This window comes from Heterodontus francisci, chromosome 3, assembly GCF_036365525.1.
Source record: "Heterodontus francisci isolate sHetFra1 chromosome 3, sHetFra1.hap1, whole genome shotgun sequence".
Classification (NCBI taxonomy): Eukaryota; Metazoa; Chordata; class Chondrichthyes; order Heterodontiformes; family Heterodontidae; genus Heterodontus; species Heterodontus francisci.
In genome coordinates this window covers 189,438,538-190,015,253 of record NC_090373.1, presented here as the reverse complement: position 1 = coordinate 190,015,253, position 576,716 = coordinate 189,438,538, and the positions used below count along the sequence as shown (strand labels likewise).

Here is a 576,716-nt window from a genome sequence, read left to right as displayed (position 1 = left end):
TCTCACACACCCACACACTCACTCACTCACACACACCCACACACACTCACTCACTCACACACTCACCCACCCACACGCTCACACACTCACACACACACCCACACACTCAACCACACACTCACACACACACTCACCCACACACTCACACACACACTCACACACCCACACACATACACACACACTCACCCACACACACACCCACACACTCACCCACACACTCACACACTCACCCACACACACACACACTCACACACACTCACACACACACTCACACACACACTCACACACACACACTCACACCCACACACTCACACCCACACACTCACACCCACACACTCAACCACACACTCACACACTCACCCATACACACACGCACCCACACACTCATACACACTCACCCACACACACACCCACACATTCACCCACACACTCACACACCCACACACACACCCACTTACTCACCCACACAGACACCCACTCACCCACACTCACACACTCACCCACACACTCAACCACACTCACACACTCACCCACTCACTCACCCACACACTCACACACACACTCTCACACACCCACACACACACACTCACACACACACACACCCACACACACACACACTCACACACACACACCCACACGCTCAACCACACACTCACACACTCACCCATACACACACTCACCCACACACTCATACACACTCACCCACACACACACCCACACATTCACCCACACACTCACACACCCACACACACACCCACTTACTCACCCACACACTCACCCACACACACCCACACACTCACTCACCCACACACACACCCACACACACACCCACACACTCACCCACACCCACCCACTCACCCACACTCACACACACACCCACACACTCACTCACCCACACCTACACACTCAACCACACTCACACACACACACTCACCCACACACTCACCCACACTCACACATACACGCACATACACACACATCCACACACTGACCCACCAACTCACACCCACATACTCACACGCACACACACACCCACACACTCACCACTATTGACCAAGCTGGCTGTGTCCTCAAGGATATATCTGCTAGACTGAGTCTGCAACAGGTGGTGAGGGATCAAACAAAAGGAGAAAACATACTTGACCTCGTCCTCACCAATCTGCCTGCTGCAGATGCCTCTGTCCATGACTGTATTGACAGGAGTGACCACCGCACAGACCTTGTGGAGAATAAGTCCCGCCCTTCACATTGAGTATACCCTCCATCGTGTTGTGTGGCACTATCACCATGCTAAATGGGATAGATTTCGAACAGATCTAGCAATGCAAAACTGGGCATCCATGAGGCGCTGTGGGCCATCAGCAGCAGCAGAATTGTACTCAACCACAATCTGTAACCTCATGGCCCAGCCTATCCCCCACTCTACCATTACCATCAAGCCAGGAGACCAACCCTGGTTCAATGAAGAGTGCAGGACGGCATGCCAGGAGCAGCACCAGACATACCTCAAAATGAGGTGTCAACCTGGTGAAGCTACAACACAGGACTATCTGCATGCCAAACTGTGTAAGCAGCATGCGATAGACAGAGCTAAGCGATCCCATAACCAATGGATCAGATCTAAGCTCTGCAGTCCTGCCACATCCATCCGTGAATGGTGGTGGACAATTAAACAACTAACTGGAGGAGGTGGCTCCACAAATATGGGGGAGCCCAGCACATCAGTGCGAAAGATAAGGCTGAAGCATTTGCAACAATCTTCAGCCAGAAGTGCCAAGTTGATGATCCATCTCGGCCTCCTCCTGAAGTCCCCAGCACAACAGATCCCAGACTTCAGCCAATTTGATTCACTCCGCGTGATATCAAGAAACGACTGAAGGCACTGGATACTGAAAAGGCTATGGGTCCTGACAATATTCCGGCAATAGTACTGAAGACCTGTGCTCCAGAACTTGCCGCACCCCTAGCCAAGCTGTTCCAGTACAACTACAACACTGGCATCTACCCTGCAGTGTGGAAAATTGCCCAGGTATGTCCAGTACACAAAAAGCAGGACAAGTCCAACCCGGCCAATTACCGTATCAGGATACGCTCAAACATCAGGAAAGTGATGGAAGGTGTCATCAACAGTGCCATCAAGTGGCACTTGCTGAGCAATACCCTGCTCAGTGACGCTCAGTTTGGGTTCTGCCAGGGCCACTCAGCTCCTGACCTCATTACAGCCTTGGTTCAAACATGGACAAAAGAGCTGAACTCAAGAGGTGAGGTGAGAGTGACTGCCCTTGACATCAAGGCAGCATTTGACCGAGTATGGCATCAAGGAGCCCTAGCAAAACTGAGGTCAATGGGAATCAGGGGGAAAACCCTTCGCTGGCTGGAATCATACCTAGCACAAAGGAGGATGGTTGTGCTTGTTGGAGGTCAATCATCTGAGCTCCAGGACATCACTGCAGGAGTTCCTCAGGGTAGTGTCCTAGCACAACCATCTTCAACTGCTTCATCAATGACCTTCCTTCAATCATAAAGTCAGAAGTGGGGATGTTCGCTGATGATTGCACAATGTTCAGCACCATTCGTGACTCCTCAAATACTGAAGCAGTCCATGTAGAAATGCAGCAAGATCTGGGCAATCTCCAGGCTTGGGCTGATAAGTGGCAAGTAACATTCACGCCACACAAGTGCCAGGCAATGACCATCTCCAACAAGAGAGAATCTAATCATCTCCCCTTGACATTCAATGGCATTGCCATCGCTGAATCCCCCACTATCAACATCCTAGGGGCTACCATTGACCAGAAACTGAATTGGAGTAGCCATATAAATACCGTGGCTACAAGAGTAGGTCAGAGGCTAGGAATCCTGAGGCGAGTAACTCACCTCCTGACTCCCCAAAGCCTGTCCACCATCTACAAGTCACAAGTCAGGAATGTGATGGAATACTCTCCACTTGCCTGGATGGGTGCAGGTCCAACAGCACTCAAGAAGCTCGACACCATCCAGGACAAAGCAGCCTGTTTGATTGGCATCCCATCTACAAACATTCACTTGCTCCACCGCCGACGCACAGTGGCAGCAGTGTGTACCATCTACAAGATGCACTGCAGCAACACACCAAGGCTCCTTGGACAGCACCGTCCAAACCCACAAAATCTATCACCTAGAAGGACAAGGGCAGCAAATGCATGGGAACATCACCACCTGCAAGTTCCCCTCCAAGTCACCCACCATCCTGACTTGGAACTATATTGCTGTTCCTTCACTGTCGCTGGGTCAAAATCCTGGAACTCCCTTCCTAACAGCACTGTGGGTATACCTACCCCAACTGGACTGCAGTGGTTCAAGAAGGCAGCTCACCACCACCTTCTCAAGGGCAATTAGGGATTGGCAATAAATGCTGGCCTGGCCAGTGACGCTCACATCCCAGGATCGAATGAAATAAACACACTCACATATGTACACGCTCGCACACACACACACACACACACACACACACACACACACACACACACACACACACACACACACACACACACACACACACACACACACACACACACACACACACACACACACCTGACTTTTATTCTCTGTCATGGTGAAAAAATGGCAGCCCGCACATGCTGCCGTGATCTACTGCTCGGCGGATTAAGATAATATGCCGGTTGGGCCACGCCTCAGCCCCCCCATCCCCCGACCACACGCTGACACCCACATACACTCACACACACACATACACAAATGTTATAAGATGCCAGAACTGGAAACTTTTGCAGCAGTAGCAACTATGATGTAGTCAGAATATCAGAGATCTAGCTGAATAATGAGAGTGGAGGTGAATGCAACATTCAGGAGTTTTGACCATTCAAAAAAGAGTAGTTATGTCACAGCTGGAATACTGTGTACAGTTCTGGTCGTCACACTGTAGGAAGGATGTGATTGCACTGGAGAGGGTGAAGAGGAGATTCACCAGGATGTTGCCTGGGCTGGAGCATTTCAGCTATGAAGAGAGACTAGATAGGCTAGGGTTGTTTTCCTTAGAGCAGAGGAGGCTGAGGGGGGACCTGATTGAGTTATCCAAAATTGTGAGGGTTATAGATAGGGTAGATAGGAAGAAACTTTTCCCTTAGCGGAGGGATCAATAACCAGGGGGCATAGATTTAAGGTAAGGGGCAGGAGGTTTAGAGGAGATTTGAGGAAAAAAAATTTCACCCAGAGTGTGGTTGGAATCTGGAACACACTGCCTGAAGGGGTGGTAGAGGCTGATACCCTCTCAATATTTAAGAAGTATTTAGACGAGCACTTGTAATGCCATCGCATACAAGGCTGTGGGCCAAGTGCTGGAAAATGGGATTAAAATAGATAGGTGCTTGATGGCCAGCACAGACACGATGGGCTGAAGGGCCTGTTTCTATGCTGTATAATTCTATGTCTCTATGACATGTATGTTCACACACAGGTTCACACAAACACATGCACACTCACACATATGCATGCTCACAGACACACAAAAAACATGGTCACGCATACACTGACACACAGTCTCACATGCACTTACACACACTCACGTTCATACACGTGCTCACACACGCACTCTCACTCACGCGCATCCAATCACACAACTTGAAAATGTAGGTCGAAGAGGTTTTTGATGACAAATTAGTACTCAACAAATCCCAAGCGCCTTGGGCTGGATCTCAGTTATCTTGAATAAGTGGAGGAGGCTGACAGAGACCTGGGAGGACGTCCTCAGGGGATGAGACAGCACGGCGGGAGAGTCCCTGAGCCCCACTGTGCCCACACCAGGGCAGCATTTGCTGGGAGAGGTGATCTGGTTCTGCAAAAGCATTTCACCTTAATTCATGCCATGCCATTCACCCCTCAACCAAAGGACAACATCACCAACAGTGTCACACTCCCTCAGTACTACATTGGAAGAGTCAGTCTGGATTGTGCACTCAAGTCTTTTGAGTGAGACTTGAATCTGCAACTTTTTGATGCAGGGGCAAGAGGGCTGCCCACTGACACAGCTGACCTATACACTGAAGCTTTCTGTTGCATGTGTGTTTGTGTCTGGGCCATAGACTGGCAGTAAAGTGAACTGTTTGTTCACTGGTGGAAGTGCCCTGTTTGCTTCCACAGCAGCAGACAGTGTCAAAGGGAAACAGTTGTGTGTTTTACCCCAGTGGATTGAGGCCTACACTGAGCCAGGCCTCGTCTAAATGGTCAAATGTATGTCCTGTCTAGACGATATACAAACTTGACCAGAACAGCAAACACAGGTATTTATTTACACCGAGGTGTCATCTTCTTGCCCTGATCGTGGCCTAGTGAAGGCCTTCTCTGAAATGTAAGAGATCGGGGTCAGGGGTGAGGGGGGAAAATAGGATTTTAACACTACCACTCTCAGATAAAATACCCCAGGTTATGAACCCACACTGGAGCCACCAGGAATTGGTATATTTTTCTACTGCATGGGTGTCCAGCAAAGCCACCCAATACTGGTGGGGTCCTTTGGTTAAGGTAAGCATATCAGCACCTGGTGATGTCATCGAGACCGAATGCGATTTTAACACAGTGGGGACAGAGGGTCAGGGCCCAAAAAAGGTAACCCTGAAAATATTGACACCCTCCCTGGGAACCCTGTAAATACTGACAAAAACCCGGAACCCCCATTTAAATACAGACACACTCCCGGGAACCCCCTGTAAATACTGACACACACACGGGGACTCCCTATAAATACTGACACAAACCCGGGGACTCCCTATAAATACTGACACACACCCGGGGACTCCCTATAAATACTGACACAAACCCGGGGACTCCCTATAAATACTGACACACACCCGGGGACTCCCTATAAATACTGACACACACCCGGGGACTCCCTATAAATACAGACACACACCCAGGGACTCCCTATAAATACTGACACACTCCCGGGAACCCCCTGTAAATACTGACACACACACGGGGACTCCCTATAAATACTGACACACACCGGGGGACTCCCTATAAATACAGACACACTCCCAGGAACCCCCTGTAAATACTGACACACACCCGGGGACTCCCTGCAAATACAGACACACTCCCGGGAACCCTCTGTAAATACTGACACACACCCGGGGACTCCCTATAAATACAGACACACTTCCGGGAACCCGCTGTAAATACTGACACACTCCCGGGAACCCCTGTAAATACTGACACACACCCAGGGACTCCCTGTAAATACAGACACACTCCCGGGAACCCTCTGTAAATACTGACACACACCCAGGGACTCCCGATAAATACAGACACACTTCCGGGAACCCGCTGTAAATACTGACACACTCCCGGGAACCCCTGTAAATACTGACACACACCCAGGGACTCCCTGTAAATACTGACACACACCCGGGGACTCCCGATAAATACAGACACACTCCCGGGAACCCACTGTAAATACTGACACACACCCGGGGACCCCCTGTAAATACTGACACACTCCCGAGGACTTCCTGTCAATACTGACACACTCCCGGGGACACCCTGTAAATACTGACACACTCCCGAGGACTTCCTGTCAATACTGACACACAAGCGGGAACACCCTGTGAATACAGACACACTCCTGGGAACCCCCTGTAAATACTGACACTCTTCCGGGAACCCTCTGTGAATACTGACACACACCCGGGATCCCCTGTAAATACAGACACACTCCTGGGAACCCCCTGTAAATACTGACACACTCCCGAGGACTTCCTGTCAATACTGACACACTCCCGGGGACACCCTGTAAATACTGACACACTCCCGGGGACACCCTGTAAATACTGACACACTCCCGAGGACACCCTGTAAATACCGACACACTCCCCGGGGATACCCTGTAAATACCGACCCACTCCCGGGGACATCCTGTAAATACCGACACACTCCCGGGGATACCCTGTAAATACTGACACACTCCCCGGGGAACACTGTAAATACCGACACACTCCCGAGGACACCCTGTAAATACTGACACACTCCCTGGGACACCCTGTAAATACTGACACACTCCCGGTGACACCCTGTAAATACTGACACACTCCCCGGGGAACCCTGTAAATACCGACACACTCCCGAGGACACCCTGTAAATACTGACACAATCCCGGCGACACCCTGTAAATACTGACACACTCCCGGGGACATCCTGTCAATACTGACATACTCCCGGGGACACCCTGTAAATACCGACACACTCCCGGGGACACCCTGTAAATACTGACACACTCCCGGGGACACCCTGTAAATACCGACACACTCCCGGGGACACCCTGTAAATACTGACACACTCCCGGGGACACCCTGTAAATACCGACACACTCCCAGGGATTCCCTGTAAATACTGACACACTCCCGAGGACATCCTGTCAATACTGACACACTCCGAGGGATTCCCTGTAAATACTGACACACTCCCCGGGGATTCCCTGCAAATACTGACACACTCCCGGGGATTCCCTGTAAATACTGACACAATCCCGGGGATTCCCTGTAAATACTGACACACTCCCCGGGGATTCCCTGTAAATACTGACACACTCCCAGGGATTCCCTGTAAATACTGACACACTCCCAGGGACCCCCTGTAAATACTGATGCACTCACGAGGACTTCATGTCAATACTGACACACTCCCGGGGGACATCCTGTAAATACTGACACACACCCAGGGACCCACTGTAAATACTGATGCACTCACGAGGACTTCATGTCAATACTGACACACTCCCGGGGGACATCCTGTAAATACTGACACACACCCAGGGATTCCCCCTGTAAATACTGACACACTCCCGGGGATTCCCTGTAAATACTGACACACACCCGGGGACATCCTGTAAATACTGACACACTCCCAGGGATTCCCTGTATTACTGACACACTCCCGGGGACACCCTGTAAATACCGACACACTCCCGGGGACACCCTGTAAAAACCGACACACTCCCTGGGACACCCTGTAAATACTGACACACTCCCGGGGACACCCTGTAAATACCGACACACTCCTGTCGACACCCTGTAAATGCTGACACACTCCCGGGGACGCCCTGTAAAAACTGACACACTCCCGGGGACACCCTGTAAATACCGACGCACTCCCGGGGGCACCCTGTAAATACCGACACACTCCCGGTGACCCCCTGTAAATACCGACACACTCCCGGGGATTCCCTGTAAATACTGACACACTCCCCGGGGATTCCCTGTAAATACTGACACACTCCCAGGGATTCCCTGTAAATACTGACACACTCCCGGGGATTCCCTGTAAATACTGACACACTCCCCGGGGATTCCCTGTAAATACTGACACACTCCCAGGGGACATCCTTTAAATACTGACACACTCCGAGGGATTCCCTGTAAATACTGACACACTCCCGGGGATACCCTGTAAATACCGACACACTCCCGGGGATACCCTGTAAATACCGACACACTCCCGTCGACACCCTGTAAATACTGACACACTCCCGGGGATACCCTGTAAATACCGACACACTCCCAGGGATTCCCTGTAAATACCGACACACTCCCGGGGATACCCTGTAAATAGTGACACACTCCCGGGGACCCCTTGTAAATACTGACACACTCCCAGGGACCCCCTGTAAATACTGACACACTCCCGGGGACCCCCTGTAAATACTGACACACTCCCAGGGACCCCCTGTAAATACTGACACACTCCCGGTGACCCCCTGTAAATACCGACACACTCCCAGGGACACCCTGTAAATACCGACACACTCCCAGGGACACCCTGTAAATACTGACACACTCCCAGGGACCCCCTGTAAATACCGACACACTCCCAGGGACACCCTGTAAATACTGACACACTCCCAGGGACACCCTGTAAATACCGACACACTCCCGGTGACCCCCTGTAAATACTGACACACTCCCAGGGACACCCTGTAAATACTGACACACTCCCAGGGACACCCTGTAAATACTGACACACTCCCGGGGACCCCCTGTAAATACCGACACACTCCCAGGGACCCCCTGTAAATACCGACACACTCCCAGGGATTCCCTGTAAATACTGACACACTCCCAGGGACACCCTGTAAATACCGACACACTCCCGGTGACCCCCTGTAAATACCGACACACTCCCGGTGACCCCCTGTAAATACCGACACACTCCCAGGGACACCCTGTAAATACCGACACACTCCCGGTGACCCCCTGTAAATACCGACACACTCCCAGGGACACCCTGTAAATACTGACACACTCCCAGGGACACCCTGTAAATACTGACACACTCCCGGGGACCCCCTGTAAATACCGACACACTCCCAGGGACACCCTGTAAATACTGACACACTCCCAGGGACCCCCTGTAAATACTGACACACTCCCGGGGACCCCCTGTAAATACCGACACACTCCCAGGGACACCCTGTAAATACTGACACACTCCCGGGGACCCCCTGTAAATACTGACACACTCCCAGGGACCCCCTGTAAATACCGACACACACCCCGGGACCCCCTGTAAATACTGACACACTCCCAGGGATTCCCTGTAAATACTGACACACTCCCAGGGACCCTCTGTAAATACTGACACACTCCCAGGGATTCCCTGTAAATACCGACACACTCCCAGGGACACCCTGTAAATACTGACACACTCCCAGGGACACCCTGTAAATACTGACACACTCCCGGTGACCCCCTGTAAATACCGACACACTCCCAGGGACACCCTGTAAATACTGACACACTCCCGGTGACCCCCTGTAAATACCGACACACTCCCAGGGACACCCTGTAAATACTGACACACTCCCGGGGACCCCCTGTAAATACCGACACACTCCCAGGGACCCCCTGTAAATACCGACACACTCCCAGGGATTCCCTGTAAATACTGACACACTCCCAGGGACACCCTGTAAATACCGACACACTCCCAGGGACCCCCTGTAAATACCGACACACTCCCAGGGACACCCTGTAAATACCGACACACTCCCAGGGACCCCCTGTAAATACCGACACACTCCCAGGGATTCCCTGTAAATACTGACACACTCCCAGGGACCCCCTGTAAATACCGACACACTCCCAGGGACACCCTGTAAATACTGACACACTCCCAGGGACACCCTGTAAATACTGACACACTCCCGGGGATACCCTGTAAATACCGACACACTCCCGGGGACCCCCTGTAAATACCGACACACTCCCAGGGATTCCCTGTAAATACTGACACACTCCCAGGGACCCCCTGTAAATACCGACACACTCCCAGGGACCCCCTGTAAATACCGACACACTCCCGGGGACCCACTGTAAATACCGACACACTCCCGGGGGCACCCTGTAAATACCGACACACTCCCAGGGACCCCCTGTAAATACTGACACACTCCCGGGGACCCTCTGTAAATACTGACACACACCCGGGGACCCCTGTAAATACTGACACACTCCCCGGGGACACCCTGTAAATACTGACACACGCCCTGGGACCCCATGTAAATACTGACACACACCCGGGGACCCCTGTAAATACTGACATACTGCCGAGGACCCCCTGTAAATACTGACACACTCCAGAACCCCCCTGTAAGTACTGACACAATCCAGGTACCCCCTGTAAATACTGACACACTCCAGAACCCCCCTGTAAATACTAACACACTCCAGGGGCCTGCTGTAATTACTGACACACTCCCAGAGACCCCCTGAAAATACTGTCACACTCCAGAACCCCCCTGTAAATACTAACACACTCCAGGGACCTGCTGTAATTACTGACACACTCCAGAACCCCCCTGTAAATACTGACACAATCCAGGGACCCCCTGTAAATACTGACACACTCCAGAGCCCCCCTGTAAATACTGACACACTCCAGAACCCCCCTGTAAATACTAACACACTCCACGGACCTGCTGTAATTACTGACACACTCCCAGAGACCCCCTGAAAATACTGTCACACTCCAGAACCCCCCTGTAAATACTAACACACTCCAGGGACCTGCTGTAATTACTGACACACTCCCAGAGACTCCCTGAAAATACTGTCACACTCCAGAACCCCCCTGTAAATACCGACACACTCCAGGGGCCCCATGTAAATACTGACACACTCCCGAGGACATCCTGTCAATACTGACGCACTCCCAGGGATTCCCTGTAAATACTGACACACTCCCGGGGATTCCCTGTAAATACTGACACACTCCCCGGGGATTCCCTGTAAATACTGACACACTCCCCGGGGATTCCCTGTAAATACTGACACACTCCCGAGGACATCCTGTCAATACTGACGCACTCCCAGGGATTCCCTGTAAATACTGACACACTCCCGGGGATTCCCTGTAAATACTGACACACTCCCCGGGGATTCCCTGTAAATACTGACACATGCCCGGGGACCCCATGTAAATACTGACACACTCCCGAGGACATCCTGTCAATACTGACACACTCCCAGGGATTCCCTGTAAATACTGACACACTCCCGGGGATTCCCTGTAAATACTGACACACTCCCGGGGATTCCCTGTCAATACTGACACACTCCCAGGGATTCCCTGCAAATACTGACACACAACCAGGGGACATCCTTTAAATACTGACACACTCCCAGGGATTCCCTGTAAATACTGACACACTCCCGGGGATACCCTGTAAATACCGACACACTCCCGGGGATACCCTGTAAATACCGACACACTCCCGTCGACACCCTGTAAATACTGACACACTCCCGGGGATACCCTGTAAATACCGACACACTCCCAGGGATTCCCTGTAAATACTGACACACTCCCGGGGATTCCCTGTCAATACTGACACACTCCCAGGGATTCCCTGTAAATACTGACACACTCCCAGGGGACATCCTTTAAATACTGACACACTCCCAGGGATTCCCTGTAAATACTGACACACTCCCAGGGATACCCTGTAAATATCGACACACTCCCGGGGATACCCTGTAAATATCGACACACTCCCTGGGACTACCTGTAAATTCTGACACACTCCCTGGGACTACCTGTAAATACTGACACGCACCAGGGAATTCTCTGTAAATATGACACACTCCCGGGGATTCCCTGTAGATACTGGCACACTCCCGGGATTCCCTGTATATACTGACACACTATCAGGGATTCCCTGTATATACTGATACACTCTCAGGGATTCCATGTAAATACTGACACACTCCTGGGGACCTCCTGTAAATACTGACACACTCCTGGGGATTCCCTGTAAATACTGATACACTCCCGGTGATTCCCTGTAAATATTGACACACTCCCAGTGATTCCCTGTAAATACTGATACACTCCTGGAGATTCCCCGTAAATACTGACACACTCCTGGTGACCCCCATTTGATACAGACACATTCCAGGTGACCCCTTGTAAATACTGACACACTCCCGGGGATTCCCTGTAAATACTGAAACACTCCTGGAGATTCCCTGTAAATACTGACACACTCCTGGGGACCCCCATTTGATACAGACACATTCCAGGTGACCCCTTGTAAATACTGACACACTCCCGGGGATTCCCTGTAAATACTGAAACACTCCTGGAGATTCCCTGTAAATACTGACACACTCCCAGGGATTCCCTGTAAATACTGATACACTCCCAGTGATTCCCTGTAAATACTGATACACTCCTGGAGATTCCCTGGAAATACTGACACACTCCTGGGGACCCCCATTTGATCCAGACACATTCCAGGTGACCCCTTGTAAATACTGACACACTCCCGGGGATTCCCTGTAAATACTGAAACACTCCTGGGGATTCCATGTAAATACTGACACTCCCAGGGATTCTCTGTAAATACTGAAACACTCCCGGGGATTCCCTGTAAATCCTGATACTTTTGTCCTAAGTTTCATAAGGGATCATGCTAGACCTTGCAGAAGATAGTTGGAACCCAACAGAAGACAAGGGCCAGGGAGGGACGGGGTTGGGGGTGGGGGTGGCGGTTGGGGGTGGGAAACGGGGTGTGGGTGATGGTAGGTGACTCCCTTAGCTGGGAGTTCCTGCTCCTCGCCTCAGTTGAGATAGGCTGGTACATGGAGATTGAGGGAGACCAGATATATTGGAGATATATCGGGTGTGAGTAGGCCCCACGAGTGGTGGTGTGGGTGTGGGGGTCTTGATCCAAGTGACAGGCACTGTCTGGATCTCCTCTAACAAAACGCCAGTTTTATAGAATGAAGAGTAGGCCATTCAGCCCCTCAAGTCTGTTCTGCCATTCAATGAGATCATGGCTGATCTGTATCCTAATTCCCTCCACCCGCCTTGGTTCCATATCCCTTCATACTCTTGTCTAGCAAAAGTCTATCAATCTCAGATTTAATGTATTAATTGAGTGAGCACCTACTGCTTTATGTGGGACAGAGTTCCACATTTCTGCCACCCTTTGTGAGAAGAAGTGTTTCCTAACTTTTCTCCAGAATGGCCTGACTCTAATATTACGGATATGTCCCCTTGTGCTAGACTCCCCCACTAGTGGAAGGTTTCTCTCTATCTACCCTATCAATTACTTCCAAACTTCTAAAAAAATCCCTTAACCACTACATTCCAAGGACTACAAGCCGAGTTTATCTAATCTCGTCCCATAAACTATCTGGGGGCTTGTACCAAAATTGGGAGAGCTGTCCCACAGACCAGTCAAGCAACAGTCTGACACAGTCATACCCTCCGAATCATACCTTCCAGCCAATGTCGCAGACTAAGATTAACTGTGCCATTAAGTATATATTGCTTCTCCCTATCCCTTCTGTCAAAATGCATCACCTCACACTTGTCAGTATAGATTCCACCTGCCACTTGTCTGCCCATTCTGCTAGTCTATCGATATCCTGTTGAGGTGGTTCGTATCATCCTCACTGTTTGCTACTCCTCCAAGTTTGGTATCTGCAAATTTTGAAATTCTACCCTGTATTCCAAATCCGAGTCATTTATATGAAGCAAAAAAACAGTGGTCCGAGCATTGACCCTTGGGGAACATCACTGTCTACCATCCTGCAGTCTGAAAAAACAACCATTTACCACGACCCGCTGTTTTCTGTCTTTAAGCCATTTTTTTTATCCAATTGGACACCGACCCTCCTATATCAAGAGCCTCAATTTTGTTATCCAGCCTTTGGTACTTTATCAAACACTGTCTTAAAATCCATATAGACAATATCCATTGCATTCCCTTCATCAACCTTCTCTGTTACTTCATCAAAAAATTCAATTAGGTTACTTAAGCATGACAATGGCGGGCAAGATAAGTGAAAAATCCCAAGGCGTTTTATAAGTACTTTAAGGGCAAGAGGATAACCAGAGAAAGAGTAAGGCTCATTAGGGACCAAAGTGGCAATCCGTGTGTGGAGCTGGAGGATGTAGGTGAGGTTTTAAATTATTATTTTGCATCTGTGTTCACTATGGAGAAGGACGATGCAGGTGTGGAGATCAGGGAGGGGGATTGTGATATACTTGAAACCTATTAGCATTGAAAGGGAGGAAATATTAGCAGTTTTAGCAGGCTTAAAAGTGGATAAATCCCCAGGCCCAGATGAGATGTATCCCAGGCTATGTGAGGCAAGGGAGGAGATAGCAGGGGCTCCGACACAAATTTTCGAATGCTCACTGGCCACAGGAGAGGTAGTTTAGTTTAGTTTAGTTTAGTTTAGAGATACAGCACTGAAACAGGCCCTTCGGCCCACAGAGTCTGTGCCGACCATCAACCACCCATTTATACTAATCCTACACTAATTCCCGAGGACTGGAAGATAGCGAATGTGGTACCATTATTCAAGAAGGGTAGCAGGGATAAACCAGGTAATTACAGGCCAGTGAGTCTAACATCAGTGGTAGGGAAACAATTGGAAAACATTCTGAGGGACAGGATTAATCTCCACTTGGAGATAGTCAAGGATAGTCAGCATGGCTTTGTCAGGGGGAGATCATGTCTAACTAACTTGATTGAATTTTTTGAGGAGGTGGCTAGATGTGTAGATGAGGGTGAAGCTGTTGATGTAAGGCTTTTGATAAGGTCCCACATGGGGGATTGGTTAAGAAGGTAAGAGCCCATGGGATCCAGGGCAATTTGGATCCAAAATTGGCTTAGTGGCAGGAGGCAGAGGTTGATGGTCTTGTGTTGTTTTTGCAATTGGAAGCCTGTGACCAGTGGTGTACCACAGGGATCGGTGCTGGGACCCTTGCTGTTTGTAGTGTACATTAATGATTTAGACGTGAATATAGGAGGTATGTTCAGAAAGTTCGCAGATGACACAAACATTGGTGGTGTCGTAGATAGTGAGGAGGAAAGCCTTAGATTACAGGACAATATAGATGGGCTGGTAAGATGGGCAGAGCAGTGGCAAATGGAATTTAATCTTGAGAAGTGTGAGGTGATGCATTTTGGGAGGACTAACAAGACAAGGGAATATAACAATGGATGGTAGGACCCTAGGAAGTATAGAAGGTCAGAAGGACCTTAGTTTACTTGTCTACAGATCACTGAAGGCAGCAGCACAGGTAGATAAGGTGGTTAGGAAAGCATATTGGATACTTGCCTTTATTAGCCAAGGCACAGAATATAAGAGCAGGGAGGTTATGATGGATCTGTATAAAATGCTAGTTAGGCCACAGCTGGAGTACTGTGTACAGTTCTGGGCACCACACTATAGGAAGGATGTGATTGCACTGGAGAGGGTGCAGAGGATATTCACCAGGATGTTGCCTGGGCTGGAGCATTTCAGCTATGAAGAAAGACTGGATAGGCTAGGGTTGTTTTCCTTAGAGCAGAGAAGGTTGAGGGGGGACCTGATTGAGGTGTACAAAATTATGAGGGACATTAATAGGTTAAATAGGAAGAAACTTTTTCTCTTAGCGGAGGGATCAATAACCAGGGGGCATAGATTTAAGGTAAGGAGACTACAAAAAGCAGACCAAATCCAATCTGGCCAATTACCGCCCTATCAGTCTACTCTCAATCATCAGCAAGGTGATTAAGGTGTCGTTGACAGTGTTATTAAGTAGCGTTTACTCAGCAAGAACCTGCTCACTGATGCTATTTGGGTTCCATCAGGCCCACTCAGCTCCTGAGCTCATTACAGCTTTGGTCCAAACATGGACAGAAGAGCTGAAGTTCAGAGGTGAGGTGAGAGTGACTGCCCTGGATATCAAGGCAGCATTTGACAGAAGATGGCATCAAGTAGCCCGAGCAAAACTGGAGTCAATGGGAATCAGGGGGAAAGTCTCCGCTGGTTAGAGCCATACCTAGCACAAAGGAAGATGGTTGTGGTTGTTGGAGGTCAATCATCTCAGTCCCAGGACATCACTGCAGGAGTTTCTCAAGGTATTATCCGAGGCCCAATCATCCTCAGCTGCTTTATCATTAACCTTCCTTTAATCATAAAAGTGGGATGTTCGCTGATGATTGCACAATGTTCAGCACCATTCGCAACTCCTTGGATACTGAAGCAGTCCATGTCCAGATGCAGCAAGACCTGGACATAAGTGGCTGACCTGGCTGATAAGTGGCAAGTAACATTTGCACCACACAAGTGCCAGGCAATGAACATCTCAAACAAGAGAGAATCTAAACATTTCCCCTTCATGTTCAACGGCATTACCATCGCTGAATCCCCCGCTATCAATATCCTAGGGGTTACCATTGACCAGAAACTTAACAGGACCAGCCATATGAATACTATGGCTACAGGAGCTGGTCAGAGGGTGGGAATTCTGTGGCGAGTAACTCACCTCCTGACTCCCCAAAGCCTGTCCACCATCTACAAGGCACAAGTCAGGAGTGTGATGGAATACTCTCCACTTGCCTGGATGGGTGCAGCTCCAACAACACTCAAGAAGCTCGACACCATCCAGGACAAAGTAGCCCACTTGATTGGCACCCCATCCACCACCTTCAACATTCTCTCCCTTCACCACTGACACACAGTGGCAGCAGTGTGTACCATATACAAGTATCGCAGACAACGCCAGCAATTGTTGCCCTTTCCTAATTGTCCTTGAGAAGATGGTGGTGAGCTGCCTTCTTGAACCCATGTGGTGTAGGCTTCTTCGGGAGGAAGTTGTAAGATTCCAGGATTTTGACCCAGCGACAGTGAAGGAACGGTGATATAGTTCCAAGTCAGGATGGTGTGTGGCTTGGAGGGGAACTTGCAGCTGGTGGTGTTCCCATGCAACTGCTGCCCTTGTAGGAATTCAGAGTGACACTTAAGTGCAGCACTGAGGCACTGCCAGTGGTGCTGAGTTTGGGAGAGATGCTAAACCGAGGTCCTGTCTGCCCTCTGAGATGGATATAAAAGATCCCACAACACTCTCCAAAGAAGAGCAGGGGAGCCGTTCCCAGTGTCCTTGGCCAAGATCCACCCTTCAGGCAACATCACTACAACAGATTATCTGATCATTATCCCATTGCTATTTGTGGCAGCTTGCTGTGCTCAAATCAGCTACCGCGTTTCCTGCATTACATCAGTGACTACAATTCAGAGAAGTATTTCATTGGCTGTCGGGCGCTATAGGGATGTAAGCCAGTTTTGCTTTCAGTACGAGTCCAGTGTGCTGGTTCTGATTTTACTGGGTGGGGAGAGACTTGTTGCAACAGTGAAATCGGTCGTAGAAAGCGCGCATGAGCAGAGGAACATGTTTGTGTTAATATGTCCGAATTGAGAAAGATGTCAGCGGATCGGGAGACGTGAGAGATTGAGTTTAGGGGAGTTAGCAGTCTGAATCAGGTGGGTTCTCTCTCTCTCTCTGTAGAACCTGCAACCAACTTCAGCAGGCAACCGGTGCAAAACTAACTTGCCAAGAGTTTGTTAAGAGCAGGATGTGAGGGCTTTGTCTATTTTTATGTCTGGAGTTTATTGCCACGTTAGCCTGTACTTGGGGCCCTGCTCACCTTGTTATCGCCATGCACTAACTCTCTAATCCTGGCGTCAGTTTCACCAGGCTGAAAGTGACAGGAAGTGGGACTGAACCGGACAAGTGACTTGCGGGAACTTTCGGAGAAAGTTTTTCATCATCTAGTATTTCTGTGTATCCCAGAGCTTAAAATAGGGACTGCGATTCTATAGTGGAGAGAAGAACTTTCTTTTTTAAGGAAAAAGAGCTGGAGGGATGGAAGAAGTGATCAGCTGTTAAACCCCAGTGCGCATCTAAGGCGAAAACAAAGTTGGGAACATTTGTCCTCGTCGCGGTAACCTGATGAGATTTTATTCACTGTTTTGTCAGTCTAAGGTTATAGCGAGAGGTCAAGCCTTTTGCTGTGGTTAATGTAAAGAAATTGCATTTATATAACTCCTTTCATAACCTGGAGAAATCGCAAAGTGCTTTGCAGCGGATAACATACTTTTAGTGATGTACTCTGTAGGACTGAAATGTTCCCACATTTATGAGATGATGACCTCAAAATGAATCTGTTTTTGCGATGTTGGTTGAGGGATAAATATCGGTCAGGATACCAGCAGAATTCCCCTGCTCTCGCAAATAGAACCAACTGAGAGGGCAGTTTAATGTCTTATCCAAAAGATGGCGCCTCTGACACTGCAGCACTCCCTCAGTACTGCACTGGAGTGTCAGCCTTGATTAAATGTTGAAGTCTGAACCTTCTGACTCAGAGAATGAGAATGAGTCAGCCGCACAATCAGCCAGCTGTTGTTATTGCCTTACTTTCGGAAATTACTTTTTATGAAAGCAGAACTAGTTTAAAAAAAAATTCTGTTAATGTTTTTTCTTTTTCTTCCTCACCCTTTTTTATGGACACTGCTATTACATAAATGGTGTTGAACAACCATTAGAATGTTGAAACAAAGAATTTGTACCTTTCACACCTCAAATTGTTTACAAACAATGTCTCTCGACAAAGTCTTTTACTCCAACTATGACCACTCCCTCTGTCTTTTGTTCCATGATATCTTTATCATTTAATCTGCCCTATCACAGACCTTCCCTTTTGTTCTTTTTTTAATTCATTCATGAGATGTGGGAGTTGGCCACAATAAATAAATTATTTATTGTCCATCCCTAATTGCCCTTGAGAAGCTGGTGGTGAGCTGCCTTCCTGAACTGTTGCAGTCCATGTGAGGTAGGTACACCCACAGTGCTGTTAGGAAGGGAGTTCCAGGATTTTGACCCAGTGACAGTGAAGGAACGGCGATATAGTTCCAAGTCAGGATGATGTGTGACTTGGAGGGGAAATTGCAGGTGGTGGTGTTAAAGATGCCTGCAAACGTGACATGAAGTCCTGTGACATTGATCACAAGTCGTGGGAGTCAGTTGCCAGTGATCGCCAGAGCTGGTGGACATCCATAAAGGCGGGGCTAAAGAGTGGCGAGTCAAAGAGACGGAAGTGGCAGGAAAAAGACAGAAGCGCAAGGAGAGAGCCAACTGTGTAACAGCCCTGACAACCAATTTTATCTGCGGCACCTGTGGAAGAGTCTGTCACTCTAGAATTGGCCTTTATAGCCACTCCAGGCGCTGCTTCACAAACCACTGACCACCTCCAGGCGCTTACCCACTTTCTCTCAAGACAGGGAGGCCAAAGAAGAAGGTGTTCCCATGTATTTGCTGCCCTTGTCCTTCTAGTTGGTAGAGGTCGTGGGTTTGGAAGGTGCTGTCTAAGGAGCCTTGGTGAGTTGCTGCATGCATCTTGTAGATGGTACACACTGCTGCCACTATGCGTCGGTAGTGGAGGGAGTGTATGTTTGTGGATGGGGTGCCAATCAAGCGGGCTGCTTTGTCTTGGATGGTGTCAAGCTTCTTGAGTGTTGTTGGAGCTGCACCCATCCAGGCAAGTGGAGAGTATTCCATCACACTCCTGACTTGTGCCTTGTAGATGGTGGACAGGCTTTGGGGAGTCAGGAGGTGAATTACTCACCACAGGATTCCTAGTCTCTGACCGGCTCTTGTAGCCACAGTATTTATATGGCTACTCCAGTTCAGTTTCTGGTCAATGGTAACCCCTAGGATGTTGGTAGTGGGGGATTCAGTGATCGTAACACCATTGAATATCAAGGGGAGATGGTTAGATTCTCTCTTGGTGGAGATGATCATTGCCTGGCACTTGTGTGGCATGAATCTTACTTGCCACTTATCAGCCCAAGCCTGGATATTGTCCAGGTCTTGCTGCATTTCTACACTGACTGCTTCAGTATCTGAGGAGTCGCAAATGGTGCTGAACATTGTGCAATCATCAGCGAACATCCCCACTTCTGACTTTATGATTGAAGGAAGGTCATTGATGAAGCAGCTGAAGATGGTTGGGCCCAGGACACTACCCTGAGGAACTCCTGCAGTGATGTCCTGGAGCTCAGATGATTGACCTCCAACAACCACAGCCATCTTCCTTTGCGCTAGGTAGGACTCCAACCAGCAGATTCCCATTGACTTCAATTTTGCTAGGGCTCTTACCACCGCCCACCCCCCTTTCACTTGCTCCAAAGCCTATTACATTTCTAACCTTTCTCAGTTTTGATGAAAGATCACAGACCTGAAACGTTAACTCTGTTTCTCTCTACACAGGTGCTGCCAGACCTGCTGAGCACTTTCTATTTTTATTATTAATGAATTATTCCTGTAGTGTTGCCACCATCATAATATTGGCCAATGTGGTTGTCAACAGATTAAAAAAGATGAGTTATTTATGAAAGCAAAATACTTCCGATCATCATCCACCATTTCCGTCACCTCCAGCGTGATGCCACTACCAAATGCATCTTCCCCCTCCCTTCCCCTGTCAGCATTCCGAAGGGATCATTCCCTCCGCGACACCCTCGTCCACTCCTCCATTACCCCCACCACCTTGTCCCCTTCCAATGGCACCATCCCCTGCAATTGCAGGAGGTGTAATACCTGCCCATTTACCTCATCTCTTCTCACTATCCAAGGCCCCAATATCTCCTTTCAGGTGAAGCAACGATTTACTTGTACTTCTTTCAATTTAGTATACCATATTCGCTGCTCACAGTGTGGTCTCCTCTACATTGGGGAGACCAAACGCAGACTGGGTGACCGCTTTTTGGAGCACCTCGGCTCAGTCCGAATGCATGACCCCGAGCTTCCGGTTGCTTGCCATTTCAACGCTCCCCCCTGTTCTCATGCTCACATCTCTGTCCTGGGATTGCTGCAGTGTTCCAGTGAACATCAACGCAAGCTCGAGGAACAGCATCTCATCTACCGATTAGGCACACTACAGCCTGCCGGACTGAACCGTGAGTTCAATAATTTCAGAGCATGACGTGCCCCCCTTTTTATGCTTAGTTATTTTTTCTTTTTCCTTTTTTATTTGGTTATTTTATTTTAGGTTTTTCAGTTTCCACTGTGCTTACCCACTGTTTTGCTTTTTTTTTTAATGTGTTTTTTATGTTTGTGCTTGGAGTGCTCTGTGCTTTACAGTCATTCACACCCTCTCTGTACTAATGCTTTGTCTTTCAGCACACCATTAACATACCATTCGCCTTTGTTCCATGACCTTCTGGTCAGTTATTCTCTGTGACCCTCTGTGCTATCAACACCTTCTCCTTTGTTATCTCTTGCCCCACCCCCCGCTTTACTTGCTTAAAACTTTTTACATTTCTAATATTTACCAGTTCTGATGAAGGATCTCTGACCTGAAATGTTAACTCTGCTTCTCTCTGCACAGATGCTGCCAGACCTGCTGAGTATTTCCAGCATTTCTTGTTTTTGTTGGAGTTATTTATGAAGGTAGGTTGCGTAAACTTGATCTGTACTGCCTTGACTGTAGATGGTTTTTTGAGGGTGATCTAATGGATTTACAGAAACAACTTCCTCTGGGAAAATCCATAACGAAGAGGCCTGATCTTAAAATTAGCGTTAGGCTGTGAAATCAGGAAGTACATCACACAAAGGGAAGTGGAAATCTCCTTCAAAAGGATGTGATTTTGGGACAATTGGAGTTTTGAAGACTGGGATCCAATCTCTGGTTTGATGCTCACCCAGGCCCCACCTGCCCAAAGCCTCCTACCAGTTAAAATCCCTCCCCAAAAACATTTCATAGTCTCTCCAACTTTCCCTGCCACATTTGTTAATGCCCACTTGATCAAACTCTTTCCTTATTGTCATATCTGAAAGACGGCACCTCAGACAATGCTGCACTCGTTCAGTACCACATGGGACGGCAGCGTAAAGTACACAACTTACAGCACACAGAAACAGGGCATTTGGCCCAAATGGTCTATGATGGTGTTTATGCTCCACATGAGACTTCCTACCGCTCTACTTCAGCTCAGCCTATCTACATATCCTTCTATCTCTTTCTCCCTCATATGCTTGTCCAGCTTCCCCTTAAATGTGTCTTATGCTCTTCACCCATTTCCTGTGATAGTGTGTTCTACATTCTAACCACTCTCTGCGTAAAGAGGTTTCTCCTGAATTCCTCATTGGATTTATTGGTGATTGTCTTCTATTTATGGCCCCTAGTCTTTGTCTTGTCCGCTAGTGGAAACATTCTATGTGCTGAAGTCTCAGAGGGAGGGTTGAACCCAGGTCCTTCTGACATAGAACATTACCACCTGAGCCAAGGCTGACATGCAATGGAGTGGGAAAACACAGGTTGTAAGTAGATGGGACGCTAGCTGATTCAGCAGTGAGTGAACCAGGCTCTATGATCAATTCATTTCCCCAGAGCTGGTGAAAACACTCACACACCTGCCATATTTGAGGGGAAAATAAAGTTTCTAGTTTGTAATTTCATACATTTGTCCCTTTCTCTGTACCAGAGACTGATGCCTCCACACAAGACTACATACTATCCCCACTGAGTACCATACCTTAGTGTAGTGGTTATGTTAACATGGTGCTGGACAGGAACAGGGTACGAAGTCTTCACATGCCTACTTTAACTGTATGCTTGCTTCCACTTCCCAATGGACAGGGTGGGTTAAAATGCCACCGCCCTCCTTTGCCTTGCAGACTTGCTGCTACCAGTTTCTTTAGCTTGTCGGGTGTGAGAAGTTGAGAATTTTATGGTGGGGTTAGCCCTCAAAATCATTTTGAAGCCACTGAATCAGGGTGCTTCCGTTCCATCAGTGGCCATCAGTTTGAGTGAGGGAACGATAGGGGAGGGATTCCCTAGTGTTTCCCCAGCAACATTCTGTCGGCACTAGTACCTGCACGTGACTAACAAGCTGGGAGTCTCCTGTTGTGTGGAATATAATGTGGGGTAGTGTGAAATTATGCACTTTGGTTGAAAGAATGGAAAAGCAGAATTTTTTTCTAAATGAGGGACTTAAATTTTGGTATGCAGAGGGAAGTGTCCTTGTATGTGGGTCATACAGTTAACATGTAGGAACAGCAAGCAATTCAGAAGGCAAAAGGTATGTTTGCCTTCATTGTAAGAGGGTTGGAGAACAAGAGTAAAGAAGTCTTGTTGCAATTATACAGGGCTTTGGTAAGATCACACCTGGAGTACTGTGTGCAGTTTTGGTCTCTGTGCCTAAGGGAGGATATACTTGCCTTAAAGAGAAGGTGCAAAGAAGGTTCACTAGATTCCTGGGACGAGAGGGTTGTCCTGTGAGGAGAGATCAAGTAGAGTGGGCCTATGTTCCCTAACGTTTAGAATAATGAAAGATGATATTGAAATATATAAAATGTTTCAGAGGCATTGCTAGGCTAGATGCTGAAAGGCTGATCTCCTGGCTGAGACTCAGAATAAGGGGTCAGCCATTTAGGTTTAGGATGAAGAGAAATTTCTTCATCCGGTTGTGAATCTTTAGAATTCTCTATCCCAGAGGGCTGTGGATGCTCAGTCATTGAGTATATCAGGACTGAGTTTGATGGATGTTTTTGGTACTAAGGGAATTGAGGGATATTGGGATTGGGTGGGAAAGTGGGATTGAGGTAAAAGTTTAGCCATGATCTTGCTGAATAAGTGGAGTCGGCTTCAGGGGACATGTGGCTGACTCCTGCTCCTATCTCTTAGGTTAATATGTCATTAGGAAATGTGCAGCCAATTTGTGCACAGCAAGGTCCCACAAACAGCATATGGTAACTACCAGATAATTTGTTTTTGGGTGTTGTTTGAACGCTAAGTATTGGCCAGGACACTGGGGAGAACTCCCCTGCCCTTCTTTGAAATAGTGCCGTTTGATCTACCTGAGAGAGAAGATGGGGCCTCGGTTTAACATCACATCTGAAAGACGGCACCTCTGACAGTGCAGCACTATCTCAGTAGGGTGCTGGAATGTCGGCCTGGATTATGTGCACAAGCCTCTGGAGTCTGTCTTGAACCTACGACTATCTTACTCAGGCTACCCAATGAGCCATCACTGATTGAGTAGCTTCCTAGGTCACTTTAGAGTGCAGTTACGAACCAACCACATACAGTAGGACTGGAGTCACATGTAGGCCAGACTGGATATGGGTGGCAGGTTTCCTTCTCTAAAGGACATTAGTGAAACAATTGGCTCCTTAATGACAATGACCTCAGCCACTACCAAAAAAGAAATATTTAAATGGCCAGTTAACTCTTTGCTAATGTTGGGATTTTCCAGTATGCACAAATGATTGCTGTGATTTCCTGCATAACAACCACGGCACACTTGAAACATAAGTGGTTGTGTGAAGTATTTGGAAGTACCTTGACTTTGTAATGTCAGGTTGCTAATACAAGTGAGAACCTGGCTGAATATAGGAAGTTCAGAAAGGGAAAAGGAAATCGGTGAAGGTAAAGAGACTGGTAACGAACATAAAAGAGAATCCAAAAGTCTTTTATAAGCATTTAAATAATAAAACGGTAAGAGGATGACTGGGACTAATTAGGGACCAAAAAGGGGATTTACGCGTGGAGGCAGAGGGCGTGGCTGAGTCACTAAATGGGTATTTTGCATCTATATTTTTTAACCAAGAGAGAAGATGCTGCCAAAGTCATAATGAAAGAAGAAGTAGTTTAGGTACTGGATGGGCTAAAAATTGATAAAGAGGAGATATTAGAAAGGCTGGCTGTAGTTAAAGTTGATGCATCCCATCCAGTCCTGGTGATTTATGAGTCCTTTGCATCTATATTTTTTAACCAATATGGATGCTGAGGAAAATAAGGGTGGAAATTGCAGAGGTACCAGCCATAAGCTTTCAATCTTCCTTAGATACAGGGCTGATTCCAGAAGACTGGAAATTTGCAAATATTACACACTCATTCAAAAAAAGGGTGTAAGGATAAGCCCAGTAACTACAGGCCAGTCAGTTTAACCATGGTGGTGAGAAAGCTTTTAGAAATGATAATCTGGGACAAAATTAACAGTCACTTGGACTAATGTGGATTAAATAGAGAAAGCCAGCATATATTTGTTAAAAGTAAATCAGGCTTAACTAACTTGATTGTGAGTAACAGAGATGGTTGATGCGATGTATATGGACTGCCAAAAGGCATTTGATAAAGTACCACATAACAGGATTGGCAGCAAAATTGAAGCTCATAGAACAAAAGGGACAGTATCAGCATAAATTCAAAATTGGCTGAGTGACAGGAAACAGAGAGTAGTGGTGAACAGTTGTTTTTCAGACTGGAGGAAGGTGTTTCCTCCATCAAAAGTGTTTTTTCTTATTCGATCGTGGGATGTGGGTGTCGCTGGCTAAGCCAGCATTTATTGGCCATCCCTAATTGCCTTTGAGAAGGTGGTGGTGAGCTGCCTTTTTGAACCTTGGCAGTCCATGTGGGGTAGGTATACCCACAGTGCTGTTAGGAAGGGAGTTCCAGGATTTTGACCCAGCGACAGTGAAGGAACGGTGATATAGTTCCAAGTCAAAATGATGTGTGACTTGGAGGGGAACTTGCAGGTGGTGATGTTCCCATGCATCTGCTGCCCTTGTCTGTCTAGGTGGTAGAGATCGTGGGTTTGGAAGGTGCTGTTGAAGCGGCCTTGGTGAGTTGCTGCAGTGCATCTTGTAGACAGTACACACTGCTGCCACTGTGCATTGGTGGTGGAGGGAGTGAATGTTGAAGGTGGTGGATGGGGTGCCAATCAAGCGGGCTGCTTTGTCCTGGATGGTGTCGAGCTTCCCGAGTGTTGTTGAAGCTGCACCCATCCAGGCAAGTGGAGAGTATTCCATCACACTCCTGACTTGTGCCTTGTAGATGGTGAACAGGCACTGGGGAGTCAGGAGGTGAGTTACTCACTGCAGAATTCCCAGTCTCTGACCTGTTCTTGTAGCCAGAGCATTTATGTGGTTGCTCCAGTTCAGTTTCTGGTCAATGGTAACCCCCAGGATGTTGATAGTGGGGGATTCAGTGATGGGAACACCATTAAACATCAAGGGGAGATGGTTAGATTCTCTCTTGTTGGAGATGGTCATTGCCGATCACTTGTATGGCACGAATGTTACTTGCCACTTATCAGCCCAAGCCTGAATGTTTTCCAGGTCTTGCTGCATATGGACATGGGCTGCTTCAGTATCTGAGGAGTCATGAATGGTGCTAAACATTGTGCAATCATCAGCAACATCCCCACTTCTGACCTTTATGATGGAGGGAAGGTCATTGATGAAGCAGCTGAAGATAGTTGGGCCTAGGACACTACCCTGAGGAACTCCTGTAGTGATGTCCTGGAGCTCAGATGATTGAACTCCTGATAAGGCGGTAATTCGCTAGGTTGGATTTGCCCTGCTTTTTGTGCACAGGATATACCTGGGCAATTTTCCACATTGCCGGGTAGATGCCAGTGTTGTAGCTGTACTGGAACACTTGGTTAGGGGTGCGGCTAGTTCTGGAGCAGAGGTCTTCAGTACTATTGCCGGAATGTTGTCAGGGCCCATAGCCTTTGCAGTATCCAGTGCCTTCAACCATTTCTTGATATCACATGGATTGAATCGAACTGGCTGAAGACTGGCATCTGTGATGCTGGGGACCTCAGGAGGAAGCTGAGATGGATCATTAACTTGGCACTTCTGACTGAAGATGGATGCAAATGCTTCAGCCTTTTCTTTTGCACTGATGTGTTGGTCTCCCCCATCATTAAGGATGGGTACATTTGTGGAGCCACCTCCTCCTGTTAGTTATTTAATTGTCCACCACCATTCACGACTGGTTATAGCAGGACTGCAGAGCCTTGATCTGATCTGTTGGTTATGGGATCACTTAGCCCTGTCTATCGCATGCTGCTTAAGCAGTTTGACATGTAAATAATCCTGGGTTGTAGCTTCACCAGGTTGACACCTCATTTTTAAGCATGCCAGGTGCTGCTCCCTGCATGCCCTCCTGCACTCTTCATTGAACCAGGGTTGGTCCTCAGCTTGATGGTAATGGGAGAGTGGGGGAACACAACAGGCCTTGAGGTTCTAGATTGTGGTTGAGTACAATTCTGCTGCTGCTGATGGCCCACAGCAGCTCATGGATGACCAATTTCGAGTTGCTAGATCTGTTTGAAATCTATCCCAATTAGCATGGTGATGGTGCCACACAACAGATGGTGGTTACCCTCAATGTGAAGACGGGACTTCGTCTCCACAAGGACTGTGCGGTGGTCACTCCTACCAATACTGTCATGGACAGCTGCATCAGGTAGATTGGTGAGGACAAGGTTAGTTAGGTTTTTCCCCTCTTGTTGGTTCTCACCACCTGCTGCAGACCCAGTCTAGCAGCTATGTCCTTTAGGACTCGGCCAGTAGTGGTGCTACCGACCCTCTCTTGGTGATGGACGTTGAAGTCCCCCACCCAGAGTACCTTCTGCACCCTTGCCACCCTCAGTGCTTCTTCCAAGTGTTGTTCAACATGGAGGAGTACTGATCCATCAGCTAATGGGGGTGGGGGCATAGCTGGTTACCTTGCTCATGTTTGGCCTGATGCCATGAGACTTCATGGGGTCCGGAGTCAATGTTAAGGACTCCCAGGGCAACTCCCTGATGACAGTATACCACTGTCCCGCCACCTCTGGTGGGTCTGTCCTGATGTTGGTGTCTGTAAGGTATGTTTCTATGAGTATTACTATGTTAGGCTGTTGCTTGACTAGTCTGTGCTCTCCCAATGATAGCACAACCCCCAGATGTTAGTAAAGAGGACTTTGCAGGGTTAACCATTGTCCTTTCCGGTGCCTAGGTCAATGCCAGGTGGTCTGTCCGGTTTCATTCCTTTTCTTACGCTTTGTAGCGTTTGATACAACTGAGCTGCTTGCTAGGCTATTTAAGAGTCAACCACATTGCTGTGGATCTGGAGTCACATGTAGTTCAGACCTGGTCAGGACATTAGTGAACCAGATGGATTTTTTAATGGTTTCATGGTTACCACTAGACTAGCTTTTGATTCCAGATTTATTAATTGAATTCAAATTTCACCATCTGCTGTGGTGGGATTCGAACTCATGTCCCCAGAGCATTAGGCTGGGGCTCTGGGTTATTCATCGAGTGACATTACCACTACGCCACCAACTCCCTCTGAATTAATGACCTAGACTTGGATGTGCAGGGCACAATTTGCAGATGACACAAAACTTGGAAGTATTGTGAACTGTGAGCAAGATAGTGAAAGACTTCAAGAGGACATAGACAGGCTGGTGAAATTGGTGGACAAGTGGCAGATGAAATTTAATTCATTGGTGTGAAATGGTACATTTTGGTAGGAAGAGCGAGGATAAGCAATATATAATAAAGGGCATAATTCTAAAAGGGTGCAGGAACAAAGATACCTGAGGGTATATATGCACAAATAATTGGTGACAGGGTTGGTTGAGAAAGTCGTTAAAAAGGCATATTGGATCTTGAACTGTATAAATAGAAAGTACAAAAGCAAGGAAGTTATGATGAACCTGGAGTATTGTGTCCAATTCTGGGCAGCACACTTTAGGAAAGATGGGAAAACTTTAGAGAGGGTGCAGAAAAGATCTAAAAGAATGGTTCTAGGGATGAAGCAATTCAATTACGTGGATAGATTAGTGAAGCAGGGGTTGTTTTTCCTAGCGAAGGTTGAGAGGAGATTTGATAGAGGTGTTCAAGATCATGGGGGTGGGGGGGGGGTGGTTCTGGACAGAGTAGATGGGCAGCAATCGACCTCATTGGTGGAAGATTGAGAACCAGAGGGCATCGATTTAAGGTGATTGGCAAAAGAACCAATGGCGACATGAGGGAAAGACTTGGTTTGACTTAGTTCTGTCGTAACTGCATAGAGTGTGGGTCTTGTTCCACCAATTAGTGACAGTGTTCCCTTGGGTCATTTTCACAGCACATCTGATCAGAAATGGATGGAAATTTTTTTCAATATGCTCATGGAGTCGATTAAGTCACAGAATCAGACAGAACGGAAGGAGCCGACTCAGCTCGTTGTGCTTGTGTCGGCTCTCTGAAGGAGCTATCCAGTTAGTCTGATACTCCGCCTCTTTCCCCATAGCCCTGCAAATATTTCCTTTTTCAATTATATATCTGTTTAAAAGGTCTTAATGAATCTGCTTGCATTATCCTTTTGGGCAAGGCACTGCAGCTCATAACAACTCGCTGTGTTTAAAAAAAGTCTCCTCATCTCCCCTCCTGTCACTGGAAACAGTTTCTCTTAATTTACTCTATCAAAACATTTCATAATTTTGAAGACCTCTATTAAGTCTACCCTTAACCTTATCAGCTCGAAGAAGAACAATCCAGAGCTTCTCCATGTTAATTGTATAGTAAGTGTGTTTAATTGTATGCAGATGGTGGGGATTCACTTGGCCTCCTATAAAATAGGAACAGACTGGAACTGGGGTTTAGTTTAGGAGGTGCATGCTTGGTAATCTGTATCCTTGTGAATAAATGCTTGTAAAAGTCTTTTTTTTATTCTTTCATGGGATGTGGGCATCGCTGGCAAGGTGAGCATTTGGTGCCCATCCCTAATTGCCCTGGAACTGAGTGGCTTGTTAGGCCATTTCAGAGGGCAGTTAAGAGTCGACCACATTGCTGTGGGACTGGAGTCACATGTAGGCCAGACCAGGTAAGGATGGCCGATTTCCTTCCCTAAAGGGCATTAGTGAACCAGATGGGTTTTTACAACAATTGATGATAGTTTCATGGCACCATTACTGAGACTATAAAATTGTGTAAAGACGGGTTCCTCTTTTGTCCTTCACCATTGTGCTTTCTGGAGAGTAACACCTAGTCTCGCCATGTAATTGAAGTCCCTTCACCCTGGTATAATTTTGGTAAATTGTCATCAACAAATAAATAATATTCATTGAAGGGAAAGAAAGAGGCACTTGCCACTCTTTTTTTTTTGTTGGTAAGTTCTTTTGGGATCATCTTCCAGATGAAACTGTTAATAGATGGCTGCTTTTCATATCTCACCCACCAGGATGGATTCAACGCTTGTAGCCACGAGCCACGGAGGCCTGAGGAGTTTTGCATTTAATGACACTGACTGCTTCAACCTGGAGCGAGGATCCACAGTACTGCAGGGCAATCGTTTTGGAGGCATCCCCACTGTGCTGCTCATTTACTTCATCTGCTTCTGGGTAAGTGATGGCCATTTCCAAGATGGAATGCCTTAACATTGCAAAGTGTCCCGAGGAGCCTCGCAGCAGCATTTATCAAACAAAATTTGACACTGAGCTACATAGGAGGACGAGTGATCAAAAGTTTGGCTCAAGGCGTAGGTTTTGAGTAGAGAGGCAGAGAGGTTTAGGGAGGAAATTTCAGAACATTGGGCCTAGGCAGCTGTAGGCATGGCCACCAATAGTGGATTGATCAAAATCGGGCTGTACAAGAGGCCAGAATTGGAGGAATGTAGATGTTGGGTCTGGAGGAGATCCGAGATAGAAGGGGTGAGGCCATGGAAAGATTTGAAAACCGGGATGTGGATCAAGCACAGCATTGGTGAGAACTGGTTTGGGCTTAGCACAAACAGTAACCCTGTTGAGGATGAATTCATCACAATTGGGAATTAAGTTTGTTTAAAACCCAAATGACAAACGACATTGGGATCCCGCTATTTTTTCTGTCTTTTGCTGGTGCCTCGCACTCAGGCTTGATCCCACGACTGCCAGGGCCCATATTGCGTGCCCATCCCTACAGTTTCCAGTCCTCACGCTCCGAAATAGATGAATAAAGCAGATGCTATGTTAAATCAACCAAATAATTAAATGTCTGCTTTAAATTTTTTCTTTTTTTTAAAGTGGGTGGTTGTGTTTGTAGTGGGGTGGGGGGGGGGGAGGCTTGAGGCCACATTTACAAAATGAAAAATTTGGGGGTCCGAGATTGGGCCCTTGTTAAACCGAGTTCCGCGCTGTTGCCGACCCGTTATAGTGGGGTCCCAGTGAATTTGAGGAAACAAAACGCGTGCAGACGTCAGCCATGCTAAGTGTCTGTGGAAGAAAGAAGAAACTTGCTTTTATATAGCACCTTTCACAATGTCAGAATGTCCCAAAGTGCTTTACAATTGAGTACTTTTTAATTCTGACCTCTCGAGCATCCCCAATTTTAATTACACCATCATTGACCGTCATGCCTTCAGCTGCTGAGACCCTAAGCTCTGGAATTCCTGCCCTAAACATCCCAGCTCCTCTGCTTCTCTTTCCTCCTTTAAAACGGTCCTTAAAACCTACCTCTTTGACCATCTGATCTAATATCTCCTCATGTGGCTTGGTATCAAATTCTTTTTATAATACCCCTGTGAAGTGCCTTGATGTTCGTTATTATGTTAAAGATGCTATATAAATCCAATTTGTTATTGTTGAAGTATAGTCACTGTTGTAATGCAGGAATAGAAATGGAAACCTAAGAGTCATTTACTTAAACATTAGTATCAGATAAAGTAACAATTAAGTAACTGGTTTGAGACAAACTGTCAGTCTGAACACTGAAGGTGGAAGTTCTGTTAAGAGTCTGAATTGCTGCTATATTTGATGTCTTTCAACCTTAATAAAGATGATTCCTTCTCATTCAGTCATGTCTTGGAGGGAAACCTTGGCATGACTTAGTACTGAGGAGCCCATTCAGCCCATTGTCTTTGTGCTAGCTCTGAAACAGCTATCCATGTCTTCCCATTCCTCTGCCCTTTCCACACATCCTTCCTTTTTCAAATATTTAGACAATTTTAAAGCATCCACATCAGTATAATAGGCACAATGGCCTCCACCTGTGTTTCAAATTAATGGTAATTCATATGAAAATTATCCATTAATAGCCACCCCCAGAAAAAACATCTGTTCTTGCTGGCGACAAGATATTCTGGATCCTGCTTTGCTCACTGTTTCTGACAGGGTGATTTTATGTCCTAACAACACGCTGTGCTTTTTCAATTCTCCTAATCTCTCCCTTTGTTCTTTTGCTAAAAATAAATTTCTGCCCTCCAGTTACCAAGTCACCAAACAGTGTAAACAGTTTTTCCTGTTGACATTCTCTGAAACACTTCCAACAGCTTTATCAGATCTCCTTTCACCTCCTTTGCACTTTAGAGAACTGGCACTTTTTATTTTCAGTCTCTCCTCTTGCTTAAAGCCTGTTATCCCTGGCAACAATTTATCAATCACTTCTGTACCCTCTCCATGGCGTTGTCATCCTTCCCAAAATAAGGTGTCCAAAACTGGATACAATATGTTAATCATAGCCTAACCAATGATTTGTATCATTTTATCATCACATCTATTTATAAAAGAGGATCCCTTTGTGTGTGTGTGTGTGTCTCCATCTCTCTGTCTGTATTTTTCTCTGTCTGTGTGTGTCTCTAACTGTGTGCACATGTGTCTCCATCTCTATCTGTGTCTATCTCTATCTGTGTGTGTGTGTGTCTCCCTCCCTCCATCTCTGTGTGTGTGCCTGTGTTTCGGTCTGTGCATATGTGTGTCTTTAACTCGGTGTGTGTGTCTCTCTCTCTCTCTCCATCTCTCTATCTGTGCGTGCCTCTCTCTCTCTCTCTGTCTCTGTCTGTCTATCTGTGTGTGAATGTGTTTAATACTTTTTTTTAACAACTTTCTCAACCTGTCCTCCCACTTTTAAAGATCTGTGCACCTGAAACCCTAAGTTTCTGTGCTCCTCTCTTTTTAAGAGTTTTACTGTATAATGTAAGTCCTTATTCTTTCTCATTAAATTTAATCAATGTCATTCTGAAGTTGTGTGCAGGACTTTGTGTCTTTTTTTCTATTTTTGCAATGATTCTCATTTTCTCTTTTCCAGTTCTTGATCTTGGTATTTTCAATATTGAGGAAGACGGCCTGGGATTATGGGCGTCTTGCGTTGTTCTGCACCGTCCCCAGGTGATTCTGCTGTTTACCACTGATTGCGACAAGGAGGGAAGGTTTTCTCAAACACCACGGCCTCACTGCCTCCCTCTGCTCGTTCCGTCACTGTCTTATGTCTCAGGTCCAATCCCCAAATTTGGATGAGTTGGTTGACCTGGTGGTGGTGGGATGGAGTTGGCCTCAGTGCCATTGGGGTGAGCTGAGGGGAATGCTGGCCAGTGATTCTCACTATTTGTGTGTTTGCCAATCCTCCAGAATTGGCAGGAATAGAAGATTAATCTTTTGGACACTGCTGCAGGCAACCAAGAGAAAATTCATGGGGAGGGATAAATAAAAATAGTTTTCTTTTCCTCTTTTAACACTTCTGTTTATTAGTTATAAAATTATTGGTGATGGCAGAACAAATTGTTTGACTGACAATCCAGAATCATCCAATTGGGCAGCAAAGAGTCTTTCTTGCTTTCCAATTAGTGTGTTGGAAGGTGAGGGGGTGTCACAAGGATGGACATACTGACAGTGAGTGTGTTGGGGAGGGGGAGGTTTGGGTGGGTCGCGGGGACAGGATGCCATATGATGAAATGTCCAGGGCTACGCCCAGCAAATGTTGGCAACCCTAATGTGTGTGTGAGACAGGGACAGGGCTCTGTCCAACTGCGATACCCTCCAACCTCATTACCCTGCTGACAGCACTGTCTCTGCTCATGGCTTTCCACTTGGAAGAGGTGGGCGCTCCTGTGGGATTGTTCCAAAATTCCCCCTCCCCCCACCCCCTCAGTGTGAGTTTGTGCCTTTCTAAAGCGTATTGGGGGAGGGGAAGTCAAAACGTAACATGGCGGCTGTTGGGGTTAAATAGATAAAAGCTCACCCAGTGACATTACTAATTTGCTGAATTTCAGCCATTCTGTTTTGCAGTGAGGTCGTGGACCCACCCGAAAGATACAGAAGACTCTCCTCAATCTCCTCATCAAGTGAAAACAGTGTAAAAGATGCTGTAGGTAGTAATGTGTTACTCCCCCATACCCCGAACCCTTAATATCACTGGGACTGTCCATATGGCTACTGTGGTCGGGTGTCACTTTATTTGCACTTTCACTCTGACTATGCTGACTCCATTTGAGAGGACAGTTCCTTTAAGTACCTCCCAAAACAGTTGATTCAAGGCAGGCTGTTTGAGCGTGAGGTTCTAACCAGAGCTCCTGGATTTGCACTCCCCTAAACCAAGTTGTTGTCCTCTGCTAACCGCAATGGTCAAAGAGCAAAGAAAGAACTTGCACTTGTATCGCATCTTTCACAACCTCCGGATGTCCAAAGTGTTTCACACCCAATGAAGTGTTGTCACTGTTGTAATGTAGGAAGTGTGGCAGCAAATCTGCACACAGTAAGCTCCAACACCAGACTATCTGTTTTAATGATGTTGGTTGTGGGATAAATATTAGCCAGAACATCAGGGGAGTTCGCCCTGTTCTTCAAAATAGTGCTATGAGATTTTCTTACATCCAGCTGAGCAAGCAGACAGAGCCTAGGTTTAATGTCTCATCTGAAAGACAGCACCTCTGACAGTGCAGCTCTTCCTCAGTACTGCACTGGAACTGTTGGCCTAGATTACGTGCTCAGGTCTCTGGACTGGGACTTGAACCCGCAAACTGTGCTACCCACTGAGCCATGGCTGACACCTATTTAGTCCTAGGCCCATACTGGCTTATGTCGCACATGGGGAGGTGGGGTGAGGTACATTTACTGGTGAGCCCCAGGTGGGGCCTGTTGCCCTGCCCTCTGTACCCTCGTTCCCTCTCTTGGCTCTAGGTGACTGAATCTAGTTGTAATGAACGCTGACTGATTGTAGTTTCATTTGCAGGGGTTTTGCTCGTGGTTAGTAAACGTTTTTACTATGAGGTGAGTATCCTATCTTCCTGTCATTTCTAGAATGAGGCCCATCTCTTTATTTCCCTGCTCATGCGTTGGATGTGAGGACAGAATTGGGCTGGGAAGGTAGGGTGATGCCCTCTGGTCGAATAGCATGTCGACCACTGGACACTGCACACCCACTCACTGCTCAGGGATGACCACTCGGGCGAGGTGTCGACGTTTGGTGAGAGTGTGGTGATTAGAAAACCGTAGCCAGCCGAGAAGCTTTGCCTTCAGGTGTTTGATGGTGATGGATTGGGGTGGGAAGTTGTGCTGGAGGTGGAGTAAATCCCCAGAACTGGAGTGTGGAAGGTGCATCTGCTGTTCCAGTGCCCATGAGAAGCCTGACGATTGATAAAGGGGTTGGGGATCTCAAGAGTGTAACATTTAAAGTGGGAGAGGGGAAAATGGAGATCTGTCATCAGAGAGGGGGCAGCTGGGCTGCCACCACTGAAGATGTCGTGGGCTAGCAGAAGATGTCGTGGGCTAGCAGAAGGGACCATGGGTTAATAATGGGACACTTGGATAATAGTGATCTGATTGGGCATAGTCAACATGGATTTATGAATGGGAAATCATGTTTGACGAACCTGTTGGAGTTTTTTTGAGGATGTTACGAACAGAATTGATAAAGGGGAGTCAGTGGATGTGGTATATTTGGATTTTCAGAAGGCTTTTGATAAAGTCTCCCACAGGAGGTTGGTTAGTAAAATTAAAGCACATGAGATATGAGGTAATATACTGGCATGGATTAAGGATTGGTTAACAGGCAGAAAACAGAGAGTAGGAATAAACAGGTCATTCTCATGTTGGCAGGCTATGACTTGTGGGGTACTGCAGGGATCAGTGCTTGGGCCCCAGCTGTTCACAATATATATCAATAATTTGGATGTGGGACCAAATGTAATATTTCCAAGTTCGCAGATGACACAAAACTAGGCGGAATGTGTGTTGTGAGTTAGATGCAAAATGGCTTCAAGGGGATTTGGAGACACTTAGTAGGTGGGCAAGAGCATGGCAGACAGAATATAATGTGGAAAAATGTGAGGTTGTCCACTTTGATAAGAGGACTAGATGTGCAGAGTATTTCTTAAATGGTAAGGGATTAGAAAGTGTAGATATACAAAGGGACCTGGGTGTCCTGGTCAAGTCACTGAAAGCTAGTATGCAGGTGCAGCAAGCAATTAGGAAGGCTAATGGTATGTTAGCCTTTATTGCAAGAGGATTTGAGGATAGCAGTAGCGAAATCTTGCTTCAATTGTATAGAACCTTGGTTAGACTGCACCTGGAGTACTGGGTGCAGTTTTGGTCCCCTTACCTTAGGAAGGATATTATTGCCATAGAGGGAGTGCAACAAAGGTTCTCCAGACTTGTTCCTGGGATGGCAGGACTGTCCAAGAAGAAAGATTGGGCAAACTGGGCCTGTATTCTCTTGAATTTTGTAGAATGAGAGGTGATCTTATTGAAACCTACAAAATACTTAAAGCGATAGACAGGGTAGATGTGGGTAAGATGTTTCCCCTGGTTGGGAGTCTAGAACCAGGTGACACAATTTCAAAATAAGAGTGAAGCCACTTAGGACAGAGATGAGGAGAAATTTCTTAACTCAGAGGGTTGTGAATCTTTGGAATTCTCTACCCCAGGGGGCTGTGGAAGCTCAGTCATTGAATATGTTTAAAGCAGAGATTGACAGATTTCTAAATACCAATGACATAAAGGAATATGGGGATAGTGTGGCGAAAAAGGCATTGAAGTGGAGGATCAGCCATGATCATATTGAATGGTGGAGCAGGCTTAATGGGCTGAATGGCCTACTCCTGCTCCGATGTTCCTATGACCCAATGTATGCATAGCTCCAGTCCCCAGCCCAATGTGGTTGACTCTGATGAAGGCTTTGCTCTCCACAGATACTGCCAGACCTGCTGAGTAATGGTTGACCCTGAACTGCCTTCTGAAGTAGCCTAGCAAGTCACTCAAGGAGAAGGCCCACCAATATCTTCTGAGGGGAAACTAGGGATAGGCACTGAATTTCAGTCTTTCCAGTGATGCCACCATCCTCAGAATAAATACATAAAGTAAAGTGGAAGCCATGACCAGAGTCATGGTTGGAGGGATAAGCTTTGAAAAGGCTTTTGAAGGAGGGGAGAGGGGTAGCAAAACAAAAAAGGAGTAGAACATTCCAGAGTGAGATGCTAAAGTACAGATAGTGTTGAGGGCGGTGCAGGTGGTGGGTAGGGTGGGAATGCAAAGGAAGCTGATACTGGAAAAGTAGAAGGTGCAGGGATCATTGGCTGGAGGCCTTTCCAGAGGTGGGAACTTCAGGCTCCTGCCCCACCAGCAGTAACCAGGAGGGTTGTTGAGGGGTGGGGGAGGGTGGAGTGGGGAGTCAACGTGCTACCACGAAGTCAAGGCTGACACCTCAAGTAACTCAATGACTGAGAAGTTTCCGAGAGACATGATAAGGGACTATGGAAACACGAGTCTGTTTGTCTTTCTTCCCTCCCAGACTGTTCTCTCATTCTTTTGTGTGTTTGCTGCAGGGACAATGAGATACGGGAGCAGTGCGGAGATGATGCCATCCACTATCTGTCTTTCCAACGCCACCTCATCTTCCTCCTGGTCGCATTAAGTGTCATGTCTGTGGCCATCATTTTACCTGTAAACATGTCTGGCAGTTTGCTGGGTAGGTAGAGATTAACCTGCAAATTCTCTCCCCCTACTCCTTCCTTTTATGAACTTCTATATATGAAAAAAATGGCTGAGAGGATACTTGAACAAAATCTTCAAACTTATGAAAGGGTTCGATAGGGTAGACGTAGAGAAGATGTTTTGTCAGGGAGGCCAAAACTAGTGGCTGTAAATATAAGATTGTCACTAATAAAATCCAATAGGAAATTCAGGAGAAACTTCTTTATCCAGAGAGTGGTGGGAATGTAGAACATAAAAATATGAGAAATAGAAACAGGAGTAGGCTGTATGGCCCTTCAAGTCTGCTCCACCATTCCTTCTACTAACCTTCTACCTCAACCAAACCTTCCCTCACTATCCCCATATCCCTAATACCCAAAAATCTATCGACCTCTCTTGAATTTACTCAATGATGGAGCATCCACAGCTCTCTGGGGTAGAGAATTCCAAAGGTTCACAACCCTTTGAGTGAAGAAATTTCTCCTTATCTCATTCCTAAATGGCTGACCCTTTATTCTGAGACTGTGTCCCTGTGTTCTCGACTCCTCAGGCAAGGGGAACAGGGAATCTCAGCGTAGTCTATCCAATCTTTCCTCAACTTACTACCATAAGGAGTAGTTGAGGCAAATGGCATAAATGCATTTAAGGGCAAGCCAGATAAACACGAGGGAGAAAGGAATAGACTTATATGCTGATCGGGTTAGATAATGAAGGGTGGGTGATAAGAGGCTTGTGTGGAGCATAAACACCAGCATGGAGCAGTTGAGAAAAATTGCCTCTTTCTGTGCTGTATACGCAATGGAACTCTATCCCAAAGACTCTTGCTGGTGCTTTGCTCTACAGGTGCCTGTTGCCTCTGGTTTTCCCCCCTACCCCTCGCAGTGTCTATTCTTCATGCAGGAGAGTAGACTGTGGATCTTGGTTGCCTCTTTGACTGTGGAGGGCATCACAGCCTCTGGTCACTCCCAGGCTGTCTAATGGGAGTCAATGTACATTGTAATCAGCAGCAGGAGCCCAGGCTGTTCTGCTTCTCACTTCCAAGCCAGCTGAGACCAGCTAACTTGGCACTGACCAGGGATTGAACCCGGTCTGTACGGCCCAGCACCACACTGTGCAGTGCATTTACCTGAAGCTTTGAGAATGCCTTCCCTCCTGAATAGAATTGACATTGTTGATTATCCAGTGGGAGACAATAGCTTGAAGGAACCGCTGTCAGTTTCTTCAATAACAACTTTAAGATGAGCCTGGCTCTAGTCATTTGCTAGCCACTGAGCCTCCTAGGCAGGTGGAACTTCATTTGATCTTGAGGAGCTCTGGCTATCCAGTCATGTCACAGGACTGGGGAATATGCAGGATGAAGTATATTGCAGGTGAGACACTTACATCACTGTGACTTTTACAGTCCCTTTTACGATTACACTCAATGTTCACACTAACCTGTCAGCTGTAAGGGCATAAATGTCAGCTTGGCACAGCGATTAGTGCTCTTGCCTCTTCAGTCGGAAGGTTGTCAATTCAAACTCCCACTTCAGGACTTGAGCTCTTGATCTAGGCCGAAGCACCAGTGCAGAACTGAAGGAGTGCTGCACCATCAGAGGTGCTTTTTTTGGGTAAGACGTTAAACCGAGGCCCCATCTGCCCCCTCAGGTGAACACAAAAAACCCAATAGCACGATTCAAAGAAGATCGAGAGTTCTCCCTAGTGTCCTGGTCAATATGTATACCTCTACCAACACCACTTATAAACAGATTATCATTATCATTAACTCATTGCTGTTTGTGGGAGCTTGCTGTGCACAAATTGCCTGTCACATTTCCTACATTACAACAGTGACTGCACTTCAGAAAGTACTTTGAAAAGGTTTACAGTAACATAGTGGTTATGTTATGGACATCCATGTATATGGATTTTAGCAAGACGTTTGATAAGGTTCCCCATGGTAGGCTCATTCAGAAAGTAAGGAGGCATGGGATTCAGGGAAAGTTGGCTGTCTGGATACAGAATTGGCTGGCCCATAGAAGTCAGAGGGTGGTAGTAGATGGAAAGTATTCAGCTGGAGCTAGGTGACCAGTGGTGTTCCACAAGGATCTGTTCTGGGACCTCTGCTCTTTGTGATTTTTATAAATGACTTGAATGAGGAAGTGGAAGGCTGGGTTAGCAAGTTTGCCGATGACATGAAGGTTGCTGGAGTTGTGGATAGTGTGGAAGGCTGTTGTAGGTTGCAACAGGACATTGACAGGATGCAGAGCTGGGCTGAGAAGTGGCAGATGGAGTTCAACCTGGAAAAGTGTGAAGTGATTCATTTTGGAAGGTCGAATTTGAATGCAGAATATAGGCTTAAAGACAGGATTCTTGGTAGTGTGGAGGAACAGAGGGATCTTGGGGTCCATGTCCATAGATCGCTCAAAGTTTCCACCCAAGTTGATAGGGTTGTTAAGAAAGCGTGTGGGGTGTTGGCTTTCATTAACAGGGGGATTGAGTTTAAGAGCCGCGAGGTTATGCTGCAGCTCTATAAAGCCCTGGTTAGACCACACTTGGAATATTGTGTTCAGTTCTGGGCGCCTCATTCTAGGAAGAATGTGGAAGCTTTAGAGAGGGTGCAGAGGAGATTTACCAGGATGCTGCCTGGACTGGAGGGTCTTACGAAGAAAGGTTGAGGGAGCTAGGGCTTTTCTCATTGGAGCGAAGAAGGATGAGAGGTGACTTGATAGAGGTGTACAAGATGATGAGAGGCATAGATAGAGTGGATAGCCAGAGACTTTTTCCCAGGGCGGAAAGGGCTATCACCAGGGGGCATAATTTTAAGGTGATTGGAGGAAGGTTTCGGGGAGATGTCAGAGGTAGGTTCTTTACACAGAGAGTGGTGGGTGCGTGGAATGCACTGCCAGCGGTGGTAGTAGAAGCCGATACATTAGGGACATTTAAGCGACTCTTGGATAGGTACATGGATGATAGTAGAATGAAGGGTAGGTAGTTAGTTTGATCCTAGAGTAGGTTAAAGGTTCGGCACAACATCATGGGCCGAAGGGCCTGTACTTTGCTGTACTGTTCTATGTTCTATGTTACTGGACTAATGATCCTGAGACAGTCATTCAAATGGCACTAAGACAGCTGGGGAATTTAAATTCCATTAATTAAATAAATCTGGAATAAAAAGCTAGACTCAGTAACGGTGACCATAAAACTTCCAGATTGTTATAAAAACCCATCTGGTTCACGAATGTCCTTTAGGGAAGGAAACTTATCATTTGTACTCAAATCTGGCCTATATGTGACTTCACACCCATAGAAATGGTCTAACAAGTCAGTCACTCTATTAACTTCAAGATAGTTATGGAAAAGGATAGGACTGGTCCTCAGGTTGAAGTCCTAAATCGGGGGAAGGCTAATTTCGATGGCATCAGACAGGAGCTCTCAAAAGTTAAATGGGAGAGGCTGTTTACAGGTAAAGGGACGTCTGGCAAGTGGGAGGCTTTTAAAAGTGAGATAGGAAGAGTTCAGGGCCAGCATGTTCCTGTTAGATGGAAGGGCAAGGCTGGCAAGTTTAGGGAACCTTGGTTGACGAGGGATATTGAGGGTCTGGTTAGGACAAAGAAGGAGGCATATGTCAGGTATAGGCAGCTGGGATCGAGCGAGTCCCTCGAGGAGTATAGGGGATGTAGGAGTACACTTAAAAAGAAAATTAGGAGGGTGAAAAGGGAACATGAGATTTCCCTGGCAGATAAGATAAAGGAGAATCCTAAAAGATTCTATAAGTATATTAAGAGTAAAAGGGTAGCTAGGGAGAGAGTAGATTCCCTCAAGGATCAGTGTGGTAATCTATGTGTGGAGCCACGGGAAATGGGCGAGATCTTAAATGAATATTTCTCGTCTGTATTTACCGTGGAGAAGGTCATGGAAGCTCGTGAGTTCAAGGGAGGGAACAGCGATATCCTGGAGCATATCAACATTACAAAAGAGGAGGTGTTGGAAGTTTTGAAGCGCATTAAAGGTGGATAAATCCCCAGGGCCTGACCAGGTGTATCCTAGGATGCTATGGGAAGCAAGGGAGGAGATTGCTGGCGCCCTGGCAGAGATTTTTGTATCATCGTTAGCCACGGGTGAGGCACCAGAAGACTGGAGGATAGCTAATGTTGTGCCTTTATTTAAGAAGGGCAGCAGGGATAAGCCAGGGAACTACAGGCTGGTGAGCCTTACATCAGTGGTGGGAAAGTTATTGGAAGGGATTCTGAGAGACAGGATTTATATGCGTTTGGAAAGGCATGGTCTGATTAGGGATAGTCAGTATGGCTTTGTGCGTGGGAAATCCTGACTCACGAATCTGATTGAGTTTTTTGAGGAGGTGACCAAGAGGATTGACGAGGGCAGGGTGATGGATGTTGTCTACATGGACTTTATCAAGGCCTTTGACAAGGTCCCACATGGTAGGCTGGTCCAGAAGGTTCGAACACATGGGATCCAGGGTGAGCTAGCCAATTAGATACAAAATTGGCTTGGTGATAGGAGGCAGAGGGAGGTAGTGGAGGGTTGTTTTTCAGATTGGAGGCCGGTGACCAGTGGTGTGCTGCAGGGATCGGTGCTGCGCCCTCTGTTGTTTGTCATATATGTTAATGACTTGAATGTGAATGTAGGGGGCATGATTAGTAAGTTTGCAGATGAAACCAAATTGGTGGTATAGTGGACAGTGAAGAAGGTTGTCTAAGGTTACAACAGGATATAGATCAACTGGGAAAGTGGGCAAGGGATTGGCAAATGGAATTTAATGCAGACAAGTGCAAAGTGATGCATTTTGGGAAGTTAAACCAGGGCAAGGCATATACAGTGAATGGCAGGGCCCTGGGGAGTGTTGTTGAGCAGAGAGACCTTGGGGTGCAAGTACATAGTTCCCTGAAAGTGGCAACACAGGTAGACAAGGTGGTGAAGAAGGCGTATGGCATGCTTGCCTTCATTGGCCGAGGCATTGAGTACAAGAGTTGGGACGTCATGTTACAGTTGGTTACATAATGTTGGTTAGGCTGCATTTGGAGTACTGTGTGCAGTTCTGGTTGCTGCACTACAGGAAAGATGTGATTAAGCTAGAGAGGGTGCGGAAAAGATTCAGAAGGATGTTGCCTGGTTTGGAGGGCTTGAGTTATAAAGAGAGATTTGATAGGCTGGGTCTGTTTTCCCTGGAGCGAAGGAGGCTGAGAGGGGACATGATAGAGGTATATAAAATTGAGAGGCATAGATAGGGTAGATAGCCAGAGTCTGTTTCCCATGGTAGGGGTGACTAAAACTAGAGGGCATATATTTAAGGTGAGAGGGAGGAGGTTTAAAGGGGATCAAAGGGGTAAATTTTTCACATTAAGAATAGTGGGTATCTGGAATGAGCTGATTGAGGAGGTGGTGGAGGCAGGAACAGTAGCAACATTTAAGAGGTACTTGAATGAGAAAGGCATATGGAATTAATGCAGGCAGGTGGGATTAGTATAGATAAGCATTATGGTCGGCATGGATGCGGTGGGCCGAAGGGCCTGTTTCTATGCTGTGCGACTCGAAGGCAGTTCACTACCACTTTCTCAAGGGCAATTAGGGATGGACAATAAATGCTGGCCTTACGAGTGATGCCCGCATCCTGTGAATGAATAAAAAAAACCTAATTGGCTGTAAAGTGCTTTGGGAAGTGCTGAGATTGTGAACGGTGCTATATAAATAAAATTAACATTCCTCCTGAACAAAATCCAAATGATCCAGTCATTCATTTCCCCATCGTATCTGGGTTAATGCTGGTGCTGATTGGTGTATAGTCCAGTTACTGCCACTCACTGCAATTGTGTTTGTGATGGAATGATTTAAAAATACAAGTCCCTTTTTTTCAAACCTGCAGATGGAAGTCCTCAAAGTTTTGGAAGAACAACAATAGGGAACATAAAGATTGAGTAAGTGTTAATTTGGGACTGAATGGTGCTTTGTTGGGTGATATCAGCTGGTCCGACTACCTTCAACTTCATTGGGAGAAATGGCCATTCTACATCTGAGAGCCCTGGTACTGAGTGTTGGTCAGCTATTCCATCATGTTCCACTTGGGAGATCATAAGCATGAGTGATCTTATTGAAGTATATAAGGGCAGATAATAAACAGGTAAATCTGGAAAATTAGACTAGGGCAAGGAAGCTCAGATTAAAACCATTTGGAGGCAAATTTAGGACTGATATCAGGAAATTCCTCTTCACATATGGAGTGATCAAGACATAGAGCCCATTGCTCGGTGGAATAATGGAGGCAGAAACTTTGGAATCTTTTATGGACCAGTTGATTGCTGAATGTGTGGGACATCCTGGGTGAATGAACTAAGATGGGCTGAATGGCCTTTCTCCTTGTGTAATGAGTCCATTTATAATTTTGCTACAATAGGAACAGAGAAAATCTATTTCCCTCCCTCCCTAGAGCTTACTAAGATAAACTAATTCCGCACAGACTAAGAATCCAATCTAGAACCTTCCCTGTCTAGAAAACTTAGTACCACATTGAATGATAGTTCTTTTGATATATTTGTTCCTGGGGTGTCGATGACACTGACAAGGCAGTATTTATTACTCTTCTCTAGCTGCCCTGAATACATTGAAAGCCAACAGCAACGCCTGACATCTAGCCAGACTGGGTTGCATTTATGAACCATTTGTGCGTTTGTGGCCATTGTCTGGTGATAGCCCAGACTTCTGAATTCAAAGTCCAAACATACCATGGTGGAATTTGAATTCATGACTTCTAGATTGCTAGTCCAGGACTACCGAACCCAAATTGGTTAGGTTTCCTGCTACTAATCACTATCTGGTGACGACTGGTGGAAAGTGCCAGTGCCTTCAGCAAAGAAAGGGAGAATTTTTTAAAACTCTGTGATTTACAAACTACTTGATCATTTGTTTGTATTTCCTTAACAAAACTAAAGCTTACCTAGCCTGACATTGCCAGTTCTGGTATGGATATGTTCTAGGCCTGCTGCCTGTCCTGCCATGTGTAGGCCCTCGGCCTGCTGCCTGTCCTGGTATGTGTAGGCCCTAGGCCTGCTATTGCTGGTCCTGCCATATATAGGCCTTAGGCCTGGTGCCTGTCCTGCCATGTATAGGCCCTAGTCCTGGTGCCTGTCCTGTTGTGGATAAGTCTAACATTGCCCTGGGATGTAATAGGCCTGTGCTGAACACCCCCTAAACTTAAATCACAATTTTACACTTAAAAATGAAATGTGATGATTTCAGTGGTCTGAATTCTGTTTTGTGATGCAGGAATAACTTGCTCTGGCTTCACACCATTTTTGGGGTGATCTATCTGCTCCTCACCATCTTAGTCCTGAGGCACCATACCTCCAGTATGCAGTACAATGAGGATGATTTGGTAAGTTACTGTTTTTATATTCAACTCTATTGCTTTCAGCCCCTCTTTTTTCTGAAGGGACTGCTTATATTTTAACCCTCCAACATATTATCCAATTGCTCAGACTCGAAATGTGAACTCTCTTAGACAGTCAATGTTGGCTATGCAAGCATAGAGGACATCATAGCTGAGCCTGTAATTGTCCTTGCCTAACCTCTGCCATACTTAAGCTTCCTTCTGAATGGCTCAGCTTAGATGGGCCAACTGGCAATCTAGCAGGCCAGTAATGGGTAACCTTATTCTTCCCAACCCAGGGCAGCTAATGCTAGTTCTAGTGCCTTGGCCTCAAAGCATGCTGAAATCCCATTCTACTATCTCTATCTAGGGGAGGGTTGATGGAGGTGTTCAAAATCCTGAATAGTTTTGCTAGAATAAATAAGGAGAAACAGTTTCCAGTGGCAGAAGAGTTGGTAACCAGATGACACAAATTTCAGGTAATTGGCACAAGAACCAGAGACAACACGAGGAAACTTCTTTATGTACTGAGCTGTTATGATCTGGAATGCACTGCCTGAAAGGGTAGTATAACAGCCCGGTGGGTGTACCTATACCCCAAGGAATGCAGTGGTTCAAGAAGGCAGCTCACCACCACCTTCTCAAGGGCAATTAGGGATGGGTAATAAATACTGGCCTGGCCAGCGACACCCACATCCCCATGAATGAATAAAAAAAAAAGCAGATTCAAAAATAACATTCAAAAGAGAATTGGACAAATACTTGAAAAAAATTGCAGGGCTATGGGGAATTAGCGGGGAGTGGGATTAATTGGATAGCTCTGCCAAAGAGCTGGCAGTTACGATGGACGGAATGGCCTTCTGTGCTGTATTATTCTATGACTTGCCGGGCATGTGCAATCGCTATCGCCCTGGGATCCATCTAGGGGTTGAGGAGGTACGCAGTGTAGTGGTTAGGTTACTGGACTAGTAATCCAGAGGCAGGGAACTAAACAGCCCAAGGTCAAATTCCACCTTGGGCAGTTGTGCGAATTTGAATTCAGTTTAAAATAACATCTTGAAATAAAAGTGACCATGGAGCTGTCGAATTCTTGTAAAAACTGATTCACTAATTTCCTTTAGAGAAGGAAACCTACCCAGTCCAGTCCCACACCAATGTGGGTGACTCTTAAATGTCCTCTGAACTGGCCTAACAAGCCACTGAAAACCACTACCCGGGACAGCTAATAATAGTTCAAGTACAAGGTCTTCCCTCACCAGCTTCTCAGGATATCTAGGGATGGGCAATAGTGAGCCAGCGATGCCCATATCCTGGCAGCGCTTTTTAAAAAACACAGTAGTGCCTTCAAGGCAGCCTGCCAATGGAAACTCAGAGCCAAGCCAACCCTCTGTGGCAGACTCACTAACCCAATATCCTATCATATACATCACCAGGATGACTGGCTAGCTCACCAGTGTGATCTGTCACTACTTCCAGATAACCCACAGCCAGTGACCTAATGGGTAGACTGATCCTGGCTGTACAACACCAGGAAGGTTACCAAAGCTCTGTGCTGGTAAACTAGGTGGTTTTAATTGAGTTAATAGTAGCAGTACCCCTGGGAGAGTAGAGCAGGGCAACTGGGTGGGGGAGGGCTGGGGGGAAAGGGGGACAGGGGATTTGTGGGGTGGGATCTCTAGAGTAAGCTTTTGCCAACCTACACTTAAAGGACTTGGATAAGAGGATAATCAGTCCATATCACACAAATAGAAACTTTGCAAGTGGGTTTGCTAGTCATAGTTATACAGCACAGAAACAGGCCCTCCGGACGTCAAGCACCTATCTATTCTACTCTCATTTTCCAGCACTTGGCCCATAGCCTTGTATGCTATGGAGTTTCAAGTGCTCATCTAAATACTTCTTAAATGTTGTGATTTGTAGTCTTGTGTAGAAAGGTTTTCTCAGGTATCGGTGTTTGTGTAGATATATAAATAAACCTTCTTGTGATTTAATTCCTCATGCTCTCCCCCCTCCCTAACTCTGCAACCTCCTACAGCTCTCCGAAAACTTGGTGTTTCTCCTTCTCTGGCCTGTTGGCCATCTCCCACTTCATGCCCAAACATGGGCGGCCGTGCCTTCAGCTGTCTAAACCCTAAGGTCTAGTATTCCAGCCCTAAACATCTCCACCTCTTTTTAAGATCTTCTCTTAAATCTACTTTTTTCGTCTGAGCTTCTGGTCACCTGTCCTAATATTTCCAAGTGATTCTGTGTCTAATCTTGTCTGATTATGCTGCTGTGAAGCATTTTGCTATGATGGCACTATATTAATGCAAGGTGCTCTTGCGGTTTCAGGACCTGTTATTATTCCATTCACCAAAGAGTTAAACTCTTGATACTGCCCTCTCCATGCAGATGTTTCCTTGTACATGGTATCTTAATCACCTGATCAGGTTGGTGGGTCTAAGAAAAACCTGTCAATGCACTGTTTACACTGTGTACAGATACAATGCTTGCGGTGGGGGTCTCGGCGTCTGGAAAAAACGATGCCGAGATGCCTGCATGTTCAAGACAGAAATTCTCCAGAAGGCCCACTGAATCTAGTGCCAATCAGGCACTTAGTTGGACAGCTGCAGGATCAAGGACCCCATCGCCGGAAGTCCCGCCCTTGGAGAGCTGCCGGCCAATCAGTCGGCAGCTCTTCCACTGCGGAGGTGGTGGCTGTCGCCGGAGGAGCACCCAACCGAGGGTCAGGAATGTTGCTGGACCCAGGCCGCAGGTAGGTCAGGGTGGGAGGGGTCTCGCAGGGGAGAGGGATGTACATAGGAACAGGCGTAGGCCATTCAGCCCTTCGAGCCTTCTCCGCCATTCAATTAGATCATGGCTGATCATCTACCTTAACACCACTTTCCCACGCTATCCCCATACCCCTTGATGTGTTTAGTGTCCAGATATCTATCAATTTCTGTCTTGAACATGTTCAGTGATTGAGCTTCCGCAGCCATCTAAGAATTCCAAAGATTCACCACCTTCTGAGTAAAGAAATTCCTGCTTATTACAGTATTAAATAGCCTACCCCTTATTCTGAGACTGTGTCCCCTGGTTCTAGACTCACCAGCCAGGGGAAACATCCTATCTACATCCACCCTGTTATGTCCAGTCTGCAGGAACCTTTCCAGAATCTATAGAATTTTGAAAGATAACCACCAATGTATCCACTATCTCTATAGCCACCTCTGTCAATTGGGATGTGGCTCATCTGGTCCAGGGGATTTATCAACTTTCAGTTCATTTTTCAGTACTACCTCTTTTAATAATACTGAATTCTTTCAGTTCCTCATTTTCACAAGATCCTTGGTTCCCTAGTATTTGTGGGAGATTTTCTGTATCTTCCTCCAGAAAGACAGACACCGAGTAATTGTTTAGTTTCTCTGCCATTTCCCTATTCTCCATTATAAATTCTCCTGTCTTCGCCTGTAATAGACCCACATTTGTCCTTGCTAATCTTTTCCTTTTTACACACCTAAAGAAGCTTTTACAGTCCACCTTTATGTTTCTTGCTAGCTTGCATTCATATTCTCTTTTTCTTTCAGTTTCTTGGTCCTCCTTTGAACGCTAAATTGCTGCCAGTCCTCAGACTTGCCACTTCCTTTGATCTAAGGCAATCTTTAACTTCTTTTGTTAGCCACAGTTGATTCATCTTTCCTGTTGGGTTGGTGTCGGGGGTTCGCTGGCGAGGGCAGGGGGGGTGGTTCTCAGTGTCCCCTCCCTTCCCGATGCGGGGTCTCTAGTTCAGGCACTAAGTGCCTTTTAACGAGAGGCACCTCACACTACCATCCCCCAGCGCCTCCCCAAGCCCTGGAGCCAGGAAGCAGCCACACGTTTTTTTGTGCTGTGCTTCCTGTGCAGTGATAGGGCTGCACGGCTAATTGCAGCAGTGGTGGTGGTGGGATGAGGCCCTTAATTGGGGATTAATTGCCCAGTTAAGGGCCTCAACTGGTGGTGGGGTGTGAAGGTCGTTCACAGGCCTTCCCGCCCTGGATTGAATTGGGCAGGGGCAGGAAGGGGGTGGGAACCCCCACCCCACTGCCACCATTTCACCAGATTTTATGCTCTCCCTGCCTCCAAAGTCGCCGTGGGGGAGAGCATAAAATTCCCCCCGTAGAGTTTCTGCTATCCCTACCTTCACAAGAACACGACTGGAACTATCTGAGGAACACTTCACCATGGCCTTGTGTGATGCCTCAATGTGTTGAGCAGCTGAGCCTTTTAAAAAATTTTCTTCATTCGCTGGCTAGGACAGCATTTATTGTCCATCCCTAATTGCCCTTGAGAAGGTGGTGGTGAGCTGCCTTCTTGAACCGCTGCAGTCCTTGGGGTATAGGTACACCCACAGTGCTGTTAGGAAGTGAGTTCCAGGATTTTGACCCAGCGACAGTGAAGGAACAGTGATATAGTTCCAAGTCAGGATGGTGTGTGACTTGGAGGGGAACTTGCAGCTGGTGGTGTTCCCATGCATTTGCTGCCCTTGTCCTTCTAGGTGGTAGAGGTTATGAAATTTTTTTTTATATTCGATCTTGGGATGTGGGCATCACTGGCTAGGCCAGCATTTATTGGCCATCCCTAATTGCCCTTGAACCAAGTGGCTTGCTGGGTCATTTCAGAGGGTGTTGAGAGTCAACCCCATTGCTGGGGGTCTGGAGTCACCTGGAAGCCGAACCAGGTAAGGACAGCAGGTTTCCTTTCTTAAAGGACATTAATGAATCAGATGGGTTTTTACAACAATCTGGTAGTTTTATTATATCAATAAGTCTCATTTTATTCTAGATTTATTAATTGATTGAATTTAAATTTGAACTTGTGTCTCCAGAGCATTAGTCTGGGTCTCTCGATTACCAGTCCGGTAACATTACCACTGTGCTACCGAGGTGCTGTCAGAGACACCTTGGCAAGTTGCTACAGGGCAGTGAAAGAAAGATAGACGTGCATTTTTAGGGAAGTTCTCCATGGTGTCCTGGTCAATATTTATCCCTCAGCCAACATTACTAAAAAAAGACTGATTATCTGGTCATCATCACATTGATTCTTGTGGGATCTTGCTGTGCTCAAATTGGCTGCATGGTTTCCAGCATTACACAGTGACCGCACTTTAAAAAGTACTTCATTGGCCGTGATAGGGGTTATAGCAACACACGTCTTTCTTTTCTTTTGTGTGCGAGTTTGTGTATATGCATTAGATGCTCCTTGCACCAATCGGTAAGGGTTAGCTGAGGTTTCTCCATGTCTATGTGTAAAGCTTGATCCTTTAGCATCCCATATCAGTGTTGGGTTTGAGGTTGGGTATGAGCGCTCAAAGGGAAAAATTGGCCCAAGCAGGACAACCATCCTTACTAGATAACATTGCTCCAGCCAACCCAGGTGGACCCTAAACGTGGAGCGAAGAAAAATCGCTCCCAATGTTAAACTCTGGCTAGTGCTATCGTCTGCATGGCTGTAACAATAAACTCAGTACAGTGACTGGGACATAACGGGCAAATAGTATGAATGTTTTGGTCTGGACTTTTGCTTAAACCTGCCTCTGTCTTTCCAGGTGAAGTGCAGTTTATTTATAACTTGGATCCCCAAGGCGGCCAGTGAGGAGATCATAACCAGACACTTCAGGTAGGTAGCCCAAAAGACATGCTGCTCAACTTTACTAATTGAGCAGTAACCAACACCAAAATACAACCTTGCTCAGTGAGATCAAAACTTGGCAGGAATGGAAGCTGGAACTGTGTATGTACTGGGGAGGGTGAGGTGCTTTTTTGATCGAGGTGAAGGCACATTACTGGAGTGTCAGTGTAGAGCATGATTTATGCTCTGTATCTAACCTGTTTTTTTTTTTTATTTACAGTTTTAAAATAACTTTATTAAAACCAGATAAATAAACAAAAAACTCAAATTAAAATGTCATTCTCGGCGTCAACGATGCACTCCAGTCCCTGCGGTGCCCACCGGTCGCGGTAGGCCTCAAGCGTACCGGCGGACACCGCATGCTCCTTCTCCAGGGACACCCGGGCGCGAACGTAACCGCGGAAGAGGGGCAGGCAATCTGGGAGGACGGAACCCCCGACGGCCCGCAAACTGGACCTGTGAATTGCCACCTTGGCCAGGCCCAGGAGCAGACCGACGAGGAGATCCTCCTCCCGGTCCAAGCCCCTCCGCACCGGGTGCCCAAAGATCAGGAGCGTGGGACTGAAGTGCAGCCAGAATTTGAGGAGCAGCCCCTTCAGATACTCAAAGAGGGTCTGCAACCTCGCACACTCCGTATAAACGTGGAACACGGACTCGTCCAGGCCGCAGAAAGTACAGGCGGCCTGGGAGTCCGTGAACCTACTTAAAAGTCTATTGCATGGGACTGCTCTGTGCAGCACCCTCCAACCCAGGTCCCCGATGTAAAGGGGGAAGACTCCCGCGTAGAGAGACCTCCATCGGGGTTTCCCCTCGCCGCCAGATGGCAACGCGGACCGCCAGGGCGTGTCCGGCCGGCTGACTAGGGCGAGGAAGTGGAGAGTGTGCAGGAGCAGCCCGTACAGGAAACCCCTCCGCGCCGATTGGAATGGCACGGAGGGCATTTCCGAGAGGCGGCTCGGGTTGTGCGGGACCGGCTCCCGAGGAGGGTTTCGGGGCCTGGGTCCGATGAGCAGTTCCGGCCGAGCGAGGGTCAGCTCGGCCGGGATCGCTTCACACTCCCGAGTACCCTCGCCACCCGCAGTGAGGGGCGTCCCGGGGGTTTCGGCTACTCCTCCGCCCGCCGGACCGTCCCCGGAGTCGGCCGCCCGGACAGCCGAGGCGCTCTCCTCCGCCGGCGGGGGAGCGCCCTGACTGGAGGCGACCATGTTCCAGACTCGGAATAGATCCCGGTAAAAGACAGGCAACTCCCTCAGAGAAGCGCGGCTAACGGACTCCACCGGGAGCTGCGTGTCGTCTTGAAGGCAGTGACACTGGCGGAAAAAATACGTCGCCAGCGCACACCATCTGGGAGGACGCTCGACGTACAAGTATCTCTGCAGGGTCCGAAGGCGGAGAGTCGCAGCCTGGGTGCGGACGCACACCAGCGACTGACCGCCCTCCTCAATCGGGAGACTCAGGACCGCGACAGAGACCCAGTGTTTCCTCTTGCCCCAGAAGAAATCGACGAGTTTCTTCTGGATCTTGGTGGCAAATACAGGGGGCGGGGCCAAAGTTACCAACCGGTACCACAACATGGAGGTCACCAGTTGGTTTATGACCAACGCTCGGCCCCTGCAGGAAAGCACTCGGAGCAGTCCTGTCCAGCGCCCCAGCCGAGCGGTGACTTTCGCCTCCAACTCCTGCCAGTTTGCCGGCCAGGCTTCCTCAGCGGGGCTAAGGTGGACTCCCAGATCGAGAAGGTGCATGGTGCTCCACGCAAAAGGTGTCATCTCCTCCGTCAGGGAGTCCACCCGCCACTGACTAACCAGGAGTCTGGAACATTTCTCCCAATTGATCCTCGCGGAGGACGCGGCAGAAAAGGTCTGCTGGCCGTCGCGCATCCTCCGCAACTCAACGGGATCTGTGATTGCGAGGAGCACGTCATCGGCGTAAGCCGAGAGGACGACCCGCATGGCCGGCTCGCGCAGAGCCAATCCCGTCAACCTCCTGCAAAGCAGGCACAGGAAGGGCTCCACGCAAATGGTATACAATTGGCCGGACATGGGGCATCCCTGACGCACTCCTCTCCTAAAGCGAAGGGGCGCCGTCAAGGACCCGTTAACTTTGACTAGACACTCTGCGGCGGCGTATAAAAGTCGGACCCGGGCCACAAAATGCGGCCCGAGTCCGAAAGCGCGCAGAGTCCCGAAAAGGTAATCGTGATCCACCCTGTCGAACGTCTTCTCCTGATCGAGGGAGAGAAAGGCGACTGACTGACCAGTCCTCTGGGAAAGATGGATCAGGTCCCGGACCAGGTGGATGTTGTCCTGGATGGACCGGCCCGGGACCGTGTAGGACTGGTCGGGGTGGATCATGTGGGCCAGCACGGAGCCCAGGCGGGTAGACATAGCCCGGGCAAAGATCTTATAATCCGTGCTGAGGAGGGAGACCGGACGCCAGTTTTTAAGCAGGTGGAGATCGCCCCTCTTTGGCAGCAGGACGATGACCGCCCTGCGCCACGAGAGGGGCATCTCCCCGGTCGCCAGGCTTTCCCCCAGGACCCGCGCGTAATCGTCCCCCAGGACGTCCCAGAACGCCCTGAGGAACTCCACGGTCAACACATCCAGCCCTGGGGATTTGCCCCTTGAGAGCTGGTGGAGGGCGCCAGTCAGCTCCGCCAACGTGAGCGGAGCCTCCAATCCTTCAGCGCCCTCCGGGCTGACCTGCGGCAGGTCCTCCCACAAAACTCTGCGCGCATCCTCGCTGGACGGATCCGGAGAGAACAACGCACTGTAATAAATACGGACCAGGAGGCCCATTCCCTTCGGATCCGTGATGGAGGATCCGTCGTCGGCCAGCAGCTCTACGAGCTGCTTACGGACCCCCCGCCATTTTTCCAGCGAGTAGTAGAAGGGTGAGGCGCGGTCCAAATCTTCCAGGATCTGGATCCGCGCCCTCACGTACGCGCCTCGGGACCCTATGAGCTGCAGGTCCCTCAGCGCGCCCTTCTTCTCTTTGTACGCCTGCCACAGGGCCGGGTCCACGACGGCATGACCGAGGCGGGACTCCAAGTCGAGCACCTCCCTCTCAAGGCGCCCGATCTCGGCTTCCCGCCTCTTGGTCGACCCCTTCGCGTACTCCTGACAGAAGACGCGGATGTGAGTCTTGCCCACATCCCACCATAGCCTCAAGGAGGGGAAGCCCCCCTGCTTCCTTTTCCAGTCGGCCCAGAATCGACAGAACGAGTCCCGAAATCGCTCGTCCTCCAGCAGCCGGTTGTTAAAGTGCTAGTACGCGGACCCCGCCCGCGTGCGGAGCGGAGTGAACTCCGCCCACACCAGGCGGTGGTCCGAACACGGCACCAGCCGCATGGAGGCCGCCGAGACGCGGGAGACGTACGCCTGCGAAATGTAGAGGCAGTCGATTCGCGACCCCCCTCCTCCAGACCTCGACGTGAAGGCGCTGGAGTCGGGATGGAGATTCCGCCAGACGTCCACCAAGTTAAGGGAGCTGATCAGTCCCCTCAACTTCTCCACCGACGCTTGGCCGCGCTGGGGACCGGAGCGATCCCCCACCTCAAGGGTGCAGTTAAAATCCCCCCCGAGGATGATGCACTCGCCGCTATCGATGGAGCTCAAGAGAGCGGACACTTCTTCAAAGAAGCGAGCTTGCAACGCGCCGGGCCTGGGCGCATACACGTTCACAAAGTGGAGCGGCACACTACCCAGGCGAACGGCAAGGTGGAGCAAGCGGCCCGGCACTAGCTCCTTGACCCCCAAGATCTCCGGCTGAAAAGTCGGGGCCAACAAGATAGCTACCCCACTAGAAATAGGGGTGAGGTGACTCATGTAGACCCCACTCTGCCACTCCAGGAGCCAGGTGGCTTCGTCTCCCGGAACGGTGTGGGTTTCCTGCAGAAAGCTCACCGCGTATCTCCCTTTCCTAAGGACTGAGAGATTGTGAAATCTGCGGTGAGACCCCCTGCTGCCGTTGATGTTGAGGCTGGCTATGGTTATCTTCATGTCAAAGGTACTTAAAACCCGTCACCGACAGCTCACTGTGAGGAGGGAGTGGAAGTGCACCTGGCCTTCCACTCCCCCAGCAACCCATTGAGGAACACATTAAACCGGCGCCTCTCAACCAGTTTCACGCCCGCGCGCTTGCCCGTTATCTTCAGGGCAGCACGGACGGACTGGATGATCAGCGCCAGATTCGACCAGCGGTCGAGGGCCAGCTGAACTTTATTGCGGCAGCCCCTGCAAACCGCGAGGAAATCCCAGAGTTCCGCCGTGGGGAGGCACGAGGGACTCCACCACCTCACTGGCGATGGAATCAAGATCATCCTCCGTGCCCCACAGCGAATCCCCATCCTCCTCCGGGTCGTCACCGCCAGCGGCCGACACATCCACCACACACTGTGGGGCGGACGTCCCGGCCGCGCCAGCTGGTCCCGCCTCCGTCACGATCCCACCCCCAGGATCGATGGCGGAGGACTCCTCTCTGGGTTCTATTGTAAAACTGGAGCCTGTGGGTGCCAGCAGTTCAGGACCCCCCTCCACCTCTGTCCCCAGGCCAACGAGTGGTCCAGGGGAGACATAAGATCCCGACTCCGGAAATCCAGCTGGAGCCGAGACCGGAGGCGGAGAGAGGAGGCTATCTCCCGCTCTGCCAGCACCCACAGGCCCAGCAGATGGGGCAGCATTCTCAGTTTTCACCAGGTCGGGTGTCTCCTGGTTGGTGGTGGACTCCGGCTGGGAGGGCTCACCCTCTGGGGCGTCGCCCTCCCCTTCATTCAGGGCACCCGACCCAGTAGCAGTGGCGGAATGGGCGGCGTCCCCAGGCTCCCCCACCACAAGCAGGGCCCCACTTACTCCTTCAGGAGGGGCCTCATGTACCGGGGCCTTCCCCTCCCCTCCATCCTGAGGAATAGGGAGCACCTGCCCGGACTTTGCAGCCTTGGTGGTGGCGGTAGGGGGAACCTGAGGATCCGAAACAGGAGACAGCTCCCCTCCAACAGATGGGACCTGCACCTCAGGGCCCTGCGTTATTTCTGTGGAGGGGTGCCTTCTCCTCTTTTTCCCACTAGGGAGCGGAGGCTCAGAGACCTCCATGTCATCAGAGGCCTCCGCCTCCTTTTTTTCCTTTTTAGTCACCCTGGGCCTGAGCCCAGCCCTGGGACAGGTGGATTCCATGGGAATGGGCTTTGGGCTGAGCTCAGGCTCGGGTTGAGTCAAAGTGTCCAGGGGACGCGCCTCATGATGTTTCTTTTTTCCCCGCGTCTTCCTCCTGCTCGGACGGACGCTCCCCTCCCCGCTGGAGGCTGTGAAAACCACAGCCTCCGGAACCGACTGAGCGGCGTCTATTGGATGTGTGGGGGGAGTGGGAGGAGGTGCTGTGGAACCACTCTGGGCCGCCGAGGTGGAGCTGGCGGCCGGGAGGTTGGGGCAGTTCTTACGAACATGCCCCACCCCCTTGCAGACGTGGCACCGCGCCCCATCCGAGGTCCAGAAGACGCGGTAGGCCATCCCCTGAAACTCTATACCGAAGTGGCCCTCCAAGACCTCCTCCCGTGCCAGCTGCATGAATAGCTGGCGGCGGAAGGAGTACACATGTCGGAGGCTGTGCTCCCAAAGACCGAGCGGGACTGGGGTGATCCCTGACCTCACCTCCCCCAGATGGTGTAGGTGGGGGAGGAGGAGCTCATCAGGAATGAAGGGTGGGACGTTCGACAAGGTTACCCGATGTGCAGTGGCCCCCAGTGGGTCCACTGGCAGGAAAATCCCACCCACTGTGAGCCCCGTACTTAGGGCAAGGGACACAGCCTGCTCGGTCTTCAGGAAGAACACAGCCTTCCCATACATCTTTGAGGCTGCAACAATGGCCGAGGGGCCGACAACCACGGCCATTGCCTTAACACAAGCCTCAATAGTCATATTAGGATGAGTGTAACTCTTCACCCCATGCTTTGATAAGATTTTAAATGGTGACGGGGCCACAGGAGCAGCTGTCGCAGCATAGGAGGGCCCCACCACCGGAGAGGACTGAGAAGTCATGGGGTAGAAGAGTTACAAGCACTTTGCTGAGAGAAAAAAAAAGAGCAAATACAATAAATCAAAAAAGCAACATTTAAAGGATGTAGCACAGGGGAAGAGGCTGAGGGAGAGGAAGGCCAGGAGGAATCAGTCTTTGTTGGTATTTTAAAGAAGTCTTGTAGCTGGTCTTCCAGTTGGGAGGGTGGGGTGATGTCTTCACCTGGGTCAGCTGTAAGCTGCCAAGGCACACGCCTCCTTTGATGTTCAGATAAGAGAAAAGAGAAGAGAAGTCTCTTCACCTGGGCAGCTCCAGCTGTCCCAGGTTTAGTAGTTGGGGTGGGGAGGGAGCTCCCTATCCAAAGATTAAACACAGGAGCTCCCTATTGAACAATACAGCCCCACCCAAGGTCTTCAGGTCTCTTCTTTCCCCACCCCCAACAATCAATGAAAAAGACTTCAGGATAAAACAAACTCACAAAAGAGCTTCCAGTTCTCTGCCTTCCTTCCTTTGTTGAAATTTGGAATAAACTTTTGTTTCAGTTTGAATCTCCCTCTTGCAGCAGTCACACAGCCTGCAGCCTCCAACCTCTGCACACAGCCACAGTCAGCTGCACCTCGTTGATGCACTCAGGCTCCCAAATCAGAGAGCAGCCAATCCCAGTGCTGTACCTGGCCTGGGAGTGTTTGATGGGACAGTGTAGAGGGAGATTTACTCTGTATCTAACCTGCACTCTACCTTCCCTGGAGTGTTTGATGGGACAGTGTAGAGGGAGATTTACTCTGTATCTAACCCATACTGTACTTGCCCTGGGAGTGTTTGAAGGAGCATGATGGAAGTGACGAAGATGATTGATGAGGGAAGGGCGGTGGATGTTGTCTATATGGACTTTAGTAAAGCCTTTGACAAGGTCCCGCATGGCAGACTGGTGCAAAAGGTGAAGTCACACTGGATCAGAGGTGAGCTGGCAAGATGGATACAGAACTGGCTCAGTCACAGAAGACAGAGGGTAACAGTGGAAGGGTGCTTTTCTGAATGGAGGGATGTGACTAGTGGTGTTCCGCAGGGATCTGTGCTGGGACCTTTGCTGTTTGTAGTAAATAAAAATGATTTGGAGGAAAATGTAGCTGGTCTGATTAGTAAGTTTGCGGACGACACAAAGGTTGGTGGAGTTGCGGATAATGATGAGGATTGTCAGAGGATACAGCAAGATATAGATCGGTTGGAGACTTGGGCGGAGAAGTGGCAGATGGAGTTTAATCCGGACAAATGTGAGGTAATGCATTTTGGAAGGTCTAATGCAGGTGGGAGGTATACAGTAAATGGCAGAACCCTTAGGAGTATTGACAGGCAGAGGGATCTGGGCGTACAGGTCCACAGGTCACTGAAAGTGGCAACGCAGTTGGATAAGGTAGTCAAGAAGGCATACGGCATGCTTGCCTTCATCGGTCGGGGCATAGAGTATAAAAGTTGGCAAGTCATGCTGCAGCTGTACAGAACTTTAGTTAGGCCACACTTAGAATATTGCGTGCAATTCTGGTCGCCACACTACCAGAAGGACGTGGAGGCTTTGGAGAGGGTACAGAGGAGGTTTACCAGGATGTTGCCTGTTCTGGAGGGCATTAGCTATGAGGAGAGGTTGGAAAAACTCGGATTGTTTTCACTGGAACGACGGAGGTGGAGGGGCGACATGATAGAGGTTTACAAAGTTATGAGCGGCATGGACAGAGTGGATAGTCAGAAGCTTTTTCCCAGGGTGGAAGAGTCAGTTACCAGGGGACATAGGTTTAAGGTGAGAGGGGCAAAGTTTAGAGGGGATGTGCGAGGCAAGTTTTTTTACACAGAGGGTGGTGAGTGCCTGGAACTTGCTGCCGGGGGAGGTGGTGGAAGCAGATACGATAGCGACGTTTAAGAGGCATCTTGACAAATATATGAATAGGAAGGGAATAGAGGGATATGGGCCCCGGAAGTGCAGAAGGTGTTAGTTTAGGCAGGCATCAAGATCGGCACAGGCTTGGAGGGCCAAATGGCCTGTTCCTGTGCTGTACTGTTCTTTGTTCTTTGAGCAGTGTAGAGGGAGATTTACTCTGTATCTAACCCATACTGTACCTGCCCTGGGAGTGTTTGATGGGACAGTATAGAGGGAGATTTACTCTGTATCTAACCCATACTGTACCTGCCCTGGGAGTGTTTGATGGGACAGTATAGAGGGAGATTTACTCTGTATCTAACCCATACTGTACCTGCCCTGGGAGTGTTTGATGGGACAGTGTAGAGGGAGATTTACTCTGTATCTAACCCATACTGTACCTGCCCTGGGAGTGTTTGATGGGACAGTATAGAGGGAGATTTACTCTGTATCTAACCCATACTGTACCTGCCCTGGGAGTGTTTGATGGGACAGTGTAGAGGGAGATTTACTCTGTATCTAACCCATACTGTACCTGCCCTGGGAGTGTTTGATGGGACAGTATAGAGGGAGATTTACTCTGTATCTAACCCATACTGTACCTGCCCTGGGAGTGTTTGATGGGACAGTGTAGAGGGAGATTTACTCTGTATCTAACCCATACTGTACCTGCCCTGGGAGTGTTTGATGGGACAGTGTAGAGGGAGATTTACTCTGTATCTAACCCGTGACATACTCTGATCTGGGTAGCCTTAATGCTGACAATGAGACTAAAGGTGGAGCTGGGAATATTCCCTTGTCTAGCACTGAAGTCCATTCTCTGGGTGAACACTAAAACAAATTAGGGAAACATCTAAAGATGAAAGGGATCTGAGCTCCTGTGGACTGTATATACAATTCATAGAATTGTTACAGCGCAGAAGGAGGCCATTCGGCCCATTGTGTCTGCACTGGCTCTCTAAAAGAGCAATTCCCTTAGTTCCATTTCCCCGCCTTCTCCCCATAACCCTGCACGTTCTTCCTTTTCATATAACAGTCTAATTCCCTTTTGAATGCTTCAACTGAACCTGCCTCCACTACACTCTCAGACAGCGCATTCCAGACCTTAACCACTCTTGCAGGTTGGTAGGTAAATTGGCCATTATAAATTGTCACTAGTATAGGTAGGTGGTAGGGAAATACAGGGACAGGTGGGGATGTTTGGTAGGAATATGGGATTAGTGTAGGATTAGTATAAATGGGTGGTTGATGGTCGGCCCAGACTCGGTGGGCCGAAGGGCCTGTTTCAGTGCTGTATCTCTAATCTAATCTCTGCGTGAAGAAGTTTTTCCTCCTGTCACTTTTGCTTCCCTTACCAAATACTTTAAATCTGTGTCCTCTCATTCTCGATCCTTTTACGAGTGGGAACAGTTTCTATCTAGACCCCTCATGATTTTGAATACGTCTATCAAATCACCTCTGAGCCTTCTCTTCAAGGAAAACAGTCCTAACTTCTCCAATCTATCTTCATAACTGAAATTCCTCATCCCTGGAACCATTCTCGTGAATCTTTTCTGTACTCTCTCCAGTGCCCTCTGGTCTTTCCTCAAGTGCGGCGCCCAGGATTGGAACCAATACTGCAGCTGAGGCTGAACTAGTGTCTTATACAAGTTTAACATAACTTCCTTGCCCTTGTACACTATGCCCCTATTAATAAAGCCTCGGATACTGAATGCTTTATCGACCACTCTCTCGACCTGTCCTGCCACCTTCAATGACTAATGCACATATACACCCAGGTTTTTCTGCTCCTGCCACCCCCTTTAGAATTGTACCCTTTATTTTATTTGTCTCTCCATGTTCTTCCTACCAAAATGAATCACTTTACATTTCTCTGCATTGAACTTCATCTACCACCTGTCTGCCCATTCCACCAACTTGTCTATGTCCTTTTGAAGTTCTACACTATCCTCCTCACAGTTCACAATGCTTCCAAGTTTCGTATCTTCTACAAACTTTGAAATAGTGCTCTGTACACCAAGGTCTAGGTCATTAATATATCTCGGGAAAAGCAAGGGTCCCAACACTGACCCCTGGGGAACTCCACTATAAACCTTCCTCCAGCCCATAACTCTTTGTTTCCTTCACTCAGCCAATTTTGTATACATGTTGCTACCGTCCCTTTTATTTCATGAGCTACAGGTTTTTGCTCACCAGTCTGTTGTGTGGCACAGGATCAAATGCCTTTTGAAAGTCCTTGTACCCAAATCAACAGCATTGCCCTCATCAACCCTCTCTGTTACCTCAAAAAACTCCAGCACGTTAGTTAAACATGATTTTCCCTTAAGAAATCCATGCTGGCTTTCCTTAATTAACTCACATTTGTCCATGTGACTATTGATTTTGTCCTGAATTATTTTTTCTCAAAGGTTTCCCACCCGTGAAGTTAAACTGACTGGCCTGTAGTTGCTGGGCTTATCTTTACACCCTTTTTTGAACAAGGGTGTAATGTTTGCAATTCTCCAGTCCTCTGGCACCACCCCCAAGTCTAAGGAAGACTGAAAAATTATGGCCAGTGCCTCTGCGATTTCCACCCTCATTTCCCTCAGTATCCTTGGATGCATCTCATCTGGCCCTGGTCTCGTCTATCCACTTTAAGTTCAGACAGCCTAATACTTTCTCTTTATCAATTTTAAACCCTCATAGTGACTGACTTACCTCCTCTTTCACCATTGCCTGGGCTGCATCTCCTTCCTTGGTAAAGACAGATGCAAAGTATTCATTTAATATCTCAGCTATGCCATCTGCCTCCATATGTAAATCCCCTTTATGGTCCCTAATCAGCCCCACTCCTCCTTTTACTATTTATATGCTGATAGAAAACTTTGGGATTTCCTTTAATGCTAGCTGCCAGTCTCTTTTCATGCTCTCTTTGCTTCTCTTATTTGCTTTTTCACTTCCCCTCTGGACTTTCTATATTCAGCCTGGTTCTCAATAGTATTTTCTACCTGTCATAAGCACACATTTTCTTCTTTATCTTAATCCCTACCTCTTTTGGCATCCAGGGAGCTCTGGATTTGTTTGCCCTACTTTTCCCCTTCGAGGGAACATACCTTGACTGTGTCCAAAGTATCTCTTCTTTGAAGGTAGCCCATTGTTCATCGACCGGTTTTCCTGCCAGCTTTTGACTCCAATGTATTCGCCCCAGCTCCATTCTTACCCCATTGAAGTTGGCCTTCCCCCAGTTAATTATTCTTACCCTGGATTGCTCTTTTTCCTTTTCAATAGTCAGCCTAAACAATATGATACAATGATCACTGTCTCTTAAATGCTCTCCTACTGATACTTGATCCACTTGGGTCACCGCATTCCAAAGAACCAGGTCTAGCAGTGCTTCTTTTCTTATTGGACTTGCAACATACTGTTGCAGAAAACTTTCCTGAACACACTCTAGGAACTCTTGCCCCTCACTGCCCTTTACACTACTATTATCTCAGTCTATGATTGGGTATTTAAAGTCCCCCGTTATAACTACCCTATAATTTTTGCACCTCTCTCTAATTTCCTTGCAAATTTGTTCCTCCACATCCTTCCCACTAGGCTGGTGGCCTATAGACAACACCGAGCAATGTAACCGTACCTTTTTTGTTCCTTAGCTGTAGCCAAATTGATTCTGTCCTCGACCCGTCTGGGACATCCTTTTTCTCCAGTACTGCAATGCTCTCCTTAATCAATACTGCCAATCCTCCCCCTTTTTTCCCTTTCCTATCTTTCCTGAATACCTTGTATCTGGAAATATTTAACACCCAGTCCTGCCTTGCTTTGAGCCAGGTCTCTGTTATAACCATAATATCATATTTCCACATGGCAATCTGTGCCTGTACCTCACCAGTCTTATTAACCACATTCCGTGCATTCACATACATGCACATTAACCCTGATTCAGACTTTATTACCTTCTCCCTTACTCTGACCCTACCTAATAACTTACTATTCCCTACTCCCATGCTATCTATCTCCTCCAGTATTCTGTGATCCTTGGTATTCCTCTTTGATACATGCTCTTGGTTCCCACAACCCTGACACGTTACCAGTTATGCTTCCCTCCAATCTGAGTTCTCTCTCAGGTTCCCATCCCCCTGACAATTTAGTTTAAACCCTCCCCAATAGCACTATCAAATCTCCTTGCAAGGATATTCGTCCCAGACCTGCTAACATGCAACCTGTCCATCTTGTACGGGTCCCACCTGCCCCAGAACTAGTCCCAATGTCTCAGAAATCTGATGCCCTCCCTCCTACACCAGTTCTCCAGCCACGTGCTCAATTCTCCAATTCCTATGCTCACTTGCACGTGAGACTGGGTGTAAGCCTGAGATTACTGCTTTTGAGGTCCTACTTTTTAATCTCCTTCCTAGCTCCCTAAAATCTGCTTTCAGGACCTCATCCCTTTCTTACCTATGTCATTGGTACCAATGTGGACCATGACCTCTGGCTGTTCACCCTCCCCCAGAAGAATCTCCTGCAGCCGCTCCGAGACATCATTGACCCTGGGAGGCAACGCACCATCCTGGAGTCCCGTTCAGTGATCATTCCATCTCCCTGGATTTGCTTTGGAGGGTTGGTGGGAAGTCGATGGGTGAGGAGGAGATTTTGAGAATTAAGAGGTGACATGATTCCTTGTCAGAACTTTATTGCACAAGCTGAGCCCGGGCCTGTCCTCACAGTTCCCACTGTTTAGTTACTGGACGTGGACACAGATTACCTTCCTGCCTCTTCAGTCATGGAACACTGCGCTGGACAAATACTGATGCTCGCTTTTCCCATCTGATCTGGAGGCATTGCTTACGTTGGGGTGCAGCTGTTATACATCATGTTGGGGTGCAGTTGTTTTCTTCATGTTGGGGTGCAGCTGTTTTCTTCATGTTGGGGTGCAGTTGTTTTCTTCATGTTGGGGTGCAGTTGTTTTCTTCATGTTGGGGTGCAGTTGTTTTCTTCATGTTGGGGTGCAGTTGTTTTCTTCATGTTGGGGTGCAGTTGTTTTCTTCATGTTGGGGTGCAGCTGTTTTCTTCATGTTGGGGTGCAGCTGTTATACATCATGTTGGGGTGCAGCTGTTATACATCATGTTGGGGTGCAGCTGTTATACATCATGTTGGGGTGCAGCTGTTATACATCTTTGTTGGGGTGCAGCTGTTATACATCATGTTGGGGTGCAGCTGTTATACATCATGTTGGGGTACAGCTGTTATACATCATGTTGGTTTACAGTCCTCTTTCTGCTGGCAGCCCTCCAGTAGTACACTTGTGGCTATCCTCTGTGTGTTAGGAGGAGACAGTGGCATAGCAGTAATGTCACTGAACTAGTAATCCAGAGATTAAAACCAAGAAATGCTGGAAATACTCAGCAGGTCTGGCAGCATCTGTGGAGAGAGAAGCAGAGTTAACGTTTCAGGTCAGTGACCCTTCATCAGAACTGGCAGATATTAGAAATGTGAAAGGTTATAAGCAAGTAAAGCGGGGGTGGGGCAAGAGATAACAAAAGAGAAGGTGTAGATAGGACAAGGTCACAGAATAGCTGACCAGAAGGTCATTGAGCGAAGGCAAAGGGTATATTAATAGTGTGCTGAAAGACAAAGCGTTAGTGCAGAGAGGGATTTAATTTACAGAAAACTGAACAGCCTGGCCCCAAGCACAAACATGAAAAAAAACAATGGGTAGGCACAGTAGAAACAAACTAAAAAAAATAACTAAAAATAAAAAAGGGGGCCCGTCATCCTCTGAAATTATTGAACTCAGTGTTCAGTCCAGCAGGCTATAGTGTGTCTAATCCTATTTCAGATTTCCAGCATCTGCAGTATTTTGCTTTTATTTTAGTAATCCAGAGACCCAGGCTAATACCCTGGGGACATGGGTTCAAATCCCGCCATGGTAGCTGGTGGGATTTTGATGAGGAATTTCTTCACTCAGAGGGTGGCGAATCTTTGGAATTCTCTACCCCAGAGGGCTGTGGAGGCTCAGACTGAGATGAATAGATTTCTAGATATTAAAGGCATCAAGGGATTTGGGGATAGTGCGGGAAAATAGCATAGAGGCAGAAGATCAGCCATGAATTAGTTGAATGGTGGAGTGGGCTCGAGGGGTCGAATGGCCTACTCCTGTTCCTATATCCTGTGTTCCTGTGACATTAAGTGCCAGTAGCCTAGTTTATCATGAGGGCCATTACATCTAAGCTTGATCACCTGATATCTAAATCCATGCATTCTCCAGCAAGTGTCGCTGGATAGTGATCAGTGGCAGGGAAATGCTGGTGAACTTACCCCCCTTCCCCATCCCCCACCCACAGACGCTGTGGCCTTTTTTTCTTCCTGTTTCCCTCAGCTATGCTCCTCACTTTGCTTTTCCATTTTCAGCGAAGCCTACCCCATGTGCACAGTCCTGGAGGTTCAGCTCTGTTACAATGTGGCAAAACTGATTGCACTGGATGCTGAGAGGTAAGAAACATACCATGAAAGAATGTGTTATTGATGTGAGTTTTTTTTTTAAGTGTTGATTTTAAATATTTTACAGCACTAATGAATTTTTTGTGGCGTTGTTGCTGGGTTCTAGAGCAGGCCTGTAATTGCTGTCCCCATTAAGCCCGTTGCTGATGTACCACTATTTAAATGTACACAATTAGCTGCTTGTTAATTGCAGGCTGCAAGTCAGAAACATGCAACAGAAAATGCTCTTTCCTCATTGTTTCATAACAAAGTGTGATCCCTGTGTGTGGGTGCATGCTAACGTAATACTTCCATTCATGTACTAGTGCAGTCTGCCATGGCCTGGTTAATTGAGATAATGGTGCTGCTTCATAAGGAACAGGAGTGTTGTACTATGCAATCTATAATCTGTTAAGATGGAGATGTGTCCCTTTGTAAAGTCACAAAATTTAATAGTTGTCAAATCATCATCAGCTCAAGCCATTCAGACTTTTAGTTGTTTGGACAGAATGAAGTTGCGAGTTGGATTGCTTGTCAGTTTTAGGCTGCGGGCCAGGATCAGCCAGCAGTTTCAAGATTGTGTGGTGTGCTAACCGGGTCAGTGGATGTTTGTTAGAACTAGATTGCCAAACCACATAGAAAAGAATGTAGAGGTGTGTGTGTGTCCCTGTAAGGCTCGACAGGGTAATGTCAGTGCATCTCGAAGTGAAGGGTGGGGTGAATTGCAGATTCAGCTGCACCCTGGCTTCCATTTGATTGGCAGGTCAGTTAACTTTGTTTGGATGCTGTGGAAATGGTACGTTGTTAGATGAAACACACGGCACTTTATATTTCTCTGCATCTGTAAGAAAGAATGGGGGAGGTAGAAAGTGGAAATTATCCCCGTGCAGCAATTGGTGTTTAACTTTCCTACATTTAGAGATTGGAGAAGCTAAGCTCGTTCTCCTTAGAACAGAGAAGGTTAAGGGGAGATTTAATAGAGGTGTTCAAAATAATGAAGGGTTTTGATCGAGTAAATGAGGAGAAACTGTTTCTACTGGCAGGAGGGTCAGTTACCAGAGGATTTAAGGTAGAGGGTCAGTTACCAGAGGATTTAAGGTAGAGGGTCAGTTACCAGAGGATTTAAGGTAGAGGGTCAGTTACCAGAGGATTTAAGGTAGAGGGTCAGTTACCAGAGGATTTAAGGTAGAGGGTCAGTTACCAGAGGATTTAAGGTAGAGGGTCAGTTACCAGAGGATTTAAGGTAGAGGGTCAGTTACCAGAGGATTTAAGGTAGAGGGTCAGTTACCAGAGGATTTAAGGTAGAGGGTCAGTTACCAGAGGATTTAAGGTAGAGGGTCAGTTACCAGAGGATTTAAGGTAGAGGGTCAGTTACCAGAGGATTTAAGATAATTGGTAGAAGAATCAGAGGGGAGATGAGAATTTTTTTATGCAATGAGTTGTTATAATCTGGAATGTGCTGCCTAAAAGGGTGATGGAAATAGCTTCAATAATAAATTTTAAAAGGCAATTGGATATATTCTTGAAGGGGAAATATTAGCAGGGCTACTATGACCAAAAAGCATAGGTGCGGGACTAATTGGACAGCTCCTTCAAGGACACAATGGGCTGAATGGTCTCCTTCTGTACTGTAAAATTCGATGAATAAACACATTTGGGAACTATTCCATTCTTGTTCATTTTGTGTTAATGTCCTTTATTGTGGCCTTGTTGAGAAAGTGTAAGTCCAGGGCTGGCAGCATTAGGACTGAAAGTAATTCGTGTGGGAAGAGTAAACCAATTAGCTTTTGTAGAATAAATTGAACTTGTAAAGGGACCTAGGTTAGAATAAATTTAACTATGCTGAAGTATGGTAGGAAGTGTGTTTGTGCACAATATTTTCAATATATTACCAATAGATAACTCAAATGCTTTGGTCTTTTCTCTCTCCTTTTTCTCACGTCAGTCTTCTAGGGACCTCACTGAAGTGGTCCTTACCCAGCCTGTATGGGCGGAATCTTACAGTCTTTGAAGATTTTAACGCAGTTGGGAGCAGATGTGCTTCCTGACCCCACTGGTGTCAATTGGCCGCACGTGCCAGCAGGCGGCCAATTAAGAGGCAGCCTCCGGATTCACCATCCAATTAAGGACAGCGGGTGGATTCCCCAGGTGGGAGGCCCAATCAGAGGGCCTGAAGCTCTGGACGGCTCTGGACACTGGGAGAGGTGGGCGCTGTTGAGGTCGGCAGGAGAAAATGAGGACCTATAAATTCACTCAGCCACATCAGTCAGGCTATCAGTGTGGAAGGGAACCCCTCCACGGCTGTGACCCTCTCATCCCAGTGGCTCTGTGTTTGGGTGATTAAGAGAAGGTGCCGATGGCCCCCTGGCCTGCTGCAGGGAGGCTGCCTCCATTTACCTGCCAGGCTCCAGCCTAATTGAGGGTTTGGGGGGAGGGCCTATCTGCTGTCAGGAAGATCCCAGTGGTGCCATAACCATTGCCCCTAATTGGCCCCTTCATGGGCCTCATTGACTACCTGCTATTGCTGGGCGGGTAGCTGCTGCTGTGTTGACCCCACCTCTGGCAAGATTGCTTGGAGGCAGGAATGTGTCCCAAGTTTCCTCTTGATCCTGCTTCCTAACCACGGGGCCAGGAATATTCTGCCTTGTGTTTCGGTATGTGGGGGTAATGATAGCTGATTATAGGGTTTGAGATCAACAAAGTGACTTGACCCTTGTAGTCTCCTAGTCTATGGCTCAATACCACACCAGGCAATGCTTTGTGGTGTCTTGAATGGTTTGGATACCTTGGGTTGCCTGGAGGATTGCCAACTCTGGTTAGACACATTCATAGACTCAGAGAGATACAGCACTGAAACAGGCCCTTCGGCCCACTGAGTCTGTGCCGACCAACAACCACCCATTTATACTAATCCTACATTAATCCCATATTCCCTACCACATTCCCACAATTCTCCTACCACCACTAGGGGCAATTTACAATGGCCAATTTACCTATCAACCTGCAAGTCTTTGGCTGTGGGAGGAAACTGGAGCACCCGGAGAAAACCTACACGGTCACAGGGAGAACTTGCAAACTCTGCACAGGTAGTACCCAGGTCGCTGGAGCTGTGAGGCTGCGGTGCTAACGGCTGCGGTGCTAACCACTGTGCCACCATTCCTGGATGTTGAATCACTTGGCCTCTCTCCACCAATCCAGAAGGGATGTGAAATCTGATGCAGCAATGAAAGCTGTAATGCTCTTATTCTGATGTGTTCTTCCCTATAGGAGAAAGGCTGAACGTGGTCGGAAGTACTATACAAACCTGCTTCAGAGTGAAGGGAAAAGCGTTTCCATCAACCCGAAGCCTTGTGGCCAGTTCTGCTGCTGTAGCTTCAAAGGATGTGAGCAGGTGGGGAGGTTAAATCCAGGTCAAGAGGTGTAAGGGTAAATTAGATTGGTCATGATCTAACTGAATGGTGCAACAAGCTGGTGGGGCTGAAAGGCCTGTTCCTGTCCCTAATTAAGATGGGCATTTAGAGGCTGGCACGGGATATTTTATTTTCAAAACCAAACTAAAAATGGAGAGTGGCAGTAGGCAGGTATCTGGGCTGAGGGCAGCAGGTTCCTTGCTTTTTTTAGGGTCATGAAGCAATTAATGCAACTTGTCCCCTAAATAACAACAGTTTTGTGTGGGGGGGGGAGGGGGGGGGGGATGTGATGCAACACCCTCTCCCCTCTGAGAACTAGCTTTGAATCCAAGCCACACTCATGGGATAATGCATTCTCCACTGTTGCCTGTAAATATCTGCGATAAATGGCCCTCCTTTGGCTCAACCGAATATTTTTAGTTGTTGCAGATCCATTAAAATATTTCCTTTTTCCCTTTCTCCGTTCCTCCTGGGAGTGCATTCCATACCATGACCATTCTTTCCATAAAGAAGAAACTCCTGACATCAGATTCAGAAAACAGACTCAGTTGTAGCTTTCCAAAGGTAATTGGGTAAATAGAAACATAGAATATTGATGGTACAGAAGGAGACCCTCTAGATTATTGTGGCTGTGCTGGAAATGTACTTAAAGAGAAAAAAAATGCAGGGCAATGGGGAAAGCCGGGGAGTGCAAATAATTGGACAGCTCTACCGTTGGCACAATGGGCTGAATGAACCAATTGGACAGCTCTACCGTTGGCACAATGGGCTGAATGAACCAATTGGACAGCTCTACCATTGGCACCAATGGGCTGAATGAACCAATTGGACAGCTCTACCGTTGGCACAATGGGCTGAATAAACCAAACCAATTAGACAGCTCTACCATTGGCACCAATGGGCTGAATAAACCAAACCAATTAGACAGCTCTACCATTGGCACCAATGGGCTGAATAAACCAAACCAATTAGACAGCTCTACCATTGGCACCAATGGGCTGAATGAACCAATTGGACAACTCTACCGTTGGCACAATGGGCTGAATAAACCAAACCAATTAGACAGCTCTACCGTTGGCACAATGGGCTGAATAAACCAAACCAATTAGACAGCTCTACCATTGGCACCAATGGGCTGAATGAACCAATTGGACAGCTCTACCGTTGGCACAATGGGCTGAATGAACCAATTGGACAACTCTACCGTTGGCACAATGGGCTGAATGAACCAATTGGACAGCTCTACCATTGGCACCAATGGGCTGAATGAACCAATTGGACAGCTCTACCGTTGGCACAATGGGCTGAATAAACCAAACCAATTGGACAGCTCTACCGTTGGCACAATGGGCTGAATAAACCAAACCAATTAGACAGCTCTACCATTGGCACCAATGGGCTGAATGAACCAATTGGACAGCTCTACCGTTGGCACAATGGGCTGAATAAACCAAACCAATTGGACAGCTCTACCGTTGGCACAATGGGCTGAATAAACCAAACCAATTAGACAGCTCTACCGTTGGCACAATGGGCTGAATAAACCAAACCAATTAGACAGCTCTACCGTTGGCACAATGGGCTGAATAAACCAAACCAATTAGACAGCTCTACCATTGGCACCAATGGGCTGAATGAACCAATTGGACAGCTCTACCGTTGGCACAATGGGCTGAATAAACCAAACCAATTGGACAGCTCTACCGTTGGCACAATGGGCTGAATAAACCAAACCAATTGGACAGCTCTACCGTTGGCACAATGGGCTGAATAAACCAAACCAATTAGACAGCTCTACCATTGGCACCAATGGGCTGAATGAACCAATTGGACAACTCTACCGTTGGCACAATGGGCTGAATAAACCAAACCAATTGGACAGCTCTACCGTTGGCACAATGGGCTGAATAAACCAAACCAATTAGACAGCTCTACCATTGGCACCAATGGGCTGAATGAACCAATTGGACAACTCTACCGTTGGCACAATGGGCTGAATAAACCAAACCAATTAGACAGCTCTACCGTTGGCACAATGGGCTGAATGAACCAATTGGACAGCTCTACCGTTGGCACAATGGGCTGAATAAACCAAACCAATTGGACAGCTCTACCGTTGGCACAATGGGCTGAATGAACCAATTGGACAACTCTACCGTTGGCACAATGGGCTGAATAAACCAAACCAATTAGACAGCTCTACCATTGGCACCAATGGGCTGAATGAACCAATTGGACAGCTCTACCGTTGGCACAATGGGCTGAATGAACCAATTGGACAACTCTACCGTTGGCACAATGGGCTGAATAAACCAAACCAATTAGACAGCTCTACCGTTGGCACAATGGGCTGAATAAACCAAACCAATTAGACAGCTCTACCGTTGGCACAATGGGCTGAATAAACCAAACCAATTAGACAGCTCTACCGTTGGCACAATGGGCTGAATGAACCAATTGGACAGCTCTACCGTTGGCACAATGGGCTGAATAAACCAAACCAATTGGACAGCTCTACCGTTGGCACAATGGGCTGAATAAACCAAACCAATTAGACAGCTCTACCATTGGCACCAATGGGCTGAATGAACCAATTGGACAACTCTACCGTTGGCACAATGGGCTGAATGAACCAATTGGACAGCTCTACCGTTGGCACAATGGGCTGAATAAACCAAACCAATTGGACAGCTCTACCATTGGCACAATGGGCTGAATGAACCAATTGGACAGCTCTACCATTGGCACAATGGGCTGAATAAACCAAACCAATTGGACAGCTCTACCGTTGGCACAATGGGCTGAATAAACCAAACCAATTAGACAGCTCTACCGTTGGCACAATGGGCTGAATAAACCAAACCAATTAGACAGCTCTACCGTTGGCACAATGGGCTGAATGAACCAATTGGACAGCTCTACCATTGGCACAATGGGCTGAATGAACCAATTGGACAGCTCTACCATTGGCACAATGGGCTGAATGAACCAATTGGACAGCTCTACCGTTGGCACAATGGGCTGAATAAACCAAACCAATTGGACAGCTCTACCGTTGGCACAATGGGCTGAATGAACCAATTGGACAGCTCTACCATTGGCACAATGGGCTGAATAAACCAAACCAATTGGACAGCTCTACCGTTAGCACAATGGGCTGAATGAACCAATTGGACAGCTCTACCATTGGCACAATGGGCTGAATAAACCAAACCAATTGGACAGCTCTACCGTTGGCACAATGGGCTGAATAAACCAAACCAATTAGACAGCTCTACCGTTGGCACAATGGGCTGAATAAACCAAACCAATTAGACAGCTCTACCGTTGGCACAATGGGCTGAATAAACCAAACCAATTGGACAGCTCTACCGTTGGCACAATGGGCTGAATAAACCAAACCAATTGGACAGCTCTACCGTTGGCACAATGGGCTGAATGATCTCTTTTAGTGCTGTAGCATTCTATGATCAGTCCTAACTTGCCTTTTTTTACTGGATTGAATCTATGCTCCCTTGTCCTACTCTCACTATTTTTTATATTCTGGTTTTATCTTTTCCATTCCCTTACAATACCTGAGATCACCTCTCATAAATCTCCTTTGCAGGCTGAAAAGCCTACGGAGGTAATGTTAACCTAACTCATTGGGCGGTAAACCCTCTAGATCGGGTGGCATGTTGGTTTTAACCCCTTCCCCCACCTCTATCCAATATTACTGATTTCAGTGGAAAGTAAAATTTTAAGCAGGGTGCAAAAACAGGGTTTTCCCCAATCCCGTCACCTTCCTGACGGGCGGGTTGGATTGAAATTCCCCCCACCATCCCACCCCACCCAACAAGTCTTTCCTTATAAGTTAGACCCCTGACACTGGGGAAATCTTTCTCTTGCCTTTTCCTGGAGCTGCCTCCGAGGCTTGAATGTCTCTCTTGTGTCTCGGTGACCAGAACTGGATGCAGTGCTGCAGCTCGGTCTGACCAGAGGATTGTACATTCTGCATGTGACTTCCTCTGGCTTGTATGCTACTGTTTTGGCTTTGATGATTTTCTGTTCTCCATTTGGTTGGTCTTGGAAGAGTGGGGTAGATGTTGACTTTCTGCGATAGTGTAAAACAGGTGACAGTGAGCCAATAGCCCGTATTATAGCTCTCCCCAACTATTATTCCCATTGACTTTCTTTACCCTCCCAACACACAACATCCCATGTTCCAGTAACCCTCCATCACAAGTGACTACTGAGGCAGAGACAGTAAAAACATCAATAGGGAAAAGGAGGAATATCAAAGGGTATGGGGAAAGAGCAGGGAGATGGAATTAGTGTAGTTTGTAGAGTTAACACAGGTACAGATGGCCTTCCCCAGTGCTGTAATATCTGTGAACTAGAATTGGGTGAAATGATACCTGTATAATAGTGGTGTAGGGCAGGTAGCCTGTGGCATCATTTGATTGTTAGTATGGTAACACGACTATTATTTGCAATAGCAGATTACCTGATAAATAAATGCCTTTCAAAAAAACAAAACCTGGACTATTACTTCAACTGACACGTATTTATGGATTAAATCTCTTTATTTAGTACTTATCTGAGAGTCCTCCTCTTGATGCTTTTGCTCTTTTCTGACAGGTGGATGCAGTGGAGTATTACACTAAACTGGAGAGTGAAATGATAGATCAGTACACCCGGGAGAAAGAGGTGTTGGACAGGAAACCGCTTGGACTAGCCTTTGTTACCTTCCAGGATGAAGCCATGGCAACTCTGTAAGTCGGGGACTTGAATTACTTTGCATCTACATTATTACGTGCTAACCTAGGTGTTACACAGAATTACATAGCGTCTGCAACACAGCACATTGAGTCAACACAGAAACAGTCCATTCAGCTCAACATGCTCCACATGATCCTCACCCACTCCTCTTCATCTTAACCTTTCAGAATAACCTTCTATTATTCCTTTCTTCCTCTTATGTTTATCTAGCTTTCCCTTAAATGTATCTATGCTAGTCGCCTCAACTACTCCCTGTGGTAGCGAGTTCCACATTTGTACCACTGTTTGTTGTAAGAGTGCTTGATGGTGAATGTTAAAACATCCCAGGGCACTATTTGAAGAACAGCAGACTTCGCCTAGTTTCCTGGCCAATATTACACTCTCCGCCAACAATACAAAGATCAGATTAACTGGGAATTTACTGTGGTGCTGTTTGTGGATCGTGGCTGATACAGAATGGCTGCCTTGTTTGTGCACATAGTAACAATTGGTACACTCTGAAAAATGGAATAATCATTAATACATCAATGCAAATAGAACATAGAACATTACAGCGCAGTACAGGCCCTTCAGCCCTCGATGTTGCGCCGACCTGTGAAACCATCTGACCTACACTATTCCATTTTCATCCATATGTCTATCCAATGACCACTTAAATGCCCTTAAAGTTGGCGAGTCTGCTACTGTTGCAGGCAGGGCGTTCTACGCCCCTACTACTCTCTGTGTAAAGAAACTACCTCTGACATCTGTCCTATATCTATCACCCCTCAACTTAAAGCTATGTCCCCTCGTGTTTGCCATCACCATCCGAGGAAAAAGACTCTCACTATCCACCCTGTCCAACCCTCTGATTATCTTATATGTCTCTATTAAGTCACCTCTTCTCCTCCTTCTCTCTAACGAAAACAACCTCAAGTCCCTCAACCTTTCCTCGTAAGACCTTCCCTCCATACCAGGCAACATCCTAGTAAATCTCCTCTGCATCTTTTCCAAAGCTTCCACATCCTTCCTATAATGCGGTGACCAGAACTGCACGCAATACTCCAGGTGCGGCCGCACCAGAGTTCTGTACAGCTGCAGCATGACCTCGTGGCTCCGAAACTCGATCCCCCTACTAATAAAAGCTAACACACCATATGCCTTCTTAACAGCCCTATTAACCTGGGTGGCAACTTTCAGGGATTTATGTACCTGGACACCAAGATCTCTCTGCTCATCTACACTACCAAGAATCTTCCCATTAGCCCAGTATTCTGCAATCCTGTTACTCCTTCCGAAGTGAATCACCTCACACTTTTCCGCATTAAACTCCATTTGCCATCTCTCAGCCCAGCTCTGCAGCCTATCTATGTCCCTCTGTAACCTACAACATCCTTCGGCACTATCCACAACTCCACCGACCTTCGTGTCATCCGCAAATTTACTAACCCACCCTTCTACACCCTCATCCAGGTCATTTATAAAAATGACAAACAGCAGTGGCCCCAAAACAGATCCTTGCGGTACACCACTAGAAACTATACTCCAGGATGAACATTTACCATCAACCACCACCCTCTGTCTTCTTTCAGCTAGCCAATTTCTGATCCAAAGCACTAATTCACCTTCAACCCCATACTTCTGTATTTTCTGCAATAGCCTACCGTGGGGAACTTTATCAAACGCCTTACTGAAATCCATATACACCACATCCACGGCTTTACCCTCATCCACCTGTTTGGTCACCTTGTCAAAAAACTCAATAAGGTTTGTGAGGCACGACCTACCCTTCACAAAACTGTGCTGACTATCTCTAATGAACTTATTCTTTTCAAGATGATTATAAATCCTATCTCTTATAACCTTTTCCAACATTTTACCCACAACCGAAGTAAGGCTCACAGGTCTATAATTACCAGGGCTGTCTCTACTCCCCTTCTTGAACAAGGGGACAACATTTGCTATCCTCCAGTCTTCCGGCACTATTCCTGTCGACAATGACGACATAAAAATCAAGGACAAAGGCTCTGCAATCTCCTCCCTGGCTTCCCAGAGAATCCTAGGATAAATCCCATCTGGCCCAGGGGACTTATCTATTTCTTCCTTCTAATTGGTTCTTTTTAAAAAGTGAATTAATTCCCAGGTATGTTTGCATTGACTGTGTGGTGCTTTCAGAGGAGGGGAGGATGTATTGAGGAATCCGGATTGAGCTGTGAACAATGTGGGTTAATGATATTCTTCATCTTTGAGGCTGAGTTGGGTCTGGGAAACTGATGGAAGGGAGGGAGGAGATTGTGCTCGCTTGCACTGGATTTCCCGACCAGAGGAAATAGCTTCTCTGTATCTGTCCTAGCGAATCCATTTATCATTTTAAACGTAATTTTATTATATCATTCCTCAACTTTCTAAATTCAAACGAATAGAAGCCAGGTTCATGCAACTTGTCCTCATAATTTAATCCTTTTAGCCCCAGCATTATTTTGGTGAATTTGCACTGCACCCTGTCCAAGACCAATATATCCTTCCCGAGATCTGGTGGCCAAAACTGAACGCAAGACTACAGTGGGGTCTGACCAAGTCTCAGTATAACTGAAGCATCGCTGCCTCCTCTTTGTATTCCAGCCCCTTTGAGATAAAGCCCAACATTCCCTTCATCATTTTTGATTGTTTTCTATGCCTGTGCACTCACTAATAGTGATTTGTGTACATGGACACCCAAATCCTTTTGCCTCTCCACAGCTCCTAGAATCACCATTTAAGAAAATGTTCTTTGTTGATCCAAAATGGATGACCTCGCACTTCCCTAAACTGAACTTCAGCTGCCACAGTTTTTTCCCCTCAGTTTGTCTGTCTTTTGCCAGTTTGTAACTTCTTGCTATCTAGGAAGACTCTACTCTTTGAGTAGCTGCACTCTGTAGATCATTCAGTGGGTAAAACAAAAAACTTGCATTTAATTAGCATTTTTCACAACCTCAGGATGTCCCGAAGTGCTTTGCAGCCAATGTGGTACTTTTGTAGTGCAGTTATTGTTGTAATGTACAATACTTGGCTTTCGCCACTTGGTCCAGTGCAGAACTAAATGATGTGAGTTTTTGTGGCAATATCATGCCAGTTCTCAAAAGATCCTACAGGGATTTGAGCTCGAAATTTGGTCAGTTTCTCAAAGAGAGAAGTGGTAGTTGGGTGAAACTGGTAAACTGGGTGATCGTGCTTTCGACCACAGGAAGTGGCTGTGGTGGATAGCCTTGATACTTTTAAAAGAAAACTAGAGAGTATATGAGCGAGAAGGGAATAGAAAGATGCACTGAAAGGCTGAGATCAAGTAGCCGGAATGGGAGGAGACTCATGTGGAGTATAAACACCAGTACAGACTAACTGGGAGGAAAGGCCTGTTTCTGTGCTGCAAATTCAATGTAATTCTAAGTAAAAGTGCCTGTTTTGTTCTATTTCTTTAGTGTCCTGAGAGATTTCAACACCTTCAGGTGCCAGGGCTGTCACTGTCGGGGAGAAACGCAGCCTTCGCTCTACAGTCAGAACCTCGGAGTTTCCAACTGGAACGTGACCTACGCACCAGATCCCAAGAATATTTACTGGTAAGGTACAACGTCTCCAAAAAGTTTGTCTTTTTTTCCCTCAGTTTCTCCCCTGAATCATAGAATAGTACAGCACAGAAGGAGGCCATTCGGCCCACTGAGCCTGCACCAGGTCTTTCGAAGAGCAATCCAGTTAGTCCCACTCTTTCCCCAAAGCTTGCATTAATGATGGGACCATTTAACTATCGAATTGTCGTATGATTCTGCCCCAGTGCCTTGTATGAATGTGAGCCAGGAGTGTTGGCAGGGTATTTCACCTATAGATTGGGAGGGAGGGGATGGTGCGTAGATTTTGGTGGAGGTTGGGGCACGTGCTATGTATTGACTGTGGGCGCTGGTTTTTAATGTTGTGCTTTCTCTTGCTCTCCGACAGGGAAAACATCTCTGTCCAGGGAATTCACTGGTGGACTCGCTGCATCTTAGTAAACTTTCTACTCTTCATTTTGCTGTTTTTTCTCACCACACCATCGATTGTGCTGTCCACCATGGATAAGTTCAATGTCACGCGGCCCATCTATTATCTCAACGTAAGCAGGTGTTCTCCCTCTCTTGTTTCTTTCCTTTCATATTGCGCCTCCCCTCTGTTGAAGGTGCTGGTCCCTCATGTGTGACAGCAGACACACTGGGCACCACCAGACTGATTGTCTGTTGGGAGTGGATGGATATCACAACTGAGCCCCATGCTGTCGTCATCTGATGTCCACTTGCGCATACTTTCAAGCTGGGATCACTAGTCGATTGGGACCCTGGCTGATTTTTCACCTTTCCCGCTATTCCAGATATAAAGAACAAAGAACAGTACAACACAGGAACTGGTCATTCAGCCCTCCTAGCCTGCGCCGATCTTGATGCCTGCCTAAACTAAAACCTTCTGCACTTCTGGGGTCCGTATCCCTCTATTCCCATCCTATTCATGTATTTGTCAAGATGCCTCTTTAACGTCATTATCGTATCTGCTTCCACCACCTCCCCCGGCAGCAAGTTCCAGGCACTCACCACCCTCTGTGTAAAGAACTTGCCTCGCACATCCCCTCTAAACTTTGCCCCTCTCACCTTAAACCTATGTCCCCTAGTAACTGACTCTTCTATCCTGGGAAAAAGCTTCTGACTATCCACTCTGTCCATGCCACTCATAACTTTGTAAACCTCTATCATGTCGCCCCTCCACCTCCATCGTTCCAGTGAAAACAATCTGAATTTATCCAACCTCTCCTCATAGCTAATGCCCTCCAGACCAGGCAACATCCGGTAAACCTCCTCTGTACCCTCTCCAAAGCCTCCACGTTCTTCTGGTAGTGTGGCGACCAGAATTGCACGCAATATTCTAAGTGTGGCCTAACTAAAGTTCTGTACAGCTGCAGCATGACTTGCCAATTTTTATACTCTGTGCCCCGACTGATGAAGGCAAGCATGCCGTATGCCTTCTTGACTACCTTATCCACCTGCGTTGCCACTTTCAGTGACCTGTGGACCTGTACGCCCGGATCTCTCTGCCTGTCAATACTCCTAAGGGTTCTGCCATTTACTGTATACTTCCCACCTGCATTAGACCTTCCAAAATGCATTACCTCACATTTGTCCAGATTAAACTCCATCTGGCATTTCTCCGCCCAAGTCTCCAACCCATCTATATCCTGTTGTATCCTCTGACAATCCTCATCACTATCCGCAACTCCACCAACCTTTGTGTCGTCCGCAAACTTACTAATCAGACCAGCTACATTTTCCTCCAAATCATTTATATATACTACAAACAGCAAAGGTCCCAGCACTGATCCCTGCGGAACATCACTAGTCACATCCCTCCATTCAGAAAAGCACCCTTCCACTGCTACCCTCTGTCTTCTATGACCGAGCCAGTTCTGTATCCATCTTGCCAGCTCACCTCTGATCCCGTGTGACTTCACCTTTTTTACCAGTCTGCCATATGTTCTACTGCCCTGCTTATGGTCAGCTATCCCTTCATGGACCAAGGATTGAACCTGGGAGCCTACTACTCTGTAGGGACCTGTGCCACATTAAACCATCTGGGGAGCCTACTGGCCCCACTTTATATCATTCCAGATAGAAGCTCTAACAGCTGAATCCCTCCCCTCCCATCCCCTCGTTGACTCCAGATTTAAGCTCTAACTCGCAGCTTTTCTTCCACCCACCCACTTCCAACACAAACCTCTCCTGTTATGAAACACTCTACTCAAAACCCATTTCTTTCAGTTAATGGGCTGCCCTGGGATTTGACTTGAGGCAAATGTTCACTTACTTGTGCCACTGGGCTGTGTCATCTCTTTTTGAATTCATTTTATAATGTCAAATAACAATTCCCAGTCTCACTTACCTCTTCGTTGCCTTTAAATGCAGAATCCTGTCATCAGCCAGTTCTTCCCCACACTCCTGCTGTGGACCTTCAGTTCTCTCTTACCCATAATAGTCTACTACTCAACCATTTTTGAAGGTCACTGGACAAGGTAGGGAATCTGTAATCATGCATGTATATTTGTAAGAGTAACTTTCCTTTTCAGTTTAATTCTTTTGTTTTTTTTGAAAGTTTAATTCAAACTTTTTTCCCTGCTTCAATTCCTCCTTCCTTGTGCTCTTGAAGGTATTAACTTATTGCTGGGTTGGGGTCTATGGTTGGCCATCCAAATATGGTACACCTGGGCTTGGACAGGTACAGAGCACTTTGGCTAGCTAATGCGAGGCTTGTGTATCGAAGCAGATCTTGTCCTTGTCTAACGCCCACACACATACACAGACTTTGCAGAGGGATGACAGCTAAGTGTAAAGTTTTGATTACTTAGCAGGGTACTGTGGAAAATTTGTAGCATCCTTAACTAGTGCCAGAGATTAGCCAACTCAGCAGAGATCCCAGGTCAAAGCAGGAACTGTGTGATTCAATTCAAAAATACCTTTAATCAGAAAGCCTGGGTCAATGTTTTATGTAAGAAATGGGAGCAGGAGTAGACCATATGACTCCTCGAGCCTGCTCCGCCATTCAATACAATCATGGCTGATCTTCTGCCTCAAGTCCACATTCCTGCCTGCTCCCCATATCCCTCGATTGCCTGACAGACCAAAACACTCAGCCTCCAATATAGTCAACAATGGAGCATCCACAACCCTCTGGGGAAGAGAATTCCGAAGATTCACAACTCTTTGAGTGAAGACGTTTCTCCTCATCTCAGTCCTGAATCAACCCCTTATCCTGAGACTGTGTGTCTGTGTTCTAGATTCCCCAGCCAAGCGAAACAACCTCTCCGTGTCTACCCTGCCAAGCTCCTATAGCAATTTGGGGGAAAAACTGGGAAATTCTTCTCCGGCCCCTTTAGGCTATGGAAACAAATCCAGGAGGCTACTCTAGCCCTGATAATTCTATGCTTTTGTTCGAGATGATATCCGCCCCACCAGAAACAGGTCCAGATCTCGTTTGAAGGAATTCAGTGAATTGGTGTTCGCTGCACGAGCCTGCAGCCTGTTCCAGAGGTCCATTGTTGCCTGGGAAAAGACCCACCTCCTGAAATCTAACCTAGATCTGGCCGCCTACAATCTCTGGTCCTCCCTAACCTATTTAAGTGAAGCAAACCAAGTCAAACACCATTTACTCCCTTCGCCATTTTATAAACCTATAATGTACTCTGGACAATAGAAGGTCATCAGCTGAATGTGCACTCACTGAACTCCTTACTGGATTGATTCCCATTTTTTCCATCCTACCTACCCATCTCTTGAGGGAGCAATGTAATAGAGCCAATTCAAGGAATTTCTGTCAAAATTCCATTCTGACCCATCAAAGATGATCTGCTTATTACCCAAAATGTTATTTTATGCAGTGATCTCGCGGTATTCCAAAAATCTGAAGGACTGAATGGAATCAGTCCTTGCTACCATCACAGGATTGCAGTTGCACAGTTCAATCAGATTAGAGAAATGAAACTTCCACATATTCAACCTCACTGCCTAAGGGTAGCCCTTCATTCTGAGCAGCTCCCTCACCTTAAACCAGTGGTTCTTTAAAGTTTTTTTGGTTGAAGGACCTCTTTTCTAATGGATTAGTAATATAGTAATACTATGTAAGTCTCAAAATATGAAAATATTGCATGTAATGAATATTTTAATAATGCTTAAGAAAACAGGTATTTACTTCAATATTGCACAGTGTTCTGCACCATTCACGACTTCTCAGATACTAAGCAGTCTGTGTCCAAATGCAGCAAATCCTGGACAACATTCAGGCTTGGGCTGGTATGTGGCAAGTAACATTCACGCCACACGAGTGCCAGGCAATGACCATCTCCAACAAGAGAGAATCTAACCAGCTCCCCTTGACATTCAATGGCATTACCATTGCTGAATCTCCCACTATCAACATCCTGGGGGTTACCATTGACTAGAAACTGAATGGACCAGCCACATAAATGCTCTGGCTACAAGAACAGGTCAGAAGCTAGGAATCCTGGGAGAGTAACTCACCTCCTGTTTCCGCAATGCCTGTCCACCATCTACAAGGCAGAAGTCAGTAGTGTGATGGAATACTCTCCACTTGCCTGGATGGGTGTAGCTCCAACAACACTCGAGAAGCTCGACACCATCCAGGACAAAGCAGCCCGCTTGATTGGCACCCCATCCACCACCTTCAACATTCACTCCCTCCACCACTGATGCACAGTGGCAGCAGTGTGTACCATCTACAAGATGCACTGTAGCAACGCACCAAGGCTCCTTCGACAGCATGTTCCAAACACCTCTACCACTTAGAAGGACAAGGGCAGCAGAGGCATCGGAACACCGCCACCTGCAAGTTCCCCACGCACCATCCTGACTTGGAACTATATCGCCGTTCCTTCACTGTCGTTGGGACAAAATCCTGGAACTCCCTTCCGAACAGCACTGCTGCACTGTTGATGCACCTATACCCCAAGGACTGCAGCGATTCAAGAAGGCAGCTTCCCACCGTCTTCTGAACAGCAATTCGGGATGGGTAATAAATGCTGACCCAGCCAACGGCGCCCACATCCCAAGAACAAATCTAAAAAGATATATAGCAATCTTCATGATGCTGTTTGCGCTCCTCCATGTGATCTCCCCTCCTAAGTGAGAAACAATCCACCAACTCGCATGTTCTCCAGAGACTAACAGAATGTTAGTGTTATAACTAGGATATAAGGGATGGGGGGTGGGGGAAGGTGAAGTGAAGCTTTGTTCCAGCTCTATAAATCTCTGACCACATATGGAGTCCTGTGAATAGTCTCGGCACGGCACCTTAAGGTATATTGGCCTTGGAAGGAGTGCAGCACAGATTCACCAGAATGTTACCCAGATTCCCACTCTTCCTCACAGTAAATGCTAGCTCAATCAATAACTTTCAATCTGAGGTCGATAGATATTTTTACTACCCAAGTGTCTAAAGGGTTATGGAGCAAAGGTTGAAGTTTGGAGTTAAGATACAGATCAGCCATGTTGTCATTGAATGGCAGAACAGGCTTGAGGGACTGAGTAATCTAGATCTGGTTCCTAAGTTCTCGATGTCTTTTAATTTTAAATATTAAATGAGCTCCTAAGTTTGACTCAACCATACAATTTTTCATTTGTGAATGTAATTACTCTGCTTCAGTTTATTAATAAACAGGAAGGATTTCAGCAGGAGGCCTTAGTGAACCCCCACTAATGACCAGACCCTACTCGTGATTGAACCCTGTTTGGAAACAACACTATATGTGTACAGTCCTTTAGTAAATTTGCACTTCATCTCCCAATATTCCCCCTTGAGACCACAGGACCTAATTTTAGCACACCAAAAACTTTAGGAAATTCCTGATCCACTGACTTCAAGTAAAAAGAACTGGATCAGGTCAAACATGACATTATTTTCTGAAGCTGTGTTCAGTGACTCCTGCTAACACTGAGGCCTAGCCCAGAGATGGGGATCCGGCAGCTTTTCAGCGATTTGTTCACTTTCTGAGAATATCCATCTTTTTGAAATTCTTGCTCTCCGCAGGTCTGCAGAAAACCGTATCACAATGCACAAACTCTACATCTTTCTCATTATCATGGTGCTGATACTGCCATCCCTAGGCCTAACAAGGTAAGGACTCCATCAAGTCTGAGCAACAAAGCTAACTCATATTTAAACAATCCATTCTTAGGATATGGGCAATGCCAGCAAGATCATCATTTATTGTCCATTCTGATTTGCCATGATACTCTTTGATACTCAGTAACCAGCAGAGGGCAGTTAAGAGCAAGCCATTTTGTTATGGGATTGGAGTTGCACATAGCCCAGACCAGGTAAGGACCAACATCTCCTCTACATTTCTTTTGTTGTGCATGGCCTATTCGTCAATGCACAGCAGTTTCTTAAAGGAAAACTTATGAGCAGACTGCGCTGGTACCTTCTGGGTTGCTGTGCGGCCACGCGTGCCCGCAGCTTACAGGAAACATTAGTAAGAATGGGATGTTTCCAACCTTAAAGGGAATTAGCGAACCAGTTATGGTTTACGACAATTTGACAGATTTATGGTTACTTTGAACTGTTACCAGCTTATTTCCAGATGTAAAAGAAACCTAAGTTCAAATTCACAAACTCAAATTCTCTGTCCTAAGTCTGCCTACTGATAAAGTAGTTCATTGCATGTGAAGAATGATGGGATGTTTGAGGCATGTGAAAAGGTGCTACAGAAATGCATAAACAAATAAAATGCATAAAAAGAGATTGTAAAAGCTTCTATAACTATGCAAAGAGGAAGAGATTAGTGAGAGTAAATGTGGAACCCTTAGAGGCGGAGACGGGAAAAATTATAATGGGGAATAAGGCAATGACAGTTATTAAATACTTTGCATCTGTCTTCACGATATAAGACAGAAAAAACATTCCAGAAGTAATGGGGAACCAAGTGAAAATGAGGGGCTTAAGGATACTAGTAATCGTAGAGAAATTAATGGGACCCAAAGCAGACAAACTCCCTGGACTTGACCTATACCCTAGGGTTTTTAAAAGAGGTAGATATAGAGATAATGGATGCATTAATTGCGATCTTCCAGGTTTCCCTAGATTCCAGAATGATCCCGTGGATTGGAAGGTGGCAAACGTAACCCTCTTAGTTAAGAAAGGAGGAAGAGAACAAATAGGGAACTACAGACCAGTTAGTGTAACATCAGTAGTAGGGAAAATGCTAGAATCTATTATTAGGGGTGTGATAACAGGGCACTTAGAAAATTGTATGATTGGACAGAGTCAGTAGGGATTTATGAAAGAAAATTGTGTTTGATAAATCTGTTGAGTTTTTTGAGGATGTATCTAGCAGGGTAGATGAGGAGGAACCAGTGGATGTAATATATTTGAATTTTCAAAAAGCATTCAATAAGGTGCCACACAAGAGGTTATTCTAGAAAATTAAGACTCATGGGATTGAGGTTAATAGGTTAACATGGACTGAGGATTGGTTAATGGACAGAAAACAGAGAGCGTGAGTAAACAGGTCAATTTTGGATTGGCAGGTTAGTTTGGTGCACGAGGTCAGTACTGGGGCCTCACCTATTTACAATCCAAATAAATGACTTAGATGAGGTGTAATGTATCCATGTTTGCTGATACAAAATTAGGTGGGAAAATCAGCTATCAGAACATAAAAGAGGTTGCAAAAGGATTTAGACAGGTTAAATAAGTGGGCAAGAATGGGGCAGATGAAATATAATCTGGAGAAATGTGAAGTTACCCACTTCGGCAGGAAAAATAGAAAAGCAGAATATTTTTAAAAAGTGACAGATGGGGAAATGTTGGTATTCAGATGGACTGGGATGCTCTTGAACATGAATCATAGAAAGTTAGCATGCAGGTACAGCAAGCAATTAGGAAATTAAATGGTATGTAAGCCTTTACTGCAAAGGGATCAGAATATAAGAGGGAAGACGACTTACTGCAATTGTATAGGGTCTTGTTGGGACTACACCTGGAGTACTGTGTACAATTTTGGTCTCCTTACCTAAGGAAACATATACTTGCCTTAGAGGGAGTGCAATGAAGGATCACTAACAATCACAGAAGTGTTACAATACAGAAGGAGGCCATTCGGCCCATCGAGTCCACACTAGCTCTCTGAAAGAGCAACTCCCTCAGTTCCATTTCCCTGCCTTCTCCCCTTAACCCTGCACATTCTTCCTTTTCATATAACTGTCTAGTTCCTTTTTGAATGCTTCAGTTGAACCTGCCTCCACCACGTTCTTAGGCAGCGCGTTCCAGAACTTAAACTACTCGCTGCGTGAAGAAGTTTTTCCTCATGTCACTTTTGCTTCTCTTACCAAATACTTTAAATCTGTGCCCTCTCGTTCTCGATTCTTTCACGAGTGGGAACAGTTTCTCTCTATCTGCTCTGTCCAGACCTCTCATGATTTTGAATATCTCTATCAAATCACCTCTCAGCCTTCTCTTGTCCAACGAAAACAGTCCTAACTTCTCCAATCTATCTTCATAACTGAAATTCCTCATCCCTGGAGCCATTCTCATGAATCTATTCTGTACTAACAATATTTCCTCTAATACAAAAGCATAAAAATAGAAAATGCTGGAAATACTCAGCAGGTCTGTGGAGAGAGAAACAGAGTTAATGTTTCAGGTTGCTGACCTTTCATCAGAACAGGGAAAAGTTAAAAATGTAATAGGTTTTAAGTAAGCGAAAGGAGTGAAAAAAAACAAAAGGGAAGGTCTGTGATAGGGTGGTAGACAGGAGAGATCAAATGACAAATGAGTTGGTGGTGCAGGGCCAAAGGGAGTGGTAATGGTACTAGTGAAGAGACAAAAGATGTGTTTAGAGGAGGTGTGAATGGCAGAATGATGAACAACTGTCATCCAAAAGCAGAAACAGGGAAAAATGAGAATAAAACTGGAACCTGCAAAGAAAAGGAAACAAAATAGGGGAAGAGATTGCAGTCTGAAGTTGTTGAACTCGATGTTGAGTCCAGAAGGCTGTAGGTGCTGTATCAAATGATGAGGTACTGCTCCTTGAGGTTATGTTGTACTTCATTGGACCACTACAGCAGGCCGAGGACAGATAGGTCAGAGTGGGAGCAAGGTGGAGAATTAAAATAACAGGCGACTGGAAGCTCAGGGTCTGAATGGAGACTGAATTGCAGACTGAGCGGACCTCATTGTGAGCAGTGAATACATTATTCCAAATTGAAAGAAGTACACGTAAATCACCTGGAAGGAGTGTTTGGGGCCTTGGATGGTGTGGAGAGAGGAGGTAAAAGGGTAGATGTTGCATCTCCTGCACTTGCATGGAAAGGGTGCAATGGAAGGGGTGTTGGGGGGGGCGGCGGGGGGGAGGGAGATGTGTGGACCAGGGTGTTGAGGAGAAAATAGTCCCTTCAGATTGTTGGGAGGGAAGGGGAAGATGGACTTGGTGGCATCATGCTGGAGGTGGTAGAAATGGCTGAGGATGATCCTTTGAATACGGAGTCTGGTTGGGTCAGAGGTGAAGACAAGGGGAACCCTATCATGGTTCTGGTGGGAGGGGAGGGGGTGACAGCAAAAGTTGCCACCTTCCCTCTATAGCTTCCAATCTCAGTTTCCCCCACCCCAAACAGCCCACTTCTACCTACTCCCCAAGATTCACAAACAGGACTTCCCTGTTGGACACACCGTTTGTCAATTCCTGACCCACTAAACTGATTTCTTCCTATCTGAACTCTTTTTTTCCTCCCCTTGTCCAGTCTCTTCCCATTTCTTATATCTGTGACTCTTCCGATGCCCTCTTTCACTTTAACAGTTTCCAATTTCCTGGTCCTAACCATCTCTTCACCAGGGATATCCAATCTCTCACCACCTCCATCTTCCACCAGGACAGTTTTAGGACTCCCTGCTTCTTCCTTGAATAGAGGCTGAACACCTCCGTTCAGTCCGCAAGTGTGCCCCCGAGCTTCCAGTCGCCTGTCATTTCAATACTCCACCTTGCTCTGCCCTCGGCCTACTACAGTGCTCCAGTGAAGCTCAACATCATCTTTCAATAGACACTTTACAGCTTCTGCACTCAACATGCAATTGAACAATTTCAAACTATAATCTCTGCAGCCCCCACCCACCAACCACCATTTTGATTCTGTTCTTTGTAGGTTTTGGTTTTATTCTCTCTTTTTCCTACCAGCTCCCCCATCACACCCCCCACCCCCCATATTTCAGCATTTGGATGGCAGTTATTCATCATTCTGCCATTCACACCTCCTCCAGACATATCTTTTGTTTTTGTTTACTTGTCCCATTACCACTCCCTTTGGCCCTGCACCACAAACTCTTGTCATTTAATCTCTCCTGTCTCCTGCTCTATCACAGACCTTTTTTGTCCTTTTTCCTACCCTTCCCCTTTCACTCACTTAGAACCTATTATATTTCTAACTTTTCCCAGTTCTGATGAAATGTCTTTGACCTGAAATGTTAACTGTTTCTCTCTCCACAGCTGCTGCCCGACCTGCTGAGCATTTCCAGCATTTCATGTTTTATTATTGATATTTCCTCTAACACTGTTCATTAGATTGATTTCTGGGATGTGCAGATTGTCCTATGAGTAACACCCCACCGAATTCAGGGCCCTAAAATCTCGGGTCCTCCGGGAAATCACCCATTTTGAGAACTTTGTGCTTTTTACTGATTGATAAAGGGCTCAACTCGCTGATTGGTAGATGAGGGGGGGCTTCCCATGCAATTTTGAGAGAAGCAGTGTCAAGTGTTAGCAGACAAGTGAGAATGCCAGAATGAGCAAATCAAAAAGGGCCACAGCCATTACTGCAGCACATAGAGTGAAAGAATTTGGAAGCCAAATTCTGCATGCCGATGGTGGAATACTGTTTAGAACAAGCTGCTGTGTTTTGTACAATCACACACGGAGGGCAACGGTTCAGCACCACTTAGAGTCCAAAAGCCATTGCAGCAGTAAGGGAGCATCTGACACCGCACTGCTGGAAAATAAACAGACAAAAAAACAAGCAACAATTTCATCTTCTTAAAAAGTTAACAGAGGGCTCAGAAAATCATCAGTTGGTTACAATGGAACTTGTGGATGCTTTTGCAAGCACCAACATAACATTAGAAAAACCTGATCCAAAAACCCAAAGTTACAGGTAGTCAACATGATAATGAGTCAAGCATTTAGGGCTGAGATGAAGAGAAACTTCTTCAAAGGGCTATTAACCTTTGGCATACTCTACCCCGGAGAGCTGCCAATGCTCAGTCATTAATGTGCAAAATGGTGGTTACTTGCTAAGTGTAAATAAATATGACAGGACTACCTACTGAAGGTTTTTGCTGCACATTGTGAGGACAATTCCAACAAACTCCGTTGACATGGACAGAACTGTTGCTAAACACGGACAGGTGTTCACAGCACAGAAACAGGGAATCAAGAAAGAGACAGTTGTAGGTTTCTCCGTGCTCACAGTCAACCACTGACTTCAGTGAGTAAAGAATGTGATCTGTTAAGAGTCAGCTTTTTACAATAGTTTTTGAGTATACGATAAATGCCATTTGAAAGCAGAAACCACTTTTGTCTTTTATTTTAAATAGATCATTTTCATGGTTTGTTGCAACACCATGAAATTTACAGTTTAAATATGTGAAATTCATGATTCTTAAAATGCTGTGACCATGAAATTTGTAAAATTTGACTGTGAATTTGGTAGGACCCTACCTATGAGGAAAGATTGAGTAGACTAAACCTATATTCCCTAGAGTTTAGAAGAATGAGAATTGATCTCATTGAAACACTTAAATTTCATAATGGGCTTGGACGGGTTCGATGCTGAATGTTTCCCATGGGGAATCCAGAATTAGGGGATGTAGTCTCATGATAATGAGTCAAGCATTTAGGGCTGAGATGAAGAGAAACTTCTTCAAAGGGCTATTAACCTTTGGCATACTGTACCCCAGAGAGCTGCCAATGCTCAGTCATTGAGTATGTTCAAGGTTGAGTTAGATAGATTCTTGATAGACAAGGGAGTCAAGTGTTATGGGGGGCAGACAGGAAAGTGGAGTTGAGGCCACATATCATATGGCGGAGTAGGCTCAAGTGGCCGAATGGCCTACTCCTGCTCCTAATTCACATGTTTGTATGTATTCAAGACAGAGGTTGATAGATTTTTGGATACTAAGGGAATCAAGGGATAATGGGGTTAGTGCAGGAAGGTGCAGCTAAGGTAGAAGATCAGACATGATCTTATTGAATGGTGCAGCAAGTTGGAGGGGCCATGTGCTTTCCAATTTTCCACTTATCTCCTTTCTGAAAGTTGGTCTATTGCTTCTTATATCTCTCCTGTTGGTGATCCTATTTTGGATCACTTCTCAATTTCTTTTGAAGGTGTCAGCCCTGGCTGTATGGGTAGAACTCTTGCCTCTAAGTCAGAAGGTTGTGGGTACAAGTCCCACTCCAGATATTTGAGTACAGAATCTAGGCTGACACTGGGGGAGGTGCTGCACCGTTGGAGGTCTTGTCTTTCAGATTAGAGGTTAAAACAAGGCCCGGTCCGCGCTCTCGGGTGGATGTAAAAGATGCCATGGCAGTCTTCGAAGAAGAGCAGTGGAGTTATCCCAGTGTCCTGGCCAATATTTATTGCTCAACCAACACCACCAAAAACAGATGATTATCTCATTGCTGTTTGTGGAACCTTGATGTGCATAAATTGGCTGCAGTGTTTTCTAAATTACAGCAGTGAGTACACTTCAAAAGTGCTTTATTGGTTGTGAAACACTTTGAGACATCCTGAGGTGGAGAAAGATGCCATAGAAATGCAAGTTCGATTTTTCTTTTGGCCTGTTCATCCCCCAGTCTGCCTGGTAAATTACTCCAGATACTCTAAACTCTTTGTGTAAGGAAGCTCAAACTAATAGTGATCGAGATTTACTTCTCAATTGTGTATATTTCTGACTTCCGGTTGTATTATCATGTCTTATTGTAATCTCCAGGATTTATTTCATAAACCATTTAGTATTTGGTAAACCTCAGTGAGATGTCTCATTAAATCTAAGAACAAAATACTGAGGATGCTGGAAATGAGAACAGAAAGTGCTGGAAATACTCAGCAGTTCTGGCAGCATCTGTGGAGAGAGAAACAGAGTTAACATTTCAGGTCAGTGACCTTTCATCAGAACTGGCCAAAGTTAGAAATGTAACAGTCTTTGAGCAAGTGAAAGGGGGGAGAGGGGAAGAAGAACAAGAAGGAAGGACTATGATAGGACGGAGGGGGGAAGAGATTAAATGACAGATGTCATGAAACAAAATGCAAATGGAGTGTTAAATAGTTACAGCGAAAGACAAAGCACGAGTCCAGAGAGGGTGCTAATGGCAGAATAATGAACAGCTCTGAACGAAAGCAAAAACATGAAAAATCAGTTTAAGATTAGCACATGGTTAAAAACTAATCAAAAAAGAAAAAATATATAAATTTTAAAAAATGGGGCTCATGATCTGAAATTATTGAACTCCATAGCAAGTCCAGAAGGCTGTAAAATGCCTAATCAGGAAATGAGGTGCTGTTCCTCGAGCTTGCACTAATGTTCACTGGAACATTGCAGCAGGCCGAGGACAGAAATGTGGGCATGAGCACCAGGTGGTGAATTAAAATGGCAAGCAACCGGAAGCTTGGGATGCTTGCAGACCGAGCAGAGGTGTTCTGCAAAGCGATCACCCAATCTGCGTATACTGTATTCGATGTTCACAATGCCATCTCCTCTACAGCCTTCTGGACTCACTATTGAGTTCAATAATTTCAGACTATGAGCCCCATTTTTTAAAAAATATTTTTTTATTTATATATATATATTTTTTAACCATGTGCTAATCTTAAACTTATTTTTCATGTTTTTGCTTTCGTTCAGAGCTGTTCATTATTCTGCCATTAACACCCTCTCTGGACTCGTGCTTTGTCTTTTGCTATAACTGTCCAGCACTCAATTTGCATTGTTCCATGACATCTGTCATTTAATCTCTTCCCTACCCCCTCTGTCCTATCACAGTCCTTCATTCTTCTTGTTCTTCCCCCTTTCACTTGTTCAAAGACTGTTACATTTCTAACTTTTGCCAGTTCTGATGAAGGATCACAGACCTGAAACATTAACTCTTGTTTCTCTCTACACAGATGCTGCTAGACCTGCTGAGCATTTCCGACACTTTCTGTTCTCGTCTAATTAAATCTCTTTTGTTTGGGCTGTACAGATTGAGTCCTTTTTAAATTTTCCCCTCTGGCTTGATCCTCTCAAGCTTTAATTATGTACCCTTACAATGGCATAACTATATCTTAACTGAGTCACTTCATGTGCCCCTCTCTGTGTTGCAGTCTAGATGTCTTCTTTCGATGGCTGTTTGACAGGAGTTTTCTGGAGCGAGCGAAGATTAGATTTGAGTGAGTATCATGCTCTTGAGGCTGTTCACGTACAGCAGGAATTAGAGATCCAGTTTGAAAGGGATGGATTTATGGGGCAAGTGTGTGTGTGATGAGTTTGCGTAGGTTTGGAGGACGCAGAGTTTTTCGGATGGATAATTGGGTATCTTTAAGGTATGGGTGTATGGAGGGGAAGGGTAAATGTTTGAGATATTGTGTGTGTGTATACACTGGATGAATGATGCATACGTTGATGTCTATCTGTGTGTGAGCACTCTGTATGTATGATGGATGAGTTTATGGGTAATGTATGAGGGGTGGATGAGACATCAGTTGATGTGTCTGTGCATATGAAGGATGAGGTTATGGGGTGGGTTTCTGATAGGGTTGTATGAGAGGTAACTTATCTTGGGTTGGAGGGTGAGATGCCTGAAGGATGGGTTTCTGGGCAGGGTGCTCTGCTAGAGTTGACTAGTTTGGTTCCACCAGTAGCCAGTAGTAATAGTGCCCCAACAAGAGCAGCCTTTGCATTAGAGGAAAGGCACTACATTGTTTAAAACTCAAGCTGAACCAGTAATGGTTGCTGCTGCCAGAGGAGCTCTGACACAGGGCAGTTTGACTGTAGCTCTCCGCTAGATGCTGTCATCTTATTTTATTTCCAGGTGCGTGTTTCTCCCTGATCAGGGCGCCTTCTTTGTGAACTATATCATTGCGGCTGCCTTCATTGGGAACTCAATGGCTCTCCTCCGTCTCCCCAGCCTACTGCTCTACACAGTCAGGATGTTGATGGCCAAATCAGCTGCAGAGAGAAAAGTAGTCAAACAGGTGGGTCCTAGTCCTCTGTGGGTTTGCCTATGAGCAAGCTTCATGTTGTAGGGTCACAGTTTTTAACATGGAACATGGGAGCAGAAGTAGATCATTCAGCCCCCTCCCCCGAGCCTGGTAAACCAGAACAAGGTGGGGGGTGGGTGGGGAAGTTGGGCCCGTCTCCCTCACAACCACCTCCAATTCAGCAGCTGCCAGAAAGGGAGTTCAGGTGCTAATAGGCCCTATGGCTTCTCCGATACTTTGTGCCGTGGCCCATTTTCGGGCTTGAGATGACTTCTGAAGCGCTCAAAGCTTTCAGAATTTTTTGATGGCCTATTTTGATACTCCCCTTTTAGTTGACTTAATCCCCTTTAAATTTCACATGCCTGCTTTACTCACCCCCTACACCTTCTCCACTATTGGATGCTCCATGTGTCCATCCAAACTTGCAGCTGCACTCATGAAAAGAAAATGCAAATTAGGTAGTTTGAGTCTGTTTAAAACCCATTAATAGCTGTTCTGGTGCAATCTTCACCAAAATTGGGATACCTTGGCTCCAAAAATCACAACAAGCACTCTCCAGTAAGGTCAAGAAAATTAAGCATTTATATTAGTGTTTCAGAATATATAATACAGATAATTTACTCTGAAGTGCAGTGTCTTAGTGAATGCAGTATTCAATTTGTGCAAAGTCCCAAAAACAGTAATGAAATAATAGTTAATCTAGTTTGAGTGATGTTGGTGAAGAACTGTTGGACATGATATCTGGAGATTGCCCTGCTCACCTTCCACAATAGTGCCATGGCACCCTTAAAATCCACCTTGATTTAAGTGTCATTCAAAGGACTCAATGTCCCCTGCTGTGCTGCAGCATTAGCCTAGATTATGCACTTAAATTTGGAGTATGCCTTTCAGGTTAGAATGCCACCAACAGAGCCATGCTGTCACTTGTATAGAATAGTCAGATAGAGTCGATGATCTTTTGTATGCCTCCGTCCCAACCTCACAATTATACTCTCTACTGTACCCTCTGAGTGAGGTTGCCAACATGCACTGAATTAATTGCAATTTTGTGCTGCAGGAATTAGGTTTACTATGTCCAAATCCATGTCATATCGCACCCTCACAGCTGACAGAAGAAGCTTTCATCTTGTCTGTCTGGGCTGGGTTCTAACCCAGTGCATTTAAGGGAAAGCTAGACAAATACACGAGAGGGAAAGAAGTAGAAAGCTATCCTGATAGTCAGATGATGTTGGGTGGGAGGAAGCTTGTGTGGAGCATAAACGCCAGTATAGACCAGTTGGGCCAATTGGCCCATTACTCTGCTGTAAAGGCCTGCTCGGGTCTGGAAGGAAAACCCCGACCCGAACCTGACAGAACCACATCGGACCCTAGCCTGACCCTTCCCGAGTCCTTCCATTTTTTTCCCGCGCCCAACCTGACCACCAGAATGTTCCCTTCACCTACCTTCCAATTCCAAATCCGTTTTTCACCTTTTCAAATTGAAATACTTGCTGCAATATAAAATGATCACCGTCAGGACTCCAGTCCTCACACGTATGTAGACTAGAGTCCTGACAGTGATCATTTTATCTTTTTTATATAAATACTGTATATTTTATAATCATTAATCACTCAGGGCCTTCCTGGTCTCTGCATCTCAGCTGCTCACTGGATAAACTTGCAGCAAGTATTTCAACCTGTAAAGCAGAAGTCTAGGTAATGTATAATATTTTCTGAGCCTTCGGGCAATTGTTATGTTTATTTTAAGCAATGCAGATACTGATACAGTGTGGCACAACCTGTCTGGGCACAACTCCACGGGTTTCTGTTTAACTCGTGACCAAACAATCACTGACTTTGTGGCTCCAACCTTCATCTTTTTAAACAACCTTTCAAGTCCAATTAATACTGTGGGTGTCCGACCCAGGCCCGGCCCAACCAGACCCCGAAAACCAGACCCGGAAGAGGGACCCGACCCAAACCCGACACATGTTGTCGGGTCCCGTTGGGTTCGGGTCAGGTAGCAGGCCTTTACTCTGTTGTAGCATCAATGTAACCTGCTGCTTCACACTGTTCTCTTAGATACTTTTAATCACATCGCCTATAGTTCTAACCTAAACACTGCAACTTAATAAATACATTTGGAAAATGCATTAAGGTAGTATTTTGGTTTGTTGAAGATTCAATCCCTGATGCCCACTTTGGTAGAAAAAATGGAAAGACAGCATATTTCTTAAATAGTGAAAGGTTGGGAAGTGTCGATGTCCAAAGCCACCTGGGTGTCCTTGTTCATGAGTCACTAAAGGCTTGCATGCCAGTGCAGCAAGCAATTAGGAAGGCACATGGTTTGTTGGCCTTCTTCGCAAGGGGTTTTCAGTACAGGAGTAAAGATGTATTGCTGTAATTGTATAGAGCCTTGGTGAGACCACATCTGGAGTATTGTCTACAGTTTTAGTCGTCTAATCTAAGGAAGGATATACTTGCCATAGAGGGAATGCAATAGAGGTTCACCACTAATCCCTGGGCTGGTGGGATTGTCTTATGAGGAGAGACTGAGGAAACTGGGCCTGTGTTCTCTCAAGTTTCGAAGAATGAGAGGTGATCTCATTGAAACTTTAAAAAAATTCTTACAGGACGTGACGGTGGATGTAGATCAGATGTTTCACCTGGCTGGTGGGTCTAGAATCAGGGGACATAGTCTCAGAATAAGGGCTAGTCCATTTAAGACTGAGATGAGGAATTTCTTCACTGCGGATGGTGAATCTTTGGAATTCTCTACCCCAGAAGGCTGTGGAAACTGAATCGTTGAGCATGTTCAAGACAAAAATCAATAGCTATCTGGATACTAATGACGTCAAGGGATATGGCGATAGCGTGGGTAAATAGCATTGAGGTAGATAATCAGCCATGATCTAATTGGATGGCAGAGCAGGCTCGATGGGCTGAATGGCCTATTCCTGCTCCTATGTTCCTTCCTAGGTGGGATTGGCTTGCCATGGTGAAGGATAATGTTTGAGTAATGCCACTTTTAAGAATCATTGATGTACATTTCATTGCCTTTTAGCATCAAGCATATGAATTTGAGTTTGGAGTGAATTACGCATGGATGCTGTGTATCTTCACAGTGGTGGTAGCTTACAGCATCACTTGTCCCATCATCGTTCCCTTTGGTAAGGACTTGATGACTGTTCTATGTAACAGATTCACCCTATTACTGTAATTGGCTTCCCAGAAACAACAAACAAACTTGCATTTTGTAATGTCTTTTACAACCTCAGGATGTTCCAAAGCATGCCACAGCCAAAGAAGTTCTTTTTGAAGAGTAGTCACTGTTGTAACAAAGCCAGACATAGCAACCAATTTGCACGCAGGAGGGTCCCACAGACAAATAAAATGACCAGATAATCTATTCTAGTGATATTGGTGGAGGGTTAAATGCTCAGGATAGCAGGGAGAATGCCCCTGCTCTAAAATAGTGCCACATGACCTTTTACATTGATCTAAGAGGGCAGACAGGGCTTTTTGTTTAATTTCTGTTTTGAAGAACAGCACCTCTGACATTGCAGCACTCCCTCGGTACTGTACGCAAGTGTCAACATGGATTATGTGGTCAAATCCCTGGAGAGGAGCTTGAACCCACGATCTCTGACTCAGAGGCAAGAATTCTACCAACTGAGCCATGCTGGAAACATCCCTGGGCAAGGCAGGAGGAGGAAAGCAAAATAAGTTGCCTGGTTTCCCAGGACTTGGTGGGAAAGGGAAGGCGGAACTGGAAGCAGTTGACTAAGGCCCTTCTGTTCCAACTCCTGTTCCCAGTGGAACGTTGAGCCGGCTGCCTAATTAATGGCCGGTAGGCAGGGTAGCCGATTATGTAGCAGCCACATCAGCTGACGCAGAAGAAAGCGCTGGGGCACGTTTAAAGGATTGCTAGCATCTAAACCCAGTATCAAACTGTGGCCAGCAGGAAGCCTGCGATCAGCAACCATCCTCTTCAGCTAGCAACCAGACCCCTTCAGCCTCCAGCCACGGACCCCAATCAGCCTGCATGATGCCCATGCCACCTGGACCATGCCATGATCACAGGAACACCCTTCCAGTGGGCACTGAAATGCTACCCAGCCCACCCCACTTTCAGGCTCCTCTCCACTGAGTCCCCTGATTGGAGGAATAACTCCTCAGGGGGGGCCTCGATACCAAATACGTGGTTGCCCTACTCCTTCCTTGCAATGAAAGTGAAACACCTCACTGCACGCCTGCTAAGTGCAGCAACACCAACATCTCCCACTCTGTTGCCACCCTTGAGTAGTGCACGGCAGCTTTTGAAAGTATTTGGAGGGACCTGTAAAATCATTTTCAATTGCCTCCTTAATCATTTAAATTATCTTTTAGCGGCTCGTTTGAAATGCAAGCAGAGTCCCCATCCGACTTGCCATCGGCCGCCGTGAAATTGAGTCCCGGCGTGATGATAGCAGGGGCCTGACCTGATGCTATCTCATGTGATCTTATCCCCCCCCCCCCCTCCCCCCACCTCTGTCTGCTTTTTCCCAATAATAGCCTGGCCTTGGTCACTACCTGATGTTGCCGATGGAAAATATAATCACGTGGGCGTTTGGCCTTCTGCCTAATAACATTTCTACCACGGCATAGTGTGTGTGTGTATGCAAAATGCTGCAACCCCCCTCCCACCTTTGTGGATCTCTTGTTAAAAATACTACTCCGTGTGGTGCCAATCAATCTCTGCTCTTACCTGGGCAGCTGTTGCAGGGCTATAGTTGTCTTCAGTGACCGCCTCAGATCAGTGTAGGGTGAAAAAATAAAATTTCAGGTAGGGTTCACATTCCTGCTGTAGTGGTTAGATAGTTAAATACCCTGCTGATGTGTCTGTCTTGGCATATAATTCATAGAATCATGTGATGGTTACAGCACAGAAGGAGGCCATTCGTCCCATCATGTTTGTGCTGGCTCTCTGAAAAGTAACTTACCAAGTCTCACTCCCTTTCCACCATAACCCTACAAATGTTTTCTCTTCAGATAATTATCCAATTTCTTTTTGAAGATCTTGACTGAATCCACATCTACCACGCTCTCAGGCAGTGTGTTCCAGATCCCAACTACTCACTGCGTAGAATAGTTTTTCCTCATGTTGCCGTTACTTCTTTGCCAATCACTTTAAATCGGTGTCCTCTGGTTCTGGATTCTTTGGCTAATAAGAACAGTTTCTTCCTATCTACTCTGTCAAGACCCTTCATGATTTTGAACACCTCTATCAAATCTCTCAATTGCTTCTCCACGTAAGTGAAGTTGCTCATCCCTGGACCCGCACATCCTTCCTAAAGTGTGGTGCCCAGAACCGGGCACAATACTCCAGCTGAGGCTGAACAGTGTTTTTTTACAGGTTTATTATAACTTCCTTGCTTTTGTACTTAATGCCTCTATTTTGGATCCTGCATGCCGTTTTAACTGCTTTCTCAACCTGCCCTGCCACCTTCAATCATTTGTATACATGTAGCCCCCAGGTCCCTCTGCTCCTGCACCCCTTTTAGAATTGTAATCTTTAATTTATATTGACTCTCCTTGTTTTCAAACCAACATGAATCACTTCACAATTTTCTGCATTAAATTTTATCTGGCACTTGTCCACCCATTCCACCAGCCTATCTATGTCCTCCTTTTAATATTTATATGCCGATAAAAGACCTTTAAATTCTCTTTTATGTTAGCTGCTAGTCTCTTCTGACACACTCTCTTTGCTTCTCTTATTTCCTTTTTCACTTTCCTTCAGTCTGGTTCTCAATTGTATTATCCACCTGACATCTGTCCTCAGCACCATTTTTCTGCTTCATCTTACTTCATCTCTTTTGTCATCCAGGGAGCTCTGGATCGGTTTGCCCCACCTTTCCCTTGTGGGAGTGTACCTTGACTGTACCCAAACTATCTCCTCTTCAAAGGTAGCCCATTGTTCAGTTACAGTTTTGCCTGTCAATCTTTAATTCCAACTTTGTTGGGCCAGATCCGTTCTCACTCCATTGAAGTTAGCCCTCCCCCAATTAATTACCTTTGCTCTGGTTTGCTCCTTGTCCTTTTCCATAGCCAACCTAAACCTTATGATGCTTTGCTCATTGTTCCTTAAATGTTCCCCTACTGACACTTGACCCACCTCATGCCCCAGAAACAGTTCCAGCAACGCCACCTTCTTCATTGAACTGTAAGTTGAAGAATGTCTGCTTGTGTGAAGTACTGGAAGGTGGAATTGCTGATATCCAGAGCCTGGGCTGGCAGAGAAAACACCAAGTTCCTGAGTGAGTTCAAACTTGTGGCTGGCCAGGTGTGTCAGTGACTGAAGGCGGTGCGGTTTGTTGACTGTGATCATCAGTGCTAGGGTTTGCCTTTTGTCATGGTGTTTCCTTTGAACCGTAGGCCTGATCTACATACTGCTGAAGCATGTGGTGGATAGGTACAACTTGTACTATGCCTACCTGCCTGCTAAACTCAACAGGAGGATGCATGCTGCTGTGGTCAACCAGGCTCTGGCTGCACCCATTATCTGCTTGTTCTGGCTGCTGTTCTTCTCTGTGCTACGAGGAGGTAAATGTTTCTATTTTTCCTTTTCGTCTGGCAACCCCATGTCCTCTTGTGCTGAACCCTTTTTTTTTATGTCGAGGGGGCCTTTATTCCTCAGGCCCCCTTTATAAACATACTTATATTTTTAAAATAACTGTCAAAACCAGAAATAAACAAAAACTCAAGTTAAAATGCCATTCTCGGCGTCGACGATGCACTCCAGCCCACCGGTCGCGGAAGGCCTCAAGCGTACCGGCGGACACCGCATGCTCCTTCTCCAGGGACACCCGGGCACGAACGTAACCGCGGATGTGCTGTACCCTTGCAGGAACTGCCCCAAAAACGCTGAGCTACACTCCTTCCCAAAGTGTCCTCTGACCTACTCCACCAGGGAATGATGGTATGTAGAGCTGCCATTTCCTAGAGCTCTGATGAATAACTGAGTTTTAACAAACGAAATGGTTCACAGATCTTACTGACACTAAAGTCCCAAGTTTGCCATGATTTTCCTGTTCTTTCAGGGGTTTTTCACACCTGTAAAGGAACTTTGATTTTCCATTGCACCAATATATTAGTCCTGTAATTGTATTCCTCCAACTCAACATCTAGCTGAGAGCAGCAACTTGGCACTCATACTTTTCCCCCATATGCTCCCCTCTCCTAATTGCACGCTTTACTGGGGCTAGTTTCATGGAGGCCAGTCTTAATGGGTGACTGAGCTACTCAACTATGGAAGACTGTGCAAGTAATCCTGTCCCCACATCACATGTGCCAATTCTTCAAATGGGGAAGAGACAGGGATGTGGGGTCACTGGACAGTGTGTTTCTGGACGGATGGGCTCATTTGGACCTTTCTCACTCTAGATCACAAGGTGATCATGAAAGTGTTTGTGTATGGACACTGGATAAGGCAAGCAAAGTCTGGCTTAGCAGTGAGGTCTTTCAACGATCAGTTGGGTGAGGAAGCTCTGCCAACTCGACCGCAGCAAGAGTAAGCTCTGTCAAGACAGGATACAAAATGTGTGGGGAGGGGGCAGTTTTAACCTAACTCAGCTAACCTCAACGCAGGTGGGCAATTGACTGGATCAGATCTAGTACCTGAGTTTAATTTTTTTTTTAGTGTAAAACTGGCAGAGATCTAGATTAAAATTTCTGCCCCAGCACCCACCCTCCACTTCTGACTAGAGCTCAAACTGTCACTGTTGATTTTCTCCCCTCACTCCACTCCCTCTTCATTATGTAGACCCTTCCAGTTACTGTGTTTTTCCTCTTTCCCTCTTCTTTAGGATTGTCCGCGCCAACATCTATCTTCACCTTCACCGTGGTGCTGATGGCCATTGCTGTCGGCATCTTTTCCAGCTGCTTTGGCTATTTCAAGTACTTCACTGTGAACATGATGGTAAGTGAGGGAATTCCCCCACACTACGAGTGCCAACCTTCAGCGTGATCCTAGTGTCCTGCTATTTCTTGGGGAGGGGGAAGGGCTCCAGCGAGCCAGGACTGGGCTCTGGTTAAAAAAAAAAATGCTTCTGTGCATGTGTCAGCCCTTCTGGCTGCTGAATCACAAGAGATAGTAAAATTCCAAGCATGCTCTGTGCTATTGTCTGTGCTGGAATTAACAGAAGGTGGGTGGGGTGGATACTATAATAGATCAGAAGCATTTGGCCTAAGGAAAAAAAATCTGTTGCAGGCTGCTGCTGCTGGTGTATTGGGTGTTAATATGAGTAGGTTGGACTGCAATGTATCCTTCTGCTACCACTCGAACACCGTCGGGGGGAAGGAGGTGGCACGTTGGGAGTATCCTGCTGCCTCATCAGAATTGGAGGTGTGCTGATGTCTCCCATTAGATGTCCCAGCAGTTGGGCCTGCAACATCCATGCACCCACAAGAGGCAAGTGCACAGTACTTTATACTGGTGGAACTGAAACCCACTGAAGTAGCAGAGGATGATCGACCAGCTGTGGTCAGGGTGACATATTTCTTCACATAGATTTACTGCCTTTTTGACATTAGTTTTCCAGGATCCTTGTGCCATTCCCATAGCCCAGGCAGTGAGAAGGGTTGTGGGAACTGAAAGCAGAGTATGGTCACGCTGTTTACCAAGATCATAGCTGTAAGTTAAATGTGACAATGATCTAGCGGTCAGTGACTGATTGGAGTATACACCCTTTCCCCTCAGGGTATGAAATTGCCGACTGAAAAGACTGAAGCAGAAACGACTCCCCCTACTTGGCGATCAGAGGTAAGTAACACAGTGGTGGGATTTAACCTAAACAAGTGACTAGTGGATACATAAAGGCTAGTGAGACTGTTTTTTTGCAGGAGGGGAGAAAAACTACATCTTCACTAGTCTAATGACTAGTTGGGCATATCATTAAATAGACACTGTGCACAAATCTATCTTGGGTCTGCGGTGCCACTGTTTGATCAGGCCCTGTTTGACGGATATTATCGGGAGTCAAAGGTAGCTCAACCAGTCAACCTGACTTGTGGCCAGAGTGTCCTCTGTTTAAATCCAAACAGGGTATACTTGACTTCTTGATCTTTGTAGATGGATACAAGTTTCTTAGGCACAACTCAGTTGTTTTAACCACTACGAGGTCAATAAGGAATGAAACCGGATGGCCCGCCAGGCATTGACCTAGGCACCGGAAACACAACGGCAAACCCACCCCTGTTGACCCTGCAAAGTCCTCCTTACTAACATCTAGGGTCTTGTGCCAAAGTTGAGAGAGCTGTCCCACAGACTAGTCAAGCAACAGCCTGACAAAGTCATAATCACTGAATCATACCTTACAATGTCCCAGACACTGCCATCACCATCCCTGGGTATGTCCCGTCCCACCGGTAGGACAGACCCAGCAGAGGTAGCGGTATACAGTCGGGAGGGAGTTGCCCTGGGAGTCCTCACATTGACTCCAGACGCCATGAAGTCTCATGGCATAAGGTCAAACGTGGGCAAGGAAACCTCCTGCTGATTACTACCTACCACCCCCCCTCAGCTGATGAATCAGTACTCCTCCATGTTGAACACCACTTGGAGGAAGAACTGAGGGTGGCAAGGGTGCAGAATGTACTCTGGGTGGGGGACTTCAATGTGCATCACCAAGAATGGCTTGTAGCAGCACTACTGACCGAGCCCTAAAGGACATCGCTGCTAGACTGGGTCTCCGGGTGGTGAGGGTATCAACAGAGGGAAAAATATACTTCACCTAGTCTTCACCAGTCTGCCTGCCATAGATGCATCTGTCCACAACAGTATTGGTAGAGTGCAGGAAGTGTGTCCAGCTGCAGGTCCTGGAAGCCTGGGTTTCGGAGCTGGAGTGGCAGCTGGGGACACTGGAGCATCCACAAGGCGGAGAGTATTGTGGATAGCACGTATAGAGAGGTGTCACACCGCGGGCTCAGACCCCACAGGCAGGAGGGGAATGGGTGACCACCAAGCAGAGCAAGAGGACTAGGCAGGCAGTTCATGCATCTCCTGTGGCTATTCCCCTGCAAAACAGATATACTGCTTTGGATACTGTTAGGGGAAAGCAGCAACAGCCCAATTCATTGCAGCACAGTTGGCTCTGCTGCACAGGGGAGGAGTAAAAAATGTGGAATGCAGTAGTTATAGGGGATTCAATTGTAAGGGAATAGATGGGCGTTTCTGTGGCCGCAAGAGAGACTCCAGGATGGTATGTTGCCTCCCTGGTGCTAGGGTCAAAGATGTCTGAGTGGTTTCAGGACATTCTGAAGGGGGAGGGTGAACGACATAGGTAAAAAAAAAAGGATGAGGTCCGAAAAGCAGAATATAGGGAGCTGGGAAGTAAGTTGAAAAGTAGGACCTCAAAGGTAGTGATCTCAGGATTACTACCAGTGCCACGTGCTAGTCAGAGTAGAAATAGCAGGATATATCAGATGAAAATGTGGCTGAAGAGAAGGTGTGAAGGGGAGAGTTTTAGATTCCTGGACATTGGGACCCGGTTCTGCAGAGGAGATTTACTAGGATGTTGCCTGGTATGGAGGGAAGGTCTTACGAGGAAAGGCTGAGGGACTTGAGGTTGTTTTCGTTGGAGAGGAGGAGGAGGAGAGGTGACTTAATAGAGACATATAAGATAATCAGAGGGTTAGATAGGGTGGATAGTGAGAGTCTTTTTCCTCGGATGGTGATGGCAAACAGGAGGGGACATAGCTTTAAGTTGAGGGGTGATAGATATAGGACAGATGTTAGAGGTAGTTTCTTTACTTAGAGAGTAGTAGGGGCGTGGAACGCCCTGCCTGCAACAGTAGTAGACTCGCCAACTTTAAGGGCATTTAAGTGGTCATTGGATAGACATATGGATGAAAATGGAATAGTGTAGGTCAGATGGTTTCACAGGTCGGTGCAACATCGAGGGCCGAAGGGCCTGTACTACGCTGTAATGTTCTAAAAAAAAAAGGTGGGACCAGTACCAACTGGACGGGTTACACCTGGGCAGGACAGGGACTATTGTCCTGGGGGAGTATTTGCTACAGTGGTTGGGGAGGGTTTAAACTAAAATGGCAGGGGGATGGGAACCTTTGCAAGGAGTCAGAGGAGGGAGGATCAAAGACCAGAACAAAAGACAGTAAGGGGAATAAGAAAAGTGATAGGCAGAGAAATCAAGCGCCAGAATCAAACAGGTACACAGTGAAAAATATTAGGAAGGGGACAAGTAATGTTAAAAAGACAAGCCTTAAAGCTTTGTGCCTTAACGCGCAGAGCATTCCCAATAAAGTGGATGAATTAATCACACAAATAGATGTAAACGGGTATGATTTAGTCGGAATTACGGAGACATATTGCAAGGTGACCAGGAATGGGAAATGAACATCCAGGGATATTCAGTATTTAGGAAAATCAGACAAAAAAGCAAAAGGTGGTGGAGTTGCATTCTTGGTTAAAGAGGAAATTAACGCAATAGTGAGGAAAGATATTGGCTGACGATGCGGAATCTGTATGGGCAGAGCTGAGAAACGCTAAAGGGCAAAAGACGTTAGTGGGGGTTTTTATATAGACCCCCAAACTGTAGTGGTGATGTTGGGAATGGCATTAAACAGGAAATTAGAGATGTATGCGATAAAGGAACATCTAATTCTGGGTGACTTTAATCTGCATATAGATTGGGCAAATCAAATGAGTCACAATACCATAGAGGGGGAATTCTTGGCGTGTATACGGGATGGTTTTCTGGACCAATATGTTGAGGAACCAACTAGAGAACAGGCCATCCTCGACTGGGTATTGTGTAATATGAGAGGAATAATTCACAATCTAGTGGTGCGAGACCCCTTGGGGACGAGCGACCATAATATGATAGAATTCTTCATCAAGGTGGAGAGTGACGTAGTTGATTCTGAGACAAGGGTCCTGAAGCTTAGTAAACTACGAAGGTATGAGGTGCAAGTTGGCCATGACGGATTGGGAAACTTTACTTAAAGGGATGACGGTGGATAGGCAATGGCAAACATTTAAAGAGCATATGGATGAACTGCAACAATTGTTTATCCCTGTCTGGCGCAAAAGTAAAATGGGAAAGGTAGCCAAACCATGGCTTACAAGGGAAATTAGAGATAGCATTAGATCCAAGGAAGAGGCATATAAATTTGCCAGGAAAAACAACAGACCTGAGGATTGGGAGCAGTTTAGAATTCAGCAAAGGAGGACCAAGGGATTGATTAAGAAGGGGAAAATAGAGTACGAGAGCAAGCTTGCAGGGAACATAAAAACTGACTGTAAAAGTTTCTATAGGTATGCGAAGAGAAAAAGATTGGTGAAGATCAGTGTAGGTCCCTAACAGTCAGAAACAGGGGAATTTATTATGGGGAATAAAGAAATGGCGGACCAACTAAATGCATACTTTGGTTCTGTCTTCACAAAGGAGGACACAAATATGATACCAGAAATGTTGGGGAACACAGGGCTTAGTGAGAGAGAGGAACTGAAGGAAATCAGTATTAATAGAGAAATGGTGTGGGGAAATTGATGGGATTGAAGGCTGATAAATCCCTCGGGCCTGATGGGATGCATCCCAGAGTACTTAAGGAAGTGGCCATAGAAATAGAGGATGCATTGGTGGTCATCTTCCAAGATTCTATACACTCTGGAAGAAATTAGCATGTAAAATTAAAGCGGTTGGGGGCAGTGTATTGCGATGGATAGAAAATTGGTTGGCAGACAGGAAACAAAGAGTAGGGATAAATGGGTCTTTTTCCGAATGGCAGGCAGTGACTAGGGGGGTACTGCAGGGGTCGGTGCTAGGAACCCAGCTATTCACAATATACATTAATGATTTAAATGAGGGAACTAAATGTAATATCTCCAAATTTGCAGATGACACAAAACTGGGTGGGAGGGTGAGTTGTGAGGAGGATGCAGAGAGGCTTCAGGATGATTTGGACAAGTTGAGTGAGTGGGCTAATGCATGGCAGATGCAGTATAATGTGGATAAATGTGAGGTTATCCACTTTGGTAGCAAAAACAGGAAGGCAGATTATCTAAATGGCTATAAACTGAGAGAGGGGAATATACAATGAGACCTGGGTGTTCTCGTACACCAGTCCCTTAAGGTAAGCATGTAGGTCCAACAGGCGGTAAAAAGGCAAATGGTATGTTGGCCTTCAGAGCGAGAGGATTCGAGTACAGGAGCAGGGATGTCTTGCTGCAATTATATCGGGCCTTGGTGAGGCCACACCTGGAATATTGTGTGCAGTTTTTGTCTCCTTATCTGAGGAAGGATGTTCTTGCTATAAAGGGAGTGCAGCGAAGGTTTACCAGACTGATTCCTGGGATGGCAGGACTGACATATGAGGAGAGATTGAGTCGGTTAGGATTATATTCACTGGAGTTCAGAAGAATGAGGGGGGAATCTCATACAAACCTATAAAATTCTAACAGGACTTGACAGGGTAGATGCAGGAAGGATGTACTAGATGGTGGAGGAGTCCAGAACCAGGGGGTCATAGTCGAAGGATACGGGGTAAACCTTTCAGGACTGAGATGAGGAGAAATTTCTTCACCCTACTCCTGCTCCTATTTTCTATGTTTCTATGAGTGACCACCACACAGTTCTTGTGGAGACCAAGTCCCGTCTTCACATTGAGGATGCCCTCCATTGTGTTGTGTGGCACTACCACCGTGCTAAATGAGACAGATTTCAAACAGTGGCGCAGTGGAGCCTCACAGCTCCAGCGACCCGGGTTCAATTCTGGGTACTGCCTGTGTGGAGTTTGCAAGTTCTCCCTGTGTCTGCGTGGGTTTCCTCCCTATATTTTCCTCCCACATGCCAAAGACTTGCAGGTTATATGTTAATTGATATGTTAATTGGCCATTATAAATTGCCCCTAGTATAGGTAGGTGGTAGGGAAATATAGGGACAGGTGGGGATGTGGTAGGAATATGGAATTAGTGTCGGATTAGTATAAATGGGTGGTTGATGGTCGGCACAGACTCGGTGGGCCGAAGGGCCTGTTTCAGTGCTGTATCTCCAAAAACTAAAAAAATGCAAAAATGAGCATCCATGAGGCACTGTGGGCCATCAGCAGTAGAATTGTACCCAACCACAATCTGTAAGCTCAGGCCCAGCATATCCCCCACTCAATGGGAGCCAGTAGCAAAGTGGTAATGTCACTAAACTAGTAACCTAGAGCCCCAGGCTCATTTGAATCCCACAGGGCAGATGGTGGAATTGGATCAAATTACCAAATCTGGTTATAAAAGCTAGTCTAGTGATGACTGTGAAAGCATTGTTGTAAAAACCCATCTGGTTCACTAATTTAGTCTAAATTTACTAATGCCCTTTAGGGCACGAAATCTGCTGTCCTTAATGGTCTGGCCTACATGTGACTCCAGACCCACAGCAATGTGGTCGACTCTTACATGCCCTCTGAAATGGCCGCGCAAGCCACTCGGAGGACATAAGGAGGCTACAAAGGGATATAGATAGGTTAAGTGAGTGGGAAAAGACCTGGCAAATGGAGTATAATGTGGGAAAGTGGGAAATTGTCCACTTTGGCAGAAATAAAAAAGCATATTATCTAAATGGTGAGAGATTGCAGAGCTCCAAAATGCAGAGGAATCTGGGTGTCCTACTGCATGAATCACAAAAGGTTAGTGTACAGGTATAGTACGTAATTAGGAAAGCTAATAGAATGTTATCGTTTATCGCGAGGGGAATTGAAAAAAAAGTAGGAAGGTTATGCTTCAGCTATATAGGGCATTGGTGAGACCACATTTGGAGTACTGTGTACAGGATTGGTCTCCTTATTTAAGGAAGGATGGAAATACGTTGGAGGAAGGATAGAGAAGGTTTACTGGACTAATACCTGGAATGGGCGAGCTGTCTTACGAATAAAGATTGGACAGGCTAGGCTTGTATCTGCTGGAATTTAGAACAGAAAGAGGCGACTCGATTGAAACATAAGATCCTGAGGGGTCTTGACAGGGTGGATGTGGAAAGGATGTTTCCCCTTGTGAGAGAATCTAGAACGAGGGGTCACTGTTTAAAAATAAGGGGTTGCCCATTTAAGACAGAGATGAGGAGAATTTTATTCTGAGGGTCATGAGTCTCTGGAATTCTTTTCTTCAAAAGGTGGTGGAGGCAGAGTCTTTTAATATTTTTAAGGCAGAGGTAGATAGATTCTTGATAAACAAGGGGGTGGAAGGTTATCGGGGGTTGTTGGAAATGTGGAGTAATCAGTTCAACCATAAATTATTGAATGGTGGAGCAGACTCGAAGGGCTGAGTGGCCTACTCCTGCTCCTAATTTGTACGTTCGTATGTATGTATGTTCAGTTCAAGGGCAATTAAGGATGGGCAATAAAGTTGGAGTCCTACCTAGCGCAAAGAAAGATGGTTCTGGTTGTTGGAGGTCAATCATCTCAGCTCCAGGAGATAACTGCAGGAGTTTCTCAGCATAGTGTCCTAGGCCCAACCATCTTCAGCTGCTTCATTAATGACCTTACTTCAATAACGTCAGAAGTGGGGATGTTCGCTGATGATTGCACAATGCTCAGCAACATTTACGACTCCTCAGATACTGAAGCAGTCCGTGTAGAAATGCAGCAAGACCTGGACAATATCCAGGCTTGGGCTGACTAGTGGCAAGTAACATTCGTGCCATGCAAGTGCCAATGACCATCTCCAACAATAGAGAATCTAATCATCTCCCCTTGACATTCAATGGCATTACGATCGCTGAATCCCCCACTATCAACATCCTAGGGGCTACCATTGACCAGCAGCTGAACTGGAGTAGCCATATAAATACCGTGGCTACAAGAGCAGGTCAGAGGCTCGTAATCCTGCAGCAAGTAATGCACTTCCTGATTCCCCAAAGCCTGTTCACCATCTACAAGGCACAAGTCAGGAGTGTGATGCAATACTCTCCACTTGCCTGGATGGGTGCAGCTCCAACAACACTCAAGCTCGACACCATCCAGGACAAAGCAGCCCGCTTGATTAGCACCCCATCCACAGACATCCACTCCCCCCACCACCGACGCACAGTGGCAGCAATGTGTACCATCTACAAGATGCACTGCAGCAACGCACCATGGCTCCTTAGACAGCACTTTCCAAACCCGCGACCTCTACCAACTAGAAGGTCAAGGGTAGCAGTCGCACGGGAACACCACCACCTGCAAGTTCCCCTCCAAGCCACACACAACATCCTGCTTTGGAACTATATCACTGCTCCTTCACTGGGTCAAAATCCTGGAACCTTCCCAACAGCATTGTCGGTATACCTACCCCACATCGACTGCAGCCGTTCAAGAAGGCAGCTCACCACCACCTTCTCAAGGGCAATTAGGGATGGGCAATAAATGCTGGCCTCGCCAGTGACGCCCACATCCTAGGAACGAGTAAAAAGACTGGTCACTCGACAATTGAATGGGTGGGCGACTTCCAACAAACAATTTATGCTAGATTGAATTCTATTGATAGTCTCCCTCTTGTTGCCTTAAATGGTTATCAATTAGTATATTTGCAAAGACTAAGCTTAATGTCTTCTCCCCCCTATCAGTGGGGGAGGGTGAAAGAGGATTATGCAAATGCTTTGTGAACTTGTGTCTGCCAGGGTGAGATATAGTCATGATGCTTTGTGAATGATAGGCAGTTCCCTGCTAGCTCAGGTGATAAATGCAATATGATACTAAACACTAAGGACCCTAATTTAGCCAATCTCAAGTGAGGAAAAGCAAGACTTGGATGATGCAGTGACAATTGGGGAGTTTAGTCTTGGGAGGAGGGCTGTGGGTAGTGTTGTAGAATCTAGACTATGTTCCACAGCAAAAACACTACAGATACTGGAAATCTGAAGTCAGAACAGAAAATGCTGGAAATGTAAAGTAAGTGGAGAGAATGGATAAATCAACATTACAGTGTGGACCAATAGAACTCCGGAGGGTCCAAACTTGGAACATTAACTTGTTTGTTCTCTCCACTCATAGCATCTGCTATGCCGAATGGTTCAGACATGTTTTGTATTATATGAACAAGCAAATGTGGGACAAGTGAGCCTTGCTCGACAGTGGAGACTGGCCTGCAATTCCGAGAGATTCTCCCTGTTCCATTAACTTGCCTGTACACTCTCATACTCGATTTCTTAGGCTCACATGGCCCTACGTTCAGTCTTTACTGTGTGTCGAGTTTGGTCATTTCTGCCATTGCGATGGTAAGGGGTAGTACAGTTGGGTTGCTCATTCCCAATTATCTGGGACCTCCTAGGGAGCAACTGCCCTCTCCTCCTTGCTGGAAAGTGCATATGGATGGGAGATATCAGCCTGAACTCTTACCCCTGCAGTACAAACATACCATCAAGACTCCCAAATGACCAATGGGCCAGATGCACGAGTAATGAAGTTGTCCAATATCTGTGTGAAGTTGCCCAGTGAAGGCATAATTGCCTTTAGCAGATGAAGAGAGTAAACTGTCTAAGAGCGAAAAAACACAATCAGCTTTCAGATAAGAATGAAGTGGCAACTTTCCTCCCCTCCTCTTCAATGGGCAGTGCATCTTGTACATTACTGAGCAGAACAGCTCAGAAAGGTCACAAGCTCAATCGCTGGTAAATGCTGATGATCTCAGTTGGACAGTACGAGTAGAGGGGCTCTCACTGATCTCCCAGAGTTCAGGAGGGGATGAAATTAGTCAGTGTTTTCTAAGCAGTAAACCGTGCTGGAAAGCCTGCCTTGGAGCTATCTGTTAAGGACAGGATTAGATTGGGCTGCAGTGACCTTCATGCACAGAAAGCTCACCAACACTTGGCAGTCTGGGTTACAAATGGAGAATTGCAACGCATTCTACTTTTAACAAGTTGACCTCATCTTTGACATCTATCTGTACCATTACAGGCCTATGTCCCAAGAGTCCTGCGTGGACCCAAGACTGAAACTAGCCACCTTGACCACCATAATCAGCCATCGTATGGCGCCGTGGGGGACAGCAGTCAGCTGATAAAAGAGGATGATGAGGACAGTACTCCTCCACACAATGTTGACATTGATGACAGAATATATTTGGTGGATAACGGAACTAGCGAGATTTAGAAACCTGTCTGAGCTTCAAAACTGGGCTGCAAGGACAGGCCACCTTGTGGTACTGTTATGGTTCTGTTTTAGCACAAGAGTTAAACGGCTCATTTACTTGAACCTGACCCTTCAGTAGCCATTATAAATAGAAACTTTTTTTTGCCAATTTCTTTTAAATACTCAAAGGTGTTGTTGGGTACATGAACCCTTTTATTACTCGCTCATGTCACAGAGGTTAAGTTAAATGATCAGTTCCATTACAGAATTAATCCATTTGGAACTTAAAAAAAAAAGATATTCTATAGTTTCTCCCCGGTTTTCAGTGGAGTGGAGCAGACATGGGTTAAGGATGCTGCGTAACCTCACTACAGTATGTGCACCTGCCTTTATGTCAGTAGCACTTTAAGTGGTACCACCCTAGTGAGGGTGGGCTGTGACACCATCCCTCCCTCACTCCCCTCAACCCCAGGCAGAAAACCCAAGGGTGAAACTGTTCAACTTGCATAACGTTGCAAAAAATGTCATATCATTGGTTAGAGTTGGCAGAGAAAATAATTCCAATTTTAAGATTATGAAGCAAAAAATTTATAGTTGAGTGAGAGAAAAGATGAACGGGGGTTTATAGAAATTGTCAGTTGAGAGACCATGAGTGATTAATGGGCACCTTTTATTGAGGTTTTTGAAGTATTGACTGGGTAATGCTGTAGTCCTCCAAAATCAGTCAGGGTATGACTTTTTTTTATTTGCTCATGGGATGTGGGCCTTGCTGGCTAGGCCAGCATTTATTGCCCACTGAAGACATTTAAGAGTCGACCACATTGCTGTGGGTCTGGAGTCAGACCATGGCAGGAAGGCAGGTTTCATTCCCTAAAGGACATTAGTGTATCAGATGGTTTTTTTTTAAAACAACAATCGACAATGGTTTCATGGTCACCATTAAACTAGCTTCTAATTCCAGATTTATGAATTGAATTTAAATTCTACCATCTGTCATGGTGGGATTCAAACTCATGTCCCAGAGCATTAGCCGAGGCATCTGGATTACTGGTCAAATAATATTATCACTACTCCACTGGCTCCCCGACTAAGAGTGGAAAATATATATTAAATGAAAAGTAAATTTAAAACTGGCACTTTCAATTGATGTTTAAGCTAGGAGAGCCCTTCCTTTGATGCCCTTTGACCTCCACAGTGACATTTGTTTCCTGGACTACTTTCAACTGTCCAGCCTTTTTTGACACCGATTATGTAATATGTACATCTGCCACAATTAGTGTCTTCAAAACGATCACTGGCCATCGATACAAGAATCTGTAAGAGACTGGGTTGCAAACAAATGCATGTTATGAGAGAGATAATGCAGTTAGATAACCAAAGGCTGTTAGTGGTCATATCTGTAGAAACATTGTTCTCTCTCTCACCTTCTCAAATGCTTGATTGCAACATCGAGCCCTCTTAAATCAGGTGTGGGATGCATTGGCTTAAGGGAGTTATGGAATAGGTCAGGTTGTCAACTTTGGTTGGCTATTTCTGGAGATGCCATCAAATGACTTCCTGCCTCCAATCCCCATGGCCCCACACTCCTGCCACTGGTCACCTAGCATACCCATACTTGCAGCACACCTTCCTGTGCCAATCAGAAAGTGAACAGATTCATTACCTGACTGCCAAAAATCAGCCAAACAGCCTTTTTCTTTGAACAATTTGGTTATTAATAGTATGATCCAAGATTATTTAAAAAAAATCTTTGCCTTTTTTTCCCTGAGGTTCGAGCAGCAATGTCTTGGAGATTAGTCTTTAGTTCCTGGAGACTCCAGGACAATCCTGGAGGGCTGGTAATCATGTAAATAAAACTAATTTTGATATGAGCATAGGCTGGAGCTGGATTAATATTAAGCTGTGAGGTTACCTTTTCCTATTGGGGTTGAATTCTATGCTCAGTATTGTGAAGAAATAAAACAGATTTTTGTAAACCAGAGTTTGCCCTAGCCCGAAAAGAGCACTCACTGCATATTTCCCTACCCCTCACACACCACTTATCATATGGTTTCTTTGAGTGAGATTGCTCCAGGTTCAGATCTGAACACCTCCGTTCACTCCACAAGCATGACTGAGCTCCAGTCACTGGCTGCTCCGCTGTTCTAATGAAGCTCAACGGAAGCTTGTGGAATAGCACTTCATCTTTCAATTAGGTAATTTACAATCTTCCAGACTCAACTTTAGAGTTTGATAATTTCAGATCATAACCACTGCTGCCATTTGTAACCCAACTTTTATTTCTTTACTTGTCCAAATACCATCCCCTTTTACCTTGTACCATCACGTCTTTTGTCACTTAAGTTCTTCCCCCTCACTTTCCCTACTTCTGTAGTTGCTTAAAAATTATTACATCTCTAACGTCTTCAAGTTCTAATAAAAGGTCATTGACCTAAGCCTTCAACTGTTTCTCTCGCCATAGATGCAGCCTGACTTATATGTCCAGTATTTTCTTTTGATTCCAGCAGGAACTGTGTTTAGGTACAGGGCTCCTCCTGTGGTGGTGCATTATCTGAGCAGCGCATCTTGGCTTAATACAGAACCTCACCCACCATGCTTATTTATGTAACTTTGATTTCACTAGCAAGTTTGTTCCCACCGCCTTGAATTTTACCTTTCTTGGCAACCTTTTCAGCCAACTTTCCACTCAATCACTCTAAATTTTATGACTCCCTTAAGCTATCCATCGCTGCTATTGAACATGAAAACATTCTTTTTCAAATCCTACATGGACAAAACCATTTCTTTCACTAGTTGCAAGATCTTCCAAAAGAAAAAACACTTAGAAAAATGTAACAACTTACAACATAGTAAAATGTCCCAAGGCATTTCACAGGGCCGTTACTAAACAAAATTTGTGTCATCATGCTAGCCATCCTGTTGAAGCCACAGTCGGGATGGAACCTTGTGTGCTGTAGACTGGCTGTGATTTTCAACTACCGAGAGCAGAACTGGATCGTCCAAGAGGCAGCCCATATTAAACCTACAAAGCCATTTTTAAGCATTAAGCCATCGACAATGGAAGATGTGAGGACAGCCAGGAATGCGATGGAATAATCAAGTCCAGAGGTGACAAGGGTTTCAGATAAGCTGAAGCAGGAATGGAGTTGGGCGATGTTAGAGGTGGAAGTAGGTGGTCTTAGTGATGGTGTGGCTATGAGGTCAGAAGCTCATCTTAGCGTCAAATATGACACCAAGGTGAAGAACAATTTAGTTCTGCCTCAGACAGTTGCCAAGGAGGGGCATGGAGTCAGTGGCTAGGGAATGGAGCCTAAAGACAATTTGGTCTTCCCAATATTTAATTGGAGGAAGTTTTTGCTCATCCAGTACTGGGCGTCGGACAAGCAGTATGACAATTTAAAGACAGGGGAGAGGAGAGAGATAGTGGTGAGGTAGAGCTGGGCGTTGGCAGGGTAGAACTGGATGATGTTGCTGAGGTGTAGTATGTAGACGAAAAACCAGAAGGGGGCCCAAGGATAGATCCTTGGGGGACACCGGAAGCAGCAGTGTGGGAAGAGAAACCATTGCAGGTGAATTTCTGGCTATGACTGGATGGATGAGAACTAGGCGAGTGCAGTCCCACGCAGTTGGACGGCAAAGGAGAGGAATTGGAGGAGGATGGCGGGTCAACTGTGTCAGAGATTGCAGAAAAGTATAAAAGGACGAGGAGGAATAGTTTATCACCATCACAATCGTATAGGATGTCATATGCAACTAGTAAGAGCCATTTCAGTACTGTGGCAGGGATGGAAACTTGATTGGAGGCTTGCAATCATGGAATGCCAGGAAAGATGGGCGCAGATTGGAGTGGCAATAGCAGGTTCACGAACTTGAGAAGAGAGAGAGGTTGGAGATGGAGTGGTAGTTTGGAAGGACAGAGGGGTCAGGGTTTTTTTTTTTGAGGGGGGGCTTGGAGGAGAAGGGGACAGTACCTGAGGAAAAGGAACCTTTAACAATATCAGCTAATGCGGGGGGTCAGGACGGAACATTGGATGATCAGTTCAGTGGGAGTATGGTTGAGGGAGCAGGAGGCAAGTGTCAAACAAGATGAGCTCAGAGAGGGCATGAGCGGTGATAGGAAAGAAACTGGACAAAGATGCAAGTTTGAGCTAGGGCAAGGGGAAACCTTAGAGGAAGTTTGCTCCAATGGACTAGGGGAAAGGAAAGGAAGTGGAAGAGGCATTGAATGGGAGACAGGAGAAATGGAAACGGAAGGCAGAAAATTAGTAGGTGTGTTTGGAATGCGGAAGAAACAAAGACTAGAAAATAGACACAAGGGAGTTGGCAGTGCTAAATGATATATACTTCATTGAAAGAAGTCTGGGGAATAAGGCAGATGGGCTGAGAACTGGGAGTATATTATTGCCATTACTGAGAAATGGCTGGAAGGGCAGCTCAACATTCCTGGTTTCAGGGTTTTCAGACAGCAAAGAGAGGGGGATAAAAAAAAGGAGGGGGGGGGGGGTTGCAATATTGATTAAAGAATTATAGCTGTGAGGAGGGGTGATATGGTAGAAGGATCATCAATTGAGGCCATATGGTGTTAAACTGAAGAACAAAAAAGGGACAATCACACTACTGGGAGTGTACTGTAGACCCACCCAAACAGTCAGAGGGAGTTAGAAGAGTAAATATGCAGGCAAATTTCTGAAGTGCAAAAACAATTGGGCAGTAATAGTGGGGATTTCAGCTACAGTAATACTAACAGGGATAGAATTAATATGAAAGGCACAGAGGGAGCAGAATTCTTAAAATGTGTTCAGGAAAACTTAGTTTTAGCCAGTACGTAGCAATGTGACGGGGTGGGGGGGGGGGGGGGGGGGGGGCAGTTCTGGACTTTAAGGGAATGAAACTGGGCAGCTGGGGAGCACTTCGGTGGAAGTGATTGCAATTCAGTTAGATTTAGGGTAGTTATGGAATAAGACAAAGCTGGACCAAGAATAAAAGTTCTCAATTGGGGAAAAGCTAATTTTACTAAACTGAAATATGATTTAGCTAAAGTGGACTGGAAATAGCCAGTTGAGGTGAGAGTGACTGCCCTCTACATCAAGGCAGCATTTGACCGAGTATGGCATCAAGGAGCCCTAGCAAAACCAGAGTCAATGGGAATCGGGGGAAAACTCTCGACTGGTTGGAGTCATACCGAGCACAAAGGAAGATGGTTGTGGTTGTTGGAGGTCAATCATCTCAGTCACAGGACATCACTGCAGGTGTTCCTCAGGGCAGTGTCCTAGGCTCAACCATCTTCAGCTGCCTTCATCAATGACCTTCCCTCCATCATAAGGTCAAAAGTGGGATGTTCGCTGATGATTACACAATGTTCAGTACCATTTGTGGCTCCTCAGATACTGAAGCAGCCTGTGTCCAGATGCAGCAAGATAGGGCGGCACAGTGGCGCAGTGGTTAGCACCGCAGCCTCACAGCTCCAGGGACCCGGGTTCGATTCTGGGTACTGCCTGTGTGGAGTTTGCAAGTTCTCCCTGTGTCTGCGTGGGTTTTCTCCGGGTGCTCCGGTTTCCTCCCACAAGCCAAAAGACTTGCAGGTTGATAGGTAAATTGGCCATTATAAATTGTCACTAGTATAGGTAGGTGGTAGGGAAATATAGGGACAGGTGGGGATGTTTGGTAGGAATATGGGATTAGTGTAGGATTAGTATAAATGGGTGGTTGATGTTCGGCACAGACTCGGTGGGCCGAAGGGCCTGTTTCAGTGCTGTATCTCTAATCTAATCAATTGGACCTGGACAATATCCAGGCTTGGGCTGATAAATAGTAAGTAACATTCGCACCACATAAATGCCAGCAATGACCATCTCAAACAAGAGAGAATCTAACTATTGCCCTTGATGTTCAATGGCATTATCATCGCTGAATTATCATTGACCAGAAACTGAACTGGACCAGCACAAAGACTATGGCTCAAACAGGACGTCAGAGGCTAGGAATTCTGCAGCAAGTAACTCACCTCCTGTCTCCCCAATGTCTGTCCATATCTACAAGGCACAAGTCAGGAGTGTGATGGAATACTCTCCACTTGCCTGGATAGATGCATCACCAACAACACTCAAGAAGCTCGACACTATCCAGGACTAAGTCGCCCACTTGATTGGCACCCCATCACCACCTTCAACATTCACTCCCTCCACCACCAAAGCACAGTGGCAGCAGTATGTACCATCTACAAGATGCACCACGGCAACTCAACAAGACTCCTTCGACAGCACTTTCCAAACCCGTAACCTCTACTAGGGTTCAAGAAGGCAGCTGACCACCACCTTCTCAAGGACAATTAGGGATGGGCAATAAATGCTGGCCTAGCCAACCACGCCCACATCCCACAAACAAAAAAAAGCTACTTGAAGGTTAATGACAGTTCAAAGCAAATATGTTCCTTTAAAGAAAAAGGGTGGGACTAACAGATCCAGAGCCCCTTGGTGTCAAGGGGCTTAAAGGAGAGGATAAAGAAAAAAAAAGAGAAGCTTATGATATATCAAGGACTCAATACTGAAGAAAATCTAGAGTATGAAAAGTGTAGGGGTGAAATTGTAAAGGAAATTAGGGAAGATATTTAAAAAATTGGCAAGCTTATTTTATTCTTTCATGGGATGTGGGCTTTGCTGGCAAGGCTAGCATTTGTTGCCCATCCCCAACTGCCCTTCACAACTGAGTGGCTTACTAGGCCATTTCAGAGGGCAGTTAAGAATCAACCACATTGCTGTGGGTCTGGAGTCACATGCAGGCTAGACTAGGCAAGGATGGCAGATTTCCTTTCCTGAAGGACATTAGTGAACCGGATGGGTTTTTACAACAATCGATGATAGTTTCATGATGCCATTACTGAGATTAGCTTTCGATTTATGTTTTATTGATTAATTGAATTTAAATTACACCAGCTGCCATGGTGGGATTTGAATCAATGTCCCCAGGGCATTAGCCTGGGCCTCTAGATTACTAGTTCAGTGATATTACCACTATGTCACCGTCTCTCCCTTAAGTAAAATCAAGGGAAACCCAAAGATTTTTATAGATTCTTTCGTTATGCTCTTTAAGAAAGAGTAGGGCATATTAGGGATCAGAGGGGTAACGTGTGTGGAGGCATAGGATGTGGTTATGTTTCTTAATGAATACTTTGCATCTGTTTTCATAAAAGAGAGGAACAATACAGATATTGCAATCAGGGAGTGAGTGAGTGAGGCAGTATTACGGGGTTTAATATCTTTGAAAGTGGATAAATCCCCATGCCCGGATGAATTGCATCCTAGACTGCAAGAGAAGTAATAGCAGACCATAATTTTCCAATCTCCTTTGCTACAGGCATGGTGCCAGAGGACAGCTAACACTGTACCATTGCTTAAAAATAAAGGGAGAATGAGATAGACCAAGTAATTACAGGCCAGTCAGCCTAACCTTTGTGGTGGGAAAATTATTGGAAAAAATTCTGAACAACAGGATAAATCTTCATTTAGAAAGACACGAATTAATCAGTCAGCATGGATTTGTTAAGGGAAGGTCATGTCTGACTAACAATTTGAATTTTTTTGAGGAGGTAACAAGAAGGGTTGATGAGGGTAATGCATTTGATGTAGTCTATTATTATTTTAGCATGATTTTTGATAAGGTCCCATAAGACAGATAGATCACCAAAGTAAAAGCCCATGGGATCCAAGGCAAGGTGGATCCATAATTGGCTCAGAGCCAGGAAGCAAAGGGATTGATGGATGTCTGGGGTGCCACTGGGCTCAGTACGAGGACCCTTGTTTATTGTGGTATGCATCAATGACTTGGACTTGACTGTAGGCAGTATGATTAAGAAGTTTGTACTTAGCTTCTAGCAGCGAAGTTGAGAGCAGCGGACCTGAGGGGAGAACGCCGAGAGGGGAGTGGATAAATAGAGCCAGAGGATCGTGGCCTAGACACTTACCTTCCGGGAACGGAGAGCAGTCCAGGTCCGCCGGAGTTTTGAAAAAAGAAAAAAAGTCAACAGTGACATCTTAGGAAAGCTGTAAGGTGATTGGTTGGGTAGAAAACAGCTGTTAGTGCCTGTAAATAGCTTTAAAAAAATATGGGGAAAGTTCTTTTTAAAAAAGAACCCTCAAAACTTACCATACAAGTGATAAGGTTAGTAGTACTAAAGCGTGTTTTAAAAAAATTAGCGTAATTTATTAAAGGACTTCAGATTGCAGTGGGTAGTGAGTGGAGTAGAAGACGACCCCTAGTGTAATTAGTATTTTTTAATTAAAGGGAGTAACTAAGTAATCTAAAGTTAAGTCATGGCAGGAGAGCTCGCTCCCATGATATGCTCCTTCTGCGCTATGTGAGAAATCAGGGACGCTTCCAGTGTCCCTGACGACCATGTATGCAGGAAGTGTATCCATCTGCAGCTACTGGCTACCCACATTGTGGAGCTAGAACTGCGGATGGATTCACTGTGGAGCATCCGTGATGCTGAGATCATCATAGATAGCACGTTTAGCAAGGTGGACACACCGCAGGCAAAAGCTGCAAAGGCAGGACGGGAATGGGTGACCACCAGGCAGAGAAGAGGAAGGCAGGTAGTGCTGGAGTCCCCTGTGGCCATCCCCCTCTCTAACAGATATACCGCTTTGGGGGAGATAGCTCAGGGGAAAGCAGCAAGAGCCAAGTTCATGGCACCATGGATGGCTCAGCAGCACAAGAGGGGAGGAAGACGACTGGCAGGGATATAGTGATAGGGGATTCTATCGTAAGGGGTACAGATAGGCGATTCTGTGGCTGCAAATGTGACTCCAGGATGGTATGTTGCCTCCTTGGTATTAGGGTCAAGGATGTCACGGAGCGGCTGCAGGACATTCCGAAGGGGGAAGGTCAGAGGTCATGGTACACATTGGTGCCAACAACATAGGTAGAAAGAGGGATAAGGTCCTGCAACAAGAATTTAGGGAGTTAGGTAGCAGATTAAAAAGCAGGACCTCAAAGGTTGTAATCTCTGGATTACTCCTGGTGCCACATGCTAGCGAGTATAGGAATAGGAAGATAGAGCAGATGAATGCATGGCTGAAGAGATGGTGCAGGAGGGAGGGCTTTAGTTTCCTGGATCATGGGGTCTGTTTCTGGCAAATGTGGAACCTGTACAAGTTGGATGGGTTGCACCTGAACCGGAACGGGACCAAAATCCTTGCTGGGAGGTTTGCTAGTGCTGTTGGGGAAGGGTTTAAACTCATTTGGCAGGGGGAAGGGACACAGAGTGGAGGTACGGTAGCGGGTGATGCACAGCCAAATACAGAAGAGAAACTGAGCCAATCTGGAAGGCAGAGCAAATATAGACCTGTTAAGGCACAAGTGAACAATGCAAGGCTGGATTGCATCTATTTTAATGCAAGGAGTCTTACTAGTAAGGCAGATGAATTGAGGTCATTGATTAACACATGGGAATAATTATTGCCATCACGGAGACATAGTTGAGGGAAGGGCAGGACTGGCAGCTAAACATCCCAGAGTATAGAATCTTCAGGCGTGACAGGGGAGGGCGTAAAAGAGGAGGTGGCATTGCACTGTTGATCAAGGAGTCAATTACTCCAGTAAGGAGGGAGGATATCTTAGAAGGTTCCTCAAATGAGGCCACATGGGTAGAACTTCAAAACAAAAAGGGGGTAATCACTTGGCTGGGAGTGTACTTCAGGCCTCCAAACAGTCAGGGAGAGAGATAGAGGAGCAGATATGTAGGCAAATCTCAGAGAGGTGTAAAAATAATAGGGAAATAATAGTAGGGGATTTCAATTTCCCCAATATCAACTGGGATAGTCTTAGTGCAAAAGGCTTAAAGGGGGCATACAGGAGAGTTTTTTGAGCCAGCACGTAGAAAGTCCTACAAGAGAAGGGGCAGTACTGGACCTAATCCTAGGGAATGAAGCCAGACAAGTGGTAGAAGTGTCAGTGAGGGAGCATTTCGGGGACAGTGACCATAACTCGAAGATTTAAGGTAGTTATGGAAAAGGACAAAGAGGGACCGGAAATAAAATTACTAAATTGGGGGAAGGCCGATTTCAATATGATAAAACAGGATCTGGCCAAAGTGGATTGGGAGCAGCTACTTGTAGGAAAGTCTACATCAGACCAGTGGGAGTCATTCAAAAAGGAAATAGTGAGAGTTCAGGGCCAATATGTTCCCGTAAAGGTGAAGGGTAGGACCAACAAGTCCAGGGAACCCTGGATGTCGAGGGATATAGAAGATTGGATAAGGAAAAAAAAAAAAAGAGACTTATGACAGACTCAAAGCGCTGAAAACAGCGGAGGCCCTCGAATATTGCGTGCAATTCTGGTCGCCACACTACCAGACGGACGTGGAGGCTTTGGAGAAGGTACAGAAGAGGTTTACCAGGATGTTGCCTGGTCTGGAGGGCATTAGCTATGAGGAGAGGTTGGATAAACTCGGATTGTTTTCACTGGAACGACGGAGGTGGAGGGGCGACATGATAGAGGTTTACAAAGTTATGAGCGACAGAGTGGATAGTCAGAAGCTTTTTCCCAGGGTGTAAGAGTCAGTTACTAGGGGACATAGGTTTAAGGTGCGAAGGGCAAAGTTTAGAGGGGATGTGCGAGGCAAGTTCTTTACACAGAGGGTGGTGAGTGCCTGGAACTTGCTGCCGGGGGAGGTGGTGGAAGCAGGTACGACAGCGACGTTTAAGAGGCATCTTGACAAATACATGAATAGGATGGGAATAGAGGGATACGGTCCCCGGAAGTGCAGAAGGTTTTAGTTTAGGCAGGCATCAAGATCGATGCAGGCTTGGACAGCACGAATGGCCTGTTCCTGTGCTGTACTGTTCTTAAAAAAAAGCAGTATAGAAAGCGTAGGGGGGCACTTAAAAAAGTAATTAAGAGTATGAAGAGGGGACATGAAAAAACACTGGCAGGCAAGATAAAGGAAAATCCTAAGGCATTTTATAAGTATATTATGGCCAAGAGGATAACCAGGGAAAGAGTAGGATCCATTTGGGGCCACAAGTGGCAATGTGTGTGTGAAGCTGGAGGACATGGGTGAGGTTTTAAATGATTACTTTTCATCTGTGTTCACTATAGAGAAGGACGATTGTAGGTGTAGAGATCATGGAGCGGGAATGTGATATACTTGAACAAATTAGCATTGAAAAGAAGTATTAAGCTGTCTTAGTGGGCTTAAAAGTGGATAAATCCCCAAGCCAAGATGAGATATATCCCAGGCTGTTATGTGAGGCAAGGGAGGAGATTGAAGGGGCTCTGACACAAATTTTCAATTCCTCTCTGGTCACAGAAGAGGTACCAGAGGACTGAAGGACAGTGAATGTGGTACCATTATTCAAGAAGGGTAGCAGGGACAAACCAGGTAATTACAGGCCAGTGAGTCTAACATCAATGATAGGGAAACTATTGGAAAAAATTCTGAGGGACAGGATTAATCTCCACTTGGAGAGGCAGGGATTAATCAGCGATAGTCAGCATGGCTTTGACGGGGGAGATTGTGTCTAACAAACTTGACTGAATTTTTCGAGGAGGTGACTAGATGTGCAGATGAGGGTAAGGCAGTTGATGTAGTCTACATGGACTTCAGTAAGGTCTTTGATAAGGTCCCGCATGGGAGATTGGTTAAGGTGGTAAGAGCCCATGGGATCCAGGGCAATTTGGCAAATTGGATCCAAAATTGGCTTAGTGGCAGGAGGCAGAGGGTGATGGTTGAGGGTTGTTTTTGCGAGTGGAAGCCTGTGACCAGTGGTGCACCGCAGGGATCGGTGCTGGGACCCTTGCTGTTTGTAGTGTACATTAATGATTTAGACATGAATATAGGAGGTATGATCAGTAAGTTCGCAGAAGACACGAAAATTGGTGGTGTCGTAAATAGTGAGGAGGAAAGCCTTAGATTACAGAACGATATAGATGGGCTGGTAAGATGGGCGGAGCAGTGGCAAATGGAATTTAATGCTGAGAAGTGTGAGCTGATGCATTTTGGGAGAACTAACAAGGCAAGGGAATATACAATGGATGGTAGGACCCAAGGAAGTACAGATGGTCAGAGGGATCTTGCTGTACTTGTCCATAGATCACTGAAGGCAGCAGCACAGGTAGATAAGGTGGTTAGGAAGGTATATGGGATACTTGCCTTTATTAGCCGAGGCATATAAGAGCAGGGAGGTTATAATAGAGCTCTATAAAACGACAGTTAGGCCACAGCTGGAGTACTGTGTACAGTTCTGGTCACCACACTATAGGAAGGATGTGATTGCACTGGAGAGGGTGCAGAGGAGATTCACCAGGATGTTGCCTGGGCTGGAGCATTTCAGCTATGAAGAGAGACTGGATAAGCTAAGGTTGTTTCCCTTAGAGCAGAGAAGGCTGAGGGGGATCCTGATTGAGGTATACAAAATTATGAGGAGCATTGATTGGATAGATAGGAAGAAACTTTTTCCCTTAGCAGAGGTGTCAATAAACAGGGGGCATAGATTTAAGCTAAGGGGCAGGAGGTTTAGAGGGGATTTGAGGAAAAATGTTTTCACCCAGAGGGTGGTTGGAATCTGGAACACACTGCCTGAAGGGGTGGTAGAGGCAGGAACCCTCAACATTTAAGTAGTATTTAGATGAGCACTTGAAACGCCATAGCATACAAGGCTACGGGCCAAGTGCTGGAAAATGGGATTAGGATAGATAGGTGATTGATGGCCGGCACAGACACGATGGGCCGAAGGTTCTGTTTCTGTGCTGTATAACTCTGACTCTGAGATGATACAAAAATTGGCCGTGTGGTTGATGAAGAAGAAGAAAGCTGTCGACTGCAGGAAGATATCAATGGACTAGTCAGGTGGGCAGAACAGTGGCAAATGGGAGTTCAATCCAGAGAAGTGTGAACTAACGCATTTGGGGAAGGTTACCCAAACAAGGGAATACACAATAAATGGTTTGATATTAGAGGTACAGTGGGACCTTGGAGTGCAGAAAAAACAAAGGCATTATCTGAATGATGATAGATTGGGAGGGGAGGGGTGGGGGAAGTGCAACGAGACCTGGGTGTCCTTGTACACCAGTCGTTGAAAGCAAGCATTCAGGTGCAGCAAGCAGTTAGGAAGGCAAATGGTATGTTGGCCTTCATTGCAAGATGATTTGAGTACAGAAGCAAGGATGTCTTACTGCAATTATACAGGGCCTTGGTGAGACCATATCTGAAGTATTGTGTGCAGTTTTGGTCTCCTTATCTGAGGAAGGATGTTCTTGCCATGAAGGGAGTGCAAAGATGATTTACTAGGCTGATTACTGGGATGGCAGGATTGACATATGAGGGGGGATTGGGTTGAGTAGGTCTATATCCACTCGAGTTTAGAAGAATGGGAGGGGATCTCATAGAAACCTATAAAACTCTAACAGGAGTAGACAGGCTAGATGCAGGGAGGATGTTCCTGATGGCTGGGGAGTCCAGAACCAGGGGTCACAGTCTCAGGATATGGGATATGCCATTTAGAACGGAGATGAGGAGAAATTTCTTCACTCAGAGGATGGTGAACCTACGGAATTCTCTACCGCAGAAAGCAGTGGAGGCCAAGTCATTAAATATATTAAAGAAGGAGACAGATATATTTCTTCATGCCAAAGGGATCAAGGGATATGGGGAGAAAGCGGGAACAGGGTACTGAATTAGACGATCAGCCATGATCTTTTTTGAATGGCAGAGCAGGCCCAAAGGGCTGAATGGCCTACTCTTGCTCCTATTTTCTATGCATGTCCACAGATCCTTGAAGGTGACTGGACAGGTTGAAAAGGTGGTCAAGAAAGCATACAGGATACTTGCCTTTATTAGCCAAAGCATAGAATAGAGGTTATGCTGGAACTGTATAAAACACTAATTAGGTCCCATTTGAAGTACCACATGCAGTTCTGGTCACTGCGCTATAGGAAAGATGTGATTGCATAAGAGAAGGTACAGAGGAGCTTTACGAGGATGTTGCCTGGACTGGAGAATTTTGACTATGAGGAAACATTGGATAGGCTAAGATTGTTTTCTTTGGAAAAGAGGAGGCTGAAGGGAGGCCTAATTGAAGTGTATAAAATCTTTGTGACAAAGAAGCCCATGACCTCCTTGCATTTGTTGGAGGCAAGGGTGAGAGGCTTAAAAGAACTGTCTGCAGTAAAGAAAAGATGATCAACCTGGAACAGTGAGCAGTTTTGGCAGAAGAGAGAAAGACCAAATGTGCTTTGTGGTCCAGCCAGGTCTTAAACCAACTGCTTATGGATTCAACAGTTCAAAGGTGGAAGAGTGTCGTTTTGGGTCAGATTGTAGCTAAAACTCTTGTTCTCAATTTTCTCCTGAAGGTGGTCACTTAGACAAAGTTATACTTGCGGCACCTCCCATTTGCACCTCACCCAAATGACCATCACCCTAGATCCTAAACAGATATCGGCAGGCCAAAATCAAAGTACAAGATTCAAGTTTTTGTCATACCCAAATAATACACAACATATATTTTCCTAGTGCAACAAGAGATGGGCAACTCTGCACTTGAGAGCTTCTGCTTACTCATGAGGCAATTTGCTAAACACACGACTTTGTGACCGAGGAAAGGTCAATACTTCTATAGGAGACACACAGGTGGGTAGTGCCAAGATCAAAAATGCATTATGCTTGGTCTTCTCAGCACTGAAGACAGAATGGATACCATACCAGTGTGCGCACTCACACTGATGCAATTGTGAAATTTAGTTGATGGCACCCAATTCTATATCTGCTTACCATCCAGATAGAGGAAATAGGATGGTAACCAGTCTTTAAAATGAAAGAATACAACAGCTGAAATGCACCAGGGATGTGTTTTCCCCACTTCACTAATTTTCATACCTTCTCTCCTGCAGGCACTTATTCTTGCTTGGGGATAAGGAACGGATGGAACATTTCCTCATGGGCTGACAAAGCCTCACCCAAAGTAATTACTCATCTTGAGAGGCTATAAAAGCTGTTGTTAGCACATTATCGAGGCTATCACTGATATATGTAAAATGGAAAGGAAGTTCCAATACACAGCAAGAGGCCAGAACAGCGCTGAATTATCCCTCCCCCCCCACCCAGGTGCTGAAACCAGCTATAGTTTACAATACTTCAGGTGGTACCCTAGCTCATGACTCAAATGTTGTCAATGATGGGACAGAGAAGGGTCACTGATGCCTGTGCCTTGGTTCAAGTTCAACAGCTGCATAGATACACAAGAGACCAGCACTTCAGCAACTCTTTACAGTTTGAACACCTTTGTGGCGATTTTAACCCTGCCTACCTGGCAGAAACCAGGTGGACAGGCACTTAAAATCAGCTGAGTGACTTAACCCACAAACATCCCATTCCGTTTGGGTACAGAAATACAGAATCGAGTAGCACAGGAAGCTACCATTTGCCCATCCTGCCCAAGTTGGCTCTTTGAAAAAGCTGTCCAAATTAGTCCCACAACCTAGCTTTCTTTCCTCATTACCCTGTAAGTTATCCTCTTCAAGTATATATCTAAATACCTTTTGAAAGTTACTATGGAATATGCTCCAGACTGTAACCCTCTGTATGAGGAAATCTCTCATTATCCTTCTAGTTCTATGTGAATGTGTAGAGGTGAGGACAACAGGAAGAGGAGCCAGGGTCAGAAGTGGCCCAAAAAGAGCTAACATTTTATTTTAAATTTTTCTTGTGTCGTCAAAGAGGAGCACTCCTGCTTCTCAGACCTCACAGAAAAATTTAGGCTTCCACTGCCTGGGATTCTCCCTTTCCCGATCGCGAGACCATCCAGAAAACCCCTCCCTGCTACTGACCTTAGTGTCAGGGACCGTGACTTCAGTTCTGACTGGTGGCATCCTGCTGCTCAATATTCCGCTGCCCGTTGGTTTATGGCTGGCAACTGACCAGAGCTGTGCAGGAGAGGCCTCACGCTGCTGACAGTTGGGGGTTTGGCACTCTCCTCAGCACTACCTACCCAATTCGCATTCTGGATTAAAATCAGACCTCTTGTTCGAATTGGAATGGCAACGGATTATTGGAGGCTTAGATGTATGGATTGAGAACACAGATATTAATAACTTGGAATAAATATAGTTCAGCCTTGCCTTATGAAACACATGCGCCCATAATGGAATTGATGGCAACTGGGCAGACCCACTTGTAGAAATCAAATGTTCAGCCCATGTTTTTACAATTTTTGCTATTTATTGAATATTTTAAACACTTTGCAAGTTCCACAAGATGGCAAAACAACATTGGGTCAGTGCCAAAACAGGAAATCAGACACACAAAACCGTTCGCTTGTGAAAGAGGCATATTTTAAGATTTCCCTTATTGGAACTCCTTGAAATTTGATCAAAAGGGTTGGGCATATTTTTCTTCCTCTTTTGATAAGAAACACATCCATTATATATTGAAAAGTGTTATGCCCACTACAGGTCCATTCCACACCAGATTGTTACAGATACAAAACAATCTTTATATAAAAATATAGCGAAAGTCGGTCACTAAACTCGAGCCTGAAATTTACAAGCAGTCATAAGTGCCCTTTGTTTGATTTCAGAAATTTCTAAGCAGCTACAAATTGCCTGGTCTTGGTTATCGTTAGCAGTGGGCTTAAAAGGGGCAGAGATGATTAGTAGCTAATCATCGCAACTGTGGTCCAGAGCAATGTCTATTCATGAGCAACTCCACGGGAGATCTGCTAGTTTTAGAATCCTGTTGGAAATAAATGGGAAACAGAATGGTGACAGCAGTAATGCATAAAACAACTGGTTTGCACATATAAACCAAAACACACAAATGTCATAGGTCTAGCATGCATCATATAAACGTGCTACCTACATCCAATGACACTATATGACTATGGTCTATTACTTACAGATTTGAATTATATGTACATATTAGTTCCGAGTGCCATGCATCATTGGAATTGTGTATTATCTGGCACCATTGACAACTCAGACAAAATGTTCCGCTCTACCACACACACTGGCACGGGTGTGTGGACTGCAATTGGCAAATAAACCAAAACCTGGCCCATTTACCTTGATGCAGCCAAAAATCAAGCCTTCGTTTGGGTTGGTGTCAGCATTTTTGCCCAATACTAAACAAAACTAATGTGAATTTGGAGAATTCACCAACTCTCTGCCCAGTTTAGGTTTTGTGACTCATCCTCACTCAGCCCAGAGCTGGAAGGGATTGCACCTCTGGCTGTTTTGACAGAGAAGCAATGGTGTGGCACAGCCAACCCATCCCTTCTGGGTGAGGAATGAGAATGAGTTTGATGAAGCTTCCTTTAGATTACCTAAGCGCAGAATTTTCCAGCATGACTTCCAATTCTCATACTATGGGTCACCTCTGAGCAAGACTGTTAATTTCGGGATGCATTCAGGTCATTTTTATGCTGTGAATTCACTCTTTTCACTTTTTGTGTGCAGGTAAAGACAGCTTGAAAAATCAGAGGTACTGGGAGCACAGAAAAAGCTCAGAAATCATATGCTAATGGGTGACAATTTCTCTCATCCCCAATCAAAAACAAATGCACACTATGATGCCATGACTGTATTTGCCCTACTCTTACCTCTGGCAGGGAGTTAAACCCAGGTTAGGAGGTCGAGCCAACACGCTCAGACCTCTCAAGCAATTCGGACTGGATATAGGAGGTATTGCATTAAGATAGATCAGGAAAGCACAAATCTTACCATGCACTAGATACAGAGCATACGCAAGAGCGCACAGATAGAGGAAGCAATGCACCGCACCTCCATATCCAAGTCCACCGATTAAAGACACTTTCAAGTGCACTGTTTTAGGTGATTCTTCTGTACCTGGGAAAATTCCTGGCTTTCTCCTAATCACAGTTCATTGTAAATTCCACGCAGGTCATTTCACCACCCCTCCCCCCACTTCTGATGGTTGAGGCGCTATGGAAAATACTGCAGCCTGTGGAATTAAAGTAAAAGTGATCTGTGAATGAACCAGAAGTAGTTCTCCCAATGGTTCCTGCTGTAAGCAGCTTGATGACATAGCAACAATCACTTCCCCAAAGCTCTGCTAACATAGCCCAGCTACTGTGCAAGACACTAACAACCTACCAATGAAAATTCACAAAATAGTGACAAACCTTGACAGATCCAGAAACTGTTGCGACAGTGGCAAGAGGCAATCCCACTCATTAGAACTAACTTCCCAGATTGTCCCTAAAGCACAACACAAGGTTCAGTTCCATCACTAGACCTGTTTCAGGTGCACTGAACCACAACTGCTATTTACTGCACCAAGAAGTGAAAGTACAACTGCTATAACTGCAATAATAAACAATTTATAGTTAGGTTTCATTGTAGCACAGTCAAAATAAATTCTTGCATGCGACATTAAAGCCATTCCAGTAGGCACTCCCCTCGGTTTGTTGGCCCAAGCTGATGATTCACTCAGAAACCAGTTACAAATAGAATGGGCAATACACATTCATGTACCATCGTGCATCTGACATTATCTACATATTTACATATACATACACAATAAACACTGAGGGAAGAAGGGGAAATATTAAATTTATGTTTTCTCTTCCACAATGAGAAATGATGCTATGGTACAGAATACAGAGTTAGACTTTGAAAAAAAAAAATTCTTATAAACATAATTTGCATGCTGTTACATGGTCAGTAAAATATTTTCTAAATTAGGTTTCATTGCAATCAACAGTAGATGCTGATTTTTTTTTTTAAACTGACAAAATATATTTTTTACATTCCCCTGTGCCTGATGGTGATTCAGAGGAAGAGGAAAGAAGAATTCCAGCTTTTCGTTTTTGAGCTATGAACTTCATTTGAACAAGAGATTTCACAAACGATGCAATATCTTGGACAGAAATTTAAGCATGCAAAATTCCATGGCTTGTAAAAAAAAAGTCATATTTAATCTCAGTAGGTTTTTCTTTCTACACACTTTTTTGGAGAAAGTATTTTCCCTACAAAATTGAAATCCAGACATCCCTTGAACTTTGATTTAATACATTATCCTTTTGCAGCTCTATCCCAAGCTACTCATATGCATCAATCAAAGCCCTCAAACAGCATTGCCATTGTATTCTGATCCAGACTTGGAACACTTCAGCTGGCCCCAGATATACCAGTGTGGACTCTCCCAAAAGCACACTAATTAACAGCACAGGTAATGGAGAAGGTGTTTGAGGACGGATGGTGTGGTCATAATATACCTTATGTGATTCTTGCCCTCCCCACCATGGGATTTGGGGGAGTGGGGGCATTTCTAATTTAAAAAGAGGTTGATTTGGGGAAAGGTGGAGTTTATAATGGCTGGCTCAAGAAAAACAAGGAGGCAGCCCTGCAAATATTCTGCATGCACTCCGTCTCATTTAGAGAATTATCTACACACAAAGCAGGGACCTAAAAGGAAGAAGCTAAAATCACACAAGACAAAATGGTAGGGAAGAGGATAATGTTTAGTTTTTTTAGTTTAGAGATACAGCACTGAAACAGGCCCTTCGGCCCACCGAGTCTGTGCCGACCATCAACCACCCATTTATACTAATCCTACACTAATCCCATATTCCTACCACATCCCCACCTGTCCCTATATTTCCCTACCACCTACCTATACTAGTGGCAATTTATAATGGCCAATTGACCTACCAACCTGCAAGTCTTTTGGCTTGTTGGAGGAAACCGGAGCACCCGGAGTAAACCCACGCAGACACAGTGAGAACTTGCAAACTCCACACAGGCAGTACCCAGAATTGAACCCGGGTCGCTGGAGCTGTGAGGCTGCGGTACTAACCACTGCACCGCCCTTGATGGTGATGGTGATCCAGGGATCTTTAAAAATATAGTAAGCACAGCCATCACTTTTTCATGAGCCTACACTAGCTTAGGTTTAAATCATTTCAGTTTTCAGAGCTATAGGGAACTTCAATTATGGAGATATTGGCTCAACATCTGAGCCTTTAAGAAAAGCAATGTGAGGTATAAGGGACCAGACTCCAACACAATCACTAGCTTAAGTCAGTTTGGGTGAATTGTAGTTTGGCTTCATGTTGCTGTAATATGATTCTGATGTTCTAAATCACTTTGTTTTTTTGCATCTACTCCTCCCATCTCCAAAACACGCCTTGCACAACGATAACTGGTCAAACCAGATTTTCCAATCCATCTGAAGGCCCAGGGGAAGGGGATGTCTGAATAAACGAGAGGCCGCAGTTAGAAGCCTCTTTCTGATCAGGATATGTAATCAATAAATACGGCTTCTAACAGTCTAAGGCTGGAGTTCCGAGAAGCAAGTGAGGAAATATAAAAACGCCGTGTAGTCAAAATCTAATATATACATGAATAAATTAAAAAGTTAAATAATTTTCTTAATCTATCTTTTGGAACTCCAGCCACATTAATCTCTGGTAGCCAATATAGTAATAGCAATTTCAATATCTCAAAGCCATTATTTTAAAGAAGGGTCTGATGCACATGGGCTGCACTCAGTAAGTTCTCTGTTCGCCCAAACACCCATTTTTTTTGCCCATTCCTTTCTGGGCTATTTTGCTTTCCATCCTCTCCTTCAGTTGGAGCACCGAGGTGGTGGACAAAGGGGTTAGGGCCAATAGTTGAGACCACTTGCTGCGAACACAATATCCAGTCAAAAGCAAGTTCAATTACTCAATGGCAGTCTACCCTCTCTTTGTGCCTGCCTTCCATAGAACAAACAGGTTTTTAAAATGGTGATGGGGTTACGATACAGCATTAAAATGAGATATAAACCCAGTTTTAAATCTATATATTTGGGCGAATTTTGTGCTTTTCGTTTGAGGGACAAGTCTTTTGGCCAAGACTGGATTCAGAAGGCCAATGGGATAGGGGCATGGGGGAGGACAGATTTCCTATTTTTAATAAATTGCATTCAGCACAGAGAAAACATTACCTCCAATGTGTCTTAGAAAACCCTAGAAGGGCATCCCTTTGTTGGATCAACATTTGCATTCCCCATACCTGCCATTTTTATGTCTTCCACAATTAGATTGTCAATTTCATACTGTGAACCTGAGGTCACTAACAACTAGGTTGTGAAACTGCCTAAATTGGTTTAACACAAGACTCTTTAGAAGGTAGGGAGAGAGTGAGAGAAAAATAAAAATGAGAAAAAAAATTATTAGTTTGGATAGGTCCAAACCAAAGACCTCAAGAGGTGAAAGTACTGTATTAAAACACTGTGGCACCCAGGTCCATTAAACTACATCTGAACAGTGCTATCTTGACTCACTTTGGATACAAATATTTTCTGGAATCTATCATGATGTGTTATAAAAGCTGTGCTTGCTGCAGGGGACCACCATATTAATCTCCGAGACAGATCCCTGGCTAGGATCAGGATACATGCAAATCTCCCCTCAGGCGAGGCACACCAGTTACAAATTATGCCATCTGATCAGAACTACCAAAACAATGCACCATTGCTAAGGGATAGGGAAAGAGGTAGGTGGAGGAGGAAGAGAAATGGGAGGAATGAAAATGAATAAATAGCAAATGTCGAAAATCAGACAAAGAAACAGAAAATGTATTTGCAAGTGTGAAATTCAGGTCCACATTCCAGATGTATAGAGTCAGAATAGAGGTGGGCAACAGTGGAATTCAAAACCATTTCCACATGTGTGCAAAACATGATCCTGATGGTTATGCCCTGCGCTGCATGACACTCAAAATCTAGAGGTTTTAGAAAAAGTAGTGAGTCAGTGATAAAAGACCAGTTAAATTGAGGGGAAGGTGGATTTGACTTGACATTGCAGACATACAGTAGACCCCATAACAAATGTCTTACTTGAGCAGAGGAATGATATTAAGGCAGTGTTTTATGTGGTTTGTCTAATAAACAAAACTATAAAGCTCAATATGTGAAGACAATATACGAGGTTAGACAGAACCCATAAACATCACACTCTACATCACAGCTAGCATTATAAAGAAATGCTACTGTGCTGCCCAAGTAGGAGTATGGTGCTGTATTTTCAATTATATTTGCTCAGAAATACATCTAAACATCTGATGAGCACTTGCTGAATCATAACTTAGTTTGTTCAACCCTATAACTTTCTAACAGCTTCCTTATCAAAATAATAAATGCTCAAAAAAAAATCTCTTGGGCATTTTGAAGGTTGTGATATGGTTATTCCTTTTATGGATTAGAATGGGACACATTGGAAACCAAATGGGAATTAAGAATTGGCCAAAAGAGAACAAACTATGATAAAGGAGTTTTGTTTTGGAATGTAAAGTTTATAAGCAACATTACTTGAATTCACAATGGACCAGTGCCAACCAGGAAATCACTCACTTCTTCCTTCACCATGAAAGGCAGACACCTTCTATAAATTGAAGTGCAATACTAAGTGTTTTCCTTATAAGAAAATAACCCGTCTACAATACTATGCAACAGTTTGGAATGGCAACTAGCAAACAGCAGCAAATTCACAATGTGTATTAATTGTGTTTATGCATAATTGTTTTGACAAGAGATGCCAGTAAACTTTTCTTTTGCACCCAGATATAGCATTAAGCATTTCCAAGTTAGGTGTAGCATAGATTAGGTACCTCACGTCTCTACCTCATTTTAACAATTCTTAACCAGAATCCCATACTGCATTAGCATCAACCTAGGGATTATCCACATGATCTCTTGCCCATTTTACCAGTCTAGCCTAGTTATCTCAGGCAACTCCGACCTCAGATAATCATAGCTGACTCTTCTGGAAAGGGAAAGTCAGTGGTGGTGTATATTCAAATTCCAGTCTCACTAAGAGTTCAGTGCTCAAGAAATGCTGTGTCTACGAGGCATATGCCTTTAAAAGTATTTTAAAATTCTTATACAAGTGAATATCTGGAACATTAACAGACTGCTTCAATGGTATTAATATTTTATGACTTTACTGCAGATGATGTCACCAGTACCACAGGACGGATGTAAAGCAATTCGTTGATCTAGATTAAATTATATACACCATACTTTCACTTAAGTACATTCAGCTATGTACAGGTAACCTCATCCCAACACATCATCTGACCTCAAATGCACTTTAATGAACCTATGATGTACTCTTCTTTTTGGGCATGTGAGAAAGTACATAAAAATTGACGTCAGTTCACAGAGGGCATGTTTAATAGGCGGTAGTTCTCAGATGCTAATCCCCGCCATCCTGAAATCAGCACAAACAGGATTTTACATTCTGAAACTCAAGATAATTTGATTTCCAATGAGGACATTCTATTTAATCTTAGTAAATGATCGTGTTATATTAAGTCACTAGATAAATGCATATCCAGTCACTCCCATGATTTAAAATCCCAGTCAGCCAAACTAGTCCCCATTCACTCCTGTTATATAGAACTCAAAGCATAAAAATAGTCTCCCAAATGCAACACACCATGTGCTGGGTGCAGCAAATGCACTGTCAAATAGTACCTAGGACAGTGACATATATGGAAATCCAATGACTTGTTCAAAATGGCCTTGGTGTTTCTCCATGTTTACCAAATTGCATTGGCGAATGTTTAACTGAGTAGGGAAGAAGCATGAAGATTTACAAATTGGCCTGCTATTTTAATCTGGAGTGCACAGAAATCCCAAAGTACTAGGTGCTTTGGCAAAATGGATTCTGCATTCAATTAGGATTGTACGGTGCTAAAATTCAATGCAAAACACTGCTCAAGAAGTTATCGTGGGAGCCGTTGCCTTTTGGTTAACTACAAGAACAGTGAGCCTGGTACAAACATAAATCCTAATGACTCGCATACAGCTTCTTCTGTTAATTCTAAAAATAGCAAAAACAAACCCTCTTTGACCCTAAGTAGACAGAAAATTGCACAAGTATAAAGGAGCATAGAGTTTAAATCTCTATCCACTTTACTTTGAAACCCCATAGGTCAACAGTAATTAACAAATTCAAGAATGCAAACATTGTTCAACAATAGTCTATACTTCTGCCATGATCAAATTGCAAATGAAACTTACAGGAAGGAAAAAAAGTACAACTGTTGAATGGGTTAGAGCCCCGTTATAAAGGAATGTCACATTTCCCACTATAAAAGGATCACAGCACACCCAGACAGATGAAACACTGACTCAATTTTACTCTGTTAAGGAGGAATGGAAGCTCCAGTTGTGTTAACAAGCTGAGACTTCAGCAAAACATTCCCTCAATAAGATGGATGTTTACGGGCTGGTAGGTGTGAGGAGTTAAATACAATTGTATTGGCTTCTAATCACAATGATACTTCAGTCACCATAGAGAGAGGAAAGAGGACGAGAAGGAAATAATCACTTTCAATTCTGATTGATCTTTAGTTGCAACTTGATCATAACCATTAATAATTTTGATTTGCAAGTAGCTCCCTACCATCCTTATACCCTTGATTGAGGCTATTTTTTCCAAGACAAGCCATGGCTGCATCTCAGTCTGTACTGGTTTTAGCTAGTAGATGCTGCTGGTTTTGTTTAAGTATAACAGCTCTTTTGTTTAGAGTTATTTTCTTCAGCATCTGGAAGGCGCTAATAAACAGCAGTAACTTACTTTTACATGTGTAGTGCGAAAACAGTGGAGAATTGACGGGCTCAACATTCAGTCCTGGCCCTTATCAGACAATCCACCCTCGAGTCCCTGCTACCTTGCATGTGAGCCTTTTTGGTGCATCAGCTGTTGACTGTGCTGCTCAGTTAATTTTCCAGTTACCTCTATTCAAAATCACCAATAAAAATATTTGCTAAATACTCAACTGGAAATGCTGCATCTTCAGTGTATCTTAATCTTTTTGCTCCGAAATAATTTTGTATGGTTTGAACATGCCAGGTAGAAGAGGGTTCAACTTCCCCATCATCCCCCCAATCCCCTACCAAACAAACCAGCTGAGACCAGCCCTGAATTGGGAATGACTTCATCCTGAATATGCCCCGCCCTCTACCAACAGTACTCGAGGCAGCCTGGAGAAAACTGCAAGGAGAGCGTGAAAAATGACTCAAGTACAAACACATCAGGAAGTCTGCAAATTTCAACATGGGACCTTCAGAGCATTCCCCAGCCCCATTAGCGATTATTTGAACTATGTAGTGACCCACAGACCCAACAATCCACTAATGATTTTTTTGCCCATTACTCTCTGCACTTTATGTGCACAAAACTTTACGTTCTTTTAACTATATATTGCAACTGCATTTGCCTGCATGTGCAGTTTTTAAAAAAAGGTTAGAAAATGTTTAGCACAGTTTGGCGTTACCGTAAACACTGTCAGGCCTGGGTGAAAACAAACAAGTCACGCAGATGACACCTGGCACCAAGAACACATTTAAATTGGTCCTGTTTAATCTCCTTTAGAATGGTTTGGGGAAGCAACAGCAGATAAAAGCACCCAACTGATACCTTCTTAAACTTTTAAATTAAACTGTATACGTACAAATATTCCCACATGCTCAGTCAATTTTACCATCTTAGTTGTCTACATGATTTGAATTGGGAAAAGGTTAAAAAGGTTAACTGGGGATATGTAACACTATGATTTTCTTTCACGTCAGAGGATAAAACATATCAAACAGCTTTCCTTCTCTCTTGCTCACCCATCCCTCTCCCAGCAACAGCACGTGAGCTTACATAATCAGGCTCACCTGTTTGTTCCCTACTCTGGTGCAGGTCAGTAGAAGGCTTTCCTAGACCTAGTGTTAAGAGGTGCAGCCAAATTTCCTACCACTAATATGTACATGATGGCGGAACGTTTAGTTGGGCAGGTAAAAATGCTATTTCTCTACAACCCCCGCACACCTCATCATATTCCACTTCTGACAGATTCCTCCCGTCAGCAAAGCAAATACAGAAAAAGTTTAGCAAATTGCATCGTACTGGTATAGGCTACACAGTACCATGGGTTAGTAATTACAGTCTGAGGTTTCATTGAACCAGTAGTGCCATGGTTCCCCGGTCCTAAACAGCGCAGTCTGAATAATTTTCAAAAAAAATCAGCAATTTCCACTAATGGTGAACCTCATTTTCAATGAGACCGTCTTCACATGACTGGAACTCTCCTTCATTAACCACTTCCCTGGTGTCCTGCTGTGATGCTGGTTCGTTGTCTTCTCCCGTGGGCTCAGATTGAGGATCCTGCAATACCTGGGCAATGTACCTCTGTTAATGAGAATTATCACAGGTTAGTATCGCATTGGTTCACGAAGCAGTCCGTCAGATCACAGGGAGGGAGTCTGGATCACTTGCACCCACCTGTACAAAGTGGCATTTTGCATTAATGGTCCCTGTCTATACAAGATTTTTGATTTTCTTGGAGGGTACATGGGGGCAGAATTTACTGCATCTTGTCCTTGCCAGTTTAATTTCCATGAGCTTTTGCATGGCAAGCTACTCTAAAGTGGGATAAAAATGGAAAATGCTGGAAATGCTTAGCAGGTCAGGCAGCATCTGAGATCTTTCATCAAAACCTGAAACGTTAACTCGGTTTCTCCCTCTAGAGATGCTGTTGAATATTTATAGCATTTTCTGTTTTCATTTCAGATTTCAGCATCTTGCTTTTGGGTTGCTGTAAGGATGAAAATGACACAGTGTCCTCTACAGGACACATGGGATAGGGCAAGCTACTGTGCATCTCCTTAACCAGATTGAAGAATTGTTAATGAACATCGCAGCCTGAACCAGAAAGTGTAATGTGGAGGATTGAATTCAATATCAAATCAGATACAGAAGGTACCTGAGGTATTGGAAAGAGAGGGAAAAAAAAGACTGGATTGAGAGAGAGATTGAGAGAGAGAGAGAGAGAGAGAGAGAGAGAGAGAGAGAGAGCGCGAGAGAAAAGGCAACAAAGAAAAAGTAAAACAAAATTAATTTAAATTTTCGAAAAATCTTCAACTTTTAATCGTTGAAGGAATGAGACTTCATAATTGCAAAAGTTAATTTTCAGTGCCTGAGAGGTTGCTTGACAGTAATTAAAACTTACCAAACCATTAAGGGCACTTTGACTGAAATAGACAAGCCCTAACTTTCTGTGGCAATTTTGGTCCGTATCGACAAAGCGATTACGGGAACATCACACCATTCAATACAATTGGACGGGCAGCGAGATGCCGTTTACATGCAGTTTACTAAGGAGCGTCTCAGACAGCAACTTCTGGATTTCAGTGTTCAACTGCACTCGCCTGAAGTTGCTGTCCGATTTGCATATAATGATGTGCACGGTTAGCCTGACCGTTATGTTTACAATAAATTCCAGCCCATTATAAAATCAGACATGACAGTACAGGTGGTGCCATTCTGCTCACTCTGCTGGTGCCAGCTGTTCTACTGTTTGTATTTACTCTTATCACATCTCCTGCATGATTCTATATTCTATTTTTCAAATACTTATCCCCATTTTCTTTTCAAATGATGCTATAATCGCTGCCTGAACAGTTAATTGTGGTAAAGTATAGGTTTTATGAGATGCAAAAGAAACAAACACTTTACATTAACATATTGTTTCTCCTCCAATCAAAGTAACCTTCTCTTTCAAGGACAAACAGGAGATGGAGCAATCTGTTAAAGTTGCATAGTATAAATTGGATTAAGCATTCAGATATGTTCGCAGCACTTAACGATCTCAACTATATCTTTTATGGAGAGGGGATGAGCTGAACCCAAATACCTCCTTGTAACCAGGTAAGCAGAGTGTTTCTTTTAAATAAAGAGTTTGAATAAATAGGGAAACATTTACCACAGGAAACAGTGACATGGGGCATCAATTTAAAACAACTAAGGTGTAGAGAGAGAGGCTACAAAATTTTTTTAAAGATCATTTTTGGAGCTTGAACACTTTGCCACAATTCGAGATGGATGTTTACAGCAAATTTGAATAGTTGAAGCAGAGGAAGATACAGGACTATAAAAGGGATGTGGCAGTGTGCTCCTTTCAGGTTGTTCGAGAAGACAGACATAATAGAGACAATAGATAAAAGCGAAATACTGCGGATGCTGGAAATCTGAAACAAAAACAAGAAATGCTGGATTCACTCAGCAGGTCTGGCAGCATCTGTGAAAAGAGAAGCAGAGTTAACGTTTCGGGTCAGTGACCCTTCATCGGACAGAGACAATAGATGATTGGCTTCATTCTCCGCTGTAAACTATGGAACCCAAGTTTTGACCAGCATAACAGGAATGACACTTTACACAGGGCACAAAGAAATTTAACAAAAAGAGAAGCACTGGTTTAATTCTGCTCTCAGTTAAAAGAAAATCTTGAAAAGCTGTGCAGGAACTTTTGTAGCAGCAGGAGTTAACGGACTGTAATATCAAACTGGTGGGTGAGACAGCTATATATTATGCCACTGTCAGTGATAATTACCCTGTTCCTGGATTGCAGAACGAGCACCAGTGGAGTATTAAACTGCACATGAAGTACTGGAATGTCAGTTTAGATTATTAGCTCAGGTCTTGGTGTGGAGCATGAACCCACAACCTCCTCCTAGCTCAGAGAGTGTGCCACCAACTGGAATTAATTGAGACAATACTCCTAAAACTGAGACCCTGAACAAGCCAAAGTATTCAACCTTTCACTGCTGAAACTGTGACAGTAATGCACTGCAATTACAACTGATATATAATTACATATGAAAGGATAACTTACTGTAACTTTTGGTGGAGATGAAGTGCTTTCCCGTTGTCCATTAGTTTCAGCAGCACCATCCACTTCACTACGATCAATCTGAAAGTGAGATCAACGTTCATAAGTCTTTCATCTCTATTTACAAAAAAAAATTCTCCAACCCAGAAATCTCTCAACACAAAGAACAAACCCACACTTTGCCAGAAGCATGCCTACTCCCATCATGCTGACCTGTGAATCTTCTACATCACTATCCCTTGATCTTCATTCGATCAAACCTCCAGAATATTCATGTATCCTCACATTTCCACTCTTGACACCTTGCCTGCTGCTCTCTCCCCACCTCTCCCATCCATGCTAATTCAGCAACTACATGGATATAAATGGTTTGAATACTCCTGCTGGACTTCTATCAACTGCAGAGATGGAAAAAATACCTTGGTAACTTCCACTAAATGAACTACAGAGTCAGAGAGCACCACTGGGGGGTGCTGCAGGTTCACATTCCATCCTTTCACTTTGGGTAGTGCAGGATTTCAGTAATGCTGCCAAGACACTTTTTTTAACCAATCCCCCACTGCCTGGACAAAAGCAAAATACTGCAGATGCTGGAAATCTGAAATTAAAACAGAAAATGCTGGAAATATTCAGCAGGTCTGGCAGCATCTTTGGAGAGAGAAACAGGGTTAACATTTCAGGCCGATGACCTTTCATCAGAACTGGGAAAAGTTAGAAATGTAATAGGTTTTAAGTAGTTCAAATGGGGGAGGCAGAAAAAGAACAAAAGGGAAGCCCTGTGATAGGGCAGAAGACATTAAGGGACAGAAGAGTGGGGCAGAACCAAAGGGACAAGTAAAGAAACAAGAGGTGTGTCCAGAGGAGGTATCAATGGCAGAATAATGAACAGCTGCTGTCCAGAAGCAAAAACAAGAGAAAAACAAGATTATTTGCTCCATTACTACTCCCTTTGGCTCTGCAGCAGCAACTCGTCATTTAATGTTGCCTGTCTTCTGCCCTATCCCAGACCTTCTCTTTTGTTCTTCTTCCACCTTCTCCCGTTTGACCTACTTAAAATCTATTACATTTCTATTTTTTCCCAGTTCTGATGCAAGGTCATTGACCTGAAATGTTTCTTTCTTCAGATGCTGCCAGACATGCTGAGTATTTCCAACATTTTCCGTTTTTATCGCTCATTGCCCAGAGTTGCTCCTTGAGCTGACACAGTTCTTCTGGTTATGGCGCTTCCATGATGGTGATAATGGTGTTAAATGAGGAATTCCAGGATATCAACTATGGACGAAGGAAGGAATGGAGTCATTATGCTGTGAGACTTGTAGAGGAACCGGGAGCTGCGGTGTTCCCATGATGTTGTTTCTCTGACCTTCTCAGTGATGTATTGTTGAAGTAAGGTTGGTGAATTGCTTTAGACATCCTGCAAATAGTATACACTGCGGCCACAATGCATCAGTGATGGATATAGAGTTCAATGCCAGAGGTACCAACTACATGGACTTTGTCCTAGATGGTGTTGAGCTTCCCGAGTGTAGTTGTGGCTGCAACCAATCTGGCAAGCGGAGAGTATTCCATCGCATTCCTGCAGTTGGTGAGTACACAAATAAAAACTTCTCTTGGGATGTGACTAATATGGCAAGGACGCATTTAGGAGCGTAGGAACAGTAGGCCATTCAACCCCTTGAGCCTGTTCTACCATTCAATTAGATTATGGCTGATCTGTACCTCAACTCCATTAACTCATCATATCCCTCGATAACCTAATAAAAATCTATCGATCTTAAAAGTTACATTTACCCAGCATCCCCAACCTTTCAGGGAACAATTTCCAGATCTCCACTACCCTTTGTGCCGAATAAGTGCTTCCTGATTTCGATGTTGACTGGCCCAGCTCTAATTTTAAAAGTATGCCCTCTTGTTCTGGATTCTCTCATCAGAAGAAATTGTTTTCTTGTATGTAACATATCAAATTGCTCAATCGTTTAAAATACCTCTATTTTCGAAGCTCAAGAGAATATAGTCCATGATTATGCAACACCTCCTTTTAAGTCCTGGTATAAATTCTGGTGTATTTGCACTGTACCCTCTGTAGAAATGAAGCATCACCTCTTCAGTTTTGTCATCTAGCCCCCTTGAGATAAATACCAACATTCTTTATTGAATTCTTTGAAGATGTGACAAAACACATTGATGAAGGAAGAGCAGTGGATGTGGTGTATATGGATTTTAGCAAGGCGTTTGATAAGGTTCCCCATGGTAGGCTCATTCAGAAAGTAAGGAGGCATGGGATACAGGGAAATTTGGCTGTCTGGATACAGAATTGGCTGACCCATAGAAGTCAGAGGGTGGTAGTAGATGGAAAGTATTCAGCCTGGAGCTCGGTGACCAGTGGTGTTCCGCAGGGATCTGTTCTGGGACCTCTGCTCTTTGTGATTTTTATAAATGACTTGGATGAGGAAGTGGAAGGCTGGGTTAGCAAGCTTGCCGATGACACGAAGGTTGCTGGAGTTGGGGATAGTGTGGAAGGCTGTTGTAGGTTGCAACGGGACATTGACAGGATGCAGAGCTGGGCTGAGAAGTGGCAGATGGAGTTCAACCTGGAAAAGTGTGAAGTGATTCATTTTCGAAGGTCGAATTTGAATGCAGAATACAGGCTTAAAGACAGGATTCTTGGTAGTGTGGAGGGATCTTGGGGTCCATGTCCATAGATCGCTCAAAGTTGCCACCCAAGTTGATAGGGTTGTTAAGAAGGCGTATGGTGTGTTGGCTTTCATTAACAGGGGGGATTGAGTTTAAGAGCCGCGAGGTTATGCTGCAGCTCTATAAAGCCCTGGTTAGACCACACTTGGAATAGTGTGTTCAGTTCTGGTCACCTCATTATAGGAAGGATGTGGAAGCTTTAGAGAGGGTGCAGAGGAAATTTACCAGGATGCTGCCTGGACTGGAGGGCATGTCTTACGAAGAAAGGTTGAGGGAGCTAGGGCTTTTCTCATTGGAATGAAGAAGGATGAGAGGTGAGTTGATAGAGGGGTACAAGATGATGAGAGGCATAGATAGAGTGGATAGCCAGAGACTTTTTCCCAGGGCGGAAAGGGCCATCACCAGGGGACATAATTTTAAGGTGATTGGAGGAAGGTTCCGGGGAGATGTCAGAGGTAGGTTCTTTACACAGAGAGTGGTGGGTGCGTGGAATGCACTGCCAGCGGTGGTAGTAGAAGCAGATACATTAGGGACATTTAAGCGACTCTTGGATAGGTACATGGATGATAGTAGAATGAAGGGTATGTAGGTAGTATGATCTTAGAGTAGGTTAAAGGTTCAGCACAACATCGTGGGCTGAAGGGCCTGTACTGTTCTATGTTCTATTCCATTAGCCTTTTTGATTACATTTTGCACCTGCACATGGGCACACAAATCCCTCTGCTCCTCACAGCTCCCAGTCTCTCACCATTAAGTAACTCACCTCCTGACTCCCCAAAGCCTGTCCACCATCTACAAGACAAAGTCAGGAGTGTGATGGAATACTCTCCACTTGCCTGGATGGGTGCAGCTCCAACAACACTCAAGAAGCTCAACACCATCCAGAACAAAGCAGTCCGCTTGATTGGCACCCCATCTACCACCGACGCACAGTGGCAGCAGTGTGTACCATCTACAAGACGCACTGCAGCAATGCACCAAGGCTCCTTAGACAGCACCTTCCAAACCTGCAACCTCTACCAACTGGAAGGACAAGGGCAGCAAATACATGGGAACATCACTACCTGCAAGTTCCCCTGCAACTCACACACCATCCTGACTTGGAACTATATCGCCGTTCCTTCAGTCACTGGGTCAAAATCCTGGAACTCCCTTCCTAACAGCACTGTGGGTGTACCTACCTCACATGGACTGCAGCGGTTCAAGAAGGCAGCTCACCACCAAGGGCAATTAGGGATGAGCAATAAATGCTGGCCTGGCCAGCGTCGCCCACACCCCATGAATGAGTAAAAAAAAATTCTGATGAGTGTTTCTCAAATCCAAAGTGGATGGTTTCACACTTCACAAACTCCATCTACCACAATTTTCCCCATTCACTTAGTCTGTCTATATCTTTTTGTCCAGCTCCCATCTACACAATTATTGTCTCTCTCATCATCTGCAAACTTGGATATACAACTCTCTATTACTCATCCAAGTCACTGATATACATGTTGAAAATCTGAAGCCCCAGTATAGGTTTCTGGAGAGCGCCACTTGTCACATGCTGTCAGAGAACAAACTTTACCTCTACTCTCTTCTATTTGCCAACCCATGTCACAGTTTACTACTAATTCCCTGTGCCCTAACTTTTGCTAATAATTCCTTGGGAAGAACCTTTATCAAGTGTCTTTCATATAGACAACATCCACAGATTCTCCTCTATCCACCATGCTAGTGAACTTCTCAAAATATTCAACCAGATTAGCTAGATATGACCTCCCATTTTCAAATCCATACCTTTGATCAATTGATACTTGTCCAAGTTCTCTGTCTCTGATAGGATTCCTGTAACTTCCCCATAACTTACGTTAAACTGTCTATAATTACCTGTTTTTCCTTTTCCACCCATCACAAATAAGGAATGACATTTGCAATTTTTCAATCCAAAGGCATAATTTCTGAATGTAGGAAGCTTTGAAAACTGCAACTATGACTACTGCATGTGCAACTTCCTCCCCTATTCCTTTCGTACCCTGGGTGAAAACCATCAGGTCCTGGAGACTTGTCTACCTTAAGTGCCATTACTTTTTCCATTACCATATTTAATAAACAAAGTTCCTCCTCTTGACTTATTTTTAAGTTCCCATGTACTGCTGGTATTTTGTTTGCTCCCTCCACTTTGAAAATGGATTCACAGTACTTATTTAACAAGCCTGCCATTTTTAGTGCAGTTCTGATGAAAGGTCACTGACCTGAAACATTAACTCTGTTTCTCTCTCCACAAATGCTGCCAGACCTGCTGAGTATTTCCAGCATTTCTTGCTTTTATTGCCATTTTTATTAACTATTATAGTCTCTTCGGCATCTGTCCTAATAGGCCCACAATCCCCATGACATTTATTGCTCATCCTGAACTACCCTGAGGTGGTCATGGTGGTGGGCACTGACTTTGAAGTGCAGCTGCAATGCTTATGATTGCACTCCCACAATGATGTTAAATAGGGAATTCCAGGTTTCTGACCCAGAGGCAATAATAAAAAAAAAATGACATGTCTAAGTCATGATGGTGTGTGATTTGGAGTGGAACTGGAGCTGATGATGCTCCTGTGACATTGCTGCTCGTCTTTCCCACAAGAATTTTCAGGAGAGGTGCTGTCAAAGTAACCTTGGTGAGTTGCTTTAGTACATCCATTATACAATACACAATGCAGCCACAGTGGTCTGGTGTTGGACAGGGTGAATATTGAGTCCAGTGGAACGGGCACCAATCAGGGGAACTGCTGTATCCTGGATGGTATCGAATTTTCCGAATATTTTTGCAAGTGCATCCATACTGAGGAGTTGAGTATTCCATCGTATTCCTGACTCAGGTAGATGGTAGAGACTTTGAACATTCAGGAATTGAGCCACACATGACAGAGTACCAGTTTCTGCGTTGCTTTTGTAGCCTGTGTCCTGATTTGGCTGGTCTAGCTTCACGTTACTCGTAACCCCCAGAATTTGGTGCCTTTACCTGGCACTTAAGGTGATGAAAATAGCAGCACAAGACAAGTTCTGCGGTAGTGTGGCATCAGCTGCCTTATTACCAGAGTTGCGATTGGAGATAAACACTGTGGAATCGCCAGTAAACACAGATCCACTCCTGATCTTGTGACAGAGTGAAGGTCATCAATAAAGCAGCTGAGGATGGTTGGGCTGAGAAAGTTTTCCTGAGAAACTCCTCCAATGATATCCTGGGCTGTGGTGACTGGCTTCCAATGACCACCTGTGTCATGTACGACTCCAACCAGTTAATGGTTTTCCCTTTGACATCAATGATTTTAGTTTGGTTAGGACTCCTTGGTGTTAACTATTTGGTTGAATACCACTTTGAAGATGAGGGCAACTTCTCTCACTTCTCTTCAGCTCTTGTCCATGTTTCAGCCAAAATTGTGATGGGCTCTTTAGCGGAGACATTCTGATGGAAGCTGTGCTCAGCACTGGTGAGCAGGGGATTGGTGAAAAGTTGTTGCTCCAGCCATTACTTGATGATTTGGAGCAGATCAATAGGGCTGGTTAGATTTTTTTTTTTAAACCTGTGCTTGAATCTATGCAGGCCAGATGTGATCAAAATCTCCTCTCTGTTGACTCTGTGTTCTAAGTGTTCTATGTGAAATGAAATTAATTTGAAATAGTTTCATTCTCGCTTCCAGGAACATAGAAACATGAGTAGACCATTCAGTTAGATCATGGCTGGTCTGTATCTTATTTCCATCTAAGCAACTTGGTTCCATAACCCTCAATACTCTTTCCTTAAAAAAAAATCTACCAAAATCAAATCTTGTGGGCAATAATTTTACTGAGATGGCTAGTGTGTGAAATGGAAAAATCACATCGATGCACTAGGAAGCACTCTTTTGAGGCTGCAGTTGAGGCTAGGGTAAATTAGGAGTTTTGGAGTGTCTCCAGTTCTATTTTGTCCTCATGCGCTGCTGAGCTACATATGTTGAATGCTTAAGTCAAAGTTTCCATTAATTTGCATACACCGCAAGTTGCTTTTAATGCATTTGTCCATCAACACGCCGAGTGCTAAAACCAGCCCTTTGTAAGCTGTATTGCCAGTGCCTCAAGGTTGCATACTGCTTACGTAATTTGGATGCCTCACCTAAACCCACATTAGATCATTCTGAGGAAAAACCCGATGGCGACAGAGGACAAAATATTGCCCAAATTGATATCCTTCACCTAGAGAAGAGTGAATTGAAATGATAGGAAAAAGACCCCTGCATGCAAATTGAGTTATCAAGGTTTTCAATTTGATTATGAATTACCATGATCTTTAAGGATGATTAATATAAATTAGTCAAAGTTAATTCCCAAACACCACATGGTGAGAATTACCAGTGTCCTGTAACAGGATTCGTCCTCCGTACTTATAGTATCTGCTGGAATGGAGGGTTGCTGAAAATCAACATTTTCAACAGTTATATTATCTACAAATGAAAAATAAACCTGGCAAGGCTCATCTTACCAATATTGTATCCAGGAGACTTAATTCTTCTTCCTTGAAAGTACATGGTGTTATCTAAACTGAGTACAGGCTCCACAATTAATCAAAAAAAACCTGCCAAGGCTCATCTTACCAATATTGCAACTAGGAGACTTAATTTATCCTCCTTCAAAGTACATGGTGTTAACGGATCTCAGTAATGGCTCTACAATTAACTTTCATGCTCCTGGGCCAGAAGGCAGGGGAAAGGAAGTACAACAAAAAAAAATACATAAATCAGTAAGAGCTCCCATTCCCGATCACTGTTCAGTGATCCTCTGCTGGTAAATGAGGTGCAGGCAAGTTTCACAAGGACAGGATATAATGCCCTTTTTTGGTTGAATAGAGTCTGCTGGCATTTTCACTCCCTAAGTTCACACATGAGTGGGCACTGGTGTGAAATATCAGAGGACTATCAGAGCATATAGACTTTACCTCAACAAGAAGCAATTCTTTCAGCAGAGGAAGGGCCATCTTTACAGTGGCAAGTATCGTGAAGACTCCAGGGTTCATTGCTGGTCTCTAGTGAATTAGCAGGTAGCAGCCAACAGCATTACAATTGGCCTCAGCATCCCTACAGTTGGGAAGCTGGACTAGGAAAGGTCCCACAAGGGCACCTATAGAGTTGCACATGGAGTTGACAATTTCAGGAAGAGGAAGGAAAAATAGTTTAAAAACAAAGTAATAGTGGCAGGAGATCCAGCTTTCTTTGAGCCACTCTTGCAGAACCTTATGAGGTCCTATTACTGAGCAGCATTCTTAAGAGGCCTGGTAGGAGGATAGCTACACACTTAATCCTTCAACCAGACAATAAGGCAAGGGAGTTGTACAGCAGGGAAGTTGTGGGAAGCAACGAAAAGAAAAATCAGCACATCTCCCTTTACATTGTTCACCAACTCCAATAATATATTGCTTTACAGTGACAAGCAGGCTATACCATCTAACACACAATGTATTGTTCTGCTACTGACATGGCTTTGCCTTTAAGGTCACGAAGTTGAATACTTGTGAATCCTGAACTCAATTTGGGACTAACTGCTGTTGGTGAGGAAAGTACGAGGGGCAAGAATGTTATGAACAATTATAAGTGCCTTGCAACCGACCCAAAGGTTCATTAACAGCCATGGTACCCAAGTTGCCGTGTTTAGTCCATTTCCAAATGGCCAGTATTTATGCAGTAGCCTTAAAGGGACAGGCCAGGTCAACAGCTGAACATAATGACCATGCAAATGCCACAAGGTTACCCATTAGCATACCATAGACACAGGATCTAGATAGCAAAATGTGACTTACCTTATAGTTATGAGCACTGAGGTATTTGAAATGGCCAAAACAGACATGAGACAGGCAGATAATGATAGTGACCACCAGCACAATGAATGTAAACATGGACGTAGCAGCTAAGAATCCTGCATACAAAAGATAGTTATTGGGAATATTGGTTAATGACAAATTGAATCTCCAACATCAACAGCAAACAACTCGCATTTATATAGCATCTTTAATGCAGTAAAACATCCCAAGGCACTTCACGGTGTGCTCTCAGACAAACACGGTCACTGAGCTACATAAATAGATATTAGGACAGGGGTGATCAAAAGCTTGGCCAAAGAGATAGGTCTTAAGGAGGAGACAGAGGCAGAGTGTTTAGGGAAGGAATTCCAAAGTTCAGGGCCGAGGTTGCGGAAGGCACGGCTGCCAATGGTGCAGCGATGAAAATCTGGGATGCCCACAAAGCCAGAATTGGAGGAGTGCAGAAATCTCAGATGGTTGTAGGGCTGAAAGAGGATTCAACTCAGGGAGGGGTGAGGCATGAAGGCATTTGAACAGAAGAATGAGCATTTTAAAACTGAGACATTGCCAGACTGGGATGAAGGATGAGCGGGAACCGGTGCAATTTAGAATACAGGCAGAAGACATCAAGGATATGATGGAGTATGCTGTAGTCTCACTATAGTGAATGATTTGAGGATTAGGAGTATTTGCGAGACTAAATTACACTACACTTATGATGAGTGTCTGTGTTCAGCTTTCACTGATCAGTACTCTTTGTGAAGTGTGCAAACAAATTGGACATGACTTGTACATCAAACTCAGTGGATAGGAACCAAGCAAAGAATCGCTGAACTAGTCTTAGATGCAGCCAGAAGTGAATCACAGCATCAGATGCACAGTCAGGGATGTGACTTGTGCTGTTTACAACTATGTCCTTATAGTGGTCACAATTAGCGACACAGACTGCGTAAGGAGGGCAGGTTTCATTCCCTAAAGGGCAGTAATGAACCAGTTAGGGTTTTAACTGCAATCTGATGCTTCACTGTCATTTTTACCAATACCATTGCCAGATTTAAAAAAAATTCTCAACATCCCACAATAGGATTTGAATTCGCGTTCTCTGGACTATTAGACCAGGCCTCTGAATTATTAGTCAGTAACATAACCACTGCACCACTACAATAATTTAGATATACTTAAATCCAAAAATTGGAGAAAGGAAAAGCAGGAGGAGAGGGAAACATCAAAAGTCTGATGGAAGGCCATCAACCTGAAATATTAATTTTGATTGTCTGTCCACAGATGCTGCCAGACCTGTTCAGTATTTCCAGCATTTGTTTTTAATTTTAGATTTCCAGAATCTGCATTATTTTACTTTTGAAATAATTATGGCAAAGGAGGCCATTCAGCCCATCGGGTCCATGCTGGCTCTATCCCTATAGCCCTGTAAGTTTATTTCCCTCAAGTGCCCATCCAATTTCCTTTCGAAATCATTCATTGTCTCTGCTTCCATCACCCTTGCAGGAGGCAATTTCCAGGTCATCACCACTCTCTGCGTAAAAGAAGTTCTTCCTCTCATTGCCCTAAGCATCTCATGCCCAAAACCTTAAATCTGTGTCCCCCTAGCCCTTGTACCATCAACTAATGGGAACAGTTCTTCTTTGCCTACCTTATCTAAGCCAATCATAATCTTGTACACCTCTATCAAATCTTCCCTCAATCACCTTGCTCCCAGCTTCTCCAACCTAATCTTGTAACTAAAATCCTCCATCTCTGGAACCATTCTGGTAAATCTCCTTTGCACCCTCTCAAGAACTCTCACATCCTTCCTAAAGTGTAGTGACCAGAACGGGATGCAATACTCTAGTTGCGGCCTAACCAGAGCTTTATAAAGGTTCACCATAACTTCCCTGTTTTTGTTCTCAATACCCCTATTTATGAAGCTCAAGCTGACTAAATCAGCAGTCAAGGTTAGACGTTACAAAAATAATAAAAGGACAAAACTAAAGGCTCTGTATCTGAATGCACATAGCATTCGAAACAAAACAGATGAACTGATAGTGCACATAGAAATAAATAAGTACGATCTGATAGCCATTACAGAGACATGGCTGCAGGATGACAGATTGGGACCTGAACATTGCAGGAGTACATGACATTTAGGAAGGACAGGAAGCTAGGAAAAGGTGGAGGTGTGGCTCTGTTAATTAATGATGGTATTAGAGAGGGATGACCTAAGTTCATGAAACCAGGATGTGGAAGCAGTTTGGGTCGAGATGAGAAATGATAAAGGCAAGTCATTCGTGGGAGTGGTGTATAGGCCCCCTAACAGTGATCACATAGTAGGATATAGTATAAAGGAAGAAATTATGGGAGTTTGTCAGAAAGGTACGGCGATAATCATGGGGGATTTCAACAATCTACATATAGACTGGAAAAATCAGACGGGCAGAGGTAGCCTAAATGGGGAGTTCATAGAATGTTCAAAGAATGTTTTCGGGATAGTTTCTTAGAACATCATGTTCTGGAGCCAACCAGACGGCAAGCTATACTAGACCTGGTATTGTTCAATGAGATAAGATTAATTGATAGCCTCATAGTGAAGGTGCCCCTGGGTAGCAGCGATCATAATATGATTGAATTTTACATTCACTTTGAGGGAGAGAAGAATGGGTCCAAGACTAGTCTTTTAAATTTAAACGACGGCAATTATGAGGACATGAAAGCAGAGCTAACTAAAGTGAACTGGCAAATTAGGTTAAGGGATAGGTCAATAGAGATGCAGTGGCAGACATTTAAGGGGATCTTTCAGAGTACACAGAATAGATACATTCTGAGATAGAAAAATTCCATGGGAAGGACCCACTAACTGTGGTTAACTATAAAAGTTAAAGATAGTACCAAACTTGAAGAAAAAGCATATAATTGCACAAAGATGCGTGACAGGTCAGAAGATTGGACAGAACATAAAAACACAAAGAATGACTGAAAGATTGATAAGGAGGGGAAAAACTAAAGTACAAGAGAAAGCTTGCTAGAAACATAAAAACAAATAGTAAGAGTTTCTATAGATATTTAAAAGTGTTATAGAAAGTGAATCTTGGGAATTAATAATTGGGAAAATGAGACAGCAGATGAATTGAACAGGTATTTTGCATCGGTCCTCACTACAGAAGATACAAGTAACATCCCAGAAATAGCTGTGAATCAGGAAATGGAAGACAGGGAGGAACCCAAGAAAATTACAATCACCAGGGAAGTGGTACTGAGCAAATTGATGGAGCTGCAGGCTGACAAGTCCCCAGGTCGTGATGGATTTCATCCTAGGGTCCTAAAAGAAATGGCTTGTGAGATAATTGATGCGTTGGTTTTAATTTTCCAAAATTCCCTAGATTCGGGGAAGGTTCCATTAGATTAGAAAAGCGATTCAAAAAGGGGAGACAGAAAGCGGGAAACTACAGGCCAGTTAGTTTAACATCTGTCTTAAGGAAAATGTTAGAAGCTACTAAAGACATTATAGCAGGGCACTTAGAAAAATTCAAGGCAAATCAGGCAGAGTCAATATGGCTTTGTTAAAGGGAAATCAATTTATTGGAGTTCTTTGAAGCAGTAACCGGTGCTGTGGATAAAGGGGAATGGGTGGATGTATTGTACTTATATATCCAGAAGGCATTTGATAAGGTACATTAAGGGTTATTGCAGAAAATAAAAAGCTCATGGTGTAGGGGATAACATATTGGCATGCGAACAGGAAACAGAGAGTAGGCATAAATGGGTCATTTTCTGGTTGGCAAGATGTAATGGGTGGTGTGTCGCAGGGATCAGTGTTGGGGCCTCAACTTTTTACAATTTATATAAATGACTTGGTTGAAGGGACCGGAGGTATGGTTGCTAAATTTGCTGATGAGACAAAGATAGGTAGGAAAGAAAGTTGTGAAGAGGACATAAGGAGGCTGCAAAGGGATATAGTGAGTGAGCAAAGATCTGGCAAATAAAGTGGGAAAATGTGAAACTGTCCATTTTGGCAAGAAGAATAAAAAAGCATATTGCAGAGCTCTGAGATGAAGAGGGAACTGAGTGTCCTAGCGCATGAGTCACAAAAAGTTAGTATGCAGGTTCAGTAAGTAATAAGGAAAGCTAATAGAATTATTGTTTATTGCAAGGGGAATTGAACACAGAAGTAGGTGGTTATGTTTAGTTTAGTTTAGAGATACAGCACTGAAACAGGCCCTTCGGCCCACCGAGTCTGTGCCGACCATCAACCACCCATTTTTACTAATCCTACACTAATTCCATATTTCTTCCACATCCCCACCTGTCCCTATATTTCCCTATCACCTACCTATACTATGGGTAATTTATAATGGCCAATTAACCTATCAACTTGCAAGTCTTTGGCATGTGGGAGGAAACCGGAGTACCCGGAGAAAACCCACGCAGACACAGGGAGAACTTGCAAACTCCTCACAGGCAGTACCCAGAATTGAACCCGGGTCGCTGGAGATGTGAGGCTGCGGTGCTAACCACTGCGCCACCCCTTCAGTTATGCTTCAGTTATACAGGGCATTGGTGTGACCACATCTGGAGTACTGAGTGCCGTATTGGTCTCCTTATTCAAGGAAGGATGTAAACGCGTTGGAAGCAGTTCAGTGAAGGTTTACTAGACTAATACCTGGAATGGGCAGGTTGTCTTATGAGGAAAGGTTGGACAGGCTAGGCTTGTAACCGCTGCCAGGATAGTGATGGTGGTGTCGGGGTCAGGTATGATTCCATGAGTATGACTATGTCAGGCTGTTGCTTGGCTAGTCTGTGGCACAAGCCCCCATATATTAGTCAGGAGGACTTTGCGGGGTCAACAGGGCTGGGTTGGCAGTTGTCATTTCCAGTGCCTAGGTCGATGCCGGGTGGTTCGTGCGATTTCATTCCTGATCAACTTTGCAGCAGTTTGATACAACGGAGTGGCTTGCTAGGCTATTTCAGAGGGCATTTAAGAGTCAACCACATTGCTGTGGGTCTGGAGTCACATGTCGGCCAGACCAGGTAAGGACAGCAGATTTCCTTCACTGAAGGGGATTAGTGAACCAGATGGGTTTTTACAACAAACAATGGTTTCATGGCCATCATTAGACTAGCTTTTTAATTCCAGATTTTATCAATTGATTTCAAATTACACTTTGTCATGGTGGGATTCAAACCCATGTCCCCAGAGCAATATCCTGGGTCACTAGTCCAGTGACAATACCACTACGCCATCCCCTCCCCTTAACTGTTAACTGAAGTGTTCGTTTCTGGAAGTGTGCTCCAGTTTATTTGAAAAACAAAATTTCGTTAAGAGTAAACTGTCTCATTTTATCAGAATTGATATATCAGGAGACTCAAGGAGTGGAAAAGAAATTGACAGATCTTTACATATTGGTTGCTGTACTCTGAACATTGGGTGTAGACATTTAATAGACCTTTGGCTCATGGGCCACCTCCCGTAATTTATCCTTTTAAACCAATACTGTCCTATTCCTTTCAATTCCTTGTTTCAATAGATCTATTAAGATGAAGCCTGAACACATCTGGCTGGTACTGCACCGCCCCAGCTTGCCAAAATTGCACCTTTTAACCTTCATTGGTAGCCATGCAGTACTGTCGCTCACTTACCTCAATTGTTTTGTGAAAATCACTAACAGTTAAGCAAAACCAAGTTCTTCAGTTAGCATTCCTTGTGTCACTAGACTCCAAGAAAATTTTCAAGGCCGGCCCTTCTTTCACAGAGCGATCCCATAGATCTAAATGTATTGTCATTTAAAAGCACCCAGACAGAACAGGAATAGAGAAGTTAACAAAGGGTGAACTATTTTTCTTGTTTCATTGAGTAAGTGGCCATTCAGCTTCCAGGTCACTAGAAACCCGGCACCTGAACTATATTCTGATAAACATAGTCGTGGTCTGACCAATATGTGACTCCTGTCTCACACCGTGATTGATTCTTCAATGCTCAAAACAGTAGTCTAGTGAGTGACATCCTTACTCATACCCATCATTGTAACTTTATCAAAACTCAGTATTATGTGGCTCTAAAAATGAACAGCATCAATTCGCAACATGTCTGTGGCCTATTTGCCACATGTGGTGAGCATATTGGTTAACAGTGATTTAAATACATCAAAAAAAACAGTGGTGCTAGCACTGAACCTTGGGCAACTCCACTGCATACCATCCTCCCAACTGAAAAATGACCATTTACCACAACTCACTGTTTTCTGTCTTTAAGCCAATTTTTTTATTCAAGCTGACACTGATCCTCCTATTCCACAAACATCAATTTTGTTAACCAGCCTTTTATGTGGTACTTTGTCAAAAGCTTTCTTAAAATCCATATGGACAACATCCACTGCATTCCCTTCACCAACCCTCTGTTACTTCATCAAAAAATTCAATTAGATTAGTCAAGCCTTTGACAAATCCATGCTGGTTCTCCTGAGTTAACCCAAATCTTTCCATGTGCCTGTTGATCTTTTCCCTGATTGTTTCTAAAACCTTACCACCACTGACGTTAAACTGACTGGCCTGTAGTTACTAGGAATGTCCTTATACCCTTTCTTGAATAAGGGTTTCATATTTTCAACTTACCAATCCTCTGACACCTCCCCCATATCTAGGGAAGATTGGATGATTATCCAATCATCCGGACCAGGAAACTAATCCACTCTAATTAGAGGCAGGATGTACTGGAAAGACTGGCCATCAATTTTCACTCTATCCATTACCTCTACCATCTCTGCTTTCACTGATATTTTGAGAGCATCTTCTTCTTCTCTAAACATTGATACAAAGTGCTCATTCAGTATTCCAGCCTTGCCCTGTGCCTTTAAGCTTGTCTCACCCTTTGTCCCTAATAAGCCTCATGCTGCCTCCTACCACCCTTTTATTATTTACATGCCAGAAGAATTCTAGGTTTAATACACAAGGTAAGATCACATGGGGTTAGGGGCAATTTATTAGCTTGGATAGAGGGTTGGTTAACCAACAGAAAACAGAGAGTCTGGATAAATGAGTCTTTTTCTGGTTGGCAAGATGTAACTAATTGGGGTGCCACAGGGTTCAGTCCTCGGGCCCCAACTATTTACAATCTATATAAATGACTTGGATGCAGGGATAGAAGGAACTATAGCCAAATTTGCAGATGACACTAAAATAGGTGGGACAGTAAGTTGCAATAAAGAAATAAGAAATCTACAAATGGATGTGGATAGATTAGATAAATGGGACAAAATCTGGCAGATGGATTTTAACGTGGATAAGTGTGAGGTTATCCATTTCGGTCGGAAGAATAGAAAGGCAAATTATCTAAATGGAGAGAAACTTCAGAGTGCTTCGGTGCAGAGGGATCTGGGTGTCCTCGTGCATGAACTGCAGAAAACTAGTTTGCAGGTACAGCAGGTGATAAGGAAGGCAAATGGAATTTTGGCATTTATGCTACAGGAATAGAGTATAAAAGTAGGGAAGTGTTGCTGCAACTGTACAAGGCATTGGTGAGACCACACCTGGAGTATTGCGCACAGTTTTGGTCCCCTTACTTGAGAAATAATGTAGTTCCATTGGAAGCAGTTCAGAGGAGATTCACTAGATTGATTCCAGAGATGGGCGGCACAGTGGCGCAGTGGTTAGCACCGCAGCCTCACAGCTCCAGCGACCCGGGTTCAATTCTGGGTACTGCCTGTGCAGAGTTTGCAAGTTCTCCCTGTGACCGCATGGGTTTTCGCCGGGTGCTCAGGTATCCATCCACAGCCAAAGACTTGCAGGTTGATAAGTAAATTGGCCATTGTAAATTGCCCCTAGTGTAGGTAGGTGGTAGGGAATATGGGATTACTGTAGGGTTAGTATAAGTGGGTGGTTGTTGGTCAGCACAGACCTGGTGAGCCGAAGGGCCTGTTTCAGTGCTGTATCTCTAAATAAATAAATAAATAAATAAATAAATAAATGGGGGGCTTGTCTTAAGAGAGATCGAGCAGTTTAGGCCTTTACACTTTAGAGTTTAGAAGAATGAGAGGGGATTGAGGTATATATGATGATTAAGGGGATTGACAAAGTAGACATAGAGAGGATGTTTCCTCTTGTGGGGCAATCAATATTGGGTAATTAATGTCCCAATATCACCATTCTGTAGTTCTTGCGCATCTGATTTTTATCCAGATTTGCTCCTCTGTCTCTCTCTTTCACTATGGAGGCGTATTGAACACCCCCAGTAGTGTGATCATTACCTTTTTGCTTCCCATACTCTTTGGTATATCTGTTTTAGTGATGCTGGTTGAAGGATAAATATTGGCCAGGACTACGGGGAGAACTCCCTGTTCTTTGAAATAGTGCTGTAGGTTCTCTTAAGTCCATCTGAAAGAACAGATAAGGACTCAGATTAATTTATCATCTGAAAGGCAGCACCTGACAGTGCAGCACTCCCTTAGTACTGCACTAGAGTGTTAGCCTAGATTTTGTGGAGTGGGAGTGGGACTTGAACTCAGTTATCTGACTTGGAGGCAACAGTGTTAACCACTGAATCAAGGTTGACAACAGGAGACAGGAATGGGTGGAAGGAACAGCTGAAGAAGCAGAAAAGTACAAAATAAGAAAGGAACACATAAAATTGTCACATCTTACCTGTTCTTACAGTAGAGAAGAAAAGCAGACATAGCAGGCACAGGATGGGGGCTGCCACCACCTGATTCACTGCTCCTGAGTGAATCTTCTTATCCAGTTTGGCAGGCAGATAGGCATAGTACAGGTTGTAGCGATCCACCAAGTGCTTCAATAGCATGTACATTAAACCTAAACGACAGAACAAAAAAAATGTCTCGCCTCATTTAGAAAAGCTCTGCAGAAATAAAGCAAAACATACAGATGACAAAATTCAAAGAAGTTGCTGAGTTTTTCTTTCAGGTTTTGAGGACCCTTTTCATGGTGGGGGAGAGATATAACAACATGAAGTGGGGGTGGGATCAGAAAGAGAATGTCATGATGCAGGGCCATGATAGCTGAAGACACCGATTGGGCAAGAGGGAAGAATGCATCAGGCCAGAATCAGAACGACAAAGGATATGAATTTTTAAAAAAAGAAATACTTGCATTTAGCACCTTTTATGACCCAAGGCCATCCCAAGCACTTTACAGCCAATCAAGTATTTTTGAAATATAGTCACTATTGTAATGTTGGAAATGCAGCAGCCAATGTATGCACAGCAAGCTCCCACAAACTGAGTGCAATGATCAGATAATCTCTTTTTTAGTGATGTTGATTGAGGGATAACTATTGGCCAGGACACAGGTGTTAACAAGGTCACAGACCTGAAACGTTTCTCTGTTTCTCTCTCCACAGATGCTGCCAGACCTGCTGAGTATTTCCAGCACTTTGTTTTTATTTCAGATTTCCAGCATCCACAGTATTTTGCTTTTATTATACAAGTGTTAACTCCCCTAGTGGCCTTCAAAATAGTGCCATAGTATCTTTATATCCACCTGAGAATGCAGACTATGTTAAAGGCGCCATATAACGTTGTTGTTGAGTTGGGTTGTATGGCTGAAAGAGATCACAGGTTATGAATCCATACTGGAAAATGGGAAAAAGCATTCAAGGCAAAAATATTTAGATGATAAATCATCAAAATGATTCCAGGATCTTCTTGGGGCACTTGGAGAATAAGAAATACTATGGAGCACAGCAGGTATAAGGAATATTACAAGAAAATGAAAGTACAAGAGAAAAACAGAACATGCAAAGTAAAGTGGGGAGATGTAACTTGGGGAGGAACACAAAGGCAGACTCTCGAGTAGAAAAGCACCTTGAATGAGATTCATATTTTAAATGGAAGACTTTTTTTGCGTGGGAGGATGTGTGGCTTGAACCCACAGCTCATTGTTCAAGAAGTGACAACTTTCTTCCCTTCTGTCCCAAAAACACAGTTTTCTCAAACACTTGTATATGCAAGAACGAATTTAAAAAAAGGTTTTCTGACACTGTCTTGAAAAGAATTATGAAAAGTTTCTGAAAAGAATCACCACTTGGGTGAGTTGCTGGAGAACTACCAGTGACATAAAATCGTGCCAGTTGACCTTTAGGAGGAGGAAGAAAATTGGGCTTATACAGGAGGTGCTTCTTGCAGTGTGGGACTGCTCCAGTTAATCACCCCAACAGTCAGCTCTTGCGATTGCTCAGCTCGCCTGCAGCCATTTTGACACCTACAGCATGGTTACAATGATGTAGAACAAATATGGAGTCGAGGTATTTGATCTAATAGAATGGCAGAACAGGCTCGAGGGGCTGAACAGCCTACTCCCGTTCCTACAACTGATAGGCCACTAAAACTAGGGCTGACCGTTTACACCTCAATAAAGCAACTGCATGGGGTTTCAATATACAGACCCACAATGGCTGGCAGAGGGATCTTGGAATGCAATGAAAGCAAGTGGAGAAGCACCGCAGCCTCACAGCTCCAGCGACCCGGGTTCAGTCTGGGTACTGCTTGTGCGGAGTTTGCAAGTTCTCCCTTTGACCGCGTGGGTTTCCGCCGGGTGCTCTGGTTTCCTCCCACAGCCAAAGACCTGCAGGTTGATAAGTAAATTGGCCATTGTAAATTGCCCCTAGTGTAGGTAGGTGGTAGGAGAATTGAGGGAAGGTGGGGATGTGGTAGGGAATATGGGATTACTGTAGGATTAGTATAAATGGGTGGTTGTTGGTCGGCACAGACTCGGTGGGCCGAAGGGTCTGTTTCATTGCTGTATCTCTCTATGACTCTAAGCAGAAATGTTAAGTTACCATAACCAAATTGAAATCCAATAACTGAATGTTTAAACTGGTTAATTGCCAGCTGTAATGGCTCAGTCTATACACACCTTAATTAATGCTCAACATTCCTATGGATTTGTTTAAAGAGCCACAGTCCAAAAAAGAAAATGAACTGTAATCAAAGAGATCCAAAAACTGAGGGATTATTAAAATATGAGAGAGAACATTTTACAGACAGATATGCGGAGTAGTGTCCAAATTCACTGAACCAGATCTGGGGTTATATAATAGTCCGAACACTGTTAAGAATACACATTTGAAAATTGAAGATGGGGATTAATCGTTCCGCCTGTCCGAACCTACCATTGTGATAATTGTTATATTTAGAACAGCGTTGTGTTGAAACGCCTCAAGAATGATTCAGAGGTACTCTGATTGGGAGTGGGGGGATGGGGATGGTTCTTTGAGCTGTGTCATTGGATCTTCAGTGACCACCAGAACGGACAGTTGGGAACTCACTCTCAAAGTCAGCAATGCTGACAGTTCTGCACTCCCTAAGATTATGAGTGCTCAGCCCAGATGGGGTTCAAACTGGTAACTCCTATGGAGCGGTTGCGTCTTCCTTGCATTAGGCTCACAATATCCATTAAAAGAAATTTACACTAGGCTACATTTGGTATTTAAACAGCTGAACATCCAAGAGTAATGGAGGATTTAAAATGTACTAACAGCATTTATCCAGATAAACAATGGTGAGCAAAATCATTGTTTAGCTTTCAAAAGTTTAGAAATGTTTTCCATGTAGAGGGCTATTTAATGTTAAGCCCTGGCTCAGCGGTAGGAATTTTGCCTTTAAGTCAGAAAATTGCGGGTTCAATCCTCAATCCAGAGATTCTAGGCTGGCACTTCAGGGCGGTACTTAGAGAGTGCTGCATTGTCACTCAGCTTCTGACTCCATATCCTCTCCTATCACAAAAGCAAAATACTGCGGATGCTGGAAATCTGAAATAAAAACAAGAAATGCTGGAACCACTCAGCAGGTCTAGCAGCATCTGTGAAAAGAGAAGCAGAGTTAACATTTCGGGTCAGTGACCCTTTCGGAAGGGTCACTGACCCGAAACGTTAACTCTGCTTCTCTCCTCTCCTATCATGTTGACTTCCACCCTGAAAACTCCGCTCCTGCCTCAACTCGTCTGCTACTGATGTTATAGTTCAGAAAGTCAGTTGCTGAAGACTATAACTGCAGACAATCTTTAGACACTTTCATATGCATTTATTTGTACAGTTAGATTACAAACAAGCACCTCCTAACCCAACAACCACAGCTTAAGTCAGTGCCTATTTGGAATAGCACAAGTGAATCCCCAGTTAATTCCCACCACCTGCTTGCAATTAAACAATTAATATACAATTAACCGATTCCTTGCTCTCTCTCTCTCTAATTAAAATTAGAGTTTATATATACAACCAAAATTTCAAAACAAATCAAACCACATACCTCTATATTCTGTACAAAGCATCACATTGCAAGATGCCCCTCCTCTGGGAACCCGAACAATTTAATTGTATGTGCATTCCTTTTTGTAAAACTGATCAGTTGATGACTTGTATTCACCCATTTAATTTTATAGATTTTATTTCCCTCCAGCATTTGTTTCAAGCCAGAGGGGTCAATCCATAACCTCTCCACAATCATACTTTTCATAGTGCACATTATCCTACAATGAACAATTATCTACATAACATTCAATGGGCACACTATCTTCAGTATGCGCATGAGACATTCTCACTTAAAACATTTGACAATTGCAGTCCCCTATTTACTGCATGAATAGGTTGCCAAAAGAGCCAATATTTCAGCAAACAAAGTATTTTTTAACAACCCTTATTTTCTTAGCTTCCCAAGCTAAGCGACATTCTTTCCCATTTTCACCCATAAGAAATATTATGAAACCGGGTGCACTAGAATACACATTAGGAAGATTAGCAATATGAAGCATCACTGAAAATGACAAGTTCCTATCCTTATGTGACCTGGTGACCGAAAGAACATGCAATTAAAGTATGTATTTCTCCAGATTTAATCTTTTTCATGTTTTATTTGCCTATAACATACTCAACTTTACGATGTTTCATAATAGTACTCAACTCCAACACATCAAAACTAAAACCTAGTCTAGTCTGAGTGCCCAACCAGTTGAACTGACCAATCAAACTTTGCAATTGCTCTGTCTCTTCAGATATATCATCTGTGAGGACCTAATATCATTAACCGGGATGGGGGTAACATTCTCGAAATAGGATTGTTGATTTAAAAAGTTATTCCAGATCTACTCTGCTTAAAATCTAAACCACAAGACAGATTCCCAATTTTAATCTACTCTGAGTAACACATTTCTCAAATTTTGCAGGGCCAGCTCATTAAAAATCATCAATACCAATAAAACATTGCAGGATCTGCTTTTAGTTGAACACAACCTATATTCAGCAAAACAGATCTCTGAAAAATACCACACCCTGGAAGCATCATTCAGGCCATTGATGCATCTGTTTAGTTTCCAATTTTCCTTCTGCATCTGCTGCCTCTTGGTCAGTTTCAGAAATACTTTGCTTTGAAAAGTATTGCAGAAATGCTGCTTTTATGTCAATTGATCTACACTTCCATGAATACATTGTCAAAAGATCTAAAAAGATTTTCAAGATCACTTTTTCAGCTGTGGGAGAGTCCACTCTAATATCTATCACCCAGTTGCTCTTTAAAACCCCTAGCAATAGGCCTCGCTTTAGCATTTTAAGGCCCACCTGCAAGAACTTTGTCAGTACAAATCCACCTATGTGACAAAGCTGGTTGTCCCTTACCTGGTACCTCAGAATAAACTCCAAACTCTCTAATTATATAATTCCCTTTGTTTTGCCCTTCATTAGATTATCCCCAAGTTTACTGGCAGCCACTAAAACTTCACGATCATGAGAGATTCTGCTTCCAGTTCTGTGCCGAGACTGATTTTGTGGCCTTCATTTTATTGTCCAATCTATTCAAGCTACAGCGTCTACTCACCCTTTTGCGTCTGTCGGGACGACCGCTGCTAGATCTCCCTCTATGGGAAGCACTTTCTCCAGTAGGGGATTGTTGTCTGGCACTTCCGGACCCATTAGCGTAGTGCAAGTACTGATTTCTTACGCTCCACTCTTTCACCCCATTCTGTCAGTCCATGAAACTCGCTTCTTGGTCATCATCCTGAACATTTAACTAATAATTAAACTTGCCAGCAGCTTTTCCTGCATGTTCCACAATAGTCGCATCCCTCCATTCACTAGACTCTTCTAGAATACCACCCGAGGACCCACTCTGGACAATTGGCCTTTGAATGTGATAGCTCTGTCCTGTGTGTCATGATAACTTACATTACCACCCTCAAGCCCTGGATCTACCGTAGTCTGTTCCTAAGGACCTTAATTACAAAACATGAGCATTTGAGCTACAGAGGCTGTAGCTTGAACTCTAGGTGAGAGTGACTGCCCTTGATATCAAGGCAGCATTTGACCGCGTATGGCATCAAGGAGCCCTAGCAAAACTGACGTCAATGTGAATCGGGGGAAAACTCTCCACTGGTTGGAGTCATACCTAGCACAAAGGTTGTAGTTGTTGGAGGTCAATCATCTGAGCTCCAGGATATCACTGGAGTTCCTCAGGGTGCTGTCGTAGGCCCAACCATCTTCAGCTGCTTCATCAATGACCTTCCTTCAATCATAAGGTCAGAAGTGGAGATGTTCGCTGATGATTGCACAATGTTCAGCAGCATTCGCGACTCCTCAGATACTGAAGCAGTCAGTTGAGAAATGCAACAAGATCTGGACAATATCCAGGCTTGGGCTGATAAGTAGCAAGTAACATTCGCACCACACAAGTGCCAGGCAATGACCACCTCCAACAAGAGAGAATCTAACCATCTCCCCATGACATTCAATGGCATTATGATCACTGAATCCCCCACTATCAACATCCTAGGGGTTACCATTGACCAGAAACTGAACTGGACCAGCCATATAAATACTGTAGCTACAAGAGCAGTTCAGAGGCTAGGAATCCTGCAGCAAGTAACTCACCTTCTGACACCCCAAAGCCTGTCCACCATCTACAAGGCACAAGTCAGGAGTGTGATGGAATACTCTCCACTTGCCTGGATAAGTGCAGCTCCAACGACATTCAAGAAGCTCGACACTATCCAGGACAAAGCAGCCTGCTTGATGGGCACCCCATCCACAAACATTCACTCCCTCCACCACTGACACACAATGGTAGCAGTGTGTACCATCCACAACGCACCAAGGCTCCTTAGACAGCACCTTCCAAACAGTACTGTATTGTTTGTGTGTAGACTAGAGTCCTGACAGTGATCATTTTATATTTTTCATATACTGTATATTTTATAATAATCACTCAGGACCTTCCTGGGCTCTGCATCTCACCTGCTCACTGGATAAACTTGCAGGAATTATTTCAACCTGTAAAGCAGGAGTCTAGGTAATGCATAATGATATTTTCTCAGCCTTCGGGCAAATGCTATGTTAATTTTAAGTAATACAGATACTGGTACAGTGTGGCACAACCTGTCTGGGCACAACTCCATGGGTTTCTGTTTAACTCGTGACCAAACAATCACTGACTTTGTGGCACCAATTTCATCTTTTTAAACAACCTTTCAAGTCCAATTACAGTTTTTGTTGCTTATCTGCACAAACTGAAAAAGGGAAAAACGGATTCAGAATGTAGATAAAGCAAACATTCCGGTGGTCGGGTCGGGAAAAAAATGGAGGGACTCGTGGCGGGGGGAGAAAGAATCCGAAGTGGTTCTGTCAGGGTCAGGTTGGATTTCTTTTTCCGGACCTGAGCAGACCTTTAGTAGCAATGGATAGGACAGAAATTGAGAGGAGGAGGTACTAAAAAGGCGGACTATGCTTGGGGTAGATAAGTCACCTGGTCCGGATGGTTTGCATCCCAGGTTGCTAAAGGAAGTGGGAATGGAGATGGTGGAATAGCTTGCCATAATCTTCTAATCTTCCCTGGATACGGGGCAGGTGTCAGAGGATTGGAGAGTGGCAAATGTGACAACCTTATTCAAGAAAGGGTGCAAGGACAGTCCTCTCAACTACAGGCCAGTTAGTTTATCAGTGGTGGGTAAGGTTTTAGAAACAATAATCAGGGAAAATATCAACGAACACTTAGAGAGGTTCGAGTTAATTGAGAGCCAGCATGGGTTAGTAAAAGGCAGATGATGCTTGACTAACCTAACTGAATTTTTTGATGAATTAAGAGTGAAGGTTGATGAAGGGAATGCGGTGGATGTTGTTTAAATGGATTTTAAGAAAGCATTTGATAAGGTACCACATAAAAGGCTTGATACCAAAACTGAGGCTCATGGAATAGGAGGATCAGTGTCCAATTGGATATAAAGTTGGCTTAAGGACAGAAATAAGGAAGTTGTGATAAATGGTTGCTTTTCAGACTGGAGAATGGTAGACAGTGGTGTTCCCCAAGTGTCAGTGCTGGGATCACTGCTTTTTTGCTATATATAAGTGACTTAGATCTTGAAATACAGGGTACAATCTCAAAATTTGCTGATGACACCAAACTTGGAGGTACAGCAAACAATGAGGATGATACAAACCGCCTGCAATAGGACATAGCAGAATGAGCAGACAGGTGGCAAATGGAATTTAATACTGACAAATCTGAGATGATGCATTTTGGCAGAAGGAATAGGGAGAGGCAATATACACAATGGCACAATTATAAAAAGTGTGTAGGAACAGAGGGATCTCAGGGTGCATGTACATAGATCTCTGAAGGTGGCAGGACATAGAGAAAGAGGTTAGATAAAGGGCTTCATAAATAGAGGCACTGATTACAAAAGCAAAGAAGTTATGCTGAACCTTTATAAAGCTCTGGCTAGTCCCCAATTGGAGTAGTGTGTTTGTCTTTGCCCCATACGTTTAGATCCATGGCAGCTACCTCGTTAAAGTCATGTGCCAATGGAAAGCTTATTCAATTGGACATGGCAGTTTCCTCTGATACTTGTTTAAAAAACAGATTTTACATTTCTCACGAATCTTTATTAACAGCATAGGTATCTCACTAGAGACTACATCAGTCCTTAAAAAGTGGCCTACTCCAGCGATTTTACATTAAAAAAAAATTCTTTCTTGGGAAGTGGGTGTCACTGGCTAGGCCAGCATTAATTGCCTATCCCTAATTGCCCTCAAGAAGGTGGTGGTGAACCGCCTTCTTGAACTGCTGGAGTCCATGTGTAGGTACATCCACAGTTGTTTGAAAGGGAGTTCCAAAAGTTTGACCCATGACAGTGAAGGAATGGTGATATAGTTCCAAGTCAGGATGGTATGGGGCTCGGAGGGGAACTTGCAGGTGGTGGTGCTCCCATGCAGCTACTGCCGTTGTCCTTCCAGGTGGTAGATGGCATGGGTTTGGAAGGTGCTGCAGCACATCTTGTAGATGGTACACACTGATGCCACTATCGGTGGTAAAAGGAGTTGATGTTCAAGATGGTAGGTAGAGTGTCCATCAAGCAGGCTGCTTTGTCCTGGATGATGTCAAGCTTCTTGAATGTTGTTGGAGCTGCACTCATGCAGGCTAGTGGAGTGTATTCTATCACACTCCTGACTTGTGCCTTGTAGATGGTGGACAGGATTTGGGGAGTCAGGTGGTGAGTTACCTGTCGCATAATTCCCAGCCTCTGATCTGCTCTTGTAGCCACAGTATTTATATGGCCAGTCCAGTTCAGTTTCAGGTCAATGTTAACCCCCATGATGTTGACAGTGGGGAATTCAGCGATGGTAATGCCATGGAACATCAAGGAGAGATGGTTGGATTCTCTCTTGTTGGAGAATATGAACATGGAATTAGTATTCTTTAGTGGCCTCACTACGTTGTCATCACCAAACTTGAAGCAAGTAGTACTTTTATATTCCTTAACCTTGCGTCAATCCTCACTACTTAGTGAATCAAGCTAATACTTTAACTCATCTGTTTCGCATACTGTTCAAGTGCAAGCGCTATCCAGCTTTGCACAGTTAGAGTCTGCGACCAACACATTCATCACAGGACTAAAACTCCTTGGGACCAGTAGAATTCATTTGGATTCATCATTACCTTCATCCTCTAACTCAGAATTCTGTGTCATGTGTCATTTTGAGGACCCTGCCTCCTGCTTTGTGCTGTTCATCGCATCATACCTCCAGCCAGACCTGAAGCAACAATTAACTGCTTCAGGGATTCATTTGCCTATTATTGCTGTTACAATTCTGTCTTGCTGTAATAGCCAGAACTGCTAAGGGTGCTTTCATCCTCCTTCTGCCTGTATTTAATCCTCCCATTGTATTGACATTGCCTCCAGTATCTGGACCATTTTGAAATCTGGCAATCATTGAGTTCTCTATTTTTTGAGTCATCACTGAATGTCCTATTTCTTCCATTATGGTTGAAAGAAATGACCATTTCCCCAGGAATTTTTTTCAAGGCAACAGATCCATTGGTCTCCTGCTCCGAAAACTGACCACCAATTAGAAACAGTACCCTCTCCATATGAGACACCTTCACACAATTTAAATGCTAGCACTAATCCCCAGATTCCCAAACTGAACTTAATCAATCTTTTATACAAACTGTTCAAGTCCATGATATATTCTTCCTGGAATGACCATCTGATTTCTGAATCTATCAAAGTCTCACCATGCCTCATAGGCATTTAACAGATCATCTTTCTTGTCAATGTTAAGGGCGGCACAGTGGCGCAGTGGTTAGCACCGCAGCCTCACAGCTCCAGCGACCCGGGTTCAATTCTGGGTACTGCCTGTGTGGAGTTTGCAAGTTCTCCCTGTGTCTGCGTGGGTTTCCTCCGGGTGCTCCGGTTTCCTCCCACAGCCAAAAGACTTGCAGGTTGATAGGTAAATTGGCCATTATAAATTGCCCCTAGTATAGGTAGGTGGTAGGGGAATATAGGGACAGGTGAGGATGTGGTAGGAATATGGGAATAGTGTAGGATTAGTATAAATGGGTGGTTAATGGTCGGCACAGACTTGGTGGGCCGAAGGGCCTGTTTCAGTGCTGTATCTCTAAATCTAAAATCTTAATCTAAATATTATCTATGAACTCTAACAGAAAGTTCAAACCTTAAACACTATCCAACTGACGTGCATCCAGCTCGTAAAATACTTGCCTTCTGATTTTACTTCTGGTAGGAAGCAACACCAAAGCAATGGCAGCATCTGTGGAGAGAGAAACAGAGTTAATGTTTCAGGTTTGTGACCTTTCATTAGAACTGCATTTCTGATGAAAGATCATCGATCTGAAAAGTTAACTCTGTTGCTCTCTCCACAGATGCTGCCAAACCTGCCAAGTATTTCCAGCACTTTGGTTTCACACCAAGGCTATATCTTGTTTCCTCTTTTTAGGGACATAAACCGTGTCCACATATGCCCTTCATTCTTCCACTGGTCATATGGTTCAGACTCCGAGAACATAGCAAGGTAATCTTACCCTAATAATTTACACTTGCTTTCTGCCATTTACCAAAATGGCTACTAGGATAGTGGTTTTCTGCCTGAAAACTTTTTTCTTAGCTTCTTCCATTTACTTTTAGGCAACCATCATCTGATACCATGTTATAGCTCAGAAGCCAGTTGGTGAAGGATAGAACTGGAACTAATCTTTACACACTTCCATAAGCATGTATTTACACAGATACAGATTACAAACAAGCACTTCCTAGCCTAACAAGTCAGTGTCTATTTATAGAGGCACAAGTGAATCCCTAGTTAATGCCCACCATCTGCTTACAATTAAACATAATATACAGTTAACAACTGAAATTCTCACCTTTGTTGCCTCTAGACTATTCAAATGCATACATGCAAATGCAGCAAGCAATTAAGAAGGCTAATGGTACGTTGGCCTTTATCGCAAGAGGATGAGAGTATAGGAATAGTGAAGTCTTGCTTCAATTGTATAGCACCACGGTTCGACCGCACCTGGAGTACTGTGTGCAGTTTTGCCTTTGGAAGGATATTATTGCCATAGAGGAAGTGCAACAAAGATTCACCAGTCTTGTTCCCGGGATGGCGGGACTGTCCTATGGAGAGAGATTGGAGAAACTGGGCCTGTATTCTCCAGGGGTTCGAAGAATGAGAGGTTATCTCACTGAAACCTACAAAATACCTGAAGAGATAGACAGGGTAGATGCAGGTAAGATGTTTCCCCTGGTTGGAGAGTCTAGAACCAGGGGTCACAATTTCAAAATAAGGGGGAAGCCACTTAGGACAGAGATGAAGAGAAATTTCTTTACCTAGAGGGTTGTGAATCTTTGGAATTCTATATTGCAGAGGGCTGTGAAAGCTAGTCATTGAGTATGTTTAAAGTAGAGATTGACAGATTTCTAAATACCAATGACATAAAGGGATATGGGGATAGTGTGGGAAAAAGGCATTGAAATGGTTGATCAGCCATGATCGTATTGAATGGCGGAGCATGCTCAATGGGCTGAATGGCCTACTCCTGCTTATATGTTCCTATGCACTCCTTGCCAGTGACCCACCTCAAATCCTCTGAAATTCTGAGCTCACCAAAAGCTCTATTTCTGGCTCGTACCATGTCCCGCTCATCCATCACTCCTGTGCTCATTGATTCCCATTCTGGCAACACCTAAATTTTAAAATACTCATCCTTGTTTACAAAACCCTCCATGACATCATCCCTCCCTACCTCTGTACCCTCCTCCAGCCATACGGCCCTCTGAGATCTCTGTGCTTCTCCGATCCTTGTTCATCCCTGATTTTCTTTGCTCCATTATTAGAGGCTGTACATTCAGCTGTCTTGTCCCTAAGCTCTGGAATTCACTCCCTACATCTCTCTACCTTCCTTTACAATACCCCTAAAACCTAACTCTGACCAAGCTTTAGTCCCAATATTTTCTTACAATTTTTGGTGTCAAATTTTGTTTGATAATTGCTTCTGTGAAGTGTCTTGGGACAGTTTACGATGTTAAAAGGTGCTATATAAATACCAGTCATTGTTAGCATCATTAAATTGAAGCCCCCATCTGTCTGCAAAGGTCGACAAAATTTCTTATGGCATTATTTGAAGAGCAGCAGGGTAGTTCTGTGGGTTCTGCTCAACATTTATCCCGCAACCAATGGCATTACAACAGATTATCTAGTCATTTATTTAATTGCTCTTTGTAGGACATTGCTGCGGGCAAACTGTCTGCCATGTTTGGTTACGTACAACTGTGACTACACTACAAAAGTATTTCAATGACTGTGAGGTACTTTAGGATGCCTTGAAGACATCAAAAAGTGTTTATATAAAAGCAAGTTCAATAAGAAAGCCTCAACTGTTTTCAACCCTTCTTCATAACTTCTAACATTAATAGAACCACTGTTCCATGTTACAAACAATCCTTAGAAATGCATGCAGGGGGAGGAGAAAAAAGATGGGGAAAAGGAGAAAAATCTTTAATTTAACAAGTTAGTTTGACAAAACAATACAGGCTTTTACTCTTTCGATTCGGTTATTTTCAATGATGTGAACCATCTGACAATAGACATGGAAAGAAAGATGCAGAAGGTGCACTAATAAAAGGTTTATGCACAATAGGATGACAGATCTGAGTTAGTGTTCCCTGAGTAGTTACACAAAAGCAGCAGCAACACACCAATTATTCAACAGAGTGGGAGAACCAGCACAAGTTAATGACTTGACACTTGCAAAGTTGATACATTCCTTCAATTCACCCTTCCTCTGTTTGATGTACCAAGTACATTGTTTGAGATACTTGACCATGTTGTGAACAGGCTCAGTGTATTGGTATCAATGCCTGCTGTATGGAGGCCAAGGTGGGGATGGTGGTGATGATGGCTTTGTGTCAGTAGTGGCAGATTTGTAATCACCCAATACTTCATCCAAGTGTTTTATACACCTTAAAATATGCTCTATTAGCACATCCAAATTTGTTAGAATTAAATCCAAAATTGTGCTGTAGGGTGTTTTTCACACATCAAATGGATATTTCTCTCTCTATAAAACAAAGAGAAATCCAGGAAGTCATCCTGGTTTCTACTGACTTGGAACTTGCAAGTAATTTATTGACCTCAAACTGACTCCGATTATTTTCAAATAGCTGCCATCCCTTGGGTCAGTAGCTAAATATCACAACCATGCTCCAGACTGCAGAATTTATAGAATCATACAGCATGGAAGACCAGTTGGCCCATCATACCTGTGCCTGAACGAGCTATCCAATTACTCCCTTTTCTTGCGGCACATACACCAGCAATGCCACAAGAGATCTGCAAGATGTATTAAAAAAAAAAACTTTACACACCCACTGACATGCTTTACTGAGATCTCAGTGACACTGCTGGAGCATACTCTGCCGAATATGTGGCTCACTAATACAGTCAAATTTTAACTGCTTGTTCAACCAACCAGGAAAAGAACCCATTTGTTTTGGGAATTTTCATCCTTTGCTGTGAATTGAAATAGTGGGATAAACGTATTTTCAACTACAACCTTTAAAGTCGTTGTACGTTAAAAAAAAAAGCACAAGATTTCTTCCCAATGCAGAGGCCCATACCAACAACTTGCATTTCTTTAACCTAGTAAAATGTCCCAAGGGGCTTCACAGGAGTGTTATTGAACAAAATCTGGGCTACCTTCCGGTCACCTCACTAGGTGACTCTATTGAAGCCACAGATAGGACGTAGCCTTGTGCGCTGCAGACTGGCTATGATCTTTGACTACCGAAAGCAGAATTGGGGCCCTCCTTATATTAAATCCACAAAGCTATTGTTAGCTACCATTGAGAGCTGAAATTTTTACAGTAGCTAAAAATTAGCTTTATGTGCTTAATATGAGAGGGAGGGGAGGCTGTACAAATAGAGCTGAAGCTCTTTAAATTTCCCTATCCTGGCGTACTGATAAATGCTGTTTCCTGATGGGTGGATTTACATCAACGAGGGAGCATCCTTTTTTGCACAGTCCTACAGCCAGGGAAGTTAAGAGGGAGGGCTGAATCTACCTAACTTTGCAAGTTACAGTGGAGAGGTGCAAGAGGAGAAAGGGAAGATTCAATGGGGGAATAGACAAGTCTGGTTGTGTGCGCGCATTGGGGAGAAGTTTGGCCTCTTCTGTCTATGGCAGATCTAAACTGCATGGTGCTGCTTTGTTGTGTTTTGGAGTGTTTGAACCTTCTGTGCATCAGGTCTTGCATGCGTGGCCAATCATATGGTCCACTCCTTGCTTTTAATTCAAATATCTGGGCTCCGGTTCTAAAAGGTTAGACAGTCCTGATGCAGTGCAGTAATTTGCCCATTTGGTTAAGGCTATAGAATCTAATCGTTAACACAGCTTCATTTAATCAGAATTTAAAATAGAGAACTTTATACAGTGCAAATTCATTGTAAATTTCAGGCTCCAGTTCAAAAGTACTGAACAAAAAGTAACGGGCTCTTCTGTGTAAAAGAAAAACTGTTTTGCATCTGTAACAAATATATTTGTGAAACTGATACATGTAGATCATATACAAAGAAGTACTATTAGCATTGGAGGTTCATTATCTCAATCAGTTTTTGCACCATCCATTAGTATAAATGGTGACAGGCATTAAGCACCAAGTTTATTTGTGTATCAGTCGTTCTACACATGGAGGGGTGAATAATTTCAACGCTCTTAGGATAGGGTTTATTAAGTTTCCATGGAGATTGATATTTAGTCACCTAGTAGAGAATTTTCATTCCTACCTACATTTTTCTCACCAACTGCCAGGAAGGTGCTGACTTCCTGGTAGTGTTCCGGTACCTGCCCATAAGAGGCCACACTTGACGTGTCAGGATAGAAAAGTGTCAGCAAGGGAGCCAAAAGTGAAGGGCATCACAATTGGGAAAGATCCTTCCTCATCTGCACATTTCCTAGAAGGGGGTTCACTGAAAAGCAAACAGGTGAGGGAACACCGCATAGTTCTTTTCTCTAACTCAGGAATACAGAGCATCCTGAGTGTTGCCTTGGCTGAGGTCAGCTTCTTCAATAGAAGAAAAACCTGGAACCTTTCAAGTCTGTATGACTCAGTAGCAGACTATGAGGTGCACATAACCACTAAGCCTTCAGGGGAGCTCACAAGATAGCCATATAACAAAAATCAATTATACAGGATAACACTTTGCTAAGCAACCACTGTTGGTTAATCCAATTCTCTCACCATAAAAAGCTTTTAATTAAAGAGGAACGCTAATGCACTGTAACCAATACATTTACTATGGTTCATTTTTCACTCCATCAAGGGATGTTTTGATAGCTGTAAACCAATAACTGGAAAGTAATTTATAGTTATACATGATGTAGACTGAATACCATGGAAAATACTGAGGATCATTAAGTTGTGTGAAAAATAAATTGTTCACTACATTGATCGTAGATTGTTAAGCTTCCAGGAGAGGTCACTTTTGCTCCATGTGAAAATCAACATTTCAAATTTAGTGAAACAGCTAATCAGGATCACATAACCCAAATCCAAGGGGAAAGGGCACCCAGATCCATTGCATTCTCTTACTCCCTTGTTTCTTAATCTCCTTTCTTGTTTTCATGTTATCCTATTCCACATATGCACTAACTTGCGAGAAATATTTTTCCAACTTTTCTCAAAACCTACCCATAGGTGAAAAGTGCAAAACATTGCACCTGGGATAACCGACCCACGAACAGGGAGGGGTATTGCACCTGGGATAACCCACCCAACAAAAGGGAGAGACACTGCACCTGGGATAACCCACCACTGAAGGGATGGGGTGCTACATTCAGGTTGACTTATCATTAATTACAGAAGGGGCTGCATATCTGGAATAACCCAAACAGATCCAACAAGCTAACAACTCAAATACTCACCAAATGGGACTATAATGGGACACGTTATGCTGTAGGTCATGACGACAGTGAAGACGCACATCATCCACCCATAGGCTGCTCCAAACTGAAACTCGTAAGCTTGATGCTAGAAAGAGAGTGCAACCGACAGATGAAGTCAAACCAAATTGCAAATCTCAGTAGGAAAGTTTGCTGATTATGAACTGAAGAAACTGGTTCAATGGTGGGAGAAAGCTGTAAAATCAGAGACAATAATTAAGTAGGGGAGGGTTTCAATTCTCTCATTTCTATATCTCCAACTTATTTCAGCTAGCTCACATCATTGAGCTCCAATTCACTCAAACCAGTTCAGTAATATCAAAATTATTCTATATTTAAAAAAAACACTAGAATATGAGAACAGGGTGATTCAATGGGTTATACAGTGTTTTCACACCTGGAACCTTGGCTCAGTTACAGCCCAGACCAGTGGGATAGGGTCTCCTCTCAGTTAGCTCCAAGGGTCCTAATGGGCATGGATGGTCTGACAGCACGAAGCAGCTCTCTAATATGGCCATCTATCTTTAGAGGTGCACAAGTAGGTGTGGGAAGTGCAAAAATGTTACTATGGCTCAAATAGGGAGAATTCTTCTCAGTCTGAAGTAGACTGTTCAGATAGAACAGAATAGAATGACCACTGCTCAGCTAAAAAAAAAAACGACTTGGAATGGTCGGATACTAGCATTGGATGTCTAAAATGGAAACATACCATTTGCTAATATCAATATATCTCAAAATAAAAGTTGGTAAGAAACTATCTACAGAAATTTTAAAAAGCTCAAAACGTTATACTGCACCTTTTTCAAACAGTGCTTTACAATAGATTGCAGCAAAAATGCTGAGCAAATATAAACTAAGACTGGCTCTATTTAAAAAGCACACTTCTGATTCCTCTTTCAGGAATATGCCTGAAGCTGGAGGAAATTGTTCAGAAGAGGAAGCTGAAGGTACTGTCAAGGGCTGTTCTCTTAATACACCGATAGCACAGCTGTTGTCATCAGGTAAGAGGAAAATGGGAGCTAAAGCAAAGGCTTTCAAACTGGGGTCCCTGAATTCTGTGGAAGGGTGGGGGTTGTGGGGGCAGGGAGGAGAAGTGAGACGGTGGGGAGAGTTCCTGTGAGGGCAATAATTTTCTACGTCAACTTTTAGGTGGCCCACTCCAGATGATTTGAAAATCAGTGGGTTAAGACAAGGCACCGCTATTGGGATGGGGATGAGAGGGAAAGAGCAAAGGGAATTCTACCTGTATCTGACACATACTATACCAGATCTAAATGTGCTCAATGTTAAAAGGTGGAAGTGTTCCATTCCCAACATTAACATCGAACTACTTAAATGGAACAAGACTGCACTAAACAATTCTTCAAAATCTTTTAGAAGGAGCTCTGCAACTCCTATTCACTGCCAAAAGCAGTGGCTGTAATGAAACAGCACTAGAGAGCATTATTCTAATACTAATCCAATTTTCCTAACTTTGTACTGAGTGATATCATGTATGTTTGTTGGTGCAAACCGCGTAACATAACCAATGACTGTCTGCAGTCGTCACTTTACCTGTTTATGCCTCTTTCAATATTTTTCTTGAGTTCAAGTATGCTTCCAAATATCTATTTTGCCCTTACTCTCACCTGTTCTCATCTTTTTTCTCCATTTTACTCATCTTTTCCTCCATTTTACTTAACTTTTCTTTCCTTTCCTCTCTGTCTCTTTCACTTCCTCCTGTTGTTTGCTCTCCGTTTCCTTCCTTTCTCACTTCCTAGAGATTGCAAGCAATGAATATGATGAGGTATTGCAGGCCAGTCTCAGGCAAGGGCATCCTGGGGACCCTGATAGTTCTTAGAGAGAAAAACTACACTATAAACAAACACCAGGCAATAGTGAGGACCTGAATGAAGATGGACCACAGATTATATCAGAATTAGAAGAGTACATTTAAGAATGGGACAGAAAAAGCCTTCAATTGATCAAATAAAACACATTACTGCACTCTACATAAACATTTGGAGTAGTCATTCTCTCAGTTTATTGATATTATTTCCTTAATACTTTTGTCAGTGTTTTTTACTATCTCAATCCTCAAGACCATTGCTTGTTCTTGTGTACAAGTCACCAGACACACTGATACCCTACCCATTCTTCATGGGTGTGACTAGACAGTGTTGGCAAATGGCTTGTCCCCGTGTGGCACATTAGCTGAACCCAGTTCTGTTCTCATTAGCCACCAACACTTGTACTTTACAGCAGGACAGCAATCCGGAATATACACCCAATCTACTTTTAACTCCACTTACTACAGGGGCAATGAGGTAAATTATAGCAGCCCAAACCCTAAGCTAGTCAAGATCAATTAATTTAGCACAGTCTGGGGTATCGAACCAGGGATCTTCTCATGTCCAATGTTGTTATACCTTTGGTTTACCGAGTGGGCTACTCCCATTTTAAATTGCAGATTAAGACTTAACTCTTTCTCCCACTAAAACAACTAACTGAGAGTGCTACAGTAGCTGGATGATAGATTTCAGCATGCTTCTAAATCTGAACCATTAGCAGGTGCAAAAGAGCAGCCTGAACCAGGAGCTAGGTGTAGGACTCCTGGATGGTGTAAGGTGATCTGGCCTGTATTCTGCACCTACTCAGCAAGGCAAGGATCTCAACGATGTGGCATAATCAGATACCAACCCATGTTCCACTGCGGAGGTCAGAGTTTAGCTCCAATATGGACAGGCTGCCAGATCACTCTTTACTTTTGAAACTATTGTAAGTGCATTTGCAAGTGGACTTTTACATACAAACAGCACTGGAAAAAGCTCACAGCCCTCAGTTATAAAGGTAGTTGGTTTCAGAAGAGAAAGTTTGAGAGTTAACACATTCCTTGAACAGTATTGTCAAGTGAATGCTGATGCTCATCTCCTCTGAGGAATCAATCTTCAGATTTCAGGATTTTAATACCAATTACTAGGCTAGTTAACCTATTGTGACTCGACAGTATCTTGAGTAGATTGTCATGATAAACCTTAAACAAGTGGGCAATCTGTATTATATAGGGAGTATCTATGCGTAACATGAGGAGCACTTCAATGATTCGACACAAGAAAATTTCCTGATTTCCAACAAACGTAATAGGGGTGGGGGGAACAAACACACAGACAAAAAAAAATTGACAATTTTTTCTTGGCCAGCTAGTCAGAACACGTGGCTGAAGAGATGGTGTGAGGGGGAGGGTTTTAGATTCCTGGGACATTGGGACAGGTTCTGGGGAGGTGGGACCAGTACAAACTGGACAGGTTACACCTGGGCAGGACCGGGACTGATGTCTTAAGGGGAGTATTTGGTAGAGGTTTGCTAGGGAGCGTTTAAACTAAAATGGCAGGGGGATGGGAACCTTTGCAAGGAGTCAGAGGAGGGAGGGATCAAGGACAAGACCAAAAGACAATATGGGGAATAAGAAAAGTGAAAGGCAGAGAAATCAAGGGGCAGAATCAAACAGGGCCACAGTGAAAAATAGACAGAAGGGGACAGGCAATGTTAAAAAGACAAGCCTTAAGCCTTTGTGCCTTTACACGCGGAGCATTTGCAATAAAGTGGATGAATTAATCGCACAAATAGATGTAAATGGGTATGATATAGTTGGGATTACGGAGACATGGCTGCAGGGTGATCAGGGATGGGAAATGAACATTCAGGGGTATTCAGTATTTAGGAAGGACAGACAAAAAGTAAAAAAGACGGTGGAGTTGCAATGCTGGTTAAAGAGAAAATAACGCAATAGTGAGGAAGGATATTAGCTCTGACGATGTGGAATCTGTATGGGTAGAGCTGAGAAACACTAAGGGGCAAAAAATGTCAGACCCCCAAACTGTAGTGGTGATGTTGGGAATGGCATTAAACAGGAAATTAGAGGTGCATGCGATAAAGGAACATCTGCAATTATGGGTGACTTTAATCTGCATATAAATTGGGCAAATCAAATTAGTCACAATACCGTAGAGGAGGAATTCATGGAATGTATACGGGATGGTTTTCTGGACCAATACGTTGAGGAACCAACTAGAGAACAGGCCATCCTAGACTGGGTATTGTGTAATGAGAGAGGAATAATTGACAATCGAGTTGTGCGAGACCCCTTGGGGATGAGCGACCATAATATGACTGAATTCTTCATCAAGATGGAGAGTGACGTAGCTGATTCCGAGACAAGGGTCCTAAATCTTAATAAAGGAGACTATGAAGGTATGAGGCGCGAGTTGGCGATGATGGATTGGGAAATGTTACTATTGGGAAATGGTGGATAGGCAATGGCAAACATTCAAAGAGCGCATGGATGAACTGCCTGGCGCGAAAGAAAAACAGGAGAGGTAGCCAAACCATGGCTTACAAGGGAAATTAGGGATAGCATTAGATCCAAGGAAGAGGCATATAAATTTGCCAGAAAAAACAGACCTGAGGATTGGGAGCAGTTTAGAATTCAGCAAAGGAGGACCAAGGAATTGATTACGAAGGGGAAAATAGAGTATGAGAGTAAGCTTGCGGGGAACATAAAAACTGACTGTAAAAGTTTCTATAGGTATGTGAAGAGAAAAAGATTGGTGAAGACAAATGTAGGTCCCTTGCAGTCATTAACAGGGTAATTTATTATGGGGAACAAAGAAATGGCAGACCAACTAAATGTATACTTTGGTTCTGTCTTCACAAAGGAAGACACAAATAACGTACCAGAAATGTTGGGGAAGACAGGGCTGAGTGAGAGGGAGGAACTGAAGGAAAAATCAGTATTAATAGAGAAATGGTGTTGGGGGAAATTGATGGGATTGAAGACTGATAAATCCCCAGCGCCTGAAAATTTACATCCCAGAGTACTTAAGGAAGTGGCCCTAGAAATAGTGTATGCATTGGTGGTCATCTTTCAAGATTCTATAGACTCTGGAACAGTTCCTACAGATTGGAGGGTAGCTAATGTAACCCCACTATTTAAAAAGGGAGGCAGAGAGAAAACGGAATTATAGACCAGTCAGCCTGACATCAGTAGTGGGGAAAATTCTAGAGTCTATTATCAAAGATTTTCTAGCAGAATACTTAGAGAACAGTGGTAGAATCATGCTTGATAAATCTACTAGAATTCTTCGAGGATGTAATTAGTAGAGTTGATGAGGGGGAACCAGTGGATGTGGTTTATTTGGACTTTCAGAAGGCTTTCGACAATGTCCCACATAAGAGATTAGTGTGTAAAATTAAAGCACACGGGATTGGGTTAGTGTATTGCGATGGATAGAAAATTGGTTGGCAGACAGGAAACAAAGAGTAGGAATAAATGGGTCTTTTTCCAAATGGCAGGCAGTGACAAGTGGGGTACCACAGGGATCGGTGCTAGGACCCCAGCTATTCGCAATGTATATTAACGATTTAAATGAGGGAACTTAATGTAACATCTCCAAATTTGCGGATGACACAAAACTGGGTGGGAGGGTGAGTTGTGAGGAGGATGCAGAGAGGCTTCAGGGTGATTTGGACAAGGTAAGTGAGTGGGCAAATGCATGGCAGATGCAGTATAATGTGGATAAATGTGAGGTTATCCACTTTGGTAGCAAAAACAGGAAGGTAGATTATCTGAATGGCTATAAACTGACGGAGGGGAATATGCAACGAGACCTGGGTGTTCTCGTACACCAGTCGCTGAAGGTAAGTATGCAGGTGCAACAGGCGGTATAAAGGGCAAATGGTATGTTGGCCTTCATAGCAAGAGGATTTGAGTACAGAAGCAGGGATGTCTTGCTGCAATTATACAGGGCCTTGGTGAGGTCGCACCTAGAATATTATGTGCAGTTTTGGTCTCCTTATCTGAGGAAGGATGTTCTTGCTATAGAGGGAGTACAGCGAAGGTTTACCTGGAATAAAACAAGAAATGCTGGAACCACTCAGGTCTGGCAGCATCTTTTTTTTTATATAAAAGAGATACAGCACTGAAACAGGCCCTTCGGCCCACCGAGCGTGCCGACTATCAACCACCCATTTATACTAATTCTATACTAATTCCATATTCCTACCACATCCCCACCTGTCCCTATATTTCCCTACCACCTACCTATCCTAGGGGTAATTTATAATGGCCAATCAACCTGCAAGTCTTCGGCATATGGGAGGAAACCGGAGCACCCGGAGTAAACCCATGCAGACACAGGGAGAATTTGCAAACTCCACACAGGCAGTACCCGGAATTGAACCCAAGTCGCTGGAGCTGTGAGGCTGCGGTGCTAACCACTGCGCCGCCCCCTCTGGAAAGAGAAGCAGAGTTAATGTTTCGGGTCAGTGACCCTTCTTCGGAACGTTCCAGCATTTCTTGTTTTTATTTCAGATTTCCAGCATCCACAGTATTTTGCTTTTAATGAAGGTTTACCTGGAATGGCGGGACTGATGAGGAGAGATTGAGTCGGTTAGGATTATATTCGCTGGAGTTCAGAAGAGTGAGGGGGCATCTCATAGAAACCTATAAAATTCTAACAGAACTTGACAGGGTAGATGCAGGAAGGATGTTCCCAATGGTGGAGGAGTGCAGTACCAGGGGTCATAGTCGAAGGATATGGGGTAAGCCTTTCAGGACTGAGATGAGGAGAATTTCTTCACCCAGAGAGTGGTGAGCCTGTGGAAAACACTACCACAGAAAGCAGTTGAGGCCAAAACGTTGTATGTTTTCAAAAAGGAGTTAGATATAGCTCTTGGGTCGAAAGGGATCAAAGGAAATAGGGGGAAAGCGGGAACAGATTACTAAGTTGGATGATCAGCCATGATCATAATGAATGGCGGAGCAGGCTCGAAGGGCTGAATGGCCTACTCCTGCTCCTATTTTCTATGTTTTTATGTTTCTCATTAGCATATTGAAATGCCTCTAAACCAAGCTGCTGAGAATCAACATGGTTAAGAGCTTCTGTTAGCCTGATATGGAGTGCACACTCTCTCCCCTTGTATGGGCACACTTACGTAAAGTCCAGAGCTTAGGTTCAAGTTGGTAAAGACCCAGGCATAAGGAACCTCAAGTATGTGCAGAGGGACTGCTGGAAGTGAATCATCTAAAATAATGCACAGAGCTTCCCATTCCTTGTCCAGTCAGGACCTACCTGACCTGTTACACCTGCAGGGTTACCTGGAGCTACATGGAATGAATTCCAGCTCCCAATGATAGATCTGCTGATTCACAGGCTTAGTTGGCAATTACAAAGTGGCACTGGCAAAGTCGACCTGCTCAGTCTTTCACTGGGAGTATGATGTGGGTGTCTGAGAGAAAATAACCTCAAACAGGGCTAGGTACAATTTCAAAATGACTTTCAAAAGAGTTTGAACCTTTCATTGTGAGAAATAGTACGTGGCTGGTACACCAGGAGAAAAAGTTAGATCAAAGACACCTACACGTTTGACGTTTTTCCTCTCTGCCGCTGACTTGGCTAAGGAAAGGCGGATCATGTACATCAGCAGGCCTGGAATGCGTAGCAGATCCATGGCATTCCCAATGAACGCAGAAGCAATCACATAGTTCACGAAGAAAGCACCGTTATCAGGGAGAAAGACACACCTAAAATAGAAAACAAAATACAGAAATTGAGGGAGTAAGAACTGGAAAATAGTTGAAGATCGCCACTTTATGTAATGAGAAAACGCATTTTATGGGATTGTATACAGAGCTAGCATTGATGAATGTATTCTTGCATTGATATCAGAGTAGAAGGGAGTAGAACTGGTTCTTCATTGCAAATTCCCTTGGGATGAATTCCCAACTTCAGCTGAGGACACAATGTGTCATGTGAGAGATTAAAGCTGGATCTCAACAGACTAGTTTCAACATCAACTAGAGTTAGAACAGGGCCAATCAAGGATAGTAGTGGGAAGTTGTGTGTGGAATCAGAGGAGATAGGGGAAGCGTTAAATGAATATTTTTCGTCAGTATTTACAGTAGAGAAAGAAAATGTTGTCGAGGAGATTACTGAGATACAGCCTACTAGGCTAGATGGGATTGAGATTCACAAGGAGGAGGTGTTAGCAATTTTTGAAAGTGTGAAAATAGATAAGTCCCCTGGGCCAGATTGGATTTATCCTAGGATTCTCTGGGAAGCCAGGGAGGAGATTGCAGAGCCGTTATTGTTGATCTTTATGTCGTCATTGTCGACAGGAGTAGTGCCGGAAGACTGGAGGATAGCAAATGTTGTCCCCTTGTTCAAGAAGGGGAGTAGAGACAGCCCTGGTAATTATAGACCTGTGAGCCTTACTTCGGTTGTGGGTAAAATGTTGGAAAAGGTTATAAGAGATAGGATTTATAATCATCTTGAAAAGAATAAGTTCATTTGCGATAGTCAGCACGGTTTTGTGAAGGGTAGGTCGTGCCTCACAAACCTTATTGAGTTTTTCGAGAAGGTGACCAAACAGGTGGATGAGGGTAAAGCCGTGGATGTGGTGTATATGGATTTCAGTAAGGCGTTTGATAAGATTCCCCATGGTAGGCTATTGCAGAAAATACGGAAGTATGGGGTTGAAGGTGATTTAGAGCTTTGGATCAGAAATTGGCTAGCTGAAAGAAGACAGAGGGTGGTGGTTGATGGCAAATGTTCATCCTGGAGTTTAGTTACTAGTGGTGTACCGCAAGGTTCTGTTTTGGGGCCACTGCTGTTTGTCATTTTTATAAATGACCTGTTTGAGGTTGTAGAAGGGTGGGTTAGGAAATTTGCGGATGACACGAAGGTCGGTGGAGTTGTGGATAGTGTCGAAGGGTGTTGTAGGGTACAGAGGGACATAGATAGGCTGCAGAGCTGGGCTGAGAGATGGCAAATGGAGTTTAACGCGGAGAAGTGTGAGGTGATTCACTTTGGAAGGAGTAACAGCAATGCAGAGTACTGGGCTAATGGGAAGATTCTTGGTAGTGTAGATGAGCAGAGAGATCTTGGTGTCCAGGTACATAAATCCCTGAAAGTTGCTACCCAGGTTAATAGGGCTGTTAAGGCATATGGTGTGTTAGCTTTTATTAGTAGGGGGATGGAGTTTCGGAGCCACGAGGTCATGATGCAGCTGTACAAAACTCTGGTGAGGCCGCACCTGGAGTATTGCGTGCAGTTCTGGTCACCGCATTATAGGAAGGATGTGGAAGCTTTGGAAAGGGTGCAGAGGAGATTTACTAGGATGTTGCCTGGTATGGAGGGAAGGTCTTACGAGGAAAGGCTGAGGGACTTGGGGTTGTTTTCGTTAGAGAGCAGGAGGAGGAGAGGTGACTTAATAGAGACATGCAAGATAATCAGAGGGTTAGATAGGGTGGATAGTGAGAGTCTTTTTCCTCGGATGATGATGGCAAACACGAGGGGACATAGCTTTAAGTTGAGGGGTGAAAGATATAGGACAGATGTCAGAGGTAGTTTCTTTACGCAGAGAGTAGTAGGGGCGTGGAACGCCCTGCCTGCAACAGTAGTAGACTCGCCAACTTTAAGGGCATTTAAGTGGTCATTGGATAGACATATGGATGAAAATGGAATAGTGTAGGTCAGATGGTTTCACATGTCGGCTCAACATCAAGGGCCGAAAGGCCTGTACTGCGCTGTAATGTTCTAATTCTATATCCAAAACAATGTTAGTTTGGTGTGCTTGTGACATTAAACTTCTTTACAGTGGAAACTGGTCAGAGAAAGGAAATGCAGCAAAGACAAAGTGAGATTGCTGCAAAACGGAGAGATTATCCATTTGTTCCTCTCATTCACTTGGTCAAACACTCAGACCTTAACCACAAAAGTCAATTAAAATTGGGGATGCTCAACAGGCCAGAATTGGACAAGCACAGATATCTTGGAGGCTTGTAGGGCTGGAGGATGTTACAAAAATAGGGAGGGGCGAGGCCATAGAGGGATTTGTATGATGATCAGCCCTTCATATGAACTTTAGGGCATGTTATGAAAGCCTATATACCATACCCAGTTGTTTGTAGCACTGTAGGGATGCATTAAAAAGGCAGATTTTTTTTTTGCTCTGCTCATGTACACATTTGACCCAAACCAACAATATTAACTGCTCCTAATAATCTACTGTTAGATTCAAATTTAGTCATCTTCCACTTGTTCCACAATTAAATTTTTTCACTGAGGATATCATTGCACAGCAGCTGATCATCCTAAACAGTGCCCACCAGGACACACATCTCTGTAGGGAGGTACGTGTTGGGAAGAAAGAAACCACCATTCACAGATAGTTGCAAAGCACAATGCAAACTTATTGAACACTGCCGGGTACAGGATTAAGCTATTCAAACTAGGAAAGTGTTGGGTTATCTTATTTTAGCTGGGATGACAGTACAGTTAGCCTCATCCATACTAGGCTCCCTGAAAATGGCGGCAGGGGGCCGGGGTGGGGGGGCAGCGAGAAAAGAGACTAAATCACGATGGCTAACCAGTGACCTATGCTGGCCATTGCAAATGTGGATTTGCCAGGTGAAGGCACCATTGACTGAACAACCCACTCGCCAGAGGAAAAAAGGTTGAAGACTCTCATCAAGAATGAGCACTTGGCTGACACCCAGGTAATTGTTCTGCAGGATTGGGAAGGAGAAACAAAAAAGGGCAGGAAATGTGATTGGACGGAGGCAGGGGGGTGGGGGGGGGGGGGGTGGGGTCCAATGAAACAGATCAAAAATCCTGCTGTTGAGGTTCAGGTTACTTGAACCCTTTGATAACAAGTTACTTCTAGCTTATCCATCCTGTTCCCAGCACCCTCAATGTAATGAGTTCTTGACCCATCATTTCTTAATGAGTGCTGCTGATTATTATTCTGGGCAGTTTCAAGCAAATGTATGTCTGCTGCATTCAAATTCCGGTTAATGTCATTGTTTGGTGTGGATTACTGTTGTAAAACACTGCTGTGGTCTTAATCCCAGAAAAGCGATACCTGATTTGCTTTATTAACTAAATGCAACTGTTTTACCAATGTAACAACTGCGTAATAGCAGGTAGACTAAACAGTCAGTGGTCTAAAGGCACAACAGAGTATGCAAATGCAATGAAAGGGTTTTTGGCACTTTTAAAGCTCACTGGACATCTAATTTATACAAACACTACTTGCGACTAATTAAGACAGGGCTTGATGGTTCCATTCTTTATAATATTGGCATCTAGTGTTCAATGAGTTGCAGATATACCAAAACTAAAGATGATACAGAAATCATTTTCTTTGATCCCTTTGCTATGTTTTCTTCTTATTCTTGGGTACCAGTCCATGAAATGTGGAGCTGTGCAGGTGCTCTACTGAAGCCTCTGCTGCTGTGACACTGAGTAGTGGGTGATGGGTGAAGACCAGGCCTTGGGCAACATGCTAATTCTTGCCTTCCCAAACCATCAATACCTGGAATAGCTGCTACATCAGTTGCTGGAAGGTGGGATTAGATAGGGTGGCTAGTTTTTTCAGTCGGCGCAGTCACGATGGGTTGAATGGTCTCTTTCTATGCTGTAGCTTTTCTATGGTTGCTACATGTGCCAGGAAACATGAAATACATAAAAGGTCAAGAGGAATGGAAAAGAGCCAATGAAATTCATCTCCCTTTCCATCCTCTAGCTGCATCTCCAATGCCCCTAACTGTTTCTGCCTACACTTCAAAAGTACTGTGTTAGTGGTGAGGTGCTTTGGAAACATTCCAAGGTCGTGCAAGGTACTACAGAAATGCAGTTTCTTTCTTTTCTTGACACTGGCCCACTAGAGAGATTACTAAAAGCAAAGCTCTTTCTAATATAATATCAACACAAAAAATGCTGGAAATACTCAGGAAGTCAGGCAGCACCTGTGCAGAGAGAAACAGAGTTAAAGTTTCAGGTCAATGACCTTTCACCGAACTGAAATGTTAACTGTTTCTCTCTCTGCAGTTGCTGCCTGACCTGTTGAGTATTTCCAGCATTTTCTGTTTTTATTTCAGATTTCCAGCATCTGCAGCATTTTGTTCTCGTCTTCCTAATATATGTTTTAAATGTACTTTTTAATCAATTAAAATTCAACTCCCGACTTACTCTTAAATGATAATTTAAGTTAACCCATCAGTTCATATCCTCAAATCAAGGTTCCCGCTCTCAATGTCTAGAGGTGATGGCTCACACGGTTTTTTCCCCTCTCCTGGCTGCTTAATCCAATATGTAGAGGGTCACAGACAGGTTTCCTGATTCGGCATTCACTTATCTAACAGCATCTCACAAATTCCATCTTCTTTACTTGTGTCTGTGTATGCACCAAGAAAGGTGGGAAAACACAGGACAGAGAAGAGAGTGAAACAACAATATGAGTCAATAATATTGAGAGGGTTTCTAGTCAGATACTCACTCAAATCGAACAGCGGCTTCTTCCAGAAACTTCTTATCAAATAGCCAACGAAAAAATAGGTCCAGACTGGAACAGAAATGAGCATGGTTTTAGAGAGCAATGTGCAGTTTACAACCTGGCTTGCTGTAAAATCACTAAGAGTGGATCTGCAGAGTATTTACTCTGTTGTTGCACAATTTGCCTTCCTCACCTTCAATGCTCTTCCCAATCCATTTTCTTCCTCACCACTCAGAAAATTAGTTTTAAAATCGGTCCTCTTTTGGGGGCCCTTCTCTGAAATTGGCTGGCTTTATTTTTTGAAAAAGTTAAGATTTTGCTGAAAGCTCTCAGCAATATCCAAGTGCAGAATCTGTTCTACAACTTTTGGAAAGTAACATAAATAGTATAATAAAATATTAAATATAATATCACAGTGGTATGATGTCAAACTCATGTTGTGAAAGGTTTCTTTTTTTGGAATCAGGATTCAGATCCCAGACTTGTCAAAATAAGGAGATGATGTCAGATAAATAAATTATGATTTAGAGAAAATATTGTTACTCATTTTAAAAACAACCAAGGCATTCCAAGTAGGGTCTAGGGAACAACGGAGTTCTACAGTTTAGAATTCTGGCATACACCTCCTTCACAGTCTAGTTCACAGTTATACAGGGGTGGGGGAATACTTGTTAAAGCCAGAGGATGCCTGTATTCAAGGTGGGAGAAAAGCATGACAAAGCACAGGAGGTTCAAACCCACTGAATGTTGTGAAATAGACACCATTGCCCCACATCATTACAGCAAAATGGCTCCTTTAAACAGCACTTTTATATAAAAAAAGTGGTAGAGGATTAATGTTGGGGTAATTTCTCATGCTCACCCTGACATTAAAGGCCAGTGCCCATCATGCCTTTTACTTACTCCTACACGAAAGCAGTAATACTGGGACAAGTACATTCCAACCTTTCCCATTCTTTGTATTTGCCTCTGCACCAAAAGGCTGACACAGTCTCCCCAGTGACAAAAGTACAGACTGTATCTGTGTGCAAAGAATTGCTGCGCCTTCTGCACATTTTTAATACAACAATTAACTCACCTGCTGAGACCCAGAGATGGTAGAATTAAGACCATGAATATAAGGAAGGTGTAGCATTTGTGCATCGTTGTTCGATTTTCTCCTGACCTGAAAAAGATGTTGCAGTGATTAAAACCGACAGAATTTGTAGTCCTCTATGGTAGCACACTCACCTCGGAGTGAGAGGTCATGGGTTCAAGGACCATATCCAGAGACTTGAGCACAATTGTACTGAGGGGGTTCTGCATTGTTGGAAGCAGTCATCTTTTGGATGAGATGTTCCCTTAACCAAAGGACAGCACCATTCCAGTGAATAAAAAAGATCTGTAGAGCTTCTCAAAACACAGGGCAGTTTTTCTTGAAACCTGGCTAATGTTTACCTCTCAACGAATATCACCAACATAGATTAATTTCTTATCATGTTATTGCTATTTGTGGGAACTTGCTATGCACAAACTGTATGCCATGTTTGCTACATTTCACAGTAATTATACTCAAGAACTTCAGTGGCAGTGAAGCACTTCAGCATATTCTGAGGTCAGGAAAGGTGTTACCAAAATGCTAATTTTCTTTCCTTTAAAAACAAATCTGACAAACTTTCACCCAGCCACAATTTCCCATTATTCTCCTTGGTCTGGAGGATCAGACAGGTCAGCCCAGCCTACAAACGTCTCCAGCACACTCACAATTTTCCTCGTGAGACTTGCTAGATGCTGGAATGGCTACTGAGCTAAAGGAGGAGATATTAGGAGGGGTGACCAAAAGCTTTGTGGAGGGTCTTCAAGGAAGAAAGAGGGAGCGTTTTCAGGAGGCAATTCCAGAAGGGCTGAATATGGGGAGCAGAGTTTTGGATGAGCAGGAGATTTATGGAGCGTGATGGATGGTAGGCCAACCAAGACAGCATTGAAAGAAATAAAATGCATGATGTTGTGAAGTAGGGGTGGAGGCAGGCGATTTCAGAGGTGGAGGTTTACCATGGCAGAGAGAATATAGAGTTGGAAGTTGGCTGAGGGTCAAATAGGATGCCAAAGAAAAGAAAATCGGGATCAGCCAGAAACAGTGGCTGGAAAGAGCAATGGATTTGTCACAGGGGTATGTAGTTTGTGATGGGGGCTGATGATGATTTTGCCTCATCTAAGACTGGATGTCTGACAAGCAACCTACCAATTCATAGGCAGCAAAGAGATGGTGGAGAGGTACAGCTAGGTATTGTCAGCATAAATTGGAAGCTAACCATGTGTTAAGATAGGAGCGTCATGAAGTTGAGGGGCCAAGGATCCTTCTGGGACTCCAGATTCAGTGCTGTAGGGGCGTGAAGTGAAGCTTTTGCTGGAGATGCTCTGGCAAAAATAGGTTTGATAGGCAAGACTGAGCTGGAAAAGTATCAGAGGAAGATGGTGTGGATGACCCTGTCATAGGCCTCAGAGATCGAGGAAGCATATGCATCACAGTCAAAGTCACAGAAAATGTCCTTTTGGCTAACAGTCTTTTGTTGTCGTCAGGTACTGAAGTTTGATTTCTTTTTATTCATTTGTGAGATGTAGGTGTTGCTGGCCAGGCCAACATTTATTGCCCATCCCTAATTGCCCTCGAGAAGGTGGGTGAGCTGCCTTCTTGAACGGCTGCAGTCCATGTGGGGCAGGGACACCCACAGTGCTGTTAGGAAGGGAGTTCCAGGATTCTGACCCAGCGACAGTGAAGGAACGGTAATATAGTTCCAAGTCAGGATAGTGTGTGACTTGGACGGGAACTTGCAGGTGGTGGTGTACCCATGCATTTGCTGCTCTTGTCCTTCTGGATGGTAGAGGTCGCAGGTTTGGAAGGTGCTGTCTAAGGAACCTTGGTGCGTTACTGCAGTGCATCTTGTAGATGGTATACACTGTTGCCACTGTGCGGTGGTGGTGGAGGGAATGAATGTTTGTGGATGGGGTGCCAATCAAGCGGGCTGCTTTGTCCTGAATGGTGTTGAGCTTCTGGAGTGTTGCTGGAGCTGCACCCATCCAGGCAAGTGGAGAGCATTCCATCACACTCCTGACTTGTGCCTTGTAGATAGTGGACAGGCTTTGGGGAGTCAGGAGGTGAGTTACTCGCCGCAGGATTCCTGGCCTCTGACCTGCTCTTGTAGCCATGGTATTAATGTGGCCTCTCTAGTTCAGTTTCTGGTCAATGGTAGCCCCTAGGATGTTGATAGTGGGGGATTCAGCGATGATAATGCCATTGAATATCAAAGGGAGATGATTAGATTCTTTCTTGTTGGAGATGGTCATTGCCTGGCACTTATGTGGTGCGAATATTACTTGCCACTTATCAGCCCAAGCCTGGATATTGTCCAGGTCTTGCTGCATTTCTGCAACGACTGTTTCAGTATCTGAGGAGTCACGAATGTGCTGAATATTGTGCAATCATCAGTGAACATCCCCACTTCTGACCTTATGATTGAAGGAAGGTCATTGATGAAGCAGCTGAAGATGGTTGGGCTTGAGGAACTCCTGCAGTGATGTCCTGGAGCTCAGATGACTGATCTCCAACAACCACAACCATCTTCCTTTGTGCAAGGTATGACTCCAACCAGAAGAGAGTTTTCCCCCGATTCCCATTGACTCCAGTTTTGCTAGGGCTCCTTGATGCCATACTCGGTCAAATGCTGCCTTGATGTCAAGGGCAGTCACTCTCTCCTCACCTCTTGAGTTCAGCTCTTTTGTCCATGTTTGAACCAAGGCTTTAATGAGGTCAGGAGCTGAGTGGCCCTGGCGGAACCCAAACTGAATGTCACTGAGCAGCTTATTGCTAAGCAAGTACCGCTTGATAGCACTGTTGATGACACCTTCCATCACTTAACTGATGATTGAGAGTTGACTAATGGGGCAGTAATTAGCCAGGTTAGAGTTGTCCTGCTTTTTGTGTGGACATAACTGTGCAATTTTCCACATTGCCGGACAGATGCCAGTGTTGCAGCTGTACTGGAACAGCTTGGCTTGGGGCGCAAGTAAAGGCCTACTCAAGTCGGGAAAAAGAATCTGACCTGAACTTGACTGAACCAAAATGGACCCGAGCCCCTCAGATTTTGCCCCGAGCTCGACTCGACCCGACCATCCCTTTACTTACCTTCCGACTGGGAAGCTTCACGAAGCTGCATCACAAGCCCGATGACGTCATAGCGACTCAGTTGTGTCCCGGACTCCCAGGTAAGTTTTTTAAATTTCAATACTTACCAGCAGAGCACTTACTGCGTGTGTCTGGCCCGACCCGACCCCGAAAGCCAGACCTGGAAGATGGGCCCGACCCAACCCATGTCGTTGGATCCCGTCGGGTTTGGGTCGGGTAGCAGGCCTTTAGTGGCAAGCTCTGCAGCTCAGGTCTTCAGTACTATTGCCGGAATATTGTCAGGGCCCATAGCTTTTGCAGTATCCAGGGCCTTCAGTCGTTTCTCGATATCATGTGGAGTGAATCGAATTGGCTGAAGTCTGGCATCTGTGATGCTGGGGACTTCAGGAGGAGGCCGAGATGGATCACCAACTCGGCATTTCTGGCTGAAGATTTTTGCAAATGCTTCAGCCTCATCTTTTGCACTGATGTGCTGGGCTCTCCCATCATTGAGGATGGGGATATTTGTGGAGCCATCTCCTCCAGTTAGTTGTTTAATTGTCCACCACCATTCACGGCTGGATGTGACAGGACTGCAGAGCTTAGATCTGATCCGTTGGTTATGGGATTGCTTAGCTCTGTCTATCGCATGCTGCTTACGTCGTTTGGCACGCAAGTAGTCCTGTGTCGTAGGTGGACACCTCATTTTGAGAGAGATTTGATAAAAGGCTTTTTTTTTTTTACCTGCAGGCTACAGCAATCCCAATTAAGTAATATTTCTCAGTGTACTGGAAATGGTTTTTGTTTGGGGGAGGAGGGGGGGGGGTGGGTGGGGGGCAGGGGGGAGGTGGAAGGAGAGAGGGGGTGGTTGGCGGCAACCTAAAATTCAAAGCTGAGGTTTATGTATTACATATATGAGATTGGTATTACATTGGTATACTTGCAGATTGTCCTGATGAGTGCAAGACGAAAAGCTTTGACAACCTGTCTCTATTTTCAGCAATATATTACATTCTTATCTTGCAACACTAGCTTTCAAAATCGATAAAGATGGATGTTCTTGTCAAACATGACAGTAATTGTGCGCTATCAAAATTTAAGTTGTATCAGATAGTTATCAAGATATGTAGGAAATAGAATACTGATCTTTCCCAGCTGAATCTATTAGATTTAACTGGTTCCTTCCCAAGTGTAACAACCTTTAAATGCAACTGCTTCCTTCCCCAATATAACACCCATTACATGTAACTGCTTCCTTCATCAGTGTAACACTCCTTTGATGTAACTGGTTGACCTCCAGCATGATTCATATTTTGCATTTTGGGCACAAATATATTCTTCATCTCTTAAGGTGCTAAAACTAACATACTTACCCACTCAGCCTAATGCTGTTAATTTTCCACAGATTAAACAAAAACAGGTTAACAATGTATGGAGGTGAATGTACAAAGCGTGGTGTAAAAGGCTGTTGAGCGACAAGCACAAATAGCTGTGACAGAATATGATGCAGTGGCAATAATGGACACATGGCTTAAAAAGATGAGTAGCAGGCGCTTAATATTAGAGGATACAAAGTGTTCTGCAAAGATTGGGAAGGAAAAAAGGGAGGTGGGATGGCAGTACATTAGGGAAGACATTGTAGTGTTGGACAGGGAGGATGTCCTTGAGGGTGAAAAGACAAATTGCATTTGGTCACAGTTGAGAAGTCAAAAAGCCACGACGACGCTACTGGAAATATTGTAGGAGCCTCCAAAGAGGAAGGGGTCAGAGGCAGACAGAGAGCGCGCGCGAGAGGGGCAGACAGAGAGCGCGCGCGAGAGGGGCAGACAGAGAGCGCGCGCGAGAGGGGCAGACAGAGAGCGCGCGCGAGAGGGGCAGACAGAGAGCGCGCGCGAGAGGGGCAGACAGAGAGCGCGCGCGAGAGAGGCAGACAGAGAGCGCGCGCGAGAGAGGCAGACAGAGAGCGCGCGCGAGAGAGGCAGACAGAGAGCGCGCGCGAGAGAGGCAGACAGAGAGCGCGCGCGAGAGAGGCAGACAGAGAGCGCGCGCGAGAGAGGCAGACAGAGAGCGCGCGCGAGAGAGGCAGACAGAGAGCGCGCGCGAGAGAGGCAGACAGAGAGCGCGCGCGAGAGAGGCAGACAGAGAGCGCGCGCGAGAGAGGCAGACAGAGAGCGCGCGCGAGAGAGGCAGACAGAGAGCGCGCGCGAGAGAGGCAGACAGAGAGCGCGCGCGAGAGAGGCAGACAGAGAGCGCGCGCGAGAGAGGCAGACAGAGAGCGCGCGCGAGAGAGGCAGACAGAGAGCGCGCGCGAGAGAGGCAGACAGAGAGCGCGCGCGAGAGAGGCAGACAGAGAGCGCGCGCGAGAGAGGCAGACAGAGAGCGCGCGCGAGAGAGGCAGACAGAGAGCGCGCGCGAGAGAGGCAGACAGAGAGCGCGCGCGAGAGAGGCAGACAGAGAGCGCGCGCGAGAGAGGCAGACAGAGAGCGCGCGCGAGAGAGGCAGACAGAGAGCGCGCGCGAGAGAGGCAGACAGAGAGCGCGCGCGAGAGAGGCAGACAGAGAGCGCGCGCGAGAGAGGCAGACAGAGAGCGCGCGCGAGAGAGGCAGACAGAGAGCGCGCGCGAGAGAGGCAGACAGAGAGCGCGCGCGAGGGAGGCAGACAGAGAGCGCGCGCGAGGGAGGCAGACAGAGAGCGCGCGCGAGGGAGGCAGACAGAGAGCGCGCGCGAGGGAGGCAGACAGAGAGCGCGCGCGAGGGAGGCAGACAGAGAGCGCGCGCGAGGGAGGCAGACAGAGAGCGCGCGCGAGGGAGGCAGACAGAGAGCGCGCGCGAGGGAGGCAGACAGAGAGCGCGCGCGAGGGAGGCAGACAGAGAGCGCGCGCGAGGGAGGCAGACAGAGAGCGCGCGCGAGGGAGGCAGACAGAGAGCGCGCGCGAGGGAGGCAGACAGAGAGCGCGCGCGAGGGAGGCAGACAGAGAGCGCGCGCGAGGGAGGCAGACAGAGAGCGCGCGCGAGGGAGGCAGACAGAGAGCGCGCGCGAGGGAGGCAGACAGAGAGCGCGCGCGAGGGAGGCAGACAGAGAGCGCGCGCGAGGGAGGCAGACAGAGAGCGCGCGCGAGAGAGGCAGACAGAGAGCGCGCGCGAGAGAGGCAGACAGAGAGCGCGCGCGAGAGAGGCAGACAGAGAGCGCGCGCGAGAGAGGCAGACAGAGAGCGCGCGCGAGAGAGGCAGACAGAGAGCGCGCGCGAGAGAGGCAGACAGAGAGCGCGCGCGAGAGAGGCAGACAGAGAGCGCGCGCGAGAGAGGCAGACAGAGAGCGCGCGCGAGAGAGGCAGACAGAGAGCGCGCGCGAGAGAGGCAGACAGAGAGCGCGCGCGAGAGAGGCAGACAGAGAGCGCGCGCGAGAGAGGCAGACAGAGAGCGCGCGCGAGAGAGGCAGACAGAGAGCGCGCGCGAGAGAGGCAGACAGAGAGCGCGCGCGAGAGAGGCAGACAGAGAGCGCGCGCGAGAGAGGCAGACAGAGAGCGCGCGCGAGAGAGGCAGACAGAGAGCGCGCGCGAGAGAGGCAGACAGAGAGCGCGCGCGAGAGAGGCAGACAGAGAGCGCGCGCGAGAGAGGCAGACAGAGAGCGCGCGCGAGAGAGGCAGACAGAGAGCGCGCGCGAGAGAGGCAGACAGAGAGCGCGCGCGAGAGAGGCAGACAGAGAGCGCGCGCGAGAGAGGCAGACAGAGAGCGCGCGCGAGAGAGGCAGACAGAGAGCGCGCGCGAGAGAGGCAGACAGAGAGCGCGCGCGAGAGAGGCAGACAGAGAGCGCGCGCGAGAGAGGCAGACAGAGAGCGCGCGCGAGAGAGGCAGACAGAGAGCGCGCGCGAGAGAGGCAGACAGAGAGCGCGCGCGAGAGAGGCAGACAGAGAGCGCGCGCGAGAGAGGCAGACAGAGAGCGCGCGCGAGAGAGGCAGACAGAGAGCGCGCGCGAGAGAGGCAGACAGAGAGCGCGCGCGAGAGAGGCAGACAGAGAGCGCGCGCGAGAGGCAGACAGAGAGCGCGCGCGAGAGGCAGACAGAGAGCGCGCGCGAGAGGCAGACAGAGAGCGCGCGAGAGAGGCAGACAGAGAGCGCGCGAGAGAGGCAGACAGAGAGCGCGAGAGAGGCAGACAGAGAGCGCGAGAGAGGCAGACAGAGAGCGCGAGAGAGGCAGACAGAGAGCGCGAGAGAGGCAGACAGAGAGCGCGAGAGAGGCAGACAGAGAGAGACACAGAGAGAAGCAGAGAGAGAGAGACACAGATGTGCAAGCATTATAAAGTGTTAATACTGGGGGACTTGAATTACCCAAATATCGAGTGGGGTCACATTACAGTAAACGGTCAGGAGGGGGAGGAATTACTGCAATGTGTTCAGGAGAACCTCTTGACCAGTATGTTTGCAGCTCAACTAGAAAGGCGGCATGCTGGATCCAGTGCTGGGGAATGAGGTGGGCCAAGTGAAGCAAGTATCTGTGGGAAACGCTTGGGTATGAGTAGTCATTGTACCAAAGTTGGGATTAGTAATGAAGGAAGAGCAAGGAACAATCTAGAGTTCCTAAATTGGAAGAGGACCAACTTCAATGGGTTGAGAGAGGACCTAGTCAGGGTAAAATGCAGCCTAACATTGACAAGAAAAACTATCAGAACAATGGATGATCGTTGAAGAGGAGATCGGCTAGGTACATTCCAACATTGGGAAAAGGTAAGGAACGAAAGCTAGGGCTCCTTGGATGACGAGGGTGATATAGAATATAAAGAAACAAAAAAGGATGCATTTTAGGTGAATTCTTCAAGCAAAATACACTAAGTGGAGAGGAGAAGTGAAGTGGATAATGTGACTGGCAAAGAGAATGAGAATACAATGGCAGTTAGCATAAAAGGGAACCCAAAAAAAAGGGAAACATCCTTCCTGCATCTGCCCTGTCAAGCCCTGTAAGAATTTTGTATGCTTCAATGAGAAATGAGATCACCTCTCATTCTTCTAAACTCGAGAGAATATAGGCCCAGTCTCCTCAATCTCTACCTGCATTTAAATAGTAAGCAGGTACTAAGAGGCTGTGGGGCCTGTTAGGGACAAAAAGGGGTACAGGGCGAGGCTAGAATAATTTGTATCTGTTTATGAAGGAAGAGGATGCTGACAAAATATCAGTAGAAGCGGAGATGGATGTGGTGAAAATTGATAGGCAGGATATACTGGAAAGGCTGCCTATACTTAGAGTGGATAAGTCATTTGGTCCAGATGGCTGGTGTCCCAGGTTGCTAAAGGAAGACGGGGTAGAGATAGCGGATGGGCTTTCCATACACTTCCAATCTTCCCTAGATACGGGGGAGGTGCCAGAGGATTGGAGACTAGCAAATGTGACTCCATGGGCCGAATGGCCTCCTTCTGTGTCATAATGACTGTCTTTAAACACTGTGGCTTTTACCTCCTACCTCTTTCAATACGTGGGCTTTATAGGAACATAGTAAATCGGAGGAGTAAGTCATTTGGCCCCTCAAGCCTGCTCCGCCATTCAATTAGATCACGGCTCATCTTCTACAATGGCATTTTCCTGCAATACCCCCATATCCCTTGGTATCTTTACTACCTAGAAAGATATAGATTTCAGTCTTGAATATCCTCAATGACTGAGCCTCCACAGCCCTCTGGGGTAGAGAATTCCAAAGATTCACCACCCTCTGACTGAAGAGATTTCTGCTCATCTCAGTCCTAAATGGCCTACCTCTTATTCTGAGACTGTGTCCCTTGGTTATGGACACTCCAGCCAGGGGAAACATCCTTCCTGCATCTACCCTGTCAAGCCCTGTAAGAATTTTGTATGCTTCAATGAGAAATGAGATCACCTCTCATTCTTCTAAACGCCAGAGAATATAGGCCCAGTTTCCTCAATCTCTCCTCACAGAACAATCCCACCATCCCAGGAATCAATCTAGGTACTCCAAACAATGTTAAATTGAAAGCCATCACCCAGCTCACTTCAAGAATGAGCAATGATCTGAAAAAAACTGAATTGGACAAGAAAACAAGCAATGTTGCTCCCTGGTGACAACCTGAGTCATTTCACGAGTTGGGCTCTGGAGCAAGGCAAGATACAGATGAGACATTACGATTCAGATTAGAACAGAAGTAAAGAGTCGGTTCCAAACTTTTGCCTCCTTCCATTTTCAGTGCCATGCACATTAATCCATTTCAGACTGTCATAACTATTGCACTCAGTGGGGATGAGCATGCCAACTATTTGTTGGTATACCAGAACTCACGAGATCAGCAAACCAGCTTGAATAGATTAGATTAGATTAGAGATACAGCACTGAAACAGGCCCTTCGGCCCACCGAGTCTGTGCCGAACATCAACCACCCATTTATACTAATCCTTCACTAGTCCCATATTACTACCAAACACCCCCTCCTGTTCCTATATTTCCCTACCACCTACCTATACAAGTGACAATTTATAATAGCCAATTTACCTATCAACCTGCAAGTCTTTTGGCTTGTGGGAGGAAACCGGAGCACCCGGAGAAAACCCACGCAGACACAGGGAGAACTTGCAAACTCCACACAGGCAGCACCCGGAATCGAACCCGGGTCCTTGGAGCTGCGAGGCTGCGGTGCTAACCACTGCGCCACTGTGCCGCCCAATATAGGAATAGGGAGTACTGAACTAACAAATGAATCAAATCATGCAGTGTCCGAGTATGCAGCAGCAGCAGCCACCCAGATGACAGAAATCTCTGGATTGGCTAACAGGCAAGATTTCAGTCAATACTGAAGTAAACTGAGATGCTCAGGAAACAGCCCCACTCTTAACTGACGTTGTCCATAATGGCTTGAAGATGAGGAGGCAGGGAAGCAGATCTGAAATGGCAGATCTGAGTGGCAGAAAAAAAACATTGTTTTAATGAAGGGAAAACAACATTCTATTTATTTATTTATTTAGAGGTACAGCACTGAAACAGGCCCTTCGGCCCACTGAGTCTGTGCCGACCATCAACCAACCATTTATACTAATCCTACATTAATCCCATTACCCTCTCACATCCCCACCTTCCCTCAATTCCCCAAACCCTACCTACACTAGGGGCAATTTATAATGGCCAATTTACCCATCAACCTGCAACCGGAGCACCCGGTGAAAACCCACGCGGTCACAGGGAGAACTTGCAAACTCCACACAGGCAGTACCCAGAATTGAACCCAGGTCGCTGGAGCTGTGAGGCTGCAGTGCTAACAAATGCGCCACTGTGCCGCCCCAAATGAAGGGAAAACAACATTTTAAATGAAGGGAAAACAACATTTTAAATGAAGGGAAAACAACATTTTAAATGAAGGGAAAACAACATTTTAAATGAAGGGAAAACAACATTTTAAATGAAGGGAAAACAACATTTTAAATGAAGGGAAAACAACATTTTAAATGAAGGGAAAACAACATTTTAAATGAAGGGAAAACAACATTTTAAATGAAGGGAAAACAACATTTTAAATGAAGGGAAAACAACATTTTAAATGAAGGGAAAACAACATTTTAAATGAAGGGAAAACAACATTTTAAATGAAGGGAAAACACCCATTTTTACATATTTCAGATAACAGGAGCAATTTGAAGAGAATTTCCTGTGGCTTTCCACCCCCTATAAGGACCATAGTAGCGTTTTACACTGCATCCCAACACACATTATACTGGACATTACTTTCATTTACATGGCTCCCCTGCACTTGCACAGTTGTTGAAGTGCACCAACTGTTCAGTAGCCAGGGCAGTAGTCATTCTAAGCAAAGCAAAGATCTTGCCCACAATAATTAGATTGTCAGTTAATCTGATTTTATTTGGTGGCATTTGTTGAAGGAATGTTGGTTAGTACACTGGAAAAATTCTCTGCTCTTCTCTGCAACTCCAACTGAGCAGGTAGTCAAGGCCTTGGTTTAACATCTGATCGGATGGTGTCCCTGACAATGCAATACTTCTCAAAAACAATCTGTTTCTTGCCACTGGCATCTTATTTTAAGGATAAGAAAGTGCATCAAAAAGCACTCAATTTAGCGAATAGCAGGTTCCAAACTTTGAATAGTTAACTTAGTACAAACTGTATGAGGATTCAAACTTAGCAGGCTTTATGCCATTTCCTAGGCACATAGAACAGAAAAATTCTAAAGACAATTAAAACACCCAATAGAAATATAGAATTAAATGAAAATACCTTGTCCAATGTGCTTCAAAAAACCCTGAGTAGTAAACTATGGTCGGGAGAAGTGCAGAGAAACACCACAGCAGGAGTGTTGGGAAAAACTGTGTTATAATGGGATTCTGCCGAGACAAAAATGGAAAAGTTTAAATGTTTCTGGCACGCAGAGTCAAGAGGTTGAAAAGTCAGGCCTTAGCACTGTCAAGTGAAAATAAGTGATAATCAGAGTGCGAATCCTGATGGTGACCTCCACCTGCCAATCTAAAGGCATGTTCACTTTAAGGAGTGGAGCCAAAGACAGGCGTACTCTACAAACACCAGAGAGTGTACTCGCACTCAAGTCAGTCATTCCTGGACTGTAGAAAGATCAGCCTGGACTGTAGAAATGGCTTTGATCAGCTAAAGCCATTCCTTGGCCGCAGCTTTCATAGGATTTACAGAATGAAGCACACTGAAGTTAAAAGGTATCACGTGTTATTGACTTTCGTCCATTTCACCATTCACGATAAGCCGAATAGCTCTGAGTTCTATGATTTTCACAAAGCAGGAGATAAACCCTTGACCACATGTATATTTTTCTTGTCAGTTTTGGTCCCTTCAAATGGTGGGGAATGTCAGGTACATCTTTTTGCAGAGCATCTGCCAACCTATTGAACGCATTGCCCTGTGTGCAACAAGTATGGATTCACTGTAAGCATTCAAAAGGCAGCTGGATGAGCTCCTGTGAGTGGCAAAGGTGAGTCATTGGGGGTGGGGAGAGGTTAGTCTCCTGGAGCTCACTTGATTGGGAGGGATTAGAAAATGAAAGCAACATGTTTTTAAAAAAATTGTTGAAATACCAAAACTTACATTTAAATATTCAACAGGCTTTGTAACATTGAACTTGTCCATTGTCGTAATGATAATAGCAGGAGTGGTCAAGAAGAAGAGTAGAATAAAAAGGATACAGTTGATGATGAAGCAGCGGAGCCACCATGAAATCCCCCTCAATGACAAGTGCTCCCTGTGTAAATAAAAACAAATTCTATTTATTATAGTACCTTAAGGTAATTGGCCACCCAGCTCTCAACAGATCTTGCAGGACACATCTACTTAATAAGTGAAATATTTGGGCAAAGCAAGTCTGATGGATTTGATCTATCCCCATTTAACTCAGCAAACTATTGATGTCCGATCTGCAGGTACACACCTTCCCACTAATTGGCTGCAATGTAGACATGAGCCACTGACTGGGAGATTCTGGCAATGAACCGACCCGAATGAGGCAAAGGCAATTATCTCACCTCCAATGTCAACATTTTTGCCCAATTTCTGATACTTGCTTTGCCTACCTGATTCCCAATTCTGAGTGTTCTCTCCTAGCCCAACCCTCTCATGTTCTGCCCTTCTCCCAATCTATCCAATTCCTAGGCTGTGATTGGGAGCCTCCCATGCCCAGGTGTTAACAGCAGGTATACCTTGATCAATCAGGCTTGACAAAGACGAGAGTGGTCCTAAAGGAAGAGTGCTAAATTGGGGGAAGGCCAACTATACCAAAATTCGGCAGGAGCTGGGGAATGTAGATTGGGAGCAGCTGTTTGAAGGTAAATCCACTTTTGATATGTGGGAGGCTTTTAAAGAGAGGTTGATTAGCGTGCAGGAGAGACATGTTCCTGTGAAAATGAGGGGTAGAAATGGCAAGATTAGGGAACCATGGATGACAGGTGAAATTGAGAGACTAGCTAAGAGGAAAAAGGAAGCACAAATAAGGTCCAGGCGGCTGAAGAAAGACGAAGCTTTGAAAGAATACCGGGATTGTAGGCGCAATCTGAAACGAGGAATTAAGAGGGCTAAAAGGGGTCATGAAATATCTTTAGCAAACAGGGTTAAGGAAAATCCCAAAGCCTTTTATTCATATATAAGGAGCAAGAGGGTAACGAGAGAAAGGATTGGCCCACTCAAGGACAAAGGAGGAAAGTTATGCGTGGACTCAGAGAAAATGGGTGAGATTCTAAACGAGTACTTTGCATCGGTATTCACCGAGGAGAGGGACATGACGGATGTTGAGGTTAGGGACAGATGTTTGATTACTCTAGGTCAAGTCGGCATAAGGAGGGAGGAAGTGGGTATTCTAAAAGGCATTAAGGTGGACAAGTCCCCAGGTCCAGATGGGATCTATCCCAGGTTCCTGTGGGAAGCGAGAGAGGAAATAGTTGGGACCTTAACAGATATCTTTGCAACATCCTTAAACACGGGTGAAGTCCCGGAGGACTGGAGAATTGCTAATGTTGTCCCCTTGCTTAAGAAGGGTAGCAGGGAAAATCCAGGTAATTATATACCGGTGAGCCTGACGTCAGTGGTAGGGAAGCTGCTGGAGAAGATACTGAGGGATAGGATCTATTCCCATCTGGAAGAAAATGGGCTTATCAGTGATAGGCAACATGGTTTTGTGCAGGGAAGGTCATGTCTTACCAACTTAATAGAATTCTTTGAGGAAGTGACAAAGTTGATTGATGAGGGAAGGGCTGTAGATGTCATATACATGGACTTCAGTAAGGCGTTTGATAAGGTTCCCCATGGTAGGCTGATGGAGAAAGTGAAGGCGCATGGGGTCCAAGGTGTACTAGCTAGATGGATAAAGAACTGGCTGGGCAACAGGAGACAGAGAGTAGCAGTGGAAGGGAGTTTCTCAAAATGGAGACGTGTGACCAGTGGTGTTCCACAGGGATCCGTGCTGGGACCACTGTTGTTTGCGATATACATAAATGATTTGGAGGAAAGTATAGGTGGTCTGATTAGCAAGTTTGCAGACGACACTAAGATTGGTGGAGTTGCAGATACTGAAGGGGACTGTCAGAGAATACAGCAGAATATAGATAGACTGGAGAGTTGGGCAGAGAAATGGCAGATGGAGTTCAATCAGGGCAAATGCGAGGTGATGCATTTTGGAAGATCCAATTCAAGAGTGAAGTATACAGTAAATGGAAAAGTCCTGGGGAAAATTGATGTCCAGAGAGATTTGGGTGTTCAGGTCCATTGTTCCCTGAAGGTGGCAACGCAGGTCAATAGAGTGGTCAAGAAGGCATACGGCATGCTTTCCTTCATCGGACGGGGTATTGAGTACAAGAGTTGGCAGGTCATGTTACAGTTGTATAGGACTTTGGTTCGGCCACATTTGGAATACTGCGTGCAGTTCTGGTCGCCACATTACCAAAAGGATGTGGATGCTTTGGAGAGGGTGCAGAGGAGGTTCACCAGGATGTTGCCTGGTATGGAGGGCGCTAGCTATGAAGAGAGGTTGAGTAGATTAGGATTATTTTCATTAGAAAGATGGAGGTTGAGGAGGGACCTGCTTGAGGTGTACAAAATCATGAAAGGTATAGACAGGGTGGATAGCAAGAAGCTTTTTCCCCCAGAGTGGGGGATTCAATTACAAGGGGACACGAGTTCAAAGTGAAAGGGGAAAAGTTTAGGGGGGATATGCGTGGAAAGTTCTTTACGCAGAGGGTGGTGGGTGCATGGAACGCATTACCAGCGGAGGTGGTAGACGCGGGCACGATAGCGTCTTTTAAGATGTATCTAGACAGATACATGAATGGGCAGGAAGTAAAGGGATACAGACCCTTAGAAAATAGGCGACAGGTTTAGATAGAGGATTTGGATCAGCGTAGGCTTGGAGGGCCGAAGGGCCTGTTCCTGTGCTGTAATTTTCTTTGTTCTTTGTTCTTTGATAGCAAAACCTGCTGGGTGGTGACCATTTGTCCGTTGCAGCCGATATATATTTGCTGTACTCCAGAAAACCACATCAGTCTGTCAGCAGAATAGCATACTGGTTGACTTAACAGGCTACAAAGTGGAAGTGAGCCACTGACTGGCATGTTCTAGCCATGAGCACACTGCAACTGAGGCAAAGGCAATAACCTCCAAAATCAACACGTCTTCCACTACACTGTGAATTACAGTACAGGATATGGTAGTGTTGCATTTCTTTTCATAAGGGTTCCTGTTATACATATGGTGCCTCGTGTTTGAATGCCAAACCTTTTGAATGATTCTGGGCAACTTTCAGTGGGAATGTTACATCAAATACTTCAAGATAAAGCTAGTAGAAAATCGCCCAACACTGCTTTGATTTATTTCACATTTCTGTATTTTTGACTTTTTTTTTCAGAAACACAGATTGGTGGGATGTGAGCTTGCACCTACAGCTCCTGGTCCATTGCATTCTTAACTCACCTATGGGAGGAGAGAGTGTTCTCCACAAAGGAAAGAGCAACAGAGATTTACCAACATTGTTGAGGCCTGTGTGGAGTAGCCTAATGGCTCGAACACTGAACCAACAACCCAGAGGTCAAGAGTCCAAATCCTACTAAGATGAGCTGAGATTGAATTTAATAAATCCTGTAACATCTTTTCCTCAGCATCATAGAAATTACTAAAGCAACCGAATAATCATAAAAAACTAACTGGTTCACTAATGACTTTCAGAGGAGAATATGCCATCTTTATCACATCTAGCCTACAATTCATGTTAGTTTACAACACAATCATAGAATGGTTACAGCACAGGCGGCCACCATTTGGCTCGTCATGTCTGTGCCAGCTCTCTGCAAGAGCAACCCATCTACTCCCATTCCCACGCTCATTCCCCGTAGCCCTGCAAACGTTTTCTCTTCAGATAATTATCCAACGTTGTTTTGAAAGTCACGATTGAATCTGCCTCCACCACACTTTCAGGCAGTGCATTCTAGAACCTAATTACTTGTAGCATAAAAAAAATTTCCTCATGACGTCATTGCTTCTTTTGCCAATCACCTTAAATCGGTGTCCTCCGGTTCTGGATCCTTCAGCCTATGGGAACAATGTCCTCTCAAGTGGCCCAGCAAGCCATTCAGTTGGAAAGTCGCCATGACAAAAGAGAAAAACAGAAATATCGGATGGATGTTTGTCAGTGACCTAGGAACTGGAGGATATGATTTGGAGACTGGTAACCAAGTTGGGAAAGCAGTCCCAGTGGTCAAAGGTTGCTGGTTTCAACAGCATCTCTCAGCCCTTCAAGCTGTACCGAGAACAGAAATATCATGGGTACACCACTGGCTCTAATTTCCCCTGCAAGTCCAACAGTCCTTGTTGCTGGATCAAAACCCTGGAAATTCCCTTCCTACTGTAACTGCCACATGGACGTAGTTCAAGGCGGCTTATCACAGCCTTCTCAGCACAAAAATAGGGATAATAAACAAATGCAATATTGCCAGCTCTCTCAATGTACATGATTGACTACCCAGTGGTAAATTTGATTTATAATTCACATTTGAAAGGAAGGCCATAAACATTACCTGCTATTAAACCCAACACAAAGCAATAGCTTACCAGTAAATGTTGTGGGGATCAGGGGCATAGCTCACAGTCCAGTTTGAAGCATGGAGAAACTCACTGTTCGAAGATCGCTGAGGCTCTCCACTGAATATACAGCCCTGACACTTGCAGGCATTGAAGTCTCTGAGAATTCTGTGGGAATAAAACCAGGTTTAAAAGCAAAGGTAAATATTCCCTGCTGAGTTAGATAATGCACCATTTTAAGAGGCCAGGGCCATATGTAACACAAATTATTCTAATAGTCTTTTGGTAGTAGAGAACTGGAGTATTGCTGAAAACAGAGACATTTTGTCAAAGCTTTTCATCTTGCATTCATCAGAGCAATTCACAAGAATACCAAAGTAAGGGAAAGCAACAAATTTATACTGCATGAAAAGAGTGTGCTGATTAGTTGGCAAGTGGACTCTAATTGGTAGAGGCATTGCAATGAGGAATGAACCAGTGAATGGCTATCACTTATTTTGTTTAGCTGAATCAGACGCAATGTGTGGACATGTTCTTTCTGTCTGCAAATTACATTCGCTAAATAATCCTCAGTATGCCAAGAATTATGCTGACAACCAATTTAAGATGGTCAGCTGGGCTCGCAGTGTGTCGCATTTGCACGTACTGGAAGCTACATATAATAACACGCAGGGCCCTGTTCATTCCTCAGGGCAATGTGGAGTCAAGATGCCTGGATTAAATTTCAAACAAAGCTTGGCAGTTAATGGCCAGTCACCATAAACTGATGGATTCTCCATGGCAATGCCTCTACCAGAGTTTATTTGCAAGTAAACTGCGCGATTATAGCTGGTTAATCTCTCGCACCTATTTGAAAATTTGTACCAAATCACCATCTGTGGGCAAATAATGCGCTTCTACAAGGAAAAAGTATATGCATTTCAGATCAGGCAAATCTGTATATTGTTCTGGGTTGCTGCCCGTGCCACGTGCTAGCGAAGCGAGGAATAGGGAGAGAGAGGAGTTGAACACATGGCTGCAGGGATGGTGTAGGAGGGAGGGTTTTGGTTTCCTGGATAATTGGGGCTCTTTCTGGGGTCGGTGGGACCTCTACAAACAGGATGGTCTTCACCTGAACCAGAGGGGTACCAATATCCTGGGGGGGAGATTTGTTAGTGCTCTTCGGGGGGGTTTAAACTAATTCAGTAGGGGGATGGGAACCTAAATTGTAGTTCCAGTGTACAGGATGTTGAGAGTAGTGAGGTCAGGGATAAGGTTACAAGGACGCAAGAGGGCACTGGCAAGCAAGAACTTGGTTTAAAGTGTGTCTACTTCAACGCCAGGAGCATCCGGAATAAGGTGGGTGAGCTTGCAGCATGGGTTGGTACCTGGGATCTTGAAATAGTGGCCATTTCGGAGACATGGGTAGAGCAGGGACAGGAATGGATGTTGCAGGTTCCGGGATTTAGATGTTTCAGTAAGAACAGAGAAGATGGTAAAAGAGGTGGGGGTGTGGCATTGTTAATCAAAGAGAGTATTACGGCGGCAGAAAGGACGTTTGAGGACTCGTCTACTGAGGTAGTATGGGCCGAGGTTAGAAACAGGAGAGGAGAGGTCACCCTGTTGGGAGTTTTCTATAGACCTCCGAATAGTTCCAGAGATGTAGAGGAAAGGATAGCGAAGATGATTCTCGACAGGAGCGAGAGTAACAGGGTAGTTGTTATGGGGGACTTTAACTTTCCAAATATTGACTGGAAATACTATAGTTAGAGTACTTTAGATGGGTCAGTTTTTGTCCAGTGTGTGCAGGAGGGTTTTCTGACACAGTATGTAGACAGGCCCACCAGGGGCGATGCCACATTGGATTTGGTACTGGGTAATGAACCCGGCCAGGTGTTAGATTTAGATGTAGGTGAGCACTTTGGTGATAGTGATCACAATTCGGTTAGGTTTACCTTAGCGATGGGCAGGGACAGGTATATACCGCAGGGCAAGAATTATAGATGGGGGAAAGGAAATTATGATGCGATTAGGCAAGATTTAGGATGCGTAGGATGGGGAAAGAAACTGCAGGGGATGGGCACAATCGAAATGTGGAGCTTATTCAAGGAGCAGCTACTGCGTGTCCTTGATAAGTATGTACCTGTCAGGCAGGGAGGAAGTTGTCGAGCGAGGGAGCCGTGATTTACTAAAGAAGTTGAAGCGCTTGTCAAGAGGAAGAAGGCGGCTTATGTTAGGATGAGACGTGAAGGCTCAGTTAGGGCGCTTGAGAGTTACAAGCTAGCCAGGAAGGATCTAAAGGGAAAGCTAAGAAGAGCAAGGAGAGGACACGAGAAGTCATTGGCGGATAGGATCAAGGAAAACCCTAAGGCTTTCTATAGGTATATCAGGAATAAAAGAATGACTAGAGTTAGATTAGGGCCAATCAAGGATAGTAGTGGGAAGTTGTGTGTGGAATCAGAGGAGATAGGGGAAGTGTTAAATGAATATTTTTCGTCAGTATTTACAGTAGAGAAAGAAAATGTTGTCGAGGAGAATACTGAGATACAGACTACTAGGCTAGATGGGATTGAGGTTCACAAGGAGGAGGTGTTAGCAATTTTGGAAAGTGTGAAAAATAGATAAGTCCCCTGGGCCAGATGGGATTTATCCTAGGATTCTCTGGGAAGCCAGGGAGGAGATTGCAGAGCCTTTGTCCTTGATCTTTATGTCGTCATTGTCGACAGGAATAGTGCCGGAAGACTGGAGGATAGCAAATGTTGTCCCCTTGTTCAAGAAGGGGAGTAGAGACAGCCCTGGTAATTATAGACCTGTGAGCCTTACTTCGGTTGTGGGTAAAATGTTGGAAAAGGTTATAAGAGATAGGATTTATAATCATCTTGAAAAGAATAAGTTCATTAGCGATAGTCAGCACGGTTTTGTGAAGGGTAGGTCGTGCTTCACAAACCTTATTGAGTTTTTTGAGAAGGTGACCAAACAGGTGGATGAGGGTAAAGCCGTGGATGTGGTGTATATGGATTTCAATAAGGCGTTTGATAAGGTTCCCCACGGTAGGCTATTGCAGAAAATACGGAAGTATGGGATTGAAGGTGATTTAGTGCTTTGGATCAGAAATTGGCTAGCTGAAAGACAGAGGGCGGTGGTTGATGGCAAATGTTCATCCTGGAGTTTAGTTACTAGTGGTGTACCGCAAGGATCTGTTTTGGGGCCACTGCTGTTTGTCATTTTTATAAATGACCTGGATGAGGGTGTAGAAGGGTGGGTTAGTAAATTTGCGGATGACACGAAGGTCGGTGGAGTTGTGGATAGTGCCGAAGGATGTTGTAGGTTGCAGAGGGACATAGATAGGCTTGCAGAGCTGGGCTGAGAGATGGCAAATGGAGTTTAATGCGGAAAAGTGTGAGGTGATTCACTTTGGAAGGAGTAACAGGAATGCAGAGTACTGGGCTAATGGGAAGATTCTTGGTAGTGTAGATGAACAGAGAGATCTTGGTGTCCAGGTACATAAATCCCTGAAAGTTGCCACCCAGGTTAATAGGGCTGTTAAGAAGGCATATGGTGTGTTAGCTTTTATTAGTAGGGGGATCGAGTTTCGGAGCCACGAGGTCATGCTGCAGCTGTACAAAACTCTGGTGAGACCGCACCTGGTGTATTGCGTGCAGTTCTGGTCACCGCATTATAGGAAGGATGTGGAAGCTTTGGAAAGGGTGCAGAGGAGATTTACTAGGATGTTGCCTGGTATGGAGGGAAGGTCTTACGAGGAAAGGCTGAGGGACTTGAGGTTGTTTTCGTTGGAGAGGAGGAGGAGGAGAGGTGACTTAATAGAGACATACAAGATAATCAGAGAGTTAGATAGGGTGGATAGTGAGAGTCTTTTTCCTCGGATGGTGATGGCAAACACGAGGGGACATAGCTTTAAGTTGAGGGGTGATAGATATAGGACAGATGTCAGAGGTAGTTTCTTTACTCAGAGAGTAGTAGGGGCGTGGAACGCCCTGCCTGCAACAGTAGCAGACTCGCCAACTTTAAGGGCATTTAAGTGGTCATTGGATAGACATATGGATGAAAATGGAATAGTGTAGGTCAGATGGTTTCACAGGTCGGCGCAACATCGAGGGCCGAAGGGCCTGTACTGCGCTGTAACGGTCTATGTTCTCAGTAGTTTGCTTTGGTGGAATGGGATTGAGCTTCTGCACTGACTAAAACCAAACGGCATAAAAATCAAACTTGTTTGCATGGAGCAACATGCTCATTTGAACAAAAATGTGATGACCTCACCAACACCAATGAATCTCTTCATGGATACTGCATGAATTCCAGTTTTCAAGCCTACAATGTAGAGTCACAAACTGAGTGCCACACATCCTGCACAGCATTATCTGCAGAACAACACAAGGGTCAAGCTGATATCATGAAACCCAAGAATGGCCTCTGGTCATCAATCTCAAGATGTTTATGCTCCTGAAACCCTGCATTATTCGTGTAGATGTCGAAGATATGTACAACTCAGCCAGCTACCTGAGATAGTGCAATCACAACTTGGTAAGCAATCATTAAAAAAAAAGTATGGATTTGCTGGGTGAAGTCTTGTTGGTGTCTTCTTAATTTTTGGCATCAATGCCAGGAAAGAAATGGTCATGACATCCCAAGCACAGGAACATTGTCAGTTTTAGAAGGGGAATGCTACAGCAAGACTGAATTTCAGAAACCTGCAGTTAAATACTGAGAAATAATAACTGGTGTCAGAGAATAATGAATACAAGGGAGTGATTATAAGAAAATGATAAAAGATCAAATGACACCACCTGAGCAGCATTAAAACAGATATGGTTGTCAGTTCCTTGGTGAGTATGTACAATGGATGTTGTGACACTGAAGTATACAGAAGGTTCCAAGAATGAATCTTACAAAGTTTCACCACGAGGCGGCTATTCAATCTATTGCGTATGTCAAAATGAGCACTTCAATGGAATGCATTTACTCCACTCCCATTTAAACAAAGTTGCAGTCTACTTCAATGGAAATTTATATTCTAATATTTTTTTTAAAAAGTTCTTCTAACTTTCCTCTTCTAATGATAATCCTCAGGCTATTCCTCCCCATTACCTATTTAATGAAGTAGCAGAATCAATCTCACTATTTACCTTCTCTAAGTCTTTCACAATCTTGAAAAACTATTAGATTCCACAACATGCCCCCCCCCCCCAATCAAAAGTCTCAGTCCAATAAAAAAAAAAGGCAATTTGAGTTTTTCCATCAAAACTGCAACATCTCATTCCTGGTATGTCAGTCAATCTTTATTATACCTGTTCAATGGCTTTAATAGCATTCCTACAATAGGGTGTCCAGAATTGCATACAATATTCCAACTGCGACCAAAACAAATTCTTACACAGATTAAATGTCACTTTCTTGCATCTACATTCAATGCCTCTAATGTATGGATCTGAGATGAAGCCAAGGAGTTCGCAACCTTGGTGTTATATTTGACCCCAAGTTGAGCTTCCAGCCACATAGCTGTTCTAAGACTGCCCATTTCCACTTACGTAACATGACTTCACCCCTACCTCAGCTCATCTGCTGCTGAAACCCTCATTCACGCCTTTGCTCCCTCTAGACTTGAATTTCCAACACACTCCTGGCTGGTCTCCCTCCGTAAACCTGGTCATCCAAAACTCTGCTGCCCGTCTCCTAACTCGCACCTAGTCCCATTCTCCTATCACCCTGTGCTCAATGACCTACGTTGGCTTCCAGTCAAGCAATGTCTTTATTTTAATATTCTCCTCCTTGTTTTCAAATCCTTCCATGGCGCCGCCTCCCCACCACCCCAGCTCTGTAATCTCCTCCAATCCCACAACCCGAGATACCTGTGCTCATCTAATGCTGGCCTCTTGAGCATCCCCGATTTTAATGGCTCCACCATTGATGGCCGTGCCTTCAGCTGCCTAGGCCCGAAGCTCTGAAATTCCCTCCCTAAACCCCTCTGCCTCGCTTCCCTCCTTTAAAGATACTCCTTAAAATCAACTTCCTTGACCAAGCCTTTGGTTGTCTGACCTAATATCTCCCTATGTGGCTCGGTGTCATATTTTGTCTTATAATGCTCCTGTGAAGCACTCTGGGATGTTTTATTACATTAAAAGGTGCCAGATCAGTAGTTGTTGTTGTTTCAACCTACACACCCACTTTTAGAAATGTGGGCGACTGCATCCATAGATATCTCTGTTCCTTACCATTTAGGCTGTACTTCGCTCTCTGTTCTTTCTCCTCCATCCTCTCCCCACCAACCCCAGCCCAAAATGTACCACTTAATATTTTCCTGCATTGAACTGTATCCACCACCTATCTGTTTAATGTTTTCATTGTGTCAGCTTTGGCTCAGTAGAAGAAATCCTGCCAGAGTGAGATGGTTGTGAGTTCAAGTTCCATTTCAGAGACTCGAGGACATAATTCAGGCTTATACTTCAGTATGGTAATGAAGGAATGCTGCACTATTGGAGGTACCGGTTTTCAGATGATCGTTAAACCAAGGCCCCATTGAATAGGGAAAGTGTGTACACTGGTCAATATTTATCCCCTAACCAATATTAAAACAGATTGTCTGGTCATCACATTACTGCTTGTGGGAGCTTGCAGTGCACAAATTGCTGAGTTTCCTATATGACAAGAGACTTTGCTTCAAAAGTACTTTGTTGCTGTCAAGCTTTGTGGGATATTGTGAAGTTGTGAAAGGAGTTACATAAATGAACGCTCTCCTTCTCAATCTTCAAATTATTAATTTGGTTCCAGCAAAATATAATTTTTCCAAAATATATAGAAATGGAAGAGTGGGTCCTAGCACAGGTCCCTGGGGTGTGCCAGTATCCTCATTTTGCCAATATAAAATACACCCAATTATCCTTTTGTGTCTCAGCCATCACTATCCATGCAGTAATAATCACTTTCAAGAAAGAACTCACATTTATATAGCATCTTTCACAACCTCAGGATGTCCCAAAGGGCTTTACTGCAATGAAGAACTTTTTTTGAAGGTGGGTTACTGTTGTAATTCTGGAAATCACAGTTCTAAAAAAAACATTTGCTCCACCTTTTCAGAAACTTCCTGATAAATCTATGCAGACATAATCCACCATATTTCATTTATTTACATAATTAAAAAAAATTCCATTAAACTAGTCATGTGCTATCTGCCTGTTACAATTCTATGCTGTTGAGCCAGGTGTTCACCAGTTTCATTCTGCATTAGTGTCAAGTTTACCTATAATAAAGGCAAGATGAATTGGCTTGTATTTTCCTGACTTAGATCCTTTTTAAAAAAAAAGAAAAAAAGTGCAACATTGGGTCATCCTGCAATGCTTTGGCACAGATGTTGTTCACAAAAATATTTGGAAAATTATGGATAATTCCTCAGTTATCACCTCCCTAGTCTTTCTGGCATGATTATATTTTACTTTTAGACCTATTAATTTTTTTCACATTTTTTCCCCCATTGGTGGACCTTCCACATTCTTCTCCTACAGTTCTATTTTCATCTCCCGTAAAAAAACTAGCACAAAATAATTAAGTGCCCCCCACCTTTCTCCCACTCTCCAAGGTATTTTTTTTTTTATTCATTCAAGGGACGTGGGCATTGCTGGCCAGGCCAGCATTTATTGCCCATCCCTAATTGCCCTCGAGAAGGTGGTGGTGAGCTGCCTTCTTGAACCGCTGCAGTCCATTTGGGGTAGGTACACACACAGTGCTGTTAGGAAGGGAGTTCCAGGATTTTGACCCAGCAACAGTGAAGGAACGGCGATATAGTTCCAAGTCAGGATGGTGTGTGACTTACAGGGGAACTTGCAGGTGGTGGTGTTCCCATGTATTTGCTGCCCTTGTCCTTCTAATTGGTAGAGGTTGTGGGTTTGGAAGATGCTGTCTAAGGAGCCTTGGTGTGTTGCTGCAGTGCATCTTGTAGATGGTACACACTGCTGCCACTGTGCATCGGTGGTGGAGGGAGTGAATGTTTGTGGATGGGGTGCCAATCAAGCAGGCTGCTTTGTCCTGGATGGTGTTGAGCTTCTGGAGTATTGTTGCAGCTGCACCCATCCAGACAATTGGAGAGTATTCCATCACACTCCTGACTTGTGCTTTGTAGATGGTGGACAGGCTTTGGGGAGTCAGGAGGTGAGTTACTCGCTGCAGGATTCCTAGCCTCTGATCTGCTCTTGCAGCCACGGTATTTATATGGCTACTCCAGTTCAGTTTCTGGTCAATGGTAGCCCTAAGGATGTTGATAGTGGGGGATTCAGTGATGGTAATGCCATTGAATGTCAAGGGGAGATGGTTAGATTCTCTCTTGTTGGAGGTGGTCATTGCCTAGCATTTGTGTGGCGTGAATGTTGCTTGCCACTTATCAGCCTGAGCCTGGGCACTGTCCAGGTCTTGCTGCTGGTGGGTGCGTGGAATGCGCTGCCAGCGGTGGTAGTAGAAGCAGATACATTAGGGGCATTTAAGCGACTCTTGGATAGGTACATGGATGATAGTAGAATGAAGGGTAGGTAGTTAGTTTGATCTTAGAGTAGGTTAAAGGTTCGGCACAACATCGTGGGCCGAAGGGCCTGTACTATTCTATGTTCTATGCTGCATTTCTACACAGACTACTTCAGTATCTGAGGAGTCACGAATGGTGCTGAACATTGTGCAATCAGCGAACATCCCCACTTCTGACCTTATGATTGAAGGAAGGTCATTGATGAAGCAGCTGAAGATAGTTGGGCCTAGGACACTACCCTGAGGAACTCCTGCAGTGATGCCCTGGAGCTCAGATGATTGAACTCCAACAACCACAACCATCTTCCTTTACACTCGGTATGACTCCAACCAGCGGAGAGTTTTCCTCCTGATTTCCATTGACTCCAGTTTAGCGCGGGCTCCTTGATGCCATACTCGGTCAAATGCTGCCTTGATGTCAAGGGCAGTCACTCTCACTTCACCTCGAGTTCAGCTCTTTTATCCATGTTTGAACCAAGGCTGTAATGAGGTCAGGAGCTGAGTGGCCCTGGCGGAACCCAAACTGAGTGTCACTGAGCAGGTTATTGCTAAGCAAGTGCTGCTTGATAGCACTGTTGATGACACCTTCCATCACTTTACTGATGATTGAGAGTAGACCGATGGGGCGGTAATTGGCCGGGTTGGACTAGTCCTGCTTTTTGTGTACAGGACATACCTGGGCAATTTTCCACATTGACAGGTAGATGCCAGTGTTGTAGCTATACTGGAACAGCTTGGCAAGTTCTGGAGCACAGGTCTTCAGTACTATTGCCAGAATGTTGTCAGGGCCCCCATAGCTTTTGCAGTATCCAGAGCCTTCAGTCGTTTCTTGATATCACGCGGAATGAATCGAATTGGCTGAAGTCTGACGTCTGTAATGCTGGGGACTTCAGGAGGAGGCCGAGATGGATCATCAACTCGGCACTTCTGGCTGAAAATTGTTGCAAATGCTTCTGCCTTATCTTTTGCACTGATGTGCTGGGCTCCCCCATCATTGAGGATGAGGATATTTGTGCAGCCATCTCCTCCAGTTAGTTGTTTAATTGTCCACCACCATTCACGGCTGGATGTGGCAGGACTGCAGAGCTTAGATCTGATCCGTTGGTTATGGGCTCACTTAGCTCTGTCTATTGCATGCTGCTTACGCAGTTTGGCACGCAAGCAGTCGTCTGTTGTAGCTTCACCAGATTGACACCTCATTTTGAGGTATGCCTGGTGTTGCTCCTGGCATGTCCTCCTGCACTCTTCATTGAACCGGGGTTGGTCTCCTGGCATTGATGGTAATGGTAGAGTGGGGGATATACCGGGCCATGAGGTTATAGATTATGGTCGAGTACAATTCTGCTGCTGCCGATGGTCCACAGTGCCTCATGGATGCCCAGTTTTGCATTGCTAGATCTGTTCAAAATCCATGCCAATTAGCACGGTGATAGTGCCACACAACACGATGGACGGTATCCTCAATGTGAAGGCGGGACTTCATTTCCACAAGGACGGTGCGGTGGTCACTCCTACTAATACCGTCATGAACAGATGCATCTGCGGCAGGCAGAATGGGGAGGACGAGGTCAAGTATGTTTTTCTTTAAGTTGATTTCCTCACCATCTGCCACAGACCCAGTCTAGCAGCTATGTCCTTTAGGACTCGGCCAGCTCGGTCAGTAGTGGTGCTACTGAACTACACTTGCTGATGGACATTGAAGTCCCCCAACCAGTGCACATTCTGCACCCTTGCCACCCTCAGTGCTTCCTCCAAGTGGAGATCAACATGGAGGAGTACTGACTCATCAGCTAAGGGAGGGCAGTAGGTGGTAATCAGCAGGAGGTTTCCTTGCCCATGTTTGACACAATGGCATGAGACTTCATGGGGTCGGGAGTCGATGTTGAGGACTCTCAGGGCAACTCCCTCCAGACTGTATACCACTGTGCCGCCACCTCTGCTGGGTCTGTCCTGCCGGTGGGACAGGATATACCCGGGAATAGCGATGGCAGTGTCTGGGACATTGTCTGTCAGGTATGATTCGGTGAGTATGACTATGTCAGGCTATTGCCTGACTAGTCTGTGGGACAGCTCTCCCAACGTTGGCACAAGCCCCCAGATGTTAGTAAGGAAGACTTTGCAAGGTCGACAGGGCTGGATTTGCCATTGTCATTTCTGGTGCCTAGGTCGATACCGGGTGGTCCGTCCGGTTTCATTCCTTTTTATAGACTTTGTAGCGGTTAGATACAACTGAGTGGCTTGCTAGGCCATTTCAGAGGGCATCTAAGAGTTAACCACATTGCTGTGGGTCTGGAGTCACATGTAGGCCAGACCAAGTAAGGACAGCAGATTTCCTTCCCCAAAGGACATTAGTGAACCAGATGGGTTTTTACAACAATCGACAATGGTTTCATGGTCACCATTAGACTAGTTACTTAATTCCAGATTTATTAATTGAATTCAAATTCCACCTTCTGCTGTGGTGGGATTCAAACCCATGTCCCCAAAGCAAAACCCTGGGTTATTAGTCCAGTGACAATACCACTACGCCATCGCTTCCCTGATATCTCAAAGCGGTCCCGCACTCATTTGTTTACATTTTAATTCAGTTGCTTATAAAATTCCTTCGTGATGGCTCCATTTGTGCTAGTCAAATATTATTCTGCTCTTCTGCATTGCTTATACGCTTATTCAGGGCGGCACAGTGGCTAGCACCGCAGCCTCACCGCTCCAGCGATCCGGGTTCGTTTCTGGGTACTGCCTGTGTGGAGTTTGCAAGTTCTCCCTGTGACCGCGTGGGTTTTCACCGGGTGCTCCGGTTTCCTCCCACAGCCAAAAACCTGCAGGTTGATAGGTAAATTGGCCATTATAAATTGCCCCTAGTATAGGTAGGTGGTAGGGGAATTGAGGGAAGGTGGGGATTTGAGAGGGTAATGGGATTAATGTAGGATTAGTATAAATGGGTGGTTGATGGTTGGTACAGAATCGGTGGGCCGAACGGCCTGTTTCAGTGCTGTATCACTAAATAAAAAATAAATCATTGAGTCCAAGATCCTCAGCCAATTTCTAGCCTTAGCTACATCAATTCATGAATTAAGAGTGTTGCTCATTTCCCTTCCAAACAATTATGTACTTACCTGCATTAAATTTCACCTGCTAGTTATTTGCCCAGGTAGTCATTTAACTCAAACTGAGCCGATTCCTCTGCCAAAACTTTGGTATTAGTAAATTTAATCACGTGGCAGTGAGTTCGAGCCCAGGCCATTTCCAAAAATGGGAAACAGTAGGTGGTCCCAAAACTGAGCCCTGGACTCCCCCACCTCCTCAGACAAAACTCTGCAGTATTCTCACTTTTCTACCTATCAGCCAGTTTCTTATCCATTCCCAGAATTACCCTGAAACTCCATACCTTTTGAGTTTGATCAATAGCTTTTCATGAGATTTTGTTCAATGTATTTTGCAAGTTTAAATACACTACAGCTTGGGGTTTAACTACAGTTTCAATGGAACGTTAATTCCTTGACGAAATTCTCAGGCAAGATTTTCTCCTTTCTGAATGCACGTTGGTTGCTATATATATTAGGTAAGTATTGTACAGGTTACCCTCAATTTTACCTCTAATAATTCCACCATTTTACACAGAATGAAGGGAAAATGAATGGGTTTGCACTTTCCATTGTGTTATGCGGGTTTCCATTTTTTGTTAAAACTTGAGAACCGATATTTTAAAAACTGAAAAGGATTTCATGGACATGGAATCGTCTGGAGTTTGAATATTGTGGGGTTTTTTTTTTAAAAAAAGGAAGGTCGACAAAAGGTTGATCAGTAAACAAATTATTACTGGAAGGCACATGATTTCAAGTAAACATAGAAGGGGGTTTGTGTTGTGACAAGACAGGATTTATGATCATAGGACTTGCCTGGAAAAATGTTGGTTTCATTTTGAACCATTAAAAGACAGCTGGGTTTTGGACTAAAAGAGGCAGATGGAGTTTGTTTATGGACCTACCAGAAGAAAATCCAGACAACTGTTGCCTCTCTTTGAAGAATCCTTGCTCTTGAAAAACAAAAGCCTGTATGAAGTTGTACTGTTGCCTACTGTATTTTTTGAAGAAATCCTGAATGTGTGCAGAAACCTTGCATCGAATATGAGAGAACTGAAACCTTTGTTGCTGCACACCTGATGGAAGACCTATGTGAAGCCTTCTGTAGTTGAATTTTTTTGAACACCTACCCAAAACAGACTGTTCATCGACATCACCTGGAAAGATTCCTAGTGGCAGCCACTTATTCAACTTTGGGACACCTCGCCAAAGCAAAAGACTTTCATCACTTCTCTTCAGTACAAGTTTTTTAAAAATTCTATTTCTTTGTAATGGCTATGAACAAAAATCCCTTTTTTCATGGTTAACTGGTTTTATATATATGTGTGAGGGCTAGGATAAAAATAAGGGGCTTTAATATTTCAATTCACGTATATATTTACTTCATTATTGGTTAAGACTTGGTTTATAATAAATGGATAATTTTGTTGTATATTAAAGAAACCTGGTTGGTGTGCTTTATTCTGGGGACAGAGTATCTATAGACTGTTTCTGTAAGTGGGAAAATGTATTGATGTTGCGACCTGTGGAGAAGTGGGATTAAAGAACAGTGCACTCCTCCTGCCTCAGTCGTAACAAGGGTTCGTTTTATCCCCTTTTTTAAATATGGACACCACATGGCCTGCTTCCAATTTACTAGTACTTCCCCAGTGTACGGTGACTCTCAATGATTTTCAGTGCTTTACACATCATCTCTCTAGTCTTTCTGCACTCTAGGATAAACATCATCTGTTCTTGGCAATTGTTTTGAGTCCTTTAACCTCCTTAGCCTGGATCAGGTTACAGATAAAAGGAGGGTGAGGCCATGAACGGAATGAAAACACAAGGAAGAGAATTTTTAAATGTGAGGTGATGGGGTGCGGTGGCAGAAGACTTTTTGATTAAGAGTACATGGAGTTGAATAGGGAACTGAAGTTGCAAACAATCTGTTTAGTTACTGTGCGCCATTGTTATTGAGCAGAAAGTTTCTTCACTAGGTAGTGACTGACTACCTCACTATTGTGGTTTAGCCGGAAAAGTAGCTGCAGAAGGCGATGATGTTCATAGCATGAGTATGGAGCTTGTGGTGGGGTGAAAGATGATGGCTTTAATCTTACCAACATTTAGGTAGAGGAAATTGCAGCTCAAACAAGATTTGACATTGGACAAGTAGTCTGACAACAGAGGCAGTAGAGGAACTGAAAGTTGCGGTGGAGCAGCAAAGCTGGGTGTAGCCAGTGTACATGTGGAAGTTTCCAGATTATGCTATTAAGGGACAGAATGTAGATAAGGAAGGGCCGGGGGCGGCTGCTGGTCAGGAAACCATGGACAGATCTTTTGGGGATTCAGAGGACAATAGTGTGGGAGTGGGAAGAAATACAATCGGATAGGTAAGAGTGGAATCAAGTGAGAGTAGTACCACTGATCAATAGCGTTGATTGAATTTAGCCTTTTGAAAGCTTAAAATAGACTGGACTCCTCGTCTGATATATTTCTGACTCCTAGGTCATATTGTGGTCACTGCTCCCTAGGGGTGCTTCCATTTCCTGCTCATCTGGAGCCTTTACAATACAAGATTCAGGTAAGCACTGCATTAAAATCTTATAGCACAGAAAGAAGAGTCAAGCCATTATGGCTCTGACTGCTCTTTGGTAGATATCCAATTAGTCCCATTCCCATAGCTCTGCAATTTTCTCTCCAAGTATTTATCCAATTTTTAAAATTTACTACTGAATCTGCTTCCACTGCCTTTTCAGATCATTCCATATAATAACTTGCAGCGTAAAGGTAATTCTCCTCCTACCTCTGGTTCTTTTGCTAATTACCTTAAATCTGTGTTGTCTGGTTACTGACCCTTAAGCCAGTGGAAACAGCTTCTCTTTATTCTATCAAACTCTTCAAGATATTGAATGCCTCTGTTAAATCCCCCCATAACCTTCCCTACTCAAAGGAGAGCAATCCCAGCTTCTCTAGTCTCCTCTTGTAACTGAAGTCCCTCAACTCCAATACCATTCCAGTAAATCCTCTGTGTTTCCTCCCCAAGTCCTTCACAACCTTCCTAAAGTGTGATGCCAGAATTGAACACAATACTCCAACTGTGGCAGAACCAGTAGTTTATAATGATTTAGCATAACTTCATTGCTTTTGTACTATATGCCAGTTAAAAAAAGCATACTTGATTGGCTTTATGAACAACCTTATAAAACTGTCCTGACACCTACAAAGATTTGTGTACATATACCCCTAAGTGTCGCTATTCCTGCATTTAAAAAAAAATTGTACCATTTAGTTTATATTGTCTCTCCTCATTCTTTCTAACAAAATGCACCAATTCACACTTCTCTATGTTAAATTGCATCAGTCTATGTCCTCCTGAGTCATGCTGCTATCCTCCTCACTGTTTACTACTTTTGAGTTTTGTCATCTGCAAACTTTGAAATTATTCCCTGTACACGCGAGTCCAGGTCATTTATATATATGCCATTCATGATGTACATGGACTGTAAAACTGAGAATCACATATACCAAGTTGATATTATAACTTCTGAAGAAGGGTCACTGACCCGAAACGTTAACTCTGCTTCTCTCTCCACAGATGCTGCCAGACCTGCTGAGTATTTCCAGCATTTCTTGTTTTTATTTGATACAACATTTGTGTTTCGCAGATTGATTGATTGAAGCTTTCAGTTAAAATAACTTTATGGTACTAATATTCTCCAATCATTTTGTCCTCCTTTTTGCTAGTCTGAGGGTCTGTAATATACCCCAACTGTTAGCTTGGATTATTTCATTTAGAGACATTTACTAGAGAGAATGTAATTCTATAACTTGCCTCCTTTCACAGGACTAGCTTTGTTTACTTCTCAAGATGTCCCTGACATGATAGGGATATTTCTCTTTTCTCTCAGAGTCATAGAATTATACAGCACAAAAACAGGCCCTTCGGCCCATCATGTCCGTGCCAGCCATCAAGCACCTATCTGTTCTAATCCCATTTTCCAGCACTTGGCACATAGCCTTGTATGCTATGGCGTTTCAAGTGCTCATCTAAATACTTCTTAAATGTTGAGAGGGTATCTGTCTCTACCACCCCTTCAGGCAGTGTGTTCCAGATTCCAACCACCCTCTGGATGAAATTTTGTTTCCTCAAATCCCCTCTAAACCTCCTGCCCCTTACATTAAATCTATGCCCCTGGTCATTGACACCTCCGCTAAGGGAATAAGTTTCTTCCCATCTACCCTATCTATGCCCCTCATAATTTTGTACACCTCAATCAGGTCCCCCCTCAGCCATCTCTGCCCTAAGGAAAATAACCCCAGCCTATCCAGTCTCTCTTCATAGCTGAAATGCTCCAGCCCAGGCAACATCCTGGTGAATTTCCTCTTCACCCTCTCCAGTGCAATCACATCCTTCCTACAGTGTGACGACCAGAACTGTACACAGTATTCCAGCTGTGACCTAACTACTCTTTTTTGAATGGTCAAAACTCCTGAATGTTGCATTCACTTCCACTCTCATTATTCAGCTAGATCTCTGATATTCTGACTACATCATAGTTGCTACTGCTGCAAAGGTTTCCAGTTCTGGCATCTTATAACATTTGTGTGTTTTGTATTTTAATATAGATCTATGCCCTTCAAATCCCCAAGTGTTTGGTTAGTCCTAGTCTCCAGTTCATGATGGTTCTCTGGGTCATACCCATGCTCGCCTGTGATCTTTACTCCCCACCGCTCCCCCAATATCTCTCTCATCTTGGATCTTCTTTCCTTCCTGCCCTCTGCCCACCCATCTCCTTTAAACAATTCTTAACAGTTACCTCTTCATAAGTCTCTTTATTCCTCCCTAGCTTGGGAGTAGCCAGTCCTTCCTCTACCAAAAGCAAAATACTGCAGATGCTGGGAAAGACTCAGCAGGTCTGGCAGTATCTGTGGAGACAGAAGCAGAGTTAACGTTTCAGGTCAGAGACCTTTCAGTTTTCTCTCTCCACAGATTCAGCCAAATCTTCCTGAACCAGTTCATTTTTGTTCTGAAACTGTTCCTGGTTATCTATGAAGACTGCATTACTGCTCTCATATCATGCTGTCAGCCACCATTTACATCTGCCATTTTTTTTTGAACTTCCCATCTTTTCCAAACACCAGTGTAACCAGAGAATACTGGCATACGCTTTCTTTGGGTTTGGAGTCTGTCTTTAATGCTCAGATCTGTAAGCTTGACTCACCGAGCTGCTGCAGCTTCATTGTGGAAAGTTACGAAAGCCATACCAAGTGGTTTCACGTACACTTTTTCCTTTTCTTTTACATACTCCTCCTTCAGTTTTTGTTCTAATTTAGTGTAATATTCCACTGCATTTTCCTGTGGAAAGAAAAACTTTCTCTATTACCAGAAACAAGAGAAGGCCAAGAAAAGCACAAAGTGCTTTGGCATTTTTAGGCTTGTTGCTTTAGAATTACGCACATTATTAAAGCTGTCAATTTATAGAAAAATAAAACCCAAGCAAGTTCTGCACCCCACCCGATCCCACGAACATGAATTCACCAATGCTAGTAAGAAAAGAATAGATCGCATTATGTAAACACACTGCCATTTGAGGCAGTGGCATAGTGGTAATGTCGCTGGACTAGTAATCCAGAGCCCAGGCTAATGCTCTGGGGAAGAGGGTTCAAATCCCACCATGGCAAATGGTCAAATGTGAATTCAATTAACAAATCTGGAATCAAAGCTAGTCTAATGATGACCATGAAACCATTGTCGATTATTGTAAAAACCCATCTGTCGTTTAGGGAAGGAAATCTGCTGTCCTTACCTGGTCTGGCCGACATGAGACTCCAGACCCACAGCAATGTGGTTGCCTCATAAAATGCCCTCTGGAATGGCCTAGCAAGCCACTCAGTTCAAGGCAATTAGGGATGGGCAATAAATGTTGGCCTAGCCAGCGATGTCCACATCCCACAAAAAACAAATTAATATAAAAATCTCAGGGATCCAGGTACTGTCCAAGATTTCCTAACATGATTTCCATAGCAGTTTTGGCTCATTATCTACTGACACATTCTAGATTCATAGGAAAGTTCATCAATGAAATGAGAACCAGTTCTTTTATTAAAATCACTTCACATACCTGCTCACAGCCTTTAACAACACAACAGCACAGCTGACCGCAGGGCTTGGGATTAATCATTACAGGTGTTTCTTCTTTTGAATAGTAGATCCGACTACGCTCAGCCTTTCGCCTGTAATAACAGTATTTAATAAAAAAATGTGCAAAGATAAAGCTGCAGACCCAATAGCATGATCTCCTACTGGTATAGACAGCTATTCCACCTTAACTGAGAAAACTAGCAACTTTAATTATCACTCACTGAGCTTCACTTCACACTACAGTCGGACCCTCACTAAATTTTCGCTGCAGACGGAGAATGGTCGGCACATAAGGGTACTTATGTAGAGGCTATAGTATTGAACTGGTAACCCAGAGGCCAGGAGTGCAACTATGGGAAGCTATGAAAGTGAACTTACATTTGTAATTTGTGTACCAGCACCAGGAAAAATGACTACAAAACCTGCTGGATCATCATAAAAAGCCAACTGGCTCACTACTGCCTTTCAAGGAAGGGAACCTGCCAGCCTGATCTGGGCCTACTTGCGATTCCAATCCCACACTATGTGGCTGACTCTTAATGCCATCAGGGGCAACTAAGGGTGGGCAATTAATGCTGCCTTGTCAGGATATAATACTGAGCCTACACATGGCATTGGTGCATCCAAATCTGGAAGTCTGATAATTTTATCTTAATGGCACAGGAAATGGTGCAAAGTGCTACTTGTCTGACCAGACCCCTAAGTTACAAGCAGAGACTAAGAAGCAGAGTCTACACTATAGAACATCTTGCTGAGGTATTCCAAGATTGTTAATGGCATCAAATGAACCTGGAGAAACTGTTAACCATGGCCAGAGAATGGCAACAAGAGGACATAGAACGAAACTCAAGTGAGGTGACTAGACAGATGACCGCTTCACCCAAAGAAACTGGTGAATGCTTAAAATAGTCTGTACAAGGAGGCGATAAGGCTTTTAACATCAGTAATTTTGATAGGAAGTTAAGACAAGCATTTGGAAATAAAATTAAACAACCGATATAGGTAGCGAACTGTGGGTTATGTTTCTTGAATTCTGGGGCTGGTCATATGAACTAAAATGGTTATGTCTGTCCGGTACATTCCTATGCAACATCCTAGTCATCCCAAGTATATTTTAGGAAAATAACCAGCAACAAAAATAGCAAAAATAACATGAATAAAGCAATGAAGGAGCAGGGTATTAATTACCATCCTAACACAAGAGAAAGAAGGGTTACTTACCTGTCTGCATCGAGGCGCATCAGCTTTGCCACATTGTAGCAGAGTCGGGCTTCGTAAACAGTGCAGTCTGGGTAAGCTTCTCTGCAAAGAACATAGCATCAGTTAATGAAACACCAATATCACCGCTTCTAGTATAATGTGATGTGCATTGCATTGTTTCAAAATTCAAACTTACTTAAGTTTTCACCGGACTAATGTAAATATTCGCCATTAGATTCCAGCCCTGTACTCACTCCCAGGTATCCAAATATTATATACACCAACCATTTATTTTATTTATTTTTATTTAATTTAGAGATACAGCACTGAAACAGGCCCACCAAGTCTGTGCCGACCATCAACCACCCATTTATACTAATCCTACATTAATCCCATATTCCTACCACATCCCCACCTTCCCTCAATTTCCCTACCACCTACCTACACTAGGGGCAATTTATAATGGCCAATTTACCTATCAACCTGCAAGTCTTTGGCTGTGGGAGGAAACCGGAGCAACCGGCGAAAACCCACGCGGTCACAGGGAGAATTTGCAAACTCCGCACAGGCATTAGCCAGAATTGAACCTGGGTCGCTGGAGCTGTGAGGCTGCAGTGCTAACCACTGCGCCGCCCTAAAACCCCATGATTAGATTCCAGCCCTGTAATCACTGTGAGGTATCAATAATAATCAATTGAAGTACATAAGCCATCTGAACCTCTCCAATCCTCCCAAAATACAGGGGTAGTGCCAGAGGACGGATGGATTAAATTACGCCCTTGTTCAAAAAAGTGGAAAGGATAAACCTGGCAACTACACAGCAGTTTAATGACAATGGTGAGAAAAATTTTAAAAACAATAAACCAGGAGAAAATTAACAGCCACTTGGAGAAGCATGGACTAATAAAGGAGAGCCAGCATGGATCTGTTCAGGAAAAATCAAGCTTCACTAACTTGATTGAGTTTTTTAATGAGGTTAACAGAAGGTGGATGAGGGCTGTGCAGTTGATGTTCTATATATAGAGTTCCAAATAAATACTGTGGCTACAAGAGCAGGTCAGAGGCTAGGAATCCTGCAGTGAGTAACTCACCTCCTGACTCCCCAAAGCTTGTCCACCATCTACAAGGCACAAGTCGGAGTGTGATGGAATACTCTCCATTTGCCTGGATGAGTGCAGCTCCAACGCTCAAGAAGCTCGACACCATCCAGGAAAAAGCAGCCTGCTTGATCGGCATCACATCCAACTCCTCCACCGCTGACACACAGTGGCAGCGGCGTCTACCATCTACAACAGGGTCGTCCAACATACGGCCCCCACAAATGTTTCCAACCGGCCCGCGGATGTAAACTGTACCCAGGGCCGTTCCTCATCCTCACCAGGGGTCCGTGACTGGAGATGAGAAATTTCTCATTGTCTTTTTCTTTCATACTGGCTTTTAAAAAAATTTGGAAGTCAGTTCCACAGCTGACAGGCGCCAACATTGGGACCAGCTGTTTCCCAACATCGAGACACAAACGATCAGCCATGATCTAATTGAATGGCAGAGCAGGCTTGAAGGGCCAAATGGCCTACTTCTGCTCCTAATTCATATGTTTGTATGTAAGTGGAACCAGAGGAAGACAGTGCACTCCTCCTGCCTTGGCTGTAACAGTAGATAGGGAAAGACTATTCCCTTTGGTGGAGGGATCGAGAGTAAGAGGGCACAAATCTAAGATAATTGGAAAAAGAAGAAATAGCGACACGAGGAAAAACTTTTTTGTGCAGCGAGTGGGTAGGATCTGTAACGCACTGCCTGAGAGTGTGGTGGAGGCAGATTCAATCGAGGCATTCAAGAGGGAATTGGATTATCTGAAAAGGAAGAATATGCATGACTACGGGGAGAAGGCCAGGGAGTGGCACTAGGTAAACTCTCTTTCGGAGAGCTGGTGCAGATATGACAGGCTGAGTGGCCACCAATGCTGTAACAATTCTGTGATTCTGTAATAGACTTCAAAAGAACATAGTCAGGCTGGTGGAATAGGAAGACACGTAGCAGATGAGTTTCAATACAGAAAAAAGTGCAAGCTGATTCATTTAGGTAGGAACAATGAGAGAGAATACATGCTAAAACGTACAATTTTAAAGGGGGCACAGACAAAGAGGGATCTGGGAGATTGTGCACAAATCTTTGAAGGTGGCAGGACAGATTAATAAAGTAGCTAATAAAGCATATGGGATCTTGGGCATCATAAACAGAGGCATAGAATACAAAAGCCATCAAGTTATGCTAAACCGATATAACACTAGTGCAGCCCCAACGTCCAATTCTGGGCACTGCACTTTAGAGAGGACGTAAAGGTTTTGGACAGAGTACAGAGATTTACTAGAATGGTTCCAGGGATGAGAGATTACAGTTATGTGGACAGACTGTAGAAGCTGGGATTGTTCTCCTTAGATAAGAGAAGGCTAAGAGATAAGAGGACAGGTGTTTAAAGTCAGGAAGGGCTTAGTAGAATGACTAAAGAGGTTTTCCAATGGCTGAAGCACTGATAGCCAGAAGGCACAGATTTAAGGTGATTTTTTTTTTTGCCTTGGTGCATTGCTGCAGTGCATCTTGTAGATGGTACACACTGCTGCCACTTTGCGTCGGTGGTGGAGGGAGTGAATGTTTGTAGATGGGGTGCCAATCAAGCGGGCTGCTTTGTCCTGGATGGTGTCAAGCTTCTTGAGTGTTGTTGGAGCTGCACCCATCCAGGCAAGTGGAGAGTATTCCATCACACTCCTGACTTGTGCCTTGTAGATGGTGGACAGGCTTTGGGGAGTCAGGTGGTGAGTTACTCGCCGCAGGATTCCTAGCCTCTGACATGCTCTTGTAGTCATGGTATTTATATAGCTGCTCCAGTTCAGTTTCTGGTCAATGGTAGCCCCTAGGATGTTGATAGTGGGGGATTCAGCGATGGTAATACCATTGAATGTCAAGGGGAGATGGTTAGATTCAGGAGATGGATATTGTCCAGGTCTTGCTGCATTTCTACATGGACTACTTCAGTATCTGAGGAGTCACGAATGGTGCTGAACATTGTGCAATCATCCGCGAACATCCCCACTGCTGACCTTATGATTGAAGGAAGGTCATTGATGAAGCAGCTGAAGATGGTTGGGCCTAGGACACTACCCTGAGGAACTCCTGCAGTGATGTCCTGGAGCTCAGATGATTGACCTCCAACAACCACAACCATCTTCCTTTGCGCAAGGTATGACTCCAGCCAGCAGAGAGTTTTCCCCAATTCCCATTGACCTTAGTTTTGCTAGGGCTCCTTGATGCCATACTCGGTCAAATGCTGCCTTGATGTGAAGGGCAGTCACTCTCACCTCGAGTTCAGCTCTTTTGTCCATGTTTGAACCAAGGCTGTAATGAGGTCAGGAGCTGAGTGGCCCTGGCAGAACCCAAACTGAGTGTCACTGAGCAGGTTATTGCTAAGCAAGTGCTGCTTGATAGCACTGTTTTTGACACCTTCCATCATTTTACTGATGATTGAGAGTAGGCTGATGGGGCGGTAATTGGCCAGATTAGCAAAAGAACCAGAGGCAATATGAGGGAAAACTTTTTTAACCAATGACAGGCTCAGGCTTGGAATGCACTGTCTGATAGGGTGATGGATCCAAGTTCAACTGTAGTCTTCAAAAGGGGAATTGGTTAAATGCTTGGAGGAGGAAAAGTTTCAGGGATTTGGGGAAAAATAGGGGAGTAGATCTAACTGGATTGCTCTTCAAAAGCGCCAGTGCAGTCTTTAAAGGCCGAATGGATCTGCTTCTCTGCTGTACTGGTCTATGATTATATTCCAGCTCTGTAATCAGTCCCATGTATCCACTGTATTACATATAAACTATCTGGATCCTTCGTTTAGATTTCAGCCTTCTAAAGGTATATCCTTGCCAAGTTTAAAATTTTGTTTTTGTGGAATTGATAACCCAAGAGTACAGTAAAAAGGCTAAAACCCCCAAATGACATTTTATGCAAGTCCAAATGAAAGGCTATTAGTTAAGGTTAAAGTTGCGGAGATTCGGGGTAAATGCTGTGAATGGATAAGAAATTGGCTCAAGGGTAGATAGGAGTTATACCAGGGCAGAGGGGGAAGAGAAATGGGATGTCCTGAGTGGAATGGCCAGGAACAGGTGTTGGGGCTACTACTGTTTCTAATCATGACTTGGATGCAGAAACTCAATGCAAATTGGTCAAATTTGCAGATCAAACCAAACTAAACTATGGGCAGCTTGGCAATACAAGTTGAGCAAAATACACATCAGCAGAACAAAGACAGACGAAATTTAATGCAGAAGGGCATAAAGTGCTGCACGTAGGAAGGAAGGCTGCTCAACTGGTACTCAAACTAATGGCAGACTTGGCACTCAATATGCCCAACCATTTCAGACAAGAAATCAGATTGCTGACCCAAGTACACAAAACAGTAGATACAAGACAGACAAGGTCATGTTTAAACTGTTTAGTGCTCTGATTACACCAATACTCTGTGCAATTCTGATTACTGAGATACAGGGTAGCCATTTAACTATTCGAGGTTGTGCAAAAAGCCAAAGACTGATCCTTCGAGATCGGAACTGTGAGGAAAGACTGGGGAAACAGCTTTTCAGTTTGAAAAAACATTTGAGAGATGAGAGATGATCTTAGAAAGGTGTTCAAGATAATTAACGGCACTGAAAAGGCAAGGGGTTTACTGGTACTGTATTTCATAACCTTGATAGTCCTCTTGTTCTTCACAGCCCTCTTTTTATTTGCCCTTCCCCTCAAAGAACACCATTTACATTAATAGTAAGATCGCTGAAATTGTACTTACTGAAAGTGTTGTTTTATTTTCTCTGATTCAGAATATTTTGATAATCCAGTTATAAATAAAGTGCGTTTTACCTAAAAAAAAACAGATTTGCCAGAATCTCAACTCAATAGTATTTCAAACAGTAGCCTAGCCCACATTTCCAACCACATCAATTTGATCTCCAATTTAGACTTGGAGTGACTCATCTACATCTCTAATGGCCAACCATGAAAACAAGTTTCTTCTTTTTTGAGCTAATTAGATCACTAGGGTTTCTTCAAAAAAGCCCCAAAACCCTAAAAGAACTCTGTTCTTCGAGCCAGTCATTGCCGAGGTCCTAAGCTCTGGAATTGTCTCCTTAACATCTCCGCCTCTCTCGCCTCCTTTAGGAGGCTCCTTAAAACTTACCTCTCTTGTATCTCTATGTTTTACTATGTTAAAGCTGCTATAAAAATGCAAGTTGTTGCTGTTAGGCAAAGGCAAAGTGCACAGATCAGATACTGCCTTCACAAGTAGGGGAATGAAGTGAGAGAAGTAGGCTGGTCATAGTTATTTGTGACGTTCAGGTGCAAATGGATATTTTATTTTTAAGCCATCTCTTGCTTAAGGTTCACTTCAGCAATATATCTAGAATGTAAGGGACGTACTTATTGACACTTATTTTAAAATAGAAAAGGTACGGCAGATCAGGTAGAAACCAAACACTGCAGTTTCCTATGATGTTCAAATAGGTCAACAGTTTGCATTAGCAATCCAGAGCTTAAGGCTATTTATTGTTCAATGTTCTGATTAACCTGCGAATATTTATTTATTTTATTTAGAGATACAGCACTGAAACAGGCCCTTTGGCTCACCAAGTCTGTGCCGACCAACCACCCATTTATACTAACGCTACAGTAATCCCATATTCCCTACAACCTACCTACACTAGGGGCAATTTACAATGGCCAATTTACCTATCAACCTGCAAGTCTTTGGATGTGGGAGGAAACCGGAGCACCCGGCGAAAACCCACGCAGACACAGGGAGAACTTGCAAACTCCGCACAGGCAGTACCCAGAATCGAACCCGGGTCCCTGGAGCTGTGAGGCTGCGGTGCTAACCACTGCACCAATGTGCCGCCCATATACTACAAACAGCAAAGGTCCTAGCACCGACTAGACCTGACTACAGGTGTCTGGTTCTGGTCGGGCTATATTGTAAGCAGTTATTTTCACTGTACTCAACAATTTATGCCTAATGTCCTTCCTGTAGGATGTACATTAATCCATAATTTCACTTCATACTTTCAGGCTTTTTCCTCTGCCAACAAAATCCAACTAAAGAAATTCCACACTTTGTTTCCACAGATTATGCTTTATAGAATTTCCACCTGCACAGTTTCACTTTCCAAAAATGACCCTTCCCAACTTACACCACCAACCCATAATCACCACCTCCCATCATACAAGAATCAATTCCATCATTATTCCCCCACTCCTGTCCCAACAAAACCAACATTCGCTATTGCTGTAAACTAATCTGTCCCATATCCTCGACGCATGGATTATCTCTTTTCTCTTCCTCTAAATGTTACCATATCAAACTTGGATGAGTTTATCATTTCTTCCTCTTTTTATTTATATGTTCTAGCTTCACCTTCTCTGCAAGCTTGTTAGTTCTCCATCATCATCTGTGATGCAACACCAGTCAACATCTGCTCTTGCATACGCCACAGTGATACCCTTTATTCCATCTAGCTTGGTCTGTAAGTCTAAGTTTTGATTTTTCATTATCATCCTCAAGTGCAGCTTCTTGTTTTGTTTCCTGTGATTCATCGGTCACCATGGATTCACTGGTCTCAGATGCTGCCATCTCCAATATGGTTGCCATGGCATCCACCACTTCTTTACAAAGCTTTTTTCGATTTGATGCTTTCACCATGTTGTGAACAGCACGGATCCCCTTGTATAGTTCAATTCTTCCGAGCAATGCAAGGCCGAAAAGCTGAGAGCTAAAGCCAACCCTGTCGTTCTGCTTCAGTCCAACCAAATGTAAAGCTGCACCCAGATTCCACTCATCTTCAAACTTCAATTCTGGTTCACTATGTAGATATTTATGTAGAACATAGAGGGAAAGAAGCTGTGTACATTGTTCATCAAACGCTTCTTGTAGCATCACTTCACTGACAACAGCTAGGGCATTCGTAAGGTCTGTTTTCCAGATTAATCTCTGAAGTATTCAAAGAAAGAATTCCCCATCAAACAAATTGTCTATTTTCACATACGTTGCACCTCCTGTGCTTATGTTGTCTGTTATAGCTTCATGTGGAGTAGTATTGTATTGAACATTTCCCTCTTTTTATACATTTTAACACTCAATCTTCATCTTTCAATATGTTGGCAATTCACACTTTTGTTGGATAACGTTTTGCTACAAAAATGCAAGTTTACTGCTGGATGTCTAGCCTCCAAAATAAAAGGGAATTGTTCCAGACAATAGCAGAAAAGCACCGTTTGCAGAGATCTTGGAGCAGGTAGCCTGCAAGCAACGCGTGATAAGTATTGTGGGAAAAGGGGGGAGATTTTGGGTAAAAACTTAAACTTATATACCTTTAACATAATAAACCATCCAAAGGCACTTCATAGGAGCATTATAAAACAAAGTATGACATCAAGCCACAAAAGGAGATATTCGGACACATGACCAAAAGCTTGGTCAAAGAGGGAGGCTTTAAGGAGTGTGTTAAAGGAGGATAGTGAGATGGAGAGTCAGTCAGGTGTAGGGATAGTATTCCAGATCTTGGGGCCTAGGTAACTGAAGGCACAGCCACCAATGGTAGAGTGATTAAAATCAAGGATACACAAGAGGCCAGACTTAGAGAAGTGCAGGTACCTTGGAGTGAAGCCTGGCTCAGGTAAAAAATTAAAACCCAGCCCGACTAGACCACAGCCAACCCGAGCCTGGCCCCGAGTCCTTTAATTTTTTTTCCACGCACGACCCAACCTGAATATTGTTCATCCGTTCTGGCAGCAGGCTATTCCTGCAGATGGAGTTGTGGGGAATCATGGGTAAGAATGATCCCATGACCTCCCGGAAGCAGTGTCCAGCCCGACCCGAACCCAAATGCTGGACTCGGAATACAGGCCCGACCGGAACCAGACACCTGTAGTCAGGTCTAGTCGGGTCAGGTAGCCAGGCTTTACCATGGAGGGTTGTGGGGCTGAAGGAAATTACAGAGACAGGGAGGGGTGAGACCATGGAGGGATTCGAAAACAAGAATGAGAATTTTAAAATTGAGACGTTGTAATTGGGACAGTGTAAGCTTCACCCAAGTTTAACTAACCTGCTTGAGTTTTTGTTTTTTGAGTTTAACTACTTTGATGCATCGGGGAAGTCTTCTGAAAACACTGGCTCATGCTGGGATATAGGTTCTACAAAACTGACAGCCCTCCAACAACATGCCCACTTTTTGTGTAAGAGCCTATATGGCGAGCCTCGGTAGGTTTACTATTTATAATTGCTAATAACTCAGCACAAACCAGGGATTGGGCTGGGTTTGTCTTGGTTTGTACTGCTCAGTTCCACACTCGATACCGCCAGAAACATCACAGATGGATGAGCTGCTTCAGCACTAGAGAAACTACTTATATCTTCAGTAGCAAAACAGACACTAACTGTCAAAGTTCACATATGCAAATTCAGCGTATAATCCCAACCATCGTGCAATTGATTTATCAGTAAAACTAACAGAGCAACCAACAGATGGAATGAGAGAGTCTTCAGAACCCAATCAATCGACTAGTAACGACAACTGTTGAATGAAACTAAAGTTTGGGGTGGGCTCATTGCAACAGTAAAATGGATTTCAAGAATATTTTATTGCAATACTTACCAAATCATCTTCCCTGTAGTGCATCTTTGAGGTATGTCGCCTCATGCTATAGACTGTGAGAAGCAGATACAAGAAAGAAAAGGCTGTATGGAGCCACAGCAGGTCATTCCTATATTAAAATGGAGCAAGGTTACAGGCTGACTCAAACAAATATGCTTGCCTTACAGATGATGCCCTAAAATCCCACCCAAGATCCCGGTACAAGACGAGGCTCAACATTACAAACCTTCTCCACCTAAATCCTCACCTTCACATCAACTGGCATTCATTGATATCTTTTGTTTCATTTCAAATAGCACACTATCTACAATTGTTCTGTTCTTCTGCTCAGATATTTAAGTGGCTGCATTTCCCTCCCAACTTCAGCCTTGGTTCCTGCTACCATTTTAGATCTCTCTGATCCATCCACACCCTGCAGGGCTATCTGATTTTAAATCAACAGTGAGAGTTTGGACTAAAATAGAAGCTAGGAGCAAGGGTTGCCATTTTATTGATTACTGTGCTGGAGGAACTACAACAGCTTATAGGAGTGCACTGATACCATGCTGCCACTGAGTCCACTAACTTTGAAGGATCATGTTGTTGAGAGGCAAGTCTGAGGTGAGGAGGATATGACTCGAATGTAATGTGACTCGTGTAACGGGACATCCCTCTCCACTTTCCAAATGGGCACATTTCCAGCCTTTACTCCCATATATATAAAATTGGCTAAATCTGACTATGTCCTTAAGATCTCAGTACTGTGAAGGTTTGCCCTTCCTTAGTATTACTATGCCTCATTTTAAGCACAAAGATTCAAGAGAAAAAAAAATGCCCCGACGACCAGAGAATTGACATATTTACTCAGGATGCTCTTATCCACTAACATGTAAAGTAGATGAACTGGTCGAAACCTTGGAACAAGTGGTTTGGTCATCTCAATAGAAAGTAGCATGTGGGCTTCCCCAATGTTTTAGTAGTCAAAAAGCAGGCTGTGGATTTGCACAGCAGCTATACAGACCAGGAAATTCTCTAAGTTAATCCCAGGTCTTTACTGAATTGTTGATCCCAGACAGCGTAGTGGTGGGATATTACAGAAACCTCAACATCCCCAAGTCTCAAAGTAAGAGGGGGTGGAGAAAAGCAGAAAGTCAGGACTCCCTGCTCTAATTAGTATTCCTCAATTCCAGTTGGTAAGTCCATGTGTTGACAAGGACACTGGGCAAAGGATCAGGCTCAAGTGAAGCTCTTGTACCGTCTCGCAAGAACTCATACATTGAATGGTTACGTAGGTGAGGTACCAGATAGCTTAGGGCGCTCACATATCCGATCCCTAGTACCAACCACTACTTTCAGAAAAGGAAGGGAGAGAGGTGGGGTGGGGGGTGCAGGTGGTGGTGGAGAGAAGAGGTGGAAGAGAAAAGAGAAAATACATTATATTGATAGAGTTTTTTTAATATATAAAAAATGAACAAATACTCTAAGCACTGCCACCACACTTTTACTCTTTGAAGTACAACACAATCTTTAGGTTTAGGATACATACCCAGAATTCAGATTTGCTATAGTTGTCCGGCCAAAGCTATATGCATTATTTTCTGAAAAAGAGAGATTAATAATTTACTGTTGTAATTCAAAATAGACCTTTCGTCAGTTCTAACAAAGTTTAGATCCAAAAGGTTGACCTGCCTTCCCTGAAACCTGCCCAAGATACTAATTAGCTTAAATAAAAACAAAGTACCAGAAATACTCAGCAGATCAGGCGTGGAGAGAGAAGCAGAGTTCTGATGAAAGGTAAGAAAAGTATTAGGTTTTAAGCAAGTGAAAGGGAGGGGGGGGGGGGGGGGTGGAATGCAGGTGGTGGTGGTGGCGGGGAAGAGAACAAAAGTAAAGGTGTGTGATAGGGCAGAGGGCAGGAGAAATTAAATAACAAAGATGTCATGGGACAAAGGCAAAGAGTGTGTTAATGGTTGTGGTGAAAGACAAACCATTAGTCCAGAGAGTGTGTTAATAGCAGAATAATGAGAAACTCTGTCCAAATGCACAAGAAAAACAGGCACAATTAAAAGATAAAATCAAATAATAGAAAAGTAAAAAAAAAACAGTCATGCTCTGAAATTGTTGAACTCAATGTTCAGTCTGCAAGGCTGTAGAGTACCTAATTGAAAGATGAGGTGCTGCTCTTAGAGCTTGCGTTGATGTTCATTGGAACACTGCAGCAGGCCAAGGACAGAAATGTGGGCATAAGAGCAGGGTGGTGTGTTGAAATGGTAATCAACTGGAGGTTGATTATTTAAAAACACTCTTGAAAAGGAATATACTGAAGGGAATTGCTCAGATTGAGCACACCCGTCAGTCTAACACAATTATGCAAATCTGTAAGTTTGGATTGTATCCAAATTGTATAACTGATTTCATTCACCTGACGGATGCTCAATTGATGGTGCCAAACTCAAGTCCACACTTCAAATTTTGTAAGATGAGATATGTAACACAATCATCAGTTGGAGAGAAGTGTCCTTTCTTCTGTGATATTGTGCACTCGACTGTTTAATCAACCCAGTTTCTTGTTTTCTTGCTGACATTGGTATAAGAAGGTGGGCTAGGAACTGTATTCTTGGTTCCCTTTAGCCAGAAGTATACATGACCAGTCCAATGAGGACTCACCCTCACCCCGACACATTTACCACTGAAAGCAATCTGCCTTCCATTTTGCACCTTCTGCATACTGTGGCTGCGATTAGCTCGGTGAGGCTGGAGTTGGGAAAATGAAGTTAACCTGTGCTCCTCTGCTTTGACTGATGTGACAGCAGTCAGTGTCGCCCTACTGACAAGGACTGAATACCCGTAAAATCAGGTGTCACTTCAACAAAACACCTGGGTGCATTTTGAAGCTGGAGGAGCAGGAATTAGACATTTTATCCTCCTCCAGTAACAAAATGAAAGCAATGACTCACAACTGACAATACAGCACAATTGTTGGGAAAACATAACAAAATAGGGCAGGAAGGATAGAATTAACTGCAAATGCTGCATATCTGAAAAAGCAGAAAATGCTGGAAACAAAACAGGTCAGTTTGTACCTGCAAAGAGAATAGCAGGGTCAGGTACAAGAGCATGCATGCAGCATGTTAACCAATCTCTTTACAGATGCTGATGACCCTAATGTACATTTCCAACATTTCGTTTTCATTGTTAATTTGAAGTGATTGCACAGTAGAAATGTCCAGATTTACATGGTAAACCCACACTAATGGTGTCTGATTTCTCAAATTTATTTTTTCAGGGCTGTCTCTGCAGCTTCCGTTCAAATATCTCACATAAGCAGATCCCACTCTTGTTACACTCTTCTCTATTTCTTAGAAGCACATATTTACTCTCAAGAGATATTGGTTTGTAAACAGTGGGTATCTTTTACACCACACTAACACTGCAAGTTTCCTTCCAAGTCACAGACCATCCTGAAATAGAAATATATTGCCTTTCCTTCACTGTCGCTGGGTCAAAATCCTGGAACTCCCTGCCCAACAGCACTGTTGGTGTACTTACACCCCAAGGACTGCAGCGGTTCAAGGTGGCAGCTCATCACCACCTTCTCAAGGGCAATTAGGGACGGACAATAAATGCTGGCCTAGCCAGCAACGCCCATATCCCATGAACGAATTTAAAAAAAAAGACCAAGAAGTATTCTACACAGGCATCAGCCTGTTTAACAGTTGCCATATCCTTCATCTGTACCTGTTCCTTTAAAACAAGATAAAGGGGACTGTGTCTGGGGTGGGGAAAGCAGAAATTAATTGGTCTTGGACAAATTCAGTGCGTGTGCAGGCCTCATTTTATTTAACTGATAACAGCTTAAAAGCAAAATTTCGTCCTGTTAAGAGTCCAAGGATATTAGGTATCAAGACAGTCGCATCAAGGAGAACTGTGCTCTGCTGCCTTGTACTCTTCTCAATGCTGGGACTGGAAATATCCCATCATAGACATGTGCATATTTCAGGCAGCCCAGAGAGTTTGACGCTGTGCCAATTATGTGCAATATACTCACGTTCCAGACTGGCTCAGCTCCATTGGCAGGTCATTGATCCGAAACCAGAGAGCAAGATCCGGGGAGAAAACGGGCCTTTCATTACAAACAGCTGTGTGGAGGTACCACAGTTTACATTGAGAGGTGGAGTCAGCTGGACTACATTCTCACCTCAGCAGTTGACGTCCCCTTACCTCTATAATGTTCGTCAGGTAAAAGCATCTGCAGGGAGGGTGCTTGGCCTCCACTTGGCATCTCTCCACAGTTGCATTATCCAAAAGAAAAACTACAATGGACGAACATTGTTTAGGGTGTGATTTTTGTAGTACAATTGTTGCATCTCACACTTTTCTTATGTTTGCTATAGAAACTGTGAAGTTAGAAAGCTACACGACTGAGCACAGAAACAGACTAACAAAATGAATAAAAATTTTCAGGAATAGGTCAATATTCAGCAAGGTTTAAATCTCTGAGGAGCAAGGCTCACCAAGCAGATCTCCTGAGAAGTTTACGGGTAACACTATACCCACAGACAGAACGCCGATGACGACAAGGAGTCCGACGATGTGACGCTGGAAGGACAAGTAATGGACGGCATCCTCACCACATTTTTCTCTGATCTCTTCATCCCTGAACAAAGCAAAAGGAACACAGGTGAAGGGTTCTGTTTGTGAGCTGAAATCAAAACACTTTCACTGTTTGGAATGTGATCATAGGCCTATGCCAATCACTGCCATCCCCAGTGTTTTAGAGAGCACTCGCTGGGGAAATTAGAGGGTTATCTCCGATTTCTCTCAAGGAGCACTCCCAGGAAGTGACTTCAGAACAATATCAGGGTACCAGAAGTTTAGTTGGGTGTGGGGACACTGGTGTGGAAAGAAAAGAGTAAGCATCTGAAAGAGTGGCTATGGAGCACGAAAAATAAACTACCGTCAGATAAGTAGAAGGTGAATGCCAGTTACACAGTTGGAGGAGATTGCAGTGGGGAAAAAAAAAGTACAACAAATCAAGCTATGTACGAAAAAAAAGGAAGCTGTATATCTTATTTATGACTTTGCCAATTAAGCAATCTCCTTCAATTGCAAATCAAACATTTAATTCAGTAACTTCTACATATTATCTCCCACATATAGCATCTTGGGTTATGTAGTTGCTCTGATAAATTACTGTTTAAAAAACCTTCACTGGAAATAGTTTATTCTGATTATAGAATATTGCTGAATGGGACTGACAGCAACTGGTTAGATACTGCAGAAGGCAAATATATAATAACTGCAGAGATTTTATAATAAAAGAGTTCGACAGGGTAGAGAACAGAGAAGCTATTTTCTCTGGTGAGAGAATCCAGACAGGGGGGTATGATTTTAAAATTCGAGCTAGGCCATTCAGCAGTGAAATCAAGAAGCACTTTTTCCACAAAAAAGGGTAGTGGAAATCTGGAACTTACTTCCCCAAAAGGCAGTGGATGCTGAGGGACAATTGGGGCCTTCAAGATAAGATTGACTTTTTTATTATTAAGGGTATTACGGGATATGAATTAAAGTGAGGTAAAGGATGTTTGTGGTACAGATCAGCTAAGATATAACAGAACGATGGAGCAGGTTTGAAAGGCTGAGCGGCAACTGCTGCTCCTATAAAATACGTTCAAGTAACAGTGCACGATTAGGGCGATGCAGGTCTGATGCTTGCTGCAAGTCAATTGTTGGAGCTGCGGGCGACAAGTCCTCGGGTCCTGATGGACTTCATCCTAGGGTCCTAAAAGAAGTGGCTAGTGAGATAGTTGATGCATTGGTTTTAATTTTCCAAAATTCCTTAGATTCAGGGAAGGTTCCATTGGATTGCAAAATAGCGAATGTAACTCCTTTATACAAAAGGGAGGGATACAGAAAACAGGAAACTACAGGCCAGTTAGCTTAACATCTGTTTTAGGGAAAAGGTTTGAAACTATTATTAAAGACGTGATAGCAGGACACTTTGAAAAATTAAAAGGTAATCAGGCAGAGTCACCATGATATTGTGAAAGGGAAATCATGTCTAAACAACTTACTGGAGTTCTTTGAAGTAGTAACATGTGCTGTGGATAAAGGGGAACTGGTGACTGTACTGTACTTAGATTGAGAGAGGTATTTGACAAGGTGCCACAAAGGTTATTGCAGAAAATAAAAGCTCATGGATAGGGGGTAATACATCAGCATGGATAGACAATTGGCTAGCTAACAGGAAACAGAGAGTAGGCAAAATGCAACGAGTAGTGTGCCGCAGGGATCAGTACTGGGGCCTCAACTTTTTACAATTTATATAAATGACTTGGATGAAGGGACCAAAAGGTATGGTTGCTAAATTTGCTGATGACACAATGATAGGTAGGAGAGTAAGTTGTGAAGAGGACATAAGGAGGCTACAAAGGGATATAGATAAGTTAATTGAGTGTGCAAAGATCTGACAAATGGAGTATAATGTGGGAAAATGTGAAATTGTCCATTTTGGCAGGAAGAATAAAAAAGGAACATTGTCTATGTATAGGCTGAATGGCCTCCTTCTGTGCTGTAATTTTTCTATGGTTCTATTATCTAAATGGTGAGAGATTGCAGAGCTCCGAGAGGGATCTGGGTGTCCTAGTGCATGAATCGCAAAAGGTTAGTGTGCAGGTTCAGCAAGTAAATAGGAAAGGTCACAGAACGTCATCTTTTATTGCGAGGGGGAATCGAATACAAAAGTAGGGAGGTTATGCTTCAGTTATACAGGACAATGGTGAGACCACATCTGGAGCTTTGGTCTCCTTATTTAAGGAAGGGCATAAGATGCATTGGAAGCAGTTCAGAGAAGGTTTACTAGACTAATACCTGGAATGGGCGGGTTGTCTTATGCGGAAAGGTTGGACAGGCTAGGCTCGATTCCGCTGGAGTTTAGAAAAGTAAGAGGTGACTTGATTGAAACATATCATGTCCTGAAGGGCCTTGACAGGGTGGATGTGGAAAGAATGTTTCCCCTTGTGGGAGAATCTAGAACTAGGGGTCACTATTTAAAAATAAGGGGTTGGCCATTTAAGACAGATGAGGAGAAATTTTTTCTGAGAGTCATGAGTCTTTGGAACTATCTTCCTCAAAAGGCGGTGGAAGCAGAGTCTTTAAATATTTTTAAGGCCGAGGTAGATAGATTTGTGATAAGCAGGTTATCGGGGTAGGCAGGAATGTGGAGTTGAGGGTACAATCAGATCAGCCATGATCTTATTGAATGGTGGAGCGGGCTCAGGGGCCTACTCCTGCTTCTAATGCGTATGTTCATATGGCTGATGAGGGATATTGGGAAAAGCCAGTCAGATTAATTTGGAAAGCAGAGATAGTGACCCTGCTTTTAACCAGCATAACTTTAGAAATTGGAGGTCCAGGGCTACCAGCTGCGTACATGCAATGCTTTCAGACATTATGTCCCCACAATCGACTCTTAAATCTCTTCATCTTCTGCTTTCCACCTTGCTTTTAAACTTTACTAGCTCCCATAAACTCCCTATTTCTGGTCTGCAGTCCACTACCCTTGAGATAAAGAGCTTTGGATAGTCGATGAATGGCACTAAAAGAAAAAGTAATTGCAGCTGTCACAGAAGTTCTCTCACTTTTCCTACGCAAAACAGCTCAGGAAAGGCTGATTTTTTTTTTTAAAAACAGATTTGGATTGCGCTCTCTTGCCCTCAGAAAAAGTGCAGCTATGACCTTAAGTTCCATATGACTAAAAGAATGAAACCAATAGACTATAAAACTAATTGTAATTCTCATTCAAGGAATTGTATGCTTCCTCCCTACCCCAAATTTTAGAAGATGCTTATAATGATATGTAGATAAAAATTTGGGTAAATATAAATTCATTGAGGATTTCAGGGTACACGTCATCATGGTTAAGTAACAGAATAATAAAAGATCATAACGAGAGTGGAATAATTCCTAAATGCACTATACCTCAATGTGTAGGTTTTCAAATGGAGTGGGTCATCATAGTCCACAGATTTCTCTCAACACATCAGATTTTTGCATTTGTATTTGCTGACATTTTTAAAAAATTTATTTAGAGATACAGCACTGAAACAGGCCCTTCGGCCTACCGAGTCTGTGCCGACCATCAACCACCCATTTATACTAATCCTACACTAATTCCATATTCCTACCATATCCCCACCTTCCCTCAATTTCCCTACCACCTACCTATACTAGGGGCAATTTATAATGGCCAATTTACCTATCAACCTGCAAGTCTTTGGCTGTGGGAGGAAACCAGAGCACCCGGCAAAAACCCACGCAGACACAGGGGGAACTTGCAAACTCCACACAGGCAGTACCCAGAATTGAACCCGGTCGCTGGAGCTGTGAGGCTGCGGTACTAACCACTGCGCCGCCCTTTATAAATCCTGGAACTTTAATTCTGGTGCAGCCAATTAAATAGGTTTTATGTAATAGCATAGCTTTCTTTTGGTAAGATGTAGGATCTAGGAGGGTGTTGATATCTGCATGGGTGCCCGGGAGCTTTGGATCGTCAATATTTACACAGGCACCTGGGAGGGTTGGATGGTGTCAAGAATAAAAGTGGTTGCTTGGAAGTGCAGCAATTTGTCGGGTGATTCTCTGTTTGGAAAAGTTTGAAAGCTATTGATTTAGCAATAATGGTAAGGGGGGCGGGCGCACAGAGATCATTGGAAATCACAATTGTGATAGTACAATTGTTTTACTGATTCAGTGAACCCTGCCTGATTGCGATTAAGTCCTCTGCAATACACATCAGCATAAGTGTGCATTAGCATTGTAAGATGCAGCATCAAATGAGTGTGTAGAAGTACAAAATAGGACATGGCAGGGATACAGAAATTAACACAAGTAATGTCAAAAACTTTGATTATTTGATGCAACATCAGGAGGATTTTCTCCATTTTACTTGTCCCAAGTTGATAAAAGTAGTAAAAATTTAAATTATTTTAAGTTCATAACAACAGGACTTCCAGGTCGTGGGACATTTCCATAACTACTGGGTTTTTAACAAATTAGACTTCAAAATACACAAAGCATAAATTATACTGCCAAATTATTCAAAAAATATGGAAATACTCACTTTATTCTAAAGATGGCTGTCAACCACGAACAGAAGCCCTGTAAACAAATACTGAGATGTTAAAAGTACAATACGGTAAATTTTCCACTGACCTTACCCGTAGCCAGTTGATAAATAAGAGTTTCGTTACATCCAAGATGGAGATATATGGAAGAGGCTTCAGAAACTCACTCTGAAGAGCCAGCTGGCCAGAGCCTGTAACTAGATTGTGCCAGTTGACACTGCAAAATTGAATGGGAAATGTTGAGAATGTTGAATGAGCTACCACGAGAAGTGATTAAAGTACAGGTGAATTTAATGGGAAGTTAGATAAATATGAGAAAGGAATAGAATGATATGTTGATAGGGTGAAATGAAAAGGTGGGACAAGACTCATAAGCAGCATAAGTTTCTGTGCTGTGAATTCTAGGCAAAACTAAAAATCATGACAACAGAAAGTGAGGTTGTTGGACAAAGCATATACCCTGCAGAAGATCTTTTAATGGATCACATGCATTGTAGTATATTAAAATTTTTGAGTGGGTCACAATACATCTCAAAATTCATGGAAACCCAATGGGACTTTCCATTCTAAAAGTTCTCTATCATTGGTTTGTAGAGAAACAATTTAGCAAGAGTAATGTAGAGTAAAATCAAATGGACTAGGCATAAATGCAGACAAGACAGAGGGATAGGTAGGCAGTAGCTTAGACAAAAAATGGGAGAAAAAGTGTTTTAAAAAGAGCAAAAAGGGTCATGTATGTAATCCTTCACACACTATGCAAAACAAACTAGGAGAATGGGAAGCAATTATGTTACTGGAAGATTCAGACTTAATCACATTCATAGAAACCTGTTTGCAAACTGGACAAGAATGGAAAGTAATTATATTGGAATAAAAAAAATATTTAGCAGGGATAGATACTCTTGACAAGATATCTATACCTTGGTAATAACGGTGAGAGGGAATATGCACTGCAGAGAGGGTTGACTTACAGAAGAAAGGAGTAGAGTCAAAGGACTGAAGTTCAAAGATTAATAAAAGACTTTTTTTTAAGTAGGGATATATTACAGAGCTCAAAAGTGTGGGAAGGAAATAAAACAGGAAATCTGAAGTCAAATTACAGAGATAGGCAAGTACAAAATTACTGATCTGGCAGATTTTAATTATCCACTTACTGATGGGGGCAGAGGGAGTAAATGGAGAAAGGAAATGGAATTCCTAAACTCTGTAGAATACTCCTTCGTCAAGCAGTTTGTTAGTAGGTCTACAAGGGTGGCAGGGCTGTTAGGAATGAAATAGATCAGGTCGATGTGCTAAATGTGGGTGTGCACCTTGTGATCACAAGCCCCACCTGAAAAAGTCAGCACAAAAACCAGAACACAAGAAATAGGAGCAAAAGTAGACCATATGGCCCATCGAGCCAGCTCCATCATTCAATATGATCATGGCTGATCTTGGGCTTCAATTCCATTTTCCTGCCTGCTCCCCAGATCCCTCAATTCCCTGCAAGACCAAAAATCTATCTATCCTAGCCTTAAATGTATTCAATGACGAAGCATCCACAACCCTCTGGGGTAGAGAATTCCAAAGATTCACAACCCTATGAATGAAATAATTTCTCCTCATCTCAGTCCTGAATGATCGGCCCCTTATCCTGAGACTGTGTCCCCGTGTTCTAGATTCCCCAACCAACGGAAACAATCTCTCAGCTTGTACGCTATCAAGCCCTTTCAGAATCTTGTATGTCTCAATTAGATCGCCTCTCATTCTTCTAAAGAGAATATAGGCCCAATTTACTCAGCTTATCATAGGACAACCCCTTCACCCCAGGGACCAATTTAGTAAATCTTCGCTGCACCGCCTCCAGTGCAAGTATATCTTATCTTAAATGTGGAGACCAAAACTGCACACAGTACTCCAAGTGTGGTCTCACCAAAGCCCTGTACAATTTTAGTAAGACTTCTTTATTCCTGTACTCCAATCCCCTTGCAATAAAGGCCAACATGCCATTTGCCTTCCTAATAGTCTGCTGCACCTGCATGCTAACTTTGTGCTTTCCTTGTATGAGTATCCCCAAGTCTCTCTGATCAATACTTAACAATTTAACACCTTTTAAAAAATATTCTTTTTTATTACGACCAAAGTGAACAACTTCACACTTGCCTACATTATATCCTATTTGCCATCTTGTTGCCCACTCTATATCTGTCTATACCACTTTGCAGTCTCTCTATGTCCTCCCCGCAGCTTACCTTTTCACCAAGCTTTGTATCATCAGCAAACTTAGATACATTACTCTCTGTCTCTTCATCCAAGTCATTAATACTGTTACGCCCAAGGTGACAGTAACGCACTGTTAATTTAGTCCCACTACGCCACAGGTCACAGCATAGTGGTAAAGTTTCCCACCTACCAGAAAATAGCCAAATTAAACACTGTGTCCCCCAGAATATAGCACACCAAACAAGGCTTCCTTAAACAAAATTAACTATTTATTAATAAACTAATTTTTAAAAAAGGAGATAAATCTATATATATATATATATATATATATATATATATGAAAAGATTTTTTAACATATTATTCTTCCTCATGCACACACGCATACATTCAGAAACCGGTTAACCAGTGAAAAGGATGTATGGATTTTAGAACAGTTTCTCAGGAATAATAAAATAATTGTTCGTCAAGGTCTGGTAGCATATTTCTGGATCGGTGAGGTGTACCAGAGTCGAATAGTCGGATGCCACTCAAAGTCTCACCAGGCGAGATTAATGGTCAGTCATGGGTAGGCATTTAAGGCAATTCATCTGCAGCAGGCATCACACAAGGTCTTCCATCAGGGGTGCAGCAACAGGTGTCAGTTCTCACACTCAATGTAAAAGCCCCTTTTTTAAGGAATGGAAGATTTCTGCCAATTCAGAACTTCTTCAACCATAGGAGGCAGCTTGATGCAGAGACTCACAGCTTAATGCAGAAGTTCTTCAGAGATCTGAGACAACAGTAATCTGCCACACCCAAAATACATGGCTTCCTCTCTCCAGGCAGACACAGCAACAAGTGTTCAGCTCCAATACATTTGATTTGCAACTGACTCAAAGTTCTTTTAACTTCATGAGGGAATTAGAATTTCATTTGATGCAGGAATTATTTTTCAAGAGGAAGAGATTCTGGGCTGTCTTTCTGGCAGGTCTCCAGCAGCAACTGGCTTTTCAACCCAAAAGTGAAACTAAACTTTTACAGTTAAGTTACCCGACAGTCATAAATCTTCCTAGTTTCTTGGAAACATGTCTTGCAGTCTGTGCACATGGTTCAAACACAAAGCTTCAGCATTCAATGTTCACAGAAAGTCCTTTTTCTCAGTTTCTAAAAGCACACAGAACTCCGAGCTTTCAATAAAAAAAAAACTCGTGACAATAAAGTGTAAATAGGTGAGGCCCCAGCACTGATCCTGGCAGCACTCCACTATTCACTGCCTGCCAACTTGAAAATGCCCGTTTATGCCCACTCTCTGCTTCCTGTCTGTTAGCCAATCCTCTATTCACGCTAATATATTACCCCCAACACCATTAATGGCCTATTAATCTTTTATGTGGCACCTTATCAAATGCCTTTTGAACCAGGTATATTACATCTACTGGTTCCCCTTTATCTACCCTACTAATATCCTCAAAAAACGTTAATAAATTAGTCAAACAGGATCTCCCTTTAGTAAAACCATGCTGACTTGTTCTACTCATACTATGCTTTTCCAAGTGCATGTTAAGTAATAATTTCCAGCATCTTACCAACGACTGATGTTAGGCTAGCTGACCTGTTGTTCCCGTTTTGTCTTGCCCTCCTTTCTTGAAAAGCGGTGTAACATTTGCCAACTTCCAATTGGATGGGACCATTCGTGAATCTAAGGACTTCTGGAAAATCATAGCCAGCGCATCCACTACCTCTGCAGATATTTCTTTTAGAACCCTAGGATATAGGCCATCAGGTCCCAGGGACTTGTCAGATTTTAGCCTCCCTTTTTCTCAGCTGATATCAATATCCTTAATTTCCTCACTCTTTTTAGCCCCTAGGTTACTGCTCATTACTGGTATGGAACTAGTGTCTTCTACTGTGAAGACAGACACAAAATATTTGTTCAATTCCTCTGCCATTTCCTCATTCCCCATAATGATTTCTCCTGTCTCTGCTTTGAAGGGACCCATGTCTACTTTAGCTACTCTCTTCCTTTTTATGTACTTACAAAAGCAACTCAGTTTAGGACATATTTGAGAGAGATGAGGGGTGAGCTTAGCAGGAAGGAGAAAACTACAGAACAAGAGTTGAACTGCTAAGGTACAGAATAAGTATAGGCCATTTAAAAGGAAACAGCTTGTAGTTTCAGGATGCCATGGATGAATGATTTTTTTTAAAATTCTTTCATGGGATGTGGGCATCACTGGTGAAGCCAGCATTTATTGCCCATCCCTAATTGCCCTTGATGTGGTGGTGGTGAGCTGCCTTATTGAACCGTTGCAGTTCATGTGGGGTAGGTACACCAATAGTTCTGTTAGGAAGGGAGTTCCAGGATTTTGACCCAGTGACAGTGAAGGAATGACGATATAGTTCCAAGTCAGGATGGTGTGGGGCTTGGCATGGAACTTGCAGATGGTGGTGTTCCCATGCATCTGCTGCCCTTGTCCTTCTCGGTGGCAGAGGTTGCGGGTTTGGAAGGTGCTGTCTATGGAGCCTTGGTGTGTTGCTGCAGATGGTACACACTGCTGCCACTGTGCGTTGGTGGTGGAGGGAGTGAATGTTTGTGTATGGGGTGCCAATCAAGCGGGCTGCTTTGTCCTTGAATGGTGTCGAGCTTCTTACGTGTTGTTGGAGCTGCACCCATCCAGGTAAATGGAGAGTATTCCATCACACTCCTGACTTGTGCCTTGTAGATGCTGGACAAGCTTTGGTGAGTCAAGCGGTGAGTAACTCACCGCAGATTCCCAGCTTCTGACCTGCTCTTATAGCCACGGTATTTTATATGGCTACTCCAGTTCATTTTCTGGTCAACTGTATACCTCCAGAATGTTGATAGTAGGGGATTCTGCGATTTTAATGCTATTGAACGTCAAGGGGAGATGGTTAGATTCTCTCTTGTTGGAGATGGTTATTTCTTGGCATTTGTGTGGCGTGAATGTTACCAGCCACTTATCAGCCCAAGCCTGGATATTGTCCAGGTCTTGCTGCATTTCTACACGGACTGCTTCAGTATCTGAGGAGTTGCAAATGGTGCTGAACATTGTGCAATCATCAGCGAACATCCCCACTTCTGACCTTATGATTGAAGGAAGGTCATTGATGAAGCAGCTGAAGATGGTTGGGCCTAGGACACTACCCTGAGGAACATCTGCAGTGATGTCCCAGAGCTGAGATTATTGACCTCCAACACCCACAACCATCTTCCTTTGCACTAGGTATGACTCTAACCAGTGGGAAGTTTCCCCCCAATTCCCATTGACTCGAGTTTTGTTAGGGCTCCTTGATGCCATTCTAAAAACAAACTAATCTAGGGTCCCATGGATATCAAGGAGCTTACAGGGTAAGATAAGGCAGAAAAGGAAAGTTAATGTCTGACACACAGAACTCAATACTACAGAAAGCCGAGAGCAGTATAGAAAGTGGAGGGGTGAAATCAAAAAGGAAATTAGGAAAGCAAAGAGAGGGCATGAAAGAATACTGGCAAGCAAAACCAAAGTGAACGCAAAGATGTTTTATCAACACATTAAGAGTGAGAGGATAACAAAGGAGTAGGGCCCATAAAAGACCAAAAAGGTGACATGTGTAGGGGTGGAAAATGTTGGTATTGTTGCGTCTGTCTTCACAAAAGAGGGGGACAATGCAGATATTGTAGTAAAGGAGGAGGAATGTGAAGTATTGGATGTGATAAACATAGGGAGAGAGCAAGTATTAATGGGATTATCATCCTTGAAAGTTGATAAATCATCAGGGCCAGATGAAACGTACCCCAGGCTGTTAAAAGAAGCAAGAGAGAAAATAGCGGAAGATCTGACCACCATTTTCAAGTCCTCACTGGATATGGGTGTGGTGCCAGAGGATTAGAGAACTGCTAATGTAGTACCTCTGTTTAAAAAGGGAATGAAGGACAGACCAAATAATTACAGGCCAGTCAGTCTAACCTGAGTAGTGGGCAAATTATTGGAATCTATTCTGAGAGACAGGATAAACTGTCACTTAGAAAGGCACAAGTTAATCAAGGATAGTCAGCATGGATTGGTTTGACCAACTTGATCAAATTTTCTGAAGTAACAAGGAAGACAGATGAAGGTACTGCAGTTGATATGGTCAACATGGATTTTAGTAAGGCTTTTGACAAGGTCCCACATTGCAGACTGGTTTTAAAAAAATAAATTCCCATGGGATCCAGGGATGTGCAGCAAGGCGGATACAAAATTGACTCAGTGGCAGGTAACAAAGGGTGATTGTTGACTGGTGTTTTTGCGACTGGAGGCCTGTTTCCAGTGGCATTCCGCAGGGCTCAGTACTGGGTCCCCTGCTTTTTGTGGTATATATTAATGATTTGGACGTAAATGTAGGGGGCGTGATCAAGAAGTTTGCAGACGACACAAAGTTTGGCCGTGTGGTAGATAGCGGGGAGGACAGCTGTAGGCTGCAGGAAAATATTGATGGTCTGGTCAGATGGGCAGAAAGTGGCAAATGGAATTTAACCCGGAGAAGTGTGAGGTGATGCATTTGGGGAGGTTAAACAAGGCAAAGGAATACACGATTAACGGGAAAATACTGAGAAGTGTAGAGGAAGTGAGGGACCTTGAAGTGAATGTCCACAGATCCCTGAAGGTAGGACAGGTTGATATGGTGGTTAAGAAGGCATATGGAATCCTTTCCTTTATTAGCTGAGGTATAGAATCTAAGAGCAGGGAGGTTATGTTGGAACTATATAACTCGTTGGTTAGGCCACAATTGAGTACTGCGTGCAGTTCTGATCTCCATTACAGAAAGGATGTAATTGCACTAGAGAGGGTACAGAGGAGATTTATGAAGATGTTGCCAGTCCTGGCACCATGCAGCTATGAGGAAAGAATGGATAGGCTGGGGTTGTTCTCCTTGGAACAGAGAAGGCTGAGGGGAGATCTGATTGAAATGTACAAAATTTTGAGGGGCCTGGATAGAGTGGAAGTGATGGGCCTATTCACCTTAGCAGAGAGGTCAGTGACTAGGGGGCATAGATTTAAAATGACTAATAGAAAAATTAGAAGGTGGATGAGGAAAAGATTTTCACCCAGAGGGTGGTGGGGGTCTGGAGCTCACTGCCTGAAAGGATAATTGAGGCAGATGCCGTCAACTCATTCAAAAGGAGTCTGGATATGCACCTCAAGTGACAAAATCCACACAGGGCTACAGACCAAATGCTGGAAGGTGGGATTAGAAAGTGGGGGGGGGGGGGGATCATTTTCTGTGCCTTAAACTTTCTATGATTCTAAAGATTGAAGAGGGCCTATAAGGATAATAATTTAAAAAATTAGAGAATAGGAGAAAATGAAAAAAAAAGAGATTGAGTCGGAGACGGAAAGCCTAGAATTAGTAAAAGGACAATTTCAAAAACCATCAAAAAGGAACAATAATGTAATTTACAAGTATCAGTACAAAAAAGGAGGAATTGGTAAAAAAGTGAGATAGGGCACTTTGTCAATTTGCAGATAGTGCATTTTAGGATCCTGGGGGAGATGAGAGAAGAAACTGCCAAGCTCTGGAAATTATATTTCCAAACTACTGATGAGGACGTGCAAATGCGCTGGAGAGTGGCCAATGTGGTATATATTTTTAAAAGGGTGAATACAGTTTAACATTTATGGTGGGAAATATTTGAGAGTCTTCAATTTAGGTTGAATTTACCATATAGCTAGAGAATGAGAAAATAGTTAGAAGTAGGCAACACAGATTTCAAAGTGGATGATTGTGCTCGACAAACGTCAGAATTCATGAGGAGGTACAAACACGAGAGAGGGGGGAAAACAGACATATAGAAAATAGGAGCAGGAGTAGGTCATTTGTCCCTTCGAGCCTGCGCCGCCATTCATTATGATCATGGCTGATCATCCAACTCAGTAGCCTGTTCCCGCTTTCTTCCCATACCCTTTGATCCCTTTAGACCCAAGAGCTATATCTAACTCCTTCTTGAAAACAATGTTTTAGCCTCAACTGCTTTCTGTGGTAGCGAATTCCACAGACTCACCACTCTTTGGGTGAAGTAATTTCTCATCTCAGTCCTGAATGGTTTACTCCGTATCCTTAGACTATGACCCCTGGTTCTGGACACCCCACCATCAGGAACATCCTTCCTGCATCTACCCTGTCAAGTCCTGTTAGAATTTTATAGGTTCCTATGAGATGCCCCCCCTCACTCTTCTGAACTCCAGCAAATATAATCCTAACTGACTCAATCTCTCCTCATACGTCAGTCCCGCCATCCCAGGAATCAGTCTGGTAAACCTTCGCTGCACTCCCTCTGTAGCAAAAGCATCCTTCCTTAGATAAGGAGACCAAAACTGCACACAATATTCCAGGTGTAGCCTCACCAAGGCAATAATTGCAGCAAGACATCCCTGCTCCTGTACTCGAATCGTCTCGCTATGAAGACCAACATACCATTTGCCTTTTTTACCGCCTGTTACACCTGCATGCTTACCTTCAGCGACTGGTGTACGAGAACACCCACGTCTCGGCTGCATATTCCCCCCTCTCAGGTTATAGCCGTTCAGATAATAATCTGCCTTTCTGTTTTTGCTACCAGAGTGGATACCTCATATTTATCTACATTATACTGCATCTGCCATGCATTTGCCCACTCACTCAACTTGCCCAAATCATCCTGAAGCCTCTCTGCATCCTCCGCACAACTCACCCTCCCACCCAGTTTTATGTCATCTGCAAATTTGGAGATATTACATTTAGTTCCCTCACCTAAATCATTTATATAGTGAATAGCTGGGGTCCTAGCACCAATCCCTGCGGTACCCCACTAGTCACTGCCTGCCATTCGGAAAAAGACCCATTTATCCCTACTCTTTGTTTCCTGTCTGCCAACCAATTTTCTATCCATCGCAGTACACTACCCCCAATTCCATGTGCTTTAATTTTACATGCTAATCTCCTAGGTGGGACTTTGTCGAAAGCCTTCTGAAAGTCCAAATAAACCACATCCACTGGCTCCCCCTCATCAACTCCACTAGTTACATCCTTGAAGAATTCTAGTAGATTTGTCAAGCATAATTTCCCTTTCGTAAATCCATGCGGACTCTGCCCGATTCTACCACTGTTCTCCAAGTGCTCTGCTATAAAATTTTTGACAATGGACTCTAGAATTTTCCCCACTTAAGTCAGGCTGACTGGTCTATAATTCCCTGCTTTCTCTCTACCTCCCTTTTTAAATAGTGGGGTTACGTTAGCTACCCTCCAATCTGTAGGAACTGTTCCAGAGTCTATAGAATCTTGGAAGATGCATCCACTATTTCTAAGGCCACTTCCTTAAGTACTCTGGGATGTAAATTATCAGGCCCTGGGGATTTATCGGTCTTCAATCCCATCAATTTCCCCAACACCATTTCTCTACTAATACTGATTTCCTTCAGTTCCTCTCACTAAGCCTCGTGTTCCCCAACATTTCTGGTATGATATTTGTGTCCTCCGTTGTGAAGACAGAACCAAAGTATGCATTTAGTTGGTCAGCCATTTCTTCATTCCCCATAATAAATTCCCCTGCTTCTGACTGTAAGGGACCTACATTTATCTTTACCAATCTTTTTCTCTTCACATACCTATAGAAACTTTTACAGTCAATTTTTATATTCCCCGCAAGCTTGCTCTCGTGCTTTATTTTCCCCTTCTTAATGAATCCCTTGGTCCTTGGAAATGCAATGTATGTGCTGTACATGGACTTTAGGAAAGTCTTTGACAAGGTACCATGTGGGAGATTAGAGAAATGTAATTGGAGAATTAAAAAATGGTCAGAAGTTAAGGCAGTTTTTTTCAGAATGATTGGAAGTGGGTAATGGCCCCACAAGGTTCAGTTCTGGGACTATTTTTGATCAGTGTGTATAACAAATATTTGGAAATCAGCCTGGAGGATGAGGTGTTATAATATGCAGATGATAACCAAAAGATGAGAGCTAATTAATTCTTGTGAAGACCAACCTAAGCTGCCAAGGGATATCGATAAGGGGAAATGGGCTAAAAAATGACAATGGAATTGACTGTAGGCACAAGATATTATTTTGATGAAAACTAACACAGCAATAATTATACTCTGAATGCAAGTAGGCTCGATGTTGTGAAAGAGCAGAGCATTTGAGGGTATAGGGTCAAAAAGAATACTGAAGGCAAAATCTCAGTGATAACACTATTAAAAAAGAATCTAATGGAACTCTAAGTTATCATGAGGAATAGAATATTCAAAAGCCAAGAGGTAATGATGAACCTACATAAAACCTAAGACCACAGACCTCCACACTACAAGAAAAACATTGCGGCTTTCAAGTGGGTACAAGGTAGATTCGTTAGCATGCTGCTTGGTATGCATGAAATACAAATATGAAAAAAAGCCTTGAAAAGTTGGGATGTTTTTCGACTTGAATAACGTAGATTTAATGGAAATGTTTAAAATTATGAATGGGAGCAGGTTAGATAAAAACTGTCTGCTTTCAGTAGTTGAGGGGCCATAGATTTAGAACAGGGAGCGAAAGAAACATCTTTACAGTGAATTGTGCGACTGTTGAATTTACTTCCAGCGTTAGTGGCTAAGGTAGAAACAAGGTCAATATTCAAGATTAGGTGTGATAGGTGGTTGAAGGAAAAGAGGAATGAAGGGATAGGAGAACAGGAATGGGTATGTGATCAGGACTATTAGCTCACATTAAGAGTAGACACCGACATGGACTGATTGAGTAAAATGGCATGTTTCCATATTGCAGCTTCTGAATTTTGATGATTTTGTTATAACTTAAATGTGTGAACATAATCAGCCTGCTAAGTGTTTTCAACATGGAATATTTTCTTTCATCTTAAGGATTTTTAATATATGTATTAATTACCCTTTCTGGATCCTCCAGAGTTCCAGCCCGCCTTAATGATGTTGCACATTTATGTTACCACAGCTGAACCTTCCCAGGCCCAACATCTAGGAAGAATCGAAAAATTATGAGGTTGCAACCCCACCCCCTTTGCCAGTCTTCTGAACCCTTGCCAGTACCAATGATATAGCCAATTACAGAACCACAGTACGATCAAGTGACCATATACCTGCTCGTGCCCAGTGCTCATTCCCAACAATACTGCAGAGCGAAAGGTCCCGACTGTCTCCTCACTCTCCCTTGACAGAACTCTCAGTTCTTCGTGACGCCAATTAAAAGTGATCACTGACACTCCCACCAGTCACGCTGAGAATATCTGCCTTTCCACTCCACCACTAACATGCAGGAATAATTTCTGAACTTGCACCTCCTTCCACTGGGACTTCACTTGCCTTGCCTCTTCCACCTACTTACTTCGCGAAGGTGTTTTCTCCCACTATTTTCCTTTGTACCTCATGTCAGCTTCCAGCCACAACCGACCTCCTGTCTCACCGCTGACTGTTCTAAGTAACAGACAAAAGCAGAGGGCACATCAGCCGCCCTGCCTTGTAAGGAAGAACATGGCCTCCTCTCAGCAATTACTGAAGGATGCACAGCTGTGATCAAGAACGCAAGCGTGCATGAGAACACTGCTGAAAACGTAAGTTCCACCACTATTTTCAGCATAGAGTTACGCAGCACAGAAACAGGCCCTTCGGCCCACCGTGTCCGCACTGGCCATCAAGCCTATCTATTCTCATCCCATTTTCCAGCACTTGGCCCGTAGCCTCGTATGCTATGGCGTTTCAAGTGCTCATCCAAATACTTCTGAAATGTTGTGAGGGTTCCTGCCTCGCCCACCGCTTCAGGCAGGGTGTTCCAGATTCCAACCACCTTCTGGGTGAAAAAACTTTTCTTCAAATCCCCTCTAAATCTCCTTCCCCTTAACTTAAATCTATGTCCCCTGGTTATTGACACCTCCGCTAAGGGACAACGTTTCTTCCTATCTACGCCCCTCATAATTTTGTATACCTCAATCAGGTCCCCCCTCAGCCTTCTCTGCTCTAAGGAAAGACAACCCTAGCCAATCCAGTCTCTCCTCATAGCTGAAATGCTCCAGTCCAGGCAACATCCTGGTGAATCTCCTCTGAACCCTCTCCAGTGCAACCACATCCTTCCTAAGGAGTGGCGACCAGAACTATACACAGTACTCCAGCTGTGGCCTAACTAGCATTTTATACAGCTCCACCATAACCTCCCTGCTCTTATATTCAATGCCTCGGCTAATAAAGGCAAATATCCCATATGCCTTCCTCATCACCTCATCTGTGCTGCTGCCTTCAGTGATCTATGGACAAGTACACCAAGGTCCCTCTGACTTTCTGAACTTCCAAGGGTCCTACCATCCATTGCAATGCCCTTGCCTTGTTAGTCCTCCCAAAATGCATCAGTTCATACTTCTCAGGATTAAATTCCATTTGCCACTGCTCCAGCCCATCTATATCGTCCTGTAATCTAAGGCTTTCCTCCTCACTATTTACGACACCACCAATTTTCGTGTCATCTACGAACTTACTGATCATACCTCCTACATTCACGTCTAAATCAATCATTAATATACACTACAAAAGCAAGGGTCCCAGCACCGATCCCTGCGGAACACCACTGGTCATAGGCTTCCAAACACAAAAACAACCCTCGGCCATCACCCTTTGCCTCCTGTCCTAAGCCAACTTTGGATCCAATTTGCCAAATTGCCCTGGATCCCATGGGCTCTTACCTTCTTGACCAATCACCCATGCGGGACCTTATCAAAAGCCTTACTGAAGTCCATGTAGACTACACAGCTCCAGGGACCCGGGTTCGATTCTGGGTACTGCCTGTGTGGAGTTTGCAAGTTCTCCCTGTGTCTGCGTGGGTTTTCTCCGGGTGCTCCGGTTTCCTCCCACAAGCCAAAAGACTTGCAGGTTGATAGGTAAATTGGCCATCATAAATTGTCACTAGTATAGGTAGGTGGTAGGGAAATATAGGGACAGGTGGGGATGTTTGGTAGGAATATGGGATTAGTGTAGGATTAGTATAAATGGGTGGTTGATGGTCGGCACAGACTCAGTGGGCCGAAGGGCCTGTTTCAGTGCTGTATCTCTAATCTAATCTAATCTAATCTACATCAACTTCTTTACCCTCATCTACACATCTGGTCACCTCCTCAAAAAATTCTATCAAATTTATTCGACATGATCTCCCCCTGACAAATCTGATTATCCTGCATTAATTCCTGCCTCTCCAAGTGGAGATTAATCCAGTCCCTCAGAATTTTGTCCAATAGTTTTCCTACCACAGATGTTAGACTCACCGGTCTGTAATTATCTGGTTTATCCCTACTAACCTTCTTGAATAATGGTACCACATTCGCTGTCCTCCAATCCTCAGGCACTTCTCCTGTGGCCAGAGAGGATTTGAAAACTTGTGTCAGAGCCCCTGCAATCTCCTCCCTTGCCTCACACAACAGCCTGGATACATCTCATCTAAGTCTGCTAAAACCGTTAATACCTCCTCCCTTTCAATGCTAATTTGTTCAAGTATATCACAATCCCCCTCCCTGATCTCTATACTACATCGTTCTTCTCCATAGTGAACACAGATGAAAAGTAATCATTTAAAACCTCACCTATGTCCTCCGGCTCCACACACAGATTGCCACTTTGGTCCTTAATGGACCCTACTCTTTCCCTAGTTATCCTCTTGCCCTTAATATACTCATAAAACACCTTGGGATTTTCCTCTATCTTGCCCACCAGTGTTTTCTCATGCCCCTTTTTTGCTCTCCTAATTACTTTTTTTAAGTACATGTTCTATATTCCTCTAGGACCTTCGCTGTTTTTAGCCCTCTGAATCTACCATAAGTTTCCTTTTTTTTTTCCTTTATCCAATCCTCTATATCCCTTGACATCCAGGGTTCCCTGGGCTTATTGGTCCTACCCTTCACCTTTACGGGAACATGTTGGCCCTGAACTCTCACTATTCCCTTTTTGAATGACTCCCACTGGTCTGATGTAGACCTTCCTAGAAGTAGCTGCTCCCAGTCCACTTTGGCCAGATCCTGTTTTATCATATTGAAATCAGCCTGCCCCCATGTCCTTTTCCATAACTAACTGAAATTTTAGAGTTATGGTCACTAACCCCGAAATACTCCCCCACTGACAATTCTACCATTTGTCCGGTTTCATTCCCGAGGATTAGGTCTAGTACCGCCCCTCCTCTTGTAGGGCTCTCTACGCGCTGGCTCAAAAAGCTCTCCTGGATGCACTTTAAGAATTCCACCTCCTTTAAGCCTTTTGCACTAAGACTGTCCCAGTTAATATGGGAGAAGTTGAAATCTCCTACTACTATTCCCTTATTATTTTACAGCTCTCAGAGATTTACCTACATATCTGCTCCTCTATCTCTCCCTGACTGTCTGGAGGCCTGTAGTACACTCCCAGCCAAGTGATTGCCTCTTTTTTGTTTTTGAGTTCTACCCATATGGCCTCATTTGAGGAACCTTCTAAGCTATCATCCCTCCTTACTGCAGTAACTGACTGCTTGATCAATAGTGTAATGCCACCTCCTCTTTTACACCCCCCTTCCCCCCACACCTGAAGATTCTATACCCTGGAATATTAAGTTGCCAGGCCTTCCCTTAACCAGGTCTCTGTGATAGCAATAATATCATGCTCCCATGTGTTAATCAACACCCTCAATTCATCTGCCTTACTAGTAAGACTCCTTGCATTAAAATAGATGAATCCAGCCTTGCAATATTTGCTTGTGCCTTAACCTGTCTATATTTGCTCTGCCTTCCAGACTGGCTTAGTTTCTCTTCTATATTTGGCTGTGCATCACCCCCTACCGTACCTCCACTCTGTATCCCACTCCCTGCCAAATTAGTTTAAACCACCCCCCAACAGCACGAGCAGACCTCCCTGCAAGATCTTGATCCCGTTCAGGTGCAACCCATCCAACTTGTACAGATGTCACCTTCGCCAGAAATAGACCCCATGATCCAGGAAACTAAAGCCCTCCCTTCTGTACCATCTCTTCAGCCACGCATTCATCTGCTCTATCCTCCTATTCCTATACTCACTAGCACGTGGCACCGGGAGTAATCCAGAGATTATAACCTTTGAGGTCCTGCTTTTTAATCTGCTACCTAGCTCCCTAAATTCTTGTTGCAGGACCTCATCCCTCTTTCTACCTACATTGTTGGTACCAATGCGAACCATGAGCTCTGACTGTTCACTCTCCCCTTCAGAATGTCCTGCAGCTGCTCGGTGACATCCTTGACCCTAGCACCAGGGAGGCAACATACCATCCTGGAGTCACGTTTGCGGCCACAAAAACGCCTATCTTGTACTCCTTACGTTAGAATCCCCCATCACTATAGCCCTGCCACTCCTCTTCCTCCCCTCCTCTGCGGCAGAGCCATCCATGGTGTCACAGACTTGGCTTGTGCTGCATTCCCCTCAGAAGCTATCTTCCCCCAATAGCAGTACATGATTGCTCTAGCAAGATGCCAATGCTTACCATCTCCAGAAAAAAAAATGCAATGCAATACAACATGGTGTCCCAGCCTTTAAATTACACAATAGCTACTGCAAAACTTGCGATATGCATAAGAAATAGAGAGGTAAATTAAAAACATATCAGGAAGAACTTCTTCAAATAACTTCATTCATTTGTAAGCGTTGGGACAACCTGCCAAATACCACCTAGGGTGTAACCCTTATGGAATAGATCGATACTGTCACATGTTGTGTGGTCTCAATAATTATTATGTATTAATTAGGTTCTAACCAACATCTTTCTGTCAACACATCAAGTGTGCTCACCACATTGCTGCTGTTGGGATCTTGCTGAGTTATGCTTGCACATGTAACAATAGCAAGTACTTTAAAAGTAATTCCTTGTACGTGGACACATTTTGGGACACAACGTGATGACAAATGCTCGGTTCTCTTTGGAACACGTTGACTGACAAAACAACATTTGAGGGAAATATAAAAAAACTGGGGACTCTTGGATGCCAAGATGCGTTAAGTTATTGGAGCTTCAATGTGATGTATAGTCCTTCCTCATTCTTGACCTCTCTTACATTCTTTGTGGAATTAGCAGCAAAAAATAAATTCAATCACAGACTAGGAGAATTTCACAGTTTACTGCAAGTGTACAGTAGTCACCTGCTGATGGTGGTAGCTTCAACTATGTGCATTAAGAAGGCATGTTTGTAACAGATGTGACATGGCAATTGTAAAAAATATACATTCTTTGCACATACCAGACATACAGCAGATCAGGAAGAGAGGTGAGGGGTGAAAAAGAAATTCAAGACACTGATTAGCTTTAGGTTTTAGGGCGTGTCACAGATAGTGCAGTTTATCTGCCATGTCGCTAATTGCCTTTTACAATCTTTAACATGGCCTTGGCTTCTAGTGACCTGCGAACATGCAGGCTGCTCTAAAGTTTCCCTTCCAAGATAGTCTAACAAATGTATTCAACACTGGTTAAGATTGCAGCTAACCCAGCACATATTTTGTCACACTGGTACATATTTTGAATTATCTTTTTAAAAAAAAGCAGGTTCTATTGGATGATAATGACAATGTACATGGCTTCAGAATAGCTGCAGTCTTACTGTCATTCTGTTGGTGTAATGTTTAATGCTGTCATTTCAACTAGGAGCCTGCAACTTAAAACACTAACTCAACATGTCCTTCATTAAGCAATTAGTTTCAGGTCAAGTGCTTCTAATATGACAATGTGATCTTAGTGACACAAACTCACTGCTCTGTTTAGTGCCTCCTCCATCCCATTTTCTGACAATGCAAAGATAACCTGGGCCTCAGTTTCTACCAATATCACAAGGGCTAGGGCAGTCTGTGTTGACAATCTTTGCAACTTTCCCCACCTGCAGGGTAGGGTGGGATGGGGGATTGCGAGGGGGAGGGGCATTGAGGAAAGACCTCACAGTTCTGTTCAACTTAATTTCTCTCCATTTATCCTCTGCCCCTCTCCCGCAAAAACAATAACAAGGCCAGGGTCCTGTCCTCCAGTACAAAAATCACAGCACACTGGTACAGAGAAGGGTTACGCCAACAGAGTGACATTTAAAGCTGCAGCTATCCTGAAGTAATGTACTTGGCTACCATCACCCAACAGAACCAACAAAATCAAAAGCAGCTACCTGTATGGGTTTCAGAACAGCTAAATTATTTTAATCTGGCTCATACAAATGATCAGAAATGGTTTCCTGCTTACTTTGTTCCCCCATCACACTCAACATCTAGACACTTGGTATTCAATACATAGCTTCGACCAGGAAGTCACAGCACCACATCAACACCAAAGGCAATAAAGTATGTCAGTCTAAAATTGATGGCTCTGAGGTGGTGGTGTTGGCTGTCTTGCAAAGCATTAAGGTAGACAAGTCCCCAGGGCCTGATGGGATCTACCCCAGAATACTGAGGGAGGCAAGGGAAGAAATTGCTGGGGCCTTGACAGAAATCTTTGCATCCTCATTGGCTACAGGTGAGGTCCCAGAGGACTGGAGAATAGCCAATGTTGTTCCTTTGTTTAAGAAGGGTAGCAAGGATAATCCAGGAAATTATAGGCCGGTGAGCCTTACCTCAGTGGTAGGGAAATTATTAGAGAGGATTCTTCGGGACAGGATTTACTCCCATTTGGAAACAAATGGACTTATTAGCGAGAGGCAGCATGGTTTTGTAAAGGGGGGGTCGTGTCTCACGAATTTAATTAAGTTTTTTGAGGAAGTAACAAAGATGATTGATGAAGGAAGGACAGTGGATGTTATCTATATGGACTTCAGTAAAGCCTTTGACAAGGTTCCTCATGGCAGACTGGTACAAAAGGTGAAGTCACACGGGATCAGAGGTGAGCTGGCAAGATGGATACAGAACTGGCTCGGTCATAGAAGACAGAGGGTAGCAGTGGAAGGGTGCTTTTCTGAATGGAAGGATGTGACTAGTGGTGTTCCGCAGGGATCAGTGCCGGGACCTTTGCTCTTTGTAGTATATATAAATGATTGAGAAAAATGTAGCTGGTCCGATTAGTAAGTTTGCGGACGACACAAAGGTTGGAGGAGTTGCGGATAGTGATGAGGATTGTCAGAGGATACAGCAGGATATAGATCAGTTGGAGACTTGGGCCGAGAAATGGCAGATGGAGTTTAATCCGGACAAATGTGAGGTAATGCATTTTGGAAGGTCTAATGCAGGTGAGAAATATACAGTAAATGGCAGAACCCTTAGGAGTATTGACAGGCAGAGAGATGTGGGCGTACAGGTCCACAGGTCACTGAAAGTGGCAACGCAGGCGGATAAGGTCGTCAAGGCGGCATACGGCATACTTGCCTTCATCGGTCGGGGCACAGAGTATGAAAATTGGCAAGTCATACTGCAGTTGTACAGAACTTTAGTTAGGCCACACTTAGAATATTGCATGCAATTCTGGTCATCACACTACCAGAAGGACGTGGAGAGGGTACAGAAGAGGTTTACCAGGATGTTGCCTGGTCTGGAGGGCATTGGCTATGAGGAGAGGTTGGATAAATTCGGATTGTTTTCACTGGAACGACAGAGGTGGAGGGGTGACATGATAGAGGTTTACAAAGTTGAGTGGCGTGGACAGAGTGGATAGTCAGAAGCTTTTTCCCAGGGTGGAAGAGTCAGTTACTAGGGGGCATAGGTTTAAGGTGCGAGGGGCAAAGTTTAGAGGGGATGTGCGAGGCAAGTTCTTTACACAGAGGGTGGTGAGTGCTTGGAACTTGCTGCCGGGGGAGGTGGTGGAAGCAGGTACGATAGCGACGTTTAAGAGGCATCTTGACAAATACATGAATAGGATGGGAATAGAGGGATATGGTCCCCGGAAGTGCAGAAGGTTTTAGTTTAGGTCGGCATCAAGATCAGCGCAGGCCTGGAGGGCCGAATGGCCTGTTGCTGTGCTGTACTGTTCTTTGTTCTTTTGTTGTTCTTTGTATCCCAGAGTTTCATGTAATCACACATCCAGCAGGGGGCATGCAATACTAGTTGTAGCACTGGCTCGAAGTGCAGATGTGAGACAGCCAACACAAAGGCAGGTATGCGTGCATTAAAAAAAGACGGTCAAGTCAGGGAATGTTCTGATATGGACTACAGCTCAGACTTCTGGAGACTCTTACTAGCTCCCTCGGTGGTACCAGTCATAGCTCAGTTAGTAGCAGTCTTGCTTCTGAGTCAGAAGGTTCTGGGTTTAAATCCTTCTCCAGAAATTGAGTACATAAAATTTCAAGGCCAACACTCCAGCACAGTACTGAGGGAGTGCTGCACTGTCAGAAGTCTTTCGGATGAGATACTAAACTGAGGTTCCGTCTGCCCCCCCTCAGGTAGTCATAAAAGATTCCATTGCACTATTTCAAAGATGATCAGGGTAGTTATCCCAGGTGCCTGGCCAATATATATTCCTGAGTTGACATCACAGAAACAGATTATGTGGAATCAATTAATAGATTACAGGCAGATTACAAGACAGCTACACAACCCAGAAGTTGAGATGTGGCCCTGAAAATCCCAAGCTTAAGTTAGTGTAGCTCAGTTAGTAGGACTCTTAAGTAAATCAGAAGGTTGTAGGTTCAAGTCTCACTCCAGGACTAGAGCATATAATCTAGGTTGAGATTGTAGTGGAGTGCTGAGGGAGGATTGCATGTTAGACACCTATCCTTTGGATGAGACATTAAGCAGAGGCTCTATCTGCTAGGTTTGCTGATTTAAGTGGGTGTTGAAGATTTCATTACACTATTTGAAAAGCAAAGTTCTCTGTGTGACCTGGCCAAAAGCAACCACCACCAAAGAAAAGCAGAAACTGGCTACTTGTCTCAATGTATTGCAGGATCTTGTATATAAAACATCTGATGTTTGCGCCTATGTAACAATGACGGCACTCCACAGTATTTCAGTGTATATGTATCAGTCATGGTTCAGTTTTGCCTAAGTCCAAAAGTTGTGGGATCAAGCCCCACACCAGAAACTTGAGCACATAATCTAGGCTGACACTCCAGTGTGGTACTCAGTGAATGCAAATTGGCTGTCACATTACCAACATTACAATGGTGATAACACTTGAAAAGTACTTTCTTCCCCTTCACTTCCCTCTGACCCCACCCCTTCTGATCTGACCCTTTGCCGTGTCTTCACTATACCCTCTGACCTCCCCCTCTCTGATGCTGAAAGTTCTGTACTCAGCAAAGGAGTCAGTTTTATCCCCTTACGCCCCCACCTCAATGAATTTCGCGCTCGGCATGACGTTGAGCTCTTCTTCCTTCGCCTCCGGGCTCACTTCTTTGACCAGAAGTCCTCCCCCCGATCAGTAGACCCATTCATCCGCCTCCAGCATTCTCCCTCTACCTGGACCCCTCCCTCTGGCCTCTTACCCACTCTTGATCTTTTCATTGAAAACTGTCAGTGAGACATTGGTCATCTCAAATTTCTCTGCCCCCCCCCTCACTCACTCTAACCTGTCCCCTCTGAACTTGCCGCACTCCGTTCTCAGGTCTAACCTCGACATTGTCATCAAACCTGCAGGCAAGGGTGGTGCTGCTATTGTATGGTGTACTGACCGCTACCTTGTGGAGGCTCAGCGCCAAATCTCAAGACACTTCTTCCTACCTCCCCCTGGACCATGACCCCACCACTAAACATCAGGCGACTGTCCACAGGACTGTCACTGACCTCATCTCCTCTGGCGATCTTTCCTCTACAGCTTCCAACCTCATAGTCCTGCAACCCCGGACAGCCCGCTTCTCCCTCCTTCCCAAAATCCACAAACAAGACGATCCCGGCAGACCCATTGTTTCAGCTTGTTCCTGCCCCACTGAACTTATTTCTTTCTATCTTGACTATTTTTTTCTCCACTGGTCCAGTCTCTTCCCACCTATGTCCGTGACTCTTCTGACACCCCATGTCATTTTGACAATTTCCAGTTTTCTGGCCCCAACCGCCTCCTCTTCACTAAGTACGTCCAATCTCTCCACACCTCCATCCCCCACCAGGACGGTTTGAGGGCTCTCCGCTTCTTCCTTGAGCAGAGGCCCAACCAGTCCCCATCCACCGCCACCCTCCTCCGCCTGGCTGCACATCTCACATTGAAGAACAACTCCTTCAACTCCACTCACTTCCTTCAAGTAAAAGGTGTTGCTATGGGTACCCGCATGGGCCCCAGTTATACCTGTCTTTTTGTGGGATATGTCGAACATTCCTTGTTCCAGTCCTACTCAGGCCCCCTCCCCCAAATCATTTTCCAGTACACTGATGACTGTTTCGGTGCCGTTTCCTACTCCCGCCCCGAACTGGAAAACTTTATCCACTTTGCTTCTAATTTCCACCCTTCTCTCACCTTCACATGGTCCATCTCCGACACTTCCCTCCCCTTCCTCAACTTCTCTGGGGATAGGCTGTCTACTAATATCCATTATAAGCCCACCGACTCCCACAGCGACCTCGACTACACTTCTTCACACCCTGCCTCCTGTAAGGACTCCATTCCATTCTCAGTTTCTCCATCTCCGACGCATCTGCTCTGATGATGCTACCTTCCATGACCGTGCTTCTGATATGTCTTCCTTTTTCCTCAACCGAGGATCTCCCCCCCCACCCCCCAACCACTGTGGTTAACAGGACGCTGAACCGTATCCAGCCCATTTCCTGCACCTCTACCCTCAACCCCTTCCCCTTCCTCCCAGAACCGTGACAGGGTTCCCCTTATCACTTTTCCACCCCATCAGCCTTCATATCCAAAGGATCATCCTCCGCCATTTTCGCCACCTCCAGCGTGATGCCACCACCAAAGACATCTTCCCCTCCCGTTCCCTATCAACATTCCAAAGGGATCGTTCCCTCCGTGTCACCCTGGTCCGCTCCTCCATTACCCCCTTCCCACGGCACCTTCCCCTGCAATCACAGGAGGTGTAATACTTGCCCATTTACCTCCTCTCTCCTCACTATCCAAGGGCCCAAACACTCCCTTCAGGTGAAGCACCGATTTACTTGTACTTCTTTCAATGTAATATACTGTATTCGCTGCTCACAATGTGGTCTCCTGTACACTGGGGAGACCAAACGCAGTCTAGGTGACCACTTTGCAGAACACCTCCGCTCAGTCCGAAAGATTAACCCCGGGCTTCTGGTTGCTGGCCATTTCAACACACCCCCCCAGCTCTCATGCTCACATCTCTGTCTTGGGATTGCTGCAGTCTTCCAGTGAACAACAATGCAAGCTCGAGGAACAGCATCTCATTTACCGCAATGCCCCAATCCAGCAAAATCTGGTCATTATTTCAGTGAGTGAGTGAAAGAAACAGGCTATCCAGGGAGATGTGGAAGCAACTGGTATTGATTCATTCAAACGCAAATTAGATTTTTTAGAAAATGCCATTTTGACATATAATATGCGAGCAATTTGAGACATGACATGTGCTAAGTGCAGCAAACATGGGAGGGACAGGTGATCTTGGACCTATGGTTCCCAAAGCTATCAAACTGGGGTTTTTCCTCATCTCATTGCTTGGTCTGCTGTAGACTAATCAAGAGATTGATTGCTATGACTAGTCAATGCCATCATTATATTATGCAATTACCAGGATGGAAGATGAATTAAATGGTCCTTGGTCTTTTTAAGTTTAGCATTTTGTATCTTCCTAGATCCATAATGAACTGAGCATGGATCAGTGATGTACAGAAATTAAACTGCTTTCCAAACAACCTACAAGCCAAGATGAATTTCTTGCTACATCTCATCATTTTGTGTTTTTTTTTACAGGCAATTCTATTTATAAAGAAAATAGTTACAAATGTGAGATCGTGGGACATCAGTACGACTTCTAAAAACAAGTAGTGCTTTATCACAACATAATTTAATGAATTGTACTCTACCTTCCCCTCTCCCTGTGGGGAAGCTCCAAGCCTTTACCCTGCAGCTGCCAAAAGCCATACAATTGAAACCAGGAGTTGACCATACAGGAAGTCAGGGGAACAAAGCAACAGTGGTCCTGGTAGTCACATCAGCACAAGACAATATAAAGGAGCCATGTGGTAAGACTTGGCCTGGTCGGACTCTCCAAACCAATCTACAAAAAAATGTGTATAAATAAAAATCTGTTTTGTTCCTTCCAACATCAGTCCTCAAAACTTGTAACTTTGAAAAAGGATATATAATTGCCAAGGAAATGACAGGGCTTCTGGGGAAAGAATGGGGTGAGGTGGGGAGAACTAATTCAAAGAGCCAACACAGGCACAACGCGCAGAATGGCCACCTTCTGTGCTATAGGATTCTATGAAAACTCACCATTAAGGGAGTAATCAACTGTTTTTCTATGAAAGCAACAGACTGCGACAGAGGATTATGATAGTATTGCAAATTGGAAGATTGGAAAATTCGAATCCCTGGTTTGCTGTCCACAAAATGCAAACATTTAACCCATAGGTTCTTTTTTTTTTATTATTTGCTCATGGGATGTGGGCATCTCTGGCTAGGCCAGCGTTTATTGCCCATCCCTAATTGCCCTTGAGAAGGTGGTGGTGAGCTGCATTCTTGAATGGCTGCAGTGCTTGGGGTGTAGGTACACCAACAATGCTGTTAGGAAAGGAGTTCCAGGATTTTTTTTTATTCATTCATGGGAAATGGGCGTCACTGGCTATGCCAGCATTTATTGCCCATTCCTAATTGCCCTTGAGAAGGTGGTGAGCTGCCTTCTTGAACCGCTGCAGTCCATGTGAGGTAGGTACACCCACAGTGCTGTTAGGAAGGGAGTTCCAGGATTTTGACCCAGCGACAGTGAAGGAACGGCGATATAGTTCCAACTCATGGTGTGTGACTTGCAGGGGAACTTGCAGGTGGTGATGTTCCCATGCATCTGCTGCTCTTGTCCTTCGAGCTGGTACAGGTCGTGGGTTTGGAAGGTGCTGTCTAAGGAGCCTTGGTGCGTTGCAGCAGCGCATCGTGTAGATGGTGCACACTGTTGCCACTGTTCGCCGGAGGTGGAGGGAGTGAATATTTGTGCATGGTGTGACAGTCAAGTGGGCTGCTTTGTCCTGGATGGTGTCGAGCTTCTTGAGTGTTGTTGGAGCTGCACCCATCCAGGCAAGTGGAGAGTATTCCACCACACTCCTGACTTGTGCCTTGTAGATGGTGGACAGGCTTTGGGGAGTCAGGAGGTGAGTTACTCGCCTCAGCCTCTGACCTGCTCTTGTAGCTATGGTATTTATATGGCTACTCCAGTTCAGTTTCTGGTCAATGGTAGCCCCTAAGATGTTGATAGTGGGGGATTCAGCTATGGTAATGCCATTGAATGTCAAGGGGAGATGGTTAGATTCTCTCTTGTTGGAGATGGTCATTGCCTGGCACTTGCATGGCGCAAATGTTACTCGCCACTTATCAGCCCAAGCCTGGATATTGCCCAAGTCTTGCTGCATTTCTACACGGACTGTTTCAGTATGTGAGGAGTCGTGAATGGTGCTGAACATTGCACAATCAGCAGCGAACATCCCCACTTCCGACCTTATGATTGAAGGGAGGTCATTGATGAAGCAGCTGAAGATGGTTGGGCCTAGGACACTACCCTGAGGAACTCCTGCAGTGATGTCCTGGAGCTCAGATGTTTGACCTCCAACAACCACAGCCGTCTTCTTTTGCACTAGGTGTGACTCCAACCAGCAGAGAGTTTTCCCCCTGATTCCCATTGACTCCAGTTTGCTAGGGCTCCTTGATGCCATACTCGGTCAAATGCTGCCTTGATGTCAACGGCAGTTACTCTCACCTCACCTCGAGTTCAGCTCTTTTGTCCACGTTTGAACCAATGCTGTAATGAGGTCAGGAGCTGAGTGGCCCTGGCAGAACCCAAACTGAGTGTCACTGAGCAGGCTATTGCTAAGCAAGTGCTGCTTGATGGCACTGTTGATGACACCTTCCATCACCTTACTGATGATTGAGAGTAGACTGATGGGACGGTAATTGGCCGGGTTGGACTTGCCCTGCTTTTTGTGTACAGGACATACCTGGGCAATTTTCCACATTGCCGGGTAGATGCCACTATTGTAGCTATACTGGAACAGCTTGGCTAGGGGTGCGGCAAGTTCTGGAGCACAGGTCTTCAGTACTATTGCTGGAATATTGTCAGGACCCATAGGCTTTGCAGTATCCAGTGCCTTCAGTCGTTTCTTTATATCACGCGGAGTGAATTGGATTTTGACCCAGTGACTGTGAAGGAATGGCAATATAGTTCCAAGTCAGGTTGGTGTGTGGCTTGGAGGGGAACTTGCAGGTGGTGATGTTCCCATGCATCTGCTGCGCTTGTCCTTCTAGGTGATAGAGGTCATGGGTTTGGAAGGTGCTGTCCAAGAAGCTTTGGGGAGTTGCTGCAGTGCATCTTGCAGATGGTACACACTGCTGCCACTGGAGCTCTGGAGCACAAGTCTTCAGTACTATTGCTGGAATGCTGTCAGAGCCCATGGTCTTTGCAGTATCCAGTGTCTTCAGTCATTTCTTGATATCACGTGAAATGAACCGGATTGGCTGAAGACTGGCATCTGTGATACTGGGGAGCTCAGGAGGAGGCAGAGATGGATCATCTACTCGGCATTTCTGGCTGAAGATAGATGCAATTGCTTCAGCCTCGTCTTTTGCACTGATTGGCTGGGCTCCCCATCATTGAGGGTGGGGATATTCGTGGAACCTCCTCCTCCTGTTAGTTGTTATCTGTCTACCACCATTCACGACTGAATGGGGCAGGATTGAGCATGCAAGGAGTCCTGTGTTGTAGCTTCACCAAGCTGACATCTCATTTTTAGGTATGCCTGATGCTGCTCCAGGCATGCCCTCCTGCACTCTTCACTGAACCAGACTGGTCCCCCGGCTTGCGGGTAATGGTAGAGTGGGGGTTATGCCGGGCCATGAGGTTACAGATTGTGGTTGAATACAGTTCTGCTGCTGATGGCCAAAAGCACCTCATGAATGCCCAGTTTTGAGTTGCTAGATCTGTTTGAAATCTATCCCATTTAGTATCTTTGCCTTCAGCAGCTCTCCAAACACCCACTTAACCTCTATCCAGTTTCTGTATGTCCAAGGAAACTTCTAATGCAGGGCATTTATTAAGTAATTAGACAACCTCTGCAAGAACACAAGAGACCGTATTATCTCCATTATTGCAGGATGGATAAAAGTGGAAGGTTCGCCTCTGACTTTTCACAGGATGCAATATCAAAAGTGGGTAGTACAAAATTGCAAGATACAGTACATTTAAGGATTTTCAAAAAGCCTGTTGAGGTTCATGAAAGGGTGCTACTGAAAATAAAAGCACTCAAAAGGTAAACCTGGCTCTGGATAAGGAATTAGTTGAAGAAAGTAGCAGGAACTTAGGGGAAAGTCACAGGGAGAAAGGAAGAGGAGAAGTACTGAGCAGTGTGTCCCAGGGACTGGTACTAGATCCCCTAGCATCCTAAATCTTAAATAAATACTTGGATTCAGAAACTTTGCAGAGTGGGCAGTAAAGTGGGAGGAAGTGGCCAAGAACTTACAAAATAAGCTAATACAAAATTTACAATGGTCACGAGTGCAAGTGCAATTAAATACAGATAATTGCATCATACTACACATTGAAAGTTAAGCCATAAGTATACTGTGAATGGTGTAGATACAGCTCAAGGCAAAATGGAAAGGGATTTGCGGGATAAGAGTTGTAGATTTGGTACCCAAACTGGCCAAATCATTGTGCAGCAAAGTAAACAGAAGGTTAAATTACCAGATCAGTCAGAAGATACCAAGCTAAAACTCTACAATTCTCTGACCAGATTGTGCGGAGAATGGGTAATAGCCAAGGCTATGGAGAACGTGTAGATTAAAGCCAAAATTTATTTATTTATTTAAATAAAATGCCGATACCTGCTGTCAAACTATTGTGTTGGAGGGAAAAAATGTGCTACAGTGTGCCTGTACAGCACTTTAGCCTTCAAAGGAGGTGGCTAAGAAATAACCTTAAGGGAGGAAACAAGATAGTCAACAGCACAAATAAGATAAATCCACAGCACTATTCCAAGGCAAACCAGAACACTATTGAACAAGGGAGCATAGGCTAAAACAGATAGAAGGACAGCGTGGGAAAGACGCCGGGAAGGACAGCGTGGGAAAGACGCCGGGAAGGACAGCGTGGGAAAGACGCCGGGAAGGACAGCGTGGGAAAGACGCCGGGAAGGACAGCGTGGGAAAGACGCCGGGAAGGACAGCGTGGGAAAGACGCCGGGAAGGACAGCGTGGGAAAGACGCCGGGAAGGACAGCGTGGGAAAGACGCCGGGAAGGACAGCGTGGGAAAGACGCCGGGAAGGACAGCGTGGGAAAGACGCCGGGAAGGACAGCGTGGGAAAGACGCCGGGAAGGACAGCGTGGGAAAGACGCCGGGAAGGACAGCGTGGGAAAGACGCCGGGAAGGACAGCGTGGGAAAGACGCCGGGAAGGACAGCGTGGGAAAGACGCCGGGAAGGACAGCGTGGGAAAGACGCCGGGAAGGACAGCGTGGGAAAGACGCCGGGAAGGACAGCGTGGGAAAGACGCCGGGAAGGACAGCGTGGGAAAGACGCCGGGAAGGACAGCGTGGGAAAGACGCCGGGAAGGACAGCGTGGGAAAGACGCCGGGAAGGACAGCGTGGGAAAGACGCCGGGAAGGACAGCGTGGGAAAGACGCCGGGAAGGACAGCGTGGGAAAGACGCCGGGAAGGACACTTTCACACACAGGTCCACACTTGAAAGTATAGAATAATGGAGGCAAAAATCCTAGATTAATTCAAAAGACAGTTACACTATGATACAGGGTGGGGTGAAGATTACTTACTTTATTAGATGGACAAGCTAAGATAGGTCAATGGTCTCCTTCACGTAAACTTTTGAGAAGTTCGAAATATATTTTAAAAGCCCTCAGACTAGTATCAGATCTCAGCAAGACATACCCGACACTACCCAATACCCACCCTCCCCCAACCCCGACACCCTCCCATCCTATATTTATTATTTCCTGCTGTTTCAACTCAACAAACTGCAATAGAACCTGAAGCTGCGAGGCTGGACTGATGGCAGTATTGAATTACAGACTGCATATCCCAGTAGGAGCAAGAACAGAAGATAAAATCTGCTAATTACCATATCAAATTACATCCTGTATTTCCTGCAAACTGGTTACTGAACATCAGAGTTTGTCCACGTAATAACACTTGTTCCTTTGGCATATGAGCTACTCTAAGATTCACAGGACTGCAAGTAATTTCCCAAGAATACATGGGTTTTTATGATAACTTAAACAGATACAGCTACTGCATGAGCACACCAACACACGTCTTACTGTGTCGGGCTAAATCCACAACTCTCTGGTCATGTGCGATGCAACATCACTTCCTCAAGTGACCTTTCACTTATGCCTCTTAAGGTGATCCCACAACAGTACAAACTACAGACCGTGGGTGACATGCCTCCTCCTGCGCCCGTGGAATCCAGACCATAAAGTCCAGCCAACTGGTTTCAATTGACAGCTTATATTTCTTTCTCACAGATTTGTCACATTTGAATTTGTGAGCCATGAGATTTGGAAAAGGTTGTTCTTAGCTCTACTATCTCATTGGTGGATAAATCCTAAATTAGAAGACTAAGACCCATTATCAGCAACTTAAAACATGCATAGATTAATGGGAGCACACACTTAAACATGATGAACCACCGAAGACTTCATGATACACAGCTATGTAGCCCACAAGATATATAGTCCTACTGTACAGAAAAATGAGACTGGACTTCAACTCAAACCACCTCAATCATAAGCCATCTGAATGACATTGGTCACGATGCTGAAGCTTTTGCAGAGTCTGTAATGAGGGTGTGGTTTTATTGTGGTCTTCAATTTGCATGATCAGATCTGGTTTTAAACACCGTCTTACAGACCTATCAAACATAACATCCAGCAGCACTAGCAGCACCCCCAGTACTACAGGCACACTACTGTATGGTTGAGAAGAGTTTTGCAAACAGAACGCATTTGAAAAAAAGACAGATTAGCCAAGCAACGAGAGTGCATGTATTTACTACAGCATTTGCAATGGCTGTGAATAAATGTGGCTCATACTTTACGGTACTGAGCCATTAGGCTTTTGGACTGTTAAGGTTGCAAGTTCAATTCCTGATCTTGCAGAGTTAACTGTAATTCTAATAGGGTTGCTGAAAGTAGCTTTATTGTCTCTAAGCTAAGAAGATAGACAGAGTCAGGGCCCCTGTTCCTTATTGCTATCTAGCAAACCTCAAGTAGATAGAGAAAAAGTATGTGGATGTTAACAGAGTTGTAATAGCTCACATTGGTTGAATATCCTAATGACAACCACTGCCTTGTGTGAAGGTTGGCCACTTGAATGTGAACCTGGAGGCATGTTATTTTCCATTCCACCACCTTCAGGAGGCCAGAGCATAAAGAGGAAATTAAATCACATGGGAGGAGGAAATCACATCACCCAACATTTGTGGGTCACCCTTGGCTCAGTTAGTAGCACTCTCGCCTGAGTCAGAAGGTTCTGATGAAAGGTCACACACCTGAAACATTAACTTGGCTTTTCTCTCCTCGATGCTGCCAGACCTGTTGCGTATTTCCAGCATTTTCTGTTTTTATTTCAAAAGGTTGCAGGTTCCAGTCCTGCTCCAGGACTTGTGCACAACAATCAAGGCTGACACTCCAGAGCTGTACTGAGGGAGTGTTGCAGTGTCAGAGATGCCATGTTTTGGACGAGATGTTAAACTGAGGCCCTGTCTGCCCTCAGGTGGTAAAAGATCCCATTGTACTAATCCAAAGAGGAGGAGTTATTCCAGGTGTCCTTGCCAATATTTATCCCTCAATCAACGTTACAAAAAATCATCTGGCCATTATTACTTTGCTGCTAAGCAAGATACAAGTGAGGCCACTGATGCAGAGTACAGATTGTTGAGACAAATGATGTTCGTCTGTAAAGGGAAGGATGGAGGGATATGTTGGGTGATGGGGTTGACATTTACCCAAAGGAAACTCAATGCTGAGCCCATTAGCTTTTACCCGTTCCCAAAAGTGACAACGTAAGACTACCAATTAGGAAGATATGATGGCCTGGTCAAACTAGTGTCAACTATCCTGTGCTGGCTGCTGCTTTTCCTACATTACAACAGTGCATACACTTCAAAAATTACTTCACTGGGTGTAAAGTACTTTGGGACACCTGGCAGTTGTGAAAGGTGCAACTTAAATGAAAGTCTTTCTTTTTAACATTTCACTTCTGGCTGACAGCTCCATTTCCCATGATTTAGAATTCAACCAGTATCTCTAAGGCTTAAATGATGAAGTCAGTCTCAGAGCCATAAATGCTAGGAAAATTCTGTGTTTGATCTCTAGTCTGAGCCAAATTAGCTAATCTCAACCAGGCAGCGGTGGACTACTACTGCCTGCAGTACTCCGGGATAGAGAAAGGAAAATAAAAATATGGCCAGGGTCCCCATTCCAGATCATATAAAGTGGGATGTCCTGAACATTTGGATAGTCTGCTAACACATCAAACATCTTGAATGAAGGACGATCACTTAGGTGATCATAATCCTAGTCAGAGAAATGACACTTCAGGAGGTGGGGAGGGGGTGGAGAAAAAAGGGAAAGAGGAGAAAAAGGGGCTATAAAAATCCACTACCAAAATATTTAAAACCCCAGGAAATTATACAATACAAATTAAAAGTAAATTTTAAGAAATACTCTGCGCCATTCCAACTTCTCGCCAAAAAGTTGCCCTACAAAATAATGAAGACCTTAGCTAGATAAACACACACCAGTCACCAGATTCATCTTTGCACTCTTGCAAAAATTATTATGGATGATCAGCATGAAATGGTCATTATTTTGAGACCTTGGTAGGATGTATAAAAAGGATCTGGACTTTGCTTCGTCATCAGATAAATGCCGTGTCCTTGAGCTGTATAATGGTTACATTCAATTACCCAGTACCACAACTCTATTATGCTTTGAAAAGCAACACGCAGTTAATGCTTTAGAATGTTATACAAGAGATTTTTTTTTGTGAAAATATTTGTTACAGAAATTCATAGTCAAACTGAATAAATATTGGTCAAGTTTTTTTCCCCAAGAGGGCACAGAATGAACTAGTTTGGCAACAATGTTTACTGATTGTCAGATGACAAGTCAAAAATAGAACAGAAAACCTGTGGGCAGTCGGGTGGGGGGCGGGGTGCCGAGACATCGCGCACGAGAGAGAGAGAGGGAGAGAGTGAGGGCTAAGGTATAAAGGGGACTTTAAAATTTCAATCTGTGCCTTTACTGCATTACTGGGGGGGCCGAGAGAGCATGCGTGAGGTGGGGTGGGGGAGAGAGTAGGGGAAAGAGGGAAAGAGAGATAGAGAGATAGAGAGAGAGAGAAAGTGAGTGAGGGCTAAGGTAAAAAGGGGACTTTAAAATTTCAATCTGTGCCTTTACTGCATTACTAGTAAGATTTGTTTTCTAATAAACTGATAATTGTTCCTTAAGTAAACCTGATTAGTGTTTTATTCTGAGAAAACTGGAGTATATGATTGACCTTCTTGGTAAGTGAGAAAATATATATGTTTTGACCTGTGGAGAAGTGAGACTAGGATACCACTGCTCCCACCTCGGTCTGAACATATAATTGGGGGCTCTCCTTCCGGGATAAACCCAATGCTGATGACGTACAATTATAAGTGGGGCATAATTCAGTGGCAAGACAGGCGCTCCAATATCAGTGTCCTCTCTCAGGCCAACATCCCCAGTATTGAGACACTGGTCATGGCTAGTCAGTTACGCTGGGTGGGCCACATCACCCACATGCCTGACACAAGACTCCCAAAACAAGCTTTCTATTCAGAGCTTGGTCATGGCAAGAGGCTACGAGGAGGGCAGAGTAAATGCTACAAGAATGTTCTTAAGGCCTCCCTGAAAAAATGTGACATCTCCACCAATTTGTGGGAATCTCTTGCTCAAGACCGCCCAAAATGGAGAAGAAGCATTCGTGACGGTGCCAGCCAGTTCCAACAACGTCAACGTGTCTAGGCAGCGACCAAGTGCAAGCAGCAGAAGGAGCGTTTGGCATTTTGAACATCCCATTCACTCGCCTCACCAAACACCACCTGCCCCACCTGTGACAGAGTGTGTGGATCCAGAATTGGACTACTCAGTCACCCAAGGACCCATAACCCTGGAGTGGAAGAAATCATCCTCATTCCCGAGGGGCTGCCTAAGAATAATAATTGAAAGAGGGAAAAAAAACAGGTTTCTTATGTAATTGAGTAAAGTTTACACCAGTGGCGTGTCACTAACAGTTTGTGACTTTCCTGGGGAAAAAGGATCATAGAATCTAATGAATTTATTAAAAATTACAGACCCCGGAAGAGCAGAAGGTTTTAGTTTAGACAGGCATCATGATCGGCGCAGGCTTGGAGGGCTGAATGGCCTGTTCCTGTGCTGTACTGTTCTTTGAATCATAGAAAGTTTATGGCACAAAAACAGGCCACTTGGCCCATCGTGTCTATGCCTGCCAAAATCATCCCACCTTCCATCATTTGGTCCATAGCCCTGCAGATTACGGCACTTGAGGTGCATATCCAGACTTCTTTTTAATGAGTTTAGGGTTTCTGCCTCAATTACCCTTTCAGGCAGTGAGTTCCAGACCCCCACCACCTTCTGGGTGGAAAAAACCTTTCCTCATCTCCACTCTAATCTTTCTACCAATCACTTTAAAATCTAATGCCCCCTAGTCACTGACTTCTCTGCCACGGTAAATAGGCCCTTCATCTCCACTCTATCCAGGTGCCTCAAAATTTTGTACATTTCAATCAGATCTCCCCTCTGCCTTCTCTGTTCCAAGGAGAACCCCCCAGCCTATCCAATCTTTCCTCATAGCTGCATTTTGCCAGTCCTGGCAACATCCTCATAAATCTCCTCTGTACCCTCTCCAGTCCAATTACATCCTTTCTGTAATGAGGTGATCAGAACTGCACACAGTACTCAGGTTGTGGCCTAACCAATGAGTTATACAGTTCCAGCATAACCTCCCTGCTCTTATATTCTATATTCTGGAACCAGAGAAGCAAGCCCAAATTGTGCACACGGCCCAGCAAGGACTGCAAGACTTCAATTTCACCCAAGGACACTGGGACTACATTTCCATATTTAAATTCCATATTCATTACAGACTTTACTTCAACCTCCCAACTCTCTTTTCCCCTCTGTATCTATTTGTACGCGTGCGCATGTGTATGTGCGCGCCTCTCGTACTAGGCCATCATATCTTTGTAATTGGTAGTCTTACACTGCCATTTTTTGGAACAGGTAAAACCTAATGGGTTCATCAAGTTTCCTCTGGGTAAATGTCAACCCGACCATCCAACATATCCCTCCATCCTTCCCTTTACAGAAAGGTATCATTTGTCTTGCAACAATCTGTATCAGTGGCCTCACTCTATCAACCTTAGATGAAAGCTCTATTTGACTCCCTCTCTTATTCCCGACTTCTCAATTGGCTTTTTAAAAAACATTTGCACCCTCTTGAACGAAGTGGGAATCATCACCATCCTCAAGCATGGTGGAGCCCAATAAGAGTGCAATAACAAAAGGTCAAAATATTTGCCAGCCAGCTAAATGTGCTCAGTGGGTCATTCTATTTGGACTCCTCCCAAGATCTCCACCTTCATAGATGAGTGCCCAGCCAAAGAGCTTCACTTCACACTACGTTAAACGGCTGAGCATGCTGGACAAAGCAAAGATAAGGGCTCGGACAATATGCTAAATGTCTTACTGAAGGCTTGTGCACCAGAACTAGCTACTCGCTTAGCCAACCTGTTCCCATACAGCTATGACACTCAACAAGATGGTAGATTATTCAGGTTTGTCATATTCAAGAATATCCAATTCCAGCCAATTATTACCGCTCCCGCCATCCCTCCATCAACTAACAGCACAGTGATGGAAGGATTAATCAATAGCACTATCGAACAGCATCCACTCAAAATAACCTGCTTAACAGTGCTGAGGTACGTTCTGCAAGAACCACTTGGTTCCAAGCTCATCACAACCATGATCCGGACACGAATACACAAAATTAATTTAAGACGAAAGAATAGAAGCCTTCGACATCAAAGCAGCATTGACCAATTATGACACTCCACAAGGAATCATAGAATGGTCACAGCTCAGGAGGCCGCTATTTGGCCTGTCATGTCCTTGCCAGCCATCTGCAAGAGCTACTCAGCTAGTTCCACGCACCTGCCTTTTCCCTGTAGCCCTGCAAGTTTTTTCTCTTTAGATGAACATACAATTCTGTTTTGAAAGCCACAATTGAATCTGCAGCTACCACACTCTCAGGCAGTGCATTTCAGATCCTAACCACTCGCTGCTTAACAAAAAAGTTTCCTCATTACTTCTTTCACCTATCACCTTAAATCAGTGTCTTTTTGTTCTTGACCCTTCTGCCAATGAGATCAGTTTCTTCCTATCTACTCTGTCTAGACCCATGATTTTGAACACCTCTATCAAATCTCCTCTCAACGTTCTTCTCTAAAGAGAACAGTCCCAGCTTCACCAATCTATCCAGTAAAAGGGGTGAAAGGGAAACCCTTACAGCAGCTGCAGTCATAATTGCCAAAGGAAAATGGTCATAATTGTCTATGCACAATTAGCACATTCCAGGGATATTATTTCAGAGCTCCTCAGGGGCCTGTCCTGGACCCAACAATTTTCAGCTGTTTTATCAATAATTTTCCCTACATCACAAAGTCAGGAATGGGTCTGTTCTAAAAACTCTTCTAAAAACAAAGTAGCCTAACCCAGCCTGCAGTAGGACCTAAACAACATTCAGGTAGGAAACATTTGTCCCACTTAAGCACCAGGTAATAACCATCTCAACAAGGGAAAGCACAGCCATTCTCCCTTGACCTTCAATGTACCAATATCACCAACATCTTGGGGGTGGGGGGAGGGAGAACGGGACACAGCACCATTGACTCGAAACTTAACTGGACCAACTAGATCAAGACAGTGACCACAAGAGCAGGACAGAGATTGGGTCTGAAGTCAATATGGTTGATTCTTAACTGCCCTCTGAAATGGCTTAGCAAGCCTCTCTGCTGTCAAGCGCAAGTAGTGACGGGTAACAAATGCTGGCCTTACCAGTGATGCTTACATCCCAAGAAAGAATAATTGCCAGCATCCTCACAAGGCAGCCACCGATATAGCAACACAGATGGCAGGGCCCCTTTCAGTAAGAAAGCTTTACAATAGAGATGATAATTACTGGTCTAGTTCAACACTGATGACTGATCTATCCACAATACTGGTTTCAGGTGGGTATTGGAAAGAGGAGAGGAACTGCCATAAAATTGATTTGTGCGAACAGCAGGCAAAGACAGAACAAGTTTTAAACTTATCCCTCCACAATTAAATAGCCCACCACTTAGTCTAGACTCCTATCAATGGCAAGCTATCTGAAAACTGCTGATGCCGAAGGAACTTTTTCCTAGAAAAAGCCCTAGTGATTTCAGGATTTGGGAAGAAGATTGAGCAAAAAATAAGACTATGAATATCACTGAGAGTTAGCAGCTTTTGTAAATATTGTAACTATCCGTCTCCTTCGAGATAAAGTTTTAAGGAGCACCCAGACAGGAGATTTATGTAGTCCATTATTCTCACCTTAGTTTGTTCCCTTACTTCTCTAGCAGCTTCCTCTCCTTCAAGCACCTCACCATGTTCAAACACACTTGCCACTCTTAAAACCTTCTTGATCCACCATCCCAAGTTTCTCACCGATATAGCTCATTCCTTTCCTCTCCCAACTTATGCAGCAAGTGACTCTCATACTCAGTGACCTCAACCCAACTTGGCTCCTTTTCTGAGTTCATTGCCTTCCTGTTCTTTCTTAACCACTGCATATAAACTCTCCTACCCATATTAACGATAACCTCCTTGACCATGTCATCTCACATGGCCTTTCAATCATAGACAAGGCCGTCGCTGATCAATTCTCTGCATCCCTCACCACTCAACAAGACTTCCACCTGCATCTGCCTCAGACAAAAAAAACACTCTTCCAAGTTACTTACGCCAATACTTTCAAACTCCCAACTGTCTAGCCTTTACCCTCGGTTTACAATAGTTTTGTAGCTATCAACCTGCTCAAACACGCCCTCATCTCCATTTTGAAACCCCTGTCCCCAGTAGAACCATTACTCTCCTCCACTCATTTAGTTCCTGATGGCACCTCTCCCAACTTTATTTCCTTAAGTGCAAGAGGCACAGATCTGAATGTATATGGCACATTCATTGCCAAATCTGGTTGGACTACATCAAGTACACTCAGGTCATGCTTCCCTCTCAAAAGCGCTCACTACTCTGGGTTTATCATCCTGGAACGCAAAGATAATTCCTAGCTTTGTTTTTTCCCCCACCAGCAATCATCTCCCTAACCCCTCTATACCCTGCGCGCGCCCCCCCCCCACCCCCCACCCTTATGGCCAACAAGTACGAGGATCTCATAGACCATTTTTTTCACTAAGATTGAGACAATCTGTTCAAATGCCTCTGCCGCATCCCTCCTTTCCCTTTGTCCACCAATCTAAGCTTTCCTCAAGGTTCCCCTCTGTCCTAGCCATGAACATATCTTTCTCTAGTTTCTCCCCTCATGCCCTGACCAAACTCATCTTATCCAAGAGTCTCACTTCCTGCACCTTAGCCCTATTCCCACTCAACTGATGATACAACTTCCTTTCCTGGCCCCCATGATAGTTGATATTGTGAACTGTTCCCTCTTGTCAAATACTGTCTCCTTCCCTTTCAAATATGCTATCACAACTGCTCCTGCTTCTAAAAATTCACCTTGAACTAAGGTTTTAGTTATGGACCCAAATGTCTCCTCCTTTGGTTCAGTTTCAATTTTTATCCAATTGGGCTCATGTGAACCATCTTATGATAATGTTGAAGTTCTGATGAAGGGTCACTGACCTGAAACATTAACTCTGCTTCTCTCTCCACAGATGCTGCCAGACCTGCTGAGTATTTCCAGCATTTTCTGTTTTTATTTTAGATTTCCAGCATCTGCAGTATTTTGCTTTTATTAAATAACCATCTTAGGATGTTTTATGTTAAAAGAGTGATATAAATTAAGTTGGTATTGAAGCAACAATCTGTTATTCAGTGAAAATGAGATAACATTTTTTGTTAATCTGTTTCTAGAAAAAAGGAAAATTACTTACATTGTCTCGCTGATCATAGTCAACTGAACTCGACACTGAAGTCAGACGTTCATATCGGTCATGGTTCTCCGAATGCAGAGCTGAAGCCACACTGAAGAACAAGAGAGTAAGTGCTTCTTACACAGGCTGTTACCAGCACACAATTACCCCACTAATCCTAAGTGAGTTGACACTAAAGTGGCATTAAAAGTACTGCACAGCAGGCCTCCAGAATGCTGACCTTTCCACTTTAACACTGACAATTTCAAAAGGGACTGCATTTTAAATTGCTTTAAACGGAATATCCATAAGCAGCAAGCCCTCAAGTAATTTGGCTTTGCTTTGCCACTCAACTCTTGATTTCACTCCATTTAATTGGCTTTCTTAGGTTACTAGGGTAAAGAAATATGTTGTGGTGTCCTTTGGCAATATGCAGCATTTTTATCAACAAACTTTTAGTTGTAATAAGACTTCACATCTAACCAGATCTTCTGAGTGTTCTTGTTAGTTGAAGTTATCACTGGCTGTGCAAGAGTCATGTATTGGGAGATTTTAGCACAAAGACGCACTAAACCTAAACTCCAGACAGTGGGGAAAAGAAAGGGGTGTTAAAGTGTTGTAATATTACAAAATATCTTTAAACCAGTAATTTTACCCTAGTCTAACTGGGAAAAATGATGCATATATGTTGAATATCAGGAAGCAAACTGGTGGTTGGGAGAAGGGGAAAAAAAACATTTGATCGGTTTGTCTACCTTATTCAACTGAGTCATAGAGCCAATACAAGCGACGTAACTCACCTGCACTCTCAAATCACTAACAGAAGGAAATCAAAATGAGAGGAAAGCGTGGGAGGGAGTCAAAGCCTAAAGAAAATATGCAACATTTTTTTTTTTTAATAAAGTGACCAAATTGGGACAGTTTGCCATTCTGATTTTAGGCATAATCCCCCATCCTCCCTCCATAAAAAAAAATGTTCCAAAATTAAGGCTAAACCTAATAAAACAAATGCCAACAGGTTCAACAAATGCCTCCAGTTCTGGTGTGATGCACAGAACCACTTTCCCTGCAGATTTCATCATTTCTTGGGACAGATGGGCAGCTTTGACAGTGCACCTTAAGCCACATATATACAATGAAGTTCCATGGGCTGGGGAGGAGGGGAGGGAGTGGAGGACAGAGGTAATGATGCATGCCAACTCCTTCAACCATATATGTGCTTGTTTAATATTTTATTTGTTCCTTCCAAAATTATGCTGAGTTTTTAAATTTCAAACTAGTTTTATTTTTGACCTGAACAAGTGCAGATTTGCTGAGCTCACCTTGAATTTTGGTGTGTGTCAACAGGGCAACAATGCACTCAACCATTAGGATGCAACAGTTGAATGACGACGTAGATAGAACCATCCACCAAAATAATCACACAAAAAAAAATACACTGGGAACCCCAAAAGGTCCTAACCCCTGTCATTAATCAATAGCAATCAATTTCCTAAAGACTTCCCTTTTTAAAAAAAAAGTTCTTCAATTTCAAAATAAGGTTTTGCGTTCATACATCAGCAAAAACGAGCTCCTTTGAGAATTTCTAAAGGACTAGGGCACTTGATGTTGTCCTGGTCAACATTCTTCTTATTAAAAGGAAAAATATTTTAACTAGTCGTTTGCTTTGTTGCCGTTTATTAAACATTGCAGTATACAAATCACCCGCTATGTTTGTCTACAAATTGACTGGACTTCAAAAGTAATTGCATGCAAAGTGCTTTGTGGAATTTGACAAAAGTGATAATGCAATCCTCTCTTGATTATTATATTTTGGTACGGAAATGCTCTTGCACAGTAAATATGAAGTGAAGATTTAATTGCCCAGTGACTTCAACATGAAGATGAACTACAATGAAAACATCTGCTTCATTAGCCCAAGATATCAAGCACATGAGGCCTGCTAACATACGAGACAATGCCACTTTAACTTGGAATCATATTATCAACACCACCATCTCTAGTAGTTCATCCGTTGGCAGCACGAGCACTTGCGAGGAAAGAGGAGAAAAGAGAGGTTAGATAGGAGTTAAGATTCTCAGAGACAAGGACCTTTGGAAACCATCATAATCAGTAGGTAGAGAAAAAAGAAAGATGTTCAGTTGAAGCTCCCAACAAAACAATCAGTGAAATCCTGCAGTCCAAATTCTGGAAATATTGGGGAAATTTGCCAACAGAGTCCTAATGATCCTAACAATTTTTCTAGACTTGACTATTATCTGCAGTAAACCTTTGCTGCTCAAGTATAGTATAGTAGATATAATGACAACTCCTTTCAGACTGCTCATTACTCAACTGCAGCCTTGTGTTCCCCAACTTAACTGCACCAGAATATTCCCATTTTCTCTGCCAACAATCAATATATGACTGGCTTCTCTGACCAAGACTGCCCAATTAGTATTCAAGTGTCAGTTTTTGGCTCTGCAGGTGCACTCCCACCTTTAAATCAATAGATTATGGGTTTAAGCCTCTCCAGACACTTGAGCACATAATCTATGATGATACTTCATTGCAGCACTGAGGGATTGCTATACCGTCAGAGTTACCATTTTTTGGAAGAGATGTTAAATGGAGATATCTGCATTGTCAGGCAGATGTAAAAGATTCCAGAGCATTATTTGAACAACAGCAGGAGAGTTTGCCAAGAGTCCTGGCCAACATATATCCCAAAGCCAACATATATCCCAAAACTAACATTAAAAACAGTGAGAGATTATTTATCCAATTGCTGTTGGTGGGATCTTGCTGTGTGGAAACTGGCTGCTTCATTTCCCTACGGTACTACAGTGACGACATTTCAAAAGTATTTTGGGGCATCCTGAGGTCATGAAAGACACTGTACAAGTGAAAGTTCTTTCTTCTTTAGCTACTGTCCTCTACTGGCTTACAACCACTGGAAACTATGTTACGGCATTTCCTCCCTCAAAAGGAATTAAAGACAACTCCAAGTATATAAAGGTACAGGAGATAGTGGGCCAGTTTTAGAAGAAAGCAGGAGCAGTTGGTGTCACACACTTGTCATGTGTAGCAGCTGCCAGTAGCTCACATCGGAGATGTACAAGGTAACATATGTGGATGCAGATGTGGGCAGGGTTCTTAATGAGTACTTTTTCTCTATCTTCACAGAGGAGAGGGATGACGCAGACATTGAAGTTAAAGAGGAGTGTGAAATTTTAGATACGATAAGCATAATGAGAGAGGAAGTACGAGTGTGTCTGACATCCTTGAAAGTGGATAAATCACCAGGGCAGGATGGATTGCATCCTAGGCTGTTAAAGGAAGCCAGGGAGGAAATAGCGGATGCTCTGTGGATCATTTTCAAATCCTCACTAGATAGAGGCGAGATACCAGAGGATATTGAGGGGGGTAGTGGAAGTTAGAGACCTTGGACTGCATGTCCACAGGTCCCTGAAGGTGGCAGGACTGGTAGATAAAGTGGTGAAGGCAGCATATGGAATATTTTCCTTTATTGGCCGAGATATAGAATACAAAAGCAGGGATGTAATGCTGGAACTGTATAAATCGCTGGTTTGGCCACAGCTGGAATATTGCGTACGGTTCTGGTCACCACATTATAGGAAGGGCATAACTGCCCTGGAGAGAGTACAGAGGAGACTTACAAGAATGTTGCAGCTATGAAGAAAGATTGCACCGGCTAAGGTTGTTTTCCTTAGATCAGAGGAGGCTGAGGGGTGACTTAATTGAGGTGTACAAAATAATGAGGGGTCCAGAGAGTAGACAGGAAGGACTGGTTTTCCTTAGCAGAGAGGTCATTTACCAGGGGGCACAGATTTAAGGTGATTGCTGGAAGGATTAGAGGGGACATGAGGACAAACTATTTCATTCAGAGGGTGATGTGTGTCTGGAATTCGCTGCCCAGATCGGTGGTGGAGTCAGAAACCGTCAACTCATTCAAAAAGGTACCTGGACCTGCAGCTGAAGTGCTGTAACCTGCAAGGCTATGGACCAGGTGCTAGAAGGTGGGATTAGAACATTTTTCAGTCGATGCAGAAACGATGGGCTGAATGGCCTCTTTCTGTGCTGTACCTTTTCTATAGTTCTATGATGAGCAAGTAGGTGTCCACTGCCAACAGGAAAAAAACATGTGCGTCTAAACATATTTTAAATGCAGCTGATGGTGAAAGGGTTGTGCATTTTTTTGTCAGCTGCACTTTTACAACATAAAGACATCTTATGAATAAGTCTATTTTGTTAGAGCCCAACCCAGTGTTTTATCTTTTAGAATGGGTGGTTAGAGGCCAACTGGGTGCAGTTTTCACACAGCCCTTCCCTCTAACATGCTTATGGAGTTTGGTCCCACTGACATTGAATGGGAGGTGCGGTACAGCCAGTTTCCTATTGTAGAACAGTAATTTCCATAATGTTACATATGGGGGAACTGGTTAAAGAAAGACTTCCATTAACACTGTGTCTTCCACAACCTCAGGGTGAAAAAAGCACTTTACGATCAATGAAGTACTTCTTTACAAAAATGACTTTTTTTTTAATGTAGGAAACATAACAGCCAATTTACACACAGCAAGATCCCAAAAACAGAAACAAGGTAATAGCCAGATAATCTGTTTTAGTAATGTATGTGGAAGGATAAATATTGACTAGGACACCAGCAGAGTTGCTCTACGCTTCTTCAAAAATGCTATGGGATCTTTTACTACACCCACTTGAGGGGGCAGGCAGGGCCTCGGTTTAATGTCGCATCCGAAAGACAGCACCTCCGAAAAAGCAGCACTCCCTTAATACTGCATCAGAGTGTCAGCCTAATTTTGTGAAGTCTCTGGAATGGCACTTGAACCTAACACACAACCTCTGACTCAGAGGCAAGAATGTTACCACTGAGTCAGAGTTGGAGAATGGTACTGTTCCTAGCCTACCGCCAACCCACAGCAGAGTCTAAAATACAGAATTGAGGGCAATTGAAAACTGCTGGTTATACTTAGCATTAAGCTGCATTGATCTCTTTCTTTCTTCTTTCTTTCTTTGGCCTCCTTGACTGGAGAGACAGTGGGTAAGCACCTGGAGGTGGTCAGTAGTTTGTGAAGCAGCGCCTGGAGTGGCTATAAAGGCCAATTCTAGAGTGACAGACTCTTCCACAGGCGCTGCAGATAAAATTGGTTGTCGGGGCTGTTACACAGTTGGCTCTCGCCTTGCGCTTCTGTCCTGAGCTGCATTGATCTACTGCTGAAATATTGTGCTTATTAAAATACTAATCACCAAAAGATTCAAATTTTGCAGTTTAGTTTTTACAGGGTTTGCTAAGGACAGTTGGTTCTTTGGATGAATATAACCCCTATAATCAACCAGTTATGAATGAGCTCGTGTTCAGCTACACATACAACTACAGCCTAGAGGCACCACACTTGGCTGTTAAATTGCAGGGAAGTCCAACTGAATATCGCTGATCAAGAACAATTAACATTTTGTTTCAATACCAGGAGGAGGCCATGCAATAAATGCATTGTGAGAAGCTTCACTGTATATGCCACACAAGAAAGCCAGAATTATTCAAGCACTTTAGAAACCAATCACCTTAAATCATCAGAAATTTCCACATTGGTGATGTCTGTATGGCCAAATTACAGCACAAAAATTGTTGAGTTACTTGACAGCACTATCTGCTGCTCTAGTCCTCCTCTCTCCCTCCTGACCAACCCCTCCCTAGTCATTCAGCTTCTGATCTCTAACACTTCCCAAGGAGCTTTTTTTCTGCAGGACCTTGAGCTATGATCTCCCCCCACTCAATGCATCCCCCAACAATTCCTAATGCTTGCTAATCTTGCAAATGACTCACTTACCATTTTTGAAATTTCTGATTATCCTCCCCTCTAAAAGCCTATCGTCAATCTAGCCATCTTCTCCTACTACCAGTGTCTCTTAAACCTAGCTTTCCTCTCGAATCGCCTTAAACAGCATTAGATTCCAACTTCATGTTCATCCCAAAAAGTCAGAGGTCCTTCAATCTGGCTTCTGCCCTCCATAGCAGTAAAAGCACCAACTTAAACAGACTAACATATACTTTTGCTTGAACAGTAATCAAGTATTTTTTTTTAGTATTCTGTCATGAATAAATAAACCTCTAGTAAGTGGAGGAAACAAAAATCAGTCAAGTTTCTTTACTCCTAATCCAATTATCGCCATCTCTTTCCCTCTCACTGTCCACACAAAACTTCTCTTCCAAACCCGCGTGCACCTCACCGCCTCCCCCACCACCCCACCCAAACCAGCAAGAACATGAACTTGCATGGATATGGGATGAGAAGAACATGGTTAGGCTAAGTCATGAAACATTTAGTTAAAACAGGCAGCCAACACTCCCAATCTAGGCTCATAAGAGAAATGGCTATTTTGCAAAGTACTGCAGTTTGCGATAGTTTGTTTATAATGCAGAAACTAATCTATCGCAATGTTTCTTTTGCTCCACCCTCCAACTTGTGCAACATTCTGCTGTATGCATTGTGCCTCACACTAAGTCTGCTTACCCATCACCCCAATCCTGACTGACCAACATTAGCACCTGGTTACCACTCTACCCATCGCCCCCACCCACCCACCTCCAACCCCTCACAACCAACCAAATAAACTAAATTTAAAGTCATCACTGCTGTCTTTAAATGCCTCCATGGCCTTGACCCACCCTATCTCTGCCAGCTCCACCAGCATGATATTTATATTTCCTTAATGCTTTGCTCCTCTGCTAGTGGCCTTTTGTGCACCCCCAACAACCCCGCCACCTCCACTTTGCCTACCATTGATGGAAGAGCCTTCATTAGTTTGGGTCCCATTCTTTAAAATTCCCTTCCTAAATCACTTCATCTCTGCTACTTTTTTGAAAGCTTAAAATCGATCTCTTGGACGAAACCTTCAGTCATTTCTCCTAATCATCCGTTACCTGACTTGGTGCCTTTCTTCCTCAAGCCTGTTAAGTACTTTAAGATGTTCTTTATGTTAAAGGCATTATATAGATAGAAATGCTGGAGTCCATGAAACAATATTCCAGATTAGCACCTCGAGGAGACGAGGTGAGATTAGCAAGAAAAACCTCAATGATTTGGACACATTGTAGTTCAGTACAAGTCATATTTAAGATTTGGATAGATTAATAGTTTTAAATTAACTACAGCTTCTCACATGGGCAGCATACAGTGAGCACCAACAGAGACTTGTTGCTAATTTATAGAGATATAGAATACATATACTGTACATGCCAAAGGAAAATTAGCCACCAGCAGCACCCTTATTGGATTTTAAGAACATTAGTATCACCTCAACCCAGAGATCATGTGAATTAAAAATATGTTAATATTGTCACAGATCATGGGAGAGATAACTAAAATGGAAAAAACGCAAACATACTATTCCCGCTCTTCTGTTCGAAGCTTTCCACGTCTTTTTCTAAAAATGTAAAAGAAAATTCTTAAAAATACACAAAGAAAAAAGAATTCAATTTACCTTAAGAAATGAAATGCTGGTGAAAGAACGCAACACAAGTACAAACTGAGGGAGGTGTGATGGTTTCTCTTGCCGTGCTGTGCTAACGCTCTTCAAAGCTGCTGCTTGCAATGTCTCCACCAAAGTCCAATAAAAAGATTCATCAGCATTGTTGGTTGGGGGCAAATCTGAGAATATTTGTACTGTAATAGGTAGAGGCCATTTAGCCCAACAAACCGTTCAGCTTCTATACAAATATCTCTATCAGCTTTTTATAAAATGGCTTTCATAAACACATCTTTACTCCAGTTCCGACTAATGATGAACGGACAATATGTTGCTTCACATAACACTCCTTTTCATAGACACTTGAATCGATAAACAATGGAGAGAATAATGTAATTTCCAACACACAGCCCAAAAGCTCTGCTAGTGGCGGTACAACGGAAGCATCTAGAACAATTATCGGGAAAGAAAACATTGATTCAAGTAATTTCATAGAATCATAAGATAGTCCAGCACTGGAGGCCACTCGGTCCACTGAGTCTGTGCCAATTCTTTCGAAGCGCTATCCAGTTATTGTCACAAATAAATGATTTATATAATGACTCACTACCCCCTCAGAGTTAATTTATTAAAACTTAAATTACATAGAAACTGGCCACTTACCCGCTCAAAACATCCAATAGGGTGTGTTCTGAACAATACAGGCAGGGATAGAAACAGAAAGTGCTGGAAATACTCAGCAGGTCTGGCAGCATCTATAGAGTGAAAAACAGAGTTAACATTTCAGGTCTGTGAAAGGTCACAGACCTGAAACATCAACTCTGCTGTCAGACCTGCTGAGTATTTACAGTACTTTTGGTTTTTATTTCAGGTTTCCAACATCTGCAGTACTTTTCTTTTATTTTAATGCAGGCAGAGATGTAACTTTGGAACTTGAATGTTTCATGGAAAGAAGTTAGTTGCACTCATTCTTGTGATCTACCTCTAGTTCCAAAAATAGTACCTCAGTTAACCTGTGACTACAGTCCAAGATACTGGAAGAAGCTGGTTTGAGCTTGTGGTATATACCAACCAAAAGAAAATTCAAACAGATATTGCAACACTGGGAACTTTACATATCTAAACCTTAATCACCTGAATTAAAAACAAGTTAAATAAAGTTTAATTGGACAGCCAAATGAACAAACTATTAAATGTTCTATGCGGTGTCTGGCATTCATCTTCTTGTGAAGCTTAAACTGAAATGAAGTTAGACAAGGCAAATGAAGGCAATCTACTGAAGGTGGAGGGCTTAAAACTGGATTAACAAAAGGGGATTCAGAAGAAAGTAGCTTTTAATGCGGAGTGGTAAGAATCAGGGTTAATTTTGACATTACTGAGACAAAGTTATATAGAGCATTAGAAACCTGCAATTAGACTATTTAACAAAAATAGTCAATAGTGTACAAACAAACAATTCAGGACACTAGTTCATAAGAACTACCTGGAAGTATAGAAAAACTATTTCTGCTGTGAAGGATTTAAAAAAAAAAATAAACCACCACAGTTGAGAACAGCACTCTTGAATAGAGAGAGAAAAAATCTGGACTTGAATGAACATTACTCCATTTGACATGGCCATACAACCCAGAAAACTAGAGCAGTCCATTTTTAGTTAAAACATTCCCATTACTTCAAAATAAAAGTTTGTCAACATAAGCTGCACTTTGAAACCTCTGTACCAAGTTTAACTCTATTTTTTGAAATTATTTCTACAAGTGATTCGCATGGGAAACAGGCATCCATAATCATTTATTCTCCAAATACAAAGTACTGAAGATTAACAGGTGAATTATTAATTGTGTAATAAGAAATCAGCCAAGTGCCGAGTTACCCGATCCCAGGATAGTAGAGGCTATGGTTGCCTCAGCCAACCTAAGTGCAGGCCAGGGATGAAAGTGAGGAAAGAGAAATAGAATTAGATGCAGCCATGATGCCTGCAGTAGTTGACTAGACTGCCAGCACACACTTGAGTGTGACCGATCGCAGAGGGTATTGTGGAGCTGTACCATTGCAAGTCAGTGAAAGATTTTTTTTTTTTAAAAAGTGTTTATGGAGGTGGAGATGGACACCACAATAATAGGAGGGGGAAAAAGAAAGAAAATGGACATGGCATAGGAAAAATATATAATGGCTTTGAAAGTTAATTAGCAAAGCTTGGGTTATGGCTAGGCAAGTGAATCAGGATACCATATTATGGCATGACCTATAACAAGCTTATGGCTTAGTTAATTCTTAATTAATAGAATTGGTAAAATATAGTATTTGTGGATCTTTATAACAAGTGATTTATCATATGTTTTAATAATTCAGATTATACAGTTCTTCATGCAGTACTCATCTTACAACTTCTCTCATCAGGATTTTCACTTAAAATGCAACCCAGAATAATGTAGACCTAGGAGAAATTTAAGGCAGCAAACTAAATCAAGGGGCTCAAATGCAATCCAACTGTAAAAGGCAAACTGTAATAGTTTCCAACTATCACCTGAATCTTGGACAGATAGCCTGACATGACAGTGAGACACAGACACACATGCAAATGAAATGGTAAACCTTCGGCTCATTTAACCATCGACAAAGTCAGCTTGCATCATTCATGTACAATGCCCACAAAAAGGCTTTAAGAAATTTACACCATCTTTTGAGGTGACAAAGATTAAGAATATGATAATTAAAAAAATAAGCTAGTGGAATTCCTGTTGTACTCAAAAGAGCTGTAGAAATAATAGTGCTGAGTGAATGAGCAAAGGAATGAACATTTATTAAATTAGGTTTGGCAATTCTTAATTTGCAAGCATTTGGGACCAGTAAAAACACAGCTCTTTGATAAACAAGGAACAAGCATGTGTGTGTCACACAGTTCACTACATCTCCATACCCAGCCTGCAGCTACCATGAACAATCCTTTAACTTTGGTATAAATTAAAACAAACTAATTGAGAGGCTCACAGATGACATTCTGGCTCCCTGCTCTCGACTCTTGCATGTGTTTTACAAACAGAAGTTTCTGCTGCTTTTAAACCCTTCACTGGCTCAAATGCTATCAGAATGACACAGCTATTCCAAAACTTGGTTATACTTCAATCCCATATTATACACAGCAGAGATCGTGGCAAAGCTGATCATTGAAAGCAGTTCTACTTTGGTTAATGTCTACCAAACCCACTGCTGCTTAAACACAGAGAAGGACTAAGAATTCAGTGAAAATATCACCGTACTAGATTTTTATGATGTGTCAATTGCTGAAAAATTAGTAGGTCCGTAGTTCAAAACAGCTCCAGTCTAAGCTGCACCCAAATTTCCAACCAGGTCAAAGGCCATGTACCATGGAAAAAAAATAGTTGGTTATGATGATTACTTGCATGTCTCACTTCAGGATTAACAGATGAGTTCAAATAAAAGGATGTTCTTTGACGCATTTGATCTTATTTGCCCAGAACACTAATCTCAATCCTTTGTTTCAGGATGCCATATTGCCCTGAAACTCAGATGGGTAGGAGTTTATAATCAACCATTCAGCTGAATTTTCTTCTTCTAAGCTGTATTCTGGTGAGAGCAGGAACGGGTGTAGCATCCTTCCCCATCCTACGCATCCCAAATCTTGCCTAATCGCATCATAATTTCCTTTCCCCCAGCTATAATTCTTGCCCTGCGGTATATACCTGTCCCTGCCCATCGCTAAGGTAAACCTAACCGAATTGTGATCACTATCACCAAAGTGCTCACCTACATCTAAATCTAACACCTGGCCGGGTTCATTACCCAGTGACCCGTGGAGAAGTGGAACTAGAGAAAGACAGTGCACGCCTCCATCTTCGGTCGTAACAATACTTCCCTCTGGTACGAAAAACAACTGGTTTACCACTACTGTCTGCTTTGTATTCCTCAGCCAATTTCTTACCCATGCTGCCACTGTCCCTTTAATCCCATAGGCTCCAATTTTTCTAACAAGTCTACCAAGTCTCTCCTGATTTTCATTTCCATTTGTCAGCTGACTCCCAAATATACAAAATGTAAACTTTTAATTTTAATTAAAAACAAGAAATGCTGGAACCACTCAGCAGGTCTGGCAGCATCTGTGGAAAGAGAAGCAGAGTTAACGTTTCGGGTCAGTGACCCTTCATCGGAACTGCCAGGCCTGCTGAGTGGTTCCAGCATTTCTTGTTTTTATTTCAGATTTCCAGCATCCGCAGTATTTTGCTTTTATTTTAATTTTAATCGCAGCTATGCGCCAAACTGTTAAAAGAACCCATAAGATGATGTGATCACAAATTCTTGAAATTAATTGAACTAACAGGAAATATCAAAGGCACAACAGGTCAGCATTGGACAGAAAAATAGGTTAGCATTTTGGGTGTTTCAGAATATCGTTTCTTTCCTAGTGAAGGCATTGACTCCATGCCAGGGTATTAACCAAGAATAAGCCTGGACTGAGTGTCAGAGGTATATTTCAGTCAAATAATTTTAGTCAGTCTGATTTTGGTTATATAGTCTTTGTGGGAAATTTAGTTTAGGTTTAGTTTAAATTGATATTTTGCACCCAGATTTTAGCTATATTTCAGAGATATTTTAATTTTAGGCTTTAAAGGTATTATTTTGCTTTCATCACTTTTGTTCTGGTCTAGTCAGGAATTTGTTTTCAAAATTTGTTTCAAGGAATTGTTTTATTTCCATCACAATTAGTGAGGCCACAAGAAGCTCCACAAAGAATTGAGATAGCCAATCTCAGCGCCAAAATAGTTCAAATTATATTCACTTTAGAGTTTACTAAAAAACGCTATTACTCTCTATATAACAGTGAATAAATCCATTTGATTTATAAGATATCTTTGATGATTACAGTGGACAGTACAAACAGAAGTCCTAAAAGAAATGGTGATACAGTGCCTGAGGGGCTGAACGGCCTACTCCTGTTATGTGCCAGATGTTTCCTGTAGCGATGTCTCAAAAACGTGCATAAGATGCCTTGACCAGCTGGCTTAGTGCCAACACCAGTAAATGATTTTCCACACCTGTAGTAATTTAAATCGTAGGCCTCGATCAATCTGCGCAGCTTTACACAGATCTGACCTTTTGAATGAACCAACATATCTGTTATTCAAAACAGAATTGGAATCAAGTGATTGGAATCAAGTGATTACGAGGCAGGAATTTAGTGGAGGTTAAAATGATATCCTATCTCATGATAGTGAAAACTGAATGCTTTATAACAGCCGAGTCGCTTCATATAGTGTCACCGATTAGCATTTTTACGAACTAAGTGGCTTTCAACTTGGCTGAATAAATTTTGATCTCAACAGGACAGAAATTAAGACTCAAGCATTTTACAAAAAATTGACGATAAAACCTGGAATGGTGGGGCGCAGCTGCTAAGAAGTAAACCTAGACATGGCAATGGACTTGAACATACTGAACATCGAGGTGATTGCCAATATCACAAGCTGCCGTATATAGACCCTTCCTCCACCAAGCCAAATATGCACTGTTCAGATGAAGACAACAACAACTGATAGCAGTTAGCTGGAGGCTTGGTACGAGCACACACGCATAGTGCTGATCGCCTATTGTGATGGAATTTGCAGGAAAAATAGCACTAACTACTAAAAAATGGCACCTCTAATGATTAAACTACCATTGTTGTATATCCATGCTGTGGTCAGAGAATGGTGGCAATGGAAACATACATTTCATGTCAATTATGAGAGGCTTTAGCTAACGAGAGCTCAAACCTGCAGTCCAGTCATTGAAAAATCAACTAGAGATTATTCCATATTTTTAGAGACTATTCTATTTTTGGGATGGGGGTGCAGGAAGAAGGGGTGTGTGGAACAGTGTTCAGGCACTCAAGTACATCCCTTTCCATAAAACACTTGCTCCTTCGTGCTCCCCCTTCATGGTGATAGGTCTCTGAAACACCATGGGTTAAGAGATGACCTGTTTCCTTGCAGTATCACAAGCAATAACATCCAATTATTTTTTTCCCCACTTCACTCCATGTCCCCCAAGTCACAGCACTCAGTTTTAAGAAAATCCTCTAAAACAGAAAAGATTTTAAAATCATAAAGTACTAATTACTGTGATCAGGGTTGGTAGAAGGCAATAGACAGTAAGGATTTATAAAGGGAAATGTTCTCCAAGTTTTCAGACGACATTAAGTTAGGAGGTGGAGTAAGTTGCGTCATGGGAGGAGGAAGTTACAATAGGGACATCGATAGATTAAGTGCGTAGGCCAAACTCTGGCAGATGGGATTTTAATGTGGGCAAGTGTGAGGTCGTCCACGTTGGATCGGAGAAAGACAAATTGTAATATTTTCATAATGATGAGAGACCAGGAGCTATGGAGGAGCAACAGGATTTGGGTGTCAAGGTACTAAATCAGCAGGTACAAAAAACAAACTATGAGCGATTTAATGTGTGTTCAAAATGATGACAGGTTTAGATAAGATAGGGAGAATGGTTTCCATTGATAATCGCAGAACACAGACGTGAGATAATTGGCGAAAGAACCAAGAGGGAAATGAGGAGAATTCTGTTTTTTTTTCACAAAATGAGTTATGATGAGCTGGAACGCGCTGCCTTAAAGTAGGTGGTAGGAAGCAGATTCAGTAATAACTTTCAAAAGGGAATAGGTTATATTGTCATAGTCCTGTAGTTTTTTTTTTGGAATATGCGGTTTGCCTTTAAGGCTTGCAAGGGATCAGTATTGCTTTTTAAGAGCCGGCAGGCTTTAGGAGTTATACAAAGGTGCATTTTCGTTGCCTTCGAAACAGCCATTTGGAGACTGCGATTCAAAAGGTGCATTCTCGATACCATGGAAACAGCCACTGGGAGTGAGCCTGATGCGATACATTTATTACAATTCAGTTTGAACTGGCAGTTAGTAAGACCGTTTGAAAACACAGAAGACACAGAAACAGCTGCGGCGTCAGCACTGAAAAAGAGCTCTCAACCATTTTATACTGAAGGAAATAGGATTTTTGTCTGTTTAATTATTATCTCTCGAAATTCTAAAAGGTCAAGCCAAGACAGAGAGATCTCTGGTAATTTAAAGAAAGGGAAGTTAGACTGTGACAATCTTTTATCCCTCAAATACTCTAAAGTCAGATTGATTCTGTTGAAAGAGTTTGCAAGTCGTTAATTGTTGAAATTCGCTGGAGAAGGAAAGCAACATCCTGCAAGGACTTCAAGCAACATTGGTCTGTAAATTTGCAAGGACTCTAATTTTTTTCTATTTTAAATGTTATTTATATCTTCATAGTGTTTAAGAATTTAGTTCTTCTACTTAGAGTTAATTTGTTGATTTAAAGACACCTGGTTTGGTTAGCCTCATTCGGGGGTGAATAGATAGTACAATACGGCTGGCTCTTTCTTTAATTTGGAAAATTTAAATGAAAGGTTAGCCATTCTGTGCAACAATGGGATTGAATTAACAGTACATTGGTCCCACCACAATCAGAATTGTATATTTTGATTGGGGGCTTTGACAGGAGTGGTCAGTTGTGACAATATACATGGAAAGTAAAAATTTGCAGGGCGATGAGGAAAGAGCAGGGTAGTAGGACTAATTGGATATCTCTTTCCAAATGCTGGCACAGGAACGATGGTCCAGATGGCCCCCTTCTGTGCTGTATCATTCTATGATTCTACAAAAAGACTAATGGAATGTTAGCCTTTATCTCAAGAGGGCTGGAATACATAAGCGAGGAAGGGATGCCTTAGTCACAAAGCCCTGGTCAGAACCCAGCTAGAGTACTGCGTTTAGTTTTGGGCACCACAGGTCAGAAACGATAAATTGACTTTGGAGGCGTAGATTCACCAGAATGTTATCAGGGCTTAAAGGGCAGGTTACATGAAGTTGATCTGTACTCCATTGAGTTTAGAGGGTTGAAGGGGTGATTTAATCAAGTTCTTTAAAATAATTGGATTTGACAGGTTAGATGCAGAGAAACTTTCTTCAGGTGGGAAATCCACAAGGGGGCATAAACTTAAAATCTATTCAGCCTTAGAACCTCATAGTTAAGCTATTCAGAAGTGAATCAGGAAACACTTTTGCACAAAGGATAGTGGTAATCTGATTAACTCCTCTAGAAAGCTGGGTCAGTTGCAATTTTCAAGACTAGGACTGACATTTTTGCTCGGTAAGGGCATCAAGGAATATAAAGAAAAGGCAGGTAAAATGGAGTTGAGATACAGGTCAGTTGTAAATGGCCTTCTCCTACTCCTATATTCTCAACACCATGAGTATTTCATTGTTGACATAAAAAAAGCCAGCGAAAGTTTTAAGTCCTTTTGTCCTTCAGTGCACACTATAAGCAACTGAAAAATAGTGGTTAATGTACAGAAACGTCACAAAGCCATTACCTGTCAGCGTCAGAGACCAGTGCAAGACGCCCATAATCCCAGGCTACCTTTCGTAAAATGGAAAATACAAACAGCAGTGCCTAAAAATAAAGCGAAAAAGAAAATAAAAACATGTCTAACACTCAAGTATAGTGCATTCGACATTCAATGATAGTTCAAAAAAAGACAATTCATACCATTACTGGAACATGCCCTGCAAATCCTGCCACAATTGCGTCAAGATTGATGGAGGTCAAAAGGTTGACCGCCTGTTGTCAGTTTCACTTTTGAATTGTTTTGAGTTGGGGTTAACGGCATAAAGTGTGTAACGGCATAATAGTGGTGTACCGCAAGGATCTGATTTGGGGCCACTGCTGTTTGTCATTTTTATAAATGACCTGGAAGAGGGTGTAGAAGGGTGGGTTAGTAAATTTGCGGATGACACGAAGGTCGGTGGAGTTGTGGATAGTGCTAAAGGATGTTGTAGGGTACAGAGGGACATAGATAGGCTGCAGAGCTGGGCTGAGAGATGGCAAATGGAGTTTAATGCGGAAAAGTGCGAGGTGATTCACTTTGGAAGGAGTAACAGCAATGCAGAGTACTGGGCTAATGGGAAGATTCTTGGTAGTGTAGATGAACAGAGAGATCTTGGTGTCCAGGTGCATAAATCCCTGAAGGTTGCTACCCAGGTTAATAGGGCTGTTAAGGCGGCATATGGTGTGTTAGCTTTTATTAGTAGGGGGATCGAGTTTCGGAGCCACGATGTCATGCTGCAGCTGTACAAAACTCTGGTGAGACCGCACCTGGAGTATTGCGTGCAGTTCTGGTCACCGCATTATAGGAAGGATGTGGAAGCTATGGAAAGGGTGCAGAGGAGATTTACTAGGATGTTGCCTGGTATGGAGGGAAGGTCTTACGAGGAAAGGCTGAGGGACTTGAGGTTGTTTTCGTTGGAGAGAAGGAGGAGGAGAGGTGACTTAATAGAGACATATAAGATAATCAGAGGGTTAGATAGGGTGGATAGTGAGAGTCTTTTCCTCGGATGGTGATGGCAAACACGACGGGACATAGCTTTAAGTTGAGGGGTTATAGATATAGGACAGATGTTAGAGGTAGTTTCTTTACTCAGAGTAGTAGGGGCGTGGAAGGCCCTGCCTGCAACAGTAGTAGACTCACCAACTTTAAGGGCATTTAAGTGGTCATTGGATAGACATATGGATGAAAATGGAATAGTGTAGGTCAGATGGTTTCACAGGTCGGCGCAACATCGCGGGCCGAAGGGCCTGTACTGCGCTGTAATGTTCTTAAAAAAAAAGAACTCCCAAGGAAGGAGAGAAGACCACAACCCAGCACAGCTTTCCAGCACACCTCTAAATGACCGAGAAGTCCACTGTGTCAACTCATCTTGTTTCCTATCTTTGAAGAAAAGCCTGCTAAATTAATTCTCAATGCCGCCTAAAAGAACTGTTCTAAAAGATGCCAGTGATCCGTCTATGTGTACTCGGAGGCCAGACTGTATGCCAGTTTTGGAACACAATGTATCTCATCTGCTATTTCGTCAAGAATGAGCAAGCATTCAGCCCAAGTGTTTTTTTTTTGCAAGAGCTCTAAAAATAAAACTCCCTTTTTTCTCCTCTGGTTAACCTGTGCATATGAGTGTGTGAGAGGGGCTCAGGTAAAAAGGGAACTTTAATATTTCAATCTGTATGTTTACGCTTTACTTCATTACTGGTTAAGACTTGTTTTATAATAAACTGATAACTGTTGTTTATTAAAAAAAAACCTGGCTGGTGTGTTTTATTCTGGGATAAAAAGAGTTTTTGATAGACCGTATCTGTAAGTGGGAAAAAATTTAAATATATGTTGTGACCCGTGGAGAAGTGGAACTAGAAGGAACAGTGCACTCCTTCCACCTCAGTCGTAACAAAAGCCTCACCAGACTTAAAGATTGGTAAGGCTATACTTCTAAGTACAGTTTTGGTCATTGTATATTTACAAAAGTCATGGAGGCATTGGACAGTAACTATTGACAAACACTTCTGTATGTGACTTGCTGAAAATAGAGTCATGTTGTCGAAGCTTTAAATATCAAATAAAGCTTGGCAGTTACAGTCAGTCACCGTAAACTGGTGCATTTTCCATGGCAACACCTCCACCAATCAGCACACTCTTCATGCAGTATAAGTTGCTGTTTTCTCTTACATTGGTTATTCTTGCGTATTGTCCTGATGAGTGCAAGACGAACAGCTCCGGCAACAAATCTCTATTTTCAGCAATTCTCAAGTTCTGTACTACCAAACGAGTATGTTGCAGGAATCACACATGTAGCCCTCTCAAAATCTTCCATGTATCACTGCAACATAATTGTGCCAGGAATTACTGGCATTATTTTATTACAGTTGTTCTTTGGTTACAATATTCTGAGATACAGTACATTCGCAGTATACATGGTATTGTAGACATTGGGCCAACCCAATTGTGGCGCTCAAAGCTCAGTCCTATTGTACTTAATTTTTTTTGTGGACATGCAGATTTGGAAAGGGCTGTTCGTAGCATGGTTGCTTCATTAGTGGATTACTCCTAAATCAGAACCAAGATCAGTATCCACATTATGATATACACAACAACTTGTATTTATATAGCAATTTTAATGTAGTAAAATGTCCCAAAGCACTTCACAGGAACTTAACTGGACAAAAATTTGACACCAAGTCAAGATGATATTAGGACAGGAGACCAATAGCTTGGTCAGAGGTAGGTTTTAAGGAACATTCTGAAGGAGACAACAGGTGGACGGGTTTAAAGGAGAATATTCCCAAGTTTCGTGCCTAGACAGCTGAAGGCACCAATATGAATGGGACACTGGTTTAAATGTTATATTTGTGCTCTTCCTGAAGCACCATGGTATACACTAACACAATAAAACTTGTGCCCTGGTATACATAATACACTGTAGTAGTTAGTGAGCTTTACCAAGTGGCTTAAGCTGTGGAAAACCCTGGAAACTGAATCCAGAGAATGTAGTAGCGCAGTTAGTACTGCTGTGCTCATCTGCCATGTTACAGCCTATGCTTTTGCAGCCAAGGTTTTCGTGGCTTCCCTGTTCCTAGGGTTGACTGTGCTGTGGGTGTGGAACTTTCATAGAAGATCAGCCTCTGGTAATGGGCCAGAAAAGGTTCACATCTCAAAAAATTTCTCCTAGTTCAATGGTAGCAATACGATTTTCAGACTCCATAGTGTATTGACTGATATTGATCAAGTCAGTGGTTGGGGAGGTGGTCCTCCTGCTTGAGTGGTTGCACTAGGAAGAAACTTCACGATGGAGTCTAGGGAAAGAGAAGGGCTGGGAAGGAGGTCACTATAGGGAGGCCCAGGAGGCAACGTGCCAGATCTTTTATCATTTGCTGATCTTTCCAAAGCATCTTTTACTTGTAGAGCTGAACCTTTAGACAGAACTAGAAACTCTGAAGGATTTTTTCTCATTACAGTCTCTCCAATAGTTTGTTGTGACTCCAGGGTTGCACCTGCAATACATTGAGGTTAATTTTAATTTACTATGACAATTTACTGCAGGGCAAGACTGTATTCTGTTCTGCAAACAGAATCCCGTTTTTGCTGGATTGGATTCTTCCCAAGTCTGTCTGTCTCTCTCAGACTATTTTCTGGTGCACTTTATTTTCTGGGGATGTAGTGGTAAAAATTCTGTCTAACCTCAAAATTAGTTTTGTTGTGCCTTTGCTAAAGTTCTGAGTAACCATGTGACTCTAGCCCTGTCTCTCTGGTCAGGCAGAAGGTATTGCCTTGCTGTTCAAGTGGCTCTGGGATTTGTTGGAAGTGCATGATTGAGTGACAAGAACTTTTCAATGAATTTGTTGCTGGAGACATCATAGAGCCTTCCTGAAGCTGTGGGTGGGATGTTGGGTAGATTTATAGCAGATTTTATCAGAATACTTTGGAAAAGGAATCAGTCTCATGACAGGCACAGAGAAATTAGTCTCACAACTGGCATAAATCTACACCAAAAAAAAACAAACATTCACGAGCCTTAGATTAAGCAGTTTTTTTTCATTCATGGGATGTGGGCATCGCTGGCCAGGCCAGCATTTATAGCCCATCCCTAATTGCCCTTGAGAAAATAGTGGTGAGCTGCCTTCTAGAACCACTGCAGTCCATGTGGGTTAGATACACCCACAGTGCTGTTACGAAGGGAGTTCCAGGATATTGACCAATGAATAAGCCAATGAATAACCCCGTTACATGTCATTGGTCTTGGACACATTAAACATCAAAGTGATTACCAATGTCACAAACTGTCATGGGTGTGGGTGAGAGGGTTGATAAGGGAAGAACCCGAGACATCCACGACCCTTGTGCAGAAAAAGTGCTTCCTGATTTCACACCTAAATGGCCTAGCCTTAAGGTTAGGTATACCTGCAGCCACCCTTATTCCCGTTTAGATAGCCCTACCAAAGAAATAGTTTCTTCGCATCTACCCTATCAAATTCCTTTATCATTTATTCGATCACTCTTCATCCATCTAAACTAAAAGTAGCACTAATCACATTTCTGCGTCCAGTGCTCATAATTTGACACTTTAAGCCCTTATATTATTCTGGTGAATCTATATCAATCCCTCAAAGACATTATTTCCTGAGGTTTGGCCCCCAAACTGAAAGCAGTACTAGTGATCAGGTGTCCAGCCTGACTCATCTCGCTGTCTCTATCACTGGGGCCTGAAATCATTCCCACTCAACTCCAGATAATCCTGCAGGCCAAAGTCCAAATGGAAGGTGTTCTAAGCTGAGTGAAAAGTGGGAAGGTCGCAAGTGATTTACTCTGCTAAAATGCTTGGAATGATAGCAGTACTCCTGCATGCACTTGGGATTGCTCAGTTTTAGGACTGCCACCCTACATCTAAGCTCCAGATTTTGGCAAGTGAAATTTGCCCCAACAGGGAATATGCATTCCATAATCAAGCACGGCAACGGTAAGGATTTGTAAATAACTTGGACTTGATATTTGAACAGAGCACTGGATCTCTATGTGTATCTTGAGAGCCAAAATCAGACTTGGTCTGCTTATAGTAGACCCTAACCATAAAATGAAAAGTGACCAGAACTTCTGGAATTGTAAATGTATCTGTCAGTGCCTTCAGGAGGGGAGAGAAAAATCAGGGGGAAAATTACAAGATTAAAAACAACTGCTGAACATAAAGTGTTTGGCTCCACCCATTATGCACCTCACATTAACACTTCAGTGTACACCAGACATGAGTTGCATATCCCTCATTAGTAGCAAATAGCTGACTTTTAAAAAAATCTTGTCCAAAACGTTATTTGCTTCAAAACAAACTTTTACAGCTCTAAAGACAGCATAATGGAGAGTCTATTGAAAAAAAAGTAAAGTATTAAGTACCAGTCAAACTTTAAATTTGAGATTTATGAAGCCTAATTGCTTAAGGCAACAATGAGTGAATTTACACTAAGCTCATTTCATTTGTCAGGTGGGTTTACACTGCTTGAATTTAGCAGTCATCCTGAATAGTCACGTAAGAAAGTGCAAAATTAGGAACAGAAGTAAATAATGGTGTCAAATGCAAGGTTTTAGCCAGATTATTTTCCTCTTCTCAAAAGGTAGACCTTTTTTTTCCGAAGTTGTATTTTCTCTTCCACTTTAACTCTTATAGACAGAATTTCCCACAGTTTTTGGAGAGAGAGGGAGAGAGAGAGAGAGAGCGCACAAAAGAACAAATGAAAAAGAGGGAGCAAGGGCAAAAAGGAGAAAAATAGGAGAGAATAAGAGGGTGAAAGAATGAATGAGAGCAAAAGAAGAAAAGCAAGTGAGAACACTAAATGGAAGGCAGAGGAAACAAAGGTTAGAAAAGAGAGAGTTTGGCAGTGCTCAAGGGTATCTACTTCAATGCAAGGAGTACAGCAAATAAAGCAGATGAGTCAAGGGTACAGACAGACATTTAACGGTATGTTTTCATAGCTATTACAGAAACATAGCTGAAGGAGGGACAGGAATGGCAGCTCAACATTCCCAGTTACAGGGTTTTCAGACGCAATAGGGAGGGGGGTAAGAAACGAGGGGGAGTGGCAATTTTGGTCAAAAAACAATTGTAGTCGTGAGGAGGGATGATATGTTGGAAGGTTCATCAAATGAGGCCATATGGATCGAGCGAAGGAACAAAAGATCACAGTGCTGGGAGTATTATAGACCCCAAACCAGTCAGATGGAGATAGAAGAACAGATATGTAGGCAAATCTCTGAGAAGTGCAAAAACAATAGGGCAGTAATAGTCGGGGATTTTAACTACCCCAACATGAACTGGGATAGTTTTAGTGTGAAAGGGATTGAAGAAGCAGAATTCTTGAGGTGCATTCAGGAGAACATTTTTGGGCAGCACGTAGCAAGTCCAACAAGAGAGGGCACAGTTTTAGACTTAGCGTTAGGGAAAAAAAATAGGCAGGTGGAAGGAGTGGCAGCGGTAGAGCATTTTGGTGGTAGTGGCCATAATTCAGTCAGTTTTAATATAATTATGGAAAAGGACAAGGAGAGAACAGGAGTTAGAGTTCTCAGTTGGGGCAGGGCCAATTTTACAAAGTTGAGGAGTGATTTAGCGAAAGTGGACTAGAAGCAGCTACTTGAAGGTAAATCAGCATCACAGCAGTGGGAGGCATTCAAAGGGGAGATTCAAGGGGTTCAGAGTAAACATATTCCCACAAAGAATAAGAATGGGACAGCCAAATCTAGAGCCCCATGGATGTCAAGGAGCTTACAGGGTAAGATAAGGCAGAAAAGCTTGTGTCCAACACAGAGAACTCAATACGACAGAAAGCAGAGAGGAGTATAGAAAGTGTAGGGGTGAAATCACAAAGGAAATTAGGAAAGCTGAGAGAGGGCATGGAAGAATATTGGCAAGCAAAATCAAGGTGAACCCAAAGATGTTTCAATAATACATTAAAGAGTAAGAGGATAACTAAAGGAGAATGTGAGACCCATAAAAGACCAAAAAGGTAACCTATGCGTAGGGGCAGAAGATGTTGATGTGGTTCTTAATGAATATTTTGCATCTGTCTTCACAAAAGAGGGGGACAATGCAGGTATTGTAGTTAAGGAAGAGGAGTGTGAAGTATCGGATGTAATAAACATAGGGAGAGAGGAAGTATTGATGGGATTAGCATCCTTAAAAGTTGATAAATTACCAGGGCCAGATGAAATGTACCCCATGCTGTTAAAAGCAGCAAGAGAGGAAATATCGGAAGGTCTGACCATCATATTCCAGTCCTCACTGGATACAGGTGTGGTGCTGGAGGATTGGAGAATTGCTAATGTTGTACCTCTAGTTAAAAAGGAGTGAGGGATAGACCAAATAGTCACAGGCCAGTCAGTCTAACCATGGTAGTGGGCAAATTATTGGAATCTATTCTGAGAGACAGAATAAACTGTCACTTAGAAAGGCACAGGTAAATCAAGGATAGTCATTTTTTAAGGGAGGATCTTGCCTGACCAACTTGATCGAATTTTTTGAAAAAGTAACAAGGAAGATAGATGAAGGTAGTGTAGTTGATGTGGTCTACATGGATTTTAGCAAGGCTTTGACAAGTTCCCACATGGTAGACTGGTTTAAAAAAAAAAGCCTGCGGGATCCAGGGAAATGTAGCAAGGTAGGTACAAAATTAGCTCAGTAACTGGAAACAAAGGGTAATTGTTGCCAGCTGCTTTTGTGACTGGTAGGCTGTTTCCAGTGGCGTTCCACGGGGCTCAGTACTGTGTCCCCTGCATTTTGTGGTATATTATATATAATATATAAACCATTTGGGCATAAATGTAGGGAGCATGATTAAGAAGTTTGCAGAAGACAAAGATTGGCCGTGTGGTAGATAGCGACGAGGATAGCTGTAGGCTGCCAGAAGATAGAGATGAACTGGTCAGGTGGGCAGCAGAGTGGCAAATGGAATTCAACCCAGAGAAGTGTGAGGTGATGATTGGAGGAGGGCAAACAAAGCAAAGGAATACACAATTAATGGGAGAATACTGAGAGGTGTAGAGGAAGTGAGAGACCTTGGAGTGAATGTCCACAGATCCCTGAAGGGTTGATTAGATGGGAGATGAGGAACAATTTTTCCACCCAGAAGGTTTTGAGGATCTGGAATCACTGCCTGAAAGGGTAATAGAGGCAGAAACCCTCCACTCATCTAAAAAGGTGCCTGGATATGCACCTCAAGTGCCGTAACCTTCAGGGCTATAAACCAAATGCTGGAAGGTGGGATTAGAGTGGGTGGTGCTTTTTTTGTCTGGCACAGACGTGATGGGCCAAGTGGCCTCTTTCTGTGCTGTAAACTTTCCATGATTCTGCTGATACCACTCTGAATCCAGTTGCTAAGCAAGTAGTTCCTGAAGGTGACAACTTTTCATGGGTCGGGTGTGAGGTGGGGGAATGGAGAAAGAAGGGATCTTGGCACTTAGAATAAACAGTGTACCAATACAAACATTAAGAAAAGGGGAAGGGGCTGAAACCCATCACCTCAGGCATTCAAATGTAATGGGCTAGATTTTGCTGTTGGAGTGAATCAAACTGTGTCTACCGTTAGTTAGACTTGACCATGCATGCTTGGGCTTTTAAATATTTTTCATGGCTAGTTGCTGAAAATGCAATCTGATAACGCTGCAGTGAAACCAAAAAGAGTTCACCTAGGTGCTGAGTGAACAGGGCAAGCAACTGCGCAGCCCTTTAACCAATCAGGATTGTGAACTTGCCAGTGTTAAGGACCAAGAAGGAAGTGGAAATTAGAGTGAGTACAGAAAGAGAAATAAAGAGAGGGAAGAAAGATTGGATTCAGAGACAGAAAAAAAGTTAAAAATAAAATTTAAATTTTACATTTAAAATTAAAACTTGAAGGACGGGAGATGTGAGACTTGCAATAGTCTAATTTCAGTTTCAGAGGACTTGTCTAGCCACAGCCAATCCTTACGTCATTTAAAAGGGTACACAGACTGGAATGGATAAAGCTCAACTTCATGTGGTGAGTTTGGTTCGTATGTACTACGCAAATACAGCATCCCTCCTTGCCTGAAGTAGCTGTACCATTTGTGGTATTATCATTATTTTGACAGGAAAATCTGGGCCAAGATATTGTGCATGAATATGTATACTGGTAAGATCAACAGTAGTACCCTAATGTATGAGTTTTACTTTTCTAGTAAAAGAACAGATATATTTGCCCTAAAAACCCAAGGAAAAGTTTGCATCCATACATACATACCAAAAAGCACATAAAATCTAGTGCAAGGACCGTAGGAACCCCTCCAAAGGGCAAACCCTGCAATACAGTACTTCTTATCCGAGCACTGTAGCAGTAATCCTTAGTCGCATTAGAGCTAGTGGTCACAGCGGAGCTGATGGTTGTCTGAGAGTTGGAAGTCATCTTTATTTCTTCATTATTTTATCTGTAAAGAAAGAAAATACTATCACGGATTTCAAACAGCCATGTACAAGTAAGTCAATAACAGAAAACAGAAATCAGACAGATCGATTTCCCTTTTTGGCCACAAATCCACCTCCTGGTGTGGTCCTGCATTGCTCATATGGGCTGAAAGAAGCCCTCCTGTTGGATGCTTGGAATACAAACTAACTGCCAATAGACACAAAACATTGGGGTTGAGGAGGGTGGGTGGAGGGTAAGAAATTGAAATTTCTCTCAACGAAACAGCTCACAAAAATCATAATCAAGATTTACAGCATGGAAGGAGGCCATTCAACCAATCGTGTCACTGCTCGACAAGTAGCCATCCAGCCTCATCCCACTTTCCAGCTCTTGATCCGTACTATTGCACCTCAAATGCATATCCAAGTACTTTTTAAATATTGAGGGTTCCTGCCTCTACCAGATCTCCAACACCCTCTGGTGAAAATGTTTCTCCTCAAATCCCCTTGAAACCTCCTACCTCTTATCCTAAATCTATGCCTTGGACCCCGCAACCAAGGAGAATAAGGTCTACCTATCCACTCTATCTAGATCCCTCATAATTTTATACACTTCAATTAGGTCTCCTCTCAGCCTCCTCTGTTCCAAAGAAAACTACCCAAGCCTATCCAATCTTTCTTCATAATTAAAATTCTCCAGTCCAGGAAACATCCTTGTAAATCTCTTCTGTACCTTCTCCAGTGCAATCACATCTTTCCTATAGTGCAGTGACCAGAACAGCATGCATTACTCCAGCTGTGGCCTAGCGTTTTATACCGTTTCAGCATAACCTCCCAAGCTCTTGCATTCTATGCCTCGGCTAAGTATCCCATATGCCTTCTTGAACATCTTATCTACCTGCCCAGCCTTCAGGGATCTGTGGACATGCACTCTGTTCCTCTACATTTCTCAGTATTTTACCATTTATTGTGTATTCCATTGCCTTATTGCCTTCCCCAAATGCATTACCTCACACTTCTTTGGATTATCCCAGTATCTTTTCATGCCTTACCTTTGCTTTCCTAATTTCCTTTTTAATTTTATCCCTCTACTTTTTATTCTCCTCTAGGTTTTCTGCAGCATTGAGTCCTCGGTATCTGTCATAAGCATCTTCTTTTCTTCTTTATCCTCTCCTTTAAGCCCCTTGACATCCAGGGGGCGCTGGATTTGTTAGTCTCATTCTTTTTCTTTAAGGGAACATACTTGCCACGAACTCTCATGATCTCTTCTTTGAATGCCTCCCTCTGATCTACCTTCAAGTAGCTGTTTCCAGTCCACTTCAACTAAATCACATCTCAGTTTAGTAAAATTAGCTTTTCCCCAATTGAGGACTTTTATTCCTGATCTATCTTTGTCCTTTTTCATGATTAAGCTAACTCTAACTGAATTATGATCACTTCCAAAGTGCTCCCCAACTGATACCCCTTCCACCTGGACAGCTTCATTCCCTTTAAATTAATAAATGAAATGATATGCAAGTTCCATGTATACTGACAATGTTCTGGAAGTTGACCACCTGCCTGCCTTCCGTCCCATGCTTTCTGGGTATGGAGAGGTACAAGATGCCACAAAGAGCGGGACAAAATAAAACAAAGCCCAAGATGAAGTCAGTGAGTACAAAAGCAAGCAGATAGATGATGATGCATTTAGAACATTACCAAAGTTATTAGCCACATAATCTAAAAACAGTCCTTCCTTTGAGGTGGAAAAACATGTGCATTTAGCACATTATTTCTGCCATGTCTGCTCCTGGGGTATCATAGCCCCTTTGACCCAACAGCCTTGAGCTGCTTCAATGACCTTCCACCACCATAAGGCCAGTTTCATTGAAAACTCCGACAATAATAAAGTAGCACATGCCATCCTAAGCAGCACCGGGACATCATCCAGTTGAGGCTTGGGTTGACAAGCGGCAGTTCACAGTAGCACTACACAGATGCCATGAAATAGCCATCTCCAATGAGAACAGGCCAACCTTCTTCCCCAACCTTCAATGGCACCACTATTGGTAGTAGAGTCAGCAACAGCCAGAGGTCACCATAGACCACAGGCTCTACTTCAAGGATTCCCAACTGGGGACCAGGAGAAGATTTCAGGGGGTCTGCCAGTTGGGTTTTCCTATAAACATCAGTAGTATCACCTGCATATTGTGATGAGTGGAATAGTCTTAGTGATAGAGACTGTGCATGCACAGCAAATTCAGGTTCTTACTGTAGGAGACTATTTGTATATTAGACAAGTCCCTTTCCATGTGCAGCTTTACAGCAGCATTTATCACAGGGTTTTGTCTTTGATCTGGACCCATTTGCTTCCTTGCTCATTAACCACTCAGCACTTTGAAATAAAATAGTCAGAGTTAAAGCTTCTCTTCCAAGGGATTAAGACCAGAGTTGGGGTGGGGAAATCAGCGAGTTAGTTCTGAGTTGCGTGGGCTGAGGTAGCACGAGCCTTCCTTTCACGCAAAGCCACTAGTGTGTTTGAAGAGAGACCATTTTATTCTTGATTAAACTGAGGTTTGAGATGAGGAGCGATTGCTATCAATGGAGAGAGGGCATGAACCATGTGGCCTTGAGGGCAGGGGGAGGCAGAAAGAAAAAGACTTTGCAGTCTTTGGGCCTGCAGCAAGGTTGTAATAATCAGGATCCAGTGTGACTCTCTTCAATGTCTTCGGTCCGAGTTAAAATAGCTGAAGGTGTTATCAGAATTTTGCTTTTGTCTCAGACTCAGAGCTTTATATTCATAGATATGTGCTTCCTTCTCTAACAGATAGTCCTATCCCTAGAGCTCGTGACTTTTGAGTTGTCACTGACTATTTGGGAAGGGGATGGGGAGGGACAAAGAGGGAGGCTGCTTTTGTAACTGAAGAATTTATGCTGATGAGGTCAGGTTGGTAAGGTCAGTTAATGATCTGTTTATTTCCATGTCTCTCATGGTGCTGTTCATTCAAGTTGCTGGCTTTCACTGCCATGTTGGAGTTTGGTATCAAAAACAGAACTTCCCTCTTATTCTGAAAAGGAAGACATGGACCTGGAATTTTAGACCAGTCTGACTGAGTGTGCACAAATCAAGCCTTTAGTGAACACTGCGCTTGTTGCTCCTAGTTCATTTCATGTTAAGCAACTGATTGATTAGGTGGAGCACATTTTGGGCAGCAGATGGGCACAATGTTAATTTATTAACAAATTCTTCTTTACACAAGGTGTAAGAGAGCCATTCCAGTGGGAGTAAGATAAATTACAAAGAACAGGAAAAATCATTGTAAAGGAACATAACATCAGAGATAGCTAAATTTTTAATGCGAGCATCAGCTCCAAAACAAAGTCCACAGAGTACTGATACCGAACTTCTTTCATCAAATTCAACCATAAGGGCTAAACACAGAGGAGGTGAAGGTGTGAGTAAAAAGAAAAAAAGCTGCCATTAACCCTGCAAAATTAAGGAAATTCAAAGACAACTTACATTTTGCTTTTATTTATATTGAAAGTGAATTATACCTCAACTTCTGCATAATTTGTGCACAAGTGCTGTCCAATAAATCTTTGAAGCTCCTAAATTAGAGAGACATTTAATCACCAAGCTTGAAATATAAAAAAGTCAAGCATCATTCATTTTTTTTTTTGAGTAAAAGGCTAAGGAACTGCTTGGTACAAAAGCAGTAATGAAATCCACAACTACTGCCAACAAAAAGCTTGTAGTCTCATCCTACTTAGTGGTGCAGAAAATTGCTAAACCAAAAGCAAATCAAATTACATAGGATTCCTGAAGCTGATAATTCCATGTGCCACTGAAATCGTAAGGGAAATGTTTGGAGAGCAGAAGGCCAAGGAACTGGAAAATATACCAACGACACGGCCAAATGATGGATGAATTTAATGTCAGAAGATATAGTTTAATGGTGCATTGATCAGCTGCGTGGCACTGACTTTGCGAAACAACTTGATGAATTCAGATATTTCTTAAATGTTCCATTTACTCAACTATGTTCGGTATATATGGAATAAGGAAACAAAAGGCAAATTTTTGTTTTGCCAAGAGCTCAAGATAACAAAGATGGAACAGATTTTTGAATTGCTGGATACTTTCATGACTTCAGCAGAAGTCAGCTGGACAAATTGAACTGGAGTCTGCACTAAGGGGACTGTAGCACGGATCGGAATGCATTCTACTGTTGTGCAAAAAATAAAAACTGCTAAACCTTGTACTCTTGGACACATTGCTTTTTACACTGATGGTGTTGGCTGTGAAAGATATTGAACCAGGTCTTCAATGTTCTCAAACAGCAGTAACACTTTTATTCTTAAATCCAGAGCAACAAACTCCAGCTATGCTGTACTTTGTGAGGAAGTGTGCAAACAGCACAATTCTGTGCTCATGCATACAGCAGGTGAGATGACTATCTCAAAGCAGAATGCTGACCAGTATGTATTCTTCGCTGATAGTAAAGCCAAACTTGCCAATCTGCTGAATGACGACGGGTGGCTAAACTGGGTTAGCTTGCAGACATATTCAGTGAAATGAGTAAGCTGAATAAAACTCTGCAAGATGGAAGAACTCTTTTTTTGCCCAATATGAAATTAAGGAAACTTTAGGTCTGTAAAATTTTTATGTTTAACAAATTTATTGGAGTTCTTTGAAGTAACGCGCTGTGGATAAAGGAGAACCGGTGATGTACTGGACTTAGATTTCCAGAAGGCATTTGATAAGGTACCACATCAAAGGTTACTGCAAAAAATAAAAGCTCATGGTGTAGGGGGTAACATATTGGCATGGACAGAAGATTAGCTAGCTAACAGGAAACAGAGAGTAGGCATAAATCGATCATTTTCTGGTCGACAAGATGTGACGAGAGGTGTGCCGCAGGGATCAGTGCTCAGGCCTCAAATTTTTACAATTTATATAAATGACTTGGATGAAGGGACCGGAGGTATGGTTGCTAAATTTGCTGATGACACAAAGATAGGTAGGAAAGTTAGTTGTGAAGAGGACATAAGGAGGATACAAAGGGATATAGATAGGTTAAGTGAGTGGAAAAAGATCTGACAAATGGAGTATAATGTGGGAAAATGTGAAATTGTCCATTTTGGCAGGAAGAATAAAAAAAGCATATTATCTAAATGGTGAGAGATTGCAGAGCTCTGAGATGCAGAGGGATCTGGGTGTCCTAGTGCATGAAATAGAAAAGGTTAGTATGCTGGTTCAGCAAATAATTAGGAAAGTTAATAAAATGTTATCGTTTATTGTGAGGGGAACTGAATACAAAAGTAGGTGGTTATGCTTTAGCTATACAGGACATTGGTGAGACCGCATCTGGAGTACCGCGTACAATATTGGTCTCCTTATTTAAGAATGTAAATGCGTTGGAAGCAGTTCAGACATGGTTTACTTGACTAACACCTAGAATGGGTGGGTTGTCTTATGAAGAAAGGTTGGACAGGCTAGGCTGGTATCTGCTCGAGTTTAGAAGAGCAAGAGGCAACTTGATTGAAACACAAGATTCTGAGGGGTCTTCACAGGGTGGATGCAGAAAGGATGTTTCCCCTTGTGGGAGAATCTGGAACTAGGGGTCACTATTTAAAAATAAGGAGTTGCCCGTTTAAGACAGAAATGAGAGAAAAAATTTCTCTGAGGGTCGTGAGTCTTTGGAACGCTCTTCCTCAAAAGGCAGTGGAAGCAGAGTCTTTAAATATTCTTAAGGCAGAGGTAGATAGATTCTTGATAAGCAAGTGGGTGAAAGGTTATCAGGGGTAGGCGGGAATGTGGAGTCACGGTCACAATCAGATCAGCCTTAATCTTAATGAATGGTAGAGCAGGTTCGAGGGCTGAGTGGCCTACTCCTGCTCAGAGATAAGTTTTCTGTGGAGAAACTGTGAATATCTTTGAGCTTTTACATTCTTTCATCCAAGAAAAAAAACATTTACTTTGAGACGATCAAACCACAGGTAGTAGCGCACTTTTCTAGTCTAAGCAACAAGTTTAATACCTATTTTCCAGAACTCATGACAGAACAATCTGCTACACAACTCTGGGCTACAAACCCATTTAGCGATAATACTGAAGCTGAACTGTTACCCTCTGTTCTCGAGCTATTAGAAGAGCTCTGATATTTCATCAGACAGCTCCCTCAGACCAAGTTCAGTGAAATGTCGCTGGAAACATTTTGGTGTGAATGCTATGAATACAGCACTGCTTCTTCTGCAGTGATGAAAGTGTTGATCCCATTTAGAACAACTTTTTAAAAAATTAATCGTTCTTGGGATATTGGCAAAACCTGTGTTTCTTGCCCATCCCTTATTGCTTTCGAGAAGGTGGTGGTGAGCCATCTTCTTGAACTGCTGGAGTCCATGAGGTGGAGGTACACCCACAGTGCTGTTAGAGAGGGAGTTCCAGGATTTTGACTAAGCGACAGTGAAGGAACAGCAATATAGTTTCAAGTCAGGATATTCATTAACTTGGAGGGGAGCTTCAAGTGATACTTTTCCCAAGTGTCTGCTGCCATTGTCCTTCTAGGTGGTCGAGGTCGCAGGTTTGGAAGATGCTACCGAAGCTGCCTTGGGAGTCGCTATTGAGTGTTGCTAACCTACTTATGCAAAGCTGGACTTTCAGCAATGATATCAATGAAAATAAAGTACCGAGCCTGGATAAACATTGTCCATGATGTGCGCATGTCAAAGATACCTCCATGGTTTGATGAAATTTTGCTGAGCACCAGCAACAAGTTTCACATTAAGTAAAACAAAAATAATATGCTTAATTGCATAACTAACTTCGATCCAGAAAAATAACTTGCATTATTTTACAATAGATCTGTGGAATTTTTATAACATGGGAGGGGTCCTTAGGAGCACAAAGGTCGAGAACCCTTATTCTAGTAGACAGACAGCAGGAAAATCAAGAACTAATACGTCTGCAGGAAGGGAGGGAACGGGCAACGTGCAACTCCAATCTCCAGCCATGTATCTCAGACACAGGACTTTGCAAGAAAACGTTCCAGAGATATAAAGTCATATAGTGATACAGTGCAGGAGGCGTTCTGTCCATTGTACCTGTGCCAGCTCTTTAGTGGAGCTGTCAAATTAGTCTCATTCCCCTGCTCTTTCCTACAGCCCTGAAACTTTTTCCAATTCAAGCATTTATCCAATTCCCTTTTGAAAGTTATTAAATCTGCTTCCACCACCCTTTTCAGGCAGTGCAGTGCATTGCAGATCATTGTAACTCACTACGCAAATAAAATTCTCATCTGGCCTCTAGTTCTTTTGCCAAATACCCTAAAACTGTGTCCTCTGGTTACCAACCCTCCCATCGGTGGAAACGGTTTCTCCTTATTTACTTGAACAAAACTCATTATTTGTAGCACATCAATTAAATCTCCCCTTAATCTTCTCTGCTCTAAGAACACCCACACCAGCTTCTCTAGTCTCTTCATGTAACTAAGTTCCAAAACCCTGGTACAATTCTAGTAAATTGCGACTGCACCCTCCTAGGCCTTGACATCCTTCCTAAAGTGCAGTACCCAGAACTGAACACAATACTCCAGCTGAGAGCTAACCATTGATATAAATAAGGTTTAGCAAAACTTCATTGATTTTGGACTCCATACATTAGTTTATAAAATCAAGAATCGCACATGCTTTTTAAAATAACATTCTCAACTAGCCCTACCAGCTTCAAAGGTTTGAACACATACGCACTCAGATGTCTCTGTTCTTGCAGTACCTTTAAAATTGTAAGCATTTAAAATTACATCACTTCAGGTGCACGTCCAGGTACCTTTTAAAAGAATTGAGGGTTTCTGCCTCCACCACCATTCCTGGCAGTGAATTCTACACACCCACCACCCTCTAGGTGAAAAAGTTTTTTAACGTCCCCTCTAATCCTTCTACCAGTCACCGTAAATCTGTAATCTATCTACCAATCACCTTAAATCATGCAGTCCATGTGGTGGACACTTCTCTGCATTAAAGGGGCCCTAGCAAAATTAAAGTCAATGGCATTCGAGGGGAAAACTTTCCACTGGTTGGACTCATACCTACCACAAAGCAAGATGGTGGTGGTTGTTGGAGGTCAATCATCTCAGCCCCAAAACATCACTGCAGGAATTCCTCAGGGTAGTGTCTTAAGTCCAACCATCTCCAGCTATTTCATCAATGACATTCCCTCCATCATAAGGTCAGAAATGGGGATGTTCACTGATTACTGCATGATGTTCAGTACCGTTCGCGACTCCTCAGATACTGAAACAGTCCATCCCCGCATGCAGCAAGACCTGGACAACATTCGGGCTTGGGCTGATAAGTGGCAAGTAATGTTCGCAGTAAACAAGTGCCATTAAGTTACCATCTCCAACAGGAGAGAATCCAACCATTTCCCCTCGACATTCAATGTCATTACCATCACTGAATCCCCCACTAATATCCTTATGGTTACCACGGATTGGAAACTTAACTTGATATGAACACTGCGGCTACAAGAGCAGGTCAAAAGCTGGGAATTCTGTAGCAAGCCATCTCTTGGCTCCCCAAAGCCGAAGTTCAGGAGATCAGGAAGATCAGGAAGTAGAAGCAGTTTAGGTAGAGATTAGATTTTTTTTTAGATTTTAGAGATACAGCACTGAAACAGGCCCTTCGGCCTACTGAGTCTGTGCCGACCATTAGCCACCCATTTATACTAATCCTACACTAATCCCGTATTCCTACCGCATCCTCACCTGTCCCTATATTTCCCTACCACCTACCTATACTAGGGGCAATTTATAATGGCCAATTTACCTATCAACCTGCAAGTCTTTGGCATGTGGGAGGAAACCGGAGCACCCGGAGGAAACCCACGCAGACACAGGGAGAACTTGCAAACTCCACACAGGCAGTACCCAGAATTGAACCCGGGTCGCTGGAGCTGCGAAGCTGCGGTGCTAACCACTGCACCACTGTGCCTCCCTATGAGAAATCATAAAGGCAAGAAGTCACTTGTGGAAGTGCTGTACAGGCCACCTAACATTAACCACACTGTAGGACGGGGTATAAAGGAAGAAATAATGATAGCTTGTCAGAAAGGTATAGCGATAATTATGGGGGATTTTAACCTACATATAGACTGGAAAAATCAGATGGGCAGAGGTAGCCTAGATGAGGAGTGCACAGAATGTTTTTGGGATAATTTCTTGGAACAATACGTTCTGGAGCCAACCAGAGAGCAGGCTCTCATGCCCACATATCTGTCCTGGGATTGCTGCAATGTTCCAGTGATCATCAACGCAAGCTTGAGGAACAGCATCACATTTACCGATTAGGCACACTCGCTACAGCGTGCCAGTCTGAACATGGAGTTCAATAATTTCAGAGCATGACGGGCCCCTTTTTTTATTTTCAGCTATTTTTTTTTGTTGTTTATTTTATTTCATTTTGTTTCATCATTCATTTTTTTGCCATGTGCCTACCCACTGCTTTTTGTTTTGTCATGTTTGTGCTTTGGGCCAGGTTGTTCTATGTTTCTGTCAACAAACATCCTCTCTGTTCTAACGCTTTGTCTTTCAGCACACCATCAACATGCTCCATGACCTTCTGGTCAGTTATTCTCTGTGACCTTGTCCGATCAACACCTTCTCTTTGGTTATCTCTGGACCCACCTCCGCTTTATTTGCTTAAAACCCATTACTCTGCCAGTTCTGAAGGGTCATTGACCTGAAACGTTAACTCTGCTTCTCTCTCCACAGATGCTGCCAGACCTACTGAATATTTCCAGTATTTCTTTTTATTTGAGAGAGCAGGCAGGCTATACTAGACCTGGTATTGTGCAACGAGATAAGATTAATGACCTCAGTTAAGGCATCCCTAGGTAAATCAGATGGAGGATCGGACACTTTTAAAAATGCTGTTTATGTAATAAACCCGCTTTCTACTGAATTAATAAAACTGCACCAAGTTAATACTTTTGAACACAATGAATATGCTTTAACGCAAAGAAAAATAAATTACATTCGACTATGATCACCTGGTTCATGGACGATCTTACTTTAATTATGCAAATGAGTTTGGGCAGAAACCTGAACCGTAGCTTCACTTCAGATAAACAGCACAAGTTGTGTCCAGTTTCCCAATTGCACCCAAAACAGAAACTGTACACCGGAGTGTTTAGTTTTACCAATGTTTAGCTGGAAGATACTAGAAGTTACAAATGTGACATACGTGGGTAGATTTTACAGCAGATCAGCGATGGCTGATCAAACCAAGAACAATTTTTTTTTAAATTGCCCTTGAGATGTGGGCAACACCAGCAAGCCACTATTTATTTCTCATACTTCGTTGCTTGGAGTGTGAAATTGGAGACACATATTGGCCAGACCAGGCAGGGTGGCAGGCTACCTTCTAAAGGCCTGCTACCCAAACTGAACCTGACGGGACCCGACATGTGTCGGGTTCGGGTCAGGTTGTACTTCCGGGTCCAGCATTCGGGCTCGGGTCAGGCCGGACACGTTCTATCACAGGTAAGTGGTTGCACTAATTCAATTTTTGCACTAGAAAGGTGGTTTTGTTACAGATTTTTTAAGCTTGTGCAGATCAGCAAGAAAGTGAAAACCAGAAGGTAAGTAAACTGATGGTTGGGTCGGGCGTGGGCAAAAATGGAAGGACTCTGGCTGGGTTGGGCTCAAGTCGGATGTGGTTCTGTTGGGCTCGGGTCGGGTTTTTTTATTTGCAGACCCGAGCAGGCCTTTACTCCCTTCCCTGAAGGACATGAGTGAACTAATTGGGTTTTTGCAATAATCTTAGAGCCTTCTCTGCTCTAAGGAAAACAACCCTAACCTATCCAGTCTCTCTTCATAGCTGAAACGCTCCATCCAGGCAACATCCCGGCAAATCTCCTCTGCACCCTCCCCAGTGCAATTACATCCTTCCTATACTGTGGTGACCGAACTGTACACAGTACTCCAGCTGTGGCCCAACTAGCGTTTTATATAGCTCCATCATAACCTCCCTGCTCTTATATTCTATGCCTCGGCTAATAAAGGCAAGTATCCCATATGCCTTCCTAACCACCTTATCTACCTGTGCTGCTGCCTTCAGTGATCTATGGACAGGTACACCAAGGTCCTTGACTTTCTGTACTTCCTAGGATCCGACCATCCATTGTGTACTCCCTTGCCTTTTTAGTCCTCCCAAAATACATTACCTCACACTTCTCAGGATTAAATTCCATTTGCCACTGTTCCGCCCATCTATATCTCCCTGTACTTGAGGATTTCTTCCTCACTATTTACAACACCACCAATTTTCGGGTCATCTGCAAACTTACTGATCATACCTCCAATATTCATGTCTAAATCATTAATGTACACTACAAACAGCAATGGTCCCAGCACTGACCCCTGCGGTACACCACTGGTCACAGGCTTCCAATCGCAAAAATAGTCCTCGACCATTACCCTCTGCCGCCTGGCACTAAGCCAATTTTGGATCCAATTTGCCAAATTGCCCTGGATCCCAATCTTCTTAACCAATCTCTCATGAGGGACCTTATCAAAAGCCTTACTGAAATCCATGTAGACTACATGTACTGCTTTACCCTCATCGACACATCAAGAAGAAGAACAAAAAACAGTACAGCACAGGAACAGGCCATTCGGCCGATCTTGATGCCTGCCTAAACCAACACCTTCTGCACTTCCGGGGCCCATATCCCTATATTCCCTTCCTACTCGTATATTTGTCAAGATGTCTCTTAAACGTCACTATCGTATCTGCTTCCACCACCTCCCCTGGCAGCATGTTCCAGGCAATCACCACCCTCTGTGTAAAGAACTTGCCTCGCACATCCCCTCTAAACTTTGCCCCTCGCACATTAAACCTATGTCCCCTAGTAACTGACTCTTCCACCCTGGGAAAAAGCTTCTGACTATCCACTCTGTCCATGCCGCTCATAACTTTGTAAACCTCTATCATGTCGCCACCACCCCCCCACCTCCGTCGTTCCAGTGAAAACAATCCAAGTTTTTCCAACCTCTCCTCATAGATAATGCCCTCCAGACCAGGAAACATCCTGGTAAACCTCCTCTGTACCCTCTCCAAAGCCTCCATGTCCTTCTGGTAGTGCGGCGACCAGAATTGCACGCAATATTCTAAGTGTGGCCTAACTAAGGTTCTGTACAGCTGCAACATGACTTGCCAATTTTTATACTCTATGCCCCGACCGATGAAGGCAAGCATGCCGTATGCCTTCTTGACTACCTTATCCACCTGCGTTGCCACTTTCAGTGACCTGTGGACCTGTACGCCCAGATCTCTCTGCCTGTCAATACTCCTAAGGGTTCTGCCATTTACTGTATACCTCCCACCTGCAATAGACCTTCTAAAATGCATTACCTCACATTTGTCCGGATTAAACTCCATCTGCCATTTCTCCGCCCAAGTCTCCAACCGATCTATATCCTGCTGTACCCACTGACAATCCTCATCATTATCCGCAGCTCCACCAACCTTTGTGTCGTCTGCAAACTTACTAATCAGACCAGCTACATTTTCCTCCAAATCATTTATATATACTACAAAGAGCAAAGGTCCCAGCACGGATCCCTGCGTAACACCACTAGTCACATCCCTCCATTCAGAAAAACACCCATCCACTTTTACCCTGTCTTCTGTGACCGAGCCAGTTCTGTATTCATCTTGCCAGCTCACCTCTGATCCAGTGTGACTTCACCTTTTGCACCAGTCTGCTATGCGGGACCTTGTCAAAGGCTTTACTAAAGTCCATATAGACAACATCCACCGCCCTTCCCTCATCAATCATCTTCGTCACTTCCTCAAAAAACTCAATCAAATTAGTAAGACACGACTTCCCCTTCACAAATCCATGCTGTCTCTCGCTAATAAGTTTGTTTGTTTCCAAATGGGAGTAAATCCTGTCCCGAAGAATCCTCTCTAATAGTTTCCTTACCACTGACGTAAGGCTCACCGGCCTATAATTTCCTGGATTATCCTTCCCACCCTTCTTAAACAAAGGAACAACATGGGCTATTCTCCAGTCCTCTGGGACCTCACCTGTAGCCAATGAGGATGCAAAGATTTCTGTCAAGGCCCCAGCAATTTCTTCCCTTGCCTCCCTCAGTATTCGAAGGTAGATCCCATCAGGCCCTGGGGACTTATCTTTGCAAGACACCCAACACCTCCTCCTTTTTGATAATGAGATGGCTGAGACTATCTGCACTCCCTTCCCTAGGCTCATCATCCACCAAGTCCCTCTCCTTGGTGAATACTGATGCAGAGTACTCATTTAGCACCTCACCCATTTCCTCTGGCTCCACCTATAGATTCCCATCTCTGTCCTTGAGTGGGCCAACCCTTTCCCTGGTTACCCTCCTGCTCTTTATATATGTAAAAAAAGCCTTGGGATTCTCCTTAATCCTGTATGCCAATGACTTTTCATGACCCCTTTTAGCCCTCCTGACTCCTTGCTTAAGTTCCTTCCTACTGTCTTTATGTTCCTCAAGTGCTTCATCTGTTCCTAGCCTTCCAGCCCTTACAAATGCTTCCTTTTTCTTTTTGACTAGGCTCACAATATCCCACGTTATCCAAGCTTCCCGAAACTTGCCAAACTCATCTTTCTTCCTCACAGGAACACGCTGGTCCTGGATTCTGATCAACTGACGTTTGAAAGACTCCCACGTCAGATGTTGATTTACCCTCAAACAGCCGCCCCCAATCTAAATTCTTCAGTTCCTGCCTATTATTATAATTAGCCTTCCCCCAATTTAGCACCTTCACCCAAGGACTACTCTTATCCTTATCCACAAGTACCTTAAAACTTATGGAATTATGGTCACTGCTCCCGAAATGCTCCCCCACTGAATCTTCGACCACCTGGCTGGGCTCATTCCCCAATAACATGTCCAGAATGGCCCCATCCCTAGTTGGACTATCTACATACTGTTTCAAGAAGCCCTCCTGGATGCTCCTCACAAATTCTGCCCCATCCAAGCCCCTAGCACTAAGTGAGTCCCAGTCAATATTGGGGAAGTTAAAATCACCCACCACTACCACCCTGTTACCTTTACATCTTTCCAAAATCTGTCTACATATCTGCTCCTCTACCTCCCGCTGGTTGTTGGGAGGCCTGTAGTAAACCCCCAACATCATGACAGCACCTTTCCTATTCCTGAGTTCCACCCATATTGCCTCGCTGCATGACCTCTCTAAGGTGTCCTCCCGCAGTACAGCTGTGATATTCTCCTTCACCAATAATGCAACTCCCCCACCCCTTTTACATCCCTCTCTATCCCGCCTGAAGCTTCTAAAGTCTGGAACATTTAGCTGCCAATCCTGCCCTTCCCTCAACCAAGTCTCTGTAATAGCAACATCATATTTCCAAGTACTAATCCAAGCTCTAAGTTCATCTGCCTTACCGGTTATACTTCTCGCATTGAAACAAATGCACTTCAGATCACCAGTCCCGCTGTGCTCAGCAACATCTCCCTGCCTGCTCTTCCTCTTAGTCCTACTGGCCTTATTTACTATGTCCTCCTTATTTACTTCACTAGCTGTCTTACTGCTCTGGTTCCCACCCCCCTGCCACACTAGGATGGGCAATAAATGCCAGCTCCGCCAGTGACACCCAAATCCTGAGAATGAATTTAAAAATCACTGAGATTGCACTGTTCACTGAAGCAGCATAAGGGTTTAACATTATCAAAACCTCCACTACAACAGCCTGCCAGATTCGGTACCAGGACCTGACAGAGCCACTACTACCACAAGGATCAACTATAAAACTAAAGTTTCCCTTTTCAACACTTTGAAATGCCACTGAAAAATTATTTCAGGAAGGGTGTCTAAACCAGATGATCAAAAACTCGTTTCAAAGTAACATGACATAACAGGAATTGCAAACATTCATCAAGTATTTTCTATCTGTGTCACTAACAGTTCCTCATAGCTCAAATATTGGCCTGCATGTACAGCTATGTTAACTCGATGTACAAGCCTGCAACTGTTGGAACAATGTATAATGACGCCAACAGATAGCCTTTATTGCCTATTGAAGCAACCATTTCCCACCCACTCACACTATTATACACTGTAATAACTTAGTTATTTTTGTTGTCCAGAACAATTAAAAATACTGCAGTTATACAGCCAATGTAGTGCTGACTATATATCTAAATGATAAACACTTAAAGTTAGCATATAAATTGTGCTTTCCTCCCTTACCCTTCCAGAATGCAAAATGAAGTTCTGATGAAAAGTCATTGACCTGAACTGTGTTTTTCTCTCCAAGCATTCTGTGTTTTTATTTCAGATTTCCAATATCCACAGTACTGCTCTTTTACAAAACGTCTTGCTTGAGGGGGCAGACAGGGTTTCCCAATCCTCAGCAAAGGCTAGGTGAAGAGTACAAATAACGCAGATGACTTTTTCCTCTTCCCCACCCAATAGACACATTTTTTCCAGTTAGTTTCTCTTTGTTAAAGGCAACTTGAAAGAATTGTGGGTATAAACCATTATGTTTATTTGATCAGCTTGGGATTCTATGCACGTCAGATACCATCAGACGGTTTCCAACCTTGGTGTGACATTTCACCCCGAGATGAGCTGCCAACCACCTAACCACGCTATCACCAAGACAGCCTATTTCCACGGCAAAATCATTGCCCAACTCCACTCTTGCCTCAGCTCATCAGCTGCTGAAACCCTCACCCATACCTTTGTTACCTCTAGACTTCAATATTCCAACTCACTCCTGGCCAACCTCCATTGTTTTACCCTCATACACTTTTCATCCAAAACTCTGCTGCCCGTCTTTAAACTTGCATCGTCCCATTCACCCACTCTACAAATACCCTTGCTCGCTGAACTACATTAACTCCTGGTTCAGAAACGCCTTGATTCTAAAATTCTCACCCTTGTTTTCAAATCCCTCCATGGCCTTGCCCCTCCCTATCTCTGTAATCTCCTTCAGACCTACAACCCTCAGATATCTGTGCTCCTCCAATTCTGGCTGCTTCATCCTATTGGCAGCCGTGCCTTCATCTTGTCAAGGCCCTAAGCTTTGGAACCCTGTCTTCGTACTTCTCTGCCTCTCTTTCCTTCTTAAAGACACTCCTTAAGACCTACATTTTGAGCAAGTTTTGGTCATCTTCCCAAAGACTGCACGTCTCACCAGGACACATCCAGCAGAGGTAGTGGCACAGTGGCAGTCAGGAGGGAGTGTCCCTGGAAGTCCTAAACATTGATTTCAGATATCATGAAGTCTTATGACAGTGGGTCAAACATGAGCAAGGAAGCCTCCTGCTACCACCACCTACAGCTCTCCTTCAACTGATGAATCAATGTTCCTCCATGTTGAACACTACTTGGAAAAGTGCTGAGAGCAGCAAGAGCATAGAAGGTACTTTGGTTGGGGGACTTCAATGTCCGTTACTGAGTGTGGTTCGGTAGCACCACTACTGACCAAGATGGAAGAGTATTGAAGGACATAGCTGCCAGACGGGCCTGTGGCAGGAGACAAAACATGAGGGAAAAGCCAACATGACCTCATCCTTACCAATCCAGGCATCGCAGATGCGTCTGTCCATGACAGTTTTAGTAGGAGTGGCCACCACATATTCCTTGTCGAGACAAAGTCCCATCTTCACACTGAGGACACCCTCCATTGCGTAGCACTACCACAGTGCTAAATGGGACAGGACAAGTCCAACCCGGCCAATTACCGCCCCATCAGTCCAATCTCAATCATCAGTAAAGTGATGGAAGGTGTCGTCGACAGTGCTATCAAGCGGCACTTGCAATAACTTGCTCAGTGACACTCAGTTTAGGTTCCGGCCTGGGCCACTCAGCTCCAGATCTTATTACAGCTTTGGTTCAAACATGAACAAAAGAGCTGAATTCGAGAGGGGAGAGTGACTGCCCTTGACATCAAGGCAACATTTGACTGAGTATGGCATCAAGGAGCCCAAGCAAAATTGAAGTCAATGGGAATCAGGAGGAAAACTCTCTGCTGGTTGGAATCATACCTAGCACAAAGGAAGATGTTCACGGCTGTTGGAAGTCAATCATCTGAGCTCCAGGACATCACTGCAGAAGTTCCTCAGGGTAGTGTCCTAGCCCCAAACATCTTCAACTGCTTCATCAATGACCTTCCTTCAATCATAAGGTCAGAAGTGGGGATGTTCGCTGATGATTGCACAATGTTCAGCGCCATTTGCGACTCCTCAGATACTGAAGCAGGCAGTGTAGAAATGCAGTAAGACCTGGACAATATCTAGGCTTAGGCTGATAACTAGCAAGTGACATTCGCGCCACACAAGTGCCGGGCAATGACCATCTCCAACAAGCGAGAATCTAACCATCTCCCCTAGACATTCAATGGCATTACTATCGCTGAATCCCCCACTATCAACATTCTAGGGGTTACCATTGACCAGAAACTGAACTGCAGTAGTCATATAAATACTGCTACAAGAGCAGGTCAGAGGCGAGGAATCCTGGAGCGAATAACTCACCTCCTGACTCCCCAAAGCCTGTCCACCATCTACAAGGCACAAGTCAGGAGTGTGATGGAATACTCTCCACTTGCCTGGATGGGTGCAGCTCCAACAACACTCAAGCTCGACACCATCCAGGACAAAGCAGCCCACTTGATTAGCACCCCATTCACAAACATTCACTCCCTCCACCATCGACGCACAGGGGCAGCAGTGTGTACCATCTACAAGATGCACTGCAGCAACGCACCAAGGCTCCTCAAACAGTACCTTCCAAACCCACGACCTCTACCAATTAGAAGGGCAAGGGCAGCAAATGCATGGGAACACCACAACCTGCAAATTCCCCTCCAAGTCTCACACCACCCTGACTTGGAACTATATTGCTGTTCCTTCACGGTCGCTAGGTCAAAATCCTGGAACTCCCTTCCTAACAGCATGGACTGCAGCAGATCAAAAAGGCAGCTCACCCCTAATTGCCTTTGAGAAGGTGGTGATGGGCAATAAATGCTGGCCTAGCTAGTGATGCCCACATCCCATGAATGAATAAAAAAAATAGCAGCGGAATTGTATTCCATCACAATCCGTAACCTCATGGCCTGGCATATCCCTCAGTCTAGCATAACCATCAAGTCAGGTGAGCAACACTGGTTCAATGAAGGGAGCAGTATGACATGCCAGGAGCAGCAACAGGTGCACTTAAAAATGAGATGCCAAGCTGGTGAAGCTACAGCACAGTACTACAAGCATGCTAAACAGCAGAGGCAGCATGCTATAGGCAGAGATTAGATTAGATTAGAATTAGAATATTACAGCGCAGTACAGGCCCTTCGGCCCTCGATGTTGCGCCGATCATCTGACCTACACTATTCCATTTACATCCATATGTCTATCCAATGACCACTTAAATGCCCTTAAAGTTGGCGAGTCTACTACTGTTGCAGGCAGGGCGTTCCACGCCCCTACTACTCTCTGCGTAAAGAAACTACCTCTGACATCTGTCCTATATCTTTCACCCCTCAACTTAAAGCTATGTCCCCTCGTGTTTGCCATCCTCATCCGAGGAAAAAGACTCTCACTATCCACCCTATCTAACCCTCTGATTATCTTGTATGTCTCTATTAAGTCACCTCTCCTCCTCCTTCTCTCTAACGAAAACAACCTCAAGTCCCTCAGCCTTTCCTCGTAAGACCTTCCTTCCATACCAGGCAACATCCTAGTAAATCTCCTCTGCACCCTTTCCAAAGCTTCCACATCCTTCCTATAATGCGGTGACCAGAACTGCACGCAATACTCAAGGTGCGGCCTCACCAGAGTTTTGTACAGCTGCATCATGACCTCGTGGCTCCGAAACTCGATCCCCCTACTAATAAAAGCTAACACACCATATGCCTTCTTAACAGCCCTATTAACCTGGGTAGCAACTTTCAGGGATTTATGTACCTGGATACCAAGATCTCTCTGCTCATCTACACTACCAAGAATCTTCCCATTAGCCCAGTACTCTGCATTGCTGTTACTCCTTCCAAAGTGAATCACCTCACACTTCTCCACATTAAACTCCATTTGCCATCTCTCAGCCCAGCTCTGCAGCCTATCTATGTCCCTCTGTACCCTACAACACCCTTCGACACTATCCACAACTCCACCGACCTTCGTGTCATCCGCAAATTTACTAACCCATCCTTCTACACCCTCATCCAGGTCGTTTATAAAAATGACAAACAGCAGTGGCCCCAAAACAGAACCTTGCGGTACACCACTAGTAACTAAACTCCAGGATGAACATTTACCATCAACCACCACCCTCTGTCTTCTTTCAGCTAGCCAATTTCTGATCCAAAGCTCTAAATCACCTTCAACCCCATACTTCCGTATTTTCTGCAATAGCCTACCATGGAGCTAGCTGATCCCACAACCATCCTATCAGATCAAAGATCTGCTGTCCCACTACTTCTGGCCGTGAATGGCAGTGGACAATTAAACAACTAACGGGAGGTGGCGGCTTCATGAACATTCTCATCCTTCATGCTGGCGGAGAAAAAGACAAGGCTAAACCATTTGCAACCATCTTTAGCCAGTCATGCTGAGTGGATGATCCATCTCTGCCTCCTCTGAGGTCCCGATCACCACAGAAGCCAGTTTTCAGCCAATTTGATTCACTCCATAGGATTATCAAGAAACGCTGAGTATGCTGGATATAGCAAAGGCTATGGGCCTGGACAACATCCCAGCTGTAATGCTGAGAACTCGTGCTCCAGATCTAACATCACCCCAGCCAAACTGTTCCAGTACACCTACAACACTGGCATCTACCAGACAATATGGAAAATTACCCAGGTAATTTCCACAAAAAGCAGGACAAATCCAGTTAGTTATTGCCCCATCAGCCAACTCTCAATCAGCAGCAAAGTGATGGAAGGGGTTATCGACAGTGCTACCAAGCGGCACTTACTCAGCACTAACTTGCTCACCAATGCTCAGTTTGCGTTCCACCAGGACCACTTGGCCCCAGACCTCATTATAGCCTTGGTCCAAACATGGACGGAAGAGCTGAATTCCAGTAGGTGAGGTGGGAGTGACTGCCCTCGACATCAAGGCAACATTTGACGCAGTGCAGCATTAAGGAGCCCTAGCAAGATTGAACTTAATGGGAATCAGGGTGAAAATGCTCCAATGGCTACAGTTTTACCTCGCAAAACCGAAGATGGTTATGACTGTTGGTGGCCAATCATCTCAGCCCTAGGACATCACTGCAGGAGTTCAAGGCAGTATCCTAGGCCTAACCATCTTCAGCTGCTTCAATGACCTTCCCTCTATAAAGGTCAGAAATGGGCATGTTTGCTAATGATTGCAGTGTTCAGTTCCATTCGCAACCCCTCAGATAATGAAGCAGTCCGTATCTGCATGCAAGACCTGGATTTAGACTTGGGTTGATAAGTGGCAAATAAAATTCACACCATATAAGTGCCAGGCAATGACCACCTTCAACAAGAGAAAGTCTAACCACCTCCTCTTGACATTGAACACCATTCCCATCATCGAATCCTCTACCATCAACATCCCAGGGCTCACTATTGAGCAGAAACTTAACTGGACCAGTCACACAAATACAGTGGCTACAAGAACAGTTCTGAGTTACAGAATTCCACAGGGAGTGATTCACCACCTGACTCCCGAAAATCTACACCATTTACAAGGCGCAAATTAGGTGTGAGATGGATTACTCTCCACTTGCCTGGGTGAGTCCAGTTCCAACAACAGTCAGGAAGTTCGCCACTATCCAGGACAAAGCAGCCTGCTTGATTAGCACCCCATTTATCACCGCAAACTACCATTCCCTCCACCAACAGCGCTCTGTGGCTACTTTATGTACTATCTACAAAGATGCTTTGCAGCAACACGCCAGGCTTCTTTGACAGCACCTTCCAAAGCTATGATCTCTACCACTTAGAAGGGTAAGGATTGCAAGCAGTACATTACATTGGAACACCTGCACCTCCAAGTTCCTTTCAAAGCCACACACCATCCAGACTTGGAAATATAATTGTTGCTACTTTATCGTTGCTGGGTTAATCTAACTGGTGTGCCATCACCATACAGAATGCAGTGTATAAAGGCGGCACATAATCACCACCTTCTCAAGGACAATTAGAGATGGGTTAAATCAGAGTCGTCCACCATACAGCCCGCAGATGTATTTCAAAGATGAAAAATTTTCCATTGTCTTCTTTCAGAGAGCTTTTTCTTTCCTTTTTTTTTAAAAAAAAGCCCGCCAGAAACTCCCGAGTCTGTCTGAAGTTGGAAAACTGCTGTTCCCGATGTCAGCACATCAGCTCTGAAACGGACAGCGCGAGTTTAGAAAAAAGACCAAGACCAACCACAAAGCTGTTGTGCTGACCACTCCCACTCCTTGCAACTGCGAGGGACAGAGGGAGGGGGGCAGAGAGAGAGGGGAACAGGGAGAAAGAGAGACAGAAAGAGAGTGAGGGAGACGCACACACAAAAAGAGGGAGAGATAGCTCTCAAGATCACTCCTGACAGATGGACATCTATCTGGAATACTCCACATCGCTGCAAAAAGTGTGCAGGCAAACACTGACTACCTGTGCAAGCAAAAAGGTGCTGGGTGTCTCACTAAATTAGTGTCCAACATAGTGATGAGAAAGTAAGTCAATAAATTAGTCTTCTCATTTAAAGCTTCTTCATAAAAATGCACATCTATTGTTGTTTAGATTATTAGTAAGATAACTTTTTAATGCCTTTATCTTTCCGAAATCGTTTCACTGAACCCCTATGCAAGACAAAAATTGTAATGGGACCCCCACACAAAAAGGTTGGGCAACCCTGGGCTAAATACTGATCTTGCCAACAATGCTCACTTCCAGTGAATGAGTATTTAAAACAGTGGCTGGATGTCAAATATCGTTTTATAATGCTCCTGTGAAGCACCTGGGGATGTTTTACTATGCTTAAAGGACTTAGGAACATAGCAGCTGCAGGAATAGGCCATTTAGCCCATCGAACCTGCTCCTCCATTCAATGAGATCATGGCTGATTATTTACCTCAATGCCACTTTATCGCATTATCCCCATATCCCTTGATGTCATGAGTACCCAGATATATAACAATTTCTGTCTTGAACATGCTCAATGATTGAGCTTCCATCGCCCTCTGGGGTAGAGAATTCCAAAGATTCATCACCCTGAGTGAAGAAATTCCTCCTCATCTCAGCCTTAAATGGCCTACCCCTTATTCTGCGACTATGTCCCCCGGTTCTAGACTCTCCAGCCAGGGGAAACATCCTATCTACAGCCACCATGTCACACCCTGTAAGAATTTTCTAAGTTTCAATGAGATCACCTCTCATTCTTCGAAACTCTAGAGAATACAGGCCCAGTTTCTGTAATCTCTGCTCATAAGACAATATTGCAATCCCAGGAATGTGTTTGGTGAACCTCCGTTACACTCCCTCTATGGCAAGTGTACCCTTCCTTAGACAAGACCAAAACTGTACACAGTACTCCAGGTGCGGTCTCACCAAGGCTCGATACCAATTGCAGCAATACACTTTTACTCTGGCAGTCAAATCCCCTTGTGACGAAGGCCAACATACCACTTGCTTTCCCAACTACTTGCTACTTTTTAGTTACTCATGAACAAAGACACCCAGGTCCCTTTGGACATCAACACTTCCCAACTTCTCACCATTTAAGAAATAAAGGTACTGAATTGGGGGATGGCCGATTTCAATATGATTTAACAGGATCTGGCCAAAATGGACTGGGAGCAGCTACTTGTAGGAAAGCCTACTTCAGACCAGTGGGAGTTATGCAAAAAGGAAATAGTGAGTGTTCAGGGCCAACATGTTCCCGTAAAGGTGAAGGGTAGGACCAACAAGTCCAGGGAACCCTGGATGTCAAGGGATATAGAGGATTGAATAAGGAAAACAAAAGGAGGTTTATGGCAGATTCAGAGGGCTGAAAACAGCCGAGGCCCTGGAGGAGTATAGAAAGTGTAGTGAGGTACTTAAAGTAATTAGGAGAGCAAAGAGGGGGAATGAAAAAACACTGGCGGGCAAAATAAATGAAAATCTCAAGGCATTTTATAAGTATATTAAGGGCAAGAGAACAAACAGGGAAAGAGTAGGGCCTATAAGAGACCAAAGTGGCAATGTGTGCGTGGAGCTGGAGTACGTAGGTGAGATTTTAAATGATTACTTTTTATCTGTGTTCACTATGGAGAAGGACGATGTAGGTGTAGAGACCAGGAAGGGGGATAATGATATACTTGAACAAATTTGCATCGAAATGGAGAAGGTATTAGCGGTTTTAGCGGGCTTAATAGTGGATAAATTCCCAGGCCCAGATGAGAAGTATCCCAGGCTGCTATGTGAGGCAAGGGAGGAGACTGCAGGGGCGCTGACACAAATTTTCAGATCCTCTCTGGCCACAGGAGAGGTGCCAGAGGACTGGAGGACAGCGAATGTGGTACCAATATTCAAGAAGGGTAGTAGGGATAAATCAGGTGAGACTCACTGCCCTGTAATTACATCAGTGGTAGAGAAATTATTGGAAAAAAATTCTAAGGGACAGGATTAATCTCCACTTGAAGAGGCAGGGATTAATCAAGGATAGTCAGCTTTGTCAGGGGGAGATCATGTCTAACAAATTGATTTGACTTTTTTTGAGGTGACGAGGTGTGTAGATGAAGGTAAAGCAGTTGATGTAGTCTACATGGACTTCAGTAAAGCTTTTGATAAGGTCCCGCATGGGAGACTGGTCAAGGTGGTAAGAGCCCATGGGATCCAGGGCAATTTGGTAAATTGGATCCAAAACTGGCTGAGTGGCAGGAGGCAGAGGGTGATGGTCGAGGTATGTTTTTGCGATTGGAAGCCTGTGACCAGTGGTGTACCGCAGGGGTCAGTGCTGGGACTCTTGCTTTTTGTAGTGTACATTAATGATTTAGACATGAATATAGGAGGTATGATCAGTAAGTTCGCGAATGACACGAAAATTAGTGGTGTCGTAAATAGTGAGGAAAGCCTTAGATTACAGGACGATATAAATGGGCTGGTATGATGGGCAGAGCAGTGGCAAATGGAATTTAATCCCGAGAAGTGTGTGGTGATGCATTTTGGGAGGACTAACAAGGCAAGGGGATATACAATGGACGGTAGGACCCTAGGAAGTACAGAGGGTCAGAGGGACCTTGGTGTACTTGTCCGTAGATCACTGAAGGCGGCAGCACAGGTGGTTAGGAAGGCATATGGGATACTTGTCTTTATTAGCCGAGACATAGAATATAAGAGCAGGGAGGTTATGATGGAGCTATATAAAACACGAGTTAGGCCACAGCTGGAGTACTGTGTAAAGTTCTGGTCACCACACTATAGGAAGGATGTGACTGCACTGGAGAGGGTGCAGAGGAGATTCCCCAGGATGTTGCCTGGGCTGGAGCATTTCAGCTATGAAGAGAGACTTGGATAGGCTAGGGTTGTTTCCCTTAGAGCAGAGAAGGCTGAAAGGGGACCTGATTGAGGTATACAAAATTATGAGGGGCATAGATAGGAAGAAACTTTTCCCTTAACGGAGGTGTCAATAACCAGGGAGCATAGATTTAAGGTAAGGGGCATGAGGTTTAGAGGGGATTTGAGGAAATATTTTTTCACCCAGAGGGTGGTTGGAATCTGGAACACACAGCCTGAAGGGGTGGTAGAGACAGGAACCCTCAACATTTAAGTAGTATTTAGATGAGCACTTGAAACGCCATAGCATACAAGGCTACGGGCCAAGTGCTGGAAAATGAGATTAGAATAGACTGATGCTTGATGGCCGGCACGGACACAATGGGCCGAAGAGCATGTTTCTGTGTTGCATCACTCTTTGACTCTAAGAAATACTTGGCCTTTTTGTTTTTTCTACCACAGTGGATAACTTCACACTTATTCACATGTCCTTGCCCATTCACTTAGCCTGCCCAAGTCCCCTTGATGCCTCCTTGCATCCTCCTCACAACTTATAGTCCCACCTAGTTTTGTCTCATCAGCAAATTTGGAATTATTACATTTGGTCCCCACATCCAAATCATTTATATAGATTATGAACAGCTGTGACCCCAGCACTGATCCTTGCAGTACCCCACTAGTAACCCCACTAGCCTGCCATCCTCAGAATGACCCATTTATTCCTACTCTGCTTTCTGTCTGTTAACTAATTCTCAATCCATACCAGTATATTATCCCAATCCAACGTGCTCTAATGTGTTTACTCACCTCCTGTGTGGGACCTTATCAAAAGCCTTCTGAAAATCCAATTACACCACATCCACTGCTTCTCTTTTACCTATACTTATAAATAACATCCTCAAAAAACTCCAACAGGTTTGTCAAACATGATTTCCCTTTCACAAATCCATGTTGACTTTGCCCAATCATCATTTTCTAAGTTTCTAGTCATCACATCTTTTATAACAGATTCTAACATTTTCCCTACTCCTTCAAACTAACTGGTCTGTAGTTCCCCATTTACTCTCTCCCTCCTTTCTTAAATAGCAGAGTTACATTTGCTACCTTCCAGTCTGCAAGAACATTTCCAGAAACTGCAAAATTTTGAAAGATAACCTTCAATGCATTCACCATCTCTGTAGCCACCTCCTTCAACACTCTGGGCTGTACCTCATCTGGCCCAGGGGATTTATCAACCTTCAATCTGGTTAATTTTTGAGTACTACCTCTTTATTAATACTAATACTAACTTATTTCAGATCCTCATTTTCACAAGACTCTTGGTTCCCTAGTAAATATTCTCTTCTGTAAATATAAATTGTTGTTAAAATCTCCACATCAAATTAATATAAAATATTCTTTAATTCACATACTCCTCACTGGTACACCGAATTTACCCAAGTATTTTTTCCATTCCTTCAGAGGATGTGGGTGTCGCTGGCAATTTGTTGCCCATCCCTAATTGCCCTTGACAACTGAATGGCTTGCTAGGCCATTTAAGAGGGCAGTTAAGAGTCAACCACATTGCTGTGGGTCTGGAGTCACATGTAGGCCAGACCAGGTAAGGACAGCAGAGTTCCTTCTCTAAAGGACAATAGTGAACCAGATGGGTTTTTACAACAATGACAGCTTCAAACACCATTACTGAGATAAGCTTTCAAATCCAGATTTTCTTTTTTTTACTAATTAATTGAATTTAAATTCCACCAGCTGCCGTGGTGGGATTTGAACCCATGTCCAGAGGGCATTCACCTGAGCCTCTGAATTTCTAGTTCAGCGATATTACCACTATGCCACCACCTCCCTGTATGACCAGATCAAAAGCTTAGAATGCACCCCCACAGTGCTACTGCAGCAGCTTAACTCTTCTTCTTTGGCCTCCTTATCTCGAGAGACAATGGGTAAGCGCCTGGAGGTGGTCAGTGGTGTGTGGAGCAACGCCTGGAGTGGCTATAAAGGCCAATTCTAGAGTGACAGGCTCTTCCACAGGTGCTGCAGAAAAATTTGTTTGTCGGGGCTGTTACACAGTTGGCTCTCCCCTTGCGCCTCTGTCTTTTTTCCTGCCAACTGCTAAGTCTCTTCGACTCGCCACACTTTAGCCCCGCCTTTATGGCTGCCCGCCAGCTCTGGCGATCGCTGGCAACTGACTCCCACGACTTGTGATCAATGTCACAGGACTTCATGTCACGTTTGCAGACGTCTTTAAAGCGCAGACATTGACAGCCGGTGGGTCTGATACCAGTGACGAGCTCGCTGTACAATGTGTCTTTGGGGATCCTGCCATCTTCCATGCGGCTCACATGGCCAAGCCATCTCAAGCGCCGCTGACTCAGTAGTGTGTATAAGCTGGGGGTGTTGGCTGCCTCGAGGACTTGTGTTGGAGATACGGTCCTGCCACCTGATGCCAAATATTCTCCAGACGCAGCGAAGATGGAATGAATTGAGACGTCGCTCTTGGCTGACCTACGTTGTGCAGGACTCGCTGCCATAGAGCAAGGTACTGAGGACACAGGCTTGATACACTCGGACTTTTGTGTTCCGTGTCAGTGCGCCATTTTCCCACACTCTCTTGGTCAGTCTGGACATAGCAGTGGAAGCCTTTCCCATGCGCTTGTGTATTTCTGCATCTAGAGACAGGTTACTGGTGATAGTTGAGCCTAGGTAGGTGAACTCTTGAACCACTTCCAGAGCGTGGTCGCCAATGTTGATGGATGGAGCATTTCTGATGTCCTGCCCCATGATGTTCGTTTTCTTGAGGCTGATGGTTAGGCCAAATTAATTGCAGGCAGCTGCAAATCTGTCGATGAGACTCTGCAGGCACTCTTCAGTGTGAGATGTTAAAGCAGCATAATCAGCAAAGAGGAGTTCCCTGATGAGGACTTTCTATACTTTGGACTTCGCTCTTAGATGGGCAAGGTTGAACAACCTACCCCCTAATCTTGTGTGGAGGAAAATTCCTTCTTCAGAAGACTTGAACGCATGTGAGAGCAGCAGGGAGAAGAAAATCCCAAAAAGTGAGAGTGCAAGAACACAGCCCTGTTTCACGCCACTCAGGATAGGAAAGGGGTCTGATGAGGAGCCACCATGTTGAATTGTGCCTTTCATATTGTCATGGAATGAGGTGATGATACTTAGTAGCTTTGGTGGGCATCCAATCTTTTCTAGTAGTCTGAAGAGACCATGTCTGCTGACGAGGTCAAAGGCTTTGGTGAGACCAATGAAAGCAATGTAGAGGGGCATCTGTTGTTCGCGGCATTTCCCCTGTATCTGACGAAGGGAGAACAGCAGGTCAACGGTCGATCTCTCTGCACGAAAGCCACACTGTGCCTCAGGGTAGTCGTGCTCGGCCAGCTTCTGGAGCCTGTTTAGAGCGACTCGAGCAAAGACTTTCCCCACTATGCTGAGCAGGGAAATTCCACGGTAGTTGTGGCAGTCACCGCGGTCACCTTTGTTTTTATAGAGGGTGATGATATTGGCATCGCGCATGTCCTGAGGTACTGCTCCCTCATCCCAGCACAGGCCTAGCAGCTTAACTAGTTAATACTTAATAGCTTATTGCTGCAGATTACTGGTAAACATTCTGTTGCTTGGCCATTTGGAGCTTTGGCTTAATAATAGAGTCGAAAAAAAATCTGTCTGCAGTGGCAAATCTATTTCTTCAGGCAGGTGAAGTTGGCAGACCTGTCAAACAGCGCACTGCATAAACGTGGATCGGTTTTGCTCTGGTATTAGATTGCTGATCGCATCAGAAGTCTACTTTTCCAAACACCAGGTATGTCATCTTGGACCTGCTTATCTTCACCTTCTGCGAAAAATTGACATAATTGCCAATTATGTAGTTTATCAGGTTGCATATTTAGCAGTACTGTTACAGTGGACTCAAATACACTTATGAAGACCCAAATTTTAGGCAGTCGATAGGCACAAATGATGATTGAAAAAGTAGGGACTTGCCAATCAACATCAAGGAAAGTGTTTAAAAGCTACCAACATAACTACAAATGAAAGCAATAATTCAAGCACAGCTAGCAAACTACCGAATGAAAAAAGGAAAACCAATCAAACTATTTAAAAATAATTTGTCATCATCAACTTGGACTCAAGATGAGGAATGTAGAATTGGAAATAGGATTTGTGCCATAAATTACACAATTTCAAGAACATGACTAAGCCACATATGCCAATTTTCTGATTTAAATCTGTCTTGCAGTTTTCCCATTAGTAGGATGTCCCCGAGAAACTGGATGCTGAATTCACTGTGGCTTCCGAGAATGATCATGTTCAAAGAGGAGACTCAAGGTAGCAGACTACAGCTTCCAGAAATTTATGACTAGCAGACTGTATTTACTGGCCATGCCAGGAATTCCCCTTCCTGTTCGCTGATGGAAAAGTACAAAGTTAGGAAAACTACTACTGGGTCTTTGAACATATAATATTTTTTGTTTTTAAAAATATGAACTTTTGTAATGTTATTTTTAAACAATGCTTTCATATCATAGGAACAGGAGTAGGCCCATCAACCTCTTGAGCCTATTCTGCCATTCAATTCAATCATGGTTGATCTGTATCTTAATTCCATTTACTAGCCTTGCTTCCGTAATCCTTAATACACTTGTCTGACAAAAATCTATCCAACTCAGAACTCAGTCTTGATAATTTTCAATTGACCACTAGTCTCAACAGCTTTTATAGGGAGCTGGGAGAGGGAAGAGAGCTCCAGATTTCCGCTATCCTTTGTGTGAAGGAAGTGCTTCCTGACATCACCCCTGAGCAACTGACCTCTCATTTTAAGGTTAGTCCAACCTGTGCTGGACTCTCCCATCAGAGGAAATAGTTTCTCTCTGTATACCCCATACTAGAGGAAATCCTTTAATCATCTTAAACACTTCAATTAGATCACTGCTTAATCATTTATATACAAGGAAGTACAAGCCTAGTCTATGAAATCTGTCCTCATCACTTAACCCTTTTAGACCCTTAAGCAAGGAGCTGCTTATTCATGCAACACCTGTTTATTTGTGCAACCATGTACTTGCTTTGCCAATTCCTCAACCACATCTCAGGAATACTATGATTTTGGTTGCAATCCCAATGTACAGACCTTGATTTGAGCGTCCAGAGTTTCACTGCATTCTCTCAAAGACTGATCAGCAATTGAATACAACACGGGAAAGAACTATTCACCCACAGGGATCCTGATTAACATTCCTATTCCGATTATATTCGGAGTTTTATATTCTAGTAACAATTTTTAATAAAAGGCAGCTGAAATGGGTGAGGAAAAACAACTTTCCAGGAAATCAAAAGACATTTAACTGTCTGTAAATACAATCCTCACAAACTTTTCTAAATCTTCACAGCATAAATGTGTACCTCTCACCTTCACTCCCTGACTCTAGCAGCTTCACTTTTAAAGACCCAATGACCGCCTCAATGCTGAAGGAGATCCACTAGTTCAGACAAACATCAACTGCTGCTGGAGGACTATCAATTCTGTGAAAGACGCCCTTTGGTCTGCCCGAAACTTGCTGGTCTTCCAGCGCAAAGAGTTGTCCACCACCGAATGTTGCAGACTGGCACATTCCAAGGTCCAGGACTACGTGCTGCGGGACGCACTAAAGCTTGGGGCAGCCGCAGCAAAGGCTCAATGGGGAAAGACCACAGTGTAAGGTTCCCCCACCAAGCTGAACTGAGGGACTGGATCCATGGGAAACCCCTCGAACTGTATCGTTAATATTTTCAATTGCTGTAAATGTAAAACTGTAATTGGCATGACAATTGTGAAACGGAAGGGTTGTGAAGAAACTCATGACAGTATTGAAGGAAACTGATCTCCCTTGCAATGTTTGTATTTTTTGGTGCCGTTTGAAACTGTTTGGCAATGTAATTTTTGCAAATTTTTATGAATAAAGTATATTTTGGAAAAAAAAACTAGTTCAGTTTTTGACTGACAGGCTTTTGACAGGATATTGCACACCTACATGACGGATGTGCTCTCCAAAATGGTGTTTGGGGAGGGAATCTGCAACTGGACCCAACTGCTTGACACAAACATCAGTCGCGCAGTCTCAATCAATGGGTGGGAATCGGCAAGTTTTCCGATCAAATCTGAAGACAGACAGGGCTGTCCTCTCTGCCCTGTCTCGTTTGTTTGCTGCATCGAACCCTTGGCACAGTCCATTAGGAAGGATGCGGGCATTAGCGGGGTGACAATCACAGGCAGTGGAGGTGCACAGGTGAATGTCTCCCTGTACATGGACCACGTCGATGTCTTCTGCTCGGATCCGCTGACCGTTCGCAGGCTGATGAGCATCTGCGACCAGTTCGAACTGTACTCGGGGGCCAAAGTAAATCGCGTCAAGAGCGAGGCTATGCTCTTTGGGAACTGGGCCGACTGATCCTTTGTTCCCTTCACCATCAGGTCAGACTACCTGATGGTTCTAGGGATATGATTCAGAGGGGCCGAAAGGGGCGCCAAAAACTGGAAGGAGCGCGTAGCCATGGTAAAACAGAATTATTTTTTTTTATTCATTCATGGGAATGGGCGTCGCTGGCCAGGCCAGCATTTATTGCCCATCCCTAATTGCCCTTGAGAAGGTGGTGGTGAGCTGCCTTCTTGAACCGTTGCAGTCCATATGGGGTAGGTACACTCACGGTGCTGTTAGGAAGAGAGTTCCAGGATTTTGACCCAGTGACAGTGAAGGAATGGCGATATAGTTCCAAGTCAGGATGGTGTGAGACTTGGAAGGGAACTTGCAAGTAATGGTGTTCCCATGTATTTGCTGCCCTTGTCCTTCTAGGTGGTACAGGTCGCGGGTTTGGAAGGTGCTGTCTAAGGAGCCTTGGTGCATTGCTGCAGTGCATCTTGTAGATGGTACACACTGCTGCCATTGTGCGTCGGTGGTGGAAGGAGTGAATGTTTGTAGACGGGGTGCCAATCAAGCGGGCTGCTTTGGCCTGGATGGTGTCGAGCTTCCAGAGTGTTGTTGGAGCTGCACCCATCCAGGCAAGTGGAGTGTATTCCATCACACTCCTGACTTGTGCCTTGTAGATGGTGGACAGGCTTTGGGGAGTCAGGTGGTGAGTTATTCGCCGCAGGATTCCTAGCCTCTGACCCGTTCTTGTAGCCACGGTATTTATATGGCTACTCCAGTTCAGTTTCTGGTCAATGGTAACCCCTAGGATGTTGATAGTGGGGGATTTAGCGATAGTAATGCCATTGAATGTCAAGGGGAGATGGTTAGATTCTCTCTTGCTGGAGATGGTCATTACCTGGCACTTGTGTGGCACGAATGTTAGTCACTTATCAGCCCAAGCCTGAATATTGTCCAAGTCTTGCTGCATTTCAACATGGACTGCTTCAGTATTTGAGGAGTTGCAAATTGGGTATGTGGGAGCAGCGTTCTCTCTCCAGTGCGGGTAAGAACCTGGTCATCAGGTGTGAGGTGCTCACGTTGTTGGTGTACATGGCGCAGGTCTGGCCCATACCCCATTCCTGCGCCGTGGCTTTACCTGAGCCATCTCCTACTTTACCTGGAGATCAAAAATGGACCACAGTAACACGATGTTCAAACCTCTGGATAAAAGGGGGGGGGGGGGGAATAAAAGGTACGCAACCACAGAAAAGTTACAGCACAGAAAGAGGCCATTCAGCCCATCCTGTCTGCGCCAGCTGAAAAAACTAGCCGCCCAATCTAATCCCTCAGTTCCAGCACCTGATCCGCAGATTACAGCACTTCAGGTGCACGTCCAGGTACCTTCTAAATGAGCTGAGGGTTTCTGCCTCCACTACTGATCCAGCCAGTGAATTCCAGACACCGACCACCCTCTGGGTGAAAAAGCTTTTCCTCACATCCCCTCTAATCCTTCTACAATCACCTTAAAATCTGTGCCCCCAGGTAAGTGACCTCCCCGCTGTCTACTCTATCTAGGCCCCTCACAATTTTGTACACCTCAATTAAGTCACCCCTCAGCCTCCTCTGTTTGGAGGAAAACAACCCAAGCCAATCCAATCTTTCCTCATAGCTGCAACCTTCAAGCCCTGGCAACATTCTTGTAAATCTCCTCTATACTCTCTCCAGAGCAATTAAGTCCTTCCTATAATATAGTAACCAGAACTGTAAGCAATATTCCAGCTGTCCCGAACCAGCATTGTATACAGCTCCAGCATTACATTCCTGCTTTTGAATTCTATATCTCGGCCAATGAAGGAAAGCATTTCATATTCCTTCTTCACCACTCTACTTACCTGCCCTGCTACCTCCAGAGACCTGTGGACATGCACTCCAAGGTCTCTCACCTCTTCTACCCCTCTCAATATTCTCCCATTTATTGTGTATTTCCTTGCTTTGTTTGCCCTCCCCAAATGCAATCCCTCACAGTTCTCCGGTTTACATTCCATTTACCAATTTTTTGCCCACCCAACCCATTGATATTATTCTGGAGTCTACAGCTATCTTCTCCACTATGAGCTACATGGACAACTTTTGTGTCATCTGCAAATTTCCCAATCATGCTCCCCACTTTTAAGTCCAAATCATTAATATATACTACAAACAGCAAAGGATCCAAGAGTCAGCCCTGTGGAATGCCACTGAAAACTGCCTTCCATTCATAAAAACATCCGCTGACCACTACCTTTGTTTCCTATCACTGAGCCAATTCTGGATCCAATCTGCCACTTTCCCCTGTATCCCACAGGCGTTTATTTTTCTTACCAGTCTGCCATGTGGGACCTTGTCAAATGCCTTACTAAATTCCATGTAGACCACATCCACTGCACTACCATCAATCCTCCTTGTAACTTCCTCAAAAAATTCAATTAAGTTATTAAAACAATACAAATCCATGCTGACTATCCCCGATTAATCCGTGCCTTTCTAAGTAGCAATTTATCCTACCTCAATTAGAATTGATTCTAATAATTTACCCACTACCGAGGTCAGACTGACCAGCCTATAATTATTTGGCCTATCCCTCGCACCCTTTTTAAGCAATGGTACAATGTTCGCAGATCTACAACCTCTGGTACCCTGCCTGTATCTAGTGAGGACTTGATGATCCTCAGAGCATCCTCTATTTCCTCCCTGGTTTCCTTTAACAACCTGGGATACAATCAATCTGCCCCTGATGGTTTATTCACTTTCAAGGATGTCAGACCCTCAAGTACTTCCCCTCTTATTTTGCTTATCGTATCTAATATTTCACACTCCTCCTCTTTAACTACAATATCTGTATCAACCTTCTCCTTTGTGAAGACAGAGACAAAAAACTCATTAAGAACGCTGCCCACATCTTCTGCGTCCACACAAGTTCCTTTGTACGTCTTTGATATGCCCTACCCTTTCCTTAGTTATCCTCTTGCTCTTAATGTACTGATAAAACATCTTTGGGTTTTTTTTTTATTAGAGATACAGCACTTAAACAGGCCCTTCGGCCCACCGAGTCTGTGCCGACCATCAACCACCCATTTATACTAATCCTACACTAATCCCGTACTCCTATCACATCCCCACCTATCCCTATATATTTCCCTACCACCTACCTATACTAGGGGCAATTTATGATGGCCAATTAACCTATCAACCTGCAAGTCTTTGGCATGTGGGAGGAAACCGGAGCACCCGGAGGAAACCCACGCAGACACAGGGAGAACTTGCAAACTCCGCACAGGCAGTACCCAGAATCGAACCTGGGTCCCTGGAGCTGTGAGGCTGCAGTGCTAACCACTTGATTTTACCTGCCAATAATTTTTCATGTCCTCTCTTTGCTTTTCTAATTTCCTTTTTTACTTCACCCCTGCACTTGCTATACTCCTCCAGGCTTTCTATAGTATTAAGTTTTTTGTGACTGTCATAAGCTTTCTTTTTCTGCTTCATCTTACCTTGTAGGCTTCTAAGTAACCAGGGAGCTCTAGATTTGGCTGTGCCACCCTTTTTCTTTGTGGGGACATGTCTACACTGTGCCTGTAGAATCTCACTTTTGAATGCCTCCCATTGGTTTGCCACTGATTGTCCTTCAAGTAGCTGTTCCCAGTCCACTTTCCCCAGATCACCTCTTAGCTTCATCCTGATGGCCATCTTTGTGTGCGGTTGCATCAAGCTGCGCATAGAACCCCAGTATGCAAACACCAAGTGTCACTACGTGCTGAGGTCCCATCTGTCCCTGGTGTTGCGAAGGATAGGTCTGGCCACATTGCTTCATTCAGTTGGACTGTGCCATATTACCTTTCCTTTGTGGAAAAGTTTGTGCAGAAAAAGACCTTTGAACACAAGTCAATCAGGCAGTGATCTGCACATAATGTCCTCAAGGCCCTGTGGGGAAAAAGAGATGGTGGATCCTGTCAGTTGGTTACCCGAGCAGAGTGTCAAAGTCATTTGGCAGAATGCCTCATGGCCTGAACTTTCAAACAAGCACCAAGATGTCGCTTGGCTGGTGGTGACAAATGCCTTCCTCGACATATCCTTCCTGCATGCCCGAAGTTTCCCTGCCTCCGCATGCTGCCCTTGAGGTGGCCGTGGTGGGGAAGAGACTGTTGCCCATCTTCCTCTGGAATGCGCCTTTGCAAAGCAGGTCTGGAAGGAGGTTTTTGTCGAGGTTCATCCCGGACAGCTCTGTATCACAGGACTCTGTGCTCTATAGGCTGTTCCCAGGGACGCACACCGAGATAAACATCAACTGCTGCTGGGAGGACCATCAACTCAGTGAAAGGTGCTCTTTGATCTGCCCAAAACTTGGTCTTCCAGTGCAAAGAGTTGTCCATAACCGCGTGTTGCAGACAGCACATTCCAAGGTCTAGAACTACGTGCTGAGGGACACACTAAAGCTTGGGGCAGCCGCCGCGAAAGGTTTAATGGGGAAAGGTCACTGTGCAAGGTCCTCCCGCCACAGTATACCGAGGGACTGGAACCTGTGTTAAACCCCTCAGGCTGGATGCACCAAAATGTTTTTGCTGTGTAATGCAAATGTACATTGCATATAAAATGGAATGGGAAGAATTGTGAGGCATCTCATGTTCTGTAACAAAGGAATCTGATCTTTATGGCACTTTCTAAAATGACAAATTTGAACTGTTTTGTAATTTTTTTTTTTACACATTTTTAAGAATGAAGTATTTTTTTGGACGCTCCAGATATGCACGCTATACAACACCCTAAATTACAACTCAGAGTTAGAGTCTTAAAGTTATACAGCACAGAAACAAGCCCTTCAGCCCGTGTCCACGCTGGCCATCAAGCCCATCTATTCTAATCCCATTTTTCAGCACTTGACCCGTAGCCTTGTATGCTATGGCATTTCAAGTGCTCATCTAAATACTTCTTAAATGTTGAGGGTTCCTGCCTCTACCACCCCTTCAGGCAGTGTGTTCCAGATTCCAAACATCCTCTGGATTAAATTTTTTTTCCTCAAATCCCCTTTAAACCTCCTGCCCCTTACCTTAAATCTATGCCCCCTGGTTATTACACCTCCGCTAAGGGAAAAGTTGCTTCCTATCTATGCCCCTCATAATTTTGTATACCTCAATCAGGTCTCCCCTCAGCCTTCTCTGCTCCAAGAAAAACAACCCTAGCCTATCCAGTCTCTCTTCATAACTGAAATTATCCAGGCCAGCTAAACAAATGTTTAACAAAAAGTACATAGAAAGAGAAAATAAATCCAGATCTTTCATGTCAGTTACAAGTTATTTGCTGTTAGCATATAGGCCTGAAACTGGAGGTTTGCAAGTGCCGGGCAACTGCAAACTTCCTTGAGCAAAATCAATTAGACTTTAAGTAACTTAAAATTTCTGCATAGATGATAGAAATTAAATTTTGCGATTGTGAAGGAAAGGTTCGATAAACACAACCTAACAATAGAACTTGTTGTGCATTACATAAAGTCATAGAGAGATACAGCACTGAAACAGGCCCTTTGGCCCACTGAGTCTGTGCCGACCATCAACCACCCATTTATACTAATCCTACATTAATCCCATATTCCCCACCACATCCCCACCTTCCCTCAATTTTCCTACCACCTACCTACACTAGGGGCAATTTACAATGGCCAATTTACTTATCAACCTGCAAGTCTTTGGCTGTGGGAGGAAACCGGAGCACCCGGAGGAAACCCACGCAGACACGGAGAACTTGCAAACTCCACACAGGCAGTACCCAGAACAAAACCTGGGTCACTGGAGCTATGAGGCTGCGATGCTAATCACTGCGCCACTCCTTCTAAATGGGTGGGAGATCCAATACCAATACATGGTAAAATACTACTCATAAATCTGACTTACCATAGGTGATGCCACAGGAGATCGCTTTATGTAAAAAGTCCTACATCTAACCGAAGTTCACCATAACAAAGTATCACAAGCATTAAAAGAAAGATAGTCATTTCCTGTCAGTGTTTTTGCTCACAGGCTGCAGCCACATATTAGCAGTAATATGTTGATCCACAAAAATCTAATAGCCTGACTTGACATCATCCATCAATTAGATCGCATGTCCTGGGTACTCTTGTGAGGAAATTACAAGACATTTTTTCTTATAAAATGTGCGCTTTTCTCTACCACGGTTAGTTTTCAAAGTGTTTTTTGTTTAAACAGCTAGAGAAGACATTACTGAAAAATCAGCAGCAGTTAATATATTAGATGGTGTGAAGAAGTTAAATGCAATGCACAGCGATAGATAAAGTAGCTGGGGTTAAAGATTGCACATGTGCTTAAATTAATTCACTGCCCCTTCACACTCTAACATTTCCAATTCAACTTTGATAATGTAAAGTCCTCACTGTCCAGTTAAAATCAATATCCCAGATCTGCAGTATGGACCTATATGGTCCTGAAAGGCCAAAGGTTTGATCCTTGTTTAGGCATGAGCTCACAACATAGGTCTGGATAAAGGTAGTGTTTAGAAAATTCCAGAATATCAATTGTACCATTTGCTGTTAAAGCTTTTTAAAGGTCCTTTCTGCAGATGGACATTATCATCTCATTTGAATTATGGTACCATAGGTATTAGAGCTCCTACTGTACTGCAATGGAATATTAGTTTGTGTGCACGTGCTCGGAGCTTGAGTTACCTGATGTCAACCAAGACAGTAGTGGGAATGCTACAATTAGTTACAGTATCCCAAAATGGGAGGAGGAAGAGGGGCGAAGGGGAGATGTTACCATGTTTCTATGGCCCTTGTCCTTCTAGGTGCAAGAGGTTGTGGGTTTGGAAGGCAGTGTTGAAGCAAGGCTTTATTTAAACTTTTTCCCACTTTATCTCAGCATTACAGATGGTCTGATTATGAATCTCGTCGGTGCCACTAAATTGCACAGTAACTCAGTGTATGGGGAAGGCAGGTAGAGTCCAGCAGCCCACCAATTCTTGGTGTTGGGTGATGTATTGGAACTGGAGTAGCCCATTCAGCCCCTGAAGGACGGGTGGTGAGTTGCTGCAGTGCACCTTCTATGTGGCAGACGTGTTCATTTTTCTGCCATTAGCACTCTCTCTGCACTCATGCTTTGTCTTTCACAAGTATTTAGCACTCCATTTGCATTCTGTTCCATCGAACTGCCATTTAACCTTTCCCCCCTCCATTCTATCACAGTACATCCTTCTTGTTCTACTTCCCCCTCCCCCTAGCTCAAAGATGTTACATTTCTAACTTTTGCCAGTTCTGATCAAGGGTCGCAGACCTGAAATGTTAACTGTTTTTCTCCCTCTCCACAGATGCCGCCAGACCTGCTGAGTATTTCGGGCACTTTCTATTCTCATCTTTATGTGGTACTGCTGCCACTGAGTCAGGGAGTGAATGTTTAAGGGTGCCGATCAAATGGGCTTCTTTGTCCTGAATGGTGTCAAGCTTCCAGAGTGTTGTTGGAACTGCAATCATCCAGGCAAGTGGAGAGTATTCCATCACACTCCCGACTTGTGCCTCGTAGATGGTGGACAGGCTTTGGGGAGTCAGGAGGTGAGTTACTCGCTGCAGAATTCCGAGCCTCTGACCTGATCTTGTAACCACAGTATGTGTGTGGCTGGTCCAGTGCAGTTTCTGGTAACGCCCAGGATGTTGATAGTGGGGGATGCAACAATGGTAATGCCATTGAATGTCATTAGGAAATGGTTAGATTCTCTCTTGTGTGAGATGGTCATTGCCCGGCATGTGCGTGGCACGAATGTTACTTGCCACTTATCAGTCCAAGCCTGAATGTTGTCCAGGTCTTGCTGCATCTGGACATGGACTGCTTCAGTATCGGAGGAGTTGTGAATGGTACTGAACATCGTACATATATCAGCAAACATCTCCACATCTGACCTTATGATGGAGGGAAGATCATTGATGAAGCAGCTGAAGATGGTTGGGCCTAGGCCACTATCCTGAGGAACTCCTGCAGCAATGTCCTGGGACAGAGATGATTGATTTTGAACAACCACAACCATCTTCCTCTGTGCTAGATATTACTCCAACCAGTAAAGAGTTTTCCCCTTAATTCCCATTGACGTCAACTTGGTGAGGGCTCCTTGATGCCACACGTCAAGCGCTGTCTTGATATCAAAGGCAATCACTCTCACTTCACCTCTGAGCTCTTTTGTTACTGTTTGGAACAAAGCTGTATTGAGGTCAGGAACTGAGTGGCCCTGGCAGAACCCAAATAGATCAGTGAGCAGGCTGTTGCTGTATAAGTGGTACTTGATAGCACTGTCAACAACAGCTTCCATCACTTTACTGATGATTGAAAGTAAGACTGATGGGGTGGTGATTAGATTTGTCCTGCTTTTTGTGGACAGGACACAACTGGGCAATTTTCCACATGGTTGGATGTTGTAGCTGTACTGGAACATTTCGGCTAGGGACGCGGCTAGCTCTGCAGCACAAGTCTTCAGTACAACAACTGGGATGTTGTCAGGACCCATAGCCTTTGCAGTATTCTGTGCCTTCAGCCATTTCTTGATATCAAGTGGAGTAAATTGAGTTGGCTAAAGACTGGCAGCTGTGATGCTGAGGACCTCAGGAGGAGGCAGAGATAGATCATCCAGTCGGCAGTTCTGGATGAATATAATCGCAAATGTTTCAGAAACAAAGGGACCAAATGACTTGCTTCATGCTGAGATTTCTACAATAAAACAGCAATCTGGATGACAACCACTTCCATAGAGTCCAGGAGATCTTGTACATAAATGAACCATCGTCCAGAACCAATAACCCCACCTTACAACTTAATACTGAAGACGCATCAGCAACCTGCAATATTTCAATGATGTCAGCATTTACTTGAGTAGCATAAAGTATTCAGGAACAACAGACACAACTCTCACTGCATGCATGGCACCACATTCCACTCCACAATATATGGTGAGACAGTGAGAGCAGAAGGGAAGGAGAAATGTGGGGTTAGTCTTGTGGTCTAAAAGTATCTGTATCCTTTAGTTGCTTTTAATTTATTTTTGAGCAAACGGGGCAAAAGGTAACTTACTCCTCAACTGCAAAAAAATCCTGAGATTTTAGCCCTTTTTCAAATGTGATTCAGAAGCATCAGGTCCAAGCTAGAATGCACAATTACTAGGTCCCCAATTACTGGTGTTAGGTGTGACACAGTGGTAGCCTACTCACCAAACACTGAGCACAGAACTAACCAAGGAGTTGGATACGGCATCACCCGATACCAGCTGGTGATATTATTCTGAACAGTTATATATGGATCAACTTTCATTTTAAGGACGACTAGATCCAACTAGATTGTCTCGTGATCCTAAATCTTAAAGGATGATACCCAAGCACTTAAGTAGCTAGTAACTTTTATGCAATGAAAGAGGCACTGTAGGAGTAGGCATTTTGTTCAGAACGCTGTCCCTCAACAACAAAAAAATGTGGTGACACCTGAATGGAGTAATCCTTAATAGCATCACTGGAGTTAAGTTTCATATAGCCACATAAGCAGAAGCTCTCCAAAATATCTGCTTTGAACTAGCAATTTATTAATTTCAATATTCAGAGAGATTTCTGTGGAAAATATATTTCAAGATTGAATGGAGATAAAGTTAAAAGTTAGTAAAATATCTACCCTTTATTCCATTAAGAAAATAACATTTTAAATCTTTTTGTTTTAAGCTAATTGCATAAATAGTGACTTGTTCATATTTCAGCTATCAAGTATAACTCATTATTGGACGATTGAAATGTGAATAATTATCAATATCTGGTAGCACTTTGGTCTCATCCATGAATAGAAATGTTTGCAGTGTCAAAAAAAAATGGTCCACACAATACAGTTGGATAGTAATCCAATATTGAGGGCTCAGTTAAAGGAATTATCAGGCTTTGCTAATGCTATTTATAACATTACATTGACCCCTCCCACCTTCAACTGGATTACAGCCAGCTGATCACAGACAGATCCCTTAAGCCAGAGTCCTGAATTTAGAAAGCACTTTTCACAGCCTCAGGAATGCCCGAAAGAGCTTCAAAACCAAGAACTGTAGGTACATATTTTATAAGCAAAAGTGGCAGCCAAATTTGCACATGGACTAACAAAACAGAATGAGATAAACAACCAGTTAATCAGATTTCCGTCCTTTTCCATCTACCTGGAAAAGCAGGCATGGTCTTAGTTTAATGTCTCTGCCAAAAGACAGCGCACTCTCAAAGCAGCAATGAAGCTTCAGCTTAGTATACACACCCATAGAAGTTTACTGCACAGGAGGAGCCATTCAGCCCATGTTTATGCTAGCTGTTTGCTACAGCAATCAAATTACACTCGCCCATAGCCAGCATTGTCCTCCAAGTACTAAAACTCCTACTTGGGTCATCTTCAAATTGAGATTGTGCTCTCCACACCCAAGTCAAATTGCCTATACACACACACCAAAACAAAAGTGGACCCAGCACTGACCTCTAGGGTACACTACTTCTAGCCCTTCTCCAGCAACAGTTACACCCATTTACCTAACCATTCATTTCTTGTCTGAAAGCTACTTTGAGTCCATGCTGCTACATTTTAGGGGAGGCAGTGGCGTAGTGGTAATGTCACTAGATTAACCCAGAGCCCCAGGCTAATGCTCTGAGGACAGGGGTTCAAATCCCACCACGGCAGATGGTGAAATTTGAATTCAATTAATAAATCTCAAATTAAAAGCTAGTCTAATGGTGACCATGAAACCACTGCCGATTGTTGTAAACACCCACGTGGTTCACTAATGTCCTTTAGGGAAGGAAATCTGCCGTCCATACCTGGCCTGCATGTGACTCCAGACCCACAGCAACGTGGTTGATTCTTAAAATGCCCTCTGAAATGGCCTAGCAAGCCACTCAGTTGTACCAAACCACTACAAAATCTAAGAGAAGGAATGAAACCGGACGGACCATCTGGAGTCGACCTAGGCACCGGAAACGACAATGGCTAACCTAGCCCTATCAACCCTGCAAAGTCCTCCTTACTAACATCTAGGGGCTTGTGCAACAGCCTGATGTAGTCATACGTTGCAGACAAGGTCCCAGATACCATCACCATCCCTGGGTGTGTCCTGTCCCACCAGGACAGACCCACCAGAGGTGGCGGCACAGTGGTATACAATCGGGAGGGAGTTGCCCTGGGAGTCCTCAACATCAGCTCGGGACCCCATGAAGTCTCATGGCATCAGGCCAAACATGGACAAGGAAACCTCCTGATTACCACCTACCACCCCCTCGGCTGATGAATCAGTGCTTCTCCATGTTGACCACCAATTGGAAGAAGCACTGAAGGGAGCAAGGGCACAAAATGTACTCTGGGTGGGGGACTTCAATACCCATCACTGAGAGTGGCTTGGTAGCACCACTATTGACCGAGCTGGGCGAGTCCTCAACAACAGAGCTGTTAGATTGGGTCTGTGGCAGGTGGTGAGGGAACCAAAAAGAGGGAAAAACATACTTGACCTCGTCCTCACCAATCTACCTGTCGCAGATGCATCTGTCTATGACAGTATTGGCAGGAGTGACCACCGTAAAGTCCTTGTGGAGACCAAGACCCATCTTCACACTGAGGATAACTTCCATCGTTTTGTGTGGCACTACCACCACGCTAAATGGCATAGATTTCGAACAGATCTAGCAACTCAATTCTGGACATCCATGAGGTGATGTGGGCCATCAGCAACAGCAGACTTGCATTCCACCACAATCTAACTTCATGGCTGAGCGTATCCCCCACAACCAACCCTGGTTCAAAGAAGAGTGCAGGAAGGCATGCCAGGAGCAGCACAAGGCATACCTCAAAATGAGGTTCTAGCCTGTGAAGCTACAATCCAGGACTACTTGTATGCCAAACAGAAGCAGCATGCAATAGACAGGACTAAGCAATCCCACAACCAACAGATCAGATCTAAGCTCTGCAGTCCTGCCACATTCAATCATGAATGGCGGTGGACAATTAAACAACTAACAAGAGGAGGAGCTTCACAAACATTCCTATCCTCAACAAGACAAGGCTGAAGCATTTGCATCCACCTTCAGCCTGAAGTGCCAAGTGGATGATCCATCTTGGCCTCCTCCTGAGGTTCCCATCATCACAGATGCCAGTCTTCAGCCAATCTGATTCACTCCACATGATATCAAGAAACGGCTAAAGGCACTGGATACTGCAAAGGCTACAGGCTCTGACAACATTCTGGCAATAGCACTGAAGACCTGTGCTCCAGAACTATCCATCCCCCCTAGCCGAACTGTTCCAGTACAGCTACAACACTGGCATCTACCCGGCATTGGGGAAAATTGCCCAAGTATGTCCTGTGCACAAAAAGCAGGATATACCCAACCCAGGTAATTACTGCCCTATCAGTCTACTTCCAATCATCAACAAAGTGATGGAAGGGGTCGTCGACAGTGCTATAAAGTGGCACTAGTGCAGCAATAACCTGTTCAGTGATGCTCAGTTTGGGTTCCGTCAGGCCCACTCAACTCCTGACCTCATTGCAGCTTTGGCCCAAACGTGGACAGAAGAGCTGAACTCCAGAGGTTAGGTGAGAGTGACTGCCCTTGACATCAAGGCAGCTTGTGACATGGTATGGCATCAAGGAGCCCTAGCAGTCAATGGGAATTATGGGGAAAACACTCTGCTGATTGGAATCATATCGAGCACAAAGGAAGATGGTTGTGGTTGTTGGAGGTCAATCATCTCCATCCAGGACATCACTGTAAGAGTTCCTCAGGGTAGTGTCCTAGGCCCAACCATCTTCAGCTGCTTCATCACTGACCTCATTTAATGTCAGAAGTGGGGATGTTCACTGATGATTGCACCATGTTCAACACCATTTACGGCTCCTCAGATACTGAAGCAGCCCATGTCCATATGCAGCAAGACCTGGACAACAATCAGACTTGGGCTGATAAGTGGCAAGTTACATTCGCACTACACAAATGCCAGACAATGACTATCTCAAATAAATGAGAATCTAACCTTCTCCCCTTGACATTCAATGGCATTACCATCACTGAATTCCCCCACTAATAACATTCACTCCCTCTACCACCAATGCACAGTGGCAGCAGTGTGTACCATCTACAAGATACACTGCAGCAATTCACCAAGGCTCCTTCGACAGCACCTTCCAAACCCGCGACCTCTACCACCTAGGAGGACATGGGCAGTAGATGCATGGGAACACCATCACCTGCAAGATCCCCTCCAAGCCACACACCATCCTAACTTGGAACTATACTGCCATTCCATCAATGCCACGGAGTCAAAATCCTGGAACTCCCTTCCTAACAGCACAGTGGGTGTACCTACACCCAGAAGGACTGCAGCGGCTCAAGATGGTAGCTCTCCGCCACCTTCTCAAGGGCAATTAGGGATGGGCAATACCAGCGACACCCACATCCCTTGAACAAATAAAACATTTTCTCTTACACCACACATGAATATTTAACAGGTCACTTATCGAAAACATTCCAAAAATCCATATTTATCTACTGTATTCCTTTTATCCATCCAGTCATTTCTTCAAAAAACGTTAATCTGCTAAACACGACTTGCTAACAAATCCATACTAGCTGTCCTTGCTTAAGCGATGCATTTCTGAATGTTCACAAATTTATAATCACGAATTATGAACTTTAGAAGTATGCCCATAGCTTATGACATGAAGTCTTGGAGTGGGGCTTGAACCCACAAGCTAATGATGCAGAGGTGAGAGTGCCAGGTTAGCCCCCTAAATAACACATGATCTAAAATAGATTGCAGAATAAGCCAGCACTGCTGAAAACTAAGTAGCTGAGATGTAGAACAGTATAGGCACTACTTTACCACAAAATCAGAAATAGTCTGTACATCGAACTCAGACAACTACCTGAACCTCTTGTTGAGCGTGGACTCCTTCCCTTGAACATAATAAACCCAAAATGTCCAGCATCAAGAAGTCAAATGACGAGAAATGATGCAGTAAAGCAATAGCATTTAGCATGACATAGGATGGGAATTCAAACAACTTACATTTATATAGTGCCTTTATCATAAAATGTCTCAAGGCACTTCACAGGAGCATTATAAAATCTGACAACGAGCCACATGAGAATAGATTAGATGACCAAAAGCTTGGTCAAAAGTTTTAAGTAGTGTCTTAAATGAGGAAAGTAAGGTAAAGAGCTGGGGAGGTGTAGGGAGGGCATTCTAGAGGTTACGGCTTAGGCAACTGAAGACATGGTCACCAATGGTGGAGTGATTAAAATCAGGGATGCACAGGAATGTAGAATTAGATGAGCACAGATATCCTGTGGGGCTGAAGATTACAGAGATAGGGAGGGGCAAGGCCTTGAAGGGATTTGAAAAGGATGAAAATTTTAAAAATCTAAAAGTTGCTTAAATAGGACCCAATGTAGGTTAGCAAGCATAGGGTGATAAGTGAATGGGACTTGGACTGAGTTAAGATATGAGCAACAGAGTTGCTGGTGTGGTAGAGGTGGGTTTCAGTTCGTGGGGCACTGGCACCAGTATTGGGAAAAGGTGGCGGCTGTACCGTTGGGACGGTCTACACCTGATCCATGCTGGGGCCGGTGTTCTAGCGAGCTGCATAACGAGGGTAGCAGAGAAGGTTTTAAACTGAATAGTGGGGCAAAGGTAAATCAAGGAGTAAAACCAAGGCAAGAGAGAAAGGTATTAATATGGGAAATGATAAACAGACTGTGACAGGAAGGGATAGAGCGTATAAATCTAAGAGTAAGTCAACAGATAAGGCTAGAGGTTACAAAAATAATAAAAGGACAAAACTAAAGGCTCTGTATCAGAATACAAGTAGCATTCAAAACAAAACAGATGAACTGAGAGCGCAAATAGAAATAAATAAAGTACGATCTGATAGCCATTACGGAGACATGGTTGCAGGACGACATAGATTGGGACCTGAATATTGAAGATAACATGGCATTTAGGAAGGACAGGAAGATAGGAAAATGTGGAGGGGTAGCTCTGTTAATTAATGATGGCATTAGCGCAATAGAGAGGGATGACCTAAGTTCAGGATACCAGGATGTAGAAGCAGTTTGGGTAGGGATGAGAAATCATAAAGGCAAGAAATCACTTGTGGGAGTAGTGTACAGGCCACCTAATATTAACCACACTGTAGGAAGGGTATAAAGGAAGAAATAATGACAGTTCGTCAGAAAGGTACAGCAATAATTATGGGGGCTTCTAACCTACATATAGACTGGAAAAATCAGATGGGCAAAGGTAACCTAGATGAGGAGTACATAGAATGTTTTCGGGATAATTTCTTAGAACAATATGTTCTGGAGCCAGTGAGCAGGCTATACTAGACCTGGTATTGGGCAATGAGACAGGATTAATTAATGACCTCAGTTAAGGGGCCCCTAGGCAGCAGCGATCATAATATGATTGAGTTTTACATTCAGTTTGAGGGAGAGAAGAGTGGGTCCAAGACTAGTATTTTAAACTTAAATAAGGGCAAATATGAGGGCATGAAAGTAAAGTTAGCTACAGTGAACTGGCAAAACAGGGTCAAGGATAGGTCAATACAGATGCAGTGGCAGACATTTAAGGGGATATTTCAGAATACACAGAATAGATACACTTCAACGAGGAAGAAAAATTCCAAGGGTGGGACCCACCATCCGCGGTTAACTGAAACAGTTAAAGATAGTATCTTGACAGGGTTGATGTGGGAAGGATGTTTCCCTTTGTGGGAGAATCTAGAACTAGGGTTCACTGTTTAAAAATAAGGGGTCACCCATTTAAGAGAGATGAGGAGAAATTTTTTCTCTGAGGGACAGGAGTCTGTGGAATTCTCTTCCTCAAAAGGTGGTTGAAACAGAGTCTTTGAATAGGGAGGGAATCAGCCTTCCTTAGTAAACACCGATACAAAGTACTTTTTAGGTTTTCTAGCCTTGCCTTGCGCCTCTAAGCATGTGTTACCCTCTTTGTCCCCAATAGGTCCCGCTCTACCTCTTGCTAACTGCTTACTATTTACATCTTGGTGGAAGATTTTTGGGTTCCTTTTTATGATAACTGCCATTCTATTCTCTCTTTGCCAGCTTTATTTTCCTCTTCATTTCCCCTCGCAAATTATTGTATTGGACCAGGCTCTCACTTGAAGAATTCACATGACATGCATCATACACGCTCTTTTCTTGATTCATTATATTCTTGATCTCCCTGGTCACCCAAGGAACCCTGGCTTTGGTTCCCTTACCTTTATTGGATTGTACATAGCCTGCACCTGAAACATTTCCTCCTTAAAGACCACCCATTGTTCCATTACAGTTTTTCCTGTCAGTTTTTGGTTTCATTTTAGCCTGGCTAGATCACTTCTCATCTCATTGAAGTTAACCCTCTTCCAAGTTAGAAGCTCCACTTTAGATTATTCCTTGCTCCTCTCCATTACTAATCTGAACGTTATGATACGATGTGCACTCTTAGCCAAGTGCTCCCCACAGACAATTGGTCCACTTGGCCCACCTCATTCTCCAGCATCAGATCCAATGCCTTCTTCCAAGTTGGACTGAGAACATACTAGTTAAGGACATTCTCCTGAACACATTTCAGAAATTCCTCCACCTCCTTACCCTTCATTCTGTTATCAGAATCAATATTAGAATAATTGAAGTCTGCAAGAACTCGATAGCTCTTGCACATCTGCAGTGAAGTAGCTTGGGATGTTTCATTATGTCAAAGGCGCTATATAAATACAAGTTCCTGTAGTAATAAACCTCTCCTCTGTTTAATCACCAGCAATTTATTTTTAAATTAAATACTGAATGAACAAACTTTGTTACATTGACATTTACATTTGCCAGAGTATTTCAAGCAACACTGACAGCAAGCTGAGATTCAAAGTATCTATGGGTACAACTAGAACAAAGCTGAATTAGTACTCGGATCTGGTCATCAGTGTTGTATATTAAATACTCCATGCAGCTACAACTAACATTCATAGAGTGTAACATAAAAATATCTCAAGGCTCTGCATGGACAAAGGAAAACAAAATGTTGACAAAAACCTGAACCATGCATAGTTTTTAAGGACATCTTGAAAAGGAAGAGACGGAAGTGGAGAGTTCAGTGATGGAATACCAGAGAGGACCTAAACAGCTGAAAGCACCACCAGAAATGGACTACAGGAGGTGGTGCACAAGATGTGGGAGTCAGATGAACAAAACTACAGCTAGCGTTTCCAATTAAACTACAAAACCTCAATACGGCTGCCAAATCTGTATGATTTTTACAGAAGAACTCAAATTAGTTTTGAGTGCGCCATTCTGGCTGCGAACAAGTCAGCACCGAGGCAAAGTACTGAGAAATCAAGCATTTTTTAAATAGAATATAAAAGCAAAATACTGCAGATGCTGGAAATCTGAAATAAAAACAAAAAAATGCTGGAAATACTCAGCAGGTCTGGCAGCATCTGTGGAGAGAGAAGCAGAATTAACATTTCAGGTCAATGACCCTTCATCAGAACTGGCAAATATTAGAAATGTAATAGGTTTTAAGCAAGTAAAGCAGGGGTGGGGCAAGAGGTAAGAGGTGCTGATAGGACAAGGTCAACGGAATAACTGATCGGAAGGTCATGGAGCAAAGGCAACTGGTATGTTAATGGTGTGTTGAAAGCATTAGTGCAGAGAGGGTGTTAATTGAGAGAAAAATGAACAGCCTGGCTCCAAGCACAAACATGAAAAAAACAGGGGGTAGGCACAGTAGAAACAACCTTTTTTTATTGTCCTGGGATGCGGGCATCGTTGGCAAGTCCAGCATTTATTACCCATTCCTAATTGCCCTGGAGGTGGTGGTAGTGAGCTGCCTTCTTGAACCGGTGCCCATATCCTGCATAAAATGGCTGCCCCAAATTATACCCTATTAAAAGCATCCCATTCATATTAAAAGAAAAAAATGCATTTATGCATAATTGCCTCATTTGGCAAACATATTAAGAAGCTTCACACAACAATTTGTTTAGTTTAGTTTAGAGATACAGCACTGAAACAGGCCCTTCGGCCCACCAAGTATGTGCCAACCATCAACCACCCATTTATACTAATCCTACACTAATTCCATATTCCTACTACATCCCCGCCTGTCCCTATATTTCCCTACCTATACTAGGGGCAATTTATAATGGCCAATTAACCTATCAACCAGCAAGTCTTTGGCATGTGGGAGGAAACCGGAGCACCCGGAGGAAACCCACGCAGACACAGGGAGAACTTGCAAACTCCACACAGGCAGTACCCAGAATTGAACCCGGGTCGCTGGAGCTGTGAGGCTGCGGTGCTAACCACTGCGACGCCCCTGTGTGTGGCTAAATTACACAATTAAGCAATGCTGGATGGAGTTTAATACAAGTTGGCTAGATCTTCGTCTCCCTGCTTCCGGTTTAATACAGGATTGCATTTATTGAAATACTGCTCAATAATATAGATTGAGGTAGCAACGTCCTGACAAAGGTTTAACGGCAAATCATTTAGAATAGCAAAAAAATGGGCTTTATCCTGTTTATATTGCTCTAAAATATTGCTGCTGCCCTTTACTGTAGCTGTCTGCAACTGTTCAGTGTAAACCTCCAAAAAAACATTTCTTTTACAATAAAAATTATGTGGGTAAGTTTGATGCAACACATTTTGCCTCGGGTGCTCATTTTCAACGGCAGAACCTGCTCAGGACTACCTACTAAGCTTGGTCAAAACCTAAGCGATCGGGAAAGCGCAAGGCAAAATACAACATGAGTCACAGCTTGAGAATCAGTAACAATCATACTGACGCTGTCCCATTTTCTTCACTTTGTTGACAGAGAGCAAACACAATTCACCTCTGATACTAGAGATTAAATGCCGTCTGGAATGAATGATTAGAATTCTCTATGTACTTAATCGATTGTGTAGAACATTATCATTGAACTAAATAGCTTAACCGTTGCTGTACACTAGTTACTTTCAGGCTGTGCAAATGATGCTTTATGTATGAATCTTTCAGCTGGCTACAGCAACGTGATACTAAAAACTTGCCATCCCCCAATACAGTGCACTGCGACTCTATTATACACAATTCAGCAATTAAACCACAAGATTGACTCAGCAGTGGACAGCAGGATCAGTCACTGGACCATAAGCATTTGCTGGAATACACTCGCATGTGAAATGCTGCTGAAACAAGAATAGGGGATGGGCTGTGATGTTGCAGGCGAATTTAAAATATTTGGTTTGAGGAACATGGGAACAGGAGTAGCCCACTTAAGCCATTCAATGAGATCAAGGCTGATCTGTGTCCTAGCTCCATATACCAATCTTTGCCCCATATCCCTTAATTCCTTTGGCTAACAAAAAATCTACCAATCACAGATTTAAAATTAACAGCAGACCCAGCATCAACTACCACTTGCAGAAGAAAGTTCTGAAGAAGCAGAGCCTCATTTAAGATGAGTACCATCAGCTACCAATGTTTCATATGCTTACAAACAGAACTCAAAAACCTTTAAGGCAGTGCGAACATTCTTTTTTTGTCAAGGGTCCAAACCCGGGCAGTGTCCCTGGACCATTTTCAGGAGTGCAGCATCACAAAGCCTGCATCCGTATTTCCCACCCTCCACATAAGAAGCTCCCGATCACTAGTGTGCAATTAGCTCCAAAAGTTTAGTAGAGCATTTTCACATGCTATATAGGTGTGAGGATTGAAATCCTTCCCTCACATTACCCCCACCACAATGTGCCTAGCTAGAGTTGTTTCCCAGGCAGATACATCTCACACCTGCACATAATCCAAACAATCATTCTTCAGGTGTGGACTTTAGGTGTCAGCAGAATATTCAACAAAGGGTGCTATTACATTCAAGTCCAATCCTGCTGCTGCCAGACCAGGTACCAACTGTCCATTACCCCTCTCCCATCAAAAATAATTGTCCGCTGCTCCCCATTTTGGTGCAATTTTGTTTGTGAATCCGATTCTGCACACTGTGTATATCAAATCCTGATCTCAGAAAGTTATAGTGAGATCGGGAAGCGACTCCCACAAAGCTGCAGAGACAGGAGAGGCGGTAAGTAAGTAACAAAGAAGGGGAAAAGCAGTGAAATAGGTGGGACAGTATGAGAGAAGAGGGAGTTGAGAGAACATCTGAAGATAGCACCAGAGGCAAGTCACTGAGAATGAGTGATATAGAGTCAGAGTTATACAGCACAGAAACAGACCCTTCGGCCCATCGTGTCTATGCCAGCCATACAGCACTAATCCCATTTTCCAGCACTATGGCATTTCAAGTGCTCATGTAAATACTTCTTAAAGCATTCCTGCCTCCACCACCCTTCAGACAGTGCATTCCAGATTCCAACCACCCTCTGGGTGAAATTCTTTTTCCTCAAATCCCCCCTGAGCCTCCTGCCCCTTACCTTAAATCTGTGCACCCCGGTTACTGACCCCTCCGCTAAGGGAAAATGTTTCTTCCTATCTAACCTATCAATGCCCCTCATAATTTTGTATACCTGAATCATGTCCCCTCAGACCTCTCTGCCCTAAGGAAAACAACCCTGGACTTTTCAGTCTTTTTTCATAGCTGACATGCTCCAGCCCAGGCAACATCCTAGTGAATCTGCACCCTCTCCAGTGCAATAACATCCTTCCTATAGTGTGGTGCCCAGAACTGTACAGAGTACTCCAGCTGAGGCCTAACTAGAGTTTTATACAGCTCCAGCATAAGCTCCCTGCTCTTATATTCGATGCCTCGGCAAATAAAGGCAAGTATCCCATATGCCTTCCTAACCACCTTATCTACCTGTGCTGCTGCCTTCAGTGATCTATGGACAAGCACACCAAGGTCCTTCTGACCTTCTGTACTTCCTAGGATCCTATCATCCATTGTATATCCCCTTACCTTGTCAGTCCTCCCAAAATGCATTACCTCACACTTTTTAAGATTAAATTCCATTTGCCACTGCTCTGCCCATCTATATCTCCCTGTAATCTAAGGATTTCCTCACTATTTACAACACCACCAATTTTCGTGTCAACTGTGAACTTACTGATCACACCTCCTATATTCACGTCTAAATCATTAATGTACACGACAAACAGCAAGGGTCCCAGCACCGAACCCTGTGGTACACCACTGGTCACAGGCTTCCAATTGCAAAAACAACCTTTAACCATTACCCTCTGTTTCCTGCCACTGTCAATTTTGGATCCAATTTGCCAAATTGCCCTGGATGTCATGGGCTCTTACCTTCTTAACCAATCTTCCATGCAGGACCTTATCAGAAGCCTTATTGAAACCCACGTACACTACATCTACTACTTTACCCTCATCGACACATCTAGTCACCTCCTTGAAAAATTCAATCAAGTTAGTTAGACATGATCTCCCCCTGACAAAGCCATGCTGACTATCCTTGACTATCTCCAAGTGGAGATTAATCCTGTCCCTCAGAATTTTTTCCAATATTTTCCCAACCACTGATGTTAGACTCACTGGCCTGTAATTACCTGGTTTATCCCACTACCCTTCTTGAATAATGGTACCACATTTGCTGTCCTCCAGTCCTCTGGTACCTCTCCTGTGGCCAGAGAGGATTTGAAAATTTGTCTCAAAGCCCCTGCTATCTCATCCCTTGCCTCACATAACAGCTGGGATACATCTCATCTTTTGGAAGTAAGCAGCTATCTTTCATGTAAATTATAGTTGATTTAAAAAAAAATCTTTCCTGGGATGTGGCGTCACTGGCAAGGCCAGCATTTGTTGCCCATCCCTAACTGCCCTTGACAACTGAGTGTCTTGCTAGGTCACTTCAGAGGGCAGTTAAAAAGCCAATCACATACTGTGGACCTGGAGTCACATGTGGGCCAGACCAGGTAAGGATGGGAGATTTCCTTCCCTAAAGGACATTAGTGAACCAGATGGGTTTTTACAACAATGATAGTTTCATGGCACCATTACTAAGGCTAGCTTTCAATTCCAGATTTTTAAATTATATTTGCTAATTAATTGAATTTAAATTACTCCCGCAGCCATGGCAGAAATGGGTTTCGATTCATGCAGCATTGGCACCAGTATGGGGAAAGTGGGAGCTATACTGTTGGGATGGTCTACACCTGAACCATGCCAGCACCAGTGTTCTGGCGAGTCATATAAATAGGGCAGTAGAGAGGGCTTAAAGGTACAGATCAGCCATAATCTGACTGCATAGCAGAACAGGCTCTAGTGGCTGAACAGCCGACCCCTCTTCCTATGTTTTTGCCATGCCACACAAAATCAGTCTAATCATGTTAAACTTTGGATATGTGACTAACGAAAGTCTCGGTTCTTGGTTGGCATTATTTCTAAAATGTAAACATTAATAATCATTTATAAAAACAAGTTATGAAGTCTTAGTAGGAATAGATACAGGAATGGTCCAGAAGACAATCTGGAGAAAACTGACAATAATTCCTTTCTTTGCGAGTTGGACCCGAGAACATCCAGTCAAGGAAGTTCTCCTGAATACATTTTAGAAATTCCTCCTAAAATAAAAGCAAAATACTGCAGATGCTGGAAATCTGAAATAAAAACAAAAAATGCTGGAAATACCCAGAGGTCTGACAGCATCTGTGGAGATAGAATCAGAGTTAACGTTTCAGGTCAGTGACCTTTCATCAGTACAGGCAAAGGTTAGAAATGTAATAGGTTTTAAGCAAATAAAGCAGGGGTGGGACAAAAGATAACACAAGGGAAGGTGTTGATAGGACAGAGGGTCACAAAGAATAACTGACCAGAAGTGGTGTTACACCCTTTGCCTTTGCTCCATAACCTACCACTCTATAGTTCTTGCACATCTGATTTCGCTACACTTTTGCTCCTCTACCTCTCACTATTTGCAGACCTACAGAATACCGAGCAGCGTGATCACCCCCTTTTTGCTTCTCAACTCGAAACAAATGGATTCAGATGTTACTCGTTCAAGAACGTCCTCTCTTCCCAACACCACAAGGTGTTCCCTAATCAGTACTGCCACTCCACCTCTCTTTTTTTTCCTTCCCTATCTTTACTGAACACTTCGTATCCTTGAGGATTAAGCGGCCAGTCCTCACCAAATTCCACCTACTTGTCTGAAAACTTTACGACAGTAGCCTTGCGAACAGCACAAGGGAGCTAAGTAGCAAAAGTTAGACATTGCCATATCAGCAACAACATAATTTCAGTTTATATCATTCACATCACTGACCTAAATGCCATTTCATAAATTTCAATGTCATTACATCACACTTCACTTCTAACGAATCCGTTCCCTTCTCCACCACCCCCCTCCACACCACCCCCCCCACCCCACCAAAAGAGGAATTTAAGCAATTAGGTAGTAGTATTTCCACCTCTGGGATTCATTCCTGACTGATCGGATAAACATTCGCCAGTCACCTGCAATTTTTTTTTTTAAACCTCATGTAAAATGCATCAACAGATTTACAGCATAAACAAGCAAGTTAGAAGAATGTACAGAAAAAGCCTTCCTTATTCCAAATCCAGGAAAACACTTCAAATGCTTCCAGTATGAAGCTCTGCTAACCTAAAAGTCAGCTATATACATTAATATAACATTCCACAGAACCATACAACAATTATGGCACAAAAGGAGGCAGCCATTCAACCCATCGTGTCTGCGCCTTTCAGAAAAAACTAGCCGCCCAATCTAATCCTGCTTTCCAGCACCTGGCCCATAGCTTTGCAGGTTACAGCACTTCAGGTACATGTCCAGGTCCCTTTTCACAGAATTGAGGGTTTCTGCCTCCACCACCACTCCTGGCAGTGAATTCCAGACACCCACCACCCACTGGGTGAAAAGGTCTTTCCTCATCTCCCCTCTAATCCTTCTACCAATCACCTTTAATCTGTGTCCCCTGGTAACTGCCCTCCTCACCAGGGGAAACAGGTCCTTCCTGTCCACTCTATCTAGGCGTCTCATAATTTTGTACACCTCAATTAAGTCACCTCTCAGCTTCCTCAGTTCCAAGGAAAAAAACCTATCCAATCTTTCCTCATAGCTGCAACCTTCCAGCCCTGGCAACATTCTTGTAAATCTCCTCTGTACTCTCTCCAGAGCAATTATGTCCTTCATGGAATGTGGTGACCAGAACTGTACACAATACTCCAGCTGTGGCCTAACCAGTGTTTTATACAGTTTCAGCATCACATCCCTGCTTTTATATTCTATACCTCGGCCAATAAAGGAAAGCATTCCTTATGCCTTCTTCACCACTTTCTACCTGTTCTGCCACCTTCAGGGACTTGTGGACATGCACTCCAAGGCCTCTCACTTCTTCTACCCCTCTCAATATTCTGTCATTTATTGTGTATTCCCTCGCTTTATTTGCCCTCCCCAAAGGCATTACCTCACACTTCTCAGGATTGAATTCCATTTCCCGCCCACTCAACCAAACCATTCATATTATTCTGGAGTCTACGGCTATCCTCTTCACAATTAACTACATGGCCAATTTTTGTGTCATCAGCAAATTTCCCAATCATGCCTGCCACAATTAAGGGGAGGCGGTGGCGTACTGGTATTGTCACTGGACTAGTAACCCAGAGACCCAGGTATTGCTCTGGGAACATGGGTTCGAATCCCACCACAGCAGAAGGTAGAATTTGAATTCAATTAATAAATCTGGAATCTAAAGCTAGTCTAATGATGGCCATGAAACCATTGCGATTGTTGTAAAAACCCATCTGGTTCACTAATGTCCTTTAGGGATGGAAATCTGCTGTTCTTACCTGGTCTGGCCTACATGTGACTCCAGATCCACAGCAATGTGTTTGACTCTTACATGCCCTCGAAATGGCCTAGCAAGCAATAAATGCTGGCCTGGCCTGCGACGCCCACATCCCATGAAAGAATTTTTTAAAAAGTCCAAATCATTAATATACACCATAAACAAGGGACCTAATACTGAGCCCTGTGGAATGCCACTGAAAACAGCTTTCCATTCACAAAAACATCCGTCGACTACTGCCCTTTGTTTCCTGTCCCTGAGCCAATTCTGGATCCAACCTGCCACATTTCGCTGTTTCCCATGGGCTTTCATTTAACTGACTAGTCTTCCATGCGGGACCTTGTCAAATGCCTTACCAAAATCTATGTAGACCACATCCATTGACTACCCTCAACAATCCTCCCTGTCCCTGAGCCAATTCTGGATCCAACCTGCCACATTTCGCTGTTTCCCATGGGCTTTCATTTAACTGACTAGTCTTCCATGCGGGACCTTGTCAAATGCCTTACCAAAATCTATGTAGACCACATCCATTGACTACCCTCAACAATCCTCCCTGTCACTTCCTCACTGACCTGAAACATTAACTCTGCTTCTGTCTCCAGCATTTCTTGTTTTTATTTCAGATTTCCAGCATCTGCAGTATTTTGCTTTTATTTTAGTAAGACATGACCTTCCCCTAACAAATCCATGCTGACTGTCCCTGATTAATCCGTGCCTTTCTAGGTGGCAGTTTTTCCTGTCCCTCAGAATAGATTCCAACAATTCGACCACCACCGAGATCAGACTGACCGACCTATAATTATTTGGCTTATCCCTCGCACCCTTTTTTAAACAATGATACAATATTCGCAGACCTCCAATCATTGGTACCCTGCCTGTATCTAGTGAGGATTTGAAGATGATCCTCAGCGCATCTGCTATTTCCTCCTTGGCTTCTTTTAAGAACCTGGGATGCAATCCATCCTGTCCTGGTGATTTATCCACTTTCAAGGATGTCAGACCCTCGAGTACTTCCGCCCTCATTATGCTTATCGTATCTAATATTTCACACTCCTCCTCTTTAACTACAATGTCTACCTCAACCCTCTCCTTTGGGAAAGAAACAAAAAACTCAAGAACCCTACCCACATCTTCTGCATCCACGCACAAGTTCTCTTGTACATCTCTGATAGGCCCTACCCTTTCCTTAGTTATCCTCTTGCTCTTAATGCACTGATAAAACATCTTTAGGTTTTCCTTGATTTTGCCTGCCAATTTTTCATGTCCTCTTTGCTTTTCTAACTTTTTTTTTTAACTTCACCCCTGCACTTTCTGTGCTTCTCTCGGCTTTCCAAAGTATTAAGTTTCTTGTAATCGTCATAAGCTTTCTTCTGCTAACTTACCCTGTAAGCCTCTAAATAACCAGGGGGCTCTAGATTTGGCAGTACCACCCTTAATCTTTGTGAGGACGACTGTGCCCCTAGTATCTAGCTCTTGAAAACCTCCCACTGGTTTGCCACTGATTTTCCTTCAAGTAGCTGTATCCAGTCCACTTTCGCCAGGTCACCTCTCAGTTTCGTAAAATTTGCCTTCCCCAGCTATGTGGCCTTGTCCAATCTACACCTTCTCCTTTGTTATTTCTTGCCCCACCCCCACCTCACTTGCTTATAACCTGTGACTTTTCTAATATTTGTCAGTTCCGAAGAAGGGTCACTGACCCGAAACGTTAACTCTGCTTCTCTTTTCACAGATGCTGCCAGACCTGCTGAGTGGTTCCAGCATTTCTCGTTTTTATTTCAGAACTTTTGCTCCTATTTTATCTTTGTCCTCTTCCATGATTATGCTAAAACGGACTGTATTGTGGTAACTATCTCCAAAATGGTCACCCACTGTTACTTCATCCACTTGCCCAACCTCATTACCGAAGACTAAATCTAGAATTGCACCCCCTTTCGTTGGGCTCGTTACGTGCTGACTAAAAAAGTTCTCGAACACAATTCAAGAATTTCGTCCCCTCTGTGCCCTTGACACTGTTTGGATCCCATTTGATATTGGGATAATTGAAATGCCCTATTATTGCTATATAGCTTTTGCACTCAAAGGTCTGCCTACATATTTGTTCTTCTATCTCCCTCCCACCATTTGGGGGTCTATAGTACACTCCTTGTAATGCAGCTGCCCCTTTTTTATTTCTGAGCTCAACCCATATGGCTTTGCTTGATGATTCATTTAGCATATCATCCCTCCTCAAAGCTGTTATTGATTCCTTAATCAATAATGCAACACCCACTCTTTTTTTTTTTATCTCCCTCTCTCACGCGCCTGAAAACTCTATATCCAGGGATGTTGAGCTACCATTCCTGCCCCCTCTTTAAGCCAAGTTTCCTTTATAGCAATGACATCATGTTGCCATGTGTCTATCTGTGCCCTCAACTCATCGGCTTTATTTACTATACGCCTTGCATTTAAATAAATACCCTTTAACACTGCCAAATTCCTGTGCTGCACACTTATTAACCTTTGCTTCTCTGTCTTTCAAAGTCACTCGCTAATTTTCGACCTCCTGCTCCCTGCGCTAAAATTGCCCAAGACTGCACTCAGATTCCCACCCCCACCACTAAATTAAGTTATGCAAATCAACATTTCAACTTTAAAGAATTTGTATCTTCCCCCACCACAAAGGAATATTGTCTAGTGAATCATTGTATACATTGAATGCTGCACACCAAGCAATGCTGTGACATTAATGCATCACCAATTGCAGCAGAAACAAGTTTATGTGCTTCAAAATACAGCTATATTGTTCTTTGCGACACTGCATCTACAGCATACTTCCCCCCCCCCCCCCGTCCCCCCATCCCCAAACAAAAAATGGTTCTTGGACAGCTTCCAGCTATGCTATTTGAAAACAGTCATCCAACAGGTATCACAGAATAATACAGTGCAGAAGAGGCCCTTCGGTCCATCGAGTCTGCACCGATGCATTAAAACACCTGACCTGTCTACCTAATCCCATTTGCCAGCACTTGGCCCATAGCCTTGAATGTTATGACGTGCCAAGTGCTCATCCAGGTACTTTTTAAAGGATGTGAGGCAACCTGCATCTACCACCCTCCCAGGCAGGGCATTCCAGACCGTCATCACCCTCCGGGTAAAAATGTTCTTCCTCAAGTTCCCCTGAAACCTCCCGCCCCTCACTCTAAACATGTGACCCCCTCGTAACTAACCCTTTAACTAAGGGGAACAGCTGCTCCCTATCCACCCTGTCCATGCCCCTCAATCTTGTACACCTCGATCAGGTCACCCCTCAGTCTTCTCTGCTCCAGCGAAAACAACCCACGCCTATCCAACCTCTCTTCATAGCTTAAATGTTCCATCCCAGGCAACATCCAGGTGAATCGCCTCTGCACCCCCTCCAATGCAATTACATCCTTCCTATAATGTGGCGACCAGAATTGCGCACAGTACTCCAGCTGTGGCCTTACCAAAGTTCTGTACAACTCCAACATGACAGAGTTCAATAATTTCAGAGCGTGACAGCCCCCCATTTTACTTTCATTTTTAGTTATTTTTTCTTCCTTTTTTTCACAATCTTTTTTTTTTGCATTTATTTCATTTCATCTTGGTTTGTTCAGTTTGCTTACCCACTGTTTTTTTTCAGGTTTGCACTTGCTGCTGTTCAATATTCAGTGTATTAACACCTAATCTGTACTAATGCTTTGTCTTTCAACACACCATTAACATATTGTTTGCCTTTGCTCCGTGACCTGGTCCAATCTAGACCTCCTTTGTTATCTCTTGCCCCACCCCCACCTCACTTGCTTATAACCTGTGACTTTTCTAATATTTGTCAGTTCCGATGAAGGGTCACTGACCCGAAACGTTAACTCTGCTTCTCTTTCCACAGATGCTGCCAGACCTGCTGAGTGGTTCCAGCATTTCTTGTTTTTAATCCAACATGACCTCCCTGCTTTTGTAATCTATGCCTCGATTGATAAAGGCAAGTGTCCCATATGCCTTTTTCACCACCCTATTAACCTGCCCTTCTGCCTTCAGAGACCTATGGACAAACATGCCAAGGTCCCTTTGTTCCTCGGAACTTCCCAGTGTCAGGCCATTCATTGAATACTTCCGTGTCACATTACTCCTTCCAAAGTGTATCACCTCACACTTTTCAGCATTAAATTCCATCTGCCACTTTTCTGCCCATTTGACCATCCCATCTATATCTTCCTGTAACCCAAGACACTCCACCTCACTGTTAACCACTCGGCCAATCTTTGCGTCATCCGCGAACTTACTGATCCTACCCCCCACATAGTCATCTATGTCATTTATATAAATGACAAACATTTGGGGACCCAGCACAGATCCCTGTGGTACGCCACTGGACACTGGCTTCCAATCACTAAAACAGCCGTCTGTCATCACTCTCTGTCTCCTCCAGCTAAGCCAATTTTGAATCCACCTTATCAAGTTACCTTGTATCCCATGTGCATTTGCTTTCTTGATAAGTCTTGTCCTTGTCAAAGGCTTTGCTGAAATCCATGTAAACTACATCAACTGCACTACTCTCATCTACACACCTGGTCAAAATTCAATCAAATTTGTTAGGCATGACCTCCCTCTGACAAAGCCATGCTGACTATTCCTAATCAAATTTTGCCTCTCCAACTGGAGATAGATTCTCTCCTTCAGAATTTTCTCTCGTAGTTCCCCTACCACTGACGTGAGACTCACTGGTCTGTAGTTCCCTGGCTTATCTCTACAACCTTTCTTAAATAGTGGGACCACATTAGCTGTTCTCCAGTCCTCTGGCACCTCCCCCGTGGCCAGAGAGGAATTAAAAATTAGGGTCAGAGCCCCTGCAATCTCCACCCTCACCTCCCACAGCATTCTGGGACACAAATCATCCGGACCTGGAGATTTGTCCACTTTTAAGCCTTCCAAAACCTCCAATACCTTGTCACTCCCTATGACAATTTGCTCAAGAACCTCACAGTCTCTCTCTATGAAGTATTCATTCAACACCCTACCAATGTCCTCTGGCTCCACCCACAAATTTCCCCCTTGGTCCCTAATGGGTCCTACTCTTTCCCTGGTTATCCTCTTCCCATTGATATACTTATAGAATATCTTGGGATTTTCCCTACTTTTACCAGCCAGAGCTTTCTCATATCCCCTCTTTGCTCCAATTGCTTTCTTTAGCTCCATCCTACACTTTCGGTATTCCACGAATGCTTCCATTGATTTTCTCTCCTTGTATTTGCTAAAAGCCTCTCTTTTCCTTCTCATCGTACCCTGAATGTTTCTGGTCATCCATGGTTCTCTGGGCTTGTTGCTCCTACCTATTACCCTAGAGGGAACATGTTGGGCCTGTACCCTCCCCATTTCCTTTTTGAATGCCCCCCACTGCTCTCCTGTAGATTTCCCGACAAGTAACTCGTTCCAGTCTACCTTGGCCAGATCCTGCCTTATTTTACTAAAATTCGCTCTCCCCCAATCCAAAACCATTTTTTGCAACTTGTCTATTTCTTTCTCCATAACTAGCTTAAATTGTACCATGTTATGGTCACTATCACCAAAATGCTCCCCCACCAACACATTAACCACCTGTCCGGCTTCATTCCCCAGAATTAGGTCCAGCATTGCACCCTCCCTTGTTGGATCCTCTACATATTGGGCTAAAAGGTTCTCCTGTATACATTTTAAGAACTCCACTCCATCTAAGCCCTTAACACGATGACTATCCCAATTAATGTTGGGAAAGTTGAAATAACCTAATATAATGACCCTAATTTTACACACTTCTGCAAAATTTTTTTTTTATTCATTCATGGGATGTGGGCATCGCAGGCCAGGCCACCATTTATTGCCTATCCCTAATTGCCCTTGAACTGAGTGGCTTGCTAGGCCATTTCAAGGGCATGCAAGAGTCAACCACATTACTGTGAATCTGGAGTCACATGTAGGCCAGACCAGGTAAGAACAGCAGATTTCCTTCCCTAAAGGACATTAGTAAACCAGATGGGTTTTAACAACAATCGACAATGGTTTCATGGCCATCATTAGTCTAGCGTTAAATTCTAGATTTATTAATTGAATTCAAGTTCCACCTTTTGCTGTGGTGGGATTCGAACCCATGTCCCCAGAGCAATACCTGGGTGACTAGTCTAGTGACAATAGCAGTACGCCACTGCCTCCCCTCAACTGCGCACATATTTGCTCCTCAATTTCCCGCTGACTATCTGAGGGTCTACAATAAACACCAAGCAATGTGGCTGTCCCTTTTTTATTCCTAAACTCTACCCATAAAGCTTAATTTGATGCCCCCTCCAAGATATCATCTCTCCTTACTGCAGTAACTGACTCCTTAACTAATATTGCAATGCCCCCTCCTCTGTCTCGCCAGAGGTAGGTGGGAGAGCTTCAGCAACTTGGATCATTGGGATCTCTTCTGGTGCAGAGGTGACTTGTACAAGGAGGACGGGTTGCATCTAAACTGGAGGGGGACCAATATCCTTGGAGAGGTTTGCTAGTACTACTCGGGAGGGTTTAAACTAGTCTTGAAGGGGGTAATAGTCTCTCAGATGAGATAGTTGAGGCAAATGTCGAGGTTAAAGTCCAGTAGGCAGGACAGGCAGGGGCAGGACAGGGAGAGTGGAAGGTCTGGTGGGCTAAACTGCATTTACTTTAATGCAAGAAGCCTTACAGGTAAGGCAGATGAACTGAGAGCATGGATCAGAACATGTGATTGAGATATTAGAGCTATTACGGAAACGTGGTTGAGGGATGGGCAGGACCGGCAGCTCAAAGTTCCGGGGTACCAATCCTTCTGGCGTGACAGAGGTGGAGGTAAGAGAGGAGGGTGAGTTGCACTATTGATTAGGGAGGACATCACGGCAGTACTTAGAGAGGATATCCCAGGGGGAACGTCCAGCGAGGCTATATGGGTAGAACTTAGAAATAAGAAAGGGGTGATCACTTTGATGGGATTATATTCTTCTTTGGCCTCCTCGTCTCGGGAGACAATGGGTAAGCGCCTGGAGGTGGTCAGTGTTTTGTGGAGCAGCGCCTGGAGTGGCTATAAAGGCCAATTCTAGAGTGACAGGCTCTTCCACAGGTGCTGCAGAAAAAATTGGTTGTCGGGGCTGATACACAGTTGGCTCCCCCCTTGCGCGTCTGTCTTTTTTCCTGCCAACTGCTAAGTCTCTTCGACTCGCCACACTTTAGCCCCGCCTTTATGGCTGCCCGCTATCTCTGGCGATCACTGGCAACTGACTCCCACGACTTCCGATCAATGTCACAGGTCTTCATGTCGCGTTTGCAGACGTCTTTAAAGCGGAGACATGGACGGCCGGTAGGTCTGATACCAGTGGCGAGCTCGCTGTACAATGTGTCTTTGGGGATCCTGCCATCTTCCATACGGCTCACATGTCCAAGCCATCTCAAGCGCCGCTGACTCAGTAGTGTGTATAAGCTGGGGATGTTGGCCGCCTCGAGGACTACTGTGTTGGAGATGCGGTCCTGCCACCTGATGCCAAGGATTCTCCGGAGGCAGTGAAGATGGAATGAATTGAGACGTCGCTCTTGGCTGACATATGTTGTTCAGGCCTCGCTGCCACAGAGCAAGGTACTGAGGACACAGGCTTGATACACGTGGACTTTTGCGTTCCGTGTCAATGCGCCATTTTCCCACACTCTCTTGGCCAGTCTGGACATAGCAGTGGAAGCCTTTCCCATGCACTTGTTGATTTCTGCATCGAGAGACAGGTTACTGGTGATAGTTGAGCCTAGGTAGGTGAACTCTTGAACCACTTCCAGAGCCTGGTCGCCGATATTGATGGATGGAGCATTTCTGACATCCTGTCCCATGATGTTCGTTTTCTTGAGGCTGATGGTTAGGCCAAATTCGTTGCAGGCAGCTGCAATCCTGTTGATGAATCTCTGAAGACACTCTTCAGTGTGAGATGTTAATGCAGCATAGTCAGCAAAGAGGAGCTCCATGATGAGGACTTTCCGTACTTTGGTCTTTGCTCTTAGGCGGGCAAGGTTGAACAACCTGCCCCCTGATCTTGTGTGGAGGAAAATTCCTTCTTCTGAAGACTTGAACGCATGCAAGAGCAGCAGGGAGAAGAAATCCCAAACAGTGTAGGTACGAGAACACAGCCCTGTTTCACGCCACTCAGGATAGGAAAGGGGTCTGATGAGGCACTGCTATGCTGAATTGTGCCTTTTGTATTGTCATGGAATGAGGTGATAATACTTAGTAGCTTTGGTGGACATCCGATCTTTTCTAGTAGTCTGAAGAGACCACGTCAAAGACGAGGTCAAAGACTTTGGTAAGATCAATGAAAGCAATGTAGAGAGGCATCTGTTGTTCGCGGAATTTCTCCTGCAGCTGACGAAGGGAGAACAGCATGTCAATGGTCGATCTCTCTGCTCGAAAGCCACACTGTGCCTCAGGGTAGACATGCTCGGCCAGCTTCTGGAGCCTGTTTAAAGCGACTCGAGCGAAGATTTTCCCCACTATGCTGAGCAGGGAGATTCCACGGTAGTTGTTGCAGTCACCACTGTCACGTTTGTTTTTATAGAGGGTGATGATATTGGCATCGCGCATGTCCTGTGGTACTGCTCCCTTGTCCCAGCACAGGCAAAGCAGTTCGTAGAGTGCTGAGAGTATGGCAGGCTTCGCACCTGATTACTTCAGGGGTAATACCGTTCTTCCCAGGGGCTTTTCCGCTGGCTAGAGAATCAATGGCATCACTGAGTTTCGATTTTGTTGGCTGTACGTCCAGCTCATCCATGACTGGCAGAGACTGGGCTGCATTGAGGGCGGTCTCAGTGACGACATTCTCCCTGGAGTACAGTTCTAGGTAGTGCTCAACCCAGTGGTCCATTTGCTTGCGTTGGTCAGTGATTGTGTCCCCTGATTTAGATTTGAGGGGGGCGATCTTCTTGATGGTTGGCCCAAAAGCTCTCTTAATGCCATCACACATTCCTCTGATGTTTCCGGTGTCAGAGGCCAGCTGAATATGACTGCATAGGTGCTGCCAGTACGGTGGCCATTCTGGTTGGAGTGATGCAGCTTCTTTGGTTTGAGTCTAACCTTACTGCACACCAGGGAATGGTTGGTGTCGCAGTCCGCACTGTGGAAGCTGCGCGTGATTTGAACACAGTTTAAGGAGGCTCGCCTTGTGACGATGAGGTCCAGCTGGTGACAATGACGTGATCTTGGGTGCCTCCAAGAAACCTGGTGACAGTGTCTAGTGTGAAAGAACGAGTTGGTGATACAGAGGTTATGATAGGTACAGAAGTCAAGCATTCTCTGTCCATTCTCATTCTTATATAGGCCCCCCAATGGGAAATGGAGGAGCATATATGTAGGGAAATCACAGATAGGTGTAGGAATTATAGGCTTCTAATAGTAGGTGATTTCAACTTCCCCAATAGTGACTGGGACTGCCTTAGTGCTAAGGGATCAGATGGGGAAGAATTTGTTAAGTGTGTCCAGGATAGTTTTCTGAAGCAGTATGTGGATGGCCCTACTAGAGAAGGGGCTGCACTCGACCTCCTCTTAGGAAACGAGGATGGGCAGGTGGTTGATGTGTCAGTGGGGGTGCACTTTGGGACCAGTGACCATAACTCTCTTCGCTTCAAGATACTTATGGAAAAGGATAGGACTGGTCCTCAGGTTGAAGTCCTAAATTGGGGGAAGGCTAATTTCGATGGCATCAGACAGGAACTCTCCAAAGTTGAATGGGAGAGGCTGGTTACAGGTAAAGGGACATCTGGCAAGTGGGAGGCTTTTAAAAGTGAGATAGGAAGAGTTCAGGGCCGGCATGTTCCTGCTAGATGGAAGGTCAAGGCGAGAAAGTTTAGGGAACCTTGGTTGACGAGGGATATTGAGGGTCTGGTCAGGACAAAGAAGGAGGCATATGTCAGGTTATAGGCAGCTGGGATCGAGCAAGTCCCTCGAGGAGTATAGGGGATGTAGGACTACACTTAGGGAGGAAATTAGAAGGGTGAAAAGGGGCCATGAGATTTCCCTGGCAGATAAGATAAAGGAGAATCCTAAAAGATTCTATAAGTATATTAAGAGTAAAAGGGTAGATATGGAGAGAGTAGGTCCCCTTAAGGATCAGTGTGGTAATCTATGTGTGGAGCCACGGGAAATGGGCGAGGTCTTAAATGAATATTTCTCGTCCGTATTTACCGTGGAGAAGGTCATGGAAGCTAGTGAGTTCAAGGGAGGGAAACACAGATATCCTGGAGCATATCAACATTACAAAGGAGGAGATGTTGGAGCTTTTGAAGTGCATGAAGGTGGATAAATCCCCAGGGCCTGACCAGGTGTATCCCAGGATGCTATGGGAACCAATGAGTGGCTCCAACTGGGTATGCTGAGGTCCTGGCAGAGATTTTTGTATCATCATTAACCATGGGTGAGGTACTGGAAGACTGGAGGATAGCTAATGTTGTGCCTTTATTGAAGGGCAACAGGGGTAAACCAGGGAACTACAGGCCGGTGAGCCTTCCATCAGTGGTGGGAAAGTTATTGGAAGGGATTCTGAGAGACAGAATTTATATGCATCTGGAAAGGCATGGTCTGATTCGGGATAGTCAGCATGGCTTTGTGCGTGGGAAATCATGTCTCACGAATCTGATTGATTTTTTTGAGGAGGTGCCCAAAAGGATTGACGAGGGCAGGGCGATGGACGTTATCTACATGGACTTTAGCAAGGCCTTTGACAAGGTCCCGCATGGTAGGCTGGTCCAGAAGGTTCCAACACATGGGATCCAGGGTGAGCTAGCCAATTGGAATCAAAATTGGCTTGGTGATAGGAGGCAGAGGGTGGTAGTGGAGGGTTGTTTTTCAGATTGGAGGCTGGTGACCAGTGGTGTGCCGCAGGGATCGGTGCTGGGCCCTCTGTTGTTTGTCATATATATTAATGACTTGGATGTGAATGTAAGGGGCATGATTGAGATATAAAGAGAGAGAGATTGGATAGGCTGGGTCTGTTTTCCCTGGAACAAAGGAGGCTGAGAGGGTACATGATAGCAGTATATAAAATTATGAGAGGCATAGATAGGGTAGATAGCCAGAGTTTGTTTCTCATGGTAGGGGTGACTAAAACTAGAGGGCATAGATTTAAGGTGAGAGGGAGGAGGTTTAAAGGCGATCAAAGGGGTAAATTTTTCACACAAAGAATAGTGGGTATCTGGAATGAGCTGCCAGAGGAGGTGGTGGAGGCAGGAACAGTAGTGACATTTAAGAGGCATCTGGACAGGTACTTGAATGAGCAAGGCATAGAGGGATATGGAATTAATGCATATAGATGGACATTATGGTCGGCGTGGATGCGGTGAGCCGAAAGGCCTGTTTCTATGCTGTACGACTCTATGACCATCCATTTCTCCAAATGGTTTTGGACAAATGCTCCTTACACTAAGTGCAAGTAATTTAAAAGAAAATAGATGGCATGGAGTAGTGGTTTTTAAACTTCTTTCTAAATTATGACTTGCTCGAGGACGGCTCCCTGTCCTAATTTGTCACAAATAGTGTCAGCTATCCAAAGGAAAACAATTAAAGGAATAACGCACTAAGTCAATAAAAACCGAAATTAGTGACCTCATACACCCCATGGGATTCCGCAGAGCCCCTAGAGTCCAGGAACACAATATGAAAACCTAGGCTGTAGAATTGTGCAAAATATAGCCAAGAAATGACTGGATAGCCTATTACAGTGCTGTCCAATACCACTAGCCATATGTGGTGAATGGCAATCCTGTGTGTGGAAATGTGGAAAACTGTGCTTCTGATTAATAAAACTTGATTAACATATCAGTGATTACGTGATCTGAAAGCTCATATTTTCTTGGTGCACTCGTATACTTTTACCATTTCACCAACAAACTCAAGAATATTTGTCGAAAAGCAGAGCATGACTGTTATTGATTGTTGTGAACACTTTACTTGGTTATCTGCTAAAATGTCGTGTAACAGGTGAAAACCTCAGACATGAGCCCCATGGAAACACCAGAAATATTGTATGGAGGGGGGAGCCGTCATTATGACAGGTACAATCAGAATAGCTCCTCCAGGCCAGCAGAACAAATCCCAACCAATGAGTGGCTCCAACTGGGTATGTTATTCCAAAGGGAAGGTGCATTCAGTTGCATTCTGGGTGGAAAGCAGGGACAGGTCTGGTGTGTCTTGCGAAAGAGAAACAAAAAAAAATTGAATAGATTTGTCACAAGAAAACAGGAAACAGCAACAGTTTCTATGATTGGTTCTTCAGGCAAGCAGACTGGAAACTTCCTTGAAAATTTCTCTCAAATCTAAAATACAACTTGGAAATGTGATTTGTTCTCTCACTAATAATAATCACCTGATTTGAGGTGAAAATGAAACATCACCTGAATAAAGTAAACATGAAACTACAAGGAAAAAGATTGCTTGTGACTTTGCACACTATGAAACAACATTCCAGCCAAGTCTGAAACTGCATTCAGCAAATGGAAGAACATCCTAGGGGCTACCATTGACCAGAGGCTGAACTGGAGTAGCCATATAAATACAGTGGCTACAAGAGCAGGTCAGAGGCTAGGAATCCTGAGGCGAGTAATTCACCTCCTGACTCCCCAAAGCATGTCCACCATCTACAAGGCACAAGTCAGGAGTGTGATGGAATACTCTCCACTTGCCTGGATGGGTGCAGCTCCAACACTCAAGACGCTCGACACCATCCAGGACAAAGCAGCCCACTTGATTAGCACCCCACCTACAAACATTCACTCCCTCCACCACCCACGCACAGTAGCAGCAGTGTGTACCATCTACAAGATGCACTGCAGCAACACACCAAGGCTCCTCAGACAGCACCTTCCAAACCAGCAACCTCTACCAACTAGAAGGACAAGGGCAGCAAATACATGGGAACACCACCACCTGCAAGGTCCCCTCCAAGTCACACACCATCCTGACTTGGAACTATATTGCCGTTCCTTCACTGTCGCTGGGTCAAAATCCTGGAACTCCCTTCCTAACAGCACTGTTGGTGTACCTACCCCAAATGGACTGCAGCAGTTCAAGGCAGCAGCTCACCACCACCTTCTGAAGGGCAATTAGGGATGGGCAATAAATGCTGGCCTGGCCAGCATCGCCCACATCCCATGAATTAATAAAAACTTCTAAAACTTGCCAAATCTGCAGCAATATGCAGCTGACCATAGTTTTGAGAGAGATGACTAAGCTGCTTGCATTTAAAATCTTCAGGAAAAATTTGAATTTGATGGTTTTACTCCAGGTCATTTTGCTTTGACATCAGGAACTCTCAAAGTATTGGAATCACTCTGCGCACTGTTGTGGACTATTTTTTAAAAATTCGTTCTTGGGATGTTAGCATCGCTGGCAAGGACCTTTATTGCCCATCCCTTGAACCACGGCAGTCCCCGTGGTGCAAGTATACCCACAGTGATGTTAGGGAGGGTGTTCCAGGATTTTGACCCAGTGACAGTGAAGGAACGGCGATATAGTTGTCACGGAGAATCCATATTTTTTGTTAAACTTAGAATCTATTTTTTTTAAAACTAAAAAAGATTTCATGGACATTGAAACATCTGGCGATAGCTGAACTTTATGGATACTTTTAAAATAAAAGCAAGGTCAACAAGAGGTTCATGGTTTTGACCAGTAAACAAATACTGGAAACCAAGTAATTTCAAGGAAACTAGCAGGGGTTTGACCCAACCGCTACCCTTTGTGTGACAAGAATTTATGATTGTCATGTGACTTATCTCTGGAAAATTTTCGTTTCATTTTGAACTTTAAAAGTCAGTGGGTTTGGCCAAAAATAGGCAATTGGTACTTGAGATGGGCTGGCCAGGAGTTCAGAAGAAAAAACAAAGACTCTTGAAAGAATCCCTGCTCTGGAAAAGCAAAAGCTTATATGAAGCTGTACTGTTGCCTCCTGCATTTATTTGAAAAAAAACCCCCTGAATTTGCAGAAACCTTGCAACTTTAAAAGGAGTTTTGCATCGAATGCATAACTGACACCTGTTGCTGCACACCTAATGGAAGCCTATGTGACAACTGCTGCAGTTGAACTTCTTTGAACACCTACCCAAATAGGCTGTTCCATCAATCTTACCTGGAAAGACTTCGCGTAGCATCCAACCATTCGACTTTGGATCACCTCGCCAAACCAAAGGACTACCTTCTATATCTTTTCAGTAAAACTTTTTTTTTTTTTGATTCTTTTGAAACAGCTGTAAACAAAAATCCCTTTTTTCCCCGGTTAACTGGTTTATGGATGAGTGCATGAGGGCTAGGGAAAAAAGTATGGAGCTTTAATATCTCAATTCATTTATGTATTTACTTCATTATTGGTTAAGACTTAATTTTATAATAAATGGCTAATTTTGTTGTTTATTAAAGAAAACTGGTTGGTGCTTTATTCTGGGGACCAAGTATTTAAATTGGCTATTTCAACATTCAAGAAGCTTAACACCATCCAGGACAAAGTAGCCCGCTTGATTGTTTACAGATGGGGTGCCATTCACTCCCTTTACCACCAACATACAGTGGCAGCACCGTGTACCAACTACAGGATGAACTGCAGCAACGCACCAAGGCTCCTTAGACAGCACATTCGAAACCCGCGACCTCTACTAGAAGGACAAGGGCAGCACATACATGGGAACACCACCACCTGCAAGCTCCCCTCCAAGCCACTCACCATCCTGACTTGGAACTATATCGCCATTCCTTCACTGTCGCTGGGTCAAAATCCTGGAACTCCCTTCCTAACAACACTGTGGGTGTACTTACCTCACATGGACTGCAATGGTTCAAGAAGGCAGCTCACCACCACCTTCTCAAGGGTAATCAGGGATGGGCATTAAATGCTGGTCTTGTCAGCAACACCCATATCCCATTAACGAATAAAAACAAATTTTGGTAAGTGGGAAAATGTATTGATATGCTGTGACCCATGGAGAAGTGGGACTGAATTAATTGTGCATTCCTCCCACCTCGGTTGTAACATAGTTCCAAGTCAGGATGGAGAGAGATTTGGAAATGAACTTGCAGGTGGTGGTGTTTCCATGCATCGGCTGCCCTTGTCCTTCTAGATAGTAGAGGTCACGATTTGGAAGGTGCTATTGAAGGAGTCTTGGGGAGTTACTGAAGTGCATCTTCTTGATGGTAGACACTGCTGCCACTGTGCACTGGTGTTGGAGGGCCTGAAGGAGGATCTGCTGCCGCTGCAAGGTTTGTGCTACATGAGGATGGGCTGAATGGCCTCCTTCTGTGCCATACCTGTCCTATGGTTCGGAGACAAAATACTCTGACTGACGGCAAGTAACTCGTTTTGAGAATTGCCACCACCAAGCAATGTTCAGCTCAATTTGGCACAGAGTCAACATCCTTAGCAATTGCTCTGAAGTCAAAATGCCACTCACAACTGAACAAAAAGAAAATCGCAGAAGCTACATGAAGATGTATGGTGCCTGGTAAATTCTTGCCAGAATTCCAAACTTTGGTGGAACAGCAAGACTGAAAAGTTTCATATTGAATGCTGACACACCTGTGGCTCGTCAGTAATTTCTATAACACTGGTCTTTGAACTGAACTGCAAAGGTCATTTAATAGGAGCTTTAAATTAGCAGCTTCCTTCTTTATATTACTGGTAATGAAAATCTTGTGCCTCATCTCATGAGATGAAATATAATTATGTTTAAAGAACCAGATCTAAACCCCAGTGAGTAGTATACTGCATCCTTTGCACTCTGGCTCATCCGAATAGTTTGAAATGCAAAATTATTTAAAAATCCTGTACATTAAAATGTTAGGATGCAAACTCCAACAAACAAAAATCATAATTCACAAGATTCCACAAACAGTAAACGACAAATTTAATGGCACTTCAGTTTGTGTTGGCATTATTTGAGGAAGAGGCGGCAGGAACTGGGAGAACTCCTCGCTCTTGAAAATAGTGCTTTTGCATTACCCTTTTCTACTATTCCTATTTTAACAGTTTACTGGTTGACTTTTCTATTTTTCTTTTCATATGGTTTGCCTGTGTTTAGCAGTTTTCCTGGAGGTTCTAACCCATATTTCTTTTTTAAAAATCAGATTAATTTTGTCAAGCAAACCCCCACCTGCCAAGACTGAGGCACACATTATTTTGCCACATGAACATTAAAACTTTAAAAATTGCAATCTCTGACTGGAAGGACATTTGCATAGTACCTGACAATGTGGAAACAAAGGGAGGCAATCACTGTTCCTCCAATACACAGAAGTGGTCAGACCAGTTTTGGTCACATGGCTGAGGCTGAGAGAGAAATTTGAACCTCCAACCAAGGATGTGAAGAGACTGTTCCATATAAGGAACTAATTACCTGACCAACCTGCGGGGCAACCTGGGAGTTTTTTTGAATTTGACCTCCCAACAAAGGTTTTGAACACAGGCAAAGCAGTGTGCTCATGGAGCAAAGACCTTCTCCTGGGACTGAGAACATCCCCTCTCCTGCCTGTCTGTCTGCTTCATCTTTTCTGACAGAACTGAATCTTGTGAAAACACGTGAAAGTCAAAGAGAAAGGTTTGCCACATGGACAAAGTTTTAAGATGATTACTGGGCCCCAATAAAATGCAGGACTATAACTTCAATCAAGAACTACAGCGAGCTCAAGTAACAGTAAAAAGATATTGTCTCAAACTGTTCTTTTCTATTCCTATTTGCATATTTATATCGTCGCGTGTGCATGCTAACAGGAGCATGTCGTGTATCCGTAGGCATGAACCATATTAGAGCTTAAGTTTTAAGGTTTTAATAAATTTTCTCTTTCTGCTTTAAACCAAAGAAAGCCTGTTCTTCAGTTATTTGCCTGATAATTGGAAACTGTGAACAAGGATTCACAAAGGGAGAGCTTAAAACACAGTGTGTTTAAAATTAAACTCTGTTACAATAAGACCAGGTAAAGATAGCAAAAGACCCCTAGACATTGCTCACCCGGTCGTAACACTTTCAACACTTCAGAGCAATCAACAGCATGAACTTTATCACCATTCTACTTAAAAATGATAAACAAAATCAAGTAATCTACCAAAACCTACATTTTGAAGGATGAAACATTTTTGCATCAAGTAAAAAAAAACCTGATCTAGAACATATTTCACTGTTTACTTAATACAGGACACACATAGCATATTGTAGACTTTCCAATGAGAACCCATAAAAGGACCTTTCCACAGCACACATCACTTGTGATAGAAAAGAAATTCAGTATGAGGTTTTATTCTGAACAGTTTCAATATCTGATTTAATTTCTATTCTTTTACCCTTTTCTAGTTTATGTTTTGGTTTAATTCTCAACAGAAAAGACCTATGAAGTAATTACCAATTAACCTTTGACTCACTAAATGAATTGCTCATTACATAATATATTCCTGTACAAGACTTGCTTGGAAGGTTAGACAGACAGTTGCAAAGCAATGACTCACTTGAATGATGACGCTCCACTTTCCTTCAAGTTTCCATAGCAGCATTATTATATCGTTAAGAAAACTGTGAATTCATCCGGTTTAAACTGTACGCCTCAAACACACCAACTTTAACCGACAGAATAAATATCTTGCAGCACAGAAGGAAGCCATTCTGTCCATCATGCTTCTGTTGCTCTCAAAAAGCTAGCCACTTAATCCATTTCTGTCTTCTCTCATACCCTTTTAAAATTTTCAATTTCAAATATTTATCCACTTCTCTTTTGAAAGAGATAATGTGCTGCTTCTGGTCAGGTATTTATTTCATGTCTGAACGACTATATAAAAGTTCCCTTCCCTCTTCTGTTGTGAGAATTTAAGTCCTCTATGATTTACCAACCAGGAGAAATAATAATTTTATGACTTACTTTTCTCTGTTCTAGTGAAAAGAGTTCCATATTCGATAGTCACGTATCATTGGTTTCAACACACAAAACACCAGTACAAAAAGTGGGTACCATTGACAGTATAATTCCCACTGTTGTTTATTGCAGATACACAATTATAACCCCAAAATAGGGAAAATTTTCATATTGACAATGAAAAAATATGGCAAATCAAAATCTGGAAAGCTTAATGTGTGCACAGTTACATATGCAACATTCATCAGATCCCACAGAAATTTGGAATGGCTTTAATACTCATGCTCCCCTCCCCTGTCGCTCTCATGGAATTCTAAGCACTGCCCTGTTTTGGGTCAGCTGAATCAGCACAGAAATTGAATCAGACCTGGAATCTTCCTTGTTCATACCTACCAACTAAGTCATTACAAAAAACCCTGAACAACCTTCTGTGCAGATTGGTCAGAAGCAGGATTTTCTTTGCCTCAAACTAATAATAAAGATCCCCACTCATGTAAATATATCAGGGTTAGTCTGTCATGATGTTACACAGGTCAAACTGGGGAAAGTCAGATGATACAAGATTTTATGCATACTCCAAACAAAACATGTTACTAAGCATATCGCATAAACAGATTTCCAACATTTTCTGTTTTTATTTCACAAAGAGATGTCTGGGCATGCAAAACTCACTGAAGGAATTCAGATAACTGTATAAGCTTGTACGTTACTGTCTTAATCTTGAACATGCTCAGACACAGGTTCATATTACACTTGTTCTTTTATTTGACAGTTTTTCCTCGTGAGGCTCAAGCTCCGTGCTCAGTTAGCTGATCTCGGCTGTAGCAGCAGAAATTGCCCTGCAAATGGCCTCAAGATTCCCAGATTAGGGAATGTGGTGGGAGAAATGAAAAAGCAAGGGCTCCTGCTTCTAACTGCAATGCAGAGACTCCTGCTGGAACTGCATGTATGTGGATGTTGAGGAAGACAGGATTAGGATTAGCGATAGCCCTCCCTATGTAGGCACATAGATTGTTAACCCCAGGCTCCCACAAAGAATTGCTCCTAGGGCAAGATACTGAGAATGACCAATGTCCACCAACAGTACCTCAGTAAGCAAGCAACATGTTCAGGTGGGGGCATGGGAGAAAAGGGAAGCCGGCAAGAGAAAAAAAAAGTCTCAGGCCTGGCTTTTAAAAACAATGAGATGGGGACAAAATATTCAGGATCCAAGACATGAAATAATAACTGAGAAGCAATTGACTTTCTTAAAAAGGAAAACAGCACCTGGAGCATTTACTGCCCATCCTTAATTGGGATTGAGGTGGTGGTGGTGAGCCACCTTCTTGAACTACTGCAGTCTATGTGGTGAAGACACACCCACAGTTCTGTTAGTGGACGAAGATTCCTACTTTGATGGGGTGACTTAGTTTAGTTCCAGGATTTTGAAGGGACTGTGAAGGAATGGCGATAGATCTCCAAATCAGGGTGGTGTGTGATTTGGAGGGAAACTTGCAGGTAGTGGTAGAGATGGTGCAAGCCCCATGCAGAGCAGGACAGACTCGAGTTCAAATCATGTTTTACATTAAATAGCCATAGGAATAGTCACCTTTGACCTTGTCAGTGAGGGATGAAAGTGAAAAGAAAAGTCCAGGGTTCCCATTCATCAATATCCATTGACTCCCACTATAAAAAGTGCCCAACTAGACAACATACATTCAGAGCCTCCACATGAAACAAACCATCACTTTCTTTGTTCACACATGGAGTGGCTAATTAGGTGAAATACTGGAGGACACAATGTTTGAGGAACCATATCCTAGCACAAAATACCAGTTTTGGGGAGTGGGGAAACACAGCATAAAGCAGATGTAACTTTCAGTATCTAAAACAAAAAACATCTTAAAGCACAAATTGAGGACAGGCAGGAAACACAACCTTTACTGCAAATATTGTAGGCAACTCCACTAATTCAAATTATTGCATAATCCTATTATTTAGCACGTATCCTTTTTATATTGTACAACAGCTGCCAATGGTACAATATTTCTAACCTTTCCTTTGATGTTTGTTCAGAGTTCTGAGATCCAGCAAAAGCAACCTTCTCACTTGACCTCAAGGCACAACTTACTCAAATAGTTTCAGCATGCCTTTCAAAATAAAATTAATAATTTTCCCTTTTGATAACTTCAAGCATCAATGGGTTTTTATTCAGTACACATGACTGAAGGAGGACTACAGAAGGTGATGTACATACATAGTAAGGACTCTCCTCCCATACCAACAGAAGACCAGTAACCTCAGGTTCCACATAACCTTCAAGCTCTGTAGAACAAAGTTTAGAAAACCATGCCATGATTGCCATTATAAATCGACATGGTAGTTTGAGAACCTGAATTTCGTTTTTTTTAAATCTGGAAATAAGCGCCTACGATGCTGTCTGAGTACTGTTAAAACCCAACTGGTTCACTAAAGCCGTTTAGAGAAGGACACCTGCTGACCTTATCCAGTCTGGCCCATGTGTAACTTTAGTCTCACACCACTCCCCTGCCCGAATATATCCTAGTTAAACATACAGTGCAGATTAAACTAATGTACATCTAGTACTGCGGCCCGCCACCATCTTCTCAGGGCAGTTAGAGAAATGCGGGCCATGTCAGTGATGAGCACATCCCAAGAATGAATAATTAAACAAAAGGATTCCACCAAGCTCATGGTTATCAGTTACACAGCATGGTGAGACACTGAACCGGGGCAAAAATGCAAATTAGGAGAGTCAATTGCAGGCTGCCCACCTACATCTTCAAGTAGGCAGCTCTGAAGAGGTAGGAGAATGGTGTAGAGACAGGCAGTACATAACAGATCAGAAAGGCAAAAAATATTCAGCATTTTCAAAAATAAGTTAAAACATCTGTACTTAAAAGTTAATGCGATTTTCTGGCAAACATGCACATTGAGGAATTTTAGTAAATGAAGGTCCTTCTATCTCCAAAGGCAGAAAAGTCTTAGTTTAGTTTAGAGATACAGCACTGAAACAGGCCCTTCGGCCCACCGAGTCTGCGCTGACCATCAACCACCTATCTATACTAATCCTACACTAATTCCATATTCCTACCACATCCCCACCTGTCCCTATATTTCCCTACCACCTACCTATACTAGGGGCAATTTATAATGGCCAATTTACCTATCAACCTGCAAGTCTTTTGGCTTGTTGGAGGAAACCAGAGCACCTGGAGTAAACCCACGCAGACACAGTGAGAACTTGCAAACTCCACACAGGCAGTACCCAGAATTGAACCCGGGTCGCTGGAACTGTGAGGCTGCGGTGCTAACCACTGCGCCGCCCATAATTGAGTAGATTGAGTAGACTCAACCTGCAGCATAAATCTAGTTAGATTCTGCAGTAATTGGCTCATTCATAGGCACAGAAACTATTCAATTAAATTTTTTCTCTGCACTGCAACATTTCTCATCGGTCTAGCTAACCTATCATCTGCCACTTCATTTCTTTTCTCTACCACAAAAAAAAATACTCTCCCCTGCTCTTCTGAAGATGCCCAACTCTTGTTGGGGTACAGTTTTAACTGGTAGCCCATAAGTGCTTCACTGTAATGTCCTAGACTCAGTATGTGCCGAGACTATGGAGTGTCACAACCAAGGTCAATCCTATGCTCATCCAACATTCAGAAGTGTGCATTTTCTGCTTAAGAGTCTGATGTGTAATGATTAGAAGTGGGAAATCCTGGCCGACTGTAAGCACACCAAGGCCAATGACTCTGTGATGAGCTAACACAGCACAAGAGCAGGAATAGAACATGGGACATTTACACTCAAAAGTATTGCCTGGTGTTGCAAAAATGCATTCATCAGTCAAGCCAACAAGAGGGCACTGGTCCCCAATTTTAAGAATATTAGAACTCTTTCTTCGCTATCCAACACTTCCCCCAAAACCCTGATTGAGACAGCTCCTGACTCCATAAATGTTGCTGAGATGGTTTGCTTGGTTCACCATCTTATCCCAAGTCACAGAATGATACCACATGTAACGTTTGATTTTCCTGCTCCCCTGCCCCACACGCTCCCCCTCCCCCCACTCCCCCAAACAGACCGACCATCCGCCCCATCCCCACTCCAGGACTAGAGCACAAACATCAAGTCTGACACTCCAGTGCAGTACTGAGGGAGTGCTGTACTGTTGGAAATGATTAACTAATGACCTCATAGTAAAGGAGCCCCTAGGCAATAGCATTTTCAAAAATAAGTTATGCTTATGCTTGCCCCTGAAGACAAGGAAATAGGCAACACTGATTATATGATAATTTCACACTCAGTTTTAGGGTGAGAAGTGTGGGTCTAAGACTAGTGTTTTAAACTAGTATGAAGACAGAGTTGGCCAAAGTGAACTGGGAAGTTAGGTTAAAAGACAGGACAGTAGAGCACTGGCAGACATTTAAGGAGATATTTCATAACTCTCAGCAAAGGTACATTCCAATGAGAAAGAAAGACTAGTGTCACGGAATCGACACCTGCCAAATGGAAACATATTAATTTTGGCATATGGAACACTATTTGAACTTACACTGGACATTGAGCATAACTTGTTTGAAAAGACCACAGAGTAATAGCTGAAAACATGGCTGCATATTTGCATTGTGAGAGACAGCTGCCTAGAGGGATAATGGGAGTGCTCCCTGATTCAATAAGCTAGATGCTAAGTGGGAAAAAAACTACCCGTAACATCACAGGAAATCTGTGGGCTGGTTGGTCGGTGGGTGGCAGTTGTTGTTGCCTGTGGATAGCTTAGATAGAGCAGAGTAAAAAACAAAGGTTCTTTTTAAAATAAAGCCCTAGGATAGCTACCTATAATTTATTAGTGATTACTAGCTGGAATAATGCTGTTTGTACAGAGGAGGCTGAGAGTTGTGTGTGGGAGATTTTGCTGGCTGGGGGGGGGGGGGGGATGGGGGGTAGAAAGTGTGGTGCTCTTTGGTCTCTTTCTTTTCTGCCTTTTCAGCCTCCATGGTGCAGGGGATAAAGCTGATCGTAATAACTTGCCAGTTATTTGTACTTATTGCACTAGCGATAATTGACTGTAAAGCTAATGGCAGGGCAGCTAGGTGAAGTGGAATGTGCCTCCTGTGGTACGTGTCCTTGACAAACATCTGCAGGAAGTGTCTCCAGCTGCAGAAGCTTAAGCTTCGGGTTTTGGAGCTCAAGCGGCAGCTGGAGTCACTGTGGCGCACCCACGAGACAAAAGACTTCGTGGATAGCACGTTTCAGGTGGTAGTCAACCCGGTGCTTAAGAGAACACAGTCAAAGGGCAACCGGATAGCTGCCAGACAGACAAGGAGGTCAGGGCAGGTAGTGCAGGAGTCCCCAGAGGGCATCCCACTTTCTAATGGGTATTTAGTTCTGAGTACCGATAGGAAGGAGGGTTCCTCTGTAGAGTGCAGTGAGAGCCATGAATGGAACACCATGGGTGACTCAGCTGTGCAGGGAGGGAGGAAAAGTGACAAGAGAGCAATAGTGATAAGAGATTCTATAGTTAGGGGAACAGATAGGCGTTTTTGTGGTCACAGACCTATTCCAAGATGCCAAATTGCCTCCCTGTGCAAGGGTCATGGATATCACCGAGCAGCTACAGAGTATTCTGGAGGGCAAGGGTGAACAGCCGGAGGCAGTGGTCCACATTGGTACCAACAATATAGGTAGAAAAAGGGATGAGGTCCTGCAGGCTGAGCTTAGGGAGTTGGGAAAGAGATTAGCAAAGGTAGTAACCTCTGGATTACTCCCAAGGCCACGTGCTAGTGAGTATAGTAATAGGAAAATACACCACATGAATGCGTGACTGGAGAGATGGTGCAGGAAGGAAGGCTTCAGATTTGTGGGGCATTGGGATTGGTTCTGGGGAAGGTGGGACCTGTACCAGTCAGACGGTCTGCACCTTAACAGGATTGGGACATGTCACCTTCCAGGAACGTTTGCTAATGCTGTTAGGAATGGTTTAAACTAGATCGGCAGGGGGATGGGAACCTGAGTGCAGTCTTTTATAGCACAATTTCAGGGCAGGGAACAGGATGCAGAAAATTAACAAAATTAGTGAGCGACTCTGAAAGGCAGAAGCAGCAAAGGTTTAAAAAGTGTCCAACACAGGAATTTGGCAGTGTTCAAAGGTATTTATTTAAATGCAAGGAGTATAGTAAATAAAGCCGATGAGTTGAGGGCATAGATAGACATATGGCAACACTATATCGTTGTTAAAACGGAAACTTGGCTTAAAGAGGGGCAAGAATGGCAGCTCAACATCCCTGGATATAGTGTTTTCAGGCATGATAGAGGGGGAGATAAAAAAGGAGGGGGCGTAGCATTATTAGTTAAGGAATCAATAACAGCTTTGAGGAGGGATGATATGCTAAATGAAGCATCAAACGAGGCCATATGGGTGGAGCTCAGAAATAAAGAGGGTAGCCACACTACAAGGAGTGTACTATAGACCCCCAAATAGTGAGAGGGAGATTGAAGACCAAATAGGTAGGCAGATTTCTGAGTGCAAAAACTTTAGGGCAATAGTTGGGGATTTCAACTACCCCAATATCAAATGGGATACAAACAGTGTGAAGGACACAGAGGGGACAAAATTCTTGAACTGTGTTCAAGAGAACATTTTTAGTCAGCACGTAACAAGCCCAACAAGAGGGGGTGCAATTCTAGATTTAGTCTTTGGCAATGAGGCTGGGCAAGTGGATGAAGTAACAGTGGGTGACCATTTTGGAGATAGTTACCACAAAACAGTCAGTTTTAGCATAATCATGGAAGAGGACAAAGATAAAACAGAAGCAAAGGTTCTAAATTGGGGGAAGGCAAATTTTACGAAACTGAGAGGTGACCTGGTAAAAGTGGACTGGATACAGCTACTTGAAGGAAAATCAGTGGCAAACCAGTGTGAGGCGTTCAAGAGCGAGATACTATGGGCACAGTGTAGGCATGCCTCACAAAGATTAAGGGTGGTACAGCCAAATCTAGAGCCCCCTGGTTATCTAAAAGCTCACAGGGTAAGTTAAAGAAAAAAAAAAGCTCATCATGATCACAAATAACTTAATACTTTAGAAAGCCTAGAGGAGTATGGAAAGTGCAGGGGTGAATTAAAAAAGGAAATTAGAAAAGCAAAGACAGGACATGAAAAATTGGCAGGTAAAAAATCAAGGAAAATCCAAAGATGTTTTATCAGTGCATTAAGAAAAGGGTAGGGCATATCAGAGATGTACAAGGGATCTTCTGCATGGATGCAGAAGATGTGGGCAGGGTTCTTAATGAGTTTTTTGTTTCTGTCTTCACAAAGGAAAGGGTTGATGCAGACATTGTAGTTAAAGAGGAGTGTGAAATATTAGACATGATCAGTATAATGAGAGAGGAAGTGCCAGAAGGTCTGACATCCCTGAAAGTGGATAAATTGCCAGGACCAGATGGATCGCATTAAAGGCCTGCTCAGGTATACAATGTAAACCTGACCTGGGCCTGACCCAACCACAACTAACCCAAACCTGACCCAGGCCCCGAGTCCTTTGGTTTTTTTCCCCGCACCCGAACTGACCCAACCTGACTCGACTACCGGAAATTAATGATGCTTACTCTTTCTTCCTTTTCCTTCCCGGACCAAAAGGTAGCACTGCCACTGTGTCCAACCTGGCCCTACCCAAGCCTGAATGCCATGCCCGGAAGAGCGAACCCATCTGAACGCGATACATGTCGTCGGGTCCCGTCGAGTTCGGGTCAGGTAGCCATGCTCTGGATTGCATCCCAGGTTGTTAAAGGAAGCAAGGGAGGAAATAGCGGATGTGCTGAGGATCATCTTCAAATACTCACCAGATACAGGTGAGGTACCAGATGATTGGAGGTCTGCGAATGCGGTACCATTGTTTAAAAAGGGTGTGAGGGATAAGCCAGGTAATTATAGGCCAGTCAGTCTGACCTCAGTGGTGGGTAAATTGTTAGTTTATCCTGTCCCTCAGAATAGATTCTCATTTAGAAAAGGCATGGATTAATCAGGGATAGTCAGCATGGATTTGTTAGGGGGAAAGTCATGTCTTACTAACTTAAATGAGTTTTCTGAGGAAGTAACAAGGAGGATTGATGAGGGTCGTGCAGTGGATTTTAGTAAGGCATTTGACTAGATCTCACATAGAAGACTGGTCAGTAAAATGAAAGCCCATGGGATACAGAGGAAGGTGGCTGGTTGGAGCCACTGGCTCAGTGACAGGAAACAAAAGGTAGTAGTCGACAGATGTTTTTGTGAATGGAAAGCAGTTTACAGTGGTGTTCCACAAGGATCAATGTTGGGTCCCTTGCTGTTTGTGGGATCTATTAATGATTTGGATTTAAAAATGTGACAGGCATGATTGGGAAACTTGCAGATGACACAAAAATTGGCCATGTAGATAATAATGAGGAGGAAAGCTGGACTCCAGAATAATATCAATGTTTTGGTTGAGTGGGTGGAAAAGTGGCAAATGGAATTCAATCCTGAGAAGTGTGAGGTATTGCATTTATGGAGGGCAAATAAAGCAAGGGAATATACAGTAAATGGGAGGATATTGAGAGGGGTAGAAGTGAGACACCTTGGAGTGCATGTTCACAGATCCCTGAAGATGGCAGGACAGGTGGATACAGTGGTGAAGAAGGCATATGGATTGCTTTCCTTTATTGGTTGAGGTGTAGAGTAGAAAAGCAGGGATGCGATGCTAGAACTGTATAGAGCATTGGCTAGGCCACAGCTGGAGTATTGCGTGTAGTTCTGGTCACATTACAGAAATGAAATAATTGCTCTGGAGAGAGTAGGAGATTTACAAGAATGTCGCCAGGGCTGGAAGGTTGCAGCTATGAGGAAAGATTGGATAGGCTAGGGTTGTTTTCCCTGGAACTGAGGAAGCTGAGGGATGACTTGATTGAGGTGTACAAAATTATGAGGGGCTGAGATAGAGTGGATAGGAAGGACCTGTTTCCCCTGGTGGCGAGGTCAGTTACCAGGGCGCACAAATTTAAGGTGATTGATAAAAGGATTAGAGGGGACATGAGGGGAAACGTTTTCACCCAGAGGGTGGTGGGTGTCTAGAATTCGCTTCTAGGAATGGTGGTGGAGGCAGATGAATGGAGGGATGTGACTAGTGGTGTTCCGCAGGGATCAGTGCTGGGACCTTTGCTCTTTGTAGTATATATAAATGATTTGGAGGAAAATGTAGCTGGTCTGATTAGTAAGTTTGCGGACGACACAAAGGTTGGTGGAGTTGCGGATAATGATGAGGATTGTCAGAGTATACAACAGGATATAGATCGGTTGGAGACTTGGGCGGAGAAATGTCAGATGGAGTTTAATCCGGACAAATGTGAGGTAATGCATTTTAGAAGGTCTAATGCAGGTGGGAGGTATACAGTAAATGGCAGAACCCTTAGGAGTATTGACAGGCAGAGAGATCTGGGCGTACAGGTCCACAGGTCACTGAAAGTGGCAACGCAGGTGGATAAGGTAGTCAAGAAGGGATACGGCATGCTTGCCTTCATCAGTCGGGGCATAGAGTATAAAAATTGGCAAGTCATGTTGCAGCTGTACAGAACCTTAGTTAGGCCACACTTAGAATATTGCGTGCAATTCTGGTCGCCACACTACCAGAAGGACATGGAGGCTTTGGAGAGGGTACAGAGGAGTTTTACCAGGATGTTGCCTGATCTGGAGGGCATTAGCTATGAGGAGAGGTTGGAAAAACTCGGATTGTTTTCACTAGAACGACGGAGGTGGAGGGGCGACATGATAGAGGTTTACCAAGTTATGAGCGGCATGGACAGAGTGGATAGTCAGAAGCTTTTTCCCAGGGTGAAGAGTCAGTTACTAGGGGACATAGGTTTAAGGTGCGAGGGGCAAAGTTTAGAGGGGATGTGCGAGGCAAGTTTTTTTTTATACAGAGGGTGGTGAGAGCCTGGAACTTGCTGCCAGTGGAGGTGGTGGAAGCAGATACGATAGCGACGTTTAAGAGACATCTTGACAAATATATGAATAGGAAGGGAATAGAGGGATATGGGCCCCGGAAGTGCAGAAGGTGTTAGTTTTGGCAGGCATCAAGATCGGCGCAGGCTTGGAGGGCCAAATGGCCTGTTCCTATGCTGTACTGTTCTTTGGACATGTATCAGAGGTGCTGTAACCAGCAAGGCTATGGATCAGGTGCTAGAAGGTGAGATTAGTTTGGATGGTTAGTTTATTTGGCTTGCGCAGACATGATGGGCAGAATGGCGTCCTTCAGTGCTGTACTTTTTCTGTGGTTCTATGAGTTTTGTCAATAGTGATGATCAAAGGACATTGGGAGTCATTGTGTAAAAGAGCTAGCACTCCACCCCCCTATTCCCACTGAGTGTGTCTAGTTAGCTTTGAAGAACCAACAACCCTCGCAGGCGATGCTGTCAAACAAAGAGCTAGTCACATGACTACCCTACTGGTCAACCTGGGAATTGATTGAATTGAGCATCACAGTAAAGTTGAGAGACAGACTGCAATTTGGAACACCAAAGAGAAGCAAAGTGTCTCCCTCACGCAAGGTTCCAGCGACCCACTGAAGCAACTTAAGCCTCAAGACAGAAGACCCCTGCAGACTTCTGGCACCAGTGAAATAAGTTTGCAAGTGTACACTGGGCCCCAACGAGAACTGCAAGACTTAACTCCGAGCAAGGCCTTTACATCCAAACCAAAACAGTAAATTCCATCTACTACTTCGAACCTTCCCCCCTATAATTCCTTCACCTCCTCTGTATCTATTTGTGTTTGTTTATTGTGTATGCATGCTAGCGTGGTTGCGTTGCGTATTTTTAGTCATGTTAAGGTTAACAAACTTACACCTTTCTTGTTTAAACCTGAGAAAGCCAGTCTGATTGGTTCCTTTACAATTACAATTAGAGATCAGTGAGCAAGAAATCACTGAGGGGAAGATTTAAAAAAAATAGTTTTAAAAGTTAAACCCTGCTACGGCCAAACCAGGAAAGGGGCCTGAGGGGAACCGGAGATCCCTTCCTCACCTGGTCGGAACGCTAGGAAAAGGATGCACCATCTGCGGCAGCCTAAGAAAATGTAAAATAGTATCAAATTGAAAGAAAAAGCAAACAATTCTGCGAAGATTTGAGATAGATCAGAAGATTAGACAGATTTTAAAAACCAGCAAAAAATGACTAAAAAAGGGAGGAATTCGAGTATGACAGAAAGCTAGCTAGAAATAGTAAAAGTTTCAAGTATTTAAAAAGGAAAAGAGTAACTCACGTGAGCGTTGGTCCTCTAGAGTGTGTCTGGGGAATTACTAATGGGCAACAATAGTGGAAGCATTGAACAGGTATTTTGCGTCAGTCTTCTCTGTGGAAGACACAAAAAATCCCAAAGACAGTTAAAAAAAAACAGGAGGTAAAGGGAGGAAAGAATTAAAAAAAAAAAAATAATCACAATCACCAAGGAAATAATACTGGGGAAAAATATTAGAGCTAAAGGCTGACAAGTCCCCAGGACCTGATGACCTGCATCCTAGAGACTTAAACGTGGCAGATGCAGAGGTAGTGGATGCATTGGTTGTGATCTTGCAAAATTCCATAGATTCTGGAAAGGTCCTAGTAGATTGGAAAATAGCTAATGTAACACCTCTATCAAGAAAAGAGGCAGTCAGAAAGCAGGAAATTATAGTTCAGTTAGCATAACAATCTGTCCAAGGAAAAATGCTGGAGGTTATAGTAGGACATTTAGAAAATCATAATGCAATCAGGCAGAGTCAACATGGTTTTGTGAAAGGGAAATTGTGGTTGACTATTGAGTTCTTTGAGGAAGTAACAAGCAACATGAATAAAGGGAACCTGTCGACGTGGTGTACTTGGATTTCCAACAGGCATTCAATAAGGTGCCACATCAAAGGGTACTACACAAAATAAGAGTTTGTGGTATAGCATGCTTAGAGGAATGTTTACATACAAACATATGAATTAGGAGGTCACTCGGCCCTTCAAGCCTGCTCCGCCATTCAATAAGTTCATGGCTGAACTGATTACTCCACATTTCCGCCTACACCCGATAACCTTCCACCCCCTTGCTTATCAAGAATCTATCTACCTCTGCCTTAAAAATATTCAAAGATTCTGCTTCCACCGCCTTTTGAGGAAGAAGATTCCAAAGACTCATGATCCTCTGACAGAAAAAATTTCTCCTCATCTCTGTCTTAAATGGGCAACCCCTTATTTTTAAAAAGTGATCCCTAGTTCTAGATTCTCCCACAAGGGGAAACATCCTTTCCACATCCACCCTATCAAGATCCCTCAGGATCTTATATGTTTCAATCAAGTCACCTCTTACACTTCTAAATTCCAGCGGATACAAGCCTAGCCTGTCCAATCTTCCTCGTAAGAAAGCCCGCCCATTCCAGGTATTAGTCTAGTAAACCTTCTCTGTACTGCCTCCAACGCATTTGCATCTTTCTTTAAATAAGGAGACCAGTACTGTACACAGTACTCCAGATGTAGGCTCACCAATGCTTTGTATAACTGACGCATAACCTTCCTACTTTTGTATTCAATTCCCCTCACGATAAACAATAACATTCTATTAGCTTTCTAATTACGTGCTAACCTGCATACTAACCTTTTGCGTTTCATGCACTAGGACACCCAGATCCCTCTGCATCCTTTCACCGTTTAGATAATATGCTTCTTTTTTATTCTTCATGCCAAAATAGACAATTTCCCACACTATACCCCATTTGCCAGGTCTTGGTCCACTCACTTAACCTATCTATATCCCTTTGTAGCCCCCTTATGTCCTCTTCACAAGTTACTTTCCTACCTATCTGTGTCATCAGCAAATTTAGCAACCATTCCTCCGGTCCCTTCATCCAAGTTATTTATATAAATTGTAAAAAGCTGAGACCCCAGCACAGATCCCAGTGGCACACCACTCGTTACATGTTGCCAACCAGAAAATGACCCATTTATGCCTACTCTCTGTTTCCTGTTAGCTAGCCAATCTTCTATCCATGCCAATATGTTAGCCCCTATACCATGAGCTTTTATTTTCTGCAATAACCTTTGATGTGGCACCTTCTCAAATGCCTTCTGAAAATCTGAGTACAATACATTCCCCAGTTTCCTTTTATCCACAGCACATGTAACTCCCTCAAAAGAACTCCAATAAATTGTTTAAACATGATTTCCTTTTCACAAAACCATTTTGACTCTGCCTGACTACTTTGAATATTTCTAAATGCCCAGCTAGAACGCCTTTAATAATAGCTTCTATCATTTTCCCCAAGACTGGCCTGTAGTTTCCTGCCTTCTGTCTCCCTCCCTTTTTGAATAAAGGAGTTACATTTGCTTTTTTCCAATCTAACGGAACCTTCCCCGAATCTAGGGAATTTTGGAAAATTAAAACTAACGCATCAACTATCTCACTAGCCACTTCTTTTAACACCCTGAAACAAAGCAGCGAGTAGGGATAAATGGATCATTTTCAGATTGGCAGGAGGTGCCTAGTGAAGTGCCACAAGAATCAGTGCTGGAGCCTCAACTATTTACAATCTACAAAGACTTGGATGAAGGGACCAAATGTCTGGCAGCTAAATTTGCAGATGACACAAAGATAGGTAAGTTGTCAAGAGGACATAAAGAGTCTACAAAGGGATATAGATAGGTTAAGTCAGTGGGCAAAAATTTGGCAGATGGAGTATAATGTGGGAAAATGCGAACTTGTCCACGTTGACAGGAATAGAAAAACAGATTTACACGGAGACACACTGCAGAACTCTGCAGTACATAGAGATCTGAATGTCCTGGTACATGAATCACAAACTGTTAGTATGCAGGTACATCAAGTGATTAGCAAGGTAAATGGAATGTTGACATTATTTTAAGGGGAACAGAATACAAAAGTAGGGAAGTTTTGCTACAGCTATACAGCACCTTGGTGAGACCACATCTGGAGTACTATGTACAGTTTTGGTCTCCTTACTTAAGAAAGGATAAAATTGCATTAGCAGTTCAGAGAAGGTTCACTTGACTGCTACCTGGGAAAAAAAGAGGTTATCTTATGAGAAAGGTTAAACAGGTTGGGCATATACCCATTGAAGTTCAGAAGAATGACAGGTGATCTTATTAAAACATACAAGATCCTGAGGGGACTTGATAGGATGGATGCTGGAAGGATGCTTCCACTTATGGAAGAGACTAAAACTAGGGGACAGAGTTTCAAAAAATAAAAGGTCTCCCATTTAAGATGGAGATGAGAAATTTTTTTCTGTGGAATTTGCTTCCTCAGAGAGCAGTGGGGTCTGGGTCATTGAATATATTCAAGGCCGAGTGAGATAGATTATTGATGGACAAGGGAATCAAGTGTTCTTGGGCGCGGGGTGGAGGGGTGAAGAGGCAATAAAGTGGAGTTGAGGCCCCATTCTGATCAGCCATGAACTTATCAAATGGCAGAGCAGGCTCGAGAGGCCGAATGGCCTACTCCTGCTCCTAATTTGTATTTTCCTATGTACATTTAGTTTTTGAACGAGACGTTAAACTGAGGCCCCATCTACGCTCAGGCAGATGTAAAAGATCACATGGTACTATTTTGAAGAGCAGGGGACTTGTCCTTAGTGTCCTGGTCAATATTTATCAATCAAAATCATAAAAAACAGATTATCGGGTCATCATCACGTTGCTGTCAGTTGGAGCTTGCTGTGTGCAAATTGGCTGCCATGCTTCCTACATAGAACAGTACACTTCAAAAGTACTTCATTGGCTGAAAAACGCTTTTGGATGTCCTGTGGTCGTGAAAGGCACTATATAAATGAAAGTCTTTCTTTTCTCTTTACAGTACGCCACATGAAGCAACAGGGAACTACCGACATACAGTACAGCTCTGGAGAGACCCATAGATAATGAGACAAAGCCACAAATCCCTTCAAGCAGACAATGAACCAACTCAAAGAGCCAGTGTGTAAAATCAAAATGGTCCAAGTTCTCAGCCCTCACCTTATACATGGAACATTAGCCACAGCTTAAAAAAATTTCAATTCAGTTAAAAATATTTGAAGATATACTGGCTTTGCCCATTTTTCGTGCCTTGAAGTCTACCAGTCACACTCTCCGCACCACCACCACCCCATCCCACCCCCCGACTTCCTTCAGCTCTTGAAAGGTCCCCAACTGAAACATTACTCATCAGTTCTCTCCATAGATGTTACCTGACCTCCTAATGTTTCCAGCATTTTGTTTTTGCTTCATTAAACTGAGGCCCTACCTTCTTGCTCAGGTGCACATAATAGACTGAGGTGCGACTGGCTGTCCTTGACATCAAAGCAACATTTGACCGAGTGTGGCATCAAGAAGCCCTAGCAAAATTAAAATCAATGGGAATCGGGGAGAAATTCTTCACTGGTTGGAGTCATACCTCGCACAAAGGAAGATGGCTGTGGTTGTTGGAAGCCAATCATCTCAGCCCAGGACATTGCTGCAGGAGTTCTCAAATCCTATCCACCATCTACAAGGCACAAATCAGGAGTGTAATGGAATACTCTCCACTTGCCTGGATTAGTGCAGCTCCAACAACACTCAAGAAGCTTCACATTATCCAGGAAAAGCTGCCTGCTTGATTGATACACCATCCACTACTTTAAATATTCACTCCATCCACCACCAGTGCACAGTGGTAGCAGTGTGTACCATTTACAAGATGCACTGCAGTAACGCACCAAGGCTCCTTCGCCAGCACCTTTCAAACCCATGACCTCTATCGTCAAGGAGGACACGGGCTGCAGATGCAAGGGAATACCGCCACCTGCAAGTTTCTCTCAAAGTCACACACCATCCGGACTTGGAAATAATCACCGTTCCTTCGCTGTCGCTGGGTCAAAATTCTGCAACTTCCTCCCTAACAGCACGGTGGTGTACCTACCTCACATGGACAGTTCAAGAACACAGCTCACCACCACCTTCTCAAGGCAATTAGGGATGGACAATAAATGCTGGGCTTGCCAGTTACACACATCTCATGAACAAATAAAAAAAAAGATCCATGGTATTTTTTTTTGAAGTAGAAAAGCAAGGGGTTCTCCTGGCGATCCAAGCAAAGTTCCTCCCTCAACCAACACTGCCATAAACAGATTAACTGTGTTAGTCATTGCTGTTTATGGGGCTTTGCTGTGCACAGATAGTGTGCAAAATATACTGACAAAGTAAGAAACTATACTTCAAAGGTAATTTTTCACTATACTATGGGATATTCCGAGGTCTTGAAAGGCACTTTACAAACAAAAGTTCTTGTGTCCTGCCAGGATGTGGCAAAAGTGCAGTGTCTTGTGCAGAAATCCTGGCTCCCAACTATATTAATTAAATTTAAACATGAAAATAGACTGAAGAGCTTTTTTTTGGCTAGCAAAGCCCCAAAAAAATTAAAGTCAAACCTACAAATGCTAAGCGATTTAAGGCTTCAATCTCAAAAATTAAATTCACCTGCATTTACAATTTTGCTTCCTCCATTAGGCTAAAGTGCATGATTTCATTTTAATATATACCCCTCCACCACCAGTTCAATGGCCGCAGTATGCATAATCTACAGAATGCACTGCAGAAACTTACCATCCTGTGCCAATGCCAGCAACACAACATGTACCACAGAATGACAAGAGCAGAAACATCATGGGAACACAAATACCTCCAAGTCCCCTTCAAGCCACACACCGTCCTGATGGATATACATCACCTATCCTTCTTTGTTGATCGGGTTAAAATCCTTTAATTCCATACCTAATTACATTTTGGGTGTATTATGACCATAAGAGGTTCAATGAGAAGACCTACAAACACTTTTTAGGCCTACTAGAGATGGGCACAAAATGCAGCCTTGCCAGTATTGTCCAAATCCTGGAAACAAAATAAAAAAGCGATCTTCATTAAACAATGGGCTTCCTAAAGTTTACAAGAGTGTAGTTTATTGGTTAGTGACTTAGGAAGTAACTTCCCACGAACATTGCTTCATCCTGCTCCATTTAAATTCAGCTGCTTCAATTTATATGGGACTGGAGAATAATAAGCATGCACTACAATCTGACTCAATCCACATTCATATTCTGTTTTGAACAAAAGTACCTTTTAAAAAGGTATGTTTTCTTGGGAACACAGTCACCTCCATGTCAAATAGCATTCTGATACAACCTGGACCATAACCACATAGCTCGGGTAATTTACCATCTCCCTTTCATAGCACTCTTCCAGAGCTTGTGAATTTAGTTTTTGTCAGCATAACAAGTTAATGATCTTTTAAAACCTCTTCTGGGCAAAAGACATACAAGGACTTGATGTTAACTTTGAGATCAACCAAAAAGGTTGAGTATTTAGGGCAAAAGTCTCTTCCGGTCCAATATTTCCTGTTTCGTAGCCTTCAGTTCCACCCAGTATCAAATTAAATGTAGCATATTAAAATAATCAAAATGAGCATACCTGGCAACATCTACAGATGGTGCCAGTGTAGAATACATTGGTACTCAACAAACAAACAAAATCACATCTCAATCACTAGCAATTACAGACAGTTGGAGGAGGGTTATCTTTAGTGAGCTACAAAGAAATCTAGCCCAGCTGGATTGGAATCAAAATTGGTAGGCAAAATGGCAGTTGAACAGGAGGCCTTCAAAGAGTAGATGATTTGAGTACAGAGATATTCTCATGAGGAGGAAAGGAAAGACATCAAAGCTAGGGGTCTCTGGATGACTAGAGATACAGATGTTAAAATGAGACAGATAAAGGAGGGTTTTGAGAAATGTAAAGTTCATACCAGAGAACCAAGCTGAATATAGGAAGTAGAGATTTGAGAAAAGGGAAAAAAGAGAATGAGAATAAATTAGTGGCTAACATAAAAAGGAATCAAAAAAAGTTTTTTTTATAAATACAGTCAAAGGAAGGATGGGGCCAAAAAGGAGATAGTTATGTGGAGGCAGAGGTACTAAACCAAAATGTGCACTTTGCACCTGTCTTCACAAGAGAAGGGGATGGTGCCATTGAAAAGGGGGAGGCAATATTGCCTCCGGGAACTCTCGGGATCAGGCTTACCCATGATTCTTCACAACTCCATCTGCAGGAATAGCTTGCTGCCAAAACGGATGAACAGGATCACAAGTATTTCCATTTGGACAAGGTAGAGCACAATAACATGTTCAATATTAAATTTGTGATATTCGAGTTGTGTTGGGTCGGATCAGGTTGGGCGCGAAAAAAAAAATTAGAGGACTTGGGCCCGGGTCGGGTTTCAATTCTATACCCGAGCAGGCCTTTATGGCCCAGCATATCCCCCACTCAACCATTACCACCAAGCCGGGGAATCAACTCTGGTTCAATGAAGAGTGCAGGAGGGCACCCAGGAGCAGTACCAAGCATACCTAAATATATGAGGAGTCAGCCTGGTGAAGCTACTACACAGGACTACATAGATGACAAACAGAGGAAACAGCATGCAAAAGCCAGAACTAAATGACCCCACAATCAACAGGTCAGATCAAGGTTCTGCAGTCCTGCCATATCCAGTCCTGAATGGTGGTGGACAATTAAGCAACAGGAGGAGGAAGCTCCACAAATATCCCCATCCTCAATGACAGGGAAGCCTAGCACAGCAGTGCAAAAGAAAAGGCTGAACCAACTGCATCTTTCTTCAGCCTGAAGTACGGAGTGCATGATCTATCTTGGCCTCATCCTGAGATCCCCAGCATCACAGATGCCAGTCTTCAGCCCATTTGTTTCACTCCATGTGATATCAAGAAATGGCTGAAGGCACTGGATACTGCAAAGGCTTCAGGCCCTGACAACATTCTGGTAATAGCACCGAAGACTTGTGCTCCAGAACTGGCCGTGCCCCTAGTCAAGCTGTTCCAGTACAAATACAACATTGGCATCTAACTGGCAATGTGGAAAATTGCCCAGGTATGTCCTGTACACAAAAAGCAGGACAAATCCAACCAGAAAAATTACTGCCCTATCAGTCTACTCTCATCACCAGCGAACTGATGGTACGTGTCATTGTCAGTGCTATCAAGCGGCACTTACACAGCAATAACCTGCGCACTGACGCGCAGTTTGGGTTCTGCCAGGGCCACTCAGCTCCTGACCTCATTACAACCTTGGTCCAAACATGGACAAAAGAGCTGAACTCAAGAGGTGAGGTGAGAGTGACTGCCCTTAACATCAAGGCAGCATTTGACCGAGTATGGCATCAAGGAGCCTGAGCAAAACTGGAGTCAATGGGAATCAGGGGCAAAACTCTCCGCTGGTTGGAGTCGTAGCTAGCACAAAGGAAGATGGGTGTGGTTGTTGGAGGTCAATCATCTGAGCTCCAGGACATCAGTGCAGGCATTCCTCAGGGCAGTGTCCGAGGCCCAACCATCTTTAACTGCTTCATCAATGACCCTCCTTCCATCATAACGTCAGAAGTGTGGATGTTTGCTGATGCTTGCATAATGTTCAGCACCATTTGCAACTCCTCAGATACTGAAGCAGTCTGTGTCCCTATGCAGTAAGACCTCGACAACTTTCAGGCTTGGGCAGATAAATTGGCAAGTTCATTCACGCCACATCAGTGCCAGACAAGGATATCCCAACAAGAAAGAATCCAACCATCTTCCCTTGACATTCAATGGCATTACTATCGCTGAATCACCCAATATCAACCTCCTGGGAGTTACCATTGACCAGAAACTGAATTGGACCAGCCATATAAGTATTGTAGTTACAAGAGCAGTTCAGAGGCTGGGAATTTTGTGGCTAGTAACTCACCTTCCGATTCCCCAAAGCCTGTCCACCATCCACAAGGCACAAGTCAGGAGTGTGATGGAATACTCTCCACTTGGCTGAATGAATGCAGCTTCATCAACACTCAAGAAGCTCGACACTATCCAGGACAAAGCAGCCCACTTGATTGGCACCCCAACCACTAACGACGAACAGGGGCAGCAGTATGCATCATCTACAAGAAGCACTGCAGCAACTCACCCAAGCTCCTTTGACAGCACCTTCCAAACCTGCGACCTCTAATACCTAGAAGGACAAGGGCAGCAGATGCACGGGAACACCACCACTTGCAAGTTCCCCTACAAGCCACACACCATCCTGACTTGGAACTAGGTCATCGTTTTTTCACCGTTGCTGGGTCAAAATCCTGGAACTCCCTTCCTTACAGCACTGTGGGTGAACCTACACCACATGGACCACAGTGGTTCAAGAAGGCAGCTCACCATCACCTTCTCAATCGCAACTGGGGATGGTCAATAAATGCTGGCCTATCCAGCGACGCCCACATCCTATGAAAGAATAAAAAACAGTTGATAGAGGTGCTTAAAAGATTGGCAGTCCTCGAAACAGAAAAGTCACCTATTCCAGATGGAATGAAACCTGTGTTACTGAACATAGAAAATACGAGGAGTTGGCCATTCAGCCCTTTGAGCCTGCTCCGCCATTCATTATCATGGCTGATCATCCAACTCGGTAGCCTGTTCCTGCTTTCGCCCCATACCCTTTGATCCCTTTAGACCCAAGAGCTATATCTAACTCCTTCTTGAAAACATACAATGTTTTGGCGGCCTCAACTGCTTTCTGTGGTAGCGAATTCCACAGGCTCACCAATCTCTGGGTGAAGAGGTTTCTCCTCATCTCAGTCCTGAAAGGTTTACCCCGTATCCTTAGACTATGACCCTTGGTTCTGGACTCCCCCACCATTGGGAACATCCTTCCTGCATCTACCCTGTCAAGTCCTGTTAGAAACCTATAAAATTCTATGAGATCCCCCTCACTCTTCTGAACTCCAGCAAATATAATCCTAACCGACTCAATCTCTCCTCATATGTCAGTCCCACCATCCCAGGAATCAGTCTGGCAAACCTTCGCTGCACTCTTTCTAAAGCAAGAACATCCTTCCTCAGACGAGACCAAAACTGCGCACAATATTCCAGGTGTGGCCTCACCAAGGCCCTGTACAATTGCAGCAAGACATTCCTGCTCCTGTACTCGAATCCTCTCGCTATGAAGGCCAACATACCATTAGCCTTTTTTACCACTGGTGCACCTGCATGCTTGCCTTCAGCGACAGATGTACGAGAACACCCAGGTCTCGCTGCATATTCCCCTCTGTTTATAGCTGTTCAGATAATAATCTGCCTTCCTGTCTTTGCTACCCAAGTGGATAACCTCACATTTATCCACATTATACTGCATGTGCCATACATTAGCCCACTCACTCTTGTCCAAATCACCCTGAAGCCTCTCTGCATCCTCCTCACAACTCACCCTCCCACCCAGTTTTGTGTCATCCTAGTTCCCTCATCTAAATCATTAATATATATTGTGAATAGCTGGGGTCCTAGCAACGATCCCTGCTGTACCTAACTAGTCATTGCCTGCCATTCAGAAAAAGACCCATTTATCCCTACTGTTTCCTGTCCGCCAACTAATTTTCCATCCATCGTAATACACTACCCCCAATCCCATACGCTTTAATTTTACATGCTAATCTCTTTTGTGGGACTTTTGTCAAAAGCCTTCTGAAAGTCCAAATAAACCACATCCCCTCATCAATTCTACTAGTTACATCCTCGAAGAAATCCAGTAGATTTGTCAAGCATGATTTCTCTTTCGTAAATCCATGCTGACTCTGCCCAATTCTACCACTGTTCTCCAAGTGCTCTGCTATAAAATCTTCGATAATGGACTCTAGAATTTTCCCCACTACTGACATCAGGCTGACTTAGTCTATAATTGCTTGATTTCTCTCTACCTCCCTTTTTAAATAGTTGGGTTACATTAGCTACCCTCCAATCTGTAGGAACTGTTCCAGAGTCTATAGAATCTTGGAAGATGACCACCAGTGCATCCACTATTTCTAGGGCTACTTCCTTAAGTACACTGGGATGCATACAATCAGGCCCTGGGGATTTATTGGCCTTCAATCCCATCAATTGCCCCAACACCATTTCTCTACTAATACTGATTTCTTTCAGTTCTTCTCTCTCTAAGTCCCATGTTCCCCAACATTTCTGGTCTGATATTTGTGTCCTCCTTTGTGAAGACAGAACCAAAGTATGCATTTAGTTGGTCAGCCATTTCTTTATTCCCAATAATAAATTCTCCTGTTTCTGACTGTAAGGGACCTACATTTGTCTTCAATCTTTTTCTCTTCACATACCTATAGAAACTTTGTCAGTTTTTATGTTCCCAGCAAGCTTGCTCTTGTACTCTATTTTCCCTTCTTAATCAATCCCTTAGTCCTCTTTTCCTGAATTCTAAACTGCTCCCAATCCTCAGGTCTGTTGTTTTTCCTGGTAAATTTATATGCCCCTTCCTTGGATCTAATGTTCTCTCTAATTTCCCTTGGTTTGGCTACTTTTCCCATTTTACTTTTGTGCCAGACAGGGATATAGAATTGTTGCAGTTCATCCATGTGCTCTTTTAATGTTTGCCATTGCCTATCCACCGTCATCCCTTGAAGTAACGCTTCCCACTCCGTCATGGCCAACTCACGCCTCATACCTTCGTAGTTTCCTTTACGAAGCTTCAGGACCCTTGTCTCAGAATCAACTACGTCACTCTCCATCTTGAAGAATTCTATTATATGGTCGCTCGTCCCCAAGGGGCCTCGCACCACTAGACTTGTCAATTATTCCTCTCTCATTACACAATACCCAGTCTAGGATGGCCTTTTCTCTAGTTGGTTCCTCAACGTATTGGTCCAGAAAACCATCCTGTATACATTCCAAGAATTCCTCCTCTATGGTATTGTGACTAATTTGATTTGCCCAATCTATATGCAGATTGAAGTCACCCAGCATTACAGATGTTCCTTTATCGCATGCATCTCTAATTTCCTGTTTCATGCCATTCCCAACATCACCATTACAGTTTGGGGGTCTATATACAACACCCACTCACGTTTTTTGTCCCTTAGTGTTTCTCAGCTCTACCCATAGAGATTCCACATCGTCAGAGCTAATATCCTTCCTCACTATTGTGTTAATCTCCTCTTTAACCAGCAATGCAACTCCACCGTCTTTTGCTTTTTGTCTGTCTTTCCTAAATACTGAATATCCCTGGATGTTCATTTCCCATCCCTGGTCACCTTGCAGCCATGTCTCCGTAATCCCAACTATATCATACCCGTTTACATCTATTTGCATGATTAATTTCATCCACTTTATTGCGAAGATGTATCCCTAATCAACAACATTGCATCTCCAATAGCATTTGAGGTCTGAATTTTTGTGGGTGACAAGAACAGCTATCTGAGCTCCAGAAAACACATTGCATTCCTGTTATTTGTGGGATCTTTCTGTGCACATTGGTGAGTGTTTGCCTATGAAACAATTAAATAGCTATGAAGTCTTTGAAATGCAAGTGTGATATAAATGTCGTTTCACTTGCTTGTTCTTGTGTTCCTCTCATTTCCATTCTATGCATCTGCTCCTTTTGAGGCTTTTGTCACTCAAGCCTCTACCTCACTTCACATAATTAGAACGTGCTGTTAACAAATGTTCAAGCAAACTCTGCTAGTCCCGAATGAAAGATTTTCAAAAAAGCAACTGCTCTTAAAGGCAATTTCACATTGTAAAGTTGCTTTTTATTTTGTTTCCACTGCCAATGTCATGAAGGAAGCAGCAAATGCCTCACAACAGCATCTGGAATCTGAATTTTCATGGATCCCAAGGAAGCTATTGATACTATAGAAAATGTGGTTCTATTTCTATTGTCCCTTCAACAGGGACAGATGGTACACCAAGTATGCTACTGGGGGATATTGACTATGCTGCTGATGTTTTGCTTCAGCATTATTCTTCCAGAGTATGAATTAATCACAACAGTAGTTCTACAGATTTTAAGTGGTTGTCTGTTTTGAACTTTTAATTAATATACATGGTGAGAGAATTTTTGAAATGAGGTGGTGTTACCTTGTGGGCTAATGTTCATGCTACCCTCATTAACACTCTCCGTTATATTATCAAATAAGTCAATCAAGTTAGTAACTCAATTTGTCTTTAAGAAATCAGTACTGACATTTATCAGCCCATACTTTTCCAAACGCCAATTAATTTTGTCCCAGATTGTTGTCTCAAAGTTTCCTCGCCGCTGCTGTATGTTTGGTTGATGTGCTGCTACCTTAATATATTTAGTCTAGCTTAGAGAGTTTCCTTAGTCTTGAGTACTTAAAAGATTAACCTCTATTAAATTATAACTATACACAGCTTCACATCAGTCTGCGCGATTCCTCTGAAGCCACACTGCACATCTCCAAGTCTCTCTCACATGGTCCCTTACATCATGGTAGGAGGTATTCTTTACACTGTCTGAACATGAACCCTTTCAGATTCTTATACTACATTTCCCTTGAAGTATTTATCCAAATATACATATTTTTATACATATATTTATTTTCGCATATGACCCCATCTCCCCTATCACGGATTCAGTCTGTCAAAAGGCTTCACAACTCTCCCTGTTGTCAGATATGGAAGATCGGTAGTCTTTCTCTGAATCTTTGTTTCTTGCCTTAAATGACCTTCATTGAGACTAGTAGTATCTGATGCTTTCTGAATTTCAGGTTCAACATCTGGTTTGTCCAAATGTATGACTGATGTCGCTGATGAATAGGAATAAGATTCCTCCTGTTTCATATTTAGTACATACTTCTGAAGGTACAGTAAGATCGCTGTAGATTCTCATCTCTCTGGAAGATTACTCCTTCTCTGCTTTTGTCTCGTACCCAAATCTTTTGTCCTTCTGTCAACTTGGGTAGGTTCCTGGTATGGTATTTATTATAACTATAGGCTTGTTGCCCTAAGTAAAAGTAACTTTTTGGGTAGGAATAGAAGTTGTGTTCGAAGCTTCCTTCCCATCAACAGTTCTGATGGCGCTAATCTGCGTAGCAATGGAGTATTTCTGTAGTTCAGGAGTGCCGTTTGAAAATCCTGATTTTTCTTTAACACTGCTTTGATAGTCCTGACTCCTTGCACAGCTTCTCTGTTTGACTGTGAATATCTAGGGAATTTGTAAGATGTACAAATCCAGAGTTTTGCACAAAGTGTGTGAAGTAGTCATTTGTTGTGGTCCATTATCGGACACTTATCTGATCGGGTATACCATGTATTGCAAAGATTTCGTAACACTCAAATGACTGCTTCAGTTGTCGTTATGTACAAATGTTTAACCTCGATCCACCCTGAAAAGTAGTCGATGACAATCGGGTAGGATTTTCCACTAAATATGAATAGATTTATTGCCAGAAGTTACCATGGTCTGGTTGGGAATTGGGTGGAGATCAGGAGTTCCCTCTGATCCTGTCTGTACACTGCACATACCTGGCAATTTGAAATCATTTCTTCTATAACTTTTGATATTCCCAGCCATCACATGGATGCCTGAGCCTGTGCTGTACATTTAGTGATGCCCTTTTGACCCTGGTGTATTTTCTCTAAGACGTCTACACGGACTCACCAGTCTCTCATCATATACCAGCAAATCATCCATTATAGTAAAGTGTCTTCTGTGCTCAAAGAAGATTTTCATCCTCTTACCACTGGGATGCTACGTGGCTAGCCTTGCTTGCAATACTGGCGGATGTAGAGGCAATCATCTTGAATCCGAGCACAATGAATTTCTTGGAGCTTTTTTGAACTTGCCAGCCATTGTGATGCAGTGACCTGAGAATATGACTCAACTGCGTTAATAAAAAGTTAACATCTTGTTGTGTCGGATGGTCGACAGTAGCTCTGGACAAGGCATCTTTTCAGACTTCAGTCTCCCTAGACCGGTAAACAATTTTAGGATGTCTTTTTGCAAGTGATTCCTGGATCCTTGTTGCTCAACTTCTTCCATTTTCCTTATAAGATGAAGGTCAATACAAGAGACAGAATTGAGACAGAATTCTTGATTCCTTAGAACATAGTGCTTCCAGTATCTGCTTTCCCTTGTACAGGAGTGTTGCCTGGAGCTTCCCCTTAACTTCCAGTTCAACCTCTCCTGGGTCATGTAACTGAGTTTCTGTTGGTTACAGATTGATAACCACAGCTCTTTGTCTGATAAGACTGTTAAACTTGCTCCAGTGTCCGGTTTAAAATTAGTCACATGTCTGTTGACATATATATATCTGCAGACCAAAGTGCCTGATTAGGATTATTGATCTCACCAAGGAAGTTTTCTGATTTCTCTCCTGCTGACGGTTGTTTAACTTCGTTAAGCATTTTATGCTTGAATGCTTTTTCTTTTGAACTTGTAGGATTAGAAATTTTTCTTTGCATATTTTCCCTAAAATGCCCTATTTTCTTGCAGTGGAAGCATTCTGCTTTGTTTGCAGGCCACTTATCACACCTTTGGGTCTTTTTTGATGCCACTACACTGGTACGGTTTCATGGCGTCTGGCGCTCTTACCCCCCCCACCCCCCCAGTGTACTTCCTGTTCTGGTGCTGCTTTTACAGCCCTCTGATTAAGGAACTATAAGGTGGTTGGAGGTTTCCTGAACCAAGGTCTTTGTTCACCTCTCTGGATTGCTCTGTTGTTCTTCAGGACCTCTGCTGGTCTCACCAGCTGAGTTGCTTTGTCCAGGGTGAGGTTGTCTTTAGAGTGCAAATCCGATAGGGATTCATCAATATCTACTACAATGTGGTGTCTTATTCTGCTTAGAGGTCTCCATGTTCACATCCTTCAGCTAGTCTGTAAAGGTAATTAATAAAAGCATCAACTGTGTCACCTGGTTTCTAGACCCTTCTGTTAAATCTTGCCCTTTCTAGAATCTCATCGCTCCGCAGGTTGAAATAACTATTAAAGGCTTTTAAAGCTTCATCAAATTTATCTGATGTCTCATTAATGCCTTGTCTTGCAATAACAGTCTGCTACTGCCCCAATGGAATACACCAATGCTTCAGACTGGCTGTCTAATTTGGAAGCAATTCTGTATCTCAAATCTTTTTTGCCAGATTAACCAATTTTGAGTTTGATTTGGACGTTCCAGGTGTCCAAACCTCTCTGGTATTGTGATGTTAAGATCCATTGCTTCACTTTCACTTTTGAATTTGTCCCTCCAGTACTGGAAGTTCCTGCGCTTTTCAGTCCCGCGCTGACTCCCGCTATCGCCGTTTTTCCCTGAAATCTCGCCGCTAGACTTTGGATTTATTTCCTCCTTGTTTTACATCCAGTTCTGTAGTGTTACTGCTATATTCCTTTAACTCCCCTGATTTAGAGTATTTGCGGCCCCGTTTTTTGCTCGCTTGCTCTGGGCAGGACCGAGACTGATGTCCTGGGGGAGTATTTGCTAGGGTGGTTGGGGAGGGTTTAAACTAAAATGGCAGGGGGATGGGAATCTTTGCAAGGAGTCAGAGGAGGGGGGAAATCAAATACAAGAAAAAAAGACAGTAAGGGGAAGAAAAGTGATAGGCAGAGAAATCAAGGGCCAGAATCAAACAGGGCCACAATGAAAAATAGTGGGAAGGGGACAAGGAACATTAAAAAGACAAGCCTTAAGGCTTTGTGCCTTAACTCGCGGAGCATTCACAATAAAGTGGATGAATTAATCACGCAAATAGATGTAAACGGGTATGATATAGTCAGGATTACGCAGACATGGCTGCAAGGTGACCAGGCACAGGAAATGAACATTTCCAGGGATATTCAGTATTTAGGAAGGACAGACAAAAAGCAAAAGGCGGTGGAATTGCATTGCTGGTTAAAGAGGAAATTAACGCAATAGTGAGGATTAGCTCTGACGGTGTAGAAACTGTATGCGTAGAGCTGAGAAACACTAAGGGGCAAAAAACATTAGTGGGCATTGTATACCGTAGAGGAAGAATTCTCGGGAGTGTATGCGGGATGGTTTTCTGGACCAAAATGTTGAGGAACCAACAAGAGAACAGGCCATCCTAGACTGAGTATTGTGTAATAAGAGAGGAATAATTGACAATCTAGTGGTGCGAGGCCCCTTGGGGATGAGTGACCATAATATGATAGAATTCTTCATCAAGATGGAGAGTGACGTAGTTGATTCTGAGACTAGGGTCCTGAAGCTTCGTAAAGGAAACTACGAAGGTATGAGGCGTGAGTTGGCCATGACGGAGTGGGAAACGTTACTTCAAGGGATGACGGTGAATAGGCAATGGCAAACATTTAAAGAGCGCATGGATGAACTGCAACAATTCTTTATCCCTGGCTGGCACAAAAGTAAAACGGGAAAGGTAGTCAAACCATGGCTAACAAGGGAAATTAGAGATAGCATTAGATCCAAGGAAGAGGCATATAAATTTGCCAGGAAAAACAACAGACCTGAGGATTGGGAGCAGTTTAGAATTCAGCAAAGGAGGACCAAGGGATTGATGAAGAAGGTAAAAATAGAAGAGAGCAAGCTTGTGGGAAATATAAAAACTGACAGTAAAAGTTTCTATAGGTATGTGAACAGAAAAAGATTGAAGACAAATGTCGGTCCCTTACAGTCAGAAACAGGAGAATTTATGATGAAGAAATGGCTGACCAACTAAATGCATACTTTGGTTCACAAAGAAGGACACAAATATCATACCAGAAATGTTGGGGAACATGGGACCTAGAGAGAAAAGAACTGAAAGAAATCAGTATTAGTAGAGAAATGGTGTTGGGGAAATTGATGGAATTGAAGGCCGATAAATCCCCAGGGCCTGATGGTCTGCATCCCAGAGTACTTAAGGAAGTGGCCCTAGAAATAGTGGATGCATTGGTGGTCATCTTCCAAGATTCTACAGACTCTGGAACAGTTCCTACAGATTTGAGGGTAGCTAATGTAACCCAACTATTTAAAAAGGGAGGTAGAGAGAAAGCAGGGATTTATAGACCAGTCAGCCGGATGTCGGTAGTGGGGAAAATTCTAGAGTCCATTATCAAAGATTTTATAGCAGAGCACTTGGAGAACAGTGGCAGAATCGGGCAGAGTCAGCATGGATTTACGAAAGGGAAATCATGCTTGACAAATCTACTGGAATTCTTCGACGATGTAACTAGTAGAGTTGATGAGGGGGAGCCAGCGGATGTGGTTTATTTGGACTTTCAGAAGGCTTTCAACAAAGTCCCACATAAAAGATTAGCGTGTAAAATTAAAGTGCATGGGATTGGAGGTAGTGTATTGCGATGGATAGAAAATTGGTAGGCAGACAGGAAACAAAGAGTAGGGATAAATTAGTCTTTTTCCAAATGGCAGGTAGTGACTAGTGGGGTACCGCAGGGATTGGTGCTAGGACCCCAGCTATTCACAATATACATTAATGATTTAGATGAGGGAACTAAATGTAATATCTCCAAATTTGCAGATGACAAAACTGGGTAGCAGGGTGAGTTGTGAGGAGGATGCAGAGAGGCTTCAGGGTGATTTGGACATGTTGAGTGAGTGAGTGGGCTAATGCATGGCAGATGCAGTATAATGTGGATAAATGTGAGGTTATCCACTTTGGTAGCAAAAACAGGAAGGCAGATTATCTGAATGGCTATAAACTGAGAGGGGGGGAATATGCAGCGAGACCTGGGTGTACTCGTACACCAGTCGCTGAAGGTAAGCGTGTAGATGCAACAGGCAGTAAAAAAGGCAAATAGTATGTTGGCCTTCATAGCGAGAGGATTCACATACAGGAGCAGGATTGTCTTGCTGCAATTATACAGGGCCTTGGTGAGGCCACACCTGGAATATTGGGTGCAGTTTTGGTCTCCTTATCTAAAGAAGAATGTTCTTGCTATGGAGGGAGTGCAGCGAAGGTTTACCAGACTGATTCCTGGGATGGCGGGACTGACGTACGAGGAGAGATTGAGCCGGTTAGGATTATATTCGCTGGAGTTCAGAAGAGTGAGGGGGGATTCAAAATTCTAACAGGACTTGACAGGGTAAATGCAGGAAGGATGTTCCCGATGGTGGGGGTGTCCAGAACCAGGGGTCATAGTCTAAGGATACGAGGTAAACCTTTCAGGACTGAGGTGAGGAGAAATTTCTTCACCCAGAGAGTGCTGAGCCTGTGGAATTCGCTACCACAGAAAGCAGTTGAGGCCAAAACATTGTATGTTTTCAAGAAGGAGTTAGATATAGCTCTTGGGTCGATAGGGATCAAAGGGTATGGGGCGAAAGCGGGAACAGGCTACTGAGTTGGATGATCAGCCATGATCATAATGAATGGCGGAGCAGGCTCGAAGGGCGGAATGGCCTACTCCTGCTCCTATCTTCTATGTATGTTTCTACGTATCTTGGTCAGAATACCAAAAGAATTCCATGCTCTTTGAACAGTGCATGGGATATTTTATATCTGCCTCAGTAGGCAGAACAGGCCATTTGGCATCTTGGCACCCCCAACAATGCAACTCTCCCTCAGTACTGCACTAGATTAGCCTAGATTATGGGCTCATGTTCTTGGAGTGGGTCTTGAATTCACACTTCCTGACTCATTAGCAAGTGCGACCACTAAACCAAACTGACACTTGAACCAATTACGGTTAATTAAAATACAGACATACACAAACATTATTTGAGGGTATGTGTCCTCTACTTTCTTCTAGTATCTGCTAAACATGTGGCAACTGTCCCAGCTCAAGTTAACATCTCTTCTGATGATGGCACAATATGGGCCCAACTGCTTCCCTACACAATTGACAGCTGACTCTGCATAGTGCAATTCTTTTGGCAAATCTCTCTGCTTTGCTACACCTCTTCCAAAACTCTTGTTAATCACTGCTCTAACTTAAGTTCAATATCCATTTCTATCCCTTCCCCAGCCCAAAATGGTTTTCATATCTCTGAATGCTCTCCTACTCTCGTATGCATGCAAGATCAGCCCTGATGAAAGGTCACTGACCTTGAATGTTAACTCTGCTTTTCTCTCCACAGATACTGCCAGACCTGCTGAGTATTTCCAGCACTTTTGTTTTTATTCCTGGAAAAGATTCTCCTTGCAAAGGTTCTTTTACACAAAAGAATGAAAAACAGCCAAGTTTCAGATTTCCCTTTCTAAGTGCACTCCATGGTGTAAACAAGACATGACAGACAAATATTGATCTATCATTTGTTTTTGTTGAGATAGAGAGCGCTGATCATGTTGGATGCTGGAATTCTTGGTTTTCTCTGAATGGGCATCACTCCACCAAAACGGATGTAGTGTAAGCGCAAGAACAGAAGTGGCTTAACTTCACAAGTAAAAAGCAAAATGCTACAAACATTGGAAACCTAAAAATAGCAACCAAACAAAAACTGGAAGCGCACAGTCCAGCATCCATGGATAGAAGACAAGACTATGCTTCCAGCATTCTGTTTCAATGCCTCCTGAGCAGCAGACATGTCTCCATAGAAACAGAACAGAGATTGGGAGCCCATTACCAAGCAAAACTTTGGATTATTTGTTAATTTTATGTGTTCTAAATGGTCTGGTGGGAGTAGAATCTTGTGGTAGGAACACAAAAATAAGGACAGGAAAGTTCAACTTAGAATGAAATCTTGAAACAACTATTTTTTGACTAAAGCAGGAGTCACCAACACGTAGATAGCGAGCTATGGGCAGCTCGTCAATGGTGTTTGCGTAGCTGACAGGCTGCTACTGGAGCATGCACGGTGCTGGAGAAGGAGGGAGGTGGTCGTGTTGGATCCACAGCAGGTAAGAAACTGCAGAGTGCAGGAGAGGAATGGAGCCGGCAGGTAGGCGGAAAGGATACACAAACTCCAGGTGCGGGCCTCAAACACGAAGCAGCCGCTACCGGACCCATGCTTGCACCAAGCAGGGTGGTAACTGCGGGGCTTCTCCCAGTGACAAGCTCGGGTTAACGTCTGACGGCTTTCGAGCTCTTTTGCAGGAACTAAGGATTATTAAACTGTAACGTCATACCCCAAAACTTTAAAGGAAACTTATCTCTCGTTTATAAAGGGTCTGGGGGAGGAGAGGCAAGGTGAGGGAAGGAACCATTTGGGACACCGCACAGGGCAGGAGGTCCCCACTCCCCGGTTCTACAAAGACTCCCCTTGGACTGTGCCATACTTGGCAGGGCTGGGTCAAGGTGCAGGAAGCTGTAAACTGCTAGATTGAGCTGTGGACTTGGAGTGGCGGGTTTAAGTGACAGGCTTGCGGGGATATCAGGGCAGGCACAATCACTGCTCCCTCTTTTTCTCCTGGGATGTTTTACTGGAGTTGTGTTGCTAAGTGTTTCTAAACTTTGTTTCCCTATATTGGTAATGTAGGGGAATTGTAAGTTGCAGTGAGTGTTGGACTATAGTGCCTCTCCTCATTCTCCACTCTGGCAGTTCAATGCGCCTGAAACGTTAACTGTTTCTCTTTCCACAGATGCTGCCTGACCCAAGTATTTCTCGCATTTTTTCCTTTTATTTCAGATTTCCAGCATCTGCAGTATTTTGTTTTACTGCAGGTGCTGCTCACAGAACGGAGTCGAGAAACACATCCAGTTTGTACCAGGGTGGGTGTTAGATGCAGAATTCAGTCACTGGCCTCCTATGTAGGTCTTTTTGGGTGCATCAGTTTGAGCTGGAGTGCAGATGGAGGAAAAACTGCTGGGTTTAACTCCAAGTACTTCTGAGCCCAGTCAGGCCAAACTATCAAGGCAGGTAGATTGCAGCAGAGACAACGTTGCTAAACAGTCACCAACCACTCAAATGAAGCTGCTGCTGGGCTTCTGGGCACTGACAAGTACAATGATCTCTTGGCAAGGCTTTCACACAGTGTCAAGTATCACACTGAAATATAGTTGAGATCAGTTTTCCTTCATATTAAATATATCATGTCATTTCAATAGCTACATATTTAGTTACATATTTACTTCACCATAATTTTTACTATATATGTTTACGTGGCTTGCGATTTTTTTCATGTATCGGAAGCAAAGACAAGGTTGGAGATCCCTAGTCTAAAGAGCAGTGGGCACTTACAAATTCTGCATTTTTTCAGAATGCATTTACGGGAGCTCTTTTTAAAAGAAACTTCAGAGACATTCAGCAAAGATAAAAAGGTCCTAAGTTAATTTAGTATTTTCTTGAGTTTTTAGGTTATTGGTTCACTACAAAATTTCACCCTCCATCCTGGGAAAAAAACACTGCAGCGAAAACCTAGATTATTCTATCTGAAAATTATAATTTGCGCTGTTTTGTTCAGAATCTTGTATTTCTAGCCATGTAGGAAAAATGGATGGAATTCTAAGGCAGATTATTTACTGAGATGTCTGGTTTGCTCAGAAAATGTCTAATATCTAACAATTCTGTGCTGTAAAGCCTATCACTATGTATTTTTGCTTATTCAAAAATTGTGAATTGATGAAAGTAGTTCAGTGGTGAAGACTTTATTTTCTAAAAAACACAGTTGGCTTATTAAAAGAGGGGGACACCAAATAAAGAATGCAGAAACAAAAAGTATCCATTAGAATTGGTCAGATTTGTAGTGGAAAGATGTAGTGCCAAACTCCTTGACAAGATTAGCATAAGAACTTTTTTTGGGGGGGAGGGGGGAAGAAAAAAGAGAAGGTGGAAAGAGGAGACGACTGCAATTAACCAAAATGTCACCATGCCATACGCTCATTCAACATTTACGCAAAGGCTCTTCAAACGAAACTGATTGTCATACTCCCTCCTTAATTGCTCAGTCACATTACTGGTTTGCCAATGAACATAAGAAATAGGAGGAGGACACCATACAGCCAGACGAGCCTGCTCCGCCATTCAATATGATCTTGGGTTTCAACTCCAATTTCCCACCTGCTCCCCATATCCCTTGATTCCGAGATACCAAAAATCTGTCTATCCCAGCCTGAAATATATTCAATGATGGAGCATCCAATACTCTTTGTGGTAGAGAATTCCAAAGAGTCACAATCCTTCAAGTGAAGAAACCTTTTCTCATCTCAGTTCTAAATGAACACCCCCTTATCCTGAGACTGTGTCCCCGTGTTTCAGATGACTCAAAATTTTTCAAAAAAAAAAGCACAACACACCAGAAGGATTAGTTCACGCCCATACAATATAAATACAAATGGAGAAACTTCTTTATGCCTTGAGTGGTTAGGATTTGGAATGCTCTGCCTGAAAGGGTAGTGGAAGCAGATTCAACAGTCGCTTTCAAAAGGGAATTGAATAAAAACTTGAAGAACAAAAAAATTGCAGGGGTATGGGGATTCAGCTGGGACTAATTGAATTACTATTCAAAAAAGTTGGTGCAGACTAGATGGACCGAATGGCCTCCTTCAGTACTATTCCATGATTCTATATGATCTTTATTGGCCACCAGCCAAATCAATATATTTATCCATTCACCAAGCTTTAAAGCACCTCAAAAAATGAATTGTTAGATCATGATGAGCAACTGACAGCACTAAAATAATCCATGATAAAATAGTCTATAACTTATGAACAAAATGAATTTAGAATACTGCATAATCTAACTAACACTGATGGTATAGTGGTAATATCACTGGACTAGTAATGTTCACCACTACTACCATCAAAAAGAAAAGACTTGCATTTATATAGCATCTTTCACAGCCACCAGGAGTCTCAAAGCGCGTTACAGCCAAATACTTTTGATGTGTAGTCACTGTTTTAATGTAGAAAACACAGCAGCTAAATTGTGCACAGCAAGCTCCCACAAACAGTAAAATGTTAACAACCAGATAATTTATTTTTGTGATGTTGACCGATGGATAAATATTGGCCAGGACACCGGGGATAAGAGTTTCATAAAACACAATATGGTTACAGTTTGCAACTAAGGTGCCCAATTCCACTGCAGCACTGAATAGGATAACAGTAGATTTAAAATATACGCACACATTGGGTTTCTAATATTGATGTATTTACCTGATACAAGACCCATGATTATAGTTACATCTGTTACCAACCAAAGCTTGTTCAGTTAACTGATTTATCCAAGATGACTGTAGGAGTGCTGCAACTGGGCTTTGATGTTCCTTGGGAGAGGTGAGGTGGAGAAGTGGGGGGTGGGGGGGGAAGGAAAGAGGGAAGAGAAGGGAGGAAGAGAAGCACTACAGTTATTTGTCATGGTCTCTATCCCATAATTTCTACTGTAAAAACAGCTTGCCCTAATGTTGGATTAAAACAGGATTGGGTTGTGCATGTTACCACCCCAGCTAACCTGATAACACTCAGTCCAGGTTCTCACACTGTAATGGAAGCTTGAAAGGTACACAGGAGCGGCAGAACTGGTGGAACCATCATGAGCTGTTGTTTTAATACATGAGACAATCAATCAGGAAGCTACCAATGAACACAGCACTGCAGAATAGCATTAATGAAAGTTCTGCATAAATTAGGATCATTTTAATTCTGCTTATGTTGGGTATCAATGTAGGAAACTAGAGCATGGTATTCTAGTTGTTGCTAGGTGTATTTAGTACATCACTATGAATATTTAGTGAAAGATGTATTTAAACTGAGTTTATGTTATTTGTTTTGTGGTATGTGGGCATTACTAGCTAGGCCAACATTTGTTGCCCATCCCTAACTGCCCTTGAACTGAGTGGCTTGGTAGGACATTTCAGAGGGCTTTTAAAAAAAAAAGTCAATTACATTGCTGCCTGTCTTGAGTCACATGTAGGCCAGACCAAGTAAGGATGGGAGACCTCCTTCCCTAAAGGACATTAGTGAACCAGATGGGTTTTGACAACAAACAACAATGGTTTCATGGTCACCATTAGACTAGCTTTTAATTTCATATTTATTAATTGAATTCAAATTTCACCGTCAGCTGTGGTAGGATTTGAACTCATGTCCTCAGAGCATTAGCCTGGGTTCTGGATGACTATATATTTTCAAAGTGCCAAACAGATTGGGGAGGCAGTGGCGGAGTGGTAATGTCACTGGACTGGTAATCCAGAGGCCCAGGTTAAAGCCCTAGGGACATGGGTTCAAATCCCACCACGGCAGATGGTGAAACTTGAATTCAATTAATAAAAAATCTGGAATTAAAAAACTAGTTTTTAAAGAGATGGGCAATAAATGCTGGCCTTGCCAGCGACACCCACATCCCTTGAACGAATAAAAAAAATTAAAGCTGTTCTCTTTACAATTCAAAACTTGTGCTAGCACATAGATTTACACAAAATTGGCTGAGACTGTTACACACAACAGTGTGTACACACAACTGGACTTTGAGTGGAAACGCTACATAAGCACCCTGTGTCTATATATGCCTGGTTGGTCAGCATCCTTTCATCTACGAAAGATGACGGACAAGCAGCAAACAATCTATTTGGGGCCGGTGGAGTGGATGTCTTCCCTTGGTGCGCTTTTGCTGATGGCTCTGAAAGTCAATTCTTGAGGCACAGGTTCTGCCAGCGAAGCTGTCAAGTGATGCTGAGAGTTGTTTTTGGCGTTGGTGCCTACTACCAAGCTACTGTAGAAACTGGTTGGTGCAGTAATGCACACTAGTCCACAGGATGCATCGCCATTTCTCTCTTTTGCCAGATAGTGACTTCCATGTGCGATAGTCGACATTTAGGGCCTTCATGCCAACCGACCTAGGAGCTCTAATAATGAGGGAGTAGGTGATTGAGAGATAGTAATCTTTGGAGCTCTTTGTTACATACTTTTCTATGTAAATTTCCCTCTACAATGCCCTAACCCAAGCTTAAGAACTATTCCTGCCAAAAACACAACACCATTACCTTCGACTCAACTATATACTGTGTTGATGCACTAGTGTGACATTTTCCATTTCCTACAACGGCTAGAATTGTGGATAATATCTGAAGTGAAGTGGAGAACCTTGTGCCAAAATTAGATCCAATTTTGTGCTTTGTGTCCATTAGAAACCAGATTGGAAGTGCCCAAACAGCTCTCATGCCAAGCCCTTACAATGAGGTATAGGAGACATTAAGTCAAAAATCAAGGTTGTCTCAAGAATACTGCTTTAACTCACTAACAGCCCCCTTCCCCCTAGCAATAGCATAATTATTCAATGCTCTAGCTGAAGGAACAGTTTAAATGGGGTTCTGGAGTGGGGGAAATGAGGTAAATTAATTCAAGCTATTGTGTGGGGAAAAAAAGAAAAAAGCCATGCTGTGTAAACAAAGCAGCCATCAATCACCAGGCAAAGGAGATTGAGGGGAGATCTGATAGAGGTGTACAAAATTATAACAGGCTTAGATAAGTTAGACAAGGAAAAACTGTTCCCATTAACTGATCGTACATGGACTAGGGGACACAGATTGAAGGTTTCGGACAAGAGATGCAGGGGAAATGTGAGGAAGAACTCTTTTTTACAGTGAGTGGTAATGACCTGGAACTTGCTGCCCAAGAGGGGGTGGAAGTGGAGACAACCAATGGTTTCAAAAGGAAATTGGATGGGCACTTAAAGGACTTGCAGGGCTACGGGAATTGACGGGGTAGTGGAACTGACTGGATTGCTCCACGGAGAGCTGGCATGGACTCGATGGGCCGAATGGTCTCCTTCTGTGCTGTAAAGCAATATGACCATACTCTGTAGTGCCAACCTGAGCAGCACTTTAACAATTTGTTGACTGACAAACTGGCTTGTACCCAAAGTACACTGCAACGCTTTACATTACCCACACAAGCAAATATTTTCACGAGTCACCTTGCTGCCTCCCTATCAGGGAGTATCCAGATCAGGTTCAGCAACTTGCAACCCAAGATGTATGGTGCAGACAGATTACATCTCCAGCAAATCACACCCGGATGAATTTTTAGAAAAAAATATTAGAAGATAAGTCTGATGACACCTCCCATTTGCTAACATACTAAATTTCTGGGCAAATGTCAGGAATTTAGTTTTTTTTCCTCCCTTATCTAATCAAGCAGAGGTGTTTTCTTTACACGAGCAGGGTTATTGAAATACAGCACAAGTTGCTGAATTTAGTTCATCCATAATAAGATGCATCTTTATGCGATACTACACTAGCAACTCCAACCCAATTTTCTGATAATTTCTGTGCAAGTTAGATACAGATTGTACCAGAAAAAAGGCACTTTAAACCATGCCTTAAAACTAAATCCCTGGAGGAAAAGGTTTTATTTTAAATCTGCAGAATATGAAATATAAATACTAAGTTTTGAACTCTCAAACACATGCTTAAAGCTAGATTTTTTCCTATACCTTTAATTTATTTGTAGAACTTTGCTATGGACATATTGGATGCAGTTTTTTTTCTCTGTACTGAAATGGCTGAAAAGCAATTTATTGAACAAAAGTGATTTTTGTAACTTCTACCCTCATCTCCTACTTGCAATGGATTAGGAGAGCTGTCAAATAGAAGATAACACACTGTCAAAGATGAGGCGCAAAAATATAATCAAAGGGGTCACGTCTTTGTGGTCCCCTAACATTTGCGAGGGAGCTATTGTCAATTGGTCTGTCTGCCTGCAGACTACCCAACCACTCCTTTGGCAGCAGAGGAGTTCAAAAGACCAGGCAGTCAGAGCAAATCACAAGGAAGAATACAAACAAAAATGTTTTAAAAAATCTTCAGGACTCTCAGCTTAAAAAGGAAAATAGCAAGATTTAACAACTTGTCTTTATAAAAAGCCTTCATGAAAGTTTTTAAAAAGACAAAAGAAAATAGATTAGTAACAAAAACAGATTTTAAAATATTTAAATTATGTGCTGAATGTGCAGTGAGAAAAATCACAAGGCCTTTTCAAGTATAGTACAAAGATAGAAAAGCACAGATTCAACGACTGAACAATTTCCTACACGGCAAGCTCAAAAACTTCCATCATACTGAAGGAAGCTCCATGTGCATCTTTTACACATTAGGTGGCCTCTGGACCACTTCTGAGCTCCATTGTGCTTACATTTACTTTAGGCAAACAAACAGTTTAGGTCTTTGATGCTGGCGTTCCAGGTAGATTGAGTCATTTGCAACATGGCATGCATTCAATGAAGGAAGCTGCACTGGTAATAGCATGTTTGACACTGCCACAGTAGCAGACAGCGAGGGGGATCAAAGTAGATCCCCTGATCAGGTGGGGATTGGGAAGGAGAAAGGAAATAAAAATACTCTCCCTAGTATTACACAGCTGCAACGCAGCAGCTAGGAACTAGGTCATAAACCCATACTTGTGAAAGGCTGCTTTTAGAATGGCACTATTTTTGTTCAGATGCTGGGAGACAAATGTCTGAAGCAAATGTCAGTGCTATATGCTAATTCTGCCTCCCATACCCTGGTAGCAGGCTTAGTATTTCTTGGGTCTACATTTTCATTGCTCGGATTAGATTTAGCTGCTTATCTGAATCAGAGGAGCCATTTCTTGCAAATTGGTCTCGCAGAATCCAAACTAAACAAGGGCCAGTATAAAAGAGTTGCAAGTACGATGGAATAGAACATGCAGAATTACATCAAAAGAGGTGGGAATATAAAAAACTCAAAAAGGTAAAATTGTGGCCTACATGCGACTCCAGTTCAACATTGAGGATGAATTTTAATGCCAATGCCACCCACATCCCAAGAATAATTTTTGTGATAAACCAAATGCACCAATCAAGTCAATCCCAATAATGGGATACGAAACGTAACCCATTGCTCATCATAGCCGTCAGACACACAAGTCCCTCTATGACATATCCCACTGTCCTCTTTCACTAATAAATACCTAAAGATTTCTGAAACAAAAGTTGCACAAGGGGTATCTTTTGTGTATACAATAGCTTATGCTGAATTTTACTCGTCACGGGGCTTAAATTCAATGGCAGCTGCTTAACAAAATGTTAAATGGTTTCTCTACTTTTCTAATTTGGATTCTTGTCACTTACATGCAAGGTCCCTGACGCAATCCTGAGTGCTTACCCAGTCACTATGGGCTTTATGCATTTCATTTTGAATTCCTTTTCTTCAGGCAGAAACAGAAATCAAAATATTTGCCAGTCAGTATGGGTCTTGAAGCAAATTAGATCCTGGTGACTCCTCCTCTTCAAAGCTTGAAATACCAATCTTTCTTGTCCATACATAATCTGCAGATTATCCCCAAACTAATGAGGGGCGTATTTGCGTGAAATAATTTCCCCGAGTGTAATTATGCTTCAGGCAACAATAAAATTATAGAATTTTTGTAAAAGAACCATTAACTTTGCAATCAACTAAAAATAATTGTATCTGATTATCTTTCTAAAGCTATTTTTGAGAGATAGTGCTGATTTACTAAGTTATTTCATAATATCAACAAATCTGATAAAACAGAGACTCTTATCTGGGTTCAAATTAGCCCAGACTATTGGGAAGAAAGGTCCATCTCTATGCACACTCCCTCCCCTCATTCAACAATCAAATCTGCATGGGTCCAGTGTTAAATAAGGCTAGATAGCCTTAATCCAGTTCCTTATGTCTGTAACCTGCTCCAGTCCTAACCCTCAGAACTTTGCACTCCTCCAATTCTGGCCTCTTTAGCATCCCTAACTTTAATAGCTCCACCACTGACACCCATGCCTTCAGCTGCCTGGATCCTAACCTCTGCAATTCCCTCCCTAAATCTCTCCGCCTCTCTGTCCTCATTTCAGAGGTTCTTTAAATCCTCCTCTTGTTATCATCTGCCCTAATATCTTGTGCGGTTCGGTGTCAAATTTTGTTGATATTGCTCCTCTGAAGCAGCTTGGAACGATAAAGGTGCTATATTGGTACAAATTGTTGTGGTTTGGTATCAAAAATGGCAAAATTCAATCTGAACATGGAAAGAAGCATGCTTCAGAGGCTGAGTTGAGACTATGGAGGGCACAGAGTTTGCACCTCATCATAGGAGCATAGGTGGTGTAGGCCATTCAGTCCATCGAGCCTGCTCTGCCATTCAATATGATCATGGCTGATCATCCACTTCAATTTTCCCACACTATCCTCATATCCCTTTATGTTATTGGTATTTAGAAATCTGTCAATCTCTGCTTTAAACATACTCAATGACTGAGCTCCCACAGTCCTCTGGGGGAGAGAATACCAAAGATTCACAACCCTCGGAGTAAAGAAATGTCTCCTCATCTTGGACCGAAGTGGCTTCCCCTTATTTTGAAATTGCGTCCCCTGGTTCAAGACTCCCCAACCAGGGGAGTTACCCTGTCTATCCTTTAAGTACTTTGTAGGTTTCAATGAGGTCACCTCTCATTCTTCAAAACTCTAGAGAATACAGGCCCATTTTCTCCAAAATCTCTTCACAGGACAGTCCCACCATCCTAGGAACAAGTCTGGTGAACCTTTTTGTTGCACTCCTTCTAGGGCAATAATATCCTTCCTAAGGTAAGGGGACCAAAACTGCACACAGTACTCCAGGTGCAGTCTAACCAAGGTTCTATACAATTGAAGCAAGACTTCACTACTCCTATGCTCAAATCCTCTTGCGATCAAGGTCAACGTACCATTAGCCTTCTTAATTGCTTTCTGCACCTGCATGTTAGCATTGTGACTTATTGACGAGGACACCGAGATCCCTTTCTAATCTACACTTTCTAATCTCTTACCATTTAAGAAATACTCTGCTGTTCCTACCAAAATGGATAACCTCACATTTTCCCACATTGTTACATCTGCCACACTCTTGGCGATTCATGAAGTCTGTCCAATTCCCCTTGAAGCTGCTTTGCATCTTCCTCACAACACATTCCCACCTAGTTTTGTGTCATCTGCAAACTTGGAAATATTACATTTGGCCCCCACATCCAAATCATTGATATATATTGTGAACAGCTGGGGCCCAAGCACTGATCCCTGCAGTACCCCACGAGTCACAGCCTGTCAATGCGAGAATGACCCGTTTATTCCTACTCTCTGTTTTCTGCCCGTTAATCAATCCTTAATCCATGCCAGTATATTACCTCCTATCCCAGGTGCTTCAATTTTGCTAATCAATCTCCTGTGGGGGACTTTATTAAAAGCCTTCTGAATATCCAAGTATATTACTTCCACCAACTCCCCTTTATCAATTCTGTTCGTAACATCCTCAAAAAACTCCAACAGGTTCGTCAAACATGATTTCCCATTCATAAATCCATGTTGACTATGCCCAATCAGATCAGTATTATCCAAGTGTCCATTTATCACATCCTTTAGAATAGATTCTAGCATTTTCCCTACTACAGATGCAAGACTAATAGATCTGTAGTTCCCAGTTTTCTCTCTCCCTCCTTCCTTAAATAATGGGGTGACATTTGCTACCTTCCAAGCTGCGGGAACCGTTCCAGAATCTATAGAAGTTTGGAAGATGATCACCAATGCATCCATTATCTCCATAGCTAGCTCTTTCAACACTCTGGGACCTATCAACCTTCAGCCCCATTAATTTCTCCGGTACAACCTTCTTACCAATACCAATTTCCTTCAATTCCTCATTCTCCCTAGTCCCTTGGATCTCTAATTCTGGGAGATTTCTTGTATCTTCCTCAGTGAAGACAGACACAAAATAATCATTTAGCTTCTCTGCCATTTCTCTATTCTCCATTATAAATTCTCCTGACACTGCCTGCAATGGACTCATATTTGTCTTAGCCAAACGTTTCCTTTTTACGTACCTATAGAAGCTTTTACAGTCAGTTTTTCTGTTTTTTGCTAGTTTACATTCATATTCTATTCTCCCTTTCTTTCAGTTTCTTGGTCCTCCTTTGCTGTATTCTAAAATCCTCCGAATCCTCAGGTTTACTACTATTTCTAGCAACATTATAGGCCTTTTCTTTTAAGCTTACACAATCCTTAATGTCCTTTGTTATCCACTGTTGACTGCCTTTACTTTTGGGGTTTTTGTGCCTTGTAGGAATGTATAGTTGCTGTAAACTATGTAATAATTCTATAAAGACTATCCATTATCTATGTACTGTCATACCTTTTAATATATTTTCCCAATCCATCACTCATATCTTCATAATTCCCTGTGTTCAAATTGTTCAACCCTGGCTTCAGACTGAGCGACCTCATTTTCAAACATAATGTAAAATTCCATCATATTATGATCACTCATCCCTAAATATTCTTTTACAAGATTAATTAGCCCTTTCTCATTACTCCCCTTACTCATAAGAGATCCTCCCATACTAATGTACTGATCGCATCCCTTATTATCAGTGCAACAGCACCTTCTTTTCCTTTTTGCCTGTGCTTCCTAAACGTCAAATATCCTTGAATATTCAGTGCCTAGTCTTGGTCACTCTGTAGCCACGTTTCCGTAATGGCAATTAGATCACACCCATTTACTTCTACTTGTGCCTTCAAATCATCTACCTTGTTGTGAATGCTGCGTGCATTCAGGTAGTGTGCCCTTAACCTGGTCTTCTTGACATTATTCTGCATTACAAGCCTAGCTGATGCTTGCCTTTGTTTCACCTGCCTTCTAATGTCACTTGCTACTTTTCTACCTCCTGTTACTAGCTTTACTTCCTTCCAACTTAAGCTATGCTTCAGGTTCCCATCCACCTTTAAACCCTCAACAGCACTAGCAGATCTCCCTACGAGGATGTTAGTTCTGGTCCTGTTAAGGTGTAGTCTGTCCATCTTGTACAGGTCCCAATGCCTCAGAAATCTGATGCCCTCCCTCCTACACCAATACTCCAGCCACATGTTCAACCGATCATTCCTCCTATTCCTATGCTCACAAGCATATGGCACTGGGAGTAATCCTGACATTACTGCTAATCACTTACTTATACTGTACTTGACTGGTGTGACAGTGTCACTGGAAAGTGAGCAATTTCACATCGTGATAATAGAGATCCTTCACAGACATCCCTCACCTTGATCAGCATAAAATAATCTACATAACTGCGCATGCCCGCACAAACCACAAAAATAGTCTTTATATCTAATGCATTATTGATGTGCCATCAGCCATTGCCTAAAACAACTGACCGCAACTTACTCACCCACTCCCAACCACTGCATCACATCAGGCCTCCTTTGCCTCTTCAAAATCCTTCAGCACATAGTCAACTAGCACAGTCACATCTCACAAAACTCCCTTTTACAAATCAGCTCTGTTCACAGCATCCGTAACAGCCTGTAGTTGTGATTAGAGCTCATTGCCACTCTTCCCTCCGACTTTTCTACAGTATACATGGCAACAACTACTACAATAACATGCACTGATACACACCTTTAACATATCCCAAGATAATTCAAAGCAGCATTATTCGACAAAATGTGACAGTCACTTGAGGAGATAACAGGACAGGGAACTGAAACCTTATTTAAAAAGATAGGTTTTAAGGAGCATCTTAAAGGAGGACAGAAGTAGAAAGCTGGAAAGCTAAACAGTTGAAGACCTGGATACCAATGGAGGAGACCAGGCACCTGCACGAGGCCAGAACTGGAGGAGCGCAGAGATTTTGGAGGGATGACGGGCTGCATGGAGGGATTTGAAAACAAGGGTTAAAATTTTAAAATGGAGGCACTGCCAGATTGGGAGCCAATATTGGTCAGTGAGCATTGTCAGCATCATCATGGTCAGCAAATTTTCAGCAATGGCTTTTTCTTCCATCTTTGTATGTTGGATTCTGCAGTATCCTAGGTTTAATCCTTAGGCTTTCTTTTTTCCTTCTTCACATGCTGCTCCTCAGATATTAGCGGCAGGCATCTGTTCAGTTCTCGTGTATGCTGATCACACTCCGCTTTAACCATCCATCAACATTCTTGATTTCAAACGACTTCTGTTCCGCCAAGAGTACCCAATGTCAAGTTGTGGACAAGCCAAAACATTCTCCAAATGAAAATAAAAATAGAAGCCTTTTTTGGCTTCTACAAGGAACTGTATCCCTTTATCCCTGACTTCATCCTTCTCCCTGGTTGCTCACTCAGATGAACCAGACCTCAAGAGACTTCTCTGAACTCAAGTTGTGCTTCAATTGCCACACCCTAACCATCATCAAGACCACGCAATTCCAACTGTTTCTGCCTCTACTCCACTGTTGCTTTAACCCTTATTTACATTTCGGCGCAATGACAGGAATCAGAGCGGTGGATGGATGTTTTTCAGACTGAGAGGTGGTGCTCTCCAAAGGTCAGTTTTGGGCCCATTACTTTTTAATTTTTATAAACAACCTAGACTCAGCTGTCAGTAGCAGCATTATAAAGCTTACGGATGATCCAAAGCTTCGCAAAACAGTAGATAGTGATGAGGATAGTTATAGGCTTCAGAATGAGGCAGGATGGTGACACACAGCTGTCTGTCTGTTTCTCCTGTTACAACAGGCTGTTTTTCACTATAAGCCAGTTCAAAATTAAACTGTAATAGATGTATCTCTTGATATCCAGTCCGAGTGGCTGTAGCCAAGGCAACGAGAATGCATCTTTGACTCAGCTTCAGGAGCCTGCTACCTTCAAGCAGTACAACTCCTTTTCCCAGTCTTAAAGGCACACCGCATTCTTCCCCCCAAAAAAACTACAGGAGCATAACAACTGTCTCAGAATTTTTTCCAATAATTTGCCCACCACTGAGGCTGACTGGCCTAGAATTACTCAGGCTATCCCTTCCTCCCTTTTTAAACAATGGTACAATGATAGCACCACACCTGTAGCCAAAGAGGATTGGAAAATGATGATCAGAGCCTCTATTTCTTCCCTTGCTTCCCTAAGCAGCCTAGAACACATTTCATCCGGGCCTGGTGATTTACCCACTTTTAAGGATGCTAAACATCTTAATATTTACTCCCTCACTATGATTATCCCAACCAATATTTCACACTCCTCCCCCTTAATTACAATGTCTGCGTTGCCCCTCTCTTTTGTGAAAACAGATGGAACGCATTCATTAACAATGCCTCCAAGCACAATTTGGTCTCTAATTGGCCCTACTGTTTTCTTAGTTATCCTTTTGCTCTTTAGGCATTTATAAAACATCTTGATTTTACCTGCCACTATTTTTCATGCCCTGTCTTTGCTTTCCTCATTTCCGTTTTAATAATCATCCCTGCACTTTTTATACTGCTCTAAGATTACTGCAATATTGAGCTCTTGGCATCTGACAGAAGTGGTTTTTTTTGCCTTATTCTACTCTGCTCTGACATGGACAGGCCGGGGGTTTGGTGGGGGGGGGGGGGGGCGGGTTCTAGATTTGAGACCCACCCTTTTTCTTTATGGGAACATATTTGTTCTGAACCCTCTTCAGCTTCTTGAATGCCTCCCATAGCTCTGACTGATTTACTTTCAAGTATCTGGGAAAAAATGAACTGGAAACAATCACACCTCCTTTTATTAAAATTGGCCTCCTCCCACACCCCCCCTCCCCCACCCTCCCGCAGTTTAAAACTTTTATTTTTGGTCTCTCTTTATCCTTTTCCACAACTGTTCTAAATCCAACTGAATTATGATTCAGAGATAGGTGCTGGCCAGGTCATCAGGGGAACTCCCTTGCTCTCCTTCAAATAATGCCATGGGATCTTTTACGTTCACCTAAGGGGACAGATGGGGCCTCTACTTAATGTCTCATCTGAAAGATGAGACCGCCTCATGTACTGGAGTGCCAGTTTAGATTATGTGCTCAAGCCTCTGGAGTGGGACTTGAATCCACAAATTTCTGACTCAGAAGTAAGATTACGATCACTGAGCCACAGCTGATATCTAAGTCACTATGTTGAGCACTAATATAGTCTGACATTTCAATGCAGTACTGAAGATGATTGCATTGTTAGAGGGGTCATCTTTAAACCTCTCTCTTCACCTTCTTCGATGGATGTAAAAGATCCCATAGTGCAATTTGAAAAGGGAAGTTTTCTAGTGCCCTGGCCAGCATTTACTTTTTTGAAATTTATTCTTTCATAGGATGTGGGCCCATCGCTGAATCCCCCACTATCAACATCCTGGGGTCACCATTGACCAGAAACTGAACTGGACCAGTCATAGAAATGTTGTAGCTACAATAACAGGTTAGACGCTGGGAATTCTGCAGCGAGTAACTCACCTCCTATCTCCCCAGTGCCTGTCCACCATCTACAAGGCGTAAAGTAAGGAGTGTGATGGAATACTCTCCACTTGTATGGGTGCAGCTCCAACAACAAAGAAGCTCCACATCATCCAGGACAAAGCAACCTGCTTGATTGGCACCCCATTCACCACCTTCAACATTCACTTTCTCCACCACCGACGCACACTGGCAGTAACACCATCTACAAGATGCACTGCAGCAACTCACCAAGGCTCCTTCAACAGCACCTTCCAAACCCATGACCTCTACCACCTAGAAGGACAAGGGCAGCAGATGCAGGGGTGCACCACCACCTGCAAGTTCCCCTCCAAGCCACACATCATCCTGACTTGGAACTATAGTGCCGTTCCTTTACTGTCGCTGGGTCAAAATCCTGGAATATCCTTCCTAACAGCACTGTTGGTGTACCTACACCCCAAGGACTGCAGCAGTTCAAGGCAGCAGCTCACCACCAACTGCTCAAGGGCTGGGCAATAAATGCTGGCCTGGTCAGCGATGCCCACATTCCCCGAATGAATAAAGAAATTCTATGCAGTGTTTAAAGAGGGAATCACAGCAGGCTCCTTTTAAAAATATATATCAAGCAGTTATAGTCCTGGGTACTAACAAATTACCGATTTTAATTTCTGCAACAATGGCATCCGTGCCTTCAGTTTCCCAAGCCCTAAACTCTGGAGTTGCCTAAATAAACTTCTCCATGTCTCACTTCTCCTTTAAAACCTATCAATTTGGTCAAGCTTTTAGTCATCTGTCCCATCACCTTATGTGGCTCGGTGTCAAATTTCGTTTGATAACACCCCTGTGAAGCACCTTGGCATGTTTTATTACATTAAATGTGCTATACAAATACAAGCTGTTGTTGTTTTCCATTCATTGCTAACTTTTGGATACCCACCAGTGGAGGGAAGAATTTGCTTCAACATGTTTGAGACTGCCAATAGGGAGCTGAACTGACATCAGTCATACCCTGAGGGTGCTTCAGAATATACTGCTTTCATTAGGGAGACTAGTTGAGCTATTAGGATAAGTAAACTTTCCAAACAATCAAGATCTTTAATGTCGACGGACAATGGCACAAGTGAAGGTGTCAACCAGCAGCACGGCAGAGGCAGGCAATGTTATGCAGGCAGCCTTTGTGGAGCTGATATGGGGTCAGATAGCAAGCTCAACAATCTCTCAAGGCTGAAAGCAAAGACAAAAATACATCACGTCCTGATCAGAGAACTCTTCTACACTGACGATGCTGCGCTAGTTGCTCACATGGAAACTTAGCTACGAAGACTCGTGGACTGTCTCTCCCATGCCTGTTACTTGTTCTCCTTGACTATAAGCATCAAGAAAACCATGGTCATGAGGACAACCGTGTTGCATCTCTGTCCCTGATCACACCAAATAAACTCATTGGAAGTGGTTAGCAAATTCTGCTAACTTGGGGCCACAGTGACAATCTGTCCCCTGAAGCAGAACTCACGAGAACGCAGCTACGATTTTGGCCGACTTGCAAACCGCGCATGGGAGGGTACCAAGCTGACCCTTAGGACCAAGTTGATGGTTTACAAAGCTTGTGATCTAAACACCTTGCTGTCTGGCTGTGAAACATGGGTGACTTACAGCTACCAGGAAAAGCTCAATAATTTCCATCTTTGCTGTCTGCGGCACATTTTAGGTATAGACTGGCAGGAGAAAATCACAAATGTGGCTGTCCTCTGAAAGGCAGAGCTCCCAAGTGTGTTGGCACTAATCAAACAGAGGCAGCTTCGGTGGGTCGGACATATCTGCAGGATGGAAGATGGTTGCATACCGACGGACCTTCTATATGGCGAGGTCGGACGACTAGTGGGGCACCCAAAGCTCTGCTTCAAGGATGTTTGCAAGCGTGACATGAAGGCCCTAAATGTCGACAATCGCACGTGGGAATCACCAGCTGGCAAAAGAGGGAAATGGTAACATTTAGTGGACTGGTAGGTACTACCACGAAGAGCAGTGGCTATAGCAGCTTGGCAACAGACGTCAATGCCAAAAACAACTCAGCGTCGCAGCAGCTTCACATGCAGCACCTGTGGCAGAACCTGCCTCTCAAGAATTGACCTTCACAGCCATCAGCAAAGGTGCACCAAGAGAAGACACCCCATCTAAATGGATTGTTTGTTGCGTGTCCAACAAGGAAGGACGTCAACCTGATATGGGGTCGATTAGGATGCCAAGGTTGCAAAAACATCAGTTCAGAACGAGACAATGCTGTGCAGATAATCCAACAAATTAACTAACTTATTGCTAAACCACTGTTCCTTGCAACAAATTTATGTCTTTTTTTTTACCAAGGAAACTTAATCACTAGACTTCAGTGTTCAAACATTAAGGTAATTATAACACTACAGTTAACCAAGTTTGGGGTGAGATGACCTATATCTAGTTCTAACTACTATAGAACTTCATGCATTAGCTTCCATATTCATTCAACTACAAAAACTTATACAACCACCCAAAAGTACCAGTCATCCATTTAGTTTCCATAGTTAGTTCAAGATATTCTGTCACTGTAACCATGGTATATTATTTCTCTCCAATCTTTGACATGATCAACCACATCCATCTTCAACACAACATACCCCGCAAATATGGGATCTGCTGCCAAATGTATATTGATCAGATGCAACTCTACCTCTGCACCTTCCCTTTCAAACCCTCTGTGCTATCCGACTGCCTGTGCAACCTCCAGTTAAACTAACTGCATTTCCACCCATTATCTCATGCTGAACTGAGGTTTCCGGAACCTTGGCATCCTATTCGACCCCAAGATGAGCTTCCAACCCCAAATCATCTCCATCAGAGTCTGTCTATGTCTGCTTTTGTGACATTGCCTGCCTCTGCCCATCTGCTTGTTAACGCATGCCACGGTTATCCCCAGGCTCAACTTTTCTAATGTCTTCCTCATTGACCTCCCACCCTCCACCTTCTATAAAATTCAGCTTATCCAAAACTCTGCTGCCCAGCTAACTGACACAAAGTCCTGCTCATCCATCAACTACATCCCACAGTAACCGCTGATCCTCCGCTGTTTCAAATTTAAAACTCTCATCCTTGTGTTTAAATACCACATCTGCATAACCATCAGTGCCCAACCAACCTAACCCCACCCTGCCTCCCCCCACCACAAACTCCATCTAGCTTCTTGTACATTCACCCTCCCTTTGATCCAGCAATGGTGGCTGTGCCTTCAGCCACCTAGGACCCGTGCTCTGGAATTTCCTCCCAAAATTCCTTCAACTCCCTCTTTGCCTAGAAGACCCATCTCTGTGGTGAAGCTTTTGGTCACCTCTCTTTTTATATCATGTCAGACATATTGTTTTTTGATGATGCCTCAAGCTTTGAGTGATATTTCTCTATGTTAAAGGAGCTGACTGTGACTACATGGGCCCACAAGCATACATAGAGTCACTATTACTCAAGAGTCTCCCTCGCCTAGTGAAATGGGCGATGCCAGCATACAATTAGAGATTGACCCCATGTCTTCAGATTATGTTGCCAAGACCTAGCATGCAGATGAGGCAGAGAAGAGGGCCAAAGATAGATCCTCTGGCTATAATTGATAGCAATCTATTGAGCAATCCCACTGAGCGAAACAATGGAGGAGAGGCACTTTAGAAGGACAATGTGGTTGACTGTTTCAAAGGCAGCAGTAAGGTCAAGTAGGATGAAAAGGGATGGTGCACCGTGGTTATAGTCACAGAGGATGTCATTTGTGACTATAATTAAGTCACTTCAGTGCTGTGGCAGAGGCAGAAATATGATTGGAAAGACTCAAATGTGGAGTTGCGGTAAATTTGGGACAACATATTCAAGTGCTCTGGAGAGGAACACAAGAATGAGGAGCAGCAGTAGACCCTACAGCCCCTTGAGCCTGCTCCACCACTCAAGATGATCATGGCTGATCTTCAATCTCAACTCCACTATTGTGCCTACTCGTCATATCCTTTAATTCTCTAAGAGACCAAACATCTGTCCATCGCAGTCTTAAATATGCTCAACGATGGAATACCCACAACCCTCTGGGGCAGAGAATTCCAAAGATTCACAAACTTTGAATGAAGAAATTTCTCATCTCAGTCCTAAATGATTAATCCCTTATCCTGAGACGGTGCCCCCATGTTCTAGATTCCCCAATCAGCAGAAACAATCTTTCAGTGTCTAATCTCTCAAGACCTTTCGAGATCACACCTCATTCTTCTAACCTCCAGAGAGCATAGGCCCAGTTTACTCTGCCTCTCACCATAGGACAATCCTCTCATCTCACGAACCAATCTAGTGAACCTTTGTTTTACCCCCTCCAATGCAAGTATGTCCTTCTTAAATATGGAGACCAAAACTGCAGACAGTACTTCAAGTGTGGTCTCACTAAAGCCCTGTACCCCTGTAACAAGACTTCCTTATTCATGTACTCCAATCCCCTTGCAATAAGGACCAACATGTCATATGCCTTCCTAATTACTTGCTGTACATGCATGCTGTGTTCTTTGTATGAATGCACCCAAGTCTCCCTGAACATTTACAAATTTCACACTTCAAAAAAATTTCTGTTTTTCTGTTCTGACTACCAAAGTGAATAACCTCATGCTCCCCCACATCATACTCCATCTGCCAACTTGTTGCCCACCTGCTTAATCTGTCTATATCTCTTTGCAGCCTCTTTGTATTCTCCTCAGTTTATATTCCTACCTAGCTCTGCAGCATCAGCAAAATTAGATACATTACTCTCAGTCTCTTTGTCTGTCATTATTGCAGATTGTAAATAGCGGAAGCCCCAGCACTGATCCTTGCAGCACTCTACTAGTGACAGCCTATCAATTTGAAAATGCTCTGTTTATCCCTCCACTCTTCTTCCTGTCTGTTAACCAATCCGCCCCCAAGTCACATACCATTATCTTGTGTATTAGCCTTTTGCGTGGCACTTTACCAAATGCCTTTTGGAAATCCAAGTATACTACATCTACTGGTGCCTTTTTATCTGCTCTACCAGTTACATCCTCAAAAAACTAATAAATTTGTCAAACACGATTTCCCTTTTGTGAAACCATGCGGACTTTGTTCGATCGTAATATGATTTCCTAAGTGCATTGTTAAGACTTCCTTAATAGATTCCAGCATTTTCCCGACGACAGATGTCAGGCTAACTGGCCTATAGGAAAGGGTGCTTTTGATGGGATAATCGTTTGCAAGGACGGAGAAGTAAAGGATGAGTTTTTTTTTTTGAGTAGCTGCTAATGCCATGCAACTTTGAAAGGCAAGAGACAGTAGTGAAGAAAGGGAACTAATTACAAGAATTTAGGGAGCTAGGTAGCAGATTAAAAAGCAGGACCTCAAAGGTTGTAATCTCTGGATTATTCCCAGTACCACGTGCTAGTGAGTATAGGAATAGGAGGATGCAGCAGATGAATGTGTGGCTGAGATGGTGCAGGAGGGACGGCTTTAGTTTCCTGAATCACTGGGTCGGTTTCTGGCAAAGGTGGGACCTGTACAATTTGGATGGGTTGCACCTGAAACAGATCAAGACCAATATCCATGCTGGGAGGTTTGCTAGTGCTGTTGAGGCAGGGGAGGGGGAGGGGGAGGGGGAGGGTGGGGGGGTTGGCAGGGGGATGGGACACAGAGGAGGGTGAGGCATAAATATAGAAGAGAAACTGAGACAGTCTGGAAGGCAGAGCGAATATAAACCTGTTAGGGCACAAGTGAAAAATGCAAGGCTAGATTGCATCTATTTTAATGCAAGGAGTCCTACTAGTCAGGCATTGATTAGCACATGTGATTATGATATTATTGCTTTCAGAGACATGGATGACAGAGGGGTAGGACTGGCAGCTCAATATTCCAGAGTATAGAATAGCTCAGTTTGGGTTCCGCCAGGGCCACTCAGCTCCTGACCTCATTACAGTATTGGTTCAAACATGGACAAAAGAGCTGAACTCAAGAGGTGAGGTGAGAGTGACTGCCCTTGACATCAAGGCAGCATTTGACCGAGTATGGCATCAAGGAGCAAAACTGAGGTCAATGGGAATCAGGGGGAAAACCCTCCGCTGGCTGGAGTCATACCTAGCGCAAAGGAAGATGGTTGTGGTTGTTGGAGGTCAATCATCTGAGCTCCAGAACATGACTGCAGGAGTTCCTCAGGGTAGTGTCCTCGGCCCAACCATCTTCAGCTGCTTCATCAATGACCTTCCTTCAATCATAAGGTCAGAAGGGGATGTTCGCTGATGACTGCACAATGTTCCGCACCATTCGTGACTCCTCAGATACTGAAGCAGTTCGTGTAGAAATGCAGCAAGACCTGGACAATATCCAGGCTTGGGCTGATAAGTGGCGAGTAACATTTGTGCCACACAAGTGCCAGGCAATGACCATCTCCAACAAGAGAGAATCTAACCATGTCCCCTTGACATTCAACAGCATTACCATCGCTGAAACCCCCACTATCAACATCCTAGGGGCTACCATTGACCAGAAACTGAACTGGAGTAGCCATATAAATACAGTGGCTACAACAGCAGGTCAGAGGCTAGGAATCCTGAGGCGAGTAACTTACCTCCTGACTCCCCAAAGCCTGTCCACCATCTACAAGGCACAAGTCAGGAGTGTGATGGAATACTCTCCACTTGCCTGGATGGGTGCAGTTCCAACAACACTCAAGAAGCTCGACACCATCCAGGACAAAACAGCCCACTTGATTGGCACCCCATCTATAAACATTCACTCCCTCCACCACCGACGCACAGTGGCAGCAGTGTGTACCATCTACAAGATGCACTGCAGCAACACACCAAGGCCCCTTAGACAGCACCTTCCAAAACCGCGACCTCTACCAACGAGAAGGACAAGGGCAGAAAATACATGGCAACACCACCATCTGCAAGTTCTCCTCCAAGTCACACACCACCCTGACGTGGAACTATATCACCGTTCCTTCACTGTCACTGGGTCAAAATCCTGGAACTCCCTTCCTAACAGCACTGTGGGTATACCTACCCCAAATGGACTGCAGCGGTTCAAGAAGGCAGCTCACCACCACCTTCTCAAGGGCAATTAGGGATGTGCAATAAATGTTGGCCTGGCCAGTGGCACCTACATCCCATGAATGAATTTTTAAAAAAATTTCCTATCCTCTCTGGTCACAGGAGAGGTACCAGAGAACTGGAGGACAGCGAATGTGGTACCATTCTTCAAGACGGTAGTAGGGATAAACCAGGCAATTCGAGGCTGGTGAGTCCAACATCAGTGGTAGGGAAATTATTGGAAAAAATTCTGAGAGACAGGATTAATCTACACTTAGAGAGGCAGGGATTAATCAGAGATAGTCAGCATGGCTTTGTCAAGGGGACATCGTGTCCAACTATCTTGATTAAATTTTTCAAGGAGGTGACTAGATGTGTAGATGAGGGTAAAGCAGTTGATGTAGTCTACATGGACTTCAGTAAGGCTTTTAATAAGGTCCTGCATGGGAGATTGGTCAAGAAGGTAAGAACCCATGGGATCCAGGGCAATTTGGCAAATTGGATCCAAAATTGGCTTAGTGGCAGGAGGCAGAGGGTAATGGTCAAGGGCTGTTTTTGCGAGTGGAAGCCTGTGACCAGTGTCGTACCACAGGGATTGGCGCTGGGACCCTTGCTGTTTGTCGTGTACATCAATGACTTAGACGTGAATATAGGAGGTATGATCAGTAAGTTCGCAGATGACACGAAAATTGGTGGCATCGTAAATAGGAGGAAAACCTTAGATTACAGGATGATATAGATGGGCTGGTAAAATGGGCGGAGCAATGGCAAATGGAATTTAATCCTGAGAAGTGTGAGGCGATGCATTTTGGGAGGACTAACAAGGCAAGGGAATATACAATGGATGGTAGGATCCTAAGTAGTACAGAAGGTCAGAGGGACCTTGGTGTGCTTGTCCATAGATCACTGAAGGCAGCAGCACAGGGAGATAAGGTGGTTAGGAAGGCATATAGGATACTTGCCTTTGTTAGCTGAGGCATAGAATATAAGAGCAGGGAGGTTATGATGGAGCTGTATAAAACGCTAGTTAGGCCACAGCTGGAGTACTGATGTGATTGCACTGGAGAGGGTGCAGAGGAGATTCGCCAGTATGTTGCCTGGGCTGGAGCATTTCAGCTTTTAAGAGAGACTGGATAGGCTCGGGTTGTTTTCCTCACAGCAGAGAAGGCTGAGGGGAGATAGGATTGAGGTATACAAAATTATGAGGGGCACTGATAGGATAGAGAGGAAGAAACTTTATCCCTTAGCGGAGGGGTCAATAACTGGGGTGCATAGATTTAAGGTAAGGGGCAGGAGGTTTAGAGGGAATTTGAGGAAAAAACTTTTCACCCAGAAGGTGGTTGGAATCTGGAACACACTGCCTGAAGAGGTGGTAGAGGCAGAAACCCTCACAACATTTAAGTATTTAGATGAAACGCCATAGCATACAAGGCTACGGACCAAGTTCTGGAAAATGGGATTAGACTAGTTCGGTGCTTGATGGCCGGCACAGACACGATAGGCCGAAGGGCCTGTTTCTGTGCTGTGTAACTCTATGACAAATGTCAGCTAGCACGGAGTCAGGAATGGAAGTTAGGTCCTCAGCTGTTTTAGTGACAGGAAATGGGTGTCATGGACAAGATGAGCTTGAGAGAGATGATACAAAGGGAGATAGAAGAGAAATGAGAGTAGGATGTTGGATCAAGGCTTAGGCATTGAGGAGAAAACAGGGGTAGCAGCAATGGTAGCTGAACAGGTGAGGTCATCCTGAGGAACAAAGAAATCCATGAATGCCTTGCACTTATTTAAGGGGAGGGGGGCAATTGCGTGGGCGTTTATTGTAATGATTGGGAGCGGAGAAATGAATCTACTCTGCCGGATGATCCTAAACTAAGTGGTTTTGCAGAGAATAAGGTCTATAGCATTCCACGCAGTCCAGACAAATCCAATGATGGATGATTACCAGTCATGGACCAGATATGCTCAGGTCTGCACCTCGAACTTTCAGCAAGGATTTGTGGTGTTGCTGGTAGTGGTGGGGGAGGGGGGGGTGTGGCAGGATGGTGGAACAGCCAATATTGGAGAGGGTACAGGTTTTAATGGGTACAAGTAACAAACGTGGAGGTGATGGAGTGGATGAGAAGATCAGAGTTGAAGTATAATGACAAATTGAAAAGGCAAAATGCAATTCTAAGTGACTTGGGGAAGAGTATATTCCCCAGAAGTGGGGCTGAATGGATGTAGGGGTATGGGTGTGATGAGAAATACAAGGAAGTGGTTGGAGATGACCTTGCTCAAGGTCTAAACCATAGGAGCAGAGGCCATATGAAATAGTTAAGTCTTGAGGTGGCCATAAACATGGGTCAGAAAGTTTATTTGGAGGAAGTGGTTTAATGGAAAAGACTCATACAATGCTTTTCAAAATCTCAGGATGTCGCAAAACACTTTACAGCAAATGAAGTCCTTGTGAAGTGCAGTTACTGTTTTAGTGTAAGAAATGTGGCAGTCAGTTTGCACACAGCAAGCTCCCACAAACATTTGATAATGACCAGATAATTTGTTTTACGAGTTGGTGGAGGATAAATGATGGCCAGAACATTGGGGAAACTTCCCTGCTCTACTTCAAATAGTGTTGAGATCCATCTGAGGGAGCAGGCGTGGCCTTGGATAAATGACTCATTTGAAAGATCGCACCTCTGATAGTACAGTACTCTCTCAGGAGCGTCAGCCTAGATTCTGTGCTCTTTGCCCTTGAGTGGAACTTGGACCCTTCTGAATCAGAGGTAAGACTGTTATTCAGTGAGTCACAGTTGATAGAACAGCAGTAAACTCAGAACAGAGAAGGCAAGTAGAACTGGGATAGAGATTGAAATAACCATGAACGATGAGCTGCTTAATTCAGAGTCTGAGAGAAAGAGAGGTGACAGCAACATGGGTGACGGATCAGCTGGTAGTGGTAGAGATTGAGGATTTTTAAAAGAGAATTGAGAAGGGTGGAACAAGGTAGGTTATCAAATTCAAGACTAGCATTTCTGGAAGAGGACACAGAAAATGCAATGGAAAAAGCACCCACCACTATTCCCGTCACAATTTAAATGACAAGTGTACATTACATTTGAAAACTCGGGTCACCTAACAGTAGACATGAGTGCAGCTGTAAAGATATTAACAGCAAACCAAAGACCATGCAACTGGTGCTAACCCCACAACAGGCACTGTATTATTCATAGGTCATTTGCAGCTTTCACATTGATTTTGTGGGCAGTGAAATTTCCACAGAACAACACTCCTTAGCATTATACGTAACAAGTACAGTACAGTAGGAACACAGGAGCAAGAATAGGCCATTCAGCCCTTCGAGCATGCTCTGTCACTCAATTAGATCATGGCTGATTATCTACTTCAACACCACTTTCCCACACTACCCCCATAGCCCTTGATGTCATTAGCATCCAGATATCTACTGATTTTTGTCTTGAACATGCTCAATGATTGAACTTCCACAGAATTTCAAATAGGAACATAGGAGCAGGAGTACCAAGTGTGAGCACAAAAAGTGCTCGTTCCCTGTGTCAATTTATTAGTAAGCAGGAAAAAAAACTAAATCTTTAGCTTATACAAGTCCAGACAGCAGGCTAGTTAAGAAATGACAATGGATACAATGCGGTTGTTCACTTTCAGTGCAAAGAGGAAGCTTCAGTCTGACTAATGAGCAAAACCACACCAGGACAACAGTAAGCTTTTTTTTCCATGGGATATGGGCGTCGCTGGCAAGGCCAACATTTGTTGCCCATTCATAATTACCCTTGACTAGTGATTGGCTTGCTGGGCCATTTCAGAGGGCAGTTAAGAGTCAACGACATTGTCGTGGGTCTAGAGTCACAAGTAGACCAGACCAGGTAAGGACTGATTTCCTTCCCTAAAGGATGAGTTTTTATGACAATTGATGATAGATTCATGGCATTATTATTGAGACCAGCTTTCAATTCCAGATATATATTAATTGAATTTAAATTCCACTAGCTGCTGTGGCGGGATTTGAACTCATGTCCATAGGGCATTGGCCTGGGCCTCTGAATAACTAGTTCTGTGACAATACCACTATGCCACTGTCTCCCGTAGCATTGACAGAATTAACGATCTGCTGCTGTTCTTGGCTTCAGATTCAACAGTGATGTCAATATGGCTCAGCTTTGTAGCTCGCCTTAGTTAAAAGTATGCGGCTTCAAATCCATATCAGAAGTTATCTAGGTTGAAATATTAGTGCAGTTCGAGGGAGAGCTAACGATGTTAGCCTTTATGACCCCATCTCGATTGTACAGCACTATGGAGAAAGAGAGTTTACCAAGTGCCCAGACCAAAATTCCTCTAGCAATGCCATCCCTCTCATATCTGTGGGATCTGGCTGCAAGAAAAATAGTTTTCACATTTGTTCAAATGTAAACTGTAAACAATTATTTGACTATCTCAAAAGTAATTAATTCTATGGAAAATGTCTTTGAAAGGCAAAAAGGAACAAAGAACAAATGTATGGAATTAGCTCGCCGATCATCCACAATCTCTCCAAATGGCAGAGCAGACTCGAGGGGCTGAAAGGCCTACTCCTGTTCCTATTCTTGTGATCCCTGTCAATAATCAAACCGCAATGGAGCCCATGCTTTGCTATATAATCCGCACCATTATTACGATACAGTGGCAAAGGATGTATGCAGTTGTCATGGAAATGGGTACCATCTGCAAATCTTCATTAGAAACAAATTCCTAGTTTTCTGTCAGATACATCTTAACAGCCAGGGTGAGCAGCACTGGAAAAGGCCAAGCAACAAGTTGCCCAAAGAACAAATCTTGGAAATAAAACTGCTGAACAAAAGACAAGTACTTGTTACTGATCAATGTAGTGGAAAATCCTCAATACTATTCATTACTTACATCTCAACAGTTCAAAGAAACTACTCCCAATGTACATACATCAAAAACCACAAAGTGTCCCATCACATTCTTAGCAAACCTCCTTAAAACACACAAACTTAATCTTCCTCTCCAACAAAATTGAGTTCAAATATTTATTTCTACTGATGTTATGAAAAAAATATTAATGATTTAAAATTGCATTTCACTCATTTAGTGCCCATGTTGAAAATCACTTCTCGCCCTCCTCCTTATCCCTCCCATGTTTTGCTTTGTACACAATTTATGGATGGCCCCAAAGGGAAAATGTATATAGATGCAGTGTTCAACTGTACCAGAGAAGTCCAAATTTTAGATGTTGGATAACAGTGTAACAGTTGAACACTGACATGCATCCTGCCTCCCCTGGGTTCAGGGACAAGCAGGAGAACAATCTAGATTTGCCATTTCCAATTGATACTCAGACTCGGATGCTGGAGCGATACATGGATTCTAGAGGATGGTATATTTAAACTCCACTGGAATTCCTTTTTCCCATTATAAAGGACTAGTCAACATTCATATCTGAACTTTCATGAAGTAAAGGACATGGCTGAGGGCTGGTGGCCCTCTCAACCATTGCCCTAGAATGGGTTAGCACCTTGAAGAGGAGCAGCATGCATAAAGAGAATTAAAAGCATGAATGAAAATGAATGAAAATGAAAAGCAGAGAATTTAAAAAATCTAACCAATGAATAACAGAAAACGCTCGAGAAAGTCTAAGGTTCAGTGTCGAATGCATCAGAACTTTTCCTATCATTCTCTCAGGTCAGAAATGACCTACTGTCGATTCGCAACATACGCCAGTTTTTAATTCGGATTTCCAGCTTTCGCTGTTCTCCTTCCCGTATCCTACCATTCCCTCCACCCCGCCCCTAACAAAAGGAGAATAGTCGTGGAGCAAGATGAATCCATGGAACAAACACTCTGCTAAGGGAAACATAACACCAACATGTAGCGTTCCATTGACTAGGACGTCAATTATTTAAAGATATGTTGGGCAGCAGCAGTCACTAAATCGAACAGCATGTAAAAAAGAAAGCGTGTATATTCATACTTAACGGAATTACAGCATTGCACATCTCGAATAATTGAAATGGCGATTCGTACATTTTAAGAGGATTCAAATGCTACTGATGCAAAGACGGTATGAAGAATCCTCGTTTACAGGCGGAGCTGTTTACCTCTTCGCACAGACCATACAGGCGCACAAAGACCCTCAGGAACAAATAAAGAAATCCTTAACGAGCATTCCCAACCCTCCCTCCCCCGCGGGAACCAGACAACCAATTTTCAGCTTCAAAACTCTGACGGATTTGTATATCGACAATTAACATGTTGAAATTCACATGTTGAAGCCCATCATTCTGGGTTCTATTGCCTAGGCTTTCAATGCGACAAGGTGTTGAGGCCAATTATAATTTGTTTTAACGACCAACGTTTGCATTTTAACAAAACGATTTAAATGGAAACATTGTAAAGTACAATTGCAACACGGCAGATTTTTAAATGTGTTTATTAAAATGAGACATGTCAAATGCAAATAAACAATTACTCAATTTTTCCCCTGCAAAACCCGACAGAATTAAAGCGAGTATTTATCCCCCAACATTCGGGAAAATATCTCTGCAACCATTGTAATACTACTTCATACCAGGGCTGGTGCCACTCTACTCGCGCCTTTGCATTAATTGCTCCCAATGCCAGCCCAGATTCTTCCAGCAGACTCGACGGGACAAGCCGGGCAGAACCCGGTCCTTCCTTACCTGCACACCCACAGCAGCAACAGCCGGCCTTAGCAACCAATCTCCGTCCTCACCTCACGCGCGCGTTGCTAAAACCCCACAGCCATTAAAGGTCAGTTAGACTTAATTATATTTTTATGTATATATTTCAGACAAAAGTCCACTCGGCTTCAAAGTCCGACGCCACTGTAAACAAGTGCCGCCTTTCAGGAGGTTAAAAAAAAAAGCATGATACTAACCACAGGAGCAAGAAGAGCAGCAGCTGCTACCGACACACGTCACGTCGCCCCGCCCCTTGCGCAATGACGCAATCGTCGGAACACCGGCCTCACGTGATGGCGTCACCCAAGCCCCACCCCCCCCCCGGTCACCGCCCACTTTCTGTCATGGTTTCTTTGGTTTCTCTTTTTTTTGTGCGCGAAAATATATAAAAGTTTCTAACAATATTAAATATTATGTCAGGTGAAGAAACTTGTCGCAGGAAAGCAAATTGAATATGCGTATCGCGCGGCGTTGCCACGGTTTCGGTGGAGCGTGACGCGTTACGCTGCGTGCCCCAGCCTGGTGGGGTGGAGCTACTCGTGTCGCTGGTCATATTTTAAACCTGCAGCATTTCCAGGCCCTTCCAGGCGTAAGCTTTAATATCACTTCTCTTCGTTGTGCTCTATTATTTTACTTTAGATCCAGGTCTGGAGCCGCTCCTTGAGGCTATTTGGAGAAAGTTGTTCATCGCTCTCGTTGCTGAAAGAGACGGGGTATGGGGTTGGGGGAGGGGGTCGCTGGTACTCACACTGGGTAAGGATGGGTTCACTCCCTTTGGGTCTTGGTGAGGCCACACCTGGAGTACTGAACACAGTTTTGGTCTCCTTACCTAAGGAAGGACATACTTGTCCCAGAGGGAGTGCTATGAGAGTTCACCCTGAGGTGAAGGGATTGACTTATGAGGAGAGGTTGAGTAGACTGGGTCGATGTTCACTGAAGTTGAAAATGAAAAGGTGATCTAATTGAAACGTAAAAAGGGGCTTGACAAGGTGGATGTTAGGAGGATGTTTCTTCTGGCTCGGCAATGTAGAATTAGGATTCATTGTCTCAGAATAAGTGGTCGGCCATTTAGGACTAAATGAAGAAAATTCTTCACTCAAAGGGTTATGAATCAGAGCTGGGGTTGTCCAGTCATTGACTATATTCAAGACAGAGATCAATAGATTTTTAGATACTAAGGGAATCCAGGGATATGGGGATAGTGCAGGAATGTGTAGCTGAGGTAGAAGATCAGACATGATTGCATTTAATGGTGGAGCAGACTCAAGGGCTGAATGGTGTACTCCTGTTATGAAGGGTGGGTATAATCTATTGGATAGGGTGTGGGGGTGATTAGATCTTTCTAATGTGTATTGGGTGAAGAAGGGTGGGTTTGGCTATGTGCCCTTTATGGTTGAATAGCCTGCTGAAACTCCTGGCCCATACCCTCACTGGAGGCAAATTGGTGCCTGTCAGACTATAATCTCAGATTTGCTGGTACCCCTTGGGGAAGAAAAAGCAATCCTGATTCCCTCTCTTGATTCTTAACCACTTGAATGTTTTAAGGAAAGTGCATATCTAGCAATGAGGACAGGATCAAACCGAACTGTGGTATCCCTTGGAGTGGTCAAATTATTTGCTGAAACTTGAGTGAGATGTCCACAGTGGAAGACGTGTCCTGAAAAGATATGAGAAGATAAGTTAAAGAATGGTTTGGTGATGCCAATTTTGGGTTTAAAAGCCTGTAGATTGTAAAAGGAAGGAAAACTAGGAATAGAGTAGCAGAATTTTGTTTATTGTCATAGGCTCGAAATGAATAGTGAATGACAGAGCAGGCTCAACAGGCTGAATGGCTTACTCCTGCTTTTATGTTCCTATAATGGCCTATTTATAGGTGTCTTCACGATTTGCAAGGTTAAAGATGAAACTAAGATCTATGTGAGTGTAGGTCTATGGATGATGTTTGACAGCTTCAGGCAGATCTTAATGTCTTGGGGAGATTGGGCTCGTGACTGGCAAATGATGTTTAACTTGGATAAATGCAGCATTATGCAGGTGGGCAGGGCAAATGCTTGACACAGGAGGTTAGTAAACAAAATTAGAGCACATGGGATTGGGGGTAATATACTGGCATGGATTGAGAATTGGTTAACAGACAGAAAATAATAGGAGTAAACTGCTCATTCTCAGGATGGTAGGCTGTTACCAGTTCGGTGCCGCAAAGATCAGTGCTGGGGCTACAGCTGTTTACAATCTATATAAATGACTTGGATGTGGGGACCAAATGTAATATTTCCAAATTTGCTGATGACACAAAACTAGGTGGGAATGTTAGTTGTGGGGAGGATGCAAGAAGGCTTCAAGGGGACTTGGACAGGCTAAGTGAATGGACAAGAACATGGCAGATGGAATATAATGTGAATAAGTGAAGTGATCCACTTTGGTAGAAAAAAAATAGAAAGACAGAGTATTTCTTAAATGGTGAGAGTTTGGGAAGTGTTGATGTCCAAAGAGACCTGGGTGTCCTTGTTCATGAGTCACTAAAAGCTAGCATACAGGTGCAGCAAGCAATTAAGGATGCGAATGGTATGTTGGTCTTTATTACAAGGGGATTTGAGTACAGGAGTAAAGATGTATTGCTTCAATTGTATAGAGCCTTGGTGAGACCACACCTGGAGTATTGTGTACAGTTTTGGTCTCCTTATCTAAGGAAAGATATACTTGCCATAGAGGGAGTGCAATGGAGGTTCACCAGATTAATGCCTAGGGATGGCAGGATTGTCTTAAGAGGAGAGATTGAGGAAACTGGGCCTGTATTCTTTCGAGTTTCGAAGAATGAGAGGTGATCTCATTGAAACTTACAACATTCTTACAGGGTGTGACACAGTGGATGTAGATAGGATGTTTTTCTTGGCTGGTGAATCTAGAACTAGGGGACATAGTCTCAGAATAAGGGGTAGGCCATTTAATACTGAGATGAGGAGGAATTTCTTCACTCAGAGGGTGGTGAATCTTTGGAATTCTCTGTCCCAGAGGGCTGTTGAAGCTCAATCACTGAGCATGTTCAAGACAGAAATAGATAGATTTCTGGATACTAATGACATCAATGGATATGGGGATAGCGCAGGAAAGTGGCGTTAAGGTCGATGATCAGTCATGATCTAATTGAATGACAGAGCAGGCTCAACAGGCTGAATGGCTTACTCCTGCTTTTATGTTCCTAACATTCATATACTGTTCAGCGATGAGCATTGAAGCAGATGGAGAGAGAGATCTGGGAATTCTAGTACATACATTTCAAAAGGTACATGACCAATGCCATGAAGTGGCATTGAGTGTTGGGGTGAATTCATAGGGAAATTAATTATAAAATGAGGCATAATATTTTGTCCTTATGCGAGACCTTGGTCAGGCCTTACTGTATCCAGTTTTGGTCTCTTCACATGGTGGGTGATATTGAGGCTTTGGTAAGGGTGCTGAGGAGGACCACTAGACTAATTCCCACTATAAAGCGTCATAGCTATCAAGATAGGCTAAAAGAGTTGGACCTATACTTCAGAGAAGCATAGACTAAAGGGGTGATCTGATTGAGGTTTTTAGGATGATGAAAGGAATAGACTGTGTTCCAGTTGACAGTTACAATTACTGAGGCTAGAGAGGACCGGGGGGGGGGCGGTCACAATTTTAAGTTGTGTAAGACCAGATCTAAGTTAGATTTCATGAGGTGGTTCTTTTCCTAGAGAATAGTGGACCTCTAGAACAGGGTGCCATCTTGTGTGGTGGATGGCAATTCACTGAATTCCTTCAAGCAAGAGCTGGACCTGTTTCTGGTTGAGGCATACATCACCTCTTACAAAAGATAGGAACTTCAGGGAATTCATTGCCAGAGAGATCTCCTGCATTAGTCCCGATCACTTAAATGGGCCGGAGAGGAATTACCCAGATATTTCACGCAGATTGTTCTTCGTTTTTATCTGGTTTTTCACCTCTCCCAGGTGATCACCTGTTTTTGAGTGGGGTGAAGAGTGTATTGTGAGACACAAGGTATCACAATTGTATTGAACAGCCGGGATGGACCAGAGAGGCTTTACCTGACTGCCATTCTTCATATGCTCGTCTCAATTATTTTTTTAAAACTTCAATTCAAAGTTATGCTATGTTGCCATTTGGAGTTTCTGTTTGGAATTATACAACCTTGACGTACAGATAAGTAAGCCTTGGGTTAAGTCAAAGAGACAGAATATTTGTGCCTGTTTGTCTTGTTCAGCAAGGAAGAATTTGCAGGGTTACAGAGAGAAGATGGGGGAATGGCATTAGGCGAATTGCTTATTCGGAGAACCAGTGAAGACACGATGGACTGAATGGATTCTGAGATTTAGGAACAGTACTGAAGTGTGGTTTTGCTGGCAGCCAACGTGACCTCCACTGTATCACCTTACTCATCACAATGCCACAGATTCACTTAGTCACAAATTGAATGGACTGTCATGTGTGAGTTGTGAAGTGATCAGTTACATGTAGCACACTAGCTCTCTGGACTGATTACAAAGCTGTCATTCAAATAAGGGGGTTTAGATGATCTAAAAACTAAGGCCAAGAAAAGTTTGAGTTTTTAAAAAATTCATGATATGTAGGCATTTATTGTTTATCTTGAATTGCACTTGAGAAGGTGATAGTGAGCTGCCTTCTTGAACCACTGCAGTCCGTGTGAAGGTACTCTGATAGTACAGTTAGGGAGCGAGTTCCAGGATTTTGACCCAGTGATGGTGAAGGAATGGTGACATACTTCAAAGTCAGGATAGCATGTGACTTGGAGGGGAACTTGCAAGTAGCAGTGTTCCCACGCACCTGCTGCCCTTGTTGTCCTAGGTGGTAGAGATTGCAGGTTTGAAAGATGCTGCTTAATTCGTTTGTGGGGTGTGAGTGTTGCTGGCCAGGCTAGCATTTATTGCCCTTTCCTAATTGCCCTAGAGAAGGTGGTGGTGAGCTGCCTTCTTGAACCGCTGCAGACCTGGGGTGTACGCACACCCACAGTGCTGTGAGGAAGGGAGTTCCAGGATTTTGACCCTGCGACAGTGAAGGAACAGCAATATAGTTCCAAGTCAGGATGGTCTGAGGCTTGGAGGGGAACTTGCAGGTGGTGGTGTTCCCATGCATCTGCTGCCTTTGTCCTTCTAGGTGGTAGAGGTCGCGGGTTCGGAAGGTGCTATCGAAAGAGCCTTGGTGAGTTGCTGCAGTGCATCTTGTCGATGGTGCACACTGCTGCCACTGTACTTCGGTGGTGAAGGGAGTGAATGTTGAAGGTGGCAGATGGGGTGCCAGTCAAGTGGACTGCTTTGTCCTGGATGCTGTTGAGCATCTTGAGTATTGTTGAAGCTGCACTCATCCAGGCAAGTGGAAAGCAATCCATCAGACTCCTGACTTTTGCCTTATAGATGGCATTGGGGAGTCTAGAAGTGAGTTACTCACTGCAGAATTCCCAGCCTCTGACCTGCTCTTGTAGCCACAGTATTTACATGGCTGGTCCAGTTCAGTTTTTGGTCGATGATAACCCCCCCAGAATGTTGATAGTGGAGGATTCAGCGATGGTAATACCATTGCACATCAAGGGGAGATGGTTAGATTCTGTTTTGTTTGCGATGGTCAGTGTCTGACTCTTCTATGGCTCAAATATAAATTGCCACTTCTAAGCCCAAGCCAGGATGTTGTCCAGGTCTTGCTGCTTCTGTATCTGAGGAGTCACAAATGGTACTAAACATTGTGCAATCATCAGCAAACATCCCCATTTCTGACCTTATGGAGGGAAAGTCATTGATGAAGCAGCTGAAGATGGTTGGGTTTTGGACACTATCCTTAGGAACTCCTATAGTGATGTCCTGTGACTGAGATGATTGACCTCCAACAACCACAGCCATCTTCTTTTGTGCTAGGTATGACTCCAACCAGTGGAAAGTTTTCTCCCAATTCCTATTGACTCCTGTTTTGCTAGGGCTCCTTGATGCCATACTCGGTCAAATGCTGCCTTGATATCAAGGGCAGTCACTCTCACCTCACCTCTTGAGTTCAGCTCTTTTGTCCAAGGCTGTAATGAGGTCAGGAGCTGAGTGGCCCTGGCAAAACCCAAACTGAGCGTCAGTGAGCTGGTTATTGCTGAGCAAGTGCCACTTGATAGCACTGTCGACAACCCCTTCCATCACCTTGCTGATAATTGAGAGTAGACTGATAAGGTGGTAATTGTCTAGGTTGGATTTGTCCTGCTTTTTGTGTACAGGACATATCTGGGCAATTTTTCACATTGCTGGGTAGGTTCCAGTGTTGTAGCTGTACTGGAACAGCTTGGCTTGTGGGGGTGGCGAGTTCTGGAGCACAAGTCTTCAGTACTATTGCCGGAATGTTGTTGGGGCCTTTGAAGTATCCAATGCCTTCAGCTGTTTTTTGATATCACGTGGAGTGAATTGGCTGAAGATTGGCATCTGTGATGCTGGGGACCTCAGGAGGAGGCCGAGATGGATCATCAACTCGGCACTTCTGGCTGAAAAAGGATGCAAATGCGTCAGCCTTGTCTTTTGTATTGATGTGCTAGGCTCCCCCATCATTGAGGATGGGGATATTTGTGGAGCCTGTTCCTCCTGTTAGTTGTTTAATTTTGTCCACCACCATTCACGAATGGATGTGGCAAGACTGCAGAGCTTAGATCTGATCCGTTGGTGTGGGATCACTTAGCCCTGTCTATTGCACGCTGCCTCCGCTGTTTGGCGTACAAGGAGTCCTGAGTTGTAGCTTCACCAGGCTGATACCTCGTTTTTAGGTATGCTTGGTGCTGCTGTTTGAGGGTAAATCAACATCTGACATGTGGGAGTCTTTCAAATGTCAGTTGATTAGAATCCAGGACCAGCATGTTCCTGTGAGGAAGAAGGATAAGTTTGGCAATTTTTGGGAACCTTGGATAACGCGGGATATTGTGAGCCTAGTCAAAAAGAAAAAGGAAGCATTCGTAAGGGCTGGAAGGCTAGGAACAGACGAATCCCTTGAGGAATATAAAGACAGTAGGAACGAACTTAAGCAAGGAGTCAGGAGGGCTAAAAGGGGTCATGAAAAGTCATTGGCAAACAGGATCAAGGAAAATCCCAAGGCTTTTTATACATATATAAAGAGCAAGAGGGTAAGTAGGGAAAGGGTTGGCCCACTCAAGAACAGAGAAGGGAATCTAAGTGTGGAGCCAGAGGAAATGGGCGAGGCACTAAATGAGTACTTTGCATCAATATTCACCAAAGAGAAGGACTTGGTGGATGATGAGCCTAGGGAAGGGAGTGTAGATAGTCTCAGTCATCTCATTATCAAAAAGGAGGAGGTGTTGGATGTCTTGCAAAGCATTAAGGTAGATAAGTCCCCAAGGCCTGATGGGATCTACCCCAGAATACTGAGGGCGGAAAGGGAAGAAATTGCTGGGGCCTTGACAGAAATCTTTGCATCCTCATTGGCTACAGGTGAGGTCCCAGAGGACTGGAGAATAGCCAATGTTGTTCCTTTGTTTAAGAAGGGTAGCAAGGGTAATCCAGGAAATTATAGGCCGGTGAGCCTTACGTCAGTGGTAGGGAAATTATTAGAGAGGATTCTTCGGGACAGGATTTACTCCCATTTGGAAACAAACGAACTTATTACCGAGAGGCAGCATGGTTTTGTGAAGGGGAGGTCATGTCTCACTAATTTTTTAGTTTTTTTAGTTTAGTTTAGAGATACAGCACTGAAACAGGCCCTTCAGCCCACCGAGTCTGTGCCGACAATCAACCACCCATTTATACTAATTTGATTGAGGTTTTTGAGGAAGTGACGAAGATGATTGATGAAGGAAGGGCAGTGGATATTATCTATATATGGACTTCAGTAAAGCCTTTGACAAGGTCCCTCATGGCAAACTGGTACAAAAGGTGAAGTCACACGGGATCAGAGGTGAGCTGGCAAGATGGATACAGAACTGGCTCAGTCATAGAAGATAGAGGGTAGCAGTGGAAGGGTGCTTTTCTGAATGGAGGGATATGACCAGTGGTGTTCCACAGGGATCAGTGCTGGGACCTTTGCTCTTTGTAGTATATATAAATGATTTGGAGGAAAATGTAGCTGGTCTGATTAGTAAGTTTGCGTTGGTGGAGTTGCGGATAGTGATGAGGATTGTCAGAGGATACAGCAGGATATAGATCGGTTGGAGATTGGGCGGAGAAATGGCAGATGGAGTTTAATCCGGACAAATGTGAGGTAATGCATTTTGGAAGGTCTAATGCAGGTGGGAAGTATACAGTAAATGGCAGAACCCTTAGGAGTATTGACAGGCAGAGAGATCTGGGCATACAGGTCCACAGGTCACTGAAAGTGGCAACGCAGGTGGATAAGGTAGTCAAGAAGGCATACGGCATGCTTGCCTTCATCGGTCGGGGCATAGAGTATAAAAATTGGCAAGTCATGCTGCAGCTGCACAGAACGTTAGTTAGGCCACACTGAGAATATTGCGTGCAATTCTAGTTGCCACACTACCAGAAGGACATGGAGGCTTTGGAGAGGGTACAGAAGAGGTTTACCAGGATGTTGCCTGGTCTGGAGGGTATTAGCTATGAGGAGAGGTTGGATAAACTCGGATTGTTTTCACTGGAACGACGGAGGTGGAGGGGCGACATGATAGAGGTTTACAGAGTTATGAGCAGCATGGACAGAGTGGATAGTCAGAAGCTTTTTCCCAGGGTGGAAGAGTCAGTTACTAGGGGACATAGGTTTAAGGTGCGAGGGGCAAAGTTAAGAGGGGATGTGCGAGGCAAGTTCTTTACACAGAGGGTGGTGAGAGCCTGGAAATTGCTGCCGGGGGAGGTGGTGGAAGCAGGTATGATAGCGACGATTAAGAGGCATCTTGACAAATACATGAATAGGATGGGAATAGAGGGATACTGTCCTCGGAAGTGCAGAAGGTTTTAGTTTAGACTGGCATCAGGATCGGCGCAGGCTTGGAGGGCCGAATGGCCTGTTCCTGTGCTGTACTGTTCTTTGCTCCTGGCATGCCTTCCTGCGCTCTTCATTGAACCAGGGATGGCTGACAAGTTCATTGCAACAATGCCCTCAAATTTGTGAAGTACTTATTTATTGGATCTCAGTCGTAAGATCAGGACGATCATGAGTAATAATTAACATTTAAACAAACTTGGCATATCTAGGATAACGTACTGTAGTCAAAGTGTCTGCATTGTGAATTCTGGTTGCTGGAAGTTTATCCTGCTGTTGTATTTTGATTGAGGGTTTCAGATAATGTCAGGTCCTAGCACAGCCACAATAAGATGCTTTTAAATCAGGAGTGTCTGAGCCACGCGGATGTGTGCCCTACATATAAAGATAAATAAAAAAAAATTGCAAACATCTCAGCCTAAAAATATTAATGGTTCTGGGTGTTCTGATTCAAGATTTGTCATCAATGAAAAGGCAACCACATGAAGAGCAAACCTCAAGGCCCACCAAAATCAAACCAGCAGGCCACTGAGTAGGAAATATAAACGCAAACCTGCACAAGCTAATGGGCTTCAAGGATTATGAGCATAAAACTCGCTCTTGCAGAGTTTAAGCAGCGTCAAGATAATTAATTCCCTTGTGTTAATATTCTTTCACTTTTGGTTGGCAGCTTCCATCTCAACTGACAGCGTCCTTGAGGGCCGTTCTCAGGAATGCTGAACCATAGAGCAACCTGTGGCTGCAACCCCCCCAATGCATGAGCTGCTCATTCCATCATGCTGCTGGGACTAGTTGACAAGTGGAAGTCAGACAATTTCCAACAGAATGAGGGACTGGCTGGCCAAAGTGAGATGAAGAATCAAGTCGACCAAGGACCACAGAGTGAAAGGAAATACTTGCCTCTAATGGTCCCAGAGCCATATTATGAGCAGGACTGTACCATACTCTGATACAGCAGTGGTGCTGTTGGAATGTCCTCGATCAGTGTTATTCTGACTCTGTGTTTATCAGTCACTAATGTTGTTATCACTTTATTGATTTTGCAATTTAGTAAATTGCGAACAGACAGGAATGAAAAGCATTCTGCAGTTTAAAGAGACTTGATTTTTATATTTATCTATCTATTGCTCTCTCTCTCTGTCATAGCTTTACATTGTCATCCAAACCTCTTGATTACGCATCAGCCTGGTGACTCACAACCAGCCAAATCTGTTCCTGTGTCACTGATGTGGTTCTTTTGGGGCTTTAACTAATAAGGGAATGACTTTATAGTTGGAAAGTAAAATTCTAAGGCTGCTGAGGGGATAATGTGTTCGATTAGAGCAGATAGCACGAGTGTTTACAATAGGATGAGCGAGTGTGATTTTGATGGAACCCAAAGGTATGTGTGGTAAATACGCTGCCCAGTGTGATGCTGAGGCGGCACACTATCTGTCTAGGAAAGTTCCAGGTCTCATCCCCCACGCTAATTGCTGTTAGCCACAGTGCCAGAAGGAATGATACAACTGGCTGCCACATCCTTGGATGAGGATAGGGCAGGGGGAAAAATTCAGCCAGGATTGCTGCCAGTGATCACTGTTGGAAAGTGTGTGTGGCATCAGGTGAGGGCAGGATTAGTCTTGGTTGTAATTCCGTAGCACACAGAGTTGAATAATCTACCAAGACTCACTGAAGGCTCATGCATGAAAATGGTCATTTAGGTGAAAGACTGGAGGATGGCTAGTGCCAATGGAACTGCATCCCAACAAGAAAGGAGGTCAGAAAACTGGATGGAGGCAGCAGACCTGTTTTACAGTGGCTGCATAATCTGCTGATAGTGGGATATAGAAAACTCTGTGTTTGATTTATCATAAAGGTTAGTTTGGTGATGACAGTTACAGCGAGAGCCAGTACAGAGCGAACAGAATTCATTAATGGAATAAGAGGGTGCAAGATTGTGAAAGAATTTCAGTTAGTTAGCCAATCTGAAAGGGATTTGGATGGAGAAGTTAATTATATGTTACAGCCATTCAGCCTCTGCCATGCCTCAGTGTAAATCTGTGTTCTTGTTTTCAGGTTCCTTATGGCACTGTTCAGGAAGAGCATCGTTCCATTGACTCGTACAGCAGAAGCAATGAACCGAATGTTCAGGTACTGCACCATTTGTCTATTGTCCTGGGATTCCAGTCGCCAACTTAGTGGGCTGCTTCTTAACTTCCTCCAAAGGGTTATTGCTGCTGCTTAAAACAGCCACCTTCCCTCAATGCCAAATTGGAAGAAAGACTTGCATTTATATAACATTTCATCACTTCTCTCAAAACATCGCAAAACAACTGTCACGCTTTGAATTGCTTTGGTGCAATCACTGTTGTTATGTAGATAAACATGATGGTCATTTTCGCACACCAAGATTCCACAAACACCAATGATGTGATTGGACAGTTGATCTGTTTTTTTTTTTGTTGTTGTGTTGGTCGAGGGATCTTTAACATCCAGTGGAGCAGGCAGGGCCTTGATTTAGCACATGGGAATGACAGTATCTTTGCAAGTGCAGCACTCCCTCAGTACTGTGTTAATGTGCCCGCCTAGATTGTGAGCTCACATTCTGGAGTGGTGCTTGAATTCACAACCTCCAATCACAAAGGTGAGACTGCTACCACTGACCCAAGATGATATACCACCTTTAGCCCATTCCCAACCATTCTCTCACTCCCTACAGGAAAGCAGTCAGTTTAGCTCGATGTCTCCCCACGGTAGCTGGTATAGAACCCCTTTATGTTGAGGATTGCGAACGTAAAGGGCACATGAGCTAACTTTATGGCACAGTGCATGATGTTAGCCCATGTTGTATTGATGTGATACTGAGCAATATAGAACAGGAAGGCCCCGTGATCAGTCATGGCTCTGTGAAAAGTTATCTGTTCTCAGCCTGGATAGCAGTGGGGACACTACAAATGGCAGTGACTCCACTGGTCTGGGTTGGGTGGAGGAAACAAATCAATCAAAATACCCACTCCGAATCACTGAGTCCTGCTGGAAACTGCATGCATGTGGAAGTCACATGAGAGCAGGATCAGGCTCATCTGGTGTCATTTACAATCTCATCAGCATCTTCCCCTTCACCTCTGTTCCTGGAATCAAGGCTTAACTGGGGTGTGAAAATGGCCACTCAAATGAATCATATGGAATTTACAACTTTGAAACAGGCCATCTAGCTCAGCTGGTCTGTGCTGATCATTTATGCTCCACACAAGCCTGCTTCCACCCTACTTCATCCAATGATATCAACATAACATATTATTCTTTTTTCCCTCATTTACTTATCTAGTTTCCCCTTAAATGCATCTATGCTATTTGTCTCAACAACTCCTTGTGGTAGCATGTTAGACATGCTAACCAATTTCTGGGTAAAGAATTTTGTCCTGAATTTCCAATGGATTCATTAGTGACTATACTTATGACCTCTAGTTCTGGTCTTGCGAGCAAATGGAAACATTTTGTCTACCCTATTGAACCTCTTCATAATTTTAAAGACCTCCATTAGGTCACCTCTCAGTCTTCTCTTTTCTGGACAAAAGAGCCCCATACTGTTCAGTCTTTCCTGATGGGTATATTGTTTCAGTTCTGGTGTCATCTGTGTAAATCATTTTGTACCTTTCCCAGTGCCTCTATATCCTTTTTATAATATGGAGATCAGAACTGTTAACAGTTCTCCAAGTGTGATCAAGGTTCTATAGAAGTTTAACATAACTCTCTGCTTTTCAATTCTATCCCGCTAGAAGTGAAGCTTGATTTGCTTTTTATATTGGTCTTGTCCATCTTCATTGCTACTCTTAGTGATTTGTGAATGTCTATTCCTAGACATCTTTGCTTCTCTACCCCCTTTAGACCCTTACTTTACAAAGAGTATACGACCTCCTTATTCCTCCTACCAAAACGCACCACTTCACACTTATCTATATTGGAATTAAAATGCTATTTACACACCTCTTCTGCAAGTTTACTAATGTCTTGCGTTAACCAAATAAGGCATGGGAGAGTGACAGAACTGTACCCAAAGTGTAAGTTAAGGGGGTTGGGGAACTTAACCCTGATTGTGGGTGTGTATATTTTCTAACAATTAAAAGCACCCTTCATTCTCTTTCCATATTTCAGTGCCTCAGCAGCCTGTGCAGCCATACAGAAAATGACCAGAGTACGGGTAGTGGACAACAGTTCCCTTGGTAACACCCCATACCATAGACCACCCAAATGCATCCATGTGTATACCAAAAATGGTATTGGCAAAGTGGGAGACAAAATCTTACTGGCGATCAAGGGGCAGAAGAAAAAGGCACTGATTGTCGGTCATCGGATGCCCGGCCCACGCATGACGCCCAGATTTGACTCCAACAACGTGGTGCTCGTTGAAGATAATGGGAACCCGACAGGGACTCGCATCAAGGTGCCGATCCCCACAAGCCTGCGCCAAATGGAAGGCGATTATTCCAAAGTGTTGGCAATTGCTCAAAAATTTGTCTGATTGACCTGGTGAGCCACAATGGGAATTATCAACTCTGATTGTCATTTTTGGAGAGAAATAACTGTTTCATTCGTATGTTTGTATATAGGTCAAACATGGCTTCCATTCTAGCCATCTCAGACTGATATTCCAAGAGTTAAAGTTGATTCAATTATATCAGCTATACAAATGTATATTAAATATCTTGTGTTAGCCATGCCCTTGCTGCCCATAAGCCTCATTTCTTGTTGTCATGATATTTGGCCCTGGTTTTGCATCTTGTTTCATATTGTGAATTGCTACATCAGCATTTCCCATCCAAATTTCATTATGGTGTTGTAGACTCTGGCCACGATGACTCTATGGACGTGTTTCTGAAATATCTTTCCCATTTCTGTCACATTTTTTAATTGGCCATGGGTCAGGCTGAATGGCCTACTCTTGTTCCTATTGGACAAGACTGCAGGAAAATTGCTGATTAGCAGCAAAGTTGTAAAAAAAAAAGGTCCAAAGGTGCTTCACAGAAGTAAGGAAGAAAACTGGATAAGAAGCCAAAAAAGGAGATGCTGTGAGAGATATTCAAAACTTTAGTAAAGAGATGGGCTTGAAAGAGGAGAGCAGAGGGATTTAGAGAGGAAATTACAGAGCATGGCGCATAGGTGACTGAAGGCACAGCTACAAATGGTTGAGTGAAAGGACTGGGTACAGCAGAGGTTGAATACAGAGGAAATTAGTTATGTTGGGTTGTGTACTCCTGGAGGAGATTACTTGGAGAGAGTTGAAGTTATTTAATTACAAGGATATTTTTAAATTTGAGAAGTTGGGGTACAAGAGCCAATACAGGTGAACGAGGATAGGGGTGCTGGGTGAGTCCGACGTGATGCGGAATAGGATGAGGAGTTTTAGATGAACTGAAGTTTACAAGGGCTGGAGGATGGAATGCTAGCCAGTAGAGGATCAGAATAGTAGTGCTGGCGGGTAACGAATGGAGCAGTGTGTTGTGATGGAGAGGCAAAACACAGCTCCAGGTTGCAAACAGTCTGATTCAGACTGAGATGGAGCGAGGGTAGGGAGTTTAGGCTAGAGGGCTGAATAAAATGACTGGTCTTCTCAATATTTACCTTGAGGAAATGAAGACTTTTCCAAGACTGGATAGTCTGACAACATAAAAGCAGTGGAAGGGTCAGGGATGCAGTGGGGAGGTAGAGCTGGATGTCATCAATGTAATGTGTGGTAGCTGACTGGATGTCTGGGGGTACTGTTGTCAAAGGGTGGTTGTGCTTTCTGTCATGGCCCAGATGATGGCCATCTACCAGTGACCATTCCAACCACAGTCCATGTTAGGGGATTACATTGCTGTTGAGTGACTCAGTCTGTGTTGCATTCTGCTACCGGAAAATGTATTTTTTCCTACATCAATCAATGCCTTTGTAAAGGAACTGGATAATCTACCTGTCGAGAAATGGGATTGAGTTCTATAGCTTAATGGATCAGTTTGATACACATGGAAGTCCACAGTTTGGTTAGGAGTGCACAAGTTGTGGGAGGAGGAGGCTTTGGTAGGTGCATGTGTTTTTTATTGCAACCTTTACTATTTGGGAGGCCAAGTGGCTGATCTGAGGATTGACAACAATAAAATAATAACTTGCCCCTTAACGTAGCAAAATGTCCAGGCTGCTTAACAAGAGCTTCGTCAATAAAAACCTTTTTGACAGTGAGCTACAGAAGGTGATATCCGAACAGATGACCAAAAGCTTGGCCAAAGAGGTAGGTTTTAAAGAGGACAGAGAGCTTTACGGAGGGAATTCCAGAGCTTGGGGAGTATAGGAACAGGAGTAGGCCATTTCATGCATCGTATGTTCTGGCATAGTTGATCTGCAGCCTAGCTCTACACAGAGCCAAGACAGCTGAAAACATGACCACCAACCACAAATTGGGGATGCACAAGAGGCCAGAATTGGAGAAGCGTAGAGTTCTTTCGGGCATGTAGAGTTGGAGGAGGTTACAGGGAAAGGTGAGGTCACGGAGGATTTGAAAACAAGGATGAGGGTTTGAAAATTGAAGTCTTATCGGACCGGGAGCCAATGTAGGTCAGTAAGCAGAGGGGTGATCGGTGAGTGAGAATTGGTGTGAGTTAAATTATGGGCAACGGAGTTTTTGATGAGCCCAAGTTTGTATAGGGCGAAAGATGGGAGACCAGCCAGGAGAATATTGGAATAGTCAAGTCTAGAGGTAACAAAGACATAGTTGACTTGAGAAAAGGTTAGAAAAACTCCAGACTCTTCAGCCTTGAAAGGTTGTGAATGAAAGGGCTCCTTAAAGAAGTGCTAAATGGTAGGAAAGGTCAATCTGCGTTATTTGAAATAAAATCCAGTTTCTGCCACACTTACAGCAAAGTTAAGGTGGCTGGCAGAAACAGCTCTGAGGACATTCCAGGCCGCTGCAAACAATCTCAGTGCGCTATCTCAGATCAATTATCTTGGACCAGTGAGTAGGTGGCCTTTTGGCCCATCAAGTCTGCAACACAGACTGAGTCACTCAACAGCAATGTAATCCCCGAACTTGGACCGTGGTTGGAATGGTCACTGGTAGATGGCCCGTACAAACCATCATCTGGGCCATGACAGAAACCACGACCACCCTTTGACGACAGTACCCCCAGACATCCAGTCAGCTACCACACATTACATTGATGGCATCCAGCTCTACCTCTCCACTGCATCCCTTGACCCTTCCACTGCTTCGATGTTGTCAGACTATCCAGTCTTGGAAAAGTCTTCATTTCCTCAAGGTAAATATTGAGAAGACCAGTCATTTTCTTCAGCCCTCTAGCCTAAACTCCCTACCCTCGCTTCATCTCCGTCTAAAGAGCAATTCAGTTAGTCCCACTGCCCAGCTCTTTCCCCATATTTCTGCAATTCTATTCTTTCAAATATTTATCCAATTCCCTTTTGAAAGCTACTATTGAATCTGTTTCCATAGGAGCAGGAGTAGGCCATTTACTCCATTGAGCCTGCTCCGCCATTCAATATGATCAGGAAACCATTCAAGTGGAGGGAGAATAAAGGAATGTAGTGGTAGTAGGGGACAGTATAGTTAGGGGGATTGACACTTCTGTGCAGCAAAGAGCGTGAGTCCCGATGGCTGTGTTGCTCAGGGCTGGAGAGGAACGTACAGTGGGAGGGGGAGGATCCAGTCATTGTAGTTCATGTAGGTACCAACGACATAGGCAGGACAAGGAAAGAGGTTCTGCATAGTCAGTATGAGGAATTACGCACCTAATTAAGAAGCAGAACCTTGAAGGTGGTAATCTCCGGATTATTACCTGAGCCACATGCAAATTGGCATAGGGCAAATAAGACTAGAGAAATTAATGTGTGGCTCAAAGACTGGTGTAGTAGAAATGGGTTCCGTTTCGTGAGGCACTGGCACCGGTACTGGGGAAAGTGGTGGTTGTACCGTTCTGACGGTCCACACCTGAACCGCATAACTAGGGAAGTAGAGAGGGTTTTAAACTGAATAGTGGGGGCAAGGGATCAAATTTGGGAAGATATGGTAAATCAGGGAGTAGAGACAAGGCAAGAGAGAAATATGGGAAATGTTAAACAGACTGTGACAGGAAGGGCCAGAGTGTACAAATCTAAGAGTAAATCAACAGATAAGGCTAGAGGTTGCCAAAATAATAAAAGGACAAAACTAAAGGCTCTGTATCGGAATGCAAGAAACAAAACAAATGAACTGAGAGCGCAAATAAAAATAAATAAGTATGATCTGATAGCCATTACAGAGACAAGGCTGCAAGATGACATAGATTGGGATCTGAATATTGAAAGTTACACGGCATTTAGGAAGGACAGGAAGTGAGGAAGAGCTGGAGGGGTAGCTCTGTTAATTAATGATGGTATTAGCACATTAGAGAGGGATGACCTAAGTTTAGGAGACCAGGATGTAGAAGCAGTTTGAGTAGAGGTGAGAAATCATAAAGGCAAGAAGTCATTTGTGGGAGTCATTTGTTAATCACACTGTAGGACGGGGTATAAAGGAAGAAATAATGACAGCTTGTCAGAAAGGTACAGCAATAATTATGGGGGATTTTAACCTATATATAGACTGGAAAAATCAGATGGGCAGTGATAGCCTAGATGAGGAGCACTTAGAATGTTTTCGGGATAATTTCTTGGAACAATACATTCTGGAGCCAACCAGAGAGCAGGCTATACTGGACCTGGTATTGTACAACAAGATAGGATTAATTAATGACCTCCTAGTTAAGGTGCCCCTAGGTAGCAGCGATCATATTATATTGAATTTTACATTTAGTTTGAGGGAGAGAAGAGTGAGTCCAAGACTAGTATTTTAAACTTAAATAAGGGCAATTATGAGGGCGTGAAAGCAGAGCTAGCTAAAGTGAACAGGCAAATCAGGTTAAGCTTTAGGTCAATAGAGATGTAGTGGCAGACATTTAAGGGGATATTTCAGAATAGATAAATTTCAACGAGAAAGAAAAAATCCAAGGGTGGGACCTGCCATCCGTGGTTAACTAAAACAGTTAAAGATAGTATCAAACTTAAAGAAAAAGCCTATAATTGTGCAAAGATGGGAGTCTGGTCAGAAGATCGGACCGAATATAAAAACCAGCAAAGAATGATTAAAAGATTGATAAGGAAGGTAAAATTAGACCAAGAGAGAAAGCTAGCTAGAAATATAAAGACAGATAGTAAGAGTTTCTATAGATATTTAAAAAAGAAAAGTTAACAAAGTGAGCGTTGGTCCTATTAAAAAGTGAGTCTGGGGAATTAATGATGGATAATAAGGAGATGGCAGATGAATGGAACAGATATTTTGCATCAGTCTTCACTATTGAGGATACAAGTAACATCCCAGTATTAGCTGTAAGTTGGGAAATGGAAGGGAGGGAGGAACTCAAAATTACAATCACCGGGGAAGTGGTACTGAACAACTTGTTGGAGCTGTGGGCTGACAAGTCCCCGGGTCCTGATGGACTTCGTCGTAGGCTGTTGAAAGAAGTGGCTAGTGAGATAGTTGATGTGTTAATTTTAGTTTTCCAAAATTCCCTAGTTTCAAGGAAGGTTCCGTTAGAGTGGAAATTAGCAAATGTAACTCCTTTATTCAAAAAGGGAGGGAGACAGAAAGCAGGAAACTATAGGCTAGTTAGGGAAAACGTTAGAAGCTATTATTAAAGATGTTATAGCTGGGCATTTAGAAAAATTCAAGATAATCAGGCAGAGTCAAGGAAAAGGAAATCATGTTTAACCAATTTATTGGAGTTCTTTGAAGGAGTTACATGTGCTGCAGATAAAGGGGAACCAGTGGATGTATTGTACTTGGATTTCCAGAAGGCATTTGATAAGGTGCCACATCAAAGGTTATTACAAAAAATAAAAGCTCATGGTATAGGGGGTAACATATTGGCATGGATAGAAGATTGGCTAGCTAACAGGAACCAGAGGGGAGACATAAATGGGTCATTCCCTGGTTGGCAAGATGTAACGAGTGGTGTGCCACAGGGATCTGTGCTGGGGCCTCAACTTTTTACATTTTATATAAATGACTTAGACGAAGGGAGCGAAGGTATAATTGCTAAATTTGCTGATGACACAAAGATGTAAGTTGTGAAGAGGACATAAGGAGGCTACAAAGGGATATAAATATGTTAAGTGAGTGGGCAAAGACCTGGTAAATGGAGTATAATGTGGGAAAATGTGAAACTGTCCATTTTGGCAGGAAGAATAAAAAAGATGAATATTATCTAAATGGTGAGAGATTGCAGAGCTCTGAGATGCAGAGGGATCTAGGTGTCCTAGTGCATGAATCGCAAAAGGTTAATATGCAGGTACAGCACGTAATTAGGAAAGCTAATAGAATGTTATCGTTTATCATGAGGGCAATTGAATACTAAAGTAGGGATGTTATGCTTCAGCTGTACAGGTCATTGGTGAGACCACATCTGGAGTACTGTGTACAGTACTGGTCTCCTTATTTAAGGAAGGATGTAAATGCGTTGGAGGCGGTTCAGAGAACGTCTACTCGACTAATACCTGGAATGGGCAGGCTGTCGTAGAAGAAAAGATTGGACAGGCTAGGCTTGCATCTGCTGGAATTTAGAAGAGTAAGAGGCAACTTGATTGAAACGTCTTGACAGGGTAGATGTGGAAAGGATTTTTCCATTAGTGGGAGAATCTTGAACTAGGGGTCACTATTTAAAAATAATGGGTCGCCCCTTTAAAACAGCGATAAGGAGAAATCTTTTCTCCACGAGGGTCGTGAGTCTTTGCAATTCTGTTCCTCAAAAGGCAGTGGAAGCAGAGTCTTTGAATATTTTTAAGGCAGAGGTAGATAGATTCTTGATCAGCAAGGGGGTGGAAGATTATCGGGGATAGTTGGAAATGTGGAGTAATCAGTTCAGCCATGAACTTATTGAATGGCGGAGTAGGTTTGAAGGGTCAATTGGCCTACTTCTGCTCCTAATTGGTATGTTCATATGATCATGGCTGATCATCCACTTCAGTATCTTTTTCCCATACTATCTCCATATCCCTGTATGTCATTTCCACTACCCTATCAGGCAGTGCATTCTAAATCCTAACCACTCATTGCATACAAAAGTTTTTCCTCATGTTGCCTCTGGTTCTTTTGCCACAATCACCTTAAGTCTGTGCCCTCTGGTTAACAACCCTTCAGCCATTGGAAACAGTTTCTCTTTGTTTTTTTCTACCTAACGCTGTCATAATTTCAGACACCTCTATCAAATCTCCTCTCAGCCCCTCTGCTCCAAGGAAAACAACCCCAGCTTCTCCAATCTTCACATAACTGGAATCCCTCAAACCATTCCAGTAAATCTGTTCTGCACCTTTCACACTCCAGCTGTTGCTGACTAGTGTTTTATGTAGTTTTAGCATAAATTCCTGCCTTTTATAATCTGTCTCTATTTACTAAACCCAGGATCCATATGCTTTATTACTGCCTTGTTAATCTGTCCTACCACCTTCAAAGATTTATGCACAAATGTGCCCAGGTGTCTTTGCTTTTGTACCCCCTTTAAAATGGTACCATTTTACTTGTGTTGTCTCTCCTCATTCTTCCGAACAAAATGTATCATCTCTTACTTTATTTCATTAAATTTCATTTATCAAAACGGTGACCTTTAAACCAGTAAGCCAAGCAGGAAAGAATTAAAGCTGGTGCAGTGTAATAAACAGAATACCTCATGGCCTCGTGGGCTTGTTTAGTCAGTGCCACTGAGATCACAGCTCAGGCTTCCCAACAAACCTGTGAATCACTGAACCAGCTCGCATCCAGCTGTGAAGAGGCAATTGAAAGATTCGAGATAAATAAAACAGACGAACCCTGCTGTGAAAAACGCCATTGTTGGGGTAGGATGGGTGGGGTGGGGTGGGGTGGGGGTGAGGACTTACTGCCCGCAATGCAGCTGGTTACTGGATCGGGTGCAATGATACCTGTGCTCTTTCCTGTACCAGACAAACACAACACTGTGCAGGGAAACCCATGGGACTGACTTCAGACAGTCTGAGACAGGTGATCTGCTGACAGCCTCAAGGCCTGAGGTATGTATTAATAGGTCTGATGTCAGACCTTGTGCACAAGGAATATTCTAGAGTTATTTTGCAATCTTTCTGCCTTCCCTGCCCTTTTCCTAACACTGCTAGACTAAAGTTCCTTCTATGCTGCTTGTCTTGAGGTACTTCACCCATATATGCCTATGCACCACACGTGAGTGGGAGCAGTCTATTTGGCTGTGTGTTCCTGCGTGTGTGTCGGGGGTGGGGGGGGTGCTGCTGGGGGTTGAGTCCAAACTTATGCAAGTCAGCCATCCTGGGGGAAGTGACAGAATCACTGGTAGTGTGAACTCTGCCTAGCTTTTCCTTAAATAAGGCTAGAGCACTGAGGCCAATCGTAGCAACCTGAGATCAGCTAATTTTACACTGATCAGGCAAGCAGCCTGTGACCCTTCTGGCCAATGTTGCTCACTTTTACACTGGACGGAGTTTTTAAGTATTATCTGACGTCACTCTAACCAGTTGACAATGGTCATGACCTGTAGGTATTTAAATGTATAATACTGTTTCAAAATGAAAAATGCTGATATCTGTGATAAACCCATGAACTCAGCAGATGGTTAACAGGTTTGTTTCAGTTCCCAGTGGGCTGTTCATACAATTAATCAGGTGGAGCATGCACTGAATTCCTATTAAGCCAGAGGATATGTCAACAACATTCAATGTTAGCAAATATCAGGTGGTACATTTTGGTTAAAAAAGATAAAGTGTACTTTGAATGAGAGAAAATTGGGTTAGTTGGAAGAGCTGAGGGATTTGGGGGTTCAGGTTCACAAGACATTAAGGAAGCCCCTCAAGTCAATAAGGCCTCAAAAAAACAAAAAGATGATCATTTTGTATTGAACATATGTCAAAATTTAATGGTGAATCTATTACCAAACCATAATAGACAATCTCGGTTTGTTCCTGACTTTGCCCATTTTATTTCCGTAGGAGTCACTGGAAATAAATCAGGACAGTTGAACAACAGGCTGCTGACTCACCATCACTCATTTTACAGTATTGCACAAAGTAGAATCTATCTCTTCCTGCAGATTTGGGCTTCACACTGTAGGAAACGTGTTGAAGCAACAGAGAGGATACAGTGTGGGTTCATTAGGATGCTGTCTGGTAAGAGGAATTACAAATAAAAAGACTTGAAAAATTGAGGCTGTTTTCATGAGAATAGAGGAAATTCTGAGGTGATTTCATAATGTAAAATTATATTGGGAAGAACATAATAGATCGGGGTTGAGAAAAAGAGCAGCTAGTTACAAGATTAAATACGAGATGTAAGGCAAGAGAGCAGCAGAATCTTTATATGTAGGTGGTTAAAGAAAAGGGGATATGGGAGCAGGGTGGGTAGGTGGGATTGGACGACTGCTCCAGTGGAGGATAAACACCAACACTGGCTGGTTGGGCTCAATGGCCTGTTTCCTGGTAGTAATCCCCATATCCAGTAAAAGCTTTGTTGTCAAGCACTTTACCAACTGGCGAGCTCCATTATGCGGAATTTCAGCAGGAATCTGAGGTTAGATTGCCTCGGTGATTGGTTTCCCATTCGCTATAATGGGATTCTTGGTTCCTGCAGTCAGACACGTTTTGCTCCGGAGCTCCACATCTGATCTCCACCGGGGATGGCTTGTTGGAGGGGGCGGACTCTCCGCCTACTATATTGGTGCACCGACCCTGAAGGATCATGAGAAAATTACGAATCGGCTTTTCCAATGCCGGCCCCCGAGTATCCTTCACTCTCATGGCAATAACTTCGAGGCGGAAGGTCAGATCTCTACCCGCCTTAGTAAGTACAACTCTTGATTAACCGGAATTTTTGCTTATTCGGCACCTCTCAGGTCTGGCACATGACACATAATAAAGTTTTTACTGTAATCTGCATGACATCCAGCTGATCCATTGCTCCTGTGAGACTGACATCACCTTGTGGATGGATAGCAGTATTGCGACTAAACAGAAGGACAACATGAAGTATTGCATCCTTCCTGTAACACAAAACTAAATGTTACAATAGTAACACTAACACTTCTGGTTCAATGTTAACAATAGTCAAATTTATTCTAACCTACACAAATTCGTAGGATTGGAGTATTTATCAGGAATTTGAACGTGTGCTACACTACCAATCCTCCCTCCCCTCGTGCCCCCCAGGATTGTGCAGACACTAATTTTAATTGTGGAAAATTATAGGACATGCTCCCAAACTTTCAACTAGGGCTCTACACCGAGATAGCGCAAAAGGCGAAAAGCCTTGTCTGACATATTTAGCCACAGATCATATGGCCAGATAACCTCACAACATGCATCATTCAACAGACCCTATCACAACACTGGCATTGTCTGTGTGTGCATGCTACTGTCCAAGACCACCCCTCTTCAGTTGCACCTCTTGGGGATGGAAGAATGACAATTCACAGGAGCGAAACAAAGTGCAGTCCATCTGGAGATAAAGCTTGACAGGCTGCTTTGCTGGAACTAGGCACTGCTGTTACCTGGAATACAGTCCTATCTATCAATCCTACAGCCAATAATCGCCTACTGCCACAGATCTTGGAGCAGCAGAACGATATTAGTGTTGTTTCTCATATCTTCTGTGTCTGTTTTTCCATCAATGTCAGCCTTAGCTCAGTTGGTAGCACTCTTGCCTCTGAGTCAGAAGCATTCAAGTCTCACTTTGCACAAAATCTAGGCTAATACTCCAGTGCACTGCCGGAGGTGCCGTCTTTCAGATGAGATGTTAAATCAAGGCCCTGTCTGCTTTCGGCTGTAAGATACCCCATACTACTATTTTGAAAAAGAGCAGGCAGGCTCTCCCTGCCAATATTTATCTCTCAGCCAACATTACCAAAAACAGATTAACTGGTCATTTATCTCATTGCTGTTTGTGGGACCTTGTGTGAAAACGGCTGCTGCGTGGCCCTACATTACAATAGTGATGACACTTCAGAAGTAATTGATTGGCCATGAAGTCCTTTGAGATGTCCTGAAATCATGGCAGGCGCTGCAGAGATGTGAGTTCTTTCTTGCAATGCATATAAACTGTTGAGAAACCCAAGAAACTTATATCGATGCCTCTGAGTTATACATAGAAACATTGAAAATAGGAGCAGGAGTAGGCCATTTGGCCCTTCCAGCCTGCTCCGCCATTCATTATGATCATGGCTGATTATCCAACTCAGTAGCCTGTTCCTGCTTTCACCCCATATCCTTTGATCCCTTTAGACCCAAGAGCTAGATCTAACTCCTTCTTGAAAACATACAATGTTTTGGCCTCAACTGCTTTCTGTGGTAGCGAATTCCACAGGCTCACCACTCTCTGGGTGAAGAAATTTCTCCTCATCTTAGTCCTGAAAAGTTTACCCCGTATCCTTAGTCTATGACCCCCTGGTTCTGGACTCCCGCACCATTGGGAACATCCTTCCTGCATCTACCCTGTCAAGTCCTGTTAGAATTTTATAGGTTTCTATGAGATCCCCCCTCACTCTTCTGAACTCCAGCGAATATAATCCTAACCAACTCAATTACTCCTCATACGTCAGTCCCGCTATCCCAGGAATCAGTCTGGTAAACCTTCACTGCACTCCCTCTATAGCAAGAACATCCTTCCTCAGATAAGGAGACCAGAACTGCATCCAGTATTCCAGGTGTGGCCTCACCAAGCCCTGTATAATTGCAGCAAGACATTCCTGTGCTCGAATCCTCTCGCTATGAAGGCCAACATATCATTTGCCTTTTTTACCGCCTGTTGCACCTGCATGCTTACCTTCAGCGACTGGTGTACGAGAACACCCAGGTCTCGCTGCATGTTCCCCTCTCTCAGTTTATAGCCATTCAGATAATAATCTGCCTTCCTGTTTTTGCTACCAAAGTGGATAACCTCACATTTATCCACGTTATACTGCATCTGCCATGCATTAGCCCACTCACTCAACTTGTCCAAATCACCCTGAAGCCTCTCTGCATCCTCCTCACAACTCACCCTCCCACCCAGTTTTGTGTCATCTGCAAATTTGGAGATATTGCATTTAGTTCCCTCATCTAAATCATTAATATATATTGTGAATAGCTGGGGTCCTAGCACCAATCCTTGCGGTACCCCACTAGTCACTGCCTGCCATTCGGAAAAAGACCCATTTATCCCTATTCTTTGTTCCCTGTCTGCCAACCAATGTTCTATCCATCGCAACACACTACCCCCAATCCCATGCACCTTAATTTTACACGCTAATCTCTTATGTGGGACTTTGTCGAAAGCCTTCTGAAAGTCCAAACAAACCACATCCACTGGCTCCCCCTCATCAACTCTACTAGTTACATCCTTGAAGAATTCTAGTAGATTTGTCAAGCATGCTTTCCCTTTCGTAAATCCATGCTGACTCTGCCCAATTCTACCACTGTTCTCTAAATGCTCTGCTATAAAATCTTTGAGAATGGACTCTAGAATTTTCCCCACTACCAACGTCAGGCTGACTGGTGTATAATTCCCTGTTTTTTCTCTACCTCCCTTTTTAAATAGTGGGGTTACGTTAGCTACCCTCCAATCTGTAGGAACTGTTCCAGAGTCTATAGAAACTTGGAAGATGACCACCAATGCATCCACTATTTCTAGGGCTACTTCCTTAAGTACTCTGGAATGCATACCATCAGGCCCTGGGGATTTATCGGCCTTCAATCCCATCAATTTCCCCAACACCATTTCTCTACTAATACTGATTTCCTTCGGTTCCTCGCCAGACAGGGATAAAGAATTGTTGCAGTTCATCCATGCGCTCTTTAAATGTTTACCATTGCCTTTCCACCGTCATCCCTTGAAGTAAAGTTTCCCAATCTGTCATGCCAACTCGCACCTCATACCTTCGCAGTTTCCTTTACTAAGATTCAGGACCCTAGTCTCAGAATCAACTACATCACTCTCCATCTTGATGAAGAATTTTATCATATTATGTTCGCTCATCCCCAAGGGGTCTCACACCACTAGATTGTCATTATTCCTCTCTCATTACACAACACCAGTCTAGGATGGCCTGTTCTCTAGTTGGTTCCTCAACGTATTGGTTCAGAAAACCATCCCATATACACTCCAAGAATTCCTCCTCTACGGTATTGTGACTGATTTGATTTGCCCAATCTATAGAGCCCTTTCCTATCCTGAGTGGTGTGAAACAGGGCTGTGTTCTCGCACCCACACTTTTTGGGATTTTCTTCTCCCTGCTGCTTTCACATGCGTTCAAATCCTCTGAAGAAGGAATTTTCCTCCACACAAGATCAGGGGGCAGGTTGTTCAACCTTGCCCATCTAAGAGCGAAGTCCAAAGTACGGAAAGTCCTCATCAGAGAACTCCTCTTTGCTGACGATGCTGCTTTAACATCTCACACTGAAGAGTGCCTGCAGCGTCTCATTGACAGGTTTGCGGCTGCCTGCAATGAATTTGGCCTAACCATCAGCCTCAAGAAAACGAACATCATGGGGCAGGACGTCAGAAATGCTCCATCCATCAACATTGGCGACCACGCTCTGGAAGTGGTTCAAGAGTTCACCTACCTAGGCTCAACTATCACCAGTAACCTGTCTCTAGATGCAGAAATCAACAAGCGCATGGGTAAGGCTTCCACTGCTATGTCCAGACTGGCCAAGAGAGTGTGGGAAAATGGCGCACTGACACGGAACACAAAAGTCCGAGTGTATCAGGCCTGTGTCCTCAGTACCTTGCTCTACGGCAGCGAGGTCTGGACAACGTATGCCAGCCAAGAGCGACGTCTCAATTCATTCCATCTTCGCTGCCTTCAGAGAATACTTGGCATCAGGTGGCAGGACTATATCTCCAACACAGAAGTCCTTGAAGCGGCCAACAGCCCCAGCTTATACACACTACTGAGTCAGCGGCGCTTGAGATGGCTTGGCCATGTGAGCCGCATGGAAGATGGCAGGATCCCCAAAGACACATTGTACAGCGAGCTCGCCACTGGTATCAGACCCACCGGCCGTCCATGTCTCCGCTATAAAGACGTCTGCAAACGCGACATGAAATCGTGTGACATTGATCACAAGTCGTGGGAGTCAGTTGCCAGCATTCGCCAGAGCTGGCGGGCAGCCATAAAGACAGGGCTAAATTGTGGCGAGTCGAAGAGACTTAGTAGTTGGCAGGAAAAAAGACAGAGGCGCAAGGGGAGAGCCAACTGTGCAACAGCCCCGACAAACAAATTTCTCTGCAGCACCTGTGGAAGAGCCTGTCACTCCAGAATTGGCCTTTATAGCCACTCCAGGCGCTGCTTCACAAACCACTGACCACCTCCAGGCGCGTATCCATTGTCTCTCGAGATAAGGAGGCCCAAAAGAAAAAAAAGAAGAATACTGACATGTTTGAGGATTTGATCCTAGACTGCTAAACTTCCTGATCCCAGGTGGCAGCAGTAATGTTGCAATTGTCTACAGCACCTCAAGGTTAGGGAGGGGAAAAATGGCCATGTTGCCTGTTCCTGATAGCCAACTAGCAACAAATGCTGTGAGAGATCCTTCACCACAAAGACTGCAGTGGTTAAGAATTAGGTCCATCACTGCCTTCTCAAGGGGAACATAGAAACATGAGTAGGCTATTTAGCCTCTCCAGCCTGTTCCACCATTCATTGTGATCATGGCTGCGACCTAACTCCATATAAAGAACAAAGAACAGTACAGCACAGGAACAGGCCATTCGGCCCTCCAAGCCTGCGCCGACCTTGATGCCTGTCTAAACTAAAACCTTCTGCACTTCTGGAGACCGTATCCCTCTATTCCCATCCTATTCATGTATTTGTCAAGATGCCTCTTAAACGTCTCTATGGTACCTGCTTCCACCACCTCCCCCGGCAGCAAGTTCCAGGCACTCACCACCCTCTGTGTAAAGAACTTGCCTCGCACGTCCCCTCTAAACTTTGCTCCTCGCACCTTAAACCTATGTCCCCTAGTAACTGACTCTTCCACCCTGGGAAAAAGCACTGACTATCCACTCTGTCCATGCCGCTCATAACTTTGTAAACCTCTATCATGTCGCCCCTCCACCTCCGTCATTCCAGTGAAAACAATCCGGGTTTATCCAACCTCTCCTCATAGCTAATGCCCTCCAAACCAGGCAACATCCTGGTAAACCTCTCCAAAGCCTCCACGTCCTTCTGGTGGTGTGATGACCAGAATTGCACGCAATATTCTAAGTGTGGCCTAACTAACGTTCTGTACAGCTGCAGCATGACTTGCCAATTTTTATACTCTATGCCCCGACCGATGAAGGCAAGCATGCCGTATGCCTTCTTGACTACCTTATCCACCTGTGTTGCCATTTTCAGTGACCTGTGGACCTGTACGCCCACATCTCTCTGCCTGTCAATACTCCTAAGGGTTCTGCCATTTACTGTATACTTCCCACCTGTATTAGATCTTCCAAGATGCATTACCTCACATTTGTCCGGATTAAACTCCATCTGCCATTTCTCCGCCCAAGTCTCCAACCGATCTGTATCCTGCTGTATCCTCTGACAATCCTCATCACTATCCGCAACTCCACCAACCTTTGTCGTCCGTAAACTTACTAATCAGACCAGCTACATTTTCCTCCAAATCATTTATATATAATACAAACAGCAAAGGTCCCAGCACTGATCCCTGCGGAACACCACTAGTCACAGCCCTCCATTCATAAAAGCACCCTTCCACTGCTACCCTCTGTCTTCTATGACCAAGCCAGTTCTGTATCCATCTTGCCAGCTCACCTCTGATCCTGTGTGACTTCATCTTTTGTACCAGTCTGCCATGAGGGACCTTGTCAAAGGCTTTACTGAAGTCCATATAGACAACATCCACTGCCTTTCCTTCATAAATCATCTTCGTCACTTCCTCAAAAAACTCGATCAAGTTAGTGAGACAGGACCTCCCCTTCACAAAACCATGCTGCCTCTCGCTAATAAGTTCATTTGTTTCCAAATGGGAGTAAATCCTGTCCCGAAGAATCCTCTCTAATAATTTCCCTACCACTGACGTAAGGCTCACCGGCCTATAATTTCCTGGATTATCCTTGCTACTCTTCTTAAACAAAGGAACAACATTGGCTATTCTCCAGTCCTCTGGGACCTCACCTGTAGCCAATGAGGATACAAGGATTCCTGTCAAGCCCCCAGCAATTTCTTCCCTTGCCTCCCTCAGTATTCTGGGGTAGATCCCATCAGGCCCTGGGGACTTATCTACCTTAATGCTTTGCAAGACGCCCAACACCTCCTTTTTGATAACGACATGACCCAGACTACACTCCCTTCCCTAGACTCATCATCCACCAAGTCCTTCTCCTTGGTGAATACTGATGCAAAGTACTCATTTAGTACCTTGTCCATTTCCTCTGGCTCGACACATAGATTCTCTCCTCTGTCCTTGAGTGGGCCAACCCTTTCCCTGGTTACCCTCTTGCTCTTTATATACGTATAAAAAGCCTTGAGATTCTCCTTAATCCTGTTTGCCAATGACTTTTCATGACCCCTCTTAGCCCTCCTGACTCCTTGCTTAAGTTCCTTCCTACTTTCTTTCTATTCCTCAAGGGCTTTGTCTGTTCCCAGCCTTCCAGTCCTTATGAATGCTTCCTTTTTCTTTTTGACTAGGCTCACAATATCCCTCGTTATCCAAGGTTCCCGAAACTTGCCAAACTTATCCTTCTTCCTCACAGGAACATGCCGGTCCTGGATTCTAATCAACTGACATTTGAAAGACTCCCACGTCAGATGTTGATTTACCCTCAAACAGCCGCCCCCAATCTAAATTTTCCAGTTCCTGCCTAATATTGTTATAATTAGCCTTCCCCCAATTTAGCACCTTCACCCGAGGACTACTCTTATCCACAAATACCTTAACACTTACGGAATTATGGTCACTGTTCCTGAAATGCTCCCCTACTGAGACTTCGACCACTTGGCCGGGTTCATTCCCCAATACCAGGTCCAGTACAGCCCCTTCCCTAGTTGGACTATCTACATATTGTTTCAAGAAGCTCTCCTGGATGCTCCTTACAAATTCTGCCCCATCCAAGCCCCTAGCACTAAGTGAGTCCCATTCAATATAGGGAAAGTTAAAATCACCCACCACCACAACCCTGTTACCCTTACATCTTTCCAAAATCTGTCTACATATCTGTTCCTCTACCTCCCACTGGCTGTTGGGAGGTCTGTAGAAAACCCCCAACATCGTGACTGCACCCTTCCTATTCCTGAGCTCCACCCATATTGCCTCGCTGCACGACCCCTCCGTGGTGTCCTCCCGCAGTACAGCTGTGATATTCTCCTTAACCAGTAATGCAACTCCCCCACCCCTTTTACATCCCTCTCTATCCCGCCTGAAGCTTCTAAATCCCGGAACATTTAGCTGCCAATCCTGTCTTTCCCTCAACCAAGTCTCTGTAATAGCAACAACATCATAGTTCCAAGTACTAATCCAAGCTCTAAGTTCATCTGCCTTACCTGTTATACTTCTCGCATTGAAACAAATGCACTTCAGACCACCAGTCCTACTGTGCTCAGCAACATCTCCCTGCCTGCTCTTCCTCTTAGTCTTCCTGGCCTTATTTACTAGTTCCCCTTCAGTTATTTCACCTGCTGTCCGACTGCTCTGGTTCCCACCCCCCTGCCACACTAGTTTAAACCCTCCCGAGTGACACTAGCAAATCTCGCAGCCAGGATATTTGTGCCCCTCCAGTTTAGATGCAACCCGTCCTTCTTGTACAGGTCCCACCTGTCCCTGAAGAGATCCCAATGATCCAGATATCTGAAACCCTCCCTCCTACACCAGCTGTTCAGCAACATATTTAGTTGCACTACCTTCCTATTTCTAGCCTCACTGGCACGTGGCACAGGGAGTAATCCCGAGATTACAACCCTAGAAGTCCTGTCTTTTAAACTTTCTACCTAACTCCCTAAACTCCTCCTGCAGGACCTCGCACTCTTCCTGCCTATGTCATTGGTACCGATGTGCACCACAACCTCTGGCTGTTCACCCTCCCCCTTCAGAATGCCCCCTGTCCGTTCAGAGACATCCTTGACCCTGGTACCAGGGAGGCAACATACCATCCTGGAGTCTCTTTCACGTCCACAGAAGCGCTTATCTGTGCCCCTGACTATAGAGTCCCCTATAACTATTGCTCTTCTGCGCTTTCTCCCTCCCTGCTGAACAACAGTGCCAGCCGTGGTGCCACTGCTCTGGCTGCTGTTGTTTTCCCCTGATAGGCCATCCCCCACAACAGTATCCAAAACGGTATACTTGTTAGAGAGGGGGATAGCCACAGGGGATTCCTGCACTGACTGCCTGCCCCTTCTAGTGGTCACCCATCTATCTGCCTGCACCTTGGGTGTAACCACTTCTCTAAAACTCCTGTCTATGACGCTTTCTGCCACCTGCACGCTCCTCAGTGCATCCAGTTGCCGCTCCAACCGATCCATGAGGTCTGTGAGGAGCTGCAACTGGGTACACTTCCTGCAGATGTAGTCGTCGGGAAGCGTCACGGACCTCCCACATCTCACAAGTGAAGCACTTCACCCCTCTAACTGACATTTCTAGCACTAATTAATAAATTAATTTAAAATAAATAAATACTTATTAAATCCTTACTAAGTTATGTTACAATTAACTATATCGTCCCTAGTACTAGATTTCTACTATAAATATTAAATGCTAACTAAATACAGTAATCTCCTCCCTCCGGTTTAGTTACTCTACTTATTAATTAATTAGTTAATTAAGGTTTTAATCAATTTTTATCAATGTTTTATTTTCAAATTCAGTACAAATTCCCTACCAGCCAATCAGGTCACAGCTTTCCTGTGATGTCACTTTTCCAGTTTTTTTTTCCAGAGGTAAGTTTTTTATACTTACCGGTCCGGAACTCCGCCCTCCGAGTCTTCTCCCTGGATGAAGGCCACGAATTCGGGAGCAGAGAGTGCGAGCGAGTGATCAGCTGGGAAGGTCAGTTTCAAAGTAAACTTAATTTCCTTTTGTTTTCGGCGGAGACCAGGGGGCTGCTGGGTAAGTAAAAGCCTATATATTTGGGCCGTTTAAAATAACTTGCCTTTCATTGCAGCAGCTTATTCGGGAGCAGAGAGTGCGAGCGAGTGATCAGCTGGGAAGGTCAGTTTCAAAGTAAACTTAATTTCCTTTTGTTTTCGCCGGAGACCAAGGGGCTGCTGGGTAAGTAAAACCCTATATATTTGGGCCGTTTCTGAACCCGAGACACTACACGGGTAGTGTCTCCCACCCGCCCTCCTCCTCTAACCAAAAAAAAAAGACTCGGTGGTGTGTAGATAAGGTAAGGCTTTTTCTATTTCTCTTTTTTTTTATTGTGTGATTGGTAAAAACTTTTCGTTCCTTTTTCATTTAACTAAGTTAAGCTTAAGATTAAAAATGGCAGGAGATCTCAGACCCGTGTCATGCTCCTCTTGCTCAATGTGGGAGCTCAGGGACAAAGCTGATGTCCCTAACTCCTTCACGTGCAGGAAGTGTGTCCAGCTGCAGCTCTTGTTAGACCGCATGACGGCTCTGGAGCTGCGGATGGACTCACTTTGGAGCATGCGCGATGCTGAGGAGGTCGTGGATAGCACGTTTAGCGAATTGGTCACACCGCAGATTAGGATTGCTGAGGGAGAAAGGGAATGGGTGACCAAAAGGCAGAGAAAGAGCAGGAAGGCAGCGCAGGAGTCCCCTGCGGTCATCTCCCTCCAAAACAATTTTGGATATTGTTGAGGGAGATGGCTCACCAGGGGAAGGCAGCAGTAGCCAGGTTCATGGCACCGTGACTGGCTCTGCTGTTCGGAAGGGCGGGAAAAAGAGCGGAAGGGCTATAGTCATCGGGGATTCGATTGTAAGGGGAGTAGATAGGCGGTTCTGTGGTCGAAAACGAGACTCCCGAATGGTATGTTGCCTCCCAGGTGCACGGGTCAGGGATGTCTCAGATCGGCTGCAGAACATTCTGAAGGGGGAGGGTGAACAGCCAGTTGTCATTGTGCACATAGGCACCAATGATATAGGTAAAAAACGGGATGAGGTCCTACAAGCAGAATTTAGGGAGTTAGGAGCCAAGTTAAAAAGTAGGACCTCAGAGGTAGTAATCTCAGGATTACTACCAGTGCCACGTGAATGCGTGGCTTGAGAGATGGTGCAGGAAGGAGGGGTTCAGATTTTTGGGACATTGGGACCGGTTCTGGGGGAGGTGGGACTATTACAAATTGGATGGTCTACACCTGGGCCGGACTGGAACCAATGTCCTTGGGAGTGCTTTTGCTAACGCTGTTGGGGAGGGTTTAAACTAATGTGGCAGGGGGATGGGAACCAAATGAGGAGGTCAGTGGGCAGTAAGGAGGTAGTAACGAAAGCCTGTAAGGAACTAGATAATGAAGTCAGCGTGACTAAGGGGAAGAGTAGGCAGGGAGCAGATGATGAACGCAAAGGGAGTGGTGGTCTGAGGTGCATTTGTTTTAATGCAAGAAGTGTAGTAGGTAAGGCAGGTGAACTTAGGGCTTGGATTAGTACCTGGGAGTATGATGTTATTGCTATTACTGAGACTTGGTTGAGGGAAGGGCAACTAATGGGATTGGCAACTAAATATCCCAGGATATCGATGCTTCAGGCGGGATAGAGAGGGAGGTAAAAGGGGTGGAGGAGCTGCATTACTGGTCAAAGAGGATATCACAGCTGTGCTGAAGGAGGGCACTATGGAGGACTCGAGCAGTGAGGCAATATGGGCAGAACTCAGAAATAGGAAGGTTGCGGTAACAATGTTGGGGCTGTACTACAGGCCTCCCAACAGCGAGCGTGAGATAGAGGTACAAATATGTAAACAGATTATGGAAAGATGTAGGAGCAACAGGGTGGTGGTGATAGGAGATTTTAATTTTCCCAACATTGACTGGGATTCACTTAGTGTTAGAGGTCTAGATGGAGTAGAATTTGTAAGGAGCATCCAGGAGGGTTTTCTAGAGCAGTATGTAAATGGTCCAACTCGGGAAGGGGCCATACTGGACCTGGTGTTGGGGAATGAGCCCGGCCAGGTGGTTGAAGTTTCAGTAGTGGACTACTTTGGGAATAGTGATCACAATTCCGTAAGCTTTAAAATACTCATGGACAAAGACGAGAGTGGTCCTAAAGGAAGAGTGCTAAATTGGGGGAAGGCCAACTATACCAAAATTCGGCAGGAGCTGGGGAATGTAGATTGGGAGCAGCTGTTTGAAGGTAAATCCACATGTGATATGTGGGAGGCTTTTAAAGAGAGGTTGATTAGCGTGCAGGAGAGACATGTTCCTGTGAAAATGAGGGATAGAAATGGCAAGATTAGGGAACCATGGATGACAGGTGAAATTGTGAGACTAGCTAAGAGGAAAAAGGAAGCATACATAAGATCTAGGTGGCTGAAGAAAGACGAAGCTTTGAAAGAATATCGGGAATGTAGGACCAATCTGAAACGAGGAATTAAGAGGGCTAAAAGGGGTCATGAAATATCTTTAGCAAACAGGGTTAAGGAAAATCCCAAAGCCTTTTATTCATATATAAGGAGCAAGAGGGTAACGAGAGAAAGGATTGGCCCACTCTAGGACAAAGGAGGAAAGTTATGCGTGGAGTCAGCGAAAATGGGTGAGATTCTAAATGAGTACTTTGCATCGGTATTCACCGAGGAGAGGGACATGAAGGATGTTGAGGTTAGGAACAGATGTTTGATTACTCTAGGTCAAGTCGGCATAAGGAGGGAGGAAGTGTTGGGTATTCTAAAAGGCATTAAGGTGGACAAGTCCCCTGGTCCGGATGGGATCTATCCCAGGTTACTGTGGGAAGCGAGAGAGGAAATAGCTGGGGCCTTAACAGATATCTTTGCAGCATCCTTAAACACGGGTGAGGTCCTGGAGGACTGGAGAATTGCTAATGTTGTCCCCTTGTTTAAGAAGGGTAGCAGGGATAATCCAGGTAATTATAGACCGGTGAGCCTGATGTCAGTGGTAGGGAAGCTGCTGGAGAAGTTACTGAGGGATAGGATCTATTCCCATTTGGAAGAAAATAGGCTTATCAGTAATAGGCAACATGGTTTTGTGCAGGGAAGGTCATGTCTTACCAACTTAATAGAATTCTTTGAGGAAGTGACAAAGTTGATTGATGAGGGAAGGGCTGTAGATGTCATATACATGGACTTCAGTAAGGCGTTTGATAAGGTTCCCCATGGTAGGCTGATGGAGAAAGTGAAGGCGCATGGGGTCCAAGGTGTACTAGCTAGATGGATAAAGAACTGGCTGGGCAACAGGAGACAGAGAGTAGCAGTGGAAGGGAGTTTCTCAAAATGGAGACGTGTGACCAGTGGTGTTCCACAGGGATCCGTGCTGGGACCACTGTTGTTTGTGATATACATAAATGATTTGGAGGAAAGTATAGGTGGTCTGATTAGCAAGTTTGCAGACGACACTAAGATTGGTGGAGTAGCAGATAGTGAAGGGGACTGTCAGAGAATACAGCAGAATATAGATAGACTGGAGAGTTGGGCAGAGAAATGGCAGATGGAGTTCAATCAGGGCAAATGCGAGGTGATGCATTTTGGAAGATCCAATTCAAGAGTGAAGTATACAGTAAATGGAAAAGTCCTGGGGAAAATTGATGTACAGAGAGATTTGGGTGTTCAGGTCCATTGTTCCCTGAAGGTGGCAACGCAGGTCAATAGAGTGGTCAAGAAGGCATACGGCATGCTTTCCTTCATCGGACGGGGTATTGAGTACAAGAGTTGGCAGGTCATGTTACAGTTGTATAGGACTTTGGTTCAGCCACATTTGGAATACTGCGTGCAGTTCTGGTCGCCACATTACCAAAAGGATGTGGATGCTTTGGAGAGGGTGCAGAGGAGGTTCACCAGGATGTTGCCTGGTATGGAGGGCGCTAGCTATGAAGAGAGGTTGAGTAGATTCGGATTATTTTCATTAGAAAGACGGAGGTTGAGGGGGGACCTGATTGAGGTGTACAAAATCATGAGAGGTATAGACAGGTTGGATAGCAAGAAGCTTTTTCCCAGAGTGGGGGATTCAATTACTAGGGGTCACGAGTTCAAAGTGAAAGGGTAAAGGTTTAGGGGGGATATGCGTGGAAAGTTCTTTACGCAGAGGCTGGTGGGTGCCTGGAACGCGTTGCCTGCGGAGGTGGTAGACGCGGGCACGATACCGTCTTTTAAGATGTATCTAGACAGATACATGAATGGGCAGGAAGTAAAGAGATACAGACCCTTAGAAAATAGGCGTCAAGTTTAGATAGAAGATTTGGATCGGCGCAGGCTTGGAGGGCCGAAGGGCCTGTTCCTGTGCTGTAATTTTCTTTGTTCTTTGTTCTTCGTAAGTTTTTTATACTTACCGGTCCGGAACTCCGCCCTCTGAGTCTTCTCCCTGGATGAAGGCCGCGAATCCCCGAGGTAAGTTTTTTATACTTACCTGTTCGGAACTCCGCCCTCCGAATCTTCTCCCTGGATGAAGGCCGCGAATCCCCGAGGTAAGTTTTTTATACTTACCGGTCTGTAACCCCGCCCTCCGAGTCTTTACCCTGTCTTTGCTCTATACCTTCTGAAGAAGAGATGAGGAAATTAGAGCCATAGAATGATGCAGCACAGAATGAGGTAATTCGACCCAATGTGCCTGTGCTAGCTCTTTAGTAGAACTATCCAGTTAATCCCACACGACTGCCCTTTCCCCTCAGCCCTGTAAATATTTTCCTCTTCAAGTATTTATCCAATTCTCTTTTGAAAGTTACTATTAAATCTGCTTCCACCACCCTTTCAGACAGTGCATTCAGATCACAATAGCTCACTGTACAAAAAAGGTCTCCTCTGGTCTTTTTGCCAATCACATTAATTCTGTGTCCTCTGGTTTCAGATCCTTCTGTCACTGGAAACAGTTTCTCCTTATTTACTCAATCAAAATCATTAATAATTTGAATGCCTCTATCAAATCTCCTCTTAACCATCTCTGCTCTAAGGAGAACAATCCCAGCTTCTCCAGTTTCTCTATATTGAAGTCCCTCATCCCTGGCACGATTCTAGTAAATTTCTTCCGCATCCTCTCCGTGCCCTCGACAATCCTTCCTAAAGTGTGATGCCAGAATTGAACACAGTACTTCAGGCCTAACCAGCGTTTTCTAAAGGTTTAGCATAATGTCTGTGCTTTTGTACTCTAAGGCTGGAATTTTATGGTGGGCGGATGGGAGCCAGCCTCCGACGTAAAAGTCGGTGGCGAATCCGCTTGCCCCTCGCCTGGCGATCCGACCCGTATTTTATGGGTCCCCAAGCTTAACTGTTCTGAGGCGGGGTTTCCACCCACTTGAGGGAGGAAGTCCTGCCTCATTGAGCTGCCAGCAATCAGTGAGCCAGCAGCTCTTAGTCCCAGCAGCGCCACCAGGAGCCGTGGCCTCTGCTGGGACTGCAGCCCAGCATAAAGAGAAGATGCCTCGGAGCCAGGAGGACAGGTAGGATTTGGTTGCTGCACCGGGGATAATCGGTCGGACCCTGGTGAGGCAAGGGTGGTTGGTTGGGGGGAAGAGGGACATGTTGGGTGCTGGGGGTGGTTTTGGTAGTGGGGGCGGCCCTCCATTGGGCACCCTTGCCACACGTAAAATTCGTTAAGTGGCCACTTAAGGGCCTTGATTGGCCTGGGGAGGGCAGGCTGTTTTTGCCCCCACCCTGCCCTACATAAAGGGTGGGGGGCAGAGGCGGGAGCAGGTCAGGAAAGCCTCCCGGAGCCTCCCGCTCCATTTTACATCCCCCCCCCCCGCCCCCCACCTCCATCCGGCTCGTTGGGGTGGCATAAAATTCCGGCCTAGGCTTCTATTAATAAAGATAAGGACACGGTTAATTTTTCAATTGTGGCCTCAACTTGTCCTCTGACCTTCAAAGATGTGTGTACATACACCCCCAGTCTCTTTGTCTTTGCACCCTCTTTAAAATTGTACTATTTAGTTCATATTGTTCCTCCTCGTCGTTCCTACCAAAATGTATCACTTCATGTTTCTCTATGTTAAATTTCATCCAGGCCATGTCTGACCATTTTACCAGTCCACCTCATTGTAATATCTGCAAACTTTGAAATTATTCCCTGTATACCCAAGTCTAGGTCATTAATATATATCAAAAAGAGCATTGGTCTTAAACTGACCCCCGGGGAACACCACTATGCATCACCACTTAGTCTGAAAAACAACCATTCACCACTACTCTCTGCTTTCGATTCTTTAACTAATTTTGTATCCATGCTGCCAGTGCCCCTTTAATCCTATGAGTTTTAATTTTGCTGACAAGTCTATTATGTGGTACTTTGTCAAATGCCTTTTGAAAGTCCATATGCACAACATCAACCACATTACCTTCATCAACCCTCTCATTCCTTCATCAAAGAACTTGATCATGTTAGTCAAACAAAGTTTGCCTTTAACAAATCCATGCTTACTTTCATTTATTAGCCCATACTTTTCCAGATGCTAATTAATTTGTCCCAGATTATTATCTCTAAACATTTCCCACCATTAGGCTGTACATGTTCCTCTCCCCTTTTTGAACAGGGCTATAACATTTGCAGTCCTATAGGCCTGTGGCACCACACCCATATCCAAGGAGCATAGAATCATAGAAAGTGTAAGGCTCAGAAAGAGGCCACTTGGCCCACCGTGTCTGTGCCGGACGAAAAATTATCCACCTATTCTAATCCCACCTTCCAGCATTTGGTCCGTAGCCCTGCAGATTACAGCACTTGAGGTGCATATCCAGACTCCTTTTGAATGAGTTGAGGGCTTCTGCCTCAACTACCCTTTCAGGCAGTGAGGATTGGAAGATTGTGGTTAAACCCTCTGCACTTTCCACCCTACTTCCCTCAGTAATCTCGGATTCACCCGACACAGACCGGGTGACTTTTCTACTTTGAAGACTGCCAACCTTTTAAGTATAATCTCCCTATCCATTCCAATATCGCTACTGCCTCCTCCTTTACCGCTGCATTGGCCATATCTTCTTCTCCAATGAAAACAGATGCAGAACACTCATTTAATATGTCAGCCATGTCCTCTGCCTCCACAAGATCTCCTTTTTGGTCCCTAATCTGCTCTCTTTTTGATCTTCTTTGTACTTACTATATTTTTTCTAATTAATTCACAGGATGTGGGCATCACTGGCAAGGCCAGCATTTATTGCCCATCTATAATTGCCCTTCGAAGTAGAGCCCCCTTCTGGACAACTGTGTGGCTTGTTAGGCCATTCAGAGTGCAGTTAAGAGTCAAACACATTGTTGTGGGGTTGGAGTCACATATAGGCCAGATTGGCTAAGGATAACAGATTTCCTTCCCTAAAGGACAATAGTAAAGCAAATGGGTTATTCCGAGAATCTGGGTAGTTTCACAATCATCATTACTGATATTAGCATTTTATTCCAGATTGATTTAATTAATTGAATTTAAATTCCTCTGCACTGTGGTGGGATTTGAACTCATGTCTCCAGATTGTTAGTTCAAGCCTCTGGATCACTGGTCCAGTAACATAACCACTATGCTACCATTCCTAATAAACTTTAGTTAGGTTTTCTACTGTATTATGAAACTTATAATTATCATAGTCTTCGTTTTTCTGTCTTATTTTAACCTCTGGATCTTTAGTCATCCAAGGGGCTGTAGCTTTGGATGTCCTTTCTTCCCTCCTCATAGGCATGTGTCTACTCTGTACCCAGACCATCTCCTCTTTGAAGGCCTGTTATTGCTCAATTATTGTTTTGATGACCAATTTTTGATTCCAATCCGCCAGGGCCTGATCCCTTTTCAATTCACTGAAGCTAGCTTTTCTTTAGTCACATACTTTTGCATTTGATTGTACCTTGCCCTTTCCTATAACTTATAGAACCATAGAAAAATTATAGCACAGAAGTAGGCCATTCAGCCCATTGTGTCTGCGCCAGCCGAGAAAACTAGCCGCCCAATCTAATCCCACCTTCCAGTACCTGGTCCATAGCCTTGAAGATTATGTGGGAGGATAAAACAGCATGAGGATAATTCTGATTTGGCCATAGTGTAAACTTGGAGAAATTGAATCAGCTGCCTGTTACACATTGTTCCAGATTTTCATTTCTATTGGGGAGATGTCTAATTGGCAGCTGATTTGATTTTTCTCTTTCTCCACTCTTGACCAAAGTTAAAATTACCCTCATTTTGTATGTGTCCGTTCTGGAGACTGGGAGGCAATTTCTCCTCCGTCCTGTTGCTTGAAATTGGGTGAGATTATGGCAGTAAATGTCAGAAAATTTGGGTGTTGAGACTCACTGCTATCCTTGCTGCCTCAGAATTGGCAGTAAAGGTCCATAGGAACAGGAGTAGGACATTCAGCCCATAAAGTCTGCTCCGCCATTCAATACGATCATGGGTGATCATCCACTTCAATGCCTTTTTCCCACACTATCCCCATATCCCTTTATGTCATTGGTATTTAGAAATCTGTCAATCTCTACTTTAAACATACTCAATGACTGAGCTTCCACAGTCCTCTGGGGTAGAGAATTCCTAAGATTCACAACCCTCTAAGGAAAGAAGTTTCTCCTCATTTCGGTCCTAAGTGGCTTCCCCTTTATTTTGAAATTGTGTCCCCTGGTTCAAGACTCCCCAACCAGAGGAAACATCTTACCTGCATTTACCCTGTATAACAGGGCGGCACAGTGGCGCAGTGGTTAGCACTGCAGCCTCACAGCTCCAGCGACCTGGGTTCAATTCTGGGTACTGCCTGTGTGGAGTTTGCAAGTTCTCCCTGTGTCTGCGTGGGTTTTCTCCGGGTGCTCTGGTTTCCTCTCACAGCCAAAGAACTTGCAGGTTGGTAGGTAAATTGGCCATTATAAATTGCCCCTAGTATAGGTAGGTGGTAGGGAAATATAGGGACAGGTGGGGATGTGGTAGGAATATGGGAATAGCGTAGGATTAGTATAAATGGGTGGTTGATGGTCGGTGCAGACTCGGTGGGCCGAAGGCCCTGTTTCAGTGCTGTATCTCTAAAAAAAAGCCCTTTAAGTATTTTGTAGGGTTCAATGAGATCACCACTCATTCTTCGAAACTCAAGAGAATACAGGCCCAGTTTCCCCAATCTCTATTCTTAGGACAGTCCCGCCATCCCGGGAATAAGTCTGGTGAACCTTCATTGCGCCCCCTCTATGGCAATAATATCCTTCCTAAGGTAAGGGAACCAAAACTGCACACAGTACTCCAGGTACAGTCTAACCAAGGTTCTATACAATTGAAGCAAGACTTCGCTACTCTTGTACTCAAATCCTCTTGTGATAAAGGCCAACATACCATTAGCCTTCTTAATTGCTTACTGCACCTGCATGTTAGCTTTCAGTGACTTATTGATGAAGACACCTAGGTCCCTTTATACATCTACACTTTCTAATTTCTTACTATTTAAGAAATACTATGCACATCTGTTCCCCCTACCAAAGTAGATAACCTCACATTTTTCCACATTATATTCCATCTGCCATGTTCTTGTCCACTCACTAAGTCTGTCCAAGTACCCTTGAAGCTGCTTTGCATCTTCTTACAACACACATTCCCACCTAGTTTTGTGTCATCCGCGAACTTGGAAATATCACATTTGGTCCCCACATCCAAATCATTGATATATATTGTGAATAGCTGGAACCCATGTACTGATCCTTGCGGTACCCCACTAGTCACAGCCTGTCAATGCGAGAATGGCCCATTTATTCCTACTGTCTGTTTTTTGCCTGTTAACCAATCCTTAATCCAAGCAGTATATTACCTCCTATCCCATGTGCTTTAATTTTACTAACCAACCTCCTGCGGGGTACATTTTCAAAAGCCTTCTGAAAGTCCAACTATACTACTTTCACCGACTTCCCTTTATCAATTTTGTTAGTAACATCCTCAAAAAACTCTAACAGGTTCGTCAAACATGATTTCCCAAACATAAATCCACGTTGACTATGCCCAACCAGATCATTATTATCCAAGTGTCCATTTATCACTAGAATAGATTCTAGTATTTTCCCTACTACTGATGTAAGACTAAAGGTCTGTAGTTCCCTGTTTTCTCTCTCCCTCCCTTCTTAAATAGTGGGGTGACATTTGCTACCTTCCAAGGGGGGGGTGTGGCATTGTTAATCAAGGAGAGTATTACAGCGGCAGAAAGGACGTTTGAGGAGTCGTCTACTGAGGTAGTATGGGCCAAGGTTAGAAACAGGAGAGGAGAGGTCACCCTGTTGGGAGTCTTCTATCGACCTCCGAATAGTTCCAGAGATGTAGAGGAAAGGATAGCGAAGATGATTCTCGACAGGAGCGAGAGTAACAGGGTAGTTGTTATGGGGGACTTTAATTTTCCAAATATTGACTGGAAATACTATAGTTCGAGTACTTTAGATGGGTCAGTTTTTGTCCAGTGTGTGCAGGAGGGTTTTCTGACACAGTATGTAGACAGGCCAACTAGGGGCGATGCCACATTGGATTTGGTACTGGGTAATGAACCCGGCCAGGTGTTAGATTTAGATGTAGGTGAGCACTTTGGTGATAGTGATCACAATTCGGTTAGGTTTACCTTAGCGATGGGCAGGGACAGGTATATACCGCAGGGCAAGAATTATAGCTGGGGGAAAGGAAATTATGATGCGATTAGGCAAGATTTAGGATGCGTAGGATGGGGAAGGAAACTGCAGGGGATGGGCACAATCGAAATGTGGAGCTTATTCAAGGAGCAGCTACTGCGTGTCCTTGATAAGTATGTACCTGTCAGGCAGGGAGGAAGTTGTCGAGCGAGGGAGCCGTGGTTTACTAAAGAAGTTGAAGCGCTTGTGAAGAGGAAGAAGAAGGCTTATGTTAAGATGAGACGTGAAGGCTCAGTTAGGGCGCTTGAGAGTTACAAGCTAGCCAGGAAGGATCTAATGGGAGAGCTAAGAAGAGCAAGGAGAGGACACGAGAAGTCATTGGCGGATAGGATCAAGGAAAACCCTAAGGCTTTCTATAGGTATATCAGGAATAAAAGAATGACCAGAGTTAGATTAGGGCCAATCAAGGATAGTAGTGGGAAGTTGTGTGTGGAATAGGAGATAGGGGAAGCGTTAAATGAATATTTTGCGTCAGTATTTACAGTAGAGAAAGAAAATGTTGTCGAGGAGAATACTGAGATTCAGACTACTAGGCTAGATGGGATTGAGGTTCACAAGGAGGAGGTGTTAGCAATTTTGGAAAGTGTGAAAATAGATAAGTCCCCTGGGCCAGATTGGATTTATCCTAGGATTCTCTGGGAAACCAGGGAGGAGATTGCAGAGCCTTTGTCCTTGATCTTTATGTCATCATTGTCGACAGGAATAGTGCCGGAAGACTGGAGGATAGCAAATGTTGTCCCCTTGTTCAAGAAGGGGAGTAGAGACAGCCCTGGTAATTATAGACCTGTGAGCCTTACGTCCGTTGTGGGTAAAATGTTGGAAAAGGTTATAAGAGACAGGATTTATAATCATCTTGAAAAGAATAAGTTCATTAGCGATAGTCAGCACGGTTTTGTGAAGGGTAGGTCGTGCCCCACAAACCTTATTGAGTTTTTTGAGAAGGTGACCAAACAGGTGGATGAGGGTAAAACCGTGGATGTGGTGTATATGGATTTCAGTAAGGCGTTTGATAAGGTTCCCCATGGTAGGCTATTGCAGAAAATACGGAAGTATGGGGTTGAAGGTGTAATGTTCTAATGTTCTAATGTTCTAATCTGCTGGAACCATTCCAGAGTCTATAGAATTTTGGAAGATGATCATCAATTTATTCAATATCTCCATAGCTACCTCTTTTCAACACGCTGGGATGTAGAATATTAGGTCCTGGGGACTTATCAATCTTCTGCCCCATTAATTTCTCCATTACAACCTTCTTACTAATACTAATTTCCTTCAATTCCTCATTCTCCCATATCCCTTGGGTCTCTAATTCTGGGATATTTCTTGTATCTTTCTCAGTGAAGACAAACAAAGTCATCATTTAGCTGAGCACGACGAGCTGAAGGGCCTCCTTCTGTACAGTAAACATTCTACAGTTCTGTGATTCTAATCACAACTAATAACTCTTTATATTTAAAGTATATATCGTAACCCTGAAATTATGGACACAGCAGGTTGAAATCAGGCTTTACTCTAAGAATTTGTGAAAATTGAAGCTATCCTCCCCCAGTAAAAATTATTTGAACTTGGAAATTAGATGTACAATTTCAAAATTTGCAGGCAACACCAAATTTGGGGGAGGTGGGGAGGTTGTATACTGCAGAGTTACCCTAGTGGAGGGAAAAAGCTTTTAATGAACTCCACTGCTCTGGTCCCAGATACCTGCTTGTTGGAAACATCTGTGTCTGCAAAGGCAGTCAGTGGAGCCTTCCCCTGATCTTTGAGGCGCTTCTGCCCCTTCTTAAGTCCCTTGCACTCTTGTTTGATACTGTAGTGGCGCCCCCTCTGCAGCTAGCATTGCCAGCTTTCCAGGATTGGCCTGGGGTCTCCAGGAATTATAGATGAATCATCAGGACACTGCTTCTCTGAACAATCCTGGAGAAAAATCATAGGAGTATGAAATAAAATTCTTTTAAATTTTCTTTGAGTACAACAAACGGCTATTTGTCTACAGTCAAGAATCATCCGATTGGATAATGAAGTATTTTTCTCACTTTCAAATTGGTGCGGGAATTGGTGTGTGCTGCGAGGATGGACGTGTTGGGTATCCAATGATTAGAATTAGAATTAGAACATTACAGCGTAGTACAGGCCCTTCGGCCCTCGATGTTGCGCTGACCTGTGAAACCATCTGACCTACACTATTCCATTTTCATCCATATGTCTATCCAATGACCACTTAAATGCCCTTAAAGTTGGCGAGTCTACTACTGTTGCAGGCAGGGCGTTCCACGTCCCTACTACTCTCTGAGTAAAGAAACTACCTCTGACATCTGTCCTATATCTATCACCCCTCAACTTAAAACTATGTCCCCTCGTGTTTGCCATCACCATCCGAGGAAAAGACTCTCACTATCCACCCTATCTAACCCTCTGATTATCTTATATGTCTCTATTAAGTCACCTCTCCTCCTCCTTCTCTCCAACGAAAACAACCTCAAGTCCCTCAGCCTTTCCTCGTAAGACCTTCCCTCCATACCAGGCAACATCCTAGTAAATCTCCTCTGCACCCTTTCCATAGCTTCCACATCCTTCCTATAATGCGGTGACCAGAACTGCACGCAATACTCCAGGTGCGGTCTCACCAGAGTTTTGTCCAGCTGCAGCATGACCTCGTGGCTCCGAAACACGATCCCCCTACTAATAAAAGCTAACACACCATATGCCTTCTTAACAGCCCTATTAACCTGGGCAGCAACCTTCAGGGATTTAAGCACCTGGACACCAAGATCTCTCTGTTCATCTACACTACCAAGAATCTTCCCATTAGTCCAGTACTCTGCATTCCTGTTACTGCTTCCAAAGTGAATCACCTCACACTTTTCCGCATTAAACTCCATTTGCCATCTCTCAGCCCAGCTCTGCAGCCTATCTATGTCCCTCTGTACCCGACAACATCCTTCGCACTATCCACAACTCCACCGACCTTCGTGTCATCCGCAAATTTACTAACCTACCCTTCTACACCCTCATCCGGGTCATTTATAAAAATGACAAACAGCAGTTGCCCCAAAACAGATCCTTGCAGTACACCACTAGTAACTAAACTCCAGGATGAACATTTGCCATCAACCACCACCCTCTGTCTTCTTTCAGCTAGCCAATTTCTGATCCAAAGCTCTAAATCACCTTCAACCCCATACTTCCGTATTTTCTGCAATAGCCTACCATGGGGAACCTTATCAAACGCCTTACTGAAATCCATATACACCACATCCACTGCTTTACCCTCATCCACCTGTTTGGTCACCTTCTCGAAAAACTCAATAAGGTTTGTGAGGCACGACCTACCGGTCACAAAACCGTGCTGACTATCGCTAATGAACTTATTCTTTTCAAGATGATTATAAATCCTGTCTCTTATAACCTTTTCCAACATTTTACCCACAACCGAAGTAAGGCTCACAGGTCTATAATTACCAGGGCTGTCTCTACTCCCCTTCTTGAACAAGGGGACAACATTTGCTATCCTCCAGTCTTCCGGCACTATTCCTGTCGACAATGACGACATAAAGATCAAGGACAAAGGCTCTGCAATCTCCTCCCTAGCTTCCCAGAGAATCCTAGGATAAATCCCATCCGGCCCAGGGGACTTATCTATTTTCACACTTTCCAAAATTGATAACACCTCCTCCTTGTGAACCTCAATCCCATCTAGCCTAGTAGCCTGAATCTCAGTATTCTCCTCGACAACATTTTCTTTCTCTACTGTAAATACTGACGCAAAATATTCATTTAACACTTCCCCTATCTCCTCTGATTCCACACACAACTTCCCACTACTATCCTTGATTGGCCCTAATCTAACTCTAGTCATTCTTTTATTCCTGATATACCTATAGAAAGCCTTAGGGTTTTCCCTGATCCTATCCGCCAATGCCTTATCGTGTCCTCTCCTTGCTCTTCTTAGCTCTCCCATTAGATCCTTCCTGGCTAGCTTGTAACTCTCAAGCGCCCTAATGGAGCCTTCATGTCTCATCCTAACATGATGGGAGCATGTGGGCGGGGCAGTTGGTGACTGGAGGTCCTGTGATGAAATCTCCAGGACTATGCCCAACCAGAGTTGGCAACCCTAATGTCGCACCGCTAGAATTCTCTGCCTCAGCATTGCTGGGCTTACTCCTGACGCTGAGAATTCCTCTGGGAGCCTACCCTGCATATGTAGTGAATCTTGACAAGGGAAAATAGATCTGACCAGGGTGGGAGGCAGGGGGACAAGGACAAATGCAGAGGGACTGGCAAAAGTTCCACACCACAAGGATTTTGCCCTAAAGAAGATTCTCCTGCCCCACCCCCCACCCCTCCCACCCTTCTTCACCACCCACATGCCTGATAGTGAAATTGATAACAGTGCCAGGTAGAACATTTTGGGATAAAGAAAGGGGAACAGGATCTACAAATGCTGGCATCTGTAAAGTTATGTCTCAGGCCAGGTGTTTCCACTGCTGTTCTCCAATGTTGCTGCCAATCCTTATGGCAGAGGATCAGGAGAACCACTGTGCCAGTTCTATAGAACCATCGGAACAATACGCACATAGGAGGCTATTCAGCCCATTGTTCCGTGTCAGCCAAAAAAAAACTAGCTGCCCAATCTAATCCCTTCCAGCACTTGGTCCATAGCCTTGCAGGTTACAGCACTTCAGGTGCATGTCCAGGTACCTTTTAAAAGAATTGAGAGTTTCTGCCTCCACCACCATTCCTGGCAGTGAATTCCAGACACCCACCACCCTCTGGGTGAGAATGTTTTTCCTCATGTCCTCTCTAATCCTACCAATCACCTTAAATCTGTGCCCCCAGGTAATTGACCTCTCCGCTAGGGGAAGCAGGTCCTTCCTGTCTATTCTATCTAGACCCCTCATAATTTTGTACACCTCAATTAAGTCACCTCTCAGCTTCCTCTGTTATAAGGAAAACAACCCTAGCCTATTCAATCTTTCCTCATAGCTGCAACTTTCAAGCCCTGGCAACATTCTTGTAAATCTTCTCTGTACTCTCTCCAGAGCAATTATGTCCTTTCTGTAATGTGGTGACCAGAACTGTTCGCAATACTCCAGCTGTGGCCGAACCAGCGTTTTATACAGTTCCAGCATTACATCTCTGCTTTTGTATTCCATACCTTGACCAATAAAGGAAAGCAATCCATATGCCTTCTTCACCACTCTATCTACCCTTTCTGCCACCTTCAGGAACCCTGTGGACATGCACTCCAAGGTCTCTCACTTCTTCTACCCCTCTCAATATCCTCCTGTCTATTGTTTTATTTGCCCTCCCCAAAAGCGTTACCTCACAATTCGCAGGACTGAATTCCATTTGCCACTTTTCTGCCCACTCAACCAAACCATTGATATCGTTCTGGAGTCTACGGCTATCCTCTTCACTATCAACTATACGATCAATTTTTGTGTCATCAGCAAATTTCCCAATCATGCCTCCCACATTTAAGTCCAAATCATTAATATATACCACAAACAGCAAGGGACCCAGCACTGAGCCCTGTGGAACACCACTGGAAACAGCTTTCCATTCACAAAAAGATGAATGCTGCCCCGAAATCAACTGATAGTGGATCTCTGAGGGAGAGTTCAATGGTGGGGCGGCCCTCTGGAGCATAATCCCCCAGAAAGCTTTTACATTTTACATAAAAAATTGTTTATTCTAGTTAATTTTAAATATTTCTTCACTTCACAATTGCTAGATTTTTAATTAAAGAGCAGGAATAATAAGTGAACAAACATGACATCCAGAATCAGCTTCCCAAAAGTACTTCAACAGTTATTCTCCTCTTCAAAAAGCAACATTTTCCCTTAAACACAGACACCATTACCCTCCAAACCCCCGCAGTTCACAAAGACACCATCACCATACAAAAAGATCACAAGTCCAACCTGGCCAATTACTGCCCCATCAGTCTACTCTCAATCATCAGTAAAGTGATGGAAGGTGTCATCAACAGTGTCATCAAGCGGCACTTGCTTGGCAATAACCTGCTCAGTGACACTCAGTTTGGGTTCCGCCAGGGCCACTTAGCTCCTGACCTCATTACAGCCTTGGTTCAAACATGGACAAAAGAGCTGAACTCAAGAGGTGAGGTGAGAGTGACTGCCCTTGACATCAAGGCAGCTTTGGACCGAGTATGGCATCAAGGAGCCCTAGCAAAACTGAAGTCAGTGGGAATCAGGGGGAAAACTCTTAGCTGGTTGGAGTCATACCTAGCAAAAAGGAAGATGGTTGTGGTTGTTGGAGGTCAATCATCTCAGTGCCAGGCTATCATTGCAGGAGTTGCTCAGGGTAGTGAGCTTGGCACAACCATCTTCATCTGCTTCATCAATGACCTTCCCTCCATCATAATGTCAGAAGTGGGGATGTTCGCTGATGATTGTACAATGTTCAGACTCTTCAGCATCCAGGCTTGGGCTGATAAGTGGCAAGTAACATTCGCATGACACAAGTGTCAGGCAATGACCATCTCAAACAAGAGAGAATCTAACTATCTCCCCTTGATGTTCAATGGCATTACCATTGCTGAATCCCCCACTATCGATATCCTGAGGATCACCATAGAGGCTGGGAATTCTGCGGCGAGTAACTCATGTCCTGTCTCCCGAAAGCCCGTCCACCATCTACAAGGCAAAAGTCAGGAGTGTGACGGCACACTTGCCTGGATGGGTGTAGCTCCAACAACACTCAAGAAGCTCAACACCATCCAGGACAAAGCTTGATTGGCACCCCATCCACCACCTTCAATATTCACTTCCTCCACCACCGACACACAGTGGCAACAGTGTGTACAATCTTCAAGATGCACTGCAGCAACTCACTAAGGTTCCTTCGAAAGCACCTTCCAAACCTGCTACCTCCACCACTTAGAAGGACAAGGGCAGCAGATGCATGGGGACACCTTCACCTGCAAGTTCCCCTCCAAGCTACTCATCAACCTGACTTGGAACTATATTGCTGTTCCTTCACTGTCGCTGAGTCAAAATCTTGGAACTCCCTTCCTCCCTTCCGCTTTTCAAGAAAAGAGGTGGAGAGAAAACAGGGAACTACAGACCAGTTAGCCTAACATCAGTCGTTGGGAAGATGCTGGAAACTATTATTAAAGAAGTCTTAACAATGCTTTGGAAAAGCATTGTATGATTAGAACAAGTCAGCATGGTTTTACCAAAAGGGAGATCCTGTTTATTAGAGTTTTTTGAGGATGTAACTAGTAGGGTAGATAAAAGGGAACCAGTAGATGTAGTATACATGGATTTCCAAAAGGCATTCGATAAGGTGCCACATAACAGATTAATAGGCAAGATAAGGGCTCATGGTGTTGGGGTAATATATTAACATGGACAGAGGATTGATTAACCGACAGGAAACAGAGAGTGGGCATAAATGGGGCATTTTCAAGTTGGCAGGCAGTGAATAGTGGGATGAGGCAAGGATCAGCTATTTACACTCTATATTAATGACTTGGATGAAGAGACTTAGAGTAATGTATCTAACGTTGCTGACAATACAGTGCTCGGTGGAAAGGTAAGCTGCGGGAAGAACATAGAGAGGCTGCAAAGAGATATAAACAGGTTAAGTGAATGGGCAACAAGATGGCAAATGGAGTATAATGTAGGTAAGTGTGAAGTTGTTCACTTTGGTCGTAAAAATAGAAAAGCAAAATATTTTTTCAAAGGCATGAAACTGGTAAGTGTTGATGTTCAGAGAGACTTGGGTGTACAAAGTTAACATGCAGGTACAGCAGGCTATTAGGAAGGCAAATAGCATATTGACCTTTATTGCAAGGGGATTGGAGTACAGGAATAAAGAAGTCTTACTAAAATTGTACAGGGCTTTGGTGAGACTGCACCTGGAATACTGTGTGCAGTTTTGGTCTCCATATTTAAGAAAGGATATACTTGCATTGGAGGCAGTACAGTGAAGATTTAGTAAATCGGTCCCTGGGATGAGGGGGTTGTCCTATGATGAGAGGCTGAGTAAATTGGGCCTATATTCTCTGGAGTTTAGAAGAATGAGAGGCGATCTAATTGACATACAAAATTCTGAAAGGGCTTGATAGGGTAGACACTGAGAGGTTTTTTCCGCTGGTTAGGGAATCTAGAACACGGGGAGACAGTCTCAGGGTAAGGGGCCAATCATTCAGGACTGAGATGAGGAGAAATTACTTCACTCAAAGGGTTGTGAATCTTTTGAATTCTCTACCCAGAGGCCTCCTGTGGTATGTAGGAACTCATGGATGCACCATGTGTCCTTTACAAACACTTCTGCAGGAAATGTCCCATGGTAGGGGTGACTAAAACTAGAGGGCATAGATTTAAGGTGAGAAGGAGGAGGTTTAAAGGGGATCAAAGGGGTAAATTTTTCAAACAAAGAATAGTGGGTATCTGCAATGAGCTGATTGAGGAGGTGGTGGAGGCAGGAACAGTAGCAACATTTAAGAGGCATCTGGACAGGTACTTGAATGAGCAAGGTATCGAGGGATATGGAATTAATGCAGGCAGGTTGGATTAGTATAGTATGGCATTATGGCTGGCAGTTGGCCGAAGGGCCTGTTTCTATGCTGTACGACTCTATGACTCTAGGTGCAGAAGCTTGAGCTCTGGGTTTCGGAACTCAAGTGGAGGCTGCAACACTGTGGTGCATCCGCAAGGCAGAGAACTACATGGATCGCATATTTAGGGAGATGGTCACACTGCTGGTTAAGAATGTGCAGGCAGAGAGGGACTGTGTGACCACCAGGCAGTATAAGAGAACCAGGCAGGTAGTGCAGGAGTCCCCTGAGTCGATCTTGCTTGCTAACCGGTTTTCCATTTTGGATACTGGTGAGGCCGATGGTTTCTCACAGGAGTGCAGCACCACGGGTGGCTCAGCTGCACAGGAGGGGAGGAAGAAGAGTAGAAGGGCAATAGTGATAGGGGATTCATTAGTTAGAGGAACAGACAGGTGTTTCTGCGGCTGCAGATGTGACACCAGGATGGTATGTTGCCTCCCTGGTGCCAGAGTCAAGGATGTCACAGAGCGACTGCGGGACATTGTTTTGGGGGAGGGTGAGCAGCCAGAGGTCGTGGTCCACATTGGTACCAGTGACAATGGTAAGAAGAGGGATGAGGTCCTGAAAGCAGAGTTTAGGGAGTTAGGAAAGAAATTAAAAAGCAGGACCTCAAAAGCAGTAATCTCAGGATTACTCTCAATACCACGTGCTAGTGAGCATAGGAATAGGAGGATTAAACAATTTAACATGTGGCTGGAGAATTGGTGCAGGACGGAAGGCGTCAGATTTCTGAGGCATTGGGACCTGGGAGGGCACCAGATTTCTGAGGCATTTGATAAGGTGCCACACAAAAGGTTAATACACAAGGTAAGATCACATGGGGTTAGGCTCAATTTATTAGCTTGGATAGAGGATTGGCTAACCAACAGAAAACAGAGAGTCGGCATAAATGGGTCCTTTTCAGGTTGGCAAGATGTAACTAGTGGGGTGCCACAGGGTTCGTCCTCGGGGCCCCAACTATTTACAATCTATATTAATGACTTAGATGCAGGGATAGAAGATACTATAGCCAAATTTGCAGGCGGCACTAAAATAGGTGGGACAGTAAGTTGCAATAAAGAAATAGGACATTTGCAAATGGATATGGATAGGTTAGGTGAATGGGCCAAAATTTGGCAGATGGAGTTTAACATGGATAAGTGTGAGGTTGTCCATTTTGGCCGGAAGAATAGAAAGGCAAATAATTATCTAACTGGAGAGAAACTTCAGAATGCTTCGGTGCAGAGGGATCTGGGTGGCCTTGTGCATGAATCGCAGAAAACTAGTATGCAGGTACAGCAGGTAATAAGGAAGGCAAATGGAATTTTGGCATTTATTGCTAAAGGAATAGAGTATAAAAGTAGGGAAGTGTTGCTGCAACTGTATAAGGCATTAGTGAGACCGCACCTGGAGTATTGCGTACGGTTTTGGTCCCCTTACTTGAGGAGGGATGTAGTTGCATTGGAGGCAGTTCAGAGGAGGTTCACTAGATTGATTCCAGAGATGAGGGCTTTGTCTTATGAAGAAAGATTGAGCAGTTTAGGCCTTTACTCTCTAGAGTTTAGAAGAATGAGAGGAGATCTAATTGAGGTATATAAGATGATTAGGGGAATTAACAATGTAGATGTAGAGAGGATGTTTCCTCTTGTGGAGCAATCTAGAACAAAGGGTCATAGTTTAAGGATAAGGGGTAGCAGATTTAAAATAGAGATGAGGAGAAATTACTTCTCTCAAAGGGTCATGAGTCTGTGGAATTCACTACCCCAGAGTACGGTGGATGCCGGGACATTGAGTAAATTTAAGGAGGAGATAGACAAATTTTTAATTAGTAAAGGGTTGAAGCGTTATGGAGAATGGGCAGGAAAGTGGAGTTGATGCCGAGATGAGATCAGCCATGATCGTATTGAATGGCGGAGCAGGGTCGAGGGGCTGAATTGCCTACTCCTGCTCCTAGTTCTTATGTTCTTCTGTTCTTCTGCGGTATGTGGGACCTGTACAAGAGGGACGGGTTGCACCTTAACAGGACCGGGACTAACATCCTCGCAGGGAGATTTGCCAGTGCTGTTGGGGAGGGTTTAAACTAAATTGGCACGGGGTTGGTAAGCTAAGAGAGAGCTCAGATTGGAGGGAATCAGAATTGGTAACAGGAAGTAGAAAAGTAATAAGCGAAATTAGAAGGCAGATGAGATGTAGGCAAACATTAAATAGGATCAGAATGAGAAATCATGTTAAGGGCACTCTATATGAATGCATGCAGCATTCACAGCAAGGAAGATGATTTGAAGGTACAAATAGAGGTAAATGGGTATGATTTAATTGCCATTACGGAGATGTGGTTACAAGGTGACCAGGACTGGGAACTGAATATTCAAGGGTCTTTGTCATTTAGGAAGGATAGGCAGAGGGGAAAAGGAGGTGGGGTAGCACTGTTAATAAGGGACTCTTATTCTTCTTCTTTCTTCTTTGGCCTCCTTGTCTCGGGAGACAATGGGTAAGCGCCTGGAGGTGGTCAGTGGTTTGTGGAGCAGTGCCTGGAGTGGCTATAAAAGGCCAATACTAGAGTGACAGACTCTTCCACAGGTGCTGCAGATAAAATTGGTTGTCAGGGCTGTTTCGCAGTTGTCTCTCCCTTTGCGCTTCTGTCTTTTTTCCTGCCAACTGCTAAGTCTCTTCGACTCGCCACACTTTAGCCCCGCCTTTATGGCTGCCAGCCAGCTCTGGCGATCGCTGGCAACTGACTCCCACGACTTGTGATCAATGTCACAGGACTTCATGTCGCGTTTGCAGACGTCTTTAAAGCGGAGACATGGACGGCCGGTAGGTCTGATACCAGTGGCGAACTCGCTGTACAATGTGTTTTTGGGGATCCTGCCATCTTCCATGCGGCTCACATGGCCAAGCCATCTCAAGTGCTGCTGACTCAGTAGGGTGTATAAGCTGGGGGTGTTGGCCGCCTCGAGGACTTCTGTGTTGGAGATGCGGTCCTGCCACCTGATGCCAAGGATTCTCCGGAGGCAGCGAAGATGGAATGAATTGAGACATCGCTCTTGGCTGACATACGTTGTCCAGGCCTCGCTGCCATAGAGCAAGGTACTGAGGACACAGGCTTGATACACTCGGACTTTTGTGTTCTGTGTCGGTGTGCCATTTTCCCACACTCTCTTGGCCAGTCTGGACATAGTAGTGGAAGCCTTTCCCATGCGCTTGTTGATCTCTGCGTCGAGAGACAGATTACTGGTGATAGTTGAGCCGAGGTAGGTGAACTCTTGAACCACTTCCAGAGCGTGGTCGCTGATATTGATGGATGGAACATTTCTGACGTCCTGTCCCATGATGTTCGTTTTCTTGAGGCTGATGGTTAGGCCAAATTCGTTGCAGGCAGCCGCAACCCTGTCGATGAGATTCTGCAGACACTCTTCAGTGTGAGATGTTAATGCAGCATCGTCAGCAAAGAGAAGTTCCCTGATGAGGACTTTCCGTACTTTGGCCTTCGCTCTTAGACGGGCAAGGTTAAACAACCTGTCCCCTGATCTTGCAACTAGATCAGTACATTCGTGAGAGAGGATCTTAGATTAAAGGAGCATGATGTAGAATCAGTTTGGATGGAGCTAAGGAGCAACAAGGGGCAGCAAACATTGGTGGGAGTTGCTTATAGGCCACCAAACTGTAGTGGTAATGTTGGGCACAGAAAAATCAGGAAATTAGAGCTGCATATAGCATGGGCAATACTGTAATAATGGGCGAATTCAATTTACATATAGATTGGGTAAACCTAATCAGCACTAATGCTGTGGAGGATGAATTCCTGGAGTGTGTACAAGATGGGTTTCTGGAGCTGTATGTTGAAGAACCAACTAGAGATTAGGCATTTTAGATGTAGTATTGTGCAATGAGAAAGGGCTAATTAATAAACTTGTTGTAAAGGAGCCATTAGGAAATAGTGACCACAATATGATGGAATTTGACATTAAGTTTGAAAGAGATATAGTTCATTCTGAAACTAAGGCCTTAAATTTGAACAAAGGAAACTGTAAAGGTATGAGGGGCAAGTTGGTCATGGTGGATTGGCAAAATACATTAAAAGATTTGACAGTAGACAGTCAATGGCTAGTATTTAAAGAAGTATTACACGGTTTACAACAAATATACATTCCTCTAAGACAGAAAAGCCCAAAAGGAAAAGTGAATTAACCTTGGCTAACAAAAGAAGTTAAAGATTGCATTCTGTCAAAGGAAGTGTCTTATAAGGTCACCAGAAAAAGTGGTAAGCCCAAGAATTGGTAGCAATTTAGAGTCCAACAGAGGACCAAGAAACTGATGAAGAAAGGGAAAAGAGATTATGAATACAAGGACAGATATTGAGTGCAGCAGTAGCCTTGAGGACAGCTGGCATGGGATTCTCACCAAAGCCAAGCGGTTGCAGGTCATGCCACAGGATCCTACAAATGTTGGTGACCATTTCACATGACATCCTTAGACATCTCTGGCATTTCCTCTCCGACATTTGAAGGTTATTTGTCCTCGTCCTGAGGATGCGATGACGTGCTAGTGCCTGTCTTTGATAAAGCTGTTCCTGAATGTTATCATTCGGAGCATCCTCACCTTCTTGTTCTGCTTGTTGCTGACTGATCCCTTTGCCCTTCTTTCCGTGGTATTAGACAAATAGGGTGTATGATATCCATGTCACTGTGGTTTTTCTGAACAATAAATAAGCAGAGTGTGGCAATTCAGCCTTCTGTTTCCAGTAAGTTAAAACATCGAGGCAATGAGCAGTTTCCTTATATCTGCCTTCAAATTACAGCCAGGTAGAAGACACACCCACTATCTCCTCCCACTCTGCTTGCAATCCTTGAGTAGCGATGTGGTTTGCATTATCATTGCAGAAAATGGTGCGTGTAGAATTCAGGGCAAGTCTCTCCAACTTCCAACCTCCTCCTGCAACCTTCCAGCCTGAACCCATCACCCTTGACCCACCCAATGTAACTGTCACCCTTCCCTCTGTTACCACTGAGCCTCCCCCCATTATCATGCACAATGTATTCACACCATCCATCCCCCCGTTCCTACTCTCATTACTATCGACATGCTGACTCTTACCCTTGATCCTCCTCACATTGAACTGATCATTGTTGACAAGTCCCGTTCCCTATGATGTTGTCGAATACCCACCCATTAGTCTTGACCTTCCCCCTACAGAATCTATTTGCCCACATTGACTGTGACCATTCCCTCTGCTAACCAGTACCCTCAATTTGCCCCACAGATTCCCGACGTTGACAGCACTCATCCCTCCCTTTAGGCCATTGCTGACTATCTTCTGACTGTAATGCTCTAATCAACCCACCACCCTCGCAGCCGCCCACATCCAGCTTCAGCAGCAATAGCAACCATTACAAACCCTGGACGCTCCCTCTGCTCCACCCTCCCCTGCCCCTCCATGCACCCGATCATCCCACCCTTTCCTTCCCATGTACCCTCCCCTGCTCCTCCATGTAGAACCCCCCCCCACCCCTCTCCATGCCTTCGCCGCTATCCCCTGAGAAGAATCATCCTGGGCTGGAGCCAAACATCCATTCCAATCCTGGACTGGAGTCAAATATCCATTCTAATGCTGGCCTGGAACTAAACATCCATTCCAATGCTGATGTTCATTTTGCCGATGAGTTACAGAGAGAACAACACAGACCTGAGACGCAACTGCACAAATCCAATTGTTGTACACCATGGTGAAACAATCATGAACTGAGTGGCACAGGAATAGCACTCGCCATTCAATACATCTGGCAGGTAGGACTGAATTGTAACTAAGTGTAGGGTAATGAGTTTTCATGGCATGTAAATGAATGCAAAGCTGCAGTCCGCCACCGTGCGGGGGGGAACCCTGGAACGCCACAAACACACCTTTGACTTCATTTCTCTAAAATATCCTGCCCGACTAATTGAATGACCCCACATGCCACCAATTCTGCTCTTGCACAGCCCATAAAATGCCAAGGTGATTGGAAAAAGAACCAGAGGCGACATGAGGAAATGGGTTTTAACACAACAAGAAGTTGTGCTCTGGAATTCATTGCCTGAAATGGAATGATTCAATCGAACCATCCACAGAGAATTGGATAATTGCTTGAAGGAAAAAAATTTACAAGGCTATGGATATCACTTCCAAAGATGTGGAACAGACTTGATGGGCCAAGTGGCCTCATTCTGTGCTATACCCTGTGAGCATCTCAGATTGCTACACCATTTGGTGGCTGTACCTTCAGCTGTAAGGCCCTAGGTCCTGGAATTCTCTCCCTAAACCTCTCCACCTCTGTATCTTTCTTTCCTGCTTTAAGACATTCCTTAAAACCTGCCTCTTTGACCAAGCTTTAGGCCATCTGCCCTAATATCGCCTTATGTCGTTCAGTGTCATATTTTGTTTTATAATGCCCCTGTGAAGTGCCTTGGGACGTTTTATTACATTAAAGGTGTTATATAAAAGTTGTTGTTATACCATTCAATGATTCTATGTAGAGGAGTGGGAAGAAACATTGCCATACACCAGTTGAGCCGAATAGCCCGTTTCTGTGCTGTAGACTCCATGTTATTATGTAAAAGTAGTACCGTGGGAGCCAGTTAGAAAGGAATTGCAAAGCTGTGTGTGAGATCTGTTGTTCCAATGATAAGCCACTAGTGGGCACCAATGAGCTTTATCACATTTAATCAAACATAGTACGAATAAAAAAGTGTTTAACATGCCAGATTTTGTAGGTGGAATTGATATCTTAATGTAGCTGATAGCACTTGGCATGAAGCCCTCATATACTTGGCAGGGTTACTCCACCATGTACCTGACAGAGTTATCCACCATGCACGTGGAAGGACCTGGCAGGGGATTTCCACCATAAGCCTGACAGGATTACTCGTGTACCTGGTCGAGTTACTCCACCATATTCCGAGTTGGATCACCATTTCTTAAATGTTCAGAATGATAAGGCAATGCACAACCATTATAAATTAATTTATTCTTTGGATGTCGCATCACTGGCCAGTCTGGTATTTATTGCCCATCTCTTAGTCGCCCTTATGAAGGTGATAGTGGTCGTTCTTATTGAACCTCTGCAGTCCATTGCAAGTGCTATACGATGCTGTTGGGTAGTGAGTTCTGGTGATGAAGAAGGATGTCAGGATAGTGTGTGACTTGAAGGGGAACTTAGAAATTATGGTGTTCCCATGTATCTGCTACCCTTGTCCATCTAGGTGGTGGAATTTGTGGATGTAGGAAATCTTGCTGAAGAAGCCTTGGTGACATGCTGCAGTGCATCCTATAGATAGTACACACTGCAGCCACACAAGCAAGTGCAGAGCATTCCATTACACTTCTGATTTGTGTGTTGTAGGTGGTAGAAAGACTTTGGAGATTCAGGATGTGAATCACTCACCATAGGATACCCAACCTCTGACTTACTCTAGTAGCCATGGCACTTATGTGGGGCTGGTTCAGGCAGGTTTCTGGTCAATGGTCACCCCCCCACCCCCCAGGATGGTGATAGTAAGGTACTCGGTGATACTAATACTATTCAATTGAATAGCAAGGGGAGGTGGTTGGACTTGCTCTTAATGGAGATGGTCATTGCCTGACATTTTTGTGGTGCAAATGTTGATTGCCATTTATCAGCCCGAGCCTGAAGGATGTCCAGGTCTTACCACATGTGGGCATGGAATGCTTTATTATCACATGAACTACGAATGGAACTGAACATTGTCTAATTATCACACAAAAACCCCACATCTGACCTTACGATGGAAGGAAGTCCATTGATGAAGCAGCTGAATATAGTTGGACCTAGGACCTGCCCTGTAGCAATGTCCTGTTCTGAGATAATTGGCCTCCAACAACCACAATCAATGTGCTAGGAATGACTCCAAACAGTGGAGAGCTTTCCCTCTAATTCCCATTGACTCCAGTTTTGCTAGGGCTCCTTTATGCTACACTTGGTCAAATGCTGCCTTGATGTCAATGCCCATCACTCTCACCTCACCTCTGGAATTCAGTTCTTTTGTCCATGTTTGGACCAAAGCTGTAATGAGGTCTGGAGCCAAGTGATCCTGAGGCAACCCAAACTGACCATCTATGAACAGGTTATTGATGAGTAGGTGCTGCTTGATAGCACTTCAATGACACCTACACCATCACTTTGCTGTTGATTGAGGGCTGACTGAAGGGGTGGTAATAGAATGAGTTGTGTTTGTCCTGTTTTCTATGGACAAGACAGGCCTGGGCAATTTTCCACGTTGTCGGAAAAATCAGCGAGAGAGTGAGACCAGCGGGAAGTTAAAAGAGCAGTAGTGGCGGGAACGAGCGAGAGAGAGCGAGACCAGCATATGTTGTAACTGTACTGGTACACTTTGACAACAGGCATGGCTAGTTCTGGAGCACAGGCCCTTTGGTGTGTCCAGTACATTCAGCCATTTCTTGATATCATGTGGAGTGAACTGAATTGGCTGAAAACTGGCGCACACCCACACAAAGGCCAACACAGACACAAACACCTTCCACACACACGCACAAAACCCAACGCAGACATACAACATCTTCCACACAAACAGACACAAAGCCCAACGCAGACATACAACACCTTCCACACACACACACAAAACCCAACACAGACTACACCACCTTCCACACACACACACAAAACCCAACACAGACTACAACACCTTCCACACACACACAAAACCCAAGGCAGACTACAACACCTTACACACACACACACACACACAAAACCCAAGGCAGACTACAACACCTTCCACACACACACACAAAACCCAACACAGACTACAACACCTTCCACACACACACACACACAAAACCCAAGGCAGACTACAACACCTTCCACACACACACAAAACCCAAAACAGACTACAACACCTTCCACACACACACAAATCCCAATGCAGACTACAACACCTTCCACACACACACAAATCCCAATGCAGACTACAACACCTTCCACACACACACAAAACCCAAGGCAGACTACAGCACCTTCCACACACACACAAAACCCAACACAGACATACAACACCTTACACACACACACCCACACACACACACGCACACACACACACAACCCAACACTGACAACAACACCTTCCACACACACACAAAACCCAACGCAGACTACAACACCTTCCACACAAACACACACAAAACCCAACAAAGACATACAACACCTTACACACACACACCCACACACACACACACAACCCAACACTGACAACAACACCTTCCACACACACACAAAACCCAACGCCGACTACAACACCTTCCACACACACACAAAACCCAACGCAGACTACAACACCTTCCACACAAACACACACACAAAATCCAACACAGAGAGGGGAGGGTGAACAACCAGTAGTCGTGGTCCACATTGGTACTAACAACATAGGTAGGAAGAGAGATGTGGTCCTTTAGAAAGAGTTTAGTGAGTTTGGTAAGAAATTAGCAAGCAGGACCTCAAATGTAGTAATCTCTGGATTACTCCCAGTACCACTCGCAAGTGAGTATAGAAATTGGAGGATAGTGCAGATGAATGTGTAGCTGGAAAGATGGTGCAGGAGGGAGGGCTTTAGATTCCTGGGGCACAGGGACCAGTTCTGGAGAAGGTGAGACCTGTACAGGCCAAATGGGCTGCATCTGAACAGAGCTGGGACAAATTTCCTTGCAGGGCGTTTTGCTCGTACTATTGGGGAGGTTTTAAACTACCTTGGCAGGGGTGTGGCATCCAGGAGATAATACAAGACAGGAACACCAAGGTGCATAGAGAATTGGAAGAGACAGATAGCACGAGAGTAGGAAATAGCTAAGTATTAGGTGGGGTCAGAGTGAATGTTAGACAGTACTAAAGAAGGGAGGTGTTCCGTATTAGATGGGAGTGGACTGAGAAGGACTACGAGGAATGCAAAGACAGGATTACAATGTATGTGTGTAAATGCACAAAGTGTTGTGAATAAGGTTGGTGAGCTACAAGCACAAATAGCAGTATGGGAATGTGATGTAGTAGCAATAATGGAAACATGGCTTAAAAATGGTGAGCACTGGGCACTTAATATACAAGGATATAAAGTGTTCAGAAAAGATAGAGAAGGAAAAAAGGGAGGTGGGGTGGCAGTCCTGATTAGGGAAGACATTGTAGTGTTGGAAAGGGAGTTTGTCCTTGAGGCAAGGACAGATGCCATTTGGTTAGAGTTGAGGAGCAAAAAAGGTATCACGCTATTAGGGGTATTCCATAGGCCTCCAAATAGTGAGAGAGAGATAGAGGAGCAAATCTGCAGGGAAATCACAGAGATGTACAAGAACAATAGAGTGGTGATATTGGGAGACTTTAATTACTCAAATATCGATTGGGATAATGTTATAGTAAAGGGAAAGGAGTGGGAGGAATTTCTGAAATGTGTTCAGGAGAACTTCCTTGATCAGTATGTTCTCAGCCCAACTAGAAAGAGGTATTGCTGGATCTGGTGCTGGGAAATGAGGTGGACCAAGTGTCTGTAAGAGAGATGATTTTATCATACGGTTTAGACTAGTAATGCGGAAAAGCAAGGAACAATATAAGGGTAGAATGTCTAGATTGGAAAATGGCTAATTTCAATGCGATGAGGAGAGATCTAGCTAGGGTAGAATGGAACCAAAGACTGGCAGGAAGAGCTGTATCGGAACAATGGGCTATCTTTAAGGAAGAGATGCTTCAAGTAGGAACATTCCAACAAGGCCAAAAGGTACGGGAACTAAGAACAGGGCTCCTTGGTTGACGAGGGAGAAAGAGATGATGATGAAATAAAAAAATGAGGGTGTATGATGCATGTCAGGTGAACTCAAGTGAGAACTAGGCCATATACAATAGGTTAAGAGGGGAGGTGAAGAGGAAAATAAGACCGGCAAAGAGAGAATATGAAAATAGAATGGCAGTCAATGGAAACCAAAGATCTTCCACTGGCATGTAAATAGTAAGCAAGTAGTAAGAGGAGGAGTGGGGCCTATTAGGGACAGAGGGAACAAAGAACAGTACAGCACAGGAACAGGCCATTCGGCCCTCCAAGCCTGCGCCGATCTTGATGCCTGCTGAAACTAACACCTTCTGCACTTCCGGGGCCCATATCCCTCTATTCCCTTCCTATTCATATATTTGTCAAGATGTCTCTTAAACGTCTCTATCGTATCTGCTTCCACCACCTCCCCTGGCAGCAAGTTCCAGGCACTCACCACCCTCTGTGTAAAAATCTTGCCTCGCACATCCCCTCTAAACTTTGCCCCTCACACCTTAAACCTATGTCCCCTAGTAACTGACTCTTCCACCCTGGGAAAAAGCTTCTGACTATACACTCTGTACATGACGCTCATAACTTTCTAAACCTCTATCATGTCGCCCCTCCACCTCCGTCGTTCCAGTGAAAACAATCCGAGTTTTTCCAACCTCTCCTCAAAGCTAATGCTCTCCAGACCAGGCAACATCCTGGTAAACCTCCTCTGTACCCTCTCCAAAGCCTCCACGTCCTTCTGGTAGTGTGGCGACCAGAATTGCACGCAATATTCTAAGTGTGGCCGAACTAAGTAATATATGCTTAGAGGTGCAGGGCAATGCCAATATACTTAACGAGTTCTTTGTACCAGTGTTCACTAAGGAAATCATAAGGTCAGATGTGGGGCTGATGATTGCACAATGTTCATCACCTTTGACGACTCCTCAGATACTGAAGCAGCCCATGTTCATATGCAGCAAGACCTGGACAACATCCAGGCTTGGGCTGATAAGTGGCAAGTAACATTCGCTTTACAAGTGCCAGGCAATGACCATCTCCAACAAGAGAGAATCTAAACATCTCCCCTTGACATTCAATTGTATTACCATCACTGACCCCCCCACTATCAACATCCTGGGGGTCACCATTGACCAGAAACTAAACTGGACCAGCTACACAAATACTGTGGCTACAAGAGCAGGTCAGAGGCTGGGAATTCTGCAGCAAATAACTCACCTCCTCCTGTCTTCCCAGTGCCTGTCCACTATCTACAAGGCACAAGTCAGGAGTGTGATGGAATACTCTCCACTTGCCTGGATGGGTACAGCTCCAACAACACTCCAGGGCAAAGCATCCTGCTTGATTGTCACCCCATCCACCACCTTCAACATTCATTCCCTCCACCACCAACGCACAGCGGCAGCAGCGTGTACCATCTACAAGATGGACTGCAGCAACTCACCAAGGTTCCTTCGACAGCACCTTCCAAACCCGCGACCTCTACCACCTAGAAGGACAAGTGCAGCAGATGATTGGGAACACCACCATCTGCAAGTTCCCCTTCAAGGCGCACACCATCCTGACTTGGAACTACATCGCCGTTCCTTCACTGTCGCTGGGTCAAAATCCGGGAAACTCCCTTCCTAAAGGCACTGTGGCTACACCTACTCAATATTGTACCTACCCCACATAGGTAGCAACGGTTCAAGAAGGCAGCTCACCACCACCTTTTCGAGGGCAATTAGGGATGGGCAATAAATGCTGGCCTAGCCTGCGATGCCCACATCCCAGAAATGAATAAATAAAAATAGAGGCTGACAAAATATCAGTAGAAGGAGAGAGAGTAGAGGCAATGGACAGGATACAAATTGAGGGGGTGGGGGTGGTACTAAAAAGGCTGGCTATGCTTAGGGTAGATCAGTCACCTGGTCCAGATGGCCTGCATCACAGGTTGCTAAATGAAATGGAAATGGAGATAAGGGAAGGGCTTGCCATAATCTTCTAATCTTCCCTGGCTACGGGGGAGGTGCCAGATGATTGGAGAGTGACACTTTTATTCAAAAAAGGGTGGAAGGACAGTTCTAGCAATTACAGGCCAGTTAGTTTAACATCAGTGGTTGGTAAGGTTTTAGAAACAATAACCATGGAAAATATCAATGGACACTTGGAGAGGTTTGAGTTAATTAAGGATAGCCAGCATGGATTTGTAAAAGGCAGAGCTTGGCTTGGCTAATCTAATTGAATTTTTTGATGATGGAACAGAGAAGATTGATGATGGGAATGTGGTGGATGTTGTTTATGTAGATTTTAAGAAAGCAATTGATAAGGTACCACATAAAAGGCTGGTTAACAAAATTGAGGCTCATGGAATAAGAGGGTCAGTGTCCAATTGGATAAAAAAAATGGCTTAATGACAGAAAACAGCAATTCGTAGTTAATGGATGCTTTTCACACTCCAGGATGATAGACAGTGGTATTCCCCAAGGGTCAGTGCTAAGACCACTGCTATTTTGTGCTAAATGTAAATGACTTGGATCTCGAAATACAGAGTAGAATCTCAAAATTTGCTGACGACACCAAACTTGGAGGTGTGGCAAACAGCGAGCATGACATAGATAACAGGGCATAGATAGGCTGGCAGAATGGACAGAGAGGTGGCAGATGGAATTTATTATTTTTTTCATTCATTAATGGGATGTGGGCGTCACTGGCTATGCCAGAATTGATTGCCCATCCCTAATTGCCCTTGAGAAGGTGGTGGTGAGCTGCCTTCTTGAACCGCTGCAGTCCATGTGGGATAGGTACACCCACAGTGCTGTTCGAAAGGGAGTTCCAGGATTTTGACTCAGCAACAATGAAGGAACGGCGATGTAGTTCCAAGTCAGGATGGTGTGTGACTTGGACGAGAACTTGCAGGTGGTAATGTTTCCATGCAACTGCTGCTCTTGTCTTTTGAGGTGGTAGAGGTCGCGGGTTTGGAAGGTGCTGTCTAAGGAGCCTTGGTGCATTGCTGCAGTGCCTCTTGCAGATGGTACACACTGCTGCCACTGTGCGTCGGTGGTGGAGGGAGTGAATGTTTGTGGATGGTGTGTCAATCAAGCGGGCTGCTTTGTCCTGGATGGTGTCGAGCTTCTTGAGTGTTGTTGGAGCTGCACCCATCCAGGCAAGTGAAGAGTATTCCATCACACTCCTGACTTGTGCCTTGTAGATGGTGGACAGGCTTTGGGGAGTTAGGAGGTGAGTTATTCGCCGCTGGATTCCTAGCCTCTGACCTGCTCTTGTAGCCACGGTATTTATATGGCTACTCCAGTTCAGTTTCTGGTCAATGGTAGCCCCTAGGATGTTGATAGTGCGGGATTCAGTGATGGTAATGCCATTGAATGTCAAGGGTAGATGGTCATTGCCTGGCACTTGTGTGGCGCGAATGTTACTTGCCACTTATCAGCCCAAGCCCTGGATATTGTCCAGGTCTTGCTGCATTTCTACACGGACTGCTTCAGTATTTGAGGAGTCGCGAATGGTGCAGAACTTTGTGCAATCATCAGCGAACATCTCCACTTCTGACCTTATGATGAAGGAAGGTCATTGATGAAGCAGCTGAAGATGGTTGGGCCTAGGACACTACCCTGAGGAACTCCTGCAGTGATGTCCTGGAGCTCAGATGATTGACCTCCAACAACCACAGCCATCTTCCTTTGCGTTAGGTATGACTCCAACCAGCGGAGAGTTATCCCCCTGATTCCCATTGACTCCAGTTTTGCTAGGGCTCCTTGATGCCATACTCGGTCAAATGCTGCCTTGATGTCAAGAGCAGTTACTCTCACCTCACCTCTTGAGTTCAGCTCTTTTGTCCATGTTTGAGCCAATACTGTAATGAGGTCAGGAGCTGAGTGGCCCTGGCGGAACCCAAATTTAGCATCACTGAGTAGGTTATTGTGAAGCAAGTGCTGCTTGATGGCACTGTTGACGACATCTTCCATTACTTTACTGATGATTGAGAGTAGACTGATGGGACGGTAATTGGCCGGGTTGGACTTGTCCTGCTTTTTGTGTACAGGACATACCTGGGCAATTTTCCACATTGCCGGGTAGATACCAGTGTTGTAGCTGTACTGGAACAGCTTGGCTAGGGGCGCAGCAAGTTCTGCAGCACAGGTCTTCAGTACTATTACCAGAATATTGTCAGGACCCATAGCCTTTGCAGTATCCAGTGCCTTCAGTCGTTTCTTGATATCAGGCGGAGTGAATCGAATTGGCTGAAGTCTGGCATCTGTAATGCTGGGGACTTCAGGAGGAGGCCGAGATGGATCATCAACTTGGCACTTCTGGCTGAAGATTGTTGCAAATGCTTCTGCCTTATCTTTCGCACTGATGCGCTGGGCTCCCCCATCATTGAGGATGGGGATATTTGTAGAGCCACCTCCTCCAGTTAGTTGTTTAATTGTCCACCACCATTCACGGCTGGATGTGGCAGGACTGCAGAGTTTAGATCTGATCCGTTGGTTATGGGATCGCTTAGCTCTGTCTATCGCATGCTGCTTATGCAGTTTGGCATGCAAGTAGTCCTGTGTTGTAGTTTCGCCAGGTTGACACCTCATTTTGAGGTATGCTTGGTGCTGCTCCTGGCTTGCCCTCCTGCACTCTTCATTGAACCAGGGTTGGTCTGCTGGCTTGATGGTAATGGTAGAGTGGGGGATATGCCGGGCCATGAGGTTACAGATTGTGGTTGAGTACAATTCTGCTGCTGCTGATGGCCCACAGCGCCTCATGGATGCCCAGTTTTGCATTGCTAGATCTGTTCGAAATCTATCCCATTTAGCACGGTGATAGTGCCACACAACACGATGGACGGTATCCTCAATGTGAAGGTGGGACTTCGTCTCCACAAGGACTGTGCGGTGGTCACTCCTACCAATACAGTCATGGACAGAAGCATCTGCGGCAGGCAGATTGGTGAGGACAAGGTCAAGTATGTTTTTCCCTCTTGTTGGTTTCATAGAGACAAGCGTGAGGTGATGCATTTTGGCAGAAGGAATAGGGAGAATCAATATATTCTTAACAGCACAGTTAAGAGTGTGCAGGAACAGCGAGACCTGGGGATGCATGTGCATAATCTTAAAGGCGGCAGGACATATTCAGAGAGTGGTTAGTAAAGGATATAGGATATTGGGCTTCATAAATAGAGGCACTGGGTACAAAAACAGGGATGTTATGCTGAACCTTTATAAAGCTCTAGTTAGGCTCCAAGTGGAGTTTTGCATCCAGTTTTGGTCACCACACTTCAGGAAGGATGTGAGGGTCCTTGAGAGGGTGCAGAGGAGATTTACCAGAATGGTTCCAGGATGGAGAATTTTAGTAATAAGGTTAGATTGGAAAAGCTGTGTTTGTTCTCCTTAGAACAAAGGAGATTGAGGGGAGATTTAATATAAGTGCACAAGATTATGACAGGCTTAGATAAACTGTTCCATTAACAAATAGTACAAGGACTGGGAGACACAGTTTGAACGTTTTGGGCAAAAGATGCAGGGGGAATATGAGGAAGCACTTTTATACGCAGCGGGTGGTAATGACCTGGAACTCACTGTCTACAAGGGAGGTGGAAGCGGAGACAATCAATTACTTCAAGAGGAAGTTGGATAACCACCTGAGAGAAATAGGCTTGCAGGGATACGGGGATTGGGACAGATTGCATAACTCTGTGGAGAGCCAGCATGGAGCCGATGGGCCGAATGGCCTTCTGTCCTGTAAATGATTCTATGAATCTAAACAAACATCCAGTCACACCACCCCCCCCACCCCGAACATGCACACACACATATATATTTATTGACACTTACACACATGCATAGTTAGCATGTGGTTAGCACCGCAGCCTCACAGCGCCAGTGACCTGGGTTCAATTCTGGGTACTGCCTGTGTGGAGTTTGCAAATTCTCCCTGTGTCTGCGTGGGTTTTCTCTGGGTGCTCCGGTTTCCTCCCACAGCCAAAAGACTTGCAGGTTGGTAGGTAAATTGGCCATTATAAATTGCCCCTTGGATAGGTAGGTGGTAGGGAAATATAGGGACAGGTGGGGATGTGGTAGGAATATGGGATTCGTGTAGGATTAATATAAATGGGTGGTTGATGGTCGGCACAGACTCGGTGGGCCGAAGGGCCTGTTTCAGTGCTGTATCTCTAAACTAAACTAAACTAAGCATACATACACACACATACCACCAACTCATTTAAGTGCCTAATTTTCAATTGAAGCAAAAAGCAGAAGAAAGCTGCCAAAAGACCATTTGTCCCATCCAGGCCCTCTTTTAACAGTCTGAGGATAACTTCTGCAATCATGGACTCCCCTGCCCTGATCTTTATGATTGTTCCTAATTCCCATGTGATTCAAGCAAATCTATTAATATCTTTGTAACCCTCTGACTTCGGTTGTGGGTAAAATGTTGGAAAAGGTTATAAGAGACAGGATTTATAATCATCTTGAAAAGAATAAGTTCATTAGCGATAGTCAGCACGGTTTTGTGAAGGGTAGGTCGTGCCTCACAAACCTTATTAAGTTTTTCGAGAAGGTGACCAAACAGGTGGATGAGGGTAAAGCCGTGGATGTGGTGTATATGGATTTCAGTAAGGCGTTTGATAAGGTTCCCCACTGTAGGCTATTGCAGAAAATACGGAAGTATGGGGTTGAAGGTGATTTAGAGCTTTGGATCAGAAATTGGCTAGCTGAAAGAAGACTAGAGGGTGGTGGTTGATAGCAAATGTTCATCCTGGAGTTTAGTTACTAGTGGTGTACCGCAAGGATCTGTTTTGGGGCCACTGCTGTTTGTCATTTTTATAAATGACCTGGAAGAGGGTGTAGAAGGGTGGGTTAGTAAATTTGCGGATGACACGAAGGTCGGTGGAGTTGTGGATAGTGCTGAAGGATGTTGTAGGGTACAGAGGGACATAGATAGGCTGCAGAGCTGGGCTGAGAGATGGCAAATGGAGTTTAATGCGGAAAAGTGTGAGGTGATTCACTTTGGAAGGAGTAACAGGAATGCAGAGTACTGGGCTAATGGGAAGATTCTTGGTAGTGTAGATGAACAGAGAGATCTTGGTGTCCAGGTACATAAATCCCTGAAAGTTGCTACCCAGGTTAATAGGGCTGTTAAGAAGGCATATGGTGTGTTAGCTTTTATTAGTAGGGGGATCGAGTTTCGGAGCCACGAGGTCATGCTGCAGCTGTACAAAACTCTGGTGAGGCTGCACCTGGAGTATTACGTGCAGTTCTGGTCACCGCATTATAAGAAGGATGTGGAAGCTTTGGAAAGGGTGCAGAGGAGATTTACTAGGATGTTGCCTGGTATGGAGGGAAGGTCGTACGAGGAAAGGCTGAGGGACTTGAGGTTGTTTTCGTTGGAGAGAAGGAGGAGGAGAGGTGACTTAATAGAGACATATAAGATAATCAGAGGGTTAGATAGGGTGGATAGTGAGAGTCTTTTTCCTCGGATGGTGATGGCAAACACGAGGGGACATAGCTTTAAGTTGAGGGGAGATAGATATAGGACAGATGTTAGAGGTAGTTTCTTTACGCAGAGAGTAGTAGGGGCGTGGAACACCCTGCCTGCAACAGTAGTAGACTCGCCAACTTTAAGGGCATTTAAGTGGTCATTGGATAGACATATGGATGAAAATGGAATAGTGTAGGTCAGATGGTTTCACAGGTCGGCGCAACATCGAGGGCCGAAGGGCCTGTACTGCGCTGTAATGTTCTAATTCTAATTCTTTCCTGACAGGCATTGATCCAGTTCTTTTTCAGAAGAACTACTTTTGCTGGTCGTCAGTTGTGGTTAATAAGGCAACTAAACGTACCACCACAACTGAACCTGACTCTGTCCACCCCCTGGTTTTGGCGCCAGCGCACATTCATAGTTGGAGCCAATAGACAGGGATGAGAAGTGAATACTTTGTTTTTTTGTTGTCAGTTTCCTTAGGCCTTTGATCTGCGTACACTAAGGCCAATTACAGGGCGTTTTATTGCTTCCCTAGCTGAGATGAAACAATTTATAGTAGCCTGGGAATCAAACCTGGGAGCTTCCTGACCTGTAGAGCTCAGTACCCACTGTATTCCATGTTCTGCCCCTCCAGATGTCTAGCTGTGGGAATACTGGAGAACAAAGGGAATGTGCAGAGAACTGTAGAAGCTAATCAGAGTCACATGACCTTGAAGTATTGCAGTCGAGGAAATGTCATGTAAAGGCTGTTTGCCTTTTACTTAAGGGAATGTCTTGCTTTGGAACTGACGTCAAGGCTCACAGCTTGCAACCTCTCACCACCACTGCCAAGGCCACATCTTTGCTCAGTCTGTGTTCTGAAGATAGAACGTGAACATTAAGACCCCTTCCAGGCATCCCAACCCTTGCAGCTCAGAAGGAAAATCAAACACAACAGGTAACAGGGCTGTAACACACACACTATGCTATGTAGCACGAACAATAGCAAACTGAGGAATGTATGTGAGAGCTACACTGCAGGTGCTTTCATAGAGTCTTTCCAGTTCTCTTTCCTCCTCCCTATACCACCTACCCCACCACCAAGGTGAGTTTATGTGTGGTGAAGAACCTTCTATTTCTTCTCTAACTGTCACTCGTGCAATAGTTAGCAAAGGTGCCAGTCATGATACTGCTTATCTGAATAGTCTGGCACCATTCGAGCATAGTCTGATACTTGCAATTGCTGTGCGTGTATTTTATATATCACTGATAAACATTGTTGTAATAGAAAAGTTGACACATGAAATAAATCCTTATCAAGTGTGAAGAAACCGTGCAACGTGACTTTTCTCACTCACTCAGTCCCATGTGCTGAGGTTCATTTTAACCCTTTGCATACAAATAAGCTTTAAAAAGGTTCCACATATTTTTCTGCGATTTCTTTCACCCCAAAACATTTTATGTACCAACGGCAATCATCCAAAACCACCCAGTCCCAAAACAACAATATCAGTGTGTGACACACTGCACCACCTAGTTCCAGAGGGGAAAGGACAGTGTGTGAATAACTGTACCACCCAGTCCCAGAGGGAATAAGAACAGTGTGGTGACACACTGCACCACCTAGTTCCAGAGGGGAAAGGACAGTGTGTGAGCAACTGTACCACCCAGTCCCAGAGGGAATGAGGACAGTGTGGTGACCCACTGCACCACCTAGTTCCAGAGGGGAAAGGACAGTGTGTGAGTAACTGTACCACCCAGTCCCAGAGGGAATAAGGACAGTGTGTGACCCACTGCACCACCTAGTTCCAGAGGAAAAAGGACAGTGTGTGAGCAACTGTACCACCCAGTCCCAGAGGGAATAAGGACAGTGTGTGAGTAACTGTACCACCCAGTCCCAGAGGGAATAACGACAGTGTGTGACCCACTGCACCACCTAGTTCCAGAGGTGAAAGGACAGTGTGTGAGCAACTGTACCACCCAGTCCCAGAGGGAATAAAGACAGTGTGTGACCCACTGTACCACCCAGTCACAGAGGGGAAAGGACAGTGTGTGAGTAACTGTACCACCCAGTCCCAGAGGGAATAAGGACAGTGTGTGACCCACTGTACCACCCAGTCCCAGAGGGGATAGGACAGTGTGTGAGTAACTGTACCACACAGTCCCAGAGGGAATAAGGACAGTGTGTGACCCATTGCACCACCTAATTCCAGAGGTGAAAGGACAGTGTGTGAGCAACTGTACCACCAAGTCCCAGAGGGAATAAGGACAGTGTGTGACCCTCTGTACCACCCAGTCCCAGAGGGGAAAGGACAGTGTGTGAGCAACAGTACCACCCAGTCCCAGAGGGAATAAGGACAGTGTGTGACCCACTGTACCACCCAGTCCCAGAAGGAATAAGGACAGTGTGTGACCCACTGCAGCACCTAGATCCAGAGGTGAAAGGACAGTGTGTGACCCACTGTACCACCCAGTCCCAGAGGGAATAAGGACAGTGTGTGATCCACTGTACCACCCAGTCCCAGAGGTGAAAGGACAGTGTGTGAGTAACTGTACCACCCAGTTCCAGAGGTGAAAGGACAGTGTGTGAGCAACTGTACCACCCAGTCCCAGAGGGAATAAGGACAGTGTGTGACCCACTGTACCACCCAGACCCAGAGGGGAAAGGACAGTGTGTGACCCACTGTACCACCCAGTCCCAGAGGGAATAAGGACAGTGTGTGACCCACTGCACCACCAAGTCCCAGAGGGAATAAGGACAGTGTGTGACTCACTGTACCACCCAGTCCCAGAGGGAATAAGGACAGTGTGTGACCCACTGTACCACCCAGTCCAAGAGGGAATAAGGACAGTGTGTGATCCACTGTACCACCCAGTCCCAGAGGAGAAAGGACAGTGTGGGACCTGCTGTACCACCCAGTCCCAGAGATGAAAGGACAGTGTGTGATCCACTGTACTATTCAGACCCAGAGGGGAAAGGACAGTGTGTGACCCACTATACCACGCAGTCCCAGAGGAGAAAGGACAGTGTGTGACCCACTATACCACGCAGTCCCATAGGCGAAGGAAAAGTGCAGGACTCACTGTATTACCCAGTCCCAAAACAACAATATCAGTGTGTGACCCACTGCACCACCTAGTTTCAGAGGGGAAAGGACAGTGTGTGAGCAACTGTACCACCCAGTCCCAGAGGGAATAAGGACAGTGTGTGACCCACTGCACCACCCAGTCCCAGAGGGAATAAGGACAGTGTGTGAACCACTGTACCACCCAGTCCCAGAGGGGAAAGGACAGTGTATGACCCACTGTACCACCCAGTCCCAGAGGGGAAAGGACAGTGTTGGACCTGCTGTACCACCCAGTCCCAGAGGGAATAAGGACAATGTGTGACCCACTGTACTATTCAGACCCAGAGGAGAAAGGACAGTGTGTGACCCACTGCACCACCAAGTCCCAGAGGGGAAAGGACAGTGTGTGAGTAACTGTTCCACCCAGTCCCAGAGGAGAAAGGACAGTGTGGGACCTGCTGTACCACCCAGTCCCAGAGATGAAAGGACAGTGTGTGATCCACTGTACTATTCAGACCCAGAGGGGAAAGGACAGTGTGTGACCCACTATACCACGCAGTCCCAGAGGAGAAAGGACAGTGTGTGACCCACTATACCACGCAGTCCCAGAGGGGAAAGGACAGTGTGTGAGTAACTGTTCCACCCAGTCCCAGAGGGAATAAGGACAGAGTGTGAGTAACTGTACCACCCAGTCCCAGAGGGAATAAGGACAGTGTGTGACCCACTGCACCACCAAGTCCCAGAGGGAATAAGGACAGTTTGTGACCCACTGTACCACCCAGTCCCAGAGGGAATAAGGACAGGGTGTGACCCACTGTACCACCCAGTCCCAGAGGGAATAAGGACAGTGTGTGATCCACTGTACCACCCAGTCCCAGAGCAGAAAGGGCAGTGTTGGACCTGCTGTACCACCCAGTCCCAGAGGGAATAAGGACAATGTGTGACCCACTGTACTATTCAGACCCAGAGGAGAAAGGACAGTGTGTGACCCACTATACCACCCAGTCCCAGAGGAGAAAGGACAGTGTGTGAACCACTTAAACACCCAGTCCCATAGGAGAAAGGACAGTGTGTGACCCACTGTACCACCCAGTCCGAGAGGGGAAAGGACAGTGTGTGAACCACTTAAACACCCAGTCCCATAGGAGAAAGGACAGTGTGTGACCCACTGTACCACCCAGTCCCAGAGGGAATAAGGACAGTGTGTGACCCACTGTACCACCCAGTTCCAGAGGAGAAAGGACAGTGTGTGACCCACTGTACCACCCAGTCCCAGAGGAGAAAGGACAGTGTGTGAGCAACTGTACCACCCAGTCCCAGAGGGACTAAGGACAGTGTGTGACCCACTGTACCACCCAGTTCCAGAGGAGAAAGGACAGTGTGTGACCCACTGTACCATCCAGTCCCAGAGGAGACAGGACAGTGTGTGACCCACTGTACCATCCAGTCCCAGAGGAGAAAGGACATTGTGTGACCCACTGTAGGACCCAGTCCCAGAGGAGAAAGGACAGTGTGGGACCTGCTGTATCACCCAGTCCCAGAGACGAAAGGACAATGTGTGACCCACTGTACCACACAGTCCCATAGGCGAAAGAAAAGTGCAGGACTCACTGTATCACCCAGTCCCAAAACAACAATATCAGTGTGTGACCCACTGCACCACCTAGTTTCAGAGGGGAAAGGACAGTGTGTGACCCACTGTACCATCCAGTCCCAGAGGAGAAAGGACAGTGTGTGACCCACTGTACCACCCAGTCCCAGAGGAGAAAGGACAGTGTGTGACCCACTGTACCACCCAGTCCCAGAGGGGAAAGGACAGTGTGTGAGCAACTGTAGCACCCAGTCCCAGAGGGAATAAGGACAGTGTGTGACCCACTGTACCACCAAGTTCCAGAGGCGAAAGGACAGTGTGTGACCCACTGTACCATCCAGTCCCAGAGGAGAAAGGACAGTGTGTGACCCACTGTACCACCCAGTCCCAGAGGAGAAAGGACAGTGTGTGACCCACTGTACCATCCAGACATAGAGGGGAAAGGACAGTGTGTGACCCACTGAACCACCCAGTCCCATAGGAGAAAGGACAGGATGTGACCCACTGTATCACCCATTCCCAGAGGGGAAAGGATAGTGTGTGACCCACTGTACCATCCAGACCCAGAGGGGAAAGGACACTGTGTGACCCACTGTACCACCCAGTCCCAGAGGGGAATGTATAGTGTGTGACCCACTGTACCACCCAGTCCCAGAGGGGAAAGGATAGTGTGTGACCCACTGTACCATCCAGACCCAGAGGGGAAAGGACACTGTGTGACCCACTGTACCACCCAGTCCCAGAGGAGAAAGGACAGTATTTGATGCACTGTATCACCCATTCCCAGAGGGGAAAGTATGGTGTGTGACCCACTGTACCACCCAGTCCCATAGGAGAAAGGACAGTGTGTGACCCACTGTACCACCCAGCCCCAGACGGGAAAGGACAGTATTTGATGCACTGCATCACCCATTCCCAGAGGGGAAAGTATGGTGTGTGACCCACTGTAACACCCAGTCCCAGAGGGGAAAGGACAGTGTGTGAGCAACAGTACCACCCAGTCCCAGAGGGAATAAGGACAGTGTGTGACCCACTGTACCACCCAGTCCCAGAAGGAATAAGGACAGTGTGTGACCCACTGCAGCACCTAGATCCAGAGGTGAAAGGACAGTGTGTGACCCACTGTACCACCCAGTCCCAGAGGGAATAAGGACAGTGTGTGATCCACTGTACCACCCAGTCCCAGAGGTGAAAGGACAGTGTGTGAGTAACTGTACCACCCAGTTCCAGAGGTGAAAGGACAGTGTGTGAGCAACTGTACCACCCAGTCCCAGAGGGAATAAGGACAGTGTGTGACCCACTGTACCACCCAGACCCAGAGGGGAAAGGACAGTGTGTGACCCACTGTACCACCCAGTCCCAGAGGGAATAAGGACAGTGTGTGACCCACTGCACCACCATGTCCCAGAGGGAATAAGGACAGTGTGTGACTCACTGTACCACCCAGTCCCAGAGGGAATAAGGACAGTGTGTGACCCACTGTACCACCCAGTCCAAGAGGGAATAAGGACAGTGTGTGATCCACTGTACCACCCAGTCCCAGAGGAGAAAGGACAGTGTGGGACCTGCTGTACCACCCAGTCCCAGAGATGAAAGGACAGTGTGTGATCCACTGTACTATTCAGACCCAGAGGGGAAAGGACAGTGTGTGACCCACTATACCACGCAGTCCCAGAGGAGAAAGGACAGTGTGTGACCCACTATACCACGCAGTCCCATAGGCGAAGGAAAAGTGCAGGACTCACTGTATTACCCAGTCCCAAAACAACAATATCAGTGTGTGACCCACTGCACCACCTAGTTTCAGAGGGGAAAGGACAGTGTGTGAGCAACTGTACCACCCAGTCCCAGAGGGAATAAGGACAGTGTGTGACCCACTGCACCACCCAGTCCCAGAGGGAATAAGGACAGTGTGTGAACCACTGTACCACCCAGTCCCAGAGGGGAAAGGACAGTGTATGACCCACTGTACCACCCAGTCCCAGAGGGGAAAGGACAGTGTTGGACCTGCTGTACCACCCAGTCCCAGAGGGAATAAGGACAATGTGTGACCCACTGTACTATTCAGACCCAGAGGAGAAAGGACAGTGTGTGACCCACTGCACCACCAAGTCCCAGAGGGGAAAGGACAGTGTGTGAGTAACTGTTCCACCCAGTCCCAGAGGAGAAAGGACAGTGTGGGACCTGCTGTACCACCCAGTCCCAGAGATGAAAGGACAGTGTGTGATCCACTGTACTATTCAGACCCAGAGGGGAAAGGACAGTGTGTGACCCACTATACCACGCAGTCCCAGAGGAGAAAGGACAGTGTGTGACCCACTATACCACGCAGTCCCAGAGGGGAAAGGACAGTGTGTGAGTAACTGTTCCACCCAGTCCCAGAGGGAATAAGGACAGAGTGTGAGTAACTGTACCACCCAGTCCCAGAGGGAATAAGGACAGTGTGTGACCCACTGCACCACCAAGTCCCAGAGGGAATAAGGACAGTTTGTGACCCACTGTACCACCCAGTCCCAGAGGGAATAAGGACAGGGTGTGACCCACTGTACCACCCAGTCCCAGAGGGAATAAGGACAGTGTGTGATCCACTGTACCACCCAGTCCCAGAGCAGAAAGGACAGTGTTGGACCTGCTGTACCACCCAGTCCCAGAGGGAATAAGGACAATGTGTGACCCACTGTACTATTCAGACCCAGAGGAGAAAGGACAGTGTGTGACCCACTATACCACCCAGTCCCAGAGGAGAAAGGACAGTGTGTGAACCACTTAAACACCCAGTCCCATAGGAGAAAGGACAGTGTGTGACCCACTGTACCACCCAGTCCGAGAGGGGAAAGGACAGTGTGTGAACCACTTAAACACCCAGTCCCATAGGAGAAAGGACAGTGTGTGACCCACTGTACCACCCAGTCCCAGAGGGAATAAGGACAGTGTGTGACCCACTGTACCACCCAGTTCCAGAGGAGAAAGGACAGTGTGTGACCCACTGTACCACCCAGTCCCAGAGGAGAAAGGACAGTGTGTGAGCAACTGTACCACCCAGTCCCAGAGGGACTAAGGACAGTGTGTGACCCACTGTACCACCCAGTTCCAGAGGAGAAAGGACAGTGTGTGACCCACTGTACCATCCAGTCCCAGAGGAGACAGGACAGTGTGTGACCCACTGTACCATCCAGTCCCAGAGGAGAAAGGACATTGTGTGACCCACTGTAGGACCCAGTCCCAGAGGAGAAAGGACAGTGTGGGACCTGCTGTATCACCCAGTCCCAGAGACGAAAGGACAATGTGTGACCCACTGTACCACACAGTCCCATAGGCGAAAGAAAAGTGCAGGACTCACTGTATCACCCAGTCCCAAAACAACAATATCAGTGTGTGACCCACTGCACCACCTAGTTTCAGAGGGGAAAGGACAGTGTGTGACCCACTGTACCATCCAGTCCCAGAGGAGAAAGGACAGTGTGTGACCCACTGTACCACCCAGTCCCAGAGGAGAAAGGACAGTGTGTGACCCACTGTACCACCCAGTCCCAGAGGGGAAAGGACAGTGTGTGAGCAACTGTAGCACCCAGTCCCAGAGGGAATAAGGACAGTGTGTGACCCACTGTACCACCAAGTTCCAGAGGCGAAAGGACAGTGTGTGACCCACTGTACCATCCAGTCCCAGAGGAGAAAGGACAGTGTGTGACCCACTGTACCACCCAGTCCCAGAGGAGAAAGGACAGTGTGTGACCCACTGTACCATCCAGACATAGAGGGGAAAGGACAGTGTGTGACCCACTGAACCACCCAGTCCCATAGGAGAAAGGACAGGATGTGACCCACTGTATCACCCATTCCCAGAGGGGAAAGGATAGTGTGTGACCCACTGTACCATCCAGACCCAGAGGGGAAAGGACACTGTGTGACCCACTGTACCACCCAGTCCCAGAGGAGAAAGGACAGTATTTGATGCACTGTATCACCCATTCCCAGAGGGGAAAGTATGGTGTGTGACCCACTGTACCACCCAGTCCCATAGGAGAAAGGACAGTGTGTGACCCACTGTACCACCCAGCCCCAGACGGGAAAGGACAGTATTTGATGCACTGCATCACCCATTCCCAGAGGGGAAAGTATGGTGTGTGACCCACTGTAACACCCAGTCCCAGAGGGGAAAGGACAGTGTGTGAGCAACAGTACCACCCAGTCCCAGAGGGAATAAGGACAGTGTGTGACCCACTGTACCACCCAGTCCCAGAAGGAATAAGGACAGTGTGTGACCCACTGCAGCACCTAGATCCAGAGGTGAAAGGACAGTGTGTGACCCACTGTACCACCCAGTCCCAGAGGGAATAAGGACAGTGTGTGATCCACTGTACCACCCAGTCCCAGAGGTGAAAGGACAGTGTGTGAGTAACTGTACCACCCAGTTCCAGAGGTGAAAGGACAGTGTGTGACCCACTGTACCACCCAGTCCCAGAGGGAATAAGGACAGTGTGTGACCCACTGCACCACCAAGTCCCAGAGGGAATAAGGACAGTGTGTGACTCACTGTACCACCCAGTCCCAGAGGGAATAAGGACAGTGTGTGACCCACTGTACCACCCAGTCCAAGAGGGAATAAGGACAGTGTGTGATCCACTGTACCACCCAGTCCCAGAGGAGAAAGGACAGTGTGGGACCTGCTGTACCACCCAGTCCCAGAGATGAAAGGACAGTGTGTGATCCACTGTACTATTCAGACCCAGAGGGGAAAGGACAGTGTGTGACCCACTATACCACGCAGTCCCAGAGGAGAAAGGACAGTGTGTGACCCACTATACCACGCAGTCCCATAGGCGAAGGAAAAGTGCAGGACTCACTGTATTACCCAGTCCCAAAACAACAATATCAGTGTGTGACCCACTGCACCACCTAGTTTCAGAGGGGAAAGGACAGTGTGTGAGCAACTGTACCACCCAGTCCCAGAGGGAATAAGGACAGTGTGTGACCCACTGCACCACCCAGTCCCAGAGGGAATAAGGACAGTGTGTGAACCACTGTACCACCCAGTCCCAGAGGGGAAAGGACAGTGTATGACCCACTGTACCACCCAGTCCCAGAGGGGAAAGGACAGTGTTGGACCTGCTGTACCACCCAGTCCCAGAGGGAATAAGGACAATGTGTGACCCACTGTACTATTCAGACCCAGAGGAGAAAGGACAGTGTGTGACCCACTGCACCACCAAGTCCCAGAGGGGAAAGGACAGTGTGTGAGTAACTGTTCCACCCAGTCCCAGAGGAGAAAGGACAGTGTGGGACCTGCTGTACCACCCAGTCCCAGAGATGAAAGGACAGTGTGTGATCCACTGTACTATTCAGACCCAGAGGGGAAAGGACAGTGTGTGACCCACTATACCACGCAGTCCCAGAGGAGAAAGGACAGTGTGTGACCCACTATACCACGCAGTCCCAGAGGGGAAAGGACAGTGTGTGAGTAACTGTTCCACCCAGTCCCAGAGGGAATAAGGACAGAGTGTGAGTAACTGTACCACCCAGTCCCAGAGGGAATAAGGACAGTGTGTGACCCACTGCACCACCAAGTCCCAGAGGGAATAAGGACAGTTTGTGACCCACTGAACCACCCAGACCCAGAGGAACAAGGACAATGTGTGATCCACTGTACCACCCATTCCCAGAGGGGAAAGGACAGCGTGTGATCCACTGTACCACCCAGTCCCATAGGGGAAAGGACAATGTGTGACCCACTGAACCACCCAATCCCAGAGGAACAAGAACAGTGTGTGACCCACTGTACCACCCCGTCCCAGAGGAGAAAGGACAGTGTGTGACCCACTGTACCATCCAGACCCAGAGGGGAAAGGACAGTGTGTGAGCAACTGTACCACCCGGTCCCAGAGGGAATAAGGACAGTGTGTAACCCACTGTACCACCCCGTTCCAGAGGAGAAAGGACAGTGTGTGACCCACTGTACCACCCAGTCCCAGAGGAGAAAGGACAGTGTGTGACCCCCTGTACCATCCAGTCCCAGAGGAGAAAGGACAGTTTGTGACCCACTGTACCATCCAGTCCCAGAGGCGAAAGGACAGTGTGTGACCCACTGTACCACCCAGTCCCAGAGGAGAAAGGACAGTGTGTGACCCACTGTACCATCCAGACATAGAGGGGAAAGGACAGTGTGTGACCCACTGTACCATCCAGACATAGAGGGGAAAGGACAGTGTGTGACCAACTGAACCACCCAGTCCCATAGGAGAAAGGACAGTGTGTGACCCACTGTACCACCCAGTCCCAGAGGGAATAAGGACAGTGTGTGACCCACTGTACCATCCAGTCCCAGAGGAGAAAGGACATTGTGTGACCCACTGTAGGACCCAGTCCCAGAGGAGAAAAGACAGTGTGGGACCTGCTGTATCACCCAGTCCCAGAGGCGAAAGGACAATGTGTGACCCACTGTACCACACAGTCCCATAGGCGAAAGAAAAGTGCAGGACTCACTGTATCACCCAGTCCCAAAACAACAATATCAGTGTGTGACCCACTGCACCACCTAGTTTCAGAGGGGAAAGGACAGTGTGTGACCCACTGTACCATCCAGTCCCAGAGGAGAAAGGACAGTGTGTGACCCACTGTACCACCCAGTCCCAGAGGAGAAAGGACAGTGTGTGACCCACTGTACCACCCAGTCCCAGAGGGGAAAGGACAGTGTGTGAGCAACTGTAGCACCCAGTCCCAGAGGGAATAAGGACAGTGTGTGACCCACTGTACCACCAAGTTCCAGAGGCGAAAGGACAGTGTGTGACCCACTGTACCATCCAGTCCCAGAGGAGAAAGGACAGTGTGTGACCCACTGTACCACCCAGTCCCAGAGGAGAAAGGACAGTGTGTGACCCACTGTACCATCCAGACATAGAGGGGAAAGGACAGTGTGTGACCCACTGAACCACCCAGTCCCATAGGAGAAAGGACAGGATGTGACCCACTGTATCACCCATTCCCAGAGGGGAAAGGATAGTGTGTGACCCACTGTACCATCCAGACCCAGAGGGGAAAGGACACTGTGTGACCCACTGTACCACCCAGTCCCAGAGGGGAATGTATAGTGTGTGACCCACTGTACCACCCAGTCCCAGAGGGGAAAGGATAGTGTGTGATCCACTGTATCACCCAGTCTCAGAGAAACAAGGACAGTGTGCGACCAATTTTACCACGCATTCCCAGAGGCGAAAGAAAAGTGCATGACCCACTGTACCACACAGTTCCAGAGGGCAAATGTCAGTGTGAGACCCACTGTACCACCCAGTCCCAGAGGAACAGGACAGTATATGATCCACTGTATCGCCCATTCTCAGAGGATCAAGAACAGTGTGTGACCCACTTTATCACCCAGTCCCAGAGGGGAAAGTATAGTGTGTGACCCACTGTACCATCCAGACCCAGAGGGGAAAGGACACTGTGTGACCCACTGTACCACCCAGTCCCAGAGGAGAAAGGACAGTATTTGATGCACTGTATCACCCATTCCCAGAGGGGAAAGTATGGTGTGTGACCCACTGTACCACCCAGTCCCATAGGAGAAAGGACAGTGTGTGACCCACTGTACCACCCAGCCCCAGACGGGAAAGGACAGTATTTGATGCACTGCATCACCCATTCCCAGAGGGGAAAGTATGGTGTGTGACCCACTGTAACACCCAGTCCCAGAGGGGAAAGGACAGTGTGTGAGCAACAGTACCACCCAGTCCCAGAGGGAATAAGGACAGTGTGTGACCCACTGTACCACCCAGTCCCAGAAGGAATAAGGACAGTGTGTGACCCACTGCAGCACCTAGATCCAGAGGTGAAAGGACAGTGTGTGACCCACTGTACCACCCAGTCCCAGAGGGAATAAGGACAGTGTGTGATCCACTGTACCACCCAGTCCCAGAGGTGAAAGGACAGTGTGTGAGTAACTGTACCACCCAGTTCCAGAGGTGAAAGGACAGTGTGTGAGCAACTGTACCACCCAGTCCCAGAGGGAATAAGGACAGTGTGTGACCCACTGTACCACCCAGACCCAGAGGGGAAAGGACAGTGTGTGACCCACTGTACCACCCAGTCCCAGAGGGAATAAGGACAGTGTGTGACCCACTGCACCACCAAGTCCCAGAGGGAATAAGGACAGTGTGTGACTCACTGTACCACCCAGTCCCAGAGGGAATAAGGACAGTGTGTGACCCACTGTACCACCCAGTCCAAGAGGGAATAAGGACAGTGTGTGATCCACTGTACCACCCAGTCCCAGAGGAGAAAGGACAGTGTGGGACCTGCTGTACCACCCAGTCCCAGAGATGAAAGGACAGTGTGTGATCCACTGTACTATTCAGACCCAGAGGGGAAAGGACAGTGTGTGACCCACTATACCACGCAGTCCCAGAGGAGAAAGGACAGTGTGTGACCCACTATACCACGCAGTCCCATAGGCGAAGGAAAAGTGCAGGACTCACTGTATTACCCAGTCCCAAAACAACAATATCAGTGTGTGACCCACTGCACCACCTAGTTTCAGAGGGGAAAGGACAGTGTGTGAGCAACTGTACCACCCAGTCCCAGAGGGAATAAGGACAGTGTGTGACCCACTGCACCACCCAGTCCCAGAGGGAATAAGGACAGTGTGTGAACCACTGTACCACCCAGTCCCAGAGGGGAAAGGACAGTGTATGACCCACTGTACCACCCAGTCCCAGAGGGGAAAGGACAGTGTTGGACCTGCTGTACCACCCAGTCCCAGAGGGAATAAGGACAATGTGTGACCCACTGTACTATTCAGACCCAGAGGAGAAAGGACAGTGTGTGACCCACTGCACCACCAAGTCCCAGAGGGGAAAGGACAGTGTGTGAGTAACTGTTCCACCCAGTCCCAGAGGAGAAAGGACAGTGTGGGACCTGCTGTACCACCCAGTCCCAGAGATGAAAGGACAGTGTGTGATCCACTGTACTATTCAGACCCAGAGGGGAAAGGACAGTGTGTGACCCACTATACCACGCAGTCCCAGAGGAGAAAGGACAGTGTGTGACCCACTATACCACGCAGTCCCAGAGGGGAAAGGACAGTGTGTGAGTAACTGTTCCACCCAGTCCCAGAGGGAATAAGGACAGAGTGTGAGTAACTGTACCACCCAGTCCCAGAGGGAATAAGGACAGTGTGTGACCCACTGCACCACCAAGTCCCAGAGGGAATAAGGACAGTTTGTGACCCACTGAACCACCCAGACCCAGAGGAACAAGGACAATGTGTGATCCACTGTACCACCCATTCCCAGAGGGGAAAGGACAGCGTGTGATCCACTGTACCACCCAGTCCCATAGGGGAAAGGACAATGTGTGACCCACTGAACCACCCAATCCCAGAGGAACAAGAACAGTGTGTGACCCACTGTACCACCCCGTCCCAGAGGAGAAAGGACAGTGTGTGACCCACTGTACCATCCAGACCCAGAGGGGAAAGGACAGTGTGTGAGCAACTGTACCACCCAGTCCCAGAGGGAATAAGGACAGTGTGTAACCCACTGTACCACCCCGTTCCAGAGGAGAAAGGACAGTGTGTGACCCACTGTACCACCCAGTCCCAGAGGAGAAAGGACAGTGTGTGACCCCCTGTACCATCCAGTCCCAGAGGAGAAAGGACAGTTTGTGACCCACTGTACCATCCAGTCCCAGAGGCGAAAGGACAGTGTGTGACCCACTGTACCACCCAGTCCCAGAGGAGAAAGGACAGTGTGTGACCCACTGTACCATCCAGACATAGAGGGGAAAGGACAGTGTGTGACCCACTGTACCATCCAGACATAGAGGGGAAAGGACAGTGTGTGACCAACTGAACCACCCAGTCCCATAGGAGAAAGGACAGTGTGTGACCCACTGTACCACCCAGTCCCAGAGGGAATAAGGACAGTGTGTGACCCACTGTACCATCCAGTCCCAGAGGAGAAAGGACATTGTGTGACCCACTGTAGGACCCAGTCCCAGAGGAGAAAAGACAGTGTGGGACCTGCTGTATCACCCAGTCCCAGAGGCGAAAGGACAATGTGTGACCCACTGTACCACACAGTCCCATAGGCGAAAGAAAAGTGCAGGACTCACTGTATCACCCAGTCCCAAAACAACAATATCAGTGTGTGACCCACTGCACCACCTAGTTTCAGAGGGGAAAGGACAGTGTGTGACCCACTGTACCATCCAGTCCCAGAGGAGAAAGGACAGTGTGTGACCCACTGTACCACCCAGTCCCAGAGGAGAAAGGACAGTGTGTGACCCACTGTACCACCCAGTCCCAGAGGGGAAAGGACAGTGTGTGAGCAACTGTAGCACCCAGTCCCAGAGGGAATAAGGACAGTGTGTGACCCACTGTACCACCAAGTTCCAGAGGCGAAAGGACAGTGTGTGACCCACTGTACCATCCAGTCCCAGAGGAGAAAGGACAGTGTGTGACCCACTGTACCACCCAGTCCCAGAGGAGAAAGGACAGTGTGTGACCCACTGTACCATCCAGACATAGAGGGGAAAGGACAGTGTGTGACCCACTGAACCACCCAGTCCCATAGGAGAAAGGACAGGATGTGACCCACTGTATCACCCATTCCCAGAGGGGAAAGGATAGTGTGTGACCCACTGTACCATCCAGACCCAGAGGGGAAAGGACACTGTGTGACCCACTGTACCACCCAGTCCCAGAGGGGAATGTATAGTGTGTGACCCACTGTACCACCCAGTCCCAGAGGGGAAAGGATAGTGTGTGATCCACTGTATCACCCAGTCTCAGAGAAACAAGGACAGTGTGCGACCAATTTTACCACGCATTCCCAGAGGCGAAAGAAAAGTGCATGACCCACTGTACCACACAGTTCCAGAGGGCAAATGTCAGTGTGAGACCCACTGTACCACCCAGTCCCAGAGGAACAGGACAGTATATGATCCACTGTATCGCCCATTCTCAGAGGATCAAGAACAGTGTGTGACCCACTTTATCACCCAGTCCCAGAGGGGAAAGTATAGTGTGTGACCCACTGTATCACCCAGTCCCAGAGGGGAAAGTATAGTGTATGACCCACTGTATCACCCAGTCCAGAGAAACAAGAACAGTGTGTGACCCACTGTATCGCCCAGTCCCAGAGAAACAAGGACAGTGTGTTACCCACTGTATCACCCAGTCCCAGAGGGGAAAGTATAGTGTGTGGCCCAATGTATCACCCAGTCCCAGAGAAACAAGGACAGTGTGTGGCCCACTGTATCACCCAGTCCCAGAAGGAAAAGGTTAGTGTGTGACCCACTGCATCACCCATTCCCAGAGGGGAATGTATAGTGTGTGATCCACTGAACCACCCAGTCCTGGAGGAACAAGGACAGTGTATGACCCACTGTAACACCCGTTCCCAGAGGGGAAAGTATAGTGTGTGACTCACTGTATCACCCAGTCCCAGAGGGGAAAGTATTGTGTGTGGCCCACTGTACCACACAGTCCCAGAGGAAAAAGGACAGTGCATGACCCACTGTACCACCCAGTCCCAGAGGAACAAGGACTGTGTATGACCCACTGTATCACCCATTCCCAGAGGAAAAAGGACAGTGCATGACCCACTGTACCACCCAGTCCCGGAGGAACAAGGACTGTGTATGACCCACTGTATCACCCATTCCCAGAGGAAAAAGGACAGTGTATGACCCATTGTACCACCCAGCCCCAGAGTAGCAAGGACATTGTGTGACCCACTGTACCACCCAGTCCCAGAGGCGAAAGAAAAGTGCATGACTCACTGTATCACCCAGTCCCAGAGGAACAAGGACAGTGTATGACGCACTGATTCACCCAATTACCAGAGGGGAAAGGACAGTGTGTGACCCACTGGACCACCCAGTCCCAGAGGAGCAAGGACAGTGTGTGACCCACTATACCACGCAGTCCCAGAGGCGAAAGAAAAGTGCATGACTCACTGTATCACCCAGTCCGAGAGGAACAAGGACAGTGTATGAGCCACTGTATCACCCATTCCCAGAGGGGAAAGGACAGTGTGTGACCCACTGAACCACCCAGACCCAGAGGAACAAGGACAATGTGTGATCCACTGTACCACCCATTCCCAGAGGGGAAAGGACAGCGTGTGATCCACTGTACCACCCAGTCCCATAGGGGAAAGGACAATGTGTGACCCACTGAACCACCCAATCCCAGAGGAACAAGAACAGTGTGTGACCCACTGTACCACCCCGTCCCAGAGGAGAAAGGACAGTGTGTGACCCACTGTACCATCCAGACCCAGAGGGGAAAGGACAGTGTGTGAGCAACTGTACCACCCAGTCCCAGAGGGAATAAGGACAGTGTGTAACCCACTGTACCACCCCGTTCCAGAGGAGAAAGGACAGTGTGTGACCCACTGTACCACCCAGTCCCAGAGGAGAAAGGACAGTGTGTGACCCCCTGTACCATCCAGTCCCAGAGGAGAAAGGACAGTTTGTGACCCACTGTACCATCCAGTCCCAGAGGCGAAAGGACAGTGTGTGACCCACTGTACCACCCAGTCCCAGAGGAGAAAGGACAGTGTGTGACCCACTGTACCATCCAGACATAGAGGGGAAAGGACAGTGTGTGACCCACTGTACCATCCAGACATAGAGGGGAAAGGACAGTGTGTGACCAACTGAACCACCCAGTCCCATAGGAGAAAGGACAGTGTGTGACCCACTGTACCACCCAGTCCCAGAGGGAATAAGGACAGTGTGTGACCCACTGTACCATCCAGTCCCAGAGGAGAAAGGACATTGTGTGACCCACTGTAGGACCCAGTCCCAGAGGAGAAAAGACAGTGTGGGACCTGCTGTATCACCCAGTCCCAGAGGCGAAAGGACAATGTGTGACCCACTGTACCACCCAGTCCCAGAGGAGAAAGGACAGTGTGTGAGCAACTGTACCACCCAGTCCCAGAGGGACTAAGGACAGTGTGTGACCCACTGTACCACCCAGTTCCAGAGGAGAAAGGACAGTGTGTGACCCACTGTATCACCCATTCCCAGAGGGGAAAGGATAGTGTGTGACCCCCTGTACCATCCAGTCCCAGAGGAGAAAGGACAGTTTGTGACCCACTGTAGGACCCAGTCCCAGAGGAGAAAAGACAGTGTGTGACCCACTGTACCACCCAGTTCCAGAGGAGAAAGGACAGTGTGTGACCCACTGTACCACCCAGTCCCAGAGGAGAAAGGACAGTGTGTGAGCAACTGTACCACCCAGTCCCAGAGGGACTAAGGACAGTGTGTGACCCACTGTACCACCCAGTTCCAGAGGAGAAAGGACAGTGTGTGACCCACTGTACCATCCAGTCCCAGAGGAGACAGGACAGTGTGTGACCCACTGTACCATCCAGTCCCAGAGGAGAAAGGACATTGTGTGACCCACTGTAGGACCCAGTCCCAGAGGAGAAAGGACAGTGTGGGACCTGCTGTATCACCCAGTCCCAGAGACGAAAGGACAATGTGTGACCCACTGTACCACACAGTCCCATAGGCGAAAGAAAAGTGCAGGACTCACTGTATCACCCAGTCCCAAAACAACAATATCAGTGTGTGACCCACTGCACCACCTAGTTTCAGAGGGGAAAGGACAGTGTGTGACCCACTGTACCATCCAGTCCCAGAGGAGAAAGGACAGTGTGTGACCCACTGTACCACCCAGTCCCAGAGGAGAAAGGACAGTGTGTGACCCACTGTACCACCCAGTCCCAGAGGGGAAAGGACAGTGTGTGAGCAACTGTAGCACCCAGTCCCAGAGGGAATAAGGACAGTGTGTGACCCACTGTACCACCAAGTTCCAGAGGCGAAAGGACAGTGTGTGACCCACTGTACCATCCAGTCCCAGAGGAGAAAGGACAGTGTGTGACCCACTGTACCACCCAGTCCCAGAGGAGAAAGGACAGTGTGTGACCCACTGTACCATCCAGACATAGAGGGGAAAGGACAGTGTGTGACCCACTGAACCACCCAGTCCCATAGGAGAAAGGACAGGATGTGACCCACTGTATCACCCATTCCCAGAGGGGAAAGGATAGTGTGTGACCCACTGTACCATCCAGACCCAGAGGGGAAAGGACACTGTGTGACCCACTGTACCACCCAGTCCCAGAGGGGAATGTATAGTGTGTGACCCACTGTACCACCCAGTCCCAGAGGGGAAAGGATAGTGTGTGACCCACTGTACCATCCAGACCCAGAGGGGAAAGGACACTGTGTGACCCACTGTACCAGCCAGTCCCAGAGGAGAAAGGACAGTATTTGATGCACTGTATCACCCATTCCCAGAGGGGAAAGTATGGTGTGTGACCCACTGTACCACCCAGTCCCATAGGAGAAAGGACAGTGTGTGACCCACTGTACCACCCAGCCCCAGACGGGAAAGGACAGTATTTGATGCACTGCATCACCCATTCCCAGAGGGGAAAGTATGGTGTGTGACCCACTGTAACACCCAGTCCCAGAGGGGAAAGGACAGTATTTGATCCACTGTACCACCCAGTCCCATAGGGAAAAGGTCAGTGTGTGACCCACTGTATTACCCATTTCCAGAGGGTAAAGTATAGTGTGTGACCCACTGTATCACCCATTCGCAGAAGGAAAAGGTCAGTGTATGACCCACTGCTTCACCCATTCCCAGAGGGGAATGTATAGTGTGTGACCCACTGTACCACCCAGTCCCGAGGGGAAAGGACAGCGTGTGATCCACTGTATCACCCAGTCTCAGAGAAACAAGGACAGTGTGCGACCAATTTTACCACGCATTCCCAGAGGCGAAAGAAAAGTGCATGACCCACTGTACCACACAGTTCCAGAGGGCAAATGTCAGTGTGAGACCCACTGTACCACCCAGTCCCAGAGGAACAGGACAGTATATGATCCACTGTATCGCCCATTCTCAGAGGATCAAGAACAGTGTGTGACCCACTTTATCACCCAGTCCCAGAGGGGAAAGTATAGTGTGTGACCCACTGTATCACCCAGTCCCAGAGGGGAAAGTATAGTGTATGACCCACTGTATCACCCAGTCCAGAGAAACAAGAACAGTGTGTGACCCACTGTATCGCCCAGTCCCAGAGAAACAAGGACAGTGTGTTACCCACTGTATCACCCAGTCCCAGAGGGGAAAGTATAGTGTGTGGCCCAATGTATCACCCAGTCCCAGAGAAACAAGGACAGTGTGTGGCCCACTGTATCACCCAGTCCCAGAAGGAAAAGGTTAGTGTGTGACCCACTGCATCACCCATTCCCAGAGGGGAATGTATAGTGTGTGATCCACTGAACCACCCAGTCCTGGAGGAACAAGGACAGTGTATGACCCACTGTAACACCCGTTCCCAGAGGGGAAAGTATAGTGTGTGACTCACTGTATCACCCAGTCCCAGAGGGGAAAGTATTGTGTGTGGCCCACTGTACCACACAGTCCCAGAGGAAAAAGGACAGTGCATGACCCACTGTACCACCCAGTCCCAGAGGAACAAGGACTGTGTATGACCCACTGTATCACCCATTCCCAGAGGAAAAAGGACAGTGCATGACCCACTGTACCACCCAGTCCCGGAGGAACAAGGACTGTGTATGACTCACTGTATCACCCATTCCCAGAGGAAAAAGGACAGTGTATGACCCATTGTACCACCCAGCCCCAGAGTAGCAAGGACATTGTGTGACCCACTGTACCACCCAGTCCCAGAGGCGAAAGAAAAGTGCATGACTCACTGTATCACCCAGTCCGAGAGGAACAAGGACAGTGTATGAGCCACTGTATCACCCATTCCCAGAGGGGAAAGGACAGTGTGTGACCCACTGAACCACCCAGACCCAGAGGAACAAGGACAATGTGTGATCCACTGTACCACCCATTCCCAGAGGGGAAAGGACAGCGTGTGATCCACTGTACCACCCAGTCCCATAGGGGAAAGGACAATGTGTGACCCACTGAACCACCCAATCCCAGAGGAACAAGAACAGTGTGTGACCCACTGTACCACCCCGTCCCAGAGGAGAAAGGACAGTGTGTGACCCACTGTACCATCCAGACCCAGAGGGGAAAGGACAGTGTGTGAGCAACTGTACCACCCAGTCCCAGAGGGAATAAGGACAGTGTGTAACCCACTGTACCACCCCGTTCCAGAGGAGAAAGGACAGTGTGTGACCCACTGTACCACCCAGTCCCAGAGGAGAAAGGACAGTGTGTGACCCCCTGTACCATCCAGTCCCAGAGGAGAAAGGACAGTTTGTGACCCACTGTACCATCCAGTCCCAGAGGCGAAAGGACAGTGTGTGACCCACTGTACCACCCAGTCCCAGAGGAGAAAGGACAGTGTGTGACCCACTGTACCATCCAGACATAGAGGGGAAAGGACAGTGTGTGACCCACTGTACCATCCAGACATAGAGGGGAAAGGACAGTGTGTGACCAACTGAACCACCCAGTCCCATAGGAGAAAGGACAGTGTGTGACCCACTGTACCACCCAGTCCCAGAGGGAATAAGGACAGTGTGTGACCCACTGTACCATCCAGTCCCAGAGGAGAAAGGACATTGTGTGACCCACTGTAGGACCCAGTCCCAGAGGAGAAAGGACAGTGTGGGACCTGCTGTATCACCCAGTCCCAGAGACGAAAGGACAATGTGTGACCCACTGTACCACACAGTCCCATAGGCGAAAGAAAAGTGCAGGACTCACTGTATCACCCAGTCCCAAAACAACAATATCAGTGTGTGACCCACTGCACCACCTAGTTTCAGAGGGGAAAGGACAGTGTGTGACCCACTGTACCATCCAGTCCCAGAGGAGAAAGGACAATGTGTGACCCACTGTACCACCCAGTCCCAGAGGAGAAAGGACAGTGTGTGACCCACTGTACCACCCAGTCCCAGAGGGGAAAGGACAGTGTGTGAGCAACTGTACCACCCAGTCCCAGAGGGAATAAGGACAGTGTGTGACCCACTGTACCACCAAGTTCCAGAGGCGAAAGGACAGTGTGTGACCCACTGTACCATCCAGTCCCAGAGGAGAAAGGACAGTGTGTGACCCACTGAACCACCCAGTCCCAGAGGAGAAAGGACAGTGTGTGACCCACTGTACCATCCAGACATAGAGGGGAAAGGACAGTGTGTGACCCACTGAACCACCCAGTCCCATAGGAGAAAGGACAGGATGTGACCCACTGTATCACCCATTCCCAGAGGGGAATGTATAGTGTGTGACCCACTGTACCACCCAGTCCCAGAGGGGAAAGGATAGTGTGTGACCCACTGTACCATCCAGACCCAGAGGGGAAAGGACACTGTGTGACCCACTGTACCACCCAGTCCCAGAGGAGAAAGGACAGTATTTGATGCACTGTATCACCCATTCCCAGAGGGGAAAGTATGGTGTGTGACCCACTGTACCACCCAGTCCCATAGGAGAAAGGACAGTGTGTGACCCACTGTACCACCCAGCCCCAGACGGGAAAGGACAGTATTTGATGCACTGCATCACCCATTCCCAGAGGGGAAAGTATGGTGTGTGACCCACTGTAACACCCAGTCCCAGAGGGGAAAGGACAGTATTTGATCCACTGTACCACCCAGTCCCATAGGGAAAAGGTCAGTGTGTGACCCACTGTATTACCCATTTCCAGAGGGTAAAGTATAGTGTGTGACCCACTGTATCACCCATTCGCAGAAGGAAAAGGTCAGTGTATGACCCACTGCTTCACCCATTCCCAGAGGGGAATGTATAGTGTGTGACCCACTGTACCACCCAGTCCCGAGGGGAAAGGACAGCGTGTGATCCACTGTATCACCCAGTCTCAGAGAAACAAGGACAGTGTGCGACCAATTTTACCACGCATTCCCAGAGGCGAAAGAAAAGTGCATGACCCACTGTACCACACAGTTCCAGAGGGCAAATGTCAGTGTGAGACCCACTGTACCACCCAGTCCCAGAGGAACAGGACAGTATATGATCCACTGTATCGCCCATTCTCAGAGGATCAAGAACAGTGTGTGACCCACTTTATCACCCAGTCCCAGAGGGGAATGTATAGTGTGTGACCCACTGTATCACCCAGTCCCAGAGGGGAAAGTATAGTGTATGACCCACTGTATCACCCAGTCCAGAGAAACAAGAACAGTGTGTGACCCACTGTATCGCCCAGTCCCAGAGAAACAAGGACAGTGTGTTACCCACTGTATCACCCAGTCCCAGAGGGGAAAGTATAGTGTGTGGCCCAATGTATCACCCAGTCCCAGAGAAACAAGGACAGTGTGTGGCCCACTGTATCACCCAGTCCCAGAAGGAAAAGGTTAGTGTGTGACCCACTGCATCACCCATTCCCAGAGGGGAATGTATAGTGTGTGATCCACTGAACCACCCAGTCCTGGAGGAACAAGGACAGTGTATGACCCACTGTAACACCCGTTCCCAGAGGGGAAAGTATAGTGTGTGACTCACTGTATCACCCAGTCCCAGAGGGGAAAGTATTGTGTGTGGCCCACTGTACCACACAGTCCCAGAGGAAAAAGGACAGTGCATGACCCACTGTACCACCCAGTCCCAGAGGAACAAGGACTGTGTATGACCCACTGTATCACCCATTCCCAGAGGAAAAAGGACAGTGCATGACCCACTGTATCACCCAGTCCCGGAGGAACAAGGACTGTGTATGACCCACTGTATCACCCATTCCCAGAGGAAAAAGGACAGTGTATGACCCATTGTACCACCCAGCCCCAGAGTAGCAAGGACATTGTGTGACCCACTGTACCACCCAGTCCCAGAGGCGAAAGAAAAGTGCATGACTCACTGTATCACCCAGTCCCAGAGGAACAAGGACAGTGTATGACGCACTGATTCACCCAATTACCAGAGGGGAAAGGACAGTGTGTGACCCACTGGACCACCCAGTCCCAGAGGAGCAAGGACAGTGTGTGACCCACTATACCACGCAGTCCCAGAGGCGAAAGAAAAGTGCATGACTCACTGTATCACCCAGTCCGAGAGGAACAAGGACAGTGTATGAGCCACTGTATCACCCATTCCCAGAGGGGAAAGGACAGTGTGTGACCCACTGAACCACCTAGACCCAGAGGAACAAGGACAATGTGTGATCCACTGTACCACCCATTCCCAGAGGGGAAAGGACAGCGTGTGATCCACTGTACCACCCAGTCCCATAGGGGAAAGGACAATGTGTGACCCACTGAACCACCCAATCCCAGAGGAACAAGAACAGTGTGTGACCCACTGTACCACCCCGTCCCAGAGGAGAAAGGACAGTGTGTGACCCACTGTACCATCCAGACCCAGAGGGGAAAGGACAGTGTGTGAGCAACTGTACCACCCAGTCCCAGAGGGAATAAGGACAGTGTGTAACCCACTGTACCACCCCGTTCCAGAGGAGAAAGGACAGTGTGTGACCCACTGTACCACCCAGTCCCAGAGGAGAAAGGACAGTGTGTGACCCCCTGTACCATCCAGTCCCAGAGGAGAAAGGACAGTTTGTGACCCACTGTACCATCCAGTCCCAGAGGCGAAAGGACAGTGTGTGACCCACTGTACCACCCAGTCCCAGAGGAGAAAGGACAGTGTGTGACCCACTGTACCATCCAGACATAGAGGGGAAAGGACAGTGTGTGACCCACTGTACCATCCAGACATAGAGGGGAAAGGACAGTGTGTGACCAACTGAACCACCCAGTCCCATAGGAGAAAGGACAGTGTGTGACCCACTGTACCACCCAGTCCCAGAGGGAATAAGGACAGTGTGTGACCCACTGTACCATCCAGTCCCAGAGGAGAAAGGACATTGTGTGACCCACTGTAGGACCCAGTCCCAGAGGAGAAAGGACAGTGTGGGACCTGCTGTATCACCCAGTCCCAGAGACGAAAGGACAATGTGTGACCCACTGTACCACACAGTCCCATAGGCGAAAGAAAAGTGCAGGACTCACTGTATCACCCAGTCCCAAAACAACAATATCAGTGTGTGACCCACTGCACCACCTAGTTTCAGAGGGGAAAGGACAGTGTGTGACCCACTGTACCATCCAGTCCCAGAGGAGAAAGGACAATGTGTGACCCACTGTACCACCCAGTCCCAGAGGAGAAAGGACAGTGTGTGACCCACTGTACCACCCAGTCCCAGAGGGGAAAGGACAGTGTGTGAGCAACTGTAGCACCCAGTCCCAGAGGGAATAAGGACAGTGTGTGACCCACTGTACCACCAAGTTCCAGAGGCGAAAGGACAGTGTGTGACCCACTGTACCATCCAGTCCCAGAGGAGAAAGGACAGTGTGTGACCCACTGAACCACCCAGTCCCAGAGGAGAAAGGACAGTGTGTGACCCACTGTACCATCCAGACATAGAGGGGAAAGGACAGTGTGTGACCCACTGAACCACCCAGTCCCATAGGAGAAAGGACAGGATGTGACCCACTGTATCACCCATTCCCAGAGGGGAATGTATAGTGTGTGACCCACTGTACCACCCAGTCCCAGAGGGGAAAGGATAGTGTGTGACCCACTGTACCATCCAGACCCAGAGGGGAAAGGACACTGTGTGACCCACTGTACCACCCAGTCCCAGAGGAGAAAGGACAGTATTTGATGCACTGTATCACCCATTCCCAGAGGGGAAAGTATGGTGTGTGACCCACTGTACCACCCAGTCCCATAGGAGAAAGGACAGTGTGTGACCCACTGTACCACCCAGCCCCAGACGGGAAAGGACAGTATTTGATGCACTGCATCACCCATTCCCAGAGGGGAAAGTATGGTGTGTGACCCACTGTAACACCCAGTCCCAGAGGGGAAAGGACAGTATTTGATCCACTGTACCACCCAGTCCCATAGGGAAAAGGTCAGTGTGTGACCCACTGTATTACCCATTTCCAGAGGGTAAAGTATAGTGTGTGACCCACTGTATCACCCATTCGCAGAAGGAAAAGGTCTGTGTGTGACCCACTGCTTCACCCATTCCCAGAGGGGAATGTATAGTGTGTGACCCACTGTACCACCCAGTCCCGAGGGGAAAGGACAGCGTGTGATCCACTGTATCACCCAGTCTCAGAGAAACAAGGACAGTGTGCGACCAATTTTACCACGCATTCCCAGAGGCGAAAGAAAAGTGCATGACCCACTGTACCACACAGTTCCAGAGGGCAAATGTCAGTGTGAGACCCACTGTACCACCCAGTCCCAGAGGAACAGGACAGTATATGATCCACTGTATCGCCCATTCTCAGAGGATCAAGAACAGTGTGTGACCCACTTTATCACCCAGTCCCAGAGGGGAAAGTATAGTGTGTGACCCACTGTATCACCCAGTCCCAGAGGGGAAAGTATAGTGTATGACCCACTGTATCACCCAGTCCAGAGAAACAAGAACAGTGTGTGACCCACTGTATCGCCCAGTCCCAGAGAAACAAGGACAGTGTGTTACCCACTGTATCACCCAGTCCCAGAGGGGAAAGTATAGTGTGTGGCCCAATGTATCACCCAGTCCCAGAGAAACAAGGACAGTGTGTGGCCCACTGTATCACCCAGTCCCAGAAGGAAAAGGTTAGTGTGTGACCCACTGCATCACCCATTCCCAGAGGGGAATGTATAGTGTGTGATCCACTGAACCACCCAGTCCTGGAGGAACAAGGACAGTGTATGACCCACTGTAACACCCGTTCCCAGAGGGGAAAGTATAGTGTGTGACTCACTGTATCACCCAGTCCCAGAGGGGAAAGTATTGTGTGTGGCCCACTGTACCACACAGTCCCAGAGGAAAAAGGACAGTGCATGACCCACTGTACCACCCAGTCCCAGAGGAACAAGGACTGTGTATGACCCACTGTATCACCCATTCCCAGAGGAAAAAGGACAGTGCATGACCCACTGTACCACCCAGTCCCGGAGGAACAAGGACTGTGTATGACCCACTGTATCACCCATTCCCAGAGGAAAAAGGACAGTGTATGACCCATTGTACCACCCAGCCCCAGAGTAGCAAGGACATTGTGTGACCCACTGTACCACCCAGTCCCAGAGGCGAAAGAAAAGTGCATGACTCACTGTATCACCCAGTCCCAGAGGACCAAGGACAGTGTATGACGCACTGATTCACCCAATTACCAGAGGGGAAAGGACAGTGTGTGACCCACTGGACCACCCAGTTCCAGAGGAGCAAGGACAGTGTGTGACCCACTATACCACGCAGTCCCAGAGGCGAAAGAAAAGTGCATGACTCAATGTATCACCCAGTCCGAGAGGAACAAGGACAGTGTATGAGCCACTGTATCACCCATTCCCAGAGGGGAAAGGACAGTGTGTGACCCACTGAACCACCTAGACCCAGAGGAACAAGGACAATGTGTGATCCACTGTACCACCCATTCCCAGAGGGGAAAGGACAGCGTGTGATCCACTGTACCACCCAGTCCCATAGGGGAAAGGACAATGTGTGACCCACTGAACCACCCAATCCCAGAGGAACAAGAACAGTGTGTGACCCACTGTACCACCCCGTCCCAGAGGAGAAAGGACAGTGTGTGACCCACTGTACCATCCAGACCCAGAGGGGAAAGGACAGTGTGTGAGCAACTGTACCACCCAGTCCCAGAGGGAATAAGGACAGTGTGTAACCCACTGTACCACCCCGTTCCAGAGGAGAAAGGACAGTGTGTGACCCACTGTACCACCCAGTCCCAGAGGAGAAAGGACAGTGTGTGACCCCCTGTACCATCCAGTCCCAGAGGAGAAAGGACAGTTTGTGACCCACTGTACCATCCAGTCCCAGAGGCGAAAGGACAGTGTGTGACCCACTGTACCACCCAGTCCCAGAGGAGAAAGGACAGTGTGTGACCCACTGTACCATCCAGACATAGAGGGGAAAGGACAGTGTGTGACCCACTGTACCATCCAGACATAGAGGGGAAAGGACAGTGTGTGACCAACTGAACCACCCAGTCCCATAGGAGAAAGGACAGTGTGTGACCCACTGTACCACCCAGTCCCAGAGGGAATAAGGACAGTGTGTGACCCACTGTACCATCCAGTCCCAGAGGAGAAAGGACATTGTGTGACCCACTGTAGGACCCAGTCCCAGAGGAGAAAGGACAGTGTGGGACCTGCTGTATCACCCAGTCCCAGAGACGAAAGGACAATGTGTGACCCACTGTACCACACAGTCCCATAGGCGAAAGAAAAGTGCAGGACTCACTGTATCACCCAGTCCCAAAACAACAATATCAGTGTGTGACCCACTGCACCACCTAGTTTCAGAGGGGAAAGGACAGTGTGTGACCCACTGTACCATCCAGTCCCAGAGGAGAAAGGACAATGTGTGACCCACTGTACCACCCAGTCCCAGAGGAGAAAGGACAGTGTGTGACCCACTGTACCACCCAGTCCCAGAGGGGAAAGGACAGTGTGTGAGCAACTGTACCACCCAGTCCCAGAGGGAATAAGGACAGTGTGTGACCCACTGTACCACCAAGTTCCAGAGGCGAAAGGACAGTGTGTGACCCACTGTACCATCCAGTCCCAGAGGAGAAAGGACAGTGTGTGACCCACTGAACCACCCAGTCCCAGAGGAGAAAGGACAGTGTGTGACCCACTGTACCATCCAGACATAGAGGGGAAAGGACAGTGTGTGACCCACTGAACCACCCAGTCCCATAGGAGAAAGGACAGGATGTGACCCACTGTATCACCCATTCCCAGAGGGGAATGTATAGTGTGTGACCCACTGTACCACCCAGTCCCAGAGGGGAAAGGATAGTGTGTGACCCACTGTACCATCCAGACCCAGAGGGGAAAGGACACTGTGTGACCCACTGTACCACCCAGTCCCAGAGGAGAAAGGACAGTATTTGATGCACTGTATCACCCATTCCCAGAGGGGAAAGTATGGTGTGTGACCCACTGTACCACCCAGTCCCATAGGAGAAAGGACAGTGTGTGACCCACTGTACCACCCAGCCCCAGACGGGAAAGGACAGTATTTGATGCACTGCATCACCCATTCCCAGAGGGGAAAGTATGGTGTGTGACCCACTGTAACACCCAGTCCCAGAGGGGAAAGGACAGTATTTGATCCACTGTACCACCCAGTCCCATAGGGAAAAGGTCAGTGTGTGACCCACTGTATTACCCATTTCCAGAGGGTAAAGTATAGTGTGTGACCCACTGTATCACCCATTCGCAGAAGGAAAAGGTCTGTGTGTGACCCACTGCTTCACCCATTCCCAGAGGGGAATGTATAGTGTGTGACCCACTGTACCACCCAGTCCCGAGGGGAAAGGACAGCGTGTGATCCACTGTATCACCCAGTCTCAGAGAAACAAGGACAGTGTGCGACCAATTTTACCACGCATTCCCAGAGGCGAAAGAAAAGTGCATGACCCACTGTACCACACAGTTCCAGAGGGCAAATGTCAGTGTGAGACCCACTGTACCACCCAGTCCCAGAGGAACAGGACAGTATATGATCCACTGTATCGCCCATTCTCAGAGGATCAAGAACAGTGTGTGACCCACTTTATCACCCAGTCCCAGAGGGGAAAGTATAGTGTGTGACCCACTGTATCACCCAGTCCCAGAGGGGAAAGTATAGTGTATGACCCACTGTATCACCCAGTCCAGAGAAACAAGAACAGTGTGTGACCCACTGTATCGCCCAGTCCCAGAGAAACAAGGACAGTGTGTTACCCACTGTATCACCCAGTCCCAGAGGGGAAAGTATAGTGTGTGGCCCAATGTATCACCCAGTCCCAGAGAAACAAGGACAGTGTGTGGCCCACTGTATCACCCAGTCCCAGAAGGAAAAGGTTAGTGTGTGACCCACTGCATCACCCATTCCCAGAGGGGAATGTATAGTGTGTGATCCACTGAACCACCCAGTCCTGGAGGAACAAGGACAGTGTATGACCCACTGTAACACCCGTTCCCAGAGGGGAAAGTATAGTGTGTGACTCACTGTATCACCCAGTCCCAGAGGGGAAAGTATTGTGTGTGGCCCACTGTACCACACAGTCCCAGAGGAAAAAGGACAGTGCATGACCCACTGTACCACCCAGTCCCAGAGGAACAAGGACTGTGTATGACCCACTGTATCACCCATTCCCAGAGGAAAAAGGACAGTGCATGACCCACTGTACCACCCAGTCCCGGAGGAACAAGGACTGTGTATGACCCACTGTATCACCCATTCCCAGAGGAAAAAGGACAGTGTATGACCCATTGTACCACCCAGCCCCAGAGTAGCAAGGACATTGTGTGACCCACTGTACCACCCAGTCCCAGAGGCGAAAGAAAAGTGCATGACTCACTGTATCACCCAGTCCCAGAGGACCAAGGACAGTGTATGACGCACTGATTCACCCAATTACCAGAGGGGAAAGGACAGTGTGTGACCCACTGGACCACCCAGTTCCAGAGGAGCAAGGACAGTGTGTGACCCACTATACCACGCAGTCCCAGAGGCGAAAGAAAAGTGCATGACTCAATGTATCACCCAGTCCGAGAGGAACAAGGACAGTGTATGAGCCACTGTATCACCCATTCCCAGAGGGGAAAGGACAGTGTGTGACCCACTGAACCACCCAGACCCAGAGGAACAAGGACAATGTGTGATCCACTGTACCACCCATTCCCAGAGGGGAAAGGACAGCGTGTGATCCACTGTACCACCCAGTCCCATAGGGGAAAGGACAACGTGTGACCCACTGAACCACCCAATCCCAGAGGAACAAGAACAGTGTGTGACCCACTGTACCACCCCGTCCCAGAGGAGAAAGGACAGTGTGTGACCCACTGTACCATCCAGACCCAGAGGGGAAAGGACAGTGTGTGAGCAACTGTACCACCCGGTCCCAGAGGGAATAAGGACAGTGTGTGACCCACTGTACCACCCAGTCCCAGAGGGGAAAGGACAGTGTGTGAGCAACTGTACCACCCAGTCCCAGAGGGAATAAGGACAGTGTGTGACCCACTGTACCACCAAGTTCCAGAGGCGAAAGGACAGTGTGTGACACACTGTACCATCCAGTCCCAGAGGAGAAAGGACAGTGTGTGACCCACTGAACCACCCAGTCCCAGAGGAGAAAGGACAGTGTGTGACCCACTGTACCATCCAGACATAGAGGGGAAAGGACAGTGTGTGACCCACTGAACCACCCAGTCCCATAGGAGAAAGGACAGGATGTGACCCACTGTATCACCCATTCCCAGAGGGGAATGTATAGTGTGTGACCCACTGTACCACCCAGTCCCAGAGGGGAAAGGATAGTGTGTGACCCACTGTACCATCCAGACCCAGAGGGGAAAGGACACTGTGTGACCCACTGTACCACCCAGTCCCAGAGGAGAAAGGACAGTATTTGATGCACTGTATCACCCATTCCCAGAGGGGAAAGTATGGTGTGTGACCCACTGTACCACCCAGTCCCATAGGAGAAAGGACAGTGTGTGACCCACTGTACCACCCAGCCCCAGACGGGAAAGGACAGTATTTGATGCACTGCATCACCCATTCCCAGAGGGGAAAGTATGGTGTGTGACCCACTGTAACACCCAGTCCCAGAGGGGAAAGGACAGTATTTGATCCACTGTACCACCCAGTCCCATAGGGAAAAGGTCAGTGTGTGACCCACTGTATTACCCATTTCCAGAGGGTAAAGTATAGTGTGTGACCCACTGTATCACCCATTCGCAGAAGGAAAAGGTCAGTGTGTGACCCACTGTACCACCCAGTCCCGAGGGGAAAGGACAGCGTGTGATCCACTGTATCACCCAGTCTCAGAGAAACAAGGACAGTGTGCGACCAATTTTACCACGCATTCCCAGAGGCGAAAGAAAAGTGCATGACCCACTGTACCACACAGTTCCAGAGGGCAAATGTCAGTGTGAGACCCACTGTACCACCCAGTCCCAGAGGAACAGGACAGTATATGATCCACTGTATCGCCCATTCTCAGAGGATCAAGAACAGTGTGTGACCCACTTTATCACCCAGTCCCAGAGGGGAAAGTATAGTGTGTGACCCACTGTATCACCCAGTCCCAGAGGGGAAAGTATAGTGTATGACCCACTGTATCACCCAGTCCAGAGAAACAAGAACAGTGTGTGACCCACTGTATCGCCCAGTCCCAGAGAAACAAGGACAGTGTGTTACCCACTGTATCACCCAGTCCCAGAGGGGAAAGTATAGTGTGTGGCCCAATGTATCACCCAGTCCCAGAGAAACAAGGACAGTGTGTGGCCCACTGTATCACCCAGTCCCAGAAGGAAAAGGTTAGTGTGTGACCCACTGCATCACCCATTCCCAGAGGGGAATGTATAGTGTGTGATCCACTGAACCACCCAGTCCTGGAGGAACAAGGACAGTGTATGACCCACTGTAACACCCGTTCCCAGAGGGGAAAGTATAGTGTGTGACTCACTGTATCACCCAGTCCCAGAGGGGAAAGTATTGTGTGTGGCCCACTGTACCACACAGTCCCAGAGGAAAAAGGACAGTGCATGACCCACTGTACCACCCAGTCCCAGAGGAACAAGGACTGTGTATGACCCACTGTATCACCCATTCCCAGAGGAAAAAGGACAGTGCATGACCCACTGTACCACCCAGTCCCGGAGGAACAAGGACTGTGTATGACCCACTGTATCACCCATTCCCAGAGGAAAAAGGACAGTGTATGACCCATTGTACCACCCAGCCCCAGAGTAGCAAGGACATTGTGTGACCCACTGTACCACCCAGTCCCAGAGGCGAAAGAAAAGTGCATGACTCACTGTATCACCCAGTCCCAGAGGACCAAGGACAGTGTATGACGCACTGATTCACCCAATTACCAGAGGGGAAAGGACAGTGTGTGACCCACTGGACCACCCAGTCCCAGAGGAGCAAGGACAGTGTGTGACCCACTATACCACGCAGTCCCAGAGGCGAAAGAAAAGTGCATGACTCAATGTATCACCCAGTCCGAGAGGAACAAGGACAGTGTATGAGCCACTGTATCACCCATTCCCAGAGGGGAAAGGACAGTGTGTGACCCACTGAACCACCCAGACCCAGAGGAACAAGGACAATGTGTGATCCACTGTACCACCCATTCCCAGAGGGGAAAGGACAGCGTGTGATCCACTGTACCACCCAGTCCCATAGGGGAAAGGACAATGTGTGACCCACTGAACCACCCAATCCCAGAGGAACAAGAACAGTGTGTGACCCACTGTACCACCCCGTCCCAGAGGAGAAAGGACAGTGTGTGACCCACTGTACCATCCAGACCCAGAGGGGAAAGGACAGTGTGTGAGCAACTGTACCACCCGGTCCCAGAGGGAATAAGGACAGTGTGTAACCCACTGTACCACCCCGTTCCAGAGGAGAAAGGACAGTGTGTGACCCACTGTACCACCCAGTCCCAGAGGAGAAAGGACAGTGTGTGACCCCCTGTACCATCCAGTCCCAGAGGAGAAAGGACAGTTTGTGACCCACTGTACCATCCAGTCCCAGAGGCGAAAGGACAGTGTGTGACCCACTGTACCACCCAGTCCCAGAGGAGAAAGGACAGTGTGTGACCCACTGTACCATCCAGACATAGAGGGGAAAGGACAGTGTGTGACCCACTGTACCATCCAGACATAGAGGGGAAAGGACAGTGTGTGACCAACTGAACCACCCAGTCCCATAGGAGAAAGGACAGTGTGTGACTCACTGTACCACCCAGTTCCAGAGGCGAAAGGACAGTGTGTGACCCACTGTACCATCCAGTCCCAGAGGAGAAAGGACAGTGTGTGACCCACTGTACCACCCAGTCCCAGAGGAGAAAGGACAGTGTGTGACCCACTGTACCATCCAGACATAGAGGGGAAAGGACAGTGTGTGACCCACTGAACCACCCAGTCCCATAGGAGAAAGGACAGGATGTGACCCACTGTATCACCCATTCCCAGAGGGGAATGTATAGTGTGTGACCCACTGTACCACCCAGTCCCAGAGGGGAAAGGATAGTGTGTGACCCACTGTATCACCCATTCCCAGAGGAAAAAGGACAGTGCATGACCCACTGTACCACCCAGTCCCGGAGGAACAAGGACTGTGTATGACCCACTGTATCACCCATTCCCAGAGGAAAAAGGACAGTGTATGACCCATTGTACCACCCAGCCCCAGAGTAGCAAGGACATTGTGTGACCCACTGTACCACCCAGTCCCAGAGGCGAAAGAAAAGTGCATGACTCACTGTATCACCCAGTCCCAGAGGACCAAGGACAGTGTATGACGCACTGATTCACCCAATTACCAGAGGGGAAAGGACAGTGTGTGACCCACTGGACCACCCAGTCCCAGAGGAGCAAGGACAGTGTGTGACCCACTATACCACGCAGTCCCAGAGGCGAAAGAAAAGTGCATGACTCAATGTATCACCCAGTCCGAGAGGAACAAGGACAGTGTATGAGCCACTGTATCACCCATTCCCAGAGGGGAAAGGACAGTGTGTGACCCACTGAACCACCCAGACCCAGAGGAACAAGGACAATGTGTGATCCACTGTACCACCCATTCCCAGAGGGGAAAGGACAGCGTGTGATCCACTGTACCACCCAGTCCCATAGGGGAAAGGACAATGTGTGACCCACTGAACCACCCAATCCCAGAGGAACAAGAACAGTGTGTGACCCACTGTACCACCCCATCCCAGAGGAGAAAGGACAGTGTGTGACCCACTGTACCATCCAGACCCAGAGGGGAAAGGACAGTGTGTGAGCAACTGTACCACCCGGTCCCAGAGGGAATAAGGACAGTGTGTAACCCACTGTACCACCCCGTTCCAGAGGAGAAAGGACAGTGTGTGACCCACTGTACCACCCAGTCCCAGAGGAGAAAGGACAGTGTGTGACCCCCTGTACCATCCAGTCCCAGAGGAGAAAGGACAGTTTGTGACCCACTGTACCATCCAGTCCCAGAGGCGAAAGGACAGTGTGTGACCCACTGTACCACCCAGTCCCAGAGGAGAAAGGACAGTGTGTGACCCACTGTACCATCCAGACATAGAGGGGAAAGGACAGTGTGTGACCCACTGTACCATCCAGACATAGAGGGGAAAGGACAGTGTGTGACCAACTGAACCACCCAGTCCCATAGGAGAAAGGACAGTGTGTGACTCACTGTACCACCCAGTTCCAGAGGCGAAAGGACAGTGTGTGACCCACTGTACCATCCAGTCCCAGAGGAGAAAGGACAGTGTGTGACCCACTGTACCACCCAGTCCCAGAGGAGAAAGGACAGTGTGTGACCCACTGTACCATCCAGACATAGAGGGGAAAGGACAGTGTGTGACCCACTGAACCACCCAGTCCCATAGGAGAAAGGACAGGATGTGACCCACTGTATCACCCATTCCCAGAGGGGAATGTATAGTGTGTGACCCACTGTACCACCCAGTCCCAGAGGGGAAAGGATAGTGTGTGACCCACTGTACCATCCAGACCCAGAGGGGAAAGGACACTGTGTGACCCACTGTACCACCCAGTCCCAGAGGAGAAAGGACAGTATTTGATGCACTGTATCACCCATTCCCAGAGGGGAAAGTATGGTGTGTGACCCACTGTACCACCCAGTCCCATAGGAGAAACGACAGTGTGTGACCCACTGTACCACCCAGCCCCAGACGGGAAAGGACAGTATTTGATGCACTGCATCACCCATTCCCAGAGGGGAAAGTATGGTGTGTGACCCACTGTAACACCCAGTCCCAGAGGGGAAAGGACAGTATTTGATCCACTGTACCACCCAGTCCCATAGGGAAAAGGTCAGTGTGTGACCCACTGTATTACCCATTTCCAGAGGGTAAAGTATAGTGTGTGACCCACTGTATCACCCATTCGCAGAAGGAAAAGGTCAGTGTGTGACCCACTGCTTCACCCATTCCCAGAGGGGAATGTATAGTGTGTGACCCACTGTACCACCCAGTCCCGAGGGGAAAGGACAGCGTGTGATCCACTGTATCACCCAGTCTCAGAGAAACAAGGACAGTGTGCGACCAATTTTACCACGCATTCCCAGAGGCGAAAGAAAAGTGCATGACCCACTGTACCACACAGTTCCAGAGGGCAAATGTCAGTGTGAGACCCACTGTACCACCCAGTCCCAGAGGAACAGGACAGTATATGATCCACTGTATCGCCCATTCTCAGAGGATCAAGAACAGTGTGTGACCCACTTTATCACCCAGTCCCAGAGGGGAAAGTATAGTGTGTGACCCACTGTATCACCCAGTCCCAGAGGGGAAAGTATAGTGTATGACCCACTGTATCACCCAGTCCAGAGAAACAAGAACAGTGTGTGACCCACTGTATCGCCCAGTCCCAGAGAAACAAGGACAGTGTGTTACCCACTGTATCACCCAGTCCCAGAGGGGAAAGTATAGTGTGTGGCCCAATGTATCACCCAGTCCCAGAGAAACAAGGACAGTGTGTGGCCCACTGTATCACCCATTCCCAGAGGAAAAAGGACAGTGTATGACCCATTGTACCACCCAGCCCCAGAGTAGCAAGGACATTGTGTGACCCACTGTACCACCCAGTCCCAGAGGCGAAAGAAAAGTGCATGACTCACTGTATCACCCAGTCCCAGAGGAACAAGGACAGTGTATGACGCACTGATTCACCCAATTACCAGAGGGGAAAGGACAGTGTGTGACCCACTGGACCACCCAGTCCCAGAGGAGCAAGGACAGTGTGTGACCCACTATACCACGCAGTCCCAGAGGCGAAAGAAAAGTGCATGACTCACTGTATCACCCAGTCCGAGAGGAACAAGGACAGTGTATGAGCCACTGTATCACCCATTCCCAGAGGGGAAAGGACAGTGTGTGACCCACTGAACCACCCAGACCCAGAGGAACAAGGACAATGTGTGATCCACTGTACCACCCAGTCTCAGAGAAACAAGGACAGTGTATGACGCACTGATTCACCCAATTACCAGAGGGGAAAGGACAGTGTGTGACCCACTGAACCACCCAGTCCCATAGGAGAAAGGACAGGATGTGACCCACTGTATCACCCATTCCCAGAGGGGAATGTATAGTGTGTGACCCACTGTACCACCCAGTCCCAGAGGGGAAAGGATAGTGTGTGACCCACTGTACCATCCAGACATAGAGGGGAAAGGACACTGTGTGACCAACTGAACCACCCAGTCCCATAGGAGAAAGGACAGTGTGTGACTCACTGTACCACCCAGTTCCAGAGGCGAAAGGACAGTGTGTGACCCACTGTACCATCCAGTCCCAGAGGAGAAAGGACAGTGTGTGACCCACTGTACCACCCAGTCCCAGAGGAGAAAGGACAGTGTGTGACCCACTGTACCATCCAGACATAGAGGGGAAAGGACAGTGTGTGACCCACTGAACCACCCAGTCCCATAGGAGAAAGGACAGGATGTGACCCACTGTATCACCCATTCCCAGAGGGGAATGTATAGTGTGTGACCCACTGTACCACCCAGTCCCAGAGGGGAAAGGATAGTGTGTGACCCACTGTACCATCCAGACCCAGAGGGGAAAGGACACTGTGTGACCCACTGTACCACCCAGTCCCAGAGGAGAAAGGACAGTATTTGATGCACTGTATCACCCATTCCCAGAGGGGAAAGTATGGTGTGTGACCCACTGTACCACCCAGTCCCATAGGAGAAACGACAGTGTGTGACCCACTGTACCACCCAGCCCCAGACGGGAAAGGACAGTATTTGATGCACTGCATCACCCATTCCCAGAGGGGAAAGTATGGTGTGTGACCCACTGTACCACCCAGTCCCAGAGGGGAAAGGACAGTATTTGATCCACTGTACCACCCAGTCCCATAGGGAAAAGGTCAGTGTGTGACCCACTGTATTACCCATTTCCAGAGGGTAAAGTATAGTGTGTGACCCACTGTATCACCCATTCGCAGAAGGAAAAGGTCAGTGTGTGACCCACTGCTTCACCCATTCCCAGAGGGGAATGTATAGTGTGTGACCCACTGTACCACCCAGTCCCGAGGGGAAAGGACAGCGTGTGATCCACTGTATCACCCAGTCTCAGAGAAACAAGGACAGTGTGCGACCAATTTTACCACGCATTCCCAGAGGCGAAAGAAAAGTGCATGACCCACTGTACCACACAGTTCCAGAGGGCAAATGTCAGTGTGAGACCCACTGTACCACCCAGTCCCAGAGGAACAGGACAGTATATGATCCACTGTATCGCCCATTCTCAGAGGATCAAGAACAGTGTGTGACCCACTTTATCACCCAGTCCCAGAGGGGAAAGTATAGTGTGTGACCCACTGTATCACCCAGTCCCAGAGGGGAAAGTATAGTGTATGACCCACTGTATCACCCAGTCCAGAGAAACAAGAACAGTGTGTGACCCACTGTATCGCCCAGTCCCAGAGAAACAAGGACAGTGTGTTACCCACTGTATCACCCAGTCCCAGAGGGGAAAGTATAGTGTGTGGCCCAATGTATCACCCAGTCCCAGAGAAACAAGGACAGTGTGTGGCCCACTGTATCACCCATTCCCAGAGGAAAAAGGACAGTGTATGACCCATTGTACCACCCAGCCCCAGAGTAGCAAGGACATTGTGTGACCCACTGTACCACCCAGTCCCAGAGGCGAAAGAAAAGTGCATGACTCACTGTATCACCCAGTCCCAGAGGAACAAGGACAGTGTATGACGCACTGATTCACCCAATTACCAGAGGGGAAAGGACAGTGTGTGACCCACTGGACCACCCAGTCCCAGAGGAGCAAGGACAGTGTGTGACCCACTATACCACGCAGTCCCAGAGGCGAAAGAAAAGTGCATGACTCACTGTATCACCCAGTCCGAGAGGAACAAGGACAGTGTATGAGCCACTGTATCACCCATTCCCAGAGGGGAAAGGACAGTGTGTGACCCACTGAACCACCCAGACCCAGAGGAACAAGGACAATGTGTGATCCACTGTACCACCCAGTCTCAGAGAAACAAGGACAGTGTATGACGCACTGATTCACCCAATTACCAGAGGGGAAAGGACAGTGTGTGACCCACTGAACCACCCAGTCCCATAGGAGAAAGGACAGGATGTGACCCACTGTATCACCCATTCCCAGAGGGGAATGTATAGTGTGTGACCCACTGTACCACCCAGTCCCAGAGGGGAAAGGATAGTGTGTGACCCACTGTACCATCCAGACCCAGAGGGGAAAGGACACTGTGTGACCCACTGTACCACCCAGTCCCAGAGGAGAAAGGACAGTATTTGATGCACTGTATCACCCATTCCCAGAGGGGAAAGTATGGTGTGTGACCCACTGTACCACCCAGTCCCATAGGAGAAAGGACAGTGTGTGACCCACTGTACCACCCAGCCCCAGACGGGAAAGGACAGTATTTGATGCACTGCATCACCCATTCCCAGAGGGGAAAGTATGGTGTGTGACCCACTGTACCACCCAGTCCCAGAGGGGAAAGGACAGTATTTGATCCACTGTACCACCCAGTCCCAGAGGGAAAAGGTCAGTGTGTGACCCACTGTATTACCCATTTCCAGAGGGTAAAGTATAGTGTGTGACCCACTGTATCACCCATTCGCAGAAGGAAAAGGTCAGTGTGTGACCCACTGCTTCACCCATTCCCAGAGGGGAATGTATAGTGTGTGACCCACTGTACCACCCACTCCCGAGGGGAAAGGACAGCGTGTGATCCACTGTATCACCCAGTCTCAGAGAAACAAGGACAGTGTATGACGCACTGATTCACCCAATTACCAGAGGGGAAAGGACAGTGTGTGACCCACTGTACCACCCAGTCCCGGAGGAACAAGGACTGTGTATGACCCACTGTATCACCCATTCCCAGAGGAAAAAGGACAGTGTATGACCCATTGTACCACCCAGCCCCAGAGTAGCAAGGACATTGTGTGACCCACTGTACCACCCAGTCCCAGAGGCGAAAGAAAAGTGCATGACTCACTGTATCACCCAGTCCCAGAGGAACAAGGACAGTGTATGACGCACTGATTCACCCAATTACCAGAGGGGAAAGGACAGTGTGTGACCCACTGGACCACCCAGTCCCAGAGGAGCAAGGACAGTGTGTGACCCACTATACCACGCAGTCCCAGAGGCGAAAGAAAAGTGCATGACTCACTGTATCACCCAGTCCGAGAGGAACAAGGACAGTGTATGACCCATTGTATCACCCATTCCCAGAGGGGAAAGGACAGTGTGTGACCCACTGAACCACCCCGACCCAGAGGAACAAGGACAGTGCGTGATCCACTGTACCACCCATTCCCATAGGGGAAAGGACAACGTGTGACCCACTGAACCACCCAGTCCCAGAGGAACAAGAACAGTGTGTGACCCACTGTACCACCCCGTCCCAGAGGAGAAAGGACAGTGTGTGACCCACTGTACCATCCAGACCCAGAGGGGAAAGGACAGTGTGTGAGCAACTGTACCACCCAGTCCCAGAGGGAATAAGGACAGTGTGTGACCCACTGTACCACCCCGTTCCAGAGGAGAAAGGACAGTGTGTGACCCACTGTACCACCCAGTCCCAGAGGAGAAAGGACAGTGTGTGACCCCCTGTACCATCCAGTCCCAGAGGAGAAAGGACAGTTTGTGACCCACTGTACCATCCAGTCCCAGAGGCGAAAGGACAGTGTGTGACCCACTGTACCACCCAGTCCCAGAGGAGAAAGGACAGTGTGTGACCCACTGTACCATCCAGACCCAGAGGGGAAAGGACAGTGTGTGACCCACTGTACCATCCAGACATAGAGGAGAAAGGACAGTGTGTGACCTACTGAACCACCCAGTCCCATAGGAGAAAGGACAGTATGTGACCCACTGTACCACCCAGTCCCAGAGGAGAAAGGACGGTGTGTGACCCACTGTACCATCCAGACCCAGAGGGGAAAGGACAGTGTGTGACCCACTGTAGCACCCAGTCCCAGAGGAGAAAGGACAGTGTGTGACCCACTGAACCACCCAGTCCCATAGGAGAAAGGACAGTGTGTGACCCACTGTACCACCCAGCCCCAGAGGGGAAAGGACAGTATTTGATGCACTGTCTCACCCATTCCCATAGCAGAAAGGACAGTGTGTGACCCACTGTACCACCCAGTCCCAGAGGGGAAAGGACAGTATTTGATCCACTGTATCACCCATTCCCAGAGGGGAAAGTATAGTGTGTGACCCACTTTATCACCCATTCGCAGAAGGAAAAGGTCAGTGTGTGACCCACTGCTTCACCCATTCCCAGAGGGGAATGTATAGTGTGTGACCCACTGTACCACCCAGTCCCGAGGGGAAAGGACAGCATGTGATCCACTGTACCACCCAATCCCATAGGGGAAAGGACAGCGTGTGACCCACTGTACCACCCAGTCTCAGAGAAACAAGGACAGTGTGCGACCAATTATACCACGCATTCCCAGAGGCGAAAGAAAAGTGCATGACCCACTGTACCACACAGTTCCAGAGGGCAAATGTCAGTGTGAGACCCACTGTACCACCCAGTCCCAGAGGGGAAAGTATAGTGTTTGACCCACTGTATCACCCAGTCCAGAGAAACAAGAACAGTGTGTGACCCACTGTATCGCCCAGTCCCAGAGAAACAAGGACAGTGTGTTACCCACTGTATCACCCAGTCCCAGAGGGGAAAGTATAGTGTGTGGCCCAATGTATCACCCAGTCCCAGAGAAACAAGGACAGTGTGTGGCCCACTGTATCACCCAGTCCCAGAAGGAAAAGGTTAGTGTGTGACCCACTGCGTCATCCATTCCCAGAGGGGAAAGTATAGTGTGTGGCCCAATGTATCACCCAGTCCCAGAGAAAAAAGGACAGTGTGTGGCCCACTGAACCACCCAGTCCCATAGGAGAAAGGACAGTGTGTGACCCACTGTACCACCCAGCCCCAGAGGGGAAAGGACAGTATTTGATACACTGTCTCACCCATTCCCATAGGAGAAAGGACAGTGTGTGACCCACTGTACCACCCAGTCCCAGAGGGCAAATGTCAGTGTGAGACCCACTGTACCACCCAGTCCCAGAGGAACAGGACAGTGTATGATCCACTGTATCACCCATTCTCAGAGGATCAAGAACAGTGTGTGACCCACTGTATCACCCAGTCCCAGAGGGGAAAGTATAGTGTATGACCCACTGTATCACCCAGTCCAGAGAAACAAGAACAGTGTGTGACCCACTGTATCGCACAGTCCCAGAGAAACAAGAACAGTGTGTTACCCACTGTATCACCCAGTCCCAGAGGGGAAAGTATAGTGTGTGGCCCAATGTATCACCCAGTCCCAGAGAAACAAGGACAGTGTGTGGCCCACTGTATCACCCAGTCCCAGAGGAACAAGGACAGTGTATGACCCACTGTATCACCCATTCCCAGAGGGGAAAGGACAGTGTGTGACCCACTGAACCACCCAGACCCAGAGGAACAAGGACAGTGTGTGACCCACTGAACCACCCAGACCCAGAGGAACAAGGACAGTGTATGGCCCACTGTAACACCCATTCCCAGAGGGGAAAGTATTGTGTGTGGCCCACTGTACCACACAGACCCAGAGGTAAAAGAAAAGTGCATGACTCACTGTATCACCCAGTCCCAGAGGAAAAAGGACAGTGTATGACCCACTGTACCACCCAGTCCTGGAGGAATAAGGACTGTGTATGAACCACTGTATCACCCAATTACCAGAGGGGAAAGGACAATGTGTGACCCACTGTACCACCCAGTCCCAGAGGAACAAGGAAAGTGCATGACTCACTGTATCACCCATTCCCAGAGGGGAAAGGACAGTGTGTGACCCACTGAACCACCCAGTCCCAGAGGAACAAGGAAAGTGCATGACTCACTGTATCACCCAGTCCCAGAGGAACAAGGACAGTGCATGACCCACTGTATCACCCATTCCCAGAGGGGAAAGGACAGTGTGTGACCCACTGAACCACCCAGTCCCAGAGGAACAAGGACAGTGTATGACCCACTGTACCGCCCATTCCCAGAGGGGAAAGGACAGCGTGTGATCCACTGAACCACCCAGACCCAGAGGAACAAGGACAGTGTGTGATCCACTGTACCACCCATTCCCATAGGGGAAAGGACAGCGTGTGATCCACTGTACCACCCAGTCCCATAGGGGAAAGGACAACGTGTGACCCACTGTATCACCCATTCCCAGAGGGGAATGTATAGTGTGTGACCCACTGTACCACCCAGTCCCAGAGGGGAAAGGATAGTGTGTGACCCACTGTACCATCCAGACCCAGAGGGGAAAGGACACTGTGTGACCCACTGTACCACCCAGTCCCAGAGGAGAAAGGACAGTATTTGATGCACTGTATCACCCATTCCCAGAGGGGAAAGTATGGTGTGTGACCCACTGTACCACCCAGTCCCATAGGAGAAACGACAGTGTGTGACCCACTGTACCACCCAGCCCCAGACGGGAAAGGACAGTATTTGATGCACTGCATCACCCATTCCCAGAGGGGAAAGTATGGTGTGTGACCCACTGTACCACCCAGTCCCAGAGGGGAAAGGACAGTATTTGATCCACTGTACCACCCAGTCCCATAGGGAAAAGGTCAGTGTGTGACCCACTGTATTACCCATTTCCAGAGGGTAAAGTATAGTGTGTGACCCACTGTATCACCCATTCGCAGAAGGAAAAGGTCAGTGTGTGACCCACTGCTTCACCCATTCCCAGAGGGGAATGTATAGTGTGTGACCCACTGTACCACCCAGTCCCGAGGGGAAAGGACAGCGTGTGATCCACTGTATCACCCAGTCTCAGAGAAACAAGGACAGTGTGCGACCAATTTTACCACGCATTCCCAGAGGCGAAAGAAAAGTGCATGACCCACTGTACCACACAGTTCCAGAGGGCAAATGTCAGTGTGAGACCCACTGTACCACCCAGTCCCAGAGGAACAGGACAGTATATGATCCACTGTATCGCCCATTCTCAGAGGATCAAGAACAGTGTGTGACCCACTTTATCACCCAGTCCCAGAGGGGAAAGTATAGTGTGTGACCCACTGTATCACCCAGTCCCAGAGGGGAAAGTATAGTGTATGACCCACTGTATCACCCAGTCCAGAGAAACAAGAACAGTGTGTGACCCACTGTATCGCCCAGTCCCAGAGAAACAAGGACAGTGTGTTACCCACTGTATCACCCAGTCCCAGAGGGGAAAGTATAGTGTGTGGCCCAATGTATCACCCAGTCCCAGAGAAACAAGGACAGTGTGTGGCCCACTGTATCACCCATTCCCAGAGGAAAAAGGACAGTGTATGACCCATTGTACCACCCAGCCCCAGAGTAGCAAGGACATTGTGTGACCCACTGTACCACCCAGTCCCAGAGGCGAAAGAAAAGTGCATGACTCACTGTATCACCCAGTCCCAGAGGAACAAGGACAGTGTATGACGCACTGATTCACCCAATTACCAGAGGGGAAAGGACAGTGTGTGACCCACTGGACCACCCAGTCCCAGAGGAGCAAGGACAGTGTGTGACCCACTATACCACGCAGTCCCAGAGGCGAAAGAAAAGTGCATGACTCACTGTATCACCCAGTCCGAGAGGAACAAGGACAGTGTATGAGCCACTGTATCACCCATTCCCAGAGGGGAAAGGACAGTGTGTGACCCACTGAACCACCCAGACCCAGAGGAACAAGGACAATGTGTGATCCACTGTACCACCCAGTCTCAGAGAAACAAGGACAGTGTATGACGCACTGATTCACCCAATTACCAGAGGGGAAAGGACAGTGTGTGACCCACTGAACCACCCAGTCCCATAGGAGAAAGGACAGGATGTGACCCACTGTATCACCCATTCCCAGAGGGGAATGTATAGTGTGTGACCCACTGTACCACCCAGTCCCAGAGGGGAAAGGATAGTGTGTGACCCACTGTACCATCCAGACCCAGAGGGGAAAGGACACTGTGTGACCCACTGTACCACCCAGTCCCAGAGGAGAAAGGACAGTATTTGATGCACTGTATCACCCATTCCCAGAGGGGAAAGTATGGTGTGTGACCCACTGTACCACCCAGTCCCATAGGAGAAAGGACAGTGTGTGACCCACTGTACCACCCAGCCCCAGACGGGAAAGGACAGTATTTGATGCACTGCATCACCCATTCCCAGAGGGGAAAGTATGGTGTGTGACCCACTGTACCACCCAGTCCCAGAGGGGAAAGGACAGTATTTGATCCACTGTACCACCCAGTCCCAGAGGGAAAAGGTCAGTGTGTGACCCACTGTATTACCCATTTCCAGAGGGTAAAGTATAGTGTGTGACCCACTGTATCACCCATTCGCAGAAGGAAAAGGTCAGTGTGTGACCCACTGCTTCACCCATTCCCAGAGGGGAATGTATAGTGTGTGACCCACTGTACCACCCACTCCCGAGGGGAAAGGACAGCGTGTGATCCACTGTATCACCCAGTCTCAGAGAAACAAGGACAGTGTATGACGCACTGATTCACCCAATTACCAGAGGGGAAAGGACAGTGTGTGACCCACTGTACCACCCAGTCCCGGAGGAACAAGGACTGTGTATGACCCACTGTATCACCCATTCCCAGAGGAAAAAGGACAGTGTATGACCCATTGTACCACCCAGCCCCAGAGTAGCAAGGACATTGTGTGACCCACTGTACCACCCAGTCCCAGAGGCGAAAGAAAAGTGCATGACTCACTGTATCACCCAGTCCCAGAGGAACAAGGACAGTGTATGACGCACTGATTCACCCAATTACCAGAGGGGAAAGGACAGTGTGTGACCCACTGGACCACCCAGTCCCAGAGGAGCAAGGACAGTGTGTGACCCACTATACCACGCAGTCCCAGAGGCGAAAGAAAAGTGCATGACTCACTGTATCACCCAGTCCGAGAGGAACAAGGACAGTGTATGACCCATTGTATCACCCATTCCCAGAGGGGAAAGGACAGTGTGTGACCCACTGAACCACCCCGACCCAGAGGAACAAGGACAGTGCGTGATCCACTGTACCACCCATTCCCATAGGGGAAAGGACAACGTGTGACCCACTGAACCACCCAGTCCCAGAGGAACAAGAACAGTGTGTGACCCACTGTACCACCCCGTCCCAGAGGAGAAAGGACAGTGTGTGACCCACTGTACCATCCAGACCCAGAGGGGAAAGGACAGTGTGTGAGCAACTGTACCACCCAGTCCCAGAGGGAATAAGGACAGTGTGTGACCCACTGTACCACCCCGTTCCAGAGGAGAAAGGACAGTGTGTGACCCACTGTACCACCCAGTCCCAGAGGAGAAAGGACAGTGTGTGACCCCCTGTACCATCCAGTCCCAGAGGAGAAAGGACAGTTTGTGACCCACTGTACCATCCAGTCCCAGAGGCGAAAGGACAGTGTGTGACCCACTGTACCACCCAGTCCCAGAGGAGAAAGGACAGTGTGTGACCCACTGTACCATCCAGACCCAGAGGGGAAAGGACAGTGTGTGACCCACTGTACCATCCAGACATAGAGGAGAAAGGACAGTGTGTGACCTACTGAACCACCCAGTCCCATAGGAGAAAGGACAGTATGTGACCCACTGTACCACCCAGTCCCAGAGGAGAAAGGACGGTGTGTGACCCACTGTACCATCCAGACCCAGAGGGGAAAGGACAGTGTGTGACCCACTGTAGCACCCAGTCCCAGAGGAGAAAGGACAGTGTGTGACCCACTGAACCACCCAGTCCCATAGGAGAAAGGACAGTGTGTGACCCACTGTACCACCCAGCCCCAGAGGGGAAAGGACAGTATTTGATGCACTGTCTCACCCATTCCCATAGCAGAAAGGACAGTGTGTGACCCACTGTACCACCCAGTCCCAGAGGGGAAAGGACAGTATTTGATCCACTGTATCACCCATTCCCAGAGGGGAAAGTATAGTGTGTGACCCACTTTATCACCCATTCGCAGAAGGAAAAGGTCAGTGTGTGACCCACTGCTTCACCCATTCCCAGAGGGGAATGTATAGTGTGTGACCCACTGTACCACCCAGTCCCGAGGGGAAAGGACAGCATGTGATCCACTGTACCACCCAATCCCATAGGGGAAAGGACAGCGTGTGACCCACTGTACCACCCAGTCTCAGAGAAACAAGGACAGTGTGCGACCAATTATACCACGCATTCCCAGAGGCGAAAGAAAAGTGCATGACCCACTGTACCACACAGTTCCAGAGGGCAAATGTCAGTGTGAGACCCACTGTACCACCCAGTCCCAGAGGGGAAAGTATAGTGTTTGACCCACTGTATCACCCAGTCCAGAGAAACAAGAACAGTGTGTGACCCACTGTATCGCCCAGTCCCAGAGAAACAAGGACAGTGTGTTACCCACTGTATCACCCAGTCCCAGAGGGGAAAGTATAGTGTGTGGCCCAATGTATCACCCAGTCCCAGAGAAACAAGGACAGTGTGTGGCCCACTGTATCACCCAGTCCCAGAAGGAAAAGGTTAGTGTGTGACCCACTGCGTCATCCATTCCCAGAGGGGAAAGTATAGTGTGTGGCCCAATGTATCACCCAGTCCCAGAGAAAAAAGGACAGTGTGTGGCCCACTGAACCACCCAGTCCCATAGGAGAAAGGACAGTGTGTGACCCACTGTACCACCCAGCCCCAGAGGGGAAAGGACAGTATTTGATACACTGTCTCACCCATTCCCATAGGAGAAAGGACAGTGTGTGACCCACTGTACCACCCAGTCCCAGAGGGCAAATGTCAGTGTGAGACCCACTGTACCACCCAGTCCCAGAGGAACAGGACAGTGTATGATCCACTGTATCACCCATTCTCAGAGGATCAAGAACAGTGTGTGACCCACTGTATCACCCAGTCCCAGAGGGGAAAGTATAGTGTATGACCCACTGTATCACCCAGTCCAGAGAAACAAGAACAGTGTGTGACCCACTGTATCGCACAGTCCCAGAGAAACAAGAACAGTGTGTTACCCACTGTATCACCCAGTCCCAGAGGGGAAAGTATAGTGTGTGGCCCAATGTATCACCCAGTCCCAGAGAAACAAGGACAGTGTGTGGCCCACTGTATCACCCAGTCCCAGAGGAACAAGGACAGTGTATGACCCACTGTATCACCCATTCCCAGAGGGGAAAGGACAGTGTGTGACCCACTGAACCACCCAGACCCAGAGGAACAAGGACAGTGTGTGACCCACTGAACCACCCAGACCCAGAGGAACAAGGACAGTGTATGGCCCACTGTAACACCCATTCCCAGAGGGGAAAGTATTGTGTGTGGCCCACTGTACCACACAGACCCAGAGGTAAAAGAAAAGTGCATGACTCACTGTATCACCCAGTCCCAGAGGAAAAAGGACAGTGTATGACCCACTGTACCACCCAGTCCTGGAGGAATAAGGACTGTGTATGAACCACTGTATCACCCAATTACCAGAGGGGAAAGGACAATGTGTGACCCACTGTACCACCCAGTCCCAGAGGAACAAGGAAAGTGCATGACTCACTGTATCACCCATTCCCAGAGGGGAAAGGACAGTGTGTGACCCACTGAACCACCCAGTCCCAGAGGAACAAGGAAAGTGCATGACTCACTGTATCACCCAGTCCCAGAGGAACAAGGACAGTGCATGACCCACTGTATCACCCATTCCCAGAGGGGAAAGGACAGTGTGTGACCCACTGAACCACCCAGTCCCAGAGGAACAAGGACAGTGTATGACCCACTGTACCGCCCATTCCCAGAGGGGAAAGGACAGCGTGTGATCCACTGAACCACCCAGACCCAGAGGAACAAGGACAGTGTGTGATCCACTGTACCACCCATTCCCATAGGGGATAGGACAGCGTGTGATCCACTGTACCACCCAGTCCCATAGGGGAAAGGACAACGTGTGACCCCCTGAACCACCCAGTCCCAGAGGAACAAGAACAGTGTGTGATCCATTGTACCACCCAGTCTCAGAGAAACATGGACAGTGCACGACCAATTTTACCATGCATTCCCAGAGGCGAAAGAAATTTGCAAGACCCACTGTACCACACAGTTCCAGAGGGCAAATGTCAGTGTGAGACCCACTGTACAACCCAGTCCCAGAGGAACAGGACAGTGTGTGACCCTCTGTGCCTCCCAGTCCCGGAGGAACAAGGACAGTGTATGACCCACTGTATCACCCAGTCCCAGAGAACCAGAACAGTGTGTGACCCTCTGTACCACCCAGTCCCGGAGCAACAAGGACAGTGTATGACCCACTGTAACACTCATTCCCAGAGGGGAAAGTATAGTGTGCGACCCACTGTACCACCCAGTCCCAGAGAACCAGAACAGTGTGTGACCCACTGTACCACCCAATCCCAGAGGGGAAATGACAGTGTGTGACCCTCTGTACCACCCAGTCCCGGAGGAACAAGGACTGTGTATGACCCACTGTATCACCCATTACCAGAGGCAAAAGAAAAGTGCATGACTCACTGTATCACCCAGTCCCAGAGGAACAAGGACAGTGTAGGAAGCACTGTATCACCCAATTACCAGAGGGGAAAGGACAGTGTGTCACCCACTGTACCACCCAGTCCCAGAGGAGCAAGGACAGTGTGTGACCCACTATACCACGCAGTCCCAGAGGCGAAAGAAAAGTGCATGACTCATTGTATCACCCAGTCCCAGAGGAACAAGGACAGTGTATGACCCACTGTATCATCCTTTCCCAGAGGGGAAAGGACAGTGTGTGACCCACTGAACCACCCAGTCCCAGAGGAACAAGGAAAGTGCATGACTCACTGTATCACCCATTCCCAGAGGGGAAAGGACAGCGTGTGATCCACTGTACCACCCAGTCCCACAGGGGAAAGGACAACGTGTGACCCACTGAACCACCCAGTCCCAGAGGAACAAGAACAGTGTGTGACCCACTGTACCACCCATTCCCAGAGGAGAAAGGACAGTGTGTGACCCACTGTACCATCCACACCCAGAGGGGAAAGGACAGTGTGTGACCCACTGTACCACCCAGTCCCAGAGGAGAAAGGACAGTGTGTGACCCACTGTACCATCCAGTCCCAGAGGAGAAAGGACAGTTTGTGACCCACTGTACCACCCAATCCCAGAGGAGAAAGGACAGTGTGTGACCCACTGAACCACCCAGTCCCAGAGGAACAAGGACAGTGTATGACCCACTGTACCGCACATTCCCAGAGGGGAAAGGACAGCGTGTGATCCACTGAACCACCCAGACCCAGAGGAACAAGGACAGTGTGTGATCCACTGTACCACCCATTCCCATAGGGTATAGGACAGCGTGTGATCCACTGTACCACCCAGTCCCATAGGGGAAAGGACAACGTGTGACCCCCTGAACCACCCAGTCCCAGAGGAACAAGAACAGTGTGTGATCCATTGTACCACCCAGTCTCAGAGAAACATGGACAGTGCACGACCAATTTTACCATGCATTCCCAGAGGCGAAAGAAATTTGCAAGACCCACTGTACCACACAGTTCCAGAGGGCAAATGTCAGTGTGAGACCCACTGTACAACCCAGTCCCAGAGGAACAGGACAGTGTATGATCCACTGTATCGCCCATTCTCAGAGGATCAAGAACAGTGTGTGGCCCGCTGTACCACCCAGTCCCAGAGAAACATGGACAGTGTGTGACCCTCTGTGCTTCCCAGTCCCGGAGGAACAAGGACAGTGTATGACCCACTGTATCACCCAGTCCCAGAGAACCAGAACAGTGTGTGACCCTCTGTACCACCCAGTCCCGGAGCAACAAGGACAGTGTATGACCCACTGTAACACTCATTCCCAGAGGGGAAAGTATAGTGTGTGACCCACTGTACCACCCAGTCCCAGAGAACCAGAACAGTGTGTGACCCACTGTACCACCCAATCCCAGAGGGGAAATGACAGTGTGTGACCCTCTGTACCACCCAGTCCCGGAGGAACAAGGACTGTGTATGACCCACTGTATCACCCATTACCAGAGGCAAAAGAAAAGTGCATGACTCACTGTATCACCCAGTCCCAGAGGAACAAGGACAGTGTAGGAAGCACTGTATCACCCAATTACCAGAGGGGAAAGGACAGTGTGTCACCCACTGTACCACCCAGTCCCAGAGGAGCAAGGACAGTGTGTGACCCACTATACCACGCAGTCCCAGAGGCGAAAGAAAAGTGCATGACTCATTGTATCACCCAGTCCCAGAGGAACAAGGACAGTGTATGACCCACTGTATCATCCTTTCCCAGAGGGGAAAGGACAGTGTGTGACCCACTGAACCACCCAGTCCCAGAGGAACAAGGAAAGTGCATGACTCACTGTATCACCCATTCCCAGAGGGGAAAGGACAGCGTGTGATCCACTGTACCACCCAGTCCCACAGGGGAAAGGACAACGTGTGACCCACTGAACCACCCAGTCCCAGAGGAACAAGAACAGTGTGTGACCCACTGTACCACCCAGTCCCAGAGGAGAAAGGACAGTGTGTGACCCACTGTACCATCCACACCCAGAGGGGAAAGGACAGTGTGTGACCCACTGTACCACCCAGTCCCAGAGGAGAAAGGACAGTGTGTGACCCATTGTACCATCCAGTCCCAGAGGAGAAAGGACAGTTTGTGACCCACTGTACCACCCAATCCCAGAGGAGAAAGGACAGTGTGTGACCCACTCAACCACCCAGTCCCAGAGGAGAAAGGACAGTGTGTGACCCACTGTACCATCCAGATCCAGAGGGGAAAGGACAGTGTGTGACCCACTGTACCATCCAGACATAGAGTGGAAAGGACAGTGTGTGACCTACTGAACCACCCAGTCCCATAGGAGAAAGGACAGTATGTGACCCACTGTGCCACTCAGCCCCAGAGGGGAATGTATAGTGTGTGTCCCACTGTACCACCCAGTCCCAGAGGGGAATGTATAGTGTGTGACCCACTGTACCACCCAGTCCCAGAGGGGAAATGACAGTGTGTGACCCTCTGTACCACCCAGTCCCAGAGGAACAAGGACAGTGTATGACCCACTGTAACACTCATTCCCAGAGGGGAAAGGATTGTGTGTGGCCCATTGTACCACCCAGCCCCAGAGTAGCAAGGACATTGTGTGACCCACTGTACCACCCAGTCCCAGAGGCAAAAGAAAAGTGCATGACTCACTGTATCACCCAGTCCCAGAGGAACAAGGACAGTGTATGACCCACTGTAACACTCATTCCCAGAGGGGAAAGGATTGTGTGTGGCCCATTGTACCACCCAGCCCCAGAGTAGCAAGGACATTGTGTGACCCACTGTACCACCCAGTCCCAGAGGCAAAAGAAAAGTGCATGACTCACTGTATCACCCAGTCCCAGAGGAACAAGGACAGTGTATGACGCACTGTATCACCCAATTACCAGAGGGGAAAGGACAGTGTGTGACCCACTGTAACACCCAGTCCCAGAGGAGCAAGGACAGTGTGTGACCCACTATACCACGCAGTCCCAGAGGTGAAAGAAAAGTGCATGACTTACTGTATCACCCAGTCCCAGAGGAACAAGGACAGTGTATGACCCACTGTATCATCCATTCCCAGAGGGGAAAGGACAGTGTGTGACCCACTGAACCACCCAGTCCCAGAGGAACAAGGACAGTGTATGACCCACTGTACCGCCCATTCCCAGAGGGGAAAGGACAGTGTGTGACCCACTGAACCACCCAGACCCAGAGGAACAAGGACAGTGTGTGATCCACTGTACCACCCATTCCCATAGGGGAAAGGACAGCGTGTGATCCACTGTACCACCCAGTCCCATAGGGGAAAGGACAACGTGTGACCCCCTGAACCACCCAGTCCCAGAGGAACAAGAACAGTGTGTGATCCATTGTACCACCCAGTCTCAGAGAAACATGGACAGTGTACAACCAATTTTACCATGCATTCCCAGAGGCGAAAGAAAAGTGCAAGATCCACTGTACCACACAGTTCCAGAGGACAAATGTCAGTGTGAGACCCACTGTACCACCCAGTCCCAGGGGAACAGGACAGTGTATGATCCACTGTATCGTCCATTCTCAGAGAACCAGAACAGTGTGTGACCCACTGTACCGCCCAGTCCCAGAGGTGAAATGACAGTGTGTGACCCTCTGTACCACCCAGTCCCGGAGCAACAAGGACAGTGTGTGACCCTCTGTGCCACCCAGTCCCGGAGGAACAAGGACAGTGTATGACCCACTGTATCACGCAGTCCCAGAGAACCAGAACAGTGTGTGACCCACTGTACCGCCCAGTCCCAGAGGTGAAATGACAGTGTGTGACCCTCTGTACCACCCAGTCCCGGAGCAACAAGGACAGTGTATGACCCACTGCAACACTCATTCCCAGAGGGGAAAGTATAGTGTGTGACTCACTGTATCACCCATTCCCAGAAGGAAACATTCAGTGTGTGACCCACTGCATCACCCATTCCCAGAGGGGAATGTATAGATTAGATTTAGATTAGAGATACAGCACTGAAACAGGCCCTTCGGCCCACCGAGTCTGTGCCGAACATCAACCCACTGCAACACTCATTCCAAGAGGGGAAAGGACAGTGTGTGGCCCACTGTACCACCCAGTCCCAGAGGGGAAAGGACAGCGTGTGATCCACTGTACCACCCAGTCCCATAGGGGAAAGGACAACGTGTGACCCACTGTACCACCCAGTCTCAGAGAAACATGGACAGTGTACGACCAATTTTACCATGCATTCCCAGAGGCGAAAGAAAAGTGCAAGATCCACTGTACCACACAGTTCCAGAGGACAAATGTCAGTGTGAGACCCACTGTACCACCCAGTCCCAGAGGAACAGGACAGTGTATGATCCACTGTATCGCCCATTCTCAGAGAACCAGAACAGTGTGTGACCCACTGTACCGCCCAGTCCCAGAGGTGAAATGACAGTGTGTGACCCTCTGTACTACCCAGTCCCAGAGGAACAAGGACAGTGTGTGACCCATTCTACTACCCATTCCCAGAGGGGAAAGGACAGTGTGTGGCCCACTGTACCACCCAGTCCCAGAGGGGAAAGGACAGTATGTGACCCATTGTACCACCGAATCCCAGAGTGAAAGGACAGTGTGTGACCCACTGTATCACCCAGTCCCAGAGAACTAGAACAGTGTGTGACCCACTGTACCACTCAGTCCCGGAGGAACAAGGACAGTGTATGACCCACTGTAACACTCATTCCCAGAGGGGAAAGTATAGTGTGTGAACCACTGTATCACCCATTCCCAGAAGGAAAAGGTCAGTGTGTGACCCACTGCATCACCCATTCCCAGAGGGGAATGTATAGTGTGTGACCCACTGTACTACCCAGTCCCAGAGAACCAGAACAGTGTGTGACCCACTGTACCACCCTGTCCCAGAGGGGAAATGACAGTGTGTGACCCTCTGTACCACCCAGTCCCGGAGGAACAAGGACAGTGTATGACCCACTGTAACACTCATTCCCAGAGGGGAAAGGATTGTGTGTGGCCCACTGTACCACACAGACCCAGAGGCGAAAGAAAAGTGCATGACTCACTGTATCACCCAGTCCCAGAGGAAAAAGGACTTTGTATGACCCACTGTATCACCCAGTCACGGAGGAACAAGGACTGTGTATGACCCACTGTATCACCCAGTCCCAGAGGAAAAAGGACTGTGTATGACCCACAGTACCGCCCAGTCCCGGAGGAACAAAGACAGTGTGTGACCCACTATACCACGCAGTCCCAGAGGCGAAAGAAAAGTGCATGACTCACTGTATCACCCAGTCCCAGAGGGGTAAGGACAGTGTGTGGCCCACTGTACTACCCAGTCCCAGAGGGGAAAGGACAGCGTGTGACCAACTGTACCACCCAGTCCCAGAGGAACAAGGACAGTGTGTGACCCACTGTACCACCCAGTCCCAGAGGAACAAGGACAGTGTGTGACCCATTGTACTACCCATTCCCAGAGGGGAAAGGACAGTGTGTGGCCCACTGTACCACCCAGTCCCAGAGGGGAAAGGACAGTGTGTGACCCATTGTACCACCGTGTCCCAGAGTGAAAGGACAGTGTGTGAGCCACTGGACCACCCAGTCCCAGTGGAGCAGGGACAGCGTGTGACCCACTGCACCAAACAGTCCAAGAGGGGAAAGGACAGTGTGTGACCCACTGTACCATCCGGTCCCAGAGGGGAAATGATAGTGTGTGACCCACTGTACCATCCAGTGCCAGAGGGGAAAGGATAGTGTGTGACCCACTGTACCATTCAGTCCCAGAGGGGAAAGGATAGTGTGTGACCCACTGTAGCATCCAGTCCCAGAGAAAGAAGGACAGTGTGTGACCCACTCTACCACCCAGTCCCAGAGGGGAAAGGACAGTGTGTGACCCACTGTGCCATCCAGTTCCAGAGGGGAAAGGACAGTGTGTGACCCACTGTACCATCCAGTCCCAGAGGGGTAAGGACAGTGTGTGACCCACTGAACCACCCAGTCCAAGAGGGGAAAGGACAGTGTGTGACCCACGGTACCATCCAGTCCCAGAGGGGAAAGGACAGTGTGTGACCCACTGTACCACCCAGTCCCAGAGGCGAAAGGACAGTGTGTGACCCACTGAACCACCCAGTCCGAGAGGCGAAAGGACAGTGTGTGACCCACTGAACCACCCAGTCCGAGAGGGGAAAGGACAGTGTGTGACCCACTGAACCACCCAGTCTGAGAGGGGAAAGGACAGTATGTGACCCACTGTACCATCCAGTCCCAATGAAAGAAGGACAGTGTGTGACCCACTGAACCACCCAGTCCCAGAGGGGAAAGGACAGTGTGTCACCCACTGCATCACCCAGTCCGAGAGGGGAAGGGACAGTGTGTGACCCACTGTACCACACAGTCTAAGAGGGGAAAGGACAGTGTGTGACCCACTGAACCACCCAGTCCCAGAGGGGAAAGGGCAGTGTGTGACCCACTGTACCACCCAGTCCGAGAGGGGAAAGGACAGTGTATGACCCACTGAACCACCCAGTCCCAGAGGGGAAAGGACAGTGTGTGACCCACGGTACCATCCAGTCCGAGAGGGGAAAGGACAGTGTATGACCCACTGAACCACCCAGTCCGAGAGGGGAAAGGACAGTGTGTGACCCACGGTACCATCCAGTCCGAGAGGGGAAAAGACAGTGTGTGACCCACTGAACCACCCAGTCCGAGAGGGGAAAGGACAGTGTGTGACCCACTGTACCACACAGTTCGAGTGGGGACAGGACAGTATGTGACCCACTGTACCACCCAGTCCCAGTGAAAGAAGGACAGTGTGCGACCCACTGAACCACCCAGTCCAAGAGGCGAAAGGACAGTGTGTGGCCCACTGAACCACCCAGTCCGAGAGGGGAAATGTCAGTGTGAAACCCACTGCACCACGCAGTCCCAGAGAGGAAAAATCAGTGTGAGACCCACTGCACCACCCAGCCCCAGAGGGGAAATGTCAGTGTGAGACCCACTGCACCACCCAGTCCCAGAGGGGAAAAGTCAGTGTGAGACCCACTGTACCACCCAGTCCCAGAGGAACAGGACAGTGTATGATCCACTGTATCGCCCATTCTCAGAGAACCAGAACAGTGTGTGACCCACTGTACCGCCCAGTCCCAGAGGTGAAATGACAGTGTGTGACCCTCTGTACTACCCAGTCCCAGAGGAACAAGGACAGTGTGTGACCCATTCTACTACCCATTCCCAGAGGGGAAAGGACAGTGTGTGGCCCACTGTACCACCCAGTCCCAGAGGGGAAAGGACAGTATGTGACCCATTGTACCACCGAATCCCAGAGTGAAAGGACAGTGTGTGACCCACTGTATCACTCAGTCCCAGAGAACTAGAACAGTGTGTGAACCACTGTACCACTCAGTCCCGGAGGAACAAGGACAGTGTATGACCCACTGTAACACTCATTCCCAGAGGGGAAAGTATAGTGTGTGAACCACTGTATCACCCATTCCCAGAAGGAAAAGGTCAGTGTGTGACCCACTGCATCACCCATTCCCAGAGGGGAATGTATAGTGTGTGACCCACTGTACTACCCAGTCCCAGAGAACCAGAACAGTGTGTGACCCACTGTACCACCCTGTCCCAGAGGGGAAATGACAGTGTGTGACCCTCTGTACTACCCAGTCCCGGAGGAACAAGGACAGTGTATGACCCACTGTAACACTCATTCCCAGAGGGGAAAGGATTGTGTGTGGCCCACTGTACCACACAGACCCAGAGGCGAAAGAAAAGTGCATGACTCACTGTATCACCCAGTCCCAGAGGAAAAAGGACTTTGTATGACCCACTGTATCACCCAGTCACGGAGGAACAAGGACTGTGTATGACCCACTGTATCACCCAGTCCCAGAGGAAAAAGGACTGTGTATGACCCACAGTACCGCCCAGTCCCGGAGGAACAAAGACAGTGTGTGACCCACTATACCACGCAGTCCCAGAGGCGAAAGAAAAGTGCATGACTCACTGTATCACCCAGTCCCAGAGGGGTAAGGACAGTGTGTGGCCCACTGTACTACCCAGTCCCAGAGGGGAAAGGACAGCGTGTGACCAACTGTACCACCCAGTCCCAGAGGAACAAGGACAGTGTGTGACCCACTGTACCACCCAGTCCCAGAGGAACAAGGACAGTGTGTGACCCATTGTACTACCCATTCCCAGAGGGGAAAGGACAGTGTGTGGCCCACTGTACCACCCAGTCCCAGAGGGGAAAGGACAGTGTGTGACCCATTGTACCACCGTGTCCCAGAGTGAAAGGACAGTGTGTGAGCCACTGGACCACCCAGTCCCAGTGGAGCAGGGACAGCGTGTGACCCACTGCACCAAACAGTCCAAGAGGGGAAAGGACAGTGTGTGACCCACTGTACCATCCGGTCCCAGAGGGGAAAGGATAGTGTGTGACCCACTGTACCATCCAGTGCCAGAGGGGAAAGGATAGTGTGTGACCCACTGTACCATTCAGTCCCAGAGGGGAAAGGATAGTGTGTGACCCACTGTAGCATCCAGTCCCAGAGAAAGAAGGACAGTGTGTGACCCACTCTACCACCCAGTCCCAGAGGGGAAAGGACAGTGTGTGACCCACTGTGCCATCCAGTTCCAGAGGGGAAAGGACAGTGTGTGACCCACTGTACCATCCAGTCCCAGAGGGGTAAGGACAGTGTGTGACCCACTGAACCACCCAGTCCAAGAGGGGAAAGGACAGTGTGTGACCCACGGTACCATCCAGTCCCAGAGGGGAAAGGACAGTGTGTGACCCACTGTACCACCCAGTCCCAGAGGCGAAAGGACAGTGTGTGACCCACTGAACCACCCAGTCCGAGAGGCGAAAGGACAGTGTGTGACCCACTGAACCACCCAGTCCGAGAGGGGAAAGGACAGTGTGTGACCCACTGAACCACCCAGTCTGAGAGGGGAAAGGACAGTATGTGACCCACTGTACCATCCAGTCCCAATGAAAGAAGGACAGTGTGTGACCCACTGAACCACCCAGTCCCAGAGGGGTAAGGACAGTGTGTGGCCCACTGTACTACCCAGTCCCAGAGGGGAAAGGACAGCGTGTGACCAACTGTACCACCCAGTCCCAGAGGAACAAGGACAGTGTGTGACCCACTGTACCACCCAGTCCCAGAGGAACAAGGACAGTGTGTGACCCATTGTACTACCCATTCCCAGAGGGGAAAGGACAGTGTGTGGCCCACTGTACCACCCAGTCCCAGAGGGGAAAGGACAGTGTGTGACCCATTGTACCACCGTGTCCCAGAGTGAAAGGACAGTGTGTGAGCCACTGGACCACCCAGTCCCAGTGGAGCAGGGACAGCGTGTGACCCACTGCACCAAACAGTCCAAGAGGGGAAAGGACAGTGTGTGACCCACTGTACCATCCGGTCCCAGAGGGGAAAGGATAGTGTGTGACCCACTGTACCATCCAGTGCCAGAGGGGAAAGGATAGTGTGTGACCCACTGTACCATTCAGTCCCAGAGGGGAAAGGATAGTGTGTGACCCACTGTAGCATCCAGTCCCAGAGAAAGAAGGACAGTGTGTGACCCACTCTACCACCCAGTCCCAGAGGGGAAAGGACAGTGTGTGACCCACTGTGCCATCCAGTTCCAGAGGGGAAAGGACAGTGTGTGACCCACTGTACCATCCAGTCCCAGAGGGGTAAGGACAGTGTGTGACCCACTGAACCACCCAGTCCAAGAGGGGAAAGGACAGTGTGTGACCCACTGTACCACCCAGTCCCAGAGGCGAAAGGACAGTGTGTGACCCACTGAACCACCCAGTCCGAGAGGCGAAAGGACAGTGTGTGACCCACTGAACCACCCAGTCCGAGAGGGGAAAGGACAGTGTGTGACCCACTGAACCACCCAGTCTGAGAGGGGAAAGGACAGTATGTGACCCACTGTACCATCCAGTCCCAATGAAAGAAGGACAGTGTGTGACCCACTGAACCACCCAGTCCCAGAGGGGAAAGGACAGTGTGTCACCCACTGCATCACCCAGTCCGAGAGGGGAAGGGACAGTGTGTGACCCACTGTACCACACAGTCTAAGAGGGGAAAGGACAGTGTGTGACCCACTGAACCACCCAGTCCCAGAGGGGAAAGGGCAGTGTGTGACCCACTGTACCACCCAGTCCGAGAGGGGAAAGGACAGTGTATGACCCACTGAACCACCCAGTCCCAGAGGGGAAAGGACAGTGTGTGACCCACGGTACCATCCAGTCCGAGAGGGGAAAGGACAGTGTATGACCCACTGAACCACCCAGTCCGAGAGGGGAAAGGACAGTGTGTGACCCACGGTACCATCCAGTCCGAGAGGGGAAAAGACAGTGTGTGACCCACTGAACCACCCAGTCCGAGAGGGGAAAGGACAGTGTGTGACCCACTGTACCACACAGTTCGAGTGGGGACAGGACAGTATGTGACCCACTGTACCACCCAGTCCCAGTGAAAGAAGGACAGTGTGCGACCCACTGAACCACCCAGTCCAAGAGGCGAAAGGACAGTGTGTGGCCCACTGAACCACCCAGTCCGAGAGGGGAAATGTCAGTGTGAAACCCACTGCACCACGCAGTCCCAGAGAGGAAAAATCAGTGTGAGACCCACTGCACCACCCAGCCCCAGAGGGGAAATGTCAGTGTGAGACCCACTGCACCACCCAGTCCCAGAGGGGAAAAGTCAGTGTGAGACCCACTGTACCACCCAGTCCCAGAGGAACAGGACAGTGTATGATCCACTGTATCGCCCATTCTCAGAGAACCAGAACAGTGTGTGACCCACTGTACCGCCCAGTCCCAGAGGTGAAATGACAGTGTGTGACCCTCTGTACTACCCAGTCCCAGAGGAACAAGGACAGTGTGTGACCCATTCTACTACCCATTCCCAGAGGGGAAAGGACAGTGTGTGGCCCACTGTACCACCCAGTCCCAGAGGGGAAAGGACAGTATGTGACCCATTGTACCACCGAATCCCAGAGTGAAAGGACAGTGTGTGACCCACTGTATCACCCAGTCCCAGAGAACTAGAACAGTGTGTGAACCACTGTACCACTCAGTCCCGGAGGAACAAGGACAGTGTATGACCCACTGTAACACTCATTCCCAGAGGGGAAAGTATAGTGTGTGAACCACTGTATCACCCATTCCCAGAAGGAAAAGGTCAGTGTGTGACCCACTGCATCACCCATTCCCAGAGGGGAATGTATAGTGTGTGACCCACTGTACTACCCAGTCCCAGAGAACCAGAACAGTGTGTGACCCACTGTACCACCCTGTCCCAGAGGGGAAATGACAGTGTGTGACCCTCTGTACTACCCAGTCCCGGAGGAACAAGGACAGTGTATGACCCACTGTAACACTCATTCCCAGAGGGGAAAGGATTGTGTGTGGCCCACTGTACCACACAGACCCAGAGGCGAAAGAAAAGTGCATGACTCACTGTATCACCCAGTCCCAGAGGAAAAAGGACTTTGTATGACCCACTGTATCACCCAGTCACGGAGGAACAAGGACTGTGTATGACCCACTGTATCACCCAGTCCCAGAGGAAAAAGGACTGTGTATGACCCACAGTACCGCCCAGTCCCGGAGGAACAAAGACAGTGTGTGACCCACTATACCACGCAGTCCCAGAGGCGAAAGAAAAGTGCATGACTCACTGTATCACCCAGTCCCAGAGGGGTAAGGACAGTGTGTGGCCCACTGTACTACCCAGTCCCAGAGGGGAAAGGACAGCGTGTGACCAACTGTACCACCCAGTCCCAGAGGAACAAGGACAGTGTGTGACCCACTGTACCACCCAGTCCCAGAGGAACAAGGACAGTGTGTGACCCATTGTACTACCCATTCCCAGAGGGGAAAGGACAGTGTGTGGCCCACTGTACCACCCAGTCCCAGAGGGGAAAGGACAGTGTGTGACCCATTGTACCACCGTGTCCCAGAGTGAAAGGACAGTGTGTGAGCCACTGGACCACCCAGTCCCAGTGGAGCAGGGACAGCGTGTGACCCACTGCACCAAACAGTCCAAGAGGGGAAAGGACAGTGTGTGACCCACTGTACCATCCGGTCCCAGAGGGGAAAGGATAGTGTGTGACCCACTGTACCATCCAGTGCCAGAGGGGAAAGGATAGTGTGTGACCCACTGTACCATTCAGTCCCAGAGGGGAAAGGATAGTGTGTGACCCACTGTAGCATCCAGTCCCAGAGAAAGAAGGACAGTGTGTGACCCACTCTACCACCCAGTCCCAGAGGGGAAAGGACAGTGTGTGACCCACTGTGCCATCCAGTTCCAGAGGGGAAAGGACAGTGTGTGACCCACTGTACCATCCAGTCCCAGAGGGGTAAGGACAGTGTGTGACCCACTGCACCACCCAGTCCCAGAGGGGAAAGGACAGTGTGTGACCCACTGAACCACCCAGTCCCAGAGGGGAAAGGGCAGTGTGTGACCCACTGTACCACCCAGTCCGAGAGGGGAAAGGACAGTGGATGACCCACTGAACCACCCAGTCCAAGAGGGGAAAGGACAGTGTGTGACCCACGGTACCATCCAGTCCCAGAGGGGAAAGGACAGTGTGTGACCCACTGTACCACCCAGTCCCAGAGGCGAAAGGACAGTGTGTGACCCACTGAACCACCCAGTCCGAGAGGCGAAAGGACAGTGTGTGACCCACTGAACCACCCAGTCCGAGAGGGGAAAGGACAGTGTGTGACCCACTGAACCACCCAGTCTGAGAGGGGACAGGACAGTATGTGACCCACTGTACCATCCAGTCCCAATGAAAGAAGGACAGTGTGTGACCCACTGAACCACACAGTCCCAGAGGGGAAAGGACAGTGTGTCACCCACTGCACCACCCAGTCCGAGAGGGGAAGGGACAGTGTGTGACCCACTGTACCACACAGTCTAAGAGGGGAAAGGACAGTGTGTGACCCACTGAACCACCCAGTCCCAAAGGGGAAAGGGCAGTGTGTGACCCACTGTACCACCCAGTCCGAGAGGGGAAAGGACAGTGTATGACCCACTGAACCACCCAGTCCCAGAGGGGAAAGGACAGTGTGTGACCCACGGTACCATCCAGTCCGAGAGGGGAAAGGACAGTGTATGACCCACTGAACCACCCAGTCCGAGAGGGGAAAGGACAGTGTGTGACCCACGGTACCATCCAGTCCGAGAGGGGAAAAGACAGTGTGTGACCCACTGAACCACCCAGTCCGAGAGGGGAAAGGACAGTGTGTGACCCACTGTACCACACAGTTCGAGTGGGGACAGGACAGTATGTGACCCACTGTACCACCCAGTCCCAGTGAAAGAAGGACAGTGTGCGACCCACTGAACCACCCAGTCCGAGAGGCGAAAGGACAGTGTGTGGCCCACTGAACCACCCAGTCCGAGAGGGGAAATGTCAGTGTGAAACCCACTGCACCACGCAGTCCCAGAGAGGAAAAATCAGTGTGAGACCCACTGCACCACCCAGCCCCAGAGGGGAAATGTCAGTGTGAGACCCACTGCACCACCCAGTCCCAGAGGGGAAAAGTCAGTGTGAGACCCACTGCACCACCCAGTCCCAGAGGGGAAATGTCAGTGTGAAACCCACTGCACCACGCAGTCCCAGAGAGGAAAAATCAGTGTGAGACCCACTGCACCACCCAGCCCCAGAGGGGAAATGTCAGTGTGAGACCCACTGCACCACCCAGTCCCAGAGGGGAAAAGTCAGTGTGAGACCCACTGCACCACCCAGTCTGAGAGGGGACAGGACAGTATGTGACCCACTGTACCATCCAGTCCCAATGAAAGAAGGACAGTGTGTGACCCACTGAACCACCCAGTCCCAGAGGGGAAAGCACAGTGTGTCACCCACTGCACCACCCAGTCCGAGAGGGGAAGGGACAGTGTGTGACCCACTGTACCACACAGTCTAAGAGGGGAAAGGACAGTGTGTGACCCACTGAACCACCCAGTCCCAGAGGGGAAAGGGCAGTGTGTGACCTACTGTACCACCCAGTCCGAGAGGGGAAAGGACAGTGTTTGACCCACTGAACCACCCAGTCCCAGAGGGGAAAGGACAGTGTGTGACCCACGGTACCACCCAGTCCGAGAGGGGAAAGGACAGTGTATGACCCACTGAACCACCCAGTCCCAGAGGGGAAAGGACAGTGTGTGACCCACGGTACCATCCAGTCCGAGAGGGGAAAAGACAGTGTGTGACCCACTGAACCACCCAGTCCGAGAGGGGAAAGGACAGTGTGTGACCCACTGTACCACACAGTTCGAGTGGGGACAGGACAGTATGTGACCCACTGTACCACCCAGTCCCAGTGAAAGAAGGACAGTGTGTGACCCACTGAACCACCCAGTCCGAGAGGCGAAAGGACAGTGTGTGGCCCACTGAACCACCCAGTCCGAGAGGGGAAATGTCAGTGTGAAACCCACTGCACCACGCAGTCCCAGAGAGGAAAAATCAGTGTGAGACCCACTGCACCACCCAGCCCCAGAGGGGAAATGTCAGTGTGAGACCCACTGCACCACCCAGTCCCAGAGGGGAAAAGTCAGTGTGAGACCCACTGCACCACCCATTCCCAGAGGGGAAAAGTCAGTGTGAGACCCACTGCACCACCCAGTCCCAGAGGGGAAAAGTCAGTGTGAGACCCACTGCACCACCCATTCCCAGAGGGGAAAAGTCAGTGTGAGACCCACTGCACCACCCATTCCCAGAGGGGAAAAGTCAGTGTGAGACCCACTGCAACACCCAGCCCCAGAGCGGAAAAGTCAGTGTGAGACCCACTGCACCACCCAGTCCCAGAGGGGAAAAATCAGTGTGAGACCCACTGCACCACCCATTCCCAGAGGGGAAAAATCAGTGTGAGACCCACTGCACCACCCAGTCCCAGAGGGGAAAAATCAGTGTGAGACCCACTGCACCACCCAGCCCCAGAGGGGAAAAATCAGTGCGAGACCCACTGCACCACCCAGCCCCAGAGGGGAAAAATCAGTGTGAGACCCACTGCACCACCCAGCCCCAGAGGGGAAAAATCAGTGTGAGACCCACTGCACCACCCAGCCCCAGAGGGGAAAAATCAGTGTGAGACCCACTGCACCACCCAGCCCCAGAGGGGAAAAATCAGTGTGAGACCCACTGCACCACCCAGCCCCAGAGGGGAAAAATCAGTGTGAGACCCACTGCACCACCCAGCCCCAGAGGGGAAAAATCAGTGTGAGACCCACTGCACCACCCAGCCCCAGAGGGGAAAAATCAGTGTGAGACCCACTGCACCACCCAGTCCCAGAGGGGAAAAATCAGTGTGAGACCCACCGCACCACCCAGTCCCAGAGGGGAAAAATCGGTGTGAGACCCACCGCACCACCCAGTCCCAGAGGGGAAAAATCGGTGTGTGACCCACCGCACCACCCTGCCCCAGAGGGGAAAAATCAGTGTGAGACCCACCGCACCACCCTGCCCCAGAGGGGAAAAATCAGTGTGTGACCCACCGCACCACCCAGTCCCAGAGGGGAAAAATCGGTGTGTGACCCACCGCACCACCCAGCCCCAGAGGGGAAAAATCGGTGTGAGACCCACCGCACCACCCAGCCCCAGAGGGGAAAAATCGGTGTGTGACCCACCGCACCACCCAGCCCCAGAGGGGAAAAATCGGTGTGTGACCCACCACACCACCCAGCCCCAGAGGGGAAAAATCGGTGTGAGACCCACCGCACCACCCAGCCCCAGAGGGGAAAAATCAGTGTGAGACCCACCGCACCACCCTGCCCCAGAGGGGAAAAATCAGTGTGAGACCCACCGCACCACCCAGTCCCAGAGGGGAAAAATCAGTGTGAGACCCACCGCACCACCCAGTCCCAGAGGGGAAAAATCAGTGTGAGACCCACTGCACCACCCAGTCCCAGAGGGGAAAAATCAGTGTGAGACCCACTGCACCACCCAGTCCCAGAGAGGAAAGGACAATGTGTTTGCAATTCTACTACCCAGTCCCAGAGGAAAAAAGACAGTGGGTCGAGGGATCAGTTGGTTTATATATAGAATAATGGATACCTGGGAGTGATTACAGACTGGAATCTAATTGAAGGGTTCAGATGGTTTATCTGTAGAATTATGAATATCTAGGATACCTGTGGTCAGTACGTTTGTAGTGTAGTCTCCAAGTTGGTCCCTTTTGCCAAATCTTTATTGATGTTATCGATCCTAGTTAGTTAATATATATATATATATATATATATAATATAGTTAATATCAACGGTCGGGTTTATGGTAGAGGTTGTTTATTCGTAACTTCACCATGACTGTGCTTCATTCAGACAAGCAAGTGGTGATAAATACAAAACCTGGACAATTATGCATTCCTTTAAAAATTTATGAGCTAATGAGCTGAGCAAACAGGCACCGTCTATTTGGCATTTACAGTCTTCTAAAGTTGGTTTGAGTGCCCCAGCCTATTCCTTGTGAACCATCTGGTTTCCATTTGCATGGTAAACCTGCTGAGAGTTAATGGTCCAACAATCAGGCATTCTTTTCAGCTGAAGAATGGAAACAATGAATGCCCCTATTGCTGAGGTGGTCTGGTGAATGGGCCCTACCAAGGAGCAGTGATGGCAATAGGTTCAATCCAGCCCTTACCTGTGAAGCCATGGAGATCATGGCTATGGAGGATACACCTCAGTGCTTCATCTCACAATGCTCTGTCCTTAAGATCATAGATATTTAAACACAGGAATTGGCCAATCAACTTTCTCATCTGCAATTAATTTATCCCCCTCTTGAGGGCTGATTTTACACAGTCATCTTCCTGCTTCTCCACCCCAACTCCCCGTCGCCCCCCCCCCACCCTCCCCACCTTCCTTGCCACCCTCCTTTAGACATCCAACCAGCACCATTTTGGACATTGTAATCAATCACCCCTAGCGGGAAAGAATTCCGCATTCTGCTAACTGTGAATAGAAGCATTTATTCTAATCTTCCGCTATGTGTATCTAGTGCTTATCTTGAGTTTATGGCTTTGTGCTTTTAATTTCCCTGCCAATAGAAATCATCCATCTATATTTACCTTCAGAATTTTTGAATACTTCAACAAATCCTCCCTTCAATTTTCTCATTTGGAGAGAATACAGCCCTAGCCTTTCCTTACTACATAGATCAGCCATGCCCAGTTATCATCCTGGTATTTCTTTTTCCAGTGCTTCTCCTTGACCTCAACTGAATTATCTAGGGTAAGAATGAGATAAGGGACTTCCCCACAGGGAGCAGGGCCAATCTGATTTTCCATTTTGGGTTTATAAAATTACCTTAAAATGACTGCTTTTTGCCTCCTCTCATTAGGGTTTCCACTATGATTAGGTTAGGATGATAGCAGAGTTGAAAAGCTACAGACAGTAGTTAGAATACCATGTGCAGTTGTGGAGTTTTGGGTCCCTCGTGCCTACAACTGACTAGTACTAAACTGTCCTCGATGTGTTAGATGTTAACTTTCAGAGTGCAAAAGATTGGAAATTACTACATTTCCCTCATTTTAATCAAAAGAACACATTGTCATGGCTCCTCCACTTAGTATTTCCTGGTTTTCGCCCACCCCCAATTCCTCTGCCTGCAATGATACAGAGTGAATAGTGGGTAGGGAGATACTCAAGAGTGGCCTGGTGCCAAATTTAATAACCTTTGAGGCAGGATCTTATCCCTGCCAGCCACACTGCTTCTGCTCAGCTCTTGGCTTCTTTCAGAGCCTTCCCCAGCAGGCCTAACTGGTACATTGTCAGAGATCGATTGTTAAGGCAATGTGTCTTATTATGTTGTCAATCTGAAATGAAGTATTGGCACTTACAGAAGGAAAATTCTAAAAAATATTACATATTGCACTCACTGCAAAGAAAGGGGAAAAAAATACAAGTCACAGAAGTCCTTCCAGAGGCAGCCAATTTGTGTATAGCAAGCTCCCACAAACAGCGATGAAATAAATGACCAGATCATCTGTTTTAGTGATGTTGGTTGAGGGATAAACGGTAGGCAGGATACTAGGAGAACTCCCCCGCTCTTATTTGAACATTGCCGTTGGGTCTTTTACGTCTACCTGAGAGTGCAGACGAGACCTCTGTTTAATGTCTTAACTGAAAGACGGCACCTCCGGAAGTGCAGCAGTCCCTCAGTACCACACTGGAGTGTCAGTCTGGATCGTTGTGCTCAAGTTTCTGGAGCGGGACTGAGCCGTGACTGAACTTTTGCTACAGGAATCCTCTTGCATCTGATGAATGTGGCCGTTCTTCAAGCCTGAACCTGGATGATGTATAGATTCAACCACAAGGGTCCTAAACTCACTTGATACCGGTGCACACTGTTAAGGAGGTTTGGAGGAAGTGCATGGGAGGGAGGAAAGGTTATTCAAGAGCGATCAAGAGCAGCAACACTGGCAGCTTTATTATCTCTCTGTAGCCACTGTGATAATTGTCCAACTTGTTGTTCCACTCTGGCTGCTTCAGTTGGGATCGACTAACTCCGATTGAACATGGGATCTTCCAGCTCTGTGCAACCCAGTTCAACATTACAGGGGCTGCACCAGTTGTATGGCATTTCATTGTAATCTGTTCCGTGATTTTTTTTTAGATTAGTCTGGAAAGTTTTTTTTGCCATCCATATTAATGGAAACCCATTCAGTTAGCCATGCATTAATGTAACTGGTCTGACTAATCTAACTAGTTTGAGTTTTAGAACTCAAAAACCCAATGCCCACACTCTGAGAGTAGATTAATGCCACTTTTCAGTGGGACTATTACACTGATTATTCCTATAAATCCAGTCTGACATCTCATTATTCTCTAATTGGTGGACTCTGACCACCACACATTGCTATACCATAATCGTCTCTATTCATGATATCGGAACAGGAAGTCACAATGCCCTTTGAAGGTCAAAGGTGAAGGAATTTTAAGTGTATCCCAAATAAGAGTCAGGTGTCTTGGGTCCTTAACATTCCTCCAACTTTGACCCCCAGAGTCCATTTGAACAGCTTGTTACGATGTGTGAATAATGAGAGCTGTAAACACTGAATAGCCACTTTACTGAACAAATTGGTTGTTCTGCGACAGGCCACTTTCTCTTAAAGGGGCACCGTCTTTATGAAGAAAGAGTTTGACAAAGCGTGTTGTTCAATGGCAAGGCACAGAAAAGGTCAAAAAAGCAAGTGTGATATTTTGGTTGCATTGATATCTCCTGCTGTAATTAATGAGTTGCCACATTTTGGTGCAACCTATATAGACACAATGGACTGAATTGTCCCAGTTGGGTCATAATCCTGGCAGCGGCCTCATGTCTGGGTCAGAAACTTGTAAGTGGCTGTGGCAGGGCGTTGGTCGCAATGCTCCTGGGGGCAACCAATTAAGAAGCTGCTTCCTGGAGTCCTGTCCAATTAAGGTTGGCAGGCGGACCAGAGAAATGGGAGGCCTATTAGGATCGAATGCCCACACCCTGAGAGTAGAGTAATGCCACTTTTCAGGGAGGCTATTACACTGATTATTTTTATAAATCCAGTCTGACATACCTGGCAGGTAGCCACTGGGCAAAATGGGTGCTGCTGAGGCAGGCAAAGACCGTAATGGCACCTCAAAATGGAGGCACTCAGCAGCGTTGAGAAAAAGTTAAAAACACACATAGCCACAGCTATCAGGCCATCAGTGTGGAGTGGGAACCCCTCCACAGGGTGAATTGTGGCCATGCCACAATTTTGCATCCCAGCGGATCTGTGCTGGGGTGGGTGAGGAGTCAATGGCCCTCAGTATGCTGCCCAGAGGTCACCTCCAGTTAAGTGCCAGGATCCAGCTTCGGCAGGAAGCCCGTCCGCCATCAGGAAGATCCCAGGAGTGCCATCACTTTTCCCCCAAATGGCCCATTAATGGAGCCAATTAGGGTCACTGCCTCTGACAAGATCGCTTAGAGACAGGAACACATCGGGTGGCCAACCTGACGTGCTAGTTTACAACTTTGCTCCCAGTCTCACCTCCTAACCCACCTCCGTTCGCCTGGGAATATTCAGCCCAATATGTGTTTTCAAGGAAAGAGGCTTCATCAATGGTTTTGAGGGAATGACACTGACCCAGGGTGGATTGCCAGCCCATGCTGAGTCAGCTGGAACGTTACAGTTAGGCTCAGTGCCACTGGATTCAGCTCGAATCTTAAAATAAGAGTTAGGTCATTCAAGAGTGAAATCAGGAAGCGTACAAAGGATAGTGGAAATCTGGAACTTGCTTCTCGGAAAGGCCTGCTGGGAGTCAATTGGAGCTTTCAGGACTGAGATTGATAGATTTTTGTTGGACAAGGGTATCAAGGGAAATGGGGAGCAAAGGCAGGTAAATGGAGTTGCGATCCAGATCACTCATGATTTAAAACATAAGAAATATGAACAGGAGTAGGCCATGAGGCCTTTGAATCTACTCTGCCATTCAATAAGATCATGGCTGTTGAAAAGGCCAATATTGCCCTCCCATTCCTCCTACCATCACCCTCACTTCTGACAAAATGAAAAAAGAGCAGCGACTAAAAAAGCTATGTGGACACCCTACCATGTATGAGGGGACGGGGGAAGGTCAGAGGCCATGAGGATGTCCTTTGCTGATGTTAGCTCGCATTGCTGGAAAACATCCTGGTCGCCTCTTCTTGCCTGCAATTGTGCTGGCGTTCCAGCAGCAGCTGGCAACTCCGAAGGTATCGTAATGTTGGCATTCTGCATAGCGCTGTAGATTAACTGCCAACTTGCCTGTTTGCACTGCATGATCCTGCCAACAGCAACATGTTAGAATAACCAGATCCTTCTGTGTGGAGGGGTGGGAGCAGAGTCATGCAAGTAGGTGATGGACATTTAATGGTAACTTGCCGGTGTTGCCCACACTCTGAAAACAAATTTAAAAAGAGGAAAACTTCTGTACAAAAGGTTAATTTCCTGGACTGTTTGGCCATACCAGTCTAAAGATAGTGGACAGATACAAAACGTCATCAAAAAGGCTAATGAAAAGTTGGCCTTTATCTCAAGGGGAGAATTCAAAGCGGGGGAGGTTATACTTCAATTGCGTAGAGCCTCAGTCAGGTTCCATCTGGAATACTGCATTCAGTTTCAGGCACCATACTTCAGCAAAGATATATTGGGTCTTTGAGAGGGTACAGGGGAGATGCATTTGAATGATACTGGGGCTAAAAAGGTTAAATTATGAGGGCAGTTTGCATAAACTTGGCTTGTATTCCATTAGGTAGAGAAGATTGAGGGTTGATCTGATCGAGGTGTTTATAATGTTAACAGGATTTGATAGGGAGATAAAGAGAAACGATTTCCTCTGGTGAGGGAATCAGAATAAGGGACATAATCTTAAAATTAGAGCCAGGCCATTCAGGAGGGAAATCAGGAAGTACTTCTTCACACGAAGGATAGTGGAAATCTGGTAGCTTTCTGCCCGAAAAGGCAGGGGATGCTGGGGTCAACTGGAAATTAATAGATTTTTGTTGGGCAGTGATATCATGGGATATGGACCTGAGGTACAGATCAGCCATGAACCAACTGAATGGTGGAACAGGCTCGAGCGGCTGTCATACAGTGATGCAGCACAGAAACAGGCCCTTTGGCCCATTGTGTCTGTGCCGGCCATCAAGCACCTATTCATTCTAATCCCACTTCCCAGCACTTGGTCTGTAGCCTTGTATGCTATGGCGTTTCAAATGCTCATCTAAATACTTCTTAAAGGTTGTGAGGGTTCTTGCCTCTACCACCCCTTCAGGCAGTGCATTCGATTACAACCACCCTCTGGGTGAAAAAATCTTTCCTCAAATCCCCTCTAAACCTCCTGCCCCTTCCCTAAAATTTATGCCCCCTGGTTATTGACACTCACGCTAAGGGAAAAAGTTTCTTCCTCTCTAATAATTTTGTATACCTCAATCAGGTCCCCCCTCAGCCTTCTCTGCTCTAAGGAAAACAACCCTAGCCTATCCAGTCTCTATTCACAGAAGAAATGCTCCAGCCCAGGCAACATCCTGGTGAATCTCCTCTGAACCCTCTCCAGTGCAATCAGATCCTTCCTATAGTGTGACGACAAGAACTGCACACAGTACTCCAGCTGTGGCCGAACTAGCATTTTATACAGCTCCTTCATAACCTCCCTACTCTTATATTCTATGCCTCGGCTAATAAAGGCAAGTATCCCATATGCCTTCCTAACCACCTTATCTACCTGTGCTGCTGCCTT

General features: G+C 45.2%; 3 protein-coding genes across 12 annotated transcripts; 2 read left to right on the top strand and 1 right to left on the bottom strand.

Annotated features, from left to right (window-relative positions):
• Positions 1-17,620: 17,620 nt before the first annotated feature.
• Positions 17,621-112,076, top strand: LOC137365328 (CSC1-like protein 2). Of its 4 annotated transcripts, XM_068027923.1 has the most exons (23): positions 17,621-17,813; positions 30,338-30,497; positions 33,157-33,236; positions 34,134-34,212; positions 35,077-35,114; positions 37,667-37,809; positions 43,681-43,732; positions 45,078-45,186; positions 50,747-50,817; positions 65,136-65,216; positions 68,472-68,595; positions 73,235-73,368; positions 76,810-76,947; positions 77,321-77,474; positions 79,306-79,412; positions 82,940-83,026; positions 91,258-91,323; positions 91,965-92,127; positions 95,177-95,282; positions 98,530-98,697; positions 99,960-100,072; positions 100,853-100,915; positions 110,032-112,076. In XM_068027923.1, exons 2-23 carry the CDS (start codon positions 30,339-30,341, stop codon positions 110,224-110,226), a joined length of 2,430 nt encoding a protein of 809 aa, XP_067884024.1. In that variant the 5' UTR covers positions 17,621-17,813; position 30,338; the 3' UTR covers positions 110,227-112,076. The 4 variants fall into 4 exon arrangements, with proteins under 4 accessions (XP_067884024.1, XP_067884025.1, XP_067884023.1 ...); XM_068027924.1 differs by lacking the exon at positions 98,530-98,697; XM_068027922.1 differs by lacking the exon at positions 17,621-17,813 and having other exon boundaries at positions 30,309-30,497.
• A 21,281-nt stretch (positions 112,077-133,357) lies between these two features.
• Positions 133,358-435,997, bottom strand: LOC137365261 (CSC1-like protein 2). Of its 6 annotated transcripts, none has more exons than XM_068027917.1 (25): positions 435,928-435,997; positions 301,323-301,506; positions 292,075-292,154; positions 283,591-283,629; positions 276,202-276,292; positions 238,763-238,800; positions 234,156-234,298; positions 231,188-231,239; positions 229,663-229,771; positions 225,810-225,880; positions 220,994-221,074; positions 219,753-219,864; positions 218,853-218,986; positions 202,094-202,231; positions 197,594-197,747; positions 196,760-196,866; positions 185,474-185,560; positions 184,399-184,464; positions 179,479-179,641; positions 172,063-172,168; positions 155,990-156,157; positions 147,362-147,477; positions 145,921-145,980; positions 138,868-138,945; positions 133,358-136,385 (listed from the first exon to the last, which is right to left on the bottom strand). In XM_068027917.1, exons 2-25 carry the CDS (start codon positions 301,482-301,484, stop codon positions 136,233-136,235), a joined length of 2,508 nt encoding a protein of 835 aa, XP_067884018.1. In that variant the 5' UTR covers positions 301,485-301,506; positions 435,928-435,997; the 3' UTR covers positions 133,358-136,232. The 6 variants fall into 6 exon arrangements, with proteins under 6 accessions (XP_067884018.1, XP_067884017.1, XP_067884019.1 ...); XM_068027916.1 differs by lacking the exon at positions 435,928-435,997 and adding an exon at positions 435,710-435,907; XM_068027918.1 differs by lacking the exon at positions 435,928-435,997 and adding an exon at positions 435,598-435,693.
• Positions 435,998-436,206: 209 nt separating this feature from the next.
• Positions 436,207-457,872, top strand: mrpl14 (mitochondrial ribosomal protein L14). 2 transcript variants are annotated; one of them, XM_068019631.1, is made up of 4 exons: positions 436,207-436,319; positions 446,750-446,824; positions 448,829-449,203; positions 457,706-457,872. In XM_068019631.1, exons 2-3 carry the CDS (start codon positions 446,757-446,759, stop codon positions 449,193-449,195), a joined length of 435 nt encoding a protein of 144 aa, XP_067875732.1. In that variant the 5' UTR covers positions 436,207-436,319; positions 446,750-446,756; the 3' UTR covers positions 449,196-449,203; positions 457,706-457,872. The 2 variants fall into 2 exon arrangements, with proteins under 2 accessions (XP_067875732.1, XP_067875727.1); XM_068019626.1 differs by lacking the exon at positions 457,706-457,872 and having other exon boundaries at positions 436,215-436,319; positions 448,829-449,393.
• Positions 457,873-576,716: the final 118,844 nt, after the last annotated feature.

Excerpts from the sequence above, each read along its gene's own strand:
- LOC137365328 (XM_068027922.1), top strand. The coding sequence starts at position 30,309 with ATGGCTGCTTTTCATATCTCACCCACCAGGATGGATTCAACGCTTGTA. Across the intron at positions 30,498-33,156 it reads TTTACTTCATCTGCTTCTGG|TTCTTGATCTTGGTATTTTC; the intron begins GTAAGTGATGGC and ends TCTCTTTTCCAG. Across the intron at positions 34,213-35,076 it reads AAAACAGTGTAAAAGATGCT|GGGTTTTGCTCGTGGTTAGT; the intron begins GTAGGTAGTAAT and ends TTTCATTTGCAG.
- LOC137365261 (XM_068027917.1), bottom strand. The coding sequence starts at position 301,484 with ATGACTTCCAACTCTCAGACAACCATCAGCTCCGCTGTGACCACTAGC. Across the intron at positions 197,748-202,093 it reads GATCCCCACAACATTTACTG|GGAGCACTTGTCATTGAGGG; the intron begins GTAAGCTATTGC and ends TTATTTACACAG. Across the intron at positions 179,642-184,398 it reads GAAGCCGCTGTTCGATTTGA|GTGTGTCTTTCTCCCTGATA; the intron begins GTGAGTATCTGA and ends TTTCTATTTTAG.
- mrpl14 (XM_068019631.1), top strand. The coding sequence starts at position 446,757 with ATGGCACTGTTCAGGAAGAGCATCGTTCCATTGACTCGTACAGCAGAA. Across the intron at positions 446,825-448,828 it reads GCAATGAACCGAATGTTCAG|TGCCTCAGCAGCCTGTGCAG; the intron begins GTACTGCACCAT and ends TCCATATTTCAG.